Genomic DNA, 576,716 nt, shown 5'->3' with positions numbered 1-576,716 from the left:
TTCAGCACAAAACTTTTTTGTCTTAATACATTTTTTAGATGAACTACCGAACATTTTCAGTCCAATTACATAATATTTATACCAGTAAAGCTTTAAAATAAAACCGAAAAGGACTAAACCAAGGGGCCCCAAAAAAAAGCCCATATGCACAGCTTGTGAGGGAACAAACAGTTTGGTCACATTTTGGTTACACCTGTTATACGATGTTATTTGAATTTGGAAAGGCAAATTTGATATAATTAAGCAAATCTGCAACTGGAATTGAAACAATAAAGTGTTGTGGTTATTATAGCGTAACTATCTCCTATGAGTAGCTCTACCGAATTGGGCATGGTAGAACAAACAGATCATAACGGTATTTTCAAGCTATTAAACAATGGTTAATCCTAAATTACGTCTCGCAAGAATTAGATGCAACGACATATTCAACTACATTTCATTACAATAATGCTTTACAACGTAATTGCTCACGATCTGTGTTTTAGTTTTATATAAATTATAAAGTCGCCTGTTGTGATCTGATTTTGTTACGCTATTTTTGAATGAACCCTTCGTACAAATATTGTTTTTGATTGCTTCTTGCAATGCTTCAACATTGCTGTATATTAACTTACATAATTTACTATTATTTTATGCTTTTTCAATTCAATTCAAATCAAATTTGAATATAAGTCCCACTTTCCCCGGTAAACGGGGCAACCTTTCGCCATAACTTTGAAAATTCTCCTCCAGATTCATTTCATGTAAATTGATAGGCCTTTTTCGTAATGAATCCTTCGAAGTAATACCGCTGAAGAGTTTCTGTGCTGAAGAATTTTGAAATAATCATAGGTATAGAAAACACAGTGGAATAAACCCAAACTATGCATTTTTTAGGTCCCACTTGCCCCGGTGTACCTTACTGCAAATGTTGTTATTATGAATGGGTCGTATTTGGTACGAGAGCATATTCGTAGCACATTTCGCACTGGAACGTATTTGCCGCACGGTTATTGTCTGGCACCATTAACGTCGTTTTCCCTGAAGCCTCTTCCTACCATAGCTCCCGATTTTTTCTACCCCTACCCCTACCGATTTTTTCTACCGATTTTTTTTTATCAGCTTTTTATTCCGATTTTGTCAGCCTATAAATTTTGTTTAAGTTTTGTGCTTTTAAACATGATTTATAATACTTTTCAGCCTGCTTGAAACTACACTCAAGTCGCTTTTTACGCGAAGGATACGTCCCGCGTAAATCAAAACCGCGTAAATTCCGAAAACCGCGTAAATTCCAAAACCGCGTAAATTCCGAAAACCGCGTAAAAAAACAAAATTTCGCGTAAAAAAAACTTTGTGGATTTCAACACTACGCGAAAAAATAGACGTTTTGAGCACATCCGCGTAAATTCCGAATAACGCGTAAAAAAACCGCGTAAACTCCGAAAACCGCGTAAAAAAACCGCGTTAATTCCGAAAATCGCCTAAATTCCGAAAACCGCGTAAAAAAAACTACAAGGTATACAGCCCTAAGGGTTGTACGAATGGGTGACGTAGGACTATATCAGATCATTAGATCGAAGACTAATGTAAACTGCATTTCTGGCTTATGTATGTTTATAACAATCTGTGAGGGCCATTGTTTAAGCGAATGTTGAAAAAAGAAGAGCGAAATATTCAGATTCAATTTTTCATTAAATGCAATGGTGGCTTTGAAAATACGTGGACGCGGTTTCATAAGTACAACGCCTGCCACCTTTGAGACATAGAGATTTCTTTTAAAAATCACTTATGTGCATCATAAAGTTTGAAACGGTAATGAATGACCAGCCCACAGATTATTGTATTAAATATGATTACACGTTGCTTGACATGTTTCAATAATCTTACTTTTACTCGCTTGTGACCTTTAAAAGGGCCATTAGTTACAAATAACATTAAAGCCAAATCACGTTCATCGCAAATATGACGTGTCATTCGAATGTCCTTCTCTTTTGACATGACTGGCACGTCGACGTTAACGGCGTCGATTCACTGTCTTTTGCTCCGAGAAGGTTTTACTAGTTTACTTTCACAGCTTACTGCTTGTTACATAGTATAAAATATGGCACATACGCAAACTTTCTGTTTTATTTGTGTGAGAGTCCTTATCCTCCGACCATAAAATAAATTCATGCCTCCCTAAACCCCCACATGCCAAATTTGGTTCCATTTGCTTGACTAGTTCTAGAGTTATGAAGAACTTTGTATTTCGTTTGCATGGAAGCGCCCCCCCTCCCCCCCCCCTCTTAGAAGGGGAAGGGGTCTCAGCACATCGAAGAAAAAATTCTCACCTCGAAAAATCCCCACATGCCAAATTTGGCTCCTTTTGATTGATTAGTTCTCGAATTATGAGGAAATTTGTATATTATTTCTATGGGAGCCCCCCTTCTAAAGAGGGAAGGGGTCTCAATTCACCATAGAAACAAATCCTGACTCCAAAAACCACCCACACGCCAAATTTGGTTCCATTTGCTTGATTAGTTCTAGAGTTATGAAGAACTTTGTATTTCATTTGTATAGAAGCCCCCCCCCCCCTCTTAGAAGGTGAAGGGGTCTCAGTATACCATCGCAAAAAATCCTACCTTCTAAAACCCCCACATGATAAATTTTATTCCATTTGCTTGAATAGTTCTCGAGTTTTGAAGAAATTTGTGTTTCATTTGTATGGGAGCCCCCCTTATACGCCGTCCATAAAATTGCTCTCTCGCCCCTTCATAAAATTGCTGGACATTTTATCTTTCCAACGACATATAAATTGTTCAGTTTCGTTCAGTAGTTCAGTAGTCATTAGCATTTGAAATCTTTCATTCCAACGTTACACTTCTATTTTCGTTTTCACAAAGTGCTACCCAGTCCCAGATAGTTAACAAAGACGTAGTCCTACGTCAAAAAACCGCGTAAATTCCGAAAACCGCGTAAAAAAACCCGCGTAAATTCCGAAAATCGCGTAAATTCCGAAAACCGCGTAAAAAACCGCATAAAAAAACGCGTAAAAAGCGACTTCAATATATTCTGATTCTCTAGGGAGAGTTTTTGAATAAAATGATGCCTTCCTGCGAGTAATTCGGGGTCAAAACTAGGGTATTTTTATAGTAGCAGTTCTATAGTTCCTAAACAAGCTAAGATAGAGGTATACTATATTCAGCAATGTTGTGTATTTTTACTATTTGTACAACTTTGTTAAACAGTAAAAAGTCATACAACAACTACAAAAACAGCTAAAATAGAAAAACTGATTTTAACGACTTTTCATTTATGAGAAATAGGATTTTTCTATCTTTGCTGAAGAGATAGAAGGTAACTGTCTTCAGCGAAATTTCTTGTAATAATATGCTGTAAAGCTTTGCAGAACTCATCAATGTGGTATATTGAAACTGAAGGAAAATAAATTTTTTATTGCACTTTTAGGGGGATTGATCAAAATTTGAATTCCGTTGGACGATAGAACATTTAATTTTAAGAAACTCTTCCAAAGGTTCCATGAACCTAAAGCCAAGTTTTCCCGCTCAAAGCTGATACGCACCAAACAAGGCTCTGGACCAATGTGCTGTGCCCAGTTCATTGAGCTTTCGGTTGACCAATTGAGGGTTAAAATTTAATTTTTAGTAGAAGTCTTCAATATCGCAAAGTATTTAGTATTGAATTGTGAAAAAATTTTCGAAAAAAAAATTTCCCGATTTTGTTAGTTTCCCCATTTTGTCAGCCCAAAATTCAACATGGGGGATGGGGCTGACAAAATCGCAACATTATTGGTTTTCGAAGCTCTTATCTCGAGGCTTATTTCTGCTTATATTGGCATAAAAAGAACATTCATCGGAACGATATTTTTCAGGCGAAAATACAAAGACGAAGGAAAGTATTATTTGACCCTTTTTTTTATCCATGTTGGGTATTTTTATCACTGCGACCATTTGTTTGATCTATTGTGATATATTCCCCGTTTTATTATAGCTATGTTGTCAAGATGACGCACCACTAGCAGAAGTGATTGTCATTGTTTGACTAATAGCATTTGTCCAGCCCGGTGATGCACTTCGGATGAAGTGCACTACTGCGCTGGGAGTTGTTCTCCAAATATCAGAGGGTTCTAACAGCCCTCTTTCGAAGAACCTTAATCTTTTATTGAGAATTGCCGGACATCGGCATAACAGGTGTTCCGAGTCTTCTTTTTCTATGCCGCAGAAGCGACATATATCATCATGAAGTTTTCCCATTAGCTTCAGATGATAGCGGCTCGGACAATGTCCTGTTATAAGACCAGTATAAATGCTTAGACCTTTCTTCGAAAGCTCCAGTATTTTGCGAGTAATTGAAACGTTTGGAGAGATGAAACGTTTCGACTGCCTAGCATTGAAAGTGTTATTCCAATTTGATTCCACTTTCGTACATTCCCATGCTTTTAGCTCCATTTTTAAAGCAGAAGCAGATAAGCAACAGGGCTCAGGTCCTACAAATTGATGAGATGATCCGAGTCTTGCTAGCGCATCAGCGCTTTCATTTCCATCAATTCAACAGTGACCTGGGACCCAGTACAAGTTGACTTGGTTACGACGAGACAATTTTTGGAGTGATTGAATACATTCCCAGACAAGTTTTGATGTGCATGTCGCCGACTTTAGAGCGTTTAGAGCTGCTTGGCTGTCGGACATGATGCATATATTTGAATGTTTATAGTTCCTGCGCAAGCACACAGTCGTACATTCTAGAATTGCTTGTATTTCAGCTTGGAATACAGTTGGCCATCTGCCCATAGAAATTGACATATCTATTCCTGGGCCAGTGACTCCTGCTCCCACTTGATTGTCCATTTTTGAACCATCTGTATAGAAATCTGTCGAGCCTGGACGAATATCGGGACCACCATCTTCCCAGGAATCACGTCTAGGCTCAAATACACGAAATATTCGGTTGAAGTTGTATTTTTTCTCCATCCAATCTTCATTACTGGTTACAAGAGGATTTATACTAATAGTTTTTAGAATACTGAGATGACCTGTTAAGTCCCCTTCAAAAAGGTTCTTTGATCTTTTGATCCTCAGAGCACTTTTTTCAGCTTCTAATTGTATAAACTGATGCAATGGAAGTATATAGAGTAAAGCATCCAATGCCTTCGAAGGTGTACTTCTCATTGCACCTGTTATTGAGAGAGTGGCTAGCCTTTGAAGTTTTTCCAGCTTTGTTTGGGTAGCTTTCTCTTTCGTTTTTGGCCACCAGACCAACGAAGCATAGGTAATCCTGGGTCTGACAATGGCCGAATAGATCCAATGGATCATCTTCGGTTTCAGTCCCCATTGCTTACCAAACGTTCTTTTACATATCCATAGAGCATTTGTTGCTTTGCTTACTGCTTGCTCTAGATGTGTGTTCCAATTGAGTTTTCTGTCAAGAAATACTCCAAGATATTTAACAGTGTCTGAAAGTTTTAAAAGTGTTCCTTTCAATCTGATGTTATTTAATGTAAATTTTTTCCTTCTCGTAAATGGTATGATAGTAGTTTTATTGGCATTTATGCTGAGACCCTGCCTATCACACCATGATGAAATCAAATTTAAAGCCATTTGCATTCGGTCAGCGATAATAGAATCAAATTTTCCTCGAACAATTATGACTATATCATTTGCGAAGCCAATTATTTCAAAGCCTAGCGCCGTCAACTTTTGAAGAAGATCATCAACTATTAAAGACCACAGTAGAGGTGATATTACGCCTCCTTGTGGGCAACCTTTTACTGCTCTAATGCTTATAGATGAGCTTCCAAGGCTTGCTGATATCTCCCTTTTTGATAACATTTCGCTAATCCAGTCGATAATGGATATCTCGAAACCACGTTTCGTCATAGCCGTAATCATTGAATTATGAGATGAATTATCAAATGCGCCTTCTATGTCAAGGAAGGCACCTAGTGAAATTTCTTTCGCTTCAAAAGACTTTTCTAGTTTTTTTTACAACAGTTTGTACTGCTGTACAAACCCTTTGGTTTCTGACAACATTTCAAAAAAAGTCATAAGGTTAAGTACAATTTTGTGATTGACCAAACTCGTGATTTTAGTCATTACCTTGAATGGAGAATGGGAATGGAGGGGAAAGAGTGGAAAGGAAGGGGGGGGGGGGGGTAATAGGTAGCTACGCTTAACAAGTTGTCGTTGTGACTCCTATCTTTTGTCCAATGTATTGGACCTTCCTTCCAATACAGGAAAGAAGGAAAAATCCTTCTTCCTTACTTTCCCATACCGTCCCTCAATCAATTGTAGAATCATCGTTAAAAAAAATACAATTTTGTGGCCATTTTCATAGAAAAACTTTATTCGACGATGTTTAACTCCAAAACTATGAATTTTTAAAACAAACGATGTTAAAAAAATTGAAAAATAGCCTTCTGTTTTGTGGGAAAATAAAATATTGTTTTTGATCATAGACGCATAGTTCCATGCATGGATGCAATATTTGTCATTTAGACATTCATGACTCATTTGTATTCATTTTATGCAACTATCTGCTAGCAAAGTAAGTGTGTTGAACCAAATATAATCATTTGCCTTCAGTAAATTAGATTTATAATTAGTCCACAATCATGGGTCATTTGAACTTTAACTGCCGATTAATGCATGATTGTTATATTAATGGTAAAAATTGTTACTCACAAATAGCACTAATAATTTGATCAATTATTAGGTAATATTTAAACAGAAATTAGCAACTAAAGCTTAAATGACCCACAATTGTGTGTGTGACCCATGATTGTGGACTGACTGTATATTAAACTTAATTCGACTTCGATATTCAAGTTTGACTCACTGGCAGCATCAACTCATAGATGGTTCGCTAAATTACCCCATCAAAGTGTGCTCCAATGTGAGAAGGGTTTATTCATACACAATCATGCCTGTATTGGCTTTCCACACCAACGCAACACCACAGAAAGGTGAGCACACAAGAGAAATATCTGCTCCAACAAGACAGGACGTCATATGGTACAAAACCGTTTTCTTGATAGGAGAAGTGCTTTCTGGAATCAACTAACCAGCAAAGCAGCCAACAATAAAATCAAAACTAATATTTGAGAAGGCATACTTAGCGCATTTTAATTAGCATAATTTAGTTTTATTATTCATTGTTTGTTTTTCCATTTCATCTCTGATTATAAAAATTACAGCTTGCAAACTGCAATTCAGTTATTACCCGAACCCCCTCATCTAGGGAGGGTAGGGATCGAGAACATAAAAGACAATAGTCTTAAGTTTTTATGAGCGAGTAAACCAAACTAAACCAAACTGAACTAAAATAACTTGTCGTAGATAATGTCGTAGTTTGATGGGGTTTTCAGTGTCATAAGGTTAAATGTGGCTGTCGTTTGGAACTGATGGACAGTTTTCGTATTTTTTACTTGTGAATTGAAAGTTAAATGAAATCATACGTAGCAAAGGAAGAAAACAATCATCAGCGAATATTTGCTGAAGGATTCATCCTCGAGCTAGCAATCTAATTGGACCTGATTTCTAACTCGCTTAGACCAATCAGTATCATAATCAGCACTGAACAAAAAAAACCCTGCCTCCTCCCCCAACAAGCTGCCATCGATTCGGGCAATGAAATTCTCAAAAGCAACCACCCTACACCCCAATGTATGTGCCAATCGAATCGAACATTCCATGCTCATAAATCTCAACATTAGCCAACCTCCGTCAAAAAAATTGCATCGTCACGAACGTAACCCACATCTCCGAGTTCAGTTCAGCAAACGCTTCGCACAGAAGTCAACCGCAGACACACGTAGGACCTGCACCTGCACACAAACAGAAACACTCACAAAGAGGCACGGTACGGTACGGTAAAAGCACGTGACTATTTCGTGTTGACTTGGGGTTCTATACTTTTATACAGTCGTCGTCGGCCCGAGCGCCATCGCTCAAGATTGCAGCATAACTAGCCTAAGGTCAGCAGATTTGATTGCTGCTAATAAAATTTGCACTTCGCCATCTCGGACCCGGTCAGGAAAGGGGGTGGGGGTTTAGGTGGGCCGTGTGGGGGTCGGTGATATGCACGCTCGGCAAAAATGAATTCTGCTGCTTGTGACTGTGCTAGAGCTAGCTGCCAGAGCAGCAGCGACTGTACTGCCATGTCGATCTGTGTCGGTGGTAGCAAAAGGATCCTGGATGGGGGAGATTGTGGATGAAATCAAGATTCGGTTCCCTGCCGGCCAAAGCCCGAAATAGCGAAGTCGGTGCAATTTCAGTTTACCGATTGAAAAGTTATCGTTCGAAGCGCATCCACCTTATCGGTAAATCTGTTTCATTTATATACCATTACTTGGCCCCCGGTAGATTATATTAGTGTTAAATCAACTTTTCCATCTGTACGGTGGGTAACTGGATCAAAGAAGCATTTCCGGCGGATTTTATAACTTTGCTTGGTGAAGGGAGGGGATAAGATTGGCCAGAGTCGTTCGCTGTATGCAGCTTCGTTCAATAAACAATTCGGAACACGAAATTGGAAAAGTTTTTCACTTTTCACTGGCAAGGTTTCGATCTCCCGGGAGGACCCAAAGCTGATTCCGAAATAATCGGCAGGGTACGGCTAGGAAGGAGATTACCGGAGCTGACCTCTTGTGCAAAACGCTTCAGTTAGTTTACTCAAGTGCGAAGGAGATAGGAAATCCTGCCTTCTTAAAGAATTTCTTTGAATTGAATTAATAATGACACAAGATAACGTAATAGAAATTTTGGTAATAACTGTGTGCTGTAGATTTGCTTCGAAAATACGGCTGTTTCTGTTTCTCAAGAACAAACCTAGAAATAAGTTTACCGAAAACTCTTCGTTTCTACAGTTTTACTTCGGATTGGCTTAGTTAGTAACTTTTCCCTTTACCGCTTTTACGACCTCACTAATCATTTCACAGTCTCCCGTTCGGTTCCGTTCGGTGCCGGGCTGAAAACTCGAATGGAGTCCACGCCACGGGCCGACCGGCCGGCAGTATAGCCGTCAGCAGAAACTGCGTTTCTCCTCCATATTAAGCACTGGATTCGATTGATTGAGTTAGCAAAGAGCTTTCCAGAAACTGTGCCCACAACTTAACTTCTGAAAGAGCTGCACTTTCATCTGCAGCAAGCAGGCCAATTGCGCGCTGGTAAGTGCATGGAAGTGGAATAGGCGCTCTGCATTGCGGAGGCAGCAGTTGCACAACCGGTTTGCTAAAAGTTTAATTGAAAGTCATATTTTCCTAATGCATTTATTGGACTTACTCTTGCAACTTTCGGTTCCCCGAGGGGAAGGAAAACTTACCCGAACACGGAGATTCAGGGGTACACGGGAACATGTGGGTTTCTGTGCTAGATAGCGACCACCGCCAACGAAGCCGCTTGCTAGGTTGCTCCGGCGCCGAAGATGTGCTCTTTACTTTAGACCAGCAACTGCAGCAAGTTGCAGCTTGCCAACCAAATAAGTCAGCAAACACCCACACACTCGCTGACGGGTACATCGCTTATGCTTCCTCAAGGAATACTTGAAGTTGCAAACTGTTTTCCTAACCGTTGATGTGTAGTAGTTTTGTTACTAAAATTCTAGGGAATTCACTTCATGCAAGTTAGTAGTTTTTTGTTGTAGGAATTTTCGTCAAAAAACTGGGCAAACTTGCATGCTTTTAAATTTTGCGTTTGAACGTCCAAAACTTTGTCAAAATAAAAGTATGAGTCCGTAATTTTACACAAAATGGAAATTAAATTCATAAATAATGAAGATGAAAATTCAAAAGCACACATCACTAAGGCTGACATTCGAGACTTGAAATGCTTGTTTGAAAGTAGCGCAAAAATGGTTCAACATTGCAGCAGCTGCTGGCACAACCATAGGATGCGGGCTTACAGGCGAAGGTTATCTTTTTCATTTGGCATGATGCCGGCAAGGTTTTCCTTCTTTTAACATGAACAACCAGTCGTCGTCCGCTACAGCTGCAATCACAATCACAAATCACAAAACGAGCAAACCCATTTTGCGTCAAAGAAGAGCCATTTTTTCAAGGAAAAGATTTTAAGTTTAGGAAAAGCTAATTTTTATAACGAATGTATTATTATTTATTATTTTTATTTATTTATTTGCTTCATCCGACAAACTGTCTTAATGAAGATTTGATTTGGCTGGGAAAAGCCGCCCAGAGCAACATGTTACTCAAAGCGGCATAAAAACCCAGCATCTTTTAATTGAACAGAGGCAACACATAGAACATGGCATAACTACATACATTATTCAAATTACACACAACATTCACTAAAAAGAAAATTCATTTTCACGTCGATTATATTCCAGTGCCATCTGCCGAATAGGTTCATGAAGGCCATAGTTGGTCCGGTGCGGGTCAACACGTAGAAGCCGTTGGTTCCGTTGAGGCCGGAGAAAGCAGTATAGATGGAGCTGTGACAAAATAGCAGGGCAGTCCAGTGCGCCCGACAGAATTTTATAAGCAGTCTTGGCTACAATAACTTTTCGCCGCTGCTCAAGAGGTAATACGCCAACAAGCAGACAGAGTTCCTCGTATGGAGGCAGAGTATCAGGGTTTCTCCATGGCAGCATGCGACAAATTTTGCGGATAAAGCACTTCTGAATTCGCTCAAGACGAACAATCCAGTAATCGTAATGCGGATTACAGACAACGCAGCCTGTCTCCAGAATAGAGCGAACCAAGGAGCAGTAAAGGGTACGTAAAGTACCAGGATCACTAAATTCTCCGCCGATTCGGAAAATGGTTCCCAGCTGACGATACACCTTGTTAATAATAAAATCATAATGCTGCCTGAATGACATTTGGCTATCCAATAGTCGAGTGACATCATTAACGAACAGTGAAAATAATAGTGGTCCTAAAATGCTACCCTGAGGTACTCCTGATCCATTCTGAAACCACCTCGAATGAGAAGGGCCTAGTTTAACGGCGATTTTGCGATTGCGTAAATAAGTGCTCAGCCAGGAAAGTAAACTAGATGAGACACCCAATTTGTCCAGCTTGGCTAGCAAAATATCATGGTTCACAATCGAATGCCGCTTTCAGATCAGTGTAAATGGCATCGACCTGATTACCCTTTTCCATAGTATGTAGACATAGCGAGGTGAACTCCAGTAAGTTTGTAGTAACTGATCGGCCCGGATGAAATCCGTGTTGCGATGTGGAAATATAACTTTTCACACGGAACAAGAGATGGTCATAGACAATTGCCTCAAAAATCTTAGAACAAGCGCATAGGGAGGTGATTCCACGGTAGTGCTTCACACTATGCTTGTTGCCTTTTTTAAATACAGGAAACATGAATGACGATCTCCAACTTTCGGGAAATTTTTGCGCTCGTAGAGAAAGGTTGAATAAAGTAGCGATTGGAGCTTTCAGGGTATCACAGCATTTTTTTAATAAGGCAGCAGGAATTCCGTCAGGTCCAGGGCAATACGATTGTTTCATTTTATGAACAGCATTAGCAACGTCTTCTGCAACAACAATAAAAGGTCCAACTGAAAATTCGGCGTCAGGAACGTAAAACAGGGCATCATCCAAGCTATCAGGCAAGACTGATTCCGTACAAAACACACTCTCGAAATATTTTGCAAATAAAGCACATTTACTACTAGTGGAGGATGCAACATCATTATCCAAGAAAATAGTAGATGGAAGGCCGTCCTCTTTCCGTTTACTATTGACAAATCGCCAAAACTGTTTAGGGTTACTTCGCAGTTTACGTTCGGTGTAGCGTACATAGTTGCGATAAAGACTTTTGTTCAGAGACTTGATTTTTGACTAGCCAATTTGAAATTTTGACGATTGCGTGCACTACTGGATGAGTGGTAAGCACGAAGGCAACGATTTTTCTGGCGTTTTAGACGGTTTAGTTCGCGGTTTCCCCATACTGGCTTACAGCGCGGTCGTACTCGGGGGACATGCTGCAATATAAGCTCATGAATTTTGACAATAAAGCTAGCAACTGCATCATCAACATCGGTATTGCTGGTTAAAAAGGACCAATCAGCATTGCTTAAAGCCACATTTATTACATCGAAATCACCTCGCCGAAAATCGTACGCATTAGAGTCAAATTCATCATAAAATAGCGAACTGATAGGCTTGTCATATCTAATCATAACGGGAGGATGATGAGGATCAATATTGCAAAGCTCATCAACTGCAGTGGTCACTGAGCAGGCTGGCAGAGCATGACTGTTAACAAAAATTAGAATGTATTGTAGTATTTCTAATAAAAAAAACTTCCTAGATGAGAAGGGTATGTTGCTATATCATCGTAATTGCCTATTCCCGTCCTATCCAACACAAATTATTAAAAATATCAGCATTTTTATGACACACAATGCAAAACTAGTTATTCCCTAATATTTTAGTTAGTTGTCTATCATACGCGATCAATCAAAGTGAGCTGAGATCTATTTAAATGCTTTTTATCATTAAAGAAGTCCTACCAGGCAAATTTCCTACGTTTTTTCGTGCGACGAAGAAGACAATGTCGACTAATCGTTTTAATTTCCGTCATTCATAAATGAAAATAACTCACGCAAGGCATTGTCGTTATTCTCAGTTGTGTAATTTCAATAAGGCCATTGCAAATCATTTTCAAAGTGTTTGTCACCCCCCCTTGGAAATTGGCTTGAAAAATCGGGGGGCAAAAAAATAATTTGTAGGATGTGAGTCAATTTTTTTTATAAAATCAATTGTCTGTGGGTTCTACAGCCTGAAAAACTCGAAAAATGAGTGCACGAGTTGAGTTAACGCTTCAAGCACGAAATAGAAATGGAAGTTCAAACAGTGGAATTTCCGAAACTCGGCCAAAAAAATTATCTTTCGTTTTTGTTTTTTTGTTGGTAGATTTTTGCATGAAAAATAACAACGTATTTATTAAAAGCAAGAATAGATTTGGTTTTCAAAAAAATCTAAAAAAAATCTAAGTCTAAAATCCATTTTTTTTTAAATTAAAAAATCGATTAAAAAATTCTCTTCGTTTTTTTTCGCCCCCCCCCCCCCTTTCATTGGCCCCAAAACCGGAGGGACAAAAACTTTTTAAAATATTTGTAGTGGCCTAATATCAATATGCTTTAATAATCGCTTTTCAGTGATTTGAAAGTTCACGGATCGGAAGGTAAGTGTGTTTTACCCGAGCAGGAGCGAAGAGCAAAATAATATAAAAACAATATCAAACTGTGTTATAATGGTATATTTTGTTATCGAATAGATATAGAGATACATTGATAACACATTTTGTTATTGAGTAGAAATTTAAAACAGTGGTTGTAAGATGAGTTTAATAACTAATTTTGTTATCATATCTTATTTTGGCCTTAAAATGACATTTGATATATTTCACATTATTTTTTTTATTGATTAAAGAGATTTTAGATTATAAATATTTTATAAAACGATTTTTTAATATCTCATATACTACTGCGTTTACTATTCAATACCTTAATAATACTAAAATATGTTATTCTAAACGCTGAAAACGCTGAATACAGTCATGTTATTGCTTTGTTATTCAAATAGCATAAGTAGTTATTCTTTTGGCCTTAAAGTAGTAAAATTTTAATATTATTTTTTGTTATTTTACCAACTATGTCAGCCAAAACAAGACCAAATTTTGATATGAGTTATTCGATTTCCAATAACACATTTTGATATTATTTTGCTCTTCGCTCCTGCTCGAGTAGTCAAATCATCACAAGAACTTTTGGAGTATTCATTAAATCCATCCAACAAATGATGAAAATTAGAATGGCTTTACTTACAACGACGGGAATTAGGAATAAACCCCACCTACGTTCTTTAAGAATTGCAAGCAAACCGCATTCCAGCTGCACTCATTTATTCACGCATCCAAACAACGATAAACGAGGAAAAGTTTCCTTTTAATTCGACTACGTATGATCATTCAATCGAACAACATCATAAGAGTATCAATAAACGAAACAAACAATAGATAAAAGTAATGAACCTATAAAGTTTAATAGAGTTCCTAATGAAATACGGCCAACCGCACTGCTTGTGTTGCGGAATCATCATTATCGGTACGGTAAATTGGCAATGTTTATTCCTACCAATTACAGAACGTGGATTGTTAGCTGGACAATGCCTTATAATATTGTTCAATTGTTTTAAAAATAATAGTTTTATTTTTTATAGAAACCTACATACACGCTACTGCGTTGTGATAGAAGTTTTCCAATCAATAGATACAAATATCTTTGCGATTTATTGAGGATTTACTCGGTCAGCGTGTAAAACGTTACTACTTTGATACATATTGCCTACAAGGCAAATCAGCTATGCTCTTTCAATCAATCACGAATCAAGGATTCTAGTTCTTTGTTTTTATTTTTCAATAACGTGCACTTAAATGTAAACTTCCGATCGACTGCACAGTGTGGATTTTTACGGAAAAGAGTCCTTTATCTCAATAGGTACCATGCTGCATCAAAATCCGGACGGTACCAATGTCCGGACACCTTCACTAATTTATCCTTATTAAGTAATAATATATACAATTTATGAGGTGTAGTTATGTGGATTAATTTGCAAATTTATCTAAGAGCGTTTAAACATAATCGGTGGTTAAGTAGGCTGCGCGAAATAACTTAAATAAATCCAAACGTAACGTTGGTGTGTCGAACAGTGTCTTTTTTCTGCGAATTTTTCTCAGATTACTAAACAGTAGTGTTTTCGCGATTTAAGATCTTGGGAGCTTATTATTACAAAGGAACCAACTTTTTAGGCTTAGTATAAACAAAGAAGGTTAGTTTTAATTAATTGAGACGGTGTCATTCATTAATGTGTTGAAATAAAGTGTATTTTTATAAATAATTACCGGACAGCGGTCCGGATATAAAACCATGTTTTTAAATCCGGACATGTTTGACTATTGATGGTAACTAACTAACTTTTTCCTTAGAAAATGCGAAAGGACACGTTGAATCAGGCATAAGATGTTGTAAAAGAAGGAGTCTCGATCCATGGACCCGTCAAAATATTTGGATATCCAAAATACTTCCAGACATTTAATGTAGAAATACTTAATCACTTTCGTTCTCTGGTTAGGTAAGTGGGTCAGTGTAGCACTTGACTAAAATCGTACCGTTAATGACACCAAAGTGGCATTAAAATTAAAAAAATATATAGAGAGATGATTATTTAATACTACATTTTACAAGTGATAAGTAGATTGGTTATAGGCATACATTTCTTAGAAAAAACACGAGAAAGTTTTGCCTGTCCGGAAAACGATTCAAAAGTGTCCGGATATTGATTTACTGAGATGTAAGGTGTCCGAATTTATGAACAAGACAAGCCTGTTTATTTCTCTTATTTTAATGTGCTTTATTGAGTTTTCATTGTAAAATTGACGTGTTATTGCAAATTTAAGCTTTATATTTGATTATAGTACAAAGCAATTACTAGAATGTTGCGAAATTATTGTTTACGGAGCATATTAAACATATGACCTGCTTAAATGTCCGGATATTGATGCAGCATGGTATTAATAAAACAGTTTGCTTTGCTTTTCTCTGCTTTTCAGTAGGCTAGTCTGAGTAAAGCAAACTCCCAATGACGCAGAGGTACATTCAATTTGTTGCATCCAGAAGAAATATATTTTTATAGCTTTCAATCGTGTAATCCTTGCTTACGGCACAAGTCAGTTTCTAACAGATTTGGTCAAATGAAGGACTTTTCTCGGTGTACAGAGAAGTATTGGCCAATAAACCTGCAATATGCCGGGACAGAACCGTTCTTGTTTCGCCATAACAGAGCTATTTTCATGTAGATGTTATTTAACCCTAATTTTCTCATGTCATGAAGAGAAAATTGGGATAGCATGATCTTGATTTGTCTAAAACCACAAAAAGCAAACAGGTGCTGTTAACAAACACCAAACTAATACATAATGGAATGTATACAAAAATATCATTCTTTTGGTAATGTTCGGACTGTTTATGAACGGAGCGAAACCGTTTCTGAATCTGCTTTATGTACTAGCAGATCAAACTAAATTTTTATTTATAAAATAAATGGTATTAGATTAAGCATTTTTGTTACATATGTGGACTTACAATTTTAGGGTATGAAATGGGGAAGGCAAGCGAGAAAGCGACCAATACAGTTTTTGCCAGCCCAAGCTCCTACCTAGCGCCTCCACGCGGCCATACCCGGTAATACTCTATTGAGTAGCTAAGCTAGGGGGTGCGATGCTGCGTGGTTCCCAGGTGCCAGACCTCAAAACTAAGATTTTGCGCAGACGGCTGAGCCACTCGGCCTTGGTAGCATGTAAGTCTAATATGTTATTTTAATTATTTGTTTCGTTTTAGCTCATCAAGCACCTCCTACTGTACGATTAAAACTTTGACCGTAACAAGTTTAAATAATACACATGGCTATCATGGATATGGAAAAAATTAAAATAATTATTGGATATTAGATGCACTGATGGAAATTCAAATGACGCAATTGTATTTCACTCGACGGATTGCTGGTGAGATTGTTCTATTTTTTCAAAGATATACTCAATATATACTATATACAGTTTATTATTTAATAAATATTCCTCATGATCCTTATTGTTTGCCTTACCCTACTAACATGATATACTCTGTTTCCCTGTAACATCTATGAAGGTAGATGGGTTCCCTGCACTTTCAAAAGTAGATGCTACACTAACATTCCTACCCACTTCCCCTGCGGTTGTTCGGACGTAGTCAGGTGTATAATGCGATTAGATAGCCACCTACGATGTATGCAGCCACATATGCTAATGCCAATATGTGGACTTACAATTTTAGTTTCGTTATTCCCTCTTGCAGATAGAACCTCTTTTGCTGCTATTTTAGAGCGACAAATCGATTGATTTTAACGTGTTCTGTATTGTATCGTCACACCAGCTTTTAATTGTCGTACAAATTTTTAATCTTCCAGCTGTAAGTTTTAATTTCATTTTAGTTGTAAGTAGAATAATAATATTTCCTCTTCGTAACTCACTCACTAGAAAATATAGCCACACACGATAGGTAATTTTAAGTAAATTCACCGCTAACTAGGCACTATTTATCCTCTTCCTTTTTAACTAACTTTTTAGCGCTTTTAATCAAAAACATCCGCTTAATCTGCAACTTTTCTTTCTACTTATTTTCTTCGCATCACTTTTAGTTTTCCTTCTATTAATCTATGTTTTGCCTTTCTACTATATAAATTTATAGTATGTGTGTGTGTGTGAGTGAGTGTGTGTGTGTGTGTGTGTGTGTGTGTGTGTGTGTGTGTGTGTGTGTGTGTGTGTGTGAGTGTGTGTGTGTGTCTGTGTATGTGCGTATGTCACGCTTTTCAATCGCACTCCCTTTTCTCGGAGATGGCTGAACCGATTTTGATAATCTTAGTATCAATTGAAAGGTCTAGTTGCCTCATAGGTCGCTATTGAATTTCATATTGATCGGACTTTTAGTTCAAAAGTTATGTATGTATAAAAATACGAAAAATAAGAGACTTCATTTTCTTAGCGGTCTCTTAACCGATTTGAACAAATTTGATTGCAAATGAAAGGGGACCTTTTCAAAGCTATAACCTCCAATTGTCATGATGATTGGGCTAGTGATTTAAAAGTTACATAAAGAAATGTAAAAAAACCCGAATTAATCCACCTAGCGGAGTGACCTGGCATTTCTACTGCATTTAAAACATGTTTTTGTAGCATATTTACATTAATTAAATGGCCAACAACGTAGAATTAATAATCATTTAAAAATTACCGTTAACATCTTTTAAATGAAACCAAGTTTTTGAAAATCGAACGAGTCATTCAAAAGATATTCAAACTTAAACATTTAAGCACCGTATGTTAAACCACTCAAAATGCGTAAAACCAAAATATATCAATGAAGGGTCAATGGTATTCAACGTATGAGTGACGTATGTGCGTATGTATGAATGTATGCGTGTGTATGTGTCTATGTATGTGTGTACAATTTGCACAATTTTGCAATTTGCATTGAAATTAAGATAAGAAACATTTTATTTGTCATTTTTATCACTAGCTGTAATTCACGATCGAACTAGAAAAGCAGAAAAACGAAGAATAGCGGTTGATTTAGGTATATACATAGGTATAGTGGTGTATAGAACGGAAAATGCTAATAAATGGGTTTCCCATATAAATTTATACAAATTTCAAACAAATTTTGCGCGTATCGGATCGCTCGTGCCATCAAAACAGACTAGCGCGGGGAAAACCATTATGTTTGCCATTCTTAAGCATGTTTATGGCGCTACTTATTGTTGCAGCAGAAAGGCCAGGTCACACCGCTAGGTGGATTAATTCGGGTTTTTTTGTGTACATTGTATCGAGCATACCAATCTGTCAACGTCCGCCGGAAAACGCATCCCGCAATCTATCCTCTGTCAGTTGCGCTCAGTGCAGTGCTCCCTACATTTCCCTGGCCCGTAAACCTGGTCCGGAGGCCACTTGCGGTCTAGCTTTACCATCACCGTCTATCTCAACAACTGCTATCTGCGCAACAGCTCGCCGAAACAAGCCACTGCTCGTCCGGACTAACACGCCTGCCGCACACGACCATCGCTCGCCGGGATGACCTCTTCGATTCTTCCACGTACCCAGGATCTCCGCGTAGAACCCTCGACTACGTAGACCAAGTTGCCTTTTTCAGCATCGTCGATTCTCCGTGGCACTTGGTCCACTGGTTTAAGGAAGGGGCGTATTCCTTAATTCACCGGTCACACGCTTGTACGCATCCCGTAGAGTCTCTGCTGAATGCGGGGGAGGCGAGATCATATGCGCCTCGTTCGACGAAATCCCACGCAAGAAATGGTTCGGACTAAGTGCTTCTGCTTCTTCCATCTCCTGCGCTACGTAGACTAATGGTCTAGAATTTATCATATCTTCCGCACTAGTCACCGACGTAAGCAGAATCTCGTCTACCAGCCGCTTCCCGTCGTTAAGTGTGTTCAACGCCTCCTTACCCGATCTGACCAACCGCTCCCAAACTCCACCCATGTGAGCGGCAGCTGGTGGATTGAAAGTCCACTTCGTACGCGCATCGGTCAACTCATCCGCACAATCGCTGTTGATGTCATTGACACGTTTCGCGTCAGTTCCTAGCTTGCTCCTTTAAAATTGGTTCCATTGTCGGAGAAGAATTCTTGTGGCGGTCCTCGACGATGCACGAAACGATGGATAGCCATCAAACAAGACTGTGTAGTCAGATTGGCACTTATTGCCAGATTGATTGCGCGTATCACAAAGCAGGTGAATACAACTATTCAACGCTTTTCGCTATGCCGGGACACGGATACGTTAACCGGGCCCAAATAATCAGCGCCGAGGTAACTGAACGGTCGTTGATACGTCGTTGTAGTCGCTGCACAGGTAGATCCTCCATTCTCGAGACTCGTGGTCGTGAAGCGACACTCACGAAAACTACACTTAAGTCGATGTTCTTTTTTAAAAATAGAGCAAATGAGGTCATCCAACCACTCCTCTGACATTTATTCTTCCTCCCAGATCCTGACAATTATCCGGTGGATTGCTTTATACAGTCTGCGCTGCCCACTCCCCGCTTTTAGAAATTCAACCAGGATACCATGCTTCCCGGCAGCCTTAACGTTTTATTTTCTTAACCTCCTCCTGTGTTAATGGCTCCAATTCTGTTAGGTTTTAACATGCCTATAAATCGAAGTTGGCGCGAGTAACGAAAGGTTAACTTAACTTAGACTAAAATTGGACCCTAAAATAGACTTGAATTTAGGTTTAAATTGGACTTAACTTGGGCTTGAAAGCGGAGTTGAATTTGAATTGGACGTAAAGATAGTAGTAGGTAGATAGTAGGTAGTAGCACTTGCCAACTGACATGAAATTGTACTTGAAAGTGGACATGAAATCAAACTTTAAATACGACTAAAGTTGCATTTAATTTTGTACTTGAATTTAAGTTCATTCCAACTTAATGTTTGACTTAAATTTGAAGTGGAAATTGGACTTCAAACCGGATTCGGAATTGAACTTAAAACAAAACTTGAAATAAGTTTTGAAAAATTTCAAACCGGCGTTAAATTGGGCTGGATTGAAATTGGACAAGGAATCGGCCATCAAATAGCTCACGAAAGTTTACTTGAAATTATATATTGAATGGGACTTGAAACTGAACGTAGTTTACGCAATTGATTTACTTTTCGAACAAATATTTAAATAAATATCTACAGATTTATACTCTAGACTGTCGACTGATAGTTTCGTAATTTTTATTGTACCTTTTTGACCTTTTCAGTCTTTTACGGAATTTAAAACTGGCTTTTTCAATTCACTCCGACGTTTCGACTATTTATTTTAGTCTTTAGTCTACAGATTTAAATATCGCAAACTGCCGTGTCACACTTTAAGATTGTTTTGTATTGAAATCATTTTTTCAAAAAAGGTGGAACACATACCTAGTGTGCCTCAGCCTGAGCACGTTTTAGAATCATTATCGTCACATATTGGCAGTCTAATTGAGTCCGTTTATTTGCCCGAAGGGAACCAACGAGGTGAGCATGAACAACTACTGAGTAAACTTAACTCTCTAACAGGTAAGACTCTAATCTGTAGACCGTCTTCGCTTTTGGAACATCAGAGCCACATATGAAATTTGTGTGGTACAATATAAAAAATGTATTCAGAACATTTTTTTTGTTGACATTTTGGCGCAAGAGCTATCCATGGAGTTATGGAGCTATTCAGAGCTATTCAGGAGTTATGATCTTCCAAAAATAAGGCTTCATACAAATTGCGAAACAAATATTTTGCGGATTTTGGCTATTTCTTAACTGTCGCTCGTCCAAATAACTATTTTTGCATAAGCGTCTTTGAGTGTCATTTGAAAAAATAGTCACTAGCTTGATCGCATCGTTTTTCCGAAGTTTTCCCTTTATGTAAAAGTTCCCAGCTAGCATTTTCATACGTATAAAAAAAATAAAAATCAGCATTACGTACAGATATACATGCTAAAAAATCGTATTTCATGTGCAAAATTGGCATATCCGTACTATTTTGGAGGCGATATACGTGATTACGAATAATTTTGAGCGTTACGACTATATAAGTATTTATATACGATAATATCCGATTAAGCGCGAGTCGCTCCGTACATTTTGTGCTGAAAATCGTATGTATGTCAGTCATTATCATTATATACGATAGAAAATCAACTAGATCCCACTTTATCCAGCTTTAGTTACGATTTCGAGTTTGTTAGGAGATATTTACGATAGTTTTCGTACATTGATATACGAGTTGGTGCTAGCTGGGTTTATAGTAAAAGTCGCATACTTTTTTGAATTTACAAAATTTCTCTTTTTTTATTCTACAGGTCACTCAAAATCAAATCTATCTCAAAAATCAAAGCTAAAAAATGATCTCGAATTGCTGAAATCTTTTAACAATTATGAAAATTGATGATTTAGCCATTGATTACTGACCAAACCAATACTTAAGTGGTTATTAACTCATTTGCAGCATTTTGACAATACCCTTGTTGGTCTAGGTTTGTTTGATGAAAACGTCACACTGCAAGATAAAAAAAAGAGAATCAACACCCTAAATACCGTGAACGTACCATATTCTGCGCAGTTAAGACATTTTTATGATTCTTGTTTTAAATTAACAACGTGGATAGCAGAAACGTGTAGTGCTACGGTCTATAATATCTGGTAAAAAATATGGGAATTATAAATCGACCAACAATTGAGTATATTTTTCGTTTTGTGCGCACTTTCTTGCCCTTGTTCCTAATTCTGCGCATGTTTGCTCCTAATTCTGCACACCCAAAAATTGAAAATAAATGCTCCTGCCATGCTGTTTATGTCTTTATACGCTAAAAGCACACCAAAAAATGCGGCATTAGCCATCACCATAATTAAATTCATGATCCGGCCTCCTTGTGCTGCCCGAGTGACAAAGAAATATTGTTATCATGTTGATTGCCTCATTTTAATTATTTTATTCTCGATAACGTGAAGGCGAATTGATTCGGGTTTTCTGCATATTGAACATTACACTTTAGACTAATACTAAAAATAGTGTTTTCATATAGAAACCACTTCCCACTCTCTGACAGCCCCATGAGATTGGACATTAAAAAATAGAAGACATGGTTTCATGAATTGGCGATCGTAGGTTCGGACCCCGAGACACAGCACAGGATTCCAGTCAATGCAAGTTAAAGATTCTACTTGAATCTTCATGTCTCTATACCTCAGCCATTTGGGTGAGGTTGCGTATTATTTCGCGATTTCTTCGTAGCATACATTACTGCGCAGAATTTGGAACATGAATAAAAAATCTGTGCCCAAATCTGCGCATTATTGCATCGCATTTTTCTAAGGACAGCAATGCATGCAGTCACTCTTTTTGTCTAAAACATGACTAAAACTAATTATTCTTTCTAATTATGCTGGGTAATTTGACCATTGCAAAGAATTTCGATCATAAATTTGTTAATTTTCTAGAAGGACAATCTTAGCGTTGTTGCTAACGACGATGTTTTCTGCGATATAAAATACTTTCAGTTTCACGTTAAATTATTTCGCTCTCAAATATTACGGTCCGTTTGTGAATAATGGCGTAATATTCAACAGACATTTTTTAAAAATACTTATATAAAGAAAAATGCGCAAAATTAGGAGCTGCGCAGAATTAGGAGCAGTCACGGTACATCAGGTAGGTAATTCGATTCTTAATGCGTCGTTAACAACATCCTAACCTTTTTTTATATCCTATTTTTTACACAGACACACTACAAACCGAACAAAAAAGGTCGGTATAAATATAACGTGAATGACGATCTCTAACAAATATCTCGTTTCTGCACTCAAAATTATGGTTGACCGATCTTGACTACATCAGTGATCTGTAGTTTGTAATGATTTTCTAGTTTTACTCTATCCAAATAGGTTACAATATGGAATGGAGTTTTATCTATGGTTCTCTGTGTTAAATACCCTGCACTTAACCCATTTTCAATCATAATACCTTGATAATTACATCTTGTATAATACAAGGATCCCATCTAGGTCCACAACTGTTCATTTTGTCTGGAAATGTGTCATTATTATCATATTTCATATTTCTCATATTTCTATATATTTTAATAGTATACATGCAACTTTCCCCAGATGCATGCATAAAAATGAAAGCCATTTATGACCGCCATTTATGAAAGCCGTTATGATTAGTAATTTTTGCAATCGGTATACGAAAAATTTGACCGGGAATTAATGTAAAATGCAATTTCAGTGCATTCTCTAGAAAGCGCATTACAAGGCATATAAGGCACTAACTATAAACTAAGACCGGTTTAGCGAGTGCTATATTCGACCCTCAATTAACGTTTACTGGTCACTAAAACAAAACTATATATAATGCAAATCACATGCTTGGCCTAATCTATAGCTTTAGGTCGCCTTTTATTGATTCCTATTCAGCAAAAGTATTGTAAGTAGCGTATAAGGTAAGGTCTAAACCTTTAATAAGTAATATAGTATGGGCTCATCAAACAAGCCATTCCGAATCTGTTCAAGTGCAAATTTTTATCGTCTGCTTTACGAAGGCCGCGTTGGATGATTTTAGCATTCATTACTTTCGATAAAACTTGATTATTCGAGATGAGCTTAGCGTAAAAAGAGAGTTTGCATTGAAAGCATTTATAAGCTAGTTATGGTACGACACAGAAATACAGTAAAATCGAAATTTATATGACTGACCTTGTCCGCCACAAGAAAGAGTTTGATTTTACATAAATAATCAAAAGGCAAATAATGCTCAAAGTGTGCCTTTAAAAAGAATAATGTTTCGCTGAAATGTCTATTGTGAACATGTTTTTATGTCCATTAAAACTAATGGTTAACGTTTGATCGGCGACGACGACGGCTCAATCAATTGCCCCTCTGGTGACCAAGTCGCCGCATTAAAGGAAATCCTACTGACACAGAAACCGATTGAAATGCAGTTTCCGATAAATGCTTGGACTTCATCAAAAAACAACAAAAACCAAGCAAACCGCATTCCATTCTTGTGCAAAACAATAGAAACATTTTGAAAAGCGTTGTAAACCATAGAATTTAGGTACATCTGGTTGTCCTTTCGTTGCCAGAAACAATATTATTGATAGTCAAAAGTAACATTTGCAGCACAGCCGTAGTTCTTACTTGTGAGCTGTAAGTGATAATACTAATTTCTATCAAATGTACTCTAAAAAGAATATTTTTCACCTACCTTTTATTTTTCTCTTCTCTGGCTTGGCTGTATTCAGACTGTACTTTAATCCAATTCGGCTGCCCTCGTTGGGTGTAAGTAAACCGGGGTCAGGTTTTTTGCTTCCTTTTGCTAACGTTGCTTCTCCCGCAGTAGCTTTATACCGATTCCACTCGCTTTCTTTCTTCTTAGCGAACAAAAAACTTTTTTTTTCACTTTCCTGTTTTAGGTGGCGAACACAAATTTTCACTAGGTATTAACCTGGTCAAGCACTTGCCTTTTTTTCTTACTTTTTCCCTTTCTTAGCTCTTCAACAAGGTTACTGCAATGGTAGTCACACCGGTTAGGTACACTGCACTTTTATTTCTCTCGTTGTTGACAGAAATAATGCTTCTGTCAGACACCCCAGTTCGTTCGCTTAAGCTTCAAGGCGGATTTTCCGCTCTACTTTATTACTGCTTTAGTAAAACACAGCGTTGATGATCCATTTGTTTAATCCTCTTATTTGCATGCTATTTTACTATTTTTCCACACAGCGTACTTGAATTTGATTTGAATTTTCTCTTGCTGCTTCATGTATGATGTATATCGACTATTGAGAAATAGGCTATGTCAACTGACTTCTTCGATCCGACTCAGTGCAATCCGTTAGACACGAGAAACCAAATCTGTGGCCGCTTGCTACACTTCAATGGTTATTTCGTTACAGACGTACAACGGACGTTATAGAGCGTGACCAACACACGGACACCAATTGCAGCGCAAACGTTTCAATTACAATCTGTTGACACTTATATTCACAGAAACCAAACAAGCACAAAAGGCTCCGAGCAACACTGTAATCCACTTCAATCGATTTGTAAAAATCTGCTTTCTTCCGTTCTCCGCCGTTTAACACCAGACACTCAATCAGATGGAAAATTTCGAAATCAGAACACGATAAAACCGTTACAATACCCTCTTTTTCTGCTACTTTGCTCCGTCAAGGTGCGCACATGTAATTCACTCAAAATACATCATTGAATCCCACGAATATTGAATCAAGTTGGTTCATTCCACGAAACAACAGCCTTCACTTTTATCGAAAGTAGAACTCTCATAGATTCACGAACGTTAACTGAATCGCAATTGGTTTCTTCTTCCAGCACTCTTGTTGCAGTTTTCGAACTTTTATCGCGTCAATTGACACTGTACCAGTATTTCACCACTGAACTCCCGAACCAACCGTCTAGAGATTGTCGATTTGAAAATCAATGCTAATTGCAGCAAAACACGACAGCTAAAATCACCGAAACGCGACTAAACCTCGAACAGTTCCAGCAAAAGTCACACTCGAAAGCCAGACACTGACAAACTCACAAACACCGACGACGTTCGTCGCATTCATCAAAACCCGCAGGCGAAAAGAAATTTCCCAAAAAAAAAATAAAGTAAAAAGAAACGGGAACTTGAACCGCGATAGCGAGGAACCCGTTGTGTTGTTGAAAATACACTCGCGCGCGCGCGTCCGAGCTTGCTCACTATCTTTTTTCCTTCACACTCTGTCCCGGGAAATGTCCAGGTTGCGTACGCACTACAACTGCGGAAACTGCGGGACCGACGAACAACCACCGGGAACTGCAGCCAGCGAATCAAACGAAAGCCGTACTTACACGCACAAGATCTGACCGATGCGGCGGTCAACGGGTGAATGGAGCCTCTCTTCGCGAAGGCTTACCTTCCGCGAAGATCACGACGAACACCTTTTTTTCCCGGCCCGATCTGGATTTTGCCAACCGAGAGACCAAGAGAGCGCGAGATCGCTTCACTATACCAGTGAAGTGGAGCCCAAACCCAAACTATAATAAAACCTTCTCTCCCCTAGTCACGTACATTTACCGAAGTTTACTCTATGGGACATGCGGAGAGTTTCAAATTTTTCATTCGATGCGCTGTAGCTGCATGCAGCACGATCGCGATCGCGATCGCAGTCGAAGCAGTTCAGCCCAGCGCATGGGGGCGCACCGAAAGAAGAGCGCAATGCAAAGAAACACGTTTCCCTTGCGTCGGGAAACCATCGGCATCGGCAGCAGCTCCCGTTCCAGCTGGGAGAAAGTACTCGCTCTCGCTCGCTCGCTCGTGCGCTCGTACAGTAGACATAATCGACACTGAACAGCTTGCAGCTAGGGAAGGCGATGATCGTGCACGATCACGGGATCGTACGATAGTAACTAGGGTGGTTTCGGTTTCTATAATTAACATGGTGGCGCAGAAAAATTAATCAAATAAACAATTTACTACACGGAAAAGTGATGTGATTAATTCTCAAGTTAAAATCGTTTGTCTATTCAAGTAAAGTTTACTTAGTAAACTTTCGAAAAAAAGTTTATCATTCATTTTTTGATGATTAAGATAAAAATTAGAAGAAAATTGAACATTTTGACTGAAAAATGGTGTACGCAGAACAGGAACCATGCGCATAATTAGGTGCGCTTTCGGTAAATGCAGCACAAACAAAATATTTAATCAAAAAATGAATGATAAGGTTTTTTCGGAAGTTAACTAAGTAGTAGTTCGGAAGTAAACTTAACATGAATAATCAGACGATCTTAACACTTTATTTAAAACTCCGATCTTACTCGGGTCCCTTTGTCTCTCGTCATTTGCACATCTGTTATTGTAATGACAATTTTCATAATGCAAGAAACAAAACCCTTCTTCTTCATTTGAACGTGTCTACCCTTTGTCAACTTCCGCGTCCTGTTGTCCTCCAGCTACTCGTAAATCTGTCTTCTTTTAGGCAAATTTCTTTAAATGGACACAAAGCCTTTTTTATGTTTCTGAACCTTCCCCTTGTTAGTAGACACCCTATTACCCCTTTCAGAAATCCAGCCACTTGTCCAACTGCTATCGTTCAAAATATAAAAGAAACGTACCTCCTTTCCCAATTGAACCTTCCTCCTCCCTTGTCCGAAACCGCGCCCCCCTTTGACAACCTCCCTGTGCTGATTCTTATATATCAAATAACATCCCAGGTAGCCAGTAAGCATTTCCAATGCAATTTAAGTGCAAGCCAATAAGCTTTTAAGTTGCCTTAAATGCTACTTAAATGCTATTTTGGCAAAATATGCGGCTACTTTACTGCTAGCCTTCTTATAGTGCTGACAATGCTCTAAGAATTTAAATAGAATTGTGGATGCCAATTTACAACAGTTCTGCAGTCATAAGGTTGATAAACAGCAACCTGCAGTATAAAACGCCAGGGATGCTAATAAACGAATGATTTACTGCTTATACTAATGCTTATTAGTTACCTGGGATGTGTACCAAGTTTGATAAAGAACCGTCTAGGCGTTCGGAGTTATGGCGCAACATACATTCATACTCACGTTTCTCGTCCCCCTTCCCCTGTTAGGTCCAGCCTAGTCAGTGTAGGGTACGAGCCAAGCTATATGAATCAGCGAGAAAACAAATCTAATAAAACTAAGTCTTTTGCTTCAGTGCAGTAAAACCTCGTCTGAATTTGAGGAGAATATTCCAAAAAATGAGAAAGAGAGAGAAACCGAAAATCGTTCTATGCGAGACGCTCTGCAGACTGGGTTATGCAATAGCGTGTCCGAAACAAGAAAGTCAGTTTTTGCAACAAATTTATAGCGATCGGACGTGAGCTTGGAGTCTTAGATACGATAGTTAGGTCCCCCTTTTGTCACGTAGCCAATTATGCATCCAATTGCTCTCTGAAAGTCTCTATAACCTAAGGAGAACAAAGCATTCTTTCATATTCCTTCTTGAGAGCCCCTTTCACACAAAACCTCTACTCTCTACTTTCTACTCTACTCTCTACTCTATACTCTCTAATCTCCACTCTCTAATCTCCACTCTCCACTCTCCACTCTCCACTCTCCACTCTCCACTCTCCACTCTCCACTCTCCACTCTCCACTCTCCACTCTCCACTCTCCACTCCCTACTATACTATCTACTCTCTACTCTATATTCTCTAACCTCCACTCTCTACTATCCACTCTCTTCTCTTCTCTACTCTACTCTACTCTTCTCTACTCTACTCTACTCTACTCTACTCTACTCTACTCTACTCTACTCTACTCTACTCTACTCTACTCTACTCTACTCTACTCTACTCTACTCTACTCTACTCTACTCTACTCTACTCTACTCTACTCTACTCTACTCTACTCTACTCTACTCTACTCTACTCTACTCTACTCTACTCTACTCTACTCTACTCTACTCTACTCTACTCTACTCTACTCTACTCTACTCTACTCTACTCTACTCTACTCTACTCTACTCTACTCTACTCTACTCTACTCTACTCTACTCTACTCTACTCTACTCTACTCTACTCTACTCTACTCTACTCTACTCTACTCTACTCTACTCTACTCTACTCTACTCTACTCTACTCTACTCTACTCTACTCTACTCTACTCTACTCTACTCTACTCTACTCTACTCTACTCTACTCTACTCTACTCTACTCTACTCTACTCTACTCTACTCTACTCTACTCTACTCTACTCTACTCTACTCTACTCTACTCTACTCTACTCTACTCTACTCTACTCTACTCTACTCTACTCTACTCTACTCTACTCTACTCTACTCTACTCTACTCTACTCTACTCTACTCTACTCTACTCTACTCTACTCTACTCTACTCTACTCTACTCTACTCTACTCTACTCTACTCTACTCTACTCTACTCTACTCTACTCTACTCTACTCTACTCTACTCTACTCTACTCTACTCTACTCTACTCTACTCTACTCTACTCTACTCTACTCTACTCTACTCTACTCTACTCTACTCTACTCTACTCTACTCTACTCTACTCTACTCTACTCTACTCTACTCTACTCTACTCTACTCTACTCTACTCTACTCTACTCTACTCTACTCTACTCTACTCTACTCTACTCTACTCTACTCTACTCTACTCTACTCTACTCTACTCTACTCTACTCTACTCTACTCTACTCTACTCTACTCTACTCTACTCTACTCTACTCTACTCTACTCTACTCTACTCTACTCTACTCTACTCTACTCTACTCTACTCTACTCTACTCTACTCTACTCTACTCTACTCTACTCTACTCTACTCTACTCTACTCTACTCTACTCTACTCTACTCTACTCTACTCTACTCTACTCTACTCTAGAGTAGAGTTCTTCTTTCTTTGAAATAAAGTTCCGTTTTTCTTTGAAATAAAGTTCCGCTAATACAACGGTTTTCATAGTTAAAAATCGAGAATCCACCGGTTTTATATTTGTAGCTAGGGACCTTCTGTATCATGTCGAAAATTCAAAAATGTACAATTTGTAGTTTTTGAAATACAAATTTTAAAGAAACTAAGTGACGAAAATGCTATCAAACTCTATGGTGTTTTTTTGTTTTGTTTTATTGCCTGTAAGGAATTGATTATTGATCAGGTGTTATAAGATACACCAGGGCAAGTGGGACCTAAAAAATGCAAAGTTTGGGTTTATTCCACTGTGTTTTCTATACCTATGATTATTTCAAAATCCTTTCAGCACAGAAACTCTTCAGTGGATTAATTACGAAAAAGGCCTATCAATTTACATGAAATGAATCTGGAGGAAAATTTTCGAAATTATGGCGATAGGTCCCACTTGCCCCATTTACCGGGGCAAGTGGGACCTATAATAAAATTTGATTAAAAAGCATAAAATAATAGAAAATTGTGTTAATATACAGCAATGTTAAAGCACTGCAAGAAGCAATTAAAAACAATATTTGTACGAAGGGTTCATTCAAAAATAGCGTAACAAAATCAGATCACAACGGGCGACTTTATAATTTATATAAAACCCAGATCGTGAGCAATTACACTGTAAAGCATTATTGCAATGAAATGTAGTTGAATATGTCGTTGTATCCAATTCTTGCGAGACGTAATTTAGGATTAACTATTGTTTAATGGCTCGAAAATACGATTATGATTGTTCTGTTTGTTCTACCATATCCAATTCGGTAGAGCTTCATTGTTTCAATTCCAGTTGCAGATTTGCTTAATTATATCAAATTTACATTTCCAAATTCAATTAACATCGTTTAGGTGTAACCAAAATGTAACCAAACTGTTTGTTCCAAGCTGTGCATATGGGCTTCTTTTTTGGGGCCCCTTGGTTTAGTCCTTTTCGGTTTTATTTTAAAGCTTTACTGGTATAAATATTATGTAATTGAACTGAAAATGTTCGGTAGTTCATCTAAAAAATTTATTAAGACAGGAAGTTTGGTGCTGAAACACTTTATTTTTAATAGGTCTCACTTGCCCCGGGTGCTTTGAAGTGCCGACCTCATTTCGACCCATTTTTTTAATGCCGTTTGTCAAATTAAACAACTAGTTTTCAGGTGTAATTTATTGATACACTCATTATGTTTACTTAATGTCAGAAAAACATGTACTTTTACGTAAAGCCTGTGGATAAAATATCATTTATAGAATGGTGCGTCAAACTTACAACGCAAATTGCAAATAACGCTCAAATTGAAAGTCCAATTTTGATGTTTGGAATGCCTGTTATAAATAATCTATAATTATAATACAAGCGTTTGAGTTGTATCTTTCATTTCTAGAAAGGTTCGCTTGGAGAAAATGAGGTTGTAGAGAGTTATGAGCTCCGTTCCCACTTACCCCGTATTCCCACTTGCCCCTACCTTGCTGGTACCTTAATTTGATCATTTTTGCATATTTCATGCCTGTACTGTACAACAGTTGATACGTAAAATTACATCTTCTTGAATCAGTGAGTCTCTATGGAATGTAATGATACTTTGGTTAGGTCTTTCCTGGGTCTTTCGTCCAGTATACAAACTATAAGAGGTGTTATAGAGTAGCATGTGGTAGTGAGGTAATGAGGGGTCTGAGGATAGACTAGTTAAAGTCACTTGACATTAAGAAGCCTATATCCTCACTGACAGTGTTACCAGCTTTTCAGTTTTTTGTATGACTGGTAATGTGATTTATTGGAATATTATTTCAAAAGGGGTAAAATATTTGGACTAAATTTCTAACAATGGGGCAGCATCCTAGTTCCGCCAATAATTAGATTGTGTTATAAACCTTGTTTTTTGTAATAGCCTGTTAATTGATCTCAATAAATTAATGTCAAAAAATTCTTTTAAAATACAACACACATAACTTTCTAAATCAGATCCACCCCGGTTCACGGGTGATTCGTTTGCTCTCCACGAAGACCGTTGTAATGCATCACTACTCGTTCGCCTACGATAATGGAACATTAACCCATTCACCATTTTCGGCAAGCAGCTGCTGCGGTCACGATCACTCGGTAAATCCGAACAGCTAGTTGTTGTATGCTGCCGGAGAGACTTGAATGCAGCCGAGAGAGAAACCTGCGTCCCATCATGATAGATATCGGCACGAACTCGAGGGTTCCAGGGGACACTATACTTTCAATTCTCCGCGAACGATCTTTGGTGAGAGCGATGCCTTGGTCTTGCATACTCACAATGATCTGGCCAGGTCAGCGGAGAGCCGGCTTTGCTGCTATTTCAGAAAGCATAAAATATATATTACATACTGCCTGTGGAAGTTAATTTTTATGTTTTCGTTGCATATTTTTCGCCCGGTCCTAATAATGGATGGTTTTATGCACCAACACTGAGCAAATCTCGGGTACTTTTTCATTTCGACGTATCTGCAAATGAGAGACTCTCTTCGTGTCTCCTCTCTTTCGCCGTTTACGGCGATACTAATGCATTTTGACACATCAGCTTTGCATAAATCAGTTGCCGGAGTCACTACCTAGCCAAATGTTTTGAAAATTTTGTTTTCAATGCATTAGTATCGCCGTAAAAAGCGGAAGAGAGGAGACACGAAGAGAATCTCTCATTTGCAGATACGTCTAAATGAAAAAGTACCCGAGAAATGTGGATGTAGTGTTGTTTGTATATGTGCTTTCATGCGCTACATTTGCAAAACGCAGATGTTGTTGATCGTTGATGGAATGGCAAGCAAAACCATGAAATAAAATGCTGAGTATTTTATTTTAAAGTTCCACACTGGCCATATATTAAACGGCAAACGACTTGATGAACATGAGCCGATAAAAACGGTTGAGCTCAAATTGGCAAATTGTGCAACTAACAATCCTGGTTGCCGGCGACCATTGCATTGACCCATTGAGGCCAATTAATTAAACCACAATGCGAGAAAAACAACACATAACATTCTCTTACGGCCAATTTCCCCTTGCGAAACTTCATATCACGGCGAAGTGTCGTAACCCATTTTTCCAAGCATTTTTTTTGCTTCATTTTTCAGATCACCACAAACAGCAAAGTGTGGTTTTTTGTTGTGCTGTGCAAACAAACAAATATGACTAAAATATGCTCTCCTGTAGCATTGCTGCCAGCCGAGTGCGCGTTATGCTGCTCACACAAACGAAGTAAAAGCTCGCCCCGAAAGTATTTTCAACCAATTTTCAAACAAACAAAAAAAACGTGCAGAATGCTCCTCCTAACTACTGCACCACTGTGGAATAAACCCCACTGCAATGTGGGCAAAACCTTGTTAGTGATGTCTATTCTGAATGGTATAGAATTATGGGACGAAAAAAGAGATTTTGTTTCATGAAAAAATATAGTACTGAACAACAATGAAAATTTGCCCGAAAACTGCCCGCTGTGCAGAGGGTGGAAAACGATGGTTGTGAAGCAGCTGAACCGTGTAAATAAGTGAAATAAAATGTGCAATAAAGCCGGAAATCTATAAACAAAACTTTTTCACGAGCTTAACCCTTAACTATTGAGGTTGAAGTTTTTCAATCGTCCGATTGGATTTCCGATGCACTTGTGGCCCTTCAGCTGAGTGTGCTTTCAATTATGAACTAATATAATGTTGCAATGCAATTCAGTGGTCAGATGTTGGTTGTGGATTCGAGAGTAAAATAAAGTAAAGTTTGTTTTCGTAACAGGGATTTAGGTTAGTGAAACTTTCTGTCTGAACCGTAAGAACATAAAAATACAATGTGCATCGATTCATTTCTTTTTATTTAAGTCAATACCAGTCAAGGGTTTAAACATCAATACACTACCGAGGAATTTACGCGAGCAAGCACTGCTGCCAGCGGTTGTGTATATATTTTAAATATTTCAATTAAACTTGTTAAATGTTTACCGACATCAAAAGCGCCGGAAAAGAAAATTTTACCGGCAGCAAACATCACAGCAATACTGAGGTGGATTTCGGGGGTGTCGCTGCAAAAATTGTTGCTTGCAGTGAATTGCAGTTCGTTAAAAAAAACGCAAAACTGTTTGCAATACAATTAATTATTGGAGCTCGTTAAATTTCACCTCTGCCTGGTGGCTTAAGCCACCGTCCGATATTTGCTAGTTGTAGCTAGCTAAAACATTGAACCGAACGAAATTCGTACGTCAAACGGTGCAATGCTTTCCATTTTGAATTAAGCTTGCAAATGTACGAACTAGTACGGCTAGCAATTCGAACGTGGACGATACAACAACCTCCCAAATAAGACGATGGGTGGCACCATTCACTCATTGCGATTTCTCCGTTATCCTATCGTCAATTAAGCTAATTATTCGTATACGGAAATTTGTCCTTGGTAACCGTTAATTATTGATTTTACTATTTTTCCTAAAGTCTACAAGAAAGACAAAAACGGTATAATGAAGCAAATGAAGGTTTTTGAGCATAGCGTTGGAAATTTTTATGGTTATTTGAAGAGTTATTGTGAAGATATGTCGTTTACTCTGAGAAAATATTACAACAGCCTGTAGGTACCTATGAATAAAACAGTTTGCTTTGACTTTATATCTTATGGAAGAAGTACAGTAAACTTTTTTATTTGTACAGTCTAATGTTCCAAGACAGACAACAATCCCGAAGACAATTATCTAAGGTTCGGAGAATCAAAATCGGGCATTAATGGCATGTCATCTGTGAAAGTTGAATTCTCTGCCATAAAATCTTGATGATATTAGGTATCAGTAAGTTGTCAATTTTTATTCCGTATAGAATACATATGAGCAAAATTGAAATACACAAAGGTATCCATGTAGGTATGTATAAAAAAAAACAATGAACAACATATAATAATAAAAACTTTTCGTTACACATAAAAACAGCAAGCGATCAGCGAAACAGAAAGGAACAAATTGACCTTCACCATGCTCTGTAGGATCTGGCTGAAAAAAAATGTAAAGAAAGAGAGCCAGTAAACTTACGAGTTCTATAAAACTCATCACATCGGAATAATAACAGTAGCCCACAATGAGATTATAAAGCTGCCCAGAACAGAACATATCTCGATTCCTTCATTCAATTCCTGCTGTAAAATAATTGGAAGCGTAAAAATCAAAACACAAATTGTGAATGTGCATCGCACCATAAATATTATTATGTATGTAGGTACACTCTCCTGTTTGGCCTCGCTCTACGGCTCTGCGCTGCGCTACCGATGCAGCTCTGAGTCAGCCTGGCCTGGCATGCAGCCAGCAGCTTGGATGACGATGGTGACGACGGTGACGACGAAGTCACCGACGGACGGACGAGCGAACGGACAGAAAGCTGGTGGGGCGAAATATACATACACGTAACGTTCAGACTGGGGCTGCTGCTGCTGCTTTGTATCCGTGCAACACAGCGCAACTAAATCGCACCTTTTGTACGTGAGCGGGAAGTGAAGGAAAAAGGTCAAAAACATCAAACTTCAACGCCGTTTAGCTGCGATGAAATGGGCGCGTTTAGTTATGCAAAATAAATATAAATCAGTAATTGGGTTCATTTTACTTTGATTATAATCATTTCTACTTTAGTTTTATTTTTCTTTTATGTTCACATTCTTCAACATTTATTGTTTATTAGGATTCAATTTTTAATTGTTTGCTTTATATTTACTTTTATTACCTTATAATGATAATAATGCATATTGTTTACTTTCAATTTACATTCATTATTGTTTTACATCACTGTTGTTTTATTCTCTGTTTTAGATTCTTTTAATTTTCATTAACATTTCACAATCGTTTTATTCTTATTACAACATATTTTTTAATTCATTTGAGCTTTTTCAATTACATTTTCTTTTTATTATTGACTTCTTTTTTTTAATATTATTTAATTTAATTGAATCCTTTACATGACATTCCTATTTCTAATCATCAAAAGTAATTTTTAAGCATTCAGTAGAATGAGTAACAGGAATTCTACTGTTTCGTCTGTGATTACAAATGTATCTGGTGTTCCTCAAGGAAGCAATACGGGGCCCTTTGCTGTTCATATTATTCTTCAACGAAGAAGCCGGATGCGCACTTATCTATACTGACGACTTTAAATTTTTTTCTCAACGTGCGTTTCATCGACGATTGTTGTCGGCGTCCAGGGTTGTTCGATGCTTTTGTAAACCGGTGCAAGTTCAAGTACACTTGATAGCGAGCACCGCAAAATGTGAGGTAATTACATTTTATCGCACCGAGAACCCTATCCTCTACAACTACAACATAAACGAAAATACTATTCAGAGGGTAGAGCAAGTTAACGACCAACGATATCTTACTCGACTCTAAACTTATATTTAACGCTCACCATAATTGGAAAAGATAATTGCTATAATTGGAAAAGATTTCAGACACTCACTGCTTGAAATCTTTATATTGTGCATTAGTCCGTGCTTTGCTTCATAATGCGTGTGTGATTTGGCATCCTGTCACTACGCCAAAGGCTGGCAAACGGCTGAATAATGCGTACCGTCGGTGCCTTGTGCACGTGTAGGCATAAAATAGACCCTACAGTGGTTCATAACCTCTTAATCAGCAACTCCTATTCCTACCTCCTCGTGGTACCAGCCGAGATACGAGCAACTTTGGTGGAGATCGGGTAGCCAACCCCGGTGGAAGCCAAGGTCGTATGCTGACCGAAAAGAAGGGCTCTTTCGAGCTTCGTTGGCCCTCCTGCGAAACAGGGGGTTGCTGTAGCAGGCTTTGCAAGCCGTCACCACGAAAATACTAAAGCACGGAACGAAGAACAAATAAATTCTTACTGGAACAATCGGAATAGACCCACGCGACGAAAAAGGACTATGTATTGGAAACTCGAAACGTGGAACTGCCGATCTCTCAACTTCCAAGGGAGCACTCGAGTGCTCTCCGACGTATTGAAGAGCCGCAAGTTCGACGTCGTAGCGCTGCAGGAGGTGTGCTGGAAGAGCTCAACGGTACGTACGTTCAGAGATGGACATACCATCTACCAGAGCTGCGGCAACACACACGAGCTGGGTACAGCTTTCATAGTGATGGGCGAGATGTGGAAACGGGTGATTGGGTGGGGGCCAATCAATCCTCGAATGTGTAGGTTGAGAATCAAGGGCCGATTCTTCAACATAAGCATTATCAACGTGCACAGCCCTCACCTCAGAAGTACCGTTGACAACAAGGATAAATTCTTCGCGCAGTTGGAGAGTGAATACGACCGCTGCCCCAAATATGATATCAAAATCGTCATCGGGGATTTCAATGCTCAGGTCGGCCAGGAGGAGGAATACAAACCGGTGATTGGAAGGTTCAGTGCACACCAGCGGACCAATAAAATGGGCCTAAGACTTATCGACTTTGCCGCCTCCAAGAAGATGGCCGTACGTAGTACCTTTTTCGAGCACAGAATCCATCACAAGTACACCTGGAGGTCACCAAATCAGACAGAATTACAGATCGACCACGTTTTGATCGACAGTCGGCACTTCTCAGACAACGTTGACTCGGACCACTACCTAGTGATGGATAAGGTGCGCCCAAGACTCTCCGTTGTGAACAACATTCGGCACCGACGCCAGCCTCGATAAGATCTTGCGTGGCTGAAGCAGCCAGACGTCGCCGCAAACTACGCGCATTCACTCGAAGCTGCGCGGCCGGAAGAGGACGAGCTGACCGAAGTCCCTCTCGAGAACTGTTGGAACACTATCAAAACAGCCATCAGCAGTGTAGCGGAGAGCTCCATCGGGCTTGTGGCCCGGAATCAGCGGAACGATTGGTTTGACGATGAATGTAGGAGGGTGATGGATGAGGAGAACGCTGCGCGGGCGGCCAAGATGCGCAGTGCCACACGTCAGAACGTGCTACCAGAAAGAGCAGGAATATGCAGAGTTGTAGTGGCTGCATCGTTCTCAGGAAATGCGAAAGTTCTACCAGAAACTGAACGGATCCCGCAAAGGCTTTGTGCCACGAGCCGAAATGTATCGGGATAAGACTGGCAGTATTCTGACGGACGATCGTGAGGTGACCGATAGGTGGAAGCAGCACTTCGACGAACACCTGAATGGCGCCCAGGCGGAGAACCATGGCGGCGGGGAAAGCGATTTCGACGCTGCAAACACAAACGGGGAAGAGGTGCCAGCCCCAACGATAGGCGAAGTTAAGGAGGCCATCATGCAGCTAAAGAACAACAAGTCAGCTGGAAAAGATGGCATCGGAGCAGAGCTTATTAAAATGGGACCAGAAAAGCTGGCCGTTTGTCTACACCGACCAATTGTTAGAATTTGGGATACGGAACAGCTACCGGAGGAGTGGAAAGATGGGGTTATCTGCCCGATCTACAAAAAGGGCGACAAGTTAGACTGTGAGAACAATCGAGCGATCGCCGTTCTCAATGCCGCCTATAAAGTGCTGTCCCAAATCATTTTCCGCCGTCTATCACCAATTGCGAATAGATTTGTGGGATCTTATCAAGCCGGCTTCGTCGAAGGTCGGTCTACAACGAATCAAATATTTATACTGCGGCAAATCCTCCAAAAGGACCGTGAATACAGAGTTCCCACGCATCATTTGATCGTTGACTTCAAAGCTGCATATGATACCATCGACCGGAAAGAGCTATGGAAAATCATGGACGAGAACAGCTTCGTCAGAAAGCTCATCAAACTGATTAAATCTACGATGGATGGTACACACTGCTGTGTTCGGTTTTCGGGTGGATTGTCAAGTTCATTCGAATCACACAGAGGGCTTCGTCAAGGTGATGGTCTTTCATGCCTGCTGTTCAACATAGCGCTACAAGGTGATATGAACCGAGCGGATATCAACACGCGGGGCACGATATTCAACAAATCTAGTCAATTCGTCTGCTTTGCCGATGACATGGATATTATCGGCAGAACATCTGTGGCGGTGGCTGAACAGTACACCAGACTAAAGCGCGAAGCAGAAAAGATTGGGTTAAAGGTAAGTACGTCTAAAACAAAGTACATACATACATACATACATACATACATACAAGGCGTCCGCAATATGTAACCTATATACAACGGATAGAGACAGTCCAAAAAAAGTTTGTTCGTTTTGCGTTGCGGAACTTGAGGTGCAATGGAGATGAACTACCGCCGTATCACGACCTATGCTCTCTAGTCAACATTGACACAATCCACTGCAGACATAAGATTGCCGATATAGTGTTCTTCACAAACATCCTATCTGGACGAGCCGACAGTCAAATGCTTGCTTCAAGGTTGCACTTGAATCACAGCCAAGTTGCACTTCGGAATACCCGGGTGTTTAATCCACCTCATCGAAACAGGAATTACTCCCAACATGAGCCAACTTGCCGTTTCATGAAAGCTTTCAACGATCTACAGCATATAGTGAATGTTACCATGGCACCAGCGAATATTAAAAATAGGCTTACAAGGAAACATCACTTTCGGTCACAGGCGTAGAGCTTAACCAAATACACCATGGTGTAGTCCTGTCGATCCAGAACATCACTGCACTGGTCGTATAGGTGTAGCCTATGGAACTTTTTTGAGAAAACTTAACTTGAAATTTGTATGGTAATTTTGCTTGATGGAGGCGCATGGTACATTGTGAATATTCAGAACATTAGTGTAACAAAACAAAAGAAACGTTATTATATGAAAAAGAATGATTTGATTACGCAACAACTATTTCTAAAATATCTTCTTAATCCATCTGGAAGTATTATTAAGCTTTTCTTCTCGTTATTTGCGATACACATGTTTGATGTACTGAATTGAAAATAAAAAAAATTTATGCTAAACAGGGGGAAACCAATTGATTTAATAATTATTTTATGCAATACGGTACCCTTTTCGTGTTATTTTATTAACCTTAATTATCTCTGTCTTAAAGCATTTGTAACTTTGTAATATTTGTAATAATTCGGAGTTTATGTTATACTGCTGTCACCGCAATTTACAATAGGAAACTCACATCCCGATGTTTGAGCGCATCAATGAAGGAGTAGTGTAACTCACAATGAGAACATCTTAAAAGGCAAAATTTGTACAAGTTTTTTTTCGCATGTTGCGTATCCTAGGAAGCCAAGAAAAAATTGCGCTGGTGTTTCGAATTCACGTGGATGCTCATCGATGAAACCGGCTCGGTACCATGAATACTTCAAAAAACTGTCAAACCTTGAAGCATTATATTGGTACCAAAGCATGTCCAGAATTGCCAAGATGTTTTCCCGCTTTCCCAAGATAAAATCATTGTGCTGCCATCGAATTTTATTGCATACTTTTCGAATGAGTACTTAAATGGCCGATTAAAAAATGTTTATTTTAATAAACCGGTTGCAAAACCGAGGTTGAACTAGGCGGTAGTAGAATAATTTTCAATTTTTTCTGAGCGATTTGCGGCAACTCCATCATTTGTTTATAACCGGACCACAAGTCAATTATTAAAACGCTGTCGTCTTCAACTATGTCCAAAAATACCTCCTTAATCCATTGCTTGGCAATTTCGCTACTCATCAAACCTGATTTGCTGGAGTATATTTGCAAATTTGGATAGATTTCAATCGACTCTCTGGCTCTTTTCGGCAAACCTGCTGGCTCATATAAAACGACATGTAGTTTGGCAGCTAATTTACCAGATGCATTTAATTGAATATGAACGGGGTAGTAGCATTTATACGCTGAACTTTTCTGACAATTTTTTTTGTACCACGAATGGTCAATATGCGACCTAGTGGTATTTCTAACTGCAATCCCATTTGATCTGCGTTCCAGACCTGACGGAATGTAAAATTTATTGGGTAGTTCTGAAAACATAAATTGCAATTGTTTGTACTGTAATATCTGTTTCAGTTCGTAAGCTGTTATCAACAGTAACGCATCTGCTTTGAATTTTGCGATCAAATTTCTCAATTTTAATTTATCTTCGTATGGTGTGGATACGGAAACTTTATCAACATGACGATCAACAATGTTGTGCTTTTTCTTAAAATAATAGATCCAACCTGCACTCGCCTACGCATGTAAAACAAAGAATAGGTATATTTTGAAGACGTGAGATTAAACTTTATGCTCACACACCTTGAAGTTATATAATCCTCTATTCCTTACTTTAACCATTGCAGCTTGTTGAATATCATTATCGTGCAGGACAACCCCTTCCTTATCTAAAGAATACAGATTACTGATATTTAACTTATTCACAATTCTCCGTACGTGCGATTGATTTTTATTTGGAATTTTTTGCTTGTAGCGAAATCGTTTCGCGATGGCAACAAATCACCTATACAGTCGCACATCAGCAATCCTTATATCTTCACTCAAAAAAAATCGACACGTCGCACAGTGCGTTGAACGTATGGGACTGCGGAACAAAAATCAAAACTGCTAGTTTTAGACATTTTATCAAGCTAGTGTAATGAAAAAAGTAGTTTGTGATAATCGAAGCTTGTATTTGCTTAAAGGTTTCAAAATATTTGCATAATGGCAAAAATGTCACAAACGCCAAATTTTTTCGCAAGCATTGCAAAAGTTTTTCATCATTATATGGGTTGCCGTCAGCTATATAACTACCAAAGTTGTTTGTGAAAGCGACATTTGTACTAGAAATACTTTGGTAAATTCAGCAATGCCATCTAGTGTTAGATTAAGCAGCACTCGAAGATCAACCTTGGCTGCAATTCCGGTAATTGAAAAGTTGTTCTTTAGTGCATGAAAGCTTGGAAAGCTATGTTTATAAAAGACGTTTAGCATTTCTAAGCAAAATATACTTTCGCACTAACAAATCTATATCTGTGAACAGAGCTAGTGTTTAAGTACCTAATACTTAAGCCTTTTTTACCATTCTAAGCCGTAACGGAAAAGTAAAGAATAATTTTTCGTGGCATAATTTGAGACAAAAGCTGCAGCGACGTTCTGTTTTTGTTGGGCAATTTTTAAAACCTTTTAATTAGATCCACGAAACGAGTTTCCAACAGGAAAACCGTTATCATTGATTGTTCGTCATTATTATCAACCCGAGAAGTGGGAAAAAACGGCAGACGGTATTAAGTTTATTAATTTTTTTAAAGAAATATTTACTCGCTATAAAATCGCAGATTTTTTTTATTTATTAAAATCGCTTTGAGTTTAATTTTGAACAGCAATAGCACTAAGCTTCATAAACAGTGGTTTCTTTTAACAGGGATAACATAATATAGTAGAATCAACGGAAATCTGACGGTTTATCAGTGCTTGACGTTGATCTATAAATATTGAAATATCTTGCAGAGTTGCAGGTAGTTGCAGCTAAAACCTGTTCGATCTTGTAGAGGACACTTTGAGCAATTATTCTGTGTACATTTTAGCTTGGAAGTCGGTGGAACATTTTTTTAATCAGTAATCAAAGTTAGAGTTCTGTTTTTTTGAAGGACAACATCTATGTCGTTTCTATATGGCGATTTTTTAGGAGTGAGGTCAAAATGAATTCCTTCTATAACCAAAATTTATTCTACTAGCCTTGATTGTTTTTCTCCATTTTAAAGATTTTGATTACACAAACTATGAAACTTTTACGAGTGTGATGAATAACCTTCAAAAATGAAAGCAAAATTTGTAAGTAAAATCCACTCTCCAACTTGACAGTTTGAACGCTTGTAATAGTAGTTGTGGCGCTTTCCCAAGCAAACTAATACTTGTTTAAATAGTAGAAGGCATCTATAAACAATTCTAAATACTTAGTATACCCGATTTAAAAAAAGTGAAAAACGATTTTTGTCTATGGCTCAACGCACTGTGCGTCGCATCCACGTGAAAAATCATGTAAACTTCTGTACAGCAACTTACGTGAACTTCATGTACTAGTTAATGGGAAAATTGATAAAATTTACCGGGATCGCACGTAAACTGGTTAGTATGAGTGCGAGTTACCAACAATTCACGTGAATGTTACATGAAAAGTGTGATGGATGAGAATTACCTATGTTTTCACGTAAACTTGACGTGCTGATTTTTTTGAGTGAGTGATATATTGTATGGCTGCGTAACTAATAGTGTCCTGCGCACACAAAGTCTTTTGATGTATGGCCGCTTAAAGAGGGAACTTGGTATTTACGATATTATATGCGCAAGACCACACCTTTGATAAACTTTGAGTAGTTTATAATTGTATTGCATATTCCTTGTCCTGGGTAATAAAAATGATTAATACAACACAATAAACAAAGTTTAGCGCATAAAAATTATCATAAACTTTGTTTACTATTTTCTATACACACATAACAAAGAAAAGGTAAAAAAGAAAGCTTTATTTGGTTATCTATCAGTAAGAGTGTTGGGAATATTGCTGAAGGTATGCCCAATTATGCTACCGTATATAGTCAAATAGAGAGAAATTTCCGTCCTGTATCGGGAATGAATAACTTACATCGCAATTAACGAATCATAGGTAGGAGAAAAGTTTAATAACACTTTCAGGTGGATAAAGCACAGATTTAATAAATAATCAAATCAAATCATTCTTTTTCAAACAATATCGTTTTCTTTTTGTTTTGTTACTCTAAAGCTCTGACTATTCACAATGTACCATGCGCCTCCATTGAGCCAAATTGTCATACAAATTTCAAATTAAGTTTTCTCAAAAAAGTTCCATAGGCTACACCTATACGACCAGTGCAGTGATATTCTGGATCGACAGGACTACACCATGGTGTATTTGGTTAAGCTCTACGCCTGTGACCGATAGTGATGTTTCCTTGTTAGCTTGTATTTTAGGGGACAGTTGCATCCCATTTGAGTTTTCTTAATAGTTAATGTTCATAGTTATAAGTTTTTTTTATTGGCAAACGGGCTTGAAGCCTAAACCATTACTGAGCAAATAAAATAAAAAATAAAATAAAACAACATGCTGGCCAGCGGAACCGAGGCCGAACGACACCGCTTGGGCAGTAGTATATTGATCGACGGCGATGAGTTTGAGGTAGTCGATGAATTTGTCTACCTTGGCTCACTGGTAACGGCGGACAATGATACCAGCCGTGAGATTCGGAGGCGTATTATCAGCAGAAGTCGTGCTTACTATGGGCTCCACAAGCAATTGCGGTCGAGCAGACTAAGTCCCCGTACAAAGTGCACCCTGTACAAAACACTTATTAGACCGGTTGTTCTCTACGGGCAGGAAACATGGACAATGCTCGAGGAGGACCTGCGAGTGCTCGGAGTTTTCGAACGACGAGTGCTAAGAACGATCTTCGGCCGCGTACAGGAGAATGGAGTATGGAGGCGGAGGATGAACCATGAACTCGCACAGCTCTATGGCGAACCCAGTATCCAGAAGGTGGCTAAAGCTAGACGGATACGATGGGCAGGACATGTTGCAAGAATGCCGGACAACTACCCTGCAAAGATGGTGTTCGCCTCAAATCCGGTAGGAACAAGACGACCAGGAGCGCAGCGAGCAAGATGGTTAGACCAGGTGGAGCGAGATCTGGCGGAGAGTACTCGGTGTCCGAAGAATTGGAGAGCGGTAGCCCTCAACCGAGTTACATGGAGAAACTTTGTTCAACAGGCTTTCTCTTAGGACGTCAAGCCACCTAAGTAAGTAACCAGCTCACCTGGATTCTAGGAATTAAACGCATCCAATGATGATGATGATGATGATGATGATGATGATGATGATGATGATGATGATGATGATGATGATGATGATGATGATGATGATGATGATGATGATGATGATGATGATGATGATGATGATGATGATGATGATGATGATGATGATGATGATGATGATGATGATGATGATGATGATGATGATGATGATGATGATGATGATGATGATGATGATGATGATGATGATGATGATGATGATGATGATGATGATGATGGTGATGATGATGATGGTGATGATGATGATGATGATGATGATGATGATGATGATGATGATGATGATGATGATGATGATGATGATGATGATGATGATGATGATGATGATGATGATGATGATGATGATGATGATGATGATGATGATGATGATGATGATGATGATGATGATGATGATGATGATGATGATGATGATGATGATGATGATGATGATGATGATGATGATGATGGTGATGATGATGATGATGATGATGATGATGATGATGATGATGATGATGATGATGATGATGATGATGATGATGATGATGATGATGATGATGATGATGATGATGATGATGATGATGATGATGATGATGATGATGATGATGATGATGATGATGATGATGATGATGATGATGATGATGATGATGATGATGATGATGATGATGATGATGATGATGATGATGATGATGATAATGATGATGATGATGATGATGATGATGAAAAGGGAGTGTGGAAAGCCGTACGAATAATCTTCCCGATCCGAAGACGCGATTAGACGATGATGGGGCACCAACAACGAACGTCGTCTCATGTTGTTCTCAAGCGAGTGCACAGAAAAGGCGGCATAGGCTGTATCTTAGTTGGCCCTTTGCTCTGTCTACCAGCAACCGCAACCTCTCAAGCAGAGCAAGCGGTAATGATCGACGGAGACTATGTCACCAAATACCAGCGCAAAAGGTTAAAGTACTAAACGACCTAGAGTGTGTAAGATAAAAGTCCGTCATCGCCCAAACCTCAAATCTGATTACCCATCCACTATACTTACTGCGGATTAGCTTCCGGCTATTCGCAACGAAATCCTGAATGACATTGCGGAACAGGATTCTTTGGCCATACGGCCAAAGTACAAGAGCTGTCAGCTGAACAACGGTTACCTGTTTCTCGTGTGTGCCGACGTGAGATCACTAAGATGGCTAGAGACTACGGTACTAACACTCAACCCGTGGGATGAAGTGCTGCTACGAGGCTTCTTGCTTCTTGCTCATGGGGTATTTTTCGACCAGCGTGGATGCCTCGAGCGGGAGGATCCTCCGTCTGTTCCAAAATCAGAACGGCGGTTTCTCTACACAAACGTGGCGAATAGTTCGCCACAGTGTGACGGAGAACACCGTCAAACCAGCGTTGAAGAGAGATCCTCTGTTACTAACCTGATTGCCAATCAGGGCTTCATGCTGAACTATATGTTCGGTAAGGCTTCCAGGCGACAGGTTGGTCGAGGAGCGGACAACTGTCGACTAGGGGATTCCGCACCAGGAGCAGCGAAAGTACGTGTGGGGCAACCTCCCGAGGAAGTTTCGCTACCATCTGTTCCAGACACGTCGTTGGCACAGTTTCCCGCAAGGCGGATCTGTCAACAACCAACCACTTGCACAACTCAAAATCGACCGAAAAGCGCCGGTCGTGATTCGATCTCCAGTCAATTGCAGCCACCGAAGCCCTCTGTTGTAGAGATCCAGGCATATCAACAAGGCGTTCACACCACTGACAGCCGTCCGTCAGTTTCCGTGTCCAACGAATCTGCCAAGGTCAGCAAACCACAAACATAGCGGGCAGCCTTCGCTGCGTGCAAACGAACCTTCATCATGCCAAGGCCGCTTCCAGTGTCCTTGGTCGGAGGTTCGTAAAGCAGCAGCTAACAGCTGCCTTTATTTAAGAACCTTGGGTTCACGGCACGGGAATTCTCGGCCTAGGAAATTACGGTAGGTAATTCTACTGTAACACGCAGGTCAAACCGAAGACTGCAATTCTGTTAACGGAAGAAATACAATTCTTCCATTACAGAATTCGTTCAACGCGATGTCTTACTTACTTACTTAATCAGCTCCAGGCCGTGGTTTCCTCTGCTGTACGAAGAAGTCGTCTCCATTCCACTCGGTCCATGGCCGCAAATCGCCAGCCACGTAGTCTATGTAGGGTCCGCAGGTCGCCTTCCACTTGATTGATCCATCTTGCTCGCTGCGCGCCCCGCCGACTCGTTCCAGTCGGATCGTTATTGAGAACTTTTTTAACTGGGCAGTCGTCCGACATCCTCATGACATGCCCAGCCCATCGCAGGCGACCAATTTTCGCGGTGTGAGCGATGGGTGGTTCCCTAAGCAGCTGGGGCAATTCATGGTTCATTCGCCTCCGCCACGTTCCGTCTTCCATCTGCACTCCGCCGTAGATGGTGCGCAACACCTTCCGTTCGAAAACACTAAGGGCGCGTTGGTCCTCCTCGAGCATAGTCCATGTCTCATGGCCGTAAAGGACTACCGGTCTAATCAGCGTCTTGTAGATTGTTAACTTCGTGCGGTGGCGAATTTTGTTCGATCGCGGCGTCCTGTGGAGTCCAAAGTAGGCACGATTTCCTGCCATAATGCGTCTTTGTATTTCTCTGCTGGTGTCATTGTCTGCGGTAACCAGTGAGCTCAGATACACGAACTCTTCTACCACCTCGATTTCATCGCCGTCTAAATGAATCCGGGAAGGGAGGTCAGCATTTACTTCTCTAGAACCTCTTCCTTTCATGTATTTTGTTTTCGATACATTAATGACAAGTCCTATCCGTTTGGCTTCAGCTGTCAGTCCGATGTATGTTTCCACCATCCTCTCAAAGGTACGTGTAATGATGTCAACGTCGTCAGCGAAACCAAGAAGCTGGACGGACTTCGTGAATATCGTGCCACTCGTGTCTATCCCCGCTCTTCTTATCACACCCTCCAAAGCGACGTTGAACAGCAAACATGAAAGCCCATCACCTTACCGTAACCCTCTTCGAGATTCAAAGGGACTCGAGACTGCCCCTGATACTCGAACAACACACATTACTCGATCCATCGCCGCCTTGACCTATCGCGTTAGTTCATCCGGAAATCCGTAGTAGTGCATAATCTGCCATAGCTGATCTCGATCGATCGCGTCGTACGCCGATTTGAAGTCGATGAATAAATGATGCGTGGGCAAGTTGTATTCGCGACATTTCTGCAACACTTGCCGAAGCGCGAAAATCCGGTCCGTGGCACGGGCACCCATGAATCCCGCTTGATAATGCCCCACGAACTCCTTTGCAAATGGTGATAATCGACAACATTAAAGTTGGGAGAGTACCTTGTAGGCGACGTTCAACAGTGTGATTGCGCGGTAATTACAACAATCCAACTTATTGTAACTCCCTTTTTGTAGGTCGGATACACGATGCCTTCCGTCCACTCCTCTGGTAGTAGCTCCTCCTTCCAAATCTTGACAATGACCCAGTGCAGCGCTCTAGCCAGTGCGTTCCCACCGAATTTCAGCAGCTAACCGGGTAGCTGATCAGCCCCAGCCGCTTTATTGTTCTTCAGCCGACCGATCTCTTCTGCTACCTCCTGGAGGTAGGGGGCCGGTATTCTGTCGTCTTCTCCACGTGCTCCAAGATCTATTGCCATATCATCCTTCATGTTCAGCTACATCGCTGTTAAGGTGCTCGCCATAATACTGCTTCCACCTCTCGATCACCTGACGTTCGTTCGTGAGAAGATTACCGTGTGAGTCCCGACACATATCGGCCTGCGGCACATAGCCTTTGCGCGAACGGTTGAACTTCTCGTAGAACTTCCGTTTATCGTTAGCACGGTACAGTTCTTCCATCGCCTCGCGATCTCGATCTTCCTATTGGCGCTTTTTCCTCCGGAAGACCGAGTTTTGCCTGTTCCGTGCTTGTTTATATCGATCCACATTCGCCCTCGTACGGTGTTGCAGCATTCTCACACGTGCTGCATTCTTCTCCTGCACTAATTGCTCGCATTTGCCGTCGAACCAATCGTTTTTTCGGTTCGGATTCATTGTGCCTAGTGCCGCTAGAGCACTACTACAGATGGCGGTCTTAATGCCTTTCCAACCATCTTCAAGTGATGCTGTGCCAAGTTGCTCTTCCGTTGGTAGTGCTGCTTCCAGCTGCCGCGCGTATTCCTGAGCAACTCCGGTGTCTCGTAGCTGCTCGATGTTGGGTCGCGGCGTACAACTTCGACGCGTGTTATGCACCGTCGAGAGTTTTGAGAGCATGCAGACTGCAACTAGGAAATTATCCGAATCTATACACGCACTGCGGTAGGTGCGAACGTTTATAACATCAGCGAAGAATTTATCGTCTATTAGAATATGGTCAATTTGGTTTTCTATTCGTTGGTCTGGTGATCTCCAGGTGGCCTTTGCGGGGGACGAAGGTACTTCGGACTACCATACCGCGGGAAGCTGCAAAATTTACGCATCGTTGGCCGCTGTCGTTCGTTGCGACATGCAGGCTGTTTGGCCCGATAACCGGTCTATATATAGCTTCCCGTCCTACCTGCGCGTTCATGACATCGATGACGATTTTCACGTCCCGTCGCGGACAGCCATCATACACCTGCTCCAGCTGCGCGTAGAACGCCTCCTTCTCGTCATCGGGTCTCCCTTCGTGTGGGCAGTGCACATTGATGATACTGTAATTGAAGAAACGGCCCTTAATCCTCAACTTGCACATCCTTGCGTTGATCAATGCCAACCAATCACACACTGGCGCATCTTTCCTAGTACTATAAAGCCGCTTCCCAGCTAGTTGGTGGTGCCACAGCTCTGGTAGAAAGTAGCCGCTCGATGCCCGTTTTTCCATACCTTCTGTCCTGTCCAACAAAGTTCCTGCAGTGCTAAGACTTCAAAGTTTCGGGGATGTAGTTCATCATATATTATCCTATCGCAACCCGGGAAGCCGAGCGATTTGCAATTCCATGTCCCGAGTTTCCAATCGTAGTCCTTATTTCGTCGCGTAGGTCGACGCCGACTGTTCCTATCCCTATTTTCTTCTTCGTTGTTGGTAACTTTTTGTTTTCCAGGGCGGCTTGCTGGGCCTGCCCCTAACCCCCTGTCTCGCCGGGGGACCATCGTGCACAGCACTGTTTAGAGTCCCTGCTGGCACGAGGACGAGTATAATAATTAGCCGCCCCTAACATGGAGAACAGACGCTGTTTGAGCCGCACCTCCTTGGTGAACAGACGCTCGTGTTTGACGAAGCATTTCCTCTACCGCCATGCTATGGTTACCGCGCCAGTATTCGCGTCGCACCACCTCACTTCGCTATTGTCAGATTGACAACATTGCCCAGGCTACGCCGCATTTGATATCATATGACTCGTGGAGGCGTGAGGCGGGAGCTTGTAAGGACCAGAGCTGTGTTTGACGCTCCTTCCAGGTTGTTAACTCACCATTTGAAGCCCTAAAGATCTCTAAAAGAATCTCAGAAAAAAACAATTGAAAAATGCGTTATTTTTTGATAGAAATTTGTAAAGCTCGTTAAGCGAAAGAGATAGAGAGTTACAGTATTTAACAAAGTTGCTTATTTTAATGTGTTCTGCAACTTTGCTGAAGACATCATACCTTTTTGAACGCATTTAAATGAACCAAAATTTGTATCACAAATGAAACCACCAAAATCACAATAGTTCGCTATAACGTAAAAATTAGTTATTTTTGAGGCATAGTGTCTTTGGAGATGCTTAATAATAAAATATAGCGCATCTTTCTGTAATCTTAAGGTAACAGTGAATTCTCCTATCAGGGTGATACGAACTTTTGTTTTTTTAATTTCAAAAAAAAAATCTACGAGAAGTTGCAGAACCTACTAAAATAAGCAACTTTGCTGAATATAGTAACTATCTATCTCTAACCGGTTGCGAAATATAATGATGTGCTAAAAAGGAGCACTTAAAAATCAATTATGCTCAATAAATTTGCACACGACTTCTTTATTGCTTTAGAGTGTTCTACAAAGTTAGGCCATTACGAATATTTTATAAAGTTTTTGTCCTTCCGGTGTTGGGCCACTGAAGGGGGGGGGGCGAAAAAAAACAAAGATATTTTTTTAATCGAGCAAAAAAAATATTGATTTGAGGCATTTTTACTTAAAGCTTAAACCTGAAAACCAAATCTATTCTTGCTTTTAATATATACGTTATTATTTTCCATGCGAAAATCTACGAAAAAAGACAAAAACGAAAGAAAAATTTTTCGGCCGATTTTCGGAAATTCCGTTGTTCGAATTTTCATTTCTGTTTCGTGCTAGAGGCATTAACTCAACTCGTATACTCATTTTTCGAGTTTTTCAGGCTATAGAACCCACAGACAATTGATTTTATGAAAAAAAAAATTAACTCATATCCTACAAATTATATTTTTGCCCCTCGATTTTTCAAGCCAATTTCCAAGGGGGGCGTGACAAAAATTTTTGGAATTATTTGCAATGGCCTTATTCAGTATGCTAAAATACTTATTTTCTCTGAAGGCTGTTTTTCACTAAGATGCATATTTAATAAGTTATTAACTAAATTTAAAAGAAAAATTGCAATACTCAAAATTTTTCTTTTTAATTTCGGGCAACTTGGCGCAAACCAGCCAACCATTAGGTGAAAGTACTATATATTATTTATAAAATCAGAGGGGTTGTGTAGAAGACACGACCGCATAGGTGACGCAAGATTCGGGCTCAACTAGTTTATTATAAGGATATAAATATTACGCTGTTTGATTCCTGTTTTACTTTAATATTAAATAGTTTTAACAAATATATAAGTCTTAGCATACAGGTCAAATGTTTACATGAGAGGCATTGATACTTTTCCTGTCAAATTTTCTTTATTTCTTTATTTAATTTCCAGAACTTGAATAGAGTTAAGTATTTTTGCAAATCCAACATGATTACTAGGAATGCTTACCGTACCCACATTGCTGACCCGCAATTTGTCTAGTCGCTGCAGTAACAAGAAAAATTTTATTTGTTAAAATTTCAATTAATCTTTTTGGTCAATTTTTATACTGCCGCTCCTCACATAACAGCCCCGTTTGCTATGGAGCTTGCTATATAAATGGGACTGTTATGCGAGTAGCGGCAGTATAGCATTTGATCAAATGTTAATTCTTGGTTGGTACTCACAAATGCGCCTAGATGTAGTCGCCTGCAAACACTCTACTCGTCATTAGCTATAATCTACGTTTCATTTGTGAACAAAGGTATCGTGACCTGAAGAGTCCTCCAAATTATTACAAATAAAAACAGGAACCTGCTGCAAGTACAAAAAAGAAACATTTTACGATCGCCACGCCATTACCCTGATTTATATCGCTTACAATAGTGACCAAGAACTCCCACTCGCAAGTATTCGCCTGCTAGGAAAGAAAGCCAGCTCGAAGAATGCTTTTTTAAGCCAACTTTATAGCATCTCAAGGGAGAGTGCAACATTACGACGACCGAAAGCTTTTAAATCAAAAGCTTTTTCTTTCACACTCAGTCCCTATGGTGGCTAAGTCAGATTAGCATGAGTTAAAGCTTCTCTCGTTGCTCTCACTGCTCTCGCTGCTTGGCGGGCGGCAACAAGCGACTGCAGCTATTTTCCACGGTACACGCGATTAGCATAACATAGTGAGAAAGAATTTAACGATTCGTGAAATTCACGAAATTCTTTCCTCACACTTTTAGGACTGCTAACCTGTGGAAGTTGGGGCACTCTTTTGCAGTCTTAGTAGTTCCATTCCCCCGGAAGGGTTGCCAGTCTAAACCATAATTCAGCAACCGTTTCTCATGCTCCAGCTGAATAATATGACTAACGACTAAGGAGCAACTTTCACCGTCCGCGTGGCTGTTAGTGTCACCGTCTGCCAACACTCGCCAGCACCGGTCAACCAGCGCACCCTATCCAAGGGGAGAAAGTTTTTTTTCCTGGTGCTGGTTAGCAAAACGTCGCATGATGTATTGTTTGCTTCCGGAGCACGTGCTGAGCTATTTATTGTCGGAATGGAACTAGTAAAATGGGCAACGTAATGAAAAATTAAGGCACCTCAGGACACAAGCACAAGCGAGCCCGTACCCATGCCCTAGCCCAGCAATCTCGAACTCTGTGTTCCACCAGTCGTAAAGGTTGCAATTTGTGCTTACACAAATATAAATTGCCAGAATGTCTGGAGGAAATTAACATAACAACTTTAACGATTTCGTTCGCACCCAATATCCTTCTGAGATGATTATTTTTTATGTTTCGAATAAGTTATGAAAATGTGGTTATAATCTCGTCTTTGGACAAGATTTACGTTGTAATTGTGTTATCTTGAAAAATGTTTTTTGAGATACGGGAAAGATGTTACAATTTACAAACAAGCTTTACAATATTTTAAAAATACAAAAGCTCATCTTTGCACTTCATAAACCTCAATGAATGTAATCATCCGACAAATGATTTATTCAATTCTCTGTAATCGGTAGAATAATAACATAATGGCTCTTGTCTGTTCTCCAACCCAGTTACATGACAATTAGTAAATATTCGACCGCGTTGACGCCAATATCGATCCATCTTTCCTCTCGTGGCACAACGAAAAATCAGCTAGAAAATCACTCTTCCTATCGGCGGCGTGACAGCACCTGTGTCCTTCTAAGCTGTTGAATATAGCACAACATCGCTGGATTGTGTTTCAGTCGCTGCCGCTGCGCTGCTGTTGCTGCCGATGATCGCGATAATGATGGTAATGATGGATGGCGGTTTTGCGGATGAGTAAACAATAAATTAAGGCCAGTGTAGTAATTGATTTTTCCTGCGGTATGGTGACTGCTGGAGGCATCTGTCCTGCTGCCTGACAAACTACAATACACGCGAGCAAGGATTATTCCGCTGAGCTTGTTAGCGCATTGTCCACCTGCATTGTGGTGCACACGTGAAGCATGATGTTCCGGTTCGGTACTGCTTACCTACTAGTGGTACCCTGCGATAGCCTCGAGCCGAGAGCGTTGTTGGTAGGTTCCTATATTTACTGCGCACACAGAGGAAAACTAAGCAATCAGAGGCACTACTGACTGATGTGGTTTTTCACAGCACGCGAAGTGCGCTAGGAGGTGTGAAAGGGTTCTTGCCGCACACGATTTCATAATGCACGGGACCTTGTTTTGAACGTTTCAATTAGCTGTTTGATGTCACTTCACTATTTTGCACCTCAATAATGTATTTTCTAATGCCGTGAATATTTTATTTTAATTTCGTTATTTATTGCTGACATTATTGACATTATTATGAAAATTATGCAAACAACTTTGCCCAGAAAATATTACTATGCTATCAGTTGAAATACCTGCTTTCACCATTATCATTTAAACATGTCTATGAACTGAACCATATTGCGTACCGCATTTGAAAACCCCTCAACCGCGACCGGTTTCGGTGATGTATTGTATTTTAGGCACCGGGTTTTGACACTTCGGAAACACTCGGCATCGCGTACGCTAGTTTCATACAGGTATCTCGAAAAAAGGCGTGTCTTTTTTCTAGTGTCTAGTGTTAGTTTTTCGGATTCCTGTTTCTATTTCACGGCCAATTGAAATAAATATAAGATGCCTCCATGCGTGTTTTCGCAAACTTGAAAGTGACGAGCAACATTTCAATAGGGTCCAAGTCCATCTTGTAAGCAAACCGAAATATCCTATTAGTTGTACTATAATATTCTTGCCTTCTACAGCGTGTAGCATGTTTCTGCAAAAACTATTTTGCAATGTAACGCAGCGCAACATCCGTAATTACTACATGGACTATTTAGGCAGTTTTGTTAGAAAACCATGTTCAAGCATAATCCGGCACGGCTCATTTCGTTCAACGGAATCGTATGCCGCCTTGAAGTCTATAAGCATCATTGATCTATTGTGTTATCGCCCGCGTGTTTGCTGTGTAACATGCACTGCATTTTTGCAATAATCGCTATTGAATGAGCGTTATGCTTATTAAATTTTATGCGTGCTGGCGTGTAGTGGGGTTTACCCTTCCTTCAATGCTAAATCTACTGTACCCACCTTGCTCCTCAATGCCAGTACTGTCTACCTCCGACCTTTCAGTAAACAGGTTCCCCTTCTTGTCAGTGCACATAACAGGAGTTGGCACGTTCCGGTTCCTGATTCCGTTTATCGTTTTAAAGCAACTTCTTGTATCATACCTCTCGAAGCAATTCTCCGCATCCGCAAGAACGCAACTCTTTTCGGCAGCTCTGGCGTGTCGGTAACTCTCTGTGCTCTGGCGTGTCATAGTTGAAACCAACATGTGACGTCTGGCTCGATTCTTCTCGTCAGTCACCCGTTGAGACTCTGCGCCAAACCACTTACTGGAAGTGGCTTCAGCAGTAGTACCCAACACTTGCCGCGCTGTAGTACTGATCGCATCGTGGATGTGCTTCCACTGCTCGTTCAGGTTCCCTTCAACTTGTTCACCGATCCACTCAACAGTTTCCCGAGAGTACTATGCAACAACTGCTTCCGCTGATAACCGCCGAAAGTTCAGTCGTATCTTCCTCGTTGGTTTCGATTTAATACGTTGGACAACCGGGCGCGGATCTTGCTTGCTACGAGATAGTGGCCCGAGACGACGTTTGGTCTCCAGAAGGACCGCAAGTCTGCAACATCAGAAAAGTGCCGACAATCAACCAGAACGTGGTCAATCTGAAAGCGGGCTACTCCATTAGTGTGGTGCCAGGAGTGCTTCCGAATGTGCCCTCATGCAAAATTGGTACTACAGATAGCCAGAGGAATGGCTGCAGCGAAGTTGGTTAGCCTCAGACCATTGACGTTAGTGGTAGGATGGAAGCTTTCGCTACCAGTAAGAGGACAAAAGCAGCCTCCCAGTTGGCGTCGAGGTATATCGCTGGCCTAATAAGCCAGCTGACTGCGAAGTCTGTCGTAAAAAAAACAGAAAATCAAGTTTCGATAACGGAATGTAGCGCCTAATCTTTGCTTTGCTTTGCTAACCAGGACGAAAGAACTCTTCCCGACCGACCTGTGCATCTGTATCCCCGACATAAAGATAGTCATCTTTATGTCATGTCTTGGACACTCTCCATATATCCTTTCGAGAAGTTGATAGAGCTCCCCAAGCAACATACTTACGATACTTTTAGTTTTACCAACTTGTTAAGGACTCGAATTAGTCATACAACAGTCAGTTCAACTATTTTGTAACAAGTATGTTACTAGGGTCCTGTTTCCCGTGAGCGGGTTTCGCGTTCGTCGGTGCGTACATTTTTATCAAGATGTAGTTATAGAATTTACCCTTAATCCTCAACAACCATAGGCGGTCATTAATGGGGCTCCACCAAATGACTCGCTTCATTCGTTTTCCTTGTAATAAGAATTCGACTCCATTCTCTGTTCTATTGCTGCCATTATATTGGATGTGATACTTGAATGTCAGATTGATCAGCAATAGTTTTTTGGTATGCCACAAGGGCATTGGATTAATAAGCCGCTGTGACAGTCTTAATGATGGTTTGGGATAGGCTACGATTGCTCTATACAGTTTACGGATTGCTCATACCCATTGATGGAGTTGAGCTAGATACAGCAGTCCCCCGAATAACGCGGCGGGTGGTGGTGTACGCCCACGGCGTTTTCTTAGTTGTCCATAAATCAATAAAGGTGATTTTTGGTACATTGTTAGTATGTGGTATAATCTATTTAACTACCATAAATCAACTACATTGGTTATTGGACAGCTAAGATATCGCGATGGGCGTACAGCACCACCCATCGTCTTATTCGGGGGATTCCTGTAGTTGTAATCTTGCGCCCCAGTTCGGTACTTCATGGTTAATAAAATCAATTGCCTTTTGGGATTTGGGCTCTAGGAAGGAAACCGATGCCTAGATCAGCATCTCTGGCTCGAGCGGCACATTCCTCAGAAAGAGTTAATGGGAAATTAGCAGTCATTAACTTTTCGTCGGAAGGCTCAATTTCGGAAACAGTTTTTGGACTCAAAAGCCGGGTTCTGTTTATAAAAATGTATTCACTGCAGTCTTCTTGCCAATCTGAACACAGCGAATATATTTTCATGAACAGCATTTTTGTTTCAAACAAAAAAAACTGCTTTTGGAAACAACAGAATCGATGACGACTAATTTCACCTTAAGTTGAGTAGTTTTTTAATTACTGTAGAATTAGGGTAGATAAACTGTTAAACTGTTTCTACAATCCTGTATTTGATCCCAACGGGATGCTTTCTTAACAGCATGATCTAGACGGACAGCCCAGTTCAGTTTTTTATTCAGATAATTCTGAGGAGTTTGACTTCATTAATGAAGCTCAGCCTGACACCAATCAGTATAGGAGAAGTAATAGTATGGTTGCGTTACCTAGTGAATGATGACGACTGTTTTTCTGGGGTTTAAATTAAGCTCGCCTTGTAAGCATCACAGCATGGCGGTGTTTAGAACTTCTAACAAACAACTTGACAGTACTGCGTCAAATTTTCCTGTGACGATAAGTTCTACCAATGTCTAAAGCAAGAGGGAGAGAACACCTTGTGGAAATCCTTTGATCACCGAAATCGTGACCGATGAATCTCCCAATGATGCTGTGATTTCTCTGCTCCAGAGCATTGCTTGAATCTAGCTTATTGATAGTATGATCAATTCCGTATTAAAAGGGAACCGTAGTAATTAAAATAAAGGACGTGTAATCGAAAGCTCCCTCAATATCAAGAAAAGCGCAAAGTGCCGTATCCTGATATTTGAGCGATTTCTCAATTAACGTCACCACACAGTACAGTGTGATTTCCATAGATTTGTCGATGTATGTTGATTGCCATGCAAAAGAGAACTCTGTAAAAACTCGTTACGAAGCGCTGATGTCAGACCTATTGGTCTAAAAGCCTTATGCATGGAATTCTCATTTTTTATCCCCTTTAGCCTAAAGGTGCACTAAAGGATTTAGGTATGAACACCATCTCCACTAAATTCCCAAGCGAAATTGGTTCGAAAAAGGTTGATGAACTCGGACATTATAACATTGTCCATTTTATGTCAAATAATCGGTAGAATACCATTTGTACCTGGAGATTTTATTGGTTCAAAAGAGCTAAGTGCCCATTTGCTCGAAGCCACCGTAAACAATCGATGTGAATACTGAGCCGAAATGTCTGACACATTATGTAATGACCCATTCCAAAGCAGCTAGGCCTAATTTCGTCGGTTTTTTATCGCTTTCTCTGCATTATCAAAGAGAAAATGAAATAAAGGATATTATGAAAATATTTCTGAGCAACCAATTGTGTTGTATACAGTCACTAGAATTATCCACTAGAACTTTTTTTAACATTTTTGTCTAGCCAACACCAAACGCGAGGCTCTGTGCGACAGCACGGGTTTACCGGCCTAAACGCCGGCTCTGATAGGATCTACTGCTCGGAGCTCGCGTTCTTCCGTCTTCTCCAATCGCATTTTCTCAATGACTGCAGCCTCAACCTTTAACTTCTGCAGCTCTCATTCTGTGAATTTTTGCCGCCTTACTAGGGCTGCGATGTCTTGGGTATAGTTGATAAGATAAATATAAAGCGTTTCATAAATCCGCCGCCCGTTCTGAATCAATCACTGTTGCACGCCACCCCTAACCTGCGTTATTTGAAATTGGACTTGAGATTTTACTTGAAATTGGAATTGAATTAGCCGTTAAGTTGAAAATGAATATGAAACTGAATTTGAAAATATGCTCGAGATCGAACTAAAAAAACTTACTTAAAATCTGAGTAAAAATTGGACGTAAATTAGATTTAAATTGGAGTTTAGATAAGACTTGGAATTACATTCAAAATGGAAATAAAACTTAAACTTGACCTAAAATCGGACTCAAAATTGGACATTAAATTGAAATTGACATTGATTATTAAATTAGGCTTAAATTTGGACATGGGCAGGAAATTATAGTCACGAAGTTTTACTTGAAATTAGAACTGATACATTTCGTCTTACTCTCTCACACGATATACCTCTTTTGTGTTCTTGGTTTTGTCCTTTTCAGACCCATTTTTTCATTTTTTGCTCCGTTTTTTCTTCTTTTCTGTACCGTTTTCTTTATTTTGCTCTTACTTTTCTTTCTGTTTTTCCACTTTCTCTATCGTTTTAAGTTTTATCTGTGTCTTGGCATTCTATTTCATTGTTCAATTTTTTTCGTTTCTTGTTCCATCTTTCTAATTTTTTGTCCTGTTTTGCACTCAGTTTTTGTTATCTTCGTTCCCGTTTTCCATCTTTTCTCCTCCCTTTTTCCGTTTTCATTACCAGTTTTTGTCTTTTCCGACTCTCTTCGTCAGATCCATTAATCCTCTTTTAGACACCGTTTTTTATTCTTTACTGGCACGTATTCTGGTTTTGGCGCTCATTTTTCTCTCCAGTTTTATCTTTTTCTTCTATCCGTTTGTCGTGTTTTTTTTTCTTCTTTTTTTGTACCATTATCCCATCGCATTCCTATTTCCATGTTGCTCGAAATTTAACTTTTTTCTTACTCTGTGAAGCTCTTTTTAGCGTTTTCCACGTTTCCTCTGTCGGGTTTCTTTTTTCTCTCTCGCCATTGTTCTATTCTCTATTGGATTATTTTGTTTACAGTTCCGTTTTCTTTTTATTGTTTCGTTTCCACTCTTTTTCCGTCTCGTTTTCCCACCTTTTTTCACACGTTTTTTACGCGTCTACTCCGTTCTTGCTCTTATTATGTCTTGCTTTTTCTGCTTTTCAGGCTCGTTCTGTTACATCCCAATTGTCTTCCGTTTTCATTTTTATTCTCCATTTTCCTCCTTTTCGTTCTCATTTCTCAATTTTCCTGCTCCCGTATTTTCTTTTCCTCCTTTTGTATTCCGCTTGTTCTCTTTTGTTCCGTTTTGTCGCTTTTTCGGTTCAGTTTGTCCTATTTTTTCTCGCTTTCCTTGTTTTGTAACTTTAGGTGAAATTAGTCATCATCGATTCTGCAAATATCCAAAGAAATTTTGTTGTTTTCAACAAAAATTTTGTTCATGAAAATATATTCGCTGTGTTCAGATTGGCAAGAAGAATGCAGTGAAATTTTTTTTTTATAAACAGAACCCCGCTTTTAAGCCCAAAAACTGCTTTCGAAATTGGGCTCTCCGACGAAAAGTTAATGATTGGGATTACTAGTTTTCCGTTAAATAATAAAGAATGAATTAAAGAGTAAAAGGAACTCAAAGAATAAATTTCCATGAACATAATTTTCCGATTTTTTTTTTAGTTTTCCATCATCACTTATAACTTTAAATTAGACTTAAAATTCAAAATGAATATAAATTTGGAATTGAAATCGAATCTTACTTGAATTGTACTTGAAGTTGGGATTAAAATCAAAGTTGAAATAAGACTTAGATATGGATAAATTGAAATTCAACTAAACATGCTTACACACATGGTCCCAATGATAGTTTAAGTTCTTAAAACTAGTGATCAAGTGTATAAATAGTGAAAAAATAACATAAATAAAAATGGGTAAGGGTCATTCCATGCCAAGTGACCGAGAAAAGGTTCAAACGTGTAATCGACCTTCACGGATTTGAACCAAATTTTGCCAGGTTGTTCGTTTTCGGTCAGAAATTAAAAATCGAAAATTTGGTACGGATCGTACATTCCCTCGATTAATGAAAGCGCCTCCATTTTTAAGGAAAATGCCCGATTTTGTCAAAACCTCTTTTTTACTTTTGCTTATATCTCCGGAAATATTAAGTTTAGAAAGACACTGTTTTCACATTTTCAAAGGAAATCATCCAAGGAATTCGAAAAAGATATTATTTTTGAGCACCAGTGCTGCCAAACATTTTAAAACTCAATTTGAAAACTAAATTTACATTTTTCTCTCAATGAAGACAATTTTATCTCAAAAATATCAACTTCATCATGTTTCGCAGATTTTTTTACATAAGAATCACTCATCGCCCCGAGGTATTCTTTGCCAATCCCGAGATACAGCGTTTTAAAGCAAGCAATTCCCCATTTTTAATGTGAAACTACGAGCAACATAACTTTTTTTGAAGCAGTAATTCTCTACGCAATGTAAAATTAGTTTGGCATATCGGAAAAAGGATTCATACAGTATATAATAAGGTTTTTCTTAACAGTGTTGCCAAATTTTCAGTTTCCCGCATGATAAGTTACATTAATTAAGGGAATATTAGTCTGCTAGCAACAATAAACGCAATAAACTAGGAAGGTAAGAGCTCATGTCTATTAGCGAGATGAAAAACAGTTTACATGGCTATGATCAAACAACTAACGTATATTTTACGCTTTTTTGAAGTAACATTTCCTCATCTAGTGCTATAAATCAAAGGAAAAACTCAAAAGATGGCAACACTGTTAAGAAAAACTTTGCTATATATTGTGTAAATGCTTTCCCGATATGGCAAAGTAGATTTACATTGCGTAGAGAATCACAAAAAGTTATTTTGCTCTTAGTTTCACATTAAAAATGGGGAATTGCTTGCTTTAAAACGCTGTATCTTGGGATCGGCTAAGTATACCTCGGGGTGATGAGTGATTCTTGTGTAAAAAAGTCTACAAAACACGATGAAGTTGGAGTTTTCGAGATCAAATGGTCTTCATTGGGAGAAAAATGAAAATTTAGTTTTCAAATTGAGTTTAAAAATATTTGGCAGCACTGGTGCCTAATATTTTTTTCGAATTCCTTGGGTAATTTCCTTTAAAAATGTGAAAATAGAGTCTTTCTAAACCCAATACTTCTGGAGATATAAGGAAAAGAAAATTTTTTACAAAAAAGGGTATTTTTCTTAAAAATGGAGGTGGTCCCATTAATCGAGGGAATGTTCGATCGGCACCAAATTTTCGATTTTTGCTTTCTGACCGAAAACGAACAATCTGGCGAAATTTGGTTCAAATTCGTGAAGGTCGATTACACGGGGCTCGGACAATGCGCGTGGAATGAACCGTATGCCGCTCCTGAGCGCTCCATATTTGCTAAAATTCGTACATAATACGAAGCAAGCTAGGCTGCACATTAAGGTCGATTCGCTCAAGAATTTGAGGGCAGTTTATATTTCCTCGCAGAGTGTCGGCAACTTGCAGGGCTCTAGATCTCTCCGTGTGAAAAGAATGTACAAGTGGATCAGCCGATATCGGTTTTCGTAGCTCGGTAAGTGGTAAGGATTTCGCCAGGGCAACCGAAGTTGGCAGGATTAGATTCGTCAGAACTGTTGTGGTATTTCGGGCTCCAGAACTGCAGAACAATACTCCAGAGTCGCTCGGATCAGAGAGCAGAATAATGCTTTAAATCAGTAGACATTTTTGAAACTTTTGGCGATGCTAAAAATGAATCCCAGGGCCCTGGAGGATTAGTTGACGATATACGATATATGCTGTCCTGAATGTTAGCTTTGATATCGAAGATTGAACCTAGGTCTTTGACGTGATCGACCCGTTCGGTAGTGATCGATTGCAGCGTCAGTATCTTTTTTACGTGAGAACTTTGAAGAATTTACAAGCATTCTGTTTAAGGAACACCAATTAGCGTTGACATCCAGCTGGTGTTGGAGTGCGAGGCAGCCTTCAGTTGAGCGGATACGAGAGAATATTTTTAGAGAATCAATATTAGAAGATCGATCGTTGAAATACACTCAAGTACTTTTTTTACACGGTTTAGTTTTTTGAGTATTAAGAACGGGGTAACTTAGAGACCATTCATTTATTTCTCAATACATTTGGGAGTAGCTCGACATTCCTCATGTAGACTGGAAATAGTTCCTTAGCTGCACTGTTTTAGAGTAATCGAAAAAAACAAACCGTGTAAAAAAAGATTTGAGTGTAGAGCAGGAATATGAGCGGTCCGAGATGGCTGCCCTGCGGAATACCTGAGGTGGCACAGAATGTACTGGATCTACAATCATGGCAACCATCGATGGCAACCATCGATGGCAACCGACGGCAACCATCAGCTGACGATCAGTTAGCAAATTGGTAGTAGTAGATTGTCCAGGGAGGAATGCCTATTGATCCGGACTCAAATATTGACTGCAATGTGAGAAAAGCGGCTTAAAATAGGAATTGAACATAGATAGATATAAGGCAATTGAAATCTATTTTTAAAGTTTTAGTCCAATTTTTTTTCATAAGAAATGTAAATAGTAAAAGAAGAAATAGATCCTAGAAAAGAAGAAAAGAAGAATAGAAATAGTAAAAGAAGAAATGATATGATATGTACTGCAGAAATCACGACCGATATATCTTTGGCGTAACTTAGTTCTTTTGTTGCAAATCTCATCTATCGATAACGTGTACCTACGCGATAACGAAAGTCACGCGCTTTTAGTTTATCGCAGTAAATGAATATAATTGAGTAAAACCTAATAATATAATTTCAAACATAATTTCGTACAGTTCACAGAAATCATAGCGAAATCAATTCATAGCGACATGTAATTCAAATATAGGGAATGTAAAATTAGCTTATGTAAACAATGTTTACCGTGATAATTGTCATATTCAACAAATGGCGTTCTACAAAAAAACAACTCTTTTTTCCAAAATTAGCGTGTATCTCTTCGGTCAGTTTCGATCGAAAACAATTCTCCCGCTCTCGACGTCTGCCGCCGTTGGACCGTATCTCTGGGATTCCGAAATCAGCGCGTCACGAAAAAAAAACAGAACCTGGCCGCCACTACTACTGCTCTCTCCGCTCTAACCGCTGCGCCGCTGATAACAAGCTCGAAGAGGGGAGGGACCCGGCTATCAATGCAAATTTGTCGCCGCACGATCGTCGTTGAAGTCGTCGTCGTCCGCGTCGGCGCTTGTGTATCTCGCTTATTGGAAGATTGCCACTGCATGCATTCAGCGCGCTTAGAGTAAATAACGCAAACATGTGCGCAGCCAGCTCAAACGACACGGTCGTCTTATCAATGCTCAGTTCGGTTCTAACCGGCGCGGTGTGCAGTCGTTTGGCAATCACAGTGACATAACCTAGTGCTACATCCCAGTGAGTGTTGAGAAAAATATTCCATTTAGTGGTGCTTCTAAAGTGTGTGATTTGTGTTCTCAGCTGTGCTCAAAATAGGCCGTTCTTTTCTGACGCGTAGGTGGATTTACAGTCCTCCAAAGTGCAACCTCTATCTTGATTCGATTCTTAAAAAGTGAGTACAGTTATATAGTTTAAAACAAATGGCTTGGAAACTCGAAATTGAAAATTGAAATTTCTCCAACTAAATCGTTGCCTCGAATCTGCACGACAATTGCATTCGCATACTCTCAGCCTGGATTGAAGATTAATGCTCATCAGAGAAATCCATTAGTCGAGTCCAACCCCACCGGATCTGCACATTCGCACTTACGTGAATGGCACTTGTGCCGACCGACCGATTGGGCGTTTCCGGTAGGTGCGAAGGTGGAAAATTCAAGTGAAAGCGATTCATCGGAACACAGCGGAACGCAGAAATGCTGGAAAGCAAGCAAGCAAGCAAGGATTGATAAATTTTCCTGTCTTTCTTTGCCCCGGTGTGGAGAGGCCGCAAAGTGGGCCCACCACCGCCCCCAATCACGTTCGCGTTGATGCAGAGCCCTTGCGGTGGCAATGCGCCGAACTCAGGCACGCGGGTGGATGGAAAAGTTGGCGCACAAATCGAAAGCCACTCCAAGCGGGTTTTTTGTCCCTTGTCAGGGCGCCGCCGAATCGGCAGTGAATAATAGTGTGCCAACTGCAAATTGCGATCTAATGGTTGAATATTTAAAATTCCAATATGTTAAACTAAAAGGTGATGAAGAAAAACGATCCAACTTTCGGGCGAAATGCTGCTGGTTGGAACCCGATGAGTACGGTCTTCTTTTCGAAGAATAATTCAGTTTAACGTCGGCTAGGTTAGAATTGATGTGAAAATGTGGGCACATTTACATTTCAGCGCAGTCCAATTCGAACGGTCGATGACAGACAGACCCTAATGCTTTCCCACGCCACGCCGAGAAATGGGACACTTTCGGTTTGCATAGGAAGTAGCAGAAGAAAAAAATCGGAAAGCCTTCCAAAGATGAATGGATTTAGCCGGGCGAAGCAAATTTGTATTGATGAAACGATGTCGATTCGATTTTTTTTCCTTTTGAGCGTAAATACTGTCATTTGCAGGGGCGGGCCGGGCCGTCTCATGTTGAACGATTTTTAATGGCATTCTGAATGGAACGAGAAACGTGATTGCAACAGTTGAAGGTTGTTTTTTTTCTTTTTGCATGATGTATAACGAAAACTACGAGGTCCTTGGTTTTTAGGCCACTAAAGGTACTTTTTTTCGAGGCACGAGAAAAGGCGGAAAACCAAAGTGAGCCACACCATTCTATAACATTTATGTTACTACCGTCGATATGTTACCTTTGGTGTTTTAGTTGAAAGAAAAGAATTACGAAAAAACAGATGTACAGCATTTCTACAGATTACACTGACACAATGCGAATGGTTTTTCCACCTCTCAAGGGAAGCGTGAATGAGTAACTCACTGTCCTCTTCCCTGTTCATTTGCTGGGAAGTGAACAATCGTATGGTGCGAAGAATGATATTTGGAAAAATTGGAAAAATTCGATATATGGACCAAAAATATGTCGGGAGTGTAATGACAGGTGGGACACAATCTTTCGGTTAGTACCCGAAAGCTTTTTGCGTCACCCGTTATTTGGTAGTACAATATCCAACTTTGTTCCCCCAACCGAAAGTCTTCGGGTACCAACCGAAAAATTGTGGGTTAAAATCCTACCAGTCATTGCACTCCCGACATATTTTTGGTCCATACCTATAGCAAAATTTTCCAATTTATCATTCTTCGCACCATACGCTTCTTCAGTTCCCAACAAAAATTCTAAAAAAATGGTGTCTTCCCTGTTATTTGAAATCAAAAAATAAACTTTGAACGTTGAACGTTTCAAAGATGCTGATCCACTGTTAAATAATTGAACCTCAACTGCTACCTACTCGATTTTGTTTTCTTGGAAGATATCAGTTTAGACTGATAATGCTCTTTGTTTAATATTGCGCTTGTTGCTTATCGCTCGTTATTTGATCGTTTTTGCAGAAACTATTTAAAACGTATTGTCATTTTAAGTGCCTGATTACATGGAAATAGTACTCGTTTGGTTAAAATCAATTCTAAAGTTGTACTTAACGATTCCGTTTGCTCCTTTAACATCGTAATTTGTCATTAATGCAGTTGTTATTATGGATATCTGTGAGCCGTAGAACTGTGGAAATGAAGGCAATTCGTGGCACGGATTTTGTCAAGTGCGGTGGCTATTGTGACAACATTCAACCACATTTCTGCAGCATAACTAATCCACTATATAAAGTGATTTCATTCAATATATAATGTCTATGTGATGAGTGTCGAGCCATACCGTCAAAAATCATCCTGTGACAATGCGTCTTTTCTGCAGTCTTTGAAACTAGAACAGGATGAGATGAGAAAGTGAATCACTAAGCTTGCTACTGTTATGGATGGAAGCATTGCTAGTATTAACGCAGATTTGAAAAATCTTGAGAACCACCAGCTGACTGAGCGTAGACCCACTTATGCTTCCAGCTTTGTCGATGAATCAGAGCTTTGCTCGCAAAATGACAATGAGAATTGATCATTCATAAGCCGTGTGAAGAACTCGTCCCTGTTTCGGAAAATAAATTCTGGATTCACCTATCCGTACCAGTTGAAAACCAGTTCATGGAATGGTAAAAAATGTCTGCAATATGAAGAGTCACCTGACATTGATCAAGAAAGATGTCGCACAGTGGGTCAGATTGACACGGTGGTAGGACGAAACCTCATAATTACTCAAGTGTAGTTTCTAGAGTCCTGCTGTCTTCAACAACATTGTTTGTTGTAGGGTATGTTGCTGCTGTAGGGTATGTTGCTGCTTCGTTGTAATTGCCTATTCCCGTCCAATCCAACACAAATTATTAAAAATATCAGCATTTTCATGACACACAATGCAAAACTAGTTATTCATTAATATTTTAGTTTGTTGTCTATCATACGGGATCAATCAAAGTGAGCTGAGATCTATTTAAATGCTTTTCAGCATTAAAGAAGTCCTACCAACCAAATTTCCTACGTTTTTTCGTGTGACGAAGAAGAAAATGTCGACTAATCGTTTTAATTTCCGTCATTCAGAAATGAAAATAACTCACGCAAGCATTGTCGTTATTCTACAGCCAGGAAAATTTGCCTGACCTGCAGAAATTTTGCAGAATAACATTTGTCATGCCGTCCTACACAAATACATGCACGTTAGCTTCGTAAACATTGTTGCGATTTTTAGTTCGGACGATGAAAAATTTTGATGGACGGATTTCAAAACGGTACGACGAAGTTAAGAAATAAAGTCAGCTGCGTAAATTCAATAATATGCTTTAATAATCGCTTCTCAGTGATTTCAAAGTTCACGGATCGGAAGGTAAGTATGTTTTAGTGAAATCAGCACAAGAACTTTTGGAGTATTCATTAAATCCATCCAACAAATGATGAAAATTAGAATGACTTTACTTACTACGACGGGAATTAGAAATAAACCCTACTATTTCGCTTTTTTGGGGTATTTTGTGTATTTTTATTTTCTTTTTATTGGTGCCTTTTCCTAATGTAAACTTTTGCACCTCCATTTCTTCAGAAAAGTGGTTTTCTTGTCTTGTTGCTAAAAGCACTGAAATTGCAGGACTTACGGTTAATAAGATATAAATGTTTAAATTATCCAGATACGTCTTTTTCATACAACCCGCATTGAAATACTGTCCCAGCACCACATTTAAGACAGTGTCTAACTATGGACACATTTTTCTTAATTATTGTACCGATCTGATCCCTCGCGTGTCTATCCGTAAACTGCCGATTCTCTGCTCGGCTGTCAAGCGCTCTTTCTCTCTCGATAACCATCACATAAGAGATACACCGCACCTAATCCAATGTATTGTATCTAACGGTGCAAGGTGTGTTATATCTCGCAGATGACTCCAGTACATCCCTCCCCAAATTAAGAACTGTACTCAGTCTTCGATAACATTCGATACTATATACTTGAAGAGTATTCTCCATAGTATTGTTATTGCACCAAGAAAGTAATTATTGATTCAGTTCGGAATCTTTATATTTTCCCGGAGCGCTCCGCTGTCTTCGGGGCGATTTACGTTTCCTGCAGAAACTCCTTGAACATGAGCGAACTCTGGCTCTAAATCTGTCCCCTTTCGATCCTCGGCCATGTCAGCGCTGGGGAGCCAGCTGTGATTCGCCAGTTGCTTTAAAGTCGAACATCTGTACCACGTAGCATGTTCGGAACAAACCTTTTGGCGTGCGTTCCATTCCATGCATACTCCCTCCTAGTTTCCATTGAGTTGGCAGCAATCTCACTCGCCTGCATACTGGCAACTTCCAACTCTTTCCCTCGAAAGTTTGGTTGTGTTGATCCCAGCTATAGGCTTCGCATTAATACCGTGTCGCTAACATAAAAGTTACCATCTTTTGCATATCTTGCATTTGCGTGTAGCTTTCTTCGCTCCTTGCCTAAGGAGTTACCTCTACAGCCCCTTCATGAAACATTCGGTGTACAGTACGGACAGTACGGTGCTGTCAGGTTAAAATGGATACTGTAGGAATCAGAACTTCCTGAGCTCCATGGTGTGGAAATGCCACCATTACCATTAAACATGTAGGATGTTTCATTGGTTTGAGCATGGTATATCGGGTTGCACAGTAAACCACAACTAACATCGAGTAGTCGATAGGTAAACCTTCAATAAAATACACTACCAAATCTTACCATGGCAGTGCTGATAATACTCGCGTCACAGGGTATGGTGGATCAGGTTTTGACATCAATTCCATATTCTTTACATTTTTAGGACCTTCTCGGTTGAGTCGTCAAACCAGAAAACCACAATCTCGATCTTTATGTGTCTCGTAACAGCCACCTCTTGGTGACAAATGTGCTATATGTGTGACTCTCAGTTGCGAAGCCGGACGACTCGATCGCCTCTTAGGATTATTTACCTGTATTGGGAAAGCCGCTCTTTAATCATCATCCTGTACTAAGCCGGAACATTAGTTCAATCACACGACGACACCGCCTCACGAATCGCCTTCAAATGAACAGTGTCGAAAACCAGTCCGCGTCTTCACGGTGTATAGCGTGTCTCAAAAAAACTCTTGAGATGCAGCATTCACCTTTGTAATCGACCGAAGTGCCCCGATCACACTCGCTCGAATAGGTAGACAAGAGATTTACAGTCTTTGATGGATGATTCGACAATTTCGACTTTCGACCATCTTTCTCGGTTTACGCACATTTCCCTCCTCGCTTTGTCTATAGACAAGAGTACCAGTTCATCATTCGCAGCTCTTACATAAACGCAAAAACCCGAGCCCTGAATCACCCCTTCGAACAGACACCAGTCGTGGACACCCAACCGGTCGCGTCCCTGACCATCTCTATGACCTTCCGAGTAAACCTCCTTTATATCTGCCATTCCACGTCTACGAGACGAAAAGATCAATATACAAAGCAAAGCAAAGCCTAGGTGCTACATTCCGTTATCGAAACTTGACCTTCTGTTTTTATACGACAGACTTCGAGCCAGCTGTTAGAGTGCAGGGCCAGTTACTGTGATCCTATTGACTCTATCTAATAGATCAATGTACATCCCTAGTTAAACTTCCGATTCCGTTGGAAATGGAGCAGACGTATCCGGTTCAGGACCCGAAATCGCCCTGATTCCACAATCAATCCCAAGGATACCAAGGGCGGATACAGTAGACCATGATTTGTCCGTCCGCCCGGCGACACGAGGACACAAGCGAAAACTCCGTGATCCCCTCCTGCTATTTGCATCTACTTCAAAAGCTCTGCTAAATAGAATAATGTCTGACGAGTCATCGCCCTGGGACCGTCCACCCCATTGAATAACCGCTCCTGGTGCCCGATCGTTGCAGCGCTCCCACTCAACTAGGTGGTCAATCAGAGAGCCTCCAAAATCACACCATGACACTGGATCACTCTCTCCGGCGCCCATACAACACAACCGCCTTCCGGATGTCAGGTTCGGCCCCTTCAGAGGTTCCTCAACGCTTGGACAACAAATCTTGAAACGATCCATCCTCTGCGAACCCACTAGGGTACAGTAGTATAGCACGTATGCAATACAGGCATTGTTTGTCATGGGATATGCAACCTATCCGAACGCATTTGAAACGTTCACTCGACTTCGTGACCGCTTGTACACGTCGCACGGAGTTTATTGTTATACATTTCGAACTCGTATAAACCCCACTCTGAACAAGTATATTATCTATTTCAAAGGTATTTTATTCAGCTTTTGTTTGGGGTGAACAACCTGCAACAACCCCAGCATCATTCTAGTCAACAAACTTGTTCTCGTAACCGGTTATCAAAATCGTCAAACAGTTCATTCTTGTCTGGTCCAATGCTGTTCAAGTGTCCTTCGCATGCCCGTTTTTGGGGCATAACAATTATTAACCTAAAATGTGATTAAAGCGTACTCGTCCACTCAGTGGCTCCCGCTTCCATCTTTACCCGACAACCTAGTAGTGAACCTACTTCTCATACTGGTCTTGCAAATCGATACGTCCTAGAACCAATCTCCACCATTCCGGGAGGATCTTCCACTATCCTCCTTTTCTGTTTTCCAGCTCAAACTCAAACAATATTCCTAAATGCGTCTCCACTTGATCCAACCATCGGGCGCCATGACCTGGTCCGAAAAGTCAAATACTGACGTTCCTACAACGTCGCAAAATGTTATAAATCTTTTTATTTCCCACATGTCGCTCTACAACCACACGGTAGTTTATCTGTATGTGCTTCTCACAAATGCAGTGCTACCCAAACATCAACCATCCTTCAATGTATTTCTACATTGACATGAAGCAACCCTACGGTGGCTTATCCGTATGTGCTACCCACACACATACATCGCTATGTGCTCCTCCAATGTCTACATTGACATGAACCCTATACGGTGGCTTATCCGTATGTGCTTCCCACAATGATCAGTCATGTGGTCCCCACATGCCTTACCCGTATGTGCTACCCACATACACCGGCCATGTGCTCCCCACATGCCTTATCTGTATGTGCTACCCACATACACCGGCCATGTGCTCCCCACATGCCTTATCTGTATGTGCTACCCACATACACCGGTCATGTGCTCCCCACATGCCTTACCTGTATGTGTTACCCACATACACCGGCCATGTGCTACCCACATGCTTTACATGTATGTGCTACTCACATACACCTCACATGTCTAAACGTACTACTCACATAAACTATTCCATTATCAGTTCTTGCACCATCTAATTTAGGTATCTGATGACTTGATATATGCTGCCCATATATCACACCACTCAAAAATTAGACACTACACAGGATTACATCATTTACATCCGGACAATCCCTACACCTCAACATCACACGGCAACAATCTAAACCGTTTTTATTTTTGGCAAGGTCCAACCTAGGTTCGCACTAGTTCCAATCAAGCGGCTGTCAAAACTTTCGTTTCTTTTTCCACTCCAGCTGAACTTAGTTGCGCTCTGGGATGCACTCGACGACGTTTGTTTACTCTTCCGAAAATGCCTGTTCATTCGGTGGTTGGACTGGCACCAACCCATCATGTCAAAAAAAAAACAAAAACACTACAAGTGCACTCCATCCCCAACAGGCAAGCAAGCCGCAGCCTGAACAATGGTTGTCGAAAGAACAAAAAAAAATATCAATATAAACTTCAACTGAAGCTGAAATCAAACACGAAGTGCGTCGCAGCAGACCACTTCGAACAGAAACCAAGCTTTCCTATACGAAAGCAAAAGCTCGCACTGATCCGTATCAGTAATTCACATTCCATGTTGAATTACTTGACCTGTTTTCACTGAACTTACCCATTTTTATTCTCGTCGCCATTTGTACCGATCTGATCCCTCGCGTGTCTATCCGTAAACTGCCGATTCTCTGCTCGGCTGTCAAGCGCTCTTTCTCTCTCGATAACCATCACATAAGAGATACACCGCACCTAATCCAATGTATTGTATCTAACGGTGCAAGGTGTGTTATATCTCGCAGATGACTCCAGTACAATTATCTATCGTGAAAATCCCTGATATTGAAATAATTTAAGTTTCTACATCTTATAAGTTATTCTTTTCTACAATTCTAGCTGACATGTGACATCTCGAGCATCCTCAAAACGAGCATAAATAAAACTAAAAATTATACCGATTTGTAGGTTATATATGTTGATAATTTTAAATAAGCTTAGGATATTCGATACTAACCATACTACACTAAAAATAGTGAAACAAATCAATAGTCAAGGAACTAGATTGGATGTGACGAAAAAAATATCGAATTCAAAAAAATCATTAGCCAAATCCAGCGATTTCGATTTAGTGTGTATTCGCCTAGTTTCAAATTTAGGAAAGAAAGAGATAACTATATTGATGATGTGTGATGTGTCAGAGTAAATCGAGGGAAATAGAGAATGGTTTCTTGTTCTCTAGAATTCTGAAAAATTTGGAGAAAGGCATTTGCAGAGCTTCGACTGAGATCAGATTTTAGACGGATAATAAGGGCGGTTGTAAAAAAAAATCGGTTGTGTAAAAGGAAGTGAAAACATCGGGAAATAAAAAAGGACAGGTATTTATTCTTGTCATCTGGAGCATACGATTTACGCGGTTCTTCCTTCTTCCTTAGGTGGCTTGCCGTCCTAAGACAAAGCCTGTTGAACAAAGTTTCTCCATGTAACTCGGTTGAGGGCTACTGCTCTCCAATTCATCGGACACCGAGTACTCTCCGCCAGATATCGCTGCACCATCTTGCTCGCTGCGCTCCTGGCCGTCCTTGTGGTTCCTACCGGATTTGAGGCGAACACCATCTTTACAGGGTAGTTGTCCGGCATTCTTGCAACATGCCCTGCCCATCGTATCCGTCCAGCTTTAGCCACCTTCTGAATACTGAGTTCGCCATAGAGCTGTGCGAGTTCATGGTTCATCCTCCGCCTCCAAACTCCGTTCTCCTGTACGCCGCCGAAGATCGTTCTTAGCACTCGTCGTTCGAACACTCCGAGCACCCGCAGGTTCTCCTCGAGCATTGTCCATGTTTCATGCCCGTAGAGAATAACCGGTCTAATAAGCGTCTTGTACAGGGTGCACTTTGTACGGGGACTTAGTCTGCTCGACCGCAATTACTTGTGGAGCACGACTTCCGCTGATAATCCTCCTCCGAATCTCACGGCTGGTATCATTGTCCGCCGTTACCAGTGAGCCAAGGTAGACAAATTTATCGACTACCTCAAACTCATCGCCGTCGATCAATATACTACTGCTCAAGCGGTGTCGTTCGGCCTCGGTTCCGCTGGCCAGCTTGTACTTTGTTTTAGTCGTATTTACCTTTAACCCAATCTTTTCTGCTTCGCGCTTTAGTCTGGTATACTGTTCAGCCACCGCCACAGATGTTCTGTGATTCGAATGAACTTGACAATCCACCCGAAATCCGAACACAGCACTGTGTACCATCCATCGTAGATTTAATCAGTTTGATGAGCTCCTGGGGAAGCTGTTCTCGTCCATGATTTTCCATAGCTCTTTCCGGTCGATGATATCATATGCAGCTTTGAAGTCAACGAATAAATGATGCGTGGGAACTCTGCATTCATGGCCCTTTTGGAGGATTTGCCGCAGTGTAAATATTTGATCCGTTGTAGACCGACCTTCGACGAAGCCGGTTTGACCGGAGCAATGCGTCGTACTCCATCGGAAGCATTAGATGCAATTCTCAATCTGCTTCCTTTGCATGAATTTGTGCAATTGGAAGCAGAGAGATGTGCTCTGAGGCTTAATAAATTTAAAAATGTTTCATCGAATCATTCTGGTCACATGAGCATTCTGAATTACTTTAAAATAGGGCCTGTGTTAAGTATGAATGGAGATTGGATGAAACCTGAACATAACTATGACACTCCCTACAAAGTGTGCAAAACATCGCACCACGATTGGGAGAGTGGAGTTCGTCAAGGCTCAACGATATTTTTCACTGATGGCTCAAAAATTGGTTCAAAAACTGGTGCTGGAATCTATGGCCCTGGAACAAAAATATCAGTGACAATGGGAATATGGCCAACTGTGTTTCAGGTGGAGATTTTTGCAATAATTGAATGTGTAAATGTTTGCTTGAGGAGGAAATATAAACATGCAAATATTTGCATCTTCTCTGATAGTCAAGCAGCACTGAAGGCACTAAGTGCTTGTAAATGTACTTCTAAAATAGTTTGGGATTGCATTCTTTCTTTGCGACGTCTATGTCAAATGAACTCAGTCAATCTGGATTCGGTTCCAGGACACTGCGGCATTGAAGGCAATGAAATAGCAGACGACTTTGCAAAGGAAGGCTCTAACTCACAATTTATTGGTCCGGAGCCTTTTTGCGGAATATCAAATTGCGCAATAAAAATGGAACTTAGACGCTGCGAAGAACAAAAAGTGACAGCCAATTGGATGGCAATCAGAGGATGTAACCAGTTCAAAAGATTTATAACTTCAAATGCAAAGTTCACCAAAAAGCTCATAGAGCTCAATAAGAGAGCTCTTTGTACATACACTGGCCTAGTAACTGGGCACTGTCCGAGTAGATGTCATTTTAAAAACATTGGTCGGGTCGGTAATGATATCTGACGCTTTTGCAATGCTGAAAGTGAAACTTCGGAACATCTGTCATGCAGTTGTGGTGCGTTATATACGAGCAGATTTAAATTTCTCGAGAAGGGTTGTTTATTTCCTGGTGAGCTTTGGTCTGCTAATCCCGGGAAGGTTATTGGTTTCATAAACCATATCATACCTGACTGGGAACGTGTAGCGGCAAATGGCCAATCACTTGTATAATGGTGTTTGGTTTGCCTGACACGTACACGCCGTACACGCAAATAAGGATATACTACAAGAGTTCAATTCAATGGACAACGTAGTCTAAGTCCCCCTTAACCCTAAAAAAAAGCCGGTTTGATAAGTTCCCACAAATCTATTCGCAATTGGCGATAGACGGCGGAAAATGATTGGGGACAGCACTTTATAGGCGGCATTGAGAACGGTGATCGCTCGATAGTTCTCACAGTCCAATTTGTCGCCCTTTTTATAGATCGGGCAGATAACCCCATCTTTCCACTCCTCCGGTAGATGTTCTGTTTCTCAAATTCTAACAATTAGTCGGTGTAAACAAACGGCCAGCTTTTCTAGTCCATTTTAATAATCTCCGCTCCGATGCCATCTTTTCCAGCTGACTTGTTGTTCTTTAGCTGCCTGATGGCCTCCTTAACTTCGCCTATCGTTGAGCCTGGCACCTCTTCCCCATTTGTTGCACCGTCGAAATCGCTTTCCCCGCCGCCATGGTTCTCCGCCTGGGTGCCATTCAGGTGTTCGTCGAAGTGCTGTTTCCACCTATCGGTCACCTCACGATCGTCCGTCAGAATACTGCCAGTCTTATCCCGACACATTCCGGCTTGCGGCACAAAGCCTTTGCGAGATCCGTTCAGTTTCTGGTAGAACTTTCGCGTTTCCTGAGAACGATGCAGCCGCTCCAACTCTGCATATTCCTGCTCTTCCAGGTAGCGCGTTTTTCTCCCGAAAGATTTGGTTTCGCTGCATCTTCTTCTGTTTGTGTCTTTCCACGTTCTGACGTATGGCACTGCGCATCTTGGCCGCCCGCCCAGCCAGAAAATTTCTGTAAAGCAGGGCTTGTCTACCTTGTTTAATAATAATTCCGGAGTTCCTCAAAGCAGTATCTTGGGACCCTGATTGTTTTTGCTGTTTATTAACAATGTCACTAAACTATTACCACCAGGCACACGACTATTATTTGCGGATAACACTAGGATCTATCAGCTTATTATTTCGTATGACGACTTTATACTTCAAACACTGATCGATTTTTTTTTCTAATTGGTGCTACCCACTTTAAGGATTCCGTAGTGTACAGTAATAAGCTTTTATCGTAAAATAGCCTTTAATGCCTAGAATCTAACTAAATTCTTTTAAAGTTATCCATCTATGAGTTGAGTTGATCAATGAGTTCTCTACACTGCTACCACTCGGATATCGTTTGTTTTTCTTCCACTACCAGCTAGATAGCGTAAATCTCCTCGACACAATAATAAAATTAGAACTTATAGATAATATAGGTATAGCTTCTAAAGATTTAAAGATTTAAATCTAAAGATTTAACACCCTCTTCCTACGCCATTAGCGAATCCTATCTACAATAGAACATCTGTCTCACATATTATTATAATTCAATTAGGTCTATCATAATCCAGTCAATTAAAGTCGAAGATAGATATTGTGACTGACAGCCTGTTCATCATTAAAAAAAAGTGTCAGTCCCTTTTTGGAAGGTCACGTGGAAGAGATAGATTCAACAAACGAACAAAATTTGCTTTAACCTGAAAAGAATAGCATGCCGTACGATTCGATTGCAATGTACTTCCACCCGACTTGCTTCGCTCCAGATTCAAACCATCATCTTATCCTACGCTGACGTAGCTCGTGATATCAGCAAACCTCGTGGATTGATGCTGATTATACGTCAACCGCGAACTCGCTCAAGATATTCATGTCAGCATCGATTCTGCACAAATCAGTAGATAACTATAAATTGACAAATGACGCCCGGTAATTTCGAGTAAACGCCTCAAATAACCGGACATCGAACGGAGTAAAATGGTGAACAAGTATTTTCTCGTCACGGACTAACTCAATTACTGGTTATATTTTTTGGTTACAATTCAAATTTACTTTGTGGAAGACACATTTCAATCCAGTCCTCCACCCAGTTGAAAATTACCTCTGTAACCCTACCCATAGCCTTGCAGCGCCAGCGGCGGCGGCAGAGACCGGTGGACCGCGTTCTCCGCGACAGCCGTCTAAAATTAGCACTCACTACTCCAACAAACGGGCGAAGCGTGAACAATGAACCGGCCCCGGTGCGGTGATAAGATAATTACGCGGTGGTCCTTCCCGGCCCCGTGCCAATCATTGTTGTGTTGTAAATTAATTAAATCCAGGTCGAAACGGCTAACCAAGCCGGCCGGCAGGTTGGCCGATAGTCGGCGCGGTCCTCTGCAGCTGAAAGAGTGCAACTGACAAGATAAAGGCCAATTTAAGCCTTAAAGCCTAAAGTTTAAAACCACCTACACCTTTGCAAGTTCTGTTTTTTTTAATGTCTTATTTGGCAAGAATTTAAAAATATTTTATTCCTTTGTCCGTTAAAGTGACTAAACTTCCATTGAAGGAGGTTAGTATGACACGTTTATTCTTCGGATTTCGGTTCGGCATCAGTCAGTCAGTCTGTTGTGGCGATAAACGATGCAATTGCCGATGCTGATTTGAGCTCATTATCCAGATGTGGAACTCGGTATATTCGCATCGCGCGGCCCGGGGTCTATATAATTGGACAATTTATTTCAATTGGTGGAATGCACATACAGTGGCTTACCAACACTATCGGAGAAGCGGTTTTATTGCTGTGAATAATCGGTAGATGTACAATTTTCATTGATCGTTGTGTTCTGCCACTTTCGCAGCACAACAACGATATGCTTATCATTCTTCGAAAGGAGTATTGTGCTATATTGCTTTGTCCGAGTATGTCCCACTGGTATTCCATTGTAGTTTGTTAAGCTGCCATAATAACTATAATGCCGTGAACGCAGGTAATTCCGATCTGCTGCTAATTTCGATCACTTAACTAAAGTAGTCGATTTTCAGCAGATTGAATTAAATACCATAGTTAATGAGAGTCCTCAAGATCATAATTTGCCCTTAAACTATGAATTTTAGTTCATTGTTTAAAAAATCGGCTGCTTTGGTTGAGTCATCGGAAACAGAAACTGTTCGGAATTACCTGCGTTCACGGTATATGTTGAACAAAAATTATCGCGTAGAACAACAATTAATTTTCGCTAGAAAATATCACAATTTCGTGACTAGAAACTCATAGATTGATCATTTCGAAAAATTTGACCTATTTCCTAAACGATTGTTTTGTATTGTTTTTTAGTTAAACTACATGCTAGTATGAATACCAGAAGAAATATTTTAAAAATGTCTGATTTACTACCCGATTACATGATTCTAACAAAAATGTTACAACAACTTGCAATACACAAGATCGGGCTACGAACCAAGGTGGAAACCAAGGTCGGAAACCGTCAAGAAAGGAGGCTCTCATCATGCAAACGGTAAGCGTAGCGAGGAATTGCCTTGTCAGCCATGAGCGGTCCGAAGCAGGTGGCTAAATTAATCACTAAAGCTAAGATGACAACCCTATCACGAGACTCGGTAGCGTGGCCCTAGTAAGACAGCCTATACCTAACCCAAACAACTATGAACATTCATGATGTTGATCAGCACGGATTTTTTCCGAAAATATCGGTAACCACAAATCTGATGCAATTTATTTCCCGGTGTTTGCAAAGCTTGGACTTGAAAGCTGCATTCGATCGAGTAGATCATAGAATACTGCTTAGTAAAATGGAGCGATTAGGTGTATCTGCTGACGCCGTATGCTGGTTTAAATCTTACTTGACTAACAGAAGCTTATGTGTCAAAACAGGATCAACTATCTCTAACCGCTTCTCCAACCAATCTGGAGTTCCGCAAGGCAGTAACCTCGGCCCGCTACTCTTCTCGCTTTTCATAAATGACGTCTCATGTTTACTCTCACATGATTGCCGACTATTTTATGCTGACGATACAAAAATGTTTAAAGTTGTTACGTGCCTGAACGATTGTATGGAACTGCAGGAGTACTTGAATACGTTTTTTTTTCTTTGGGGCTCTGTAGCCGCAAGGTTACCGAGTCTGCCTTGACAAGCGAGTGGTTGTGGGTTCGAATCTTAGTAGAATCAGGCCATTCGATGTTAAGTGACTTTAGCATGGGTTTATTCTCAGGCCCCTCCACATCCTTCCTGCTGCATTCTGCATTTACTAACAATGGAAGCCTCTTGCCAGGGCAAGTTATAAGAGTGGTACTTGCTTGAGGTGCGAATGAAGCCTCTTGTTCAAGGGCAAATTATAGCTTGTTCCGCTTCCTGGTTCTAGGAACGAGATTGGTAATGCATAAGTAGTAAGGAACACATACATACACATATACACACCCTCACTCTGTGCTGAACTCTGCTTTACCGACCATGAAGCCTTTAGCCGGGGCTGGTTATAAGAATGTGTTGCGGCAGAAAGCCGCATTGTAATCCATCGCAGTTAGCGTCTATTGTCCAGCCGAAGCTAGTCACAAAACGCTATTGTCCGTTCAACTGAACGTGATGCACAAAGGCTATTATTCTGACCATGTAATAAATCTACCGCAAGTGTATAAAAGGCGAATAATAAATAGCAATCAATACAGTGCACTAGCAACCACCGCTGTTGGCGGATGGTTGCCGTAAGATAAATCTAGCGTTTTATTTTAGTGTGAAGACATCCAATCCCGTTGGTAATCGGCCCCCCTAACGACGATCCGGAACATTGGTGCCGTGACCAGGATTTGCCCTGGCACAGACAACGTTTTACCAACGGGACTTCAGTTTTATCGTTCGTGCTATCGGTTCGCAGCAACACGTGATATTTTCGACGCTGAATTAGTGACTTCAGCAACATCATTCTACTCGCGGGACATCAAGTTCGTCGACCGTGTTGCTGGCTAGCTGCTAGAGGTGGAACATTTGGTATGCGGACAGTGGATAGTTCCTGTTCGACGTTAGTTGTGTTAGCCGTATTATTGCAGGTAGTGCGGTCTGCAATCGTTATCGGACATTTACGCTTCAGCTATGCCGGTGTGGGTGACTTCGCAGCCGCCTAGCAATCAATTCCCCCAGTGGAGCTATGCCGGTGTGGGCGAATCACAGCCGCTTAGCAAGATACATTCAGCTCCTGAGTCCCCGGTTCTTGGATTCAGTGTAGTAGTAGGAGGGCTGTACAGCACGGAAGCTTGCAGCATCCGAGAATGTATTAATTCCTGGCAGTGGTCAGTTTGCGGTTCGAGAAATTCGTCTGGGAATGCAGGCCTAGGACTACGCATAGTCAGGCTTGGATTGCGCCGCTGTGACCAGCGAGCAATTACCGTCCGCGTCGTTCGCCAGAAGCTGAATTCAACTAACCCACTGACATCATCGTTCATCCGTTCCGTCTAGATGTGATCATCTGTTCCTCCGCACGCCATAGTGAAAAACCGTTGGTTTTGGTGGTGGAGTATGTTGCGGCAGAAAGCCGCATTGTAATCCATCGCAGTTAGCGTCTATTGTCCAGCCGAAGCTAGTCACAAAACGCTATTGTCCGTTCAACTGAACGTGATGCACAAAGGCTATTATTCTGACCATGTAATAAATCTACCGCAAGTGTATAAAAGGCGAATAATAAATAGCAATCAATACAGTGCACTAGCAACCACCGCTGTTGGCGGATGGTTGCCGTAAGATAAATCTAGCGTTTTATTTTAGTGTGAAGACATCCAATCCCGTTGGTAATCGGCCCCCCTAACGACGATCCGGAACAGAATGATACTTGCTCGAGGCGCGAATGAAGCCTCTTGTCCAAGGACAAATTATAACTAATCTCCGCACTTCCTGACTCTAGAGCTAGATTGGTTGAAAAGTAGTAAAAAGCGTAGAGGGAAAACGGGGTGAAAATAGTGATGTCCGTTAATCGTTCGATTAATTCAACTAATCGAATAACTATAAAAATATTCGAATAATTTTTAATCGAATACTGACAGCACGAGTAGTTGAATTAATCAAATCGTTCGAAGGAAATAATATGAATGCGAATAATCCCCGAATAATGGCCGCTAATCGTTCATAATCGTTCGATTAATCGAATTAATGAAAAAAATATTCGAATATTTCTAATCGAATACCACTAGCACGAATAGTTGAATTAATCGATTACTGCAGACAACGCTCGCCGATTAATCGGTAATCGAATAATTCAATATTTCGGACATCACTAGGTGAAAACACACCGACACTTTAAGCACGGATAATAAGCAGTTCGCTCACTCTATAGCGATACTGCAATAACAACGAAGTGCGGAACAACACCCGGATAAGATCACAATAGATCAAAATGCTGGTCGTAGTGATAATATCCACACAAAAAAAAATCAATATTCTGTCCAAAATTTGGAACAAATCGTTGATTTAAAAAAAAGACTTGAATACATTTGTGAACTGGTGTGCTACTAACCGCTTAACACTGAGCATAGAGAAGTGTAACGTAATCTCTTTTCATAGAAAACGATCGCCCATTGAATACAACTATAACATTTCCAACCACTGTCTTGTCCGCGTACAGTGTATAAAGGATTTGGGAGTTCTGTTGGACAATGAACTTACATTCAAGAACCACTATGTCAACATTATCTCGAGGGCCAACCGACAGCTGGGGTTCATCTTCAAGATTGCAGACGAGTATCGTGACCAGCGTTGCCCATCTTCCATATTTGTCTGGATTTTCCAGACTTTTTGATGCCTAATCAGTCAAAAAAAGACGCTTTTCGAACATTGTCTTCCATTAGATCAAATGATAGCCAGATTTTTGACGTAGGACTACGTCTTTGTTTACAATACTGGGACTGGGTAGCACTTTGTGAAAACGAAAAAAGAAGTGTAACGTTTGAATGAAAGATTTCAAGACGTGATAACTACTAAACTACTGAACGAAACTGAACAATTTATATGTCGTTGGATAGATAAAATGACCAGCAATTTTATGGATGAGAAGTAAGAGAGTAATTTTAAGGAGGGTGTAAGAGGGGAGATTCCAATACAAATGAAACACAAATTTTCTCATAACTCTAGAACTATTCAAGCAAATGGAACCAAATTTGGCATGTGGGAGTTTCAGAAGGCAAGAATTTTTTTTTATGGTGAATTGAGACCCCTGCCCTCTTTAAGAGGGGGGGGGGCTCCCATTGAAATAAAATACAAATTTCCTGATAACTCAAGAACTAATCAAGCAAAAGGAATCAAATTTGGCATGTGGGGGTTTTTGGATGTAAGCATTCTTTCTATAGTGTATTGCGACCTCTTAAACTTCTAAGAGGGGGGCTCCCATACAAATGAAATACAAATTTCCTCATAACTCGAGAACTAATCAAGCAAAAAAGAACTATTCTCATGTGGGGGTTTTAGTGGGCAAGAATTTTTTCGATGGTGTATTGAGACCCATCCATCTTTTAACAGACCTATACAAATGAAACACAAATTTCCTCATAACTTGAAAACTAATTAAGCAAATGGAACCAAATTTGGCATGCGGAGGTTTTTGGAGGTTTCAAACCCCTCACTCCTGTGGTAGGAGAATTTGGACTCTCATACAAATAAAACAGAAATTTTTGCTTATGTGCCATATTTTCTGCTATGTAACAAGCGGTAAGCTGTGAAAGTAAACTAGTAAAATCTTCTCGGAGCAAGAGAATTGACGCCGCTGACTTAAGTGCCTGTTGCCATTCATGTCAAAAGAGAAGGACATTCGAATGGCACGTCAAGCTACGCATAATCTTATAATAAGCTGTGGGCTGGTCATTCATAACTATTTCAACCTTCAAGCGGAGTACGCTGCTGAAAAGAAAACAGCTCAAGAACAAATCTTGCTATTTACCGAAGAAATTTTGGCAACTTCAATACAAGCAACCACCTGTCATTTTTTCATGTAGTAATAATTGCGCCGGATATTACTCCGTTCGGAAAAGTGTCGTTTTAATTCACTTGCGTGTAAAACTGCGCATCTGGACGTGAAATAATATTTCCTATGAGGCGCGTACTGCTTAAGAAATCGTAAAAGAAATCGATTTCTTGAGCATTTCTTGTCCTATCTTTTTACCCATTACTTTTCAGCAGCGTACCCGCTTTATGATGCACACAAGTGATTTTTAAAAGAAATCTCTATATTTCAATTCAAAGCCACCATTGCATTCAATGAAGAATTGAATCTGAATATTTCGCTCTTCTCTTTCAAACATGCACTTAAACAATGGCACTCACTGATTTATATAAACATACATATACCAGAAATGCAATTTACATTAGTCTTTGATCTAATGATCTGATATAGTCCTACGTCACCTTTCCGTACAACCCTTAGGGCTGTATACCTTGTAGTTTTTCCAGACATTTTTATTCTCGTTTTCCAGATTTTCGAAAAAACGATTGGTAACGCTGATCGTGATCCACTCTGCTTGAAATCGCTGTACTGCTTGCTTGAACATTAAACCTAATGCAATTTGACATCCTGGATTTTGTAAAGTGTAAAACCACCACTTTTCTTCAACCGATTAGTGATGTCCGTTAATCGTTCGATTAATTCAACTAATCGAATAACTATAAAAATATTCGAATGATTTTTAATCGAATACTGCCAGCACGAGTAGTTGAATTAATCAAATAGTTCGAAGGAAATAATATGAATGCGAATAATCCCCGAATAATGGCCGCTAATCGTTCATAATCGTTCGATTAATCAAATTAATGAAAAAAATATTCGAATATTTCTAATCGAATACCACTAGCACGAATAGTTGAATTAATCGATTACTGCAGACAACGCTCGCCGATTAATCGGTAATCGAATAATTCAATATTTCGGACATGACTACAACCAATTATATTTTCAAACAATGAAACTAGTCCAATTTGATGTCCTGAAAGTGAAACGTCATAAAAAAGCGAGCGACCCTTTCCTTGTGCCAGATTGCACCCATATACTGGAAGAATTTGTTCGGACACGTTGTCTTGCACGAAAACAGGGCTGAAGCGATATTTCCCAAGAAACATTTACTTACTTATTTAGGTGGCTTGCCGTCCTAAGACAAAGCCTGTTGAACAAAATTTCTCCATGTAACTCGGTTGAGGGCTACCGCTCTCCAATTCCTCGGACACCGAGTACTCTCCGCCAGATCTCGCTCCACCTGGTCTAACCATCTTGCTCGCTGCGCTCCTGGTCGTCTTGTTCCTACCGGATTTGAGGCGAACACCATCTTTGCAGGGTAGTTGTCCGGCATTCTTGCAACATGCCCTGCCCATCGCATCCGTCCAGCTTTAGCCACCTTCTAGATACTGGGTTCGCCATAGAGCTGTGCGAGTTCATGGTTCATCCTCCGCCTCCATACTCCGTTCTCCTGTACGCCGCCGAAGATCGTTCTTAGCACTCGTCGTTCGAAAACTCCGAGCACTCGCAGGTCCTCCTCGAGCATTGTCCATGTTTCATGCCCGTAGAGAACAACCGGTCTAATAAGCGTCTTGTACAGGGTGCACTTTGTACGGGGACTTAGTCTGCTCGACCGCAATTGCTTGTGGAGCCCATAGTAAGCACGACTTCCGCTGATAATACGCCTCCGAATCTCACGGCTGGTATCATTGTCCGCCGTTACCAGTGAGCCAAGGTAGACAAATTCATCGACTACCTCAAACTCATCGCCGTCGATCAATATACTACTGCCCAAGCGGTGTCGTTCGGCCTCGGTTCCGCTGGCCAGCATGTACTTTGTTTTAGACGTATTTACCTTTAACCCAATCTTTTCTGCTTCGCGCTTTAGTCTGGTCTGCAGTCTGCATAAGAAACATTTATGCGCTGATTAAACACTTTAGCAACCATTATTATTCAGCCATAGCTGAATTTAGCTATTTAAGAACTGAAAAAAGGTTTTTATTCCTACGACTAAACCATAGTTCAGCCACAGGTTGAATGATTTCAGCTATAAAAGCGTTTGATTGGCCTGAATTTGTTACTTGAGTAGCTACTTTCAAATTAGCAATGGAGCTTAATAAAGGCTTTTGCGTGTTTTTAAATAACCAATTTGCGCAAAGCTGGAAACAAAGCGCCCAGATGTTATATAAAGGGCGATATAATTGCAATAACAAGTGTTTTTTCTGCCTCAAACGAATTAGGTTGTATAAGCTCTCCAATTTCGGCTGAATAAGTATTGTAGAATTGTTTACATAAATTTTATTCGATGCATACTCAGCTATGGCTGAATAATAATGGCTGCTAAAATGTTTAATCAGCGCATAAATGTTTCTTGGAAGGGTTTTTTTCTTCTTAAGATGACAAATCGTTCATTCAGCTAGTAAAGCACTGCTTGTGACACTATTATGTGAAGCAGCTGATTTACAGCGCATTTGTTGGTTACATAAACAGTTATAGAATAAAGAGGCCTTTGCTAAAATTTATTCAGTATCTACCACCCATATTCAGAGTTAAATCAGCTGTAACCAAATCAGTAGCATTTCAATTCAGCTTCAGTGTTTGTTGGGTTAGGCATGTGACGTGACGCAGCGATTCTCAAAGCGAGAAAAATCAACGTTTGTCTTAACCGTGAATAGCTTTAAGCGTTGCATTGGTCGCTTTGCGCCAGTTCCTATTGATTGCATTTACATAGTTCCTATTGATTTTCTGTCAAGTATACAAATAGCTGTAAAGTAGAGTGTCGAAATGAACTAGTAAGATATTTTAACTGGCTGTCCAGGTCCACATGTTAGTTGTAAAATAATTATACTTCAAATCAATCTATCACAACGAATGGTGCTATTAACAATTTCGTGGAAATTAACGAATGCTAATCGGTGTTCTAAATAATAACCTGGAAAAGCTATTTATTTTTTCGGTTAGATCGTAATTGTAAGCAAGCTCCTTATGTAAGCTAACTTCGTCAACTTCATACCAGTTTCAATCCAGCTACTTAAAGTTGACTAGTGTTACAAGTCATGCAAAAATTTTCCAAAATGCGAAATCATCGCCAGTCATTACAAGATGTGTAATTGTGGCTTGATCGTTTAACACTTAGTGGAACTACAAACTCCAAGAAACTGATAAAAATGATATACAGAGTACAGACATTTAGGCATTTACAAACAATTAAACCATTTTTAATTTGTAAGCCGGTTTCTGATAAGTGTTCAGATTGAAAACGATAGGTTTATAGGCTTGTAGGTTTGTAGAAATGAACAAAACACACTAAGCTAGGATTCGACATGAAATGGAGTCGATTTTCTACTAATATGATAATAGGAAATCCATTTGTATGTAGCTAGGAAAAGGACTCGCTCACCTTTTTTCTCATCAATCACATCTCTTTAGTGCATTTGTTTTGCATTGTGCATTGATTATTGCTTACCGATCAATTCTCATATAAACGACGATGATAACAATGAATTGAATATGAGAGAGTAAAATTTCACACGTTCATTTTTGCCTTTCTACTATATAAATATATAGTATAAAGGTATAGAAATCACTTGGAAAACCGGAAATGGAAAGAAGGTCCTGCGGGCCGAATGTCATATACCATTCGACTCAGTTTCGAAAACTGAGCATTTTCTGTGTGTGTGTATGTATGTGTGTGTGTGTGTGTGTGTGTATGTGTGTGTGTGTGTGTATGTGACGCTTTTAATCTCACTCACTTTTCTCGGAGATGGCAGGACCGATTTTAATGTTCTTAGTGTCAAATGAAAGGTCTAGGTGTCCCATTGGTCGCTATTGAATTTCATACTGATCGGACTTTTAGTTCAAAAGTTATGTATAAAAATATGAAAAATATGGGACTTCATTATCTCATAGGTCCCTTAACCGATTTGAACAAAATTGATTGCATATGAAAGAGGAGCCTTGCAAACCCTTAACTTCCAAATTTCATGACGATTGGGCTTGTAGTTTGAAAGTTACATAAAGAAATGTGAAAAAATAGTATTTAAAACATATTTATGTAACATATAAGCATTAATTCAATGAAAAACATCACACATTTTATTATTATTTGAAAATTACTACTGAGATCTATCAAACGAAACCGAGTTATTTAAAATCGGACAGTTCATTCAAAAGTTATTTAAACTTTAACACTTAAGCACCGTATATTAAACCGTTAAAACGTGTGAATTCAAAACAAATGTTGATTGTATTCAATGTGTGTGATGTATGTGTGTGTGTATGTATGTATGTATGTATGTATGTATGTATGTATGTATGTATGTATGTATGTATGTATGTATGTATGTATGTATGTATGTATATATGCATGTATGTATGTATGTATGTATGTATGTATGTATGTATGTATGTATGTATGTATGTATGTATGTATGTATGTATGTATGTGTGTATGTGATCCCAAGCAACAATGTGAGTTTGATTGTACTCTTCTGGTGGTTTTCATGACCAATTTTGGTCTTGAATGTCATCATAAGAGTGTAATAAAACTCAAATTGTTACTTGGGATGACAATTTGCAATTTTTAAATTTGCATTGAAATTCAAGAAAAGATGTTTCTCACTTTTCTGAATCAATTGTCTGAAATTTTTGAAGCCTCTTAGTGGAATACGAAATTTGAAATTAAAGAAAAGAAAAAACTTTTACCGACTAAATCCCACTATTTAATATTTATTCGCAACAGATACGTATACGCTTTGAAATAAGACGCTGTTGAAGCCTGCACGTCGTAGGCGAACTACGTATCTGTTGCAAATAAATATTAAATAATGGGATTCAATCGAAAAGCTTTTTCTTTTCTTTGATTTCAGATTTCAATTGTCATTTTGTTCACTTGCTGTTACTCACAATTGTACACGAAAAGCAAACAGCGAAGAAAAGCAGTTAATTTAAGCATGAAGGTGTAGTGGTGTATAGGATTAAAAATGAGTTGATTTTTCCAAATAAATTTATACAAATTTCAAACAAATTTTGCGCATCTATAGATGCTCTTTTCAATCAATAGATACTAGAGCTTAGAAATGTTATATGAAAAATAGGAAGTAAACGTTGCACGGTAGTAATTTTGTAAGATTTGTTTTCGTTAATGACATTTTAAAGGACAGATGTCTTATGTCATGTATCATGTTTCAACAAATAAATCAAAAATGACAAGCACTGAAAATCATATCGATCATATTTCCCATTCTCAAGCATGTTTAAGGCGCAGCTTTTGCAACCCTCTTGTTTTCCTAACCCTCCAACATTGTAAAAACGATGCGATCAAGCTAATGACTATCTTTTCATGAAAGTACATTCAAAAAAAGCATAAGTTTTGATTTTCATGCAAAAATAATTATCTGAAGGAGCGCCAGCTAAGAAAAAGTTCAATTTCTCTTTTTCATATCTAATGCTCTATTCAGTTATTTTTTCTAATTCAGATATACTGCAAAATTGAAGCCAAGCAAACTAATAGTAAAATTTTGAGATTAATCATTTTGTTGTTGATATTCTTTGTCTTCAAAGGCGAAGTATAATAATAATTTTTCTGAACTCTTGTTTTTCAAAGATGCTAACTTTTGAACACATGGTATTAATTAATTATCAAAAAATCAGTTCTGAACACATATTTCATATTGTCAATTCAAAACAAGTTTCCTATGTGGCTCTGAAGCCCGAAAGTTTAGGCCGACCGATTATTAAACTAAATAAGGTGTTACAAGTATTTACGCACACAAGGAAAGAAAATTTAATTACTCTACGCAATACGTTGTGAATTTTACTGGCAAATAAGGATTTTGAGGAATACGGAACGGATATTTAAAAATATAGTCAAGTTAATTATACATAGATGTTCCTGAGAAATTAAATGATGATTATTGTGACAGTAGAAAGGCTAGGTCACGCCGCTAGGTGGATTAATTCGGGTTTTTCTGTATAGACATTATCACTGCGGCCAACATTTTGATCCACTTCGATAGCATATTCATTTTATAAATCACCTCAAATAGCGAATATACAAAGTACATACAAGTCAATGGTGAAAATAGTGTGAACATTTTTTACAGATTCCAAAATAGCAAATAACTATAATGAATATAAAATGGGTTTAAATATTTGCAGTGAACTGCAAATAATATTTTATACCATAGGAGTTCAAGCTCATAACTGAAAATAATGACGTTTCAAGCTTTTCAACGTTTTAGAGCATTTACTCAAATGGTTCAAGTCTATGTATATTAGTAATTACCGACTGATAGAGAAGAAAAATTTGATTCTAAACCTAAGGTGGCACTTATGTCACTTCTCCGATCGTGACTAGTATCAGGGTCGAACGTACGGTTTCAAATCAATCCGTTATCTTCTCCGTTCGTTATCACCTTACGCTATTGTTATCAAAATCACACCAAATGCGAAACTTTGATTCTCAACTTGACGAACATTTTAGAAGTCACGTGTTTCCCTTGAGGAAAATATTTCGGTCACGCTGTCCCTCGGTTCCCCGCCAGCCCGTGGCAGTCAGCGAACTGAAGTACAACCTCCTACAATCGTTAGCAAGCTCATTCCACGAAAGAGCAGGATTTGCCACCTACGGCATCGGACATCGGCTCGCGCTTGGCTGGTGTGCAGCACCGACTACAACCGACGACGTCTGGGTGATAACAAATCAGCGCGGATGATAATTGAATTTAGCTGCTCAACAAGCCGCCAACTGAGGAGGTTCATGGCAGTGAGTGTCATCCGTAGTGTTGACAAGAGGAAATAGTGGGAGACCGTGTTTGCGAATTACCTACAACATACAACTCGGGGGACGAAAGATTGCTACTGAAAGCACTCGAACGTTCAGTTATTTCACAGTCAATAGTCGACTCTGTTTATTACCACAGATTGATAGATCCTCGGCTCGTACCGTTGAAGAGGACACTTTTCAATTACAATTAATATGAACAATAATAATTTGATTTGAATAATTTACATTCCTACTTTCAGAAGGATTGACTACAAAGCCGGAAGCTTAAACAATAAGAGAATGCTACATTACTATCATTCTTTGATGAATGATAGAATTCAGATAATCTGCATAGATATTCAATATTGCAGAAATGCTTCTGTTGAGATGCTGCAATTCCATTATGATTGATATTGATATTGAATATGAAAAGGTTTTAATCACAGACAGATTATTTGATCAACAGGAAGCAATGCCGAAAATTTTCAAAGCTAAATTCACTTCAATATCACAGGATTCAATCCAAACATTCAACAAAACATTCTATTTATTACCCTCTGCTGGATCCGTTTACACCACTTGCCACCACTTTCCACACACCCATCGTAGGTTTGTTAATTTTACAAATTGCTTTTTCTACTCCCATATTGGCCCCTCGAGGGCGGGGCATTATAACTCGAGAAATGGTACAATTACCAAGATACTCATTTGATGCTCGTCCCAGCAGCAACAACAACAACAACAACAGTTGCAATCGTTAGCAGCAAGCGTGAAATGTAAAGTTGCCTTTAGTCCTAGAGTTTGCAGTTGTGTTTTTGCTCCACAGTCGTTGGTCGTCGAAATCGTCGGGGCGGCCAACCTCTCGTCCTTAGAGAGGTCACCGTAATGTTGTAGCTTTATCGTATTCCGCTCCACTAAGTGGAAAGCTTGTAAATGAGCGCACACTATTTGTTTGCTCGTTGGCTTGGTTGCTGCTGACAACCAGTAGGAGCAGTAGCTAGAAGGAAAAACTAAACCGATTGTATACCGACTCGACTGTCCCAAGAGCGAAGAAACCCTTAATTGTTTTCTTCTTGTCCCCGCAAGGTCGCAAAACTTTAATCAAGAATTTGTGTTTTCCTGTTTTGCCGCAAAAGCTTCTACAATCAGCTAATGAAGGTATGCGATGGCGTCAGAAACACCTGCCCTGCTGTCCGCTCAGGAGCATCGGGCGACATTCAGTTCTGTTAGCCGTTGCGTTGAAGAAGTTGGAAGCATGTCAGCGACAAAGGTTCAGTCACCATAGTATGAAGTTTTCTCCTTTTTGTGGCCTGATTAGCACTCTCGTAGTGCGCACTACAGAAACTTGGAAATGATTTCCAAACATCCGTTAAGCAGCGACTCTCGAACAAACTATTCGCTCGAAGAAAGTGGAAACTTTTCCCACTTGCCAATGATGTTTTGGACACTTCGTTTGATTGCTTTTTCGGTTTCCATCGATGCAGCCAGACGAAACTTTTCGCCGAGCTCGATTGTGAGAGTGTAGCAAAAAGTTGCTTGATTCGGACATTTCTGGCGGGAGACGTAAAGTTTGATCGTGCTTTGTTTACGAACACGCTGGAAGATTGTTTTTTTACATAGTCGGGAAAGGATTTTGCGATAGTTTCTAATGGTATACGGTTATGGGAGTTTTTGGATTCATTGACACCTTTATTTCCTAAGTTGGTTAGCTAGGATTATATTACATTGAAATTGATTTAATTTATTCAGAGAAGCTGAATGATTAAATTAGTTTTCATTAGGTGCTTCTAAATTGGGCCCTTTTATTAAGGGATCAATTCTAAACCGGTTTACTATGTTTTGCGTTAGGTTTGAGAAACCTGTCTTCAAATGAGCTTTTTTTCAAAAACATTTTTACGTGTTACAATTTTATCGAAAAAAACCCGATTTAATCCACCTAGTGGTGAAAGGAACCTTTGTTATACGGTCTTACTTGCTATTTGAGATAGAAATCGACACGTCTTCGGAACATAATTCATCTATTGGTTATCGTTGCGTAGTGCGTTGGTTTACATAAAATTTTTGAAAATTGAAAAAGTTTACAAAATTTGAACAAAATAGGAACACTTTTAAATTTTGATAGATCCTTTTTTCATGAAATTGCTGAGTAAGGATAAGTAAGTTGTTATTAATCTGAGTAAGTGCAAATAAAAGTAAGTTGTAAGAGGAAATCTTATCCTTTAGCATATACATAGTCTAGTAAAGGTCTAGTTTATAGGTTTTTGAACTATGCATAGTTTTCTGTAATGCCATTCTATTTGAATCACATCAATAGAGTTTTCTTGAATAATCTTCATCAATTTTTATTAACTCACGCTGTTGTATTTTATACAACACGTGCAGGTTTTTTAACGCCATATTGTTATAAAGTTACAAATCGTTGTTTAACTAACGTATATTCTTCAACAAACTTATTGTGAGCAAAATATCATAATTATTCAATGCATTAATAATTTAAATTGTTGGGAAAATTTATGCAGAAAAACTATCAGCAAATGTAAAATGTTTAAAATGTATCCGTCTGCTGGTAGTCGAGTAATTAGAAGTCAAAATTAGGGTATTCTTTATAATCAAAGTTCTACAGTTCCTAAACAAGCAAACATACAGGTATATTATTTTCAGCAAAGTTGTGTATTTTTACTATTTGTATAATTTTGTAGTACATGAAAAAGTCATACAACAATTACAAAAAGAGCAAAAATAGAAAAACTGATTTTACAAATTCATAAATAATAAATAAGATATTTCTATCTTCGTTAAAGAGATAGAAGGTTACAGTCTTTAGCAAAATTTCTTGTAATAATATGCTCTATAACTTTGCAGAACACATCAATGTGTTATATTGACACTGAAGAAAAATATTTTTTTTTATTTTACTTTTAGGGGGATTAATAAAAATTTAAATTCCACCAGACGAAGGAGCTTTCAATTTCAAGAAACTCTTCCAAAGGTTCGATAAACCTAAAACCAAGTTTTCCCAGTCAAAACTCTAGTGCACACGTTTTCTTTGGTTTGGGGCTATTGTGCGCGCGAGTAACTGTGTTACAAAAGTTGGCGCGAGTGTTCGACGGTTAATATATTTTAACCGGTAAAACCAATTCTTATGAAATTTTGCATATATATTCGTAGTGTCAAAACCTCTCGTTTCATATTAAAATAATTGAAATTAGGTAAATTATCTTGGTTAAAATCATTATAAACTATTGTTAATTTTGGTGGGGTGTATACGGTTGCTCATAACTTTCAAATTAAACGTCCAATCAAAAAAACATTCAATAGTGATCTATTAGGATATATTATCTTTTGAATGAGACTAATAGCGCATAAATCGGTTTGGCCATCTCTAAGAAACAGGCGATAATTATTACCTTGTCAAAACAGGTTTTTTAAGGCTAACTTTTAAACTACTTGTTTGTTTTCAATTAAAAATTCCTGAACAATTTACGTTTAATAAGAGCTTTCATTTGATACTAAGATCGATGAAATCGGTCATGTAGTTTCGAAGAAACCCGTGTCACGTATTTTTCACATTTTTGCTTATAACTTTTAAACGAAACGTCGTATCACGAAGCAACTCAATAGTGATCTACTAGACAATAACACCTTTCAAACAAAAGTAATAGCGAACCATTCGGTTCAGCCATCTCTGAGAAATAGGCGATAGAAAAAATCATTACATACATACACACACACACACACACACACAGACATTGCTCAAATCGTCGAACCCTATCGATTGGTATATGTGACTTGGCCCTCCGGGCCTCGGATCAATTTCGTGTTTTCGACCAATTTTTAAACCTTTGTTATAGTATAACAAAGGTAAAAAGTAATTGATAGTATTTCTTGATTGTTTGAAGAAATCGGTAATACTTTCTATGGCCAAAAAAGAAAACACCGTATTGTATTAGCATCATAAAAAGTGGCTTTCGAGTGGACACTAATTACACTGACTTTAAAGCTGCGTTTGATTGCGTCGATCATCCTATATTAACAGCTGAAATTACACACGGTGCGGCAGAAAATCATGCGGTATTTCTTTCAAATGCCACTTTTAACTACATCAAGCAATAACATCAACATTTTTAAGCTCAGTTATCTTTACTAGATTTTTCAAAGAAATTTACTCGATGTGTCCTTCATTTTTATCAACGACATGCTCAAGACGACGTCGGAGACTAAAGCACACCTTTCGAACATAGTCCTGTGATATCGACTGCCATGTGCGTGTTATGATAGACTTCAGGGTCTTCACACTTCAGAGTGAGATGTTTTGCAGGCTTGTGCTTCAATATACGTCCAAATCGAGTAGTTCAACGGGTTAAGATCCGGACTACCACAAATCTGTCCGCCAAAAATTTCATGTTTTCCATGAGTTGGCCGTTGGGGTTTTCATGTTTTCCATTTTCATAGAAGTTGGCTTGGTCCTTCACAACATACACTTGCTATTGATTTTAACACCAACATCAATGAAAACAGGCGGCATTTTCAAACTGTTCGTCGCCACCAAGTCAAACATCATGACACCAGTACAGCAGCTGGATGTTTGGTTTGGCTGTTCGACACAGCATCGATGCTGAACAGGGTTTCGTCGGAGAACAGGATTTGTACAGTGGCGGATGTTTCCCTCTAGTTCTGGAAGATGTGTGAAGATTTTCTTTGCTGATTCTTCACATGGATTTTTCAAAATTTGGGCTTCCTTAGCAAGTTTGACGTACGTGCAAACCGCGGACTTCCACCTCCAGGTTTCCGCAGCTTGGGACCACCCTACAGAGACTTTTTAATGCAATAAACTGTGACCAAATGACATTATAGCACCTTAGCAACTTAAAGTGTAAACATTTCCACATTTTGTTCCTAAACCAACCTGATAGAGGAGTGTCGTCGTGGTTGGGCCACGTTTTGGAATTCGCCAATAACATTCGTTTCAAAAGGAATTTTGGAAATCTAAATACATCGTTGCAAAGGTCTAAGAATAAGGTATATTTCCGGAATGCTTTGTACTGATTGCTTGAAAAATAATGTCATAGGCATTCACGTAAAGACAAAAACTGTTGTCATAGTCGGGTCATGTTGTATAGGTTGGGCCAGCGCAGAAAACCTAAGACATACGTATTGAAATTCTATAAAATCTACGTTTTTATCGTATTAATTATGCTTTATTTCATCACATTTTACGTGACTGACATTCTCTAGCGATTATTGCGCTTCTGCGCTTAAAATTATGGTGGTCCAACCATGACTACTCAAGTGGCCCGACCTTTACAAATAGCGCTTTTCTAGTATTTCACCTTAGCCTTCCCAAACACCTTACTGGAGGAGATTTTGCTATAGTCTTCGTGTGCAGTACAACACACTTCATACATTTTCAAAATTTATCTCGACAATTGCATTTCATGAATCATTTCTTGAAGAAAAGTTCATTGCACCTGAAAAACTTTTTTTTTGTAAGATTTAGTCACTGAATTCAGTACGGGTGTTTTGAATACATGATTGAAACTCACAATATTGTGAAAAATTAGCTATCACGGTAAGAAGTTTTACAATGGTTGTATTATAGATAACATGAGTTACTAAAACTGTAAAATCGTGATGGTTCTGGTCTGGCCCGACGATAACGACAATACCCTACGCCTTGGAAATAAATTCATTTAGTTGAGGAGCTAAAATCTTACCTCGTCAACCCTTTACTTTGCATCTAATTAAAAAACAGTAGAAACAGTAAGTCATACAGCACCGTTCTCTTGTCTGGTGTTCCTTAGAGAAGCAACCTAGAATCGTTACTGTTTTTTCTCTTATTTTTTCACGACGTCATTTTCATTATCTCGCCGGGGTGTGCACAAGAAATGTGTTGTCTCGACACTAAAGCCATGATGACCACTCATCGCGAGACTCGGTAGCGTGGCCCTAGTGAGATCTATCTAGTAGATAACTAACCTTACAACGAACAATAAAGCAAATTCGACTCGGGACATTTGCCATTAAGTAAGGCGATGAAAAAGGGGCTCCGTAGCCGCAAGGCTGGAAGAGGCTGTTAGAGTCAATAGGATCGTAGCACTGACCCCGCACTGTCCTGTATTCTAGCAGCTGGTTGCGAAGTCTGTCGTATAAAAAACAGAAGGTCAAATTTCGACAACGGAATTAGCACCCAGGCTTTAGCCGCAAGGTTACCGAGTCTGCTTTGACAAACGAGTGGTCGTGGGTTCGAATCTTAGTAGAATCAAGCCATTTGATGTCAAGTGACTTTAGCATGGGTTTATTCTCAGGTCCCCCTCATTTACCCTTCCTTCATGTTGAATTCTAAATTTACCCACTGCAGACTCTTGAAAGTGCAAAAGTTCACTTTATAGTTAAGTGTACTGGTCAGAGGGACGAAGGAGTCCTCGCCAGGGACGACTATAATATGGGATAGTACTGGCAGTGAGGATTAAGTGAACAAAGTAGATCAAGCTTTGAAGGAAGGGTAAACCCAAATACACACAAGCACGCTTGAAATTTAATAAGCATATCGCGCATTCAATAGCGATGATAGCAAAAACAAATGCAGTACAGAACATGTAGCAAACACCCGGGCAACATTACAATAGATCAACTATACTGGTCGCATTGAGGAGTCCACACAGGAAAAAAGGCAATGCAATAAGGATATTGTGTGGATGCTTGGTACTTGGAATTGCAGATCGCTGAATAGTGAGGATGGCGACAGGATGCTGCTTGAACAGCTAGAACCCCAAAAGCTCGACCTCATGGCACTGCAGGAAATCTGTCGCCAAGGCGAGAAGGTGTAGACGTTCCTTCTTGGCGGCAAGGCCTAACCCAGATAACACAAGATCGTAATAGAAAGTTCACATTAAATCGTATGCATGTCAATTTTACATTGGAATTGCATAATGATTAGAGTATGTCAAAACAAAGTGAACAATAAATTGCTTTGTAGTCGTGCGTGTCCTCATATACAACTCATGACTGTAAATTATAAAGCAGTATAGATGATTGCAATATTAAATTATTTCTTAATCATATATTCAGGAGTATTAAGTTACGTGTTATAAAAGCCGCTGTATAAAATGCTAGATAGAATTAGAAATAATTGTCAAAATTTTCGCACGTATATTGCCTCCACTTTGGTACATATATGTTCTTATACGGAGTGAAATATAACTTTTTCGTCCAGATATGATTTCGTATATCCCAGTTGCAATCGAGATATACAAACCAAATGGCTTACTGGGAATTTTATAAAAGCGATGGAACGGGTTTTGTAGTGATGGGCAGGATGCAGGATCGCGTAATGGACTGGAAGGCGTATGTTTAACCATCATAAACTAGCACTGTCCACACGAAGGTAGACTCGACGCCGAGATATCAAGAAGTGCTGTAAAATCTGCAGTTTTACCATCTGCATTTTTATTCCGGACATAAGGGTTGTAATTTCGTTTCAAAATGGAAGAGAAGCAAAATTTAATCATATTTTAGTTTAAATAAAAGTTTACCGGCATTACTACATTTAAATATGGTTCACATGCTTCATTTGAAAGTTTTTTGAAGAAAATTACTATTTGTTCGAATCAATTCAAGCCAAGATACATTGTAGATTTATTATTCACTTAAATTATTCAAGGACGCTTATTCTCGACTTTCATTGTTGATCGTTCATCTTTGTTTTTCTGTCTTTCATTTTTTTTTTGTCGTTCAGTTTTTTCGTCTTTTGCCTCTAATTTCACGTCTTTTATCTTGTTATGTGTCTGTGTCACCTTTTGGTGTCTTCTTGTCGTCGTCGTTTTTTGTCTTTTTAACGTTCGTTAAACGTTTTTCGATTTTGTTAACATGTACCTCTCTGGCATCTTTACATCTCCGTCTTTTTGTATCTTTTCAGCTATTTGCTATTATTTTGCGTCGTCTTTTGTAGCGTTTTTGGTTGCTATTGATGACGTTTTTTTTGAATTTCTTGTTGCTGTTTTGTCGTCTTTTAATCGTCTCTTAATAATCCTTTTCGCTGCTCATTATAGACTTTTATTGTCTTTGTAGGCATTTTATTCTCTTCTTTGGCATTTTTTCGGTGCCTTTCCATTGAATTTCTGCTGACTTTTGGTATTTCGCTCAATTGTCTTCACATTTTGATCATCTTTACATCATCATTTAACAGTATTTTCGTCTCTCTTTTGTCGTATTTTCGTCATCTTATTGACGTCTTTGTCGACGCCATCTAGCTGACGCCTCGTTCTTTGTGCCATCTATTCACCGTGTTTTCAACCTTTTTTGACCTCTGTTTTGAACATGTTTCGTCACTTTTTTGTTGCTGTTTTGGCAGCTATTCGTTAACTTTTCTGCTATTAATCGTTCTTTTTGTTACCAGGACAACAAAAATATTGTCTTTATACTGCCTTTTCATTGTTGCTTCGTTGTCTGTCTGTCACTTATTGCTCATTCCAACGACTTTTTGCATATTTTGTCTTCTTTTTAAGATTTTTTTAACGTTTTTTGTCGTGTCGTGTCATGAAGGAAAACTTTTGTCACTGTTTCGGCGTTTTTCCGTTGTTTTTTTTCATCGCATTTTCTTGTTATTTCCATCATATTTTTGTTGTCCTTTTACCAAATTTACGTTGAATTTTCGCCATCTTTTCAACACTGTTTAGTTTTCGCGCGATGTCTTACTACAAAAACATTTACTTGATGGGTTGCAGAAATTGAAGAAATAATAAACGTAAGCACTTTCGCTGACTTTAGACAAATGATAAACTTGGTCAACGCAATGTGGAACGTAAAAGAATGCAAGTCAATGTATTCCGTGACTAAATTTCGGGGTTAGAATATGTTAATATGTGCGCTACATCTCCCCCCACCCTAGAGATCTTCAAAACATCTCAGAAGGAGATTGCGAGCAGCAGCTAGCGTAGAAAAATAGGGAACCACCGCGGCCATATCTGTTTTTTCACTGATAATATTTACATTGCTTAGAGCAGCGTACTTGTGATTTTTGTAACTGCAAGAAATTTTCAACCTTTTCCATAAAGTTTATGAAAATTACTAGTTACGATTACTTGATCCGTAGGGCCGTTTCCTAAATCCGTAAAACTACGGATAAATCCGTAGTTCCTCGCAAACATATCCACACAGCCACCTGAAGATCACCTGACCAATGAACATTGAACCAAATCTACCATATTATTATCGAAAGTTGTTTTTTCGCGAACATCACCAACATACGCTCCTCGGGTGCGGATATCATCGATTCGGATCATTTCCTAGTAGCAGTACACGTGCGCTCAAAACCTTGCAAAAAATCCACCCAACTCGGTTAAACATTTGGCAATTATACAACCCGCAAGTTACCGAGACCTTTGCACGTTTAGTAAATGAATCCCTACCCAAGTAACAATTTGGGATTTATTACACTCTTATGGTGGCATTTAAGACCAAAATTGGTCTTGAAGACCACCATAAGAGTACAATAAAACTCACATTGCTGCTTGGGTATCTTCCTCTGTGGAGTTAAGTGCTTCTGGTTTTTGAAACTAGAGGTACAAAATTAGATATGAGACTGATCTAATGACATATATATGAGATATGATCTAATATGAAGATGCACCGGTAGTTTAATTGCAAAAGCACTTGGGTACCAACCGAGAGAAGGTGGGTTGGAGTCCCACATGCTATTGAACGATCCAATATAATTTTGGGGTCATATCGAAATTTCCCAGTTTCATCCAGTTGATCATTTTTCGCACCAAAAACTCCTTCACTTTACAAAAAAGTTTACGTTGGACTGCGACAGAGTCAGAGACAAGTAAAACAAAAAAACAATATTTACTGAGATTGCCAACAAGCTTTAGAGACGAAAAGAGGCTAGAAAAAGGAACTAAGCATTGCCACGAGGGAGAATTTGGCCAAGCATCGACGAGCGTGAAATGAGTTAACCATGATCCTGAGAAGGAAAAAGCGCCAGTAGGAGGACAGAGACCGTTAAGGCCTAGAACAACTAATCCGGGCTAATAACACGCGCATGTTCTATGTAAAGTTGAATCAGTCTCATAAAGATATACACTGAAGCCTGTTATGTGTAGGGACGAGGAAGGAAACTTAATCAAAAACGAGAGCAAGGAGGCAAGCAAGCAATTGTTCGAAGGCAGCTCAATGACGATATAACAGAAGGGGACGGAAAGCAAAACTAGGCCTAGGAGTGCCTAGAAAAGATAACAGTGTCCCGGCTTACAAAGATATCCGGCAAAAAATCAGATAGTTGAAGACTAATAGAGCTACCCAAGCAGTACACGTATGACATTTCTAGTAGTAGCAACTTATTAATGACGGAAAATAGTCGTATATCGGTTGCCACAACTGGGTTGTAACAACTGTACTAGTAGGGTACCCGAAAGGACCGACTTTCAGTAGAATTCTACAAAAACGGTAAAGAACCATTAGCAACAGCACTTCATTGGGTAATTGGGATCTCAAACGATTGGGAGGAGAAGAAACTACTATACGTGTGGATGGAAGGTGTGGTTTGTCCCATCTACCAAAAAAATGATTTGCTCAATTATTGTTTGTAATTACTGCGGCATTACGCTGATCAACGCTGCCTACAGTGTGGTCTCCCAGATCTTCTTATGTCGTCTATTTGCAATAGCAAGAGATTTCATAGGGAAGTATCAAGCGAGCTTCATGTGAACCTGTACTACTACGAATCAAACTTGAACACTCGAACAATCCTCCAGAATTATTGGGACTACAACGTGCCCACATATTTTATTTTCGCGGATTTCAACGCAGCATAAAATACAATCGAGCGCGAACAACTATGGCAGATAATGCCCGAGTACGGTTTTCTGGACAAGCTGTGCTAGCCTTCGCAGACGACCTTGAAAACCCGAAACGTCTTCACCAGACTGTAAACGGAAGTTAGGAGAATTGGGTTATAAATCAATGCGTCAAAAACCAAATATATGATAAGAAGAAGCTCTAGAGGAAACAACGTTCACGTTCCACGGAAAGGGTCTATTGACCGTAATAAACTCGAAGTTCATTGATCAGTTTTGAGAAAAATTCTAAAAATGAAGAGTAGGGCACTTTATTTGCCGGTCGGTGTAGATATATTGAATGGGGCGTTCAAAATTCCAAAGCAGGGAAGTGCGGTACAAATCAACAAATCGATACAATGTAACAAATCGTCCGAAGACGTAGTCCTCGTTTTCAACTTTGCTGCTAACCTCCTCCAAACCGGTGTTAATGATCCGGTCCAATCCAGCTGAACAGTAAAAAATCCCGTGGCGGAGGTGTGTTGATCGCCATCTCTAACCAGTTGAGTTGCTTCGTCGACCCATCTTCGATTTATGAAACACTTGGGCAGCTATGAGTAAAAGTCGCCAGATCGTAATAAAAGCGTCGGTGTAATATATTTACCCCCACGTCTAAGAACGACGTTACAAGTATCAGTACATATATAGACTCAGCTGGAAATGTGCATTCTCATCTAGCATCGAGCGACTTAGGGCTGCTGTTACGAATACATCCAGTCCGAACTAACTTGGAATGCTCCTGTAAACTCCAGCATCGATTACCATCGCTCTCAAGCTTCCGCGGCTTGCACCGCGCTTATAGGTGATTTCTACTTCCACGGCTTGACACAGATTAGCCCTGTGTTAAATAGGAATAATCGCTTGCTAGTTCTGATATTTGTTAATGATTCGGCATACAACTTCACGCGATTACCGAGGCAACTGAACCTGTCTTCACGCTCAATGTCGATCACCCCGCTCTTGATGTTATGATTGTTTATTGAGCTCCGACATATAAAACTCGAACAGACATATTATATTCCGTTACATTCGAGTCTGATTGGACAAACAAGTAGTCCTAGATTCGAATCGTACTAGAAACTGGCCATTCGATATCGAGTGAGTTTTTTCTGGCCTTTGATTAGTCTTCTTTTAATGCTGATTTCTATGTTACCATATTGAAACCACTTGACAGTGCAAAAATTATTCTTTTAGTCAAGTGTACTGGTCAGAGGAATACAGTGAGTCATCACCAAGAATAGTTATAATTAAAGTCCTCTTTTCTTCGCGCTCAACTGTATTGTATGCTGCTTTGAAATCCACGAAAACATGATGCGAGAGCACGTTGTACTCTCGACCATTCTGAAGATTTTTTATTCGATCCATAAAAGACCGAGCCCTCATAAAGCTGGCTTGGTACTGGTTTGAACTATTCCACTTTTATTTATCTAGCCTTTTCTCTAAAAGTAAATTTAAAATTATATAAAATTCCTTCTGATTCCTCAATTATCAATTCTGTATATTTTTTTCGCATATATATAAAATGATTTCGAGTCCTTCGAGTCGAAATTTCATTCGCCAAGAAACTAACTTGTCAGTATACAAACGAGACAACCATGGCAGAAAGCTACAGATAATAGCAACCAATCTACCGCACTTGTCGTACGCTCATTTCAGAAAATGCAAAAGTACCGAGTTAGCCCGCATAAGGTGGATTCATATCACACTTAGTAACATCATCGCCACCATCATCGGCATCATCATCATCATCATCGTCGTCGCAAACGTCGTTCCAACTCGCGTTGTCTGATTAAATTAGCGACATGTCCCGGCACTCTTCTCGCTGCGCTACTGTATCGTCCGTCGAAGCTATCGTCTCCAGCGGGGTACCGGTTTCAACAAGTAAGTGTAAGTTGTTCCATCATAAAATGACCGTACCTCGGCCCGGCTCCGTGGAAGACCCCGTAGAACCGCTCTGGGCCCGTAATCAGTTACAATCTGTCCTCCGGGGATAAAACAACCCACTTTTCGCGCGGTGTACACAGTACTAAGTGGCACGTTCGGTGGTAGTTCAAAAAGTTTGCCAAGATTTTCCACTCAGTCACTGTTTCCATTCAACGACAACGGTAGCGGACAGCACACAGTGAGTAGTACCTACCATAAAATCATAAAATGGCCGTCATAAATTTTCTGTCACAAGTTCAGAGATTGTGTGATTTACTGGCTCTGTGTTGCCTTTCTGCACTATACAATTCGAGCAAACTGAAGAAAAAAGAAACACGTGAATGAAAACGATCATGAGAGTCCGTTGGCGGCTTATGTGACTATTTATTAGCTAATTGATGAGTAACTGCAAACTGAATCTAACCTGCTGCTGCTCAACCCCAAGCTGCAGGCAAACGGTGCGGAGGAGGCGCCTGGTTTGTTGTGCATTTCGGTGACTTTCAGACAGTCACGGTTCTTCGGTAATAAAGAACTTCCGTCACCGGCCGTCTACGCCGCCTCCGCTGCCGGGCCTAATGATGCAGGAAGGTTAATAAAGATCTTGTTCTCGAATGTTTTTGCGTTGCGTGAATGAACGAGTGAGTGACTAATGGAATTATTATTTGGAATTCTGAGTCGAACGATGCTGAATACTTCAAACAATGACATCATGATAATTACGATAATAATTGTAAGAAAATTAAACTCAAAAAAGTAGTTTAAACAAACAGCAAAAATAAATTCCTTTCTAGTAAGCCGCAGCGTAGGATCTAATACTTTGGCATAACCAACATTTTATTATCTTTATCAATGTTTGCTTAATCTTTTCACTGAAACGGTTAAAGCCGGTCGGTTCACAACTTTACAATATTTTTTTTTGTTTTGCTTCGCCCCCACTTGCACTTCCCTGCTGGATATTTGTTTTGCTGCTTTACGGCTACTGCAAATCTTCCGATAAACATTTGTTAAAAAACTTTTCCCGCGAGGGCGGCAGAGATTACTGGTATCAGCTAGTCTTTTTATTGAAAGCTAGCTAGCTATCGTGAGCGTTGAGTGCCCCGCTGCTGGTTTTAAGTTTTATTAGAACAAAGGCGAACGTGAGTGAAGTGTTCCCCATTCACTCATTTTAATGCGATTAGTTGAAAACTAAATAAAAGCTATTAAATTATAATATTTATATAATGGATTGTAATAAAATACTCCAATCTTATATCAGTATTTTGTGGGGAAGCTGCCTCTACAACTATTGAATTTAAATTTTGAATGAATGCAGTATTTGAAGATTAGTAAAGTAAGAATTAAACAAACTGTAAAACTGAACAATCAGTTGCAAAGCTATAAACATGCAGAGTTGGTTCACTTTTAGATTTTGACTTCACAGCCGAAATTTTCAGCGAACAAGCAACTTTAACTTTATTGAGGTTTGGTAATGTTCTACGAATGCTGGAAAACACAAGCACAAGCAGCTACCTTTCTAAAAAGTCATCATCACTACACTGCCCATGGTTTCATTAATCGAAAGAGGGCCGATGGGGTTTTGTGATTCATTTCTCGTTTTTTATATTCAAAAAATGATTCTGTTCTATTAACCAAATTTCTCGAATGCGAATACTAATGCTAATACTACTAATATTGGGCACGTAAATTACATAGTTAAGAATGCGTAGGACTGAAAAAGCATATTTTGATCATTTTGGCCTCCAGTTGACCTCGAGGTATGATGCTGGCCAGTCGTCGTAGGTTCGAATCTCGGCTGGGAGAGGCTGTTGGAATCAATAGGATCGTAGCAAGTGGCCCTGCAATTGTCCTGTATTCTAACAGCTGACTGCGAAGTCTGTCGTATAAAACTGTATTTTATTTCATAGTTTTAAAAATACGGACATTAATGTAGAGCCATGTGTAACATCAATGGATTTGTATCTCAATTAAAAAATAAAATGAAAGATTTTCAACACGTTTTATAGCTGCCGCCATATATGGTAAATTGCCAATTATTGCACACCACCCAATTATTACACACGTCATAGTGTTTGCACCTTTTCTCGATGGTTTATTATTAATATTTTCTATTATTTTTTTGAAACGATGGTTCTACAATTGATGAAGGGACGGTAAGGGAAAGTAATAAAAAAAATTTGGAATGGAGGGGAAAGAGCGGAAAGGTGGGGGGGGGGGTTATTGGTAGTCGTTGTGACTCCTATTTTTTGTCCAATGCTGAAAGATACCGAACTAAGCTATAATCTGAGATTATAACCGGATACGAACCCACAACACCCGCCAGAGCATGTTGCTCGCTGGTATACATTTACTTTTGAACCACAGAGGCGCTTACTATTAATTTGGCAACAATATAGGCTATACAATTTTCTTATCCAGGGAGCTACAATTTTTTCTGTAAATCAACATGATTTTTAGGTGCAATGATAAATATTCTTACATGTGTCCCAGTTTCGCCTTCATCATACGATTTTCTTTTAAAAATTATTAAGATAGTTTATTTACAAAATGAGCTTTCAATGGACGTTACATGCAAATAAACATGTTCTGTGGGTCACGTGGGTTTCGTAGTATTGATAGAAACTTACTTAATAATTGAATAAAATTGAGTCTTTATAACACGAATTGCCGATAAATTCGTCAGTTCATTGATTGGAATAACGTACAACACTGTTTTCAATTTTATTGCACACCTGTCTTTCTTGTCCTATCCCCTGCTTTTCTGCAACGCGCATTTGGCAGCTCACTTCTCTGCGGTACTGCTTTTTGTTTATTAACGTAAGCTATGAGAGCCGTAGTTTTCCGTATCGTGATTTTTCCCGTTTTCACGGATTACCTACGAATGGCCGAATCACAAATGGCCGAAATAACAAATGGCATAATATAACTAATGGCCGAATCACGAACGGCCGAATCACAAATGACCGAATCACGAATGGCCGAATCACAAAAGGCCGAAACACGTATCGCCGAACGTCATATTCGGCCGAAAATAGTCACGGCCTTCGGCCTGCACAAACAGGGTATACGCTGTTTAACTAAGGGATAATCCCTACGTGTCAGTAAACCTAGGAAAATGCATGCACCTAAATAGTAGTGGTTTCTGCGGGGGGGCTGCCCCCCCGTCGGGAAAAGTTCACTTTTACTTAACACTACTTTTATTTAACTATACTTTTGCACAATGTGGCACTTTCACTTAGTTCTAATCACTTGTTGTTACTATCACGGTGGTTAAATCGATGTTGTCTCTAAGACGGTTGAAATACTTCTATTTTGCATTCTGTAAAACGCCCGTATTTATACTACATGGCGCAACATTCTGGTCATTTTTTGTTGATTTAGGCATTCCGGGAAAATTCAACCTTTCGTGACTCGGTCATGCGTGATTCGGCCTTCTGTGACTGTTGTTGGAATTCGACCATTTGGATTTCGGCCATTCGTGATTCGGCCATTTGTGTTTCGGCCATTCGGTACCAGCCTGTTTTCACTGTTTATTGCGAGATTTCCAGGTCCATAATGCTAAAGGATTCCTAAATATCATAAAATCCTAAAGTATGTATCTGTAAGTGGCTTGGCAAAATAACTTTGCAGTAATGCCAATGCAATAAGGCCCTTACATTATTATATTATTTTTAAAGTTTTGGCCTTTCGATGCTAGACAACTCAAGGGGAGGAGGATTTTTTTAATCACGCAAAAAAAATTAAGATTTTTAGGAATCTGCATTTTGCTTGAAGTTTTAGCGTGAAACCCGAATTTATTCTTGCTTTTGATGTATACGTTGTTATTTTTCATGCAAAAACTTCCAAAATAGAGTCAACATTGAAAAAAAATGTTTTTGTCGGTTTTCGGAAGCTACATTATTTGTATTTCCATTTTTGTTTCGTGCTAGAAGCGTAAACACTCCGCACACTCTTTTTTCGAGTTTTCTAGGCTGTAAAACCCACAGTTAATTGATTTTATACAAAAAAAAATTTATTCAGGTTTAACAGATTTTTTTTTGGGCCCCGATTTTTAGAGCCAATTTTGAAGGGCGGGGGGACAAAAACTTCAAAAATAATTTGCAATGGCCTAATGAGGAAAAATTAAAACAAAAGCTGTGCATCAATTTGGCCTGAGAAGGTTATTTTGGTGTGCAATAATTGGGTGTAGAGTTGCTATGCAAAAAAGATATTTTACACAGTTTTTGTAAGGAATTTCACATAAACGGCTCAGTCTATCCGCATAGTAAGCGGCTTTGCCAAAAAAAATTTGGCAATTTAACCTAATTGTGTCTAAATTTCTTCTAGCAATACTTCGCTTGATAGATAAACCGTGAAAAAATCTTAAAAACAACTCTTTATTAATAACATACTAGTATAGTTTACCAGGTGCTGTCCCAAGTTCTCTTGTTACGTCGTCAATTCTTAATAGCAAAAAATTTCGCAGGGCAGTAACAGGCGTGCTTTATGGGGCTCAGTGCTACTACGGATTTAATTTTCACAACGCATTGTATTTTCATAGATTTCACGGCAGCATACGATACAGTCGAACACGAAAAGCTATGGTAGATAATGCACGGGCACGGGAAATTTAAATTTAGGTCTAGTTTCATGTCTGACCACCAGTCCAATTTCAACTCCAATTTGATTTATTGTTCCATTTTATGTCCAATTTCAGTTTCACCTTAAGACATACACATACGGTTCTTACTTCTTACTTCTTACTTCTTACTTCTTACTTCTTACTTCTTACTCTTATTTACAACTGACTGGAATAGCTTAAGAATTCAAGACGCCATTGTAATTCCGCGCTAATTACATTATGTCAGATTGTGATATCGCCCGGGTGTTTGCTGTATGACCTGCACTGCATTTCTTTTTGCCATAATCGCTATTGAATGAGCGATATGCTTATTAAATTTTATGCGTGCTTGTGTGTATTGGGGTTTACCCTTCCATCAAAGCTTGATCTACTTTACCCACTTATTCCTCGCTGCCAGTACTATCCCATATTATAGCCGTCCCTGGCGAGGACTCATTTGTACCTCTGACCAGTACACTTAACTATACGAGGAACATTTGCACTGTCATGAGGGTAAATATTAAATTCAGCATGTAAAAAGGGTAAATGGAGGGGCCGGAGAATAAACCCATGCTAAAGTCACTTGACATCGAAAAGCTTGATTCTACTAAGATTCGAACCCACGACTACTCGCTTGTCAAAGCAAACTCGATAACCTTGCGGCTACGGAGCCCCCCAGGTTGGATTAATCTCAGAAAAATAAGCCGGATCGAAGGTCGGTTTAATTTTGGCTTATTTTTCTGAGATTCTGGTCTTGGTAACACCACAAGTAAAAATTCTAAGTTTTATTACGTAATGGTTTTCAAGACCAAGTAGTAATTTCATGTGGCGCTGAAACTCTAGAAGCAAATCTTGAGACTTGAAATGACCTTATCCGTTAGAGCAGCGTTTTGCAAATGGGAGTTCGTGATTTGTCCCCAGTACAGTGGTTTGTCAAAAATTATCTCACAGCAAAATGGTGCACAGAATTCTGTTAGGGAGTTCACCATTGGCGTAGCTAGAGGGGGTGCCTAGGGTACCAGGCCCCCTCCAGAATTATGCAGGCCCCCTCCACAATTTTTCCCCATTGTAATTTAAAAACCGGGAAAAAATCAGTGTATATATTCCCACTGCGTTGATGTTTTCCTTTTCTACTAGGTATCGCAAACGCGTAGTTGTTGTCATCGTCAGTAGCCGTCAGTAGCCTAGTAGCCACCTCGGCTCATGCTATTACAAACAGTCGCCTCCATTCAACTCGATCTTGGGCCACTCGTCGCCGATTTCTCAGTCTCAGAAGCAGCGTTGCCAACCTTCCAGATTTGTCTGGATTTTCCAGACTTTTTGATGCCTAATCAGACAAAAAAAGACGCTTTTCAAACATTGTCTTCCATTAGGCCAAATGGAAGCCAGATTTTTGCCAGACCTTTTTATTCTCGTTTACCAGATTTTCGTAAAAACCGGTTGGCAACGCTGCTCAGAAGTCTCAAATCACTTTCGACTTGGTCGAGCTATCTTCGCACGTTAAGCCTCCCTGTTCTTGGTGCTGGTGTAGCTGTTGAAAAGAGTTATTTTCGTCGCACTGCCGTCCGGTATCTTTACAACATGCCCGGCCCACGGTAGCCTACTGACTTTCGCCAGATAACAATGGGAATCTCTCTAAATAGTTTCTGTAGCTCGTGATTCATTCGTCTTTGCCACCCTCCGCTTTCAGTTTGTACTCCGCCAAATATTATCCGCAGTGCCTTCCGCTTCCGGCAAGCGTCGCTGTGAACAGTTACCGTCCGTGTAAGGCACGTGTTTGATTTATTGAGCCTCTTTCTTTCATGTATTTGGGTTTCGAGGCACTTATGTTTAATCCAATCCTCCTAGACTTCGCTTTCGACGGACCACCCCCTCAAGAGCGATTTGAATAGTATGCAAGAAGGAAGGATTTGAAAGTGTCCCCGAGTTACACACGAAATACATCCCTCGATCCAATGTAGCTCTGATCATTTGCCCCAGTTTATCCGGAAAACCGTGTTGGTGCATTATCTGTCATAGCTAACCTCGATCGAGTGCATCGTATGCTGCTTTGAAATTAATAAAGATGTGGTGCATGGGCACGTTGTACTCCCGATATTTCTGCAAGATCTGTCGGATGGTAAACATCTGGTCCGTAATTGCGCGGGCTCTCATGAAGCCCGTTTGGTATTTCCCTACAAAACCCTGTGCTATCGGTGACAACCGGCGTAACTGGAACATAATGAAATTTTTTTTTGGAAGGCACCCCCTAGGCCCCCTCTAGGGAAATTACCTAGCTACGCCAATGGAGTTCACGAACCAGAAAAGGTTGAGAACCGCTGCGTTAGAGGGTTAATACAAAATTATCTCATTAAATCAATTTGAAATACGCCTTATCTCAAATCTCAACATTGTGTTGGGTTGTCCATAACTAGAATCGTATACCTTACATTTATGATTCTGCAAGGCAAAATATTACGAGAATGAAATATATTTGTTCTGCTCTACGGTATGAATATAAAGCACTAGGTAGTAAATATTTCACTACTTCACTTGAAATATTTTGTATTTCACTCCGATTTATGTGAAGTAGTGCAAAATATGTTATAATAACCTTGTATATGAAACATACATTTTAAACACTTTAAAGTTCTCATTTTAAAATTGCAAGATTATCAATAATTTGTTAAGCATTACCATTAACAGATTACCAAAGGCATCCTGTAGTACTCGTAAAAAAGCTTTACGTACAATATGAATGTTATAAAGAATATAGTTCCTAAAATCAAGACACGGGAAAGTAACCGCGCGGGGGTAATAGTATTCCTTCTGCAACGCATGATCACCGATCTCGCACGACAAGCCGTCAGCAATCTTTCCTCATCACTACTGCAATCATTTTATATCTGCAGCTTCAATCTTTCAATTCCAGCAACTAACGCTTTAATTTCAATTTTTCTTTCCCGTTTCAGCCGGGCAGTCGGGTCTTCCCAGTGAGTGAAACCACATAAAAACCCCGGTCATTCAGCACGGTGCCGTTTGCGAAGCAAGATCATCCCCGTGCGTTTGGGCCGCTGCCAGTCACAGAGCCAGTCGGCGCGAGAAGCTTGTTGAATAACCCTTCGCATGGTTTAGTGTTAGTGTGTGTGTGTGTGTTTCTGTATGTTAGTCAACAAAGCAGAATTCGTTTACTCCATCAGTTTAGTAAACGCAACAATGGTACCAGCAGTTCCATCCATCGGATAACCGCCAGTCGTGACCGTTGTGAATTGTCATTATCCCAGTGGATGCATCGGGGAGAGGCCAAAGTTCGGTCAGGCCTTGAGCTTCAACCTCAGATTAGAAAAGTTAGCCTCGTCCAGTGACTGTCTATTGTGTCGGTTGTGCAGCACTACTTTGGCTTGATGAATTCAAATTGAAAATTATTCTCATCATCCAATTGTTCCTTGTGCGGTGCAAAATCTCGAATGGAGTGACAGAAGAAGGAAAAGTGACACGAATTGCGCCAGAAGAGGCGGAAATACCTCCAGCGAGTGAGAAAGGGTGGTGAAGACGCACGCCCGCCAGCAGTGACCAACCTCGACTCGGGTGGGAAAAGTAATACGGAAACCACATTGCGGAAAGTGCTTCGTGATATTGTGCGACGAAGAAGGAAGTCTTGGCACACCAGAAGTGCTGACAATTGAGATTGTTTGCTTTTCAACAGTATTTTCTTTGTATTTTGCCAAGCCACCGTTAGAAATAACGTGAGAAGTTAGGGAGTGTGCCTTTCGTGTGAGAGCGAAGTTAATATCGTTGTCCGTCCAGCTCGAGTCTACATCCTTTCCTGCTGATAAGAAGAAAGATATTAATGTGGAGATAAAAGAGTGCGATAAGGCAAAAAGTGTGGTGACAAGTGTCAGTTTGGAGAAGGAAAAAAAAAGTGTATCAGTGTAAGAAAGGTTCCGCCTCAAGTGGGGAGCTCTTTACCGTAGTGCACAGCATTTCGACAGCGAATGTGAGAAAAATACACAACATATGTAGGAAGTATATTTGATAGCCACTCGTGTATGGATGAAAGGAGGCGAAAAGTTTGAGCAGTGAATTGTAGTGGAAAAATCTACCTTCTCTTGTCAGAAAGGATTATTTCCGTTCGTAATTCTGTCCAGCCCAGCCCCGGCACGGTAAACATCAAGGCACTAGCAGCTGTGTGAAAGGCATCATTCTACTTTTAGTTCAGCTGTTGATATAACGACGACGTTACGTTCTGGGACAGCAACGGCAGCTACGTCAAGGTGTGATTTCTTGGAATATCGCTCTTTATATTTGGGTGCAAAACCCACACGCTCGATTCAACAGGCTAGTACGACTGCTACTGTACTGCGGTACACAGGTCAATAAAAGGCGACCAACAGAAGTTCGCAGCGGAAAATTTCGCTTGTAACCGTAATCATTTTTGTGTGGGAGCTTTAGTGCTAGAAGGTGAGTGAAGGTGGTTTTAATATGATAAGAATCCACTTTTTAGAATGAGGGAACAACTTTTTTAGAAACTATCAACTACCTGCTACAACTAATTAATTTCAAGTGAATTTCAACGAATATTTTTTATTTGCCTTTGTAATATGTAACTAATATAACTAAATAACTAATCGATTTAGTTATATTGTACCCCAACTTTGTTAAAAATCCCTAGTTCAATTATTTTATATTATACTGTCAGCTGTTTTTGACCAGATTTTCTGCTTACACTTACAAGCTTTTTTAATCTGCTTCCAACTATACTTTTATTACCAAAATGGGTACTCTAACGCAACCCAGGCAACAATTTGGAGTTTTTTTGTACTTTTATGATGGTATTTGTGATTAATTTTAGTCATGGAAACCATCATAGGAATAGGAATAAAACCCTCATTGTTACCTGGGAATTATTACTAAACATAGATATTCCATCAGATATTTGCATAAGAATACGTCGCACGAATCGAGCTTTACACGGAAGTAAGAGTTGTACCCCTCTAACCTTAAGTTAAAGCTAAGCCAAAGTCACACAAACACATCAAGCGTGGAAAATACGTGATGATATTTAGGCAATAACATTGTCTCGTCTCATATCACCAAGATGAAACAAGTCAAATAATACTTATAGCTGGCTTTAAAGCCACAATAAAACTGTTAATGAAGCCAATTTATTGTGGTTGCTTGTCTTACCATCTTAAAATCATTTAGCTGCACAACATATCTTATAAACTTACTATAAGTGGGATATAGAAATAAAATATGGGGTACTAACACAAAATTGATCTTATTGCAGGTACTTGTCAAACCGCAAACTATCAGGTTTATAATGCTATTAATTTGGTAATACCCTGATCAAACAGGTTTGTTGCTGCTAATATGAAGGATATTAAAGTTTAACACCAAAAACTATTTTTTATGCAAGGCCATTTTGCCATATTTTAGTATTTTTAGCCCGCACATAAAAATTTCACAGAAAGCATCTAAAATGATTTCACTAGATATTGAGATTGACTAATTAGTTGACGCCAGTTGCAAAATTTCAGGGCGCGTTGACTTTATCATACCTGTCATACCACCCAGCTAGCATTTTCATATGTATAAAAAAGGTAAAAATCAGCATTACGTACAGATATACATGCTAAATAAATCGTGTTTCATGCGTAAAATTGGCATATCCGTACTATTTTGGGGGCGATATACGTGATTACGAATAATTTTGAGCGTTACGACTATATAAGTATTTATATACGATAATATCCGATTAAGCGCGAGTCGCTCCGTACTACTCTACGATTTTGTGCTAAAAATCGTATGTATGTCAGTTAGTATCATTATATACGACAAAAAATCAACTTGATCCCACTTTATCCAGCTTTAGTTACGATTTCGAGTTTGTTAGGAGATATTTACGATAGTTTTCGTACATTGATATAAGAGTTGGTGCTAGCTGGGCAATATGCACGGTAAAATTTAAAGCGCATATGCTGCACAACTACGGAAACTGCTGAAAATTTACCATTTATTTTAACGGATACTTTATTATGGTCGCTGTAAACCAAAACGATCAGGATGATTTGACCAATGCTGACTGACTGAGCTTTTACCAGAGCATTTCTGTTACATAATCCAGCTGTCAAACTATCGTTCGAATTGTAAACATCTTAAAAGGCGGCTAGTGAATTCGTAAGCCTCATAAATGCAAAATTAAAAGAATCACATCTGAAAAATGATGTTCGTATCAAAACAAAGGTAGAATTTGTATTCTCCAAGAGAAAAGTCCATGTTTTATATAAGTTTTATGCAATTTGGACCAAAAATAAAAGTGACTCATAATTGTGCCATGATTTTGATGAAGTTTTACACAATTATGGATCACTTTTTCTTCAGATTATTATTGCAATTGCAGCCGAAAATTTTAATTGTTCTGATGCGAGCTAATAGAAATGCTTTCTTAAAAAGCAATGAGTTCAACACGATTTAGTCCGTACTATTGAAGGATTACACAAAAACCGAGAAATATTGGATGCCATTTTCAACTCTTCTTTTCTCCAAATACAAAAAAAAAATACTGGTTCTAGCCCAAGTTTAACAGCAGGAGACGAATTTTTTGACGTAGGACTACGTCTTACGGCAAGTTTTGAGATAGGGTGTCATTCCAAAAAATCAAAAAATGCGAGCGTCACGAAAAATGAAAGGTTTTCAGCGCTAATAGCTCAGCGGTTTTCCGATCGATTTTCAAAATTCTTACACCAATCGATTGGAAAATCTTCTAAGAATTGACCCAAATAAAGAAAAGTGTGTATTCTTGATGTTGAACTATTGAAAAATCGAAAATAATGAACCTATGTTTTACCAGAATTCTCGCTTCGTGATTGGTTGGAAGATTCTTTACGATGATCTAAACCTATACCCATTTGATATCTGTGCTTGGGAAGTAAGCCAAAACAAGTGACAAAGCTTCCTCATTTCAACAAGATTTCTTAACATTGCGGTTCAACCTAGACCATTTTGATGTCCTTGCTTGGGAAGTACGCCAGAGAGAGTGACAAAGCCGCCTCGTGCCAACAGATTTCTTACGAACGCGATTAAACCTAGTCCAATTTGATGTCTGTGTTAGGGAAGTGTGCCAGAAAAATGACCCAAGTTCGTTGTCCCAACAGATCGCAAATTCTTTACTGCAAGACGATTAAACCTCGGCGAATTTGATATCTGTGTTGGAAAAATGTGCTACAGCTGTAGTGTTCGGTTATAATTCGACTCTGTATGAATACGCATGCTTGCCGTTTCATTAGAAGTGTAGTGAAAAGATGTGCTGTTGATAAAATAGGATTGAATTGGTAAAATCCTTTCAACGTGGGAAACCGTGGATAATAAAAACAGTATTTAGTTCAGTAAGGTAGCAGGAAAGCAATAGTTTGTGTTCTTGATTTTATTGAATTGTTTTCAAATGCACAATCTTTTGAGAATTGGACGTATGCAATGTTACTACTTTGATAAATGGTACATACAACGCATGTAGCATGTATATATGTTGCATATAGCATGTATATATGAATGATTACAAGCATGAATACATATTACTATCACTACAAAGAGACTTACGTAGTCCTGCGTCGCCTATATATGCGGTCGTGTCTTGTACACAACCCCTCTGATTTTTAAATTTACTTGCACGAGATTAGAAGATTTTTTTTTTTCGAATGGTAAAAAGACAACTGATTTCCTTTTGTTTTGTTCGGATTACAAGCTCTTCAACACTCTCGTAAGATGGTGATATTGACAAAAACAGGTCCATCGCTATTTTGACGTAGGACTACGTCTTACGGCAAGTTTTGAGATAGGGTGTCATTCCAAAAAATCGAAAAATGCGAGCGTCACGAAAAATGAAAGGTTTTGAGCGCTAATAGCTTAGCGGTTTTCCTATCGATTTTCAATATTCTTACACCAATCGATCGGAAAATCTTCTAAGAATTGACCCAAATGAAGAAAAGTAAGGATTCTTGATGTCGAACTATTTGAAAAATTGAAAATAATGAACCTGTGTTTTACCAGAATTATCGCTTCGTGATTGGTTGGAAGATTCTTTGCGATGATCTAAACCTATACCAATTTGATATCTGTGCTTGGGAAGTAAGCCAAAACAAGTGACCAAGTACCCTCATTTCAACAAGATTTCTTAACACCGCGGTTAAACCTAGACCATTTTGATGTCCTTGCTTGGGAAGTACGCCAGAAAGAGTGACAAAGCTTCCTCGTGCCAACAAATTTCTTACGAACACGATTAGACCTTGTCCAATTTGATGTCTGTGTTAGGGAAGTGTGCCAGAAAAAACGACACATGTTCGTTGCCCCAACAGATCGCAAATTCTTTACTGCGAGACGATTAAACCACGGCGAATTTGATATCTGTGTTGGAAAAATGTTCTACAGCTGTAGTGTTCGGTTATAATACGACTCTGTATGAAGGTGAAATTAGTCATCATCGATTCTGCCAATTTCAAAAGCAGTTTTTTTGTTTGAATTCGGTTTATGAAAATACATTCGCTGTGTTCAGATTGGCAAGAAGAATGCAGTATATACATTTTTATAAACACAATCTCGCTTTTGGGCCGAAAAACTTCTTCCGAAATTGGGCTTTCCGACGAAAAGTCAATGACTGCTAGTTTCCCGTGAATACGCATGCTTACTGTTTCATTAGAAGTGTATTGAAAAGATGTGCTGTTGATAAAATGGGATTGAATTGGTAAAATCCCTTCAACGTGGGGAACCATGGGTAAAACAATCTTTAATTTCAGTAAGGTAGCAGGACAGCAATAGTTTGTTCTTGATTTTGTTAAATTGTTTTCAAATACACAATCTTTTGAGAATTGAATGTATGCAATGTTACTAATTTGATAAATGTTACATACAACGCATGTAGCATGTATATATGTTGCATATAGCATGTATACATGAAGAATCGAATAATTACAAGCATGAATACATGCTACTATCACTACAAAGAGACTTACGTAGTCCTGCGTTACCTATATATGCGGTCGTGTCTTGTACACAACCAGTCTGATTTTTTTTAAAAGTAGTTTAGTCTAATGCAACAATTTTTTCATCCATGAGGTGAATTTAAAGTTTCAACAATAAAAAAAATAATGGCGTTCAGATAATAACTGAGGTTTTAAGCAAGCTAAATTTTGTACTAAAAGTTTCGAGCGAATCTAGACCATAATATTTTTTTCTCAATTTATGCATTTTAAAGATAATTAAATACTAGTTAAAACATGTTTGAAATAATAAATCAAATATATGATAATCATAATATATGATTGTCGTAGTAAACGGTTTGCTTTAAAATGGATAATAAAGCCATTGTAAATCATTTTAAAAGTTTTTGTCACCCCTCTCCCCCCCCCGCCCCTTGGAAATTGGCTTGAAAAATCGGGGGGCAAAAATAATTTGTAAGATTCGAGTTAAATTTTTGACGTAGGACTACGTCTTACGGCAAGTTTTGAGATAGGGTGTCATTCCAAAAAATCGAAAAATGCGAGCGTCACGAAAAACGAAAGGTTTTGAGCGCTAATAGCTCAGCGGTTTTACTATCGATTTTCAATATTCTTACACCAATCGCTCGGGAAATCTTCTAAGAATTGACCTAAATGAAGAAAAGTATGGATTCTTGATGTTGAACTATTGAAAAATTGAAAATAATGAACCTATGTTTTACCAGAATTCTCGCTTCGTGATTGGTTGGAAGATTCTTTGCGATGATCTAAACCTATACCAATTTGATATCTGTGCTTGGGAAGTAATCCAAAACAAGTGACAAAGCTTCCTCATTTCAACAAGATTTCTTAACACCGTGGACCGTGGTTAAACCTAGACCATTTTGATGTCCTTGCTTGGGAAGTACGCCAGAAAGAGTGACAAAGCCCCCTCGTGCCAACAGATTTCTTACGAACGCGATTAAACCTAGTCCAATTTGATGTCTGTGTTAGGGAAGTGTGCCAGAAAAAATGACACAAGTTCGTTGTCCCAACAGATCGCAAATTTTTTACTGCGAGACGATTAAACCTCCGCGAATTTGATATCTGTGTTGGAAAAATGTGCTACAGCTGTAGTGTTCGGTTATTATACGACTCTGTATGAAGGTGAAATTAGTCATCATCGATTCAGCCAATTTCAAAAGCAGTTTTTTTGTTTGAAACAAAAATTCGGTTTATGAAAATAAATTCGCTGTGTTCAGATTGGCAAGAAGAATGCAGTATATACATTTTTATAAACACAATCCCGCTTTCGGGCCGAAAAGCTGCTTTCGAAATTGGGCTTTCCGACGAAAAATCAATGACTGCTAGTTTCCCGTGAATACTCATGCTTACCGTTTCATTAGAAGTGTACATTAGAACAGCAATATTTCTGGAGGGCGCCACCGACAGATTTTACACACAAAAAATTGATTACTTCCTTCGAGCCTGTTAATCTGTTCTCTGTGCTTTAAAGACGATGTGTTTGCTCTGAATACTTTTACAGATTCAACCCCGCCATTAGCAATGCTTAACTACCTGAAAATCAATCTCTTGTGACTACTATAAATGATTACTTAAGATTATCATTGATTACTATACTGATTACAATTGATTACCTAATTAATTCGTAAATGATTACAAAAGTAACCTCTGAATACTACGCACTAATAGGCCTTACTGGAAACCCTTTGTTTTTTTCCAAGGTGCGTAGTAATTATAGCTTTTGGAAACCCCTTGTGTGTATATACCTTGGACAAAATTCAAGTTTTCTGGCATATTCGATACTGGCAACCAGGCCACGTTCAATTTTATTGTCCATTTTCATTTTGAATCAGAGAACGTTGCTCGTTGAAGATCGCACGTGCTTCCTGGAAAATGGTAAGTAATTAAAAAATTTAATAATTGATATATTACAGATATATTATTTATTATTTTACAGTTTTGCTCCCGTTGCGGATTATTTGCAAAGGTCCCTGTGTAGGCTAAAATAATGGTAAGTTCTATTTTAATAAATTATCTTGTTTTACAAATTTTTTTTTCAGTTTTGTCGCCGATGTGGCCTCAAGATGCCGGCATCCACGGCACCAGCAAAGCCGAAACCGTACCAGCAGGTGAAGCCGCCGGCACGAGTGAAGCCGCCTAAACAAGTGGATCCGCCTAAACGAGTGGATCCGCCGGCACGTGTGAATCCGCCGGCACGAGTGGATCCGCCGGCACGGGATCTTGTGGGCTCGGGAGCCGCAGCGGCCGGCACAGGAGGACCCGGAGGTCTTCATCCATGGCGGGCAACTCATTTACCCCGAGCTGCCACCGGCGTACCTGCCCAGCCATGGAGAAGAAGGCCAGCCAATGGCCTGGCGGTGGGCAACGGTAGCTTTGCCCGTCTACCCACTGGTGCGCCCGGTACGCTCGTCGGCTGGGCCACCAGTTTACAAACTTGCTACAAACTTCAAACGTTGGAAGATTCTTTGCTATGATCTAAACCTATACCAATTTGATATCTGTGCTTGGGAAGTACGCCAAAATAAGTGACAAAGCTTCCTCATTTCAACAAGATTTCTTAACACCGCGGTTAAACCTAGACCATTTTGATGTCCTTGCTTGGGAAGTACGCCAGAAAGAGTGACAAAGCCCCCTCGTGCCAACAGATTTCTTACGAACGCGAATAAACCTAGTCCAATTTGATGTCTGTGTTAGGGAAGTGTGCCAGAAAAAACGACAAGTTCGTCATCCCAACAGATCGCAAATTCTTTACTGCGAGACGAGTAAACCTCGGCGAATTTGATATCTGTGTTGGAAAAATGTGCTATAGCTGTAGTGATCGGTTTTAATACGACACTGTATGAATCCACATGCTTGCCGATGCCGTTTCATTAGAAGTGTAGTGAAAAGATGTGCTGTTGATAAAATAGGACTGAATTGGTAAAATCCCTTCAACGTGGGGAACCATGGGTAATAAAAACAATCTTTAATTTCAGTAAGGTAGCAGGAAAGCAATAGTTTGTGTTCTTGATTTTGTTAAATTGTTTTCAAATGCACAATCTTTTCAGAATTGAACGTATACAATGTTACTACTTTGATAAATGTTACACTAGCATACAACGCATGTAGCATGTATATATGTTGCATATAGCATGTGTACATGAAAAATCGAATGAATACAAACATGAATACATGCTGCTATCACTACAAAGAGACTTACGTAGTCCTGCGTCACCTATATATGCGGTCGTGTCTTGTACACAACCCCTCTGATTTTTTTTATAAAATCAATTGTCTGTGGGCTCTACAGCCTGAAAACCTTGAAAAATGAGTGTACGAGTTGAGTTAACGCTTCTAGCATGAAATAGAGATGGAAATTCAAATTTCCGAAAATCGGCCAAAAAAATTTTCTTTCGTTTTTGTCTTTTTTTCGTAGATTTTTGCATGGAAATTAACAACGTATATATTAAAAGCAAGAATAGATTTGGTTTTCACGTTAAAACTTAAAATAAAAATGCCCAAATTTCATATTTTTTTTGCTCGATTAAAAAATTCTCTTTGTTTTTTTTTCGCCCCCCCCCCTTCAGTGGCCCAACACCGGAGGGACAAAAATTTTTTAAATATTTGTAATGGCCTAATTTATTTTGTAGTGCCACGATTCGGTAAGTGACACATAAGTGTGGAACGACTGTATTTTAATGACATATTTATCTAATTCTTGTTACGCTTTTCCTTGTGTCGATTTCCGCGAAAGAATTATGTTTGTCACCTTATTTCATGAGAGCGTGCGGCATTTTTCGCTGCTGAAGCTGTCATAATTAGCACCGTAAATGCAAAAAATAAAGCGAAACGTAATTCTGCAATATTGTAGATAATGACTAGTTCTACAAATGTCTCATGAATAACTTTTTCAAATTTTGATTAACTGAGCCGGTACTGTAAAATGAAACGAAATTGAGTCAAATTGAAATTGAATTTCCGCAGCTTTCGACAAATAGAACCATCGAATCGCCATCGCAAAACTGGACAAACTCGGAATCGGAGGCTCGTTGCTACGATGGTTTAATTCATATCTCTCCGATCGCCACCTAGAAATTAGCATCGACGGTTTTACCTCCAGACCTTTCACTGCTAACTCTGGAGTTCCACAAGGTAGCCCTCTCGGACCTTTGGTCTTCCTCGTCTACTTCAACGATTTTTTTTTTGTGAAACGGTGGTTCAACAATGGATGAAGGGGAACGGTAGGGGAAAGTATTGAAAATTTTGGTAATGGAGGGAAAAGAGCGGAAAGGTGAGGGGGGGGGGATATTGGTAGCTACGCTTAACAAGTAGTCGTTTTGACTCCTACCTTTGGTCCAATGCTGGAAGGTGCATAGGTCGAACCAAGCTATAATCTGAGATTATAACCTGATTCGAACCCACAACACCCGCCGGGACTTGTGACTCGGTGGTACGTGGTCCCTACATACCATTGAACCGCAGAGGCGCTGGACAAAAGGAGACTGCAAAACTCCGCTATTGAGATAACGACGTATCTGGTTGGGTTATTTTTACACACAAATTGTGCCTCTTCCTCCGTCTACTGCAGAAACCATCGACTGAGAAGCTTTAATCTAACCTGTTTTTACTGTCAGGACGACGACACTATGCAAGCCCTTACAACTTGCAAGGTACTGTGCGTGACGCTGTTCGTCTGTCAGCGTGTTAGCCGCGATCCTCAGCGCGGGTTTTCGGAGATAGGCTCCGTTCCTATGAAATAGACCAAACTGATGTTTTTAGTCTTTGACTTTGAACTGCGGTCAGGCATATTAATATTAACGCCTGACCGCATTTCAAGGTCAAAGACTAAAAACACGAGTTTGGTCTATTTCATAGGAACGGAGCCTATCTCCGAAAACCCGCGCTGAGAATCGCGGCTAACACGCTGACAGACGAGCAGTGTCACGCGCAGTACCTTGCAAGTCGTAAGGGCCTGCGTAAGTGTCGTCGTCCTGACAGTAAAAATAAGTTAGATTAAAATTTCTCGGTCGGTAGTTTCCGACAAATGAGAAATAATTACATTCTCCAGGAAATTAAACCCTCTCGTCTTTGACTACATGCTATCAGAGGTGCCTTTACGCGTCGAAAACTGTGTCAAGGGCTTGGTAATACTGCTTGACTTCAAACAGCACATCGCATTTATTGTCGATAAGGCCTGCAGGAATCTGGGATTTATCATGCAAATCGCCAAGAACTTCAACGACATCTACTGTCTCAAAGCTCGCTACTGCGCTCTTGTTCGGTCCAATCTTTAGTACTGCGTCCCAGTGCAGTATGAAGTCCTTATTACTAAAATGGAGTTGACCGAATCGAGTCTGTGCAGCGCAGATTCATACGTTTCGCTCTTCGGAGATTGCCCTGGAACGACCCCTTTCAGCCGCTTTGCTATGAATAACACTGCATACTAATCGATCTCGACCTTTTGAACACTCGTCGCGATGTGATCAGAGCATTGGCTGTTGCCGATTTGCTGACCTCGAGAGTCGATTGCCCTTGTCTATTCGCAAACCTCAACATATACGCTCAAGGTCGCGTCTTACGTAATGGTCCATTTTTACGTGTACCGCATCGGCGAACCAACTACAGCACCTTCAGCACAATCACCGGTCTGCAACGCCATTTTAATCGCTTTATACCTACCTTCGACTTAAACGTTAGTGGCGAGGTACTGAAAACTCGATTCCTGGCACTAGCTCGTAGATTCTAGGTTAAGTGTATCAGTAGGGCCAAAAGGTCTGTTGATATTTTTAAGCAAATAAACATAAAACATAAAGTGATCGAACCATTTCTGCACTCGAATATTGCCATCAAGTTCAGAATCTTTGTTACCTAAACGAAGTTAGTAGCTTCGACGCTGTACAACGACCTCGTCTTGCTCTATGATGCTTTCCATAGAGAAAGTTCCAGTTTTCCACCACGATTGCGGTGCTATTTTTATGTCTGACGTCCGGACCAATATTGCTCGATCCTATATTCGGCTATTGGTACAATTAAGAACTAAGGTTCATGTGGGTATTTTTGGCCCATTAAGCGGTAGGCCCATTACGTTGAAACTATATTTACTCGAGACAAGATTTTCATACCAACTGGTTGGATAACATCCACTAAATATCTGAGTGCACTTTGGTCTTAATAAAACGCTATTAAATTTGAGTTCTAGTCGTTTCGCGAGAAAAGATAGGTTTGCCGCGACTATTTTTTATTATGGTGTCCGTCCGTTTAAATTTCCGACAGACTCAACGCACCTGTATAGTACAAACCGTAACAGTTATAACCCTTTAAGCACGATATTTTTGGTTTTTGGATCAATATAAATTTTTTTTATCGCTCGAGATACCAAAACCAGTGACCAGTGTATTCTACACATTGCAATAAATGTTTGCTAAATTTAGCAACCTACACAATTGTGTGGGTTCGGCCTTATCTTATACCATTGCACTATGGGCAAAAACGAGCCGAAAAAACGGATGCAATTAAGATATGGCCTGCAGGCTGATAAAATGTAGGTGATCTTATGTAAAATTTTCCGGAGAATTGCATGGTGCCCACCGCTTTCCTGTTTGTCATCGGGAAGTGCCCCATTTTGCTCATTTTCCCCTATTTTTAACATTTTTTACCCTTTTTGGACTATACCAAACCAGGTTTTGAAAAAACAAAACATGAAATACCTAATTATTTTGTGTAAAGAAGTCCACAGAATTGAATAGGGTTGACCCCGTTTAGTTTAGAGCGAGATCATCGCTTCGAGGCTCATAAACTTCAGCTTCTGAAGCAGCGGAACGGTCGCTACGTAGCTATGGAAATACGCGCAACTTTTTGCAAGTTAAGTTTTTACTAATCTTAATACAACAGATATACCGGAACGTCCAGATTGGCTTAAAACATTCAAATGTTGATCCAAGAATTTGTCTTAGAAAATACCGTAGTTGAATACATCATTTGCCACACTACTTTTTTATTTTACAATTTATAAATGACCAGTTTTAGGTTCTGGTAGTACTCTAAACGGAGGTTCCATAGTGTGGAGCATGAACGAATGCTCTACAGTATAATGTATTCATTCTTACTGACTCAAAATGAGATGGCAGCAGCAAATTTCGTTTTATTTCATCTATTACTGATGACGTGAAAAAATAATCCCACTGCGATCTGGAATATCTCTGGGAAAATGGATCCAAAATTTGCTAGTATATTTTTTTATTGAAGGCCAATCTAAGGTGGTTCTTTGAAGACAAGTTGTATAAAAATCGATCAAAAAATAGTAAAGATAGAGCCAAAAGTGTAACGGCAAGTACACTAATTTTTGAAGTCCCGGCGGGAACGTAAAGGTAAAAGTAGGTATACAATAAGGCCGAACCTACACAATTGTGTAGGTATGAAAAACAATGTGCATAAGTAAGTTGTAAAAGTTATTTCGCGTAAATTTTTAATTACATCAATTAGAAATACTTATTACCAATAATTTTTTATCTAAGCAATTTCGAAATACGGATCCAATAAGAAAATACGACAGATAAAACTTTTTGCTGTTTTCACAAGATTTTGAAGACTAGACAATAATTAATCCAAACTCAAAAGAAAACTTCTTTTCAGCTGTTTTCTATTTTTTTTACGTGTTACGATGTTTATACAAGAGAATGGCGCTATATATGTAAAAGTACGACGTTTAGAAAGGAAAGGAAAATTTTTTAAAAGTAGTCATATCTCACCTACACAATTGTGAGGAGTCGGGCTTAAAGGGATAAAGCAATCCCCCGAATAACTTAATGCGTGGTACTGCGCGTGCGCCCACCATAATTCCTTAGCAATTAACTATAAAGCATATTTTTGGCACATTGTTGGGGCCTATCAAAGGCTTATCGCCTACCAAAAACCACAGCTATATCTATTTGGAGGAGCCTGAGAAATTTGCGATGATCAAACAGCGCCACCCAAGAGCCCATTCGGTGGATTGCTGTACTTCAACTGCAGACCAAAAGGAAGTCAATGTTTTTCAAGCGTTGCCTACATACCGGCTCATTGAAGATAACTAGTTTTGCAGTGATGACAACAGCTTGCTTCTGACGCTAGTATACATTAAATCGCCCATATACACTTAGCGTCAAAAGAGTGGTTGTTACTCAAAAAGTAGCTTTTTCAACATGCTAGAAGCGTTCCAAGTGCATCTGCCTCACACATTTGTAGCAGTGTAAATGACGCAACTCTGTTGGCTTGGGCTGAAATTAACAATAAGTTGCTGCAAATTGCTGATGAATGAAAATTTTCATATCAGAGGGGAATTTTTGTGTTCCTTCCTGATAAAAAGTAGTAGAATTAGTAGTAGTAGTAGTAGTAGTTCTGTTATACTGTATTAATAGCTATTTAATTTCTAGAATAAGTAAACGTGAAAACGTGTGTTTTCCAAACCATCATCAAGAGCAAATACACGTAAGCGATTGCTTCTATTTTTTCGGCCTAGCTTACAAAATGGTGAGAAGTTAGCTGTTACAATAAGAAGTTTTACAATGCTTGTCCAATTGTCCATAGATAGCATGAATTACTGAAACTGTAAAATCGTGAAGGCCCGACCATAACAGTAGCCCGACGCTAAATGTCGTTAGACCGTACATTGAAGTCAAATGAAGGTAATGAGAATTAATTAAGTCTCATTTGCGAAAAATTCTTCGAATTGATTTAAAATTCAATTTAACACATTTTTTAAATAAAGCTCGATTTCATAGAAAAGAATTCAATCTTGTAATATTAGATCCACTGCGATCCTCTTACATATTGATTGACCGCTGTTTACTGTTATGCTAGCTCCTATTAACTGCGGTTAGTATCTGGTATAAGCTAGACAACTGCCTAAAATCTACGTTATTGTATAATGGGGAGCTGAAATATCGCCTTGTTCGGGGGATTCTCGTATAACTATTTCTGAACCACCAAAATCCGGATAAACCCGAGTTTTTATAATCTATACCTATAAAGAAGGATTTCTGTCTGTCTGTCTGTCTGTCTGTCTGTCTGTCTGTCTGTCTGTCTGTCTGTCTGTCTGTCTGTCTGTCTGTCCTGTGTTCCTTATAGAATCCAAAACTACTGAACCAATCGGCGTGAAAATTTGCATGTAGAGGTTTTTGGGGCCAGGAAAGGTTTTAGTGATGGTTAGAGACCCCTCCTCCCACTAAGAGGGGGGGCTCCCATACAAATGAAACACAAATTTCTGCATAACTCGAGAACTAATCAAGCAAATAGAACCAAATTTGGCATGTGGGTGTTTTCGGTGACAAGAATTTATTCTAGGGTAATTTGAGACCCCTCCCCTCTTTATAAGGGGAATTATAACTCCTCTCCCCTTTAAGAGGGGAGGTTTCCATACAAATTTCCTCATAACTCGAGAACTAATCAAGCAAATGAAACCAAATTTGGCATGTGAAGGTTTTCGAGGGCAAGAAAATTTTCTATGTTGAATTAGGACCCCTCCTCACTTTAAGAGGGGGGGCTCCTGTACAAATGAAATACCAATTTCCTCATAACTCGAGAACTAATCAAGCAAATGGAACCAAATTTGGCATGTGTGTGTTTTTGAAGACAAAATTTTTTTCTATGATGAATTGGGACCCCTCCCCACTTTAAGAGGGGGGGGGGGCTGCTATACAAACGAAATACAAATTTCCTTATAACTCGAGAGCTAATCCAGCAAATGGAACTAAATTTGGCATGTAGGTGTTTTTGGAGGCAAGAATGTTTTCTATGATGAATAAGAACCTCTCCCCACTTTAGGAGGGGGGGCTCCTATACAAATGAAATACAAATTTCCTCATAACTCGAGAACTAATCAAGCAAATAGAACCAAATTTGGCATGTGGGTGTTTTCGGTGACAAGAATTTATTCTATGGTAAATTGAGACCCCTCCCTCTTTATAAGGGGAATTGTAACTCCTCTCCCCTTTAAGAGGGGGGGCTTCCATACAAATTTCCTCATAACTCGAGAACTAATCAAGCAAATGGAACCAACTTTGGCATGTGAAGGTTTTCGAGGGCAAGAAAATTTTCTACGGTGAATTAGGACCCCTCCCCACTCTAAGAGGGGGGGCTCCTGTAGAAATGAAATACAAATTTCCTCCTAACTCGAGAACTAATCAAGCAAATAGAACAACATTTGGCATGTGGGTGTTTTTTTTTTGGTGACAAGAATTTATTCTATGGTGAATTGAGACCCCTCCCCTCTTTATAAGAGGAATTATAACTCCTCTCCCCTTTAAGAGGGGGGACTTCCATACAAATTTCCACATAACTCGAGAACTAATCAAACAAATGCAACCAAATTTGGCATGTGAAGGTTTTCGAGAGCAAGAAAATTTTCTATGGTGAATTAGGACCCCTCCCTACTTTAAGAGGAGGGGCTCCTGTACAAATGAAATACAAATTTCCTCATAACTCGAGAACTAATCAAGCGAATTGAACCAAATTTGGCATGTGTGTGTTTTTGGAGACAATTTTTTTTCAATGATGAATTGGGACCCCTCCCCACATTAGGAGGGGGGGCTCCAATACAAATGAAATACAAATTTCCCCATAACTCGAGAACTAATCAAGCAAATAGAACCAAATTCGGCATGTGGAGGTTTTTGGAGGCAAAAATATTTTCTACGGTGAATTAGGATCCTTCCACACTTCAAGAGGGGGGGCTTCTACACAAATGAAATACAAATTTCCTCATAATTCGAGAACTAATCAAGCAAATGGAACCATATTTGGCATGTGGGTGTTTTTGGAGGCAACCATTTTTCCCATGATGAATTAGGACTTCTTACCTTTTTAGGAGGGGGGGGGGCTCCCATTCAAACGAAATACAAATTTGCTCATAACTTTAGAACTAATCAAGCAAATGGAACCAAATTTGGCATGTGAGAGTTTTAGATGGCAGAATTTTTTTTCTGTGGTGTATTACGACCCCTTTACCTTTTAAGAGGGTGGGCTCCCATACAAATGAAATACAAATTTCCTTATAATTTGAGTACTAATCAAGCAAATGGAACCAAATTTAACATGTAGGAGATTTTTGAGTCTTGAATTTATTTTATGATAGTTAGAGACCTCTCACCCCTGTGGTAGGGGGATATGGACTCTCATACAAATAAAACAGAAATTTTTGCGAAACTCAAAAACTAATCCAACTCGAGAAATTCGAGACTCTTCCATAAAACATTAATCAATAACAAGACCACAAAAACTATCTATAGTAACACTAGATCATTCAGGACGAGCCGGTCGCGAGTGTTGCCGGTGACCCGCCGTCGGAAGCGCCGCCCACTGGGGGGCTTGCAAAACTCGAGATAGTGACAAAGATAATCCGAGATTCATGATTTATGTACAACACAGGTTAATTTGTGGCAATACGAAGTTTGTCGGGTCAGCTAGTTTAATATAATTTGATAATTATAAAAAACCACGCGTTTCCATCGTTTTGGACGCGGCATCGCCATCGAACTTCAATTTTTATTTTGCTCAGCTGCCACGGCTCACAATGTAAGCATTATATTCAGCTGCCTGGCTCATCTGCTAGCCTGAAACTACCCCAAGCTGGAAAAATTGTGTTCTCCTTCTTTCGCTTTTTTAATCCTCCAATTCAGCCCGAGTGGTCCAGGAAAAACATGCTCAGTTGGTACGATTCACTCCGGGGCATCATCAAAAACTTTATCCATTCAACACCCCCTTGGTAGCGATTCAGACGCGGTACGGTGTGCGGTGTGTGTGGCTTCCACCACTCCGAGAGTTCAAAAAATAGTAGGTACGGGGGCTGTCCGCAAAAAAAGCCATTCAAGGAAAACACTGCAATTATCATCTAAAACGTAAACAATTGCGAATAATTTCGTGTCTGGTACCAAGTTGACTACAGAAAGAACCGTTCATTCAATCCCCGGGGAGCCGAAGAAGAGGGCACTGCAAAATGGAATAAAGAAGAAAGAAAAACGGACTGCGTCTTTAGTGTGCTCCTGTTTTCCCCCGGTGCTGCAGCGAAGGCTCGGAAAAGTCACACCGCCGCACCGCTAAAGCTAACGAAGACTGACGGAAGCTGTACTAAGGCCAACCGAGTGCTCACTTGTTCCCGATGAATGGGAAGCTCGTTCGTAATAAGTGCTTGTTTTAACTTCTGTGTGTGGTGAATGGAGTTCAGATATTGTTCCTTTTGTGGCCAACGGTGGTGGTTGTTGCTGGGGTTTCTCTGCCCCCCGCGCCGATGGTCTGTCCGCACTTTGGCGGTGACTTTTTCACCTCAGGTTACAACGGTGTTTTATGAGCGTGTTCTAAATCAAAACAACGACGAACAGGAAAGAGGTGTTTCATGACAGCTATAATGGGACCCATTAGCGCTTACAATGATGGTGATGACCGATGAAACTAACCCCTTTTCAAAGATCTTTACCTAATCGATGGGTAGTGAAATACTGGAACTGTATAAGTGATACAACATTTGCAAAGTTTCTTAGTTTTCCCGCATTGAGAAAAACAATTCATTGTGTGAAAGAAAATTTTCAGCATTCTACTGGCTGCGTCTGTAAGCAGCTTACTCGAATTAATTCGATTTGAAAGCCTTCCAAATTTCTGCCTTGAGTCTGACGCTTGAGCAATCTTTCGATCCCCAACATGTTACAACAGAGCATGGTACATAAATCATCGAAGCGAACCAGGCCTGACATTTGTTCAGAATAAATAATCTCTCTATCATTTCGTTTCTGCTTGACAAACATGCCATGTTTGCCGGCTCATAATTGTCAACCCGGCAAATGAAACTGACACCCGCAAGTAAGTGACTCAGATGGATGGATGGATGTGGATATAGGTATGGCTGAGGCGGCCCCCACTGCCGGTGGCGGGACGACAGACTGGCTGGGCTAGAATTGAAGAGCTGTTCGACAAATCGACAAATAAATAGCTACACTCCGTACCGTACACTGGCTGTGTTTGCGAGTGTGCGTGTGTGTGACATGCCAGGATTAGACGTTACCGTTGGTGACTACACCGGCACCCTAAGGAAAGTACCTAATAGCGTGGGTTGAGAAAGAGCAGAAGCGTCGTGAAATGGCCTGGAAAGTTTCTATCATCAAATCGTTCGTCTATGGGTTTATCAGATTTATATACTTACTTTTACTGAGATTTACGAAACGTGTTCTGACTGTTTAGATCATAGACATAACCAGGCAGTCTATAGACGACGGAGTTGGTTTACTATATCATGCTTGGATTATTCTAATACCAGCTATTTTCAGCAATCTTATTCTATTCTACTTTGCAAGTTCAGTAGAGTGATAGTTAATAATTCTCTAGTAAAATCTTTTCGCTTGCCATCTTAAACGAATGCTGGCAGATTTTGCTGCAATTCTGTCATTTCTGCTTCAAAATATGTTACATGTCTATACATGATACATTTATTGAAAAAAACACTTACAAATTTACAGCAACCGTCATGGGAATTTGAGATAGGTCTCTTTTTTGAAAAATTTTCGACCGTGTAATATTTTAAAGAAGCTGAAACCACTCGGAATAAACAAAAGATTCATCTGTCGTACCAACAAGCGATACAAGGAACCCAGTTCTTGAAAAATACTCCCGTAACCTGACCGTAAACGTGCGTGCCGGACAATAACCGTGCATCAAATGCGTTCTGGTGCAAAATGTGCTACGAATGTGCTATCGTCCCGAATGCGAACCTTTCGTAATAACAACTTTTGCGGTAGACAATAAGGCTACGAATGTTTTCAAATGGTATGATTTTTTTTGTAACATCCCATCGATTCGCACCATCCTGCTCTTGTACTATTATTGCCTATTCGCAACAATACTGCCGCTGTAGACGCCGTTGGAGATGATAGGAGTAAATTGAATTACAGAAAAATTTAATTTGCTAATTCAACTAAATACTTAGCGCATATTGATCGGAGTGTCTTATTCGCTTACGATGATGTGAATGAAATCCATCCCACCGTGACGCACCTCTCGTCTACGGCAACTGAAGCGGGAACAGAAAAAGTGCTCAACATGCGCATCTTCATCGGAGAACGCCGTTAAGTCAATGCAGTTTCAAACATGCTAGTGATAAATATCGCCATATAAATGGTTCATTATTTAAACCGTATGTACTGCAAGTGGACACTGAACTTAAAAGGTAACTGAATTTTTTTTTTCGGAATTTTGTCAACTGTAAACGAAAATCGTCTTCGAATCCTTTGAACGTTTGCTACGATGGTGCCGAATCTAACTCAATTTCTGACTCTTGTGAGCTATTGCTATCTTTGCTGATGAATTTGCTTCTAACTGTGATGTTGAAATAGCCGCTGCGAATGTTCCGGCCAATTTGGCGGATCTGGGTCTGTTCAACTTAACTACCGATATCGTAATAATCGCCACTAAAAACTAAAGCGTTCGTTCTCTGTGGGACCTGATAGGATTCCAGCTGTAATTTTGAGCCGCTCGTTTATGTTTCCAGTATATAAACGCGGTGTAATACTGTCCCGTACTAAAAACGGTACAGCACGGTTTCACGTCTGGTAGATCTGTTTGCAACGATTTGTTGGAGTTTATATCAATGTGCATCTCGCATATGAAAGGCAAGCAGCTTTCGAAGGAATTGACCACGCAATACTATTACGGAAACTATCTGGACCTGATGCCTCCCAACAGATGGTTGAATAGCTGGACTCATACCTCAGTGGTAGGGTGCTTCGTGTGAAACTCGGAAGCAGTGTTTCATCGAAGTTTACCAATAAGTCTGGAGTTCCCCTAGGATGCAACATGGGCCCTCTGCTTTTCGTGCTACCACGATGTTGCGTTACTGCTGGGTGCTGACTGCAAGTTCGTGTACGCCGATGATTTGAAATTGTTTGCTTCGATAGAAAATACAGACGACTGACGCCGCTTGCAAGATTTGCTTTAGTTATTTACTAACTGGTGCAAACGGAACTGGCTCATTATGTAAGCATGTGAAGTTACGAGCTTTCACCGCATTAAAAATCCCGCGTCTCAAAAGGATTTGAGAATGCCTTTAGATGAGAACGAAACACACCACTCGATCCAATGAGCTTTGATCACATCACTTTATTCGGAAACCGTCATTGGCGTAGCTAGAAGGGGTGCCCGAGGGTCCAGACTTCCTCCAGAATTCTGCAGGCCTCCTTCAGAAATATTCACTATTGGAATTTGAAAACCGAAAAAAATTTAGTGTACTGGTATGTTCCCAAAAATACTTCCCTTCTTATTTTTCTTACGCAATAAACAAACGAATATCAACAGCTTTGTAGTTCCGATATTTTACACCGAAACCAAACATGTGTTATGCCGCGCGTAAGATCGCATCACTCGATCCAATGTAGCTCTGATCAGTCGCGGCAGTTTATCCAGAAAACCGTATTCGTGCATTATCTGCCATAGCTGGTTCCAATTGACCGTATTATTTGCTGCGTTGAAATCAATAAAGATGTTGTGCGTGGGTTGTACTCCCAACCTTTCTGCAAGATTTGTCGGATGGTAAATGTTTGATCCTCAGTTGCGCAAGCCCTCATGAAACCCGTCTGATGAATCGCTACGAAAGCTTGTGCTATCGGTGACAGCTGGCGTAACAAGATCTTGGAAAGGTACTCTAGGCGGCATTCGCTCTTTTTGTAGATGGGCCAAACCACTCCATTCCATTCATGCCTATGGTAGCTTCCCCTTCTCCTAAATTACTCAAATAACCCAGTAGAACCGTTGCTAGGGTTTCTCTGGCATAGTTATAAAGCTCTGTCGGTAGACGATCCTTACCAGCGGTTTTGTTGATCTTCAGCAACCTGATTTCTCGTTTGACTTCTTGGAGATCAGGTGCAGGGATAGTACTGCCGTCGGCACTCCTAGATTACGTTTTATTCCGCCTCTTGTTTGCAATTTCGCTATTGGGGTGTTCATCGATGAACTGCTACCATCTGTCGACCACCTCGCGATCGTTTACATATGATCAGATTCTCCCGCGTCCTGCCCATGTTCGGATTAATGGAAATCTTTCTGTAGCGATTTCGGTGAAATATGCTCATGCTTAAAGCTGTAATATTTAATAGAATGCTTGATCAATATATCAATAATATAAAATTTTAGGTTGGAATTCAATATGCTTACAATTTTAGTTTCCTCCTTCACTGACAGCCTAATCTAACAAAATCAACCCTCTTGGTTGCTGATGGCAAGCTCTCTAACTATAATCGAATTTGTATTTATGATAATATAATATAATGAATATAATAAATTTATCATGCCAATTCACTATATGCTAATTAAACGTGATAGAATAATTGTACCACTAAGACCGGATTTACTAATTGTAGTGAATCCAAGCTTGCCAACTGAACTGGTTGACACTACGATGACGTTAATGTTGGTAGCCAACTTGATATAATTTTTGCCGCCGTCCACCGAACAACTTATGTCAAGTTTCGGTGTGTAGTCATTACGAGATTAGTTAATCTTCTCGTAAAACTTAAGCGTGTAATTAGCTCCGAGCTGTTGTACAAATGCTCCATGCTCCACGATCTCTGTCCTCCTCTTGACGCTTTTTACTAGATGTTTTCTTTGTATGTCAAAAGGGCACTGCATTGCATTGCATTGAAGGGCATTGCAATGGGTTCAAAAATGTCACTGCGGCAGTCACTAAGATTATTACCGTCATCCGGGGATACTTGCAACACTTTTGAACTTAGACTTAGTATAACTTTCGAAGTATACCGTTTAGGTCCAAATGTAAGTAGCCAAAACTTGTATAGTGGTGAGTACTTTTGATTTATGATTATGAGAAAAAATATAAACTAAATGAATCTGTAGAATGATCCGAAAATAGGAGTGTTGCAAGTTACCCAGTAAACGGGGTTACTTGCAACACTTTTCTGATTTTGCGTTTCTTATGATTTTATATCTGATTTCAAACCGCGAATGACTGTTTTGAGATATTTTGAATGTATTTGTAGTAAAACAAGAGATACTGGAGGCGTTTTTTGTTTCCCAATTTCGTCTATCGCTTTTTTAAAGATATTCGGTGAAAATGCAGCAAGTCGGCGAACTCCAAATTGTCGTTTCAAGGCACGTGAAATTTTTCACAATTTTAATTTTTCTGGAGATGGTGGTAGACGAAATAACATCGTACAGATGCAAACTTACTTTGTATATACTGTCTATTACGATAGTTTTCATTTTTAGAAGTGCTGCTAGCCGCGCCATATTGGAAGTAACAACACGAATTCATCGTTTCTTCTCCAAGTTCAAAATATAAACAAAGCTCAAAGTTGCTATTTGTTAGCTAATATGATGCACTTATTGTGTACAGGAACCAAACAATAAAAAATAATTCCATGTCAATGAACTGACGCAACTTTGCACATCCATTTTTCCTACCCTGAAAGTGGTATTACTTTCCAATCGTATAGAAACAAGCAAAACAATGATGTAATGGATTAAACTTAACTAAACAATAGGTAAACGTCCCTTCTTTAAAATGGCATTGGGTACAAATGGTTATGTTAACAAACAAATGCGTTAGAGCTGTCAAAAGTGCGATGCGCCAAAGTGTTGCAAGTAACCCCCGTGTTGCAAGTATCCCCGGATGACGGTACTGAGTGTGTGGACAACTGGTTTCTTGCTCGTCAATATTTGGCTAAGCTCTCCCTAGTGGCAATACTCAGATAATTTTTCCAAGCAATTTTTTTTTCCTTTCCACCGCTTTTTGGCATTGATCATCAAAGTAATAATTTCGAATACTCCGGGGATCTTCACGTAGCGTAATCTACTCCAACCCTCTTCAAAGGTTGAAGCTCCTAACTCCTAGAAGATGGCAGTGCCTCATCCAGTATTCGTGCGTATTTTTAGACAGATTGCGCGTTATATACCTCGTAAAGCTGCGAAGTTTATACATCGTTGGCCGTTATCGTTCGTGTCGGTATGCAGGCCTTGAAGCACAGAACAGAAGTGGAAGTAGAAATCCAAACACGTACATGCTACTTTCTACAGATACTAGCGAACTTGGCGGTAGCGAGTCACTTTTTTCCACGAAAACACACGAACGCATACGAATGCACACGAAAGCATGTGAAAGCTGTTATGCGATTGGCAGTGAGCGTTCTGTTTATATTGCTGTTATTCGCTTCTATACGAAAACCTTCCCAAAGAAAAATAAAAACAAAAAAGACTCTGCCACCAGTTTTGATCGTCGAATCGTTCGGACTTCCACCCACCAACCTGGGCGTTAATATTCCCGATGACGATCTTAATGTGGAATAATGTCGTAAATTGCCTGCAGCCTCGCGTAGAATGTTTTCGAGTCTACTTTTGTGCGGGCAGTACACTTTAATGATGCTGTAATTGGAGAAATGGCCCTTTATCCTCAATAGACCAATTCCAATATATCGTGCGATCCTGCATTCTGTCCTATACAACAAGGCTCCTTTCCAGTTCATTGATAGTGCCACCGCTCTCGTAAAACTAGGCTTTTCCGCTGCGCTTCTTCTAAATCGTCTCACCTTTGTGACATATTTCCTACAGAGCTACGATACCGACTTTGCTGGGTTCTAGCTGTTCGAGTGGACCCGGCCGTCACTTACGAAAGCAGCAATCTGTAATTCCACGTACCGAGTTTCCATTCGTCTTTCTTGTTTCGTCACCTAGGTCGTTGCCGAATTTTTCGATCCATATTTGCTTGAATAGTCGTAGTAGTTTGGTTTAGGCAGATTGACTTATTAGGACCACACTACCGAGTTTCGTGCAGGGACTACCATCTTGGCTCTAGTGCCGAGCCAACACATTTCTTATTTGGCCACCAGCTCCGGAGGCAGACGCTGTCTTAAGCCGCTCCTAACCTGAATTACAACCGCTCATTTGGTTGAAGAATCGTTAAGTCATCAAGAGCCGCCCTTGATATGGTAACAGAGAGTCAAGTTTAACAAAACTATTCCTCATTATTACACTCAATGTTCTCAATGTTACACTGTCTGTTCATGACCTTAGTTTCCACCGGGGCTGGTTACCAGATCTCCGGTAAAGTTTACTCACATTCCAGCTTTTTTTACGAGTAGGAAAATCTGCTGAGCACCTGGGAAGGAACGGTGTTATCAGACACCTGGGAAGACAACTCAGGTGGTGTGGGGTTGGCTATCTTGAACCCCTTAATGTGGCGTGAGGATCCCGACCCACTAAAACTCTAGTCGAATCTCCACCCTCCATCCTCACTGAAACCACCTTATCGGTATTACTTCAGGGGCTATAGTGCTTAACGCATTGCAATAACTACTGGACAATGGTAGTTATGCTATTTACTTGCCGTTGATCCGCTCTCCAGCGGTTTTGTAGCTCAAGTACAATCTGGGTAGCAGTCCCGTTGACCGCTCTCCAGACGTCCGAGCTGGAACACATCCTATGGACTAAGTTATCCGGAGTAGTATCCTGTCCGCTCACTGCCATCACGTTGCTTCCCGCGCCCACGAGGGCATATGAAGAAAGCATGTTCTGCAGTTTCCTCTACATCCACGCATACCGGACACGCGGGGGACTCCGTATGCCCGAACTTGTGCAGATGCTGTTTAAAACCCTGACCCTGGACCTACAGACCCCTTAGAAGCAGAAGCAGCCAAAACGAAGCACCAAATAGGATGAATCTGTAAATCCGAGGACTAGGAAGCTGTACGACAACCTGCCGATCAAGAAATTCTAGTGTACTATCATGGATGACGATACATAAGATTCTACCATTACTCTAAGGATGCGCTAGAGTGGTATGAAAGCAACAATGTTACATGTGATGCCGAAAGATATAAATCCACCAAACCAGAGATTCAACCGTTTCAAACTTTTTTGAACTTTGAGGAAAACGAAGCTGAGGAAACACAAGAAACCAGTGAACTGTGATGAAAAATTCATAAAAGATTCGTCCAAAGTGGTAAAAATGGTCGGAAAAAGCACTGGATAGAAGATTATGAGCAGTGTTAAGAGAAAAGATAGAGAACTCGCCTATCCTACAAAATAAAATGCAACTTGAATTAAAAACTGAAAGAAAACACTATCATGAAGTATGATTGAGAATTACCCAAATAATTTTTTTTAAATCTATGGTTCATATAAAGAACATTTATTTATAGTTTTCCGAACGGTCAATGATGATAAGACACTATATCTGGCCAGAATTCAATAGTTTTTGTAAACCCTCTCGATGTTTTTCATTTTTTATCAAAGCTGTTCTAATGAACGGCTGCGAAATTTTATCGCAGCCACAAATAGCTACCCGTTCAGTAGGACCTAACAAAACTATAACAGATCATATTATTTGGTTATTTTTTGTTATTAACTTTTGTAACAGCGGTTGTTATTAATTAGATTAATTAGATTAGACAACCGTTGTAATAAATTAGCCTACATAAGTGGTTACAACAACAAAAATTAAATAACAATTTCTTTTAATTAATAAAATTGATTTTTAACAAACCTTGTAATGATTCTATCTAAATTGTAACACATTGTGTAAAAAGTTAATTGTTAACATTTCCAGATATTACAAAAATAACCTAGCAAATAAAGATATATCAGCAAGTATTAGTAGCTGTGAAGTGACGTATTTAATAAAGTTTTAAAATGCTGATGGTAATTATGCTAATTTTTTTTGCAATTAACATATTTTGTTATAAAACTGTATAAAGTGGTAAAGATTATAAAAGTAATATTTTTAGTGGTGGAATCTATATTGCTCATTTATAACTCAATGTGTTACTCCGATCTGAATCTGTTATAAACTTGATTTATTTGGTTTTTGCTTCCTAATTAGTTTATTTTCGATTTGTAACATAATGTGTTATGAATATCAGAATGTGTTATAAAACAGATATAATATTGTTATGGCCTCTTGACCAGACTACCAGACCCCCAGTAACCAGACTATAACCTTTTTACTCAATTTCAGACTGTTTCAGACTGGTCTAATAGTTACCATTCTCACACCGTATAATACAATTGCAGTGGCAAGGAGCAATAGAGGGATTTCATGCATGTTTCGTTCCCAAGTAGCACAGTTTTGATACTTTTGATTGCAGCAACTTATTTATAACTGGAATTAGTCGTACTCCGGTTGTTATAACTGTTTTGTGACAACTGTGCTAGTAGGATTGCTATGCACTGCAAATTCCCAGCAAGCATCGTAAGGTAATGTAGTATAATGTGTCCCCCTCATGGGCGTTGCGACGGAGGAGGGGGGTGTTTGGGGGTTTTCGAACCCCCCTCCCCCCCGCTGGAGAAAATTTATTATATACTTTCAAGCTTGACATTTCACAGCCAGCTGTTGTTTAGAGTACATGAAAATGTACGATTGTACGATCCCCGTCGACGTCAGAACTTAGAGCCAACTTAGAGCCGGAGTGATTCGTGCTGTTTTAAGCTCCATTCAATTCGATCTTGGATTACTCGTCGCCCGTTTCCCAGGCATCTCTGAAGTCGTAGTTTTTTACTTAAGAAAATAAGAAAAGTCGCTTTAGACCTGTCAAACCATCTCGCTCGTTGGATCGCTCTGTTCCGGTGGGTTGGTGTATAGAGCCTTTTTCCTTACGACTAGTCCGATTCACTGTAGTTTACCGACTTTCGCCAAATGTACGTTGGTGATCTTCCCAAGCAGAGTCTGTTGCCCTTGATTCATGCACCTCCGCTACTCTTCGCTTTCAGTTTGTACTCCCGTCAAATGTCGACTGCAAAGGCGCGTAAGTCCTCCGTGAGCATGGTCTATCGGTCTAATAGAGGGTTTGTACATTGTCAGGTTCGTAAGGTGGCTTAATAGCAGCGTTTGGCGTAGACCAAAGTAGGCCCGTTGTCCTGCTTGAATATGCCGCCGGATCTCTTTATTTGTATTGTTGTCAGCGGCTACCATCGATCCCACATACACGAGCTCATCTACCACTTCTAGTTCGTCGCTGTTAACGATTACCGTCCACGAAAAAGGCACGTTCGTCTTATTAAAAAAATTGATAATTTTTCAATTAACATGCAGTCGTCAGAATTAATAATTCAAAACTTTGAAAATTTCCAACAATGAGAGTCTTAAACGTCTACAATTTTACTTCTGTAAAATAATTTAATATTAAAGGCAAGAACATGGATAACAAAACGTCTGTTAAACCATTCCCACGGAATCAAAACCAATTGCCGACGGATATTTTCGTAATTACATGAGACTTAGACTTCCTACATAAATCTGCATCGTCGATTGTCCGCCCTGAATAAATTATGGTAAATGGCGTCACCAGTCCTCTTACACAGAAAGGCTTCGCTAGCTACTGTTCGGCCTAATGACTATAGGACAAGCAATTACAGCTCACCGTTAAATAATCCCGATAACGGAATTTACTACCCCCCGATTGTTGATCGTTTATCCTTCCCACACGTAGACTTTGGGAATGAAAACAGTTGGGCCACATAACCGCACTATCATAACCGGCCGGAGGAAATGGGCTCGTTTTCAATTATAAGCCTCATCCGATCACCAAAGTGCAGCTCCATTCAAACGTATGATGATAGTAACCAAACACCAAATGGACTCGACCTCGGTCGGTGATACGATCGGGCTTAACATCATCCCTACAGCATAGCGGCCAGTGTGTTACAACTAATGGGGAAATTTATAATTATAAACAATTTCACCCAATTTTCCGATTCCTTGTCCAGCTCAGATACAATCGAATTCACCCAGAACACAACTAAACCGCATAATGTAAAGTCCTGAGTCGAACCAATTACTCTTCATTTATGCACGGATAGTTCGCTGGAAATGAGCATTTACAAAACAGTGCAATCTAAGCCGATTTATACCTCATGCAAATAGAAACACGAACAAGCTAGCAAACAAACTGCTGGTGATTGTGCAAGGCGTTTACCGGTTCTATAATCGTGGGTGGTTTTAATTGCACAAAAGGGCACACTGCTTTCCCCCCGTCCGTCCCGAGATGCGAGTCATGTGCACGAGCTGATTGATTTGCATATTTTAGCGGGTATTTATGCGAGTGAATTTATTACCCTTGACTGAAGAGCGCGCACAAAAGAGAGATGAGCACATAGGTTACGCGAGGGGGGTTACGGATTTCCATACCATATGCCTACATATTCAATAGTGCTGACCGGCGTACTGCGGGTATTACGGTTGACTATCCACCAGCGGCAGCAATTGCAGCAGCAGTGATTTGTGCATTTGCTTCACGGTAGGTCGATTCATTACCGAAATGCAGTGCCGACTTGATGCGATTACAGAATTATGGGACACCAGCGATTGAAAATTTGCATACTGCCGCATTTATGTAGTGCAATTGATTACTGATAAACGTTGTGTTCATTTTTCTTCGACGAGCGTCTTATTTGCCTCTGTAAATTGAAAAAGTTGAAACATTTTCTTTTTATTATTCTATTCAATTCTTATTTATCTTAATATAGGGGACGGTAGGGGAAAGAAATGAAAATTTTTTGGTGAAGGAGGGGAAGAGCGGAAAGGAAAGGGGGGGAGGTATTGGTAGCTATGCTTGACAAGTAGTCATTTTGACTCCTTCATTGCGCCTCTATGGTTCAAAGGTACAAGTACCAGCGAACCACACGCCCTGGCGGGTGTTGTGGGTTCGAATCCGGTTATAATCTCAGATTACAGCTTGGTTCGACTCATGCACCTTCCAGCATTGGACAAAAGGTAAGAGTCAAAATGACTACTTGTCAAGCATAGCTACCAATACCCCCCCCCCCCCTTCCTTTCCGCTCTTCCCCTCCTTCACCAAAAAAATTTCATTTCTTTCCCCTACCGTCCCTTCATCAGTTGTAGAACCATCGTTTCAAAAAAATATTAATATATATGTATGACCGCATTTCAAGGTCAAGACTAAAAACTTGAGATTAGGCTTATTTATCTTTCTAAATTCTGCTCCGTCTTGCTCTATATTTTTATTCCTCGTTTTTTATTCTTCGTTCTTCGTTCTTCTTCTACTTTCACATTTTAAACATTTTAAATTCAAAACCAAAAATAATTTTTCGCTATCATACCAACCATACAAAATCGATTATAAATAATAATAAACAACGATATCCTCCAGGGGCTGCAAAATCGAACGAAACATTCGATAACCATCAATGAACAATTACCTGTACGAAACTTTTCCGAACTATCGCTTGCAGATGACCCATAAAATAATCAAACTGGTGAAAGCGACAACCAATGCGCGAAAATTCGTTCCCTGTGTATCGCAATTCGAACAATTCGAACAGACACACGAAACCAATCGCTAAATTGACCACCGAAGCGTAACAGGCCCACTACTGGCTGCCATTCTGGCGATAAAATCCAATCGAGAATCCAACAATTCAAATAATTGTTTCACCGAACACCGGAATAACGAGCGCCTTATCGCGTGGAAGTGGCAGTTCGGAACCATCCCTTCCCTTCCGCTCGCTGGATGCCATCTACACTGAAACAAATACACACCCACATTTGATTGTTTAATCTTCCTATTCCCACCATTGACCCGTACCGAGATGTGTTGGTTGCTGATTCTCTTTCGGTTATACCTACTCCTTGCAGGGCGTTCCATCCACCTTAGCCTATCGTCCCACAGTCCAAGCTCCCAGCGAACAAACGGAAAATTGTCGTGACTTCTTCACCTCTCGCTTACAGTTGTATTACGAGCTCGCCCGGTACGGATGTGTTTCGACCAGCGCTATACGAGTCGAAAGCAAGGCATCCGTCGTCGCTTTCCAGTCGATGCATTTAATTGAAGTTTAATTAAATGAAATGCAGTCTCTCAGGCAATGTGGCTTTTCGTATGCAAACCCGTTCCGAAATGAAGCAAAAGGGACTGAACATTTTTGAAGTGGAATCAATTGGGTGGATTTTGCTGAGTTTGGGTTTAGGATTAGGTACCTGATTTCGCTGACCGTGTGCTAAAACGGAGGCCACTTCATCCTTCATACACCAAAAACCTCAACCTGCACCTAAAACACGCGGGTGCAAATTTGGTACTTAATACCAAATGCATTTTTTTCTACGTGCCACCACAGCACCCACGTGTGGTTGCTCAAAAACTGGAATTGAAGTGCTAAACGAGTGAACTCTACGGACACAGAAAAACGAAGACGGGAAAGCCTTGCCTAATGCGTTTAAAACTTTACTAGGAGCTATTCGCTTGCCAACCGCGGTAAACCGCACCTTGATTGCCGCTTCAATTTGCTTGACTAACACTTTACACCGAGTTAAGCTTTCAAACCTTGGCGAATGAAAGCGCCATCAGTAACTTTGCAATGTAATTCACCATGCTTTGGGCTGTGATAAAAATGTCACTGGCAAACCCTCACACAGTTTCATGCTTCGGAGCTGAAAGTAATTAGGATTAAGAGTTTTAACCCGGTGGGTACCTAATTCGGTCCTTCGTAATTTTCGAAAAGTCCAACTTCAAAAATACAAACCTGTTCTTTAAGAATATCTTTTGAAAATCAGTGAAGTTTAGAATAATACACTACTTTGTTAACAAAAGTAGAGCCGAAGCTCTTAAATTACCAACATTCTGACGAAGATGTATTTTTTAAGTTATTGAACTAAACAGCCAGCCGTCAGAAATCGTTTCTAAATTATTCAATGTCTCTAAAAACTTAAAAAATAATATAGTTTTAAGGTGAAATTAGTGATCATTAAGATATCATCATTTTATATTTGTATTGTTTTGCGAATAGAATAGAAACTGTAAGCGACAAATAACCAAACGCATTGTGTGTGTACATGCAGTTTGACGAGAAATGTTATTAAAAAACGGGAGTATTGTATAACATATGATGAACATTTCAGCTAAAGTCACGCGAGAGCTTAACACAAAATTCGCCTGTATTCTTTACCCAACGTAATGTTGCCATATCTTCCGTTAGATTTCTTTACTACATGTCGAAAAAGCCACAATCTTAGTATTTTGTATGGCACCACTGTGTTACTACGAGCAAGAGACAAAAGAAAGAATACAAGAATCCCCCTGCCGCATGAAATAGATGCACGCTGAAAAATCGATACGCTCATTTACCGGAATGATTTTGGAATCATCTGGTTTGCAGTCGGCATGCATTTCGTCTTATGTTTAAGAATAAAGTAAATAAAACCTGCCAGATTTTTATATGGAATGGCTTATATGAGTAAAAGTCGTTAAAATGCAAATTTTTGGTGAAAAGTTCGGTGGATGAAAACTGCGCAAGTTTTTACGCCAGTTGTACATACATATTTTTCATAGTGCATGCAGAGTGTCTTTTGCATGCGCAAATGTAGATTAGCTGCTCGTGTGCTTTTATATTTTGTAAATTTTTGCCAGCTGCGGAGATATATTGACAGAAAGTGAGCCAGATATTGATGTGCTACAATTAAATGTTTCCAACTACTGCTTTTCAAGTGAAGTGAAGGGCCGGTTTTGTTTAAAATATGCAAGGAAAATGCGATACGCGATGAGGCTAGTGTTGTGTGTGTGTTTTATGCTTTATGTTTTATGCTGAGATGATGTTGAAGGGCATGTGCTCATAAGCAGTTTTTTCATCAGAAAAGCATTTTTGTCGATGGAACTGAGTTGCATATTAAAGATTATCGATAATGTGAGACAAATAAACATTTATCCTAGCGAATCTACTGTACTACATTTAAAAAATTGCAACTAAAGAGCCATTAAGACCTATTTACCAACACACTCAAAGCAATCAGGGTAGTCATGAATACATGATGAGGGCTAATTTCTCGTTAAACGTACTCAGTGTTTGATCACCGAAGGGGGGGGAGGAGGGACACGCACGTTTGATTCCAGTTAACCCTTCTACCAATCGTCCCGCATGCGCTTCGCTGTGTTTGAACTTATTGTTTATTTCATTTTCCAATCAACCTGCGCGTGCAAGTACCTACATCATTATAAACATTTATTTACAAACAATGTTCAACTATGACATGATCACGTTTATACACGTTTTATTCGACGGATGCATAGTGTGTATGTGACTAAGAAAACGATTGCGGAATTTTATTCTCTTGCTAGACACGTACTTAATGCAAAAAACGCTTAACCCTTTATAAGGCCGTGGCAGTTATTTTGCCACCAACGAAAAATATTTGTTTTGCGTCTATAATGACATCAATATAATTATAGAAGCAAAATAAAAAATTTTTGTTGGTGGCAATATAGTTGCCACTGGCTTATAAAGGGTTATGAACACCTCACTTAATCAAAAGAAAAACTTCCTGCATAATTTGTTGCAGTTGGTTAACCCAATAAAACATCAGCGTCGAATGAAGAAAATGGCAGAATATGACACATCCGTAAAAAAAGTAAATAAATTAACAGAAAAGCGAATTCATTCCAGTACTTCAACTAATAGCGGTAATTCGTAGATTAACCAATCCATTTCATTTTAACTTATCGTTTCGATGATTGAAGTTTAAAGCAGTGCACAGTTGGGCGACTCCATACAAAAGCTGGCCAAGCGAAAAAATCTCTTCAAATCAAGGGTAATATACGGTTCTTAAGTAATTTTGGGGTGCTGAGGCCGAATTCCAGGTTATTTTTGCATTAGAATGTATATAATGTATAGTGTTGTCTCGACACTGAAAGATGGCAACCCCATCCCGAGACTCGGTAGCGTAAGCCCTAGTACGGCTACCTATCTAAACCCAAACAACTAACAACAAAAGTCAAGAAATATCTCCTCGGAATATTCGGCATGGACCATTTCGACGAAATAAGGACTTGGAACGGAGATTTGGTACCTGGATCTGCAGATCGCCAAATTTTGTTAGAGGCGACAGGGTGCTACTCGATCAGCTAGAACCCCGAAAGTTTGGCATCGTGGCACTGCAGGAGAACTGCGGCATAGGCGAGAAGGTGTGAAGGATCCGTGGTAGCAAAGCCCAATTTTTCCAGAATGGTGGAGCGACCAACGAGCTGGGAACGGGCTTCGTAGTATTGGGCAAAATGCAGGATCGCGTAATGGACTGGAAAGCGATCAACGAGAGTATGTGCGTGTTGCGAATAAAAGGCCGCTTCTTCAACTATACCATCATAAACGTGCATTGTCCACACGAAGGAAGGCCCGACGACAAGAAGGAAGCGTTCTATGCGCAGCTGGAGGCAACGTACGACAGCTGTTCACGACGGGACATCAAGATCGTCATCGGGGATATGAACGTCCAGGTTGGCAGGGCAGCAATGTATAGACCGCTGATCGGGCCCCATAACCTGCACACCGACACGAACGATAACGGGCAGCGATGCATCAACTTTGCGGCTTACCGAGGCTTGGTGATCAAAAGCACTTTCTTTTACCACAAAGATATCCACAAGGCCACCTGGAGATCACCTGACCAACGAACCTCGAACCAAATCGACCATATTCTCATCGAAGGCCGGTTTTTCTTGAACATCACCAACGTACGCTCCCTACGGAGTGCGGATGTTGACTCGGACCACTACCTAGTAGCAGTACATGTGCACTCAAAACTATCGACGGTTTATACATTCGACAAGTAGACAACCCGCGAGCTGCCGAAAACTACGTGCGCGTACTTGATGAAGCTCTGTCTTTCTCTGTGGAGCTAGATGCTTCGAACCTCGAAAACAGATGGAGTAGGATACGCTCGGCCGTCAACGAGGCCGCAACCGTGGTGCTAGGTGTGAAAACCTCGAGTGCACCAAACGATTGGTTTGACGGGGAATGCCAAGAAGCGATAGAGAGGAAAAAAGAGCTTGGGAAAACTATCTGACCATATCCACGAGAGAGAATTTAGCCAAGTATCGACGAGCGAGGAATGAGTTGACCACAATCCTGAGGAGAAAAAAGCGCCAGAAGGAGGAAAGAGATCGTGAGGAGCTAGAACAACTATTCCAGGCTAATGACACCCGCAAGTTGTACGAGAAGGTGAGCCAAACTCGCAAGGCCCACACACCAAAGCCTGACATGTGTAGAGACGAGGGAGGGGATCTAATCACACACGAGCGCGAGGTGGTCGACAGGTGGAAACAGTTCTTCGATGAGCATCTCAACGGCGATATAATAGCAGGAGACGCAATGGAAGTTAACCTCGGAGTACCTATAAACGACAACAGCGTACCGGCTCCCGATCTTGAAGTGATCCGGCGAGAAATTGGTCTGCTGAAGAATAATAGAGCCGCCGGAAAGGACCGACTCCCAGCAGAGCTCTACAAAAATGGCCAAGAACCGCTAGTAACGGCACTTAATTGGCTAATTTCTAGAATTTAGGATGAGAAGAAACTACCGAAGGAGCGGATGGAAGGTGTAGTCTGTCCCATCTACAAAAAGGGCAATTGACTAGATTGCTGTAATTACCGCGGCATCACGTTAGTCAACGCTGTCTACAAGATGCCCTCCCAGATTTTGTTGCGTCGTCTATCCCCAATAGCAAGAGAATTCGTAGGGCAGTATCAGGCGGGCTTTATAAGGGCCCATGCTACTACGGATCAAATTTTTACTCTTCGACAAATCCCCCAGAAATGTCGAGAGCACAACGTGACCACGCATCATATTTTCGTGGATTTCAAGGAAGCATACGATACCGTTGAACGAGAACAGATATGGCAGATAATACACGAGTACGGTATTCCGGACAAACTGACGCGGCTGATCAAAGCTACTCTGGAGCGAGTGATGTGCGCGTTTCAAGGACACTCGCGTCCTTTCGAGTCGCGCAAAGGGTTGCGGCAAGGCGATGAACTGTCCTGTAATTATTCAATATCACTATTGAAAGCGTGATCCGGCGAGCGGGAATCGAAACGAGAGGAACGATCTTCAGCAATAGTAGCCAACTCCTAGCCTTCGCAGACGACCTCAACATCATTACTAAAAACGTTGGGACGGCCTGGATTGCCTCCAGACTAAAAACGGAGGCTGGGCGGATAGGGTTACAAATTAATGCATCGAAAACCAAATATATGGTAGGAAAAGGCTCCCGAGAAAGTAACGTTTGCCTCCCACGGACAGTGACTATTGACGGCGATGAACTGGAAGTGGTTGATGAATTCGTATATTTGGGATCTCTGGTCACCGCCGACAATAATACGAGTAAGGAGATCCAACGACGCATTCAAGCTGGAAATCGGGCCTACTTTTCCCTCTGCAAGACGTTTCGATCAAGGAGCATACGCCGCCGCACAAAGCTGACGATATACAAAACGCTAATCAGATCGGTAGTCCTCTACCCGCATGAGAAAGTAACTTTGCTTACGGAAGACATACGTGCATTAGCCGTAATTGAACGAAAGGTGTTGCAGACTACTTTTAGCGCAGTACAAACGGAAAGCGGAGAGTGGCGGAGGCGTATCAATCACGAGCTACAGGCACTGCTTGAAGAGATTGCTATCGTGCACCTGGCGAAAGTTGGGAGGTTACGGTCGCAAGGATGCCGGACGACTGTGCAGTGAAATCCGTTCTTTTCAAGAACCCCGCCGGCACCAGGAGTAGAGGGGCCTAACGTGCTAGATGGCTCGACCAGGTTGAAACTGACTAGCGTGTGTTGAGACACGACCGAGTACATTGGAGAGAAATTCTTGACACGGCAAGAGCCATCCCGGCTCTCGGCTGCTAAAAACCAAAACCAGATGTGTTCACTATTCCACAAGCTTTGAAAATTGGTATACCATACCTTCTCTCGGTTGTTTTTCAATAGTTAAATAGTGCATTTTGATGAACAATTGCAATTTTTTGAAAGTTGGAACTGTTTTTTTTTTGTTCTTGTTTTTTTTTATTTTCAAATATTTGTTGGTCTTTCTCGAAGTAGCATGCAAAATTTGGAAACGGAGAAATGAAAACTCTGGAAGTTATAAGTTTTTATATCTTGGCGCGTGTATGTGAAGCTTTTCACTTTGTGCTATTGTTATGTCTTACATTCATTTATTTATTATTTTTCTAACGCCGTATAGCAGTCGGCTTACTTTTTTTGTTTGGCAAGAATAAATGCTTGATGCGAAAAATATAGATTCAGGCAAACTGAAAAGTTCTTGATATTAGACCAAAAATATAGACTTAGTGAAGGTGAGAGTCGAACTCACAACTCTCAACCTCTAGTCGTGTGTGTTGTTTAACCAATTATACCACTTAGCTGTAGAGGTCCCAAACGAGAGCCTCGAGGGATCCCGGAAGTGACTTGAATTGGATTCGAGTTCTACCCGTTAAATTTAATTATTTGTTGACGATTAGATAAATAATATTCCAGCCCTTTTCAGGAACCCTTGTTCAATTCCAATTTTTTGCAATTTGAAAAGCAGCATTGGTTTGTCGATGTGATCAAATGCCTTGCTAAAGTCCGTATAAGGTGCTTCAACATGGTTTCCTTTATCCATCGCATTCAATGAATAGTCTATGAATTCCGGTAAATTTGTCGTTGTCGAACGTCCTCTGAAGAAACCGTGTTGCATTTCTGTAAATCTATTTTTAATTTGAAGGAATAATTTACCAATTGCTTCGAAAAGTTTTGGAATGCAAGAGATAATGGCAATACCACGATAGTTACGTACGTCAAATTTCCGGCCCGATTTAAGGATAGGTACTAGAAATGAGCTATTCCAAATTTTTGGAAAGATTCCGGATTCCGGTCATAAGTTAAAAAGCCAAAACAATGGAGCTGTAAACTTCATTGCAAAATTTTTTATGAAAACTGGAGGGATTCCGTCCAGGTCCAGGGCCTTTTGAGGCATCTAAATTTTTTAAAGCCTGCAAAATGTCCTGGGCATGAAGTTGGTTGACGCCTATATCCATTGACCGCCAACTCAACCAGAGGTTGACATGACTCTCTCAGAACTTAATGAAACTGTGTGTAAAGAGATCGTAGCAACTGGCCCTGCAATTGTCCTACACTCTAACAGCTGGCTGCGAAGTCTGTCGTATAAAAACAGGTCAAGTTTCGATAACGGAATGTAGCACCGTCTTTGCTTCGCTTTGTGTAAAGAGTTCATGTAAATAAACAACTTTGCATACTTAACTTTTCCCAAATTGATCTAAACAAACTTTTGGAAAGGGCCTAATTTTTGACGTAAGACTACGTCTTACGGCAAGGTTTGGGATAGGGTGTCATTCCAAAAAATCGAAAAATGCGAGTGTCACGAAAAAATGAAAGATTTTGAGTGCTATTAGCTTAGCGGTTTCCAGGCCGATTTTAAATATTTTTACGCCAATCGATCGAAAAATCTTCTATGGATCCACACCCATAATAAAACCTATTTATTTCAAAGTATGTACTATAAAAAAAATTGAAAATAATAAAGCTTTGTCCAACTGGAAATCCTCGCTTCGTGACTAGTTGGAAGATTCTTCACGATGATCTAAACCTATAAAAGCAAAGCCTAGGTGCTACATTCCGTTATCGAAACTTGACCTTCTGTTTTTATACGACAGATTTCAAAGTCAGCTGTTACAGTACAGGAGAGGATAATTGCAGGGCCAGTTGCTGCGATCCTATTGACTCTAACAGCCTCTCCCAAACGAGATTTGAACATACGACGACTGGCTTTATTAGGCCAGTGGCATACCTGGAAACCAACTGGGAGGCCCTATACCAATTAAATATCTGTGCTTGGGAAGTGAGCCAAAACAAGTGACAAAGTTTCCGCGTCTCAACAAGATTTCTTAACACCGCGATTAAACCTAGACTATTTTGATGTTCTTGCTTGGGAAGCATACTAGAAAGAGTGAAAAAGCCCCCTCGTACCAACAAATTTCTTACAAACGCGATTAAACCTAGTCAAATTTGATGTCTGTGTTAGGGAAGTGAGCTAGAAATAATGACTAAAGCCCATTGCCCCAACAAACTGCAAATTTTTTACTGCGAGACGATTAAATCTAGGTGAATTTGATATCTGTGTTGGAAAAGTGCGCTACGACTGTAGTGTTCGGTTAATATGATTCTGTATCGATACGCATGTTTGCCGTTTCATTGGGAGTGTAGTGAAATCTTATGAATTTTCATAAAAAAATACTGAAAAAAATAAAAATGAATTGCTACACTCAGAAAAAAACATTTTAAAAACTAAAAGTCAAAAAAGGCCATCTCAGAAATTGATGATATTTTTTGAAGATAGATAATTATATGGCCTGTAATTCTTCCATACATCGCAAAATGGGCATATCTAAGTTTTTCTAACAAAAATTTTTTCCGAAAAAAAGATATTTCAGTATTTTCGAAAATTTTGCACATACAAAAAAGTGATCCATGAATGACTTTTAGAAAAATTTCTGCATTTTCTTTAAAAAATACTGAAAAATAAAAATCATTTCTACACTAAAAAAATAGCATTTTAAAAACTAAAATTCGGTTTTCCCAAGAAGCCTATCTCGGAAATTTATGAATTTTTTTTGAAGGTAGATAATTATATGGCCTGCAAGTCTCTCATATATTGCAAAATGGGCATATTTAAAGAAAAAAAAGTTTTTCTAACTCAGTTTTTCTTTACAAAATTAATATCATACAAACTTTAATTGCAACATAAATTCCAGTGAACAATGATAGTAAAAATGGAACTACATTTTGCTTAGCTAGCCATTAATGGAGCTTTTACCCTAATTCATTCACCTTGGGTCGATATTACTATCTTTTTCCTTGACTATGGCCTTGAGCCGGTCAAAATACAAATCGCCTATTGCCCGAACGTGACTTGCCGGTATTTTGGCCCAAAAAATTGTTTGCAAGCCAAAATCGTAAATTTGCCAACATGCTTAGTCGCAAACAGACGTTGCGACTTATTTCCTAATTACATCGTAAACAGCTCTGGATGTGTATTTTTGCTACTAGCTCAGAACAGTCTACCCACGTAGTCTCTGCACAGATGCATTAACCGATTCAAAATGTCACTGGTAAACATAGAAATCAAACGATATATCTAAAAATAGTGACGATACACTTGAAACATGGATGTATATTAATAAGCTGCTTAGTTAGCCTTGAGGTACTGGTCGGGAGTAGACCAGGTTGCTTTAAATCAGGTTGCTTTCGATCAGAAGTACGGGGTGTTGGGAGGTGGAGGAAGCATTTATACATGTTTTGAAGGCAGGTGAAATCAAATCAGAAATAAGCAAAGTTCGCATCAATGTGACATTTCATTTTTGAACACAGTTTTTAATCTATTTGAGTCAGTTAAAAACTGAGAAAACCAACGAGAAACTTAGTGTCTAATTTTATCTCGCATCAACTTCAACGTTAATAACGTTAATAATCCAGTCGTTACAGCTCTGAACTCTTACATCCCTAAGACAACGGTGTAAACCGAACGTCTGCCTGTTTGCAACATCCCTGCAGAACGGTTCGACTTCATCAAGCAATTTGCAAACAACCACCGGAGCGAGCCCATTCACGACCAATGGATTCCAATTATTGCCAATCATGCGTTTCCTCAGGAGACGGGCCATATCTCCGGAACCCATTTCAGCCAAATGGGCAACTAATTAAAGTGTGGCAGATTTACTTTACCTTCGTTTTCCCCGGAGACACCACGTCAGCCAGCCGGAATGCCACCGTAGAGAGTAGATTGAAATCGGTTTAACTACACATTTTTCCTCGATAAACTTTTCCCAGCAGCACGTGACCTCCGAGCCGAGCCGAGCGGCGAACAAACGGTAGGCAGCGATAAAAGTTGTTTAACCTTAAGTGTACAATCATCCAGGGCAGAATCATTCTTCGGTTGGCCTGTACAATCAGCGCTCCCCGATTGTAATAAATCTTCGATACAAGTGGTTCGTCTGGACAACGGCCACCGGTCGGTCGTCGGTCGGGAGGGCAGCCGGGAAAATGTTCTGTGTTTCCTGCTACCTACTATCGTTACGAATGCAGGAAAAGTTGAAACAACAATGTTTTGGACTGTCTCCTAGATTACCGGATAAAATGGCGTGAAAGGTGGAAATCCTTGCGCTGAACGGCACTGTCTTGGGTCCTGCGAGATTCACCGAAACGGACAGACAGCACTGCGATAGGAGCGCTGGAACCAATAAATCTGTTTCGGATTTCGGATCGATTTCCTCACCGAGCAGACAGTCAATGTTTCGGAACAAAAACGAAATGGCTGGTAAATCGAAAGAAATGTAATTGATTTATTTGTATTTTGTTGCGCCCGAGGAATTTCTTTCCTTTAGGTACCGACCTCCGGGGTTGCGAAGCCTTTTGCCGGAAATGTCATCATCGAACGGAATGGAAGGTTCGAGCCCGGCCGGGCCGGGAGGAGTCGACGTTTAGTTTACGATAAAGTTAATTCGAAAACACTAGACGTGACCAAACTCGGAAGCAAGTGTTGCACTACAATCTTTCCGTGTCGTTCCGCGGGTTTGGTTGGGTTGGGAAACGCTTTTGTCAGTATTTTTTATATCTCTTATCAAAGGAGTGCTGATTTTCTCTGCAGTGGGTTTTCCTCTGACAAACTGACAAGCCCAGGGCTGGCACTTTGGAAAATCAGGCACGTTTTACGAGTTCGTGTTGAGGATGACTGAATCGGATCGAATGGGTAAGATGTCTTCAAAGATGGAAAATTGTAAGTCGCTACCCCGGCTCGGTTGTTAGTGGATAATGATAAAAGTAAACTAAGTTGTTGCGAGCGGCCTGGGGGTGTGGTACGGAAGAAGGCAACTTTCGTGTGTATACGCAAACACGCTACAATATCAACTTGTGCGGAGTACGACTGTGGTACCTAGTTTACGGATAAAGAGGGGTTCTACTTCCACTCTGGCAAGACAAGGGCGTATGTGTTAATTTATTTGAACATTAAATTATTAATGATACAGCAAGTGTACGGGTAAATATTGGATAAGAGCTGGGATTACGCGCTCATAGGCTGAGTTTGCCGTGCATCACTGTTGAACTTTTTGTTGCTACCAACCCGTAACGGACTAGAACTGCGGTCCCCGGTGTTCATTAATGTTGAGAATTTATCAAGCGAACCGAGTTCGGGCTGGTTGGACACGTGCTGAGGAAGTGGGAGATTAATTAGGCTTAATTAGAGCTTCTGAGCTTGACAGAGAAGGAGCGAATTTGAGTGCCTATCTTTAACACCTTGTTAAAATGGCAACCGTACCTGGCGGTTGGTGCTTTTATGACGCCAATTTTTACCCTCGGAGAAATTAACTTTTTACTGCACTTTCTTCTTGATACAAGCTGTTGTTTGATTTCAGGCTTTGAAAATTTGATGTTTTAAAAATACCATTCCCATTCAAAGTAAATACTAACTGGCCAAAGGTGCACAAACCAGTGAAAAGAGAAGGTGTCATTTGTCCCTTCTTCTTAGAAAGCTAATTAGGCAAACCAAAGCTAATCTCCGTGTGAAACATTGATTCCGGCGGATCAAATCTCCGACGGTTCAAACCGTCCGCAACTGACCTCGCTTAATTGAACAAAACACGACACTCTCTGGCCGATGTCTATTAAACCGACAAACACATGATAGACTCGTTTCTGACCTACATTTGCTCCGGCTAACTTAATCAGTCTCAGCCAGTAATTCCCATGAACATGCCGACTGACAAGGGAGAGGTCGGTTCTGTTGACTCACGATCATCAACCAACCCGTCGTTGGTGACAGCTAGCAGCACAGCTGACCGGCTGACCGATTGAGTCAGAATGTAGTATCAACAGCATTGCATTGCTTTCGCATTTCTCCTCACGTCTGCGGCCACGTCGCCCCATGCTGTCTGTTCTATGACAAGCTCCACCCGCAACGTCACTCGAGCAGGTTGATGGGCATTTTGCGTCTGAACCGGCTTCGTGTACACTTTGTTATGGTTGCAAGTTTGTTACGTAACGGGTGAATGACTAACGGAAACAAATTGTCGCTCAATCGTTCTGCATTCGAAAGGTCTGGCAGCGAGCCTGTTTAACAAAGTTGTCGGGTACAGGATAATTCGCAATTATTTTCTATTATTTGCATTTTTCGGACAAGACTCATTTTTAAACAGGCGTATTATTTCAAGGAAATCAACTCAAAACACAATACCTTCGATTTTTTAATTTATTTTTAGAAAAATATAGAAGCGATTTACAGTCTGAGGAGGAGCAATGCTTACTAACGAATTTCGTAATTATTTCATGAGTTTTTCCAAACTAAGAATTTTTACGTTACATATGGGTCATTCCACGTCAAGTGACCGAGAAAAAGTACAAACTTGTAATCGACCTTCTCGGATTTTCACCAAACTCGGCCAGATTGTTCGTTTTAGGTCAAGAAGCAAAAATGCCAAGTTTGGTGCCGATTGGACTTTCCCTCGATTTTTGGGAACCCCCCCTTTAAGTAGAAAAAACCTGATTTAAACCACCTAGTGGTGAAAGGAACCTTTGTTATACGGTCTTACTTGCTATATGAGATAGAAACCGACATGTCTTCGGAACATAATTCATCTATTAGTTAACGTTGCATTGTGCGTTGGTTTACATAAAAATTTTGGAAATTGAAAAGCTTACAAAATTTGAACAAAATAGAAGCACTTACAAATTTTGATAGTTCTTTTTCTCATGAAATTGCTGAGTAAGTTGTTACTAATGTGGGTAAGTGCAAGTAAAAGTAAGTTGTAAGTAGAAATGTTATTCTTTAACATATACATTGCGTAGTAAAGGTCTAGTTTATAGCTTTTGAACTATGCATAATTTCCTGTAATGCCATTCTATTCGATTCACATCAATAAAGTTTTCTTGAAAAAATTTCATCAATTTTTATTAACCTTTGGTTACTCACGCTGTTGTATTCTGAACAACATGTGTAGGTTTTTGAATGCCATATTTACCAATCGTTGTTTAACTAACGTATATTCTTCAATAAACTTGTTATGAGCAAAATGTCTGAATTATTCAAAGTAATAATACTTTAAATTTGTTAGGAAAATAGATCAGCATAAACCGACAGCACAGAAACGAAGCAAGCAGCATGTGAAGTGTATCGCTATTGGCCCCAACTGGAATTTTTTCACGTTACTTCATATGGCAAAATGTCGTCTGTATGTAGCAAAACTATCAGCAAATGTAAAATGTTTAAAATGTATCCGTCAGTTAATAGTCGAGTAATTCGGGGTTAAAATCAGGGTATTTTTATAATCAAAGTTCTACAGTTCCTAAACAAGCAAACATAGAAGTATACTATTTTCAGCAAAGTTATGTATTTTTACTATTTGTATAACTTTGTAATACATGAAAAAGTCATACAACAATTACAAAAAGAGCTAAACTAGAAAAACTGATTTTACAAATTCAGAAACAATAAATAAGATTTCTCTGTCTTTGCTGATAGAAGGTTACAGTCTTCAGCAAAATTTCTTGTAATAATATGCTCTAAAACTTTGCAGAACACATCAGTGTGTTATATTGAAACTGAAGAAAAATATTTTTTTTATTTCACTTTTAGGGGGATTAATCAAAATTTAAATTCTACCAAATGACAGAGCATTCAATTTCAAGAAACTCTTTTAAAGGTTCGATAAACTTAAAACCAAGTTTTCCTAGTCAAAACTCTAGTGCGCACGTTGTCTTTGGTTTTGGCTATTGCGCGCGAGTAACTGTATTACAAAAGTTGGCGCGAGCGTTCGAGGATTAATATCTTTTTACCGGTAAAACCAATTGTTATGAAATTTTGCATATATATTCGTAGTGTCAAAATCTCTCGTTTGATATTAAAATAATTGAAATCAGGTAAATTATCTTGGTTAAAATCATTATAAATTATTGTTAATTTTGGTGTGGTGTATACGATTGCTCATAACTTTCAAATTAAACGACCAATCAAAAAACCATTCAATAGTGATCTATCCGGCTATATTACCTGCCAAATAAAACTAATAGCGCATAAATCGGTTTGGCCATCTCTGAGAAACAGGCGATCATTTGCACCTTATTAAAAGTGGTTTTTTAAGGCTAACTTTTAAACTGCTTGTCCGTTTCCAATAAAATTTGGTAAAAAGTTTAGTAATAGCAAGAGCTTTCGTTTGGTAGTAAGATCGTTAAAATTGGTTGCGTAGTTCCGGAGAAACGCGTGTCACGTAGTTTTCACATTATTACTTATAACTTTTAAACGAAACGTCGGACCGCAAAGCAATTCAATAGTGACATACTAGGCAATAATACCTTTCAAACAAAAGTAACAGCGGTCACATCGGTTCAGCCACCTTCGAGAAACAGGCGATAGAAAATGAGCTGCACACACACACATACACACATACACACATACACACATACACACATACACACACACACACACAGACATTGCTCAGTTCGTCGAGCTCTATCGATTGGTATATGTGATTCGGCCCTCCGGGCCTCGGATCAATTTCGTGTTTTTCGACCAATTTCTAAACCTTTGTTATATAGTATAACAAAGGTAAAACATCATTTTCGTCAAATTCGCTTATTTTCTTTTGCTTATATCTTCGTAAATATTCAATTTAGAAAAAAACTCTTTTCTACATTTTCATGGGAAATCGTCGGAAGAATCCGAAATTTTTTTATTTTTTTGCGGCAGTGCTGCCAAATACTTTTATTTTCGATCTGAAAACTGAATTTGTATTTTTCTCTCAATGAGTACAATTTGATCTCAAAAATTTCAACACCATCGTGTTCCTCAGACTTTTTTACATAAGAATCACTCAAAACCACGAGGTGTTCCGTCCCGTTCTCGAGATATAGCGTTTTGAAACAAACAATTCCCAATTTTTCAAGTAAAATCATAAACAAAATAAAATTTCCCAGCAATAAGCAAATAATAAAACAAAGCCAAATCATTCTGGTTTAATCTAAAGCAACATTGCGCTGTTGTGTTAGTACATAAACAGTATATAATACAACTAAAGTTTGTTTTTGAGCGTCTTAGCAGAATACGAAAATTGAGTAAACGAAAAGTCAAACCTATTTTCACAATAAAATTCCACTATTAGTTTTAATTCAACAGATACGCTTTTCACCTTCTACTTGAAGGCTTCATTAATGTCTGGTTTCGAACTGTTTTGTAGTTTCGATTTTTCTTTCATTCAAGAAACAGTGATGCCTCGAGAAGTAATCAAGTAACTGAAACCAAATTTGGCATGAGGGGGGTTTTAGAGCAGAAATTGTTTCTATGGTGAATTATGACCCTTCACCCCCTTTAAATGGGGCGGCTCCCATTTAAATGAAATACAAATTTCCTCATATCTCAAGATACGAGAAAAGAAAGAAAAGTTTGCCATGTCAGCTAGTTTACAACTAAAATGAATCTAAATACTGCCATTTTAGAAAAAAATTGAATATAGAAGCATTTTTTTTTTGTTTTAAAGGCACCCTTTTTATATGTTATTCGTGTTGTTTTTTTCACAATCTTGAATTTTGCAAGTTTCTGAGGAGTTCATCCTTAAATGGTTCATTTTGGAAGTTACGTAATTATGAAACCATGGATAGTTTAATATACAAGTTTGCAATTTTTCCTCGCAGTAAAGTAGAAAACAACCCCCCACATTGCTTAGCCAGATAAAATAAAGCGGGTAGCATTTAAATATTCGCCGTGATTGTATAGCATTTCGCCGAATAACAAATTCTGTTTTATTTGTATGAGAGTCCTTATCCCTCTGCCACAGAAGTGAGGGGGCTGGTACCGAATGGCCGAAACACAAATGACCGAATCACGAATGGCCGAAATCCAAATAGCCGAATTTCAATAACAGTCACAGAAGACCGAATCACGAAAGGCCGAATCACGATTGGCTGAATCACGAAAGGCCGAATCACGAAAGGCCGAATCACGAATGGCCGAATCACGAAAGGCCGAAATTTTTCGGAATGCCTAAACAACTACTTAATAAAAAACCATGAATTGGCAAGTAGTTAACGAATAACTTTAATCAAACAAAAAACAAACTACTACTATTAAACAAACAAAACATGCTTTACGAACGCCTTTGTTTAGCGCTTAATAAAAGCGCAACTGTGTCAACAAAATTTTTGCTGCTCATTTTGTGAGCATTAACACATTTCGAGTAGATTTTTTCGTCTATTTCTTGGCGCGAATTCGGATCATCCCCCCGAAGAATTCTAAGGATGTTCCCCTCTATCGCCTTTTGCTCCACCCGCAGCTCTGTGATGATCCTGGTAATTGACAGGTGATGGGAACCAACAATGGTTGCCCATCGTTGGTGCCATGCTTTCAAGCTGTTTGTGGTCCGCGGTAGCTTGTCAATGACAGGCTTAAAATTTGACCACACGGTGGGGTGAAACAACGGCCTGTTGTTCCGGTTCCTCCCACTTATGTAAGTATTCCGAAAATATGTAAGGAAATTCTCCAATTCCTCAGTCATTGTTCCTTCCATCGCGTCGTACGCCTCCTGTATCCGATTTTGCGGCAGAAAAGACAAAGCCTAGAATTTTTATTACATTATAAAAACATCAAATAAAAGTACTTTATCAACAAACCTGCAGCCGTTTTACCGCCATGAATATGTCTGTGTTGGTCGAGTAATGTTGTTTTAGTCCGCGTATATTTAATTGTTTTATTATATTTTGTGTGAAATGAAAAAAGCAAGTATTCCGCTTCTGCTTGTTTTTATTGAATAGTAACCCCTCAATGGAAAGCATCGGTTTTCCTCTCTGCGACAACACAATTTTAACGACTAGTGCACTTTCTTCGTTGTTGAAACCAGCAACATCGGATGAATCGCCGGATGCACTCATTTTTTCTCAGGACAACTACCAACTGCCGTGCAGAAAGCAAACCGTGTTTAACAACAATGGACACGACTGTTGGCTTTGCTATGTGCGGTCAACAAAGATGGACACGGTGGGATATTGAATGAAATATTTCGGCCGCTTTAGTAATAGGGCAATAAACTTGTAGTTTAGTGCATTTACTTCTTTATGAAAATCCATGACAGCAAGAATAAGATCGCAATTATAATATGAGCATATATCTACGAAAGCTAATTTTTATACTTGTTTTTACCTCATATTTCTTGATTATAAATACATTTTCATTATAAGGTGCGAGTCGTATTTACCGTGTTAGTAGCAAATGTTTCCTAGATGATTAAGGGCGATACGGCCATAGGCCGCGAGTACGCGCCGATGACCCGCCTTCGGAAGCGCCGGCCACTGCGGGAGGGCAGCCCCCCCCCCCCGCAGAAACCACTACTAGTTAGGTGCATGCATTTCCCTAGGTTTACTGTCTATTAGGGATTATCCCTTAGTTAAGTCCGAACGAGCGGCAGCGAGTAAGGACAGCATGCACCCAACGTTTGCACAGGTTGAAGGCTATGAATATTTTCGGTCGAATATGACATTCGGCCATTTGTGATTTGGCCAGTCGTGATTTGGCCTTTTGTGATTCGGCCATTTGTGTTTCGGCCATTCGGTACCAGCCCGGTTCCAATTATATCAGCCCCCGATTAAATCTACACCCGATTATATCTACTCCCGATTATATCAGCTTTTTTCCGATTATGTCAGCCCCAAAAATAAATATTTTGGTTGTTGCTTTTAAGTTATTTAATGATTCCTTCGAGGTCATATGAACAACCAAATGAGTGTTTCAGGCGTTTAAATTCTTTTTGGACCAGGTTGCACAGTGCACAGTGGTTTGATTGCTCTGGAATCGTGAACTTTTTTAATAACTCTTTTCATAGTGTTTTTTTCAACATGGCGTCTTCGGAAGAATTTCTGTATATCAATAGACGCAACAACTGGTGGTTAGTATTAGTTCGGAACTCAAAGACAGGGGGGGTTTAACTTTCTAACTTGATGATATAGAGTTATAGTATGTTCTAGAAAGTTTTAGATATTTTTATTATGAAGTTTTTTGCTGAAAACATTATTCCTCTAAGCATCACAGTTTTTGAGATATTAAGCGTCTTTCATGACGGACCCCCACAAATCGGGGTTTTCACTGTAGCTTCAAAACTATGTGATTTAAAGAAAAATAGTGTTCTGCAATTATTTGCACCTATTAAAGTCACACACTTTTGCAGAAGGAAGTGTATCTTCTATACAGAGCGAGTTTCTGAACGATTTAGGTAAAAATTAGCCATATTTCGTACTGCTATACAATAAAAACTTTGGTTTGGTTATGTTGTCATTTACCTGAAATTAAAAATCCCTAACATTACGAGTTGAAGAAAAAGTTTTCCGTTTAATTCTGTTACATAGCAAAAATCTATTCCGTATTCGAGATACGCTCGACGCTAAGATACGCTAAGACGCTCAAAGTAATGACTTTTTATAACCTAACATTAGTTTGCTTTTCTTACTAGTCTCTTGCGTGCAAGTAGAGCAAAGCTTAGGGTATAACCGTCTTGAGGACATTACCCTTGTTTATCGGCAAGCTTCGCAGCCGGTTATTAGAGTACAGGACAATTAAGGGGCTAGTGTAAGGATCCTATTAAACTCTAGCAGTACCACACAGCCGAGATTAGTACATACGACGACTGGCTTGTTAGAATAGCATCGTACCTTGCTGTTAACAGGGAGATGGGATATAGTAAACATTATGATATATATGTCTCTAAGAGACTGAGTAACACTTTTTGGAAATGCAAATTAAATGATGAAGATACTTAAAGAGATAAATGACTTAGCATATTTTAAGATCAGTTTTGAATGTAGTTTCACTTTAATTATATCTCGGTCGCCAGTTTTTCCAAGTTTTTATTGTATAGCAGTACGAAATATGGCTAATTTTTACCTAAATCGTTCAGTAACTCGCTCTATATAGAAAATACGTGTTCACTTTCTTCTGCAAAAGTGTGTGATTTTAATAGATGCAAATGTTTGCAGAACACTATTTTTCCCTAAATCGCATAGTTTTGAAGCTACAGTGAAAACCCCGATTTGTGGGGGTCCGTCATGAAAGACGCTTAATATCTCGAAAACTGTGATGCTTGGAGGAATAATGTTTTCAGCAAAAAGCTTCATAATAAAAATATCTAAAACTTTCTAGAACATACTATAACTCTATATCATCAAATTAGAAAGTTAAATTTTGCAGCACCACCTGTGTTTGAGTTCCGAACTAATACTAACCACCAGTTGTTGCGTCTATTGATATACAGAAATTCTTCCGAAGACGCCATATTGAAAAAACACTATGAAAAGAATTATTAAAAAAGTTCACGAATCCGAGCAATCAAACCACTGTGCAGTGGTCCAAACAGCGAAATCGCGTGATATTACGCCGAACCGCGAGATTTTTCACATATGGTGCCTTTGTAAAAATTCTAGGTATAAAAGACCCTTCATTTGACAAGAACCATTATGTGATTAATCCCCTTAAAAGTGAAACACGAAATTTACTTTCTCACATATTCGAGATACAGGTTTGACGTGTTCGGCAAAGATGTAGTAAATGTCAATACAAACCACTTCGTCAAAGACATTATAGCTGTATCTGTTCATATAAATTAGCTATGAAGCATTATTTGTGGACAAACTCCTAAAAACAAATTTTTTTTTGTCCCTCACTTATTCTGGTCAATTTTTACGTGTTCATAGTGTTCAAGACAGTTATTTGTCTTACTAAAATCCACGTTTTAGTAGAACATTATTATACGTTATTTTATAAATTTTCTGAGATATTAAGCTTTTTCGGTGAAAAATGGTGAATTTCTTTGTGCTCTAATATTTCCCAAGGTGGTAATGGGTGGCAAATCAACAAACTCGCACTTAAAAGTACAACAAAAAACCTGTTGAAGCAAGTAACAGTTATCTGTATTTGATTGTACCCTGAAAAGTTACAGTTATATTTTAAAAAGTGCTTTTTAAGTGCTTTTTCCATACAAAGCATTATATTTCGACAACCATAAGAGATAGATAGTTACTATATTCGACAATGTTACTTATTTTAGTATGTTCTACAACTTTTGTAAAGGCATCGTATTTTTGGAACCAATGTTGCTATTCATCGATAAAAGTACTGATTCGGTTCGAAACACACTCAAAGGTGATTCCATAACGTCAAATTCTCTGGCAATGCTTTTCTGGCTGAGAATTATTTAATGAGAGTGAGAGAAAAGCGAATTACCACTCACTCTTTTTCATGCAATGATTTGATCGCTAGTGATGTTAATCCAAAACGAATACCTCGCATTTTACTCATCGCGATGAGTAGCTATGATTTATCAATTTTGGAAAACAGGCAAAAGCGCTATCGGATATTGAATTATACCGTCAAAAAAACTTGTACCTAACACTTATGTTGGTTTTTGGGTTTTTTAGTTCGACTATTAGCACCTGAGGTACTTGGAATATACATTTTTGCGACAGAATACATAAATGCGCTTCAAAACATTAACGTTCTTCTACACCCAGAAGACTTTTAATCTCATAAAATTATTTTAACATGTTATTCATAATTTTTCTACATTCACGTTTAGTGCAGCATAAATCTTTTTTTCGTGACAATGACAAGCACCAGCAACGTTTGCAAATGTTTACAATATACAAGCGATTTTTCAGACTTGTTGGCAGGATCAAATTTTGAACAGTGGCCGACGATATTTTTACTATCAACCTTCATCGTTAGTCACACAAGAAGATGTATTATTTTTCATAGCTTCGAACCTTCTAGCCACCAAATAATAATAATAATATTGCACCAGGTTTGCATTTTATTAAAACTAAATCTTGAAACCATTTTGTTTGTCCGTGTGCCGCTTGAAGTTACACATACTTGTGTATGGCGTCGCAAGTATATGTTGACGTTTGGCAAGTTACTAATTATTATATGTGGTACGAATATCGTTTTATTTTTGAACGAGCAATATTTTTTTTTTTGTAATTTGCCAAAAAATATGCTTGTTTACGTTTCATCGTAAAATACATTCTTGGTTGGATGACAGCAAGTAACGATGATTAGCGATGAGTGTGAGACAGAGATACCGAGCGAGTATTTGCGAGCGTAATCCATTCATATTTTGCTCATCAGTTTTTGCGTCGGCGATTCATCGCGAGCAATCAGGATACGATCGAGTTGCCAGTTGATAAAATTCAAATCGCTGACGAGCAGGTGATGAGCCTTCATCGTGATGAGAATTTGCAACATTGTTTGGAACGCATATGGTGGCTTTATAAAAGGCAAGAGGCTTTCATTATTAGTAAATGCAGAATGCAATAGGAAGGATGTGGGGTGGCCTGAGAATAAATCCATGCTAAAGTCACTTAACATCGAATGGCCTGATTCTACTAAAATTCGAGCCCACGACCACTCGCTTGTCAAGGCAGACTCGCTAACCTTGCGGCTACATGGCCCCACTCTGTAACCACATGAGTAAGCATGACTGAAATTTTGACTAAAAGTAGTTGAGAGTGTATTGCTTACATCGGCACAGTTTTATTAAAATCGATTAAAATACGATTGAAATCGGTTACAATGATGGGTTTGGAACAAGTAAAAGTGCACGAAATAATTTTGGACTTGCACAAAATCCTCTTGTTTCTTCTTGATGGATCCGTAAACAGCACAGAATCGCGCATTCAACCGCATCTCAAGTGTTCAAAACGTTTACGGAACCGTAAACTCGGGAACCGTAAGCGACTCGAGATGTGGCGAAATAGGAGAAAAATTGAATTTGGTTTGTGCAAAAAACAATGACACGTTGTGGACTACACATGTACAAACAAAGTTCGTAAGGCATCGAACCGGAGTGGCAAACAGAATAGGGTAAAGTGATAAACACATATTCTTGGTAAAATTTCATTACAAAACAGGTATTTTTGGTTATATTTAACGATTTTTAGCGAGCAAATTTTGACAACCAGGCTTTAAACGCAGCACGCAGAATTACATATACAGTCATTTCCCGAATAAAAGGCGATGGATCTAAAACGATATCTCAGTTGTTCATTAACCAATAAAACTGATTTTTGGTAGTTCACTAGGTTAGCAGATACTAAATATGTAGGTACCAAAAAAAAACTTTATTAGTTAATGGGTAACTAAGAAATCGCCGTGAGCGCACAGTACCACCCACCGCCTTATTCGGGGGACTGCTGTAATTTCATGTTGAAAGTATTCCCTCCCTCCGTCAGCCGAGAGCCGAGGTGGTTCTTGCCGTATCAAAAATTCCTCTCCATTGTACTCGGTCCTGGGCTACTCGTCACCAATTCGTTGCGCGTTTCGACACACGCAAGTCGACTTCAACCTGGTCGAGCCATCTAGCACCTTGGGACCCTCTATTCCTGGTGGATTTGTTAAAAAGAACGAGTGAAAGTATGCAACTCGCTTCATATAAACTCTTAAAACTAGGCAATCTAGCAAACATGGCGTTGAATCTAATAGAGAGTTGGCAAAGAGGAACGTTAGATAATAAGTCTAAAAAGAACTGTTATATTATAGAAAACAGAGTAATAATGTGCAAATACAATATCAAACCGAATAGAATAAACGATATTTTCCTTACCAATAGCTCAATTCCAATAGTTTCATTTATTAGTTATTGTACCATCATCAAACAACACGCATCGCTAGCTATAATTGGAAAACATATCCCCCTCAACACCGTTCTATACAGATTGATACAATACGATGCGATGCTCTAGGTACACGTGATGGATTAACGGGCGGCCAGCCCGCTGCTGCTGGAATGCTGTTCATTTGCAGTATAGCGCTAGCGTAGATTGGTGAGACGCTATGCTACATGTATATGCTGCCACTGGGCGAACCGAACGAATTCGGTGATCAATTCTGCAATCTTCCAAACATGCATCACATATCCAGATGTCAGTGTCACACACAGAAAGACACACATGCCACCAAGGCAAACAAATCTATCTGGACAGCATTATTATGTTATGGTGGGGCGGGGTCGGAGGCTATCATTTCATGTTAGCACGACAATCAACTCGGGAACTGTTGTGTGCTATAAATCGGATCTAAATTGCAGTTGTTCCTGTTGATTGTGCCACCGTTGATGATGATCTATTGTGGTCAGGAAACTGTGAGGGGGTGCCTGCCGGATAAATATGAACGTGTCAGCAGCTGGAGTGTGTGTGTGGTGGCGGGCGGCAAGGACTTTGCTTTGAAGTGCTGTCAAACCATTATTTAGTGACATGATATGGGATTAGAGTGAGCACTAGTTATTGGCAGATCGGAAATGGAGAAATTGCATGCAAACGTTGCACCTGGCCGTTTGTTGTACGAACAGGAGCACGACCAACAACTGTCGATTTTGTTGATAGGGGATCGATGTACTTTTCACGCTCTGGTTAGATTGAGGAGAGCTCTGCACCAGTGCCAGTGGGCGGTGTGGATGCGGGCTGAACTCTTCTAATTATTTTATTCGAATTTAGAGCTTTGCATAGAGGTACTTCCGCTTCCGATTTCGCATAGCCTGTGATTATTATTAAATGACAATTGCTGTGCCAATGACAGGAAAAACTTTTTCGGTTTCGGAGCCAATTGGACGAACGAACACAATTTTCGGAACGATGCACTCACTGATTTGGAAATTGTCAACTCAAACAAATAATTAAATTTGTTAGAGAGTTATCAACGATTTATTTGTTGAAGTTGACAATTTTCAAATAGGTGCTTTGTTTTGAAAATTGTGCATGTTTGTCCAATTAACTGACAGCCGGAAAAGTTTGTCCCGACCGCTTTATTGTTTGGTGGTCGAAACTGATTGAATTAAATGATAGAGGTTTGGTAACATTTGTACCAAAGCTACGAGTAGATGAATCCATAAAACGCATTGTGCGGACAGCTGAACGAACGAATTCGTACGCAGATTATAGAAACACGTCTTTCGCAGGCAGCATCCGCGTAATTTTCACCGCAATTATTACACCGTGCGTTACTACAACAGTAGGTAGCCCTATAGTCGACCTGCGCGCAACTATGTTTAGCAACTATGTTCATAGCCCGTAGCACAAAAAGGTGTAAAGGAAGATGAAGCTTTCTAACACACACGTAGGGGAATTGTGTATAACGTGCCCCCCCTTCGTTTTTCGCTAAACAAGCGAAATCAAAATGCAAAACCACCAAGAAACCATAGTATTTGATGGAACTAGCCTACTATGCAAGTATGACAGTTGTCACATGCTGTAAAAACAAAACAAAAATAAATTTGTTTTAGAGCAGCTTCCGATGTAACTTTTGGCGTCATTTCCATAAGCTATTTTCTTGTCAAAATCTGTAAATAACCGGTTGTTGCGATTCGATTGCGTAAAGTGAACTTCAAAAAGACATCACTGTCAAAAATAATGGTATGAAACGCTTGATTTGCTTTAGCATTTAATATTTTTTCAAATAAGTTAAGGCAGGCCAATATGCCCCACTTGCGGTGGTGCAATTTGCCCCCCTTGCAAATGTGGCTATAAACATAGGTAAACAGATCTAAGTTGAAGACAATTGCCGTTATTTAATTCAATTAGTATTGTAGAGCAACCGTGGTGGGAATAATTTATTACCAACGTCCAAATTCTAGGTAATTCAACTACCGGGTACAAAACGCCACAGCTGAAGTATAATGTGCCCCATGCAGAAAAGAAAAAGTGCACCAGAAGGCCGAAACTAGGTTTATTTTACATAAAATAACGATATTTTGCAAAACAATGGAAATAGTTTTACTTTCTGCAAAATAGAGTTGGTCTGTCACTGGTAGAAATACTAAAATTACCGCATTGGGCATATTATACCGCAGGTGGGGCATTTTACCCCGCGCAGACGAGAAACACAACATTTAGGTGCTTTTATTAAATAATTCCTAGCATGTTTATTCCACAATACTAAATGAAATAAACAATTGCAATTGGTTGTCAACTTAAATACCAACATATACACGTAGTTGTAACGTTAATTTGGGGAAGTATAGCGGAGATATATCCATTTATTCTTAGGGGGGGCACATTATACACATTTCCCCTATTCTAGAAAGCAGATCCGACGTAAGTGACCCGTAACGAGTCTAACAGTGTATACGCTTTGGTACCCATGTCAATCAATTCTTTATGCAGTTGTTTGCAGTTCGGTGTCTCTACCAGCTGGACATTGGAATCCTTGAATTTGTCAAATTCCAATGTCTAGAAGGTTCTTGCTGGTCAGGCTAGGATCGCTGACTATACTGTTAATTTTCACTAAGTAGGCAGCAATGTACACGTATACATTAAAAGCTCTCATGCAGGAATTTCGCTTCCTTGGACTAAAACACTACCTACGGCTCAGATGATTCTTCAGCGTAGAGCTAGACTCTAGTGTGGTCGTCTTCTGGTCCTGTTCGAAAAAATCTAGAAAATTCAAATTTTGAAATTAAAATATAACTGGTAACAACAAAATCGTCAACCCATGTACAGTTGTGTCGTCTGTGCTCGAGAAGATGGGAAATCGTTAATAAGATGATTTTAATTTACAAAAGCGAGAAAAAGCAAAGCGTCCCGGTTAGAAAACCAAATGCGTTGCACGCTTTTTCCAGTCCTCTATGGTTTTAGGGTTAAAAAATGGTGAATCATGGGGGCCGAGGAGAAAAGTTTGTTTCAAATGCAGTTATAATTGGCTCTTGTTTTAATCTGGTTCAACTCGCGCATCTCCTACTTTGATAAAAAGTAATGAACCGCTCTGCGAACGTAGTGTTGCTTCACTGAGCACCCGGAAAAAATAACCATAACATGAAGATAAAAGTTATTGTAACAGTAAGGTACAAAATACAGTAGGAACATTAAAATTTATCGCCAGGAATGATAATAAATCCATCAAACATATTGTAATCCACCATAACTTTCATGATTTTGAGAGATTCCCATTCCCATTGCGATTGCTTCCCACGTAAATAAAGCATTGCACGCAGACGTCAGTGCGTTCTTTCCGTCCCAGGTTTGTCAATGTTGTGTGATTTGTTTTGATCGCTTATTCGTAAAAACTAGAAGCAAAAATGACAAAAATATATGTTGTGAAAAACTGGAAACATTTTTCTGTTTCGGAAAAGTCGGGCATTTCCGGTTTCCGCAAACAAGTTATACTAATTACTAGTAATAAGTCCACTAGCAAAAAATTTAGGTTGCAAAGGAAATCAAAACAAACCACACAAAAACTTCTAACCAGAGTTGAGGTTAGGTGCCGTGCAAAGGTCTATGGGGAAGCAGTCAGTCGTGAGATGACGAATCACAAGATATCACATTGGCGACTGAACCTTCGGAGTGAATTTAAAGGTAAAATATGAGGTAAGAAAAATAGAATATATTTTCTAGCGCAATATACTGGGCATTCGGGTGGAAGTGTGGATTTGATTTGGCTGGCATTTATTTTTCAGAGCTGTTCGCAAAGGGCTTGTTCAAACAACTGATGGTAGCATTATTTCTGGGCGCAATAGTGTTGTATTCTTCAAGCCTCGAACGTTTTGCATGAAAAGGGGAAAATAATTTTATTTGCAGCAAAAAACGAAAAATGACCGGATTTCATTTAGGATTAAAGTTATACGTGGTAGTGAAAATTAACGTTAGCTAAATTTAAACGTATATTAAGATCAATATTGCGAAGCCAACACTCGCACACGCATACTCGCTCTAATGCCCACGCCGGCATAAACGTCTCTTTCTGACTCTCGGTCTTATTACTTCATGCACTGAGACGACGGGTTTTTACGAGTGTGTATTTAGCTAACAACCACGGTTGTCGCTCTCGATCGTCATTGCAGCCCGAGCAGCTGATACCGATCGCTTGCAAAGGCTTGTACTCTCACCCGCATGTAGAATCGAGTCCGTAAGATGGAGAAGAAAAGAAAAAGTAATGCAAAATCTTTATCCCCAGTGTGCCGCTAGCCCTCACTCAGGCAGCTGGTTGCTCACGAGTTGTTTACCCCCTGAATGGGCAATGCGGGCAATGAAGACGGTACGAAGCTGAGCGTTCGCGAGTGTGTAGGTAGCAGAATATCTGCACACAGCACCGCCGTTTGTTTATCGTTTATGCTTGCGTCAGTGGAGTAAGCGTTGGATGCTATGCTTCTCATACTCGCTCGTACGCATTGTTTGCTTCTCGCTCGATTTGTAACATCAACTAAGGTTACCCGAGCTGGAGCGAAGAGCAAAATAAGGCCATTACAAATATTTTATAAAGTTTATGTCCTTCCGGTGTTGGGTGGGGGGCGAAAAAAACAAAGAGATTTTTTTATTCGAGCAAAAAAAATAAGGATTTTAGGCATTTTTATTTAAAGTTTAAACGTGAAAACCAAATCTATTCTTGCTTTTAAAATATACGTTATTATTTTTCATGCAAAAATCTACGAAAAAAGACAAAAACGAAAGAAAAATTTTTCGGCGATTTTCGGAAATTTCGTTGTTCGAATTTCCATTTTTGTTTCGTGCTAGAAGCATGAACTCAACTCGTACACTCATTTTTTGAGTTTTCAGGCTGTAGAACCCACAGACAATTGATTTTATGAAGACAAATTAACTCGTACCCTACAAATTATTTTTTTGCCACCCGATTTTTCAAGCCATTTTCCAAGGGGAGCGGGGTGACAAAAACTTTTGAAATTATTTGCTATGACCTAATATAAAAACAATTTCAAACTGTGTTATAATGCTATATTTTGTTATTGAAAAGATATGGAGATACATTGATAACACATTTTGTTATTGAGGAGATATTTTAAACAGTGGTTCTAAGATGAGTTTAATAACTGATTTTGTTATCATATCTTATTATGACCTTAAAATGACATTCGATATATTTCATAAATTTTTTTTTATTGATTAAAGAGATTTTAGATTATAAATATTTTATAAAATGATTTTTTAATATTTTATATGCTATACTGCATTTGTTATTCAATACCTCAATAATACAAAAATATGTTATTCCAAACTCTGAATATAATCATGTGATTGCTTTGTTATTCAAATAACACAAGTAGTTATTCTTTTGGCCGAAATTGTGATATTATTTTTTGTTATTTTACCAACTATGTCAGCCAAAACCAGACCAAATTTTGATATGTGTTATTCAATTTTCATAACACATTTTGATATTATTTTGCTCTTCACTCCTGCTCGGGTAAGCCGGGAAAAACCCATGGCCAAATCGTATTAAATTTGATCCGGATGAAGGCCTTGGCCAACTCGATAAAATATTTACATTTCATTTTGTAGTAAAAACCCTCTACAATAGTTTTTACGGCGGACATTATGATTTATGGTAAAATTATTGCAAAAGAGTCATAAATTCATAGTTTTATTTCTTGTTTTATGGAATCGAATTGACCAATTCCATCACAATTTTACTGCATTTCTAATTATATTTTGCATTTTCGTTTAAAAAAATTATAACAGGACCATAGCATTTACTGTAAATGATCATTTTTGTTCGCGAAAAAATAGTGCAATATCCATGAAGAGATACGGTAGTTATTGTGACTATTATGCGTATCCTACAAAGATTTTAGAATCTGTAGTAATTTCGATGTGAATATTCACATATTCACACACACCCATGCACCTTCCAGCATTGGACAAAAGGTAGAAGTCACAACGACTACTTGTTAAGCGTAGCTACCAAACCCCCCCTCTCATCTTTCCGCTCATTCCCTCCATTCCAAAAAAATTTCAATACTTTTCCCTACCGTCCCTTCATCAATTGTAGAACCACCATTTCAAAAAATATCAAGGCAGGATATTGCAGAACGATTTTCTCTGCATGGCATGTAGGGTACGGGTGGGTATTTCCAGCCCATTAAGCGGAAGCCTGAACAATATTCAGGAACTACGTTGAAAATATATTTATTCGAGACAATAATTTTATACCAGTAGATAGAATAATATTTATTGAATATCGGTGTGTATTTTGGTCTTAACAAAACGCTACTGAATTCAAGTTATAGTCGCGAGAAATGATGAAGTCGCTGCGGCTAAATTGAGCCCATTTTCTATAGTGGTGTCTGTATTTTTTAAATCTGACAGGCCGAAATAGCTAGCACAGCGATTAAATGCTTTTCAAAAACAGATCAAAATAGACAAGAAAAGAGAGACCGATGGATAACCTCTCGCTATTGCCTACATTCCGGGCTCATTGAAGATAATTAGTTTTGCAGTGACAACAGCATGCTGCTGGCGCTCGTGTATCAATGAATCGTTCATATACACTAGCGCCAGTTGTCACTCAAATACCAGATATGTCAGCACATATATTCGTAGTAGTGTAAATAACGCACCATATGCCGGAATTAAAAACAAAATACTGCTAATGGCTAGTGAATGAAAATTGATTTATATTTTCATACCAGAGGGGAAATTTTGTGTTCTTCCGTGATAAAAATAAGTAGAATTGTTCTGTGATAGCATATTCACAGCTATTTAGTTTCTAGAATAAGTAAACATGATCATAATTGAGTGTTTTCCAAACCATCATCAAGAGCGGATACGCGGATGCGATTGCTGCTAGTTTTTTCAGCCTGGCTACGTGCTAGTGGAAAAACAGTGGTTTTGATGTTTATTGAATAAAATTAAGCAAACTACTTACATTTTTATGAAAATAGTTATAACACATTAAAGCCTATGAGTGCTACATTCGTTTCAGTATTGTTATATAGCGGCAAAGTTTTTATTCGGGTAAGTGTAGCCAAAAAAGGTAATGTATGCCGAAATTAGTAGCGTGATGGGAATACCCTCCCGTACCCTATAAGCGTTAACGAATTTCAATATACAAGCAAAAATAATGTAACCAGTAATGTAAAGTATCTATAATTCACGTATGATAATATATATTGAATTGTTTATTTCACGCATGGGGAGGATGTGGCATCCTGGTATTTTTACCATATTAGGGGTTTTACCTATAATGTGTAATGTGTGTTGTCTACATTTTTTTGGATATTTGCCGGTAACGTGTAACACGCACAGACCACAAAGATAAAGTGTCGGAGCAAGTTGACAGCTTCGTGCGTAAATGGAGAACAATTCAGTCGTAAGATGGCGAACCACTCGATATCACACCAGCTATATTCTTTTTTAACATAACAAGCTTTAAGTTTTATAGTTTCGAAGAACAAAGTTAAATGCTTCATCAAATTATTACGGTTACCGTCTAGCAGCGAAAAACATAATGGGTTTTATTGCCGCTTTCAGCAGAGCGTAATAAGACTACTTGAGCTTTTAACCTTACTTATAAAGAGGTTATAAGAGATTGTAAGATATTGTGGGGATCTCTAAGTTTTACTAACAGTTTTATAAACTTGGTGTTGAAAGTCATTCAAAGAGTGTAATAACCGTTTGATATTCTTAACTGAATATTTTTACTCACAAAATAATTACTCATTCTTTTTTACTACTCTTTCCTTTCCATCATCAGAAACTCGAGTTCAAAGAATGCCCAGCCAGCATGCCGCAGACAAACACAGTAGTACATTTGCCACACTTTCGGCCATCGTTGCCATCAGCATCATCGCATCAGTCATCCGGGTCCCGGTGGCTTTGGCGCTCCCAACCAACTCGGAACCGGCCAAGGAAGGAATAGTGTACCGTATGAAGTTTTAATTCCCGATGTTCTCTTGCTCACTCCCCCCTGTTTTGAGTCGTGTGGGTGTGACATAAATACGCAGGTTTTCATTTTTCTCTGTTTCTTTGTTTTCCTTTATGCTGCTGGTGCTGTTGCTACTGCGTTTTTCTTCCGCTGGGTGGCTTTCAACAGAGAAATGCACCGGACCTGGCGAGCCCGGACCTTGCCAGGGCTTTGGCTATCGGTACCGCTTTGAGCAGACAACGAACAATTGTACGCAGTTTATCTGGGGTGGCTGCGGAGGCAATCTGCAGAATAATTTCGAATCCTATGAACAATGCATGCAGCAATGCGCTAACGAAACACGTAAGTACACGGTACTCGCAACTGAAAATCAACCCCATTTTCCTAGCCATCTGTTGACAAATTAGCTTCTTGCCTGTTTGGAATAGTTTAGAATGTTTTATTAAATACCAGTTTCTGAACTATTCTACCCTGAACTTGTACATAATCAATATGCAATTGTGGATGTGGACAGAATGATGCATTCACATCATAAGTTGTCCTTCTGGCGTTGATAGTAACAGCATAGCTTTCCATACTTCTGGTGCAGAAACGCAGCCACCGGTGCAACCGTTGACGACGACCAGCAGCAGCTCGACGACGTCGGTCCGTACGCAAACACAGGAAACCGCCCTGCAGCAGTACTCCTCCAGCAGCACGGTGGCACCGGTCCCGGACGAGCTGCGAGGCTCGGAACTAACCTTCAAGGAAACCGGCTACGAGAAAACGTTCATGTTTGCCAAGAATAACACGTTCATCCAGATGGATGGGGAAACAATACAAACATTTCAATTAAGGTAAATATTGTAATGGCCAGCGTTTGAGTGCGCTCGAGTCAGTTGATGTTTTAGTAGAGTAGCCAAAGGTTAATGGAATCGTGAGCTTTAACATCGGTTCATTATTCTGAATGGGAAATACCCTCGTGCAAGACAATGGATTTTATCATATTAAATTTAATCCGGAAGGCCAAAATATTTTTACTGCTGATTGAAATATATGTAATGAGAGCTCAATTATCCGTTAATACTTATTCTCGTGAAAATTATCTGTAAATAATCTGGAAACAACACAGGTGTTAAATTACAATGCATTTTCCTCACACGACCATAGACTTCTCGCATGAATAATAAACCGAACAGTAAACACCGACTCCCACTCGAAACCATGCACAATAATGGCTTTTATATCGATAATAAACAATACCCGGAGCCTGCTTCAAACAGAATCCTTCAAAAAGGCGAACCTTTTACATCATGACAAACTATCAGTCATTCGCCGCCATTCAGCAAACCCTTTGTCCAGTTTTATCCGGGGCTGAAGCCCACCGGCTCCAGACAGGAACATCGAGGTGAACCTCATAAATTTTGTTTAATTAAATTTCCAGATTATGCCGTGAAATATCATTCCAATTTCGCACCCGTCTACCGCACGGTCTGCTGGTGTATCACAACGTCAAAACCCCAGCCGGCGTGAAGCTCGACCCGTACGCTCTGTACGTCATCGTGGAGAAGGGCCAGCTCAAAGTGGTGCACGTGTTTGGCAACCACTCGACCAGCGTGACCGTCGGTGAGGGCCTCAACCGGGACGAGTGGCACAGTGTGATGGTGAGTACGCTTGACCAGCCGGACCGTGGCCCGTTGTTGGTACGACAGAAGGAGTACTGGTTCATACAAATATTTAGCCCTTACCAACCGGTCGGTCGGTGGTCTTACAACAATATAGCCCATAAACGCACGTTGCTTTGTCAAGTTCAACCATATATTCTTTATGCATACCGTACCGTACGAAAAATCCTTTCTGGTATTTCTACGGCTTTACTGATTTTACCGGAAGGCTTTACCAACAAAAAAGGGGTTCCAATATACAATATAAGTAAGCAATAAACCAGGCGTCTCCATCAAATAAGCCAATCATCAAATTGTCACCAACTGAAATCACTTTAAAATGTGCTAAAATTACCTCACTGATATACGAAAATTCCCAGCTTCATTCCATTTCATATTTTCAACCCCAACCCGCTCATATCGTGTCAATCTTCGTGAAGGGCAACCTCAAAACCATCCTTTCGCTATAACGCAAAATAATTTTTGCCCTTCCGGACAGGTTCGAATCGACGTTCACGGCGCTCGGCTGATAGCTCGTGTCGATAACCACAAGGAGGAAGTCTACCTAAAGGGATTAAATCATGAAACCAACTACGGAGTCTCCATAAACCTGATGTCGGTCGTGCTAGTCGGAGGTAAGTTAAGCGCGCTCATGCAGGATGAGCCAAGTGGGTCTGATGTTTACAGTATATTGGTACCTACTGCCACGGTTACGATCAACATTGTAATAACCCGTCACACTCGGTGCCCGGTAAAATGAAGGGAGTCCAGTGGTGCATCAGACCATCAGTACTGCACTCGAGCACTCTTTTCAGTCTTTCAGCTTGAAAGCTACCGAGACCGTGCCAGTAACTACTCGTTTGTTATCATGATGGTTTATTCCGGGAAAAGTATGTTTGGACTTTTCTGTAATGAGGTAGATGAGATTAGATTCGCTAGAATTTGATTTTAATAATAATTTGGTTTCTCAATTGCGTGAAAAATATAAGGCAGTTGTTTGAATTACTTTGATCTTGGCTATGATTGCTTTTAAAAGCGGACTTTTAATTTTATTCCCTGAATATAATTATTTTTAAGGATTTTTTGGCTCTTATCTATCACATATATATAATAACTAAAGACAATAACTGCACTTCGTAGCTGTTAACAATATAACAATATGCTATAAATAAGCTGTTTAATATAAATAATAATTCTTTATGTGATTTACAACAAAAATGGTCATAATAATGATTTTTCTAAATGCAGTCGTTTTCGAGATATTTGAGGAAAAAGTTAGATTTCTTGTCCTTAAAATTGCTAATAACTGCATTGACTTTCTCACAAGCGATCTGAATATATCTTATTGATTCAACCTTTCACTTTTGAATTGCGGGTACTTTAAAGACTGTACATATTCGGAAAAAATGGACACACGCATTTGTTTGTAACATTTTACCGCGTGAGTAAAAATAATTTAAATTTGACTGAATTCGATTCGGGATGTGCCAAATAAGGCGAAACATTCGATTTATTTTGTGCAAAAAAATAATACGTTCTGGATCTTACGTGTATAAAGTTTGGAAGGCATCGAATTGGAGTGGCAAACAGATCGCGGCAACCAAAACTCGCGCAAAGTTGCTGTACAGGAAGTGGCTCAAAAAACTGCATTCTGCATCGTGATGAACAATGCAATCTACGTCCAGTCCGATACCAGACAAATGCCGGGAAATAGCAGGGTAGCAGAGCACGTATCGACCTAATCAGTTTTGTTAAAAAACCATATTCGGGAATAATCTGCCACAGCTCATTTCGTTTAACTGTATCGTACGCCGCCTTGAAGTCGGGCGATCGACAACGGGCTAATTGTTTGTGTTGTAGCAGATCCTCCAGAAACTTCGCGAATACCAAGTCCCTCTGAACCACATATACCGTTCTGATTCTAACTTAGAACAGTCTCAAACTTCGAACACTTCAGAATAAAATGCTCGTTTCTATCGCTAATATGATAAAATATTATGCTTATTGTACATTACCGTGTTCGTTAGATTGCCCTCTATCCGGTGAGGTATGACATTGAACTGTAGGACTTCTTGTAAGAAATCAGCAGGCGCTGGAAAAAAGTGAGAACTCAGATTTTTAACTTCGTTCGCATACTCTTAGCGTTTCGTGCAAAAGTAGCTGTTTTTTCGTTTGCATTATTTTATCAATTTTAGAACATTTACCTCCCCACTTCGCGATTATTAGGTAAGTGCAAGATGTATGTACTAAAGCATAGTTCAAATACAATATTTCATGCATTATTTAAAAGATATTAGATAAATAAAAAGTGTTCGAAGTTTGAATTACGTTTTGAGGTGTGATTCAAACTTCGAACACCCACGAATAATATCCGGTTTTTCCGGATTTTCCTTCGGGAAAATGAATTATCTGCATTGTAAAGCTGTACAAAGTTAACTTGCTTTAGATGTGGTACGTATAGTTAGAAAATATTAGCAATTGACTTCAGAAGTACAGATTTAAACTTATTATTGTGTGAAAATTTTAAAGCATACTGTTAGGTGGATTTAAAAAGACAGTGTTTTCTAAATGAATGAAATTTCACTTATTTAAGTTGAATGACACTAAAAACATTAATACTGTCCAATGTCCATGTCTGAGACTGAAATATTCGAGCTTTGAATGTCGACCATGAAAGTGTTCAAAGTTTGAATCAAAACCGAACAGCAGTGTTTTAGTGTTTTTCAATATGCTATATTGAAATATTTATCCTCATTGTTAAAATTTTAACACGACTATAATTAAATTGTCAAGCTATCAAATCATTTATGGGAGTAGAATAAAGATGTTTTCGAACATTTTTCTTTGAAGAAAGTTTCAGCATAGCTTAAGTGTTCGAAGTTTGAATCAGAACGAGAAACATAGACTTCAAGGCCGCCTATGATACTATCGACCGTGCAGAGCTATGGGAAATGATGAACGAAAACGGCTTCACCGAGAAGCTAACAAGATTGATTAAGGCCACGATGGACGGTGTACAGTATTGTGAGAGGATACCGTGGGCGTTATCGAGCCCGTTTGAAACACGCAGGTGGCTTCAACAAGGCTAGAAGGTGAGGGTTAGCAAAATTCAATTATTTTCCAAATTGGTTAGACGCAACAGACTACAAAATTACATAAATTTTGCAGCTAGATGTACCATTCCACCAAAAAGGGAATATCTTGAAAATCTCTTCAAAATTCAAAAAAAAAAGTCTCACCTGCAGCGCTTCCCTGAGAGTTTCAACATTCAACTGGCATGTAAAAAAATTCATCGATGTGGGTCACTTGGTTATTCGGGACAAGTCATGCAAATCTGGGACTGTCCCGCCAAATCCGAGACATCTGTTCAACCTAGTTATGCTTGAATTAGTCCTTTAAAAAACAAGAAATTGAACCTCAATTGAACTTAAGAACGGTTGTGGAACTTGGATAAAATTCGAAATGGAACATTATATTCGACACGAAATTTAACTTGACATTGGGATTGAGATCGGAGTTGAAATGTGAAATAAATTAGATTTCACATCTAACATTTAATTGGACTTCAAATGGGGCACTAATTAGGACTTAAAATAGGACTAAAATTTGACTTGAAATTGGGCTTGAAATTTGACATAAAATTTGGCTTGGAATTTAACATGGAATTGCTTGCAAATGGATTTAAAATTGGACTCGATACCATGAAATTCGGCTTATAATCTTAATAGACCAATCCCAATTAATAATTCTCAAGCCAGTTGGTTTTACTTGAATTTTATAAAGGTTTTATTGCAGTATTAATCATTACCGTCTGTTTGATTATGGTACTAGCTGATTGCCCGATCGTACTCGGGCCCCTTTGTCTCTCAACCACTTGTAATTATGTCTTCTTTTTGGCAATGAAGCGAGACAAAGCCTTTTTTACGTTTTTGAACCTTTCCCTTGTCAATGACCACCCTATTCTCTCCTTTCAAAAATCCCTTCTTGTCGTCCAGCCACCTGCACAACTGCTATCGATCCAGAGTGCAAGTGCAAGTGCAAAATGCATCCCTTTACCCATTTGAACCTTCCTTCCCATTTGTGAGAGACTGCCTCTCCCTTTTGTCAACCTCCGTACACTGATTCTTTCGTCTCAAAAAACATGTTATTCTCGTTTTTATTGGCTTTTATTGACAACTGCCAATAATTAAAATTGCCACAAATTAAACTGTGTTGTACATAAATCGGGAATCTCAGATGACCTTTCTCACAATCTTGAGTTTTGCAAGTTTCTGGGGAGTTCATGGGTGTTTTAATATACAAATTTTCCTCGCAGTAAAGTTGAAAACAATTCCCCCCATTGCTTAACCTGATCAAATAAAGCGGATAGCATTTAAATATTCGCCAGCATTACAAACCATTTCGCCGAATACCATTTTGCGGAACACCAATTCTCGGTTGACCATAACGCAGAATATAGAATTTCGCAGAATACTATTTCGCGAAAAACTTTACGCGGGATATACCATTTCACGAAAAATCTTTTCGTAGAAAGTACCATTTCGCAGGGGTGACCCAACTGAGGGAAAGTAATAGAAGTCAGTAGATCTAGGAAAATAAATAAACCTAGATAGAGGTGATCTCTACGGGGGGCTGTCTCCCCGCAGTGGCCGGCGAATCTGACGGCAGGTCGCCGGCAACACTCGCGATCTATGGCCATCTCGCCCTGAATCATCTAATGTTATTAATGATAGTTTTTGGTGATCTTGTTATTGACTAATGTTTTATGAAAGAGTCTAAAATTTCTCGAGTTAGATTAGTTTTTGAGTTACGCAAAAATTTCTGTTTTATTTGTATGAGAGTCCTTATCCCCCTATCACAGGGGTGAGGGGTCTCAAACCATCATAAAACATTTCCTGCCTCCAAAACCCCCCACATGCCAAATTTGGTTCCATTTGCTTGATTAGTTCTAAAGTTATGAGAAAATTTGTATGGGAGCCCCCCTCCTATAAAGGTAAGGGGTCCTAATTCATTATAGAAAAAAATCTTGCCTCCAAAAACACCCACATGTCAAATTTGGTTCCGTTTGCTTTATTAGTTCTCGAGTTATAAGGAAATTTGTATTTCATTTGTATGGAAGTCCCACTCTCCCCTCTTAAAGGGGAGAGAGGTCATAATTTCCCTTCTAAATAGGGGAGGGGTCTCAATTCACCGTAGAAAAAATTCTTGTCTCCAAAACCATCCACATGCCAAATTTTATTCCATTTCCTTGATTAGTTCTCGAGTTATGCAGAAATTTGTGTTTCATTTGTATGGGAGCCCCTCCTCTTAGTGGAGGGAGGGGTCACTAATCATCATAAGAACCTGCTCTGGCCCCAAAAACCCCTACATGCAAATTTTTACGCCGATCGGTTCAGTAGTTTTCGATTCTATAAGAAACATACCGACAGACAGACAGAAATCCATTTAGGGGAACTTTATTTTAACTAGCTGACCCGACAAACTTCGTATTGCCACAAATTAACCTGTGTTGTACATAAATCATGAATCTCGAATGATCTTTGTCACAATCTCGAGTTTTGCAAGTTTCTGAGGAGTTCAACCTAAGATGATTCATTTTGGCAGTTACGTAACTATGAAAGCATCCCAGGTAACCAATAAGCATCACCAATGCTTTTTAAATGTAGGCCAATAAGCATTTAAGTCGCCTTAAATGCTGCGTAAATGCTATTTTGGCAAAATATAAAGCTACTTTACTGATAACCTTCTTATAGTGCTGACAATGCTAATTTACAGCTAATTACCGACACGAAGAATTTGAATACAATTTTGGATTCCAATTTACAACACCTATGCAGTCAAAAAGCTAATATACAACAACGTGCAATATAAAATGCCAGATATGCTGATTTGCTGCTTATGTTAATGCTTATTAGTTGGCAGGAATGGGTAGTTAAATATACAAATTTGCAATTTTTCCTCACAGTAAAGTAGAAAACAACTCCCTGTCCCCTCATTGCATAGCCAGAAAGCGGAAAGTAATATTCGCCATGATTGGACAACATTTCGCCGAATATCATTTTGCGAAAAACCTTAAGTGGAATGCACCATTTCACGGAAATTTTTTTTGTGGAAAGTAGCATTTCGCGATCCTCTCCTTACTCGCTTTCGCTCGTTCCAGGAAACCCAGGTAGACCTAGGAAAACAAATAAATCTAGACAGTAGTGATTTCTGCGGGGAGTTGCCTCCCCCCATTAGGCGGCGCTTCCGACGGCGGGTCGCCGGCAACACTCGCGGCCATCTCGTCCTGAATGATCTAGCGTTACTATAGCTAGTCATAGTAGACAGGGGTAAGAGGTCGCTAACTATCATAAAATAAATTCAAGACTCCAAAATCTCCCACTTGCCAAATTTGGTTCCATTTGCTTGGTTAGTTCTCAAGTTATAAGGAAATTTGAATTTCATTTGTATGGGAGCCCCCCTCCTAAACAAGGGAGGGGTCTTAATTCACCATAGAAAAAAATTCTACCTCCTAAAAGCTCCACATGCCAAATTTTGTTCCATTTGCTTGATTAGTTCTCGAGTTATGAAGAAATTTGTATTTAATTTGTATAGGAGCCCCCCCCCCCCCCTCCTAAAGTGGGGAGGGGCCCTAATTCATCATAGAAAAAATTCTTGCCTCCAAAAACACCTACATGCCAAATTTTGTTCCATTTGCTTGATTAGTTCTCGAGTTATGAGGAAATTTGTTTTTCATTTGTATAGGAGCCCCCCCTCTTAAAGTGAGGAGGGGTCCTAATTCGCCATAGAAAATATTCGTGCCCTCGAAAACCTTCACATGCCAAATTTGGTTCCATTTGCTTGATTAGTTCTCGAGTTATGAGGAAATTTGTGTTTCATTTGTACAGGAGCCCCCCCTCTTAAAGTGGAGAGGGGTCCTAATTCACCATAGAAAATATTCTTGCCCTCAAAAACCTTCACATGCCAAATTTGGTTCCATTTACTTGATTAGTTCTTGAGTTATGAGGCAATTTATATTTCATTCGTCCCCCCCCCCTTCTTAAAGGGGAGAGGAGTCATAATTCACCTTCTAACGAGGGGAGGGGTTTCAATTTACCATAGGATAAATTTTTGTCACCAACAACACCCACATCCCAATTTTTGTTCTATTTGCTTGATTAGTTCTCGAGTTATGCAGAAATTTATTTCATTTGTATGGGAGCCCCCCTCTTAGTGAGGGGAGGGGTCTCTAACCATCACTAAAACCTTTCCTGGCCCCAAAAACCCCTACATGCAAATTTTCACACCGTTTCACCGGTTCTGTAGTTTTCGATTCTATTAAGAACATACCGACAGACAGACAGAAATCCATTTTTATATATGAGATGAATAATATCAATATTTGGATATACTGTAAAATAAATATTCTATTGGACCATTGTCCACGGTCTCTGCAACACTAAATCTATCGTCGAAACTGATCGGAGACCCGCTCTCCATAGCAGACTCTAACAGAAAGTGGCGTTCACTTCGGAGGATTCAGCGTCAATATCTAGAGGTACGTCACCAAATAGCTTTGAGTTTTGTATCATTTTAAACTCCATCATCATGATGTGCAAAATTTTATCCAGACGTTTCATGTTTCTTTAACGGATTATACCAGGCATTCCCACCAAAATGTAGACCAAATAGAGTTATTCAGTTTGTCCTAATTTAGGACCAATGAACTCTAACTTATTTTTTTTCCAGAAGCCTACAAAAGCCTCATTTGTTAACCCTCTAACGGATAACATCGTATATATAATGCGATCAAGCTACTGACTATTTCTGGCCTGATTTTTGAATAGGTCATAACTGCAAATGAGCGATTCTCTTCGCGTCTCCTCTCTTAAGACGTCTATCACAACGTTGCAACCCAAGTAACAATTTGGGTTTTATTACACTCTTATGATGGCATTTAAGACCAAAATTTGTCTTGAAGACCACCATAAGAGTAGAATAAAACTCACATTGTTGCTTGGGAAATACACCAGACGGCATCTTTTTCGCACGATATGATTGTTTGCGTCATATGCTAGCTAACCGTTAAGAACAATTGCGTTGATATGCTTTCATGCAGCCGTAATTGACGTAAGAGAGGAGACATAAACAGAATCTCTCATTTTCAGTTAGGACCTAATCAAAAATAATCAAAAATTCAAAAATTCCGAAAGTACACTCTAGAGATGTTCATGTTTTGATTTTCATGCAAAAATAATTATCTGGAGCAACGTTTATGTCGAACGCTCTGTCCAGATATCTTTTTAATTCAAATAAGGCATGGATCATGGCACTGTAGGATATTGTGTTATCTGTTACACAATTTAAACGATGAGAAGTTTTGTGTCCACGGGAGAAGATATGATAGCTCCAGCGGGCTTTTCCTACACCGCGAATAAAAATAAATGTATGTAAATTAATCACAGAATAATTTGGAGGTCGATCATTTTGGTCTAGGTGTTCGTTTTCAAATTCAAGATTTACACCATAATAATTTTTGCAATTTTCCTGGATTCTTGGTTTTGAAAAAAAAGCAAAAATGTTGCGATGTTGATACCAAAATGTCAAAAATTTGTTCTGAACACAATTTTCATATTGTCCACCCTCTAGAGGCAGGGCCGGCGCTTCCCTTAAGGTGAAATTAGTCGTCATCGATTCTGCCAATTTCAAAAGCAGTTTTTTTGTTTGAAACAAAAATTCTGTTTATGAAAATATATTCGCTGTGTTCAGATTGGCAAGAAGAATGCAGTATTTACATTTTTATAAACAGGATCCCGCTTTTGTGCCGAAAAACTGCTTCCGAAATTGGGCTTTCCGACGAAAAGTTAATGACTGCTAGTTTCCCGTTAAGCAAAACAAGCAGCTACTGGAGCGCTGCCTGTTCGTTGAGCATCTGTTGAGTCGAGCCATCTAGTAGGTTGGGTCTCTCTATTCCTAAAGGACCTCAAATTCGTACGAAAATGTTGGTGAATTCATGTTCGGTCAACACTCTCGCCTGTGTATGAGCGCCATGAACCAAGCTAGCAAAATAAGATGGTGTGCTTGTCGTTCGACCTGAATGACCCGCCATTTTATTCGTTTCCAACTGAACATATTCGTACGTGTATGGGGCCCTTAAGGCCGATGGAGGTTTAGAAGAGAACAGATTCTCTGCACGGTCATCCGGTATTCTTGCGACGTGACCGACCCATCGTACTCTCCCAACTTTCGACAAGTGTACTTTGAAAATCATTCCAAGTAGTGCTTGCAGTGCATGGTTCATACGCCTACGCCATTCTTCGCTTTCTGTTTGCGCTCCACCTCCTCCTGATGAAAATCTATTCGCAACAAAACACTCCGATAAACGTAGTGGGAAAGTGGCATTGATGATATTAAATTATTTAGAAATTTTTCGGGAGAAATTTTCGAATCGCTTCAGAATCCGCAATCAGAAGATTAGCAAAGTATGTAGCAACAAGAGTAGCAAGATTTGAGGACGAAGTTTCTGAAGTAACTGGTAATATGAACCGAACTTTTTCGTTATTGAAGTTTTATCATTCTAGAATGGGGTTCAAGAAACCGACAATTATTCAAAAGAAATTGCGATTGACTGTGACCAGTGTTGCGAAGCCTGCACTTATGTGGAGTAATTTTCTCACACACACATACTCGTTCTAATAAACACGCCGGCATAAGCAGTCCTTTCGGACTCACGCTCTTGTTTATTCTAGCACTGCAACAACTTTTGAGAGTGTGCATTTAGCTAACAGCTACGGTCATCGCTCTAGCACGTCATTGCAGCCTGAGCAACTGATACCGATCACTCGCGAGGACTCACACTCCCACCCGCTTGTAGAATGGATGGCGTAACATGAAGAAGAAAACAAAAAGTAATGCAAAAATCTGTATCCCAGCGTGCCGCTAGCCCGCACGGGTAGCTGGCTGCTCACGAGTTGTTTGTCTCGTGAGCGCTTATGCAGAAAGACGCTGCGACACTGTGCGTTTGCGAGTGTGTAGGTAGTAAAATGTCTGCACACAGTAACGCCGGCTGTTCTGGGGGCGCAATTTATAGAATTTACGTGGAGCGACAAATTGATTAGCACCGGCTCTGGCTAGAGGTTTAAATACAATGGGATGCTCACATAGATTGCCGGGAGGTCCAATCGGTACCAAAACTAAGATATTTACTTTTTAACCATAACAATTTATTCAATTTTGGTTTAAATCCGAGAAGGTAGATTACACGTTTGAACTTTTCACGGTCAGTTCGGCTTAATGTGTATTAGATTAAATAACGCTTGGCTAATTGATTCAAAGTTAGAATAAGTAATAAATACGGCAATCAATTATCAATTAGTTTCAATTGTTCAATTTTTGCTTTACCAGAATCACCGCATTTTCTCGCTCTGCTGACTTGTCTTATTTCTACTGTGACCCGTCAACTGGAAAGCTTATTTGCGCGGTCTATGAAGATAGGCGTCTATCATCAAATGGTCGCTGGTTCATTAGTGTCTATTTCGAATATTCAAATCATATCCAAAAGAATAATAAAAAAATTATAATTCAATTAAAAAGTAACATCCTACATGTGTTTTATGTGTAGTTATTAAATGAACGTTCTTTCTTTTATCCAAAATATTATTCATTGTCAGTAGCATATGGATAGCTATAAAAGATAGCAAATCTCAACCCCTTCTTTATCTGCAATTAAAGTGCCACCAGTTTGTAGGCCTATTACCTCCGCATGAAATTCTCCACTCTTGCTCATGAACCGTCCATCAGGTAAGCAAATCCTACGCCAAGTAAATGTTCACTGCTGCCTTCAATTATGAACGGTCCTCCTGGTATCCGCATGGTACCGTTCATGATGGCATGCCATCGAGAAATTGACTGCTCCAGCAGCTGTCGAAATAAGTCATAAAGTTTACCGATGGGCAACAGCAGCATAAACACCGATCGATGACGGCGACGGCGGCAAGAGTGACGGCAAAGTAACGACGACAACGACGACGCCAGACCGAAACGGAACGGGTTGTAAAGTTGCATCCGTCCCGTACTCTACGGCCGGCCCACTCAGATTCAGCCGGAGAAGATGCATCCAGTAGGGTCAGACACCGCACCGGAAGGTTTACGATATTGATGGAAATTCATAATGCTATGCTCAGCTTTTGCTCTGCTCCACCACACACCGATATATGTCTATATGTAGGTACCTACTGTATCGAAGCAGATGGTTTGAACCGAAGTATTTCCGGTGACACTTTGTCAATGACAAACGGAGTGGAGGAGCGAGCGGTACGGTAAAGCGATGGAAACCGATTAAAGTGACAAACTATGTCGTGGTAGGAAATCTGCATTGATAATGTTGTCCGTAAATACTGTTTCAATTGGCTCGGTCTAGATATGAGTTATCTTGAAGGATGCTGCAGACTTGTGAAGATGAAGTATGGAATGTAGCTTATCTATCTTAATTACTAGTTGCATTATCATAGATAAATGAAGTGAAAAACTTTCTTTTAATTTGTACATTTCTAATTCTATGAATTTACCAAAGACTGCAATCGTCCTTCTGGTTGGAGGTTCATATTTTACTGACAAATTATATAGTACTGAGAGGTACTACATAACCATTACCAGCATCTGTGTCTAGTGGAAACGCAGTAGGAGACAGGTGCTTTGTTTAAAGTTTTAGCTCATTATTGCAATCCTGTTAAACAAGTGTCCTTCTGTTTGCACTGGCATCATAGTCATAAAACACAGATGCTATTTCACTGCATTAATTTTATTCAAATCCAAACATCTTGAAGTGGTGCTTTTACCTGTAAATGAAGAAGTAGTAAATTATCTTCTTCTGCTTCCGGATTTTATTTCAAAACTTTAATCCTGTATGTAGTACCTATCGTAGATGTCAAATCAATCTCAACCGTAGTATATTTAGTACTTAAATCTTACATCCTCATTAAATAGGAATGACTTTATCTAATCATGTTCAGTTTATCATTAGGACGGCACCGGTGTCGGTGTTCTACTAGTGCAGCAATTGCCCAAAGGCAGTATAAATGTTGTCATGTTCAAAACTTACACAGCTGAGTTGGACTCGAAACAAATAAGCTCTTAATTAAAAGAGCAGCTGCTAAGCAACTAGCTCAGAAGGATAAACTGATTACATTGTGACATACATCCGCTTAAAAAGTAGGTACTACCAGGGCCTGCTTGCTGAAGCCTTTTCAGTGTTCTTCCGCTCCCCGGCCCGAACAGTAGGACGCTCCGATGCGATGTCTTTCCAGCAGTGCTCATCTCCTGTGGGCCGGGGATGTAATGATAAGTATGTACGTGATAAAATCCGGCCACTTTCTCAAGTGGTCTTAGGTGGGATAACATTCTCTAGCAGCCGGAACGAAGTCTAACGACGTAATTATATAGGAAGGTTCGTTCGAATATGTTCCACTCTAAAGTGATGGAACGGTCTCATTAATTTGGATAACTGGCTTCCTGTTTGCTGGTGTTATTTTTCGTCCATTAGACGATGAGAGCAAACGCTCCATCCTGGCATGGGCCATGATTTGAATTTAAATCGATGTACATTTTTATTATATACTTGGGATGGAGTAGAAAGATAATCACAATTAATAAAGTAATACATCGTCATGATAACAACGAGATTGTAATCATAATCTCCACTGCTAGTCCTATCTCCCAGTTTCAATTTAGCAAGCTCAACATTCTATTTTTTTCTCTCTCCTCTTAAAATTTCCGCACCAAAACACGAAACAAACGACCCGCCAAAAAACAGGATTAAGCTCGGAGGAAAAACTGCACGGCGTCAAGTACATAATCGAGTCATTTGTCGGCTGCATCCGCAACGTGGTCCTGAGCTCCGGGAAGGCCGCCTCTGACCTGCTGCCCATCACGCCGCTGATAGCGACCAAACACGAAAACGTAAAGGAAGGCTGCCGCAACAAATGTCACTCCCGGCAGAACCTGTGCTTCACCGGATCCCGCTGCATTAATCACTACTATGACATCTCGTGCGACTGCTTTGGCACCAAATACGAAGGCGAACATTGTGATATCTATAGTGAGTGTGTAGAACTATCGATAGACCTCGGGGCTGCAATGTACCGCCAATTTGTTCTACATCCGGACGATGCTAGGGTGACCGCTAACTTAAATCGCTGGTTCGATTAAATCACACCCAGCTACCAGTTAGCGAGTCACCCTAATTGCAGATAACCGAACCCCACACACACACATGTATAAGTATGAAAATTAATCGCTCTTCTGTGATGCATCCCTTCTTCTTCTTTCTTCCTTGCAGCCGCAACAGTATTAACGTTACGAGGCTCCAGCTACGTATCGTACCGGATCTACGACTGGAAGGACCGGGTGCACGCGCCCGTCACCCGGATCAGCATGATGTTCAAAACGAACTACGATGATTCGGCGCTATTCTACGCCAGCGGAGAATCACTCAAACCGCAATATATTGCCGTTTCGGTGAAAAACCACTCGGCCTACATCGAGATGGACTTTGGCGATGGCGTTATGACGGCCGTGCTCGGGCAGGACCTCACCAAACACTACTGGCACAATCTAACTATTTTTCACGATCACAACCAGGTCAGGGCCGTGCTGGATGACCACATGAAGATTATAGAGATTCCGGGGGAAATTCACAATCTGCTGTTTGATCCGGAAATCTACTTCGGCGGTGGCCCGAATCTTTCCAAGCGAAAGGGACTGGCGTCGAACAACAACTTTGTCGGCTCTTTGAAGTACGTGTTCTACAATGACGTGTCCGTTCTGTTCGAGCTGAAGAAGGGTAATCCCAAGGTGCACTACATCGGCGTCCTGCAGGAGGAATTCCACGAAACGGAAGTGGATGTTATTCCAATCACATTCTCGTACGCCAAATCCCACATCTGGTGGCCGATGAGCAACGAGGATGTTCTTAATTTGAAATTTGATTTCAAGAGCAGCAAGGCAACGGCCGTGCTGGCCTACAGCGAAGTGCGGACCAGTGAAGGTCACGGCTTTTGGGAGGTAAGTGGCAAACAATGTTGCTGGAGCGGGTGCGCTTATTCCCCCAGTAATCTTTTATCAAAGAAAATGCTGCGGTGGTTGGTTGGTGCGGTTGGATTGTTTCCTGGTAATAATTCTTGGAAAATGATAAATAATAACTCAGGGAAAACGGAACCCGTTTGAATATTCAGAAGCTGATTTATGGTAGCAGAGGCGCTGGCGCTTTGTTTGAATTTAAATACACAAACAAATTGCAGCCAAAATGTGAATTTACCAGTGATTGGTTGTTTCAAATAGCAATTCAATTAATTAACTGTCTCCTAAACGAATGTGAGAGGGAGGAAAATGGGTACTCAACTTATCTGTTATTATCATTTTTAATTAAATATGTCTAATTATGCTTGGTGCGATATAAACTACCAAATTTTTGAAAACATCGCTAGTATTTATTACAAATTTTGATTATTTAGACTTTTACGTTTATTTTGATACCAATTTTGTAATGATCCGAACGCGAGAAATGATGAAAAATGATCATACACATATCTTTATCTTTATCTTTATCTTTATCTTTATCTTTATCTTTATCTTTATCTTTATCTTTATCTTTATCTTTATCTTTATCTTTATCTTTATCTTTATCTTTATCTTTATCTTTATCTTTATCTTTATCTTTATCTTTATCTTTATCTTTATCTTTATCTTTATCTTTATCTTTATCTTTATCTTTATCTTTATCTTTATCTTTATCTTTATCTTTATCTTTATCTTTATCTTTATCTTTATCTTTATCTTTATCTTTATCTTTATCTTTATCTTTATCTTTATCTTTATCTTTATCTTTATCTTTATCTTTATCTTTATCTTTATCTTTATCTTTATCTTTATCTTTATCTTTATCTTTATCTTTATCTTTATCTTTATCTTTATCTTTATCTTTATCTTTATCTTTATCTTTATCTTTATCTTTATCTTTATCTTTATCTTTATCTTTATCTTTATCTTTATCTTTATCTTTATCTTTATCTTTATCTTTATCTTTATCTTTATCTTTATCTTTATCTTTATCTTTATCTTTATCTTTATCTTTATCTTTATCTTTATCTTTATCTTTATCTTTATCTTTATCTTTATCTTTATCTTTATCTTTATCTTTATCTTTATCTTTATCTTTATCTTTATCTTTATCTTTATCTTTATCTTTATCTTTATCTTTATCTTTATCTTTATCTTTATCTTTATCTTTATCTTTATCTTTATCTTTATCTTTATCTTTATCTTTATCTTTATCTTTATCTTTATCTTTATCTTTATCTTTATCTTTATCTTTATCTTTATCTTTATCTTTATCTTTATCTTTATCTTTATCTTTATCTTTATCTTTATCTTTATCTTTATCTTTATCTTTATCTTTATCTTTATCTTTATCTTTATCTTTATCTTTATCTTTATCTTTATCTTTATCTTTATCTTTATCTTTATCTTTATCTTTATCTTTATCTTTATCTTTATCTTTATCTTTATCTTTATCTTTATCTTTATCTTTATCTTTATCTTTATCTTTATCTTTATCTTTATCTTTATCTTTATCTTTATCTTTATCTTTATCTTTATCTTTATCTTTATCTTTATCTTTATCTTTATCTTTATCTTTATCTTTATCTTTATCTTTATCTTTATCTTTATCTTTATCTTTATCTTTATCTTTATCTTTATCTTTATCTTTATCTTTATCTTTATCTTTATCTTTATCTTTATCTTTATCTTTATCTTTATCTTTATCTTTATCTTTATCTTTATCTTTATCTTTATCTTTATCTTTATCTTTATCTTTATCTCTGTCTCTTTATCTCTGTCTCTTTATCTCTGTCTCTTTATCTCTGTCTCTTTATCTCTGTCTCTTTATCTCTGTCTCTTTATCTCTGTCTCTTTATCTCTGTCTCTTTATCTCTGTCTCTTTATCTCTGTCTCTTTATCTCTGTCTCTTTATCTCTGTCTCTTTATCTCTGTCTCTTTATCTCTGTCTCTTTATCTCTGTCTCTTTATCTCTGTCTCTTTATCTCTGTCTCTTTATCTCTGTCTCTTTATCTCTGTCTCTTTATCTCTGTCTCTTTATTTCTGTCTCTTTATCTCTGTCTCTTTATCTCTGTCTCTTTATCTCTGTCTCTTTATCTCTGTCTCTTTATCTCTGTCTCTTTATCTCTGTCTCTTTATCTCTGTCTCTTTATCTCTGTCTCTTTATCTCTGTCTCTTTATCTCTGTCTCTTTATCTCTGTCTCTTTATCTCTGTCTCTTTATCTCTGTCTCTTTATCTCTGTCTCTTTATCTCTGTCTCTTTATCTCTGTCTCTTTATCTCTGTCTCTTTATCTCTGTCTCTTTATCTCTGTCTCTTTATCTCTGTCTCTTTATCTCTGTCTCTTTATCTCTGTCTCTTTATCTCTGTCCCTTTATCTCTGTCTCTTTATCTTTCTTGCTCTCTTGATTTGCCTAGATCTCGTTACCTCTCTTAGAGAAGCTCAGTAACTCACTGTCATGATTGTACCAAATGTGCTCCTCGACGATTAATGTACGTGACGTTAATAATGTTGGTAATTTTTTCGAGTCAACATTTGGGCGATTTAGTGAACTGCATGCTACAAATATGATTTCGTGATGATACAGGTATACCTCAATAGTACGTACAACTTTGCTTCGTTTAGCGTACGTATTATCGAAATGTACGTGCAATCAAATCAGAATTTTGGGTTTTGAAGCATTGTTGTATTATGCTCAATATTGCATGAAATTTGCAAATAAGCAAGTTAGGTATCCCAACTCCCCTAATGGGGCGTGAGGATCCAGACCCACTAAAACCCAACACTTTTGTGGAGCTTCGAATGGAACTAGTAAAGTATTGCTGGAAAATGTACGTACTATCGAGGCAAAATGTACGTATTATCGAGGATACGTACTAGCGAGGTATACCTGTACGATGAAAATTGTTGATTTTTCTTTCGCCGTTTTGTCATTAATACCCGGAAAGATTCCAACCGATTCAGAAGCTTTTGAGTTTCTAGATCATTCATTTATTTAGCGTCTTTACTCTCTCTCTCACATCACACACACATACACACACATACATACATACACATACACACACACACACACACACACACACACACACACACACACACACACACACACACACACACACACACACACACACACACACATACTCACACACACACACACTCACACACACACACACTCACACACACACACACACTCACACACACACACACTCACACACACACTCACACACTCACACACACACACACTCACACACACACACACTCACACACACACACAATCGCTCTCACTCTCCTTCACCTCACGCGCTCTCTATGTCGCTTTCTCGCGCTTTGTCTCGTTCTGGATGAATCGATTTTAAGTCGGGTGTGCTAGTCCATTATACATAGATCAATAGTCTTGACTAGAGATTGAAAGTTGAGGGTTCGAGTCCGACCTACAATTTTCCTATATTTTTAGCCTAATATCAAACAAATTTGACGATTATTCAATAAGAAAATGAAAGCTGATTTTAACCTCACAAAATTAGGAAATGATTTATTTGAAATTAAATTTAAATTGAGAGAAACTAAAATCGATGCAAAATGTAAATCCAATACACTTAGAAAAAATAAAAAAAAAACAGAAATAACATTGAGAAAAAACTACAAGGTATACAGCCCTAAGGGTTGTACGAAAGGGTGACATAGGACTATATCAGATCATTAGATCAAAGACTAATGTAAACTGCATTTTTGGCATATGTATGTTTATAAGAATCTGTGAGTGCCATTAAGAGAAAAAGTAAAATATTCAGATTCAATTCTTCATTGAATGCAATAGTGGCTTTGAAAATACGTGGACGGGGGTTCATGAGTACAACGCCTGCAACCATTGAGATATAGAGATTTCTTTTAAAAATCACTTGTGTGCATCATAAAAGTTGAAATAGTAATGTATGACCAGCCCACAGATTATTGTATTAAATATGATTATGCGTAGCTTGACATGTTTCACTAATCTTACTTCAACTCCCTTGTGGCCTTTAAAAGGGCCATTGGTTACAAAAAACATTAAAACCACAGCACTTTCATCGCAAATATGACGTACCATTCGAATGTCCTCTTTTGACATGAATGGCAACAGGCACGTAAGTTAGCGGCGTTGATTCACTGTATTTTTCTCCGAGAAGTTTTTACTAGTTTATTTTCACACCTTACCGCTTCTTACATAGCAGAAAATATGGCACATACCCAATTTCTGTTTTATTTGTATGCGAGTCCCTATCCTCCTACCACAGGGGTGAGGGGTGTCAAACCATCATAAAATAAATTCATGCCTCCAAACATCCCCACATGCCAAATTTGGTTCCATTTACTTGATTAGTTCTCGAGTTATGAGGAAATTTGTATTTCATTTGTATGGGAGCCCCCCCATCCTAAAAAGAGGAAGGATCTTAATTCACTATAGAAAAAATTCTTGCCTTCTGAAACCTCCACTTGCTAAATTTGGTTCCATTTGTTTGATTAGTTCTAGAGTTATGGGGAAATTTGTATATTATTTGTATGGGAGCCCCCCCCCCTTCTATAGAAGGGAGAGGTCATAATCCACCATAGAAAAAATTCTTGCCTTCTGAAACCTCCACATGCCAAATTTGGTTTCATTTGCTTGATTAGTTCTCGAGTTTTGAGGACATTTGTGTTTCATTTGTATAGGAGCCCCCCCCCCCCTCTTACGCCCTCCTTAAAATTGTCCTCTAACCCACCCATAAAATTACTGGTCATTTTATCTATCCAACGACACATACATTGTTCAGTTTCATTCAGTAGTTCAGTAGTTATTGGCATTTGAACTTCGATTTTCGTTTTCACAAAGTGCTACCCAGTCCCAGTATAGTAAACAAAGACGTAGTCCACGTCAAAATAAAACAAGACTAGTATAAAGCATAGTCAAATCATTAATTGATATAAGTTAGCAAAACAAAAATTTCTGATCGATTTTATATTAGTTTTTAGTTATAGATGTGGTACTGGCTTTTGGTCACGAGAATTCTTCAATCTGTGTTCGATGTGCCCGGGTAAAATCTGTTGTAGAGAAACCGATAACTTCATATACACAAATGACACAAATTACTTGACAAAGAAAATATTTGCATACGTTCTGTCCTGAGGATGAAGGGATACCCTTCGAATCGTCGACAATAAACGAAATATAATATTTTCGCACGAAACCCGTGACCAAAAGCCAGTACCACATCTATAACAAAACCAACGGTCGTTTTTATTATCATTAGTTTTTAGTTGTATCTCATTTTGTCTTGCTGTTTTGAATTTCTGGATTTTGGTTTCGTTTTAACTTCAGTTTTGTCCTAAATTTTCTTGATATTGTTCAATTGTGGTTTTGATTATATCTCAATTTCGGTTCGATATTTGTTTCTGTAATGTTTTAGTTTTATCTCAAAAACTTGTGAATGTTGATCAAATACAATCCGGTTGAATAGTTAGTTCAGCAAACAACTTTACTCGATTATTAAACTCAATGTATTGCCGATTTTCGGCTTCTCAGTCAGTTTTATATTGAAAACGGTTTTTTATACTGCCTAACGTTTCGGCCTTCGGTTTTGGCCTTTTTCAAAGGTAATATGGTTACGTTTTCTTGTCTAATCGTTGATTGCCAACGGAAGGATGTTTATATTTTAACAGCTCCAAATTCATTGGTTGTGACAAAATGTTTTGTCTAAACCTTTTGACCATAGTGCACAGTTGTTCACGATTAGACAAGAAAACGTAACAATATTACGATTGAAAAAGGCCAAAACCGAAAGCCGAAACGTCAGGCAGTATAAAAAGTCGTTTTCAATATAAAACTGACTGAAAAACCGAAAACCCGCAATACAATATATGTACCTCAGTCGATCTTGACAGCATTAAACTCAATACTGAGCACATTGGCCTCCTAGTTGGCCTCGAGGTACGATACTTGTCTAGTAAGCCAATCTTCGTACCTACTCAAATCTTGGGCGGTAGAGGCTGTTAGAGTCAATAGGCTCATTGCACTGGCTCCGCAATCATTCTGTACTCTAAGAGCTGGCTGGAAAGTCAAGTTTCGATAACGGAATGTAGCACCAGGCTTTGCTTTGCTTTTATTGAGCACATTCCTTTAGTTATTACTAATTACTTTAGTTATTAGATGTGTTTAGACTTTCGCAAAACCAATTTCGAAGCTCTGAGCAACGCTATCTCTCAAACCGACTGGCGATTTTTAGAATCTAATCCTCTTGACGGTGCTATTGCCTACTTCAACGATATTGTTAACGATACACTCACTCATTGCACTCCTCCCCGTCGACAGTCATGTAAACCACCATGGTCGAATTCTCGTTTACGACAACTTAAGCGACAACGGTCCCTGGCACTTCGCAAATACTGCAGACTACGTAATACTTTAATGAAGCAGAAATTCAATGATGCGTGTAATTTATCGGAAATATAATCGTTATTTATATAAGCGATATACCAATCGAATGCAGCACAATATGAGATTAAATCCGAGGATATTCTGGTCATTCGTCAACAGTAAAAGGAAGGAGGAAGGATTGCCTAAGGATATGTTTTTGGGCGATAGACGTGGCAGCATAATGACAGAAAAATGTACCCTGTTTGCCCAACACTTTCAACATAATTTCCATGACTCTGCTGCTACAACTGCCCAAATTAATGCGGCATTATCTAACACTCCTAGAGACGTCTTGGACTTCAATATGCCAGCAATCACCGAAAGTCACGTCGAAGCTGCCATTAACAAACTGAAATGTTCATTTACCGCTGGTCCTGATGGAATCCCAGCATGCGTTTTGAAAAAATGTGTCGATAGTTTTAAACGCCCGTTGTGCCTGCTATTTAACTTGTCGCTTCAACAATGTCTGTTCCCTAATTTTAAAACTTTCAGTAATCTTCCCTGTGCATAAAAAGGGTGACAAAAGAGATGTAAAAAATTATAGAGGTATAACATCTCTTTGCGCATGTTCTAAAGTGTTTGAAATAACCATACACGATGCCCTATTTACAAGCTATAAACACTACGTCTCACTAGGCCAACATGGATTCTATCCCAAACGCTCGACTACTACAAATCTTATACAATTTACTGCAACATGCTTACAAACCATGAGCCTAGGTGCCCAGATTAATGCGGTTTATACGGATTTGAAAGCTGCTTTCGATCGGGTTGACCATAACATATTACTGGCCAAATTGGAGAAACTTGGCGTTAATTCTGTGCTTGTGCGATGGTTTCGATCCTACCTGTTAAATCGAATGCTATGTATGAGGATTGGTAATCAACAATCTGAATGTTTTACGAATCTTTCCGGTATTCCGCAGGGCAGCAATCTAGGACCGCTGCTCTTCATGCTGTTTATTAACGATATATCGGCCTTGCTTCCAGACGATTACCACTTGCTATTTGCAGATGATATCAAACTGTTTAGGATCGTCGGGAGAACCGCAGACTGTCTAGAACTCCAGAGTTTAGTAGACATTTTCATGCAGTAGTGTTCCAGAAATCTACTTACTGTTAGTATCGAGAAGTGCTGTGTTATTTTATTTCACCGAAAATCCAGCCCAGTGATATTTAATTACACAATGTTTGGTCAGGCAGTTGCTAGAGTAAACCTGGTTCGTGATTTGGGTGTAACCTTGGATATCCCGCTTACATTTGGCCCACACTACAATGAAATAATCGCTAAGGCGAATCGGCAACTTGGATTTATGTTTAAGATAGCTGAGGAATTTCGCGATCCTGTGTGCCTTCGATCGCTTTATTGTTGCTTTGTGCGATCTCTTCTTGAGACCAACTCGGTCGTTTGGTGTCCTTTCAATGCTAATTGGATTTCGAGAATAGAAGCCGTGCAGCGGAAATTTGTGTGATATGCTCTACGTTTCCTCCCATGGCGTAATCGATTCCAGCCACCAGCATACACCGAGCGCTGTCAGCTTCTTGGAATACAGACTCTGGAACGTAGACGATTCGAAGCGCAAGCTGCGTTTGTGGCAAAAGTTCTGTCCGGCGAAATTGATGCTCCGAGTATTCTGCAGCAGCTAAACTTGTACGCAACGGAAAGACCGTTGAGGCCCAGGAATCTTTTGTTTTTACCCCATCGAAGTGCATCGTATGGACAACATGATCCTATCCGATATATCGGCAAGTTTCAACGCAGTGGCTGACTTATTTGATTTCAACACTAGCACTTCAGCGTTTAAGTCACGGCTTCGTAGATAGCTGTGCTCTTTGTGTTTGTGTATTGTTCGTTTTTATCATTAAGACAACCACTTTGTTAGATGATATTTTTTTCAAACAAATAAACAAATAAACAAATTTTAAAACGGTTTGTTATTGGACTCTTCTTAACCTACATTTGAAAGTAAATTGGTATGTTACAAAAGTTTTCAAAAATTAAATTAGGCCAGTTGTCGCGATATTAGAATTTGAATCTGGACTGTGTGATGAGCTCAATTCAAAAATAATATTATTTAACTTCCTTAACTGGAATGGCTCAGAATTTCTATGTTTAGCCATCTGTTACAAACTTCGATTAAAAAATTCTCGTTTCATACTAGGCGTCAAAAGGTCGTATTTTAAACACCAAATTTATGAAACGGGTTTTCAAAACTGGAAACAGCTTTCGACGAATTATGAGATGAAAGTTTAACCAATTCAGCAGCCTTGAAATTTAAAAAAAATCTTTGCGATTATTGAATAATTACAGCAGATCGTAATTACTGATGCAGGCTGATTGATTGTTTCTTAACATTATTATCATTTTTCAAATGTTTAATGTAATAAATATAATTCCAAAAATAACACAGAAAAGAAACAAACTTTTAAAAATAATTCACATTTAATCGATGATTGTTGAATAAACCGTGCCCACCACCATTTGAATAGCTAAATTTCGCAAAACCAATATCATATGTACTACAAGCAAAGCGTACACACATCCTAATATCCACTCAAGCGCAAACGTCTAATCTCTTTCGATCAACCCTCCCACCATCCCGCTTTATAACAACACGCAGATAAGGCTCGCCACCGACCGGCTGAGCTTCGACCTGTGTCCGGACGTGACCAGCAACATCACCCACACCACCTACATCCGGATCGACAATCCGACCTCCTGGCACGCGATCCATCTGACGTACGAGCGGAACGAGATTAAATTTGTGGTCGACTTTCGGCACGCCGTCACGCAGATGTACGGCCTCTCGTTCAACGTCGGCGATAAGCTCATCATCGGAAGCAGTCTGAAAGCGGCCGCATCCGGTTTGGTCGGCTGCCTGCGGGATCTGAAGATAAATGGGGTGGAAATCGAGCCGAGGTTTCTGGTCAAGAGCGAACGGGTGGTCGGTGATGTCTCACTCGATAACTGCAAATACGTCGACCCGTGCAAGAAACCGAATACCTGCGAGCACGGTGGAAAGTGTTCGGTCAAAGACGATGGCATTATTTGTGACTGCAAGGATACCGGTTATATTGGGAAAAATTGCCACTTCACCAATTTCCGCAAGACGTGTGAGGAGCTTGCGCTGCTCGGGTATTCCAAATCGGACGTTTACTCCATCGACATCGACGGGAACGGTGTGTTCCCGCCGGCTCGGGTCAAGTGCGACTTTCAGAGTTTAGCGAATGCCACCAAGACGATTGTTGAGCACAATTTACCGTCGCAGGTGGATGTGCGGTCGTACGATGATGAGGATTTTAGCTTCAATATCCAGTATAGAGAGTTTAGTGCTGAAATGTTGCAGGAATTGATCTCCCACTCGTTGTACTGCACTCAGTACATCAAGTACGACTGCATCAAAGCCCCACTGGAACTGCACTCGGCAACGTGGTTTAAATCCTCGAACAACAATAATACGGTCGATTCGCTTGGAGAGGTTAAAAGGTTTAAATTTATGAGGGAAACCGATTGTGGCTGTGATTCAATGCTTTTCGTTTACTTTTAGAGGAACCTGTCCGTGTGCGCTGAATCGGAACTGTGAAGATCCCAACAGTAGCTGTAATTGTGATGCTAGCTTGAATCGATGGCTGTCGGATGAAGGGTACTTCAAGGAGCCACCAAATTTGGGCATCACTCAGATGTATTTTCTACAGCAGAAAGAACTGCTGGACGATGAGTCGCAAGGCAGAATTACGCTCGGACCGCTGGAGTGTGTGGAAACAAGTAAGTGTGGTTAATTTGGCTGTACGACATTCCCGTACCACCAGTACGAAATATGTTTAGTTTTATTATATTTTATTCTAAATTGTTTTATTTTATTTTATTAGAGCAACCATGCAATGGAGACGCATGGCGTTTTATCTTAATTACAAGAAAACTGATATTTACGGCAAGATACCAGATGGATATTTTTATTTTTCTGTGCCAGAAATATTCGAAAAAATGATGTTACTATGACATTATTTCTGATACAATTTTTAATAAGCGACATTAATTTGATAAGTAAAGCATCTTGTTCCATTTTTCAGACACTCAAAAGTACGTGGTCACATTTACCACGTCGCAGTCGTATATCGAAGTACCGGGCTGGCGCAAGGGAGACATTGCATTCTCCTTCCGGACTACGGGCGAGAAAGCGATCCTGCTGTTCCAGCCTCCGATTCGGTCCAACTATCCATCGTTTATGGTGGCCCTGACCGGCGACTACCAGCTGACGTTCAATTTTACCCTCAACACTGGGACGCCCAAAACACTGGTCATCAACACCAACCGGAAGCTGAACGGAGGCGAGTGGCACAAGATTTGGATCGATTACAACGAGCATCACGTGCGATTTATGATTAACACCGACACCCGGATGGTTGACCTACAGCCAGAGGAAGAGTTCGGACCGTTCGAAGGTAGTATGTTCATTGGCGGGGCTCCCACGTAAGTTTATCGGATAATTTTATTTGTATTGTATATAATTAAAGTTGCATTGTTTTTTAGAGAAATCTCCAAAAAGTATACCGTCAAACAGGGTCTAATCGGATGTTTCCGTGGACTCGTAGTAAATGGTGAAATTCTGGATATTTATAGCTTTATGTCGGTGCATTTATCGGAAATCATAAAAGACTGCAAGCCTTCGTGTGTTCCGAATCCTTGCAAAAGTGGAGCCTACTGTCGAGAGCTGTGGAGTACCTTTGAGTGCGTTTGCAAAAACCGTTGGGCTCATTTGGGTCAGCACTGCGAAACAAGTACGTATCATGTTTGCATTTGCTTTCGATAGTAACCCTATCCAGCCAACCGGAAGACAAAGTAGTAACTCAGTTTACACTTTTTCAATAATTACGCTCTGATTGAAATCAAACAGAACATTTTCCTCGTCATTCAGTTTGCACTAGCAATGAGCAAGGGTCCCTCCTCTGGCACTGACTGGATAGAAGCTGCTCGCATAATGATTTCGATTAATCTTCTCTTGCCTTTCTCTGTCTGTCTCTCTAAATAACGCTATCAATCGTCGATGCTAACAACTTGCGATGGCACTGCACTGCACCGACGACGATTGCCATTTTCCGTGCAGATATCAACGAGGATGCACTGACATTTATCAGCCGCGAGTCGTACCTGAAACGAAACTACATTAGCGATGCCGAGGAGCAGCGAGAAGAACGCGAGAAACTTCGCAGCATATTAAATTCCTCGCTGCTAATAAATCTCCGCACCTACGACAAGCATTCGTTCGTCCTGTACGCCAACGATCACAACAACAATTTCATCCATCTGTACCTGACGGACAACGGCCAGGTGGTGTATTTGTACAATTACGGCAACGATATCGTCAATCTGACGCTGGAACACGCATCGCTAAACAACGGCAAAAGCATTCAGGTGGCGGTGATTCGCACCGAAACCAACACCACCCTGTTTGTGAACGAGAAAAACATCACCGTCGAGCGGGGACATTCGCTGCTGGAGGAGTACTCGAACAAACCGTGGACCAATCCGGAAATGGGTAAGCACCGGCCACTGAACACTGGGGATCGGGTTGTTAACATCAAGATAACTACCGGTCATTATGCGCTTGAATGGATGGTAGGGATGCGTGACAATCAAACCGTGACTAATTAACAACCGACGGGAAAAAGATTCGCGGAAAATCGTTTATTTTGCTGGGAAATTGGTTTTAATTGTTCTTCATTTGATCCATAAATTTTTCGGGAGCGGTTGTTCATGATAAAGAAAAATAACAATTTAATCACCAAGCCATGAATTGTGATTTATTTTCTCGCGTATAATATGGAATTCTAGAAGATTCCTAGTCATATAAAACACCAAAATATTCAAATTATGTAGAACTGCTAAAACTTTGATGAACTACGATGCTTTGCTCTGTCTGCATTTTAATAGAAGATTTTGCGTTTACTTTTGACGTAGAACTTACGGCAATGTGGCTTGTATAGGGGGTTATTCCAAAAAATCAAAAACTGCAAGCGTCACGAAAAAATGATTGGTTTTGAGCACTAGTAGCATAGCGGTTTTCCGATTAATTTTCAATATTTTTGCATCAATCGGTTGGAAAATCATCTGCGTATCGACTCCAACGGATAAAACTACTGATGCTAAAGTGCGCACTATTGTAAAATTGAAAATAATGAAGCACTGTCCAACTGGACCCGCCCAGTTGGCTTCGAGGTACGATGTTTGCCTAACAAACCAGTCGTCGTATGTTCGAATCTCGGCTGCGCGGGGCTGCTATAGAGTCAGTAGGATCGTTGCTCTAGCCCCGTAATGGTCCTGTACTCTAATAACTGGCTGCGTAGTCTGTCGATAAAGAAGGGTGAAGTTCTTTTGGACTTTTATACCCACGACTTGGCTTGGCTTTGCTTTGTCCAACTGTAAATCCTCGCTTCGGGATGGGTTGAAAAAGACGTCATCAAAGTTTTAACGTGTTTTTTAAAAAAAAGGTGACCGTATTTCCTCGTCACAAAACGTCAAAGATACTCTACGACGATTGAACCTAAGCCAATTTGACGTCTCTGCTTGGGAAGTACGCCAGAGAAATTAACAAAAACCCCTCGTCCCAACAAGTCAAAGATTTTTGACGTAGGCCTACGTCTTTGCAATTTTACAGAGGGCGTTGTGCCATATTTTCTGCTACGTAACAAGCGGTAAACTGTGAAAGTAAACTAGTAAAACTTTCTCGGAGCAAAAGACAGTGAAACGACGCCGCTAACTTACGTGTCTGTTGCCATTCATGTCAAAAGGGAAGCACATTCGAATAGCACGTCATATTTACGATGAACGTGCTTTGGCTTTAATGTTATTTATAACCAATGGTCCTTTTAAAGGCCGCAAACGAGTTAATACCTTAGATAACTACTGAACTATGGTAGTTAGACTGTTTATTCGCCTTTGATCGGCTCTCTAGCGGTTTCGTAGCTCAAGTACGATCTGGGTAGCAGCCGCATTGACCGCTCCCCAGACGTCCGAGCTAGAACACATCCTTTGGACTAAGTCTCGCGCCCGCGAAACGAGGGCATATGAAGAAAGCATGTTCTGCAGTTTCTTCAACGTCCACGCATTCGGGACACGCGGGGGACTCCGCATGCCCAAACTTGTGCAGATACTGTCTAAAACAACCATACCCTGACAGAATTTGTGTCAGGTGGAAGTTGACTTCGCCGTGGCGCCTGTTGACCCACCCGGATAGTTCCGGGATAAGTCGATGTGTCCACCGGCCTTTTGTAGAATTAGACAAGGCCCGCCGCCATGTGGTCATCGAGCCGATCTTGTGGTACTCCGTATGCCTCTAGTTCCACGTTGGTTGAAGCATTCTACGTCCTCGCTAATGATGATACCAATAGGCCCATCATACCCGCTAAGACGCAGATTACGTCATGTGAAACTGTGCGATACGCACTCGCCACTCTTAAGCACATGATACGATAGGTGCTTTTCAGCTTGGCTAGATAGCTTTTGGTACCTAACGCCGATGACCACACTGGCCCGCCATACCTGAGTGTGGACTGGACCACGTTGGCTAATAGCCTTCGCTTGCTGCCATATACCGCAGAGCTATTAGACATCATACGAGACAATGCCGAAATTGCTGTAGAAGCCTTCTTGCAGGCATAGTCGATATGGCTCCCAAGCTTGAGCTTGTCGTCTACCATGACCCCCGGGAGTTTTAAGGACCGCGTTGACGAAATAGTGCAGTCTCCGACGCTTGTATTTGCTTGCTGCACCGACTTGCGATTGTTCACCACGATAACCTCCGTTTTATGATGCGCTAGGTCCAGTTTCCTGGATCGCATCCAATCTTCAACAATGCTTATAGAGTGGGTAGCCGTCAACTCGACCTCTCTGATAGATTCACCGTAGACTTCCAAGGTGATGTCATCCGCAAAGCCGACAATCACCACCCTTACCTAGAACTTTAGCTGCAACACCTCGTCATACATGACGTTCCACAACACCGGGCCCAGTATGGAACCTTGCGGAACCCCTGCGGTGATTTGAACGCACGTCTGACCCTCCTCCGTGTTGTAGCATAGCACACGATTCTGAAAATAATTTTCCAGGTTCCTGTACAGCGACACCGGCACTTGCCTTTGGAGTCCCAGCTAGCGCTATTAAACGCATTTCTCACGTCGACCGTGACAACTGCGCAGTAGCGAATACCTGTCCTCTTGCGCTGGATCGCCACCTCGGCTGTCTTAGTGACAGACAAGATGGCATCCACCGTAGATTTGCCTTTTCAGAAGCCGGGAAGTGGCCAGCTTCCAAGCATCTACCCCGAATTATTCGGAAGCCTCCAGAATAGCCGCAATAATGGCCATATTCGGGATTCCGTCTGGCCCCGGTGCCTTGCTCACCTTTATGGATTTAGCGATCTCAATGAGTTCCTCGTTCGTAACCGTTACTTCCTCCCCGACCTCTAAACCGCCGTCGCCCACGTCACTTTGGATGTTCGGCACGGAGGCCGACCATCCTACGCTATGGTCTGAGATACTGGAACGTCGGCCGTGGAACGACTCAGCGGCCTGAGGCCAGGGCCTTGGCTCGTGGCGCAGAAAGAGGCCCTCGATGATCCGCTCCAGCATCTCTGGCGATCGCTTTGCGGGCGCCATCACGCCTATGGTCTTTGCCATTACGACCCTGTAGGCATCACCCCACGGGTTCGCATTAGCACTGGCACATAACCTTTCAAATCAGGCTCGCTTGCTAGCTATTATCCCACTCTTAAGCGCTGCGCGTGCAGCAACTAGTGCTACTCGACATTCTGCTCTGACCTCGTTCGAACGAGCTCTTTGCATAATTCTCCTTGCACGAAAGCAGGCTCCGCGGAGTTCCGCAATTTCTTCTGTCCACCAGTAAACCGGTGACCTACCATACCAAGGTCGGCTTTTCCTAGGCATGGTGGCGTCACACGCTCGTGACAGTACCTCAATCAAATGATCAGCGTTTGGTTCGGGCATAACGCGATCACCGCACTCTCTTCGGATCGCTTCCACAAATACTTCGGGATCAAAGTATGATGTCTTCCATCCACGGGTGATTGGAGTGTTGGCTCTAGCCGCCGCCTGCCGCCTCGTTATCTGACCTACACCATAGCGAACCGCCTGAGTAGCCACTGTCTACCCTCAAGCCTCCTATCAGACCAGGACTGCCGAATGGCACGTCGATGATATCCAAATTCCTCATCCACCCCTTCCTATTCCTCCTGTTTTCCTTCCCGTCCTCATCAGGTAAATGATGACACGGGCAAGATGGGCAAGGCACAAATCTTCCACATGATTGTGAGGAACGTGCTGCTCGAGCCAAAGATGCTGATACCTGATACCTGATACCACTCAATCGCCTAAGCGTTAAAGTCGCCCGCCACAACCACCGGCCTTAGACCAGTCAGCACAACTGATACTCGGTCTAGAGTTTTACCTTAACTGCTAGGAATTGCATTATATTGAAATTACATTCTCACATTCATAACATTCGTCAATTCTTGCAATCTTCCATTCTAGGAATCTTCCATTCTTACAATATTCCATTTTTTCAATCATCAATTCTTTCAGTATTTCATTCTCTCGATCTTCCATTCCTTCAAACTTTTATTCTTTCAATATTCCAATTTCTTCTTTTTTCATTCTTTCCATTCTTTCAATCTATTCTATCAATTTTCTCTTTTTCCAACCGTCCATTATATAAATCTTCCATTATATTAATCTTACATTCTTTCAATCCTTCGTTGTATGAATCTTTCATTCTTCCAATCTTCCATTTTCTCCATCTTTCATTCTTTCAACCCTCAATTATTCAAAACATCCATTCTTTCCATCTTCCCTTCTTTCAATCTTACATCCTTTCAATCTTTCATTCAATTAATTTTCCATTCTTTCAATCTTCCACTCTCTCAATCTTCCATTCTTGCAATGTTCTATGCTTCCATCCTTTAATATGTCATTCTTTCATATATCTTTCAATCACCTATCCTTTCAATGTTCTATTCTTCCGTATCCCATACTTTCAATCTTTCATTTCTTCAATACTTTATTCTTCAAATCTCTTTTAATCGTCCATCTTTTCGATTCTCCGTCCTTCCACTCTTTCATTCTTGCAATATTCCGTTCATTTGATCTTCCATTCTTTGAATCTTCCACTTGCGCAATCTTCCATTCTTTTAAGCTGCCATTCTTTCAATCTTGCATTCTTCAATCTTCCGTTCTCTCGATATCCCATTTTTTCAATCTTCCAATTGTTTAATACTCCGTTCTTCCAATCTTCCATTCTTTCAATCCTTCGTCCCTTCATTCTTCTATTCCTTCAATTTTTTGTCTGTAAAGTGAAGGAGTTTTTTGGTGCGAAGAATGATAAACTGGGTGAAACTGGAAAACCGTGATGGTAAAAACTCACGCGTGAGTTTTCTGTTTTCATAGCAAGAAGCACTAACCTCACACATATTTATTCCCGCTTGATCACATTCTGCTTTGCTTCAACTGCTACCCGGAGCTGTGAGTGAGCGTGAGAGAATGAATCTCTAAATAAATCGCCAAGTTAAACTAAAACACACATTTAAATTACATGTTTATCTAATTCTTACTAGGTTTTACCTTTGTTATACTATAACAAAGGTTTAAAAATTGGTCGAAAAACACGAAATTGATCTGAGGCCCGGAGGGCCAAGTCACATATACCAATCGATAGGGTTGGACGATTTGAGCAATGTCTGTGTGTGTGTGTGTGTGTGTGTGTGTATGTATGTAATGATTTTTTCTATCGCCTGTTTCTCAGAGATGGCCGAACCGAAACGTTCGCTATTACTTTTGTTTGAAAGGAACTATTGTCTAGTAGTAGTCACTATTGGGTTGTTTCGGGATACGACATTGCGTTTAAAAGTTATAAGCAAAAATGTGAAAAATACGTGACACGGGTTTCTCCGGAACTACCTGACCGATTTCAACGACCTTAATATCAAATGAAAGCCCTTATTAATACTAGATTGTTCAGGCATTTTTAATTGAAAACAAACAAGTAGTTTAAAAGTTATGCTTAAAAAACCTGTTTTGACAAGGTAATAATTATCGCCTGTTTCTTAGAGATGGCCAAACCGATTTATGCGCTATTAGTCTCATTTGAAAGATAATATATCCTAATAGATCACTATTGAATGATTTTTTGATTGGACGTTTAATTTGAAAGTTATGAGTAACCGCATACACCACACCAAAATTAACAATAATTTAAAATGATTTTAACCGAGATAATTTACCTAATTTCAATTATTTTAATATCAAACGAGAGGTTTTAACACTACGAATATATATGCAAAATTTCATAAGAATTGGTTTTACCATTCAAAAGATATTAACCCTTGAACACTCGCACCAACTTTTGTAACGCAGTTACTCGCGCGCACAATAGCCCCAAACCAAAGAAAACGTGTGCACTAGAGTTTTGACTGAGAAGACTTGGTTTTAGGTTTATCGAACCTTTGGAAGAGTTTTTTGAAATTGATAGCTCTATCGTATGGTGGAATTTAAATTTTGATTAATCCCCCTAAAAGTGAAATAAATAAAATATTTTTCTTCAGTGTCAATATAACACATTGATGTGTTCTGCAAAGTTGTAGAGCATATTATTACAAAATATTTTGCTAAAGACAGTAACCTTCCATCTCTGCAGCTGAGATAGAAAAATCTTATTTATTGTATATGAATTTGTAAAATCAATTTTTCTATTTTTGCTCTTTTTGTAATTGTTGTATGACTTTTTCATGTACTACAAAATTGTACAAATAGTAAAAATACACAACTTTGCTGAAAATAGTATACCTGTATGTTTGGTTGTTTAGGAACTGTAGAACTTTGATTATAAAGAATACCCTAATTTTTACTCCAAATTACTCGACTACCAGCAGACGGATACATTTTAAACATTTTACATTTGCTGCTAGTTTTGCTGCATACATTTTCCCAACAATTGAAGTTATTAATGCATTGAATAATTATGACATTTTGCGCACAATAAGTTTGTTGAAGAATATACGTTAGTTAAACAACGTTTTGCAACTTTATAACAATATGGCGTTAAAAAACCTACACGTGTTGTACAAAGTGCAACAGCGTGAGTAACCGAAGGTTAATAAAAATTGATGAAAATTATTCAAGGAAATGTGATTCAATTAGAATGGCATTACAGGAAACTATGCATAGCTCAAAAACCTATAAACTAGACCTTTACTAGACAATGTATATGTTAAAGAATAAGATTTCCTCTTACAACTTACTTTTATTAGCACTTACTCAGGTTAATAACAACTTACTTATCCATACTCAGCAATTTCATGAAAAAAGGATCTATCAAAATTTAAAAGTGTTCCTATTTTGTTCAAATTTCGTAAAAATTTTATGTAAACCAACGCACTACACAACGATAACCAATAGATGAATTATGTTCCGAAGACGATTTCGATTTCTATCTCAAATAGCAAATAAGATGAAGTATAACAAAGGTTCCTTTCACCACTAGGTGGATTAAATCGGGTTTTCTATTTTCTAGTTAAGAAAATGTCGACTCCAGCGAAGGAAAAATGTAAATTCCGCTAATATATTTGCCATCTTAATTCATGAATGTGTGCGGCAGTTGATTGTCTTTCGCTCTTTGCTTCGCTGCTGATGTTTTCTTTGACAGTTGATTCTCTTTCGCTCTTAGCTTCGTTGTATGAAATACCAGCTGTGGAAGAATTAAGCAAAATGCTCACAGCTGAATTTTGTTCACATCGCATAGCAACAGAGACATCGCGTATAATAGCGATAGAAATTTATATGTGAGTTTGGCGCTTGTGATCAAGGTTGAAATTCCATATTCTTCAAATCTCATTGAGTTTTTTGCTGCAGCAACACTGCTGAGAAATTCGATATACGTTCAGTGTATAACACACCGGGTGTGTTTTTTCAATTTTACATGTCTTTGACTCCGTCGCGGTCCAACACGTAAACTTTTATTGTAATATAAAAGAGTTTTTTTGTACGGTGGTAGTTTTATTTAAAAAATACTTGGGTGCCAACCAAGAGAGTGTGGATTGGATTCCCACCTGCCATTGTACGGCCCAATATATTTTTGACCTCAAATCGGAAGTTCCCAATTTTATCCAGTTTATCATTCTTTGCACCAAAAAACTCCTCCACTTTACAAAAAAAGTTTATGTGTTGAACCGCGACAGAACGAGGGACAAGTAAAAGAGAAAAAAAGGAAAAAAATCTTTCAATCCTTAGTTCCTGCAACGTTCCATTCTTTCAATCCTTGGTTCCTTCAATGTTATGTTATCTAAACTTTACATTCTCTAAATCTCCCAGTCTTTCAGTCTTCCATTCTATCAATCTTCCACCTCCTTAGAGTTATGCCACATATTCTGTTAAAAGCACAAAATAGCCACTCCTTTTGTGTGCTTCCAGAACCTGTCCTACGGCCGTAGGGTGGACGTTATCACTCCAATGAATAAATTTATGGTCTAATATTATGCTCATAAAATTCAGATAGTTCTGATATGGGCAATCGTTCCTCTTAACTACCGGAATCTATTCTCAAAAGTTGCCTTCTGCTATTCTTGCTAACTATTTTTTTTTTATTTCTACAACTTTGATGCGCATTTTTTGGTAATAGATTGTTTAGACTTAATGGTGTTTAATTTTTTTTTTTTCATGATCTCATTACTCTTTTGTAATCTTAGTTTCGGATTTTATTTATTTGTGGAAAATCTTTGGACTAAATAAGAGTCAAGTGTAAATTGTCGCTAATAAATAATAACAACAACAACAATTGGACTCTTAGTGGTCTTCATGATATAAAATGAAATACAATACACATACGACAGAAAATGCATACAAAGAACAATTACAAATGTATTTTTGGAGTCTTGGAGCTAAAATGAAAAATGTTCTGAATACGTTTTTCTTACTGTTCAATTAAAATAAACTTAATACATGGACGTGGACTAAATAGGAAAGCCGTTCATACGCGCAAATAAAATGTGAAACTCAAGCGCCTTTAATCCTAATTAATAATGAAAACTACAGCGCTACCCAACACAAACTGGACTGTTCGATGTTGCGAAACTTTGACATCCCACCTTCTGTAGAATTCTGACCATGCCAGACTTAATAACCGTTTTGAGTATTGCAAATTAACGACACATTTCTGCGTTACGGAACGTAATGCTGGAATGTGTCTAATAAAGATTGTTTATGATAACTTGACATTATATGAAATTAACCAAATCAAACATCGAAGGGATTCTAATAACTACTCGGAATATAGTCTGATTATTATAAAATCACGTTCATTACCTGATTTGGTTCGAATTAACTTCTCAAACAGCAGTAGAGAGGCCATTTTCTCATAGGCATATTTATTTATTGGTCTTAGATTTGTATGATAATTTTAATGACGCATTCGATTTATAAAAAAACAACATCTATTTTTTCTGAATTACTTTAGTATGACGTTTACAATCAGATTTCGACCGCTTTAACACTCGTTTATTTAAAATAAGCCATTTCTCAACCAACAGCAACATTCCCTACTTGCATATTCCAGTCCACATATACCCACAATCCACCATGCGCATCCATCAAACTGCTGCAATAATAACAAAGAACAGTTGCTAGAAGATGCTCCAAATTCATTCAACCATTCGCATCACCTCGTAGGTATAAATCAAGTGGCAAAGTGATAATGAAATTTTCCTTCCCCTTTTCACAACCCGTATCGACTCGACGATGACGACGACGACGACGACGGCTGACACCGGTTCACTTCCCGCCAGAGGTTCTCTCACCACACCGGCCACCGGCTCCACCCACCGAATACTTCCAGTTCAACATCGGTGGCTTTGATCCGGCTAACCTGCTCAAGCCAAACCCGGACACGACGGAAGAACTGCAAGGCTACATCGGCTGTATCCGGGGACTGAAAATTGGCGATAATTTGATTTCACTGAAAGAGATGGCACTGCAGAATAATGCACACGGTAAGTCTCCAATACACAGCGACCGTTGTATCCTTTCACGCTCAAACGGTTCGGTGACATGCAATGAGACCCACTCGGTGTCTGACTTCCGGTGGGACCGTCAATTAATTATGTTTTCGATGGCACGCTGAGAATTTTGCGGCATTTCCGTTGCTATAGCGTCCCAGAACTAACATTGTGTTTCGTTGTTCTCTTTCCACATCCCCCGCACAGTCACCGAGGGCGTACTGAACGATTGCCAGATGAAGTGCGATGCCGAACCGTGCAAAAACGGTGGCATCTGTACGGAGAACTTTGTCAAGCAGGAAAGCACTTGCAATTGCGAGCATACCAGCTTCCTGGGCGAGTTCTGCTCGGACGAAAAAGGAGCAAGTTTTAGCGGAGAAGCGACTCTTCAGCGAAAGTTTGTTCTGGCGGAAAAAGTTGAACAAGTTCGGCTGCAGCTGGCATTCTCCAGCAACGACATGCGACGGGCCAACCGGGTGATGCTGCTGCTGCAGTCCAAAAACGACCGTAGTTACTATCTGATGGTGGCCATCACCCCGGACAATCATCTTCATATCGAGGAGGACCGGGAGGTCGGCACGTACGAGGCCCGTATCGAAGGAAACTTCATGGACGACGCGCGTCATTCAATATTCTACAGCAGAAACGGTGACCGAGCCGCACTGCTGGTGGACCGGCTGGAAATTCCTATCAAACAAGTTCAAAGCAAACCGCTGGTGAAAGTGCAGGATCCGGGTGCAAATCACGTCCAAGTGGGAGGTGTCAATACCACAGATCCCCGCTTTGCAGTGTACAAAAGCTACGATGGATGTTTGTCGAGTAAGTTAAGCCTAATTTAGTATGACGGAGAATAAACTTAATAATGTCACAAATTTATGCTGAAACTATATTTTTCGATTTTGGAAATTTAATTACTGCTAGTAATAGCGCTGGATAAACTTTGGAAATTTTCCCATACCATACACTTTCGAAGAATGATAACAAAAGTATAATCAAATTTTCTTCTTACTCTCCCGCTGCAACGCCATTGTTGGGTAGATATTTTCATCCAGGTCAACAACGATACAATGAAACCGCTGGAGGAGTATATGCTGTTTACCAAGAGTGAAGCGGAAATGATCCACGTCATCAATTCCCAGGGTGTCCGGTCGGCACAGTGCAAACAGTTCGACGTGATCCCAAAGCTGACACCGTTCAACGAGCCGATGCTCAACATGACCTCGGTAAGGCCCGGTGAAGTGGACTACTGGACCGGCAGTCCATTAGTTACAGTTAATCTTGTTTGCCTGCCGCTGCTGCTCTCCGGAACCGGCGGGCTCATTTAATTCCATTTATTTATCCAAAATACACACACGTTACAGAGCATCGACAAAAACTGGGTGGTGGACGCTCCGGCCCGCGTCCCGTACGTGGCTCCCAGCGTGGGCCCATCGAAGGAAGAGGATAAAACGCAGGTCATATTCATTACACTGACCGCCGTATTCGTGGTCATTGTCGTGTGCTGTCTGATCGAAGTGTACCGGTCGGATCGGGAGTACAAAAAACGACTGGAGCGGGAAACGGACGAGGGCATTATCCTATCGAAAGAACAGGCAGCGAAAATGCAGCTCGAATCGGCCAGCGCCACCAATGCGAAAGGCTTCAATTATAAGGCGGTGAGTATGGGTTTAATACTGTTTCGCTGTAATTTTGAAATGGTTACAGCAAGGGGCGGGAGATTGTTGCAATTATTCAGAAATTTACCAGATAGATAGAACTATGAATACTAAAGTATTTCACATATTTCCATAAACGGGTTTATGGAATTGACAGCTTCCTCACATAATCCAGTGAAAAGTTGTGAGTAGAATAACTTTGCATGCTTTATTTCTCTTGAACTTAGAGTTTACTTTCCAGTAGTAAAGCCTTCAAGTGCTCAAAATGCTTTTTATTGTTTATAAAATTTGTGATGTATGATTTGAAGCAGATAAAATCAAACGTTTTAATTTATCATAGTATGAAGAAATGATTATTTTCATGAAGTACAAACATTTTATGAACTATAAAATATGATACAGACTGTGAGCAAAATGGTGTCTGGATATGTTGACTTCAACCCATAGCTCTCAATTGCCAGTCGAGTGCAATTACACCATCGCGCAGCTCGTTTATAACTAACTAGCTGACCCGACAAACTTCGTATTGCCACAAATTAACCTGTGTTGTACATAAATCATGAATCTCGGATGATCTTTGTCACTATCTCGAGTTTTGCAAGCCCCCCAGTGGGTGGCGCTTCCGACGGCGGGTCCCGGCAACACTCGCGACCGTCTCGTCCTGAATGATCTAGTGTTACTATAGATAGTTTTTGTGGTCTTGTTATTGATTAATGTTTTATGGAAGAGTCTCGAATTTCTCGAGTTGGATTAGTTTTTGAGTTTCGCAAAAAATTCTGTTTTATTTGTATGAGAGTCCATATCCCCCTACCACAGGGGTGAGAGGTCTCTAACTATCATAAAATAAATTCAAGACTCAAAAATCTCCTACATGCTAAATTTGGTTCCATTTGCTTGATTAGTACTCAAATTATAAGGAAATTTGTATTTCATTTGTATGAGAGCCCACCCTCTTAAAAGGGAAAGGGGTCGTAATACACCACAGAAAAAAAATTCTGCCATCTAAAACTCTCACATGCCAAATTTGGTTCCATTTGCTTGATTAGTTCTAAAGTTATGAGCAAATTTGTATTTCGTTTGAATGGGAGCCCCCCACTCCTAAAAAGGTAAGAAGTCCTAATTCATAATGGGAAAAATGGTTGCCTCCAAAAACACCCACATGCCAAATATGGTTCCATTTGCTTGATTAGTTCTCGAATTATGAGGAAATTTGTATTTCATTTATGTAGAAGCCCCCCCTCTTGAAGTGTGGAAGGATCCTAATTCACCGTAGAAAATATTTTTGCTTCCAAAAACCTCCACATGCCGAATTTGGTTCTATTTGCTTGATTAGTTCTCGAGTTATGGGGAAATTTGTATTTCATTTGTATTGGAGCCCCCCCTCCTAATGTGGGAAGAGGTCCTAATTCATCACAGAAAAAATTCTTGCCTCCAAAAACACCTACACGCCAAATTTGGTTCCATTTGCTGGATTAGTTTTCGAGTTATGAGGAAATTTGTATTTCGTTTGTATAGGACCCCCCCCCTCCTAAAGTGGGGAGGGGTCCCAATTCATCATTGAAAAAAAAATTGTCTCCAAAAACACACATATGCCAAATTTGGTTCAATTCGCTTGATTAGTTCTCGAGTTATGAGGAAATTTGTATTTCATTTGTACAGGAGCCCCTCCTCTTAAAGTGGGGAGGGATCCTAATTCACCATAGAAAATTTTTTTGCTCTCGAAAACCTTCACATGCCAAATTTGGTTCCATTTGCTGGATTAGCTCTCGAGTTATAAGGAAATTTGTATTTCGTTTGTATAGGAGCCCCCCCCCCCCACTTAAAGTGGGGAGGGGTCCCAATTCATCATAGAAAAAAATTTTGTCTCCAAAAACACACACATGCCAAATTTGGTTCCATTTGCTTGATTAGTTCTCGAGTTATGAGGAAATTGGTATTTCATTTGTACAGGAGCCCCCCCTCTTAAAGTGGGGAGGGGTCCTAATTCAACATAGAAAATTTTCTTGCCCTCGAAAACTTTCACATGCCAAATTTGGTTCCATTTGCTTGATTAGTTCTCGAGTTATGAGGAAATTTGTATGGAAACCCCCCCTCTTAAAGGGGAGAGGAGTTATAATTCCCCTTATAAAGAGGGGAGGGGTCTCAAATTACCCTAGAATAAATTCTTGTCACCGAAAACACCCACATGCCAAATTTGGTTCTATTTGCTTGATTAGTTCTCGAGTTATGCAGAAATTTGTGTTTCATTTGTATGGGAGCCCCCCCTCTTAGTGGGGGGAGGGGTCTCTAACCATCACTAAAACCTTTCCTGGCCCCAAAAACCTCTACATGCAAATTTTCACGCCGATTGGTTCAGTAGTTTTTGATTCTATAAGGAACACAGGACAGACAGACAGACAGACAGACAGAAATCCTTCTTTATAGGTATAGATTGAAAATAACTTGACTAACAATGTTAACAAAAAGAAAGAAGAAAAGATAACAGAAAGAGAAAAAATAGCTTGACAGATCTAAATGTAAATATATTACCGTTGGCGAAGACTAAGATTTCCCAGCACAATGCGTGTGGTTATATGTTTACCCGCAAGAAAAATATAATTGGTCACTCAAACAATACTCGGCTGCGTAAATGTGTGAAGAACAAATGGAAAGAGCGAAACAAAACTTGATGTTAGACTGCCAAATAAATAAACTGCGCGGTGGTATAATTGGGAATGCACTCTACCGGCCATCGAGTAAATGCAAATTTTCGTACTTAACGAAAACATCTACTTCACTCTGATATATGTATATAAAATATCTTGACTGACAAAATCTATCTGTAACACGTAATTCTATGCGATATATGTCACCAGCAGTGAACTCTCTAAATGCGTAAACTGAAATTTCGTCAAAAGAACTAAATTTGACATATCTTGTCAAAAAGTTAACCGAAATAATCGTTGAACACAGAATTGTTCTATCCAGCTACTCGAAATTCAGGTAATTTATGATACGTGGCACCAAACAGCAAACAAACCGATGATTTCTTGTGGTGTTGACGTGACTAGACACAGCCGAAATGACTAGAACGTCAGCAGAAATGTAAACTTGTGTGGATTTCATTAACAAGGAAATATCACTATCGGTCACAGGCTTAGAGCTTAACCACCATACACCATAGTGTAGTCCTGTCGATCCAGAACTTCACTGCACTGCTCGTATAGGTGTAACCTATGGAACTTTTTTGAGAAAACTTCACTTGAAATTTGTATTGGCATTTGACTTAATGGAGGCGCATGGTACATTGTGAATATCCTAAACGTTTAAGTAACAGATCAAAAAGAAAATGATATTGTTTGAAAAGGATAATTAGATTATGCAACAAGCTTTTCTAAAATCCCTTTTTCGTTCACCTGAAAGTGTTATTAAACTTTTCTCCTCGTTAATTCCGGTATGCATGTTTGGTGTTCTGAATTGAAACTACAAATGTAATTGAAAAAGCAAAAATTCGTGCAAGATTGTTTTTTGCATGTTGCGTGTCTTGAAAAATCAAGACAAAATTGCGCTGGTGTATTAAAAACATATTGATGTTCATCAATGAAGACGTTCCGATACCATGAATACCATGATACCATAAAAACTTTCAAGCCTTGGTACCAAAGCATGTCTAGAATAGCCAATACATTGTTCCACTTTGTCAAGATTGTGATGCCATTGAATTTTATTACATACGTTTTGAATGAGATCCTTAAATGGCCGATAAATATATATATCTGCCGTTTACAGAACCGAGGTTGAGTCAGGCGGAAGTAAAATGATTTTCAATTTTTTCTGAGCGATTTGCGGCTACTCCATCATTTGCTTATAACCGGACCACGAATTAATTTTTAAACCTCTGTCATCTTCAACTATGCCCAATAACACCTCCTTCATCCTTTATTTATTTGACTTTTTTGGCGACAATCCACTTATCGAATCCATGTCTCCACATTTCTCGGTCTTGGGCTGCCGTTCCCAGTAACCCCTAACACCTGCTGCTCTAGCAGCTACGTCAACAGCGCTCATCCAACGGGTACGCAGTCTGTTTTCGCTGGTCTCTCATCCAACATCCAGACCAGACAGACCAGCCTATTTTGGCCTGCCGTGGTTTAGTCGCTTCACAATATCCGCATCTTGATTTACTTGGTAGATTTCATGATTCGTGCGATTCATTATGTAAGCCGCGTGTTCGCTGTTTCCACAGTTCTACGGTTAACACCGATGATACCGATGTCGCCCGCAAACGCTAGGAGCATATGAGATTTCGTGAAGATGGTACCGACTCTCTACACGCCTTCCCTTCGAATAGCACCTTCCAATACAATGTTGGAAAGCAAATTCGACAGCCCGTCATCTTACTTCAAACCACAAACGCGTCCGATGTTTCACCAGTTATCCTAATGCTTGATTTGAACCATTAACAATAGAACGTTTCAGCCATATCAGTTTTGTTGGAAAACCATGTTCGAGCATAATTTGCCACAGCTCATTGCGTTTAACTGAACCGTACGCCGCCTTAAAGTCTATAAACAAATGGTGAGTCTGCAAGTTGAATTTCCGGAATTTATCGAGGATTGATCGCAAAGGTTTCCTGCAACGGCATCAGTCTGTTCTGAGAAACAGGATACGGGAGAGCATGTTGTATGCATAATTGAGGAAAGTAATGCCTCGGTGATTGCGGCATTCGAGTCAAAGGCCTTTTTTGTAAATAGGGAACATGTGACCTTCTAACCAGTCCGTAGGAATTTCCTTCTCAGTCTATACCTTTTAGTATAACCTGAGGGATTGCACCTGTTCTTTCAAAAGTTCGCTCCCGACTTTCAAAAGTTCAGCAGAAATGTCATCCTTTCCAACTGCTTTGCCGTTTTTCAGCTATCTAGCTGCTTTTATAACCTCGTCCAAAGTTAGTAGACTCATAGCTTGTCCATCATCTTCAGCCGTTCTCCTATTTCTGTTGAGCGCTCCATCTTGTTGACCATTCAACAATTTATCGGAATGTTGATCCCAACGCCTAACCACCTCCTTCATCCATTGCTTGGCAATTTCACTGCCCATCAAACCAGATTTGCTGGAGTATATTTGCAAATTTTCAATTGCTGCTTTATTCAACATGATACGTAACAAAGAAAAGATAAAAATGCTTTTTTCGGTTATCCAGCAGCAAAACTATTGTAAACATATCTGAACGTTTGTCTCAATTATGCCACCGTATTTAGTTAAATAGAGAGAAAATACCGTTCTGTATCGTAAACGTATAACTTGAAGCGCAATTAACGTATTATCAGTATGAGAAAAGTTTAATAACACTTCCAGGTGAACAAAAAAAGGATTTTAGAAATGCTTGTTGCGTAATCAAATCATCCTTTTCCAAACCATATCATTTTCTTTTTGAACTGTTACTTAAACGTTCCTGATATTCACAATGTACCATGCGCCTCCATTAAGGGGAAACCGAAAGTGGCTCAAAGATGGCTGGATAAATGGCTACCATTCGAAGCATGTATTGTTTTGCGCCTTAAAAATGCAGCTGTATTGGCAGAGCACGCTTTCCCCACGTAGTCAGTGCTTCCAGCGCTGTTATAATTTCCTAAAACTTGTAATTCGATTTATCGATCTGCTATGTATCAATAAACGCTCAGCAAAACATAATTGCTACTGGAAAATAAATTTAACTGAACATATCGATCATTACGTGTTCATAAAAGCGACCAATGTATAATTTGGAATTGGTTAATAGATATTTGGTTACGCACATATTTCGTTGAACTAGCGATTTCCGAAAAAGCAGCAACACAGTATCAAACTTTCGTCACATCAATGAGCTTTTAAAGAGCTTTCAACTTTCGCCGCATCGATGAGCTTAGAGTTGTTGCTCCAACAGCGCTAGTCTCACTTTTAATAGCTCCAAGAGTCAATCCAACGGCTCTAATTTTTTCATAAAAACTATTGCTTGTACTGGTAATTTTGCTCCAAAAGGACATCTTCCTTCGATTGCCTTAAGGAATTTTCATTTGCCGATAAGCTTCCGGTTCTCAAAAAAAATTTCTGCATCGTTGATTGAAGGCACTCACGGAGTATAATCCCACTTCTGATAATTGTAGCTAATTAATTAAAACGATGTTTATTCGTGAGCTACTCGAATGCTAATAATATATTTTACAATGATTGTCATCCTTATATAAACTTCTACTCTAAGCTATGCCTACTATATCTCCTACAGAGTGAAGTAAACAAACAAAACGCAAACGCAGGAATCAAAAACGAAATCCGATGCAAGCGGATTAATTAAATATCCTAGTGATCCTACGCATTATTCAGTTGCTGCTGTTAATTTTGATTGAATCGGAATGCCTTGATAAAGAAAACAAACCCTTTTTCGGGACGTTTGTAGTCAGTGCGGTTGGCTGCGGATCAGCTGTTTATGTTTACAAGCTCCGCTATTTGACTTATATTACCAATACTAATGCAATATTCGAATAAACGTTTAGGTTTTAACGAACACATGAGATGTACAGTACAGTGTTTGTCGCACTAACACAATAACGTTAGCCACTTTCGGTTCCGCCTTAAGTCAAATGACCATACAAATTTCAAGTTAAGTTTTCTCAACAAAGTTCCATAGGCTACACCTATACGAGCAGTGCAGTGAAGTTCTGGATCGACAGGACTACACTATGGTGTATATGGTTAAGCTCTAAGCCTGTGACCGATAGTGCTGTTTCCTTGTAAGCTATATTTACGATCCTGAATTTATTATAAGTCAACAACGATAATTTTCGTACATTGATATACGAGTTGGTGTTTGCTGGGCTGGGATCAGTGCTCGAAAAAATTGACAGCCCTGCATGAAGGCGAATATAAAACGCATTCAGCGCATGCAGTTTCACCACTGGTAGTATTCTTTTATCTGTCAGCCCATGAACATGACCACTGAACTGCTGACAGTGTCTGTCTTTCTCAGTTTTCTACCCTTCAAAATAATTCATGATTTGCAGTACTGAATGATTGCTCGACTAATCTGCCAGTCATTTTTTTCGCTCTTCAATGATATTTCTGATCTCGAAGTTTAGTTTTTTAAACTGCCTGCTTTTTAAAATCAATCAAAACCTGTCTGAAAAAAATTAATTGAAACTTCGGAGCAATGTTTACGTTTATTGTAATTTCGTTTTCCGTTGTCGGCAGTTCAAATTGAATGAATCATTCACATTTGATTTCATTCACTATTGTCGCGCAAAAATGAATGTAGAGAACAATACGAATAAGAATGCAAGTGATTTGCTCGAATCGTTGGTTTCAGGTTGGCAATGCTGAGTTCATTGCATCTGTACAAACAGCAAAGAATGACCAGTATGTTGCATCAATTCAGGCTTGTTGCATAAATTGAATATTAGATTTCTTTTTTACGTCAGGATTTTCCAGCAAACAGACGCACTGACAGTGGGACCATTCGACAAAAAGACGGTTGTTCCGTCAGCAACGTCACAATCCAGCCCACCTGCCACCCGGAAAGCTGATTTATACATGCAGTTATACCTAAACAAACTTTACATAAATACATATTAAAATTGTAATATTAGTTATAATTATAAACATTCACATTTACACTAAATAACCAGCAACACTTATATACACAACATAATTCGACAACTGACAGCACACTTTATATGTAACACGCAACACGTAACATATTGTAACGCAACGAAAAGATGCAGGTTTTTTCACTGGCTCTCGGCTGGTTTTTCCTGCCACAAAAATTCATTATATTTCGACTATCAAAGCATTCGGTTGTGTTTTCGATTTCGTGAAGACATCCTCCCATGCTACGACGCACCGCATCTTCAGTCCGCTGATTTCATCACTGCTGAATCGCTGCAGTAATCATTCTTCATTTCGGCCGTTTGGGACCCTGCACGGGACACGGACAACGCATTACTCCGCGCGTACAACGGTTAAAACCTTTTTTCCGCGTTTCTCGACATTTCTGAGCTTATGTGTCATCAGATTAAGTTTCTTGAAATACTATTTTGCATCTTTTGACATATCCATACAATTAGATATTAAGGACACATGAAAACATAACTTTTTGTAGGAACTAGATAGCAAGTTCGTGTCTTCGACAAAGTTGTAAAGCTATAAAGTTCACTAAATTTTACTGAAGACACCAAGTATCTTCATCTTGTGGGTACAGCATTTATTGCGTATTTGATTCTTCTATCACAGAAGTGACCTTATATCCTGGTCGATGTGGATCTACTACCTACTACCATATTGTTAATGATCCAAAACTCGGCAAGCAGTTGTTCATTCTCGTCTATTTCTTTTAGACCACGGCGACCGATAACATATTCAAGATTCGCCTTCTCCGGGTCAATCTTGGGACATTCTCAACCACACTGTACCACTGGCTGTAGAAACTCTCTTTCCTCTGCAAATCTATCATTTATCGATTCCCAACTTAACAAGGCCGAAGAAGTCTACACCAGAGGCATCTGGCTCAATCGTCGTTCTTGAGTCGTATTATCACCTCATCTACCAGAATGCTAGACTTATTTACTTACTCAGTTGGCTTGCCGAGATGCACAAAGCTGACCCATCTTTGTCAGCTCAGATGATGCATAAGCTTTTCAGCAATATATGGAAAACCGCAACTTTTCCGCTGGACTAGATGCAGGGCATATTGGTCAAAGTCGCATCACGTTGCTCTGTATTACTCTCAAAGTACTCTGTAAGGAAATCCTCAACCGGGGTTAGCAACCCAGTAAACCATTTGGTTTGTATATCTCGATTGCAACTGAGATATACGAAATCATATCTGAACGAAAAAGTTATATTTTACGCCTTATAAGAACATATATGTACCAAAGTGGAGGCGATATACGTGCGAAAATTATGACAATTATTCATAATTCTATCTTGCATTTTATACAGCGGTTTTTATAACACACGACTTAATACTCCTGGATATATGATTAAGATATAACTCAATATTGCCATCGTCTATACTGCTTTATAATTCACTGTCATGAATTGTATATGAAGACACGTACGACTGCAAAACAACTTATTGTTCACTTCGGGTTGACATACTCTAATCATTATACAATTCCAATGTGAAATTGACATGAAAACGATTTAATATGAACTTTCTATTACGATTTTGTGATATCTGGGAAGCTGGCCGTACCGTACTGGCCGATCATGTATAGATCATATCTCAACGCTCCGCATTATAGTGGCATTATATTGGAGCAGATCAACGAATTCCAGGACTCTCTTCTGCTGGTGTTCGTTGACTTCAAAAAGGCGTTCGACCGTCTTAATCACGAAAACATCTAGAGCGCACTTAGGCATAAAGGAGTTCCAGATAAGCTAGTCCATCTCATCGAGGCTCAGTACGAGGCGCTCTCATGCAAGGTTTTGCAGAACGGTGTGTTGTCCGACCCTAGACAACTCCCAGTCAGCAGGTCTCACAATCAATGTACCAAAAACTAAGTCTATGGTAGTGAACACTGACAATCCCACCAATTTCACAGTAACGGGACAACAAGTTGATCAGGTAGACGCCTTTCAATATCTTGGTAGCCAGACAACGCCCGATGGTGGTATCAAGACTGATATAGCCACACGGATCAGGAACGCCACGGGTGTCTTTGCAGGTCTGCGAAACCAAACCAAACCAAATCATTCTACATACGAAAACCCGAATTTTCAATTCAAACGTTAAATCCGTGCTGCTGTATGCCTGCGAAACGTGCTGCATCTCAGCGGAGACAACGCAAAAACTGCGTGCCCAGCCCATCGTATCCGCCCAGCTTTAGCCACCTTTTGAATATCGGGTTCGGCATAGAGCTGTACGAGGTCATGGTCCTTCGCCTCCATAGTCCGTTCTCGTCATACGCCGTCGAAGATCTCGTCTTTCGATGAGCTTCCTGGGGATGCTGTTCTCGTCCATGATTTTCCAAAGCTCTTTTCGGTCGATGGTATCACATGCGGCTTTGAAGTCAACGAACAAATAGTGCGTGGGAACTCTGTATTCACGACCCTTTTGGACGATTTGCTTCATTGTTGACCATCCTTCAATGAGGCCGACTTGATAAATTCCCACAAAACTGTTCGCCATTGGTGATAGCTCCGATGCCATCTTTCCCAGCCGAATTATTGTTCTTTAGCTACACAATGGCCTCCGTAACTTCGCCTATCGTTGGGGCAGGCACTTCTTCTCCGTTTGTAGCACCGTCGAAATTGGTTTCGCAACCGCCATGGTTCATCGCCTGGGTGCCATTCAGGTGTTCATCGAATTGCTGCTTTCACCTATTGGTCACCTCACGATCATCCGTTAAAATACTGCCATACTTATCCCAACACATTTCGGCCCGTGGCATAAAGGCTTTGCGGGATCCGCTCAGTTTCTGGTTTAACTGTCGCATTTTCGAGAACGATGCAACAGCTTGAACTCCGCATACTCCTGCTCTTCCAGGTGGCGCTTTTTCTCCTGAAAGATTTGGTTTCGCTGCATCTTCTTCTGTTTGTGTTCTTCCATGTTCTGACGTGTGGCACTGCGTGTCTTGATCGCCCGCGAAGCATTCTGTTGATTCCGTGCCTCATACCCGATGGAGCTCTCCGCTACACTGCTATTGACTATTTTAAAGGTGTTCCTTAAGGTGCATCTTAACCATCACTAGGTAGTGGTCCGAGTAAACTTTAGTGCTTCGATAGGATCTGACGACAATGTTGTCTGAGAAGTACCGTCAGTCGATCAAAATGTGGTCAATATGTGATTCTGTCTGATTTGGTGACCTCCAGGTGTACTTGTGTAGGCGTCCATGCTCATGCTGGAAGTAAGTACTTTGTACGGCCATGTTCTTGAAAGCGGCAAAGTTGATAAGTCTCAGGCCCATTTCGTTAGTCAGCGGGTGTGCACTGGACCCTCCAATCACCACAAACCGCTCTTCCTCCTTGCCGACCTGAGTATTGAAGACTTGCCCACATAATGTTTTGTCTTCACCAGTGTTCGAACCTCGCTCGGTCTTAGTATCTCGGGCTTCAGGCGGTTAGTTTCTTTGGTCAATAGATTCAGCTTACCATGCGGTCCAAGTGTCAAGACGTTCCATGTTCCGATAAGGGTCAGTGTTTTCATAATAAAGGTTGTTGCCGCAAAATCCAGATCGTTTTGTTTGTTTCTTTTCTGCAACAGTAAGATTGTCAAGTGCAGTAGGGTGTTGGCCCTAAAGCTTTATCTCGTGGGTGACGATACTGCTTTAGATGTAGTGGGCGGGGTGGAAACCGCTTTTCACATTTAGGTGGTTACTCTGGTCACAGACGCTATTTGAGCCGCCCCTAATTTGGGAAACATGGGCTTCATTTGAACCCTTTTTCATTGTATGCGAACGGCAACCTGAACTGCATACTTTAGCCAGTTCCACATGAAGACAAGGATAGGAGTTAATTAACAGAGGTAATAGACAGAATCGGTCGTCAAACCGCAATTTATCCTGGCGTCCCGTCAACATCTGATAAACAATTCTTACTGGTTTGTCAGCGCAACTTAAATCCACCGATTTAAGTTTTACACTATTTTTTATTCACCAAATTTGAATTCCAAAATCCAGCAGATCCTTGTCGATCAGACTCGGTTCGATAACTTCACCGTCTCGTAATGTAAAACAGTGTCATTCAGATTGTTGAAAGTTAGCAAACTTCCAAAAACAGAGTTTTCTTTCATTTCTTTTATTTCATTGCAATTGGTTCATTGCGGCCAAATTCAGTGCTGTGAAAGTATTTGGTTAGCAATGAGGATGACCGCAAGACAATTTACACTGCGCGAAGATTCGCTAACAAAACTAACCTTGTTGTATTTTGCGTCGACGTATAATGTATCTGGACAAAGCACGCGATGCTTAGATTTTCCGGGTCGCGCCAAGTCAAACTACGCAGGGCCAATCGTATAAACCTCCTCTGCACTCGTTCAATGCGGAGGTTCAAATAGAGGTGATGCGGATTCCAAATTAGGCACGTGTTTTCTAAAAGGGGACAAACTAAGGCGCAATACAGTATTTAAAACGGTCAGTAAAAACCAGTCCGCAGCCTCTTTCAAGGGAAGAGCTAGCGTCGTTAAAAAATAAAATGAACAAAAGTGGTCTTAAGTTACTGCCTTGCGGCATAAATTGAAATTGCAGAAAAAACGTTTCGATAACACTTTATATTAAGATTAAATTTCAAATAATGCGATATTTTTCATGTTTGCAGATTCCAGTCGACGATAAAAAAGAAAACGGAATGGCAAAACCACTAATAGGAATTTTGAAGAACGGCAGTGTTACACCGCCAGTTAATGCTACAGCAAAGGATCCCGATTTGACTCCCAGCGATAAGGACATCCAACTGTTGAGCGGAATTAGAGGTAAAAACTTGAAACTGAGTGTTCCTTTTACTGCCTATTAAAATCCTGAAAACGCAAACAGATAGTCAATTAATGGACCACGAACCGCAATGGGAATCGCTGGTCGCCGAAGAATCGGAAGCGCTCGTTAAATGTCGAGGCGAATCCGGTGACAACGACGAGGACGACGACGACGATAGTGATGATGATCAAAATTCACAAACCGGCCGAGCCGGGGCGACGCCGCTTGCCAATGGTAACGGAATGACACCGCACTCGGATCAGGACGATACGGACACCGACACCGAGCTGCTCGATCCACCGGTAAGCATGACACTGAGAAGCCTTGCACCGTTTAGCTCGATCAGTGAAGTAACCTTGAACAAGCTGGATCTTGGCGACTTGCAACTAAAAACCGATAAGCTAGATGTATAGCTAGTATACCATTCCTATCACATTTGTTTTCTTTTATTCTATCTATCTGTTCCTAATTTTCTTTTATCACTGACTTGTACGCAACTTAACACAATCAAATCACCATAATTGTATAACATCATGAGGCTCAATGATTTAGAATTAGAAATAATCAAGCGTTGTGCTGCCAAATGCTAAACTAGTTAACATTAAAACCACCATCAGCGAGAAGAAAACGCATGCATATCATAAGACATAGCGTAGATATTTAAAATGATCTGAAATCAATCACATCATTTAAAGAGATTGCCAATCCCACAGGCATTGGTATGCAACCAAAAGTAAAGTACTTAATCTTTACACTGCACGGATTGTTGCACGGCACCTACAAACAGTTATTCGCTATTTATTTGTAAATAAGCAGTATTTGTCTTGTCTAGTCTAGTCTAGTCTAGTCTCCATAGAGAGTACGTGAAATAAACGCACCAAATAAAAACCTGACGATTCCATCATTCCTCCGCAAGTGCATTCCAAGCATGGATAAGTTTCTCCGACCTCCGGTTTGGGTCCATCAAATGTGATCATCCATCGTTATTCCATTCCATAGGTGAAGGAACATGCAAAACTGCACTTCCGCAATAAGCCACCGAAACTGGTTGTGTTCGTTGATCCACCCTCGTCGTCATCTCCGTCATCATCACCGGTTCCGTCCACGCCTTTGCCGTTGGCCACCTCAACTCCGCATCTGACTAACGGACTCCGACCGCGAGGTCCCCGGCAGGTGTCCTGGGGACCTCCACCGGCGGCGCTGGCTAGCGTTAACCAGCTGCCATACAAAATCGACGAAACACCGGAGTCGCCGGCGTAGGATACGTATAGATGGCAGAAGCGGAGGGAGAGTTGTGGCTAACCGTGTTTGTTTGTATGTCGTGCACTGTACATGAGGGTTTACGCGTGTTTGTTTGAACTTTGGGGTTTTATGTTGTATGATCTCTTTTTGAAGTGTGTCGAGTGAGCGCAATAAAACGGGGATTTCGTGGCCACGAGATTTTTCATTTGTGTTTGTGCTTTAACTTCTCTAGAATATAGTACGCCGTTTTTTAAGGAAACGTAATAAAGAGGATTGATAAACAATAGTCATCGCTGTGTGTTTCATTTTTTGCGCGTGAACTGTGACTAACAATTTTGCTGACACCACACAAGCTGCTGCGTAAGTGCCAAGCTTCCATGCCGGATTGAAGGGAATAAACGAGGAAAGTCTAACATACGTCTAATTGACTGTATTCGCACAATCACATTTAGGATGCAATAGATAGTGAATTTGCTGCCATAGATGTTGAAGAGTCTCTGTCATCGCCACAGCCACCGCTATCAATGTATCCGATCGATTCGGATGAAACCGCGTACTATAGATATCAGCCTAACATTGCAGATCAAGCAATCCCAGAAGTAGATGAGCCACAATCAACCAGTGATAGTTCAACACCAGTAGACGATACCGGGGATGTAGTGGATAGCATAATCTCAGCGACGACATCCAACGATGATAGCTCAAGGGAACCAAAGGTCCCGGAAACTCTAGTTATGCGAACAAAGTACAGACATCTGCCGCCGGTTTATCTGGATGCCGATAAGCGCCAGTTTGCCAACCCGATCAGCTACCTTGGCGGACCAAGGTTAGATAATCGGAATTCTTTAGCTTCACGATCGAGTCGAGGTGGCAGCTTGATCAGTTTAGATTCATTACTATCGATAGATTAGTCGATAATACGATTAGTAAATTATTTTCAACTGTTGGGTGAGCCTTTTGGTTTTTCAAACAATATCACAGCATTTCACAAAGTAACGTTTATCTAAACCTGCCAACATAGAGGAATAACTTTTGTGCAATTGATAATCTCTCAAGCATTCGGAAATTTTCGATGTATTGAACATCCCAAGTTTTATTGCGGTTTTAATAATCAGTTTTGGTAATCAAAGCCATCATAAATGTGTAATAAAACTCTAATTGTTATATGGAATGTTGGCATTAGCGAAGTCAATTCGCCCAACTCAATCGTACGTCGTTTTGAAAGCCGCAAACAAATCTCGAGTTGGCAGACTGCACTCTCGGAACTACCTAAGATCCATCGTTAAGTGAGCATTACTCATGTAACATTCCAAGGGTATCAAAGTAACAATGAGAGACTTTCTTCGTTTCTCTACTCGTTAACTTATCACGGCGAGGTAAATGCACTTGAATGCATCTGCTTTGCATGAATTCGTTGCTGGCGTCATTGGCCTGCTAATTGTTAGGCAAACTTGCTTTAAAATGTATTTATGTCGACATGGTGATCTGAATAGAGGGACGCCGAAGAGAGCTTCTCAATATTCCTTAGATCCTTTTGAAAAGTTACGTGAAATTTATTGCGTCCTAGAGCGACTCTGTCTAAAATTAGTTTTATATTGCCCAACAGAGTTAAGGCCCAGACAACATGCTTACGGATTTTAATATGTTGTGAAAATTTGACAGAAAACCCATGGAAAAACTGTCAAATCGCCGCAACAACGTAGGAAACGTAGGAAAAGTTGGGCCCTTACTGACTCGGTCGATCTGGGTTCGCCGACATAACCGGTCTACCGTAGTCTATTGATTTTCGTCAGATGCATGATATGCAAGCAATGCGTAGGACGCGATTCATACCCTCCGACACTCTCAGTTTGCAGTTTAGCAAAAATCGTCCGCTGCCACTTCGATTCGAACCTAGACTTACAGCCTCAAGTCTCTGGCGGACTCGGCTGTTTTTTCACTAGTACTTCAACGACGACACACTCTTCCTGCTTTTCTTGCAGCATAGAGCGGAGTAGCTCGTGCTGTATCAAGAACTTGTCTCCACTATACTTGCTTCAGGGTAGCTTTGATCAGCCGTGTCCGTCCCGGAAAACATTCTCATGCATTTCTGCCATGGCTGTTCGCGCTCGATAGTATTGAATGTTGCCCTGAAATTCACGAATATAGAATTCAGTTAGTCAATAAACTTATTATTGTTTGGTTTAGAAATTGCTATCGGAAATTGCTATAGAGAGAACTCTATTCTGGGCAATCAGAAGATCCCATAGTAATGATGTAACTTACTTACTTATGTGTCCATGTCCTCCAGTCCGACTGAACAAAGGGATGAAATCAGAAATCTCCACTGCTGACGGTTTCCCGCCATGGCTTATACCTGTCGCCAGGACAGGTTCTCGCCACGACGTTTCGACGTTGTGCGAGTAAGACAAAGTCGTCGGCTAGGTCGAGGTCATTTAGCAGCTCCATCGTTTGAGGATTCCAAGGCAATCCTCGATTTGGTCGACCGTCAATTGCTCTAACTATTTAACTAAATTGCAGCCCTGTCTCACGTCAGCAGTAACCCTTATGGGGTCGGACAAGACACCGTCGTGCAAAACCTTGCACGAGAACGCCTCGTACTGAGCCTAGATGAGATAGACTAGCTTATCTGGAACTCCTCTACGCCTAAGTGCGCCCCAGATGTTTTCGTGGTTGAGTCGGTCGAACGCCTTTTCGAAGTCAACGAACACCAGCAGAAAAGAGTCGTGGAATTCATTGATCGCCTCCAATATAATGCGGAGCGTTGTGATATGGTCTACACATGATCGACCAGCACGGAATCCAGCTTGCTGCCGCCGGAGAGTAGCGTCGATCTTCTCCTGGATCCGGTTGAGGATTACCTTAAAAACAAACTTTGAGAGTAATACAGAGCAACGTGATGCCACGCCAGTTACTGCATTCAGTTAGGTCTCCTTTCTTAGGGACTTTGACCAATATGCCCTGCATCCAGTCCACCGGAAAAGTTGCGGTTTCCCATATATAGCTGAAAAGCTGATGCATCATCTGGGCTGACAAAGATGGGTCAGTTTTGAGCATTTCGGCTGAAATACAGTCTATCCCTGGTGCTCTGTTGGATTTCATACTCTTGATGGCTGCTACAATTTCATCCAGCGATGGCGCCTCCGAGTTGACACGGTTAATTCGACGAACTGTAGGCGTCATACGCTGCTGGTTTTGTTGGTCTCTGGCATTTGAATCTCGGAAGAGTTGTTCAAAATGTTCAGTCCATCGCGTAAGCTGTTCTGTACGGTCAGTCAATAGCTGACCAGCTCTGTCCTTTAGCGGCATCTTTGTATTCATCCTGGCACCACTAAGGCGGCGAGAAATATCGTACAACAAACGGAAATCACCATTGGCGGCGGCGGTTTCTCCTTGTTCGGCTAGGGAGTTAGTCCAGGCTCTCTTGTCCCGCCTACAAGCACGTTTAACAGCCCTTTCCAGTTCGGCGTATCGTTGGCGGCCAGCCGATCTGGTCCGCGCTCGCTCAATGCCGGCTTTCGCCTCTCTCCGCTCGTCGATCTTCCTCCAAGTTTCATCCGAAATCCACTCCCTCCGCCTGCTTCGCGCTTTGCCGAGGGTTTCATCACTGGTCGTGATGAAGGCGTTCTTGATGCCGGTCCATTGCTCTTCGACGGTTCCACCAGGTGGCAACTCCGAGGTTCGAGATTCAAATTGTTCGACAAAGGCCATTTTTACCTAAGGATCCACCAATCGACGGACGTCGTAGCGGCACCCAACTATCTCCTCCCGTCTTTGGACACGTGCGACGAGCAGACGTATCTCAGCGATAACAAGATGATGGTCGGATGCAATATCAGCGCTGCGTTTGTTGCGAAGAGCGATCCACCAATGACCATGTTGTTATTACCACAGAACTCTGTAAACAGCTCTCTTATTTTGCTCATCTTTCCTAGGCCATGGCGTCCCATGACGCGTTCCAGGTCCGCGTTATTTGAGCCAATCTTCGCGTTGAAGTCGCCCATGTAGATTTGGATGTCCCCCTTCGAGATTTTCTCAACCACGCCGTTCAGCTGGCTGTAAAAACTCTCTTTCTCGTGCAGGTCGGCAGCATCTGTTGGCGCATAGCACTGGATTGCCGTAAGGTTCCTAACCCGTGTTCTAAATCTGGCAACGATTATTCGCTCATTTATTGGTTCCCACTTCATCAGGGTCGCATGTGCCTCTGGGCTCAGTAGGAATCCAACTCCTCTTTCTCGAGTAGCATTTTCACCTCGTATGCCAGAGTAGAGCAAGACTTACCCGGATGATGTCCTGTGTTCGCCAGTACCCGGCCAGCGGACCTCGCTCAGCCCCAGGATTTCAAGCTTCAGGCGGCTAGCTTCCCTTGCAAGTTGAGCCAGCTTGCCCTGCTGGGCAAGGGTCAGTATATTCCATGTTCCGATTCGTGTCCGTGTTTTCATGCTAAAGGTCGTTGCCAATAATCCAGAGAGATTTCTTTTTTCATTTTCGGTAACTTTTTTGTGTTCCGGTACAGTAGGCTGTTAACCTAAGGTCCTTATCCCGCTGATGGGGCTGCCAACCTAATGTGGGCGGGAGCCACTGTGCCCCATTTCGTGTTAGCATACGACAACCGAAGTTGCGTACCCCAGCCGGCACCTCGTGGAGGTAGGAATAGGAGTTAATGAACAGAGGTTATGGAATGCACATGTGCACCCTTTGCCTGCCTATTGGTTGAAGCTCGAAGCTTGATCTCGAGAACTAATAAATCAAATGGAACCAAATTTAGCATGTGGAGGTTTTAGGAGGCAGAAATTTTTTGTATGGTGAATTATGACTCCTCCCCCTTTTAAGAGGGGGGCTCCAATACAAATAAAACACAAATTTCCTCATAACTCGAGAACTAATCATGCAAATGGAACCAAATTTAGCATGTGGGGGTTTCAGGAGACAGGAATTTTTTCTATGGTGAATTGAGAACCCTCCCCTCTTTATAAGGGAAACTTTTCGGAAGCTACATATGCAGGCAAGAGCAGCAGATCGGTGAGAAAAAAAGTAGCAAGAGCGGCATTGAAAATTATGGTCACCTGCCTGCCGCTTCACATGTGAGTTTCACAATTCCTTACCGATAGATCCCCCCTGGTTAGAGCAAAATCTCCGATAAGATTTACACGGGAAAAGCAAAGCAAATTGTTTTATTCATACGGCCTAATAAGACCTTGTATTCAGAGATGGCATAAACCGCAGCGCAGACCAAAAGACACACATTCTTAACCCTCTAACGGGCAACACCGTAAAAACGATGCGATCAAGCTAATGACTATTTTATCATGAAAGTACACACAAAAAAACCTTACGTTCTGATTTTCATGCAAAAATAATTATCTGGAGGAGCGCTAGGTAAAAAAAGTCCAATTTATCTTTTTCTTTTTTCATGTCTAACGCTCTGCCCAGATATTTTTTCAATTCAGATATATTACAAAATTAAAATAATGCATGAAATTTAATCATAGAAAAATGTTTTAGGTCAATCATTTTGTTCTAGATGTCCTTTTCCTTCAAAAGAAAAAAAGAGAATATTCGCGCATTAATTATTCTCGGAATTATTCGGAATTTTTGTTTTTGAAAGATGATAACTTTTGAATGCATGTTCAGAATGTTACGATATTAGTATCAAAATGTCAAGAAATCTGTTCTGAACACATTTCGCGTAATGCCAATTAAAAACCAATTTTATATGCTGCTCTGGAGCTCCAAAAGCGAAGGCCGTCTACAGACGGTCTTACTCGTTAGAGGATTAAACTAGAGTGACTATATACAGAGTGGCGACAATGTCAAAATTGGAATGATAATTATCTGTCAGTGTCATTCCAATCGAGCAGACGACCTATCCAACGCGTATGCAGGAAAGAGAAAGAAAAACCTTGGAAAAACTGCATTGCATACATTTGGGATGACTTGTCGCCACTCTGTATATAGTCACTCTAGATTAAACAACACAACACTCGCCATGCGGTGTGTGTTCGCCCACAAATTCCCTTCAGTGTCTCTTTTGCTAAACACGCTCTTTCGTGTTTTATGCGCACCAAGAAAAGGCAGTCGCAAACGCAGTGTGATAAATTTGCTGCGTGCTTTACCACACCAAGAGCCGCACTCTGCGCGGCTGGATTGTACACCCTGCGCTGGGTCAGTTGAAGTGGTGTGATTGAAAAAAACATTTTTACTGTTGCGTCGCCTGATCCGTACTAACTTAACATAGACCATATTAGTTGTTCAGTGCAGCGTAGTGATCGACATCGGACCGGGTAAAGTCCGGAAAGTCCGGTCCGATGTCCGGTCCGAAGTCCGATCGGAACGAAATTTTAGAGTCCGATTTTTTATCGGACCGGAACCGGAACGAAGCGTTCCGAAACCGGACCGGACCAGGTCTTCCGTTGAAAGTCCGGAAAAGTCCGGAGCACTTTTGATCGTAAAACTGACCGCAGTGGAAACGATGACTAGGACTTACTTTATATGTTTAAAACTAATTTCCTTTAACTTCCTCAGTATTGAGAAAAGACGCTAGCAATAATACACTTTCTGTTTAAGGCTCCAAAACAAGTCCAACTAATCGATTTATTTTTTAAAAATTAGCAAATATCTGTGGGTCTTAAAACCGAACGTTTCGCAGCATCGGCTCGTGCGCTCGTGCCTTATGATGCCTCAAAATTTAATTTCAAAGAACTAATTTTAAAAGTTATGTAATTATGGCACTTCATCTTCTCGGTAATGCCATAGGTAACCGATATTCACGCTTATGGTCCAATATGAAAGATAACTCAAAAGTTTCATCGGATTTTTCAAAATTATCGTATAGGTTTGGGCCGAAGAGTCTCAGATTTTCATGAAATTTTGCTTACGAGTATAGGATGTTAACTTTTTAATGAAAACAATAAGTTATCCTATTTTCCCAGAAAACTCCACTAGAAATTTTTCGATTTTTTCGAACATCGCTTATTTCGAAAGTTTATAGTTTTAAAATCAAGCATTGCAGAACAATTTTTTTATGAAAATGTAATAAAATTTTCTCAGCAATCCAGGAAAAATATTAGTTGGAACAAGTTTTCCACATGATTTTCTATGACGGTGCAAAATTTTAAGGAATGTTGGAAAGCCCATGATCTAAGTCTTAAGAAATTTTGAAATACAGTGGACTTTCGGAAAAATTAATGAATGGGTCGGCTAGCTTTTTCGAAATATTACCTTTTCTGAGAAGTCCTAAGAGTCATTGAAAATGATAAACACAAAATCGAAAAATATATTCTCGGATGCAGGATACTTATTTTTAGGTATCTGGAAGTTGTAACGCAAAGAAATATGTAGCAAGATCTTTATGAAATAATGCTTCCCCACGATAAAACTGAACCTTGTCGTGGTGTAGGGCTTTTTAACTAATCAGTAAATGAGCAGCGGTCACGTTTACTTCTGAATGTGGGTATATGTCAAAATACTTTTGTGATTTCAAAAAGTAAAAATTTACCAAATGTGTCCAGTATGGGAATCTCTGATAATAAATAGATGAATGTTTCTGGGATTCATCTCTATTTATCACAGCTGTCACAAATATCTTCGCAAAATGTTGGATTGATTGATTTTGTCGATCGGGGACTTAGGGTTAGTAAGGGGATGTAAGCGGGTTACCAGATCCGGTTGAATGCCGAAGGACAACTCTACAATGATTACTGGTATAATAATAGAAGTACTTAGGTAGCAGATGGGAAAATTAGGTCAATTCGTGTCGTGTGTTCGAGTCTCGGCTGGGCGATGCTGCTGGATTTTCGCACTGGCCTCGTGGCTGTCCTGTGCTCTGTGGCCGGCCGCGGGGTCTGTCGATGGGGAGGGGTTGAGTCTTAGAGAGACGTTGAAGCCCACAGCTTTACTGCATTAGCTCTTTGTTCTCGAGGGTTGGAAGACGAGTGCGTCTCTATAAAGCTTTATAAGCTCCAACTCCTCTCGACTACCGCGAACGTCCGGGTTGTGCTGCGCTCAATTTACTTTGTATCTTGGGACAGTGCATAAATGCTGGGGGAATGAAAGATTCAATTTGCCCTGATAAGTTGATAACCGCTAATGCTCCGAAATTTGTCTTTCCTATTAGATCATTTGTGGTTGTTTGAGTTAGAAAATTGAAAGCGGGCGCGCGGTTGAGAATCGGTGTCAGATGGGGCTGACGAATCCTCCACTTCTTCACTATACTACATTTTACAACTCAAGTATGACCGCATTTCAAGGTCAAGACTAAAAACATGAGATTAGTCTAACTCAAGTAGTACAAAAAGTCCAAAGCACATTAACAAATTCGATATATCATTTTTCTTCTCATCATCATCATCATCATTATATTTAAAGTATGGCATTCCGGCCTTTGGCAGAGAGATCTTAGAGTCAGTTCGTGGAGTCCGCGCAGGGCCGGAACGCCTCCGCCTGCGGGCATAGGCGTGACGACTATGCTTGGGGTTCTACCTGTGTTTTAGTGGGCGACATTGCCTGTCTCGTCAGGTAGAACTGATGTTTGAGGTCTCCCTGACACTTCGTTAACATTCCAAATGGACCCAGCGCAGAGTTTTAAACGCTACTAGCTGACCCGGCAAACTTCGTATTGCCACAAATTAAAATGTGTTGTACATAAATCGTGAATCTGTCACAATCTCGAGTTTAGCAAGTTTCTCAGGAGCTCAACCTAAGATAACTCATTTTGGCAGTAACGTCACTATTTACATTTAATTTACAAATTTTCAATTTTTCCTCACAATAAAGTAGAAAACAATCCCCCTGTTACTTAGCCAGATAAAATAAAGCGGATAGCACTTAAATATTCGCCGTGATTGTATAACATTTTGCCAAATACCATTTCGTGAAAAACCTTACGCGGAATGTACCATTTCTCGGGAAACCTTTTCATGAAAAGTACCATTTCGATCCTCGGGGTGATCCTCTCCTTACTCGTTGTCGCTCGTCCGGACCCAACTGAAGGAAAGTAATAGAGGTCAGTAGACCTAGAAAAACAAATAAACCTGGGCATAGCTGATTAGGCGGGCGGCTGCAGAAAGTTTTTGGTGGTCTTGTTATTGTCTGTTATGTTTTAAGGAAGAGTCTAAAATTTCTCGAGTTCGATTAGCTGAGTTTGTATGAGAGTTCTTATTCCCCTACCACAGAGGTGAGGGGTCTCAAACCATCATAAAAAATCCTGCCTGCAAAATCCCCCACATGCCAAATTTGGTTCCATTTGCTTGATTAGTTCTTGAGTTATAAGGAAATTTGTATTTCCTTTGTATGGGTGCCCCCCCTCCTAAAGGGGGGAGGGGTCATAATTCCCCTCCTAAACAAAGGAAGGGTTTCAATGCACCATAAAAAAAACTCTTATCTCCAAAAATACCCATATGCCAAAGTTTGTTTCATTTCCCTGATCAGTTCTCGAGTTATGAGGAAATATGTATTACATTTGTATAGGAGCCTCCTCCTAAAGTGGGAAGGGGTCCTAATTCATCATATAAAAAAATTTTTGCCTCCGAAAACCTTCACATGCCAACTTTGGTTCCATTTGCTTAATTAGTTCTCGAGTTAAAAGGAAATTTGTATTTCATTTGTGTAGGAGAAGTGGGGAGGAGCCCTAATTCCCCTCCTAAAGTGGGGAGGAGTCCTAATTCACCATAGAAAAAAAATCTTGCCTCCCAAAACCTTCACATGCCGTTACGCGGATTATTTTACCAGTGGCCGGAAGCCATGGGTTTCGTTTCTATTTGCTGTTTGAAGTACTTTTAATAAATCGCCTGATCGCATCACTTACCACAGTGAATCCAGATCTGATCATACTCATACTAACACAATCCTTCTTCCCGTGACATTCGTGGAGATGCAGAGGTAAACTCGGACTCATAACAGCGAATGTTGAACTAACAATCCTTTCCTTTCCTAACGATCACAAGGACGTGGCCGGCGTCGTTATTGATCTATATAAAGTTATAGCTATTGAATTGTTACATATTGACGATAGTCAACTTTCCCGAAATGCTATCTGTGTGGTTCCCTGTGCAACTTCATTAGCTCAGATCAATCACGGAGGTGCAACTACGATGTGTGTGGTCGTTCATGCTCATGCTCATGCTCCCAAAACCTTCACATGCCGAATTTGGTTCCGTTCGCTTGATTAGTTCTCGAGTTATGCAGAAATTTGTGTTTCATTTGTATGGGAGCCCTCCCTCTTAGTGAGGGGAGGGGTCTCTAACCATCATAAGAACCTTCATCGGCCTCAAAAACCCCTACATGTAAATTTTCAAACCGAACGGTTCAGTAGTTTTCGATTCTGTAAGGACCATACCGACAGACAGACAAAAATCCATTTTTATAGGTATAGAGATTAAGCGACCAGTTGGATAACCCGAAAAAAAGAAAACAAAACGAAAAAAACATCTTTATAAAATAATACTTAGTTCCTTTCAGTAAATTTAAAATAGTCGGTTTCGTCCCTGCTATTGCTTCTTTTGCATTTAAAATTCAATTTAAGTTTGCGCTTTTCCAAAAATCCTAAGATAAGTATGTGCCCGTATTGAACTGTTGCTATAACTGTCCGCTACAAGAGTTTAATTTAATCCCAGTTATGATGAGACTCTGTATTAAACTGTGAAAATGCGTTAGGAATCCAAAAATGAGAAATAAAGATTGAAGGAAAACACAGGTGTGTGAATGAACGCTTTGGATAACCAAAAAATTTAAACTCTCAGAAAAGTTAAGGCAAACATTAACTTTTTAGAGTGTTGCATGGGAGCTAATATTCGCTTAACTTTTCTGAACAATTAACTTTTCAGAGAGTTAACTTTTTCAAGAGTCCACTGTATTTTTGTCTTAGTGTTAGTGTCAACAATTTCACTGCAGTGATTTTATTTTTCTACAAGAGTTTTCCACCACCGTGGAAAATTTTGAGAAATATTTTTTCCAAATACTATTTTTGCTAAATGGCTGAGATTTTGTTCGCCGCTTCATAAAACAAATTGTTCAAGAGCTATAAACTTTTGAAGCAAGTGATGTCCAGAAAACTGGAAAATTAGAGGTGTGCGCCGGTCAGATTATCGGCGGCGGCGGCGCAGGAATAATTTTTATTCGGCGGCGGCGGCGTCGCCGGCGTGACGCCGTTCGTTACTATCGGCGGCGGCGGCGGCGGCGTGCATCGGCGTGCGAGTATTTCACACCGTTAAAATACCGCATTTCGTATTAGTTTAAACAAAATCTTTTTAAAAACCGAACTAAAGTTTCTGTTCTGTTTCTGTTTGCAGCACGAGGTGGGGCAGTTAGAGCCAAGTCTGTCCAGGGCTGAGATAAGGTGGTTGTGATAATGATAAAAGATTCCGTGCGGACACTAGCGCCATAATGCGTTGGTGATTATGGATTAATGAGGAGGAAGAAGAGTGACAGAACTTGGCTCGGTATCATTGTGTACTTGTACTTATCTTGTTTTCTCCTTCCTTTGTTCGTTTGCTCGTCTTGTTCGTACGTCTCTTATCTTAGTTTGCTCTTATTCACGGCTCCATGCCGTCCTCTCCATCGTTGTCACCAGTGTAGTCGTCTGTGGCTGATCTCTTGCCGCCCCTCACGACATCATTATTGTTACCGTGAGAAGAAGCGATAGAGATAAGGCAGAGAAAAAAAAAGAAAAGAAAAGAAAAGAGGAAGTTTTTAGTCAACATGTTGATTGCAATTTTCGGGTTAGTAATAACACGAGAATTCTATGTCTGTCCATCACCTATGCTACTACCAACTAACTACTCACTAGGATGGACGCTACTCATCTCTCCAACTACTCATGTCATCACGGTTGACCCAGCGCTGTTCAACCACCTATGCTCATTAAAAGCCACAGCCGCTTCTTTATTTACCATCTTTGCAGTATTGTAGCTGTTGGCGTAAATTTTCAAATATTTTGTGCGGAATATTATTCAAGAGCAATATTATCGCTCAGAACTATCGAAAAGCCACTTGAACTTCCGAAAAATAGAGCAGATGCGATATAATGGGGACTGGTACTCGCTCGTATTATTCCCGGTGGCAATAATTGCGTATTTGTAGCGGTAGTCAACCGATTTGTCGGTATGCTCTTCAGACCGTGGTCAAATTGAAGCAATTCTGTAACTAAGAAAGGATGAGGTGGATCATGTAGAACTTCACTTGGAGATATGTATATATGCCGTGTTAAGTTTTAAGTGCAAGCTGTCGCTAAAGCAAGACTTAATAAGATGTTAACGAAGTTGATAATTCTGTGAGGATGGTATTGAATCGAAAAAATCCTCATACCATGGCCATATATTATGTACTACGACCATATTTTAGGAAGTGGGAATGATAGTATATTGAGGACAGCCCTTCACTATCGCTTGAATCAGCCAGAGAATCGAATACCTGTTTTTACTTGAAGAGCTATACTCTAAAAAGATTTAGTTAGAAATGGAATTCCAGTTGAAGTCTGCCAGGATTGGGCAATGGACAGAACAAAATATATATCGAGGCTATAAAGCTTTTCGAGAGATCCACTAAGTCCGACCGCGACGACAGCAGCAAGAATGGAGAGGAGCAGACCGCCGGTGAGATGCCACCGTCCGACTTGATGCACTCTCCGACAGAGGCTCATCAGCATTAGGAGGGCCCTTGGGAGACAAACAGCGTCATTCATGATCATTTTATGTTGTTAGTTGAATACCGTTAAAGCGGTTAGTCACAAGACATGCAAATCATTCTAATAAAGGAGGGAAATAAGAAAATAATAATTATAATTAATTACATCAAAAACAATACAATAGAGGTGACAGTAACAGCAACGATAGCAATATTAATAATAATAGTAATAACATAGGAAACTGACACAGGAAATACAGCTACTGACTATAACTTCCTGCCCATTAATAATTGTAGTTTGGCAGCATAGGTATAAGAAGAATTTCCGACTCATCATAGAACACTCAAACATATATTCATTCGTACTTATACACCCATGCACACTCATACATGCATACACAAGTATACATGTACGTGTGTGTGTGTATTTTTCAGTGCTGTGCTGTCCATAATCGCATAACAGCCACAAATTCTATGGCAATCTCATAGAAAATGTCTCGATTACGCAAATAAAGACATCACATCATTTTTGAACACCCGTTCGTTCTAACTAGCGATAATTTTTAATTTTCATGAGTAAGTCAAAATCTCATGAATGGTGGGTAGGATTTGGTTTCAGTTTTCTAGAGAAATTTCTGTGCATACCAGCAACTCATCTAGGGAACTGAGTAAGCCCTCCCGGTGCTTACGGATTTAAAATCAAATCCGTTCGATTTCGCTCCATTCCGCTTTACGAGCCACATGCTACACATAAAGCTAAATTATGCAATACTATACTACATACCACACATATATCTAACTAAAACTGTATTACATTCTACATGCGGAATTAAGTTTAGGAGTCTGCCGAAGTGCGCGACAAACCACCTACCCATGGGAGGGCTTTTTAAAAACCGAACTAAAGTTGACAAGTAAAACAAATCTTAATAATGCTTATTTTGTGAATGATTTTTAATGACACTTTAATCTATGATTTATTTTTTATTTGTATGTTTGTGAAAACGCAATATGGTAGGTACGGGTACGTAAAGGGCTGGAAAGGTTTGGATACGCACCCCATCTTTCGATTTTATGCCATACATATTAACGTCCGATTGCTATAGATCGAATTTAAATTTCTGCTTTCTGCCTATGTGTTTTTTTAATTAAGGGATATTACATGCATTGCGTATAATAGACGACACCTAAAACTTTGCGGGTGAAATCGGCAATGCTGCAAGTCGAGCGAGAATTAAAGTATGCGTAGTCTCATGCGAACGAGTATAAGTAGCATCCAACGTTTACGCAACAACGCAAGCGCACGATACACAACCGTCGATGCTGCGTACATGGATCCTACTACCTACTTACTAGCGAGCGCATAGTTCAAAGTGTCTTCCTGCACAGCCCACTCACAAAGCCAACAGCTCGTGAGAAGCCAGCAACCTGCGCGGGCAGGCGGCATACTAGGATATATGGATACATATTTTGCGTTTTTTTCCTTTTTGTTCACCTTGCGCCCTCACTTACACACGCGGATAAGACTGCGAGCCCTCGCGAGTGATCGGTGTCAGCTGCTCGGATTGCAATTACGAGCGAAGGCGGCAACCGTGGCCGATAGTTGAATACACACTCGCAAAAACTTGTCGCAGGGCATGAAAAAATAAGAGTGAGAATCCCAAGGAGATGCTCATGTCGGCGTGTTCGTTAGAACAAAAACGCGCGTGTAAGAAAATTAGACCCCATGAGTGCGGGCTTGCAACACTGGAAATCAGTATCAGAGTAAGACCGGCACCTAAGTTTGTCAGCCAGCTTACAGGCACGACAAAAGTCAAATCATGTGCTTGAGTTTCAATGACCGAGTAAGTTCCGTATCCACCGAGAAAGTGACCAGTCCTTTGACTTCAAAACGCATGGTGGGTTATGCGACCTCAAGTCACACCAAGATGCAACAATTGGTTCAATAGAAGTTTATCTAGAATAAAGCTGAGATAACATTGGCTAGATCTAAACATGTCCCGGATACTTTTGAAGAAATGGCTTGGTAACCGGACAACCTGTACCTATAAAAATGGATTTCTGTCCGTCTGTCAGTATGTTCCTTATAGAATCGAAAACTACTCAACTGATCGGCATGAAAATTTGCATGTAGGAATTTTTGGGGTCGGGGAAAGTTCTTATGATGGTAAGAGACCCCTCCCCCACTAAGAAGGGGGGCTCCCATACAAATGAAACACAAAATTCTGCTTAACTGAAGAGCTAATCGAGCAAATGTAACTCCTCCCCTTTCTAGGAGGGGAATTATGATCTCTCCCACCTATAAGAGAAGGGCTCCCATACACATGAAATACAAATTTCCTCATAATTCGAGAACTAATCAAGCAAATGAAACCAAATTTGGCATGTGGGTGTTTTTGTAGGCAATTTTTTTTTCTATGGTGAATTGAGACCCCTTCCCTCTTTAGGAGGGGAATAATGACCCCTCTCCCTTTTAAGAGAGGGGACTTCCTGACAAATGAAATACAAATTTCCTCCAAATTTCCTGGGGAATTTTAGAGGCATGAATTTATTTTATGAAGTTTTGAGACCCCTCACCCCTGTGGTAGTGGGGGCGGACTCTCATACAAATGAAACAGACATTTTTGCGTAACTTAAAAACTAATCGAATTCGAGAAATTTTAGGCTCTTCCTTAAAACCACAGTCAAACAGACATAACACTCGTTTTCCATTCTTCGTACCGATTAAACCGTTATTTCAAAATTGGGCTTAGTTGGGAATGTCTCCGTTTTGGTCAAAGTGGCGCTTTTTGACAACAGAAGGGGAATTCCCCATAAAAAATACTTGCTACTTCGAGGGATATCCATGCTGTTGCTGTTTGGTATTTGGGAATGTCGATCATAGATGGTGCTGGTGTTCAGGCTAAATGTGAGGTACGATAATTTTTGTTGATTTTTCTTCCAAGAGTTATATCTGTTTGTCTGTGATAAAACATTAGTCAATAACAAGACCACCAGAAACTACCTATAGTAACACTAGATGATTCAGGGCGAGAGAGACGGCCGCGAGTGTTGTCAGCGACCTGCCGTCGGAAGTGCCGTCCACTGCGGAGGGTAGCCCCCAGGATTTATGTACAGCACAGTTTAATTTTTGGCAATAAGAAGTTTGTCGGGTCAGCTAGTAGTTGTATATACGGTGTATAAGTGGTAGCCATAACAGCCGTAACATTGAATAACATCTGTTTTCTCTGCAAAAAGACTGTAAACGAGTTGCAGATCATCCAAGAATTAGAGGTTGAAACGTACTCGCGAGTCCATTCAGTCGGGTCCATTTCGCGTACATCAAGTCGGCGGCACTCGCATTATTTTGGTTTATATTTCGATATTTGACGATTCATATCGGTCATGACGTCTTAAAATATCTAAAGTAATGAATACTAACAAGTTCAGTGTATAAAAACACAATTGATACTATTCTAGTAAAAGTAAGAGTTGCCGTTCTTACCCTCACTGCCAAGGAAAGTAATCATACCTCCCAAACGAAAAGCAATTTTTAAAAAGAAATTAACACCGGGAAGCAAGACAGAAGTTTATCGGAAAACGTCATACTGAAGTTTATTTAAGTTAGGTATTTTTGCTCTCAGTTGGATGCACGGCAATACTCAGGGTACATCTACGCGGCAGTTAAATTGAATCTAAATTAAAGGTACAATATAAGAATGAATTCACAAAACGGGTTCACTATGTGCTGTCAACATTTTGACACGCTTCTTTGTCAATGTTGGGCTATTTCGTCGGCGTGGGAAAATGGCCTCGGCGGCGTGGGAAAAAGGACCTAGGCGGCGCGCCGGTTCTAAATCATCGGCGGCGGCGGCGCATGCAAAAGTGTCGGCGGCGGCGGCGTGGCGCGGCGGCGCACATGTCTATGGAAAATTTGATTTAAAGTTTCCGGGGAAAATAAAAAATCGCGAATTTAAATTAATTTTCATTAAAAAGAGCATAAACTGACGGTTGAAAGACAATTTTTTAATTAAAATCTGACTTTTATGTCTGAAAGTGCACCATTCCATGATGGGTAAGCTACCAAGCACCAGTTAATGGTGCCGCATTTTTCAATTTTTTTAAATGATCCATTTCAGGCCGGTTAGCGTTTAGAAGTTACAGAAGGTTCTACACATTCAAAGCTTTACCTTTGACATTTACTTATTTTTTAAAAATTGGTAAATTTTGCATCCGGACAATTTCGGACTTCCGGACCGGAATCGGACCGGAACCGGAACAGAGCTAAATCGGACCGGAACGAAATCGGACCTAAAAATTTCGTTCCGATTTTTTACCGGACCGGACCGGACCGGAACCCGGACTTCAATTTTCGTTCCGATGTCGAACACTAGTGCAGCGTGTATTTTCACTTTTAAAAGGGCAGAAAAGTTGTAAATACAAAACCATTTTTTTGCGTTAATTCCGCACGGAGTGTGGCAAAGGGCAGCACCAAGTGCTGTTTGGATGATCACTCACTGGGCGATTTTCACCGAGTGCTGTCGTTCGCTCCCACTCCGCTTTCGCTCGTACGCTGTGTGCATATTAGCGGTAGAGGTGTGTTGCCGAATCGCTCTGTGCGACAAGGCATAATATTGGAACATTGGGCGCATAGTGTGAGCGAATGACAGCCGTGCTTGTATTACAATAATATTTTATAGTGTTTTTATCCTCCCAGTGTTGGGCAACTGATGGGAAAGAGAATTTTTTAATCGAGCAAAAATAATGCATTTTTAGCTAAAGTTTAAACGCGAAAACCAAATGTATACTTGCTTTTCATATATATGTTATTGTTTTTCATGCAAAAACCTACGAAAAGAACGAAAAAATGGCGATTTTTGTAAATGCTTTTGTTTGAATTTCCATTTCTATTTAGTGTTAGAGGCGTTAAGACTCCTTAAACTCATTTTTCGAGTTCTTTAGGCTGTAGGGTCCACAGACAATTGATTTTATTTAAAAAAATCGACTTGCATCTCACGAATAATTTTTTGCTTTTCGATTTTTCAAGCCACCGAAAACTATCTATAATAACACTAGATGATTCAGCGCGATTGTTGCCGGCAACCCGTCGTCGAAAGTACCGCCCACTGCGGGAGGACCCCTGCGAAATGGTACTTCCCACGAAAAAGTTTTCCGTGAAATGGTACATTCCGCTCCAAGTTTTTCGCGAAATGGTATTCGGCGAAATGTTGTACAATCGCCGTGATTATTTCTATCCGCTTTCTGGCTAAGCAATGAGGGGAGTTGGTTTCTACTTTACTGTGAGGAAAAATTGCAAATTTGTATATTAAACTACCCATGCTTTCCTAGTTACGTAACTACCAAATCATCTAAAGTTGAACTCCTCAGAATCTTGCAAAACTCGAAATTGTGACAAAGATCATACGAGATTCATAAAAGTGCAAAGGAAGAAATGGGATTCCAGGTCCGAGACTGGAGTATGCATGGGAGACCAAGAGATGCAGTGTCTACAACGCACAAACGAAGAAAGTTTTCGTAAGCCGAGACATTCACGTTGTGTTGCTGAGTGCTGAGTGAGCAGCAAAACAGACAGGAGAGTCTAGAATCAATTGAGTAAGAAGTAATAGAGTTTGCAGAAGCAGAATATGATGTCACTGACAGGAACCTCTGGATGACAACTTATGCGAACCAGAAGCAGGAGAATCGGTTAGGCGCAGTGGACGGAAGCGCCGGACTCCAGGCAAGTATCTTGATTTTGGAGCAAGTCATCAAAGTTGCGGTTTATATCAATGATCTTCTGATATTTTGAACGAATTTATGGTGAAAATTCTCGGCATTATTGCAAAGCAAATATTCGGCATCCTTGTGCTGCGCATCACGTGGATGAATTCCTGCGGCAGTTCGGTATGACCAACTGTAACACCATTCGACCTGAATCAGCGATTGACCAAAGAGAAATGGACGTACAGAGTAACCCCACAAACTATACAGACACCACGCGTGGAACAAAATGCTAAAAATCTTTGGTACCAGTTTCATTTGCAGTGAGTGAATTTCGTGCCTTGCATATCTCACGAATTCATGTGGATCTCATCAAAATACTCGCGTGTTAATCTTAGTAACCCAATAACCTATCTAAATTTTTCTGACAGTTCTCTAGTGCAAGACTCAGACAGCTCTGTATGGAATGACCTAGTAAGTAAATAATATATAATTAGCTATTTTTATCATACGGGTTGCTTTAGGTTGTTTTCCAAATGCCTTGGTTCGGGATTGGATCGGGATACCAGCAGCAGCAGAAGCAGCTAATAATCCGTTCACAGCCGAATATAAACAGTGCAGGTGAAGGTTTTTTAAACGACACCGTCAACAACAATTACGGCTTTCATTCGCTAGGATTACCAAATCATACCCTTAATGGGAACAATACCGTTGGGGTGTCGAAAAATGACCATCGTCGACGTTCACCAAACAGTAGCTTCGGAAGCGGCGTAACGGATGTCAGGAGCGGTTGACAATTGGCTCAACATCAGGTCTACGTGTCGTTGGTTAAAAACTGACCGAAAATATTCACCGTGCCACTACAAGCAGCAGAAAAATCATTTAAACGAGATTATGGATTTATTATTTGTGGGATAGAATAAGATCAAACTCACACCGGCTTTGTTGGAATAACCGTCGCAGGCCATCGAGTACTGTTTGGATGGTTTTCAAGTATGTTATAAAATTGTAATCGTATGTTTGCATAATCTTCATGTTATTTCCATTGTAGAAACTAAGCGATGATGAAATCTCTTCGCTCAGTTGGAAATGTTAACAGAAAAGGAATACTGCCATTTAATTTTAAACTTGCTTTCACCATTTAATTTAAATTGTTTGTTTCAGACATTGTGAATGAAGTTTAAGTTGTTAACTGATATTTTGAACGAATTCATGGTAAAAACTCCCGGCATTATTGCAAATCAAATATTTGGCATCCGTGTGCAGCGCATTACGTGGGTGAATTGCTGCGGCAGTTCGGTATGACCAACTGTAACACCATGTCAACACCATTCGACCTGAATCAGAGATTGACCAAAGAGAAATGGACGTACAGAGTCAGTACAGAGTAACCCTCCGCAAGAACGAAGCACATGAGAGATCCTAGTAATCCATGAATTCAATAATAAACAAGAATAAACATAATATCATTTGTTCTACCGCTGCTGCTATCGGACGTCTTTCTATTAGTAAATAATATCAATCAAAGCTGGCTTGCTACTTCCATTGCTTTGAATTCTACACATGGTTCCGTATCGGCATACGATACGCGTTTCGACCGGGGTCAGTTACCAGATTACCACTAAAATTGCTCATATCCCGGCTGGTACAACAAAAAGGTAAGAATAGGAGTTGTTGGACAAGAGGCTGTGGACCACTTTGAGCTCTATTTTGTTCCTACAGGTGTGCGAGACACAGATCACGTGAAAGTTTTGCTCTGCCAGCGCGGCACAGTGTAATAAACCCTCACTCGGTTTATTTAAGCTTGGAGATAAGACCTGTTTAATAATCAGACAGCAATTAATCAACGGCTGCATCAGGTAATGTTCTCTCTTCTGTTAGTCACTGCAAAGGGTGGCTAACTGAATTCTTATTCTTTCTGTTAACATCTCAGGCGAAATAATCTTAAAAAACTGGACAGAAGAAAAGAAAGACAAACCCCCATTTTGAAGAGATGAATTATTCAATTTTATTCGATTAGCTAGAGTTCTGAATCTGTTACGGTTTACTACCACTATTTACTTCCGATTTCACGGTGTTCATTTTTTAAATCTATTATTATATTTATGTACTTGATACTTTGATCTTTAATAGTTTTTTTTGTTTAAATTTGTTTGCTATATGAAAATCTACAACCTATGTTGTTTGCAGATAGGATAATTTCAAACTTACTTAATTTTTCAATTTATTTCCTTTCCAAAATACTATCAATCTCCAACTATCTTTAGCTGTTTATCGTTTAGTAACACTTGATTCTACCATTTACAACAGTACATCAAGGTATTTTTCTGCTTTTGAAAACAGAACATGTCCTTCCGTCGTGTCGTGGTTATTTCGCGATAAATAAATAAATAGATGAGTTTCTTCTATGGGGGTGATATTCAATTTGAGTGTGCAATTCGCTAGTTACAAATTCAAAAACCGGAAGAAAACATGAATTGATACAAAAGTTTTGGGTTACATTCCTGAGATCATACTTTATTTTGCAGCTGCTTGGTTGCGTTCGCAAATTGTTTGTAGTTTATTGTGTTATATACTTGTATAAAATTATTTAGTCCATGGAAAACAATGTTCGATAGCCTGTTTCGGTGACAAATCAATTCTCTGCTTTATTTTATGCTTGCCTGTGCTGCATAATGTAATTTTAAATCGCAACTATTTTGGCAGTTGTTTGTTGTCAGTTAAAAAAATACGATCTTGTTGACATGCTATCGTGTAGCTGCAACAAAACCTTGGTTTTATATTTAAAACATTATGAAACCAAGCTGGGAAATAGTTAGTGAGTAACAGCGTTATTCTCTTATCCCTGCTCTAAAACAAGATATTAATCCTATCATATAAAAATATTACAGTTTTTCTTGTACCACACAAACAAACACACACGCACCTTAATCTGAACCTCCTCATTCATTCACTCATGCTTTAGTCCGACCACATGCGGGTGTGTGTTTGTTTACACGCGCAAATTATGCCGCACCATCGGGTTATTTCCGGTACGCGGCCAACACTGATCATGCAACAGTGGCGGTGGTCTCTTTTTTCGGTTCCTCTCCCGCTTTTGCTTCCTCTTTATCACCCGTCGTTTCAGCTGCAAGTGATCCACAAAAGAAAGAAAACAGAGCGAAAAACATTGAGCATTCTACGTTTATTGGTTCTAAAAATCAACAACTACGAAATAGCTACTAAATGCTAACCTTTTACTTCCATCTCGTCCTTCACATCTTCGGTCGCAGTTTTAGAGTCCTTGTCCAAACGAGGACGCTTACGTGCCGTTCCCTTATAGGACCGACTGTCCCGACGACCTCCTTCGCCTTCATCTTCGGAATCGGAGAACTCGTTATCTGGCACTATCCGTTTGTCCTTGTCACTTTGAGGTAATCGTTCGTCTTTGTCTATCTTGTCCTCGTCTTCGCTTTCGTCGTTAATGGCGTCCTCCGGAATGGCCTGCATCTGGACGCCAGGTGCATGGGGCAGCATACGTAGATTTTCGAACAGCCTGTTCTTGATCTTTTCCAAATACTCTGTCGTGTTCTGATTGCTCATGTTGCTGGGCGAAATGTGCAGCTTGAAATCCGGACCGAAGTACTCGAAGTAATCGTTATATGGCAGTTCATTGGCAATCTCCGATCCAAGTGCCACCGACGTTTCATACGTCCAGCAACGGGAAACGTTTCGAATGGTGTAACCACCGCCGCCCACCATCAAGAAGGGCAGATTATACTTCTTAACGAATTCCACACACTTGCCGTGACCCTTGACGGTAAGATTAAAGCAGCCCAACCGGTCACCGGTTAGAGAATCGGCACCGCACTGCAGTACTACAGCCGACGGTTGGAAAGTTTCCATTACCTAAGACGTTAAAGACGTAATGATTAGATCGGTTAAACCGCTGCTCAATCCGCTAAGCGTTAGTTTTTAGTTAATCGGATTGTTTAAATGCTTAAGGTACCGAAATGACCAAAAGAATTATGAAATTGACAACTGAACGATGCACATACCTTGGAGATAATCGGAACAAAGATCGATTCATACGATTCATCGTCCATTCCATCGCGGAGCGGAATGTTCACCGCGTAGTACTTTCCCCGCCCAGCACCGATGTCCCGTAAATCTCCCGTTCCCGGGAAGTACTCTCCGTACTTGTGGAAGCTAACCGTCATTACCCGATCGGTGGTGTAGAATGCCTCCTCCACACCGTCCCCGTGGTGTACATCAATGTCAATGTATAGCACCCGCTGGTGGTACTTGAGCAGCTCCAAAATACCGAGCACGATATCGTTCACGTAGCAGAAACCGGAAGCTTCCGATTTTTTGGCATGATGCAGACCACCACCCCAGTTGATGCAGATTTCCGATGCCTGTTTGTTCAGTTTTACAGCAGCGGCTACCGAACCCCCTGCCGAAAGTTGACAGAATTCGTACAGACCATCGAACACCGGACAATCCTCGCCGACATTAACTATAATTCAAGAAAGACATCAATTATGATATGTTTTACATAAGTAGGACATATTTACGTACATCTCTGCATCTGTTTGTTATATTCAGACATGTTATCCGGACGAATCGATCGCAAAAAACGGATATAGTCGTCCGAGTGAAATTTTGTCATTTCATCTGCCGTCGCTTTGTGAGGTCTCTGAAAAACAATTTTGCCGTTAAAAAGATATCTCTGCCCGATTGATAAAACTTTAAAAACTTACATAGATTTCCATCTTACGGTAAAGCCCATAATTTAGCAGAAGATTGTGTGTCATGCGAATCCGATGAGGCTTCATCGGATGCCCTTGGCCATAGTAATAGTTACCGATATCACCTGTGGAATAAATTTTTCTCAGAATTAATTTTACACACCTTCAGGCTTATTGAGAAAACGGTGCGACGCTCAATTTGACAAATTAAGTTCACTGTCTCCTAGCGTTTACTTGCTAGTTGCACCCGTACACGCATGCATGATTCGTTCATATGACCCGCAGTGCAACCAGGAAAATGTTTTGTACCTGAATTCTTAAACGTAATTTTAACAAAATGAGGTTCACAACTTATACTTAATTTATACCAAAAATACAATATTTTCAATACTTGATTACTTAATCATATAACACTGATAATACTGTCTGCATCACTTCTTGCTTGTAGCTACATGCAACCGTACTTCTTCGGACTTCACATATCACATCCGCTCCAACACCCCATGGAAGCAACACTTTGTTCGGATTGTACGGTCGCCATCTTAAAAGTGAACGCTAGAGACACTGCCCATAAAATTTCAAAACTATTTCAAGCTAGTAGAATTAATATTTTATGTTAAAATATTGATAAAAACTACTGCTAGACTACAATGAAAAGCGTAATAGTGAACATTATTCTTAAATTTGAACAAATCAAGCAAATTTTCCCAAAAGAAAAATCCGCACTTTGCAAACCTTTTGGAATACTCACTGTCATAGTAGTAACAGACGCGCTTTTTGCTGTGCGATTGCATTGTTACTGTTTTCAACGGCTTGCAAATTCCACTAGTTAGTATGCACTTGATTGTTTACTACTGCTGCTAAGGTAGATGCACTATGCGTCGACCGACACGGTGAGTAAATTGGACTCCACTCAAGACTAAAACCAACGGAGCACACTTTCGCCGAGCCAGACTCACCGACGGTTTGGGCTGTTTTGGTTTAAGTTATGCTACTACCTGCGTTGCTGTCGTTGTCGTCGTCGTGTTCGTTGAGTGAACGAGAAGACAGCATAGCCTGAATGTGTGTGCGTGAAAGAAAACAGCTACGCCGCGCGAATATGTTGAGCAGGGTTGCCAGGTACTTTTTGGAAATAATATCATCATTAGATTTTAAGGTGTAACTACTTCATCGATTCTGCAAATTTCAAAAACAGTTTTTTGTTTGTAACAAAAATTCTGTTCATGAAAATATATTCACTGTGTTTAGATGGGCAAGACGAATACAATCAATACATTTCTGTAAATAAAACTCCGCTTTTGAGCCCAAAAACTGCTTCCGAATTTGGGCTCTCCGACGAAAAGTTAATGACTGCTAGTTTCCCGTTAAAGCAGCACGAAAAATTCGTTTAATATAATCGTTTAATTAATAGGTTGGTCGACATATTTTAAATTCATTACGAATTGTTAAAATATAGGTATAAGGGTTGCTAGTGTGTGACTGCATTGGTGGTTTCCGTGCATCGGGAAATGATTTCGCTCTGGAAAAAAACTTCCCGATGAATACAAATCGCGTATACGTATACGCGGCGAAGTGTGTGTAAGATAAATGCCAGCAATCTCTATAAACTACATCGACTAGGGTAACCAACCTATTTTGGACCCCTTAAGCAGCTGTACATAATTTGGACACTTGCATTTGATTTTGCTGTAAGTGTCCAAATTATGTACAGCTGCTGAGGGGGTCCAAAATACGTTGGTTACCCTACATCTTGAATGCTCTTTTATGTGATAACAAACTTTGATGTTTTACAGAGCAGCATTGAACATTCTTTTTCGACTGGCTCCACTGTGTAGCATGATGCTTGCATACAAGTTTTTGTCCTTTTTGTTCAACGTATATTGACAGCTACTACCAGGCAATGTGGTCAGGGATGCCACATATAATTCTGTGTTTTTTGTTGGAAAAATCTGACAATCTGTATGGCGAGAAAAAATATCTGTGCAAAAATCTGTCCAATGCAAAACAATGAGAGTGAAACAGATAGAGAGTCATTTTCCTGACTATTTCCGTCTCTTTCACTCTCATGTAAAAGCTCAAAAATCTGTTTAATCTGTGTAATTTGGCGAAAATCTGTATTCTATGCATACAGATTCTGTACAGGCGATTTCTTTCAAATATCTGTTAAACACAGAATAATCTGTGTATGTGGCAACCCTGAATGTGGTTTATCCAGCTTTTTACGCGCTATCCAGCTTCACGGAGCGAAAAAGCTCCAGTTTGTTTCAAACAAAATGATTGTTGTTTTAAGCCTCAATAAAATATTTTTATAACAACCTGAAAATATTGTTGTTTCCAAACGAGATTCTGTTTGAATCAAGTAAATAACAGTTTTGAATTAAAAGTAAAGTATTTTCAAATTTGAAGTTGACATTGATGTAACAATAAATATTTTCATTTCAATCATACATTTCAGTTTGAAACAAAACGAAATTTTTGTTTGTGCGTAAAACAACCATAAATATGGTTGAAACTACATTTTTATTCTCCGTGTTTTTACGCGCTATAATGGTGGCCGCTATAAATTGCGTTCGTAATATGCGAACAATCTTTTTGACAACTCTGCATACATCAAATCTGGCACTCTTCTCTTGCAACACTACCGTGCTCTTTCTTTCGTTTACGCCAAAGAAGGAGAGCAAAAATATGCGAAATGTAAACAAAACTATTGCTCTCCTTCTTTTACGTAAACGAAAGAAAGAGCAACACTGCCTTACAGGAGAAGAGTGCCCAGTTTTGATGGATGCAGAGTTGTCAAAAAGATTGTTCGCATATTACGAACACAATTTATAGCGTCCGCCATTATAGCGCGTAAAAAGCTGGATAATGGCGGACGCTATAAATTGTGTTCGTAATATGCGAACAATCTTATTGACAACTCTGCATCCATCAAAACTGGGCACTCTTCTCCTGTACGGCAGTGTTGCTCTTTCTTTCGTTTACGCAAAAGAAGGGGAGCAATAGTTTTGTTTACATTTCGCACATTTTTGCTTTCCTTCTTTGGCGTAAACGAAAGAAAGAGCACGGTAGTGTTGCAAGAGAAGAGTGTCAGATTTGATGTATGCAGAGTTGTCAAAAAGATTGTTCGCATATTACGAACACAATTTATAGCGGCCACCATTATACCGTGGACCCCCGTTCGTTTGACCGTTTTTAATCTGAACACTTTTTAATTTGAACCCCGTTGGTTTGCACGACGTGCAAATTAAAAATGGTTCAAACGTCATACTCAATATGACATCATTTGCTTATACAGACAATGCACATAAACACGATTTATTTGTGCTGATCTAGCGTGTTTAATCTGTTTCACATTGCGTTTTCCCAACGATTATGGTAGAAATCTGATCGGAGAATGAATATTCGCTGCTTGCAACTGCCAACTGAATCAAACCACCAAAACAATAACAAAGAGCAGGGCAGCCAGTTCACACAAGTTCCAGCATATTTAGGGTTACCAGTTGTTCAAATTAAAAACTAACCCCGTTAGTTTGCATGAGGAATCGTTCAAACGAACGGGGGTCCACTGTAGCGCGTAAAAAGCTGGAAATAGTATCTACTCTTGATTTAGATGAGATCCGCCTTCAATAGGTGAACATTAATGAATGGTGAACAAAAATTTAATGTTCGCAATATTTAAATAAATTTAAATAAAAAATCAGAGAGGTTGTGTACAAGACACGACGGCATATATAGGTGACGCAGGACTACGTAAGTCTCTTTGTAGTGATAGTAGCATGTATTCATGCTTGTAATCATTCGATTCTTCATATATACGTGCTATATGCAACATATATACGTGCTATATGCAACATATATACATGCTACATGCGTTGTATGTAACATTTATCAAAGTAGTAACATTGCACACGTTCAATTCTCAAAAGATTGTGCATTTGAAAACAATTTAACAAAATCAAGAACACAAACTATTGCTTTCCTGCTACCTTACTGAAATTAAAGATTGTTTTTATTACCCATGGTTCCCCACGTTGAAGGGATTTAACCAATTCAATTCTATTTTATCAACAGCATATATTTTAATTCACTTCTAATGAAAGCGGGATTGTGTTTATAAAAATGTATATACTGCATTCTTCTTGCCAATCTGAGCACAGCGAATAATTTTCATAAGCCGAATTTTTGTTTCAAACAAAAAAACTGCTTTTGAAATTGGCAGAATCGATGATGACTAATTTCACCTTCAGTCGTATTATAACCGAACATTACAGCTGTAGCACATTTTTCCAACACAGATATCAAATTCGCCGAGGTTTAATCGTCTCGCAGTAAAGAATTTGCGATCTGTTGGGACAATGATCGTGTTTACTTCTCTATTCAACAGCGCACGCTATGTCTGAAGGGTGCGATTATGCAACTTTGATGTACATAAAATTTTCTTTCACAACGTGTTAGTATAGGTCTTCACGATTCATAATATGCCAATTTTAAAAAAATCCATCGGGAAGAAATTGAAAAAAGTCAATTTGAATATTTTAGCTATAATCTACCGGGTACAGATGTACGCTAGAGTGTCCCAAAATAGCACTATATCAGAAAAGCCCGGGGCTCACCCCTCAAATGATAGCTTAGGGTGTCACAACAAAACTTTTATATGACGTCAACATTGGTTGCCGCGATTTAGGGGTCGCACATTTGAGTTTTATGAAAAAATGGCATTTTTCAGGAGTAAATTCAAAAATCAGAGGGGTTGCGTACAAGACACGACCGCATATATAGGTGACGCAGGACTACGTAAGTCTCTTTGTAGTGATAGTGGCATGTATTCATGCTTGTATGTAATCATTCGAGTCTTCATGTATACATGCTATATGCAACATATAACATGCTACATGCGTTGTATGTAACATTTATCAAAGTACTAACATTGCATACGTTCAATTCTCAAAAGATTGTGCATTTGAAAACAATTTAACAAAATCAAGAACACAAACTATTGCTTTCCTGCTACCTTACTGAAATTAAAGATTGTTTTTATTATCCATGGCTTCCCACGTTGAAGGGATTTTACCAATTCAATCCTATTTTATCAACAGCACATCTTTCCACTACACTTCTAATGAAACGGCAAGCATGCGTATTCATACAGAGTCGTATTATAACCGAACACTACAGCTGTAGCACATTTTTCCAACACAGATATCAAGTTCGCCGAGGTTTAATCGTCTCGCAGTAAAAAATTTGCGATCTGTTGGGACAACGAACTTGTGTCATTTTTTCTGGCACACTTCCCTAACACAGAAATCAAATTGGACTAGGTTTAATCGCGTTCGTAAGAAATCTGTTGGCACGAGGGGGCTTTGTTACTCTCTGGCGTACTTCCCAAGCAAGGACATCAAAATGGTCTAGGTTGAACCGTGGTGTTAAGAAATCTTGTTGGAATGAGGAAACTGTCACTTGTTTTGGCTTACTTCCCAAGCACAGATATCAAATTGGTATAGGTTTAGATCATCGTAAAGAATCTTCCAACCAATCACGAAGCGAGAATTCTGGTAAAACATAGGTTCATTATTTTCAATTTTTCAATAGTTCAACATCAAGAATCCATACTTTTCTTCATTTGGGTCAATTCTTAGAAGATTTTCCGATCGATTGGTGTAAGAATATTAAAAATCGATCGGAAAACCGCTGAGCTATTAGCGCTCAAAACCTTTCATTTTTCGTGACGCTCGCATTTTTCGATTTTTTAAAATGACACCCTATCTCAAAACTTGCCGTAAGACGTAGTCCTACGTCAAAAAATATTTTTAGAAATGTTATAATAGATGAAACAAGGTACCTAACTATTTTTTTCACAATCATTGGGACCTAATACATTCATAAAAAAGTTATGGTGGCATGTCTGGAGTCATATTTGGTTACAAAAATTTATTGAATTTGGCAAAAATTTAAAATTTTCGAAATTTCATTTAATTAAACGTCAAAACAGGGTATCAAGCAGTGTCTTAGAGCAACGTAGCTATACTGTATAGATGGGAAATTTTATGACGAACAACTTTGCTGAAGAAAGTAAGGATGTATCTTTAAATCTCTCTGAGATATTCACCGTTTTCTGAAGGCGGAACAAATCACATTTATGTAATTTTCAAATTTTAGCAGTTTCAGGTGCAAGAGGTAAATGAAAAAACTTGAACTGTTTACTCTAAACGTCACTTACGTTTTTGATAAGAGGAAACATGCACCTTCCAAAAAATTTGGCACCATTTAGGCTCAAGTATCACTTCTAAAAAGGGCATATTTATTTTAATAGGTGCTATGTTTGAGAAATTGTATCTCCTGAAACTAGGTTTGCTCCATAATGAAGCCTAAGCGTGAGTTTTTGAAAAATGAATTTTAAACATGGAAAAATAAAGACTGAAAAAAAATTCAGTATGCTCCAAAGTCAGGAAAAAATGTAAAATTAAAATATTCAGGAAATGGTAACCTCGATTTATTTTTGGAAAAATAGTGGTGATTTGATACATTTTGAGACTTTTTCTGAAATGGAGCAAAATTTATCAAAGGATTTTGTAGAACAACTACTTTTATGAATATTTTGTAACCTAAGATTTTTATTATATTTCTTATTACTATTCTTATATTTCTCGTTATACATATATGTAATTTGAATTTTAGAACAACTTCATATGTGCTTGACAACACGTGTTGTCGTAATTAGCTTCTAAACGTTCATGTTCACTTGTGTTGTAATTAGCTTCTAAATGCAGCCGTATTTAGGATATTAAAAAAAGTTTAAAATATTTTATATTTTTATTATAAACGTGCCGTTTTCATACGTTATCCGCGTTATATTACCATGTTAGCAACTAGAATTAATATTTGCCTGAATACACCTTGCTGATTCTACCATCTACTGATAGTACAAAAAGGGTCAAAAAAAATTTCAGTGTTTATTTTTTCAGTTTGAAAAATCAATTTTCTACAACTCACGCTTAGGCATCATTTTGCAGCAACCCTAGTTTCGAGAGATACAATTTTTCAAACATAGTACCTATTAAAATAAATACGCCCTTTTTTAAAGTGATTCTTGAGCCTAAATGGTGCCAAATTCTGTGGAAGGTGCATATTTTTTCCTATCCAACACGTAGGTAACGTTTGAAAGATATACTTCAAGTTTTATCATTTACCTTTTTGACGTGGAACTACTAAAATTTGAAAATTACGAAAATATGTTTGGTCCCGCCTTCAGAAAAACGTGAATACCTCAGCGAGATTTGAAGATACGTCCATACTTTCTTCGGCAAAGTTGTTCGTCATAAAATTTCCCATCTATACAGTATAGGTACGTTACTCTGAGATAGTGTTCGATACCCTGTTTTGACGTTTATTTAAATGAAATTTCGAAAATTTTAAATTTTTGCAACCAAATATGACTCCAGACATGCCACCATAACTTTTTTATGAATGTATGAGATCCCAATGATTGTGAAAAAAATAGTTAGGTACCTTATTTCATCTATTATAACATTTCTAAAAATATTATTTTGAATTTACTCCTGAAAAATGCCATTTTTTCATAAAACTCAAATGTGCGACCCCTAAATCGCGGCAACCAATGTTGACGTCATATAAAAGTTTTATTGTGACACCCTAAGCTATCATTTGAGGGGTGAGACCCCGGATTTTCTGACATAGTGCTATTTTGGGACACTCTAGTATACATGCTATATGCAACATATATACATGCTACATGCGTTGTATGTAACGTTTATCAAAGTAGTAACATTGCATACGCTCAATTCTCAAAAGATTGTGAATTTGAAAACAATTTAACAAAATCAAGAACACAAACTATTGCTTTCCTGCTACCTTACTGAAATTAAAGATTGTTTTTATTATCCATGGTTTCCCACGTTGAAGGGATTTTACCAATTCAATCCTATTTTATCAACAGCACATCTTTTCACTACACTTCTAATGAAACGGCAAGCATGCGTATTCATACAGAGTCGTATTATAACCGTATACTACAGCTGTAGCACATTTTTCCAACACAGATATCAAATTGGCCGAGGTTTAATCGTCTCGCAGTAAAGAATTTGCAGTCTGTTGGGACAACGAACTTGTGTCATTTTTTCTGGCACACTTCTCTAACACAGACATCAGATTGGACTAGGTTTAATCGCGTTCGTAATAAATCTGTTGGCTCGAGGGGGCTTTGTCACTCTCTCTGGCGTACTTCCCAAGCAAGGACATCAAAATGGTCTAGGTTTAACCTCAGTGGTAAGAAATCTGGTTGAAATGAGGAAACTTGGTCACTTGTTTTGGCTTACTTCCCAAGCACAGATTTCAAATTGGTATAGGTTTAGATCATCGTAAAGAATCTTCCAACCAATCACGAAGCGAGAATTCTGGTAAAACATAGATTTATTATTTTCAATTTTTCAATAGTTCAACATCAAGAATCCATACTTTTCTTCATTTGGGTCAATTCTTAGAAGATTTTCCGATCGATTGGTGTAAGAATATTGAAAATCGATCGGAAAACCGCTGAGCTATTAGCGCTCAAAACCTTTCATTTTTCGTGACGCTCGCATTTTTCGATTTTTTGGAATGACACCCTATCTCAAAACTTGCCGTAAGACGTAGCCCTACGTCAAAATGTTTTGATTTGTATATCCGTCCTGCGAAAAATTGTAACTGATCATCAATTTCCTAGTTCAGGCAACCAAATGTAGGAGTCGCATGGGCTTAATTAGTTTTGCGTTTATTCGCCTATATTTTGTTCAGTTATTATGAGCAGCAAGTGAAATAATCGATTGAATTGCGGCAGTTATCTGTCTTTGGCATGCAATTTCCAGGCACCGAATAATTTTTCAAATGTGTTTCTTATTGTCACTCGTCATGTTTATTAAAAATATTCAACAAACACCACGCCGTTGCTAAGTAGCTGATTCACGTTGACGGCATTAAACGATCTCTTGCACTCTCATAAAAATGCCCGTATGTACGTGTGGGTGAAAATCTGCCAAAATGTTTCGATCTCTTGCGCTCTTTAAGAAATTCCTACAGTACCGCCCCGCTAATCCGACAAATTTATAGCCGGATTAGCGAATTTTGACTCGATAATCCGACAGTCAAACTGACGTCAGTGTGAGTTTGAAATGTGGTTTTGTTTACATCCATACGTAAACAACTCCGGAAGTTTTCGAAAATATTTATCGCAAGTACGCAATAACTATATTTTATACGCGGTAATACTCAATTTCGTCAACAAAATACTTTGAAATTCTTAGTAAGTGTCGAAATAAGCGCAAGCATATCAGTCTATTGAGAATAGCAATGAAAATATTATAGCCATGGCAAAAGTGAACATAGTTAGAAGCAGCACCGTGTACCATTTCCATTTAGTTAGAAAGAGTGCCATTCTGACTTTAACGGAGAAGCCAAACGAAGGTAGTGTTCGATTGAAAGAAGTCAAGTACAATACGTTTTAATTCGGAATTTTCCGGATTAGCGAGATCCGGACTATTGAGTCGTCGGATTATTGGGTGTCGGATTAGCGGGGGGATACTGTATTTCGCTTCACCCCTACAGTAAACTTTTGGAGGTGGCAGCAGCTTACGTTCGTCAACGCGAATATTAGAGTTGCCAGTAATCCGAAAGTGTAGAGCGTAGTAAGAATATAAATTGAATTTGGCAACATGGACGTAGCACAACTGGTGCACCCTGAGAGAGATGTCGCTAGTGTTTTGTTCAAAAGCTTACACATCATTTGAAAGATATTTCATATGGACATAAATGTCTGTTCTCTGTACGCATACTAATGCGTTAACGTGAAACTCAGGTAAATGTTATTATTTTTTCCAATAACAATCAGTTGAAAATCATGTAAGTCCTTGTAGAGAAATTTACGTGATTTTTCACATGGAAAGGACGTGTGGATTATTTTCAGTGTACTTTATCTGACGCGAAGCGTTGATATTGGCTTATCGACCAAAATTTTATGCTTTCAAGTTATCCTAAAGCCCTAAAGCTCTAACTTGCAAAGTATGGCAAATTAAAATTTCGTAAAAATGTGTAAGGATTGCTAAGCTAGACAGAAACAAAAATACGTAAATATATGCAATAAAATTGTGAATTCTTTCAGCAATCCCCGTTAGTGTTCGACATCGGAACAAAAATTGAAGTTCGAAAGTTGGTACGAACTTTGTTATTCCGACTATAAAGACTAATAATCCGGTCTGATTTGGCTCTGTTCCGGTTCCGGAACCGGAACAGAGCCAAATCGGACCGGAATAAAGTCGGAATAACAAAGTTCGTGCCGATTTTTAACCGGACCGGCGGACCGGAACCCGGACTTCAATTTTCGTTCCGATATCGAACACTAATCCCCCTCCATAAGGTGTTGGGTGGTACTGTGGTGTAGCGATGGCACACTCACTTTGACTCAATTCACATTCATTTGACAGTACCGTCTCAGCCAACCAAAATTTGACACAGCTGACAGATGCCAACATGAGTTCAGGGATACCAGATTTGCAGATTTGTCTGCAAATTGCAGATTTTTGGAACGGTCTTGCAGATCATTATAAATTTGCAGATATTTGCAGTTTTTATGACTTTTATTGTTTTGTTGCAGATTTTTGTTCGAAGCTCTTTAAACTTTCACAGACTTCCTAAAAAAGTGTGCAGATTTTCGCAGATTATTTTCAAACCAGAAAATTCGAGTAGCCAGAAAACTGCTCGATTTTTCCGGTTTTCGAGCAGTTGCAGACATTTTTTTACAAAATATGGCATCTCTGCATGAGTTGGAAAGAGACAGGGCTTGAAAAGGTTTTATTATATTTTATCAAAGTGTAGTTACATCAAATTCGAAACGTAGTGGACGAAAAAATTTGTAGTTAATAAGTAATTCACGAAGGAAAAATATCCTCACTACTTCTAAGTTAAAATCTCCATGAAACAATGTTGAGCTGCAATTGTTTAGAACAGTAGTTATTATGCTGTGAAAACAACAATTCTGACGACCATATGGTAATAAGCAATTTTGGCCGATTAGGCTATTCAGAATCAAACATAAACATAGTGATTGAATGTGTGCGTTAAAACAAGAGGTCAAAACAAATGGAATAAGGAGCTGGCCATTATCATTGACGCTTAATATGTTCCCATACATATATGCATGATCAAGTTACGACGATCATACAAAGTCAAAGTTTATGCTTCTCAGTTAGAAATTATAGAAAACACAGAGTAAAAATAACATCTGGAGCACTGGCCAACAGACTATCAATTTCTAAATACTAATTTCAGAGACCAAAACACATACTATTGCATTTATGCTCCTGTTCAGCTTCAGAGTCATCTTTTGAGAGACTTTTAACGCAATACAATAACGATGGAAGACAGTCGCTCGCGCGATGGCCAGAGCATAACCGATGAGAACGAACGAACGAACGAACGACTGAACGAGGTGCGTTGAGCTATGCTGGCTTTGTCGGCGGCATGCCTCTGTCAGTCGAGAGAAGAGTGTGGTCCCGTTAGCATCGTAGTGTGTTTCGGTTGAATGCGCGTTTTTAGTTCCCTGTTTTGGGGCTCTATAGACTCTAGTAGCGAAGACAGTCAGTCAGTCAGTGAGTGCGAGAGAGGGAGGCTGCGTGTAGGTGGTGCAAAACTGGATATACATTTTTTTAGTGTGAACATTTTCCACTAGACTGAGCCGGGAACCGTTTTACCGGAATAAGCCAAAAAAGGTGCGTGTGCAGTGGCCATAGTTGAGCGAAATAGGATAGGTACCTATACATTTATCGGTCGGAACGTTCTTCTTTTTCACTGGTGGGGTGAAAACGAGCCTTTCCGTTCGGTTCGGATCTGTCACAATAGAAGTTGCAATTCAGATCGGGACGAAAGACGCAAATAGATTTTTTTACTACTTATTTGTTCACGAGCATGTAACAAAACAAAACATACTTTTAAAAGGTGTTATTCAGTGCATTGAGCAGATTTTTTTTGTTACTAAAAAGGACATCATTTTCCGTTTCGACGTATGAGTTCAGTGTTCCCGTGTGTGCGTGGCGGTTTTGTGTACATGCAGTAAAATATATTTTTGGGGGAGGGAAGGAGTTTCGATTTTCCTGGCCCCTTTTTCCTATCGAATAGCTAAGGAGGAGGTGAGCGAAAATGATGGCCGATTGCTACAAGTCCGGAAAGTGTCTCTAATGTTGGCAGGGTAGGCAACGACAGGACGGGCGGCTGTGTGGTTGAAACTAAAATTAAATACAGTAAGAAGTCGCGTTTTAAAAAGGGGGTGCTTTCCTTTCCAACATCGGAGTATTCTTTGTTTTCGTTGATAGCACATTTTTGTCGATATAGTTTGGCTTGTTTCAATAGTGCACAATTTATTTCAGGATTTATTTCTGCAAAATAAACGTACAGTTTATAAAATGTCAACGAATTAAGAAAAAAAGAGGTGAACGTCACGTGTTACTTTCCGGAAGAAGAATGAATTAATAAGGAGTTTCAGAAAAGTGTAAGAAGAGGCAAATTGTGTGTGAAATTTTTTTACGATAGCGAAGATATCGGAAGCTGAGATCAATTAAGATTGTTCGCCGACTTTTTGCTGGTCCAGTGTATGCTTGTGTGTTTGTAGCAGTGTACTGTGGTGTTGTTTATGCGCTGTGACAGGATACAATCATAGCAAGTAGTCGTGCCGAAGCAGAAAAGGACTCGTGGAAACACACAAACACCAATAAACAGCCAGCATAAAAGTTTTCATGACGAGGCAGCAGCAAGCAGGAAGGAAAAGCTGACTTGGATTATGTCTACAACATTGCGCCACTGGCATCAACAATAGCAGCAGAAGCAGCACCAAATAGTACCTAGTACCTTTCGCAAAATTGGAACCGACAGGAACCGAATAACCAAGGTGTGTTGAACTCGTGCATGATTTATGACTTCACTGGGTTTTTGACGATTGAAAATTTAAACGAAACCCCCCCAAACGCCCCATTTCCGGTTTTCTGTTTTTATTTCTACAGTGGCCCGTTTTGCTTTCCAAAGTGCATGCTGAAAAGTGGCTATTTCATGAGAATGTTGATATAATTTACGAATATTTTTTTCAAAATTACTTTTTGTCATTGTAATATCAAATTTTAGACGAAAAAGTTTGCACAGATTTTAATAAAATTTAGCTCGAAACCAAAGCAAAAATTACTTTTAAACCTGCACATTGGTTTCAGGTATTCCGTGGCAATAGATTTTTTTGATTTTCAACATCAGCCCAGGCACCAATGCTTTTGAACTTGTTTATTTCAATTTACAGACATCTAAAATAGTTCACGTTGAGATTGTTTCTTTTTCTTCGTCCGTGGTATTTAGTTCATCATTCCGTTTCGTTTTCTTGGTATAGGTCGAATTCGATAATCCGGAGACTCGATCGATTATCCGCGGTTCGATTACATTTAATTTTAGACTTGATTATTTGGAATAAAATTGTCTTTTTCCGAATAGTAAAATGGAAAAACACTTCACAATTTGTGCTCTGATATTCTAGTAATTTAAAACAGTGTGTATACGATAAATAATTATAATTGAATAATGATTCTTCAAGATTCAACTACATTTCTTCTTACGTTTTTGGCGTATAAACTAACTTGACACAGGCACAAACATAAAAACATAAAAAAAATTATTCAATTCAGCCAATTCGTTCTTTAGTCAAATGATGACATATAAATACCAATTCATGTTTTTTATATAAATTGAAATTTCCAGTGTCTTAACTCTAATAGCGAACGTCGTCGCTTCTTACTGCTCGTCAAAATCAGACAGCTTCAGTAGAAATTAGCTTCCAAATTTTCAATAATGAAAATTGATAACAATGTCAATCCAAATAGACCGCATGCGGCTGTATGTAAAGACAAACAAGGCGAAAAGGTTCACACCAGCAGCAGCGCTCGAAGAAACACGCGGTTCAAGGGGCAACTATCACCGCGCTAGCTCGGGAGGAGTACCGCGACCCGCGACAGCCGGTTCCAGAAGCCCATTTGCTAGGCCTTTGCATCCGAGCGAAAGCACCGACAGGGACAACAGAGCGGGCAAGAAAGAAAAACATTCATCCTACACATCCAACCAAACCATGGTCAACCGCTGCTGGCTGGTGAGCGTTCGGTTTTGCTTATAGGGCACCGGACCGTTCGCTGCCGTCATCGTCCAATGCATCGCTGCTGCTGCACGAACCGGTATGTTTGGAAATCGCGGGCCGTTCGATGCCAACAACAAAAGTCCACATGGTAAAGCGCAAGCCACACTCTGAAACGGCGCGGCAGTCCCCGTGTTGGACGTCAGAAGAATAGGGCGAGGAAAGCACACGGTGAAGTTGTAAGATTAGATTTACACGCTACAGACAGTGTGGTCTAAAATTTTGAAATCCCGTTTCGTTGTTCAGTTCCATGTCTGGATTAGAATGTTCTGTGGAATCAAACGACTAGTTCACAAGCAGTAGAATCTTCTTCGACGGTTCAGGAGATTCCCCTAAAAAAACATAGTTTTCAATACTTTCCGATTACTTTACCCCGAACGTGTACAGTGACAGAAACATAAATACTACTCGAGGGCAAATAAAAACGGGAAAGAAAACGGGAATCCACTGCACGCATGTCCCTTTCCCTTGCTCTGGTCACCCGCGCACTCTCAGACGCGTGGAAGGCCCACATACGAGAGGACTCACGCGTGGAAACTATGATGGTTCTTTATAATGCGGAGTGTATTTCCTACCACGAAACAGCTCTAAATATACGCATAACATAAGCACCAACGAAGCAAGAAGGAGGTCGCCTCGGCGCGCTAATGCCGCGGTAGGTGAACCGAGAGGGAGAGAGAGTGAGTGGAAGAAAGGCGAAAGAAAAAAACCTAAACATTATCTGTGGAAGAAATATAGTGCAGCTGGTTGCATCTTGAAAGGAAGCATCGCCATCCATCGGGACAAAAGCCGGTTGAACACATGTTTGACTCCTTGCTGCTGCAGGGGTCGTTGCTTTCCAAATAGAGCTGTTTGCTGAATTAATATTTGGTTAATGAAATAGTTTGTTTAGATGAACCGTCTGGTGACATTAGCGTGGCAGACAAGTCTAGAACTTAATGTTTTCTTTAGTGAAACAGAGAGTAGCGACATAATGGACCAGTTTCTTTTATATTGATTCGATTAAATTATTCATAATTATAGTAGTTAAGCAGCACATCCACTCAAATACTTATTTAGATTAATAATAGAGCAATAGATGGATTTCGGCTAACTCTACCAGTGGTACCTCTCAGCATCAAAAGAAACTTCAATTTGCGTATTGTGATTGCTACAAAGTAATGTCCTGTTCTGTTTTTTGTATCTAAACGTTTGTTAAAATTACACAAAATTCTATTCGCACCTGCCAAAGTTTTGCAGAGATTTAGATAGGCGACTGCTTGGCAGCCGATTCGGTAGAGCTGATCTGTGCTGTGCAACATTTTATTAAAAAGGCGAATATTTTACGTTCAAGGCAATGAATGTGAATAAAAAGCTTAAGCCCCACCGAAATCACGATGTCTTTCTGAACAACCGAACAATCGATGTCATGGTTCAAGAACGATTTATTTGTAGAATTGTTACGTAGCAATCAAACTATCCTGATAGAAAAAGTGCAGCAAAAATTCTGTTGAGTTTTGGTTAGCAACAATCATAGAAAACCTCTCAAAGCCTGGCCTCGAAATACGACACTTGTTCTAATAAGCCAGTTGTCGTTGGTTTCGACTCGAATCTCGACTTGGAGAGACTGTTAGAATCAAAAGCATCGCGGGCACTGGTTTCGCAATCGCCCTGTATACAGTTGGCTGTGAAGGTCAAGTACCGAAAGTGGTAGGTAGCACCGAGACTTTGCTTTTTTATCATGAAAATCCACTACAATCCCTGGCGTTGCATTAGAACAGGGTACATGGGTCGGAATGATTTGGATCGGGCGACTCAAACTTCTATTGATCGAACAGCAGTTTTCTGTACCTAAGCATGTTTCGTTGTTCTGAACTGAGGGAATGATGTGAATGTCCGATAACCTATTTTCATTCAATGTCTGTGCAACTGACATGGTTCGATCATTTTGACTCAATTTTGATTCATTTGACTAGTTATTATCTACAATTTTGCTGTGTCTTTTGTCTTTACGGTGCTACAATGCTGGTACTCCATTAACAGCTCATTGAACGTTCACTAAGCTACTAATGAGGCAGATTCTGCATTCAGAACATTGCATTGGCAATGGCACGGTTTGATTCATTTTCATCATATTGTCGATTATGAGGTACGAAGTGTATAAAGTTGACGTTGACGCATAAGTAGAACTGTCGAAGTCGGTTATGTGAACCGATTTCCGAAGTAATAATCTTAACATCAAAGAGACCTTCTGCAATAAATCCTTTTTATAAGGTATCAATTCCAACTAGCCGGCAGCGATTCGCGTAGCATAGCAAGGCAGGTTGGTAGCATCATTCCATGACAGCCGACGAAGTGCGTAGGGAACAAACTTTTTTGTATCCTCTCGCGTCTAGCAATTCAGCATGGTTGCTGCGGACACTATACCACACTACTAAACACAACAACTGGGCAGATTAACGAGTATTTTGTGCCTGCAGGCATAGACGGTCGTGAAAGTCGTGAAAGAGATTTTAAATATAAAGTCGAGTTGTCAGTTAACTTTCGTCAGAATGTCCTTGAAAGTCCGGTTTGAAGTTCAAGGGTAACTCCCAGATCTCTTATCTGGTTGACCCGCTTAAGCATGTGCCCAGAAATTGAATAAGCACAGGTTATCACGCTGCATTCGCCACTGAGTGACCTTTGTTTCTTTCAAACCTTAACTGGAGCTCAATACTCGACGGCTGTGATGCTGAGTCAGCAGCTCTAAATGTATCCAACATTCTGTTGTACGCTATCGATCAATTTACTCCAAAGAAAATCAAACGACAGTCCACTTTTCCTCCTTGGTCAAATCACACTCTTGAAACTTTAAAAACTGCCAAGAGGTCAGCGCTCAAAAACTTGTTTAATTCATATCAAACCCAAATTCAACTGAACCTTCGTAATAATCCAAAAAAATTCTGGCACTACACTAACCAGCAGCGAAATGAAAACGGCTTACCCACTACGATGAATCTTGGAAGTGTTGAAGCAACAACTACTCACGACATATGTGAGCTTTTCCGCAAACAGTTTAGTGCTGTTTTCGCTAGTAAAACCCTCGACGACCAACAAGTCGGGAATGCTGCGCGCAACGTTCCGTGTATGGCAACTGTTGGATCACTTCCAACTTTAACAACTCAAGATGTACTCAATGCGTGCTTGAAACTGAAAAGCTCAACAAATACTGGTCCAGAGGGGATTTCTTCAATCATACTGAAGAATTGTGGTTTGGCTCTTTGTACTCCACTGGTCCGCATTTTCAACATATCTCTGCCTTCGGGTAGTTTCCCTACCGCATGGAAAACTTCATATTTCTTTCCAGTCTATAAAAAAGGTCCAAAACAAATCGTTTCAAACTATCGTGGAATAGCATCACTCTGTGCCATTGCAAAGCTTTTCGAGCTGGTTGTTCTGGAAATTCCTTACTTACAATTTCTCTAGCTACATTGATAAAAGTCAGCACGGTTTCGTATTCAAACGGCCAACCTGTACTAACCTGATTTCCTACACATCCTTCATTGCTCGTTCAATGCAAAACCATTTTCAGGTCGACGCAATCTATACGGATTTATCAGCAGGCTTCGACAAAATAAATCATCAGATCGCCGTCTCGAAACTTCAGAGGCTTGGATTAAGTGGCAATATCCTTAACTGGTTTGAATCATATCTTACCGGTAGGACTATGTCCGTTAAAATTGGAAATACTATTTCTCTACCTTTTTCTGTCACATCTGGTGTACTACAAGGAAGTCATCTAGGTCCTTACATTTTTTCTACTGTACCTTAATGACATTCATCTTACCCTTAAATGCACGAAATTATCGTATGCCGATGATTTCAAACTCTTCTCCATAATTAAGAATATCTCGGACACCCAATTTTTACAAACGCAGTTGGAGATCTTTGCTGATTGGTGCAATATCAACAGAATGGTGTAAAATGCTTCAAAGTGCTCTTGTATCTCCTTTACACGCAAACGATCAGTCGTATCATTTGATTATAAAATCTCGGACATTGTTCTTACGCGGGAAAACGTTGTAAAAGGCTTAGGAGTTTTATTAGATTCAAAATTGACAAGGAGCTTCAAAATTGACGTTTAGGGATCACATAGCTTTTATCTGTTCTAAAGCTTCTAAAAATTTTGGTTTCTTATTCAGAGTCACTAAACAGTTTACGAGCATGCCATGTTTAAAAATTTTGTACTGTTCTTTAGTACGATCTGTACTAGAATATGCTTCAAATGTAAGGGCACAATACTATCAAAATAGCATTCAACGGATTGAGGCTATTCAACGTAAATTTGTGCGTTTCGTCCTACGACTTCTACCTTGGAATGATCCTCTAAATCTTCCAAGTTATGAAGACCGGTGTAACCTTATTAGTCTTGATACTTTGGTACTACGGCGTGAGGTTGCCAAGGCTACCTTTATCTCCGATATCCTAACATCATATATCGACTGCCCCGACATTCTACAACTGCTGAATATTAACATCCGCCGTAGAACTCTTCGATCCCATGCTTTTCTATATCTGCTTGTCTCACGTACCAACTACGGCAGAAACGAGCCTCTTAGTAGCATGTGTCGTGTTTTTAATCAATGTTACAATGTGTTCGATTTTAATTTATCACGTACCGTTTTAAAAGAAAAAAATCATCGTGCCTTGAAATAAATGTAACTATTGTTAATCATGTTATTAGTAAATTATTAGTCCTAAGCTCAAACTTTTGTACAATTAGTATTTAATGCAATGTATTCCTAGTTTCAAGTATTAAAAAAAGCTATGTATCATTTGGTGTAAACTGTTGGTTGTAAAGGTTTTGTGCCTACTGGAGAAGGAATGTCAAAGCTGTTCCACTCCAGCGGGGTTTTCCCTTCTCAAATAAACAAATAATAAACAAAAAACACACACTTAAAAATAAGCAGCGAATTCGACAAATTTTTGCCGACATCTCAACAGCCGATTCGGTACTTCTTTTTAAGTGTGCAGGCGGCAACGAAGTGGCAATACACTCTCCGTTACATGTAAATCAACATGCAAACCACCACAGTAAATCTACGGAAACCGCACTGCACTGCTTAGTGACGTTAATTGGGAAATCGCTCAAATATCAAGAGACAGCACTTTGTGCTTTTCTTGATATTGAAGGCGCTTTCGATAACACGTCCTTCGCGTCAATTAATACGGGTCTCTGTCAAAAGAGAATCGACCACACTACAATGAGCCTTCAAGCAATGCTCTCGAGCAGAGAAATTACAGTATCATTGGGAGATACGTCGGTCACGATTTCGGTGATCAAAGGATGTCCACAGGGAGGAGTTCTCTCCCCCCTGCTCTGGTCACTGGTGGCCGACGCACTCCTTCACAAGCTATCACAGCTTGGTTATGAGACAATTGCTTACGCTGACGACGTACTTATCGTCAGAGGAAAGTTTGACGCAGTATTATCAAGTCGCTTGCAAGGAGCTCTAAAAACCACCATGTTATGGTGCTCACTAGAGGGACTTAATGGTAACCCCACCAAAACAGTCGTTATACCATTCACTAAGCGAAGGAAACATACCATTACTCCCCCTATACTGAATGGTGTCAGGCTGGGCTTCAGTAATGAAGTCAAAAACCTCGGAATAATTCTCGATAAAAAACTGAACTGGGCTGCCCATCTAGATTATGCTTTTAAGAAAGCAACTTCGGCTATCTGGGCATGCAGCTCACTGTTTGGCAAAACCTGGGGATTGAAACCTCAACTAGTATTTTGGTCATATACTACTACTTTGGTCATATACGGCCTAGGATAACCTATGCTGCAGTCTTATGCCAAAGGTGAATGAGGCCCAATCCAAACTAAACAAAGTTCACCGCCTGGCCTGTCTTACAGTTACCAGTGCCATGCATACAACGATTGCAAAAGAGTAAAACTATACTCGAAGGTGACAAAATCGGTCATCTTCGCATACTTCGGGAGTTCAATCTGACACCCTTAGTAAGGGGCCGTGCAATAATTACGTAAGGGCTTTTTCTTCATTTTTGAACCCCCCTCCCCCCTATATAAGATTTTGTAAGATTCTGCCAATCCCCCCTCCCCCCCGTAAAACATCTTAGCAAGATTTTTTGAAACATCAAAATGCAAGTTTTATTTAAAATGTTAGACATTGAAAGAATATTGAAACAGTCAACAAAGTTCAAACAAGTTCATAAAAACCAAGTTTCAAACAAATTCATAAAAAAACAAGCAAAATCAAATCTGTTGTAAATCCCTTCATAGCCCACTCACGAACCGAACGTATTTCAGCATTGAGGTTGTCTAGCGCACACATAATTCTGGCTTTAGTTTTCAAAAGGTCGCATAATCAACCCTTTTGCATGCATTATACGACCTTCTGAAAACTGAAGCCAGAATTTGCATTGATCCACTCTACATCTTCTGAACACGTGTCCTCGTGCAGTAGCATACAAAGAACTTCTTTGCCTCTTCTAGATGACACGCGACATGGTCTTACATCCCAAGAAACATTTTTGTTGTACAATAGCTTATCAAGCGCTTGTTCCCTTGATACAGCTATACATTAGCTGTAATGTTTGTAGTGATATCACAAGGGATTTTGCGGCTGCCTTGCGGGATTGGGATAGGCAATTGCTACCGAATATGTTGGAATAATAGCATAAACCGATAACATCAGATGGGTCTGGAACAAGTAGGTCGCCTGATGTTTCCCTGAGTGGGCAAGGGTAAAATACTCAGCAAGTTGCTACGCATTGCCTTGTAGCATGAAGGATTTTGACACTTCACAACTTAACTCATCAATTAAAAAAATTTGTAACAAGTAGCATGAGTTGTTATTAAAAAATTTGAATTTATCATAATTTTTTCGTGTACGAAAATCTTACGTAAGAAATGATTAAGCCCCCCACTCCCTCAAATAAGATTTTGTAAGATTTTGCGGAACCCCCCTCCCCCCATTATGCCTTACGTAATTAGTGCACGGCTCCTAACTTCAGTCTCTGACTGCATGGAAGCCAGGCCCAATATGAACGTTCCATATGAGGTGTTTGAAACAGATCGCTCAATGTGGAATAATTAAGGGCTCAATCTTTCATCTGGAACTATCAGTTTTTTAACAAATGGTTCAAAAAATGGGGGCCTGTACAGGCTCCGGAGTCTACGGACCCGTATCAGGGAAACTATCTCATTAGGAAAGTGGCCCACCGTTTTTCATGCAGAAGTATATGCAATATACACCTGTGCAACAATATGCTTGAAACGAAAGTACAGGCATGCGAAAATCGGTATCTTCACGGATAACCAAGCAGCACTACTGGCACTCAAGTCCGCCAAATGCGTGTCCAAATTAGTTTGGAAGTGCAGCACAGCATTGAGGGAGCTCTCCTGCCAAAACAAGGTTTTATTACTTTGGGTGCCCGGTCACTGCGGAATCGAGGGCAATGAATTTGCTGACAACCTGGCAAGACAAAGATCAGCTCAGCAATTTATTGGCCCTGAACCGTTTCTGGGCAGCTCCACATCCGCCGTGAAAGGCGAGCTGATGATATGGGAAAAGCTAGAAATAGTATCCCGTTGGAATCAAACACAGGGCTGTAGACAAGCTTAACAGTTTATCTACCCAAACCCTGCAGTAGCTAAAAAAATACTCCATTTAATTCGTAGTGAACTACGCACAATCACGGGACTCCTTACAGGACACAGCCGCGCTCCTTATCATTTAAAGAATATCGGCAAGGGATCATCCGACACCTGCAGCTTTTGTAACTCTGAACCTGGAAGTTCAGCGCATCTGCTCTACAATTGCGGAGCTCTTGCATTATCAAGGCACAACTTCTTCGGAAATTTTCCTCTTACTTAATATCAGGTATGGAATCTAAATCCCAAAACTGTCATTAGCTTTATAAACCATGTAGTACCGATTACAACTATCCCGCTCAACTCCATCAATGGGTATGAGCGGTCCGTAAACTGTGTATAGCAATCGGGGCCTGCCACAAACGACGATCATTAGGACTGTCGCAGTGGCCTGGGGGTGGGGTGTTAAGTACAAAAACTAAGTTTTGGAGGGTAGCCTCGATGATGCGCTCACCAATGTAAAGTTGGCTTACGGTAAAACAGAGCTTTCCTAGAGTGATTTCAGAAAGTGTAGGGCAAACAGATCGCACATGCACGTGCACTTTAGCAGTGGGTGGGTGAGCGTTACGCACTAATTCAGTCTTGCATTCAAAATTGCTAGATTTTCGACGACATTGTCAACACAATTAACGTCTTAATTAGCGTCACAATCATGTCTGTGAGTCAACGCGAAAGATAGCGGAACCTACAATTTCTTTGTTAACAGAATAACATTGTAGTCGCACTTAGTTGGAGCCAGTAAGAATTGACCCTTGTCCCTAGTCCTAGTGTCCTGGCACGTTTTGGTAGTAAACACGCATGGGGTGATTGTTTTCTACGTTGCTCGAAGAAACAGCTCCATAATTCAACACTGAAGCTGAGCTACACAGTGAATGGTAACTTGAGAGAGCGCCACGAACGGAGGCTCAACTACGAGGGATGTCACTAAAGCAGCCATCGCTGCGGAAAGAAAAAAAAATCAGGAAACAAAAATAAGCTCAGCTTGGTACTTTAAATCAGTTTGGTACTTATCTGAGAAAGCAACTTGGAACTTCCAACTTGTAAGCCGCATCACCATCGAGTACAGGAACGGATTGAAAGTAAAATTTACGGGAGAGCGGAGCTCGATTGTGGTGGGTTAAGGTTAAGGTTAAGGTTAAGGTTTACCATCATACTTTTTCATGTGCGTATTGTCAATGGAACAATAGAAGCAGGAGGCAAATTACCGTCGAATGGTGTGAGGATTATCGTTACTCTGAATGAGCGGACGGTTCAACAGAGCATAAGTAAGGGCTTACCATGATACTTAAAAATTTATTCTTACCATGAATTGGGTTCCGGAAGCCTTTGTTTTATATGGTATTTACGACCAAGTCAAACAACGACCTCTAACTTTGTCTTTATCATATAAAGGTTGTATACATTTAATTAAAAATGTTTGAATATGCACTACTCGTAGTTTCTCTCATCTCTCCTATTGAGGAACAGTGAGACAAAACAACACACATTAAATTTTATAATTGTAACTAATTTAAATTATAATCAAAACGAATAGAAGGATAAATCTTTCAAATGGATTAATATGCTCGTTGGTGGTTGTATTTTTTTGGAAAATACTGTCTCAGTAGGGGCTTTCTCCTACTTTAAAATTTCTTTCAGTTTTCGTTAAATCAAGGTTGTTTTGAATGGGAAATCAACATCTCAAGTTAGACGTTATTAGAGCACCAATTAAAAAAATACAAGATCTAAATAATTCATAATGTATTAACAAAGACCAAAAAAGTTGCTGTCACCTGCAGAAAGGGTTTCCTTTCATTCAGGGTGCACAATCGTTTGACAGTAGATTGTACCCGTTGTCCGAAGCAAAAGCTAAAAAGCAGTCTGGCATTCACTCTTCTGTGGCCTCATTCATTGGTGGCTGTGTGGTACCATTCGAAATTGTATATTCAGCGCATCAGCAAACGCAATTTCGCTGATAAGATAGAGATCAAATAACCATAAACCAGCATGGAAACATGTTTCTCCTCGACGTTTTCCCAAAAGATTACAACAGTTTCATTTTACAACCCAACAGTAGCAGCTGCAGCATCACCATACAGCGGAACAATTCCCATATAATTTCGCTATTAACTATTTAATGGAAAAAATGGGAAAGACTTTCAAGTCGTAAATTATGGCCGTGCGATACCAACAACGATTGGAATGCTTTTAGTTGCGTCAAATTTCAAGAATACAGAACAGAAAGAATATTCAAACAAGAGTACCTCCGTTGTTTACAAGGTGATAATGATCCATCATTCTTAATTTGTAATTTTTTTAATTGACTTAGTTTAAATAAAAGTAAAGCAAAATTATGATCGTATAAAAATTATCATCGTAAGCATACACCAATGATTCGTATTTTTTTCGGAAAGCAACTTTAACTATGGTTCAAAATTCCTTTCGAGGAAGACCAAACTTCAAACGAAATACATGTGCTTGATGGTGTTTACATCTTCCGGGCAGCAGATCCTAATGGCTGTGTCCATTGCAAAATTCCTAAAAAGTACTTCTGTCTTGAAGCCTCCTAGGTTTCAAGAAGTTCACACAACGGAAAGACAAGTGGGCTCACTTGACACAATGCACTTTTCTCGATTGTCCTCAGTTCCGTTCGGTTCGTTTCGTTTCGTTTCGTTTCGTTTGCGGGCGATGACGCGAGATAGAAGACCATGGTGGAACAGATATTACTTGTTGGATTGGGAATTCGCTTTGTTCGTCACCAACCGGCGCGCACCCGGCCCCCAGGGGGAGGATGACACTCGCTTATCTCCGAACATCAACCGTGTCAGCTAGACCGCGACCGCGACGCTAAACCGGAGTCAACAGCAGAGGTTTTCTGCTGTACTTTCGTTCACAGAACTTTTCTCTACTGCAGGCGAAGAACAATTCATTCAATTAGGGTCGTCATTTGTTTCCTGCACCTTCACGACTACACAAACACATCCGAAAATAAAAGCTTTTCGCAATGACAAAGCGTAGCTTTCGCCTCTCACCTCCTGCTAGTAGCATTTTAAGGAAGACATCTCGTGGATGGTGTTTTGATTCCGACAAGAATCGCAATTGGGACGCTAAAGTGTTGTGAACTAACTGCGGTTTGGTGTTATTAATTGGAGTACTTGTCTTTTTCGAGTCCACTCTTCTGATGCTGCCTTTTGGAAGCTTTGAAATATTCAGTTGAGAAGAATGTTCAGCATTCTATAATTAATTTTTGGTCTAGATCTGTAATTTGGCATTATATCATGTTTAAATTGCAGTTGTCAATTCTAGTCTTCAAACTGAATTCTAGTCAAGCTAATTCTAGTCTTCAAGCTGTATCTTGCTTGGCATCCAGTGCCATCAATACATTTTTGCAGTATTAGCACTTACGTGATCAATCTAATGATTTCGTTTAAGTAGAACATAAATGGAAAAGGGCGTAAACTAAATCCTTGGGGAACTTGTCATGTGGAGAATCTTTTTTAATATATTATAATTGTCTGTTATAATGTCATTATAAAATGACGTTTCAATGAATACGTGGTAACGTTATAAAGAGAAATAATAAGTCTACTCATATCATCTCTGTAAAGAAACCTCAAATAATCCAAATTTTAAATTATGAAGACTTTCTTGGATTTTTTGTTCACCTGGTGATGATCTAGTCGTACAACTATCGATTTTCCTCCCAGTGTGCGTAAGTGATAATCGAAAATCCCACTTCAGGCAACCAACCATGAAGGCCGTTCCGTACAACTAGAACCCGGAACAAAGTCTAACTTTCCCTTGTGGTTCCACTTGAATGAACGCAAAGGGCACGTGACCCCTTTTTCGATCTCACCAATAACGCCATCCCCCCACCCCCCTGACCGTCCATTTCCCCGACCATCCAGATCCCCACCCGCTGACGCATCTCGTAACGAAGAATCAAATTTGCTGACTTTCAAAGTGAACGAAACGGGTCTGTGCGAGATTCTGGATGTGCTTGGCTTGATGCTGGAGTAGGATAAAAAAAAGTATCCGTTGTAATTTAAACAGCTCCGCTTTTCTACCGTAGGCTACACATCCAACCGTTCGGTTCGGTTCGCGTGGTGCCGCATCGACCCTTGCCAGATCGTAGAGACAATATTATACCGAGTGCACTTTAGATAAGGCTCCATTACCTGGTTTTGGTTCAGAGAAGCAGAGAAGCAGCTTGTATCGCACAAGGGGAGAAATTTGTGGAGTGCTCTTGATTAGTTCATTCCACTTCATCTATTTTTGTTTATCATATGAAAGGAAAGAATATTGGATTTTAAAGAAAGTTGTTACTAAATTCCCAAGCTAAACTATCAAATTTTTGAATACAAATGCCGCTTGTAGCAATAAAATATAACTGTTTCCCATTCGAAAAACTCTAAAACAGCGGTAGATGACAGCAAAAACCGGCAAGTTCTTTCGCTTTCATGTTGCAGGAAAGCCAACAACGTAAACTGAAAGTTGTTGAAAGCCGTTCGGGATTTTTTTTGTCCACTCCCACGGCGGCAACATGTATAATTTTTTGTCGAATCAATCTTCTAAAGAGAATAGCGGTCTTTCCCCTGACAAATGCTTACCGCGAACAAGACGGAGATACAAATAGCGGCGCGAGATAGAGAGCGAAAATGTGCCTTTTGTTTTTGCTTTGATACTAGGTAGGTATAACCGGCTGCGTCGTTCGGTCTGCCGAAAAATTATCATACCGATGATGATTCACTTATGATAATGACGACGAAAATCCATTCACTGTTAACTTTTTACCGTCAGCAAAAGCCGTCCAATGTGTGTTCCAACAACTTTTTCGGCAGGCTTGTGTTTATGTATATGTGCGTGTTTGTTGGAGCATATTCATCGTTCGACTATGTTTTGGCTGTGACTCAAGCTTTCATAAACGGATAGCCGTGTTTACTTTCGTTTTAAAGCCTTAAAATTTTCTGGTAGCTTTCCAACTAGATTAACATGACTCTAAATTTAACGTAGTGATTGTTTATTTTACGCGATATCATCCTCTTGTGAAATAATTCATCACATAAGATTTATCTGTCTCAATGAACGATTTTTATGTCGACAGTGTGGTTTTATTATAATGAATTTTTGGCAGACAGTAAATGACGACTACTGGTCTCACTTTATTTAAGTTTGAAATATCCTTTGCTCGAAGGTTTCAAATCATAGTTAACATTTGTTCTACTTTTTGTCCTGTTGATGCAGGGATACTCCTTCAAAACATTGCATAGTTGAGTCAATTCTCAAAAACACGATCAATTACTATTGCATAGCATCTACAATCACTCGATCACTTTGACTCAATTTTGATTCATTTGACAGCACCGTCTCAGCCGAGCCAAATATGACAATGTTATGTATGGGACATTTGTAGAACTAATTCTAATCTACAATTTTTCTGAACAAAATTTTGCTGTATCTTTTGTAGTTACGGTGCTACAACGCGAGTAACTCATCAGTGACTAAATGAACGTTCATTTAGTCACTAATAAGATACTAGCATTGTAGCGCCGTAACTACAAAGATACATCAAAATTTTTTTCAGCAAAATTATAGATAATAACCTGTTCTACGAATGTCTCCTGCATAACTTTGTCATATTTGGCCCCGTTAAGACGGTACTGTCAAATGAACCAAAATTGAGTCAAAGTGATCGAACCATCCCTGATTTAAGGGAAAAAAGTTTTTCTAACAAAAACTGGGGGTGGGGGGGAGGCAGTGATGGATCGTGCTGTTTCAAGCACTCGTCTCCATTCAACTCGGTCTTGGGCCACTCGTCGACAATTTCCTAGTCGTCTCAGAAGTCGCAAATCGCTTTCGACTTGGTCGAGCCATCGTGCACGTTGGGCCCCCCTGTTCCCGGTGCCGGTGGGGTTGTTGAAGAGGACTATTTTCGTCGCACTGTCGTCCGGCATCCTTACGACGTGTCCGGCCCACCATAGAATGCTAACTTTCGCTAGATATACGATGGGAGTCTCCCTAAGCAGTGCCTGTAGCTCGTGATTCATACGCTTCCGCCACTCTCCGCTTTCAGTTTGTACTCCGCCAAATATCGTCCGCAGCACTTTCCGCTCGAACACGGCTTAGGCGCGTATGTCGTCCGTGAACAGCGTCACGGCTTCAGGTCCATAAAGAACTACCGATCTAATAAGAGTTTTGTACATTGTTTGCTTCGTGCGGCGGGGTACGCTTCCTAATCGTAGCGTTTTACGAAGAGCAAAGTAGGCCCGATTTCCCGCTTGGATGCACCGCAGGATCTCCGTACTAGTGTTGTTATCCGCGGTCACCACCGATCCCAAATACACGAACTCCTTTACCACTTCTAGTTCGTCGCCGTCAACGGTTACCGTCCGTGGGAGGCGCGCGCTTGTTTCCTTTGAGCCTCTTCCTTTCATATATTTGGTCTTCGACGCATTTATTTTTAGCCCAATTCTCCTATCGAAGTCATCTGCAAAGCCTAGAAGTTGGCTACCCTTTGTAAAAATCCAGCCTCTCGTTTCGATGCCCGCTCGTCGAATCACCCCCTCAAGAGCGATGTGAAACAGCATGCAGGATAAACCGTCACATTGTCTCAACCCTCGCCGCGTCTCGAAGGGACTCGAGAGTGTCCCAGAGATGCGTACGAAACACATCACTCGATCCAATGTAGCTCTGACCAGTCGCGTCAGTTTGTCAGACAAGCTTGTTGGCTTGTCTCGATCGACTGTATCGTATGCTGCTTTGAAATCAATAAAGATGTGATGTGTGGGCACGTTGTACTCCCGATATTTAGGATAGTCGGATAGTAAAAATGGTCCGTAGTTGCGCGAGCCCCCATGAAACCAGCCTGATAATTCCCTACGAAACCTTGTGCTATTGGTGACAACCCGCGTAACAGGATCTGGGAGAGTACCTTGTAGGCGGCGTTTACCAGCATAATACCACGATAGTTGCAGCAGTCTAGCCGATCACCCTTTTTGTAGATGGGACAAACTACTCCTTCCATCCATTCCTCCGGTAGCTTTTCCTCCTCCCAAATCCTCGAAATAACCCAGTGTAGAGCCTTTGCTAGCGTTTCTCCGCCATGTTTATAAAGCTCTGCAGGTAGGCGGTCCTTCCCAGCGGTTTTATTGGTCTTCAGCAGCCCGATTTCTCGTTTGACTTCTTGGAGATCAGGTGCTAGGACATTACTATCTCCAATGGGCGCTCCTAGGTTAATTCCCGTTCTGCCTCCTTCTGCGACTTCGCCATTGAGGTGTTCATCGAAGAACTTCTTCCATCTGTCGACCACCTCGCGCTCGTTTGTAATTAGATTCCCTCCCTCGTCCCTACACATGTCAGGTTTCGGTGTGTAGCCCTTCCGCGTTTGGTTCACCTTCTCATAAAACTTGCGCGTGTCATTAGCTCGGAATAGTTGCTCTAATTCTTCACGATCTCTGTCCTTTGTCCTTTTTCCTCCTCAGGATCGTGGTCAACTGGTTCCTAGCTCGTCGGTATTTTGCCAGGTTCTCTCTAGTGGCAATACTTATTTAATAATTTTTCCAAGCAGTTTTTTCCCCTCCACCGCTTGTTGGCATTCTCTATCAAACCAATCATTTTGTGTACTCCGAGGCTCAATACCTAGTGCCGTGGTAGCGGCCTCTCCGATGGCCGAGCGTATTCTGCCCCAACCGTCTTCGAGGTTTGAAGCACCTAACTCCTCGGAAGAAGGAGGTGCCTCATTCAGTACTCACGCGTAGTTCTCGGCAGCTTGTGGGTTATCTAACTGCCTGATGTTCAGCCAAGGAGAGCGGCTTTGACGTGTCCGGTATACGGTGGACAGCTTTGAGCGCACATGTACTGCTACTAGGTAATGGTCAGAATCAATATCCGCACCCCGTCGGGAGCATACGTTCGTGATGTTAGAGAAAAACCGGCCCTCTATGAGAACGTGTTCAGTTTGGTTCATTGTACGTTGATCAGGTGATCTCCAGGTGGCTTTGTGGATATCCTTGCGCGAAAAAAAGGATCACCAGGCCTAGGGAAGCTGCGAAGTTTATACATCGTTGGCCGTTATCGTTCGTGTCGGTGTGCAGGCTATGGGGCCCTACCACCGGTCTATACATGTCTTCCCTACCAACCTGGGCGTTCATATCCCCGATGACGATCTTGATGTCCCGTGACGAGCAGCTGTCGTACGTTGCCTCTAGCCTCGCGCAGAACGCTTCTTTCTCATCGTTGGGTTTTCCTTCGTGCGAGCAGTGCACGTTAATCCCAAGTAGCACTTGTAACTAATCATAAAAATAAAAAAATACAAAAAGGTTGCACAGCAGTTACATTTAGGATACTTGTAACGAGTTAGGTTACATAAAATTAAAAATAGTTACTTTTTAGTTTTCTAGTGACAAAAATCTCAAAAAGTTACCAGGTAGTTACCAAATGACCAAATTGAAACCTTTTTTTCGAACTGTCAACAACTTGGTCGTCGCAAAACAGTTAATTTTCCGTTACGAGTAGTTACGAAGTCAAAAAAAGTCGGCTAGTAACATTTTCGCAACAATTTGTTCACTGTTCCTTGTAAACACAACGGATTAAGGAAAAACTAGACCTGAAGAATATTGCTAATGGTAAAGATAAACAATTGGTACACGGGTTGTGAAATGCTCTTGTAAATGCGTTTATTTACTTAATTGATGGTACTTGGAATCTTCTCCGCCCAGACATTGGTATTAAATAAACAAATGATGATTATTCTCAAACGTCAAAACGATCAAGTTACATCGAAACGAAACCGGCAATGAAAATAGGTTACAGTGTAACTTAGAAATGACGACATAAGAAATAAGTGACTACAACAGATTTAATATTGGTTACCGTATAACCGATACCGTAACCAGGTCGAAGGCTAAGGTTACGTACAACTAGAATGTAACTGAAATGTAACCTTCTATGATTAACACTGGTGGTAACTGTTTTATTCAAACTGAAACTATTCTTTGATATTAAATTAACACTTTCTTTTCACAACAATCACTAAAAATACCTTTTCCCGATATCAACAATGTGAACAATGAACAATGGCTGCTTAAAATCATTTCATGCAATATGCCGAAAACGATACAAAACTTCAAGGACGATGGTGTAGTAGTTAGAACCAAAGGCAAAATGGCTATGAATTTTACTGTGATAGAAGTGATAGCGGAAACAACTTGATTTTTAATGGTTTCTAGGTGAATGCTCCACTAATTCATTATTGCTAAGAATAAATTTAAAAAATCAAAAAATTAAAATTAAAATTTTTATATTTGATTTACAAAACATCAATTTTTCAAAGAAGTAAGTAACGAAAAGCTATATTAAATAAGAGCGCGTGAATTTTTCAAAGCTAGAATCATGCATTTCACCATAAATTTGAAACTGCATTAAAATTTGTGTTGAAATAATAATTTATACACTCTTCTATATTCAACAGTTAAATTTACTGCTTGACGTTGACAGCCATAGATTGAAATAATAAACCTGCTACATTTTCGCTATGCAATAAAAGTTACAAGATAACTAATTTGCCACCAATTGAAAGTCAATTTACAGTTTATGTGTAACTTCAATAGTAACCATTTTGTAACTATACATGTTACATATTGGTTATTGAGTAACTGTTAATGCAACCAGATTTAGTTACATAAGTTGCGCTATTTCGGTTACACAACTGTTATATTTTAGGTTACTGTAACCGAAGTTTTACATTTAAATTTGTTGCATATCAGCCGCTGCGACTCAATTGTGACAACGTGTGCTACTTGGGATGATGCTATAATTGAAGAAACGGCCCTTTATCCTCAATACACACATTCTCTCGTTGATCGCCTTCCAATCTATCATGCGATCCTGCATTCCGCCCAACACTACAAAGCCCGTTCCCAGTTCATTGGTAGTACCACCGTTCTGGTAAAGTTGGGCCTTTCCGCCACGGATCTTCCATACCTTCTCTCCTTTGCGACGGATTTCCTTCAGAGCCATGATGCCGAGTTTGCGGGGTTCAAGCTGTTCAATCAGCACCCGCTCGCGACCTGCGAAATTTAGCGATCTGCAGTTCCAAGTACCGCGTCTCCATTCGTCGTCCTTGTTTCGTCGCCTAGGCCGATGCCGAATATTCCGCTCCGAATTTGCGTGAATTTTGTTAGTTAATTAATCTAGGTGTGTAGTCGTACTGGGGCAACACTACCGAGTCTCGCGATGGGGCTGCCATCTTATAGTGCCGAGACTCATTATACCTCCTTCCCGGTTAGTATACGACCTTAGTTTCCACCGGGGTTGGCTACCCGATCTCCGCTAAGGTTGCTCGTATTCCGCCTGGTACCATGAGGAGGTCGGGATCGGAGTTCTGGATAAGAGGCTAACGACCACTATGGGGTCTGTATTCCGCATTATCCAGCCATTTATCAGATTGGTTATAATCGTTAAATAATAGGTAATATGAATGAATTCGCCTAGTAGTTTTTGACCTACGTTTTAGTGTGAACAATGATGTTAAAGCTTAATCCCACCACAGCACTGAAAAAGCCATCGTTTTTGGTGCGAAATCCACGCACATTTTGTTAATAAACCGATGGTTAAAAGACAAGGTTTCTAGAAATTGGAGACACTTCAGACAGTAGGGCAAAACTATGATGCTGCAGCATAGATTAGTGCGAAACGCAATCTTTAAAAGCAAAAAGTACATTAATCATCTCATCTTTCAAGATGATGATTTTGACTGGCTTTCTCGCACACTCGAGTTGGCAATTTGGATTTTTTGTAGGGCTATTTGAAGAGTAAGTTTTATTTCGATCAGCCACAGACTTTAGCTCAGCTCAAAAGCAACTTTTATGTTCCTAATAATCTTTTTATGATTATCATTAAACTTATTTATGAAAGATTGATTTATGAAAGATTGATTGTTGACCAAATCGAATCAATTTTGGTTTAACGTTATATCCCTTTGCATCACATTCCATTTTCAGTCATTTCACAGAAAATTAAAACCATTTTTCCTTTAGACATGGAATTAACGGAAAGAACCGCTGTGTTCTATGCAAACTTCCTGTTGTTTCAAGAAACCGAATAAATCGAGCCATTTCAGCCAGCTAGCTTCTACTATAGCGTAGCGTCAGAACATGGTGGGCGATTTTTTCGTCATCATCGTTCCTTTCTGCAAAACCATTTTTCCGCACACACTGCTTGGCTGGTTGTTTTGCAAACTGGATCCGCAAGGAGAAAGCGAAAGTTATGTGGCGCAGCATCCATGTCAGAAGCCAACCATATACACACAACACACCACGAACAGAATCCGGTTTTGTCGTCACGGCTCATTAAAGCTTCTTTCCATAGAAGGAGAACGACCCACATTGTTTGGCTTGGCTTTTCAGATAATCGATCTTGACATAATGTGTAACACTAGTCGTTGTAAGTCGCGGCATTAGGGTCGGGATGTGTGTAACGCATATCCGCTTAGCGTTTCTTGGCGTTCCGGGCTTTTCCGGAGCAGCGCGTGCGGCGGCATCGAGTGTTATTGAAGCCACACATGAATATTTGCTCCCTTCGGGCTCCGAATGCCGCAAAAATTCATTGTGTACAACGCAATTTTTTCTCTTCTTCCGATTCGGAAGGAAAGATAGCGAAACGGAACGTGCTGTTCCGACGTGATTGGATTAGTGCCGTGAGCGAAATTGCGATGTCGTTTCAGTAAGCAAGAAATAACTTTCAAATTAGAAGATTAACGTTAACGTTATAATATGACACCATCCGACTGCGACAGGCAAACACTTAGCTGGTACAAAAAATTGAATTAATATAAACCAAATCAAACTGCACGCTCTCGACACAGAGGCCACATCGATCGTGACCCTGGAGGCTCGGTCGGCGATTCTCATAATCGCGTAAGACATTCATCACGCATTTGGCATCGAGGGGAAAGTAGATTTTGCCTGCTTCTTATTATGGCCGCGCATACCTCGTCGTCGAAAATGTACTTCTACGAATAATTCGAAGGGTTCTTCCACGAGGGTTAATTAGTTTTTTTTTCTACCGAAACGCCTCTCATCCATCCGTTTCGGTGTGTGTACCTTTCCTACGAGCGTGCGCTGCATTTGCTAATGGATTTTTTTTGCACGGAAAGCAAGCAAGCAAAATAAAAATCCCGGCTTCAACTTCGTCTCTGGCAAAACACGGCCCTCCGTACACAGTGTCTCGGTTCGAGAGTGCTGCGAAAGGGAAGAGAAGGTGATGAATGCTAATTTGGCTGATGATATGTGCGTATGAACTATGTTTATCGCGGTTTGCTTCCGATGATGATGATGAGACTTCTGTAAGAAGCTTTTATGGAAATTATTCAAAGTAAACGGCGCGGTTGTGTTCATATGATTTGTGTGCTTACTTTGCCACTCTTTGCCCCAGTGTTGGACCCATGGACCCTGCTGTTTCGAGGTTTCCACGGTTGGGAGAAATTAAAATCATGTCGATTAGTTTAATCGAAATTTAAAAACATATTCTGAACGGCAAATAATGGACAGATATCTCCATTCTCCATTGGGCTGTCTTGCCTTACTTGCCCCGGTAATTCGGTAATTCGGAGGAGACAAAGAGTCAACATCTAACGGTATATGAATCAACGGACTATCCTTTCTTCACTTCAGGCAGCATAGTTCGCAGCAGTTTATCTGTCGGAAGTCACTTTGGCCACTTGGTTCAGGACTTTTTTAAAAGATTGGATTAGTCGTTCCCAGATTCCCCCAAATTGCGAAGCCCCTAACGGGTTACATGTCCATTTAGTATTTGGCTCTACAAAGTATTCCATTATCTTGTCCTAGTCTACTTTATCTGGTTCCTTCTGAAATATTCGGTTGGCACCAATCAAATTAGTGCATTGATCGCTGGTTAACAGCTGTATAATGCATACCGACGCGTCGATAAAATAGAGCCTACAGTTGTTCATGGCATCTTATTCAGCAACTCCTATCCCTACCTCCTCGTGGTACCAATCGGGGCACGAGTAACCTTCGTGGAGATTGAGTAACCAACCCCGGGGGATGCCACCGGGCGGATGCGGTCGTATGCAGACAGGGAAGGAGGGTTCTTTCGAGCTTCGTCAGTCCTCCGACGAAACAAGGGGTTAATGTCGCAGGCCTTGCAAGCCGTCATGATGGAAAACCATTAAGCAATGAACGACGAACAAATAAATTTGGACTGAAACAATCGGAATAGACCCATGCGACGAAAAAGGTTTAACGATTGGAAACTTGAGACGTGGAATTGCCGATCTCTCAACTTCAAAGGGAGCACTCTAGTGCTTTCCGACGTATTGAAGAGCCGCGAGTTCAACATCGTAGTGCTGCAGGAAGTATACTGGAAGAGCCCAACGGTATGTACGTTCAGAGATGGACATCCCATCCACTAGAGCTGCGGCAAAACACACGAGCTGGGTATAACATTCATAATGATGGGCGAGATGCAAAAACGGGTAATTGTGTTGGTGGCCAATCAATTCTCGAATGTGCAGGTTAACAATCAAGGGCCGATTGTTCAACATAAGCATCATCAACGTGCACAGCCTTCACCTCAGAAGTACCGTTGACAACAAGGATGAATTCTACGCGCAGTTGGAGAGTAAATACGACCGTTGCCCAAAACATAATATCAAGATCTTACTTACTTACTTATGTGTTCATGTCCGCTGGTCAAAGGGATGAAATCAGAGATCTCCACTGCTGACGGTTATCTGCCATGGCTTTTACCTGTCGCCAGGACAGGTTCCCGTCTACAGTCCGGATGTCGTTGGCTAGGCTGCGTCGCCATGAGCCTCTGGGTCTGCCTCTTCTACGCTGTCCTTGTGGATTCCAGTCGAGTGCTTCTCTGCAAACCTCGTTCGCTCCTTTCCTCAAGGTGTGTCCGATCCACTTTCACCTAGGCTAACGAATTTCTGTGGCTATCTGCCGTTGATGACACCGACGATGGAGTTCCTCAATGGATATCCAGTTATCAGGCCACCAGGCACGAATGATGTATCGCAGGCACCGGTTAGTGAATACCTGCAGTTTTTGCGTTGTCTCCGCTGAGACGCACCACGTTTCGCAGGCATACAGCAGTACGGATATCAAGATCGTCCTCGGGGTTTTCAATCCTCAGGACGGCCAGTAGGAGGAACACAAACTGGTGATTGGAGGGTTCGATTTTGACGCCTCCAAGAACACCTGTACGTCACCAAGTCAGACAAAATCACAGATCGACCACGTTTTGATCGGCTGCCGGCACTTCTCGGACATTATCGACATCAGATCGTATCGAAGCACTAACGGACCACAACCTAGTAATGGTTAAGATGCTCCCAAAACTCCGTTGTGAATAATATATAGTACCGACGCCCGTCGCGGTTAAATCTCGCGTTGTTGAAGTAGCCAAACTACGCGTACTCACTCGAAACTGCGCTGCTGGAAGAGGACAAGCTGGACGAAGCCCCCTCGAGGACTTTTGGAACTCCAGCAAAACAGTTATTAGCAGTGTAGCGGATTGCTCCATCGGACATGTGTATGTGTATGTGAGTATGCGGAGTTAGAGCGGCTACAACGTTTTCAGGAAACGCAAAAGTTTCACCAGAAACTGAATAGATCCCGAAAACGATTCGTCAAAATGTAAGAATGGCAGTATTTTGACCGACGATTGTGAAAATCATGGACGAGAGCAGCTTCCCCAGGAAGCTCATCAAACTGATTCAATCTACGACGGATGATACTTAGTGCTGTGCTCGAATTTCGGGTGGAAGTTCATTCGAATCACACAGAGAGCTTCGTCAAGGTGATGGTCTCTCATGCCTGCTATTTAACAAAGCGCTACAAGGTGTAATGAGCCGAGCCGGATATCATCACGCGGGCTCGTGCACAAATCAACAAATCTAAAGCTTGCTTCAGATAGTTTTGGAACAAAAACAATTGCTTGTATTTCAGTTATTTATTATTAACTTCAAGTTCTTTTCTTACACAAATCTAGCATTTTCTTTAAACTTTACAGAAAAAAAATACGGATAAAATTATTCGTCACGGTTTCGAAGGACTCTCGAACTTTTCCTGTAATATGGCTCATTAGCCGGCGTACACTTTCTTCGTCCATCATCTTATTCCACCAGATCTTCATATTAGCTTGCCAAATCTGACCAAAACGTCACGGGATGGTGGTAGGATCGAATGAACGGCAAACTTCGTTTTTGGAGACACTCCTTCTGGTACAGTTCCGACGTCTTTGTCTTATTTGAAACTTTGTAACTTTCGTTTTTCTGCCACAGCTGCAAATACCCTGCCAAAACATAAATTTTCATACAAATTTGTCGGCAAGACAAGGGGTCGGATACTCAGCACATTGTGCCGCGGCACTCCAGAGATATCAAGCGGCACACTTGAGACGTGGAATTGCCGATCTCGCAACTTCCAAGGGAGCACTCTTGTGCTCTCCGACGTATTGAAGAGCCGCGAGTTCACGAAGAGCCACGAGCTGGGTATAGCATTCATAATGATGGGCGAGATGCAAAATGCCCCATATATAATATTTTTGAATTCTGCTTGGCTGAGGTGTTACAGTTAAAAAAGCAAAATAAGTTCACTGAGTGCAGGACAAGCCTGTTGGTGGCCAATCAATTCTCGAATGTGCAGGTTGAGAATCAAGGGCCGATTCTTCAACATAAGCATCATCAACGTCTATAGCTTTCACCTCAGAAATACCGATGACGACAAGGATGAATTCTACGCGCAGTTGTAGCGTAAATACGGCCGCTGCCCAAAACATGATATCAAGATCGTCATCGGGGATTTCAATGCTCAGGTCGGCCAGTAGGAGGAACACAAACTGGTGATTGAAGGGTTCGATTTTGCCGCCTCCAAGAACACCTGGACGTCACCAAATCAGACAAAATCACAGATCGACCATGTTTTGATCGACTGTCGGCACTTCTTGGACATTATCGACGTCAGATCCTATCGAAACACTAACGGACCACTACCTAGTAATGGTTAGGATGCACCCAAAACTCCGTTGTGAATAATATTCAGTACCGACGCCAGTCGCGGTTAAATCTCGCGCGGTTGAAGCAGCCAAACTACGCACACTCACCCGAAACTGCGCTGCCAGAAGAGGACAAGCTGGACGAAGCCCCTCTCGAAGACTTTTGGAACTCCAGCAAAACAGTCATTAGCAGTGTAGCGGAGAGCTCCATCGGACAAGTGTATGTGTATGTGAGCATGCGGAGTTAGAGCGGCTGCAACATTTTCAGAAACTGAATGGATCCCGAAAACGCTTGTGCCCCGAGTCGAAATGTATCGAGGCAAGAATGGCAATATTTTGACAGACAATCATGAAGTAACCAAAAGGTGGAAGCAGCACTTCGATGAACAGTTGAATGGCGTCCATGCGGAGAACGATGCCACCAGGGAAAGCAATTTAGACGGTTCGACAAACGGAGAAGAAGTACTGTCTCAAATCATTTTCCGCCGTCTATCACTAATCGCGAATAGATTTGTGAGGATTTATCAAGGCATATCCTCCGAAAGAAAGGCACGTGAATACAGAGTTCCCACGCACCATTTGTTCGTTGACTTTAATATGCTTTAGCTGATTATGATTATGATTAGCTGACTTTAGCTATGAAAAATCATGGACGAGAGCAGCTCGTCCCAGGAAGCTCACCAAACTGATTCAATCTACGACGTATATTTAGTGCTGTGTTTAGATTGCGGGTGGATTGTCAAGTTCATCCGAATCACACAGAGGGCTTCGTCAAGGTGATGGTCTCTCATGCCTGCTGTTCAACATAGCACTACAAGGGGTAATGAGTCGAGCGGATATCAATACGCGTGCACGATCTTCAACAAATTTAATGCTTGCTTCAGATTTGGAACAAAAACAATTTCATGTATTTCAGTTTTTTATTATTAACTTCAAGATCTTTTGTTACACAAATGTAGCATTTTCTTTATACTTTTAAGAAAAAATACGGATAAAATTATTCGTCACGGTTTCGAAGGAATTCTCGAACTTTTCCTGTAATATGGCTCATTAGACGGTGCACTCTTTCTTCGTCCATCGTTTTGGCTTATCTTAGTCCACCAGGTCTTTATCTGATTGATGTAATTGACAACTTTTCCCTTTGCCTTGAGTCCCCTCTCCATGATTGCCCAGTATTGGATGGTTAAGATCTTTCGTAACAAACTGGACCCCTTTCTCTGCATACCATTCTTGAACGACTTTACTGTAATGAAAGCTTGCCAAATCTGACCAAAACATCACGGGATGGTGGTGGGATCGAATGAACGGCACAATTCGTTTTTGGAGACACTCCTTCTGGTACAGTTCCCTTTGTCTTATTTGTAACTTTGTAACTTTCGTTTTTCTGCCACAGCTGCAAATGCCCTGCCAAAACATAAATTTTCATACAAATTTATCGGCAAGACAAGGGGTCGGACACTCGGCACACTGTGCTGCGGCACTCCAGAGCTATCAAGCGGCACACCTCCGGTTCAATTTTGCATACGAAATGGGAGCACTGCCAGTTGTCAAAATTATCTCGCACGGTTGCCAGATCTATCAGATTATAACGAATTTAACGAATCTCGCAGTTCGGCACTTTCGATACAGCATCGGCACAGTTCGGCTCGTTTCAAGTCACCTAACATAAAAACGGTTGTTCCGAGTGACCGACCCCTTGCCGCAAGAACAAATTTCAATTTGCTTGGAACATCCCCCCGAGCCGTTGCCAAGTAAAATTTTTGACCTGGCATTTGCCCGAAGTCAGTCTTGACATAGGTTTCATCGTTCATCAGAAGACACCCGTCGAACTTGGTTAGCACCCGGTCGTATAGCTTTCGAGCACGGATTTTGGCCACACTATTCTGTTTTATGGTTCGGTTTGGCTGTTTGCTAGCTTGATACGACTTGATTCCTTACCGGAGTCAAATTCTCCTCACGGTACTATGAGCACCACCGAATTTTCAAGCCGAAATCACATCCGACAGATTTAGATTCCTCTTGATGGTCTTCAAAATCTTACCACGCAGTTTCCGGTCGACAGTTCCACTCCGATGATTAGCTTAAGGCTTCCGAATCGTCGGTAATGTTTCCTTACACCGTTTGATAACGCGCCATACGGTATTTCTGGGCAATTACACCTGTTTAGCTTGCCTAGATGTAGACCACAATGGATTTTCAAATAACTGTGCACAATTTTTTCCCTTCTTTCGGCTTCCATGTTGTTTGTTTGCAAAATACAGTCGTTTTGCGGAATGTCAAAAACACATAGGTGAAGCTAACAAAATTTCCGACACGTGGGCGCCAAGAACTTCCAAATCCGTCCACCAAGATGACAAGGCGCCACAATATGTGCAAAAGTTTGTTCCAATTCTAAATGAAGCAAGTTTTAGTCAATTCATCTGCTTTGCCGATGACTTGGAGATTATCCGCAGAACATCTGTGGCGGTGCGGTGGCTAAACATCACACCAGACGAAGCAGAAAAGATTGGGTTACAGGTAAATACGTCTAAAATAAAGTACATGCTGACCAGCGGAACTGAGGCCGACTGACGCCGCTTGGACAGTAGTATTTTGATCTATAGCGATGAGTTTGAGGTAGTTGACGGATTTATCTACCTTGGCCTACCGGTAACGGAAGACAATGACATCAGCTGTGAGATTTGGAGGCGTATTATCAGGCGTATATTCGAGCAGCCTAAGCCCAACCTTACAAAGTATACCCTGTACAAGTCGTTCATTAGACCGGTTGTTCTCTATGGGCATGAAACATGGACAATGCTCGCGGAGGGCTTGCGAGTACTCGGAGTTTTCGAAAGACGAGTGCTAAGAAAGATCTTGGGCGGCATACAGGAGAACGAAGTATGGAGGCGAAGGATGAACCATGAACTCGTACAGCTCTATGGGGAGCCCAGTATCCAAAAGGTGACTGGACGGATACGATGGACAGGGCGTGTTGCAAGAATGCCGGACAACTACCCCGCAAAGATGATGTTTGCCTCAAATCCGGTAGGAATAAGACGACCAGGAGCCCAGCGAGCAAGATAGTTAGACCAGGTGGTGCGCGATCTAGCAGACACCAGTACTCGGTGTCCGAAATGTTAGAGGAGAGTGGTAGCCCACAAGCGAGTAAATTGAAGAAGCCTTGATCAACAGGCTTTGGCTTAGGATGGCAAACCACCTAAGTAAGTAGGTTTGAATCATCCGATCGGGAGAAAGATCTTAGGGGTATGAGATTCGGTGTTAGAGGAGACAAAGAGTCACCATCTAACGGTGTATGGGTCAACGATCTCGAGTTGACTATCAATTCGACTTCAGACAGCATAATCCACATCAGCTCATCTGTTGACAGTCGCTTCGGCTTCACTTGGTTCAGGACCTTTTCAATGGACTGGATTAGTCGCTCCCAGTTTTCTCCAAAGTGCGGAGCTCCTGACGAGTTATAAATCAACTTAGTATTCGGATCTACAAAATATTCCAATATCTTATACAGCTCTACTTTATCAGAAACTAGATAGTAGTACCGCGATCACTGAAGATTTCAGCGATAACTTCTTTTCTGGCTGCAAATGTACTTAGGCGTAAGATACAGAAATCAATGGTAAGAGAATACGCGATCTCAATATGAATAGACCTGACTGTTGAACAAGTCCTTCTTCCATCTATCACTGACATTGGACCAAAGTAGTCTACGCCAGTATAAGAAATTGTTTCCTTGAGCAGAATTTTGCTTCCAAAGAGTTTAAGAAATCAGCTAATGCAGTGTTGCTCCAGTACCAAGAATCAGGCAATGATCGACGATTCAGCGCAAGATGTCGAAGACATGAGACGATAAAAAGACTTCTGGATGGTAGCTGCAAAAGGTTTCCCTTAGTAAAGGGAACCCACGATTAAATTAAAATTTTCGCTGTACGTTTTCTAGTCTAGCGGCCCAGATAGACTAGTACGGATTCCAAACGATATTCGTAGACTCCAGCGTAGACCGTACAATAGAACAATAGAGAGCTTTGGGGCAAAGTAGGCCATTGAATTCACCAGCGATCTTAAATCTGAACACAAAACTACGATTGGGTCTGTCAATGATTCTTTACACATCTTCACACACCAGAAGCTCCTGTAAAATTTTGCAATTCTCGATTCATCTGACAACAAGATAAATTTTCAAGTCATCAACGAAGAAAAGCCTTTTCTATTTTACTTGTCGACACTGTCACGGTCCAACGTAAATAATTTTTTTTAATAAAGGTGGAGGAGCGTTTGGTGAGGAAGAATGGTAGACTGGATGCTATTGCGAAACTTCGATGTGGGACCAAAAATATATTGCGTAGATCAATTACTGAGTGGGACTCTAACCCACACTCTCTCGGCTTGCGCCCAAGTGTTTTGACAATTAAACTATCAGTGATGATCGAAACTAGATGTGAGATTATCTAATATAGGGTGCCGTGTACTGACCAAGTTTCTCCAGCTTGCTTAAAAGAATAGTGTGATTAACAGTATCAAAAGTGGTAATCAGTATAAACTGCACAAACTTGTGCTTTGGGACTCATATCATTTACGCAGAACGATGGAAAGTTCACCGAATTTATTTTTACAGATCGCTTCAGGACGTTCCAGAAGATTCTGCTTCATAATAGCCTTGTACTTCTCGGTTGATTGTAACTCGCCATCTTCTGTTTTCAGAGGTTCTCTGGATCATCAAACTTATCCTTGACAGAGAAATACTGGTTCCCCGGAATCTGGTTGAAGTCCGCTTTCCCGTGGGTCCCGTTGTACATCACGCAGCAGGGTGGATTCGTCAACTGCTGATCGCTTAGCTTCCGGGCACGGCTTTTCGCCATGATATTCTATTTTTTGCCACGGTTCAAAGCCTTCAGAACCTTTAACGTACGTAATTCCGTTCGAGTTTTGGCCTTCTGATATGAAACTTTTGCGCAGATTCTTTTTTATTGCCACATTTCAAGCGGAGGAGTTTGGTTTCCGGTCGAAGGCCCCAATTAAGCGGTTGTGATCCTTAACACTATTCGGGTGAGTTTTTTCTCTGTATCTTGGCTTACGATTGACAGTCAGACGTTCTTTAAACCATTTTATCGTGACTCCCAAATTTTTACCGATGGCACGGCGTGATAGATTCTTATTTTCGATGTACTCGTGCCGAATTGTTTCGCGAAAGAGTTGTTTTTCTGATTATTGCGCACCTGATGAAAAACTCACACAGTGTAAACAATGCATGTTGAACTTTTTCCACTCAAATTTTTAAATAATCCTACTCATCGGTTCAAAAGTTAGAGCAATTGGAGTATGTTGGAATTTTATCAGGGAAACTCTGTACGACTCTGCCGTAGTCCAACTGCAACTACAGTAGAACCAAATCATCGATTCCGGTTCGCAGTCCACGAACGTTCTGACGGTGTACAACCACGATTTGAACAGAGCTGAAAACGTGATACGCACCAACGTGAGAATTTGGATAAGGAATACAATGAAGGAACAGAAAAAAATTAAACCTTTTTCAGTCAACTTTATAGGATACAAAGACTACTACCGCCTAGGGAAACACTACTGCGATAACATAATAATGACATTGTGTTCATCCTGCAGGCAAATCTTTCTCTCCAGCTACAAAAAAAAAAGCATCCGTAAAATTAGGGCCACTTCTTTGATCCAGGTAGTTATGATTTTAATGGCTGAAAATTGCCATAAAAACGTAAACGTAAACATAAAAAAATTGCCATTAAACCATATAAAATCGGTAATGAGAACGCACTACAGTAACTGATCGTTGCAAATATGGCCCTAATTAGAGCACTATCAAGGCTTCATTTATTTTATGGCAATTGTGAGCCTTCCCTACCACTACTGCTGCAGTCGCAAGAATCTACTGTTAAGCAACCGGTTGATGAAAAGAAAACGGTGCAGCAACTGCAATCTACACATCGGAATTATGAGGACAATAGTGTTTCATTGGCACCAATTGTAACCAATTTTATTAGGGAGTCTCACACTATACGTACTTTGTGCCTTTTTTATGTCTGCCTTCTGATCCATTTGTTATGTATTCAATAGCAATCAGTGGTTAATCATTAGGTAGGTATAGCAAAGTTACAACAGTGGTTCATATGGACAGTGAAAACTAATTTAATTTTTTTTTTAAAACCAAAAATTTAAAATTGATTGGATTCAAACAAATTTTAGAACTATTTTTGAGCTTAAGTTCACTATAAAGTTGATGCTACAAAGTGGTCTGTTTCCTGATAAGAACCAGCTGGGAAAATTTGCGAACTAAGGACCAACTAATCAGCAAACTTTATTGACGAATTTTTCTCACTGCATCCAAACGTAATCAACAAAGTGATAAAATCTCTGCGAATAAAAACTTTCGGAAATCCCTCGGGGAATGGTGGCCATAAAAAAAACTTCATCAATACACTTCTTGATACATTATTTCGTAATTTTCCGCTGCGCCGGCATGGTTCGGCCCAAGCCAGGCTGCCAAGCCAAACCTTCCCGATCCAATCACCCTATTCGTTCCAATTTTATGTGTTCCGTTTTTTGCTCTCTCTCATATCCAGAGAGCTCACTGGTTTATTACTATTATTTCTGATCCCCCACGGTGGTGGCAGGGAGAAAAAAGTATACACTTAAGTTGCCACGTTCATTCTTCCATCGTGCCCGGGAATCAAGCCAGCCACAGCAAGAGGCAGTTGCCATTTGAACTTTCGGTTATCCTTCAGACATGTCATGTTATGCGAGCTGGAAGAAAGTTCGGGCCTCTGTTGTGCCATGTTCCGTGCGAAAGCTAGAGCGGGCTTTTCTTTACTTCCAAAACATCTGTCCGCAGCGACACACCACTGTACCACTGTCGGACACCTTCAGGTCTTCAGTGGAACAGAGACGGCAGCTGAAATACGGGTCAACCAGATGTCGATGTAGGGCCCGATTGCGATGGGTGGCACCGCGACGAGTGAGAAGTGCGGACCAAATTACATGACGGGTTCTCGAGCCGGATGCGTGTCGTGCTACGCCTCTGGCTGGGCGAACTTCCGGTCAGTGGGTGAATTTGATTTTCCCGGCGTCGTTTAAGTGTTTTCGCTTCGTTTAAGACACTGGCGTTTGAGCGGAAAATTACTTCCGGAATATGTACTGATAAGTATAATGATTCATATTTTTTCGAACTCGAAAAGGAAAATTGTCATCAAGTAATTAATCATTGCTCTGGGGAGAATTTGAAACGACGTTTGTATTCGTTGTAGAAACTTACCAAAAACCCCAAAATAACATTATAATTGGTCTACCAATTGCTAAAAGTCATATTAGATCTGATAAGATCTATCAATATGGAAGTTTTTGTCATTAATCCCACATCAAGTACTGTAAATATTAGTATTAATTTGGTCCTCCGCAGCAAATTTTATTCAAACAATGAAATAAACCAAATAACATTTTTTTTCTTCTTCTTTTCTTTTCAGGTAAGCTACCGTTATCAACCGTGCAAAAAAGCCCTTGACAATCCGGCTGAAAACGTTCGGACGTTCGGCCAAATTCATTGTTCGACATGACCTGTCGGATTAAAATGGATCTCGTGTATGGTCAGCAAGCTGAATCGAGTGTAGCCGTAGCGGTTTTGTTGGGCTACCCCGCAACACCGAACTGAACAATCAAGTGATTACGAAACACGTGCCGTTCCGATGACCACGACGCCTATTCGACCGGTGTCAGGAGGGGTAGACAACCCGGCTAATTGTTCATGTCTGTGTACGTTGTCTCTCTTTCTGGTGAATGCGTACGTCAGGTTACAGCTAATCCTTTGCTAATTCCTTCATTACTGGCATGCGTTTGCGACTGGATTGGGAGCGGCTTGGCTCCCAACAACTAAGTTTCCCAGCGTGGAAAGAATAAAAGGAATGAAAGCTGTAAATTGGATCGTCATTAGAATGGCGTAAAAGTCTGTTTCGCGATACAGTAATGACCCCGATGGGAAATGGATGAGACTAATTTAGGGAATATCTAGATAATTTATGAATAGCAGCGAAAAAGGCATGCATCGTTGTTTTGATGACTCCGACAATGTGAGGACGCGTTGCGTGTTATCTTATCAATGAAAGTTATTCAGCGATGTATTGCAGAGGAAATGATGGTTTTGCCTTTCTACTATATAAATATATAGTATAAAGGTATAGAAATCACTTGGAAAACCGGAAATGGAAAGAAGGTCCTGCGGGCCGAATGTTATATACCATTCGACTCAGTTTCGAAAACTGAGCATTTTCTGTGTGTGTGTATGTATGTGTGTGTGTGTGTGTGTGTGTATGTGTGTGTGTGTGTGTATGTGACGCTTTTAATCTCACTCACTTTTCTCGGAGATGGCTGGACCGATTTTAATGTTCTTAGTGTCAAATGAAAGGTCTAGGTGTCCCATTGGTCGCTATTGAATTTCATACTGATCGGACTTTTAGTTCAAAAGTTATGTATAAAAATACGAAAAATATGGGACTTCATTATCTCATTGGTCTCTTAACCGATTTGAACAAAATTGATTGCATATGAAAGAGGAGCCTTGCAAACCCTTAACTTCCAAATTTCATGACGATTGGACTTGTAGTTTGAAAGTTACATAAAGAAATGTGAAAAAATAGTATTTAAAACATATTTATGTAACATATAAGCATTAATTTAATGAAAAACATCACACATTTTATGATTATTTGAAAATTACTGCTGAGATCTATTAAACGAAACCAAGTTATTTAAAATCGGACGGTTCATTCAAAAGTTATTCAAACTTTAACACTTAAGCACCGTATATTAAACCGTTAAAACGTGTGAAATCAAAACATATCAATCAAATGTTGATTGTATTCAATGTATGAGATGTGTGTGATGTATGTATGTATATATGTATGTATGTATGTATGTATGTATGTATGTATGTATGTATGTATGTATGTATGTATGTATGTGTGTATGTATGTATGTATGTATGTGATGACAATTTGCAATTTTAAAATTTGCAATGAAATTCAAGAAAAGTGAGAAACATGTCAATTGTCTGAAGTTTTTGAAGCCTCTTAGTGGAATACGAACTCTGAAATTAAAGAAAAGAAAAAACTTTTACCGACTAAATTCCACTATTTAATATTTATTCGCGACAGATACGTATACGCTTTGAAATAAGACACTGATGAAGCCTGCACGTCGTAGGTGAACTACGTATCTGTTGCAAATAAATATTAAATAGTGGGATTCAATCGAAAAGTTTTTTCTTTTCTTTGATTTCAGATTTCAATTGTCATTTTCTTCACTTGCTGTTACTCACAATTGTACAAGAAAAGCAAAAAGCGAAGAAAAGCAGTTTATTTAAGCATGTAGGTATAGGGGTGTATAGAATCAAAAATACTAGTGAGTTGATTTTTCCAAATAAATTTGTACAAATTTCAAACAAATTCTGCGCATCAATAGATGCTCTTTTCAATCAATAGATACTAGAGCTTAGAAATGTTATATGAAAAATAGGAAGTAAACGTTGCACGGTAGACATTTTGTAAGATTTGTTTTCGTTAGTGATATTTTAAAAGACAGATGTCATGTTTTAATAAATAAATCAAAAAAAGACAAGCACTGGGAATCATATCGATCGTATTTCCCATTCTCAAGCATGTTTATGGCGCAGCTTTGGCACTATTTTTCGACCTCATCTTGTTTTCCTAACCCTCTAACATTGTAAAAACGATGCGATCAAGCTAATGACTATCTTTTCATGAAAGTACATTCAAAAGAAGCTTAAGTTTTGATTTTCATGCAAAAATAATTATCTGAAGGAGCGCTAGCTAAGAAATAGTTCCATTTCTCGTTTTCATATCTAATGCTCTATTCAGTAATTTTTTTTAAATTCAGATATATTGCAAAATTGAAGCCAAGCAAACCAATAGTAAAATTTTGAGATCAATCATTTTGTTGTAGATATCCTTTTTCTTCAAAAGCGAAATATAATAATAATTTTTCTGAACTCTTGTTTTTCAAAGATGCTAACTTTTGAATGCATGGTATCAATATCAAAATATCAAAAAATCTGCTATGAACAAATACTTCATATTGTCAATTCAAAACAAGTTTCGTATGTGGCTCTGAAGCCCGATAGTTAAGGCCGTCTGTAGACCCGTTAGAGGGTTAATTTCTAATTTTCTATACATATTCATTCAAGTCTGTAAAAATTATCTTTTGTGTTTACATTATTTTTCTATAAATATTATAAAACTAAATAAGGTGTTCATCAAGTAACATAAATGACGCTTACATGTATTTACGCACCCAAGGAAAGAAAATATAATTCTACACAATACGTTGTGAATTTTACTGGCAAATAAGGATTTTGAGGAATACGGAACGGATATTTAAAAATATACCCAGCTAGCATTTTCATATGTATAAAAAAGGTAAAAATCAGCATTACGTACAGATATACATGCTAAAAAAATCGTATTTCATGCGCAAAATTGGCATATCCGTACTATTTTGGAGGCGATATACGTGATTACGAATTTTTTGAGCGTTACGACTATATAAGTATTTATATACGATAATATCCGACTAAGCGCGAGTCGCTCCGTACTACTCTACGATTTTGTGCTGAAAATCGTATGTATGTCAGTCATTATCATTATATACGACAGAAAATCAACTTGATCCCACTTTATCCAGCTTTAGTTACGATTTCCAGTTTGTTAGGAGATATTTACGATAGTTTTCGTACATTGATATACGAGTTGGTGCTAGCTGGGTAGTCTAATATAACATCTATACATCTACAATTAAGTTCCTGAGAAATTAAATAATGATTATTGTGGCAGTAGAAAGGCTAGGTCACGCCGCTAGGTGGATTAATTCGGGTTTTTTTTCATACAACGATCATTGTGTACCGAGTGTCAAAATATGGTAACAGCTGCCCGTGCCTAAGGTGTCTACAGACATCGCCATCGTGTGTGGTCGTGATACGATGGACTTTATTTACCATTTCATACGAGGATGACACTAACAGAAGGTAAACTTTAAGTGCGTTTAATTACAAGGTGTCCCAGGGAAAAGCAACATTCAGGTTAACATGGATCGGAAATCAGCGTTTATTAAACGTGTTTCGCCCGCTTGTTAATGCAAAATTAATATGATAATTAGTGCACTTGTGAAAGACAACCGTTGTAGTGAGAAAAAACACCGTACTAAAAAGTTATCTTCTGCTGATAAGGTACTGAAGTGTTTTTACCTTCATAACCTGTTCCGCCGCTACTGCGAAGCTGAAAAGATTGTTGGTAATTGTGCGGTTAAACCTATGACTAGTGTCTACAAAAATTAATTTTAGACAAGACAATACATTTTGTTAAACACATCGTTTATTCAGGAATTTCATGTGAATTTGCGTGGGGCTTTTGAATGTTTTTCAAATTACAAATTTAGGTTTTGTTCTCAAATCTCAAATCTGAAGGATGGCGAACGTAATTATTTCAGTTTTTTCGAAGGCCATTTTCAGCAAAAATACACGGTTGAAAATTGAACACTAACAGTGACTTTCATTCCAATTTACATAAGTCTATCCAAAACCAAACTAAAACGTAGAGAAAGCAATAGTTTTATGATCGTCATTAGATACCGCTGTTTAGCGACGAGATTGATCATTCCAGCCCATTAACCTATTATGTCCTAACGTAAGAAATTTAATACGTGATTTCAATGTGCACCGGTTCATAACGGGTTAAGGTGAAGTACGGCTACCGTTTCATCTCACAGGACGAGCACGATAATTTGCATCATATTAAAAATAAATTAAAATTGTTGAAAGATTAATAGTTCATTAAAATTTATCTCCATGAACAGATGTGTACGTACATGGAATTTAAGCTCAATGAATAATAGCGTTTCTGGTGGTTTTTAACTCACATACCGAACACATAATTAATGAGAATGTGGCTCTCATTATTGTGAAAATCACTTTAATGTGCTTCCTAGAGTGGTTCAACACCGAAAGGAACGAGATTGAAGCAAATCGTTTAGTCATTTTTAACTCATGTTGCTTGAAAAGATCACAAATTCCGAATTCTCGGTGGTAATTTAAGGTAATATCGTTTACAAACGCGACCCATAGCCATCTCTTTCCCTTTTTTAGAGTGTTTCGATGTTTATAAGCATACAACAAAATTTATCCGGTAGATTGAAGAAAATGAATTCCTCCAATCTAACTTTCTGAGTGCATTCAATTGAAATTGTTTTTATACAGATCAGTTCAATACGACTGGAACGCGTTAGGAATTCGTAAGGCGCCCAAACAACACTACAGTGTTGTAAAATGGGTCTTACATATGCAACAGAGAGCGTTTTTTAATGTTAGGGTCCCTGAAGTGGAGCTTAATCTTTTCATAAAACTACGCATGTTCCTGATTTTGTTAACGATCGCGTTAACGAGTCTACGAGTGTTAGTTTTGAATCGAGCAATACTCCTTAATCTCTTATTTTACTCCCAACCACCTTTCAGCAGATTATTCACCTAGAAAGCAGTTGAAGTTTTTGAGCGTGTGTTTTAGGTCGAGAAGACCAGTTGAAAATTCGTCCCTGCACCGGTTATAGAAAACGTCGATCTCTTGCTGTAATACACTAAAGTCGCTTTTTACGCGACAATTTTTACGCGGTTTTCGGAATTTACGCGGATGTGCTCAAAACGTCTATTTTTCCGCGTAGTGTTGAAATCCACAAAATTTTTTTTACGCGAAACTGTTTTTTTTACGCGGTTTTCGGAATTTACGTCGTTTTTTTACGCGGTTTTCGGAATTTACGCGGTTTTGATTTACGCGGGACGTATCCTGCGCGTAAAAAGCGACTTGAGTGTTTGAAGGTTTAATTGAGTTGTAATTTACATGTAATGTTTCATGTTCGCCACAAATCAATACTTCAATCCAAGTGTAACATCATTAACAAACGAAATAAAAAGTAAAGGTCCTAATTGAGAGCTTTGTGGAATCGTGGAAGTTACCTTTACTGGGTCCATTGAATCGAACAATCAGCCTGTCAAGTAAGATTTAATACATTTTACATGTTTTGTCTCAAAAGTCTTAATAAAATAATTAACATCTCCATAAAATTCAAGGGTATGTTAGACCATCGCAATCCAATGGTACCGTGGACGCAGGTAATTCCGATCAGTTCCTAATTGCGATCACTCAACTAAAGTAACCGATTTTTAAAAGATTGAATTAAAATTTATAGCTCATTGGCAAGGTTTGATCATGAGGACTCCCATAAACTATGGTTTTTGATTCCATCTTCTAAAAATCGACTACTTTAGTTGAGTGATAGGAATTAGGAGCTGATCAGAATTACCCGCGTTCACGGTATATCTTAATTTCTTATCGTTTCCCAGATTTAAATCTCGGAATGAGGAATATTTTTATCCCACGCCGACCAGAACCGTCCCGATTAAAGAGATAAATAAAATACCATTGTCACAACGAATAAAATGCCTTGGGCTTAAACGGCTTTCTAAGACTTGACGCTTCTTTGTCGACAGACTTCGCGGCTGGCCGTTAGAGTGCAGGACAGTTACGGGACTAGTGCAAAAATCCTACTGGCTCTATCTAGCAGCACCACCCAGCCGAGATTCGAACATACGACGACTACTGGCTTGTCAAGCCAGCATCGTATCTCGAAGCTAACTGGGCGTGTCTCTACGAATGCAGTTGTTAAATTTTTAATCATTGAAGGTAGAATTCCCTGTGGTCCTTGTTGTTTGAGATGCTTTTAGTTCTTAGAGTGAGTGTTGAGTGAAATATTTTTCACCCAGGTGTTGTTTATTGGTTTAGGTAATATGAAAAATAGTCAAAATCTCGATTTACATCACTAGTCTTATATAAGGTTTGAAAAAAGTCAGCGAACTGATTGTAAATTTGCTTTTTTTTCCTGTATGGACTCATCACTGCGACCATTATGGTTAGATCTATTGTGATATCGCCCGGGTGTTTGTTGTATAACCCGCACTGCATTTATTTTGGCTATAGTCGCTATTGAGTGAGCGATATGCTTATTGAATTTTATGCGTGCTTGTGTGTAATTGGGTACCCTTCTTTCAATACTTTACTCTACTTTACCCACCTCGTTCCACATGACAGCGCACAGTCCCCAATTATAGTCATCCCTGGCGTAGCAAACCAGTGCATTTTTACTATAAGGGTCTCATTTTTGCACTGTCAATAGGCCATATCGGGATAATATAGAACTCAGCATGAAGGAAGGGCGATGAGGGGCCTGAGAATAAACCCATGCTAAAGTCACTTTGACATCGAATGGCCTGATTCTACTAAGATTCGAACCCATGACCATTCGCTTGTCAAAGCAGACTCGGTAACCTTGCGGCTACAGAGCCCCTCTCTGTAAATTGCTTGGAATCAATACCCAATTTTATAAAACTATACCATTTTTATAAAACTGTTAATAAAGTTTAGAGATCTCCATAACCTTCTGACAGTAGGACAGTAGGTCATAAGCTCAAGTAGTTTTATTGCACTCTACTAAAAGCAGCAATATAACCGATTATGTTTTTCGCTGCTTAACAACAACGCCAAATGTCAAATCGCCAAATCCAAATGTCGAAAAGTGGAACTTTTTTTCCAACGTCCCAACTTCTAGCTGTTTCCAACATTTATGTAGTCTGATTAGAGTAAAATGTTGCTTAAAAAATTCTTGATCGTTTGCGATCATTAACTCATTTTTTAAAATTTTGCGACTTGGTCCGGTCTGATTTAACACCGACCATATGATATCGCGACAAGCAATCGAGTTGAGCAGGCGAGTCGAGCAGTCGAATGAAGCAATCGAGTCAAGCAGTTGGGTCGAGCAGTCGAGTCGAACAGTCAAGTCGAGCAGTCTAGTCGAGCAGTCTTGTCAAACTGTTCAGTCAAGCAGTCCGGCAGTTGAGTCGAGCAGTTGAATCGAGTGATCGAGTCGAGCAGTCAAGTCGAGCAGTTAAATCGAGCAGTTTAATCGATCAGTTAAGTCGAGCAGTCGAATCGAATGGTTTAGTCAAGCAGTCGGGTCAAGCGGTTAAATCGAACAGTTGAGTTCATTCGTGCAGTCGAGTCGAGCAGTTCATTTGAGCAGTCGAGTCGAACAGTTGGGTCGAGTAGTCCAGTCGAACGGTTTATTCGAGCAGTTGAGTCGAGTAGTCCAGTTGAGCAGCTGAGTCGAGCAGTCGAGTCGAGTAGTCCAGTCGAGCAGTTGAGTCGAGCAGTCAAATAGAGCAGTCAAATCAAGCTGTTCAGTCAAACAGTTCAGCCGATTAGTTGAGTCGAGCAGTCGAGTTGGGCAGTTGAACCGAGCGGTTGAGTCGAGCAGTCTAATCGACCAGTCCAGTCGAGCAGTCTAGCCAACCAGTTGAGCATTCGAGCAGTCCAGCAGTCGACCACCCAAGTAACAATTCCAAGTTTTATTACGTTCGTATAGCGGTTTTCATGACCAATTTCATAAAACCGCTAATAAAACTATGAGCTCCACCAGAACTTTCTGATGACCGCTATAAAACTGCTTTCTGACCAAGTGGCCCACGCCTCAGAATGTTTTCATAACCGCTATAAGAATCAGGCTATAAACTCAAGTAGTCGTGTCACGCTCTGCTAAAAGCAGCAATAAAACCGATTAAGCTTTCGCTACTTGACAGCCATCGCCCTAATTTAAAAAAGCTTTTCGCTTTATGCTTTTCGCTTTTTGCTTTTCGCTTTACTTGCAAACGCCAGATAAGTTCGGTAGCTTTGTCAACTTGAAAATATATCCGTGAGCAGAAAAGTTTTAGTTTTACTGACAGATCATTCTGAACGATTTGGTTTATAGCTACCAGAATAAAATATCCCATAGAATATTTTTTAATTTTAAGCAATTTCGTTGGTTTGCACTATGTGCGCATTTAATTTCATCGTGCATTTTGGTATGATAGGTCGATAAAATCAGCGCGCCACTGAAATTTTGCAATTTTCGAAAACTGGTTATTTTAACAAATTGAAAATATTCAGTTAGTCAATCTCAATTTCTAGCAAAATCATTTTAGTTGCTTCCTCTGACAGGAAAACCGATTGATAATGACCTTCTTTCTGCAAAATACTTTGCTTTGATGAATTGTTGTTTGCGAGCTAAAACAAAATACTAGAATATGGCAAAATGGCTTCGAATAAAAAAATGATTTTGGTGTTGAACTTTGGTATTCTTCATAATAGCAGCAAAAAAACTGTTTGGTTAGGGTGGTACCATTTTAATAGCTCTATAAAACTAACAGATTTATTGCGGTTTGACAAGTAACCGTGATAAGATCAATTTCGATTGGTGCGCCATTTTGTGTTGCTACGCCACACTTATGGTAAGTTTATAGCAGACGTGGTGCAGCCAACAAGTTTTAACGTGGTAACATAAGCAACCACAATAAATTCGCTTTATTAACAGTTTTATTATGGTTTTCTAGCTAGCTATAAGTGTGTTTGGACTCGTATCCTCTTGGTATTGCGCAATACCACCATAAATCCAGTGGTAATGATTCATACCGCAATAAAACCTTTATAAAATTCAAGTAAAACCAAGTAGCTTTGAATTGTTACTTGGGCAGTGAGGTGACTGAGAATACAACCTATTGCTACGAAAGCATGACGTCTTGTCAGGAACCTGTTTTTAGTTACCGATAAGCCTCTTATGACGTCCGGTCAGAGGCCTGGTTTTCGGTACAGACATAAGCCTCTTATATAAATAGATATCTCTGCAGAGTGCAAACTATAAAGCATTTTTTTTTAAAGTTCTTTAAAAATTAGTTTTTCATACTTAGGTTTTATAAGATGCATTTTACAAGAATATATTGTTCTAAGCAATTATCGAAATACTCAAAACACACGTTTTCGCAGACGACTGCAAATCTCTTGGAACTTTACTCGCATAGTTCACGCATATTCAAGCTTTACTTTTCCATATCTTCACATGCCTGTGGGGTAAAATGTGATAAGGGGATTTATGAATTTAGTGCTGTTCAGTGCAGTGCTGACCCGCCCAATTAGCTCCGGAGTACGATGCTGCCTCAACAAGCCAGTCGTCGTATGTTAGAATCCCGACTGGGCGGTGCCGCTACAGAGTTAATAGAGTTTTCCTGTACTCTAATAACCGGCTGCGAAGTCTGTCGATGAAGAAGGGTCAAGTTCTGACGGACGTTTCTACCCATGATTTTGCTTTGCTTTTACGATGGGATTTCCTCCAAGCAGTGCCTTTAGCTTGTGATTCATATCTCTCCGCCACTCTCCGTTTACAGTTTGCACTCTGCCAAATATCATCTACAGTACCATCTGCTCGAGCACGGCAAGGGCGCGTATGTCCGCCGTGAGCATCATCACGACTTCATGTCCATAAAGAACTACCGGTTTAATAAGGGTTTTGTTCATCGTCAGCTTCGTACCTTGGCGTACGCGTCTTAATCGTAACGTTTTGCGAAAGGCAAATTAGGCCCGAAGTTCCGCTTGAATGCGCCGCTGGATCTCCTTACTAGTATTGTTATCCGCGGTCACCAAGGATCCCAAATACACGAACTCATCTTTCAATTCTAGTTTATCGACATCAACAGTTACAGTTCGTAGGAGACATATGTTCGTTTCCTTGGAGTGTCTTCCTTTCGTATATGTCGTCTTCGACGCATTTATTTTTAGTCCAATCCCCTTAAACTCCGTTTTTAGTCTGGCGTAGATCGCCTCCGCTGTCGCCAAGTTCCTGGCTATGATATCAAAGTAATCTGTAACACCTAGAACTTGGCTACCGTTGCTGACAATCGTGCCTCTTGTTTCGATGTCCGCTCATCAGATCACCCCCTCAAGAGCATAGGGGGTCATACGGGTCATCTTGTCTCAGTCCCTGCTGCGTCTCGAGGGGACTCGAGAGTGTTCCCGAGATGCGCACGAAACACATCACTCGATCTAATGTAGCGCTTATCACATGCATCAATTTATCCGGAAAGCCGTGTTCGTGCATTATCCACCATAGATGGTTCCGATCGACTTTATCGTTTGCAGCTTTGAAATCAATCAAAACGTGATGCGAGGATATGTTGGACTCCCGACATTCCTGTATCCCATGTAGTGTAATAAACAGTCTCAGTTTTTCTGATCAGGGTGCACTAGAAGCTATGAAAAAGTTGAAACCCTCCACAACAATTGGTCCAGATGGTATTCTTGCTATTGTATTAAAAGGTGTGCGATTGCGCTGTGTGTAACATTACGAATGATATTCAACCAATCATTGTCATCATACATACATCATTTATACAGTCATACATCTTCATGGATCAGCATGGATTCTACCCTGGTAGATTTACAACCACAAACTTCTTCTCCTCTGTGCGTCCATTATTTTGAACTATTGTGGTATGCCCCATTTTATTATTTTACTATACGCTTCAAGCTTACCTATCACTTATTGAGGAAGTGACAGGCTGGCAGCTGGGGCAAGACATGTGCCTATCAGGGATGACTAGGTTTATGAACGTAGTACCCTGATCTGCGTCGCCAACCAGATCTCTCCTTTTTGAGACACTGCAGTCTGCGTACTATTTGTGCTCCACGATTGCAGAGCAAGTGTTCCGAGGTTAAATATCATCATGTACGAAACTGAGATTCCGAAGATGATATTTATTCGGACAGTGTCCTGTCGCAAGACCGGTAAGCTTACTGAGATCTCTCTTATTGAGACTCAGCAACTTTTGAGTAACACAGGGGTGGACACACGACGTTATATATTTATAGATTGTTTAAGCGAGTGTACAGCCATCCTACTGGCCATAACTGTTCGGCTCTCCTTTTGTTTCAGCCCATCCTCCAGCACACAGTCAGAGATCAAGCAGAGTGAATCTCGACCCGTGAGTAGAGAGTTGGAGCCACATCTTCGTTTGTCGACTCACAACGAGTCGGCGTGTTGAGGATAGACGACGATCAGGACTGAACCTCAGCTAGCGCATCGTTCAAGTCTTGTTCCTTCCCTACTCTCCTCTCCACCTCATTCGTTTCTTTGGTTTTCGGCAGAGAGAGCTTACACGGTAAGAAATCGTCCACTGCATCAGTGACCGGCTTGATGCAGCAAGGGCAAATTGCTGTGGAGGGCGCCCTGGTACTCCACAGGCACCGTTGCGACGAGAGAATTTATAGAACCCCCTCCACCATTCATCCCTCGGCACGGGTCGCGTCACATCTTGGATTAGGGGTTTATCCATTCAAGTTTTTACATAATAGCCATGGATAACAGCTATTACAACTATTTCCTTTAGGAGCTTTGGACCCTCTGCTTTGGTTCTTGGGAGTTAAGAAGAACCGTCCTGCAGGCGGAGAGTTTACACTTCAGCCTTCGCATGAGTGCCCCCTTCTCTGTCCGCATACGACCCTAGTTTCCACCGGTTGTCCGATTTCCACTAAGGAACGTATCCCGGATGGTACCACGAGGAGGTCGAGATAGGAGTTGCTGAATAAGAGGCTGTGGAACCTCATGGTGGTTCTGGAGCGCATTATTCAACCATTTACCATCCAACCACAAACTTACTTCAGTTTACATCTCATTGCACTCAAAATATAGAAAAAGGCATGCAAACTGTCACTATTTATAATGACTTGAAAGCTGTGTTTGACCGTGCCGATTACTCCCTCCTTTTGGTTAAAATTTAACGTCTTGGTGCTTCAACGCATTTTACTGTGTGGCTGAAATGTCCTATTGAACGCTCGCTTTGTGTCAAATTGAATTGCAACATTGAATCAAACAGCTTTAACAGTTAACTTGTCTGGTGTTTCTCACGGCAGTAACATAGGACCGCTGATGTTCTCACTGTTTTTTAATACCGTCTTCTTCATTATCCCGTCTGGCTTTAGGCTGATTTATGCTAATGATTTGAAACTATTTCTTGCTGTACAAACTATGACGAACTGCATTGAGCTGCAACGGTTGCTGGGCTCTTCTTCTAACTGGTGCTTGCACAATTTACTTACTATTAGTGTATCGAAATTTTTTGTGATTTCTTTCACACGTAAGAGAAATCCAGTACTATGCGACTACACCATATTTGGAGGTACGCTTGAAAGAGTTTCAGCAATCGAAGACTTAGAAGTAATATTAGACTCAGAGCTGTCATTTATTGCCATTATCCGCATATCATAGCACACGCTAATAAAAATCTCGGCTTCATCTTTATAATTTTTATAGAATTCACTTATCCGTTTTGCGTTCGCTATACGTTTCACTTGTCCGCTCCATTTTGGAAACCGCAAGTTTGTTCTAGCCACAGGTATATATAGCCTACCAAACCACAGATATTTCTGAGCATTTCTGCTACTTTTCCCATTATAAAGCTCTTGAAATCTGCTTTGGCGTAGGTCGTCTATCATCGCGCAATCGACATGATCGTGTACAGGTCCCGACATCGTGTTCTGGCCATCTTGTTTTGTTTATCGTTGCGATTTGGAGTCACAAGCTTCCATATAAATCGACAGTTTTTTTTCTCGCTTCACGATTGTAGTTGGGAGAGGATCAGGTTTGAAAACACTGGCTCCGGCTCGTTCCGGCTCTCAGTTTCTTCCGGACCCAGGCTTCGTGAGAACGTTTCTCGAATATTTTTATTACGTTGGTAACAGTTGATTTGGTCACTTTTAACGACTTCACTAACTCGGCGTGTGAGTAGTTCGGATTTTTGCGATGCGAAAGCAAAGTTTTGATGCGTTGCTCTTTTTGCTTGGTAACTGAATGCACGATAAAAACTGTTTACCGCACTTTTTTCTTCGGAGAAGTTTACTACTCAAACATTTTGGAACCCAAATTACTCACTTCATACATTACAGATATACCTATTCTGATTGTTACTTGTAGACTACAGGTTGTAGTATAATCTTCTTCAGTGCTTTAATGAAAATTACTGAAAATTCGTCGTCTGTTTTATTTCCCGTTATTCTTAACCCATTAACAGGTGCACAGCTTAATCGTTCCAGAATAGTTATAACATGAGATTTGGGTCCAGGATTACTGTGATTGATGTTCTCGGCTTCGCTCAATTCTTCCACGGGCAAAGTCACTAGTAGCAAGACCTACCATGTTTTAACGATTTCCTGGGAGAAAATGGTTTAATAAAAGCGAATGTTTCATAAATAAGGTTAGAGAAAAAAGAGATTACCAATTCTCGCTCCACTAGGTGACAGTACCTAACCTGCGTTCGGTCAGACAAATCTTGTGTAAATCAACGAACCCAGTCTAACTTAGATGAAAACATGACGTCCGGAGAAAGATGATGATGGTGAGAAGAATTCAAATGGCTCTAACGGACTCGTAAAACTAGAAAGCTCATATCTCACGTCCCACTGAGGTGTTCGAACCCAGCAAGAGGGCTAATCGAAGTAATTAACTTTTCCGGTTGCTGTTGCGGAAGCAGATATGATGACACGCTTATTCAACGAATCCCTTCATTTGAGAGAGCATTGTAAAATTGTGAATCAGAGTGTATTGAAAAAGTTCCGAAAGAGAACTTCGACCACTCAAAGAGTTTCTTTAGTGATGCCCAGGTACATAAAAAACGGATTTGAAAAATGAATCACAAGCTCACTCATTATGCCAGAGAGTGATCAAAGTTGAGCACGTTGGGTAGAATACATTTATAGTATATCGGAACTCTATCTGAAGAATTTTACGATTGAAATCCAAATAAAGTCTCGGTCTGTCCTTGAAGCAAGATGCTGGTTTGACATAGAGGTGCTCTTGTGTTGAACTTTCCGTTAGGAAGGAATCTTTGCGATAACATAATAGTAACGTTGAGATCGTAAACCTAACCTTACGAGAGTCTTGTATACACTATCGATTTGCCATAAAGTTTGGATGCTCAATTTGTGAAAGCAGAAACTGATGCCAAAGTTTCACTTTATCTGCCATTATTGTCGAAACTAGTATAGGAAAATCATTTTAAATTTAACAATATACGATTTCCTTGTTTGGTTGTTTCAAACCCATCTACAAATCTACTAACTTAAACCATTCATCTTGCCTTTCCATTTGGAACCTAATTGCAATAATTTTTTTAATGTTAGGGTTTACTTCCTAGTGCCAGTTGTACGTTCATCATCAGCACCATCTCCGTCTTCGTCGCTATCGTTGCTACCCATCGTCCTGGTGAATCCCCGATGAGAAGCACTTAGTTCTTACCACCCATGGCATCGGCCGGTAACGTGGCTCAATTAACCATTCGCTTTGGCTCATAAACATGGATGCTCTAATTATGCACGATGCTACACTCGCTTTAACGGTGCTGTTTGCTGCCGGGGACAGCTTTATTATTCAACTTGAATCGGCTAGCTGGTGAATAGATTAAAACCCGATTACGAAGAATGCAACTTCTGGTTGACAACACGGCAGCATGCAGCAGTTAAACAGTGTCGTTGTTACGTCATTTTGTTTTCTTTGGCGTTGCATCACAAGGCGATCCCCTAAAAAGGGGCGCAAAATTCCACCAGCAATAAATCGACGCTGATTGTAATTCACTTTCGTTGGAAAAATGTCAGTGTGCTCATATTTACCCATCATCACCATCGGCGGTTGAGCCGGACTGGACTGGACCGGGTTTTTTTCGAAGGTAGGCTGCTTACGGCGGTTGATAGTGCTCAGCAGCCGTGACGGTCAAACGCAGAAAAAGTAATGTATCGGAAGGTTACCAAACAGCACCATAAACGGTGCTACTTGCGCTGGTGGGCGGATATAAACCCGCATAGGAGGGGCCTTCAACATAACTAACTTTCAGCGATTTCTTTTTTTCCACGTTTACTCGGTGCGACTTGCGTGCGGATATTGTGTTCCACTGCAGGCTGACAGGCTAACATTTGTATTCAAATAAACATTTTCAAAGCGTCGTTAAAGTAACAACTGTGTCCAACAGCAGCTGGAAGGCACATAAAAGTTGCACTCTATCGTTAATTTTGATTTGGCTGCAACATTTCCCGACAAAGGATTTCCAATGTCGAAGCTTCTACCGGTCGCAAAGCTAGCTGATTCTCGAGGAAACCATTTGTGGATAGCGAAAATCCTAGCAAAGCGCATTCATCACCGCAGAGACAATAGCAAAAGTAGAACAAAAAGGATTGCAACACATTTCACTTACCTACTGCTACATAAAGTCATGCCGTTGCCGTTTGCGCGAATAGTTGATACCGTTGTTGAGTGTTTCTTCCGTGTGTGGTGTCGTCCTTAGTGTGGATGTAAATTTCCGTAAGTGCAAATGTAGCTCTTTTTTTCGTTGCATCGTGATCAGCGGTTTTTTAATTTCTTCCCCTTTGGGAGAACGGAAAGAGCCTTGACCTGTGACACTTTCGGTTGGCTATAAATGGAACTTTGTTCATTTGGCAGGAAAATGTGTCGTGTCGGTACGTATCATTGAAAAATTGGATGCACTTTTGTAGCGCCCCGCATGGTTTTGGTGTGACTCTTGCTGATGATGATGATGGTGGCCGCAATCCGCTATAATCAATCAAAATTATCCAACCGACAGCGTCGTGACTGAATTTATGATGTCGAGTTCGATGTGCGACACTTCGACGACGATGACGAATGCCGCAGCGTGTGGTGACGGCGGTAGTTGCAATAGATGCGACAAATTCCGATGAAGCGTTCCGGTTTTAATTAACGAGGTCTGCCGAGGACTCGCTCTGCTGCAGATTAGGGTGTCCCGCTTTTTGTCATCTTAACGCTTGAAATGAATGGCTTCTTTCTGTCTTACCGAATCGGACACACGCCTCTGTAGAGACAAGAAAAATATTTTGTTTTATATTCATGAATACATCACGCGACCTGCCGCTGCTGTCGGCTTTCTAACACTCTTAATTGTCGAGGGGTATTGCGTGCGCATGAGAGTGTCTTAAACGAAAACTTATCACACACACCCATCAAATGCATCGCATTGCCGGATAGCTCAATTCAAACGATGATACGACGCGGATGAGGAAAGGTGTCACCCAGGGAAGTTTTTAATTTCATTTACAAATCGATTAATCAAGCCGACAATGACAACATAGAAACGATGGAAGCGTGGGATGGCAAATCTAACCGGCGGCGCGCACATCGTTCGCAGCACTGCACTGTCGGCAGGCCCCTTGCTCGTGATGGAAGTGCAGTGAGAGTGAAATATATACACACAATCACACGGAAAGTGCCACTCAATCAATTTTATACCTTTATGCCTCGGACAAACTAACGGTTCGACTGTCCGCACGCTAGAGATCATCATCACGCCGGAGACGGAGAAGTGGTCACGGGAATCGGGTGGACAGCATCGGCCGAGGCCAGACAGTGCGATTTGATGCACCACCGGAATCCATGGCACGAGAGAGTTGTAATTAAATTGATTCGATTGACGTTTTCGATACCGATCCCTGCGACTCCGGTTGGTTGGCTCACCTTCACCAATTAGGATGGACAACCTGTCAACTTTATGTTGTTGATGATTTTAACAGTGGGAAGTCGATAAAATACCATGCCTCGTTGGCGTAGGATTATGCTCGAAGAGAAGTTTGTCTATAAATGTTAATACAATTAACCTTTAGCATCTGAAATAACGAGAGTGTTGGGCCGGCTGGTGAAAATGCCTAGGTGAAAATGCCTAGGAGGTACAGACGTTTATTTGTATAATCAATTTATCTTATACTGCAATTATTCTGAATACAGTGGTTGCATACCGTCTTCGAAAAGCTTTCCAATACGCTGCTGGGAGCATTAGATCAAAATTGCAATTGATTTATACAGTTATTAGGGTTGGTTTACAGTAAAATAAACTGTTATCAAAACAAGAGTTTCAAAGTCAACACACCTTTACTGTTTCGCAAAGGTTTTATCCTAATCCTTAAAATATTACAAAATTACAAATATACCTAGTTCGAATCTCTCTCCGTTTTATTTAATCACAATTCGAAGGCGAAGGCTTTCCCTCAATATCCCAAATAGCTACCAAAAGTAGTTTGAATGATTCTAAAGTGATGATTGATTGAATGGTTGCATAGTAATCCAAAAGATTGAAATCCGCTGATGAAAGTGGCCATTTTTGTGATCATATGAGATGAAGTAAATTCTGACGACACCACTCTTGTGGTTACCAGATTTTTATCAGACCTTTTTGATTCCGTTTGCCAGATTTTCGAATAAACACATTTAGCAACTCTGGTTGTGACTAGCAATGGGATTTGTCGATGAGAATTTGATTTTTGGAAATGGGACTGCCACAGACTAATAGACGTAACACTGAATTTATAGCATTGCTAAATTTATAGCGAGCTGCTCTAGGGGATGCTAGTGTTTATTCCAAGTTTTAGGGGTGTCATTAAAACGATGCTCTTTCAAGCTTGAAATTTCACAGCCAGCTGTTGTTAAACACAGGAAAATGTACGGGGCTGATTGTACGATCCCCGTCCGCGTCGTGAACTTAGAGGCAGGGTCAGTCCCGGCGTAGTGGTTAGCATTCACGCCTCGCACGCCGAGGACCCGGGTTCAAATCCCACCCCGCAGAAGTCACGAATGATATAAGCTGTTAAAGTGACTACAATCCAACAAAAAAAACTTAGAGCTGGGGTGGTTCGTGCTGTTTTAAACTCCATTTAATTCGATCTTGGATTACTCGTCGCCCATTTCCCAGGCATCTCTGAAGTCGCAGTTCTTTACTTAAAAAATAAAAAATGTCGCTTTAGACCTGGACGAGCCATCTCGCACGTTGAGTCGCTCTGTGCCGGTGTCGGTGGGGTTGTTGTATAGAACCGTTTTCCTTACGACGTGACTGGTTCACTACAGTTTACCGAATTTCGCCCAATGTACGTTGGTAATCTTCCCAAGCAAGCTCATTTGGTCGGTATTAAATCAGACCAGACCAAATCGCAAAGTTTAAAAGAACGAGTTAATGACAGCAAACGATCAAGAATTTTCTAAGCTACATTTTACTCTAATAAGACTACATAAATGTTGCAAACAGCCAGTGTTGTGAACTGATAGCTACAAACCATACAGAGCAGCAAACTTTGAACGAATCCACCTGGAAAAGTCATCTGCTTAGCCAAGAAGTTTGCTACATTTCTTGAGAATCAAACCTCTCTTTTCGAAATCTGATCGTCGGATCACCTAAGAGCGATGTTGAGAAACATACAGGATAAGTTGTTCTTCAGCACCCTCGCTGCGTCTCGAAGAGATTCAGTTCTATGGACTTTAACAGTCTCTCCCAGCCGAGATTCGAATATACAACGTCCCTCAATGCCGGCTGGGAGGCCATAACTTTAACTCTATTATTTCAATTTGATTTTTTGTCTGATGAGCAAAGCAAATCCGTTGGATTGAACGTCTTTTCTAAGACTTGACCCTTCTTTATCGACGGACTCCGCAGCCGGCTATTAGAGTACATGACAGTTACGGGGCTAGTGCAAGAATCCTACTGACTCTATCTACCAGTACCGCCTAGCCGAGATTCCAACATACGACGACTGGCTTGTTAGACCAGCATCGTACCTCGAAACCAATTCAATTTCAACCAAAATAGTTTTTATTAACTGAAAATCATTCTTCATTTCCTGAATAAGCTGCTTATACGGTTATTCTATGTCAGATTTGTTCTCGTTAACGCACACCCCCCCCCCCCCCCCCCCCACCCCAAGGAACTTTTCTGGCTACGCACATGTGCTACGGAAATGGACAACCTTAAAATAACGAGCATTGTTGTTGCTGTTTATCATAAACTAATGTAAAAGAAATATTTGAGTATTTGAGTTGCTATCGAAATATTTATTTGACACGGTGGCACAAATGAACGCACAATATAAGAAGAAACTTCATTGTTTTAAAAATGTACCCTAAAATTTTTATATATGTCATGTTAAGAATCTGGCGTGTGATCCGGCGATCGGGCATCGAAACGAGGGAAACGATCTTCAGTAAGAGTAGCCAACTCCTAGCCTTTGCAGACGACCTTGACATCACTACTAGAAACCGTGGGACGGCGGATGTAATCTACGCCAAACTAAAAACGGAGGCTGGTACAATAGGATTACAAATTAATGCGTTGAAAACCAAATATATGGTAGGAAGAGGCTCCCGAGAAAGTAACGTTTGCCTCCCGCGGACAGTGACTATTGACGGCGATGAACTGGAAGTAGTTGATGAGTTCGTATATTTGGGATCTCTGGTCACCGCCGACAATAATACGAGTAAAGAGATCCAACAACGCATTCAAGCTGGAAATCGAGCCTACTTTTCCCTTCGCAATACGTTTCGATCAAGGAACATACGCCGCCGCATAAAGCTGACGATGTACAAAACGCTAATCAGACCGATAGTCCTCTAAGGACTTGAAACAGTAACTTTACTTACGGCTTTCCTTCACTAGCGAAAATAAAATTAAATAAAAGACATACGTGCACTTGCCGTTTTTGGACGAAAGGTGTTGCGGAGTATTTTTGGCGGAGTACAGACGGAAAGCGGAGAGTGGCAGAGACGTATGAATCACGAGCTACAGGCACTGCTTGGAGATATTCCCATCGTACACCTGGCGAAAGTTGGGAAACTACGGTGGGCCGGCCACGTCGTAAGGATGGCGGACGACTGTGTAGTGAAATCCGTTATCTTCAAGAACCCCACCGGCACCAGGAATAGAGGGGCTCAACGTGCTAGATGGCTCGACCAGGTTGAAGCCGACTTGCGTGTGTCGAGACGCGCAACGAATTGGTGACGAGTAACCCAGGACCGAGTACAATGGAGAGGAATTCTTGATACGGCAAGAGCCATCCCGGCTCTCGGCTGAATAAGTCAAGTCAAGTTAAGAATGACATTTGAACCATTTTTAATTTGCACGTCGTGCAAACCAGCGGGGTTCAAATTAAAAAGTGTTCAGATTAAATACGGTCAAACGAACGGTGGTCCACGGTACTGCGTAAATCAAGTTAAAACAAAATTTAGCACCATGCGTTTCTGTTAAATTTTACATAACAAAAAAATGTCCACGTGGATAAACAGGGCAGAGGGGTAGAGGTTGAGTCAATGTTTACGCTTATCCATGGAGGGGGACGGGGAGAAGGGCTGAAAATTAGTATTTTTCTGTCCGCGTGGTTTCTACACAGATGACCCCTTTGTACTACGCCAAAAATAGTCCGCAATACTTTTCATTCAAATACGGCAAGTGCACGTATGTCTTCCATAAGCAAAGTTACAGTCTCAAGTCCGTAGAGGACAGCGTATTACGGAGGAAAAAATAGATTCGATTTCCAGCTTGAATACGTCATTGAACTCATCAACCACTCCTAGTTCATGAGTCACTGTCCTTGGGAGGCATACATTGCTTTCTCTTCCTATCATATATTTGGTTTTCGACGTATTGATTTGTAACCCAATCCTTCTTGCCTTCGTTGTTTGCCTCCACCGTTTCAAGGTGGCTCGCTTGGCTCGCTTGGCTCACATTCAATAGCTATGCTAAATAACATACTGGACAGTCGATCTCCTTGCCGCAACCCTCGCACGTTGCCCATTACACGTTCCAAGGTAGTTTTAATCAGCCGCGTCAGTTTATCCGGAAAACCGTTCTCGTGCATTATCTGCCTTAGCTGTTTGCACTCGACTGTATCATTTGCTGCTCTGAAATCCAAAAAAATATTATGCGTGAGCACTCAATACTGCTGACATTTCGACAGGATTTGCCGGAAAGTGAAATTTTGATCCGTAGTAGCCCGCCTGATACTGTACTACGAATTCTATTGCTATTGTGGATAGACAACGTAACAAAATCCGAGAAAGCACCTTGCAAGCGCCGTTGGTCAGCGTAACCGCAATCTAGCCGATCACCTTTTTTGTAGATGGGACAAACAATACCTTCCTCTTACGATAGTTTCTCCTGCGGTTCCAAATTTTCCAGTGAAGTACCATCGCTAGTGGTTCTTTGGGATTTTCGAAGAGTTCTACCGGGAATGGGTCCTTTTTTGGAAGCTCTATTATTCTTCAACTGACTGATACATATCAGGCTTTAGTGTGTAACTGTTATGAGATTGGTTCATTTTCTCATAGAACTTACGCGTCTCATTCGCCCGGAATATTTGTTCTAACTCTTTACTGTCTCTGTCCTGCTTTTGACGCGTTTTTCTCCTCAGAATCGTGGTCAACTCATTCCGCGTTCGTTGATACTTGGCCAAATTCTCCACGTAGCAATGCTTAGATAATTTCTCTTAAGCTCTTCTTCTTCGCTGTTGGGATATTCCCCGTCAAATCAGTCATTTTGTGCACTCGAGGTTCCTTCACCCAGCACTGCGGTTGCGGCCTCATTGACGACCGAGCGTGTCCTGATCCATCCGTCTTCGAGGGTTGAAGCACCTAGCTCTATAAAGGAAGGGTAAGCTTCATCCAGTAGACACACGTGGTCGTCGGTAAGTCACGGGTTGTCTAATTGTCGAAAGCATCCAGCATCCATGTCCTTATTTCGTCGCTTTTGTCCATGCGAAGTGTTCCGAATCGAATTTCCTTGATTGTTCATAGCAAAGTCGGATTTAGGTAGGTTGCCTTACTAGGGCCACATAACCAAGTCTCGTGATGGGGCTGCATCTTAGTTGTAGTGCCGAGACAACACGTTTCTTTATTCAGTCTCCCACTCCCGATTAGACGCTGTTGTGAGTTGCTCCTAACTAGGTTGTAAAAACTCTCTTAGATCTACAAAAACACGTTCATTTGCTATTGCGTAAAAAAAATCGATATTTTTCAACGATGGTGTCTTTGGAGAAGTTTATCAATAAAATACAGCGCACCTTTTTAAACTATTAAGGTGATCTTATATTCATCTATCAGGGTGATACAAACTTTTGTTTTTTTGAATACATCCAAAAAAAATTTTTTCTTCAGAAAAATTATAAAACACACTAAAATGTGCAACTTTGATGAATATAATAACTATCTATCTTTTGCTAGTTGCGAGATATAATGATTTATTCAAAAAGTGCACTTAAAAATCAATTCTGCACAATAACTCCGCATCAAATTAATTTATTGCTTCCAACTGTTCTCCAAAGTTATTCAGTATGGTAAAATACACATTTTTTTGAAGGCCGTTTTTACCTTTGGGTTAGTTTTAATCCCTTTATTTAGATTTTAAATGTATAAGGGGATGAATTGGGCAAAATGGACTATTCTTGCATTTCGCACAGTATGGAATGGACGGAATTTTATACTTCTGATATTTTGACAAAATTTGGAAGCTATTTGAGTTTGCTTCACGGACGGCAAATAAGTTTTTATACTGTTTAATTAGCTTTTATCATGATTTTTGGGGAAGATAGGGCAAAATGGACCACTTCCCGAAGTCTGCGCAGGATGAAATCACCACCAATCGATTTTCTGCCTTTTTTACATAGAAATAGATATCTTGTTAGATTCCAAAACCAGTGGCTTCTAATTCTTGGGATTACGAGCTCGTTTTTGCCCATTGTGCATCGTTGTGTACCGATGCAAAAGAATACTTTTTATCGCTCGTAAACAGCTTCAAACAGCACTCGGAAATCGATTCAGAGCTTGCTTTACTACGTTTGAACCTACTTTTCATGGACACGACTTGAACATGAAATCCTTTTATCTTCTTAAAGTAAGAACTAATTTCTTGGAACTTTACTACGCGATTACACATAGCCATTTTCAGAACGTTTGGGATATATTCGCGTATTGGTTGTAAAATCGCATTAAAATTCCATCAAATATTTGTTTTTGATAAGTTCTTCTTTCGGTAATACTTTTGAAATCATATTTGAATGGTACTATTTACCGTAAAGAAACAGCAAACAAATGGACAATCATTTTAGAAGGTGATTTTTACAAACAATGCAACGCTTACTCATAAATTTGTTAGTAGATACTCTGCTTAACCTACGGTTTTAGAAAGTTTGTTAGTAAGCAAAGCTCTGACTTTCTATGGCATGGTGGCTGGTCGCCCAATGATGTTTGCAATTACGGGTACAAGTCAGGCTATTCACCTGAGGTGTAATACTTATTATATTAATTTAAAAACAACACACTTCACATCTCGAACAAAGACTAAAATAGCGTCGGCTCCGAATCAAAGCACACTTTATCGCACACACAACGTGGAGCTTTCTCTCTGCTTGCTGAAATTTATTATCCAACCAACACATGCTCTAAGTGTCTATTTTAAGTCGAGACAGGAGAACATAAATCTTTCAACTACAACTTTACTTTACCCCAAATTTGCCCCACTAAAACTCGGTATCCTTCGCAGGAAGTTCCACCACACGCAAACACCATCATCGTCAGTGCACTACAATTTATCATACATATATTTATATTCATCACTATTTAGGGACCGCTTGACTCGTGTTTTTTAAAGCACCACTAGACATACACGACCTCCAGCATGCTGCTAGAATCCTCGCACATACGATGATAGGCAGTGAAGCAAACCATGTGGAGTACGTAATTTTCTGCATCCCGACAGGACCCATCCACAGCAGAGCGGCCTGGTGTGCGCTGTTATCCTCGCCGTAATATCGTCACGTGAGCCCCATATTTTACACTACACGGTGAGCGCAGCCTAGCAATTCTTAAGAATTATTTATTGCTGAGCCAAAGCTGTGTGGAATTTTTGGTTAACAGTTTTTTCCCTACACTACATATCACTATAAATTTTCTGGCGCGAATATCTAGCAAACAAAGTTCCCACTTCGTCCTGCTAGGCGTGTAAAATAAATCCATCATATTTAGCACATGCATGCAGCATAGTTGCTCAACTTACACACATTTCGTAATATGCGGTTTGCACCCTGGATTCACTTTACTTGTGTACGTTGCAATGTAAACTCCCTTGGTACAGCAAACGCCGGGGCGAATGCATGCAAAAGTCTAATAAGGACCTGCTTCGCGCTCTCTCCCGTTTTGCCGGTCGGTTGGCGCGGAAGGCGCTATGGAGAATTGCAGCCATATCACCGTTGTTGCTGTTGTTGCTGGTAGCGACGCCGGTCGTCGCCGACGACGGACGCCGGCGGGACTGTTTATTATTGCCATTATGATGAAGGCAGCGGATCCCACGGGCTGGTGCACAATAGGGCACACACAAACAGCGCAATCCCTGCATTTCCTGGATGAATTATGGTGGTGATGGTGGTGGGTGGTGGCGGAAGCTGGCAGTACGACGGACGCGGTGGCATGTATTTAGCACATGTACCTCCTATCCTATGCTGACGACTGCTCTGCTCTGCTCTGGTGCCATTTAGCAGCTGCCAGAATGACAGGGATTGTTTGCGGTTTGTGCAATCGAGAAGGGCTTAGCGGTAGATTCGATCTTTTCGCGATTGTTCTGACGAACATACGATGTCAGTGATTTTTCTCGCCGAAATTATGCTGCCATTGTAAACTACTTTTGCACTGCTAATAACCGACAGAGTAGATGAGGTTTTTTATTTCTCTTTGAGTGACTTTTATGAACCCAGCTGTGCCAAAAAAAAGCTATGATGACAATTTTTATGGATTTCCACGAACTATCCAAACCATGTTACATCGATGGCATTTTAACGCTTGACTGAACAAGCAGATGTTGCGGAGGTTGGCTTAGATATATTGGTGAAACAGAAACGATCAATTGTGCAACATTGTTAATTTTGATGCAATGCACTAGCTACATATAATAAATCGATTTTGTTGTTAGTTTGTAACTTAGGTGTCATAAAATTATCAACTTATTTTCAGTTGTCAAAATTTTAGACTTTGGCATCACATATTAACTGACAATGTCAAGTTTCCATTAGCCTTTCACCGACTTTCAGTGCTGTGTTGTGTAAAATTAAGTTTCGCGAAGCACACAAAAAGTGCGGTGAGTATTATGGATCGTTCGCTTGAAAAGCTAAATATTTTGCGTGCTTCCAGAAGGGACTGAAATTGTGACACAGCGACACCATGAAATGCTTCAAATTGCAGCAAAACTCAATTATTGAATTTACTATCAGCGAATCAGTGAGTCAATTTATGCTCCAGCGTAGTTCGAACATACGATGCGGTTTGGGCATTGAGGTTTGGTTTTGTACTGATTGAATATTGATGCAAGCTGACTAGCAACCGCATATGATAGTGGAGTATTTCAGCTTCTCGTATATCTATGGTAGATATATATTGACTTTATGTTTCATACTAATGTCTAATCTGGTTTTAATTTTGATGAAAATTGTATGCTTACTAGTTCCTTTTGGAGAGCTAAACGACGGATTATCTTAACAACTCTCTGAATTATTTTTTTATTTTGATTTGCGTCTTAAATGCAATGTCCCATAACGTATACTATCCGAATCCGTTAACATACCCGCCCTACTAGCACGGTTGTTACAAAGTAGTTGTGGTAACCGAATTATGACTAATTTCAGTCGTAATCCGGTTGCTTCAACTAAATGGACCTACAGTGTGCTACTTGGGCGTTAACCCGTTAACATACCCGTGAATCCCTCTATACCCCGTTGATATACCCTTTTTGCCGGTCATCGAGCATTGTCAGTCTTTCTGTCGATGTTCGATTTAACAGAAACAATTAAATTAATAGAATCATATGTAAAGTCACCTCTCGACATCTCCTGGCGCGGGTTCGTATGACACCAGATTTACTGGTTTCAGCTGAATTTCAAAACTTGAAAATGGTTATTTGTATTCGGAGAGTTCATTTTGCATAAGGTATGACTTTTCCCTGCGAAGATTCATCAATTTTATGTCATCATTTTTCGGCATCAACCGTAAATGAGACGGAAATTACAACATTTCATGAGCGAAAACGCAAAACGAATGGGTCACTGACAATTATCTTTCTTGATACTAAAGTAGTTGTTGAATCTTACAAGAATATCTAGGGTAGATACTCCAGTAGTTGTGATAGTACCTGTAGTGGTCGAAATTCGAAATATTCCATTATTTTTGCAGATTTTGGTACAAGAGCATCTTTCTAAGATATTCAAAACTGATCCGATTAGTGAGTAATTTATAAACTTGGTATAGACATTAAAGCGTTCGGCACTCTTGACTTAAAAATCATCTGCTTAATTGTAAAAGATGTTCTGCCTGCCTTTCAAAACTTGGAATCTTCCGTAGTGGTTGGACTAACGGTTGGTTGCAATGCGTCACCATCGTAGACAAATTTCCTGAGAAGCGACAAGAATCCACAATGTTTTCCATACATGAAAAGGAGAGACGGCATGACATTACTAACTACCGTGGGACCACCTCATTGTGTGTTGGATTTTAACAACTGTAAAATCATTCATCATCTTCATCTTTGTCATCGTCAAATCAGTATTGACAGCAGCGGCCAGTGAAGCACTGTTTGAGTACTAACTGGTGTTGCTGAAATCGGTTGATAAGTAGTTTAGAGAAATTTTGTATCATTTCCTTCGCGCAGAATAAATCGGCCATCGACCGGGTTTACGAAGTCCACGTATGCCCACTCGGAAGAATAAAAGTGGCCAAAGATCTTGTTAGTTTTTGCTAGATTCGTAACTTTCGTTCAGAGATCATTACGCGAACTACCGAAAGAATGGATGGGTCCCATCTACAAAAAGGGCGATCGACTAAATTGCTGTGATTACTGCGGCATTACGCTGATTAACATCGTCTACAAAGTGCCGTACTCTCCCAGATTTCGTACGGCAGATTTCATCGAATCTTCCAGAAATATCGAGAGTACAACGTAACCACGCATCATACCTTCATGGATTTCAGGGCAGCATACGATACAGTCGAACGCAAACAGCGATAACAGATAATGCACGAGAACGATTTTCCGGAAAATTGACGCGGTTGATGGGTCAAAGCTACCCTGGATCGAGTGATGTATTACCTGTGTGTTTCAGGGCCACTCTTGGGTCCCATCGAATCTCGTAGAGAGTTGAGGTAAAGGGATGGACTGTACTGTATGTTATTGAACATCGTTATTGAAGATGTGATCCGGTGGCGGCGAGGACATCAAAACGAGAGGAACGACCTTCTGCAATAGTATCCAACTGCTAGCCTTCGCAGACGACTTTGACATAATTACTAGAAATCTGGTGACGGCACAGACAATCTACGGCAGACTAAGAACGGGTACTGGGAGAATCGGGTTACAAATCAATGCGTCAAAAACCAAATATATGGTAGGAGAAAATAACGTTTGCCTCTCATGAACATGGTTTTGGTTGATCGTATATTTGGGAATTTGGGATATCTGGTCACCATCGAAAACAATACGAGTAAGGAGTTTCAACGCTACTTTTACTTCCGCAAGGTTCAGGAGCATATGCCACCACTTGCTTTATTTGAACTAGGGTTGGGAGTACCGACAGCATTTTTTGAGAACCGGTATTTCCGTACTGGAAGCATCAATACCGGTAATTCCGACTCCACAACCAATTTCCCAAATTCAAATTCATACTCTGTAGCCCACACTGGTATATATCTACTTAGCAGACTTATGTACACCTCACTATTTATTTCCTCTCCTTCTGGAAAAACACCGAGTAATTTTTATCAGTAAACTAGCTGACCCGACAAACTTCGTATTGCCACAAATTAACCTGTGTTGTACATAAATCGGGAATCTCGGTTGATCTTCGTCACAATCTCGAGTTTTGCAAGTTTCTGAGGAGTTCAACCTTAGATGATTCATTTTGGCAGTTACGTAACTATGAAAGCATCCCAGGTAACCAATGCATCACCAAATGCTGTTCAAATGTAGGCCAATAAGCATTTACGTCGCCTTAAATGCTACTTAAATGCTATTTTTGGCAAAATATACAGCTACTTTACTGATAACCTTCTTATAGGTTAGGCTGACAATGCTTATTTACAACTAATTACCGACACGAATTTACAACACCTATGCAGTCAAAAAGCTAATATACAACAACGTGCAGTATAAAATGCCAGATATGCTGATTTGCTGCTTATGTTAATGCTTATTAGTTACCAGGAATGGGTAGTTTAATATACAAATTTGCAATTTTTCCTCACAGTAAAATAGAAAACAACTCCCCTGTCCCCTCATTGCATAGCCAGAAAGCGGATAGTAATATTCGCCATTATTGTACAACATTTCGCCGAATATCATTTTGCGAAAAACCTTAAGCGGAATGTACCATTTCACGGAAAACTTTTTTGTGGAAAGTACCATTTCGCGATCCTCTCCTTACTCGCTGTCGCTCGTTCCAGGAAACCCATGTAGACACAGGAAAACAAATAAACCTAGACAGTAGTGATTTCTGCGGGGAGTTGCCTTCCCCCAGTGGACGGCGCTTCCGACGGCGGGTCACCGGCAATACTCGCGGCCGTCTCGTCCTGAATGATCTAGTGTTACTATAAATAGTTTTTGTGGTCTTGTTATTGACTAATGTTTTATGGAAGAGGCTCGAATTTCTCGAGTTCGATTAGTTTTTGAGTTTCGCAAGAATTTCTGTTTTATTTGTATGAGAGTCCATATCCCCCTACCACAGGGGTGAGAGGTCTCTAACTATCATAAAATAAATTCAAGACTCCAAAATCTCCCACATGCTAAATTTGGTTCCATTTGCTTGATTAGTTCTCAAGTTATAAGGAAATTTGAATTTCATTTGTATGGGAGCCCCCCTCCTAAACAGAGGAGGGGTCTTAATTTACCATAGAAAAAATTTCTGCCCCCTAAAAGCTCCACATGCCAAATTTGGTTCCATTTGCTTGATTAGTTCCCGAGATAAGAGGAATTTTGCGTTTCATTTGTATGGAAGCACACCCTCTTAAAGGGGAGATGGGTCATAACTCGCTTTCTAAAGAGGAGAGCGGTCTCAATTCACCATAGAAAAAAATCTTGCCTCCAAAACCACTTACATATCAAATTTGGTTCCATTTGCTTGATTAGTTTTCGAGTTATGAGGAAATTTGTATTTCATTTGTAAAGGAGCCCCCCCCCCCCTCCTAAAGTGGAGAGGGGTCCTAATTCATCATAGAAAAAATTCTTGCCTCCAAAAACACCTACATGCCAAATTTGGTTCCATTTGCTTGATTAGTTCTCGAGTTATGAGGAAATTTGTATTTCGTTTGTATAGGAGCCCCTCCTCTTAAAGTGGGGAGGGGTTCTAATTCACCATAGAAAATATTCTTGCCCTCGAAAACCTTCACATGCCAAATTTGGTTCCATTTGCTTGATTAGTCCTTGAGTTATGAGGAAATTTGTATTTCATTTGTATGGAAGCCCCCCCCCTCTTGAAGGGGAGAGGAGTGATAATTCCCCCTTTAAAGAGGGAAGGGGTCCCAATTTACCATAGAATAAATTCTTGTGGCCCCCCTCTTAGTGGTGAGAGGGGTCTCTAACCATCACTAAAACCTTTCCTGGCCCCAGAAACCTCTACATGCAAATTTTCACGCCGATTGGTTCAGTAGTTTTTGATTCTATAAGGAACATCCCGACAGGCAGAAAGCCATTTTTATATATAAGATCATATGAAGCTACTGATCTAAACTCCGTTATACTAACAGGAATTTTTGTTAAGCACACATATTTTAGACTGCAGCCATTGCAGGAAACCTTCGTTGGCGAATGCCAGCTTCGCTTGCGACGAATTTTCGATAAATTCACCATTTGATTATAGACTTCAAGGTGGCGTGCGATTCAATTAAACGAAATGAGTTGTGACTAAATTATGCTTGAACATGATTTTACAACGTAAATAATTAGGTTGATACGTGCTACGCTTGATGTAAAGAGGGTATATTAAAAGACCACGTAATTCATTAACTCAGGAGTACCAACATCATTAGATAAACTCCGTGTTTTGATGATGGAAATTCTAGTAAAACAATAATCAAAGAGAGAATCTGGTATAATAATATGACAGATAAACGGCAGAGAGTGAGACTCCATGGCCATTCGTTTAATATAGCTTCTTTACCTTATTGGCTCAAAATCAAGCGTTAGAATGGCGCGTGAATCGGTATGAAGCACGGTGACGGGCTATCGAATTTGTTGGTTAATATTGCAATGGAATATTGCTATTCGAAAGGTAGGCCTGCAGAGATGCGGTACCATCATCACGACATCTCGCATGTTCCTAGGGTTCGCAGACAATCGATATCATCGGTATTAACCGCAAAGCTGTGGAAGAGGCACACCACCAAAATTCTACCAAAATAACGTATATGATGGCTAGTAGAGGGCGGGGGAGCCCGAGATTTGGGAACTGCGGTGGTTTATGGACGCCTACCCGTCCTCGGACGACCCATGGACATATCGCAAATGGCTATCACTCATTTTCTCACTCTAAAACGCTTCTTACGGTCGACCGAGGCACCCGGCGAGGACTGAATTCATTTCACTCGAAAAAATATTTTGAGACAATATTGCCAATAAGATAGCAGGAAAGCTTGCATTGCTCATAGTCAAATATGCCAAAAATAGGATGTAAAGATAATTTTAAGGTAAAATTAGTCGTCATCGATCCAGCAAAATTCAAAACCAGTTTTTTTGTTTGAAACAAAAAATTTGTTCATGAAAATATATTCGCTGTGGATGAAAAAGAGGAATGCAGTGAATACATTTCCACAAACAAAACCCCGCTTTTGGGCCCAAAAACTGCTTCCGAAATTGGGCTCTCCGACGAAAATGACTGCTAATTTCCCGTTAATCTAAAAAATATTTGATGTAGGTACTTTCAGGATAGAGTTGGAAAACGTTAGTAGCTACCACAAATTTTGTACTTCCAATGTTCGTTCATACGGGTATGTGGTATCGTTTACATCTGTGTCTCGTTTATCGTAAAAAATTGAGTTAAAATCTACCCTCCTTTTATCACATTATTTGAGCTTTCCAATAACTATCTGAATGTGCTTATCATTGAAAATCTATACAAAATTAAGCTGTCATTGACATTTCATTGATCTCTCGGATTAGATGCTATATAATGACAGGCTATGTTTAATTGAAATTGATGCCACAGACATTCTGTCTATAGTATCCTTGAATGCAAAGCTAGATTTGTTACCTAACATCAACTGTTCTTCATTAGCATAGAACTGTATCAAAAGTCCGAGGTGTATCCTTTGTAAGATTAATTTCTGTAAACAACATCACTAGCAAAAAGTCCATGAATTAAGAAGCTCCAGGACAAACCAAAACATCATTCGTTCGTATAATAGTCACCCCTTTCAGCTCTGGCCACAATCCAAGCCCTCTGTAATCCAGCCACATAATTTCCGACAATTCTACTTAATCCGACGGCCCATAATTTCCATACCATTCTGCTTGAAGTGAGCACTAGCAACACAACCGTCCCCCTGTTAGTACCGGTACCGATCACAGGCTTTCTTGTCAACCGTTATAGTACGGTTTCGATTTTGAGGACCTGCAGCCGGAAAACTTTATCCGCCGTCGTCAATTTCGTAGTGAAAATTGCAGTTTAGAGGCAGTGGAGGAATCGGCATTCAATGCAACCGATGCCAACGGTTTTCAGCCGACTGAAGAAGGGTTTCGAATTCGGTGATAAATATTGATTCACTTTTAAAGTACTAGACCGTCGTCGTTTCCCTTTCGATGAGAGCTGTTGTTATTGTCGCCGTGGCCGCTGCCGCCGTCGTCCTCACTGGGGGCTGGCTAGTAGGCAGGCTGCCAGCTGCAAAACAATTACCCCCGAATCCTGTGAAATAGAGGATGTTGATGATGATGATGGTGAAGGTTTCGATGTGCGTTGGAGCGAGCGTAAGGAGCGAGGCTAGCGCGAACGGGGGAATGGGTGAATAATGGAAAGCGCATGCGTCCATTTCCGGCACATTTGGAATGTTTTTGTTCGCATCTCGAATGCAAAGGACGATTGGTGTGTCCGTTGGAAAGGTGTTTTTTTTTGGGTGAATTGAATAACGACCGAACGGTAGGCATGCACGTTGGCCTGCAGTGTGCCACGCACACCTTGGTATGCTGTACATATTGTGTGTGCGTGTGCGTGTGCATGCTGTTGGGTTTTAACAACCAGCGATTGAATTGAACGGGAAGGGGGAGGTTCGGAATTAAGTGTCGTGCAGTTTTGTGCTGAATAATTCATGAAATATGCAATCGAATGTGCGAATTCTACTCTGCTATGGAACTTGCCGTGGAAAGCATTTATGTTTATGGTAATTAGCGATAAAAGCTTTTAAATCAGAAGAAATTCAACATTTTTAACGACCATACGATGCAACGATTTGAATCATAATGATAACTTTATTTATTAAAAAAATGTATGATATAACTAAGCATTCTTTTGTTTTGTTTTTTTTTGCAGGTAAATATTCGAGTGAATCCACGGAAATCATGGATGTACTATAAAACTTCATTTGTTGTAAACTGCGCTGGGAACCTGAACATTATTTCTTAGATTGAAAAACTGCTTTGGTAAGATAAGTTTTCTATTATTATAGATTAGTGCCAGGTACACAAAAATACTGTTTTTTACCCATTTTAGACAATAATATTTTAGCGAAACTATTTTAAACTAACTGACGAAGTATTCTAAATATCCATAAGGTAAATCCGTGTTGACGGTCCGTTATCCAACCTGCGTCGAACGAATTATGGGTCCCCAGTATTGTTGGTCCTGGGCTACCGTTCTTAAATCCCTTCGAACACCAGCTGGACGAACATCGTCCTTCACAGCGCACACCCATCAAATGCGGTGTCTGCCCTAAAGTCCACGGCCTCTTCCTGGTTCTCTGCGGAAAATAGTTCCATTGCTCTTCGGTTTATTCCGATGATATCGACGTCATCCGCAAAACTAAGAAGCATGTATGGTTGCATGATGATATTCCCTTTTTTTTCCACGTTTGCTCTTCGCATTGCACCTTCCAAGACAATGTTGAATAGCAGGTTAGAGAGTGGATCCCCTTGTTTCAGTCCATCGAACGTCACGAAAGCAGTTGTGGTCTACCCCGCTATTCTGACGCGTGATTTTGACGCATCCAGTGTCGCGCGAATCAACTTAACTAGTTTTGTCGGAAAACCATGTTCTAGCATTATTCGCCAGTGCTCATTTCGTTTGACTGAATCGTACCGCGTCTTAAAGTACACAAACAGATTATGTATCTGCAAGTTGTACTCCTGGAACTTGTCTAGTAACTGACGTAGGGTGAATATCTGATCCGTCGCGGAGTGACCTTCACGAAAACCAGCTTGGTACTCACAGACGAAGGACTCCGCTAACGGTCTCAGTCTTCAGAACAGGAGAAGGGAGAGTAAAATTGAGCAATATTTTGCACTCGAGTTGATGACCTTTTTTAAAAATAAGGCAAATGAGGCCATCCAACCACTCTTCCGGCATTTGTTCTTCTTCCCAGATCCTGACAATGATCCGGTGGATTGTTTCGTATAGCCGTTCGCTCCCCGTTGTTAGAAGTTCAGCCGAGATACCGTCCTTCCCAGCAGCCTTACCGCTTTTCAACTCCCTGAGTACCTCCTTACCCTCCTCTTGTGTTGGTGGCTTCACAACTTGGTCACATATCACATGGTAGTCCAGGTGTTTCAGTGGGCCAATGGAGGTTCCTCCATAACCCACTTGTATCCTCTTTTTTTTCTTCAAGCTCTCTGAAGTATTTCGTTGCCACGTCATCTGCTGTCAACCGTTGGATGTTGAAACGAAGCACAATGCGAGCCTTCGCCGCTTTCGACAACCTAGTGCGAACCTTACACACGACGAGAGTCCATATTTGGCCTCTCGACTGTAGAAAAGTACTAGAAGGTCCAGATCCAGGTCCAAAATATGATAAAAAATGTGGCCCAAAATCTGGTTTATTTGGGCCAGTTTGAGAATCTGGTCCAAAATTTGATCCATAATCTGATAAAAAAATGCTCAGGTCCAGGCTCAAGATCTGGTCTGGATCCAATGTGCAGTATGTGGTTTAAAATTTAGTCTCACATCTGATCCAAAATCTGATAAAAAATGTTGTCCAAAATATTATCCAAAACCAGGTTCAAATTTGATAATAAAAAATGTGGTCCAAAATCTGACTCCGAATCTGATGGTGGTCCAACATTTGATTCTGGTCCAGAATTGGGTCCAAAATATGGCCAAAATTTGATCAAAAATGTATTCCAAAATCTGGTACAGAATCTAGTTCAAATCTGTTCCAAAATTGGATCCAATTCTAGTCCAGGTTCATGATCTGGTACAAAATTTGGTCACAAATGTGGTCCAAAATCTGGTTTATATTCTGGTCCGGTTACAAATTCCGGACCCAAATTTGATGCAAAATTTGGTCCAAAATCTGATTAAAACATGAGGTTCAGGCTCGGGGCAAGATCAACAACCTGGTCCAGGTCTAGAATCTGGTCTAAACGTTGATCAAAAATGTGGTCCAAAATATTATCCAAAATCTGGTCCAAATCAGATAAAAACGTGATCTAAAATTTACTCCAGAATCTAATGCAGATCTAGAATGTCCAGACCAATCTAGAATCTGGGTCCAAAATGTAATCCAAAACCTGATTCAAATCTTGGTCAAAAACCTGATCAAAAATGTGCTGCACAATTTGGTCCACAAACTAGTCCTAATCTATTCCAAAATCTGAAATAAATGTTGATAACAAAAATTGCGGTTTCCAATCTAGTTTAGGTCCAAAATATGTTCCAGGTCCGGAATCTGGTCCAAAATCTGGTTGGGGATCTAAAAATTGGTCAGAAAACTGTGACCCAAAATGTTCCAGGTCCAAAATGTGGCTCAAAATCTGATGTAGTTTAAAATCGGGTCCAGAATTTAGTTCAAGTCTGATGCAAAATTTGTTACCAAATTTGGAACAAAATATGATCTAGAATTTATCGCAGGTTTAGAATCTGGTTCGTGGTCTAAAATTTTATCAAAAATAATAAACTTGGACGGAACATGGATTTCGCCATGGGCGCCACAATGTCACTCTACGGCTCTGCTCTCAATAGGCGTTCTTGAGTCTATCGTAGAACTCGTCCTTACCATCATCGGATATATCACTTGTCGATGCGTGTACGTGGATAAGGCTGCAGTTGAAAAATTTACTCCTAATTCTTAACACACATATACGGTCATCTACGGGCACCCACCGGATTACTTGTAGCTTTTGTTTGTTTTCCCAGCACTACCGCCACTGTAAGGGATGTGCTACTTTAAAGAAGTACCTGCTATAGAGTTTACTGCACGAAACTTCTTCTTCTTCTTCTTCTTCTCCTTCTTCTTCTTCTTCTTCTTCTTCTTCAGCATAGAGCCGGGGTGGTTCGTGCTGTTTCAAGTACTCGTCTCCATTCAACTCGGTCTTGGGCCACTCGTCGACAATTTCCTAGTCGTCTCAGAAGACGCGAATCGCTTTCGACCTGGTCGAGTCATCGTGCACGTTTGACCCCCCTCTTCCTGGTGCCGGTGGGGTTGTTGAAGAGGACTATTTTCGTCGCGCTGCCGTCCGGCATCCTTACGACGTGTGCGGCCCACCGTAGCCTGCTAACTTTCGCTAGATGTACGATGAGAGTCTCCCCAAGCAGTGCCTGTAGCTCGTGATTCATACGCCTCCGCCACTCTCCGCTTTCAGTTTGTACTCCGCCAAATATCGTCCGCAGCACTTTCCGCTCGAACACGGCAAGGGAGCGTATGTCCTCCGTGAGCAGCGTCACGGTTTCAAGTCCATAAAGAACCACCGGTCTAATAAGGGTTTTGTACATTGTTAGCTTTGAGCGGCGGCGTATGCTTCCTGATCGTAGCGTTTTACGGAGGGCAAAGTACACACTTAAATAAAAGCACCGAGCTCGGCAAAATTTTGCCGAAATCTCAACAGCCGACCGTTCGGTAAAATTTTTTATGTTCCCAAACGTTGCTAAAGATCCGTAAACGTCGATATGCCCCATCGACATTTTTACCGAACGTTCGGCTGTTGAGATTTCGGCAAAATTTTGCTGAACTTGGTGCTATGTTTTAAGTGTGTAGGCCCGATTTTCCGCTTGGATGCGCCGCTGGATCTGCTTACTAGTGTTGTCCGCGGTCACCAGCGATCCCAAATACAAGAATTCCTGTACCACTTCTAGTTCGTCGCCGTCAACGGTTACCGTCCGTGCGAGACGCGCGTTTGTTTCCTTTGAGCCTCTTCCTTGTATGTATTTGGTCTTCGACGCATTTATGTTTAGCCCAATTCTCCTAGACTCCGCTTTCAGTCTGGCGTAGATTGCCTCCGAGGTCGTGAAGTTCGTGGTAATGGTATCGAAGTCATCTGCAAACCCTAGAAGTTGGCTACCCTTGGTAAAAATCGTGCCTCTCGTTTCGATGCCCGCTCGTCGAATCACCCCCTCAAGAGCGATGTTGAACAGCATGCAGGATAAACCGTCACCTTGTCTCAACCCTTGCCGCGTCTCGAAGGGAGTGTGCCAGAGATGCGTACGAAATACATTACTCGATCCAGTGTAGATCAGTCGCGTCAGTTTGTCTGGAAAACCGTGTTCGTGCATTATCTGCCATAGCTTGTCTGGATCGACTGTATCGTATGCTGCTTTGAAATCAATAAAGATGTGATGCGTGGGCACGTTGTACTCCCGACATTTCTGCAAGATCTGTCGGATTGTAAAACTTTGGTCCGTTTTTGCGCGAGCCCCCATGAAACCCGCATGATAATTCCTTACGAAACCTTTTCCTATCGGTGACAACCGGCGTAACAGGATCTGGGAGAGTACCTTGTAGGCGGCGTTTACCAGCGTAATCCCGCGATAGTTGCAGCAGACTAGCCGATCACCCTTTTTGTAGATGGGACAAACCACTCCTTCCATCCATTCCTCCGGTAGCTTTTCCTCCTCCCAAATCCTCGAAATAACCCAGTGTACAGCCTTTGCTAGCGTTTCACCACCATGTTTATAAAGCTCCGCCGGTAGGCGGTCCTTCCCAGCAGCTTTATTGGTCTTCAGCCGTCCGATTTCTCGTTTGACTTCTTGGAGATCCGGTGATAGGACATCACAATCTTCCATGGGCACGAAACTCCTGTTCTCCATAATTTGGCCGCCAAACTTCCTGAATAACAGCGATCTCCACGTCGAGTCGAAGTAGATTCCGAGCAAGCAAGCCAACTCGAGCCAGTTCATGGAGAGTTTAGACATTCCTGATACCAATTTTTCAATCGTACTAATCGTTTCATTGTTCTTTGCCGTATCCAATTCCGATCGATCCCCTACTAGCACAGTTGTGGTAACCGATTAATGACTGATTTCAGTCAAAGTGACAAAAGGGTGCTACTGGGGTCCGTACCGTATTTCTGATACTGATACTGATACGTATTTTTGATTCTGATACTGATACGTACTGATGGATTCTGCCATCTTAGTTATAGCTCGCCGGATACAGTGCTTCAGATTCAGCCGCTCGCTCCGAGCCAGACGCACTTTGAGCCGCCCTTCGTCTGAAGAACAGACGCACAACTTCGCACCTTAGCTTAGCTGCTCCAGTATTTCAATTGTATTTCTGTCAAGTATGCAAATAACTTTATTGTAGAGTGTCGAAGGGAACTAGTAAGATGCAGAGAACGTTAGCTAATTGATATTTTAATTGGCTATCCACACGTTAGTTGCAAGACAATTATACTTCAAATCAATCTATCACGATGAATGGTGCTATCAATAATTTTGTGGAAATTGACGAATGCGAATCAGTATTGTAAATGATAATCCAATACAAACTCTAAGAAACTGATAAAAATGACATACACAGTACAGACATTTAGGGTATTTAAACTTAACTTCCTTTAACAAATGTAGGGCATTTAGTACAATACAGTAAATTATAAATTTGCGTAACAAACTGCTGAACATTTTCAAATTGTCAATTGTACCCGAATTCGCAGCCCTACGTGAACCTCTCATTCATTCCCCTAGACACAGACCTCCATATTTTGACGTAGGACTACGTCTTTTTTTACTATACTGGGACAGGTTAGCACTTTGTGAAAACGAAAATAGAAGTGTAGCGTTTGAATGAAAGATTTCAAATGCTAATAACTAGTAAAGTACTGAACAAAACTGAACAATTTTTATGTCGTTGGATAGATAAAATGATCAGCAATTTTATGGAGGGGGTAAGAGAGCAATCTACGCAGGGCGTAAGATGGGGTACTCCAATACAAATGAAATTTCCTGAAAACTCGAGAACTAATCAGGCAAATGGAACCAACTTTAGTATGTGGGGGTTTTAGATGGCAGGATTTTTTTCTATGGTGTACGGAGACCCATCCGTCTCTTAACAAGGGGGGCTCCTATACAAATGAAATACAAATTAGCTCATAACTCGAGAAGTTATTGAGAAAATGAAACCAAATCTGGCATGTAGAGGTTTTTGGAGGCAAGAATTTTTTCTATAGTGAATTAGGACCTTTGCCAACTTTAAGAAGGGGGGATGCCATACAAATGAAATACAAATTCCTCAGAATTCGAGAACTAATCAAGCAAATGGAACAAAATTTGGCATGTGGGTGTGTTTCAAGGCATGAATTTATTTTATGATGATTTGAGACCCCTCACCCATGTGGTAGGAAGATAAGGACTCTCATACAAATAAAACAGAAATTTTTGCGTATGTGTTTAGTATTTACTTATTACCCAGTAGCGTAAAGGTAAACCTTTTTCAAATTTGCTACCTGTGGATGCCTTAGTATTGTACATCATAAAACATAACTTTAACAAAATACTTACCTGCTAACATTAATTGCGATTCCAATATTCGAGGCAGCCTCTCTTAAAAACTGTTTCAGAAGTTGAGCGTTTAACAACGTTTAACATAGTTTATTACACGTCTAACGAACAGTGAACTTGAATAGCTAGTCGAGTTGTTGGGAAGAACTTTCAGGTTCTGTAGCCGCCGCCCTTGGGATGGCTTCTTTATCAAAGGGTACTGGCGGAGTTTGCGTTCTGATCATCTTGCGTAGGAACACACATGAGCGGTACGCGTAGAAATTCTCCAGTGGGCATCCGATCAGGTTTTCCCGCAGTTGAGTTACATGCGCGTAGCGGTTCAACCCGTAAACAAAATGTACACATGAATTCAGCGCGACTGTTAGCCTGTCCATGGAGCCCGCACTTGGTTTAACGTGAAATAGTTCGCCAAATGTGAAGTAGGGTAAAATCAACTCTTTGAACAATTTCAGGCGAGTGCTGGTTGGAGCAGCAGAAGCAGAACCGTAGAGCGATCGAAGGCTTACGTAGATTTTCCCGCATTGCTGATTTACTATAGTAAAGCCTATAGGCTGTCTCATTACGGATCCGCCTGGAAAATCAATCCAAGATTCTTCGCACTCTCTGTCCACTCAATAGTTTGTCCGTCCATAGTGACAGAAGGTAAAAAGTTGGTCTGATCTGTGTTTCTACAACGACTCTTCAAAAATATTGCTGTACTCTTCGATTGGTTGACGAACAACTGGTTACGTTGAGACCATTGCATTATTCTTGGGGACCGTGCAATAATTACGTAAGGCCTTTTTCCTCATTTTTGAACCCCCCCTCCCCCCTATATAAGATTTTGTAAGATTTTGGCCAATCCCCCCTCCCCCCCGTACAAATTCTTAGTAAGATTTTTTGAAACATCAAAATTCAAGTTTTATTTAAAAAGATAGACATTGAAAGAATATTGAAACAGTCAACAAAGTTCAAACAAGTTCATAAAAACCAAAGTTCAAAACAATTCATAAAAAACAAATAATATCAATTATCTATTGTAAATCCCTTAATCCCCTCACGAACAGAACGTATTTCAGCATTGAGGTTGTCAATAAATGTTGGTGTATGCTCAGAAACTCACTAGCGTTCACTTAATTCGCATTGATCCAATCTAAATCGTCTGAAAACGTGTCTTCGTCAAGTAGTATACAAAGAACTCCTTTGCCTCTTCTAGATGACACGCGACATGGTCTTATGTTGGAATTGGCACTGCGTTGCGTCTAATCTACAGATCTGTAATGACCGCGGTTTCCTTTGAAGCAAAATACTGACCCCCCTCTGGCCACATACGGCAGGCAAGATATTTGGGAACAGAAGAACAATATATCCCAAGAAACACTTTTGTTGTATAGTAGCTTATCAAGCACTTGTTCCATTGGTACAGCTATACATTAATTGTGTAAGCTACTTTTAAACAAAAATATTTCTCGTGATATAAGGGATTGCGGCTGCCTTGCGTGATATCATAAGGGATTGCGGTTGCCTTTATACTGATTTGAAGGCCGCTTTTGATACCGTTAATCATAGCAAGTTGGAGAAACTTGGGTGTACCACAAGATTGTGCAGATGGTTGGAAACTTATCTTATGGATAGGCAACTCTTCGTACAACTTGGCAACTGCCGGCCTGCCGCGTTTACAAATGCTTCTGGTGTGCCACAGGGTAGCAATTTGGGACCATTGCTATTCTGTATCTACATAAATGATGCAGCGTTACTACTCAATGAAGATGGAAGGCTTTTCTTCGCTGATGATCTGAAAATCTATCTTGAAGTCAGAAGAATCGAGGACTGCAGAATGTTGCAGAAGCTTCTGGACTTGTTAAGTGACTGGTGCGTAAGGAATCAATTGTTACTGAGTGTGGAGAAATGTTGCGTCATCAGTTTCCATCGCATTAGAAGCGCAATAGAGTTCGATTACGAAATTTCCGGATCAAAATTGAATAGGGTAGAACAGGTGAAGGACCTTGGAGTATTACTTGACGAGAAACTCACCATGAAGTCCCACATTTCTGCCATCGTTGACAAGTCCAATCGTAGTCTTGGGTTCATATTTAAGATTGCTGGTGAATTCAATGACCCGATCTGCTTCAAAGCTCTCTATTGCTCTATTGTACGGTCAACGCTGGAATTTGCGAGCATCGTTTGGAACCCGCACGAGTTTATCTGGTCCGCCAGACTGGAAAATGTACAGCGAAAATTTGTTCGACATGCACTTCGTCACCTTCCGTGGAGGGATCAGCAAAACTTAACACCGTACGAAGGCCGCTGTCGTCTGTTGGGTTTAAGCACGCTAAGTCGACGTAGAGAGGTTTCGCAATCGTTGTTTGGCTGCAAGCTTTTAACTGGCGAATATGATGCACCGGACATCCTATCGCAAATCGGACTCTACGCACCTTCAAGAGTCTTACGACCCAGAATGATTCTACAGGAAGACTCCTATTCAACGCAATATGCTGCCAACTCTCCCATCGCTTCCATGATCAGACAATTCAACGAACCATCACGAACCATCACGCATTTACCGCTAACGAATTCGTGCACTTGACAATGTAAATACTAACAATTAAGTAACTTTTAAGTATTCATTTAGACCCAAATTGTCCTATGAATTATACGAATAAGTTATCAATTGTGAATAATAGCATAAACCAATGACATCAGAGACTCTGGAACAAGTAGGCCAACTGCTGTTTCCTTGAGTGGACAAGGCTAAAATACTCAGCAGGTTGCTATGCATTTCCTTGCAGCATGAAAGATTTCGACACTTCACAACTTACCTCATCAATTTAAAAATTTTTGTAACAAATAACATAAGTTGCTATTAAAAATGTGACTTTTTCATAATTTTTTCGTATGTGAAAATCTTACGTAAGAAATGATTAAGCCCCCCTCCCCCCCAAATAAGATTTTGTAAGATTTCGCGGAACCCCCCCTCCCCCCATAAAGCCTTACGTAATTAGTGCACGGCCCCTTGCCAGATTTTCGTTCATCATCCTAATCAATTCATGAGAGCAGGGACCAAGGCGGCGAATATACAGCGTTATCAACGTCATCCGCATACATGTATATTGAGCAACATCTTAGTACGCAGGGTAAATCGTTGACATAACAACGAAAAAGCAGAAGTCCGAGCACTGAGCCTTGGGGAACTCCAGATGTTGAAAACCCCACTTCGGACTACTGATCTCCACAGAACACGGTTTGAGCTCGTTCCTTCAGATACCACTCTACCAGGTTAACAGCAGAAACGGCAAAGTTAAACTGAGTTTCCAGCTTCGAACAAAGTTTACGACGATGGATGGTGTCGAAAGCTTTAGAAAAATCCAGTAGTTGCAATATGGCCGAGCCCTTCCTGTCGATCGTTTTTGCTAGATCATCGAAAACGCGAACCGCTGCTGTTTGAATGCTTTGCCCTTTACGAAAACCAGCCTGATACTCAGATGGCAAGTGGTTCTCCCTGATAAACGTAGACATTTGTTGCTCCAGAAGTTTTTCCAGCACCTTTGACAGGGCGCATAGAATACTAATAGGTCTAAGGTTAGACAGAGCATTTAAATGCGGTTTTTTCGTAGTGGCAATATCTTGGCGTGTTTCCAGCATATGGGAAAGGAGGATGTTTCGATGATGCGGTTGGACATGTACGTAATATGCTGGACTACCAACGGCAGAATTATTTTTACGGATTTCATTGGCAAACCATTCAGACCGGTTGCATTCGATGTGATATTGCATATTGCGTTCACCACTTCCCAGGACTGCACTGGACAGAAGGAAAAGCTGTATGGTATCGCTCTTCTTCATTCCCTGTTTTCATCGTTTTGAATGTAGCTCGACAAGAACGAACGATTCACTTCGTCGGGATGGTACTCGCACACAGCTGACGATTTATTTTTACCCACTCCAACACTTTTAAGCCGTTTCCAGAGAACATCAGACGGGATACGGTCGTCTAACAGTTGGTTTGAATGGCGCGTTTTGGCCATCGCTACCATCGTATTTGCTCGGTTTCTCAGAAGAGTATACCGTCGACGCGCTTCATCCTTGGTTATTCTCGGTGCCCTGATCTAGTCTGCGTACGCGCAATCACGTTCTAACATGGCCTTCCGAATGTCACTGTTGTACCACAAATTGGATGATTTGTGGGTATTGCACATGCGAAGCGAGATACAATCATCATGAATCTCCTTTACATGAGAGTTGAAGAAACTAACCAGCTCGTTTGTATCGTGGATCGCATAGAAAACATTCCAAGGGACGGAAAGAATAGTGTTTTGCAGTATTTGTGCGTTGAAATTGACGTAGTCACGATACGTGTCGATCCTTCGAACAGGTCTTGCGTCAAAATCCAGAGAACCAAAGATGAGGTCATGCTGCCCAGGGAAACCCAGCTAGCACCAACTCGTATATCAATGTACGAAAACTATCGTAAATATCTCCTAACAAACTCGAAATCGTAACTAAAGCTGGAAAAAGTGGGATCAAGTTGATTTTTTGTCGTATATAATGATAATGACTGACATACATACGATTTTCAGCACAAAATCGTAGATTAGTACGGAGCGACTCGCGCTTAATCGGATATTATCGTATATAAATACTTATATAGTCGTAACGCTCAAAATTACTCGTAATCACGTATATCGCCTCCAAAATAGCACGGATATGCCAATTTTGCGCATGAAATACGATTTATTTAGCATGTATATCTGTACGTAGTGCTGATTTTTACCTTTTTTATACATATGAAAATGCTAGCTGGGAACCTACTTGGTTGAAAGTTTCAACTTGAAACGCAAAACAACTTGTAACACAGAAATCCAGCTGCGAGCAACCATCTCTATGAAAAAACGTTGGCTCTTCACCGATAGAGGACATGGCAAAGCTCCCTAGCATTGATTGGAATTGCGCCTGTCTCCGACTTCGCTGGACAAATCGATGTTAAAGTCCCCAATAAGCAAAATATTTTCGTAACGCGCAGCAAAATCGGCCAATTTTTCGCCAAGGAGACTAGAACAATCGTTCTCCGGGGGATTATACACGACAACGACGAGGATCTTTTCGTTACCTAGTTGAAATTCTACCACCAGGCACTCAGTTTTGTCTTCTGACGCGACCGACAAATGGGTGTTGGAAACCGTGGTGCAAGGTAGGTGTTGCTTGTAATAAATTACAATCCCACCACCTACCGCGACGATAAACACGGTCGTTTCGAACAACGTTAAATCCAGGGATGGCGATGCTACGATCACTATTTCTCGCCGAAAGCCAGGATTCAGAAAAGCAGGCAACCGAGACCTTAGTAGGAGATCCTTCACTTCGTCCAACTTTGCACACTTTCTGGGACATAAACTCTTGGCGTTCCCATGACATACGTTCAACTTGCCAAGAAGGAGCGCGGCGTTCAATACCACACCGGGAATGTCCGTAGAAATCTCTGTGTCTCAGCGGCTGCAGGCGTTGTACATATGAATCCCCGTCCACATATTTTCAAAGCCACCATTGCATTCAATGAAGAATTGAAACTGAACATTTCGCTTTTCTCTTTTAAACATTCACTTAAACAATGGCACTCACAGATACTTATAAACTTACATATGCCAGAAATGCAGTTTACATTAGTTTTTGATCTAATGATCTGATATAGTCCTACGTCATCTTTTTGTACAACCCTTAGGATTGTATACCTTGTGGTTTTTTCTTTAAGCTCAACTGCTATTACACACTTAAACTTTTGGATTCCCAACATACCTACTTACATCATAGATGCCAGAATCACAGATTTTTTCACACGCATAAATTTGGAATACACCAATTATGTCAGTTCCTGTGAGTTATGGCTCTACCTATGTGTTTGAAGTCTGATAATTAAAGTACATGAACTATGTATATTACAGAAAAAAATACACTAGAAAAATTAAATATTGCGGAGGAAATGATAGGGTCCCAAATTTATGCGTGTGAAAAAATCTGTGAAAATGGCATCTATGCTTACATCCTAAACACATAGTTAAAATTGTGATAGTTCATTCTTTGAATAATCCATCGATAGAAAGAAGCACAAAACACTCGCTTCGTTTATCAACAAAGCGGCTGCGGGTAAACACAGCTGTCTCTACCAGCAGCAGTGGCGATCTTCCGCAAATAGGTCATTTACCGAGACCGACGACACGACGACCGGCAGCAGTAGTCCTACTTGCCCCATTAGAGTTGTTAGCCTTGATATCGAACCGGTTTCGATGCTAACAGCGTCGCATCAACTGTCGCCATTTAAAAGCCGTCGGATGAGTAGATACGTTTCGCGACGAGCACACAACCTGCACATACCGTCGTCATTATCCTAACTAACTATGATGCAGGGCCGTGGGGTTTGTCGCACAGCGCAGCGAATTTATCGGTATTGCGGATATATGACAAGTTGACAGCAAAATAGCAAGTTTGTTTAAGATTTGTTGTTTTTTTATGCCGTTATGGCTCGATTAATCAAATGGATTAAATAATTAAAAACACAATTTCATTAATGCGCTTAACTTGTGCTCAATGTGGTTAACATCCCCAGGCACTGCCTTTAAAAAAACGGCCGCCCTAACATCAAATATTCATGGCGTAACGTGTCTGTGTCGAGACATTGAAAGCTTTTTCGCATCGTGCATCGTGCCAGAATAATCTGGCTGAAATACGCCCATCACGGGCCAATCATCGTACTCGCTCGCTACGGTCAGGGCAGATAGGGTGGACGACCGGACAGACTGGAGACCGTGAAATTACGCCCGATAACAGCCACCGACCGTCTAGCACTTCCATAAAAAGATGAACTTTCCTTGGACCCGCGCGCCGCCCGGTTGTTGATGCTGACCCAAAGAAGTAGGTACCCGTCATTACTGTTGTTGGTGTTGCTTGCTTCGAAGCCAGCTGCTGTGCTGGCCCTGCGCGGTCGACGATCGACCGCAATCTGTCGTCATTTTGTGGCCCGGTTTGGCCCTGGTCCAAAATACCTCGCCGATAGACGGGACGGCAGAGAAAGCATCTGTGGTCAGCCGTATAATTTGTCGTCGTCTTCGATGCTGCAAACTGACTGTATACAAATTGGGAAAATTACGATGGTGCACTCCCGTAAGCAGTTGTTGCTGCGGTTGTCTGTCGGTACTGACGATGATTATGATGATGATGATGATGATGATGATTATAATGATCATAGTACACATGCAGTTACTTTACTTTGTGTTATGCCTGGCTAGACTACCTGTTTATATTGAAAGATTATCCGTAGTAAAGAACCTTTCGTATTAATATAAAAAGACTATGAATACACTGCAACCCTTCTTATGATTTACTCGGTAACATTATTTATTATTTATTAATCTTTCTTATTACAAAGATTGACTAAATACGCGATATATTCCTACTCCTGTCAAAACAATAATACCGTAGGTGACGCACTTGAACAATTTGGACCAACCGCTCCCGTGCCTGGCGGCGATTCGGCGGCTCTGCTTGGTGATTGGTCGTCGGCAGAGTGGACATCTGGCTTCCGTCGAGTAGTGGTTTAGCTTGATCATTGTCGCAATGCACTCTTCGCAAAATCGATGCCCGCAGGCGAGTTCGAGCAGTGGACGGCCTTCCAGCAGCTCCATGCAAATGACACACCATTGGTGGTCCGCTTGCGATTCATATCCGGAGTGTTTCTTACCCTCAGCAGGTCGCTTTCGAAAAACCATTAGGTACCCGATTGTGGGACGTTATTAGAAATTATATCAAAATATAACTGCAAAACGGCGAAGTTAACATCAAATTCTTTTTATTAGACTCTGCAAGTGTCTACTATGTTTGATTGTAGAAATGCACGTCATCTAAAACATATTCAGTGTTCATTTAATAATGAACATGACTTGTAATTTAAATAATTCTAACGATTTTATATTCGACAGGAAAGCTAGACGAGAAGATAAAATTATGGCTTTCGGCCCACTGACTTAATAACAGGAAATATTTCAATTTATCCCGGCAAACGTGTGCACATCGCTACTGATGGTTGCGTGGGTAGCATCAGAAGGGATTTAAAGTTACACTTATGTAATAGTAAGAATACTTACTAGTAGAAAAGTAGGTACAACTGAACTGAATGCTGCTGGTGTGTAACAGAAAAGAGACAAACTGCGGCTAACTAGGCAATGATAAGTCTTCCATTAAGTGAAATATGTTTACAGACGAATGTCGAACAGAATGAATACGAATGAATGAGCAGCAAAATAAGTATAGTAATCAATATTTTACGAAAGCTATTAAAAAGAAGTCTTTTGAAGGTAAACTTCAAACATAAAAAATAAACTAAATTAATCATAGCATACTACAGGAAAATATAGACAAAAAGGATCGTTAAAAAAGAAAAATATCAAATATATGGGATGTATACACGTATAAAAGATTTATAAATAACATAAAATAAACCAACACCCAATTTCAATAATCCCATTGCCGAAAAGGAACGAACTTTCACTAGCTACTGCGGCCAGCAGCCTCTTGAAACAAATGCATATTGACATAGTTTAGCCAGCTGCGTGTGTTTTGCTGCGGGTTGTGTTTTCGCTATACACACGTACGTAGGTATATTAATCTACTTCCATTTAAACGCTTCGTTCGTTCGTCCGTCCGTTCGTTCATTTTCAACTGGTACAACAATCTGAGCCATAAAGCAAAAAAAAAAGCGATACGCCTTCAGGAGCAGACGTACCGGCACCTGGAGGCAGGCTGTGCTTGGCTGGTTGAGTGGCGGATTTTTCTTCTTCTTTATGCTCCTCCACGTACTTACTATCTCACCTCCCAAAACGAACGAACGAACCAGATTGTCTCCACTCCTGTGCCCTCGCTCGGTCTCAATTCCGACTAACTGGATTATTGACATCTCTATATCCGTTTGTGCTTAAATTGCAGTCGGAGTAGTTCCTTCGTTTCTTCTTTTTCTTTCTCTTATTTTTCTTCGAGTTGGTAGTGATAAGCACACAACACAAACCCGTGTCTCACATGAAAAGGTGTTCACGCCTGCCTGGCTGAACCGGAAGACCGTCAGCGTTTGAACCGGTTTCGTTTTACACTGCGCCACATTTACACCGCACCACGAACGAACGAGCATGCAACATCTTTTGTCGATCAAAGACCGGCCAGAGATATCTCGGAAAATGTAAACCACTTTTACATTTGTATGAACGTATGTAAATAGATACATCTAGCCGTCCGCACACACGTTATACGATACAAACGGTAAATGGAGACTAAATTATTTAATAGACTGGTTTCGTAAAACCACAATGACGGTAGCAGTAGCAGTACCCAGGGTTGCCACATGCACAAATTATTCTGTGTTTAACGGATATTTGAAAGAAATCGCCTGTACAGAATCTGTATGCATAGAATACAGATTTTCGCCAAATTACACAGATTAAACAGATTTTTGAGCTTTTACATGAAAGTGAAAGAGACGGAAATAGTCAGCAAAATGACTCTCTATCTCTTTCACTCTCATTGTTTTGCATTGGACAGATTTTTGCACAGATATTTTTCCTCGTCGTACAGATTGTCAGATTTTTCCAACAAAAAACACAGAATTATATGTGGCATCCCTGGCAGTAGCTGGCCTTTCACAGTTCCACAGAGATTTGTTCTGTCGCGAACTTCGTTCGGTCGGTTCTGTCAGGGAGCACATCTTTAACCCGAAAGTTAAACCGTTTTATGCAGCCGGACTGATTTAGCGAGCATTAATTAGAACCGGATTTTATTACGCTCGGTTAGTGAATCTGCCTTTGGCCCGCTTTTGAGAAAAGGTTCAAAATGAAACTTAATAACATGATAATTAGCGGATTTATTTCGGTGTAGTGGGACAGGGATTGTAACGATTCATAAAGGATTTCAGCATTTGCTTCGCTGCAAAGATTTACAGAAGCTGCCTGTCACCAAATTTCTTCCATCATCGTTAACAAGAAGAATTATTGTCAACGAAGATCAAAGTTAGTCCAATTTAGATGACGGTTTATCATTGATTCTATTACAAATTTAAGTAAACATTGCAGTCTATGTCACTAAAGGTTTTCACAAACGGTCCATTTCTGATTACGTACCAAGAAGTGAGAAATTCGCTTAAAAATTAGTTACAAAAATATATTTATACACAATGTGTATATGAAGTAGTTTGAAACTATAAATTTAGAAAATATACGTTGACAATTGAATGCTTGCCCTGCGTTACATCATTCAATAAAAGGGGGATGATGTACTCTAACAGATTTTTCCAAAGATTGTGAACTACTAGTTGACTAAAACCCGACTTGATCACAGCATCATGACAGTAGACCTCGTGCTGGATGATGTCCATAGGCGCTACGTCTACTGTTGTGCATACTTATCACATGACAAACTGTCTCCCAGCGACGATTTCAGAAATGAGCTGCCAATCTAATGGACCTCCGCTCATTGTAAGCAGTGATGCCAATGCCATCATCGGATATCGGCCATCAATCTGAGAGGCTCTGAATTGATGAAATATTAGCAACCTTGAAATACCCAACATTGGCAATTGTCCCATTTTCATACGAGCTGGTAGAGAAGAAGTACTAAATAACTCTCTGCTCTAACAGGATCAGTCATCAGTTGGCACAATGGCATGTTTCCAAAGGGATACCATTATCATCCGATCATTGCTTTATACATTTTGACCATTTGAGTGTCTTTTTGAACGCTGCAACATTTCGCAATCCGAGATTTTCCGACTGGGAACTCTTTGAGGAGGAACTCGCGACGAAATCTCAAGGATTGGAACCGACGATTGAGTCATCGATCGATTTGTATGTGACTGTAGGTGTCGCAACATCTTTAATTGCGGAAGCTTTTGAGGAAGCCTTTCAAGCAGCCCCGAAAAGCCTACCCGACCAAAGTTTTAAAGCAAATTGAAAACAAAATTTGATACTTTGATGTAACGGATTTTGAATACTCGGTGTGATTTCATTTTGGTCGACTTAGTGATTAAAATATCAAAATTGATTGCAAAAATTCCAAGCCGTGGAATTAAATTGACTACTACTTTTGCTATCAAAAATACAAACGAAATACTAATCTTGCTGTTACACAATATTATTGGGAAAGCTGAATTAGTTGTCATTTCGCTTTCGTATCGACAACATATTGCAAGCATCATATAATTTGAACTGACCGTTTCACTAGAAAAAATTATGTGAAAATAGATTAAATTAAATATTGTGGGTTTATTTACATCATAAATGGAATAGGTCAACACGTTTTCTTTCAATAAAAATGGAAGCAAACTCTTATACATTATAAGTGTCATTTGGACTTGGTAACAAAACATAATTCCCAGGTGATATCAACAGCAGCATATGTAATAATTTTGATATACTTTTGTTTTTAAATCTTGCTCGGGTATGCAAAAGGCTCTACGATCTTCTGCACGCACGACCTGGCCCAGTTCCAGTTTTGGCAAGGCAAACCGGTTTAATATCTATTGAGATATCGGTAACGGTCTTCAGGTAGACGCCATCCATACAGACCTAAAAGCTGCTTTTAATCGCATTGATCATGACATTGTCATTAAAAAGCTTAGACATTTAGATTTCTCCTGGCAGCTTAGTGCATGGCTGGAATCCTGTCTTAAAAATAGAACCCTACAAGTCAAAGTTGGTACTGCCTTGTTGCATGAATTTTCTAACAGCTCCGGAGTTCCACAAGGCAGCAACCTTGGACCTATCTTGTTTACTTTGTTTTTCAACGATGCAGCGAGCTTATATAACGGTAAATGTAAACTAACTAATGTAATCGTCAGCGTAAATTAGCGCTGACGATTTCAAAATTTACAACACCATCGAAAATCTTGCTGACTGCCACGTTCTTCAAGCCCGTCTGCATCGTTTTGCTGACTGGTGTAAAGTAAACAGGATGAGCGTAGCGTAGAGAAGTGCGTCGTTATATCTTTTCATCGTAAAAGAAGCCGGGAAATATACAGCTTTGACTATTCAATTGGAAATCATACCTTGGAGCGCACAGAACTACTAAAAGATTTAGGAGTGAACCTAGACTCGAAGCTTACGTTCAGACAGCAACAAGCATCAGTGGTTGACAAAGCTTGTCGGTAACTTGGGTTTATGTTTAAGATAGCTCGGGAGTTCGATGACCCTCTCTGCCTCCGGTCGCTGTACTATGCGTTAGTTAGGTCCCATCTTGAATCTTCCGCTATTATTTGGTCCCCGTATCATATGAATTGGATCCGTCGCATCGTAAATATTCAGCGGAAGTTTGAATGATACGCCCTCAGAAACCTAAGTTGGATCAACCGTGCCACTTGCCGCCGTATGAATCCCGCTGTCGATTGCTTGGTATTACTTCACTCGAGAATAGGATGAAAATCGCTAAAGCTGTTTTTGCTGCTAAAATTATTTCGTCCGAAATTGATTGTCTTAATCTTTTGGAACTACTTAGTGCTGAGGTCCAACCTAGATATTTAAGAGCTCGTGATGGCTTCTTCAGGCTTCCTTTCGCTAGATCCGAGTTTTTACGCAACCCTCCGAGCTAGTAAAGCTAGTTTTCATTGCAGCCTATTAGATGTATTGTCCTAACTATCGCATATTTGTTATTTTAACTTGTACACTTTAAGCTTGATTGTTATTTCTTAAGTTTGTTCTGTTAAGTTTAATGTAACCAAAAAGAAGGGTTTTATGCCTTCCCGGCTATTTCCCCAAATTCATTAAGTCACAAGTTAGACGAATAAAATCAATAAATAAATAAAATAAAATATACTGTCAAAATCAATCAAAATGTCAAAGATTATCATTCGAAATTCGAACGGCGAATACTGTTCGAGCGACAATGAAATCCTGGAAAATCTCTCTTATAGTAACGTTCCAGGTTGTGTGAAACCTGAAGTTAGAAACGACCCAGAAATCGTTCAGGGTGACTGACTCATGGGATGTCGCTCGGAGACTTGTCACAAGTGAAGCGATTGAGTGGGCCGTAAACAGCTTCTCTCCATACAAATCTGCTGCAACAGATGCAATATACCCTATTCTACTGCAGAAAGGATTCAAATACTTCAAACACAGTCTGAAAAGGATGTTTGTGCATAGTATCGCTATTGGCTACATCCCAACTCAATGGCATGAAATAACCATTTAGTGTATTCCTAAAGGTGGACGTGCCATATACGAGCAAGCAAAAAGTTTTAGACCAATCAGTCTAACGACTATTCTTGCTTAAATCACTTGAGCGGATTGTTGATCACCACATCCGCGAAACAAGCTTAGTAGTAGTTCCTCTTGCTTAACATGCTTATCAAAGTGGTAAGTTTGCATCCACTTAATTACCTGATGTGATGAACATAATTGAGGTTGCTTTTTCGCGAAAGGAATCATGTTTAGGAGCTTTTTTGGATATTGGAAGCGCGTTTGATATCTTTCGCTTTCATTTTGGAGGCTGCTCATCATCATAATGTGCCTTTAATAATCATAAAGTGGATAGAACAAATGATTAGCAACCGTTTGCTTTTTTCGTCATTACGGCAAGCAAGCATTTGGAAGCAAAGTGTCCACAAGGTGGCGTTCTCTCTGGCATTCTTCACCAATGGAGCTCGTGCTCTACGCTTTTATGATTCCGATGTAGATGTTGTCGACAAAGTGAAGTACGTAGGGTTGATTTCCAACTCCAAGCTTGACTGGTCCACAAATATTGATTTCCGAATTGAGAAAGCGTGGATGGCCTGCGGGCAATACAGACGAGCAAAACGGCAAATCTTGCGGGCTTAAACCTAAATACATTTACTGGTTGTACACGGTCATTGTCAGACCAATACTGGCGTATGGTTGTGTTGTATGGTGGAAGAGGAGGGAAATGGTCTGGATCAATTTCCTTCCTCCGCCCTAGAAGCTATTTACAATATTAAACCTTAAAACCACTCAAAAAAAAAAAAAAATATTAAACCTCTGCTCTTCCACCTGAAGTAAGAGGCACTGATATATGGTTATTGACTACATGAGATTGACCTTTGCCAGTCTGTGGACAGTTCCACTGGTCATACTCAATTGTGGTCTCAAATTGTTGCTGAGGAAAAGTCTGCTCTTGCTCCTAGCGATCTAACGGTCATTTTCCGTGCAGAACTTTCTCAAGTAACTTGCCTCCTAGAGACGAGTGATTGTGATTGTCAGACTACAAACATGGAAAGGAAAATTTCCGACTATATGGTCTGTTATACCGACGGTTCCGGTGTACGAAGGTCGCGCGGGTGCTGGTGTTTACTGTCGTGAGCTGGAATTGGAGGAATCCTATTCGTTGGGTAGTTACTGCACTAAGTTTTTCTAACAAAAACATTTTCTGGAAAAAAGGTATTTAAGTATTTTCGAAAATTATAGCACCTGCAAAAAAATGATCAATGAATGACTTTTACAAAATTTTCATTAAAAAATACTAAAAAAAAAAATAAAAATCATTTATACACTAAAAAAATAGCATTTTAAAACCAAAAATTCAATTTTCTCAAAAAGCGCATCTCGGAAATTGCTGAAATTTTTTTTAACGTAGATATATACATGTCGTACAAGTCTCTAATATATTGCAAAATGGGCATATTTAAGGGATAAAAATTTTCTTAACGAAAACTTTTTCAAGTCCTTCCCGAAAAAAATGGTATAGATAGGTATAAGTTTTTGTTAGAAAAACTTTTTTCTGTTAAATATGCCCATTTTGCAATATATGAGAGACTTGTAGGCCATGTATATATCTACCTTCAAAAAAGAATCAGCAACTTCCGAGATACGCTTTTTGGGAAAATCGAATTTTAGTTTTTAAAATGCTATTTTTTCAGTGTAGAAATAATGATTTTTATTTTTTTCAGTATTTTTTAATGAAAATTCAGAAAATTTTGTAAAAGTCATTCATAGATCATCTTTTGTAGTTGCTATAATTTTCGAAAATGCTTAAATACCTTTTTTCCGGAAAAAGTTTTTGTTAGAAAAACGTTTTCCCCTTAAATATGACCATTTTGCGATGTATGGAAGAATTGTAGGCCATAAAATTATCTACCTTCAAAAAACATTTATCAATTTCTAAGATGGCTTTTTTGGAAAAACTATTTCTAGTTTTTAAAATGCCTTTTTTTCAGTGTAGAAATCAATTTTTATTTTTTTCAGTATTTTTCTATGAAAATTCAGAAGATTTTCTAAAAGTCACCCATAGATCATTTTTTGTAGGTCCTATAATTTTCGAATTATATAATCTCGAGTTTTATGATAAAAAAGAGAAAAAAATGTTTACATGAACTCTTTACACACAAAAAGTTTCATTGAATTCTGAGAGGGTCATGCCAGCCTCTGGTCGAGTTGGCGTGAAATCCCTCTATATTGATATATGTACTATAAAAATATAGTCTAAACTGAAATCTTGTATAAAAACGTGGTAGATGGAATATTCTAGCATGTGACATGAGGCACAAATTTTCTGTGTATTTAAAGACTAGCCATGAAATCTTTTACAAGCGTTTGATTTAATTGCTGTAAAGTATAAAAATGCCTGAAAAGCAGAATGCCAAGAAAACTGCCACCTGTACTTAAAATGATAATATCAATTGAAAATGTTTCAACCTCCGCAATTTTAATTAGAATTTTACATGTTAATTGAAAGACAAGCATACATCAAAGCGGTATGTCATAATAAATGACGTTTTTAACTATTTTCGAATAAATTGATAACAGTGAATTAGTGAATTGTGAATGATAACCCAGATCAATTGATCATTATTTACTGTTTAGCCAAAAGTTTTGCGTTTAATAACAAATATTTTACGTTTTGAACAAGTTCAAAACTATCTAAAGTTCAGCTATCTAAAGTTACCTAGTACTACAAGTCGCTCAAAAATCTACAAAATGTGGTATCACCGCCAATCATTAAAGGGTATGTGATTGTGACTTGGTTGTTTAATTTTTTATAGAATTAAAAATTAGAAAAAACTAACACACAAGATGCAGGCTTTTGGAAAGTATAGATGAGGTCGAGTCATCTAACAAAGTTGTAAATTTGCGTAACAAACTGTGGAACATTTAAAAAAATCTCCTGCTTTATCAAATTGAATCTAAACTCGTATTCCTACGTTAGCGCAGCGTTTGTACCCTTAGGCACAGACCTTCATATTTCATACTTATAATGACATTTTCTTGAAAATAAAATACCAATTAGGTTCATAGTTCGTTGTATAAGTGCTGCTTCTATCTCAAAATAATTCAATCTTGAATTTCCAAACTCGAAACTCTGTTATTTGTTTGGAGACCATCATATTACGTTAGACTCAAAACTGCTCGAATGCCAAACAAAGCCCTGGTGGCTGTCGAAATAATCTGATGCTGATCTTGTACATCATATCAGCTCACATTCGGCTCTACCCCCATGCTTTGTTAAAAATGTAGCAGAGTATGAGGTCATGTAAAATATCTCCCTCGTGGGAGATCAAACTCACTCGGAAAACTATAAACAACCGACAACCGAAATGCAAACGCTGCCGCCACATTTACGCCCATCACCCCAAACCCTGTCGGCCGTAGGTAGTGACGCGGCAGTGCATTTCAATCGGTTCCCTGGACTAAATGGAAAAGTTGAAAACAAAAGGGTAAAGTGTGCTAATTGAAAGCATAACACCTTCCTGCTCCCTCCCAGGTTTCAACTTCTGATACGATACTGGTTTTACCGCAACTACCGCGCTCCACACACACACACCGTGGTTCATTTGAATGTGGTCAAACAGCAGTGTACGGATGATACATATGCGCATACGCCCAGTAGTGGGAAGAAACGAGGTGTCGGAAAAGCGCCCGCAGTCGCCGGTGTATCCTGTTTGCGCTATTCTCGTATTCGACATTCGTTGCGCCACTTTATGTTTAGGTTTCTGCCGGCTGTTGCAGTTAATGTGTTGAAAAATGGGATTGCTCAGTACTCTGATTCGAATTCTATTGTAATCTCAATTTAGTGGAAGGTGCGATTAGCATGCATTATTAAACTGAATCGTATATTATCTTAGAATGTTTCGTTCAATTAGTTTCGAACAAAAGCAGTCTGGTTTCCTGTTGAAAAATTAGTTGGTGGAATTTTGAACATTTAAACTATAAAAATAGTCATTCGTCTCCCTTTGTTCGAGCACAATGGAGGCGCTCTGTACATTTATTAGTTCATTTAAAATCCACTCGCTTTGCTAACTTAATTAATCAATAGTTGTTTGACCTCTTGCAGCTGTTGTTGTTGTTCAATTCACCAATGCATAAAATTTCACATCTGACTGACCAACCGTCTCGGTTAGTGCTTAATTTAGCTACTAACTGCTATATATACCTCATTTTTTGATTATCCTCCAGAGCTTTCAGACGAGCAGTTCATTCACAGCATTATGCTCCGCTGCTACCGTGCACAGTGTTGCCGCAGGGAAAAACAATGAAATATTACAAATGACAGCAAAAACTCGTTGTTGCGCCGTTATCATGCCCCTCAAGGGATGAAGATTCCAAGGAATACCATACGCCTTTAGTCTAGGTACTATAAAGTAATGGCGCCGACTTGTCGGTCCCTGACGGCAACCGGCAGCGCGAGCTACTGTTGCTCCCTTTGTGTTGGACGAATTATCTGGTGGCACTGCAAGCGTGCAGTGTAGTGTGACAAGGTTGAAGCATAGATACTGTGTAGGGTCTGTTCGGACAATAACTTTATCGTTGCATACGTGTAACAATGATTCGCACCTTGAAACATTTGCTACGCCATTTAACATGTCGCTGATCATGGATAGAGCATCCACGTGTCATAAAATGGCTACATCTCAGGCTTAGTTGAAATTTAATGTTTGTTGTTTCAAAGGCTTCATTCGGAAATAATTGGCTTTAGTGGACGATTGTGGGTCACTAAACCGTTTTGAACTTGTTATTTGTATGCGCCGTAGAACATAAACTTTATTATTCGTCGAACCTTGTGCACTATTCACATTCCATAGAAAAGTGGAAGCACTTTGCATTACAGTTCAAAACTTCAAATATTTGCTCCGAGTGATGAACAGATGTTCTTCGTCATATTTAAAATAGGCAGAAAACAAACGAACTTTTATTTATTGTAAAAATAAAAAAAATACATTATCCGTTGTTCATGACGCAGAGTCCAGTCATAAATATTGATGCTTAGTAATAGTTTGAATGCAATTCGCGTCAAAAATAGTTTCTGTTACTGTTTTCTAGACTCTGTGACGGGAGCGTAAAGGAAGACACGCCGTATTCGAAGTCATTCAGCCTCAGGTACCTTGAGCCTGAAGTGAAGTTATTGATTTGAGTTTGACCGTCGGGGACCTGCTAGATTTTGGAGTTTTTCTTGAATACCATGTTCGGCCAGATTCTCTTAGTTTAGTTTAGTTCTTGTTGAAAATCAAATTAAATGAATGAATTGAGTCTATGTTACTATCGGGAAAGTTAACTATGCCACGGAGACCGCATTTTTGCTCTAAATGCAAGCATAGAATCTGGCGGATAGTGTGGTTTCAACAAGATGGCGCTACTTACCACAAAATAATGTAACGAAACAAAGAACTAGAGAAAGATGAGTTTGGCAATCAATTAATCTCTCGACTTGGACCTGTAAATTGGCCGTTCAGATTGTGTGATCTAACAGCTCTAGACTACTTTTTGTGAGATTACCCTGTACTGACTGAGGGCTTTGAAGACAATATTTAGAACACCTTTTAGAACAATTTTAATGCATCCTAAAATAAAGTGTCTTCACAAAAGCAGATCTCTTTATTATAATAAACAACTTTGTTAAAAGTAGTAACTTCCTATATACTGCCGGCGAAATATAATGATTTGTTTGAAAAAAGCACTTAATAATGACTTGTACATCGCCAATCGTAGCAACCCTGTTGTGTGTAGCAAAAATTGACAGCGATTTATTTGCAGCATCGATTGCGAAAACAGTCAAGCAACTACGTTCGATGCTTTGCTCGTACTGGCAGCTTCTCCTTGCAGCAGAAGACGTTGGACGTGAGGCACTTCGTATCAGCCGGATATTCCTAATTTACGATATCCGCACCCTTCTGGAAAAAGGCGACAACGCCGAATGGAAGCCTGGTTCCGACCACTCGACGGTTCTGCGCGACCGTACAGTATAGCAGAAACTGAAGAGGAGGACCGAGAACAACTGGTCAAACGGTGAAAAAGTACCTGGTCAAAATGGACCATTTTATGTTGGATCGTAAGTCGAGTCATCATCTAGTCAAAGCGCGACGTGCGTCGTGGTCGTAATGAATGACGAGACCTTCTTGACGCTGGGCGGCCACGATCTGTAGAGGACGGGTCTCTTTAAATCCCCCACTAAGGAGGTAAGCGATGACGTCAAACATATCTTGCACATCCAGTTCCTCCTATGACTGACGATCAGCGAGAGGGGAATGTCCAAGCCTCTGTTGCTTCTTTCGGCCCTGCTGTAAACGGGGAGATGTACAATAAGAAGTTCTTGCCGAAAGCTGCCGCCTTCTACGAGAACAAGAAGTCTACCGCGAAGGGAGATGTGATTTTTTGATCGGACCTGGCCTCGGTTCATTATACCAAGAGATCACTGGAGAAGATGGACCGGCTGGAGATAAACGTTGAGCCAAGGATCGCCAACCCGCCCAACTCCCTAAGCTGCGGCCAGTAGTAAATTTTTGGTAGAATATCAAATGGAGGATCTGCTTCAATATTTTCGTGCTAAAACGTAGATACATGAAATGATTCGGTACAACAATTAGTAAATAAAATGGTTCTGTATTTGAATGATCCGGTTCGACTATAGATAATTGAAATGTTTCGGTACGTTTATCGTTGAATAAAGTATATGGTTCGGTACGACCATTGATAAGTAAAATGATTCGGTACGATCATTGCTCGATGAAGTATATGGTTCGGTACGACCATAGATATAGGAAACTGTTCGGTACGACCATTGGTGAATAAAATGATCAGCTGTTGTGTTGTGAATCCATTTCTAATCCGCTTCTCCAGCTGATTGATAATGCTTTGGTGGCCAGAAAGTCTTGTTTTGAGATGGTTGGTAGTCATCTCAGACCGACAATCTCTATATTTGTTACTGTAAATGACGTTGTGTTGCATGAGTGTTGGTAGAGTGTCTTTAATTGGTGGGAAGAGAGCACTTAGATTATTGGTACAGTGGGATTTCGAATTTGGCATGGTTCGACTTTGGCATGGTTAGATTTTGGCAACAAAAGTATTCGTTTTTGGCAACACAAGATATTTCCCTTCCAAAAATGTGCTTAAATATCAAACACTTTCCGCATACATGCTTCAAATGACGAAAAAATGATCTCCTCAGTATGTTCATGAAAAAAAGTTATGTGGTTTTGTGCAATTTTTTTTTATTGCCGTAGGACTACGTCTTACCGCAGGGTGTCAATAACTTATTTGCACCGGAAAGATAGCTCTTGGCGGACTTTTTAAATATAAAATGGTTGCAATCGTTGATTAATGACATTTAGTCTATTTCTAAAGCATTTACATTCAATTTTTCACATCGAAAAAGGGTCTTGATTTTGGTACGGTTTCGATTTTGGCAACATAGGCGACTCGCATTTGTTGCCAAATTCGAAATCCTACTATATTTGAGTATGCAATTTTAACGTTGTCAAGTTTTCTTCTGAGAATTGTAGCAATTTGAGTCTATGTGTGCAATTGATTTGTACAGTTGTGTGGGTGGCGTTGCTGAGGATGGCTGTTGGTTGGAAGGTAGTTGGTTTTCGTGGTATTCTGGCGATGATGTTGTCTGGGTAGACGATGGTCTACGCATGACCCAGCTAGCACCAACTCATATATCAATGTACGAAAACTATCGTAAATATCTCCTAACAAACTCGAAATCGTGACTAAAGCTGGATAAAGTGGGATCAAGTTGTTTTTTTGTCGTATATAATGATAATGACTGACATACATACGATTTTCAGCACAAAATCGTAGAGTAGTACGGAGCGACTCGCGCTTAATCGGATATTATCGTATATAAATACTTATATAGTCGTAACGCTCAAAATTATTCGTAATCACGTATATCGCCTCCAAAATAGTACGGATATGCCAATTTTGCGCATGAAATACGATTTATTTAGCATGTATATCTGTACGTAATGCTGATTTTTACCTTTTTTATACATATGAAAATGCTAGCTGGGGACTGGCCGTTGGTTGGATGTCGTTGAATTGTTGGGTTCAGATGGTGTATTCAGTAGTGGTAGTGGTGGTGGGCTGTTTCTAGGATGTCGGGTTGTTTTGGTTGACGTAGCGGTTTCCATATCGGTTGAACATTAAAAGTGGAGGAGCGTTTGGTGAGGAAAAATGGTAGACTGGAAGACACTGCGAAACTTCGATGTGGGACCAAAAATATATTGCGTAGTTCAATTGCTGAGTGAAACTCTAACCCACACTCTTTCGGTTTGGGCCCAAGTGTTTTGACAATTGAACTATCATCACACAACACCTTATATTAGATAATCTCACATCTAGTTTCGATCATTCCAGTCTAACCATTCGTATGCACACACTCACGCTCCACTCGCTGACGATAATTGTTTTTATATGATTGCTCTTTCTGCTTCTACCACTGAGAAGATAGACTATTATCGACTGCATTATGGTAAGAGCTTGGCAGCCTGGTGCCGACCGTCGATCAGCATGCTGGTGTCTTTTACCACATCAGGTGGTTTTTTCGGTCTTACTTGTCTTTGACCAGTGGCGACTCGTTGGGGTTTAGCTTACCTGTTCAACCAGCGAAAAATACAAATCAATACTATATTTTAAGCATCAAACAAATATTATAAATAACAACGGAATATGACGGTTTACTTTACCATGTAACCTCGTCTCTGAATTTTAACTACGAACCGAAAACTTTTCGTTCAATTTACCTATTGAACCAAATTCAAGAATAACCACCTTACTGCGATGCACGCATACGTTGGCAAATAAGTTTACAACTTTGCAGAACACCACAAGCAATATGCGTAAGTTGTTCAATGCTAAAGATGAACGAGTTAATGAGACAATTATGCTTTCGCGCTATCGAATATAGGAGCTGTTTGACATTCTCTTTTTATCTCCTTCGTATCAGCACATTGTTGCTAGTGCTAATTCAGTATCAAGAATCAACACCAAGAATAATGTGTGGGTATGCTTGTTCATTATGATATCTAAAGCAACGTTCAAGCGTTGTGTTGAACGTTTTGCTCTTCAGCTTAGTAACTAAACTAAATTCGTATTGTATATGCGTCGGTGTAAACGAAATCATGAACGAGTGGCGCAAATAATTTTGTCGGGCTGAATTTTGTTGCCTGTCCTATGAACAGATTGAACATGCGGACGAGTCGCCACTGTCTTTGACTCTGTCGTGGTCCGACGTAACGGTGTATGCATACGAAAGGTTAGAGAGAAATGATTGAAACTAGATTTGAGATTAGATAGGGTGTCGTGTGGTGATAGTTTAGTTGTCAAAACACTTGGGCGCAAACCGAGGGAGTGAGACTTAGAGTTCCACGCAGCAATTGAACTACGCAATATATTTTTAGCCCCACATCGAAGTTTCGCAGTATTATCCAGTCTGCCATTCTTCTTTGCCAAACGCTTCTCCACCTTAAAAAAATGCTTTACGTTGGACCGCAACAGAGTCACAGACAAGTAAAACAGAAAAAAAATCGGTTGATCAGCTTTGTTGGGTACCCATTGCGTTTTATGTGTCATCGTATGATGGAGTAGTTTTGACCGGTGGTATAGTTTGTAGAATTTGTCGACACGATCTGACTGACTGGGTGGAACGACTGATAGTTGATCAGTCTTCCGGAGGATACACTTTTTGTGTACCATTGGGTCTGGATAGAAAGGAATTGAAAAAGCCAGTTCTAATTTCCGCAACAGACCAAAAAAACCATAAAAAGCATAGTAAACAATACGAAACTGACAGTTGACAGGGTAAAAAATAATCAACAATGTTTATTATTTCACCGGTCGAAATCAATTTGAACACCTGCACATAAAAACGCGGTGTTTAAAACCAAATCATTGTTGAATAAAGTGTATGGTTCGGTACGACCATAGATAGATGAAATTATTAGGTACGACCATTGATAAGTAAAATGATTCGATACGATCATTGTTGAATGAAGTATATGGTTCGGTACGACCATAGTTAGAGGAAAAATATGGACCGGTAAGATCATAGTTGAATGAAATGGCTTGATACGCCAGTGGCTTTGTACGATCATGGTCGAAAAAATGGCTTTATTCAGTATGATGGTTCTTGATTATGAAGTGGTTTTACTGGTTATTAATTTATTTGGGTTTTTGGTAGATGAAATGGGTAGTCTATTTTAAACAGATTAGTAAAAGCTGCATGGGAATAGAATGGAATTATTTTTTCCTTTTCACCGCATTTAGTATATCAGGATGCAAATATGTACGGGTCATCACAGATTGTCAACGGAGACTGTGATATTGAATATGTAATACGTTAAGTGGAAATGAACAAGAATTAAACGACCTCGGAAAAATCCCCAGGCAGAGAATCCTGCGGGTCCAGAAAGACACAATAAAGCGTGTGAAGAAATATTTACTTGACTAACTAGAAGGAAGGGTAGAGCTCTGCAGTACTGGCAAGACAAAAACAGCAGTTACGTAAAATCAATATCAAAGCAATGCCATAAATTTCCTTGGAGTTGGAATTCGTCCTTCATGTTTCCTATTTCCCAGAAAGGTGACAAGCGAAAATTCGAGTATTACCGAAAACCTTATTGCGCTTCCTTGGAAATCTTAGGGGTAATTGTTTACTTCCATCTCTAGTTACACGTTAAGAATTACATTTCTACCTCACAGCATCGATTTATCTCCTCGAAGATTTGTTTAGACTAATTTGCTGGAGTCTACTTCTCTATGCTTACGTGCAATTTAGCAGCCAGCTTTATCATCTGCTATTCTGCTTTTAACAATCTTTAACTTTCGCTATCTAAATATAATTTTATCGTCATTTCAAGTCATGGCAACAATAACGACTAGCCGGTTACTGAATTTCACCGCAGTTGCAGAGCTCCATTCAACTTTTTCCTTGAAACATTTATTTTCGACAACAATTTGATTAATTGAAGATGACTTGATTCGCTTGCTTGATGGCTACAAAATACATTCCTCTCAAAACCAACACTTTTGCTTTTTGCCGCCCGTCCTAAATCTACAGACCCAGCCGAATATATTGTACGAAAACCAACATGCCCATAGTTATAGCGGCCAAAAAGTTCCACCATCACGTGGCTGATTAATAGCACCGTAAGAGCAGACAAACGAACGGGCCGAACATTTGAAGAACTTATGAAAGACGAAAAGTCTTTCGTCCGCTCCGAACCACAAACTGATTGTGCACACTTGAACCAACAGCATAATTGCTCCATCCATCGGAGTGGATCGAACGTAAGCCCCCCGTAACGTTCAACAACGAGGCACCGACCGATGAATAATGACTCATATCTTACTCAGCGCGTATAATCGACTTTTCCCGGGAGTGCACTGTAGCATTTTCGTCTCGTCACAGCCTCGAGCATTTTGCCAAGATGAAGCCGCTTTTCCCGAAAGTGTCAAACCTACTCGGAAGCGGTGAACCGCACACAAAAAAGTAAAAAAAAGCAAAACTCAATCAGAGGAAAAAAGGTTCGTCCACTGTTCGATCGAACGGCTGGAATCGATTCGATTCGAACGTGAAATTAAAACTGGACCGTTGATCCGACTGACTGCCAGCCAAAGTATCTAGGTACGTGTGCTGTGCTGCAGCCCTGCCTCGGACGAGTGTACTAATTTGATCGGCCGTAGTTAACATAATGCAATGCGCTCTAAAGTGCCGGGGGGATATGCCTATCGAGTACTCTAGCGATTTATGGTTTAATCCGTAAGCTGGACTATTTCGAACCACTTTGAAGTTTTTGTTGCCGTTTGCAGGTTTAATTAATAGAGCGGATGCGTTGGAAAAACGAAAGGAGAAAAAGCAATAATGTCTGTTTGATTGATCTAATATGAATGCGTTGTGAACAACTCCGGCAGAGGCGAACAGTCAAATGAGTTGCAACTTTGGTTGATAACAAAAGCAAAACATGAAGGAAAATATTTCGAAATGAGGCAGAATTTAGCTATATTTGTGCTGGAGTGTTGGTGCAACACTGGAAAAATTTGAATAAAAAATATAGGAATAGCCCCTCGTCATCCATCATAGCCAACGTTGTTCATCGGATCAGTCGTTATCCGCCCGGCAAGGCGAGCGTGCCAAGGAAGCATTAAATTATAATTGCTCATCGTTATGCAGCTGCGCTGACTCTGTCGGTCATTCTTTTATGATCCGGGCGGGAAGTCTTGCTTTAAAGTGAGCGTTAAAGTTAAATGGAGAAGCCTCGATTGGAGAAACTCATCTCATTTTCAAAGTGGTCATAATTTGTTTAGTCTTCACGATTGCACAAAAACTCGGCACGAAGAGTTGCGTGTAGTATTTACAATTGCTTTTAGCTTTGATGTGGTGCAGATTGAGAAATTATTTCTTAAATTTTTATTTCAAATGAACAATAGAAAGTGCAGATCGCACTAATAAAAGAACAATAAAGCTTTATTTCTTGGACAGCCGAAGCAGCAGTTGCACAGTTCTCATGCAGTTCCCTTCTCTTTCTGAATCATTCATGTTTTATTATTACGAATATTTTTCAACTAGCACTGGTTGTCTGTACAGTATTCCGTTGCAGTTATTTCAATTATTCACAGAAATCGCATAAAGGGGATGACCTCATATTTAGATAACAAACATTTCAATGCCACAGAAGATAGAACCACTCATAGTAGATCAGTTTAACCTTCAAGGATGTAAAATATTGCCAGTCGGGTCGTCCTACTTCCCGATCGAAGCATTCGCGTTCATCCCCGGAGAGTAGACGATAGAATGAGGTGACCTACTTGGACGACCCTCGCAGGAGTCGCTCTGTTGACCGACGACGGGTTTCGAGTCTCTTTATGCAACAAGTGTGTCATTACCTGCTGCTTGGGCTCCGGGACTCCAAAGCCCACCCGATCCGACACCCACTTTGCTCATTTCTGGACCGACCCCTGGCCTGAGTCGTCCGTTTCAAAGGAAAAGCGAAAATTAGAACACCAGTCGCACGCGTTCACCGTTCCTTTGGTTTCTTTTCATCCGAGTAATTAGTGGTACATAGTTTGCATTTGTAAAAAAAAATAAAACTAAACGCCGAGAGATAAAAGCCCACTTATTTCCTATAATAGGTAAAGTGTATTGCTGAAAGAGCTAAAAAACGATTCAGTCTAACAGTACTTGGCTACATGGCAGCACCGACAGCAGCGGCAACATCGTCATCGTCATCATCATGAAAGTCGTATGTTGCTGCCAGTAAAAGATAGTGAAAATGAATAGCCAGGCAAAATGTACACACTAGCCATACCATGTCATAGTGTGGTAGCTTGCATCTGCAATGGCGTAAAAGCCTTTCAGCATCGAAATTCCATTCTCGCAGGTTTAGGAACGAATCACCCGTGATTTGTATTGGTTACCAGGCTTATGCTAATCGTGTATAGCGGTTGGTCAGATTCAAAGGTACAGATTTGCCCCTGTACCGCGTAGACGTACAAATCCGAGAATTGAGTTGAGATTATGTATCCACTAAAAATGTTTTTCATACGCGTGTGGTTTTAGAGGATGTGGATAAACCGAATTGAAATTCCAGATTTCAGATTCCGGCATTGTGCTAAAGGAAGGCAGGAAATTATGCCTAAATCCCAGATTTATTGGTTAAAGTTTTGATTCCATGCTTTCCCTAGTGTTCCCCATGGAGGTTCTCTAGGTTTGTAGCTGTTTTTGCACTATCCTAATATCCTAATATCGTGATTTGTTTCATGTGTAAGAACCTGCTTTTATGTTTCATCATAAGACACGTTATAGCAATACCAATTGTTTTAAACACATTTGTAGTGTACAAAAACTATAGCAAAGCCCTCTACAGTCAGTGTACAGAGATCAGCTGACCAACGAACTTCGAACCAAATCGACCATATTCTCATCGGGGGTCGGTTTTTCTCGAAGATCAACGTACGCTCCCTACGAGGTCCGGATATCGACTCGAACCATTGTCTAGTACCAGTACAGGTGCGCTCAAAACTATCGACGGTTTATACCTCACGACAAAGCCGCCCTCCTCGGTTAAACATTCGGCAGTTAAACCACTCGCCAGTTGCCGAAAACTACGCACGCGTACTGGATGAAGCACTACACTCTGTGGAGCTAGATGCTTCAACCCTCGAAAACGTATAGAGTACTATACGGAACGGAGAGATCTCGAAGAGATCCGCCGAGAAATTCGCCAGCTAAAGAATAATAGAACTGCCGGAAAGGATCGACTCCCGGCAGAGCTCTACAAAACTGACCAAGAACCGTTTGCAACGGCACTTCATTAGATAACTTCTAGGATTTGGGAGGAGGAGAAACTACCAGAGGAGTGGATGGAAGGTGTACTCTGTCCCATCTACAAAAAGGGCGACCGGCTGGATTGCTGTAATTACCGCGGCATCACGTTGGTCAATGCCGCCTACAAGGTGTTCTCCCAGATTTTGTTGCGTCGTCTATTCCCAATAGCAAGAGAATTCGTAGGGCAGTATTAGCTGGGCTTTATGAAGGCCCGTGCTACTACGGATCAAATTTTTACTCTCCGACAAATCCTCTAGAAATGTCGAGAGTACAACGTGCCCATGCATCATATTTTCGTGAATTTCAGGGCACAGTTACTGTTGAACGCACACAGCTATGGCAGATAATGCACGATTACAGTTTTTCAGACAAACTGACGGGGATGATTCGCTACTCTGCAGCGAACACGTGCGTGTTTCGGCAGCACACTCGATTTCTTTCGAATCGCGCAGACGATGGACTGTCCTATAGGTCATTCAACATCGCTATTGAAGGTTTGATCCCGTGAGCGAGCATCGAAACGAGAGGAACGATCCTCAGCAAGAGTAACCAACTCCTAGCCTTTCCAGAGGACCTCGATATCATCATTACTAGAAACTGTGGGATGGCGGAGACAATCTATGCCAGACTAAAAACGAAGGTTAGGAGGATTGGGTTACAAATCAATGTGTCTAAAACCAAATATATGGTAAGAAGAGGCTCCCGAGAAAACCACATTTTCCTCCCACGGACAGTTACTATGAGCGATGAACTGGAAGTGATTGATGAGTTCGTATATTTGGGAACTCTGGTCACCGCCGGTAATACGCATTCAAGCTGAAAGGCGACCTTACTTTTTCCTCCGCAAGATGCAAGGAGCACGAGCCGCCGCACAAATTGACGTGGTACAAAACGCTAACCAGACCGATAGTCCTCTACGGGCTTGAAACAATAACTTTTCTTACGGAAGACATTTGGGTACTAGCCGTATCTGAACGAAAGATGTTGCGGACTATTTTTGGCGGAGTACAAATGGATAGCGGATAGTGGCGTAGGCGTTAGAATCACGAGTTGCTGGCACTACTTGGAGAGATTATCATCGTACGACTGTGCAGGGAAATCCGTTCTCTTGAACCCTCTTGACCTCACCGACACCAGGAATAGAGGGGCCCAACGTGGTAGGTAGCTCGACCAGGCTAAAGCCGACTTGCGTGTATCGAGACGCTCAACGAATTGGCGAAATTGGTCCAGGACCGAGTACAGTGGAAAGGAACTCTTGCTACCGGCTCTCGGCTGGTAGAAGAAGAAGGCATAAACAACTTAGTCATAATGGACGTTAGGCATAATGGACCATAGACGTAGGGCATGGTAGGCATAACGGCATAACATGAGGCAATCTGCTATTAGCTTGCAAGCGGTCTAATCGGCCTAATTAAAAATGCATTGCATATAGGGTAAGTCGGATTACCTACGAATGGCCGAAGCCCAAATGCTCTAAATACAAATAGCCGAATCACGAATGGTCGAAACGCAAATGGACGAAATAACAAATGGCACAGTAGATCTAATGGCCGAAACACGCCGAATGTCATAAAAAATATTTGCGGTCTTCGGCCTGCTCAAATGTTGGGTATATACTGTCCTTACTCGCTACCGCTCATTCGGACTAAATCAAAGGATAAATCCTACTAGTGAGTAAACCTAAGAAAATGCCTATACGGTAAATAGGTCTTGCACCTTATAATGAGCATAACTCATTTGCGCTTAGGAGAAAGAAAGAAGTATCAATCAACTATACTCTACTGCTTGTACTACAAATAAGGTGCAGAGTGTGTTTGTCTTGTTATTCTGAGTCTAAGGTGCCAGTTTTGCGAAATGCTTTTTTTCCTTTGTTGTTTGATATTTTTCTAAAATGTATGAAAATATCGTTTAATTATTTTGATGATAGTTAACCAGCTTAACATTGACCTTAAAACATTATTTTCATCAACAGTCGAGAAAATAGTTCTCGGCGAGACTCAGTCAAATGGGGGTTCGGCCTTTTGTGACACTTGTTGAAATTTCGGCCAGTTGGATTTTCGCTATTCGTTATTCGGCCATTGGGCATTAACCCGGCACGTTACGTCCGAAGGCACTTATTATTTAACTTTCATGCACCTCAGATTTTTCTTCACAGGATGTTAGTATTGGTCAAAACGATTAATTTAAAAATGGTTTTAAAATATTCTACCTTGGGTTTTTAGAAAAACTCAATTTTTAAGTTTATATAGGTGTCATTTCCTTTCAAGTGATCTTACCCGATGTAATCGACCACCTCCGATTTCAACCAAATTTGGTATAATCATTCATTCCGACCACATATTCAATTTCTCAAAGTTTTGTACGGATTGATCAATCTCCCTTGCAGTGCCGCTTCTCTATTTTTCTCAGATTTTCGAAAAAACTCATTTTTTACTGCATGTCACCATTCGGCATCAAGCCGGTCAATATGAGGGCTAGGGAAACATGAGCCGATAGACCTAAGATAACGAGTGAACCTAGATAGATGTGAATTCTGTGGAGGTCACCCCCCCCCCCCTCCCTCGCCCGCTGTGGCCTCTCTCGCAACACTCGCGGCCTGCTTCCGTCTCGGCCTGAATCATTAATGAAAAGTCATAAAATATTTCTTACCGAAATATACCAAAAGATTTTTCAAGCTGCATTTTGCTAAATAAACTTATGATTCGACAATTTTTAATTCCGTTTTATGAAATAAAAACACTATGTTTTTTGACGTAGGACTACGTCTTTGTTTACTATACTGGGACTGGGTAGCACTTTGTGAAAACGAAAATAGAAGTGTAACGTTTGAATGAAAGATTTCAAATGCTGATAACTACTAAACTACTGAACGAAAATGAACAATTTATATGTCGTTGGATAGATAAAAGGACCAGCAATTTTATAGGGGAGTGAGAGGGTAAATTTCCTCAAAACTCGAGAACTAATCAAGCAAATGGGACCAAATTTGGCATGTGGAGGCTTCAGAAGGCAAGAATTTTTTTCTATGGTAAATTGAGACTCCTCCCCTCTTTAGGAGGAGGGGGGGCTCCCATACAAATAATATAAAAATTTCCTCATAACTCGAGAACTAATCAAGCAAAAGGAACTAAAATTGACAAGTGAGGGTTATAGAAGGCAGGAATTTTTTCTATGGTATAATGAGACCCATCCGTCTTTTAACAGGGGGGATTTTTCTATGGTGGATTACAACTTTTGCTTTCTTTAAGAAAGGGAGATCTCATACAAATGAAACACAAATTTCTTCATAACTCGAGAACTAATCATGCAAATGGCACCAAATTTGGCATGTGGGGGTTTTTGGAGGCATGAATTTATTTATTTTATGATGGTTTGAGACCCCTCAAAGGAGGATAAGGACTCTCATACAAATAAAACAGAAATTGGTCATTCATTACCATTTCAACCTTTATGATGCACACAAGTGATTTTTAAAGGAAATTTCTATGTCTCAAAGGTTGCAGGCGTTGTACTTATGAACCCCCGTCCACGTATTTTCAAAACCACCAGTGCATTAAATGAAGAATTGAATCTGAATATTTCGCTCCTTTCCTTTAAACATTCACTTAAACAATGGCACTCACAGATTCCTATAAACATACATATGCCAAAAATGCAGTTTACATTAGTCTTTGATCTGATGATCTGATATAGTCCAACGTCACCCTTTCGTACAACCCTTAGGGCTGTATACCTTGTAGTTTTTCTACATGACGCCTTTGAGCCTACTGAATTCTTTTGGCCAGTTTCAGACGCAAAAACAGGCCCGTCTATTCCTTCCAACGTTTATTGTCTGTTCCCAATAGAAGAATCAAAAAATCTCAAATCATAATATTGCATTGATTTAACATTCAAACCAAATGTGAAATGGGCGGCTCTGGTCATTGTATTGTAACACAATACACAACAATGATTGACTCAAGTGTGTATTCATAGGAAAGTGAAGCTTTTTAAATTATGCCTAACGCCCATCATATCTATCATCAATTATGCCAAACATCTATTAAGCCTATTGTCCATTGTACCTAATGTTCGTATGCCTATCATCCGTATGCCCAACGTTGCGCACCCATGCATTTCTGCTGTTCTACTCCGTGCACTCATAGTTCCGATTCATAGGAAAGTATTTGGGTTAAAAAGTTGACCAAAGTGTTTTGAACGTATTTTCAAGCTCAAATCTGTGTACATGGTTATAAAAATATAAAAATCTATTTATATAATCTATTTATATAAGAGGCTTATGTCTGTACCGAAAACCAGGTCTCTGACAGGATGTCATAAGAGGCTTATCGGTAACTAAACACAGGTCCCTGACAGGACGTCATTCTTTCTTAGCAATGGGTTCTCAGTCACCTCACGCGTCGACTGCTGGACTGCTCGATTTGATAACTCGATTGGACTGCTAAACTGAACTGCTCGACTGAATTGTTCGATTCAACTGCTCGACTCAACTGCTTGATTGGACAGATCGATTGGACTGCTCAATTTAATTGCGCGAATGGACTACTCGACTTAACTACTCGATTCGACTGCTTGACACATTTGCTTGACGTACTACCCGACCCGATTGCTCGACTTAACTGCACGATTGAACTGCTCGACTGCACTGTTCGATTCGACTGCTCGATTGGACAGCATGGTTCATCTGCTCGACTAGACTGCTCGACTCAACTGTTCAATTCGACGCTCGACTCAACTGCTCGATTCAACTGCTTGACTCCACTGCTCGACTGGACGACTCGACTCTACTGCTCGACTCGACTGCTCGAATGAACTGCTTGACCAACTACTCGATTGGACTATTTGAATCGGCTGCTCGATTCAACTGCTCGACTAGACTATTCGATTTGATTGCTCGGCTCAACTGACAGCTTGATTCAACAGCTCGACTGGACCTTGACTGAACTGCTCGATTCAACTGTTCGACTTAACTGCTCGATTGAATCGCTTGACCCGACTGCTCGATTAAACTGCTTGACTGAACTGTTCGATTCGAGTGCTCGACTCAACTGCTCGACTGAACTACTCGACTTAACTGCTCGATTAAACTGCTCGACTCGACTGCTCGGCTCAACTGCCCAACTCGACTGCTCGGCTGGACAGCTTAACTGAACAGCTTAATTTAACTGCTCGATTTGACTGCTCGACTCAACTACTTGATTTCTGTTTGATTCGACAGCTCGACTTAACTGCTCGATTGGACTACTCGACTTAACTGCTTGACTGAACAACTTGATTTGACTGCTCGATTTGACTCTGCTCAGCTCGATTGCTTGTCACGATCGGTATTAAACCAGACCGGACCAAGTCGCAAAATTTTAAGAAATGAGTTAATGATAGAAAACAATCAAGAATTTTCTAAGCAACATTTTGCTCTGATCATACTTCATAAATGTTGCAAACAGCCAGAGTTAGAAGATGATTTCGAATGCAGCAAACTTTGAATGGGTTTTTCTTGAAGTCAGAATTTTGCCACTCGGTTCTGTCTGACTGAACACCGATCATATGAATCGGTTTGTGGCAGACAATAGACGGTTCAGAGCCACTCACATAAAAGAGCCATATTGCCCGGTTATACACAGTGTAGATGTTTTTATTCAGTTAAATAAAATCCAATACGACCATAAAAACTATTTGTTTTAGTTTCCGGCTATGACTCTTTTATGTACAACATCTTAGAGCTATATTATGCAATACACTCAACCCCCGCTAATATGAAAAACAGCTCGTTCAGATTGGGCGAGTTCATTTTTAATCTGAATATTTGGTAACTCTATTCATTTTCACATACGCGCAAGACGCGCACCCTATGAACTTGTTGTTTTGATTTGACGAAAACAAACGTTTTGAAAACATTTCAAACATGCGCGAATTCTAGAGGTTTGATTTGTAGAAGATGAAATTGGCTCGGCAGTTTTAACTCAAATGGTCTATTTTGAGTGCTGGAGAGAGGTAAGTTGCATATGAGCTATATTGCCAAAGCTCCGAAGCAAGAGGAAACGCATTAAGATTTTTTGCTTTTTTTTAATTTACCGGTTAACTTTAACGTCAATTGTGTGTGACGCTTGACCGGTTTTTAATGTGAACGCATTCATACCACCGGGGTACAGATTACAAATGTTCAGATTAAAGAAGGTCATACCAACGGGGGTACACGGTATAAGAACTCAAAGGACTAATACAAAGATTAAACATCTTCGCAAACACTGGCCAATGGAATGTATCCGCAGTTTTCTGAATTCTGAACAGACATTTATATTTTCCGGATCGAAAGATTCGGGCTCAACTAGTCTATATATATAAGAGCCTTGTCTGTAACCAAAACCAGGCCCCTGATAGGGCGCCATATTTTCATGGTAAGAATCGCCAACATTAAGCAAAGACTCAAACCAATTATACCAGATTGCATCCAAGACAGCTCTCATGTAACTCTCATTGAGTTACATAGCGTTAGCTTTACATAGTGTACTTCCGATTCGCTCTCAATTAGACGCAAGGCGACGCACGCGCGTTACAGCTAGTTAGATTATATCCACCTAAAAGTGATATTTTTGACGGAGGGGACGGTGGAAGAAAATAATGAAACAGAGATGTTGATAGTGTCTCCAGAACTAAACTCCAGATCCGCAGCGTTACAAACCAAACTCGAATGCAAGATCTTCGGCCAGTATTTTTGCTTGCAAATTTTTGAGAACAAAAACACTCAAACTTGGGTTTAATAAGCAGTTTACTCAACCATACTGCAATACTGCAAATGGGTGAGAATCGGGCTGATCGATTATAAGCAGCTGTGATGTCGTCCTGAAGGAGGGGAGAGTTGTACCGACTACAACCGTTTCGCTTCAATTGTTAAATTATTTTAACTTATCAGTCATATTCATCAGACTTGGCAACTTTTGAGTTAGTTAACAAAACGATAAACTGTGCCCCAGTATTTGGCGAGGAAAATTGGAACTCGAAAAATTCGTCGACCTGCTGGGATATCGAACCTGATGTCAGTACCATGAGGGACAACCGACCGACAGATGGAACCACATCCTGTGAATACAGTGTGCATGAAAGCAATTAATTCGAAGAAATATCGTTCAATTTGCCGCTGTTGTTAAACAACCGCTATTGACAAAGTTAATAAGTAAAATTTCATGCGCGACCGAAAGTATAGAGGCCATGACCCTGCACTTTAGCCGTCTTTTCCTTACCAGTCATGTGATACTCCTTTCGTCTCCAGCGTATACTCATGAATGCATTATTAGCATCGAAGTAAAACAACATCATTTGTATTAAGTGTAGATAGTTTTAAACAACGCTCCATATCATTCTGTTGTTATTTTTGCAGCACTGTGAGCAAATGCGACACTCACTTGGAACTTTTTGCTGCCCAATTTGTCATTTTCGAGTTTCTAATAAGCCGCATAATACAAATTTGTACCATTTTTGTGATTCGTTTAACTTATCTCGCAAAAAAAGTCAGGGTAGTATAGATTCTTACCTACTTGATGATGAAATTTCCATGAATTATAGTGGCATTTCCCTATACCATTATTGATTTGGTACAGTAAAAGGAATTTGCATGCATACAAAATATATCACCCCTCCATACGAAGATTCTTTCATCATTGCGAATTCCATGTGTATCAGAAAACGAGATATGTAAAGAATACCCCCCGACTGTTCCAATTTATGGATGATCCACTGAGCAGTAGCAGTCAGGGTAGGTGCCCTGGGACAAGCGAAATATACCGTGGCATATTCTTCTCGTCATCTCGGATGGCGCTGTTGCTATGACAGTCCAACCTCTTCCAGTATCCCTGTCACTCCAACCGGCAGGCAAGATAGTTGAATTCGTGTAAAAGCTGAAGAAACATAAACGAGAGCATCTTTGCCGGCAAACTATGACGCAAAAGTACGGAATATCTTACATATTCCGAATGCACGGCTGCTGCTGCTGTGAGGTAGAAAGCATATTAAAAATAAGCATAACAAGGCGAACATGAATCCAAGAGAAAATTGTCGGAAAGAATGTTGGCAACACCTTCTCGTACCTCTGCCACTCTGCAGCAAGCAGGTAGGTAGCGAAAGAAATTCAAAATGCAACAGCCCCAATGTCCTGGATTAAGGTTACCAGGAAGAATTCGTGCCATATCCAAGAACGCGGGGGACCGTCGTCGTCGTTCCGCTACCGACCGTCGGTCGTCGTGACCATCTCGTCGCGTCATACTTTCTTTGAATAAAAAGGAGAGCATTCGAGAAACGCTCTTACCTTGCTTGCTGCTTGTTTTGTCGGCTGTGGTTTAGTTGGTCCGTGAACATTCGATTGCCATGTGCTGCCAGCTATTTGATCAGTGCCGGAAAATTGCACATCCCCTTGTAGTTGTCCTCCCGTCGTCGATTGACATCGTTTTCACGGTTCAGCAGAGATAACGTCGGATCAGGAGTGGGTTTGCTCGGTGTACCTCTACTCGGGATGGGTGTTAGATAATATTGTCCAGATGCTAGTCTGCTTCTGTGGAAGGAAAATGGCTTGCGTTGATTTAATTTCTACAATTTATACAAGTACGGAAATATTTTAGTGAAAAATAAGTTTTTTTGATAGTTCCAGCTTTTACAATGAAATTTGACACAATGAAAAGTTAGCATTTCGCTTCTCGAGGTTAAGTTTCTATAACTGACAAATTTTCTGTGTGATTTTTGTCTTTGTTTAACTTTTGTTCAATTTTTCCACAAGGCTGTCGCGCGATAATCAGCTTTGTGCGTTATTGCGAAATTAAATTTGCTCTCACTTTGTTCCAACCTTCCTCTGATACATTTAACTTTTGAGCTGCAACGTCCCAACATTTTCGGGTCGGGTTGGGTCGAATTTCGGTTATCACCTACAATCCGAGGACATACACTGAGGTATGAAAAAACGAATTGCAAACAAAGATTTACCTTAATTCAAGTATTAAACACACAAACACTGAACTCCCCAAAGAGATCGGCTGTTGCTTTATCCTTCCATTTCCTTCCTGTACGCGTGTTAAAGCACTTTTACAAACAGCGCTGGCTGTCCTGGTTGGCACCGTTGTTGTTGTGTACATGTGCTCAGGCAGAAGGATTAACAGACAGGTGAGCTTCAACGGACCAGCCAACCATGCACGGTGTCCTTATTGTTCGCTTGCCGTGCAGAACCTCAGCTGTTCTGCTGCTGCGGTGGGTGGGGCCGGGCATACAGCGGCCATTATACAATGCAGCACACAAGACACACAGTTTTGAATAGACTGAATAAACAAAGCAAGTGTGACTCCCACTAGACCCTGAGTAAACGGAACAGTGGGCCCGCGTCGTCCGCATGTAAAAACAATCAGCATTCTTCATGCAGGCGACCGGTTATCGCCGGCATCCGTTGGTCGCCTTCCGTTGCATTTCCATGTAACACAACTGAGCGTCGGATGTCGGATGCTAGGCTGGAAATTCGCTAAAATTAGCGCCTTTCAGCTGTCCGTCCAACTGACTGCGATGACATTGATTCAAATGAGGAATTCCACGTTGGTTGCGGTTCCACCGGTAGCGCAATAACCACAGCAAAATGCTATTTGAGTCCGCACATTCGATCGTTGATTTAGAATTCTCTAGTTTTTCACGTTTCTATACTATAACCAATTTTATCTGATAGTAATAGAGGGTTACCAATATAATGATGGTATTGAACGTGCGTGCCCAAATCGGACTTCTATTCCACTACTACTCTGCCAAGGGAATGGATTGGGAACCGAAGCGTGCAGTTTTTCAAACCGAAACAGGCCCTCCAACTGCGACATGACTAGCGTCGATTCGCTTTTGTCTGCAGTTCGGAGCTGGAATCGATTTCCCGGAATCGATGCTCGAATCGCCGATGTCCGCCCCGCATACTAATCAGCCGGCTGAAGCTGGTCGCTGTGCCGCGTCGTGCCGTGCCGGCCGTGCTGAACGTTATTGGAAGACTTGCACTTTCTTTGCCGGCCCGTTTAGCTGAACGCGGTTCGTAATTTGTACGCTCCATCAAGGCGGGTTGGTTCGTATTCGTGGCACGCCTGTCGTCTGTCTAAACCAGTAAGGATGTGCCGGATCACTGCCTGTCTTCGGGGTAGTAATTTTTTCGTACAAAATAGAAACGCGCATACAAGTTGGCTTTATTTCCCCAGCAAAGGGTTCTTCTGCTGATTCCAATGGAAATGGTTATTTCGCCGTTGGCATTGAAGGAAATGAAGTCAGCAAAATAATCGATTGTTACTTCCAGCTAACCCGGCCACAACTGCTACGCATCTATTGAAAATTCTACACGTACTGTCAACGATTGCAGTGTCAATCAAGTCTTATTGGATTCAGAAGGCTTTGCTACTTGAGAATTTATTTTAAGTCGCTAAATTGAAAGAGATAACCATGCTTTATCGATTTGATTATTTCCACTGAAAAACGAACTCTTTCTGCGCGCTTGATGCTCAGGTTAAATGCTGCGGTGAAGCACGTGTCAACAAAACTTCCTGTGAAAATGATAAACGACTTTGTCACGTTCATAAAGATTCGCAATATACGAGCAGTACGACAACAATGTTGTACGTCAACCGGCTAAAAGCAATGTCCGGTCGAGGTCGATAAGCATCACAAAGCGCGCGATGCGCTTTGTAGGTGTTTACTGAATGTCGTAGCTTTTGTTGTTGTTGATACAGCATATGTATGTTGTATTCATTTATGTGTCCATCGATATTCGCGATCAGGCTGGTCTTGTGAGTTTTTGTGGGCTCGGTTTACCATGTGCTAGATTATTATCGTGCGAAGAGCAGAGTCAAAGTGTTTTTAATTGTTCAGTGGAAATCGTAAATTTTGAACGTCTAATCTAAAACTAATTATTTCAACTTATATTCCACACGTACTTTAGGTTAAGTGAAATACGAAATTTATTCCTAAAACCGTTACGTAAATGCTACAGAATAGTAATTGGTGTTCTTTTCTCTCTTTTCTTTACAGGTAAGCATGACAACCGGATATCACGCTTCCCACTTTTTTCATGTTGCGCTCTGCTGAATACATTCAGAAGTTGGTTTGGATTATTTATTCACGGTGTAAAATGCTCTCAAAAATCTACATTCTATTCAGTTAAACAGCGCGACGTGTCGCTTCATTGATTGCTTCACCCTGCGGTTTGGACACCCAAGAAGGTTACTTTAATTTATCTTTTATGTATCTTGGACATAGTTGTTGTTTAGTATTTTAGAATTCGTTATGAAAGGTGAAAGATTTTATTTGCTTTGTAGTAATTGTAATAATAATGTAATTGTAATGTATTTGTCAGGCGAGAAATGGATTGTACAAATTTGATCATGAGTATCCAGAGGTCTGAAAACTCGCAAATGAATATATACGCCTAGCATCGGCAAACGGTTTTATCATGAGAAAACAGCGACGCGAGTGGTTCAATTCGCCTAAAACAATGAGTCATATACATTCACGCTTCATAGCATCGCTGAATATACGAATATCGTGTGCAACGCAAAAGTGCGAAATAAGACCTTCTGCTGCTTGTAAAACCACTAACACTACTTTAAACTATTCCCTTTTCGTTGTAATATTATTTTAAATACTTTCCGGCGTCCCCGGGTATCCTATATCCGCTAAATCGAACACACTCAATGTTCAATATTGAATTTTTGAACGAATTCTGATGTTCACAATGAGGTTCTGTTCGAGATAAAATTCAAAACTGATGCGTGCATTGTCGGCAAGACAGGCGAATAGAGTATGTTCATGAGGAATGTTTATCGATTCAAATAATCACTTTTTCGTGAATTCTTCAACCGCTGTGAGTATCCGATTAGTAGCCCATTTTGGTTTTTAGGATCCAGGTTTCATGAAAAATTCAAAATAATCAATCATTCCAAAAAAATTCAATAGAAATTTTCCGATTTCCTCATTTTTTATTCAAAAAATTTACAGTTCATTTTTTGAGCCAGCGAACCATTATGGAACAAATAAATGCAAGAAAGATTTCTGGGTGATCCAGAAATAGATTTGGATTATAAAAGGTTTTTTTTCTCTAAATTACTGAGAAAAGCTTCTTGCTTTTTTATGAAAGCTAGGGTTTGGTTGGAACTGAATGAAGCACGACGGAGACGACATACGTTTCTGTCAAAATTGTGAATAAATAGAGAATTTAAAAACAAAAAATTCATCTTGATCAATCTACGGATTCGATTAAGACACTCATGGAAAGAACATAAAAATAGGGTACTGTCGTTATCGTCGGGCCACTGTTATGGTCGGGCCATCACGATTTTACAGTTTTAGTAACTCATGATATCTATAATACAACCATTGTAAAGCTTCTTACTGTGATAGCTAACTTTTCACAATATTGTGAGTTTCAATCGTGTATTCAAAACACCCGTACTGAATTCAGTGACTAATACCCCTATTCTGTATTTCGAACGAATCTTTATTTCGTTCGACTTGTTTCGAACGAGATGTTTGGCCATTTGATTTTGCTAGCGGAAATTTCGTTCGAAATACCAATTCGTTTGAAATATAGAATAGCGGTATAAATCTTATAAGAAAAGTTTTCCAGGCGCAATGAACTTTTCTTCAAGAATTGATTCATGAAATACAATTATCGAGATAAATTTTGAATGATGCGTGTTGTGCTGCACACGAAGACTATAGAAAAATCCCCTTCAGTAAGGTGTTTGGGAAGGCTAAGGTGAAATACTAGAAAAGCGCTATTTGTAAAGGTCCGGCCAATTGAGTAGTCATGGTTGGGCCACCATAATTTTAAGCGTAGAAGCGCAATAATCGCTAGAGAATGTCAGTCACGTAAACTGTGATGAAATAAAGCAAAATTAATACGATGAAAACCTAGATTTTTGTTGTTTTTTTTTTTTTTTCATTGTAGTTGTACACTTCGGAAAAGGCGTTTGTAGCAATATTGATTTTACAAGATCGCCAAAATTTCGCAAAAATGCAATTAAAAATAGGGTATTTTTACCTATATGAGCCATTGTTCACGGAATTTCAATACGTATGTCTTAGATTTTCTGCGGTTGCCCAACCTGCACAGCATGGCCCGACTATGACAACATTTTTTGTCTTCACGTAAATGCCTATAACTTTTTTATTTTTCAAGCAATCAGTTCAAAACTTTCCGGAAATATACCTTATTCTTAGACCTTTGCAACGATGTATTTAGATTTCCTAATTTGAAACATCCTTTTGAAACGAAAGTTATGGGCGAACCCCAAAACGTGGTCCAACCACGACGAAGCTCCCCTACTATAAAAAAAATACAAAACTGGCATAAAAATTCTATATAAAATGATATACAGCTGACACAAACCTGTCTCAATACTGAAATAAAAATTAAATCAAAATGGTACAGAACTCGTACAAAAATGACACACAAAACTACCAAAAGTGATAGAAAAATAATTCAAAAATGATACGAAAATGATGCAAAAATTACACAAAATGATACAAAATATAACACAAAAATAGTAGCAGGTACAAACTATATAAATAATTAAAAAGTTACAATGAATGGCACGAAAATAGTATGAAAAATGAAAACTAATTGTTTCAAATATAAATGTACCATATGAAATTACACACATCACACAATAGGAGAAAAATGACCAAAAAATGATTAATAAAATTACACTCAAGTCTTTTTTTACACGGGGGATACGTGCCGTGTAAAATAAAACCGTTTGAGGAAAACCTCGTTAGTTCCAAAAATTTTGTAAAAAAACCGCGTTAATTCAAAAATTGTCATAAAATAAACCGTGTTAATTCAAAAATCGACGTAAAAAACCGCGTTAATTTAAACCCACCAAAACCGCTCGAATTTAAAAATCGCTGAAAATTCGAAAAATAGTGTAAGAAAACCGCGTTAATTCAAAAATCGTCATAAAAACCTCGTTAATTCAAAAATCGTAAAAATAAACCGTGTAATAAAAGACTTGAGTGTATACGAAAAATACAAATACTAATACTAAAATGACATAAAACTAGCCCATAACAGCGAAAATAATACAAATAATTCAATAATACAAAAATGACAAAGCAAACTCCATAAAAAATACATGATTCTCAAAAATGATACGGTCCCGGTGGAGTGGTTAGCATTCGCGCCTCTCGTGCCGAGGACCCGGGTTCAAATCCCAACCCCGCAGAAGTCACGAATGACCCAAGTTGTTAAAGTGACTAAAATCTAACAAAAAATGATACAAAAATAGTAAGAAATGACATCACTATGGCTAAAAATTGGCGCAAAATTTGTACAAGAATGATACAATAACGATACTAAAATGATACAGACGACAAACAGATATGACATACCAAAATTCAAAACCAACACTGTAGGCTAAAAGAATTTAGACAAAGACGATCAACACTTTGTAAGTAACAAACAAATTATAACTCAGACAACAACAGCTAATAAAAATACACATTATAGAAGCCCTGATGAAGATCCAAATCCGCGATCGAAACGTTGGCGTGAAAAGTAAAATCTAGCGTCTACTATAATTTAATGGCTGAACGGCCAAAACCACAATCACTAGATACATAAAAATTACTGCGAAATGGCACAAAAATTATGCAAACACTGATATGCAAATAACTCGAAAATCACAACAATGCCTACTTTGTTGGCGACGGTCCGTTATCAATCCTGCGCCGAATGCAATATGGTCCTACAATACTGTCGGTTCTGGGTTGTCGTTCTTCAATCCCTTCGAACAACCTGAACGTGCATCGTCTTCGACAGTGTACATCCATCGGGTGAGGGGCTCCTTCGGAGTCTACGGCCTCTTCCTGGTTCTTTGCTGAAAATGGTTTGAGCCGCTCTTTCATCGGGCATTCCTGCCACGTGTCCAGCCCACCGAAGCCTCTCACATTGTACTACTTTCACTATATCGGCATATATGAACAGTTGATACAGCTGTTCATGCATCTGCGCTACTTTCCATTTTCCATTTTGTCACTAAGTATTGAATGCAGAATTTTACGCTCAAATACAACAAGCATTTGGCGATCAGCTTATCCTTTAGTGTCCATGATGCATGTTCGTAAAAGGTCACTGAGAGAAATAGTGTTGTGTAGAGTGCCAATTTTGTGCGAATTTGCCAACTACGTCAACTGCCAACCCTACTACTTCATATCGTACCTGCCGCGGCACCAAAATCATTTGGACTATCACGTTCCCTGACAACAGCCACGCATATCGCTTTGGCGGTGTTAATAGTAAGCCATGATCTATTTTGGAGAGGAAGGAACAGTCCGATGCGTAGAATGATTAATTTGATGAACTGGAAAATTTCGGTATACTCCAAAAATATATCGGAGTGTGCGAACTCACACTCTTTCGGTTGGTACCCGAATAATACCTAATTTTGTCATTTTATCATTTCCCGTAATCTCACTGCTTTCAATTTAGATTACTTTAGATAACACTGCTTTACGATTGATACCTATGATAATGATGTCATCCACAAAACCAACAAACATGCAAGATTTCTTGATGATCATCCCGTTCGCTTCCACGTTTGCTTTTCGCACTGCACCTTCAGTGGCAATGGTGAATAGCGGGTTAGAAAGTGCATCTCCTTATTTCACGAAAGCGACTGAGGTCGCTAGTCAAAACTAGTTTTGATAGAAAACTATATTCTAGTATCATTTTCCACAGCTCATTTCGTTTGACAGAAACGTACGCCGTCTTAAAGTTTACAAACAAATGATAATTCTGCAAGTCTGTCTAGTAACTAACGCAGGGATAAGATCGTAGTGGAGCAATCCTTACGAAAACCAGCTTGGTACTCACCGAGGTGGACAAAGGACTCCGCTAACGGTCTCAATCTACGAGAGGATACGATACGAGAGACCATTTTATACGCAGAATTGGGCAATGTTATGCCTCGAATACTTGAGACACGATGTTCTTTTTTAAAAATAGGGCAAATGACGACAACTAGCCATTTGTTCTTTCGTCTAGATCCTGAAAATGATCCGATGGATTGCTAAACGCTCACTCCCCGCTTTTAGAAGTTCGTTTGCAGAAGTTGACGTTTTTTCGGCTCACTAATTGATTCTTAAGCCTCCTATTGTGTTGCTGACCCGACAGCTTGACTATCGCACACAAATCTTATCCTGTTGCTGCTAGTCTCCGTATTCCCTTTTTTGTTCAACAACATCTGGAAGGTTTGTCGTTTTGTCAGCAGCCAGATTGCCAGCACAATGATTGCACGTCACACAAACCAATGTACACTGTAAATTCAACACGTCATTCGGAACCAACTCAATTCGCTACAAAGTGTCATAGGCCCGGAGGTGTTCTGTAGCCACAAAGTTATCGAGTCTGCCTTGACAATTGAGTGGTAGTGGATTCGAATCTTAGTAGAATCAAACCGTTCGATGTTGAGTGACCTTAGCACGTTGTCATGTCCTGTACAATTTCATCCGTTTCGTATTTCCATCATCGTTGTTTGCACATTACCGGGGTTGGGATACCTACATCCCGTTGATGGAGTTATCATCTTAGGTGTAGCTTGCATTTTGTATTCTGCAGGTCGCTTCGAGACAGACGCTGTTTTACCCGTCCCTTACCTGGAGAACAAACGCTCAAGTTCGCACCCTCTAACTTAGCTATCCAGTATTGAGTATGTACTTGAAACATTTCAAGGTATGGCCATCGATCGTCATCTTTTGGCTTAGACTTGCAAGAAGGCTATCCTAGGCCTAGAACTATATTTGGCGCTCCATGCACGTAACCCCCTCCATCTCATGCCCTATAAAAGTACCACAGATGGCAAAAAGATACAAAAATAATACCGAAAAGAAGTAATTATTATAACGATAGCATTTCCGATAGACGAAGGGAATTGTCAAAGAAAGCAATGAAATAAAGGTGTTTTATGGTATCCATAAGGTGGGATAAGACAGGATGGGAAAATAGTGGAAAATTATATGAAGTAAGGCCCATTTAAGCAGCCCTTACTAGATTGGTAGTTAGTTATTTTTTACCAAGCTAGAAGATTTCCACAAAATCAATTGGCTGAAGTTTTTAGAGCATTACTAAGGTAGAATACGAAACCTGAAATTAAATAAAAAAGAAAACTTTTCCCCTTCACCGTTCTTCTACCGTTCCCTCCGTAAATTGTAAAATTTGCCGTTATAGAAGCCTCCCAGTTGGCTTCGAGGTATGACGCTGGCCTAATAAGCCCGTCGTCGTATGTTCGAATCTCGACTGAGAGAGGCTGTTAGAGTCAATAGGATCGTAGCAACTGGCCCTGCAAGTCTCGGAATGTAACACCTAGGCTTTGCTTTGCTTTGCTTATTGAGTAAAACTTAAGCCAAATTGAATGAAAAAATATAATTTAGATGACATGGCGATAAAAGCCACTGAAATTTGAAAATAAAGTTTAAAGTGAATTTACGTTAAATTCTGACTTAGAGATCATATAAAATTAAGATAAGTTTTAGATAATATTAAACTCAGTAGAAGTAACTCACTCACACTCGAGAAAATATCGGTTCGAGAATAAAAATTTAAGGTGAATGGTTGCATTGTTGCCGTGGATAAGTTTTTCCTGAAAACCATAAAAAAGAAAACTTTGTTCACGACTTTGACCCAGGAAGAGCCAATATAGCGTAAAAAAATCGGAGCAATTTAAAAAAAATTTCCATGGAACTGCTATCCAATAAACCTAGAACGGATGGGTTAACATATTGTAGGCTATCGAAGTTCGACATGTGTCCCTGGTTGGCGAAAAACTTGCTATGCCTCATTGCCAGACTTTACTTTCATTGATGATAAAAAGTATAGTTGGGTTATGATTAAGTCGGAAAAAACTAGTATGATTTGAGTATTATATTTAAAACTGTGCAGTGCACGAGGTGTTATGGACGAGAAGTTAAAGGCAATAATCCACGAATAACTTTTTTGATTGCTTAAAGATTTGATATGGTAATACCATATACCAAGCCAAGCGAAGCCAAGGGTACCAAGCGAAAGAGTGTGGGTGCGAGCCCCATCTGCCATAATACATTTTTGGTCTATAGCTTCCTCCCTTTCCAAAATAACTATCAATTTGAAGTTGATCATTAATTTTCGTGAGATGTAAAGAAGGACAACAACAGAATATATTTTAAGTGATGCAGTAACTCGTTAAGACATTCTGTAAATCATCTGGAATAATAGTCTTCATTCTTCTGATCAAGTGCCGATTCGCACTTTTACCCCACTAGCGGGACAAAAGTGCGACGCTCGAACCCATGAAATTAGCACAGCAGTTGCTAACAAAACCATATTATCTTCAATCTGCGGTATGTTTCGGTAAGGAATATTCTCAATTTGCACCTTTCCTATTGTCCGTTGGTGTATTGCGGCCTCCGTTAGATCGAAACTTTTCCAAACGTTTGTTTTTTTGTTTCATTAGCGGAAAAACATTATTTTCCTTTGGCCAACATCTGTACAGCACACAGTTTTCTGCAGATCTTCCACTTCTAGAATCTGTAATATAGTGCTTAAAGCTGTATATAATTAGTTATACATTTTTGCCTCCTCCATGAATCGCACTTTTGCCCCGTCCATAAATCGCACTTTTACCCCACTAGACGCTTGACGGGGTTTGATTAAATTATGGAAAACCGAAATATATTTTGTAAATTCTTTTCACCGTCTTTTTAAAACAGATATATGAGTAACGTAAAACGCTACTACAAATTTTCAACAAGTAATATCCTCCTGTTGATATCGCATTTATCATTTGTACGAAAAATTACATCAAAACCACCCTAAAATAACATTTGCACATAACTCAGCAACTATGCTTCGTAAGCAACCAAAGCTTACGTTAGATTCAAGCTGTCAAAGTAGTCACCCATCCATGCCAATGTAGTCAATTAACTCGGAATCTGCACCGATAAATCATTGAATCGCACTTTAAGGAGGGTTTACTCTATATCAACAACAAAACATCTTGTTGACATCTATGCCAAAGATCACAAGCAGACGCGAATATTCCAGTTTCTTTTTTTTTTTTTTTTTTTTTTTCAATGAATAGATTGTTAATTTTGGATACGTTCCCACAAAAAAATAATATTTGAAAAACGATCATATGAAATTTTAAAATGTACGTTTGTTTAGCAGTCAGTATATTTAGAAAGTTCCGTTGAAATTGGCCAGAGTCAATATAGAATAGATTAACCTTTTGCTACTCCGAAGAATAGTAGAATTATTCTACTCACAATATACATTAGCACCACTGATGCAACTGAATTGGCCATTTACCAACTTACTTACTTTACTTTTTTGGCGACAATCCGCTTATCGAATCTGGGCCAAATTTAGGCGTCCTCTTCACGCTTCTCGGTCTTGGGTTGCCACTCTCCAATCGCCCCAAACGCCCGCAGTTCTCGTTAGCATTCCCGTCAACAACCATTCACAAACTACATTGCAATATTGAATTCCAAAATTGTTTTAAGAAAAAGAAACAGGAAAGTTATCTTTTGAATAAAATCCAATTGAATTAAAACCTCAGAGCCGTAAACCTACTCATCCACACTACCACGTGTTAATTACACACAACACGTTTTTTCAACCAGGCGGGCGGCGCCGATTACGTATGATGAAGTTGGTGTAGCTTTCATTTAGACCACCCACGGACGCACCTTATTGTCGGTATTCTGGTCTCTTTTGACTCGGATGAATAGCAATAACACAAAAAAACACCATTGTTTTGCCGTCTGGGGGTCTGCTTCCAAATATCCCGCAGAACCCCATCCAACAATTTTTGGATATTTTTGTTAGCATTGTCAACACTACTCCCTAGAGGAACAGAGAATGGGTTCACGTATTGTCGTTTTTGAAATGAAATCATTTGATGAAAAAATCATTTCATGAAATCAGTTTTTTTATTCATCGAAAACATACATAGATCAGTGAAAAGTTCCTTGCTTTATTGATTATGGCACAAAATACATTTTGAACTTTGTTTGATAAAACAAAATAATGTTTTTGTGAGAACGGTTTTCCGTGTGGGTTTTTTTTATCTCAGTTAGAGTCAAATTTACCATGCTGGCTTAATAAACTGGGCGAGAGTGCTAGAGTCAATAGGATCGTAGCATTACCCCGTAATTGTCCTATACTCTAACAGCTGGCTACGAATAAAAATAAAAGGTCAAGTTGCGAGCGCGGATTGTAGCACTTGGGCTTTGATTTTTCTTTTTTTAACTCATATTCTTATCACTACTGGAACTGGTAGAATACAATTCTTTGTTTATTCTATCGAACTGGTAAAAAAAACGGGTGCCAATTTATCAATCTCTTATACTCTGTCACAAATTCTATAAGCTGCTGAAACTTGAAAAGTATTTATTTAGTTCAACCACAACTATTCAATCGCTTGGTAATTTGCCAAACCATTTTCTAACTCTCTTATTGCCTACCGTTTTGTTTACTTTAAAGTTTCAAAGGATTTTTGTATAAATTTAGTCATTCGAAACTAGGTCCTAGCAAGCATCTGCGCAAAAAAATCTAACAGACATGTCATTGTTGCAAAAGTTTTCCTGTCAGCATTCCAAACCTCCCCCAGATCCGCACCGCACAATCAAAACGAATATAAGAAATAAGCAACCATCCAAAGTATAAGTAGAAGCAAATATTTGCGTACGTCCTTCGGCTTTCTTCCTTGCCAACAGCGAACCGAATCCTGCGAGCCTGCCTGCTTGCCTGCAGGGTGACCGAAATATTAATCTTACACTTATAAAAAGATCTTCCGCCTTCGTTCACCAAGAAGCTCCGGAGCCGTTTTACTTTAGTTTAGTTATTCGACCGTCAAACAAGTTCTCGTTCTCCTTAGGTCACCCTATTCACCACAAGTCGTTATGTCAGGACACGGTACTTACCACACCCGACCCGGACCAAATTTGTTTGCTTGCCTCCATTTCATGGCTGGTGATAACTGGGTTCTGTTGGAAAATCGCAATTCTTTTTCATCGCACCGAGACTTACATTAATTGGAATCGAAATTAAATCCTAACCAAATTAAACTATCGCAGAGCTGCAACAGGTAGCCGCCCTTGATGCCCTGGCTGACCTTGGCTGGCAGAAATTTCAATTTCCCCCGACGGAAGCGTTAGATTGGATTTAATAACTTTGTTATCGGTGATATATTTTAGTCATTTCCTGTTTCTGTTTCTTTTTTTTTGTAACTTCAGGCTGCTAACTTTTAATGAAGGTCAGTCTGCTTCGTTGTTTCGTGTCCCGTAGTTAAAACGAAAGGAAGTGTATGGTCCCTTTGTGCCTACCAAGACACACAATCAGGTCATTAGGATTTCGGTTTGATTGTCACTGTGCAATTATCGACAGACCGGCAGCAGAACATATCCCCGGACAAAAATGAGTCCGTATCTATTTGGGTGTATCTATATTGAATAAAGGCACCAGCAGGTGGTTGGCATTTGCCTAATGACAATGTCCTCTTCGATGACTTTGGGTCTTTCGTCTCTGTTTTCACCATTTCCTGTTTCATTGCAACCAACCATGAAGTGATATAACTGCTCTAGTTTATATGAAAGACTTTGAAAGACAAATAAGGTAACAGACAGACATATATAGACCGACAATAATAGAATCTGCAAATTTGAATAAAGGTTGTAAAAAATTATCTTAGCTGAAACCCAGCAGAGATGCAAATTAAAAATAAACCTTCATAATCGTATGGGCACAAAGAGACTTTTACAGAGGCTACTCGGAAACGAATGAGTGGAATTGAAAATTGGCTCCCGTGTTACCTGTACCTGTTGATGGAAGTGTTCATAATGTGTCGTATTATGATTGTTGATAATACAAATTAAATTCTGTGCCTAATTATGCTCATTTGAATGTGTTTCCTCGTAAAAACTTTAAAGTGAGGCACACAAAGATGGTCGCCAAAACATCATTTTAGATCGGATTTTCTACAAACTTTCACGGAATCCAACTGCAACATTATAAGTAGTTAAATCTTGCCCTTGACGCCACTCATACTCAAATTTTGGGTAATACTTTTACTCACCGTTTCTTTCAAGTCAGCTTTTTCTCCAATATCTTAACTGTTTTACAAAATCTGGCCTTCATGATGGCCCAAAACTTGTCAATCGCAAAGCAAAGTTTTGGTCAATTCGGTGAGATGACGACTTTTGGTACAAAAACAACATTATTAGCTTTGTACCAGTCTAAATCTGGCCGCGTAGCGATTCCAAACAGCGTCCTGCCTCTATTTCGTCAGCCTATCTCTCAGTACAGCTCCCTGGCGTGGGTTTTGGCCACCGTGTTTTGTATATCGTTCCAGTTCAGTGACTGGCACGTTTCATCGTTTTTTCCGTCAAACCATCTGGCTGCTTCGCCGCATCTCGAATCGAAAGTTTTGTCCGGCGTTTGGATAGGTTTAACACCTTGCTAACCTTCATTAGGTCAGGTACCTTCAGTTTTTGGTCGCTGCCAGACCGCCGCTTGGTCCCTTCGATTGACGATTCCAGATGCTTGGAAGAAGTTCCTCTTATTTCCGATACTCATAAAGGAAGATCTTGGTGACGTGGCCGTGGAATTACCTCCTTGAGCAGTGGATCTAAACTGCTTGAAATTTTTATTAGCAAGCAACTGATGTACGAAGCTAAGCGACACATTTCCTGTGATTACCACGAATCGAGATCACCCTGGGTTCCCCTAGGTAGCAACCACGGACCACTATTATTTTCCTTATTTTTAACGAAGTTTGTGCTGTACTGCTGCGAGGATCCAGACTGCCGAATGCTAGTGATCTGAAAATGTTTGTACGGATCAAATCTTTTAAAGATTGCAGTGAAGTGCAAAATTTAATCGACATTTTTCCGGAGTGGTGTCGAAACAATGAGCTTTTCATTAGCGTGCGCAAGTGTTCGGTCATCTGTTTTAGTCGCCAGAAAGAACCTATTATATGGAACTACCGTATTAGTAACGAAGTACTGAAAGGAGGCCTCCCAGTTGGCCTCGAGGTATGATGCTGGCCTAATAAGCTAGTTGTCGCATGTTCGAATCCCGACTGGGCGAGGCTGTTAGAGTCAATAGGATCGTAGCAGCTGGCCCCGCAATTGTCCTGCACTCTAACACCTGGCTGCGAAGTCTGTCGCATAAAACCAGAAGGTCAAGTTACGATAACGAAATGTAGCACCTAGGCTTCTACTGAAAGAAGTATAGGGTATGTTGCTGCTTCGTCGTAATTGTCTATTCCCGTTCTATCCAACACAAATTAATAAAAATATCAACATTTTTTATCACACAATGCAAAACTAGTTATTCCCTGATATTTTAGTTTGTTGTCTATCATACGTGATCAATCAAAGTGAGCAGAGATCTATTTAAATGCTTTTTATCATTAAACAAGTCCTACCAGCCAAATTTTCTACGTTTTTTCATGCGACGAAGGAGAAAATGTCGACTAATCGTTTTAATTTCCGTCATTCATAAATGAAAATAACTCACGCAAGGGATTGTCGTTATTCTACAGCCAGGAAAACTTGCCTGACCTGCAGAAATTTTGCAGAATAACATTTGTCATGCCTTCCTACACAAATATATGCGCGTTAGCTTCGTAAACATTGTTATCATTTTTAGTTCGGACGATGAAAAATTTTGATGGACGGATTTTAAAACGGTACGACGAATTTAAGAAATAAAGTAAGTTGCGTAATTTCAATAATATGCTATAATAATCGCTTTTCAGTGATTTCAAAGTGCACGGATCGGAAGGTCAGTGTGGTTTAGTCAAATCAGCATAAGAACTTTTGGAATATTAATTAAATCCATCCAACAAATGATGAAAATTAGAATAGCTTTACTTACTACGACGGGAAATAGAAATAAACCCTACGTAATAAAAGACTTGGGAGTGCTTTTTGATATGCGCCCCTGTTTTCGGGAAGTCTATTCATATTTTATATCAAAAACCAATCAAAACTTTGAATTCATATTTGGGGACTTCAAAGAATTTGCAGATCCGTATTGCTTAGGTGCTCTGTACTTCTCTATTGCACGTTCTGTCCTAGAGCATGGTGCTGTAGTAAGGGTTACATTACACTGAATTCGGTCCTCCAGATTAGCAGCTGTTCAAGTCAAGTTCTTAAGGTTTGTTTTGAGATTCCTACCGTGGCAAAATCTTTTACGTTATGGTCAGATGAATTGATGTAAATAAATTAAAAATTCCTCGTATGAGTTGACCTCCCAGGACGCCGTCGAATGATGCATCCCTAGGTGCTCGATCCATCTGTGAGACGCAGTCTCGCAGTCAGACGCAGAGTTTTCCACGAATTTCCTTCTCTATAACCTTCTCGATAACCACTAAACAGATTATAATGAAATTCTGCCAACGTAAACATTACCCCCCTACCTAGTCTCAGTCAAAATTTTATCAGTTATTACCCACACGCTCTAAAGTTACAAATTGATTAATGTCTCACTTTTTTCCGAGTACAGTTTTTTTTGAAGAAAAATCTGTGGAAGTCATGCACCTATAAAATATTTGTAGACCTAAATGTGATTGGCAATCGCTCTGAATTGAGTACTACCTTATTTTTTCTATTTACGCTACTGAAGATCTGTAAAGTTTGTTTTATTAGTGAGAACTTGAAGCCCTTGTGTCAGTAGTGGCCCCGTTTCAGCGAGAATTACTCAGTACTAGACTTGGAATTGGTCTTGAAATAGGATTTTGTTGTTAAGGGGTACTTAGACTACTTTGTCCATTGAATTGAACTTTTGTACTATTGAAATAGGTTATGATGGACATTAAAACTAGACTCAAATTTGAACACAAGTAGGATATAAATTGAAATGAAATTGGATTTGAAATTATGCATGAAATTGAACGAAAACTTGGAACTGTAAATTTAAATTAGACTAAAAATTTTACTTGGGATTGATAAATAGCGGAAATTAGATTTGATGTAGATTTGGATATAAAATTATCTTGAAATTGGACATGAAATTAGATTCGAAATTGGATTTAAATTTGAATTAGCACTAATCTGGATTTAAAGCATATCTTGAAATTGAACTGAAAATTGGACTTAATATTGCAACTGACGTGAAACTAAATTTGTATTTGGATTAATTTGAACTGGATGTTTTACTTCAAATTACTCCTTGAAATTGGATATGAATTTCTTTTTAAAGTTGGACTTAATACGTCAAATATGTTGGACTTCAAATTAGAATTGAAATTGGGTATTTGTTTGTTTACTGATTTTCTCGAAATATTTTCAACGCCAACTAAAAGGGGTCTGTGGAACCAACTTTTTTCCAGAATTTGAGAGAAGATGTAGCAATCCTCGAGGATTGAAAACTATCCAAAACTAATGAAAATTGACTGTAACAAACGAATCAAATATCCTGCCATCGGATTCCTCATGAAATTAGCTTACTTGTGGCGGAAAAAGATCAATTTTATCCCAGCTGTGGAACCCAGAGTTATGGACATCTATTCATTTCGAGGTAAAATACCGCTCTTGGCAAAAACTGCCAAAAATAACGGGTGACAACTAAAATTTTGGAATTTTTTTCTTCAGCTGTCAAAAAAGACAAAGATACATGAACAAGATCTGATTTACCGAAATTAAAGAAACATTATCCATTGTTGAAGAACAATTAGGCCATTACAAACATTTTATAAAGTTTTTGTCCTTCCGGTGTTCGGTCACTAAAGGGGGGGGGGCGAAAAAAAAACAAAGTGAATTTTTTAATCGAGCAAAAAAAAAACTTGGGTTTAAGCATTTTTATTTAAAGTTTAAACGTAAAAACCGAATCTGTTCTTACTTATAATATATACGTTATTATTTTCTATGCAAAAATCTACGAAAAAAGACAAAAACGAAGGAAGACTTTTTTGGACGATTTTCGGAAATTCCATTGTTCGAATTTCCATTATTGTTTCGTGCTAGAAACGTTAACTTGTACACTCATTTTTCGAGTTTTTCAGACTGTAGAGCCCACAGACACAGATTGATTTTATAAAACAAATTTTGACTCATATCCTACAAATTATTTTTCTGCCCCCGATTTTTCAAGCCAATTTCCAAGGGGGGGGGGGGGTGACAAAAACTTTGAAAATGATTTGCAATGGCCTTAGTGTACATTTGAAAACGACCCGTAATCGGCTGTTCTGCGAAGCTTTCGTTTGACGTCGAAACAGGAGCGTTGTACGGCCGGCATGTCAACTTTGCGAATGCATCTCTTGATTCTACCAATCAACTGTTTGCAATTCGTGGTTCTCTAGTTATTTTTGTACACCAAGGAACTCAAAGTCCCGAAGAAATCTTCGACTGGGCGCACTGAGATAGATCTTTCGGGTGGTTACGGGTGGGCGTGGTTTTTGGGTAAAAAAGGGAACGAATTATTTCAGGAACGATTGTGTTTTTTTGACGTGATGCGATGATGCTCTATCCGGCCAAAACACGTATTGTCCATCTGCATGATGTTTTTGTAGAAACGGGATCAAAATTTTCTTCAAACATTCGTCTGGTGCATCTAAATTGATAGCCAAACCAGAGAGCTTGTTGTTGAAGAAACGAGAAAGAGAACGATGACCTTCTACGTCCATAATTTTGGCTGGTCTTCCACTAGCTTGCTTGCGAATAGTTGTTGGGCATCTTAGGATATGGTAAACTGTCGAGGCCGCAACATATTTGCTTTTTAAATGTTGTACCGTATACTTTTTGCCGAGATTTCTGTGGCAGTTCGTAGAAGTGTACAATGCGCTCCCGAAATGCTTGTTGTTTCGACGCAATTTTTTGCAAAACTGGGCAGGCATAAACAAAATAAAAAATATTAACAAAAAGAGAAGAAAGAGAGCTAACACATACATACTCTCATTTCTCTCTGAGCTCGTTTGTTGTTGAGCATAAGGGCCGCGAAAAAATTTTAGTTGTCACCCGTTAGATGCGTGCCGTAATCAAGCATCATATCATTGGAATTCTCATAAAAATATCATTTATTTGATATCATGACTAGTGGCGACCGTGGGTGTTCTTGTTCTTGTTCAACTAGTGAACAATACAAATTAATATGCAGCTTTTATGATCGTCACATTTCTATACAAACATATTTAAATCATTTTTTTAAATAACAACCAAATTTTAACTATGAACTGAAAGCTTTTTATTCCAGTTTATTTCAATTGAACCAAATAACAACCTTACTGCGATGCACACACGATGGTAAATAGGCTTATTGCTTTGCAGATGCAGATAGTAAGTTGTTCAATAGTATTGCTGAATCTGAATGAGAAAATTTTGTGAATAATGATGCAGATATGGCAATCGCACTGTATTTTCATATGGAGTAAAGCTTATTTCACAGTCTTTTGTACCTCCTACGTTGACACTGAATTAACACCAGGTACAAAAAGTTGGTATGCTTGTTCAATGAGATCGCTGAACCAACGCTCTCGTCGTGTTGGACGTTTTACTCATCAGCTTCGTAAATGATTGACATAGTCTAATCTAATCTAATCTCACACTAACGCAGCCAATTCTTGAAAGCATCTTGGAAAATAACCAGATTACTGGAATTAATCATTTTTCTTGTTAACGGCCAGGACAACTGCGCAGCATGTACCGCAGAGAGAATTCCAAAGAATCAAGTGGAACTAGAAATAATACCTAATTCCATTAAACTTCTTGAAATCAAGAGAAAGGAAGAAAGCATACCAAACGCTTCCAAACGCTAGATAATGATTCATGTACCGTCGTTGCGAGTAACTTTGCTAATAAAGGTGACTAATAAAGTGACTGAAGACCCTTGGGGATAAACTTATGGCATTTAGGCCAGAAGCCAGAATTGGTCAAGGATATAGCACCTTATTTCGCTCTCTGAAAATTGATTAATCCACTAAAAATATTAGTTTAAATAATATAACACTTGAAAATAAAGTCGTGTGGTTCAATGGTTGTCTAAAGCTACAGTTGTAAGGTTAGGAACTGAAATCCACACGACCCGCACCTCCTAGCTTGGCTACTTAATTGGAGTATTTTCAGATAAGACCACGTGGAGGCGACAGGTAGGAGCTTGGGATGGATAGAGATATGTTGGGTGCTTTTTTCTAGTGTCCTTCCCCATCTCATACCCTTGGGTTTGAAATGACGCTTGACATAGAGCTAAAAATTAGAATTGAAATTAATTAAGTTGCATTTAAATTGAATTTGAACTTAAAACTGGATTTGAATTTCGAGTAATTTTAACTGAATTAGAAACTGAAACTATTTTTATGCAATTTATCTTATAATTTATCGCAAAAATAACGGACGATTACTTTAATAATTGTGGGTTTCCGAGTTGTAGGAATAATTTGGTTTTACATCAAATTTTACAGAGAAGGCTGAGCACTTGCCCCAGCGTGCCTCAGTCTGGGTTTGTGGGTTTGGGACAAATTTTACTTTCAATCATTTCATAACAGTCGTCTTCTTTTCTTTCTGGACATAAGATGACATTCTATTTTTGTCATTTTCGCCGTACCTCTCGATGACAACTTTGAGTTCTGTTTGAACCACCGCGTTCGGATAAGTAAGTTTTAAAATCAGCTGTCATTTAAAATGCAATGTTTCTTGACTATGAATTTTGTAAACGTCGCATTTAGAAATAAGCCACGATTTAGGAAAAGATCACTTCGAATCGATTCTCGAAACTTATTAGGTTTCACTACAATACTGCTTCTTTGTACGTGACAGAAACACAAAACTCCCAATAAACATACCATTACACTATCTAAATTATCGATCGCAACGCCTTCAAATCCATCACAGCCTGAGTGCTTCAATTATTCAAGCTGGAAGTTGAACTGATTTTCATGATAGCAGCAGAATCGAAACAACACACTCTAACGCATGGGAAGTAAAGTTGGGTGGAAAACCGAATCGGAAATATTGATAAAGTCTCACAGCAATTGAACGTCGACGGACGGACGGACGAACGGACGGACGGACGGATGGACGGATGGTCTGAAGCAGTATGTCTTTCTTCTTCCCCGGGTACGTCTGCCCATCATCACCCACCACTTGTACTTACATGTTTCTTGTTGCTAAAGTTTACGTACATATACCGCCGGATAAATGCACACATCGGCCCATATGGAAGGCCAACCGGGTGGCGACGACGTCGGTCGGTCGGTCCCTTTGGCCATATGTTAAACTAACTAAAAAGCGAAGCTTTATTTGATTGAAGCATGTGATGATTACGATGACGATGATGACACACTCTCGGCATGGGCAATAACAAATCAACCCCAGATGGTGTACGAGTGGAGTACCTACCGAACGGCGATGGGATTTCCGTGAGAAAAACTAATCAACGACAGACAGTGTGTTGGTTGCGTATTCGAAATCAGTTGGGTTTGGGTTGGAAACCTTTTTTTTTTGGGGTTGAACTCTTTAAAAAACGTGATTGAGGATGACAGCGCAAATTTATACATTTGCGAAGGAGGTTCTTTTCAGTTTCTAAAATCTACATGGTTTATTCAACGAAAAGTGAGTTTGTTTAGCATAAGCAATCCAATTTAGACCGCAGCAGATTGTGGAATCGCTTGCAATGTTCGAACGAAACTGGGTTGTTATCAACGCCTACGCAAACGTTACCGGAATGCGTGGGTGCGATCCAAAATAGGGCTAATTGCGTGCATGTGAAACAACACTCTTCGATTATGATGGACAGCCAGCTAGCTATTGGTGCCCGGTAAAATCCCTATCTCATAAAGAGATGTTCGTCATATCAGGCGAAAATATTGGCAACTCCAGGCGTTATTACTGCCACGTGCATGTGAGTGTGTATGTTTGTGTGTCAATAACATCAGCTCCGGTCTGGAACAATTTCCCTCTGTATGTGACGGCTCCTTGTTTCTGGAATTATTCATTAATCACGTTGCAGTATGGCAACTGGGGAAATAAGGCAAGGTGGCGAGAAAAACGATGAAATCTCCGTAGGAATATTTTATTGATCGTGTAAAATTTTACGGTAGACTTGCAACGTTTGACATGTAAATTGGTTGTGGTAATTAAACCGTGGGATAGTACACTTTAAGGACAAATAACAACAACCCCAGTTCGTAAAATAAAATTTGGGAAAAATAGCAAAAAATGCTATGAATTTTCAGAGCATACACGATAGTAGCTTATTCAACCGCTACACAGTTAATTTTCAGGAAAGAAGCATTCAAGGTGAAACGGTACTGAATCCAAACATGGCCGGAAAAATGGCGCCCATGTGAGGTCATATCCTCACATGGGCACCATCTTTCCGGCCATGTTTGGATTCAGTACCGTTTCACCTTAATAAGGTATTAAATAACAAAAATGTTTGTCGGGTGTACAAAATAATTGAGCTGAGAGAAATTTGTAGCCCAGGCCTAAAATAGAAGACGGCCGAATGTCCTGTACTCTGTTGTTAATTATGTACTTGGTTTGCTCAATAGTATCGTAAAACGTTGCAGATATGCGCACAGAGTTATATAACATACCGCTGATTTCACATCCATAAGAGGATATAAATGATGATGAACGTCAATGTCTTCATTATCATATACCTACTACAGCCATTTGAAACAATACAATGCAAGACAATATTTATTCACATATTTTCCTGATACCAATGATCGTCTTCAGCTAACTAGCAATTATAGAGGGTAAAAAAATAATATGAACATTTTAATGGCTAGATCATTAATGCACTGCTAATTCTGCACCCAAAACTTCTGTCAGTATATCTTTTACTCCACGGTAAATGTCATTTTCCACTAAAATCATATTTCCAACAAACTGCATGCGTTCCGAACCAACACAGGCTACATCCCTATTGTGGCTTAGAATCTCATCGGTTCAAGACAAAAATGTGCATCCCATGAAAGATTAGAGTGAACAAAAAAACGATGGCAAGTTTTGGGTGCCATTCAGTGAATTTCATTTTAAAACCACATACTGTGAAATGCCATCAGGGAGACCAACGTAGCTTACATTAATTATTAACTCAATACCTTGCCGACACACATAGGTACCTACGGTGGTAATGCACCGTACTCTTTTCAATATGTCTGAGTCTGCTGCTTGAATTTTTACGACACACATGCGTAAACCCACAGGCTGTTACCAGACTGACTTCCCTGTCGTCCTGTACCTAGCAGTCGGGCATTGCATAACGCACGAAATTCGCCTGTATCCAACATTGATGGCTGTGCGACATCCACATGCCTTTATCCTGGGGTTTTAAAATCGTCATTAGGCGTAGGTATGTATGTTCGTCAATGTGGCCCTGTCGATGCAAATGAGAAGCGACAATAATAAAAATACAGCAAATGACAGCGGCAGTACTTTATACGTGTGGGGATGGAGACGAATAACATAAGTTAATGGGAAATAAATGTCACAATTGAAGTGCTGGCATATGGTCTGATGACACCTCGGTACGGTTGACATAAGTGATGGCTATATATTGCCTTTTGCAGCTCGGAAAGGATCGAAAGTTCATTTATTGTACGGAAAATGTAACCTTGATGATCACTTATGGGCAATTATGGGTTACGCGTTAGGCTGGAATTGACATTGATCAATTCGGCTATTAATTTCCCAAATTTTTCATCTTAGGTACTTATCTATCTTATGGAAATTTATATTGCTATGGACTCGATTATCCGGGTGAATTTTTTTAAGTTGATTCTACTTTGACAACTGTTGACTTTCCGCCCTGAAATTATAAAATTCTTTTTTTTATTTAAAAATTGTTGCATGTCATAACTCACGATTCATCATCATCATCATAATCATCATCATTGTCAAAATCAACATTATCATTATCAGTGAGAAATCGTAAGAAAGGAATTTTCTGGCTTTAGGAAGGTGAATAATAAACATGCATGAAAGTTCATAAACATAACATGCAAAAAACATTAATATTTTGTTACGGTAGTTTGTACAATCAACGGAGGAGACGATAGAAAAAAAATAATGAAACAAAGGTGTTCATAGTATTCAAAAAGAGTTGGACAAGACGTGAAGGCGAAAGAGCGGAAAATTAGAAGAGGGAGAATCATTGAAGCAATGATTATAATGTATATGTATCGTTCATCTTTACTCTACTATCTATAATGAAATATAATCGTCTTAATATTAATTTTAATAGTGCATTTTTGCAACAAAATAATTGCTTGCTTACTTAGTTGGCCTAACGTCTTATGACTCTGGTCTGAGTAACGTAATTCCTTCATATAATTCGGTCAATGGCAGCTGGTCTCAAGTTCCGCGGGCACTTAGGGCTCGCCAGATCTCGTTCTACCTGGTCTTGCCATCTCGGTCGCTGTGCCCCTCTTCGTCTTGTTCCTACCGGATTCGATGCGAAACCCATTTTTGCAGGATAGTTGTCCGGCATTCTGGCAACTTGTCCTGCCCAACGTATCCGTAACGTAGCTTTAACCACGTTCTGAATACCGAGTTCGTCGTAGAGACGCGCGAGCTCGTGGTTCATACTTCACACCGTTCTCTTGCATGCCGCCAAAAATGGTTCCTAACACCCGCCATTCTAAAACTCCGAGTACTCATAGGTCCTCTTCTAGCTGTGTTTACGTTTCGTGCCCGTAGAGCACAACCGGTCTAATTAGCGTTTTGTACAGTGTGCAGTTTATACGGAAACTCAGATTGTTCGACCGCAAGTATTTGTGGAGTACGTAGTAGGCCCGACTACTTCTGATAATATGCCTTTTAACTTCACTGCTGGTATACGAACTCGTCGTCTGCGTCAAGCTCATTCCCGTCGATTACCATGGTACTGCCCAAGCGGAACCTGTCGCACTTGGTCCTGCCCGCCAGCATTTACTTCGTTTTAGATGCATTTATCTTCAATCCAATCTTCTCCGCTTCGTTTTTCAGTCTGGTGTACTGATCTTCCTCAAATGTTCTGCTGACAGCATCTACGTCGTTGGCAGAGCAGTTAAATTAACTGGATTAATTGAAAATTGTACCCTGCATTTCGATCACCGCTCGTCTAATAACACCTTCATGTTGCGATGTTGAATAGCAGGCAGGAAAGACCATCTCCGTTTCGAAGTCTTCTGCGAGATTCGAATGGGTCCGACAATCCACCCGAGATTTTCAAACAGCATTGGATCCCATCCATCGTAACCATGATAAGTCTAGTAAGTTTACCCGGAAAGCCGTTTTCGCACAAAATTTTCCATAACTCTTGTCGGTTTACACTATCATATGCGGCTTTGAAACCAATGAACAGGTGATGCGTGGGGACTCGGAATTCGCGGCACTTCTGGAGGATCTGCCGCAGAGTGAAGATTTGTTCCGTTGTAGACCGACCTTCCATGAAGCCAGGCTGATAACTTCCCACAAATCTATTGGCTATTGGAGATAATCGATGGAAGATGACTTGGGACAGCACTTTGTGGGCGCCATTCAGGATAATGATCGCTCGGTAGTTCTCACAATCCAGCTTATCGTCTTTCTTGTAGATAGGACAAATAACCTAATCTTTCCACTACTCCGGTAGTCGTACCGTGTCCCAAATCTTGACAGTCAGTTGATGCAGACAGCCGACCAACTTGTTCGGGCCCATATTAATAAGTTTTGCTCCAATGCCATCCTTTCCCGCTGCTCTGTTGTTCTTCAGCCGCTGGATGGCTTCTTTAACTTCCCTTATCGATGCGGGTGGCACAATCTTTGTTGCCCGCTACACCAATATGGTCACTTTCTTCGCTATCATGGTCTTCCGCATGCACGTCATTCAGATATTCTATGCTATTTCCACCATTCGTTCACCGCACGGTCGTCAGTCAAAACACCTCCATCTTTATTTCTGCACATTTCGGCCCACGTCACAAAGCCTTTGCAAGATTCGTTGAGTCTCTGATAGAAGTTCCGTGTGTCGTGAAAGCGGTACAGCTGCACGATTTCTTCGCACTCCTTCTCCTCCTGGTGACGCTTCTTCTCCTGAAAGAGTCGGACTTGCTGTCTCCGCTTCTGTTTGCATCCACAGTCTCCACATTCTGACGGGTGGCTCTATGCTACAATTGTACCTGCGCTGCATTCTTCTCATCCAATATCTGCTAGCACTCTTCGTCAAACTATGCATTTTAGGGGTCAGTTCCGGTGTAGTGGTTAGCATGCACGCCTCTCGCTGCGAGGACCCGGGTTCAAATCCCAACCCCGCAGAAGTCACGAATGACCTAAGCTGTTCAAGTGACTATAATCTAACAAAAAAAACTATGCATTTTATCGATTTGGTACCACACGGCTTAAGATGTTCTCTGCTACGCTGTTAATGGCTGTTTTCACGGCACTTCAACAGTCTCAAAACCATCATAACTATCTATCAGAAAATGGTCGATTTGTGATTCCATCTGGTTGAATTATCTACAGGTGTATCGATGCTAGAGGTTATGCCGGAATAAGATACTACCTATGGTCATGTTCTTGGAGATGGCGAAATCGACAAGTTTTAGACCATTTTCGTTCGTTTACGGGTGTGCGCTGAACCGTCCGATCAACGATTTAAATTCGTCCTTCTGACTAACCTTAGTATTATAGTCCCCGATGATGATTTTAACAGTATATCTTGGACAGTGGTCGTATTCGCGCTCGAACTGTGCGTAAAATTCGTCTCTGTCATCATCGGTGCTTCCGAGGTGAGGGCTGTGCACGTTAATTCTGCTAATATTAAAGAATCGGTCTCTAACTGTCAATCTAGATCAATCTAATAGATGATGTGACCAACCCTATACGTACGTACCGTCGGTCCTTTCCAGCATACCTCCTGCAACGCTACAATGTCGAAATTGCGGTCCTTCACTTCTTCAGCAAGCACCAGGGTGCTTCCACAGTACCTTGTTCTAAATTTCCAATCGTTACCCCGTTTCCGTCGCCTGGGTCTTTACCGGTTTTTCCGACCCGAATTACTACTTATGTCTTTCGTTGCTTGCAAGGTCTGCGATCAACCCCACTGTATCACCACTAACGTAGCTCGGATGAGCTCTCCTACCCTGTCAGCCTATGACCTTAGTTTCCACCGGGGTTGGTTATCCGACCTCCACCGAGATTGCTCGTATTCCGGCTGGAACCACGAGGAGGCAGGGATAGGCGTCGCTGGATAAGAGGTTATGGATCACTCTAGACTAGAGTCTATTTTATACCTAGTAAGCAAGGCACCTATGGTACGCATTATCAAGCCGTTTACCAACCAAAATGAGTTTATGTGGAGGAGCGTTTGGGAAGAAGAATGGTAGACTGGATGAAACTGGGAAAATTTCGATATGAGGCCAAAAATATCTTGGGTAGTTTAATGGTAAGTGGGACTCCAACCCACAATTTCTAGGTTGGTACCCAAGTGCTTCAGACAATTAAACTCTTAGTTAGTCTCAAATCTAATTTCCATATACCATTACCACCGAGAAGACAGACGATTATCGACTAAATTGTGGTAGGAACTAGCAGTCTGGTGCTCACCGTCATTCTATAGCACACCGGGTGTGCTTTCCGTTTTACTTGTCTCTGACCTTTTCGCGGTCCAACGTAAACTCTATGTTTATTTAAGTGGAAGAGCGTTTGGTGAGAAGAATGGTAGACTGAATGAAACTGGGAAAATTTCGATGTGAGTTCAACGTGAGTTCAACATGGTTGTGGTAATCGTTTAATTGCCTAAAGCAGCAATATATTTTTTGCCTAATATCGAAATTCTCCCAGTTCCGTCCAGCTTACGATTCTTCTCATCAAACGCTCCTACACTTAAATAAAAATAGAGTTTACGTTGAACCGCGAAAAAGTCAGAGACAAGAAAAACAGAAAAACCAAAATGTGTGCTTTTATGGGTGTGTACGTACAGCATAATATTTCTATTTTAATTTTGAAATTTGCTCTTCCCTTATACGACGGGTGCCCAAGCAAAATCAAATCAGAATTATTCCAACGTCAGGTTTGCGATGTTGTGGCTTGAAGTACCCAGCTAAACTGCCACTAACGTGATAAAAGTGTTCGGGAAAGTTAATTAACAGGCAGAAAACCTGGAACTGGGAGACAGCGAAAGCCGAAAGTCGCAGTGATGACAGAAAGAGTGCGGAAACCAACCCCTCCGCTCGAGATCTAGAAGATCATAAACAACTTAAGTAAACAAAATAAGACGGCCAAAGTACCATTCCGGAAGCTTTTGCACGATATTACTGGTGAAGTTCGATTGATTGGTGATGACCGGCGAAAAATACGTCAAGTCAGGCTTCATACAGCTTCCTAGTTGGTGGCAGACATTTTCAAGCATATGAAACTGTCAAATTCACAAACATCTATTCCTGTGACTTAAAATGCAAAATTTACATTGCAATCGAAACCGTCTGGCAGGAAATTTACATGAATCGGTATCTGTATACAGGTTTATTACCTGTTCTGTAGCAACACGATTGTTCTGTGCTGCTTTGACCGGATTTTGCATCCATTACTGAACAAAAATCACGGAATGAATAAAAACCTTTTCATCCAATACGCCATCGTTTCGCCCAATCGTGAAATATTGGGCTATCTGTTGAGCGGAACCTGTAGAAAACCCAAAAAAAAACTGTTGGAAGCGAGAACTGTTGAAAATTTAAGGCCAACTGGCATTCTGCAACGAACAAAGCGGACGAGGTAGCTGCACAGAACCTGATGGCAGCAGATAAGCCTGCACAGTCTGCTTGACGAGCGAGTGCCCGTGTCATGAGGTAGAATATTCGACGCCGTGTATGTTGATTTTGCTAAAGCCTTCGATAGGGTACCACACAATTTGATGATAGCGAAGCTTGATAAAATCGGTTTTCCTGAATGGCTGACACGATGGATACTATCATACCTTACCGGTCGTAATGCAATTGTTCGCGTAAATGGAACTAGCTCTATTCCATTTGAAATACTCTCTGGACTACCCCAAGGAAGCCACCTGGGGCCGCTATTATTTGTTCTTGTTGTAAATGATTTACGCTCAACTATAAGGTCTCCTAAGTATATGTTTGCCGACGACCTGATGTTTTTTCGAGTAGTTACATCACCGATTGACTGCAGTACCATACAATCCGACATCGACTTGCTGTTAAATTGGTGCTCACTGAACGGGGTGGACATGAATGTTCAAAAATGCAACGTCATCTCATTTTGCAGAAATAGACGCATAATCTTGTTTGATTATAAAATGGAAACTGTCAGTATTACCCGAGTCAATTCTGTTAAAATTTTGGGCATTCTCTTGGACAGCAAATTATGTTTTGCTCAGCATGTTGCAGTTACTACCGCTAAGGCTTACGCTATGCTGGGCTTCATTAAAAGGAATACGCAGCAGTTCGACGATATCTATTGCCTGAAGTCGCTCTACTGTGCGATCGTACGCAGTATTCTGGAATATGTTGTGCTTGTATGGGCACCCTACCATGCTGCTGTCCATATCAACCAGATTGAACGAATCCAGCGTCACTTCATTCGATATGCTCTGCGAATGCTACCCTGGAATGATCCAATTCGTCTGCCTCCGTATGAACACCGATGTGCTCTTATACGCCTACCTACTTTGACCAACAGGAGAACTATGTTGCAAAGCTTGTTTATATACGATCTTCTGGAAAGTAATATTGATAGCCCGGAGCTGCTAGGCCAAGTTCGGTTCAACGTACCACCTAGGCATATCCGACGAGCGGATTTCTTTAGACTGCCGTTACATCGTACTCTCTTCGCCCGAAGTAATCCAATTGACGTGTGTTCTCGTGAATTTAATATTGTGTCTGACTGTTACGATTTAAATGTAACCAGAAATACCTTTAAACTTAGAATAAGTCTATATTAAGAACTGCCTGTGCGACATAGTCGAAGACCAGTAAATAAATAAATAAAATATTCATAGAATCAGATCATTCAGATGATTATTTTCACAGATACGTATTATGCATCCGCAAGCTTCTGAGTAACAGTAAATCTGGTAGCCCCTCGTGCGTTTGACTTGACTTTGTTTACATGTTTGGGAAGAACAAATGGAGCAAGTTTCGTCAAAATATTCCACTACGTTGCGGAGCGGTACAAATTGGAACTCCAACGACGCGTCGCGACGTAACAAAATCATATACATACAAACACCTGAAAAATCCTGATCCATAGTTTGGATCAAAGTTGACTAAAGTGCTAAACATGTCAAAATTAACAGTATGCGATGTTCTGAAAGTTTATAAGGAGAACGTAGGTGTGGAAAGGCGACAAAGATCTTTTAAAGAAACCGAAACTAGGGACTGAGAGCTCAAGAGAAGTTATTAAAGTGCGTCAAGTCCAATCCGGAAAGTGGCTAGAAGGTTTGATACCAACTATCAAACCACGCGGAATATTCTCGCTCGAGAAGGTTATAGGTCTAACCGTGCCAGTAAACATCCGAGTCCGCACTTGAAGCAGAATTTGGTAGCCAGGAAGCATGCTAGGCGCTTGTACGAGCAAGTTTCGACAAAATTCAACGGATATATTTTGATGGACGATGAAACCTACGTGAAAAAGGATTTCGAGCAGTTTCCCGATCAAAAATTTTACTTTGAACCTGGGCGTGGCGATGTGCCATGCAGGTATAAGTTCGTATTTGCTGATAAATTCGCAAAAAAGGCATTGATCTGGCAGGGAGTATGTAGCTGTGGACTGAAGATTTATTTAGCTAACTGTCACTACTTTAAAGTGGTGCTAGAATGTTATGCAGCAAATAATGTTGATTTCTTGTCCGGAATTTTGGGCAATGGTCGAACAACGAATTCGGCGAAGAGGGGGACAGCTAATAGTGCTAAGAAATGCGTATTTTCAGCTGTGCATGGTATAATGAGGTCTATTAAGAAAAAAATTTGAGATTATATCAGAACCAGAGCACGCCAGAACCAGAATCGGAGTACACATCTACTGTGAAACTTAAATCTGAATAAAAATACAGCAATCCAGTCATTCATGGAGTTTTTTGCAATACTGTAGTTCCGAACTATAGGTTGTTCTATGCGTCCGCATTTACTTTCAGCTAGGCTTTAAATGAAAGTATTTTCATAAATAACGACGTTCCTAGGTCAATAACAACCTCGGCTTTGTTTTGTTTTGCTTTTTACGTCAATAACGGGGCAGTGTCTCAGGATCAGCCTTTCGCTTTTTGTGCGAAATTCTGTCAACGATATTTGCTTATATTTGGACTGGAGGATACAATTGCTGATTAACCATTGAAGTTGAAGTTGAAACTTAGTTTCACACCATTTGAAAGCATGACATATTACCTAATACAATTTATATTATTTATTCACACTTTCTATCATTAGTACTGATTGATGTTTGCCTGGCAAATCGTGCTATCGTGTTGTTTATTGGTAAAACCATACGAGACAAGAAATTAAACGAAAGAAAAAAAAAAATCACACCACACAAATGGCGCACAATAAAGTTGCCGCTTTATTTCTTCATTTACCAGTTGTGATTACAAGCTAATGAGAACCTAGTAAACTGCTGCAACGGGTTTTTAATAGGTAACTTCCAACTATTCGATTGGTTCGATTGCACATCAAAGGTAAATAAAGCGAGAAACGTTAAGCTATTCAAACGGGCACATAATAAACGTTCAACAATTGCTCTTTTCGTTTGACATTTTCATTTAAAATTTGCTGTAATAAAACTGAAATAAGCAACAGCAGGGGAGCGATTCGTTTAAACGATAACTTTAGCCATTTATTAACACCACAAGTTAATAAAACGAAGCAAATTGTACTGTTTGAAAGTTAGGTACCGACATATAAACGTTCGACATTTCTTAGTTTCGTATTAAATTAACTACTAAATAAGAGGTCTGCCAGTTAAGAAACAAACCATGAAATCATGGTTCGTTCAACTTGGTTCTGGATTATACTTATTTCTTCAAAAAAACGGAAAGAAAACTAGAAGTCCCTTATCGTTCTTTCATTCACGTATCTCGATTGCTGCTAGTGATTTTCTTTGTAAACTAGAGGAAGGTTGGCTATCTAAATGAAAGGATAGTAATGTTTGTTAAAATAGAATCAAACGGAACATTAACAATTCAAGAATTAATGTAAAACATTCGAAGTAATTGAAGTTGGATATTACCTCTCGGTAAGAGTATTCTTTTCATTATCTTCTTCTGACTCAACCGACATCTTAATATATGCAGTACGAAGAACCATCTGCTTAAGACGCTGGGAAGGAGATTACACTAATGGATGCGCATTTTGATCTTTACAAATATCTTGTGCAATGAGCCAGAGCCAGCCACATCCAACGGTCATCACCAGAGAGCAGGTTTTTTTTCCTCCACAATTAAGGTGTGAGAGAAAATATTTACATTGTTGCATCCTCTAATTTGTTTGTAGATTATGCTATTTATTACGCTCCATTACAGGACGTCGCGCTAATGAGAACTAATAACCTTGTACCGAAGCAGGTGTGCAAACTGACCTTCCGCCGAAGTGGAATAGCGAGGCGGAAAATAACTTCACATTTAATGGACATTAAACATACATAGATTATGAAAATTGATTGAAATTTTATTTATTTTACTTGAAACCGCTTTGAGCGTAGTAGGTAATTCATATTCACTGCGGCACGCAGGCAATCATCAAACAATTATGGGTTATCAAAATTGACCGACCACCCAATGCCCTGCAATCGGTAAAATTTCAATAACAAATCGAAATGAAATCAAACGTACTTTGCATACTGATAAGTTATAGTGCAAACATAAACCGGTCAGCCAGCCTGCCATATAGAATTAATATTTCAGTATTGAATCCAGCAGCAGCGAAGAGAATTTTGCCCTTCCCATCCAGCCTGGGTCAGACTGGCGGCAGGACAATAAAATCGAGACACGTGACACCGTCCCTTCAGTTTTCGCCGGTGTCGTTCTACCTGTCTGTGGCTTATTAGATAGCTGGCCTAGCCGTTATTGACTTTTTCAACTGCGGTACAGATAACACGGCATTGTGTTCATCGATTAGGTTTGTTTCGTTGGCTGTGCTGTGGCAATCATAGGAAGAAAGGAAAAATCCCCTTGCTAACTAATACAGATCGCAGGTACAGGTAATTGCCGATGCGCTCTATTGGCTGTTGAAACGGGATTATACTTGCTACGGTTTAGCCAGTCGTGCCATAAAAGCGTCGACCGAAGCCTCGGTCTCGGTTGAACTAGTACCGTCCTAATGTATGCATCTTCATATCGTACAACGTGAATCAAGATGTGTAGATCTTCTCCGGGTAATCCTGTAACTAATGGTGCCACGGTACACGAAACCAGTATTTACTATCATAAGCAACATTCGTTTCAGCTCGAGTACCTAGAAGATTGTTCTTCCTGCAGTATCGCAGCAACACCGCATTCCGGTCCGGTTTGCTCCAGCTGCCTCCCGTTTTTTCCGTGCCCCCTTGGCATGTTTTCATCGCCTCCGCCGCTAGTTCGCAATTTGGATCAGTTTATGCAGCAAAACATACTACAGTTAAATGATTCGTGCCGAGCTTGCTGCAAAGCTAGCCAGATTTGCTTTGTTTGCATCCGGCTCAGTTTATTAGCATAACTTTTCTCTGCAATATAAACATTTTTTTCCAAACCTCTCGCATCTCTCTTATTGTTATAAATATTATGCTGAACCCTTGTTGGCCAACATTTTCAAACTCAATCTTGTTGAGACAGAAATAGTTTATCAAAAAAAACTCATTAGTTAAATTCATGTTAACAAATTTTCATACAAAAAGTAATAATTTCAAGATTTCCACACCTGACACAAACAGGATTTTCCGAATAGTCAACAAAATTTTCACCCAAGCATGGAGAGTCACAAGAAGCTCGAGGCTAGTCGTCGCCAATCTAGGTAATTGAAATGAAATATCGAGCGATGCTGCCTTACCCTGTTCCCCCTCTCTGGGGAGATCGTAAACATGTCCGTATTTTCCTGGCATCGGCACAAAAAGCGGAATCGGGCGACACTTAAAATTCATGGACTAACTTAATTACACTTTTGTGCGAGCTAGCTGTTCCTGTGCAGATTGGCCGCATGTACCTACCGCTGCCAGTAGTGGCACTTACATTAAATGTGTCTCCCGTTTTCTCAGTTTGGCTTACTTGGGGGCAACGACAATGCGACGGACGCGCCATTACTGTAAGAGTAAATTGAAACTTTACATTGTTTTTAGATGCTGTTTGAAGGAATCGTAATTCCACGGTTCTTCAACTTTTCAACTCTTCATTTGGATTTTAACATTGTGTTGATTTTCTTTGAGTTAACATTTCTAAAATGTTTAAAATGAGCACAACTTATTCAAATTAATTTCAGTGTAGTTAGCCATACTGTTTGGGAACTTCTACGTAAAATTACTAACACTTTCACTGGGAATTTGTTTACATGTTTGTCTTTATTATGATCTAAAGTTATTCAATATGCAATAAGCTATTATTATACAACCAGCAAAAAAGTACAACCGAAAACAATGGAACAGTTCAAGCTCCAGCCAGTGACAGCAGCTTCCAACCGGAAGAGCTCAAAACGAGCACCTACTCAACTATTTCAAGCCACAATTCCACGGTTGCAATTATCATTTTCGATGATGACCATCTAAAATGTAGCTTGTTAAAAGTTAGAGTACTGCCAAACCTAATTATTGATGATATTCGGTATAGCCTCAGACGACGGTGGCGAACCGTTAGTTATGATGAACGGTTACGAAGCTTGAAGCTTGATCACACCGATTACGTAAATTGTACGAACCAAAGCTAAACCCAAAATTTAAGAGGAATAACAATGTATCTGCGCAGATATTAGTCATGTAATCCAGCACTGTGCAATTCAGTCGAAATGCAATCCAATACTGTCACAACTATAAATTGAGTTTTATTTTTATACCTTTTACTATGCGTTCCTTCCTTGTCGCAGCTGCTGTAACACAGTCATAGGTTATGAACGAAAAAATTTGGATTGCTGGCGATTGATACCCACTATACCTACTATCTTTCTTTCTTGCGAGGCTGGCACTCCCGATTCGTCGGCTATAAATTAAGCCCCAACCATCATGGAACGTGCGTCTCGTGTTACTCAGCTCCTCTATCTAGTCTGTGTTGATGAAATGTTTACTAATGCTACACGGCACGGATATGCAATATGACGAAATCGAATTCCCCGGCTCAGTGTTCTCAGGGTGTTTTGTATTTGCTTTGTGATAATTAGTATTATGGTTTGTTTACACTTTTCAGCCAGTTGCAGCTCGCTGTGTCTGAACGGACTGTCTGGCATGCTCTTCCGGTGAGCAATTCCAAAAGGGTTTGTAGCAATCGCTGCAGACTGTGCGACGAAATTATGCCACAAATAGTTTGTGAACCAGATTTTAGTACTTCAGTAACGCAGTACCGTAGTGAATGTGATTAAATGATAGATGCCAGGATACCTAAGTTAAAATGTTTTAGTAGAAGTTTTATTTTACATATTACTATAATGCCCATTCCTGCAAAAATTAAAGAATAAACAATTTCTTTCAAGAAAAAATGGAAGAAATTCAAATTCATTTTACACAAAAAATTTTTACGTCTAAATAACTACTTTCTTGTTCGTGAAGTAAAATACAGGCGCTACATTTTGTTTCCGGCACTTGATCTTCGATTTTTATTTGATAGATTTCGGCAGTTGCTCTCAACAGCGTTTTACTATCTGTGTATTTATCACCGAAGAAAGGGTTGTAATTTGATTTCAAAAATTTAAAAAAAAACGAAATTCAATCCAGTTTTTAATTAAATGTCAGTTTAAATGAATGTTTAACTGTCATTTGTGCTTCATTTGACAGTTTGTTAGTATTAGGTGTTAGTTTTGCTGAAAAAGGTAAATTATTTTCGATGTTTACTGTTTTCTAATATACTACACTTTCTTTTTACATAGATTTGTCTTTTCGACGCCTTTTCGCCGTCTTTTGTCATCTCTTTAGTATCTTTATTTTGTATTCGTCGTCTTCTGTGTCTTAGCTGTTCGCCTTTGTTCTCTTGTTTGTCCTGTTTTCATCGTCCTGTATGTTGTTCTTTTACTGCCTTTTTTGCTTCTAGTCTTGTCGTCGTATATTTTTCAGCTTTTTGTGCTCTTTTTGCATGTTTTGTTGCATTACATGTTTTTGTTTGTTGTTACTTGTCTGTTTTACGTATTTTCCTATTATTTCTGTCGTATTTTTGTCTTCTTTCATCGTCTTTTCATTTACTTTTCATTGTATTTTCGCCATCTGTTCATCACTTTTCCATTATCTTTTCATCGCATTTTTGTTGTCTTTGCGCTGCTTTTCAACCGCAGTCACCTTGCACTCCTGCTGCGCGTGCATCTTCCTCGATTGCACATACCCAACGAGTGCGTGGTCTACCTCGAAGCCAACGACCTCGCCCAGGATCTCTGCTGAACACTATTTTCGTTGACCTTTTTTCTGGCATTCGGGCTACACGTCCAGCCCGCTGTAACGCCTGATTAGCTTCACAATTTCGTCATAATCATACACCTCGTACAACTTGTGGTTCATGCGTCTACGTCATTCACCATTTTCTATCTTGCCGCCAAGTATTGACCACAAAAAATTTCGTTCAAATACACCCAGTATACGCCGATCTGCTTCTCTTAACGTCCATGACTCATGACCGTAGAGGGCCACCGGCAATATTGATGTTTTGTATATAGCTAATTTTGCACGCGTCCGCAAACTTCGTCCCTTTAGCTGTCTATGGAATGCGTAGAAAGTCCTATTTGCAGCAAGCAGGCTTGCCATTTCCTCGCTCATTGTGCAAAAAGTGCAACTTTTTTCATTCAACACAATGAGCAGAACTGCTGCCACAAATGAGAAATACATCCACGCAATGAGAAACAGACCACAAATAAAGAGAAATATAAACAAACTTTAGATTCCGATTGTGCGAAAAATGAGAAACTTTCGAAATCGCTTGTACTGCAGCAGGCAACGGCACGGGAATTACATTGTTGCCATATTTTATTGTGCCATATCATGAGCAGCCAAAAAGTGTATTAACACTTTGTTGCTCAGTTTATTCCTCAATGAGAAGAACAATGAGCAATCGCGATCAGCAAAAAAGAGAAAAGTTTAAACAAAACGGAGCAACATAAATCGCGACTGAGTAAAGTGTGAATTTTTCTCTTCTCTTTTTTTATTCTGAGGAGGAATCATCGCTGGCAGCAAGAATACGTCTCTTCACATCTCGAGTGACGTAATTGTCGCATGTTACCAGAGTTCCCAGATATCTGAACTCGTTGACAACTTCATACCGTTCCCTATCTATTTCCACCTCAGATCCAACATCAATTAGACTTTCACGACCTCTGCTAACAACCGTGTACTTAGTTTTGGTAGTGTTTATGATCAGTCCGATTCTCGCAGATTCTCTTTTGAAAGGCACAAATGCCTCTACAATAGCTGTACGATCAACACCAACAATGTCGATGTCATCCGCAAAGCCTAGGAGCATGTGCGATTGAGTGACGATGGTTCCATTCTTTTGCACGCCTGCTCTTCGTACCGCCCCCTTCAAGTGACATATTAAACAGTAGTAGTTTAGAGAGTGCATCACCTTGTTTCAATCCGTCTAACGTCACAAATGCATCTGATATTTCACCAGCTATTCTGACGCTTGATTTTGATTTGTCTAGCGTTGTACGAGCCAGTTTTATTAGCTTGGTCGAAAAGTCGTGTTCCAGCATTATCTGCCATAATGGATTTCTTTTCATTGAATCGTACGCTGCCTTAAAATCCACAAACAAATGGTGAGTCCGCAAGTTGCATTCCCGAAATACTTCAAGGATTTGACGCACGGTGAACATTTGATCCGTAGTCGATCTTCCTTCTCGAAAACCACACTGCTAACCGCCGACAAAGGATTCTGATACATTATAGGCGGAATATAGAAGCATTATGCCCCGATAGTTACTGCAATCAAGTCGGTGTCCCTTCTTGTATATCGGGGAAATGAGAAGCGTCTAAAGGCATTTTTTCTTCCATCCAGATTTTTTCGATTGCTTGCTTTGTCCAGCTGCTCACTCCCCACTTTCAGAAGTTCGGCTGGAATTCCGTACTTCCCAGCAGCCTTTCCGTTTTTAAGGTCTTGTGTCACCTTTTTAACTTCAACTAGCGTGAGTACACAGAACAGAAGTGGAAGTCCGAACCATTCGGCGATCAAAACTGGTGATGGTGACAGAGTCTTTTTTGTTTTTCTTTTTCTTTGGGAAGGTTATAGAGGCTAGAGTGACTATATACAGAGTGGCGCCAAGTCATCCCAAATGTATGCAATGCGGTTTATCCTAGGTTTTTCTTTCTCTTTCCTGCATACGCGTTGGATAGGTTGTCTGCTCGATTGGAATGACACTGACAGATAATTATCATTCCAATTTTGACATTGTCGCCACTCTGTATATAGTCACTCTAATAGAGGCGAATAACAGCAATAGACCAAATCAAGGTGACGTCATCTGGCAGATACTAGCGCCCTTGTTTACAAACAGACCGTAGAATCCAAAAAAGTTTCAGCTGTTTAAACGGCAAGTTTGTTGTTTAAGTCGAGTTTAAACAGCATTGGGACTAAATTTAAAACCCATTATGCCTGTAAAATGTTAAAATACACGCTACATTCCCTATAAACGGAAAAGAAAGTTTTCCAAAATGTAAACAAGGGCGCCACTATCTGTCAGTTGACGGTATGATGATTTGGTCTATATAAGCAGAACGCTCACTGCCAATTGACCTGTTCGACAGAAACTTATGCGTTGACGGTGGTGGTCTTTGGAACTAGCCGAACGGTGAGAAAGTTGACAGTTTGCTTGAAGAATCGGAAAAAAGTTCCCTTTTTTAATTTTCTTAATGTAGTGAAACAATGTACAAGTAAAATTATTATTGCAAAATGTAAGAAAATTGAGTACTTTATTTTTGGTATATACTTTGTCAGTGGTTTGTTTACAGTATATACGAGAAAATAATGTTTTTGTATATTTATGCGACAGCAAACAGGTTACATATCACGCTAAATTATAAAAATCCACGTGCTTGAGTGGTAAAAACTTATTTTTTGTGGAATTAATATAAACCAGGTTATTGCAAGCAAGATACAGGATAACTAAAGAGAACATTCATATTTTCATGTAGTGCCGGAGCAACATGGTTCGATAAGACTGAAAGATATTAGAATCTCCAGAACTTTGACTTGAACCGATACAAAACAAGCATAAGGATCTTGTAAAGTAGAAAAACATTCCAATAATATGCAAAAACCGCTTTAGGATCACTGCTGGGTTCGATTAGTTAAGTCGCCTCACTAACTTTTACAGTATTCTTCAAATTTATGCTCTTTCAATTCACTATTTTAAAAGTGTTTTTAAAATAACTTGTAAAACAGCAAATTTCTTACAAAACCTGATAAAAAATTAGTAAAGTTTTCAATCGAAAACCAGTTAAAAATTAAATTTACTGAAAATTTTTTATGAAATGTACCGCATCTGACATTTGTTTTCGTTTTTCTCACTATCGCAGCAGGTAGCCGACACGCCGGCAGTTTTTACTCAAATTTGTCAATCACATAGCAGCTTTCACATGCTTTCGTGTGCATTCGTATGCGTTGGTGTGTTTTCGTGGAAAAAAGTGACTCGCTACCGCCAGGTTTGCTAGTATCTGTAAAAAGTAGCATGTACGTGGTTGGATTTCTACTTCCACTTCTGTTCTGTGGTGGGTGGCTCCACAGCTTGACCATGTATCTCAATTCCTACTCTGTGTCTGACGCTTTCTTCATTACCTGTACAATTTAGAAGCAGCACCTTCCAACCCGGATGTTGTTAGATAAGCTGCGCCGCCATGAGCCTCTGTGTATGCCTCTTCTACATTGTCCTTGCGGATTCTAGTCGAGTGCTTCTCTACAGATCTTGTTCACTCCGTTCCGCAAAATGTGTCCGATTCACTACCATCTACGTACTCGAATTTCTCTAACTATCGGCCGGTGACGATATCGACGATGAAATTCCTCGTTGGATATCCAGTTATCAGGCCACCTGGCACGAATGATATGTCACAGGCAGCGATTAACAAATACCTGCAGTATTTGCATTGTCTCCGCTCAGAAGACGTACAGCAATACGGATACAACGTTAGATAAAAATTCGGCTTTTCGTATGTAAAGTGATCTGGTTGGCGCCAAATGATTCGCAGACCGGCGAAGGCAACCCTGGTCTTCCTGATCCGCGTGGTTATATACAAAGATATTGAAAGTCATCCACTTGCTGAACTTGTTGTTCCGCTGATGTGAAGTTAGTGGGTTCACTACCATAGACTTAGTAATTGCTACATTGACTGTGAGACTTGCAGCTTGGGAGCTCTCGGAAAGGTCATCTAACTTGCTCTGCATATCGTTTCGGCGATGTGCGAGCAATACCGTCAATGTCGTCGTCTAGGTCGGGGACAATCAGTTGCTCCAACGTCAGAGGATTCCAAGGCAATCCTCGATTTTGTGTACTGTCAATCGCTCCAATTAATATCTCATTCATAAAGGTGCGTTTAAACTAGGCAATATTTTGGCAACATGTGGAAGACGACATGCTGCTCAATGTTGCTTCTGTAGCCTTCTGAACAGCTGTGAATTCGTTGTGAACAGTTCGTTCCAATTTGGTTTTGGTTTCATTGCATCTTCTTCTGTTTGTGTCTTTCCACGTTCTTGGCCGCCCTCGGTGCGTTCTCCTCATCCATCACCCTTCTACATTCATCGTCAAACCAATCGTTTCGCTGATTTCGGGCCACATGCCCGAGGAGGTCTCCGCTACACTGCTGATGGCTGTTTTGATAGTGTTCCAACAGCCCTCGAGAGGGGCTTCGTCCAGCTCGTCCTCTTCCGGCAGCACAACTTCGAGTGAATGCGCGTAGTTTGCGGCGACGTCTGGCTGCTTCGGTTGCGCGAGATCTAGCCGAGGCTGGCGTCAGTACCGAATGTTCACATCGGAAAGTCTTGGGTGCATCTTAACCATCGCTAGGTAGTGGTCCGAGTCAACGTTAGCGCTTCGATAGGATCTGCCGTCGATAATGTCTGAGAAGTGCCGACGTGGTCGATCTGTGATTCGGTCTGATTTGGCGACCTCCATGTGTACTTGTGATGGATTTTGTGCTGGAAAAAGGTACTACGTACGGTCATATTCTTGGAGGCGGCAAAGTCGATAAGTCTTAGGCCCATTTCATTGGTCCGCTGGTGTGCACTGAACCTTCCAATCACCGGTTTGTATTCCTCCTCCTGGCCGATCTGAGCATTGAAATCTCCGATGACGATCTTGATATCATGTTTTGGGCAGTGGTCGTATTCACTCTCCAACTGCGCGTAAAATTCATTCTTCTCGTCATCGGTACTAATGAGGTGAGGGCTGTGCACGTTGATGATGCTTATATTGAAGAATCGACACTTGATTCTCAACCTGCACATTCAAGGGTTGATTGGCCACCAGCCAATCACCCGTTTCCGCATCTCGCCCATCACTATGAAAGCTGTGCCCAGCTCGTGTGTGTTGCCGCGGTTCTGGTAGATGGTATGTTCATCTCTGAACGTACGTACCGTTGAGCTCTTCCAGCACACCTCCTGTAGCGCTACGACGTCGAACTTGTGGCTCTTCAATACGTCGGAGAGCACTCGAGTGCTCCCTTGGAAGTTGAGAAATCGGCAGTTCCACGTCCCGAGTTTCCAATCCATAGTCTTTTTTCGTCGCGTGGGTCTATTCCGATGATTCTGGTAAGAATTTCCTTGTTCTTCGTTCCGTGCTTTAGTATTTTTCGTGGTGACGGATAGGGATAGAAGTTGCTGAATAAGAGGCGTAGAAGGCAAAAAACATCGATTTTGGTTGCACGTCCACGCACGTTCTGATGATATTAAAAAATCAGCAACGGATTGTAAGAGTTCTGTTGTATATCAGACACTGATCACATAGCTGTAAATGAGGTGACACAGCATTCATCTGGGTTCTAATAGTAAGATTGTACTGTGCACTTGTACGTAGGTCCGGGGCGACTAAATCGCTGAGAGGGATGACTCGGATGTGACGGCTAATTCCTTGTGGTAGATGATGACCGAAATCATTGCATCTCGGTGTCACCTCAGATATTGATGAAGCTGTGAGGAGATGATTTGGTGACCGAAAATATAGAATGTGACACGCTGATACTTGCTTACGCTTAGGAAATGACTAATGTTGATTTGCAGGAAGGAAACCACCATAAAACCAAAAGCGTCCGGTTGGCTAATTAGCAGTGTAATTTGTATTTGAGACAACCACGTTCACGAAGATTCTACAGCTGCATTAGCAGTCAAGATCGTCGCAGGGGTTGGATGGTGCCCAATGGTTTTTTATCCGACACCGTCGAATTCTCAATCTAAAGAGAAAACTTGGTGGTCTGCTTCCGGTGTTCGAAGGAGAGTCACAAAATTCTGGTGAGCTTCGGTTGGAATGGAAAATCCCTAAAATTTATTAGGTTAAACTAGATTGATTGACGGGTTCCAGTAAATTTTACTAAATAAGTTTTTCTTTGGAAATATCAAATAAAACTTCATTCAACTGTGTTCATTGGGCAACCAAAATCGATAATGGAGTACCTTCTCTGTAGGTCTTTCAGCACCTTCGAGTAAATCTTATGCACACTTACAGTAATAACACAGAGTGGTTCTGTTGAAAACAGTTTTTGACTTCAGTTCTTCTATTTATATCCTAACAAGTCGGTATATTATGTGAATAAAACAGTTATTCCTATTTCTTGCAAATATAAAACTCGAGGAGAGATCGCGCGCTCTGATGGTCAATCAAGGCCATTGTATCACGTTGAATACCTACAATTCGGGAAGCGAAAACTTTATCGTTTTTACGACACGCTTGTTCAGCGAACCAGAACCAGAATGTTCGAAAGGCAGAAAGACAGCAACGGCAAGGCGGCGGGCGGCCAGCAGGCAAAATTTGCGCGATGGCTCGTTAAGAATCAACTAACAACTCACGCACCGTGGCCGGCCGGCAAAGTTGGACAATGAATCCGGTTTAGCCGGCCGTGCATGTAGTAGGTGCCTACCTACAATAGGACTGGTAAATAATTTTAACTCGAAAGTCGGACTTCCGAACGGATCCCATCACCCTTCGTCAGCCGCTCTACTCCGGCCCCGGTCCCCGGGAGTGGTTATTGTTCCGCTTCGGGATTTTCCTATGTTACTTCGAAAACCAGCACGTCTCGGTATCGTAATTTCCACTTTATTGTTTTATGAGTTATGCGCTCGGAGCTTATCATGTTCAAAACCTTGTTTTTGCCGCTGCTGTTCTTAAATAAAATAATTAAAATTTGTTCGACGGCATACGGAGAATCGCACGGCAAAAGGAAGGGAAAATTATTATCCATTCTTCAAAAGAGGCTATTTTGGAGAAAATTCCTCTCAGTGCCAGGCCAGCAGTTGATTGTGTTCGACTGGCTCTTTGCTTTTGTGGTTTATCCCTTTTTCTTCCAATAAAAGAAGGGGGCTTTATTCGGTTCTGCTCTACAGCAGTTGTATTGATATTATTATCAAACTCCAAGCGAAAAGCAACAGCAGCAGCACCAGCAGTCACACGAGCGGTCCTTTTATTTGGGCAGAACAATATGTACTTGAAATGTGTCGACCACATGTTTGACATTTCGGGTTATTAGGATTGATGGTCCCGGTCTGCTGTTCCCTTTTTTTATTTCGGGTTTATCCAGATTTTATCGTCGGGAATTCGTGTATGGTAATTATCCCTAACATTAATTTGAAGAGAGTTTTACTTACGCGACGCGACGGAAATGTGAAGCAATTTGTTTTACTCTACGGTTATTAATTTTACATACTTGGGCTAAAATAATTTTTGCGAGATTTCCTAATTTTTATATAGACACATTACAGCGTTATGGGACAACGTTAGTACTACTTGAATCAATTTCCGTTTTACAAAATTCCTGGCAAATAAGTGAAAAATTCAGTTACCTTTGGTCACTTACTTCTTAGGCTATTTGAAAAAAAAAATGGTTGTTTCATGACTCGATGGAAACTTGCTCATTTGTGAGCATTTTTTCACTATGAAATCACATCAAATTCTCGGCACTAAGAAAGCATTAAAGTAGTTCAGCTATAAAAGCAATATTTATTTTATTCCACAAAATATCGTGACCAATCGACCGAAAAGCCGTAACAAACGGTAGAAGTGGGTACTCAAGCAAAAAAATGATTGTTCAAAATAAGTTATTTCCAGCGAATTGTTCCTCAAGTCGCTCGCAGGCGGAAATAAAAAATAGTAGTAATAATAATATCGATGATGAATGAACAATTCCCCCTTCAACGCACCCATGAAGTAAAAAACTTTTCACTCAACTTTTTTTTGTTCTTTTCTTTTTTTTCAGATCGTAGCATCGGAGTCCCACCCACTAGGCAACCGCATAGTACCACGGAGAAACACGGCGATACTTAAAAATGGCAGTTAAAAACGACCTCTTGAGAATAGATTTGCTTTTTTGTCGCCCGCAGCCACAAGAACGGGTCTGCCAGTAAAACGCGCCCAGCGGTGACAACAGGAATTTGTTTCCGTGTCCGCCACCGAGCAGTTTCGTGAAACACGTAAAAAGCAAAGGAAAAAATAAGTAGAGAAAGCGTTAGCCCGAAACTTTTATCTTCTTCGTCGACACTGGGCTGCCGCCGTAGTTCTGACTTGTTTTCTCAAGAACCACTCACAGCAGCTGCGACTAATGAAAAAATCTGACTTTTCCCATCGTGAGGTTCTTGCATTCAAGTGCAGCGTTTTCTTGAAGCAAAAAATGCATCAAAAAGTGAAAAACAAAGACAAAAGTGGGAAATAATTAATTCCCAAGAAAAGTTGACCAGCGGCGGATGCCTTCCGCCGGGCGCCCAATATTCTCGAAAAAGGGTTTCCACTTCATTAGATGACTGTATTATTAACGTTGATCTCATATTCGCATCAGCGCATTCCTAGATGAACCCTTCATCGCCTTAACACGGCTATCGCAAACACTGTTAAGCATCAAGAAATCACCAATTCATTTCGAAACAAGCGCAACTGCAGCATTTAACTCGTGCCAAGATAGTCGAGAAATTAATTCTAAGCAAAACAAAGTCGTAATCGTAGTGGGTCTAATCCCGTCTGTGTAGGACAGTCAAACAACAAGGAACGGAACGCACATATCCGATCCCCCGAAAAGTAACAATAATTACAAGGAAAAGTTCACTGGTGCCTGGAGCCGGAAGCCAACAAACAATATCTTTGAAACCATTACCAAAGGCCACAGGCGTAAAAAAAACCGTACATTTTAGCGTGTTTACACAACAGCAGCAGCACAACCAACCACGCCCCCTTTTTAACGGCGCCGTAGCAGTGTCACAGCATAGCGATCAAAGAGTTTATCACCTTTCGAATCGAGTGTATCGAATATTTTGCTCCGATAGCTTTTCGACTCCACAGTAGCGGAATTTCACCCACAGCAGCTGTGTAAGATGGGCAATAAATGTTGCAGTAAACGTCAGGATCAGGAACTGGCCCTCAGCTATCCGGGCGGCTACAAGAAAGGCGAAAACTCGTTCACATCGAACCTGTCCGGACCAAAGCACAACAATGGCGGCGGTGGTTCGCTCGACTCCCGATACACCCCGGACCCGAACCGGGGACAGTTGATTAAGCATCCCAAAGGCGGCGTGGACATCATCCGACCGAGGACGACACAGCGTAAGTTTTCGTTCTTCCTTTTCTATTTTGTAAAATTGAGCATCTTGTGACTTCATAGTCTGCATGAATAATTAAACGAAAAATTGAAATGAACATTTTGAATTGCTAAATAGTGCGGAAAGGGCCACGTGCCAGGAAAATATGATTGATGGTTGGCTTCCTAAAGTCTAACAAAGTATCGGAACACACTACATTTCAAAATTAAAATTTCGTTAGCACTATGCTAATTTATACTATTTTTGACACCGGAGACAGGCTTGTATTAGCCCTTGTGTTGAGCAAAAAAATAAGACGACTATCTTCTCTTGTTTGTAGCTGATAGTAGTGATGTCCGAAATTTTCAATTATTCGATTACCGATTAATCGGCGAGCGTTGTCTGCACTAATCGATTAATTCAACTATTCGTACTAGTGGTATTCGATTAGAAATATTCGAATACTTTTTTCATTAATTCGATTAATCGAACGATTATGAACGATTAGCGGCCATTATTCGGGGAGTATTCGCATTCATATTATTTCCTTTGAACTATTCGATTAATTCAACTACTCGTGCTGGCAGTATTCGATTAAAAATTATTCGAATATTTTTAAAGTTATTCGATTAGTTGAATTAATCGAACGATTAACGGACATCACTAGCTGATAGCTGGCGGAGCTGAATCGCAACTTACAGCGAACGTTGGCTTTTACCCTTTGACACCAAACATTGTAGTATTTTGCCTGATAAAGTGTGTCGAACATGTCAATCACGCATCGGCATTATCACTACTTACAAGATGCGAACGATTCATAGTGAAGGCATTATTCCAGTGCAGGTTGCTGTTTTCAATTAATAAATATAACAGCTGCATGTAAAGACGAGGCACTAAATTAACGTAGAATGTCTATAAACTAAATGAGACAATAACTGAGAATATTATATTTCGATGCATTTATATTATTAAATACCTTCATGCTTAAAATAACTTAAATAAAAAAAATTAACAGTTGCACAAACAATAAACGTTTGAATCAGTCTCTAAATTTGGGCGACGAAAACAGAGTGTTCGAATAATTCACAACTCAAACACTTGTACATCGGTCCAACACGGCGAAGAAAACCTCCAGTTTGTTTCGACCAATAAGATTGTTGTTTTGAATCTAAATAAAATATTTTTAAAACAACTCGAAAATATTGCTTTAAAACAAAATTGTACTAAAGTTTAAACTAATTAAACTAAAATTAAACTAATTAAACTAAAGTTGTCAATGTAAATGTGGAAATCTCTAGATTTTACTCTGCAATATTTAATCTTTTCTCACAGCACCTGTTTGCTTATTGAAGATCATTTTATTTCATTTGTTCAATTTCATCGCAACGCTAACCGATAATATCAAATGTAAGATGTCTATTATTGCTGCAATCAAGCAAACTGCCATAGGACTTCACATGACTATTCTTCTTATGGCTTATGGCCGCTTTCTTATGACGAAGAAAGATCAATTTAATCCCCCCATATTCCAGAGATATTGACTTTATACCGAGTAAACTTAAAAGCCTCTGGTTTGGCCGCACATCCACGTAAATTTCCCGGTTAAGGGTCACAAGCACAGAGAATCTGTCAAACCAGATATTTCTTAGCGAATTTCGACCGTTTCATATGCTTGAAAATGTCTGCCATCTTTCCTCTTTCGGTTCTCCCCATGAAACTACTGCTCAGGAAACTGCTTGAAGACTGCCGTGACATAGATTTTATCATCCATCACAACGCTTTTCTAACTTTTTAAGCATCGGCCAGCCCTTTCGGAGCGGCTTTCGCTTGAAAGCGCTGGTCACTTTTTTATCGTTACTGTTGCTTCCGGTTTTCGATTGTCGTCATAACCAATAGTACTTACTTACTTAGGTGGCTTGCCGTCCTAAGACAAAGCCTGTTGAACAAAGTTTCTCCATGTAACTCGGTTGAGGGCTACCGCTCTCCAATTCCTCGGACACCGAGTACTCTCCGCAAGATCTTGCTCCACCTGGACTAACCATCTTGCTCGCTACGCTCCTGGTCGTCTTGTTCCTACCGGGTTTGAGGCGAACACCATCTTTGCAGGGTAGTTGTCCGGCATTCTTGCAACATGCCCTGCCCATCGTATCCGTCCAGTTTTGGCCACCTTCTGGATACTGGGTTCGCCATAGAGCTGTGCGAGTTCATGGTTCAACCTCCACCTCCATACTCCGTTTTCCTGTACGCCGCCGAAGATCGTTCTTAGCACTCGTCGTTCGAAAACTCCGAGCACTCGCAGGTCCTCCTCGAGCATTGTCCATGTTTCATGCCCGTAGAGAACAACCGGTCTAATAAGCGTCTTGTACAGGGCGCACTTTGTACGTGGACTTAATCTGCTCGTCCGCAATTGCTTGTGGAGCCCATAGTAAGCACGACTTCCGCTGATAATACGCCTCCGAATCTCACGGCTGGTATCATTGTCCGCCGTTACCAGTGAGCCAGTGTAGACAAATTCGTCGACTGCCTAAGCGGCGTCGGTCGGCTTCGGTTTCGCTGGCCAGCATGTACTTTGTTTTAAACGTATTTACCTTTAACCCAATATTTTCTGCTTCGCGCTTTAGTCTGGTGTACTGTTCAGCCACCGCCACAGATGTTCTGCCGAAAATATCCATGTCATCGGCAAAGCAGACGAATTGACTAGATTTGTTGAATATCGTGCCCCGCGTGTTGATATCCGCTCGGTTCATAACACCTTGTAGCGCTATGTTGAACAGCAGGCATGAAAGACCATCACCTTGACGAAGCCCTCTGTGTGATTCGAATGAACTTGACAATCCACCCGAAATCCGAACACAGCACTGTGTACCATCCATCGTAGATTTAATCAGTTTGATGAGCTTCCTGGGGAAACTGTTCTCGTCCATGATTTTCCATAGCTCTTTCCGGTCGATGGTATCATATGCGGCTTTGAAGACAACGAATAAATGATAACCAACAGTGCTGTTGATAATCATATTTGTATACCTATTTCGACATCGTCCGGAAAAAATTGCGGCATTCAGGTAATAATAGATAGCTTGTTGAGTTCTCTGGGGACGCCGAACACATTTAAAAAAAAATATAAACGAAAATTTTCAATCTTGAAGGCGATCGGGTATTTTTTAAACCAATCTTCTAACCGAGACACTTTCTAACATTTTCACTTCTTATTTCGAAGAAATTCAAATTCGACTTCCGCTTCGTTATCTATTGGACACAATTGGTGACAATTCGGTGGATTCAGCTATTTTCGGGATAAATTGGACTCAATTGTCATAGGACCGGGGTGGCTCGCGCTGTTTCAAGCAGTTGTCTCCGTCCAAACGATTTTGGATCACTCGTCGCCAATTTCCCAGGCGTCTCAGAAGTCGCAAATTGCGACCTGGTTGAGCCATATTGCACGTTGGGGTCCCCTGTTTCCGGTGCCGGTGAGGTTGTCTAAAAGGACCGTTTTCCGCACTGTTGTCTGGCAACCCTTATGATGTGTAGCCGTAGCCTACCAACCTTCGTCGGATGTTTGACGAGAATCTCTCCAAGCAGTGCATGTAGCTTGTAATACATACGCTACCTCTCTAACACGGCAAGGGCGCATATGTCCTCCGTCAGTACGTTTCACAGCTTCAAGCGCATAAAGAAGTACCGGTCTAGTAAGGGTTTTGTACATTATCAACTTCGTACGGCGGTGTACACTTCTTGATCGTAGCGTTTTGCGAATGGTAAAGTAGGCCCAATTTCCCGTTTGAATGCGTACGTTACTAGTGTTGTTGCTCGCGGTCATCAACGAACCCAAATACGCAAACTCAGCTACCACTTCTAGTTCGTCGCCGTCAATGGTTACCGTCCGTGAAAAACACGCGTTTGTTTCCGGTGAATCTCTTGCTTTCGTGTGTTTGGTCTTCGACGCATTTATTTTTAGCCCAATCCGCCTAAACTCCGTTTTCCCTCTAGCGTAGATTGCCTCCACCGTCGCAAACTTCCTGGCTATAATCTCAAAGTCATCTGCAAAGCCTAGGAGGTGGCTACCTCTGGCAAAACCGTGTCTCTCGTTTCGAAGCCCGCTCGTGGGTTTACTCGCTCAGGAATGATGATAAACAACATTGACAAGTATAAGCCGTCACCTTGTCTCAACCCTTGCTGAATTTTGAAGTGACTAGAGAGTGTGCCCAAGATGCGAACAAACGCATCACTCGATCCAACATAGTTCTAATCAGTCGCGTCAGTTTGTCCGGCAAACCATGCACCTGCCATAGCTGTTCTCGATCGACTGTATCGTATGCTGCCTTGAATTCAGTATAGATGTGAGGCGTGGGCACGTTGTACGCCGGACATTTTTGTTAGATCTGTCGGAGGGTTAAAATTTGGTCCATAGTTGCGCAGGCCTCCAAGAAGCCCACCTTTCCCTACCTAACCTTGTGCTCTTGGTGACAGCCCGCGTAACAGGAGCTGGGAAAGTGCCTTGTAGGCAGCGTTTACTAGGGTTATCCCGCGATAGTTGCAGCAGTTGAGCCGATTACCCTTTTTGTAGAAGAAACAAACCGCGCCTTCCAGCATTTTTTAACCATGTTTATAAAGATCTGCTGGAACGTGCTCCTTAACCGCGGCTTTGTTGGTCTTCGGCAACCCGATTTCTCGTTTGAGTTCATGGAGATCTAGAGCATTACTATTTTCCATGGGCACTCCTAGGTTAACTTTCGTTCCACCTCCTGAAACTTCGCCATTGAGGTGTTCATCGAAGAACTACTTCCACCTACCGACCACCTCGCGCTTATTTATGATTAGATTCTCTCCCTCGTCCCTACATGTCAAGTTTCGGTGTGCGGCCCTTACGAGTTTGGGTCATTTTCTCGTAAAACTTGGAATAGTCGATTTAATTTTTCACAATCTGCTCGAGACAGCGAAAAATACGCTGAAATCCCCCAACTGGATGAAACACGTGCTTTCGAAGATTCGAGAAGCATCTTTGGTACTCCAATTTACCGAACAGAGAATTACGTTAAGTGCGTTAGTGCAAGTTTATTGCAAGCTGGAGTTATTATAATCAAACAATCGGTCCTTTTAACGGCCACACAACGATTGAAGAGTTTATTATATTTTCTTGCCCAGTTAATACCATAATAACACAGGCAACGAGGGAAAAGTTGAATTGTTCGCCATTGCGGACGACCAACAAATAACGGAAATAAGTTTTCTGGTCACGGGCGACATTTTCTGCCACTTCCAAAACGTCTGCAGGTTGTAAATGCTTTATTATCAGTGTTCTTTTGTAAGCCGCAGAAAAGCTGCGCAAAATTTTCAACTTTTTGAAAACTCGCGCGTACCGTCTACCGATTACCAGAGAAAACGCACTATTCAACGTAGAAACAGATCATGAAAATTTATTTACTGTTTGGTTTAGTGTGACTTCGATTCGTTTTAATAAAATAGATTCAATCAATTCATGGATATAACTCCAAAATTGGTTGAGGATTGAATGTATACAATGTTACTACTTTGATAAACGTTACATATGTAGCTTGTATACATGAAGAATCGTATTATTACATACATGGATACATCCTACTATCGCTACAAAGAGACTTACGTAGTCCTACGTCACCTATGCGGTCGTGTTTTGTGCACAACCACTCTGATTTTTTTAACCTTTCAGTCTAATTATTGCCATTTTATTGAATATGTGATATTGTAGACCTCAATTCCGCAAGTTTTCCTGTTGTGCCGAGTCTTTTCAGACACACTGAAATGCAACACAAAATACTATCATTTTCGTGGCAAAAACAGTAATAGTTTCGCGGCTTGCTAGTAGTGTATTGAGTTTTGCACAGACGAACATAACCTCGCTTCTTTGACGTCTACCCGTAGTTTGTTTACATGGACTTAGTATGCAGGTTAAAATGATGGAAGTGAATATTGTTAAAGGAGTTTACGGCAGGTCAGAAAAGCACGAAAACTGCCATTCCAAGTAGTTTGGAGGGCGACACTGCTGGATAATACGCTTTTAAAACGTTTAACTTCAATTTATGCATATCGCGTTCACCTAGCAAATAGTAAACAAACCACGAGTGGATGTCAAATGGGTTAATTGCGTTCATTCCGGCTGAGCTCCCTCCTCGGATTCATTTAGACGGTGATGAAATCGAGGTGGTAGAAGAGTTCGTGTATCTGGGCTCCCTGGTTACCGCAGACAACGACACCAGCAGAGAAATACAAAGACGCATTATGGCAGGAAATCGTGCCTACTTTGGACTCCGCAGGACGCTGCGATCGAACAAAATTCGCCACCGCACGAAGTTTACAATCTACAAGACGCTGATTAGACCGGTAGTCCTATACGGTCATGAGACATGGACTATGCTCGTGGAGGACCAACGCGCCCTTAGTGTTTTCGAACGGAAGGTGTTGCGCACCATCTACGGCTGAGTGCAGATGGAAGACGGAACGTGGAGGAGGCGAATGAACCATGAATTGCATCAGCTGCTTAGGGAACCACCCATCGCTCACACCGCAAAAATCGGTCGCCTGCGATGGGCTGGGCATGTCGTGAGGATGTCGGACGACAGCCCGGTTAAAAAAGTTCTCAATAACGATCCGACTGGAACGAGACAGCGGGGCGCGCAGCAAGCAAGATGGATCGATCAAGTGGAAGGCGACCTGCGGACCCTACGTAGACTACGTGGCTGGCGAATTGCGGCCATGGACCGAGTGGAATGGAGACGATTTCTTCGTACAGCAGAGAAAACCACGGCCTGAAGCTGATTAACAACAACAACAACAACGTGCTAGATGGTTCGACCAGGTAAAAGCCGACTTGCGTGTGTTGAGACACGCAACGAATTGGAGACGTAGCTTAGGACCGAGTACAATGGAGAGCAACACCGATATTCTATATTTCGAGCGGATTGGTATTTCGAACGAAAGTTTTTTCGTACAAAATTTCCGCCAGCAAAATCAAATGGGCAAAACATCTTGTCCGAAACAAGTCGAACGAAATAAAGGTTCGTTCGAAATACAGAATAGGGGTGGAAGCTTTGATACGGCAAGAGCCTTTCCGGTTCTCGGTTAGTAAAACAAAGCATCAAACACTTTAGCATCAAAAATTAGATCCAAGAATGCGCTGGCGGTTTTTGGGCAGTCAATTTACACGTTTAGCTTGTTAGCTACAGAAATTGCTTGTGACATGTCTCCTAGTCTCCTTATATCGATCTTCATATAGAGGAAATGTCTGTGGGACGTCTGATGCAGAGCATACCGAACTAACATGCATTGTACGCTTTCTAGACAGTTAATCCGAAGGCTTTCTTTAACGCATCATGGGTGCTAATTCCGTTAGCGAAATTTGACCTTCTGTTTTTATACGTTAGACTTCGCAACCAGCTATTAGAATACAACTGGAAAATGCATGCCTGGTTTGGTCTCCTTGTCAACTCGCCTGGACCCTGAGAGTTGAACGAGTGCAGAAGAGATTCATTCGCTTAGCACTATATGTGATCTTCCTTGGCGCGATCCTGTGAACCTTCCGTCGTATTCTGATCGGTGTTGCCCCATCGATCTTGATACCTTAGAACGACGCAGGAAAGTCCAGCAGGCTGTATTTGTCGCTAAAGTGCTCAACAGAGAAATCGATTCTCCGAACATTCTTTCGATGCTTGGCTTTCGTGCTCCTCAACGTTCTCTCCGTTCCGCGGGATAACTGCAACCTCTGGCGCACCGTACTGTACTTGGATTCAACGAACCTATCGCTGCCTGTATCCGTGCGTTTTCCTTGGTGGAACACTTGTTTGAATTCTTTGAATCCTCAAAAACATTTTATAATAAGGTAGTTAATAGTAGAATTTTATAAATGACTGCAATTTGCTATGTCTAGTTAATATTCAATTATTATTATTATTTGACAATGAAAAAGTTTATTTGATATGTGAAATGTAATGTGTTATTTGTAGTTTGAATTTGTACATAGTTAGAAGATGACGGGGTTTTTATGCCTACAAGAGGCTTTTCCCCGTCCAAACCAATCTTCCATGGAGACCTAACAGGTCGGATGGATATGAGCCAATAAATAAATAAATAAATAAATAAATAAATAAGTACAGGACAGTGCGGGATCAGTGCTGCGATCCTATTCATTCTAACAGCCTCTTCCAGCTGAGATTCGAACATACGACGACTGGCTTATTAGACCAGCGTCTTACCTCGAGGCCAACTGGGAGGTTAGGCACCATACAATATTTGTGAATTCTACGGTAGACCGAACGATGGAACAGTTGCGATTTGCTTTCCCGATGATTGCAGAGATATGAGGCTTTAGAGTCAGCTTTTCGTCAAGAACGATATCAAGGTCTTTTACCTAATCAATTCTATCAAGTTCCTAGCACTTCATAGTCAAACAATATAGCATTTCTAGTGCGATGATAACAGATGCTTGAATGCTTCTGATTACCGGAAAGATTTTTAAATCGTTAGCAAAGAACAGTCTACCTCCACGACTTAAGAGCAGGGCTCCATTATTTATATATATATATATATATATATATATATATATATATATATATATATATATATATATATATATAAAGGGGCAAGTACCCCAGAGAACTGCCCTGTGGGAAACCTGACGTGTTTATAAAAACAATAATGGATTGATTATTACTAATTTGCACACATAGCTGTTTTTGTACGAGATAAGATTTCAGTCACTCGTAGAATCTCACAATCCCGCCGAGTTTGTCCAACTTGCATAACAGAACGGTGTGATTGACGAAATCGAAATCAGATTTTAGATCCATGTATGTTGCATCTATTTGTGCTTTGTTGCTCATGTTTCTTGCACGAAATGATATAAAATCTACCCGATTAGTTTACAGACACTGAACGCGCTGGATAGAAACCATGTGTTCTCTGATAATGGTTTCAAACAATTCAGATTCGGCACACAAAAACTTTGTACCTCAGTAGTTCCCCACGTTGCATTTATCCCCTTTTCTGAAAACAGAAACCATCCATGATTGCTTTTTTTTGAAAAGTGTTGTTGTCGAAGAGATAAATTGAATAACCGAGTCAATGGATCGACTAAATATATGGAACATTTGTTTAGTACAGTTGAAGGGCCAGGATCGGATGAAAGATATGGCTATATTTAAGCAATTGCCGTTTAAACTCACTGCTCGCAGATATCAAAAATGTCTACATTTGGAACAGCAGAGGGCACTTCACTCAGAGCTTGATCGCTTTGTGCATTAGTGAGAATGATTTTTAGTGACATACAAGACAGTTCATCGCTTGCCGCAGCCAGGTGCGCGATTTGAAGGGACTCGAGAGTGTACCCGAAACACGCACGTAGCACATTACTCGCTCCAGGATAGCTTTGATCAACAGCGTCACTGTTGGCGTGCATTATCTCCCATATCTCCTCGCGTTTGACTGTATCGTAAGCTGCCTTGAAATCCACTTCTGGACGCTTTGTCGTAGTTGGAACATTTAATCTGCATTCCACCTAGTATTGCCCTACGAAATCATTTGTTATTGGAGATAGATGACGTGACAAGATCCGGAGCGCAGATTTGCGTAACACCGCAGTAATTGCAGCATTCGAGTCGATCGTCCTTTTTGTAGATGGGTCAAACCACACTTTCCATCCACTTCTCCGGTATTTTTTACTCTTCCCAAATCCTTGATATTATTCATTGAAGTGCCGTTGCTAGTGGTTACCGTGTTTGCAGAGTTCGATTCTTTCCGTACGTCGAGATTAGGAGCCGGGACGCTATTATAAAATTTAATTCTTATAGACGAGATGAGATGAGCTCAAAATCTTAATGATCTCAATAACATTAAAACAGCACCACAATATAAACCTCTATAATTTTGAACGTTTCTCTTGCCCCGTTTCTTGTGAAACTCTCTCATACCCTGAGTATTTCTAGTTATTGAGAAAACAAATTGTAAATCCTCCAAATCGCCGATTCCAAGCATTGTAAGAAAATAAGACTAAGATTTATGGATGTCGCGAGATGAGTTCTGGAAGCTCTGTTCAGTGCACCAACACGCAGGATCTGTTGCGCGCTGACGACAACAGCTCGACAGCGAGTTTGCTCCGCAAGCGAATGGAATACATAACTGCATGATGTTTTCTTTTTTATGCACATCTCCTTATCGGATTGCTATAAAATTGGTATCAAAATAAGCGAAAAACTCCTTAGATTTCAAATATTGATTTTTTAGTCTTCTCGACGGCAGATTTCCCTTAAGAGAATAATAATATTGTTATATTTACCTTATGGCTCAGATGAATTTATAAATTCTCTAGAAAATATTGTTTAAAGCATCCGTTAACTTGTCAACTGAATTAAGATTTTTGTAAGGTCAACAGCTTATCGAATCTATGCCTAGCCAGGGAGGCTTTTAGATTCTATTGTTTTACCACAAATTAAACCAATTGTTTTACTATAAAACAAAATATATTAAGTGCAAAAAAATTAAAATTGGTTAAACTTTTACTGAATAACCGTTTTTCTCTGCTGGATTATTTAGGAATCACTTGCTGGATCTAATTCTGCGAAAGCCATTATGTTAGACCTTAACCCCGAGCCTGTGTAGTAACCATAACATAATGTAAATGTATCGATTTGTCTTCGTCTTCTTTTTTTCACAGTTCTACCCGGCCACAGCACCCGGCGGATAGTGGTGGCCTTGTACAACTACAATGCCCGCGAGGAAACGGACGTCAGCTTCGTCAAGGGCGACCGGATGGAGGTGCTGGACGACACCGAGTCCGACTGGTGGCGTGTGGTTCACCTCAAAACACGCCAGGAAGGTCTCATTCCGTGGAACTTTGTCGCCGAGGACCGGAGCGTCAATAGCGAGGAGTAAGTTGACGGTTGGGTGATGGTTGGGGTTGCTCTTAATTAATCGCTCTAATTGTTTCACGCTACTACCGTCCACAGTTGGTTTTTCGAGAATGTATCACGAAAGGAAGCGGACAAGTTGCTGCTGGCGGCGGAAAATCCACGAGGCACCTTCCTGGTGCGACCGTCCGAGCACAACCCGAACGGGTTTTCGCTGTCCGTTAAGGATTGGGAGGAAACCAGAGGCTACCACGTGAAGCATTACAAGATCAAACCGCTGGACAATGGAGGTTACTATATTGCAACGAATCAGACGTTCCCCTCGCTACCGGCGCTGGTGATGGCATATTCCAGTAAGTTGGTTGTTTCTATGGTATAGAGTGGAGTAATTAAAGGTTTTTTTATTCGTTTTTTGTAGAAAACGCACTCGGATTGTGCCATGTGTTATCGAGTCCATGTCCCAAACCACAACCACAGGTGTGGGATCTTGGTCCGGAGCTTCGAGACAAGTGGGAAATCAATCGGAACGAAATTCAACTGATTCGTAAGCTAGGTCACGGCAACTTTGGCGAGGTGTACTACGGCAAGTGGCGTAACAACATTGAGGTTGCTGTTAAAACTCTTCGCGAGGGTACCATGTCGACGCAGGCCTTCCTTCAGGAGGCGGCGATTATGAAAAAATTCCGTCACAGTAGACTAGTCGCGTTGTACGCGGTCTGTTCCAAAGAAGAGCCCATCTACATCGTCCAGGAGTACATGTCCAAGGGAAGTTTGCTGGACTACCTGCGAACGGGCGACGGTCAGTTTTTGCAGTTTGAGGATCTGATCTACATCGCGGCCCAGGTTGCGTCCGGCATGGAGTACTTAGAGCTCAAACAGTTGATACACAGGGATCTGGCCGCTCGCAACGTACTGATTGGGGAAAACAACGTAGCAAAGATCTGTGATTTCGGCCTGGCCCGAGTGATAGCGGACGACGAGTACTGTCCGAAGCAGGGCTCCCGGTTTCCGGTCAAATGGACCGCCCCGGAGGCAATCGTGTACGGCAAGTTCTCCATCAAGTCGGACGTCTGGTCGTACGGTATCCTGCTGATGGAACTGTTCACGTACGGCCAGGTACCCTATCCGGGAATGCACAGCCGCGAAGTGATTGAACAGATCGAACGGGGCTACCGAATGCCAAAGCCAACGAATCATCACCTGCCGGACGACATCTACAGTCTGATGCTCAAGTGCTGGGACGCGATACCGGAGAAGCGTCCGACGTTCGAGTTCTTGAATCACTATTTCCAGAACTTTACCGTCACCTCGGAGGTGCCCTATCGAGAGGTGCAAGACTAAGCGGGGGAGGGGGTGGAGCAGCAGCTAATAAAGTCTGAGACGGTTCATGGATCCCTGTTTTGCTCTTTCGTGGGCGGGAAAGTTTAAGGAAAAGGGCGAGCAAGGGAGATGTGCACAGGCGAGCGGGTGTCCTACTTCACTAGTGTAGTAAGCTTAACTACTGATTTACACTCACATACATACACACATACAGACAGACAGCCACGCGCAAAGAGAGAAGATGGGTGGACATCTCATGTAGATTAAAGTTTACACTTACATGCATCACACACACTCACACATCAACCATCGCTTTACGTTGCAACTTGTAACCGTATAAATTAGATCGACAAAGCTGTGTTTTAATCGGTAGGCTAGAGCTGAGTCAATGAATCGAGAGTTTCGGTTTTAGCGACGACGGTACAATTTCGTCAGTTTAATCGTGCATGCTAGATTAGCTGTGTATGGACGAGTCGCAAACTAGCGCGTTTTAGTAGAAAATCTACATCTAGGTATTAGCGGTAGCTTGCGTTTGAATTTAAATAAGAATACACACTTTCAGTAGGTGTTTGATTTTTTTTTGCCACGATTTCTTGATGTTACTTGAATAATGGTATGAAAAATGCCAAAGAACTAACCTGTATTTTTCTGTTGATCGAAATTAAATTTTAATGAAGTGTGTTTTTGATAGTAATTATGGAAATAGATGCTCTTGTTTACAGAAGGTAACACTTAAATTCCGCTTTGGATTATTTATTTAAATGGTTTTGAAAGTTTAGCACATGAACTCCAAAATTTCTAATCTCATGCATTGTTTTAACTGTCAGAATGGTGTTTTTTTTTCGAATTGCTCCATTGTTTGTTCGTTGGTTGAAGATTATTTATTCAGCAAGAGCGAATTTTAGACCTATTTGTCAAGGTCATTTGTTAAAAGACAAAAACATTTGCTTTCCACAAACAGTTTACCATAGTTTTCGCACTTAAAAAGCTAAACACGTATTCTCTCATCATTGATGCAGCATAAACTTCAACTACGTACGTGCGTGATGAATATAAGAAAAAGTGCGGCAGACTTTTAGATTTAGAGTAGCGTAGTTCGGTGGTAAAGCGAAAGCGGAATAAAAACTAAATGAAAAAAAAACAACCTGTAATACTAGTCGTCAACACACAGATTCATTCGTCAGCGCAGTGAAACCTTTTGTAATATAGTTTTCTTTTAGTAGTGAAAAAACAAACATCTATTTAGTCAAATTACCCCCTCTTCGGCAGACAGACGCAAAGTAAAACCAGTTATAAACTGTGTCTCAAACAGAAAAATCACGAACAAATACCACAAACTGCCATTTTTACATTGTTCATTTCTAATTTAGTCTAAATACCACGTTTTTTTTCATTTTACATATATTTTCTACTGTATCTTCAAACGTATTCAACAAAAATATGAAAAGTTATGCACTGAGGTGTCGTGATTATAGTTGAGATTTCTCTGCAAGAGAGGAGTATGTTTTCAATTTCCCATTTGTTCGAAACAAGACGAGTGACCAAATGGCGACCGTCCTGTTCAGCACAACAAACTAAACCTAATATACATTTCACGAACTGCATCTTGATTATTTTAAGAGAAAGAAAGGAAAGCTGCAAGAGAAAGGGTAATGTTGCATTGGAATAATAAATTAAATTATGCATATAAGTAACCGACGCAACTGAAGAATCACTTTTACGACTATTTATATTTATATAAATTAAGTTACTGAACATATAATTAGACATACCTACCAATTACCTTTATCGTTCGGTTTCGACTAAAAACCTAAAAAAAACGAAAGTGAAAAATGCATTCAAATTTTATCTGCGTACGAAACAAAAATTAATCATCAAACCGGAAGTCACAACTTTTACTCTCTATTCTATATCTCTGAACCTATCGAAATTTAGCAAAGTGTACACCAGAAAGAGGTATTCTCAAAGCGAGAGAAAAAAAAAACTACTAACAAGAAAACGCGTTTCTGTCCACTAATATAAAACAAAAAACCAACAAAATACGGGAGACAAAATTACATTTTTCAACAGATGCTGATCGCTCTCGCCAGCAGAGCGGAGCACCCATACAGAAACATGGAACTACCACTAGCTACAATATAGAAAACAATTTTAATACCTTTTCATTCCATAGATAACAACACCGCAACAATACATGAAATTAAAAACACAAAAAAACAAAAAATACAGAATCAATTTTTAACCAATATCCCTGCAAACGAAAGATGATGACGTTTACAATCGAATCAATTTTTACAAGCCGAAATGTGCTAAAAACAATTTTATACACTCTAGCAAAAGCTACCCAATCTCTAAAATACATATTAACAACCAATACCCACACACCCACTCTCCAGCCACTCAGCCAGGCAGGCAGGCCGGCAGGCAGCCCGCGTTGCTAATCATTCGAAGATGTTACTATATACCTATTATTTGTTTGTTTTTCGACTTATCGTTCGGGAAACGGAAAGCTTCGGCCATATACAATAGGGACACCGACCCGGACGAACGGAACGGATCAGAAGAGAGGAGATTGTTTCCGGCGAGAGCGTGGACATTTTCGAGTGTGCAACAAAATAAAACAAAAAAAAAACCAACAGACAAACAACCGCATTTTAGTGTTTTTAGATACCCCTAAACGCGATGCGAGTCGAAACCATGCTCGATGAGCAGGACCCGCTGCTGGGTTGGTTGAGCTAGTTTAGCAGTAGCCACCGCGCGGAACGTGTCCGAAAGGCAGTACTAACGAGAAACAACAGAACAAGAATATTATTCATAAGCTCTATTCGTATAAGGCAAAACACAGACACACACACAAAATGATACACACAAGCAAGTGGTAAAAACCAATTCTATGTTTAGTGGTTTGTTGTATGATAAACAAAAAATAATAAAAAAGAAAAACTTTGACAAAAAAAATCTGATCTGTCTTTAGGAATATGTGATCAAACTGGAAAACATCAGCCGAAATCCAATCCAATATGCTAGCTTTATTTATAAGTGGGCGGTCACAATGTGGTTAAGATATTAAGTTTTAACTTAACTTTCAATTAGTTCCTAAACTTCTAGTAGTAACTTTTTGGTACCGGATGCCGAGCTTCCCGCGTGGGGAACAATGCTGTAAAACAGCCGCATGCAGTTCCTGCTGATATCACCGAACGTCAGCTTGCTTCGCTTACTGTAGACATTAAGATAGATTCCTAGCACCACGATCAGTCCGGACCATAGGTAGCTAAAATTTGTCGAAAAATCATGCAATGAATTAACACAAAGAACACCAGTGACCAGCGTGAAATCGAACTTACTTAATCGTAAATGGTTTGCTGAAAAACACAAACGACAGCGCAATGGTGACGGCTTTCCGGGCCGTTGTCACCGTTGCCGCGAGAGGAGCACCACACGTTCGAACTAGCGTAAGAACGATCTGAATTCCGAGATAGCCGGAAAGACTGAATAGGAAAGCGTAACCGTACGTCTCTACCGGATGCTACAAAGAAAAAAAAAAGAGAAGGAAAGGGTTGTAGAAAAAAGATAGGATTACATATCTATCTATATAGAGTAAGGAGGGGTAAAAGTGCGATGCGGGTAAAAGTGCGATTCAATGATTTATCGGTGCAGATTCCGAGTAAATTTTCTACATTGGCATGGATGGGTGACTACTTTGACAGCTTGAATCTAACGTAAACTTTGGTTGCTTACGAAGTATAGTTGCTGAGTTATGTGCAAATGTTATTTTAGGGCGGTTTTGATGTAATTTTTCGTTATTCGGCAAATACGATATAAATAAGAGGATATTACTTGTTGAAAATATGCAGCAGTGTCTTACATCACTCACATATCTGTTTTGAAAATACGGTGAAAAGAATTTACAAAATACATTTCGCTTTTCCGTAATTTAATCTAGCCCCGTCAAGCGCCTAGCGGGGCAATGTGTTTCCGCTGATGAAACAAAAAACAAAGGTTTGGAAAAGTTTCTATCTAACGGAGGCTGCAATACACCAGCGCAAAATAGAAAAGGTGCAAATTGAGAATATTCCTTACCAAAACATAACGCAGATTGAAGATAATATGGTTTTGTTAGCTACTGCTGGGCTAATTTCATGGTTTCTAGCTTCGAACTTTTGCCCCGCGGTATTCGAACTTTTGCCCCGCTGATGGGGTAAAAGTACGAATCTGCACTTGATCAGAAGAAAGAAGAATTTATTTTGCAAAACACTATTACCGCAGATGATTTATAGTTGAATGTGAAGACATAGAGTTACTGCATCATTATAAAATATATTATGTTGTTGTCCTTCTTCATATCTTATGAAAATTGATGACAACTTCAAACATCGCAATTATGCCCCGCCCTACTCTATATAAAAATGAACTGCTGTTCGTGTGTCCGGTATAGACTCGCAAACCGCTCGACGGATTTTGATGAAACTTGGCATAGACATTGCGTTTGATGTGAGGAATGTTGTTAGCATGGTTTGAGACCCCTCCCCTCTAGAAGGGGGGACTCCCATACAAATGGAACACAAATTTCTTCATAACTCGGGAACAAATGAAGCAAATGGAACTAAATATTTGGCATGCGAAGGTTTTCGGAGGCAGATATTTTTTCTATGGTAAATTGAGACCTCTCCTTCCTTTAAGAGGGGGGACTTCCAAACAAATAAAACAAAAATTTCCTCATAACTTGACTATTGATCAAGCAAATGTAACCAAATTTGGCATGTGGGGGTTTCTAAAGACAGGATTTTTTCTATGGTTGTTGGAGACCCCGCCCCCTCTAGAAGGGGGAGCTCCCATACAAATGAAACACAAATTTCTTAATAACTCGGGAACTAATCAAGCAAATGGAACCAAATTTAGCATGTGAAGGTTTTTGGAGGTAGAATTTTTTTTCTATGGTAGATTGAGAAACCTCCTTCTTCTAAGAGGGGCGCTCCCATACATATAAAACACAAATTTCCCCATAACTCCCAATTTGGGGGTTACTGGAGGCAAAAATTTTTTCTATGGCGTATTGAGATTCCTCTCCCCTCTGGAAGGGGGAGGGCTCTCATACAAATAAAACAGAATTTTTTGCAATATTCAAAAAGTAACCGAACTCGCGAGTATTGCCGTTCATACTAAAATATAAGATAAATTTGGAACAAAATTGTTAAGACTAAATCGGTGAAGCCTAGATAATGGGTCAAATTAAATAAAAGTAAGATAATATAATACTTATTTTAAAAACAAAATTGAAGAGAAAATACATTGTTGAAATGAAAATATGCAGAAAATAATGTTGAGATTACACTAAGTTTATGGTTTCTGGCCAGTTTTCAACTGATTTCAATCGAACTGCACTGATATTTTATTACGATTTTGCCAACATTACCATTTTAAGGGTTGGTAATAAAACCCAAATCGTTACGTTGGACTTGCTGCTCGAGTCACAAATGCTGATGCGTTGGATTAGAAATTTGCGGCATGATTTAGGAATATCTTGGGTTGTCAAAAAGAAAGCTCTTGGTTGCAAGATTACAATTAGTCAAATCTTCAGGATTATGCATGTACACCCTTTTTAGAATGGCGTAGCAACGCGCGCCGGGTGCTCTAGTATACTTATAGTTATGTATGTAATCAAAAATGTTACACATTTTCAGTTATTTCAAAAAGCAGTTCTGGTTTCTATTGCTTCCTTCAAACAGTTGTTTATTGAAATGAAACGTGATTATGATATTTCGTTTTTAATGACTTACAAGTTAAATCAAGATTTTGTAGAAAATCTTTTCGCTACACTTCGATTAAATAGCGGCTCTCAAGACCATCCCTCACCTTTACAAGCACTTGATACTTGGAATAAATTTCCAAGTTTAATAATACTTGGAAAAAATTTCAGTCAGCAGCTAAGAGTTAACCAGAATACTAAAAATTTACTCATAGAAGAAAATTATATAATGACGACTCTTCAGGAGAAAATCAGATATCAAGAAAGCTCAATCAAACATTCCAGAGTGTGTTCAGAGTGAACTGAGCGATCAAGATGAGCTGTGGGAGTACAGACCAGAGAACCATTCACTGGAAGAAGAAGATGGGGTGGAATATGTTACTGGATATTTGGCACGACGGTTGAAGAAAAATCATCCTGAGCTTTGAAAATTCACTCATCAGCTGAATAAAAAAAACAAGCGGGAATTACACGGAAGAACTTTCGAGAGGTGGTTTGATTAAACCTTCGGAGGAATGGTTAGATATGACAAATAAAATGAACAGTTATTTCAACTGGATGCATAATGGTGGAAAAAATCGAGAGATACCTGAGTTTCGAAATTCCGAAAACGTTAAGCAAAAATCGATTTACAAATTCAGGAAGCAATTTCCAGACGTATCAGAGGAAGTTATTGACAAATATGTAACAACTCGTAAAAATATAAGATTGAAACACTTGAAAAAAAAATTAATGAAGAAAAGGTTGATAAATATAAAATAGCTAAATTAAAACAAAATATTAAAAAACGTTGCACGGTGACAGGAAAAAATAGTAAAAAGACTATACACTATGAGAGTGTTTTACATCTAAAAATTTAAGAATGGGTTTTCTAAATATATTCTCACTATCCACTTCCCTCAGCGCTTCCGTCCCTATTATTATGACCATTTTTTTCTCACCTTGTAATCAAATTTTTGTTGAAATTCTGTTCGTAATTAGCTTTTCTGAATATACTGCCAATAACTTGAATAATTCCATATTTACTAAAGATACAGATAGAAGCTTTCGACGCTGTGACGTGGTTGCTATTAACATCACGATTGTTTACTATGTTTTCGTTACCAACATATTCATACCCCCTTTTCCTCCTAACCTGTCTATTTATTATCTTTGGCTCCGTAGCACGTTCTGAGTGCGCTGAGTGTAGCAGTCAATCTTATGACTTAGACAGCGTGTTCGATGGGTCCGCTTAGCAGATTGTTGTTCTGCCCAAGCCGGAATAAACACTCCACGTTGAATGGGGAACCATGTTCAACGTGTACATTTGTTATGCGTTTGCCTAATTAAGTGATTGTAATCACCGTACCACGTGGCTTACCTGCTAGTTTTCAGTTAACGAACACGAGTCACTTATTTTGGTAACTCCTATCCTAGCAGTCGGTCTAAAATTTTGCAAGATTCTGATAAGACTTAATCGCGCTACTATAGCTTCTTCTCAGCTTGAGGACTGATGGAATTTACTTACAAAATCTTTGACTTTGTCAACCACCTTTAAAACTACTCTTAAAAATCGCGAACTTTTATACCGTATGAAAACGTTTAGTTTAAAGATCTCCACTCAATTCGCAATGGAGTGGGTCGGAACCTGTGTATTTGTATTTGTTCTATTATTAATTTTTAAGAGAGGTAAGGGAGGGTCATGGAAGCAACGCGTAAGAAGTTGTCTACCGTTTATATTTACCCAAACTGAAGGATCCGCGCATCGAAACAAGCTGTAATCGGAGCCAAATTTAACCGGATTGGAGCCGCTTCTCCCTGGCGCTGTATATCGCAGATATTGGTGAACCTATGAACAGCAGCGGGCAACAGGCGTATTGAGTTATCTTAAAACACATATTGTGCCTCTTTTTCCGTCTATTGTAGTCATACTACATATTAATGAGAAATTTAAATCTAATTCGTTTTACTCACGGGACGACGAAACTGTACAAATTCTTACACGGCACTGCCCGTGACGTTATTCTTAACCGAGGCGAATGACTACACCGGTTAAAGCCTCGTTAATACAAAAAATGTAAAATTGTAATGTGACGTTATTCGTCCGTCAGTGTGTTTTGTCTTGACCTTTAATAAGGTCAGGAATTTCAAATTACGTAGTCGTGCTAACGTAAGAACTAGAATGACTCTTAAATGTCTTTGGACACTACTTTTTTGTTCTTACAAAGTATAAAAATTACCTTTTTTGCCGACCGGTTTCGGGTAAGTAGTTACCCATCGACGGGGCCGAGTCCAACAGGTTGGACTCGGCCCCGTCGATGGGTAACTACTTACCCGAAACCGGTCGGCAAAAAAGGTAATTTTTATACTTTGTAAGAACAAAAAAGTAGTGTCCAAAGACATTTAAGAGTCAAGGTCAGGAATGTAAATATTTTTTTTAATGGTAGTTATATATAACTGACTGAGCGGACGGTAAAACAAAAATGTTGATACCATCTTTTACCATGAAGGTAAAAGAGAGAAACGGTACATAACTTCGGTTTGACTTTCTTCCAAGGCAACAATTGATTCGTTATCATTGCCTGCACTTATTGGGGGAAAATACAACAACCTACGGCTTTGGGATGCGATTTTCATTTACAGTTATTGTTTCGTCTGCGTCCCATGGCCGCAGGCTTTGAATTGTACTTTTCAGTCTGTCCTCTGTGTACTTATCCTGGCTGGAATGTATAAAACCGTTTCTTAAGAAACGGTTAGCAAATTTGAGCTTTATTAGTTCCCGTCTTTGCTCAGACGGTACTCATCATATATTTACCTGAGACCAACTAATGACTCTTCCACCATGTTCACAAACAGGTACTCAGCATTGATGGAAAATCCACGTTCCACATTTGCGTTACTAAGGGACTCCATCTGGATCACTGCGAAGAAATCTTTACTTTGGACGTCAATTATCAAGTTTCCCCAAAATACATCAAGGCGTTCTTGTTTTCTGTCAACTCTTCAAATCGATGATTATACATGTTAATCAATAATCGATATTGTCGGTTGATAACATCTGCCCTGGTACCTGGTTAGCTTTCCACTATCTACAAAAATACTCAAGAGTTTTTCCATTCGACGCTTGGATACATCTATGCTCGACACAGGTATGGAAGGATCCAAGGCAATGCACTCTCGTGAGAGGATACGTCAAGGGAGATCTCGTAAGGAGTTTGCATACCAATGTTGTCAAAAATTTTTTACAGTCTTATTTGAATATCAATAATTCTTTTTCCTTTACATTAGTTTTATTAGCTCCAGTAATTAATTCCTTATTTCTCATTTTTCATCCTCACCAGATTTATCCCGATTCGGGAAATCTAGTGTTGATGACGAATATGATGCCACACTATCAAGTGAACAACTTTGCAACTGCTCTTTTTCATCACCATTGATCGTAAAATCCACATTATTCCGGTTTTCCCATGTTTTTGGTAACGTGAGATTTGTTATCAACTAGAATTCATTCCGACGCAGGACTGTCCACTTATAAAAGAGGAAACGACAGTGACTCCTAACCACGACGATAAACAATTCCAGACGATCACGGAAGCTGTACGCGAAGATGCTGACGAAGTTCATGACCAAACCTCAAGTCAGACTTCAAAGAGCTGCTTGAATAGGAGTTTAATATGGCAATCGAAAGAGGATAGGTGGCTGACATTTTCAAACATATGAAACTGTCGAAGATATCCGTTGTTTGTGTGCTAGAAGATCATTAGGTTAAAAGGACACTGCGGTAGTCTTAATGAACGTCTTTTGTGGCAGGTCGCGATTACCGTGTCAAACCCTACGTTCGTTATCTGATTTTCGTGAACATGGAAAATGGTTTATCTTTGCCTTTCCTGAAGCAAAATGATTATTTTGTGCTGCTTTGACCGATTTATGCATACTGTCATTATGGAACAAAGGCCATGGAATGGTATGCCGCAAACAATGTGCAAGCGGTACTCAAAGACACGAGCCCTTCCATTACACCGAAAAATATTAAGCCATCGTTTCGATTTGGATTTATAGAAAATTTAATTAATTTGCCTGCAAATTACAAGATCAAACAATTTCAACCAAATGTTTATATAAAATGACGGTGTGTATAACAATTTTAATTAGAAATAAACAACAAGAAATTGGTACCTACTTCTAAACATAGTTTTGCTCCACTTACCTCCATACAGAAAGCAATTCCGGAAAACAAATTGCCGGTAACCAACATTATCACGCCCAGATAGACGAATCCGATTCCATACGAATAAATTACCACCTCGTTATTGGGCGCCTTGTGCTCTCGCATTGCCTTTTCCTGCACATTCCCAATAGCAGCATCGCACAGTAAAGCCAACGAAATCAGCAGCACACCGAAGGGGTTAAAATTTGGTGAAACCTGCGAATCGGCCAATGTAAACAGCGCCAGACCGACGCACATTGCGCCCGCTGCCAGGAAATCCAACGGTCCGTGTTTTTTGCCTTGGATCAGGATACTACCGATCAATACCGGTACTAGCTTACAGCACTTAAAGATCACCTGTGTCGGATAATTCAAGTATCCTAGACTGGAATTTGATAGGCCCATTGTGCCGAGCGTTAGAAAAGCCAGTAGAACGTAAGTTTTCATTGGAATGCAGCGAGGAGTTTTGATTCGTTCCATAAATCGTTCGATATAACCGAATATTGTGTAGTAAGCGAACTGAACCAGGGTCAGAAACCAGCCATACGGTTTGAACCCATCCAATGTAAAAATCAATTCCTGCATGTAACCATACAGCAGATAGAGCACGAAAACGCCCGCACAGCACAGCAGAAATTGCGTTGTCGTGTTGTAATATGTCAGGTCGAAAAATAGTATTTTCACCTCCTTCCTATTATCATCCGGACTGGGAGCATTTCGTTGGCGATTAGTGCTCTTATCACCGATATAAATCACCTCGCTGCCATTACGATTGACGCTGGACATCTTGGCGCTTTTCTTCCGGTAAACTTAATTACCGTGTGTCCCAATAAATAAACCAGCTCTGTTTGATCAAGTAGGCATGATTACGTTTTCGTCGTATGACGAATTATTATAAAACACTACTGAATTTTTTATAAAGTTCTGTAAACTTTGTGCACTTTATGATGATATTCCGACCGACAACCAAAACAACACTGTTTTCCGAATCGTGCGTGTGTGTGTGTACAAATGAAAAGTAAATGTCAAACAGGCGGGCAATCGTTCCTGCTTTCAATTAGGGGAAGGTTGGTAAAAACGGACACTGCGGAAAACACAAGCACCTCTCTGGCTTTATAGTTTTCAGAAGGTCGCATTCGAGATCGCATTGACGGCGCTAAAGCCCCAAACACAATGCATGCGGATTTTACTACGTTGCGGCAATTTGACAGTTTTTACCTGGGTTTTCTGTCAAATTTCCGCAACGTAGTAAAATCCGTATGCATTGTGTCCGGGGCTTAAGGGTTTTACGCAGGCGTATGCAACTGAAGGGTAGAGAAGCGGCTAACATCTTTTTACGTTTCCTACACGTCCGTTACAAAAAGAAAAAACTACAAGGTATACAGCCCTAAAGCGGGGTACGCTGCTGAAAAGTAATGGGTAAAAAGATAGGACAAGAAATGCTCAAGAAATCGATTTCGTTTACGATTTCTTAAGCAGTACGCACTTCATAAGAAATATTATTTCACGTTCAGATGGCGCAGTTTTACATGCAGGTGAATTAAAACGTCACTTTTCCGTACGGAATAATATCCGGCGCAATTATTACCACAAGAAAAAATGACAGGTGGTTGCTTGCATTGGAGTTGTCAAAATTTCTTCGGTAAATAGCAAGATTTTTTCTTGAACTGTTTTCTTTTCAGCAGCGTACCCCGCTTAAGGGTTGTACGAAAGGGGGACGTTAGGACGTTAGATCAAGGGCTAATGTAAACTGCATTTCTGGCATATTTATGTTTATAAGAATCAGTTAGTGCCATTGTTTAATTGAATTTTCAAAAGAGAGGAGCGATTCAACTCTTTATTGAATACAATGGTGGCTTTGAAAATACGTGGACGGGGGTTCATAAGTACAACGCCTGCAACCATTAAGGCTGTGAACCATTTCGCGAAATTTTTAACTTTTTGGTTAAAATTTGACAGTTCGATGGTTATTTCTCCTTGAGTGGTTAAAATCAGTTCAGAATGTGAACCATTTCATATTTGACGGATTGATAGTCTTTTTTTGCTCAATGAGAGCATATAAGGTGAGGATGAAAATATTGTTTTTTCTATCCGAGTTAAAATCGGAGGAATTTTTGATGTTCATTTGCTTTTTTTGATAGATAAAATTCATCTCATTTCAATCCGGGTTGTTTGAACAAATTTGTAATGCGATAAGCATCCATACCAATGTAAAACAAATCTATCGAAAAATCAGCGAAACTTGTCGAAGCTCTCTTCCTCACCTGTGCATATCTCATTGGCTCTCAGAACTTGGTTAAAACCGACCCCCCGGCTTGTCGCCATTTTTCTGTGACTGAATCTGAAACGTCAAAAATACTGGGCGGGAAATCACTCCATAGAAAATCAATGCGACGCCATTGTTGTTTGGGGTACAATACTGAGGGGTCCAACTTAATGGGGGTACTGTCAAACTCTGTAGACCAAGATAGCGATGTCGTGGAGGTGGTTAAAACTAACCATGCTCCCGAGCCAAAGTAAATTGATATATACCAGGTATATGACAATGCGAGCTGTCATATACACTTTGCACTAACACATCTACACTAGTTCTGAGATTTCGAGCATTTTGTATGGAAAATTAGTAAATTTTTTAAAAAAATCGTTGGATACGCAAGATTTGTCTATTTTTTTTCTCACAGTTTTTATGTTTATGCTTAGAACATTATTTCTAGTATGTATTTTCATGAATACAATGAAATTCAACATTCCAAATTGCAAGCGGAAATTTTTTCGTCAAAACGGTATCAAGATGTCTCAAAGAAATGTCGTTATATCGCTTTCCTACAAGTAGTAAAACAAAAAAGATTTTTTTTTAAACGCTCGGACATGATTGTTCAATAAGCAGCATGAGCAACATTGTTATCCGCCCGCGATATTTTTCGTCTGATTTCTGGTAAGCTTTTAAAGTTTTATCTTCTAAGACCGTTTTGTAGCAATCTAAGATTACTTTTTATGGTTTTCTACGTAGTGTTAAGACGGGTAAATTTATGATAAAAAGGTATCATCTTGGAACAGTGACTTCAACTTAAGCATTTTCAAGCAGTAGCACAAGCATCTATTCGAATAAAACTATTTTTTAAAAGAAGACATCAAAGGCAGATATTCAAGAGCATCATGCAAGCAAAATGTTGGATGGAACGTGTTTTAATTTAAGCAACCGTATACCGTATTGATCGTGAAGTATTAGAAACATTAATTCATTTTTCAATTGCACATCGAAATAGTTAGTCACCCATGTTCTCAAATTTTTTACGCATAATAAAGACGGCTACAAGTGCAAATGACTTTAAATATATTCCTTACGTTTCATTGTAAATGTTCAAATATTTCTCTGGAATAATATAGCTGCATTCATTAATTACAATTAATTTAGTGTTAATTTTCATGCAAGTTCCACCATATTTCAGAACTATTTCTTCTTCTTTCTACACACTCTAATGCAACCCTCGATGGTCACATACCTGGTATATATCAATTTACTTTGCTCCCGAGCAGGGTTATTTTCGGAAAACCATCGAACTGTCAAATTTTAACCAAAAAGTTAAAAATTTCGCGAAATGGTTCACAGCCTAAGACATAGAAGATTTCTTTTAAAAATCACTTGTGGACATCATAAAGGTTGAAATAGTAATGAATGACCAGCCCACAGATTATTGTATTAAATTTAGGGATGGGAACTATCATTAAAAATCGCTACTGATAACTATCAGTAATTTCAGTACGTTACTGATAACTATCAGTAAATATCAGTAATTTTACTCATCAGGCCATTGAAGTAAAAAATGGAAAATTGTAATATTATAACTGCGTTCTTCATTGTAAGTTTACTTTGTAATTTACCAAGCTGGTTTTATGGAGGCTCGCGCAACTACGAACCAGATTTTTACCATCCAGCAAATATGTTGGGAGCACATCATACCTACGCATGACATGAATCAGTCGATCAAGACCAGCAATTGCACTTACTGGATGAACACGGTTTCCCAGATAAACTGACGCTACTGATCAGAGCTATTGGATCGAGTGGTGTTTCGTGCACATCTCAGGGACACACCCGTCAAGACACGGCGAGGGTTGAGACAAGGTGACAAGATGACTGATTTCATAGCTAGGAACCTTGCGATGGTGGAGGCAAACCTACGCCAGGTTGAAAGCAGTAGTCTAGGAAGATCAGATTAATAATAAATACGTCAAAGATCACATACATGAAAGGAAGAGGCTCCAAGGAACCAAACGCATGCCTCTCACGGATAGTAACCCTCGACGGCGACGAACTAGAAGTGGTAGATGAACTCGTTTATTTTGGATTGCTGGTGACCGTGGACAACATTAGTAAGGCAATCCAGCGGCGCAGCCAAGCGGGAAATCGAGCCTTTGCTTTGCCCTTCGCTATACGCTACGATCAAGAAGCATATGCTACCGTACGAAGCCGATAATGCACAAATCTTTTATTAGGGCAGTAGCTCTTTATGCACTTGTAAGGTCGCTTACGGAGGATATACGCGCCCTTGCCGTGTCCAAACGAAAGGGTGCTGCGGATATTTGGCGGAGTACAAACTGAAAGCGAAGAGTGGTGGAGACGTATGAATCACGAGCTACAGGCATTGTTTGGAGAGAATCTCATCGTACATTTGGCGGAAGTCAGTAGGCTACGGTGGGCCAGATATGTCGACTTTTAAGACGACTGGAAAATTGGCGACGAGCGGCCAAAGTTCGGGTTAAATGGAAACGATTGCTTGAATCAGCACGAGCTACCCCGGCTTTAGGCTACTGACATTGACTACAAGATATTGTGTCATCCACGTCTATCGTACGCAACTACCGACCAATAAGTTTAATCTAACTAATTTTTCTAACGGGACAACGTAACTATATCAGTAAATATCAATAATAGCGAAACCTTACTGATACTTAGTGATATTATTCCTTACTGATAACTATCAGTAGTTAATGATAGTTTTCCCATCCCTATTCTGTACCTTTTTCACACGATCTTGAGCTGTCAAGTCCCATAACAGTATGTGGCAAGAGTTGTTCTGATGAGGTAATATATCCAGCTTTTTACGCGCTGTAATGATGGCCGCTATAAATTATGTTCGTAATATGCGTACAATCTTTTTGACAACTCTGCATACATCAAATCTGGCATTTTCCTCTTGCAACACTACCGTGCTCTTTCTTTCGTTTACGCCAAAGAAGGAGAGCAAAAATGAGCGAAATGTAACTGTGGTGAATAGTGAAGAATTGAATATAGTAGGCCTTGTATTGTGCAGCGGAAATAAAATCAATTTTATATAAGCAACGAATCAGTACAGTCGAATATTAAGTGTTCTCCTCCGAAGTAGAAAATCCTAGATTCCTTCAACTACCACATTGGCGACGAGTAGAACCCACAAGAAATCAGAAGACTTGGTTGGTAAGTGAAAATGAAAAACAAATGGGAATAATGAATTGTTCAAAGAACAATGTGTAGGCCTAAGCGATTGGAAAATTCCGATCGGGTCAGGCAATAGAGAAAGAACCTCGTTACGAACGAGAGAGTTTCCTAAGCAACAAATTGTTGGGTCAGGAAAGACAAAACATGCTTCAAATGAAGCGCCTAAGCGGCGGAAAATTCCGTTCGGGTCAGGCAATAGAAAAAGTACCTCGTTACGAACGAGAGGTTTTCCTAAGCAACGAACAGAGTTCTGTTGGGTCAGGAAAGACAAAACGAGCCTCAAATGAGGAGCCTAAGCGACGGAAAATTCCGTTCGGGTCAGGCAAACCGATGAAGTTATATCCGTTTCGAATCAGACGGTTCGGTAAAAAAAAATGTATTGCGTAACATATATGAAAACATGTTTGAATAAAGATTGCAGTAATGAAAACTATTGCTAGGCAACACAAAATAATACAAAAAATGTCTAAGCGGTAAAATAAGAAAAATCTAAGATTTATTTCAGGGCCAGGAATCGAAGTTGATCGCGAGATAGGCACTTCTGGTAGGACCACCGGTGTTGCCTGTTCCGGAAGTTTGTAATGGATCCGAAGACGGTGATTCGAATGATGACGACAATGCTGAGGAGTATGACGATTTGCTGTTGGAATCCTATATCAATATGGGGAAAGAATTGGAATACCAGACACACTGATGCTGTAGAGATTTTGCACCGAAGACACTCCAGTACGATTGTCCAAGGCTACAAGTAATTGTGAGAGCATGTGCAATTTATAATGGAAACAGTGCTGAAAATTAATCGAAGCCAATCAACGATGAAGAGGAATCCATTGAGTATGATGATAAATCTAGTTCATATGGGATCATCCTACGGGATTCTACGTGAACGATAGTCCATGTGCGCGGCAACAATGACTGCTTTATCTGACTTGCTGGTCGCTGCCAAAACCACTGGAGGAGCGCAAAGGTAACCCCGCCTCCGGTACCGTACGCCGAAGCTGCGCTTAATGCAAAGAAAAATAACCAACTGGTGATTGAGCTAACGCAGAGCCTGCCGCGAGTGGCCATTTCCGGCGCGGCGGCCACCAATCCTACGTATACACTATGCCTATGGACAGCAGCTTCTACATCAACAAATCAACGGATCATCCCGGACAGATATCGGCTGAGAACGTGACCGAAAGCACCCCTAGTAGCACTCCATTTATCAGTATACCCATAGCCACCATCATCACTATGTTCTGACATCTCGAAGAAATCTATACAACGCCATAGGGAGAAACCATGTACAGATACCTAATCCTATAACCGGCGATGTTCTACAAAAGGATTACAACCAAACTGGAAAACGTTGATAGTTCGGTAACAATGCTCATGGATTAATTTGCTCAAATTTCGGTGATAACGTTGTGCTAAGTAACTCAGGATCAGGTAAACAATCCGAACTGTTACCAGTCCGTCTATCTCATCTGGTACACAGACGTTTATGACAAGACTATGCTAACGACAAGATGTGATCTGTTAGAAAAAAGGAGATGTGGTGAATAGTGAAGAATTGAATATAGTAGGCCTTGTATTGTGCAGCGGAAATAAAATCAATTTTATATAAGCAACGAATCAGTACAGTCGAATATTAAGTATTCTCCTCCGAAGTAGAAAATCCTAGATTCCTTCAACTACCACAGTAACCAAAACTATTGCTCTGCTTCTTTTGCGTAAACGAAAGAAAGAGCAACACTGCCGTACATGAGAAGAGTGCCCAGTTTTGATGGATGCAGAGTTGTCAAAAAGATTGTTCGAATATTACGAACACAATTTATAGCATCCGCCATTGTAGCGCGTAAAAAGCTGGATATTTATCTTCATTTAAATATTGCGGCGCTTATAATAAATCCTCCTGCTGGGGCGGTAGTAACGCGCTCATCCGCGATACAACCGCAAAATTAAAATTTAGGTTTTCTGTTTTGTGGTTCGATAAAATATCAGTTTTGTAGCGTGTTTATGACGGAAAATAATTAATTTGATAAATTTTCATATACTAAATTACTATAATAAATCATGCGGTGATCTTTTGGTGGTTTAGTTCAGCTGTCAAGGTAATCGCAATGTGAGGATTTTTCTTGCAATCTGCAATAAATATATTTAAATCGTGACATCGAAACTTTCGGTTCCGAAAGCCGCACTGGCTTCAACACTGTGTGTGGGGTGGCGTCGCGTCAGTTTCTTTTGTGCATCAGGCGGGCTTCTGGATAACCGTCAGTTTTGACAGTTCGTCATGAAACTTTCTTCATCTGATTTTTGGTCTCTCGCGTTAGTGTTTCTTCGATCGTGGTTGCATACGAATGTGTGTTTTGTTTTATAGGTTCATTGGTGTCGCGTTTCGTGTGAGAAAAACGCTTCTTTCCTGAGGCAGAAAAGTCTTATTCTAGCGTTGAATATGCAAACGAAGTAGTTTGATATGCGATAAAGTATACAGAGTACAAGTTTCAAAAACCGAAATGGAAAATTTGGAATATTCCAGTAGGTCTGTCTAGCTTCTAAGTGGGCAAAAAGTTTCTCAACCCATTTTTTCGCTTGTGCGAAAACGTGAGACAATCTCGTGTGTGAGTCAGCAAAGAGCCAGCGAGTTCCGTGAAAAAATCAGCGAATTGAACGCTGCCACTAGAAAAGTGGAAAAAGAGTGGTGAAAGTGATTTTTGTTCGGAATTTGGGAGAAATTTTGGGTTTTGTGGCTTAGAAAAGATGGTTAACCAAGCAAACAACAGCGGCGGTAGTCATACTCCGGAACAAGCATATCCAGGGGTGCACTATTTGCACGAGCTTCCGCAGGCGGATGAGGAGCGGCTGGAGAAAATCTTCAACAAGCTCGATCGGGACGGGAATGGACGCATTGATATACACGATCTGTCGGCAGCGTTGAAGGAGTTTGGACTGTCTCATCAGTATGCGGAGGTAACGAACGTCTGCTGCTTGTCTGCGGACACAGCACATGCGGAGCGATAGAAAATGGATATCGTTTCGGGAGTTTTAAGAGTTTTGACTTTTGCTCTTTCTATGGTTTGCTATTTTCATGCTTTTTTCCATCGTGGCAAATATTGATCGTGAAACCGTTACGTTTCCAATAAAAGGTGAAATCTAGTCTGAACAGCTGCGGTTGAAATGATAAGTTGCCATCGAACACTAAGTGTTGTCTAATATCAATCGTACGGACTTTTTTATTTGGCTGAAACAGTTTTTGTTTACGGCGTAATGCCATGATATATTTAGCCCTCTCCTTGAAAACGATATATGTTTGTCCTTTTAGTCAGACGGATTCTATCAAATGCGGTCGGATTTCCGATGCAAAACATTTGGAAATAGCAGAGCTTTTGTTAATGACAAATTTGGAGACAAGCGTAAATCTGTAAAATTTTTGTTTAAGATGATTTTTGATATTTAAAACTTTTTAAAAAGTTACAATGGGACGAACCAGTCCTGATATAACAGTCTAAAAAATAAAGAAAATAGTTTGACAGTTGTAACTGCAAGTTACTGATATGCACTATTTCTTTTATAAAACTAGCGTACTACATTTCTTCATTAAAACATTCATTCATTAAATTTTAGCGTGTTGATCAGTTAAAAATCAATTCAGTAATTTGGGTCCAGTCTCTATGCCTGATGTGTCTCTGACTTTACTCAATAACGTCTACTGTGAGCACATGGTGAAACTAAATTTTAAGTTTTTTCAAGCCCCCTTTTGTTTCTTCTTTTTTCTCTCCAAAGTGCGCTGCTTAGTCCTTAAATTGCTTCTAGTAGAACGGCTGCAAATTATCTACTATTCCTACCTTGATTTACTCGAACATAGACTATCTCTTAACACTAGATATACCACACCAGTCATTTTGACTGGTCGTGCAATTTCAATTTGAAATTTCTACAACATACAACATTTGCTTTCAGAAACGATGTTATGACTTTTGTAGCTATAAGTAAAGAATACATTTTATGAACTTAATGTTACTTTATATATATTAGTAACAAATATAATTTTTGCTTTTGCCATTTATACCAGCACCAGTCAAAATGACTGGTGCAAGATTCTATAAAGAAATGTAGCATTTCGGGAGAACGGTGAGTCCGAAACATGAAATTATACAGTGAAGTGCTGTTCCTAATGGTTCTATGCCATTATTGTAGAGTTTTGTCAAGAGTCGGTCCTTTTCGGCGGTTCTATTCTTCAACTGACCGATTTCTCGCCAGATCTCTATGAGATCGGAAGTCGAAACGCCTATAGGCTCTCCTACGTTGACTTTTGCTCCATTTCGTTTTGCTATATCGCAATTGAGATCCCTATCAAAGAACTGCCTCCACCAGTTCCAGGTTCCAGGCCAGGTTTCCCTGTTCGTTCCTACACATATCAGGCCTCGGTGTGTATCCTTTACGAGATCGGTTTACCTTTCCATAGAACTTGTGCATCTCACTAGCCTGAAACAGTGGTGCTAGCTCTCCTTCTGGCGTTTTGCGGCCTCACTGATGGCCGAACGTATCCTGCTCCATTTTTTTTTCGAGGGTCGAAGCGCCTGGCCACAGAGGAAGGCGCGTAGTACGCGCGTAGTTCTCAGCACCTTGCGGATTGTCTAATTATCAAATGTTCAACCGAGGAGGGTGGCTTTGTCGCAAGATATATACCGTCGATAATTTTGAGCGCACGTGTACTGCTACTAGGTAATGATCTGAGTCGATATCCGTACCCCGTAGGGAGCGTACGTTGGTGATGTTCGAGAAAACCCGGCCTTCGATGAAAATATGGTCGATTAGGTTGAATGTTAGTTGGTCAGGTGATCTCCTGGTGATTTTGTAGATCTATGCGGGGAAAGAATGTGTTTCTGATCCCCAGGTCTCGGGAAGCTGCAAAGTTGATGGATCACTGGCCGTTATCACTATACATTGCTTCCCTGTTGATCTGAGCGTTCATGTCCCCAATGATGATCATATCCCGTGGCGAACAGCTATCGTATGTTACCTCCAGCTGGACTTCGAACGCTTTTTTCTCGTCGTTAGGTCTACCTTCGTGTGGCCAGTGCACGTTTATGATGGTGTATTTGAAGAAACGGCCTATTATCCTCAACACACACATCCTCTCGTGATCCTGCATTCTGCCCATTACTACGGAGCCCGTTTCCAGCTCGTTGGTTGCTCCACCGTTCTGGCAAAATTGGGCCTTGCCGCCACGGATCCCCCACACCTTCCCGCCTTTGCGACGTATCTCCTGTAGTGTCACAATGCCGAACTTTTGCGGTTCTAACAGAACGAGCAACATCCTGTCGCCATCCACGAAATTTAGTGATTTACAGTTCTAGGTAGGAAGCATCCATTCCAAATCCTTGTTTCATCGCCTTTGTCCATGCTAAATGTTCCGAGATGAATTTTCTTGATTTTTCGTAATATTTTAGATAAAAATAGCTTGCTTTACTAGGGTTATGCTACCGAGTCTCATAATGGGGCTGCCAACGTATAGTGCCGAGACAAGACAGTGCCTCCTTGCATGTCGGTATACGACCTTAGTTTCCACCAGGGTTGGTTATCACACCTCCGCTAAGGTTGCTCGTATTACGGCTGGTAGGGTAATCAACCTATTTTGGACCCCATCTGTAGCTGTACATAATTTGGACACTAACAGCAAAATCAAAGGGAAATATCCAAATTATGTACAACTGCAGATTGGGTCCAAAACAGGTTGGTTACCCTACCACGAGGAGGCAGAGATAGAAGTTGCTGGATAAGAGGCTAAGGACCACTATGGGGTCTGTGTTGCACATTATTCAGTCGTAACCAACCTTTTCTTATCCACCAGTCATTTTGACTGGTCTTGGTATAAATAGGTATATTTAAAATGCTGGTATATCTAGTGTTAATGAAAGTTAAAAAATTTGCGAAAAGTATTTCACTAAATGTGCTGAGAAATGATCGACTCATATATGTTTCTATAGCATTTTAGACGAACTTTTTTCTCCAATAAATTTTATTGACAAATTTTACGCAAGCCAATCAGAAAATCTTGGCAATCGGGCAAGAACCAGTAAAACGCCCAATTGGGTATTTTAGCGGTATATAAATTTTCACATAATATGGTAACATATGATGTCACTGTATCGTCACATGAAGACTTTTTCAAATTTGACGAGTAAAAGTAATAAAAATAGCATTTTTTCAATTTAAAAAAAAATTTTGGGATAAGACAATAGCTGAAAAGTAAACCAGTAAAAAGTTTTCTTTTCAGTTCACCTCAGACAACACAGTGAATAGATAAACTATGGTCATCGGACGATACAGGTTTCATATGGGAGCTGTCAAAAGCTCGGTCAAAATGAAGAGCTCTATCAGAAAGATAGAAGAGAGGGAGAGAATTTCTGACATCATTTCAAGCAATCAGTTTGGTTGATATCTGTCAAACAGCAAATCATTCTATTTTTGATTTTTATTAATTTTTTAACTATTGGATCACGAAGTGCATCTTTTAGACTAACGTTGGTCAACTTTCATACTTTGTAGGTTACGTGAACGATTCCGGATAGTCTTTGCCAAAAGCTTTCACCATTGTGTGGGCTGGTGCTTAAAGAGTTAGATTAGCTATTTTATTAGTATGACATTTTACATAGAATGTAAAGTTTAGATCATTGTGAAATGGGACACTTTCAAACGCGTGTATTTATAACCATTCTTTCAACTGAAACACTTCCTGAAGACGAAAGAAAGAACATGACCGAGCCGATTCCACCAATTCTTTTTATGACCAATGTTATTCATCTTCCAATGCTCCCTTCATCTTCAGCTTCAATTTAATCTCTGTTAGACGGAACTGGGCACTATTTGTTGGATTCAGCTCTTTTGTGACGAACTGGACTCCACTGTCGTTGAATCATTGTAGCACGTACTTGTTGTAATGACAGCGAGGTATGCAGATCTGGCCAAAACGTAACTGGACTATCATGGATCTTATTGAACGGTAAAATCTATATGTAGAGGCGCTGGTTTACTTCCGTATTCATGGTGTACGTCACAAAAAAGGCTAGTTTTCTTGCTATTGGAGCAGATCCCTTGCCAAATCATACATTTTTCGCGAAGTTATCCGCTCAAACAAACTTGAATCTGCTAGGAACCGTGACGCGAGCAGAAGTCTTGAAGAATTTGATCCTGGGATTTGATTGTAATCGACTTTCGCATAAGTTTCATTGTCAGCAAGACACATCCATCGCGTTTCATCAGCTGTTCACCTGTTCGTAGAAGTGACAAGCCCAGATTCCGGTCATTTGCTTGGTAACACCTGTAGCTTTCCGGATCCACCACACAGTACAGCAGTTAACATTTAGTTTTTTCGCCAAGCATAATCTGATATATTCGGATCAACCTCGACTTTCCGAATGACCTTTAACCGATCAAGAATTCCATATCGGCGCTTGGTTTGCACTTTGCGACTAGTCGTAAGAGTTTTCTAGTACTTTTTGATAACTCACGCCACAGCACCTTTGGGATAATCCAGCAGTTTCGCCTGCTCCCAATTTGAGGCTGTTGGGGTTTGGAGTGGAATGTGCATTGAAATGAATTGCTCCATTTCTAAACGATCTAAGTGTTTTTAAAATAGAGTAATTTTCTTTATCTAGATCTCAAAACGGCTCACATGACCAAATAATTTTAAAGTAATTCGATAAGTTGAAAAAAATGTTCGGTCGGGAAAATTATACATAAACCGGGAAAACAGGGAATTTGAAATTTGGTATTGGGTGGCCAAACTTATTTTCTTTTTTTTTGTTGACAAGTCGCTTATCGAATCTGGGTCGAATTTAGGAGATTCTCTACGCTTCTCGGTCTTGGGTTGCCACGGGTACGGTGTTTGCCTCGAAACCGGCGGTTTCTGTCGGGTTCTCTGCTGAATATTGTTTTCACTTATCTCTCATCAGACATCCTTGCTACGCGGCCAGCTCACTGTAGCCTGCCGTGTTTTATTCACTCCACAATATTCGTATCTTTGTATATTTGGTAAATTTCGGAGTATAGTTGGCAACATCGCCGCTAAAATTTGGTTTTTTATTTCCTGGGCAATTTCTTTTGAAAATGCGAAAATAAGGCAGTGGCAACTATATTGCCACCAACATAAATTTTTTATTTTGCTTCTATAATTATATTGATGTCGTTATAGACGCAAAACAAATATTTTTTTTTGGTGGCAATATATTTGCCACGGCCTTATAAAGGGTTAATCTTACATTTCCGGAGATATGAGTAAAAAAATATAAGCGGGTTTGACAAAAACGGATCTTTTCCTAAAAAGGAGGCGAAAATTGGGTCAAATCCGTACGAGCCGATTGCACGTTTGAACCATTTCTCCGTCACTTTGCGCGAAAAGAACCTTGAAGTTTACGGATTGAAATGATACTTCGTTGCTGTTGACCTACTTAAATTTTGGGTAAAAAAATTAAACATTCGTTTTTCAACCATTTACCTAACTAGAGACATTTGTTTGCATTTCCATCCTGCTCTTTTCTGGACTTTAATGATGGTAGTTTCAAAGATCTGTACTGCCAAACCAGTAGGTGGTGAGCATCATTCTTATACGGGATGTCTGGTGGAGAATTTAACGAACATACTAGTTAAGACGGACTGAAAGCGTGGTATAATGTAGAAAAAAGCTGTTGGCACTTTTACACTAATTAATTTTTATTTTCTTTGTCGCAACAAGAATCTGTGTCTGTGATGTGTTGCATTCAACAGAGTGAAATCCACATGTCCACCGATGACAAAAACGTGGAAAATTTTGAGAAATTTTCCACATTTTTTCATCGTTGAACGTGCGGAACATCCAAATGTTTCTTCTGTAGCTTTTTTTGGAATCGAAACCGAAGTTAGTGAAACTGAAATTTTAAATATCACAAATTTATACCTTGTAAATGTCAAGATCATCAAACCGCGCATCAGCTGTCACACGACACAAGCAAATGGAGTGGCACGCATCGCATTACCACAATCCGAATTGATCCGGATTGGCTCAATCATACTGCCCAACCCTGCGGACTTGACGTTTTCGCGACGATGACCCCACTAGGCGACAGTAAGCGTATTTTTGTGCGCTCTACGCCTTTCTCTTTCCACGTGAAAGACTGTCCCGAGGGCTCGTTATAAGTGTGTGTATAGGTAATTCGGCAGCAGATAACATTTACAACGTAGCGACGAAAGGAACAACATGACGTAAAGAGGCTATTGATAATTTTTATTTGACAGCCATTCGATTATTTGCAAACCAATCTATTGCCACTTGATGTATATGTACATTTCGGGTTAGATTTAATGGATACGTGCTGTTGTCTTTCCGTTTGTTCGTGGAGTAACCCGGCAGGGTACATTCTGTGCATTGTTCATTAACCACGTGAAACTGTTTATCCAACCGTCCTTGCCAGTATGTAATCCACACACAGTGAGACTTGCTCGAACAGAAACGATTTTATCGGAAACAGCTGTTTCGCTGGATTTGTAAGTGGGACGTTCGTTACGAGCTGATAATCTGCGATATGGTTGGATGACGTTCAATAAAAATCATATAATCTACCCAAATAATGATATCTTTAATAGATATTTTTTCAATCAATTCAGTCACGACCATCGAGCACAGAGATTCAACCGCAACTCAGTTCGAAATCGTATTCCAACAACACTTAGGCCAGAGCTGCCAGGTGCTACTTTGCCCTCAAGTTCACTCGTGCGGAACAGTGTAAACAACTCCGCTAACACGCTGATAACGTCTACTGTTCTGAATAAATAAAAAATAGACGCAGTTTATTATCATAGGTACTTACATTGAGACATCTCAACGAACGTTGACCGGCATTTGCGTAATCTGATTCGAAAGACCCCTTTCATCTGATCGGATTAATGCTCGCCTCATCAGGTGACGCGTTCCGATAAACGGGCTGGGCGGCAAAGAAATGCTCGCTCGATTGACTGCAGGCGGAAAATTAGGCTTGCGAAATCTAAGAAGCACTGTCGTCAAATAGCTGGTTAATTGCGCTCGGGTGTTGTTATTTGTAATTTATCGCAGAGCCGACCTTGGACCAGTGCCAAATAGCTTAGGACACCCGACAGTAGTCCAACCATAACTTACGAAATAATTTAAATTTTGTAATGTAGAAACAGACTGAATATCAGTGAATGTATTTCCTAGTACGGATTAAGATAAACTGTTTGAAAATTAGTATTGATTTTGTGAAGTTGTTTAATGCGATTACATTTAATCGCAGCGGCGTCTGGCTAGTGTAATCCAACCAGACGCGTCACGCGATGAGCTGCCAGCAGCTCGGTACGTGGCATTAGGAAAATGACAATTGCAGTAAAATCCGAGTATACGAGCAGCACAGCTGCTCTCTAATATGAAAGTCGTGAGCTGTTGGAAACTTGCATTGTTATTTTCCTACTGTGCATTCAGCGAAGGAAAGGTCTAACGTTCGCCAATTGAATTATCACACTTTCGCTGACAACCACTGCTTTCTGCAGCCATAGCTTTCAATATAGGACTTCGCATCGATTGTTATGCTGTTGATGTTAAATGACAACCATCGCCGTTCTCTAACAGCAAATGTTGAACGAACGAACGGAGCGCAGTGAAAGCAACAAACAATCCTTGAGGTAGATTTCACTCTACCCACCACAGTTTGTCGCTATACCTTTGAGACACGCAGTCAGCAAAAAATCGCAAGACTTAGGAGCTTGCCACATGTGTCTGCTCGGTATACTGGCTTGCTGTTAGGGTATTTATAGCCCGCTGGTAGTATTCGGTAGTTCCCGGTTCTGCGCCGTATCGTATAAATATTTGCTATAACTTGCTTGGAAACACGGGTTAGGTTTGCTGCGACTTCTCGGTGGCATTCATTTTTTTTCGCACATCGACATTTTTTCGATGGGCGTTCTTGCCTTTCCCAAGTGGAAAGGTTATCCGATCTCTGATAAAAGTAGCTATATTCGAATAAGCTTTTCACTACATTCCAATAAAACGAGATTAACTGGTTATTATAGAATAATGTTTTGCAAATGTTTTTTTTTATTTTGCAAACACCGGAAACATAGGTATGTTTATTTAGCCAACGTTATTTATATTTTGAAGAAGATTGTAAAACATTTGTGCTCTTGGCAATCTTTTTGTTGCATTTAACATAATTGCCAACCAATTCAAGTTGATTTATGAGAACGGGGTTTCTCTGGGACTTCTCTAGCTTAATCCTATAGAAATCGTAATTTTTTCTGCGATAAATTAATCGCACGTGATATGCTACATGCACAGTTTTGACATATTCGTATCATTTATCAAAGAAAAAAACAAATTACGGTTTGGTTGAAAAGTATTGAAAGCAAAAAAGAATGTGAATTTCTTATCTACTTTGTAAAAGCCTTGTCTGTAATCAAAACCAAGCCCCTGTCAAGACGCCTCATAGTTAATTACCATTAGAGGCATATTTAGGCGTCTTGGTCCCGGTTACTTCTATCATAGTGAACCTTTGTTATCATATCAAAAAAGGCGGCTTCTGCCGTAATTATAGAAAATTAAGTTGGGCATCTGTGATTCGCCTTTATTTAGATGCGAAGCGACGCATGCATTAATGTCACTAGAATCTCCCTTAACTTTAACCACTTCGTGTATTTGAGCTTAAGCGTTTGAGCGATTTCTCAATTAACGTCACTAAGCAGTGCAGTGCGGTGGTTCCGTAGATTTACCGTGTTGGTATGCAAGTTGATTTACATGTAACGGAGAGTTTTTTAAAAACTCATCGCGGATATAGCTATCCGTGATTTTCTCCATCAGCTGCAGAAGCGTTGAAGTCAGACTTATCGGTTTGAAAGTCTTAGGCATGGTTTTGTCTTTTGACGTAGGACTACGTCTTACGGCAAGTTTTGAGATAGGGTGTCATTCCAAAAAATCGAAAAAGGCGAGCGTCACGAAAAATGAAAGGTTTTGAGCGCTAATAGCTCAGTGGTTTTACTATTGATTTTCAATATTCTTACACCAATCGATTGGAAAATCTTCTAAGAATTCACCCAAATAAAGAAAAGTGTGGATTCTTGATGTTGAACTATTGAAAAATTGAAAATAATGAACCTATGTTTTACCAGAATTCTCGCTTCGTGATTGGTTGGAAGATTCTTTACGATGATCTAAACCTATACCAATTTGATATCTGTGCTTGGGAAGTAAGCCAAAACAAGTGACAGAGTTTCCTCATTTCAACAAGATTTCTTAACACCGCGGTTCAATCTAGACCATTTTGATGTCCTTGCTTGGGAAGTACGCCAGAGAGAGTGACAAAGCTCCCTTGTGCCAACAGATTTCTTACGAACGCGATTAAACCTAGTCCAATATGATGTCTGTGTTAGAGAAGTGTGCCAGAAAAAATGACACAAATTCGTCGTCCCAACAGATCGCAAATTCTTTACTGCGTGACGATTAAACCTCGGCGAATTTGATATCTGTGTTGGAAAAATATGCTACAGCTGTAGTGTTCGGTTATAATACGGCTCTGTATGAATACGCATGCTTGCCGTTTCATTAGAAGTGTAGTGAAAAGATGTGCTGTTGATAAAATAGGATTGATTTGGTAAAATCCTTTCAACGTGGGAAACCATGGATAATAAAAACAATCTTTAATTTCAGTAAGGTAGCTGGAAAGTAATAGTTTGTGTTTTTGATTTTGTTAAATTGTTTTCAAGTGCACAATCTTTTGAGAATTGAAGGTATGCAATGTTACTACTTTGATAAATGTTACATACAACGCATGTAGCATGTATATATGTTGCATATAGTATGTATACATGAAGAATCGAATGATTACAAGCATGAGTACATGCTACTATCACTACAAAGAGACTTACGTAGTCCTGCGTCACCTATATATGCGGTCGTGTCTTGTACACAACCCCTCTGATTTTTTGCCAGCCTTAGGTATGAACACCACCCTTACTTTCCGCCAATTCTCCGGGATATGCCCCAAAGTGAAGTAGGCTCGAAAGAGGTTGATGAGCTCGAACATTATAGCACCGTCCGGTTTTCGTAAGAAAATGGGTAGAATACCATCCGGACTTGGAGATTTCTTTGGTTCAAAAGAGCTGAGTACCCAATTGATCGAAGCCTCCATAAACAATCGGCGTGAAAGTAGAACCGAATCGTTTGGCACATTGTGTAATGATCCATTCCGCTCCTGCCCGCCTAAGTCTTGTCCAGTGGTCACTGTCGAACCAGGGAAGTGCGTGTTCATTTGTACTTCCAGAGTTTCCCTGGTAACAATGAGACTCCCATCCTCTTTTTTTAATTACCCTAGACTATTGCAGTGGTCCTTGGACATCGGTTTCTGCAGACGCGTAGCCTCTGGCAGAGTTTGTATGTTTTCGCAAAATTTAACTCGTGATTTCCTTTTGACATGCGTAGCTAAGCGTTGTATTTGGTATGGGAAGCTCTGTAGTCTTCCCAGTTAGACGTGATTTTGGCCCTGTTGAACAGACGCCTTGCCTTCCGATGGAGATTGCTGAGCGTCTCTTTCCACCAGGGCACATCCCGGCAAACTATTCGCATGTTTACGGGACAATTTGTGTTATACGCGTCTGTGATCCTACATCGCAGGTCACTAGCGGTAATATCCAGCTTAACTGGAGTTCGTATGTTATTGTGACAAGAATTACGTGAGGCAATCAGATGGTTCCTAAGGGAACTCCAACCCAGTAAACCATTTGGTTTGTATATCTCGATTGCAACTGAGATATACGAAATCATATCTGAACGAAAAAGTTATATTTCACGCCATATAAGAACATATATGTACCAAAGTGGAGGCGATATACGTGCGAAAGCTTTGTCAATTAGTTGTAATTCTATTTTGCGTAGTTTTTATAACACGCAACTAAATACTCCTGAATATATGATTAAGATATAATCAAATATTGCAATCGCCTATCCTGCTTTATAATTCACAGTCATGAATTGTATATGAAGGCACGCACGACTGCAAAACAACTTATTGTTCACTTAGATTTGACATACTCTAATCATTATACAATTCCAATGTGAAATTGACATGAAAACGATTTAATGTGAACTTTCTATTACGATTTTGTGTTATCTGGGAATTGGTTTTCCTCGGATTCCTGAATTGTTTATTTCTTTAGAGGATTGGCCTCGATGTCGAAAATGATATGTCTGTGGTCTGATAAACTTGGTTCATCAGAGACATGCCAATTTTTGACTTTCTCAGCTATACAAGCGCTACATAGAGTAAGGTCTAGGACCTCTTGTCTGATCGTGGATCGTGGTATCGTTAACCCATGGCTCCTGGATCAAAGCAGCACTCAGCTGCTCTTTGGTGAACCTCCGGCATTGGACGCTAAAAGCGCCCTTGGCATGGTGGAGGTACACGTGAATGCAGCGAAAGCTGCTCATTTTGTGGCAGGATTACTTAAAGAAACTGACTAAAGAAAAGACACTGGAGCTCAGTCACTCACGGCCTCCTGTCATCATTAAACCTGATTTGCTCAACGATGATTGTTGTGCGTGACTCTGTTCAAAGTTGCTAGGAAAAGTTTGAACAATATTTTTTCGAGTTCAACATTTAGGCGATTTTATGAACTGTACGATACAAGTTTGATTGCCTGGTGTTTTCGTTAGGCAGCACGGATCGATTTCGTGATGATACGATGATATTTGTTGCCGTTTGCTTACAGTCATTATTTTCAGTCGCGTTCATCGACTGATACTCCACAAGTTTTCGAGCAAAAGATTCAGAAGGTTTCATCAAGATTCATGCGCACTTGGTTTCGACGAATGGAATATGAGTTCCTATGTCAGTTCTTTAGTCAGTCTCTTTAGGATTACTATTTTCAGGCTGCAGGCAACAGGCCACAGATGTCTGACCCGCACTTAACGGCGGATTGAGGCTCTGAGGTTTGCTATCGACTGGTGGTTGCTGCGTACGCCTCTTGCGAGGTTTTCGCTGCGCTCGTCTAGTCTTCGCAGGAGTGCATTGTTTAGGTGGCGGTGGGGCACTTCCGGAGCGGGGCGCTCCCAGAAGGGAGTTCCGCTCGTATCGTCCTCGACTTTGTAGCAGAGACTGTTGCGCCTGTGTTGATCAGACCTCGGCCAACCTGTCACATGCGTGCTTTGCCAAACATATAGGGCCCTATTCTCACAGTCACCTCACCTAAATTTTTTGGGTGAGCTGACAATTTGCGATCCTCACAGTCACCTGGGTGACTGTACAAATCAAATGGGGCCTGTAAGGAGAGGTGACTTTAGGTGAGGTGACAGGAAAGTGAAATAAGTGAGGTGAGGTGAGGTGACTGTGAGAATAAGGCCCATAGTTTAGCATAAAGCGCATCTTGGCGATCTGACCGATATTTGGTCATCCTCCATCAACAGTTCGACGGTATTTCCAAACACATTGCGACGACGTATCTGCCACGCTTGTGCTGAAAAGCCGTCGTTATGATTCTGGAGGAATGAATCTCAATATCCTCGCGTCCGTGGTGCCGACACTGTCCTGGAAGTACCCCAAGGTATGTAATGTGCCTTCGGCAGGTCCTTCGTGTCGTAGGCTCGTAGTTGTGCCCCTTCCCACGGGACGAGAGTCGATGCCGTTTGCTCCAGCCATTCGACCGTGTTCTGGTCAGAGCAAGCCTGTGTCAAGTAGCCGTTCTAGAACTGGCAGCTTCTGAACTTTGGCCTAATGTCTGGAGTCTCCTGGTCAGCAATGTGATCCAGAAGAACGGCGCGGACAGTTTGGAGCTGATCCGTAGTTAGCAGGGAAACGGGATGATCAGCCGTAGTTATGGCTTCGCTAAAATCATCCACTATTTCTCTGTATGTGCACCCCGTGGGTGGTTTTGGTGCTAAAGGACCTGCGCAGGCTCGACTGCCTGGTCTGTTTTTAGTGGGACCTTTGTTGCTGATATTCGGGGACGCCGTATCAGCAGATCGTAGCCTTTTGGTAACGACCAGGTCCCGCTGGCCAAGCTGGCCGGCCGGTAGAAGGGTGAGTTCCTCCGCTTCCTCCTTTGAGTAGCCCTTGCTACGATATTACCTCTGCCGTCGCCGTTGCGCATTGGAGAGACGCTTGGTCACATCTCCGGAAGCCTCAGGTTGCCCTTTGACTTCAGGTAGGGTCGCTGGATCGGGAAGGTTGTCCGCGTCACTTTTCGCATTCGCTGTTGGTGACTTTAGGATCAGGGATGAAACCGAGAGTCCTCCTTCCAGCGATTTGCTGTCGAGGTTGAAGTCCTCTTCCATCACTGTGTCCATCACTTCACCAGTATCGACCGTGCGCAACCTCCACACCAACGACTTGTGGGTCGTTGGTTGCCCCATCAATTATTTTAGTAAGGTCGCGATGGTTGTACTCTGCTGGGAAGAAAATCAACTGTCCTTTACCAGCTTTACCAGCAGAGGGAGCAATTTACTGCACAGGGTGCTCTGGTACCATGCAGGCTCCATTCGACCTTGGGAAACTTTATTAGATCCCCTCCCCCCAAGCATTCATCCCTAGGCACGGGTTGCATTACACCGAGGATTGGGGTCCTCTTCCGCAGTTTGCTCAAAATGTAGCATGCTCCTGGACTACTTGCTGCATTGAGAGTAAAAGATTTTTCCAAGATTTGCCACGGAAGAGACTTGATGTGCGTTTCCGGATGGATACACCACAAATTTACCATGGTGAAGTCATCCGAAGCGGTACGCCGAGCGACAAATCTTAACACTCCTTCTTTATCCTGGCTTGTGACAGACAGCTCGGGTCAGATCCAATTTCCCCATCACTTGTTCACTCTTTTTTAGGGAGCCACACGTGGCGGTTTTTCAGCAAAGGTCCGTCACTGGCGGAGTTAAAGGCGGATCAGTATTATAATAGGACTATCCGATTCGCTATCATCTGAAGCTTATGGGAAAACTTCAAGATGATATATGTCACTTCTTTAGCATAGAAAAAGAAGACGCGGAACATCTGTTGTGCCGATGTTAAACAATTTTCAATAAAAGGTTAAGGTTCCTCGACGGAGAGCTATTAGAAACCTCTGATATTTGCAAAACAACTCCCAGCACAGTAGTGCACTTCATCCGCAGTGCGTCACCGGGCTGGACAAACGCTACTAGTCAAAGAATGACGATCGCTTCTGATAGTTGTGCGTCATCTTGACAACATAAACGGGGAACGCTGGCCAACGCTTGCAAGTCCCCGTTGAGCATTGTCTACGGGATTGAAGCCTATCAGATCTTATGGTCTCGTTTAGCCCGTAGTAACTACATAAACAGTTGTTATCCGACGTCACGAGCTAGACAAGTTCGTCTATCTTCTCGAACTCGTCCGCGTCGATTACTACACTATTACTAGTAAAGCGACTACTTGGAATGTCCGTCCGACAATGTCCACATCATCAGCGAAACGGGTAAATTGGCAAGATTTAACAAGATTGTGCCCAGCATGTTAAATTCTGTGCGTTTCATAACACCTACTAATGCTCGTCCTTCCCAGACTGTCCCAATACTGTTTTCGTCCATTATTTTCCATAACTCTTCATGTTCGCTAATATCATATGCGGCCTTGAAATCTATGAATAGGTGGCATAGGGACTTGGTAGAGATGGGTGAACGCTCACGATCCGTTCAAATGCACCGGTTCACAAGAAAGAACGTTCAAACGAACGGCTCTTGAAAACGAACCACGGTTCTTCGAACGCACTCGAAGGTGACACGAAGTTTGGTTCGTCGATCGTAATCTGATCTGATCCACTGATTTGAATCGGTTCGCAGCAGAAAATAAACGGTTCAGAACCGCTCACACGAAAGATTCCTTTAAGCGAACCCAATGCCACCTTCCGCTGCGCTGTTGATGGTTGCTCGAGGCATTGCGCGTTCTTAATAGCAACTTCAGGTAACATGAGTCGTTCCAGATTTTACCGTGACCGACGACGGTATCGAATGTTGGTAATAACGGAAAGTCTTTTGCGCATTTTAACCACCAAAAATCAGAATCAATGTCAATCAGGTCGATGAGTGGATGGCTGCCTTAGTTCGTAAGCGGGTGTGCGCTAAACTTTCCAATAATTAGTCTGAATGTCTCCTCCTGGACAATCTAAGTGTTGACGTTGGTGACGTTGACGATTTTTACGTCATGGGCGGTTGTAATATTCACGTTCAAGTCGCGCGTAAAAAGCTATGCACGTTGATAATGCTAATATTGAAGAAATTCCAATTCCAATTCTCAACTTGCACATACGGCTGTCGATTAGCAGGCAACCAATCACGTGCTTCAGCATGTTGGCCATCACGATAAAAGCTGTACCTAGCTTATGTGTGGTCGTAACCTTGTATCTTCATTTCTTTATGAATGTCAACTTGGGACCCCCAATAAGTCAGAAAGAATGCGGGTGGTACATCCCAGAAAATTGACAGACTTACAGTTCCATGTCCCAAGTGTTTCCAATCGTTAGTCCTTTTTCGTTATCTTGTTCTATGCTTCCTGTGCTAGAATTTTTACGGATAGCTTATAAGGTCAGCACCAACCCCATGTGTCGAAGAACCTTCGTGACAGTGCTGTTAGCATTCCGTACTGACACAAAGACGATGATTCACCCCTATCAGCGTACGACTTCACTTTCCAACGGGGTTGGTTACTCGACGTCCACTAAGGTTGTCCGCCATTGACCGTAATCGTACGGCGTTCCTAATTTTTGAAGAAGTACGGATTCTTTATGCAGCATTTTGCGTTCAATAATATTACGCTGACTAATAGACAAATTCAGCTTTAAGCGATGTTTTATTGGATGCACTAAGCATATTTTTTTTTGATAAATGATCACTCTGTCTCGTCCGCTATTAGAAGCGTCAAGTCGTCTATTTCATCTGGACCTGGTATAATTCCTATGGCTATTTTAAAACAATGCTCCGATTACCTGGTATCTCTGTAGAACTGCATCTTTAATTTATTAGCTGCAGCAGCAATACTTTCCGTCTTCTACTTGGAAAAAATCTTGCATGTCTCCAATCTATAACTCCCCTTTTATAGATATGCAATGCACTTTTGCACTTAAATGCAATGTTGTAAACTATAGAGCAATAACCTCTTTGTGTGCTGAATCCAAGGTGTTCCAGACCATCTTGACATCATAATATGTTATTTGCCGCTTGCCAGAATTATATGAGCACAATATAACAAAGATTCTTCCCCGCATGGTCCGTAGAAACAAATTTGGTATATTTTGTATCGTTCTGCGTAAAGAATACCAGTGCCAAAGCTCAAGTTAATAAAATTTATACTGACATGACAACCGCTTCTGATACAGATAATCATGCAATTCTTTTAAGCAACCTGTCCAAATTGGGGCGTACCACAAGATCTCAAGAAAACATATCTAAAGAATAAAATTTTTTACGTACAACTTGTTGTCGCGTTCATGAATAGTTCTGGTGTACCACAGGGTATTAATGTGGGGTTTTCTGGACTGAACAATTCTTAGATTTGATGCACACTAATCCAATAGTGACAATTCTTTTTAATTACCTACCCGTTCAATTAGAACGGCGCCATTTGAGAAGATGATTTTTCGATAAAAATTGCAGTCGGTTTTCAATTATTCATAGGCTCAACCCGTAAAAAGCAACGACGATCAGTATGATGCTGTAAATAGCATCATACTGCTTGTGCTTTTTGTGTCTTTGACTATTTTGTGTGGAATGTGGATGTAAATAAAAATCTTACTGCCAAACACGACAGATTGACATTGTGGAAAGTTTCAAACCTTCAAAATGGCGTGGAATGAAAACATTATAGTCGAAATAGCAGCCAAATTCTCTTTACTGCGGCCTGTACGTAATCTTAGAAGCGGCTTTATATCGTGTAAATAAAATTCAACTTATCAATTATTCAACGTTTAGCGAGGTGAGATGCTGCTCTACGACGTCCGCATTTTGCATGAAATGCTCTTTCAGTAGCGATAAAGCTTGTTGGATTTGAATTTCCAAACGCTCTGTGTTAACGTGACACTATTCATGATGCAATGACAAACTGAAGACAATTCCATTTCGATGTCAAAGATTTGCCAACGTGAGCTGCAAGCTATTTTGGAAAATACAGTTCTTTTCTGGCTCCCCAATCAACTAATATGGAAATTTCTTTCTTATCTTGGCAAGTATTCTACTCAGACTCTCGAATAATCAATGGTTAATTTAACTAATATCAAGCAATTGAGAGAGCTCAAAAAAGGCTTCTTCGTTTTACAAATCCCTATTGAATTCTATTTCCAGAGCAGTCTACAATTTCTGGTTTGATTCTACCTTTCATCAACTCTATCTTGTTTGAATTGATTTGATAAAGGATAACATTGCCGCGGCCACGAGATATGGACCCCCCACTGATAGCCGTTGAATAAACACATCTTGTGAGTGAAACGTGGCGATACTGTGCTATTATGTTATTAAATGAAAACCTTTGCTAAACCTATCAATTGATTGAAATGAAAGAAAAAATAGAAAATAATAATAATCACTAGTTATCTGTTTAAATAAAATAATTATTAATTGATTAGAGAACAAGGAAAAAGTGTTTTTGAACACAAAATAGTATATATCTACGATGCACAGGAAATCAGAAAGCTTCACACGCGACGTTAGCTAACTGGTTTTATTCGGATTCTCAAGTGAATATTGATTGTCATGACGTTTAGTATGCGTTATATTGAATATGTTATTCAAGTGAAAATTTGCATAACATGTATGTACCAAAAATACATTTGCACGTTTGACTGGATGCTATAAGACCTTCAGTTGACTTTATTATAAAGGTTATTGTACCTATATTATTATTTTTTGATCGAATCACACCAAAAAACTATCGCTACACCGCTTTTACTTCAACGCTTTTTTTGTTTTAACTTGTGCGGTAGTAAGAACCATTTATTTGAACAATGATACTTCTCTAATTAAAATAGTTAAAATAGTTTCATGAAATAATAAGATTTTACCAGTAGGAGAGTAATTCCACTAGATTTATAGTGCTTTGTTGCAGCTGAATCTGGATTAATCCAGCTTAGTGTCGCTAACACCAATGCATATGACGAAACAAAACAGCAACTTTGCTGTTGTCGCTCTTCTCTTTTTTACCATGGCGATTTCATTATGCACTTCTGTGCATAGGATCCAGTCTCCAGTAAGGAGTAAAATTTGGTATACTTTTAGGCATAACCCTCTGTTATCGATTTCATGTTGTTTATGTTGTGATGGCACGAATTATTATCCTAATCTTAGATTTATTCATTAGCTATCGCTCAGTTTGTTCAAAGGCATTCTTTTAAGACAAGTTGACTAACCAACTTCTGAAAACTTTTCATCTAGAATGCAAAATTCTTCTTCAGTTGTAAAAAACCATCGTACTGCCGGGTGGTTTGATGTGTTTTTTTTCATTGCAAATTGATGAATCAGGTTCGTCAACTTCACGCTTAACTGCTGTTAACCGGATAAATCCAGCTGTTGCGTATAACCTTCATGTTTGCGTCGAAATTTGCAAGTCCAGTCGTGATCAATTAACCTTGCAAGAGCGCAGTTGAAGGACAATTTCGTTAGAAATACCGTTTAACTCCAAAATAGACAGTTGCGTTATCCGTTATAGTTATCAAAATCACGTCATCATCAAAGAATCACGTTTTGAACATCTTAAAAAGTACCCTTCTTTTATGATTTTAACAGAATATTAAAGAATTAAAGAATATTGAAAATTGCGTCAATTTAGCAAATTTGCGTAAATATTTAATATTGAAAATCAGCATAAAAAAATAAAAATAAAATCCAAAAAAATCTGATATCCCGTGTAAAAACGTCTTAGCATATTAAATAAATTTATGTTAAACAAACGAAACCTTGTCTATTAAAAAAAATTGTGTCTGACGCAAACATAAAATTTGTTTTTTATTTAGTACTTACTTATTACGACTACCTATGCTCATTTTAGCTAAAACTGCTAAAACAAAATAGAGGCGTGCACTGTACGTTTGCACGCAATGTTGCATACAACTTCCATTATATTCTATTCATCTACCAATCCAGATGGCAGCTTATCATTGACTCGCAGGGATAGTTCAAGTAATGCGTTCAAAATTTGAAAAATCGAAAGAAATAATCAGGCAAAAATAGTTATCGCTTGTTGAATCTTTATTGTATCTTATTCTGTGTTGCTTTTGTAAAGTAAACCTTTATAATGCTAAATATGTTAACACATTTTTCTACATTTGTGCATTCATCGGTTTTAACTCATTTTTGTTTCTAATCATTCAATCAAATTGTCACTAACATCAATTTAATTTATGGTTTTATTATTTTCTTCTCTTTTTCGCATAATTTTGACTTTAATCATACAATCTGCACTCTATGCCATAATGTTACTGCTATGATGCGTCATTCAAACAAAAAAAATGCCGCTACAACTATTATATGTAATTCAAACACACACACACAAAATACATCGTCATTGCCATCACGACGGGATATCCACCTACCATCACCCACCGGCAGGAATACGGACATTCGTTATTTTTTCAGCGCTTCCTCAAGCAGTCGGACCAGACGCAAAGTGGCGATGTCGGCCTGGCCGAGTTTATTCACTATGTGCGAGAGCACGAAAAAAATCTACGCCTGCAGTTCACCCACCTGGACAAGAACCGGGACGGTAAGGTGGATCTGGAGGAGTTGCAAGATGCGTTCAAGGATTTGGGTATTGAAATGGACCGGCATGAAGCGGCTAAACTACTTAAGAGGTACGCAATGTTGCTAAATTTTGTGCTGATTGACTAAATTAATACGTTGTTTTGTATTTTAGAATGGACAAAGATGGTAGTCTTAACATAAGTTATGACGAATGGCGAGATTTTCTTCTCCTAGCACCATCGTCGGATATTCATGAACTTGTGAAGTATTGGAGGCATTCTACTGTAAGTATCTGCAAATTTTTCTCTTGTATAAAATTCCCAACCGTTTCAATTCCCGAAGATTTACGTCTGGAAATTTGTTTCGTTTTCTTGTTGCTTTTCAATGTTGCTTACACCATGGAAAATAAAAGAATTTAAGAAACAATCAAGCATACCTGGCGATGATAGGTCGACAAGTTTCCTGTAGCGAAATGTTTTCTCCCAAAATTCCGTCTTTCCTCAATATTTGGCCAATGTTTAGCTCCCAAACCGCAAATAACAGTAGTAATAACGATGTTGATACATCAGAAGCGAGCCCTCCGTTGACTACTAACAACAGCACCACTAGTGACATTCTAGTGGGGACTACACTTGACGAAGACCGCGAGCTTTCACTGTTCAGCTTAATCGATCTCGAGCAAGCAATTGAACATGTGACAGAGCTGATACTGAACCCGAGTCTTCTCAGTCGAAACTCTTCCCTTGCCGGTATGCGTAAGTGTAACAACACGCATCTCCTAGTCGACGGTAAGGTACGGTGAAAAATGTCTTTCATTTATTTTAAACACTCATCAATTTGCTTGCCAACAATGCTAGATTATTTACCTTATCTAATGTATAAATATCTGTTTCGGCAAGTGTCGTATCACTTGCCAAAGATTGTGCATTGATAAAAAAAAGAACGCTGCGATGCTTTTGTTGAATGATACCTATACAATTTCTTATGCAAGTTGCACTTTTTTCCGCTATTTCGAAACGATATTGTTTCGTATAGGTACCTCTCGCTGTGCCTATCATATCGTGACTATCAGCTATAATGTCATATGGTCTGATGAAACGAGTATTTCCCATCATGGTTTTATGTTTTCTACAACAATAATAAGTTACATATTATCCCATATCACAACTCTCTCATCTGCATTTAGCTGCACTTAGGTCTGTGGAGTAGGAGTTTAGTGGAATATGTCTTGATGTTGTGCCTGTTAGCTAGCTAGTTTTTGTTGAAATATAGGTAAGAAAATTAGTAAACAATATCGTTTAGATAACCTGCTAGATGTATAGATACAACGAATGTTTTCTGGAATAATGCAGGATAGTTTGCACTAGTATAGCTAGTTTGTCGTAGTATAAATAAACTTCATCCTCGCATATTAGGTTTTTGTAAGGTCCACAGTAGCTCATGGTTTGTTAATAAAATCGTACAAGCTCACAATCAGGAAACCGTTAATAAACATAGTCAATAAGCCGTATGAATAGAACAGTTTACTTTACTACTCCCTTAAGGTTTACATGGGTAAAGCAAAGCCAGCTGTTTTGTTAATACGGCCTAATATTTCGCCATCATCAGTCTACACGTTAGTAATATGTTAGATATTTAATAGGCAATGGCACTCAATGCTAGTAACCAAGTTATTTGCTGCTAGCCGTATTTAATTTTTATCTAATTTCTGTCTGTAATTAGTATGGGGCTCATGTTATTCAGAGGCTTGCGTTGTGTCGACGTACCGCTCTTCTATAAATTGGATAATTTTTTTACTGGTGCAAAATACCTTTCCTTGTCTAAAGAGTGAATTTCTGAGCCATTTTGTCTCAGTGACGGGAAGCGAGGTTTGACCAAAACCGCACGGAACAACATTGACAGCACCAGTTGCCACGAAAATTTCACTTTTTAGCCCGCAGGTGCAAATCGCGTACGAAAGTGTTTTTCGAAACCTTGACAATTTTTTCTGTTTAATTTTATATTGAACCTTTTCTGTACGTGGACGGTGCGGGTTAATTTTTTGCTCTTTGCATTGATTGTATGGGAACATTAACAATTCATCCGACATCTCTGATGGAAAAGTCAGGGTTAGGTTTGAAAATCCTGCCAGCATTGCTGCAGCATCCTAGTTTCGGTTTCTTTCTTATACTGAATTTCTAATAGTCAAACATTTTAATAATAATTTCGATTATGCGTGAGCAAAATATGCTTGATTTGATATGCTGTTCTTTGCTACGACGCCATTTTTGACAACTAAATCGTAAATACGTAAAATCGACGAATAAAAAAAATCTGCCAAATTTGATTCGCCAATTTTCGGTTGTTTTGGTTTCAGTTATTATTATATTATTTAATCCTTCTGACTGCTGTGTACATGAGTTAAGATGGGAAAAAGCCCAGTTGAACTGAAGTTTCCCTGGACGGACCAACCCCATTAACTTTTTAATGTATGTAAAATACAAACCATTCAGTAATACAGAAATCAAGCTTATTAACACAAATACAGTTAATAATTTGTTAAGCTTATAATCTATCCGTTTAAACTAAACTCTTGTAAGATTTAGTCTCATGCAGTCGAATTTATGAGCCATGCAAGGTAAAATTCGATACTAAAAATCGACTAAAGAGTGTAGAAAGAAATAAATAAAATCGGTTCAAATACTCATGTATAATCACACAGCTCATTAGAACACGTCAGGAATCGGGTCTCCGATGGGGGCTTGAACTATAACTATGTCAGGAATTAGCCGCTTCACCGCACTGGAGATATTGATTATGCACGACTATCCCAACTGCTTTGCTTGTTTGTTATTGGTTTAGCCAACCACTGTACTGCATTGGCATTGTTTATACATCCATGTTTACGTCTGTGGTGCTGAAAGTCGAATCGGTTTAGTAACGAATGAGTGAACTCGGTTTGTGATGGTAAGATTGATTTCACCTTTCGCTTAGAAACAAGATAGAAGATTTCAATGAGGTCGTCAACGTTATCGCTATTGTTTCAAAGGTTCATAAACTCTGAAATAATGGAATGCTTATGTTTTGATTCCTACCGCATTTTAAAATATCGGTCGGGATGCCATGTCAACAAATAACCAAAAATTTCCTATGTTTTATTTATTTCTTGTAATGGGTCGTACACTGCTATCTCATAAATTGGCTCTTAAATTCGAACGGAAAAGTTTCAATGTTTGAATATGCAGCTGATTATCGCAAATTCTTTTTTTGTTCAATCTAAAAAAATTTGCGTACGACAATTTCGCCTAGTAACCGTACACTCAGTGACTGACTGTGTGACCGTAGGTCACACGACAGTTTCTTCTTCGCAATCCCACTTTAACCCGGTGCCGACGCAGGGTGTTTGTATTCCGAAATAGATTTACAGAAATCATTTGAATGGAAAATATTCATTTTGCATTCATATTTTGCAGCTTCCGCGAAATCTCCGATGCGAATCTGGTCGGAGCTGGTTTAGCGAATAGCCGCTCGCTACGGATGGAAAGTTTCGTTTTCGGGTTGCGTTTTGTTGTTGACTTTTATGCCGTCGACCAACACAAGATTGCCGCTACCCGTCAATTGGTTTGGCACGTGGACGAAAAAGTAGAGTAATATTTTTGCGCCTTTGTATAAACACGAGCCATGTGACGCTGCGAGTGGCAATTTATTCTCGACCTATTTGACAGGAAAAACCGGTTGAATCCAGTTCACGATATATGGTTTGAGTTGAATGATAATGATGGTGAATGGACAATGATGCTTGGATGAACTGGCTCAATCTAGTTCTTTAAAAGCGGTTTGATTTGAACAATTGAACAATTGGTTTGTTGAGAAAAGTGCTTTATAAAATTCACACCAGATATTTCTGGCGGGGTTTTGTATCAGGAAAAAGAGCTCAATCGAACACTATTTAGCAAAGGATTTTAACAATTTAAAAACCTCAATTTGTTAATTTATTAATCCAGAAACACGCAGAATCTGCCATAGATCTGTCTTATATATATATATATCAAGCAACATTTTTCAAGATGAATAAGTAAAGGTTGTACCTCGATAATTACTGCAATCGAGTCGATGGTCCTTCTTGTAGAGCGGGCATATGATGCCTTCCAGCCGGCCTGCTATTAGCCTTTCTTTGACTTTACCCGATGGATTGTAGATAGCCATTCGATTCCAACATTCAAATGTTCCGCAACATTGGCGTCATCATCAGCTGCTTTTCCGTTAATAAGCTTCCTCGCTGCTTTCTTCACTTCATCTAAACTTGGCAGACACATAGCTTCTTCATCCATTCATTCGCAATCTATGCGGACTTCATCGTATCGACAACTTTGTGTTTTTCAACGTTCAACAGCACATTGAATGGTGTTTCCCACGGCTGACCATCTCCAAACTCTCGGTAGTCAGGTCCTCCGACGACGACGTGACGTTGCACATAACAGAAGTTACGGCAGCCTGGTTCCTGATTCCGTTAATTGTTTTATAGAAGCTTCTCTTATCATCTGGGCAGCAATTACCTCCGTTGATAATCGCTGTATGTTCAACTGCATCCTCCTCGTTAGTTTCGATTTAAACACGTTGGGCAGATAGTAATCCAAGTCAAGATCTGGTCCACGGAAGAACCAACCGTTTGTGGCAATTGAAAAATGCCGATCGTTAATCAGAACGTAGTCGATCGCAGAGCAGGCGTCCCCATTTGAGTACTTCAAGGTGTTGGTTTCGAATATTTTGGCCTGCAAAATTGGTACTTGAGATAGCCAATGCCTCAGCTACGCCAAATTTATTAAGTCCAGGTCATTATCGTTTGAGGTAAAGTGGCGCTTGTTTTTGAATCTGTCGCGGTCCAACGTAAATCATTTTTTATTAAAGGCGCTGGAGCATTTGGTGAGCAAGAATGGTAGACTGGATGATACTGCAAAACTTTGATGTGGGACCAAAAATATATTGCATACTTCAATTACTGAGTGGGACTCTAAACCACACTTGCGTCCCAGTGTTATGACAATTAAACTATCAGTAGACGATACGCTATATTAGATAATCTCACATTGTAGTTAATGACAGAAGCTTCCAAAACCGTTCGCTGAGTGCACTGTAGAGGGTACTTCTTCTTACTCGTAGCAGCATAGAGTTGGGGAGGCTCTTGCCATATCAAAAATTTCTCTCCCCTGTACTTGGTCCTGGACTACTCATCGTCAATTCGTTAAGCGTCTCGACACACGCAAGTCGGCTTCAAATGATCGAGCCATCTAGCGCGAGGGTCCCTCTATTTCTGGTGTCGGGGGGGAATCTCTGGGGATTGGACCTGCAATCTCCAATTGCAGGCCCAATTCTCTCCAATCTCTAGTACCTGCAACTGGTGTTTCATACGCCTACGCCACTTTCCGATATCCGTTTGTACTCCGGCAAAAATAGTCCGTAATACCTTTCATATAAATACGGTATGTCTTTCATAAGCAAAGTTACTGTCTCAAGTTACCGATCTGATTAGCGTTTTGAATATCGTCAGCTTTGTGCGCTCCTTGATCGAAGCGTCTTGCGGAGGGAAAAGTAGGTTCAACTTCCAGCTTGAATGCGTCGTTGAATCTCTTCACTCGTATTCTTGTCGGCGGTGATCAAAGATCCCAAATATACAAACTCATCAACCACTATCAGTTCATCGCCGTCAATAGTCACTGTCCGTGGGAGGCAAACGTTGTTTTCTCTGGAGATTCTTCATACCTGATACCTGATACCTGATGGTGTCAAGGTCCTCTGCGAAGGCTAGGAGTTGGTTACTCTTCCTAAACATCGTTCCTCTCGTTTCGATATCCGCACGTAACAAATCACACGCATCAGTTTGTCTGCAAAACCGTACTCGTGCATTATCTGCCATAGCTGTTCGCGCTCGACTGTATCGTATGCTGCCCTGAAATCCACGAAAATATGATGCATGGGCACGCCCTACTGGCGACATTTCTGGAGGATTTGTCGGAGCGTAAAAAATTTGATCCGTGGTAGCACGGGCCTTCATAAAGCCTATCTGGTACTGCCCTACGAATTCTCTTGCTATTGGGGATAGACGACGTAAAAAAATCTAGCAGGACACCTTGTAGGCGACTTTGACCAGCGTGATGCTGTGGTAATTACAACAACCTAGCCGATCACCCTTTTTTGTAGAAGATGGGACAAAGCACACCTTCCATACATTTCTCCGGTGATTTCTCCTTCTCCCAAATCCTTGAAATTATTCAGTGAAGTGCCGTTGTTGCCGTTATTTTTTTCTATTACTAATACGAAGGAAGTGCTTCTAAGGACAATAAGGTTTCATAATTGAAGCGACAGAAATGGATGCGACTGTCATGTGAATGTTTTGGGCATGGTACAAAGTAAGTGTGTTTTGCAGTGCTTAGAAATCTCATATTCAATTTATGCAATACGCCTGAATTGATGCAACATACTGCGAACTCAGTTGGCAAACTCAGTGTTGCCAACCTGAAAACAACGCTTCGAGCGAATCAGTTGCGTTCATGTTCGTGTTGTTTTCTACATTCATTCATTCTCGATAATAGGGAATGAAATCAATTGTGAATCACTCATTCATTTGGAACTCTGTGTGTGTGTGTGTGTGTGTGTGTGTGTGTGTGTGTGTGTGTGTGTGTGTGTGTGTGTGTGTGTGTGTGTGTGTGTGTGTGTGTGTGTGTGTGTGTGTGTGTGTGTGTGTGTGTGTGTGTGTGTGTGTGTGTGTGTGTGTGTGTGTGTGTGTGTGTGTGTGTGTGTGTGTGTGTGTGTGTGTGTGTGTGTGTGTGTGTGTGTGTGTGTGTGTGTGTGTGTGTGTGTGTGTGTGTGTGTGTGTGTGTGTGTGTGTGTGTGTGTGTGTGTGTGTGTGTGTGTGTGTGTGTGTGTGTGTGTGTGTGTGTGTGTGTGTGTGTGTGTGTGTGTGTGTGTGTGTGTGTGTGTGTGTGTGTGTGTGTGTGTGTGTGTGTGTGTGTGTGTGTGTGTGTGTGTGTGTGTGTGTGTGTTTGTGTGTGTGTTTGTGTGTGTGTGTGTGTGTGTGTGTGTGTGTGTGTGTGTGTGTGTGTGTGTGTGTGTGTGTGTGTGTGTGTGTGTGTGTGTGTGTGTGTGTGTGTGTGTGTGTGTGTGTGTGTGTGTGTGTGTGTGTGTGTGTGTGTGTGTGTGTGTGTGTGTGTGTGTGTGTGTGTGTGTGTGTGTGTGTGTGTGTGTGTGTGTGTGTGTGTGTGTGTGTGTGTGTGTGTGTGTGTGTGTGTGTGTGTGTGTGTGTGTGTGTGTGTGTGTGTGTGTGTGTGTGTGTGTGTGTGTGTGTGTGTGTGTGTGTGTGTGTGTGTGTGTAACCTATCTATCTCCCACTGTCCGGCAGTGATATTATGAAAAAAGCTAACTGCATGGTTAGTCTATGCAATTATCTTAGTTTCGGGTTATAGATGGTGTTAGCTCTACTGACTATCCAAAGACTAATGAAGAATGACTGAGTACTTGCAGCGCATTCCGGAATCATTTTCTAGTCAGCAAGCCCCGCCAGAAGGTAATACTAGAATCATATGGATTGTACTATTACATTCGGACTTTCAATTCGTTTGGTATGTTATTACCAAAAGAGTCGACCCGTATATAATGGCATGTAGAAAAATTCGACTTGAAACGATCTTACCAAATTGCTGATTGGGTCCATATTACATTTTCTTACTTATCACGTCATTTGAGTTTCCATCAGTGCGTCTAATTTCCAAAAATGAAATTAATTTTTCCATCTGATATCCATGTCCATTATTTAAACTTATTAAGGGCAAATTTCTACTGTATATGTGCTTGATGAGCTAAAACGAAACAAATAATAAAATTAACATATTAGGTTCACCCGATAACTAGGCTGTGCGGCTCAACCGTCTGCCCATAATCTCAGCTTTAAGATCAGGTATCCGGGAACCAAGCAGCATCGCACCTCCTAGCTTAGCTACTCAATAGAGTATTACCGGGTACGGTCGCGTGGAGGCGCTAGGGAGGAACTTGGGTTGGCGAAAGCTAAGTTGGACGCTTTCTCGTTTGCCTACCCCATTTCATACCCTGTATACAAAATTAGACTAATTGACGAAAAATCACCAAAATTCGACAAGGAACTGTTATGCGAAGAGGGGCAGATCAGATTCTGTACAGTCTGTTTGTCAATTTTGTTCACCGCAAAACGCCTGTTTGCCTTATGCTGCTTCTTGCTTTCAACAGTTTTTTTTAGTCTTTTTGAGGTTCCACCTAAGAATGAACCTATATTTCTCGACTGTATTGAGCTCTGACGTATTGGGAGGGTGTTACTCTTTGGACAACACATACACACATTGTTGGCGGCATACCACTACGTGACCTTTATTCCGTAATATCTGGATAGACCAAACCTCGTGATTTTAGTCATGACCTTGAAATGCGGGCAGGCATATATTAATATTTTTTTTAAACGATGATTCTACAATTGATTAAGGAACGGGGAGGGAAAGTATTGAATAAGGATTTTTTGGGAATGGTGGGGAAAGAGTGGAAAGGAAGGGGGGGGATAATAGGTAGCTACGCTTAACAAGTTGTTGTGACTCCTATATTTTGTCCAATGCTGGAAGGTGCATGGGCCGAACCAAGCTATAATCTGAGATTATAACCGGATTCGAACCCACAACACCCACCTGGGAATGTGGCTCGTTGGTACCCGTGTACCTATGAACCATAGAGGCGCTGGACAAAAGGAGACTGCACAACCCCCCTTATTAATGTAGCGACATGGGTTGGTCTATATATATGTATGCCTGACCGCTTTACAAGGTCATGACTAAAATCACAAGGTTTGGTCTATTTTCACAGGAACGGGACCTTCCCCCGAAACCCCGCGCTGAGAATCGCGGCTAACACGCTGACAGACGAACAGCGTTCACACGCAGTACCTTGTAAGTCGCAAGGGCCTGCATTGTGTCGTCGTCCCGCCAGTTAAGCCAGTTAGTTATGCCAACGTAAGAACCGATAACTCAATATTTAGTGGACGGGACATAACAGTAATAGTTTTTACAAACGGATAGTTTACCTTTTAAACCGATCGGTTTCGGGAGATATGTTTCCCATCAACGGGGTGATGTCCAACCCGTTTCTACAGTAGGTGGAGGAAGAGGCACAATTTGTGTCTAAAAAAATAGCCCAGCCCATATCACTACATTAATAAGGGGGGTTGTGCAGTCTCCTTTTGTTCAGCGCCTCTGTGGTTCATAGGTACACGGGTACCAACGAGCCACATTCCCAGGTGGGTGTTGTGGGTTCAAATCCGGTTATAATCTCTGATTAAAGCTTGGTTCGACCCATGCACCTTCCAGCATTGGACGAAAGGTAGGAGTCACAACGACAACTTGTTGAGCATAGCTCCCTATTACCCCCCCCCCCGCTCTTCCTTCCTTTCCACTCTTTCCCCTGCATTCCCAAAATATCCTTCTTCATTACTATCTCTTACTGTCCCTCCATCAATTGTAGAACCATTGTTTAAAAAAAATAAAAAATATTAATATCTAGAATATCTAGATGCCAAAACTGACCAAAACAGCACGGAACAATTGTGTTGCTTCAGGCAGGAATGGCAGTAGATACTCCCGGTTGCAATAAATATGTCGCATTTCAAGCTATTGGTACAGATAGCCTGCCATCCCAACTATTTCTTAACGAACTTTGACAGTTTCATATGTCTGAAAATGTCTGCCACCATTCCTCTTCCAGCTGCCGTATAAATGCGTAAAAATCGTACCATTTTGTTTGGTTACCGTCGCGATTTGAATGAGGATTATTCTTTGCTGTGCTACACGCTATGTCCGAAGGCAATTATTATTTAACTTCCATGCACCTTAGATTTTTCTTCACAGGATGTTAGCATTGGTCAAAACAATTAATTTAGAGAAGGTCTTAAAATATTCTATCTTCGGTTTTTTACAAAATTCAATTTTCAAGGTTATATATAGGAGTCATTTCCTCTCAAGTGATCATATCCGTAGTAATTGACCACCTCCAATTTCAATCAAATTTGGTATAATTACTCATTTCGACCCCACATTCAATTTCCCAAAGTTTTGTACAGATTGATCAATCCCGCTTGCAGTGACGCTTTTCCATTTTTCTTAGCTTTTCGAAAAAACTCATTTTTCATTGCATGTCACTGCAAGGGGGATTGATCAATCCGCACAAAACTTTGGGAAATTGAATGTGGGGTCGAAATGAGTAATTATACCAAATTTGGTAGAAATTGGAGGTGGTCGATTACAACGGATATGATCACTTGAGAGGAAATGACCCCTACATAACCTTGAAAATTGAATTTTGTAAAAAACCCAAGATAGAATATTTTAAGACCTTCTCTAAATTAATTGTTTCGACCAATACTAACATCCTGTGAAGAAAAATCTAAGGTGCATGAAAGTTAAATAATAATTTTCTTCGGACATAGCGTGTGCTATGCTTGCATAGAGAACAGAAATCTCATTCGGTTTGTTTACATTTTAGACCTAAGTCCTTCAAATGGTCCCCGAACTCGTTTATTTCGTTGGTGCCCACCCATAGTTTTTTGATCGTATCAAAATTTAGTCCGCTTATCGAGCAAATTTCCAACACTTGATTTATCATTTTTAATACCGTTTTTAACATCTCCACCTTCAGTAAAGCAAAGCCTAGGTGCTACCTTTTGTTTTTTATACGACAGACTTCGCAGCCAGCTGTTAGAGTGCAGGACAATTGCAGGGCCAGTTGCTACGATCCTATTGACTCTAACAGCCTCTCCCAGTCGAGATTCGAACATATGACGACTGGCTTATTAGGCCAGCATCATACCTCGAAACCAACTGGGAGGCTATCTCCACCTTTGCCTAAGACTTTTCTGAGAAACATTTTATCGATATTCGCTTAAAAGTAATCTGTATTTACATGCGAATTTGGTTTGATTTAGAATAGCGTGTGCTTTAACACCAACTACCTTCGGTGTCAATCGAAATTAATTATCTACATTGAGTCAAAGCGCTACGCTTGTGTAATAATTATGAGCATATTTGAAGCCAGTTACGATAGACTGCGCTAAAATGGTTTCTTGGCAAATAAATTATCTCATCAGAGTGCAAATACACCATTTAGCAAGTTTTTGATGATAAATTGGAATTTTCATTGAGGAATGCAGATTTATTGCGGTGATTGTGTCTTTTCGTCGAATAGATTAGTATTATCGCCTTAAAAGCTTCCGTTCGAAGTTTTCGATTACTGCTTTGTTTCTTTCACGTTGGATTTGGATGCAATTGATTTAGTGATTGTAGAAAAATATCATTCGGGAAAGTTCTGCAAGGTTTAAAAACAATACAGAATAATAACGGATTGACCTGGACACTACAAAAAGTGGGTTTACGGAATCGTGGCTAAATATTGACACATAAAATCCCACACTTCTTATCAATCTCAGTGCATGGTATCAGCCAGCCAGCCAACGCCAGTGAGTACGTCAGCAAGCTTGTGGTGCTGCTATGGGAAAGATAGACGAGATTGTATCATCAACAAATTTGATTGCCATTGGGGCACGTTTGGAACCTCGTGCAATTCATAACCTCTTGTGTGTATCCGGTTCGGAAAACATGTCGAGCTCCGAAATTTGAGTGACAGGTGGAAACAGAACCAATAGGCACATTGAACTGTTTTTAAATATATAGTGTTGAAAATGTTCAAAATATGTTTGCTGCCCGCCCACCACAAAATCTTAGTTGTTTTCTCTACATGAAGGTGCTGATTTTTTGTATTTGATTTGACCTACCATAACCTTGTCGCTTGCCGAAGTTCATATAAAATCATTGAAAGAAATTACGGTGGGAGCACATTACCCACTGCCTTATTCAGAGGGTATGTCAATTTTGCAGTTTCGCATTATTTTTCTAATACGGTCAAAATATGGTTCTGCATGTTATATCACCCGCAGAGTGTTTTCACCCACCAAAACGTGACTCATTTCCAATTCTACGCACGAATATTTCATTTTCATTCAGAAAACCAAAAACACACACCCCTCGCAGCCGGATCGGGATAAAAATAGCTTTAGTTAGTATCCGGTTTTCAAAATTTTTCCCTCACAAAAGAAAATCACATCAAGTGAAAGCACTTGCGTCAGTCACTCAGTTGTGTTGCTTCTTTTCGTGAGGTCAAGTAAAAATCGTTGGATCTTTGTTTTGCGACGTTAAATAGTAATTGCGTTTGTCCTTTGATAATATATCTTGTTATGACGTAGGAGGTCTGTCTTGCGTTCTTTGAAAACGATGCCGATAATGTCGATTGGTGTCTATTGTTCAATGTGACTAGCCATCAATCGTGCTGCAGTATTAATTGCATGTATGTAACCAGACACCCAAAATATCTGGTCGCTGCAGGTGGACAAGAAAGATACCACAGATTATTTTTGGATTGCTATACCGGCTCAAACCGGCTCTCTTGAGCTGGCTGAAATTCGAGTCGCAATTTGACTAAAATAAATCAAGCTAATTTGCAAATCCCTTTGAGTCCTTCTTTGCTGTATCGATAACGGCGACCGGCAATTATATCACATGTAACCCGTCGGCGATGGCATTGTTACTAAGCGACTTATGACCCAGATAAAAGCTATCATTTTTTCCGAGAATTTTTTTTTAATTGAAACCTTGAACCTCGTCGAAGTACAACTGAATGTCGCCGGCTCGCACAGTATCGTTAGCAACAATAAATATTCGTTCACACTCATAAACGGACAGGATAATTGGTTCATTCTCAACGTACAGTAGTCGTACACTAATCACCTCAATTGGCCTCGGACACATCAGAGGGGCACGGCTGGCAAACATACATGCAAGTTCTTTAAAGTGGACTAAAGTCCACACTTATTACTCTATCAGGTATTAGCGTTTATCAGTGTGTAAACAGCCTTTGGCACTATTGCTTGTCTGTTTATTTGAAAACCTATACCACGGAGGGCAGGGTACGTTGGTGTGCGCCATCGCAAACAGATTGATCTGACGCAGACCGGTTGACTCGTCGTCATTCTAGGAATTTGTGCGTCATCGAGTGTATATGGATTCGCACAACGTCGCTGCTATGTGTAGCGAAATGCGTACCGGTCGAGTTGTCAACAAGCTAGCAAATGAACTGTGCCGAAAACATGTTTTCAATCTGTCAGTTAGGTTTAAAATACGCATTTTTTATTTATGCACTATAATTTTTAGATTTTAGAATTTATGCAATTTAAATCCAATGATCAATAGTCCCATGAAGAACAAAATGTCTTTGTAATGAGTTCACTGGACTATTTTAACTTTTTTAAGACCATTTCATTGATACTGAATTGTTACAATAATTTCCCTATTATTTTAGAGCAAAACTACGCAAAATATTTTTATTGTTTGATTGTGGTTTGCAAATTGTACGAGTTTAGGTTTATATGAGAACATTTTATTGTTGGATCGAAAATTCTACTGCTTTTTTGTTATAGTACTAGCTGACCCGACAAAACTTCGTGTTGCCACAAATTAAAATGTGTTGTACATAAATCGTAAATCTGTCACAATCTCGAGTTTAGCAAGTTTCTGAGGAGCTCAACCTTAGATAACTCATTTTGGCAGTTACGTCACTATGAAAGCATGGTAGTTTAATTTACATATTTTCAATTTTTCCTCACAGTAAAGTAGAAAATAATCCCCCCGTTACTTAGCCAGATAAAATAAAGCGGATAGCACTTAAATATTCGCAGTGATTGTATAACATTTCGCCGAATACCATTTCGCGAAAAACCTTAGGTGAAATGTACTCTTTCACGGAAAACCTTTTCATGGAAAGTACCATTTCGATCCTCGGGGTGATCCTCTCCTTACTCGTCGCTCGTTCGGACTCAGCTTACGGAAAGTAATAGAGGTCAGTAGACCTAGGAAAATAAATAAATCTAGACAGAGGGGATTTCTGCGGGGGGCTGCAGATAGTTTTTTTAATACCCTCCTCTGACCCCCACACCAAAGAAGCTCATAATGAGAACCCCCTGGTGGTGGACACATACAAAAAAATAAAATATAAGAAAATAACAACGCGGAGTATTTAGCTAAACAAGAAACAAAGTGAGATCCCAATGGAACTTAGTTCCTTCGAAGGAATTCACGTAAAACAGTAAAACGAGAAAAAACATATAGCTTTATAGTGAAGTCGTTTGTGGCACAGATAAGTTACTTAAACTACTATATAATCGAGATGCAGGGAAAAAAACTAGCAGAAGCCAGAAAAAAACCTACTTGTATAAATGATTGATACGTTAAATAATATACTTATTTAGTTTCCTTATTATGTACTGTTTTAGCTTGCTTTTCACAAGGACACTATTTCTTATTGTTTTTATTGCATTTGGAAGAAAATTGTACTTTGATGGACCATAATTAGTAATACGTTGTAGACCCAAGTTGGTAGATGCTCTACTTCTTAATAACTCATTCGAATGTCTAGTATAGGGGTAGTTTCGCCTGGTTGTAAATATAATATTACTACGGAAATTTCGGTTATGTGAGGCATTATGTACAAACATGATAGTTTGAGAGTCGCGCAATCCTACGATAGGTATAATTTTATGATCTAAGCTTGTATAAAGAGAATACGTCGAGAATAAATGCGGTAAATTGAAGATTATTTTCATACATCTGTTTTGCAAGGTTTGAATCTTTTTAAGTTTTGATTTAGCAGCGTTACCCCGGACAATGACTAAATACTGAAATATCGAGGGGATACACGCATAATAAAATTTTAGTAATGATTTATGCGGCACGAAGCAGCGTACTCTTTTCATTAAGCCCACATAGCGACTAAACTTTGCTGGATACATGCTTAATATGTGTACCCCAGGAAAGACAAGAGTCTAAATGCAGTCCTAAATACTTAAAAGACTCAACTTTTTTAATATTCAATTCGCCGACGAGTGGATCAGGATGTTGACAGATTTTTTTTTTCGCGACGAGTAAAAAAGTATGTATTTTGTTTTCGATAGGTTCAACGAGAGTTGATTACCATTAAAAAATTCAATAAGAGTTGAAAAATCCGATTCTATGTTTTTTACTATGGACTGAACATTAGCGCGAGGGTAAAACAATGCCGTATCGTCCGCAAAGAGTTTAGATATGCCTTGAAGTTGCAAGTTTCCAATATCATTAATGAAGATCAAAAACAATAGAGGACCGACCTATGTTACTACCTTGCGGAACTCCAATGTCAATCGATCGTAAAGTACTATGAACACCGTTAATAGGAACAAATTGTTTCCGGTTCGTTAGATAGTTTTTTATCAAGTCATTAGCGACTCCTCTAACTCCCCTACTAGCACGGTTGTTACAAATTTGTTGTAACCGGAAAATGACAAATTTCAGTCATAATCAGATTGCTTCAACTAAATGGACCTAAAGTGTGCTATTTGGGTCCGTATCGCTCAAGTTTTTTTTATAGAATTTCATGATTTATGGTGTTAAATGCTTTTTTAAGATCGATAAATAAACCACCTACGATTTTTTTGTCGTTGATTTTTTCTATCAACTTATCAACAAGCTCTATAATGGCGGTTGGTTTTTGCACAGCCTTCCCGGAAACTATATTGAAACAGAAAAAGTTTACAAGCCGGTTTGTTAACAGTTTTTCTATGATTTTGTTCAAAACTGATCACTTTGAAATAGGGCGATAGTTAGAGGGATCAGAAGTATCATCAGATTTAAATACAGGCGAGACTTTTGCAATTTTAAAGACGTCAGGATAAGCCCCGGTTTTTATTATTCTGTTGAAGAGCTTCGCGATTATCATGCCCTCTACTTTTTTCAGATCAAGTTGATTTATCAGAATTGTGACTTCGATCACGCTAGCGGGTCTCAGAAAGATAGAGTTACTAACACACTTTAAAGGTTTCAAACAATCGAAACTAGACTTTGGGAGTTTACCGGCCAGGTTATTTCCAATAGTAGCAAAATAGTTATGGAACACTTCAGCAACATCGCGATCAGAGTCTAAGACTTTTCCGTCAATTCGCAATTTTATTTGGTCACTAGTTTTTGAACGTCCAAAAATTTCGTTCAACTTTTTCCAAACATTAGAATGATTAGAACTTTCAACTTTACTCTTTTACACCGTTTCTTAGCAGCTTTAAGCTTTTTCATAACATGACTAAGCATTCCCTTGCGGTGCGTGTCATTAGAATTACTTTTGGTTTTTTTCAAAAGTTTTTGGTGGTCTTGTTATTTTCTGTTATGTTTTATGGAAGAGTCTAAAATTTCTCGAGTTCGATTAGTTTTACGTTTTACGTTTAGTTTTAGAGTTTTAGTTTTGGAGTTATGGAAAAAATTCTGTTTTGTTTGTATGAGAGTCCTTATTCCCCTACCACAGGGGTGAGGGGTCTCAAACCATCATAACAAATAAGGCCTACTAAATCCCACACATGCCAAATTTGCTTCAATTTGCTTGATTAGTTCTCTAGTTATAAGGAAGTTTGTATTTCATTTGTATGAGAGCCCCCCTATTATAGGAGGGAGGGGTCATAATTCCCCTCCCAAAGAGGGGATGGATCTCAATTCGCCATAGAAAAAAAATTTGCCTCCAAAAACATCCACATGCTAAATTTGGTACCATTTGCTTGATTAGTTCTAGAGTTATGAAGAAATTTGTATTTCATTTGTATGGGAGCCCCCCCTCCTAAAATGGGGAGGGGTCCTTATTCATCATAGAAAAAATTCTTGCCTCCAAACTCTTTAAATGTCAAACTTGTTTCCATTTGATTGATTAGTTCTCGAGTTATGAGGAAATTTGTATTTCATTTGTATGGGAGCCCTTCCTCCCAAAATGGGGAGGGGTCCTAATTCATCATACAAAAAATTCTTGCCTCCAAATACCTTCACATGCCAAATTTGGTTCCATTTGATTGATTAGTTGTCAAGTTATGAAGAAATTTGTATTTCATTTGTATGGGAGCCTCCCCCCCCCCCCCCCTGAAGTGGAGAAGAGTCACAATTCACCATAGAAAAAAATCTTGCCTCCAAAAACCTTCACTTCCCGAATTTGGTTCCATTTGCTTGATTAGTTCTCGAGTTATGAGGAAATTAGTATTTCATTTGTATGGCAGTCCCCCTCCTAAAGGGGGGAGGGGTCGTAATTCCCCTCCTAAAGAGGAGAGGGGTTTTAATGTACCATAAAAAAATCTTATATCCAAATTTGTTCAATTTGCCTGATTAGTTCTGGAGTTATGTAGAAATTTATGTTTCATTTGTATGGGAGCCCCCCTCTTAGTGGGGGAGGGGTCTCAAACCATCATAAGAACCTTCCTCGACCCCAAAAACCTCTACATGCAAATTTTCACGCGGATCGGTTCAGGAGTTTTCGATTCTATAAGGAACATACCGGCAGACAGGCAGACAGAAATACATTTTTATAGGTATAGAAAATACAGGATCCTGTTCTGACTTTTCTCAAACTGACCAAACAGTGCTGTTTTTGTCGTTATGTCAGGGAGGGACTCAGAATCCGCAGGATAATAGCCTTCTTTCAATGACGTGGATTGTGTTGGATACCAGCCAGGTAATAACCTGTATTAAACATCAACATATTGTATTGTATCGAAAATGAACCTCCTGCAGAAATCGCTCCTGTTTGGGTTTCTTTCTTCTCGTTGGTTTACCTAACCATCGCGTAGAATTGCTACCTCTAGAAAACAATTTGAATGTTTTAACTGTGTTTTTATTTATGCTGATCATTTTATGGTAGATTTATCTGGAAAGGAAGAAACGGGAAAACCAGAACTGGAAAACTGTGGAATGGCCTGATAATAAACCTATGCCCATGAAGCAAAGGTATTAGCAAATGGTACCAATTCAACTAGAATCAGGCAACGAGTGTTTGAAATACGATCACTGAAATACACTCATTACATCGTGCTGGGAGCTGACAAAAATGAATGACAATTTTTGAGCATGCAATGGGAAAAGGTCCAAACTATCGAACAGAGGCAGACTTACACGTGTGTTCAATTACAACCATTAAGGCCATGTAGTATTTTTGGCGTACGCGAAATCCGCGCCACATGCCATATTATTAGTGTATATTTAGGACGGCGCTTACTTTAAAGGCTTCCCGGCTTTTGCAGCGTACCTACCAATGGAAAACAAATGATAAATCCGTCAGAAGACGGAACCGATGTCATTCCGAGTGGGTAAAGAAAAATTGAACAACCGGCCAATTCAATGCCAAATTGTGTCAACGAAGTCAAACCGAAAACTGAGAATTGATAAGACCGGCCACAACTTTATGACGCACGAGCTGATAAGATAACCAAAGGCGACAGGAATTTGCCCGTTTGTAAATATGGGGATTGTGTACTTTCTTTTAGCCTTTCCTTTCATTTTCTGCAGGTTTCGGAAATTTCCCATAGAGTGGAAAGTTCTGGAGTTTTCTTCAAACAAAAATTACGGTTATCAGTTGACACACACAAAACGAAAAAAACCAAAAAGTGTGAACTGCTCACGTGTACTCGCAGCCGACGAAACCGTCAGTACAACGACTCATTAGCAATTGGAGGGTTGCCAAAATTATTGGCTATGTGCCAAATGTTGCACAGTACTAACCATTCTGGCGACTGGGGTGTCGCGTCGACAGCGCTGCATTAAGCCTAACCTAGCCGGGGCTAGCGGGGAGCGGACACGCTTGCGCGCTCGTTCGATGATTATCCAAACACGAAGTGAAAATTAACAGCTGTGTGACGAGCAGCCATTAGCATAGTTCATGGTTGATATTTTACTATTAAAACGCAATTTTTTGGTCGGTTTGTGAGTAACGCTGATCGGGAGGCGGTTTCGTGCTTCGCGTGCAACAGGGAAGTTCGATATTCGATACGTTGTTCCGGTATTCAGAGTTTGAAGCTTTCGGACGTACCTCGATGCATAAACTTTCACCACTTTTTGTAATAACAATTAGCTTCACATCTAATTTGATTGAGAAGAAGTGTCGTTTCCCTAATTCTTATTTTAAGAAACAAACGGAAAAAATCTGACGGTAGATATAATCTGCATTAGGTAGATAAGACCTAAAACAAATTTTCAAATGAATTTTGAAAAAGTTAAGATTCAGTCTCCCAGTTGGCATCGATGTACGACACTGACCAACTACACCAACCTCGTGTCTCGTCTTGCCCTTTAATAAGATCAGGCATGTAATTAATTTTCTGTAACGGTAGTGTTTACAATTGACGGAGGGGATGGTAGGAAAAAGTCATGAAACAAAGGTGTTTATAGTACCTCTGGGGAAACAAAACGTGAAGGGGAAAGAGTGGAAAATGAACAATTTATTTATTTGGGTAATTGGTTGGCCGTCTGCCAACAAGGCCTGATGAACATGACTCCTCTAATCCACCCGGTTGCTAGCTGCCACTCGCCAATTCCTTGGACACTATGTACTCGCTTCACCTGGTCTAGCCATCTTGCTCGTTGTGCTCCTGGTCAACTTGCACCTACCGGATTTGAAGCAAACACCATTGTCGTAGTGTAATATTCCAGCATTCTTAGAATATGTCCTTCCCATCGTATTTGCCCAATATTTTTTTGAATGTTAGCAAACAAATCTAGTTACGGGAGTTATTTTATCCTCCGCTTTCATATTCCGTTCGCTGGTATGCTTCTAAAAATCGTTTGTAGTACTCGCCTCTCGGAAATCCCGAGCACTCTCTTACTCACACTAGACGGTGCGCGGGCGTCTGATTCACGACCTTTCTGGCGGATCTACTACAGCATAAAGATTTGCTCCATCGTTGACCGTTCTTCAACGAAACCGGCCTAAAAACTTCCACAAAATCTGTTCGTAGTTGGTGAAAATCCCCGGAAGATGATTTGGGAAATTACTTTGCAGCCGGCACTGAGAACGGTAATCGTACGATAGTTCATGACAATACTGCTCGTCACCTTTCTTGTGTTTCTTGTTTCTTGTCGGACAGATAACTCCAACGTTCCACTTCTCCTGTAAGTTTTTGGTAGAACTTTCGCATTGCCTGAGAACGATGCAGATGTTCCAATTCTATAAATCCCACTTTTCCAGATAGCGTTTTTTCTACCGGATGATTGGGGTTCGCTGTATCTTCTGTTTGTATCTTTCCACGTTTTAAAGAATGGTACAGCTGCCCACATTGCGTTCTGCTCGTCTTACATTTATCATCAGTTGCCGTTCTCCAATATTCTCGAAATCCGTGCCTCGAAGTATACGGCCTTTTGCTGGTTCTCTGCTGAAAGCAGTTTTGGCTACTCTTCCGTTGGGCATTCCGGCGACGTGCCCAGCCGACCGCAGCCTGCCACATTGTACTACTTCCAATATATCAGCATATGTGTAAACTTGAGACGGGTCGTAGTTCATGCGTCTGCGCTACACTTCGTTTTCCATTTTGCTACCAAGTATTGATGGCAGAATTTTACGCTCAAAAACCCCAAGCACTCGTCGCTCAGCTTCTTTCAGCGTTCATGATTCATGTCGGTACAGGGCCACCGGGAGGATTAGTGTTGTGTAGAGCACCATTTGTAAACTACGGCATCTCTGCTGGCTACGTAGTCCGTAGAAAGACCGATTCGCTGCTGCAATTCGTCGTTTCACTTCGTGGCCTATGTCGTTGTCACATGTTACGACCGCACCAAGATACATGAATTCCCCAATTACTTCATATCGTTCCTCATCCAGCTCCACCTCGGCACTAACACCGTTTGGACTTCCACGTTCGTTGGCAGCAACCATGTACTTCGCTTTGGCGGTGTTAATGGTAAGTCCCAGTCTCACTGTTTCCCGTTTAAAAGGCCTAAAAACTTGTTCCACTGTTCTACGGTTGATTCCGATTATATGGACGTCATCCGCAAAGCCAGAAAGCATGTGTGATGATGATGATAGTCCCGTTCCTTTTAACGTTTGATCTTCGTATTGTACCTTCTAAGGCAATGTTGAGTAGAAGATTAGAGATTGCATCCCCTTGCTTCAGTCCATCTAACGTCATGAAAGCGGCTGAGGTCCCGTTATTCTGACGCGTAATTTTGATCCATCCAGCGTCACAAGAATCAGCGTAATTAGTTTCGTCGGAAAACCATGTTCTAGCATTATCTGTCACAGCTCATTTCGTTTGACTGAATCGTCCACTGCCTTGAACACATTTCTTATTTATTTGTTTATTTGTACATCAACAGGCCTTGTGGCCCAAATGATAATTTAACCTAAAAACTACGCGCTATTGATAAAAAACGATTTTTCAGCACGTTACGGCTGACGTCAAATTCGAAGCTGGAATAAAAGCGGTTAAAGTGGCGTTGGAGACCGGTAATCTTGCTGAAGCTGCTGTAGTTAGTCCGTCGATTCGGCACGTGTAAAAAGTGGCTATTGCGCAATGTACGACTCCGGACGTGAATATCAAGGTTTTGCAATATATACGGGCAATCCACTCGTCAGGTCAATAAATCGGAGACAATTGTTGCTCTATTTACATCGCGACGAACATGAAGGGGGTCTAGGTCGATGAGCTTACAGCGTTGTTTGTAGCTTGGCAGCTGGAAAGGGTTATTCCACGGAAGTCTCCGAAGAGCAAAACGAATGAATTTCCCCTGCACTGACTCGATTCGGTTAACTCCATTTTGATAGTATGGACTCCAAACTGGAGCACAGTATTCAAGATTGTAGCGGACTAATGCACAATAAAGAGCTTTCAAGCAGTAAACATCGTTGAGGTTCTTGCCGATACGCATAATGAAGCCAAGGTTTCTGCAAGCTTTATCCACGATGAACGCGATGTGCTGTTTGAATGTAAGTTTAGAGTCGAGCAGTATCCCCAGATCCTTGACACAGTTTTCACGACGTAATGGCGTATTTGACAGCTTGTAGTCAAAAGCGAACGGGCTCAGCTTTCTGGAAAATGTGATGACTTCACACTTGTTGGGGTTAAGCAGCATGCGGTTGTCGACACACCATTTGTCAAAGGTCGATAGTTTCTCCTGAAGAACAACGGCGTCGGATAGATTTTCGACTTTTGAGTATAACTTGAGGTCATCAGCAAACAAGAGTCGCGGGCCTTTAAGCAGGTAGTTGACGTAATTGAAGTAGATAAGGAATATTAAAGGACCAAGATGGCTGCTTTGTGGTATTCCAGAATGAGCAGTGAACGATCCAGAGAGACTGCCCTCAATGTTCACCTTTAAGTGGCGATCGGATAAGTATGAACGGAACCAACGCAGCAACGGACCACATATGCCAAGCTTATCCAGTTTAGCAATAGCGATTTGGTGGTTCAATTGGTCGAAAGCTGCGAAAAGATCAGTGTAGATGACATCTGTTTGCGACCGAGCATCGAAACTATTTATCACGTAGGATGTGAGAGTCAAGAGATTGGTAGTCGTGGAGCGCTTGGGCATAAATCCTTGTTGGTTATCAGAGATGTACTGTTTGAAAAATGCAAATACTGGTTCAAACAGGGCGAGCTCAAACAGTTTCGAAATTGAGTTTAGAGCAGAGATTCCTCGATAGCTATCTACGTTTTTCCTATTTCCCTTTTTATGCACAGGGAACATGCAGGCCGATTTCCATGCTGAAAGAAAGACACCTAAGTTAACGGATAGGCTGAAAAGATGGCTCATTGGAGCAGCGATAGCGTGGATGCATTTTTTCAGGAACACGGGTGGTATACCGTCTGGTCCAACGGTTCGAGAAAGTTTCAACTTCGCGGCGGCCGATGTAACCATCACTTCGTCTATGGTGAGGTTGTTCAATCAATGACCCAGGAAAGGAACACACTCGGTCGCTGTGGATATCTCTGCAATCGTCAAACTTTCATCAGTAAATACACTGGAGAATTTCATCGAAAACAGTTCAGAAATTTGCTGAGAGTTGCTCGTTGTTTTATCACCCAGGAACATAACCGAGGGTAGAGCGTCATCTTTTCGTTGCTCGTTGACATATTTCCAAATAGATTTGGGGTTACACTTCAATCTTCGCTCGACATTTCTCAGTTAGCTTCGAAAGCAGGAACGACTCAGGCGTTTGTATCTTGTATCAATCGACAGGTAGTGGTTGCGGAGGGGTAAGGTCCTGTACCTCGAAAATTTCTTTAGAGCCGCTTTCCTTTCGGATTTGAAACGTAGCAACATGGTGTTTAGCGAGGGTATCTGATACTGAGCGGGAGCAGTTCTTTTGGGAACGTGACGATCGATAACGTAGTTCAAGATGTTGGAGAAGGTTGTGGCAGCAATGTTTATATCGTCATTATCTAAAACTGTGCTCCAGTTGATGCTGCTGACATTTAGAATATCCCTAAAATCAGCATGGGCGTAGTCGTAGAAGACGGCCGGAGACGCAATATTTAAGTCACGGAAAATTTGTTGACTGGTAATAATTAGCAGAGCTGGATGATGCAGAACATGCTTGATAAGCGGGGTAGGCGCCATCGTCACTTCCGGGGCCTGACTACGAACACTGGCAAAGCATAGACGGAGGAGGCGCCCATTTTCGTTGGGTATATCGTTTACTTGTTGAACGGTTGCAATACTACAGCAATCGAGCAATTCAATATTGATAGGCGATAGAGTTGACGAACCCATGTCAGCGTACAGGTACCCGTTGCCGCGTTCACGCCACTTAATTCTTGGTAGATTGAAATCGCCCAGAATAATAATGTCATCCGACGCAGATGCCATCGATGCTATTTGGTTAATTGAATTAATATGTGCATTCAGAATAACCGGGTCTCGGATGCGGCCAGGAGGTACGTAGATAGCACACAAGAATGGTCTACGGTCTGAAAGATTGATATTAACTGGCGGTGGACCGCAATCAAGACTCCGCCTCCCGTAGCTTTGCGGCTGTTGAGCACACTTCGATCACAGCGAAAGACTTCGTAGTTCGGTCCAAATATCTGCCGAGAGCACGTACGGTTGTCAAGCCAGGCTTCGGTCAGCACAATTATCTCGTTCGGGCTGTCGGCGCATGCTAGCAGGTAGTCAGGAACACTCGTGTTCATACCACCAACGTTCTGGTAATAGTCGTGAACGGGATGGAGTTTTAAGAGGCTCGATGGCGATGAACTAGAAGCGAAGAACGGATCAACAGTGGGGCTGGGATCAGCGATTTCAAACTTGCCTGGAAGGCGATTCTGGAAGCCCCGTTCCCTGCACCCGCCAGCAGGACCGGGACGGCTGCTGGTGGCTGGCTGAAAGGGCTCGACTGCGGCGGGGGGGTCGGGGGCGTCTATAATTCCATCTGCAGTGCGTCCCAGTATCACGTTGGGCGAGGAGACATGCGGATGTCTGAGGTCCCGGTCGTTCTGGTGGAATGTCACTTCAGCAGTTGGAGTGTCGTCATCAACGTGTCGTTCAGTAAGGACCGATGTCGGATCGTGCAAATGTGTAGTACTGGAAACACCGTACGAATCAGTCGCCGGATGTATATTAACAAATATGTACTTGCCGTGAAGGGAAGCCCCTTTCCCCGCACTCACGCGTAGGACCAGAACGACTGATGAACGCTGGCGGCAATAGCGCGACTACGGTGGGGGGCCGGGGGCATCCATAATACTAACAACAGTGCGTCCCAGTGTCATGTTTGGTGAAATAATCGGTCGTTTGGAGATGGCAGTAGCGTCGGGTTGACAGAAGTCGGCCAGTAGAAACTCGGTGCAGTCAAGTATCGTCGGTGTTACGGGAAGTATGGTCCCTCTACTGCAGGGGTCAACGATAGAGCTGCAGTCGAAGGGAGTTCTAAAGGGACTGGAGTTAGTACCATTGGAGTTATAGATGATGAGCCAGTACCGGAGTTATCATTGTGTCCAACTAAAGGAGTAGCGGGAGGGTCGGGAGCGGTGGGGGGTAGCCATACCGCTAAATTCGCTCGCGCATCGTCGAATTCCCTTAATACAATTCCCTGTGGCCAAGTATCTTGGTTCAAGGCCGCATTTTTGTACGCCAGGGAATGCCAACTTTGAAGGAAATGAAGTTGAGCGATTGAAGGTCGGCCCCCTTTTTCACCAGTGAAATTACACGAACGGGCTCCTGGTTTTGTAAACCATCTCGAACAAGCCGCTCGACAACCTCAGAGGTCTCGGTAGGGTGGAAATGCGAGAGGTACACCCAGAATAGCATGGGCGGGGTGCTGACCACAAGGTTTTCGGGGTTCTCGACGAGTCTGGTGCCAGTAGTCGGTTTATTCGGGGTTCCCGAATCACCGCGACGACGCCTTTTGAAGCCCACAAATAGATGATGAGTCTGCAAGTTGTACTCTCGGAACTTGTCTAGTAACTGACGCAGGGTGAACATCTGATCCGCCGTGGAGCGACCCTCACGAAAACCAGCTTGGTACTCGCCAACGAAGGACTCCGCTAACGGTCTCAGTCTGCAGGACAGGATACGGGAAAGCACCTTGTAGGCAGAATTGAGCAATGTAATTCCTCGATAGTTTTTACACTCCAGTCGATGTCCCTTCTTTTAAAATTAGGCAAATGCGGCCATCCAAGCACGCATCCGGCATTTGTTTTTCCTCCCAGATCCTGACAATGATCCGGTGGATTGCTTCGTATAGCCGCTCGCTCCCCGCTTTTAGAAGTTCAGCCGGGATACCGGCCTTCCCAGCAGCCTTACCATTTTCCCGGTGCCGGATGATACCTTGCCGGATATTCTTTAAATGACAGATTTAAAAGTTTGGGGCTTTGTTCTGTTAGAAATCTCGTGATTGTGCGTAGTTCACTACGAGTTAAATGGAGTTTAGCTTGTCTACAACCCTGTTTTTGATTCCAACGAGATACTATTTCTAGCTTTTCCTATGTCAGCAGTTCGCCTTTCACGGCGGATGTGGAGGTGCCCAGAAACGGTTCAGGACCAATAAATTGTTGAGCTGGTCCTTGTCTTGCCAGGTTGTCAGCAAATTCATTGCCCTCGATTCTGCAGTGACCGGACACCCAAAGTAATGAAAATTTGTTTTGATGGGAGAGCTCCCTCAATGCTGTGCTGCACTCCATAACTAATTTGGACACGCATTTGGCGGACTTGAGTGCCAGTAGTGCCGCTTGGCTGTCCGTAAAGATACCGATTTTCGCATGCCTGTACTATCGTTTCGAGCATATTGCTGCTCAGATGTATATTGCATATACTTCTGCTTGAAAAGCGGTGGGCCACTTTCCTAATGAGATAGTTTCCCTGATGCCGGGTCCGTAGACTCCGGAGCCTGTGCAGGCCCCCATTTTTGAAATGAACCATCTGTAAAAAAGCAGATAGTTCCAGATGGAAGATCGGACCCTCCATTATTCCACATTGAGCGATCTGTTTCAATCACCTCATATGGAACGTCCATATTGGGCCTGGCTTCCATGCAGTCAGAGACTGAAATTACTAAGGGTGTCAGATTGAACTCCCGAAGTATGCGAAGATGACCGATTTGGTCACCTTCGAGTATAGTTTTACTCCTTTCCAACCGTAGTGCGCTGAGCTCTGCTTTCTGGTTCACATGAACATGCAAAGGCAGTAAGCATAGCATTGCCTCCATGGCTGCAGTAGGTGTCGTATGCATGGCACTGGTAACTGTAAGACAGGCCAGGCGCTGAACTTTGTTTAGTTTGGCTTGGGCTGTCACTTCATTCACTTTTGGCCACCATACGACTGCAGCATAGGTTATCCTAGGCCGTACAATAGTAGTATATGACCAAAAGGCTAGTTAAGGTTTCAATCCCCACATTTTGCCAAACAGTGAGCTGCATGCCCAGATAGCCGAAGTTGCTTTCTTAACCCTCTAACGGGTAAGACCGTCTGTAGACGGCCTTCGCTTTTGGAGCTCCATAGCCGCATACGAAATTTGTTTTTAATTGGCGATATCGAAAATGTGTTCTAAACAGACTTCTTGACATTTTGATACTAATATCATAACATTTTGACCATGCATTCAAAAGTTATTATCTTTCAAAAACAAAAATTCCGAAAAATTCTGAAAATAATTAATGCGCGAATTTTTTCTTTTTTACTTTTGTAGAAAAAGGACATCTAGAACAAAATGATTGACCTAAAAAGTTTTCTATGAGTAAAGTTCATGCATTATTTTAATTTTGTAATATATCTGAATTGAAAAAATATCTGGGCAGAGCGTTAGACATGAAAAAGAAAAAAGAGAAATTGGACTTTTTCTTACCTGGCGCTCCTCCAGATAATTATTTTTGCATGAAAATCAGAACTTAAGGTTTTTTCGTGTGTACTTTCATGATAAAATAGTCATTAGCTTGATCGCATCGTTTTTACGATGTTGCCCGTTAGAGGGTTAACTGCATTATCTAGGTGGGCAGCTTAGTTCATTTTTTTATCGAGAATTAATCCGACGTGTTTGACTTCATTACTGAAGCTCAGTCTGACTTCATTCAGTATAGGGGGAGTAATGGTATGTTTCCTTCACCTAGTGAATGGTATAACCACGGACAAACAGACAAGACACTCGCGTTAATTCCCTCGTCCAATCAAAAGCCACTCATTTTTGAAAAAAAGCATGTTTCGTAACATGGCCACACCACGGCGCCCGACTGTTGCTTCGAGTTTTCAGTATAAAACCATACAAATGTAAAAACCCTGCAAATGCAAGCTACTCCGCAACATGCAATACTGCGTCAAACTTTCCTCTGACGATAAGTACAACGTCGTCGGCGTAAGCAATGGTCTCATGACCAAGCTGTGATAGCTTGTGAAGGAGTGCGTCGGCCACCAGTGACCAAAGCAGGGGGGGGGGAGACCTCCTCCCTGTGGACATCCTTTGATCACCGAAATCGTGACCAACGTATCTCCCAGTGATGCAGTAATTTCTCTGCTCGAGAGCATTGCTTGAATCCAGCTCATTGTAGTGTGGTCGATTTTCTTTCGACATAGAGCCGTATTAATTGATGCGAAGGACGTGTTATCGAAAGCACCTTCAATATCAAGAAAAGCACAAAGTGCTGTCTCTCGATATTGGAGCGATTTCTCAATTAACGTCACTAGGGAGTGCAGTGCGGTTTCCGTCGATTTACCGTGTTAGTATGCATGTTAATTTACATGTAACGGAGAGTTTTTAAAAACTCATTATGGATATAGTTATCCGTGATTTTTTCCATCAGGTTATAGTAAGAAGCATTGAAGTCAGACCACTAACTTTATGATTGCTGCTGTCGGGCGATAAGAATTAAGTTGAATTTTGAAATCTTGAGAGTGAAACCAGTTTTTTCCTATCGATTGTCGGGAGGTTTTGACTTTTGAGGGACCTTAAAGTTTTATCAGCATTTTTATTGACTTGGTCATGAAAACCGCTGCCCAATAGAGTGCGATGAGACGCTTATAGCTACTCGAGATTACCATCCTATATTCGTATCACACCGCCCCGTGTTGGCGTCAAGGCAGTAGAGTGCAATCGCTTCAATCGATCGTGATTGTCACTGGTCGGCAAAATCGGCGTTTTTGCTTTTAATTGAATCAACTCTTGACTAATTCTTCGAGCTGAATTTTTATAAACGTCCGGGAATTCTCAGTTGAATCGTCTGTAAATTGCGATTACAACCCTTCTTCTTTCTTAAATTCATGAAAATAACCAATGTTGATAAAATAATTGTTCGAATTGATCTCACATTCTCGAGTTATTTAAAGTTGAAGTTTTAATTTTGAAGTCTAATATAATTCGCTAATACATCACGCGGCTCCATTTGAAATCCAAAGGAGAGGAGTCGCATGGTTATTTTTAAACTCGTCTAAAAATTGTAAGAAAAAAACAAAGCCTTCAAATGTTTTGGTAGAAGTACCAATGTCATGAAATTTGATTACTTCAATTATTGCATAATCGTCAAAATTGCCTTCATGAATTAATTCATTCAGCTATTTGTGCTGGCAGTATTCGATTAAAAGCTATCCGAATCTTTCTTTTGCTGTTCGATTAGTTGAATTAATCGAACAGATTACCGAAAACCTCTAGGGGGGCGGACCGTTGCAGACCGGTGTTTTTGGTGTAACCGTCGCCGGTAAAATCCTGATCAACTCGTTCTTTTTTGGCGGCAGATAGATACACTGCAATAGAGTTAATTGAATTATACTACCAATGCACCACAGAAACGAGCACAAAATTAGCTCACGTGCTTGTACGTCACTCTATCTATCGGTTATAAAGCGCCCGTCTGTGTGTGATTTTCGGTTACTTTGTGTTACTTCTCTACACTAATAAATCCTGTTCTCTTTCCCTGTATGTGCGCGAATTATTCGCCTATCCGTATCCGATTTGTTTAAGAAGTATCCTTGTTGATAAAAATTACTTTGTAAAGTGAACTTTTATTGGGAGAATGGGTTAACCTGATTTTTCTCTACTTACTTTTGTTAGGTTCGATTAAACACAGAAATATGATAAAAATTCGATTCCTGATAGGCGCCAGCCAAAAAGCACACACATCAAACACAACTACCAACGTTCGGCTCCTGCCTTATTATAGACCCTCCGTACATCGGTAGTGGCATTCTATTCGAACGTTGGCTGCTAACGCAATAAGTTGAAGTGACTGCTCCGGCTAGTCAGTCTGAAATTTGCTGCCGATAAGACTGGTCGTGTTTTCTAGAAACACACATCCCAACGAACTACAGCCGTCTGAATACCTGAATAGTTATAAAAAAGTGTAGAAGATTTTTGTACCATCTTTGGAAATCTTTTATATTCAACCGAATAGTGCATAATGCTTCCCAGTTAGGGAATTTCGCATAGAAAAAAGCATCAGTTTGTGTTCGAGAAAAATCTGACTACCGCATTTCCCACCGTGTCGGCGCGTTATTCAGCGAAGAGAAGCGCGTGTTGGTTCGGTAGTTAAATATAAAGGTGAACATTTAAAAAGCACGCTGTTGCTAGGCGAGATATCGTTCCGTACCGTTCGGTTGCGGCCTGAACAGCTGGTGTTCGATGTGAGAGTGTGTTGAATAGAGAAGGCGCCTTTTAACGGAATCGAATAAAGGAGGTGTGTTCCAAGCAACCAACAAGTTTAACCAATACCTGGCCGCGTTGTTGGCGAAAGAGTAAATTAACTAGACTTCACGTGTGCGTTCGAGGGTCAGCGGGCAGGCAGACAGCTGATCCACAATCCGCTAACGAAAGTGCTTCCAAGGAAGTGCATTGTGATATTAGTGCATAGTTCAAACGGACAGACGACAAGGTCGTAGAGTGGCCCTCTAGAAGAGTGGGTGTTACCTGAGCGGTATTACGAGTTTGATATTAAAATTCGGAAGTTAACCGAAACCGAGCCCACGATGGCACTGGAGCAAGCCGCTGCCGTCCACGTCACTGGGGACGTCCTAGAGGACTTTGCGCTGATCTTCAAGGAGCTGCTTTCGAAGGTAATACAATCAAACGTGTTTGTCTAAGTGTGGGTTGGACGCCTCCGGCGTCACACGGCGTTACATTTTTGAGCATTTCCTTGTTCTTGAACTCTACCTCGAAAACGTTGATTGTTGTTGTCCTTGTCCAAACTGGTCGACTGGTTCGATGCGCGTAAATTTTTATTGAATTGAATTCCGGTTCGATCCAGTTCGAAGCGATTACTCACTCATTCGACGGATGGATCGTTCGGTGACTCGAATTGGATTTCTTAGGAAATTCCAAGTTCTTGAGCTTTTCACCCTTACCCGGGTGGGGATTTTTAACGGCTGGCTTTACAAAAATATTTGCTTCCCATCCAAGCGTAGGAAAGCGTCATGGCGGCACCTACGCCGAATTGTAATCTTTTGATAATTACAAACAAGACGCTTTGTATGTGTAAAGTATCAGAATGACGCGCGCTTTTATGCTAGGTAATTTTCTTATCACAAATCACACTTGTCATGTCGCCTTTACGACAATTCATGGCTGATCATCATTTACTCCGTCTACTTTTGATTGCACTTAAATTGTAAATTTCTGGTTAAGTACTTCAAAACCTTATCAGGCTAGTGGATTTTTGCTTCGTAAATGTCTGTCGAGCAATCTTTTGTACTAGAACTAATAGAAAGGTCATTGTTTTGAGATAAAACTTTTTTGAAATCAGAAGAAACAATGAGAATCTGCTGAAACAAATGTGACATAAAAACAAAATCAGTGGTAAAAGGTCAAAGAACGAAGTTCACAACTTCAATAAAATTAAGATTTTACCGGGTAAAAACAAAACGGAAAGGAAAACACCGCATTAAAATACAACCCTGAAACATTGCCGCATTTTTCTGTGGCTGCATTCAATCTGTTCCAAGGATGGACAGGACGGGATTTTCCATTCGTTTAATCCCTGTCAGGCTGCCGTTGTCAGTGTTACTACAATAATAGTGTATTTCAATTTTAATTTTCACTTTATGGGTTTCTGCTTTGGTTCTTGGTTGGATGTCCTGCCAGCAGGATTCACATCGAACCTTCACGATGCTGTATTATTATTTCCTATGGACAATTAGAGCTTCGATGTGCACTTGGTGCATCCTATCTCTGTTGTCGGTGCAATTGTACCACACCGTAAACCACCACATCCGGTATTATTGGATTGTCTGGTTGACAGCCCGGACAAAGATGGGATTGAACACAAGATAAGTTAGTTAAATCTCTTAAACCACCGGGAAAGGCACGTATCTCTAGAAGAATTAGCGAATTCATTTATCAGTAGAAGACTGAAAATCCGATAAACTAACCTCGAAACGCTTTATCGGAAGCGCCGCACAGTTTGTTTACTAACATCTTTATCATTCCACCAGTACGTACAGTGCCGCTTTAAGTATGACGCGGTGTTGGGATCTGCTGGTAGTTTGAGGAAGCCCTGCAGGCAGGATATGATATGGTATGTCTCTGTGCGAGCTCGCAAGTGTGGGGGCGCTCGGGTGGGTGCTCAAGGCCGCACGGAAGCACACCCCGTCCTGAATAATGGCGGACAGTTGGCGCACTTCCGATGTTTATACAAGCAGACACAATTATATTTCCGACGATTTAGTTGAATGGCAAGCATCACTTCCAACCGAGTTCACTTTAATGAGAAACTAAATTACCGTTGCGTGCTTATTCCAGGAAACATAATCGTTGTATAATGGCTTGTTAAGCGCTGAACAAACTAATTTTCAAATAAATTGTTTGTTGAGTTGTTTTTTTTTTGTTTTCACTTTGTATAATTGGCCTTAATTGGGGTCAACATGAAGTTTCTAAACTACGTTTCAATTGACAATTTAGTAAGACTACCCTAGTTCGATTTGGTAATCATTTTCTGTAGTTCTTACTATTTTTGTTCCCGCATTGTGTAGTAACTGCGACCACGACAAGAATTCAAATGTCAATCCTGTTGACTATTTTTAGAAACTTGAGCTCTTTAGTGTGTTTTAGTATACACTCAGAAAAGACTGGTCGTGTGTAAGTTAGAAAATTTACTCATATCTAGCCAAAGTTAGCTAAATAAGGCTAAACTGTGCTGCCTGCGTGTCGGTGGTTATGTTCCGAAGAGCAGGCAAACTGACCAGAAGTGAAAGGTTAATTCAGGCAATCCTGCACGGATACATACCATGGCAACGGCGACGAGTTCATTCAGAAAACGAAGCCGAAAAGGTCACTAGTCACTTCAGCTACCTGCCCCAGAGAACTAGAGAAGCATAAAACAACATATTTCTATGTTTCTAAGGTTTACCTCTGCTCAACACAAACAAGGATAAACGCTGTAGTGAAGCAGCAGACCGACCAGACCAGTCGTTGGTGGTGTCTCCGCATGCGATCCGGCGCATCGGTACAGTTGATTGGTGCGGCTGCATCGGAAAGGTTCACTTTTTTCAAAACGTTCCATCGACTGCCAACAACTGCAGGATAGTAGCATGTCGTGTTACCAGGTGCTGCAAGCTCTAGGTTTTGGCCCTGTGCCCAAAGTGGTGGCATAACAGTTTGCACTCGTAACCGTCGACGTTGGTGTTGGTTTGGTACAAGCCAAGTGATACAGAAACTTCGATTGTGTGTATATTTCGTTACCGGTTCGAAAACAAAATAGCAAAAAACTAAAGAGAGGTGGCAATTGCAGCGAGCGGGCGGACGGGCAAGTTGTATCGATTGCCGGAACTGAATAGTGCAGCGAAATTCCTGAACGGCATCAAAGGCATCAGCATGGATACTCTGGACAGCGATTTCTACGTAGAAGTCGTGCTCAAGGTTTGACAGTAGAATTTTGTTGTTTGATGGAATGCGCGTGTTTCGATGGGGGAAATTAGCATTTTCTGGCTGCACTCGCTGCTCGTTACATAACCTAGTTTTGGTGCTGTGATATGTAATTAAAGAGAATCGAAGGGTGTTGTTATAGAGATAATTAGCAGAGTGTGCCGATATTCTATTTACAGTGCGTGATTCATTTTACTAGATACTTTGGTTAATTAGAAATGACTGGTAGCGTTCCTTTTGCAATAGAGTTAGTGTCAAAAAGTTTCGCTCCTCCGAGCCTCCTAAAGAATGATTTGTTGATGATACGCTTTAGGTTGTTTAAATAGGAATTTTATATAACCGGCTAGCTTGCAGTCTATCTGAACTGCAGCTTGCAGAACTGTACACTGTAAACAGTGGTGTCGGTTTCTAAAGTTTAGATTTAACCCAGCGTCCCATGAAAATGTGAGATTTTCACCAATTCTAAACGATACGGTTTAGGTTGCATACCAACCGATTCATCAGAAATGTAACAACCGCGTGTTAGATTTCGAAAATTAATGAAAAAGTTCAAGGTCAAATTTTCCCATACGTGTTCTGTGTGATCGCTTTGCTCTTCAGGTACAGACATGGACAACGGTTAGACACAACTCCTGATTAAGTGTGTACCAGCATATTGGAAATTCCATTTGGGAAAAAAGTGACGGATTTTCCCCGTCCCAACAGGTCACAGATTATTGGTTTCTCCTGAACCTGGACCAATATGATGTCCTGCAAGTAAACCATACTGGGAAAACGCGTAACGATCAACTTACTTTGATCGGTTGTGTAGATATGCTGTTAGTATATATTCAAAAAACGAAGTTTTTTAAGGGAAAGGTCTGATAAACCAAAGACCGGTCTTGTCGTTAATCGTTAGTTGCAAACAAGAAAATAAAACACAGGTTTGGCGACTTTTCCTTGGAGTTTTGGTCAGCCGTGGAAAATTGAGTGAAGAACTTTTTACGGATAGCATTTATTTTTTGAATTGCTGAGAAAATTTACTAACATTTTCACACGGAAATTTCTGTTCTACCAGAAGTTCTACGTAAAACAGTATTATTTGAATTTAAAATTGCTGAGATTCGCAAATTTCCAACAACAGCAGAGTTGATGATGAGCCCCAATCTCGCAACTTCTCTCTTAAAAGGCTAAAACATCTTCCATCAAGCCCAACGGTTGATCTCGAAACGTTTTCTGGCAAAGCTAATTTTGTTTAACTTAATCATACGTCGCTTTAAAATCCTCAAATAATCTGAAAAGGGGCCTATTTTCTAATAATCAACATACTCTTATTAATTCAGTATTATTCTTATTAATTCAGTAAAATTAGTATTTTTTGAACAAGTTTAGACCTGTTTTGAGTCCTATTTGTGAAGCCTAGCCACAACAGGTATCTTATCATTCAGCATGTAATCGCAAACAAATCATTCTCAGACGCTCAAGTTGTCAATTCCAGTTTAATCGCATTCCTAAGTGTAGCATGTCGATATTGGCTTATACCATCGTTGTTTTTATTTGCAATTTGATCGATTCTGCTTGGAATTGTTGTCTCGCAAAACCGTTTCAGTTCCCGTATGGTTCGTTTTACATGAAGTTAAATGCAACAACACCTTTGTAGCACCATTATCATCTCCCTTAACTCCGAGGTCGGGACGTAGGTCACAACCCTCGTGTGGTGCTGGTGCTGATAGACGACACACCTTTCCAAATAAAATCCGACAGGAACTGTGCCACACACCCAGTAACACACTCACTCGATAACCGAGTGAACAGCAGCAACAAACAACACGCTAACAAAGAGGGGCGTAAACACAGCACGTGGGTCTTATCGCCCTGTGACTTGAGAACCGGACTTTCTTTGATAGGAAGCATGAAGCCACCGCCTGGCATGGTAACCGCCGCGGCTGCCAACCAAATTTCAGCCAGTCGGTTCTGATAAGAGTGTAAATTTGCTGGACATTGGTTTGGGTTGGTTTGGGGTCACAGTGAGGTCGGTTTTTATATAATATTTGTTCGGTTTAAACTGGATCCATTGCTGGGGAATAACAGCCGTGCAAACTATTCCATTCAGATATTGGCGACGCAGTTAGCTTAGAAGTCTTTTAGCACATTGACCAGGTCTGGGATGAAACCTTTCATGGGTAGAAGCCTAACAGCCTGGTGCTAACCAGAAAGGAATTATCATCAATTTTTTGGTTTTGCTTTTCATTAAACGAATCAACATCATGGCTTGAGCGTTTGATTAGTGTCTCATACGTTAAAATCAACCAACGATTGAAAACGTATTTCGGCTGGTTCGATTCAGTTTTCATTAAAACTGTGACTTCTGGAAATTTAACAACACGCAGATTAAGCATGCAGTCGGACAAACTACAACACGTCACTTTATGTTAATGGATGACGCACCCCAATGAGTGTCCTGTTTGTCTTTCTATAGGCGAGCGTCAAACTATCGGAAAGTAAATATTTACCTCTCTCGACAAACGGGAAACAACACAAAAGCACAGTAACTGTGTTCTGTTTGCAACCCTTTAATCATCGATAGCATGATGTTTATGTCTGATCGGTAGCTGACCGATCACTCCGAAATCTGCTAATTCACGCCAAAGTCTACTATCAGTTTAATTAGTCTTTGTTGTTGCTCTATAAACGTCAAATGTGCCGTATCACGTTGTACAACTACGTAGAGATTTCAATGTTTGATGTAGTGAAAGATCCTGCTACAGAATGAACGACCTTAGCCGCTAGCTTGTGGACGCTGTAGACTTCCGTCAGCTTTATGAAATTGAGAACTCATTAGCGGACGAAATTTAGTTCAAGGCGGTCATCAAAATGAAACCAAACCTCTTTCATGCGTAATCACTTAATACTTATCTCACTGTGTGTGTCCGCCTGCAATTGAAATGTACTCATATAAATCAAAGGCATGTATAAATTGAACTTTAACCACTGTTAAACCAGCCACGCGGACGAGGCATGTGATCCTCCACAACTCTCTCTCAAACGACGAACGGGTGGATCACGCTGCGTAAACGTCACTATGACGTTACACCCGTTAGACGCGTCCAATACTGACAGAATGATCGTTTGATGTTTACCGTTGTCATAAATAAACAAACACCGCACAAGCAAGACAGCGCGTGAACGCCTATCTGTGAGTAGAATGGTAATTTATTATCAACGCGCAAACTTTGAGCCGGTTCGAATTGGCTCAACTGCTGAGTTTTTGTATCAACAAGCTGTGGAAGTAGTGAAATTCGTAGTGCCTTTTACGTCATCCCATTCTCGTTCGGTCGTCGTCAAAAAAATTCCAAGCGTCATCCCTTGTCTAGGTCACCTTTCCGATTGATGCACCCTTCCATCAAAGTAGGCTCATGCTCATTCAGAAGCGCTGGAAAATGCTTCCTTCTTTCGTAGTTCAACGATCCATTGTTGTTTGTTTACATTTTCCCAATAACACCATCCCTCCATCGTCCTTGTTGTACTATAGCTAGCACAGACAGCAGTATTATGACTTGGGACGCCAAGCGTAGACACCCGCGTATCGTTAGCAGCCAAACTAACTGTGATTCGTTTCTTCGGTATTATCGCTACTTTCAGTATTTGGACATCGGCGAAGATCTGAACGTACCTGATGACTTCACACAGAACGAGATGCAAACGGGCATGTGGTGGCGACACTTGGCCGCCGGAGGAATCGCTGGAGCTGTGTCGCGCACATGCACTGCCCCGCTCGATCGGCTTAAAGTGTTCCTGCAGGTAACACAGTCACAGACTTGCCAAACACTCGAAAGAGGAATCTAACTAATTATTCTATTTTAGGTTCAATCCAGCAAGCAGCGAATCTCAGACTGTTTACAGTACATGCTGAAGGAAGGTGGCGTGCGGAGCCTCTGGCGAGGCAACTTCATTAATGTGCTTAAAATTGCCCCCGAGTCTGCGATCAAGTTTGCCGCCTACGAACAGGTGAAACGGTTCATCCGTGGCAACGACAAGCGCCAGATGACTATCTATGAGCGCTTTGTGGCGGGAGCCTGCGCCGGTGGCGTCTCCCAGACCGCAATCTATCCACTAGAAGTATTAAAAACCCGACTAGCGTTAAGAAAAACCGGACAATACAGTAGTATAATGGACGCAGCCAACAAAATCTACCGTCGCGAGGGTCTGCGCTCGTTCTACCGTGGCTACATTCCAAACATGCTCGGTATCATACCGTACGCCGGCATCGATCTGGCTGTGTACGAAACACTGAAGAAGAAGTATCTGAGTCACCACGAGACGGAACAGCCAAGCTTCTGGCTACTGCTGGCATGCGGTAGCGCATCCAGTACGCTTGGCCAGGTCTGCTCGTACCCGCTGGCGTTGGTGCGAACACGACTGCAAGCACAAGGTTGGTATCAACTCTTGCACAAAAAACTCAGTTCATCATGTAAACATTTCCTTTTTCCCTTTGTTCTTTCAGCGGTCACCATAGGTCCGCAGAACCCAGCGGATGGAATCACGGCTCAAATGCAGCCGAACATGACGAACGTGTTCAAGCGTATACTGCAAACCGAGGGTCCGCTCGGTCTGTATCGAGGCATCACGCCAAACTTCATCAAGGTGCTACCGGCCGTCTCCATTAGCTATGTCGTGTACGAGTACTCGAGCCGAGCGCTCGGCGTGAACATGACGTGATTTGGTGCGACCACGGATTCGTCATTCTCAGTTACTCGGCTAATCCTGTTGCTACTGCTGCTGCTGCTGTTACTAACGCTAGCGTCGCTTGGTTCGCTAGCTGCCGCCGCCGCAGTGGCTTTCCTAACACCAACAACAACCATCAATCATTTCCGTCGTTGTCATTCGCAGTCATCTTCTACGCGTCACTATTCTTACTGCTCCATCACGTCCCGGATGGCTCATCCGGCTATTTATTGATACTGAAATTGCTTCCCGAACTAACGCTTCTGCCCTCTTGCTGCTACCGAAGATAGTACTCAAGACATCAGAAAAGTAATATGAACAGAAAACTCAGCGAGCATTGCGAAACGAGTCCTCGCAGGGGGACGCAGATGGAACAGAATTCCGAGTCACACTGGCCTGTGCTTTTCCTGCGTTTTAAGGTGTACATACTGCAAGTTAATTTATTTTCCATACAAATATTAGTTTTTTTTATTTAATTTACTAGTATCAACCAATTGAACCCTCCTTTTTTAGTAGAAAACGGCATCATTTAGATTTTTTTATGTTTAGCGATAACTGTTCACCAATCACGAAACCTTCCAAAACAGAACCTATAAAGTAAAGTATATTTCAAGCCGAGCCGTTTAAAAGTCTCTCTAAAAACTGGTCACAAACCGAAACCGTAAAATAGACAGATCAAAGTACATATATTCAAAATCTTAAAGCGATAAAAAGGGAGTCATATGCCAAGCTTAATTTATATTATTTTATTATCCTTTATTAGTTGCGCCAAGCATAAGTAGATGTATTAGACAATTTTCCAATTAGCACATCTCTCAGACACCACATTATCGGGGTAGGAGGCAGACGCAAGAAATGCGTCCCACCGCCTTCTTCCCCCTAGATTGCATTTTTGTTGTCGTTGTTATCTTCAAAAATGCAGGAAGCATTATGATGGAAACATGGCTCCCCAGATCCGGCGCGGCAGGTTCCGCCAAGGCCTACGGAAGCTAACGGATGTGAAAGGGTGCGTTTGGTACGATTGTGCATAAATGCGTTCTAGATACATTATTATGTTGTAGGTGCGAGTGTGTGATTTCGGTTTAGCTAGGAGTTTTTTTTCGCTTCTAACAAATGTTACGGACCAGTAACCGTTTTCTGAGGTTTATTTAGTATAAAACACATACCCACAAGGCCAGAGTGATATCAAAGCAAAACAAGAAGAAGATTTTAAATTTTCCGCCACACTAGATAAATGACTCACAATATGACCCTGATACGAGCGTATTGTCATTAATCCCGGTTTAGGGTGTCGTAGAAATTGAAAATCTAAGAGGTGCTTACTAGTATGCCGTAAAAAAGGGTTTACCACGGTTGGGTTTCAACGAAGACATTGGTATGGCTCTGTGACGACACAGCAGTGAAAATATGAACTGTAAAAAAAAAATTAAAAGATCTGCCAACAAATGAGAAGAAAGTTTAAAAAAAAAAACGTTACATCGGCAAGTAAGAAAATAATGATGAATGGTGAAAAATTTTATTTTTGAAATATAAAAGAATTATTTGAAAGCAATTATGGTTTATTTTTCTAATTCCTTTTAAAAATGTCCTTGGTTTTTGTATAGGTTGTTTATATTGGACTGCTTTTGTTTTATTTTTTGCTGAAATACTTATGTTGGTCTATTGTTTGGTCTAGAAAACGATACGTTGCATGTTAAGTGGAAGTTCAAATACTACTGCAGAAGTGGTAGAGGGTATTCCTAAATTTCTCAAAAACCCAAAGTAAACTGTATTCATTTAGCGCACGACCTGTGCCCAGAGATATTGCTGATTTTACCCAAACTTTATTGATATTTGAAAATGTGTAATCGTTCACATTAACGTCTACTAACACCAATAAAATAGTTACGAAAAATGTGTTTATACGGAGTGCTACATCAATTTTAAACCTATTTGAAATTTTCAGCATAATAACTTTAAATTTGACCCACATTTTTGAAGTAATTGAAAGCGATCATTGTTCGGTTTATAAACGTATTTACAAATTTGGTTTGGTCGTCTTAGAAGTCGCAAATCGCTTTCGACCTGGTGAAGCCATCGTGCACGTTGGACCCCCTGTTCCTGGTGCCGGTGGGTTTGTTGAAGAGAACTATTTTCGTCGCACTGTCGTCCGGTATCCTTAGATGTATGATAGGAGTCTCCCCAAGTAGTGCCTGTAGCTCGTGATTCATACGCCTCCACCACTCTCCGCTTTCAGTTTGTACTCCGCCAAATATCGTCCGCAGCACTTTTCGCTCGAACACGGCAAGGGCGCGCATGTCCTCCGTGGGCAGCGTCCCGGCTTCAAGTCCATTAAGAACTACCGGTCTAATAAGGGTTTTGTAGATTGTTAGCTTCGTGCGGCGACGTATGCTTCCTGATCGTAGCATTTTACGAAGGGCAAAGTAGGCCCGATGTCCCGCTTGGATGCGCCGCTGGATCTCCTTACTAGTGTTGTTGTCCGCGGTCACCAGCGATCCCAAATACACGAACTCCTCTACCACTTCTAGTTCGTCGCCGTCAACGGTAACCGTCCGTGGAAGACGTGCATTTGTTTCCTTTGACCCTCTTCCTTATACATGAATTTGGTCTTCGGCGCATTTATTTTTATCCTAATTCTCTTAGACTCCGCTTTAAGTCTGGCGTAGATTGCCTCCGCCGTCGCAAAGTTGCTGGCTATGATACCGAAGTCATCTGCAAAGCCTAGAAGTTGGCTACCCTTGGTAAAAATTGTGCCTCTCCTTTCGAGGCCCCCTCGTCAGATCACCCCCTCGAGTGCGATGTTGAACAGCATGCAGGATAAACCGTCAGCTCGTCTCAACCCTCGCCGCGTCTCGAAGGGACTTGAGAGTGTCCCAGAGATGCGTACGATACACGTCACTCGATCCAATGTAGCTCTGATCAGTCACGTCAGTTTGTCCGGAAAACCATGTTCGTACATTATCTGCCGTAGCTTGTCTCGATCGACTGTATCGTATGCTGCTTTGAAATCAATAAAGATGTGATGCGTGGGCACATTGTACTTCCGACATTTCTGCAAGATCGGTCGGATAGTAAAAATTTGGTCCGCAGTTGCGCGAGCCCCCATGAAACCCGCCTGATAATTCCCTACGAAACCTTGTGCTATCGGAGACAACCGGCGAAACAGGATCTGGGAGAGTACCTTGTAGGTGACGTTTACCAGCGTAATACTGCGATAGTTGCAGCAGTCTAGCCGATTACCCTTTTTGTAGATGGGACAAACCACTCCTTCCATCCATTCCTCCGGTAGCTTTTCCTCCTCCCAAATCCTCGAAATAACCCAGTTTAGAGCCTTTGTTAGCGTTTCTCCGCCATGTTTATAAAGCTCTGCCGGTAGGCGGTCCTTGCCAGCGGCTGTATTGGTCTTCAGCAGCCCGATTTCTCGTTTGACTTCTTGGAGATCAGGTGCTAGGACATTACTATCTACCATGGGTGCTCCTAGGTTAATTTCCGTTCCGCCTCTTTCTGCGACTTCGTCATCCGTACAATACCGGGTGGCAATTAAAATTTTGGAATTTATTTCTCAAGCTGTTAAAAAAAGATACTTGAAGAATTAAAGATATGTTGTCCAAAAAATTTGTTAAAAAATTTTAATAAAAAATGTCCGTAAACGGCTATTCGGCGAAGCTTCGGTTTAAGTCGCAACAGGAGTGCTGTACGGCCGTCATGTCAACTTTGCGAATGCATCTCTTGATTCTACCAAGCAAAAGTTTGCAATTAATTTGTGGTTCTCCAGTTATTTTTGTACACTAAGAAGCTCAAAATTTGTCGTCTACAACAAATTATTTTCCGGAATGTTTGTTTTATCAACCAGCGGCATTGGGATTTCAGAGTCGATATCTGTCCCTCAGTGTATTCCGGGGCTCTTGTCTTCTTTCGGCACTTTATTCTAACTTTTATCAATGTTTTGCAGATGTACTGTTAGGAACAGTTGAACTTTTTTGCGGCATCCCGTTGGCTCACGGAATCCTTGTTGATGAAGGCACGAAAGAGAACGAAGTTCTTCTGCGTTCATAATTTTGGCTGGTCTTCCACTATACCTTGCTTGTGAGTAATTGTTGGGGATCTTGGGATATGGTAAATAGTCGAAGCTACAACATTTTTGCTTTTAAAATGCTGTACCGTACACTTTTTGCCGAGATCTTTGGGCAATTCGTAGAAGTGTACAACGCGGTCGCGCAATGCTTTTTGTTTTGGCGTCATTTGGAGCCAAACTTGGCAAGTATAAACAAAAGAAAAATACTGGCAAAAAGAGGAAAGAGAAGGTTAATACATACATACTCTGATTTTTCTCTGAGCTGGTTTGTTGTTGAGCATAGGGACCTCAAAAAACATGCAAAAGTTTAGTTGCCAGTTGCCACCCGTTAAAATGCTGTTAGAATTGTCGGTTATTGATGACATATTGGACTTATTACGTAAATCATGTCGAACAACTCGACTCGACTTAATCACTGTCGAGTGTCGAGTGCGAAAAGAACGATCAGTTCAGTTTTCGGTTTGCGGTTTCAAGCACATAACCACCTAAATTTTCAAGTACTTTAGCAGCTGTATCAAGAATTCCTCTCCACTCTACTCGGCCATGGACTACTCGTCGGCAATTGGCTGAGCGTCTCGACATATGCAAGTCGGCTTACACCTGCTCGAGCCATCTAGCACGTTGGACTCCTCTATGCTTAGAGCCGATGGGGCGCGAGAACGGATTTCATAACACAGTCGCAGGATATCCTTGCGAAGTGGCCGGACCACCGTAGTCTCCCAACCTTCGCCAGGTGTACGATGAGGACCTCTCCAAGTAGTGCCTGCAACTCGTGGTTCATACATCTATCCCTCTCACGGCTTGTATTCTGCCAAAAATGGTCCGCAACACCTTTCGTTCAAATACGGCAAGTGCACGTGTGTCCAAGTTACAATTTCAAGTCCATAGAGGACTTCCGGTTTAAAAAGCGTTTTGTACATCGTCAGTTTTGTGCGGTGGTGTATGCTCTTTGTCCGAAGCGTCTTGCGGAGGGAAAGCTAGGCTCAACTTCCAGCTTGAATACGTCGTGTAATTTCCCGACTCTTAATATTGTCGGCGGTGACCAGAGATCCCGAATATATGTACACATCTAAAGTCACTGCTTTCGATAAAGTGGGTTTCGAGGTTAAAAAAGAATCACTTTTCAGTCCACAGCTGTAGATTGCTCGCAAAATGGAGAACTTTTTCGTAAACTTCGGCGTTTATTTTGTAATATTCCAGGGCATGCTGTCGATCAAACGACTGTAATTCGCTTGCAAATTATCGAAGAGCTTCCTCTATTTTAGTTTGCTTCGCCTCAAGATATTGCTTCGCGGTAGACGGTCCGGTTGGACTTGTTCCTTGAAACTTCTCAAACCGGTCGTCTATGATCTCTGGCTGTAGAATACATATGATATAACTTCTATCATTTTCACCGCCGTGTTTAACGATGAAAATTTTGTGTTCCGTTTGAAAGCAGTCGCCACTAAGTTTTAGGATCTGTAGGGGGTTAGTGGGATCCTGTAGACGCAAGGTTACCGAGCCCACCTTGACAAGCGAGTGGTCGTGGGCTCAAATCTTAGTAGAATCAGGCCAAACAAAGTTAAGTGACTTTAGCATGGGTTTATTCTGAGGCCCCTTCACATCTTGCTAAATGCTAAATGCTAAATTCACATCTTGCACTCTTGCTAAATTCTGCATTTACTTACAATAAAGCCTCTTGTCAGGGCAAGTTATAAGAGTGGTACTTGCTTAAGGTGCGAATGAAGCCACTTGTACAAGGGCAAATTATCCTGACTCTAGAGAGCGAGCTTGAATGAAAAGTGGTAGAAAAGCACAAAAGGGGAAAAGGGGGTGGAATGTCGATACTGATGCACGAATAATAAAGCTGTTCGCTCACTCTATAGCAATACTCAACAGAACGAAGCGCGGAATACAACACCTGGACGGTGTTATAATAGATTGAAATATTGGTCGCAGTGAAAATGTCCATACAGAAAAAGACGTTTATAACCCAAGCATTTGCTTTTTTTAGCTTTTATGAAGGTTTCTCTTCGTGATAGCCCAAATCCAATTTAAGCATCAACTCAAATTTCATTTGTTTCGTGCAAAAAAATGGTAACACGTTCCCTGGGCTACACGTGTATAACGTTCGGAAGACACCGAACCGGAATGGCAAACAGTACAACGCGGCCTAAATTCGCGCAAGTAAGTTCTACCGGGTTGACTCACAAAACCATTCTGCATCGTGATGGAAGATAACATTTACGTCAAGGCCGACAGCATACTGATGCCAAGACACGAGTACTATGTTGCCACCTCCAAGTTTGCAGTTCCCGAGAGTGTACGGAAGAAGTAGTTGTCGAAATTCACCAACAAATTCCTTGTCTGATAAGCGATCTACCATTATTGTGACAAAATGAGTCAGAACATGAACTAATCTGACAACAAATCCTTATTGTGAAGCGTGGACCAGTGCAGTGTCTGCCGCAGAAATCAACCCTGTCTAGGCACTAGATTTAACGACTACGATTTAGGTTTCCCTAGTTCTTGCACGGGTTAGTCTAAATCGATAAAAGGTTTTACTGTGGCCAACACAAAATATGCAATACCTTGCAGATTCTCATTATTACGAAAATAGAAATTTGTACATCTTCAGCAAAATGCTGCATCTGCATCATGTTAACGCAGCCAGTTCTTGAAGGCATCCTCGAAAATGATGTTTTCATATCATTTTGCTGGTCAACGGCCAGGCATATTCCGCAGTATGTACCGAAGAGAGAATTCCAAGAAATCAGGTCGAACCAGAAATGATATCTAATTCCATTCAACTGCCTGAAATCAAAGGGAAGGAGAAAAGCGTGGACCTCCCGTAGCAAACACTTCCCATATAAATCCCATATAGATGATTTATTTTCAGTCATTGGGATTATCTTTACTAATTAAGGTTAAGTGATACTGCGGGCCACCGGATATGAATTAATGGCATTCAATTACGGTATTTCCGGTTATGGTTCTGTGGAGGCGCTAGGTAAAGGCTTGGAATGTCCAGAGCTATATTAGACGCTTCTTCCTAATTGCCTTCCTCATTTCATACCCGTCAATGGTAAAATGGAACAAAATTTCAGAAAGGTAGGAAATTGATAGACAAGAAATAGGAACAATAAAGGGCTCAGTAGAAGCCCTTGAGGGACTCTAGACTCTATTAGCAAGAAAGAAGACTGTTTGTGTTGGCAACGGTTGTCTTTCTAATAGACATAGGTAAGGGTAGAAGATAGATTTCATAATCAAAGATATTTTATAGTATAAGACGAGATAAGATGTGAAGGCAAAAGAATGACCAATTAGGTGAGGGACGGTAATCGAAACTTTGAAGCTAATTTTCTCCTTCATGTCTTCCCAACAAACGTTTTATTTGAACAGTAGATTATTCAACTGTTATATAGCCAATACCTAGGAATCAAGCGCTTAATAAACAATTGTACAGCAAAGATGTTTGTTGGGTTGTCTCACTCCAAGGGCACTATAAAACACCTTTTATTTCATTACTTTCTTCTACCATTTCCTCCATCTATTACTATTGGAAAGATTACATTTATAAGAAAAATAATTAATGCTTGACTTCATTATAAGCCAAGGCAAAAAATATAAGGTTGAGTCTAAACAAGCGAACGTTTTAACATAGAATAGAATCGAATTGGATTACTGCATGATTGGAAAATTGAACGAAATTCATCTGTTTTGAATGTGGATTTTAATATCTTTTTACAATTTAAGATGTGCGGACGTGGTAATAAAGGTTTTAATCATGTATTTCGTGCAATAGTCAAAAAGCAAGATTTTTACAAATCGAGTTAGAATATTATCCATCGCGTGTAAGCGCACCTGTATTAAAAATGCTAGAATGATGGCATGCGACTCCCATAGTTCAGAGGTTTGACAGGGCAGAAATGATTTGATTTCAAAACATTAACGATTAACCTTAGCTAATAAATCTGGAACGTTTCGTACAGTAAACAAGCAATGGATCAAAAACAACCGAAACGTCCATTTTCTAAATACTACAACATCTTCTTCAGTAGATTAACCTATTTCCTATTCCTACAAAATTCCTCTAAGGATTATTTCCGATGCCTACCTTTATTTTGAAAAAATTGCATTGAGTTTTCAATGGTTTGTTGTATTCATTGGCGGAACCATCATTTGTCTTTAGGGGGACTAAAGCACGAGCATTATTTTTCATCTATTATGTGTGACATTTTGTATGAAATATATCCATTTAAAACTACCAAAAACGTGTAATAAAAGTTCAATGCAATTCCAATGAACAAAATGCGACAAAAATTATCCAATAGCAGTAATTAATATTTACTTATTTTTTGTTATGTTAGTTAACCAATTTAGCTACTTTTGTGTTTCAGTGAAAGCGGCTTTAAATTTTTTTTCGTTCTATCATAATTTTGAACCTACGAATAGTGATACCAATAATCTATTTATGAACAAATGAAAAGTGGATTGGTTTTGATAATAATTATTTTTAATTGATAGTTCGTGTATTTATATTTGTACAGAACTGATTGTAAGAAGTGAAACAACTGAGATAACAATGCACAAAAACGAACCGTAGTCGTGTGCTTAAGCCTGGTAGCTAGAGATATAACTGTTTAAGAAGAGACTTACCAAGATTTTGAAAATGTCGAAGCCGAAGATTCTCTTGTTCTAGCAATACAATTACAAGTATTCCAATTTGATAGCTCTTGTAAACAGACAACTATATGAATTATGAAAAATAAATCTTAAATAAAATTACCTAGTGATATTTAAATGTATGTAACTAACAACACAATATAAACCCCAGCGTGTAATAAGGTTAATTTCTTTAATCTTTAATCTATTTTCATACGCCAGTTTTTCGAACGTAGTCACATTTGATACATTTCATAAAACCCTAGTTGTTGTTACAAAAAGTGATTACCTTAGAATACACAACAAATTTCTGAACACCCATAGAGCCAGCAAATTCCAACCGCTAACGTATTTATCATAATAAAGGTTAAGTATTCCAAAATTGACGCGGTCCGTCAAGCAGGATACTGTCAGCCCTACATATTTTAAAAAGGTGAACCTTAGCGTGAAGTTGTACAATCGTTTCTAACATTACCCAACAACTCTCTTTAACTTTCTTGTTACTAATTGAGGAACTTTACAATCATGCAAAACCCTCTGATTCAACGTTCGCATCCAGTTATTGAACAGACATAGGAGAAACGGAATATGTGAAACGTATTCCTAGCTAGTGAAACTAATAATAAAATGTAGACCACAAAGACTAATGATTACTCCTTTGAATATGGGATTGCAAAACCGTCTCTCTACTAAATAAAAACCAGAACAAAGGTGAAATTCACTAACCGACTTTATTTCGATAATATTACACACCCTCTTGTTCCTGCCTGATGGTTTACTGTCCAGCTCCAACGACTATATAAATTCAGGCGTATCTCTGGGGGGAAGCGTTAGTCATTTTTTAGTTGGGAAAAACGATCGATCCCGGCGTAGGAGCGTTTGTTGTCGTGGGTGCTACTATCGGTGGTGGATTGATGATCACCGGCACGATCAGTGGGGGTGGGCAATAGCTAATCGTCGGAGCTGAAGGGTTCGCGGTTATGATTGGTGGTTGAAACTGAATTGGTGGATAGGAGGACCAATTGACTATGCGTGATAGCAGAGTAGAGGAGCTTGATTGCGCTGAGGCACGCTGAGCTGTCGAAACGAGGCCGAACAAGAGCAACGGAAGCAGAAACTTCGATGCCATTGTTTGCCGACGGACGTGAGCGGGTGAACTGTCCTCGAATTGCTCCGCGTGGGTAACTATTAAATAGCATATTTCGAAATGAATTATACATGAAAAGTTTGCTAGCTCAGGTGTTACTGCGGGGATCTTAGTGTATGGCAACTGGCAAGGCAATACTTAATTCAAAGCTCATTTCGGTTAATTAAGACGAACGGTCTTTACTTGTTGAATAGCCTATTGACAATTTGTTTTCAACACTATATAATGGTGTTGATTAAAATATATATTAGTAGGCACATACCGATACGTGTTAAGTCACATAAAGAAGGCAAAAGAGATTCGAGTACCTGAGCTTAAAGTGAGCTGAAAAAATATTGTTCTAGTTAGCCTGAAACAAAAAGTATTATTCTTTTGGATTATCCTTTTACTTTGCATGATCTTCTGCTCAATAAAGGAATATTAACCCTTATTTATGGTTAGTGTTATTACCCCTTTCAGTTTTGTTCCTAATTTGAATAGGCGCTAATACTCTATGTAGCCTACCTACGGTTGAGGGAATTAGGTAGGTATATTTTGTCTATGTTTTGTTTAGACATTTTGAGCCACCAGGCAGCTCTGCTAGTGCATATTAGCTACCAATGTTTATGGCTTATCATTTCCTTTCGAATGCTTTATGTTTATTCGCAGAGCGTTCGTTAAAATAAACCCACATTCGGTTCAATTTATAGTAACGATATAGCGTTGTCATGATATAGATCATTTTTCACTTCAATCTTTAATGGAATTATTTATTATTGCTAAATTGCTAAATGCTAAATTAAAATAAATTTTTCAACTAGGAGCAAACACAGCAAATTTGGACGATATCAGAGCACTTTTACCGCTGCTCGTGTTCCTATCAATACTTTCTCAGATTTCAGTATAAGTTGCAGGGTAAAACAAGGCAAAACATTCCGTTACACGACATTTTAGTGAAAAACTTGATCGTCGTTCGATCTTCTGACTTGTTCAATTTGCCCAACAAGCACGACCTCTTGAAAATCTCTGGTAAAAGTATCGAATTGGCATTTGGCCTGTAGTACAAAAGCTTGAGTAAAATGGGGAAAAACAGACTTCTAGACTATGTTGTATTAAAAGAAAATTGTTCTTATACGCTGTTAAGATCGACTGAGGTACATATATTGTATTGCGGATTTTCGGCTTTCCAATCAGTTTTATATTGAAAACGGCTTTTTTATACTACCGGACGTTTCGGCCTTTGGTTTTGGCCTTTTTCAAAGGTAATATGGTTACGTTTTCTTGTCTAATCGTTGATTGCCAACGGAAGGAAGTTCAAATTTTAATAGCTCCATATGCATTGGTTTAGTGACAAAATAATGTACACACCTAAACCTTTTGATCATAGTTCACAATGGTCAAACTATGCATTATCCCTGGCTGTTTTCACGGCATTCCAACAGTCCTCAAGAGGGGCTTCATCAAGCTCACCCTCTTCCGGCAGTGCGGTTTTGTGAGATAACGCGTAGTTTTCGGCGACCTCCGGTTGCTTCAGTCGCGCCGTGGCGGGCGCCGTTAATTATGCCAATATTAAAGAATCGGCCCTTGATTCTTAACCTTTACGTCCCCGACATCAAAAATGAAGGTACTTTCAGTTACACTTTTGGCTCTATCTCCACTAATTTTCAATCGATTTTTATGAAACTAGTCTTAAAAGAACCACATTAGATTGGCCTTTAATGAAAATATATGCAGGTAAATTATGGTTCCATTTTTCCGGAGATATTCCAGATCGCGGTGGGATTTTTTTTGACGTCATAAGTAACAGATGAAATAAAATTAGAAATCTGTTTAATTGACATCGCAAAAGTTATCCATTTTATTTGTAGTCACTAATAATGACTTGTACACTATCCTGTAGAGGGCTGGCTTACGCCTCACTCTCCGGAACATCCGTTGTCGGTTCTATCGGAACTCAAAAGTGGTCATTCAGTATTCTCTTCGAAAGTATGGCAAATGGGGTATCAAATCACAGGATTTTTCAACACGAGCTCGTTAGTGGACATTTGGATGTATTTTGAGTCGATCTGGACATTTTGGAACATCCGGCATCGGTTCTACCGGACTTCAAAAGTGGCCATTTGGAATTCTCTTCAAAAACATGGCAAATGGGGTATCAAATCACAGAATTTTTCAACACGAACTCTTTAGTGCATATTTGAATATATTTTGAGTCGATCTGGGCTATCCGGAACATCCGGCATCGGTTCTACCGGGCCTCAAAAATGGCCATTTGTAATTCTCTTCGAAAACATGGCAAATGGGGTATCAAATGACAGGATTTTTCAACTCGAGCGCTTTAGTGGACATTTGGATGTATTTTGAGTCGATTTGGACATTCCGGAACATTCGGAATCGGTTCTACCGGAACTCAAAAGTGGTCATTTGAAATTCTTTTCGAAAATATGGCAAATGGGGTATCAAATCACGGGATTTTTCAACTCGACCACTTTAGTGGGCATTTGGATGTATTTTGAGCCGATTTGGACATTTTCACACCCCATTTGCCATATTTTCGACAAAAATTCCAATTGACCACTTTTGAGTTCCAGTAGAACCGATGCTGGATATTCCGGAATGTCCAGATCGACTCAAAATACATCAAAATTTGCAATAAAAAGCTCGTGTTGAAAAATCCTGTTATCTGATACCCCATTTGCCATATTTTCGAAGAGAATTCCAAATGGCCACTTTTGAGGTCCGGTAGAACCGATGCCGGATGTCCGAAATGTCCAGATCTACTCAAAAAACATCCAAATGTCCACTAAAGAGCTCGCGTTGAAAAATTCTCTGATTTGATACCCCATTTGCTATGTTTTCGAAGAGAATTCCAAATAGCCACTTTTGAGTTCCGGTAGAACCGATGCCGGATGTTCCGGAATGCCCAGATCGACTCAAAATACATCCAAATGTCCACTAACGAGCTCGTGTTGAAAAACCCTGTGATTTGATACCCCATTTGCCATATTTTCGAAGAGAATACTGAACGACCACTTTTGAGTTCCGGTAGAACCGACAACGGATGTTCCGGAGAGTGAGGCGTAAGCCAGCGCTCTACAGGATAGTGTACAAGTCATTATTAGTGACTACAAATAAAATGGATAACTTTTGCGCTGTCAATTAAACAGATTTCTAATTTTATTTCATCTGTTACTTATGACGTCAAAAAAAATCCCACCGCGATCTGGAATATCTCCGGGAAAATGGAACCATAATTTACTTGCATATTTTTTCATTAAAGGCCAATCTAATGTGGTTCTTTTAAGACTAGTTTCATAAAAATCGATTGAAAATTAGTGGAGATAGAGCCAAAAGTGTAACTGAAAGTACCTTCATTTTTGATGTCGGGGACGTAAAGGTTAATCTGTACATTCGGGGGTTGATCGACCACCACCCGATCGCTCGCTTCTCGCCCATCACTATAAAAACTGTGCTCAGCTCGTGTGTATTGCCGCAGCTCTGGTAGATAGTATGACCATCTCAATACGTACGTACCATCGTTCCTTTCCAGCATACCTCCTGCACTACGATGTCGAACTTACGGCTCTTCACTTCTTTAGAAAGCACGTAGGTACTTCCGAGGAAATTTAGAGACCGACAGTTCCATGTTTCAAATTTTCAATCGTTAGTCCGTTTTCGTCGCCTGGGTCTTTGCCGATTGTTCCGATTAGAGTTATTATTATTACTTACATCCAATCTATTGTCACGAAAGCGGGTGAGGTCTTACCCGCTATTCTGACGCATGATTTTCACCCATCTAACGTCGCATGAATCAGCATAACTAGTTTCGTCGGAAAACCATGTTCTAGCATTTTTTGCTACAGTTCATTTCGTTAGACTGAATCGTCCGTCGCCTTAAAATCCACAAACAGATGACGAGCCTGTAAGCTGTACTCACGGAACTTGTCTAGTAACTGACGCAGGATAAACATCTGATCCATCGTGTACCAGCTTGGTACTCATGGTACGATCTCAGTCTACAAAACAGGATACGGGAGAGCGCCATATAGGCAGAATTGATAGTTTTTACTCACGAGTCGATGTTCTTTATTATAAATAGGGCAAATGCGGTCAACCCGCATAGTCCTCCGGGTCGTCTGGATCTGGGAGGAATCCTGACAATGATCCGGTATCACTAAGTCACTATACACACGATGTGGAGAGTAGTAATCTTGAAAATGCCAGCTTGTGTCTTCCATGTTTATTTCTATACAGCTTTCGAGCAATATCCATTCAACAAGTTCACCCAAATCAAAGTTAATGTTTTGTTATTCACGATCGCAAATGTCGGAACAGTTCACTTATTTTGCTAGGTGGATATTTCGGAGCAAAAATTAGGACCATATGATTCATGCTTAACTTAAGTATAATTTAGCCAAAAGTTGTCATTGTATAAGAATTGAACCTTTTAACGGCTGCCTGCGTTGCTGCTGTCATCATTTGGGGCAGCTACTGCACCTGCGGCATCTGGGGCACCAGCGGCACTACCTGGGGCGCCTGCAGCATCTGGAGCACCTCCACTTGGAGCATCACTTGGAGCATCACCTGCGGCACTGCCTGGGGAACTTCCTGCTGAAGGATCACTGCCATTGTTTGGTGCTGGCCGATGGTGCGGATGGCGATGGTGTGGGTGATGGCGATGGTGGTGGTGGTGACGGGGATGGTGACGAGAGCGATGGGGAATGATCTCCGGCTTCTCGTTCTTATCGTCGTCGTCCAGCGATTCACCTACGACGGCCAGCAAGACCAATGCCGCCACTAGAGCAAAGAAAATTATTTTCATTCTGGGGTTGTCTGAAGGATGATTTCCAGTAAGTAATGATCGATGAGAAAAATGCCCGAATTTATAGTAGATTGCACGGCAACCGTTGTGCTCCGTTGCAGTTGAACTAACAACGTATCTAAATATCAAATATCGGTTTGTTTATTTACCGAAGAATAATGTGCATATTTTCCATATTTTTCCCCATATTAGGCATAATTTAATTGAAACATATGAAAAAAGAAAACCATTTGTACAAATTTGTTTTAGTTTATTTGTGGCAGGCAGGCTAATGGATAATCGATGGATGGATTATTGGATGGATTAATGGATTATTAGCGGGTTATTTCTTTCGAATTTCTAATAATTTAACAGTCAAATATTCAAATATTTTTTCAGCCGAATCTCAGAAATGGGTCTGGCGCTACTTCATCGTAATTGTCAATTTTCGTTCTATCCAATACAAATTATCACAAATATCCACGTTTTTTATGACACACAATGTAAAATTAGATATATCTCCTAATATTTTAGTAAGTTGGCTAAAAGGCGCGATCAATGCAAGTGAGCAGAGGCCTATTTAAATACTTTTTTTTTCGTTTAAGAATTCCTAGCCGCCAAATTTCCTACCTTTTTTCGTGCAACGAAGAAAAAATGTCGATTGTCCTTACAGCAGAGGCAAACTGATCTAATTAAACACGTGTTATTCCACAACCTCACGTTACTTTTGGGTCTTTAATTCCAATTGAATTAACAATTTTGAATGTTCTAATATCATGATTCTTTTCTGAATAATTTTTTCTTCGACCAAAACAATTTTGAGGCACCCTGGTTGCCAGTTTGGCAATTAGCCAGTTATGTGGCAATATCAGCAAATTATGCGAAATAAATACTCCAGACTCCACGTTGTTTAGAGAGCAATTATTAGCGATTTGAAAATCTAAAACAGAATTATTCCACTGTAGTTAGTTGATTTTATCACCAGCGCATGTTTATTAATAAAAATTAAAGATGATATTTAACTGTAGTATAGACCAAAAATATTTCAACGAAAAACTCGGAAACATTGAGGTTATCAATTTGGCATCACTTTCTGTGTATATACAGGAATCCCCCGAATAAGGCGATGGGTGGTGCTGTACGCTCACTGCGATATCTCAGCTGTCCATTAATCAATAAAGTTGATTTTTGGTAGTTGACTACCCAACAAACATTTTTGTTGAATAGTAGCTTATTTAACCATTGTGTAGCCAATTACCGGGTAACAAGTGCTTGATAAGCAGTTATTCAACAAAAATGTTTGTTGGGTAGGTTACACCAAATACTAACAAGGTGCTAAAAATCAACTTTATTGATTAATGGACAACTAAGAAATCGTCGTGGGCGTACACCACCGCCCACCGCGTTATTCGGGGGACATTCGCAATGTGCGTGACGTTCGATTACCCTAGTTTCGATCACCTCAATACTTCGATTCCTCGCGTAATATTTCACTGTAGTTCTTGAACATAGTATACAGTTCCAAGTGAAGTGAAGCAAGTGAAAAAGCGTATATTTTCGCTCTCGTGAAATAAAGATTGTAGTTCATCTTATAATTTAATCAATCTCAGTTTACAGTTCATGCGAAGTGAATTCACGGGCTTACAGTTCGAGCGAAGTGAAAATAAACTTAAAGCCAATGCGGTATTTACAAGTAGGGCAATGGTGCTACAGTAGTTGACTGTAGCGTAAAACATTATCAATACATTTTTGAACAGAAAAGCGATTAATAACGGTTAATCATAAGGTCCAATTATAAAAACAATCAGCATTGCTCGTTGTGGTATGTTTTTGGTGTTATCAAATTTTTGTTGATAAATATTCTTTTTCCACACCTTCATACACTCATTGGCTTGAAACGTCAACTTTTTCCTAACTGCAGCCTTTGTTCACGAGCGTATTCACGCGCGAAAGAAGAGTACCCAAGTGAAAAAGATGTTATCCACAATCTTTAATTTCGGTGAATCACATTTGTTTACAGTTCCGAGTGAAGTTAAATGTATCTCTCGCGCTGGTGAAAAAGTTGAACATATTGAGGACCATTAAATAATGACGTCCATTGCTTATGGTGGGGAGGGGGGTGTCAATTTTGTGACAGGTTGTGACAAAGGGGGAGAGGGGGTCTAGGCAAATGTGACATCCTACGAAGAAAATTTTATTTTTATCAATAGGCTGCAAAAATTAGCGATTTATTTCTATTTTCAAACTTATCTTACTTCAGAAGATCGCAGCAGGGCCCGACATTGTCGAAACACATAAATGAAACTGATCCTACCTTTGCTTCACTCAAGAAGCGACTTGTTTCATTTGTTGAACAGAATCTTTCAAGCAAGCTTCAATTGAAGCTGGTAATTGTTCCAGCAGACGGCGCTTGAAAGTCAGGAACAATTTATCAATGATCACGGATTACATTAAAGAATATAAGTTGCTCAATTTCAGTTCGTTTGCAATCAAAGTTTCTAGCCTTTTACTAAATATTTGAAAGAAAAGTACAATGAACTCTAAAAACTATTGTCACGATGTAATAAAACAGGCTTCGCCGACGCAAATTGAAGCTTGTTTTGAAGCAAAGCGGTGCTACTTTAATTGAAACCAAAGCTTCATTTTTTCACTGATTTGTGACGATTTGCAAGAGATGGTTGTGTTCTTGTTCGCAGTTCATAAATCGTTCTCATAAAAATATTTCAACTAAAAAAATTACATACAAGCAAGTCAGCAGTTCTATAAAAAATCTGTAAAAAAGCAGCATTTTCTATATTTTTTAATCATACTCTAACTCTTAAAAGGTTAAGCTATTTTTATAAACCACTTTTTGCTATCAAAACGTTTTTCATTTTAATTTTGAGTTTGTGTGACATCCAGAGGGGGGGGGGGGGGGCTGAGTTTTGTGACACAATCGAACAGAGGGGGAAGGGGGGTGGGGTGTCTAAAAAAGTAGAAATTTGGTGGACGTCATTATTGAATCGTCCCTTGTATGGGATTTGCACTGCACTGCATTTGGCTTTATTATCTAACCAAATCAGTTAAAAAAACAAAATCTGGATCCCAGTCCAAGTAAGAAATCTTGTTTTATGGCACTCTTATTGCGGTTAAAAAAAATAAAAGGGGTTGTGTACAAGACACGACCGCATATATAGGTGACGCAGGACTACGTAAGTCTCTTTGTAGTGATAGTAGCATGTATTCATGCTTGTAATCATTCGATTCTTCATGTATACATGCTATATGCAACATATAAACATGCTACATGCGTTGTATGTAACATTTATCAAAGTAGTAACATTGCATACGTTCAATTCTCAAAAGATTGTGCATTTGAAAACCACTTAACAAAATCAAGAACACAAACTATTGCTTTCCTGCTACCTTACTGAAATTAAAGATTGTTTTTATTACCCATGGTTCCCCACGTTGAAGGGATTTTACCAATTCAATCCTATTTTATCAACAGCACATCTTTTCACTACACTTCTAATGAAACGGCAAGCATGCGTATTCATACAGAGTCGTATTGTAACCGAACACTACAACTATAGCACATTTTTCCAACACAGATATCGAATTCGCCTAGGTTTAATCGTCTCGCAGTAAAGAATTTGCAATCTGTTGGGACAACGAACTAGTGTCATTTTTTCTGGCATACTTCCCTAACACAGACATCAAATTGGACTACTTGTATTGGATTGTACTTCCCAAGCAAGGACATCAAAATGGTCTAGGTTTAACCGCGGTGATAAGAAATCTTGTTGAAATGAGGAAACTTCGTCACTTGTTTTGGCTTACTTCCCAAGCACAGATATCAAATTGGTATAGGTTTAGATCATCGTAAAGTATCTTCCAACCAATCACGAAGCGAAAATTCTGGTAAAACAAAGGTTCATTATTTTCAATTTTTCAATAGTTCAACATCAAGAATCCATACTTTTCTTCATTTGGGTCAATTCTTAGAAGATTTTCCGATCGATTGGTGTAAGAATATTGAAAATCGTTCGGAAAACCGCTGAGCTATTAGCGCTCAAAACCTTTCATTTTTCGTGACGCTCGCATTTTTCGATTTTTTGGAATGACACCCTATCTCAAAACTTGCCGTAAGACGTAGTCCTACGTCAAAAACAAAATCTGGATCTCAGTCCAAGTAACATATCTTGTTTTATGATGATAATAAAAACGACCGTTGGTTTTGTTATAGATGTGGTACTGGCTTTTGGTCACGGGTTTCGTGCGAAAATATTTATATTTCGTTTATTGTCGACGTTTCGAAGTGTATCCCTTCATCCTCAGGACAGCTATTGATTTACAAATTTTTTTTTGTTTATTTTTTTTTTTAACATAGTTATACAAGTCTAACATTTAACATTTAACTACTCACAACGTATGCAAATATTTTCTTTGTCAAGTAATTTGTGTCATTTGTGTATATATAATATTGTCGGTTTCTCTACACTGAAAAAGCAGCACATTTATAGTGTGGGTTTTTTGCTAACTATTGACTTTAAAAAGAAGAACTTACACAGATTTTACCCGGGCACATCGAACACAGATTGAAGAATGAAACTTTTCAAATGGCTGTGTGAGATGGCGAAATTTCAAGAAAAGATTGCATGGAACGCTTGGAAACTAATAAGAACAGAGATGGCGTAGCTAAAGAGCAACGTCTTGGCTGAGAGTTACGATCAGAATTATTGAGCGAGAGAGTGTAAAATGCCAGCGTAGGTAGAATTCAAATTGTCGGTGTCGGTTCTAAAATTCACTGTAGAATTGTCAGAAAATATATGGCACATTTCCAAAATTTGTAGAGCTTGAATTCTACTGTCTTGGTCTATGATTTTGACTTTGGATAAATCAAAATTGTGATCATGTTCGATAATGTGAACCATGAGTGCAGTTTTCTTAAATTCATCTTTTTTGTTTTCATTTTGTCCAGAGTCTGACTGCTTGAAATCTTGATAACGCTTTATCAAAGATCGATGACCAGACAAACGTTGCTTTAGTTGTTGTGTCGTAAGTCCAATGTAACAACTTTCACAATCTGCACAGGCAATGCGATATATCACATTGCGTCTCAAAAGCATAGATGTCGGATCTTTAAGTTTTGAAAATAGCGCTGCGTTTGTTTTGGCACATTTGAAACTAAGGCAAACATTTTTCTGGTGTTTGTGAACGACCCTCGCAAGTGCGGGAGTGAGAACATCTACGTGGTGAAGCGATCGATATACTTTTTCCTCGCCTTCCGTTTCACCCTTTTGAACTGGTACGTGAATTTGTTGTGGCAAATTTGTTGATCAGACGATTTATCAATGAACTGGGATAGTTATTGTTTTTCAAAAATTCCCGTACCACGTTCTTTTTCTCATCAAAAGATTTACATGTCGATAGTTTAAATACTCTTCCTATAAAGCCGGTGACCGTGTTTAGCTTTTGGGTGAGAGGGTGAAACGAGAAGAAATTCAACATACGTCCGCTGGAGATTGGCTTGCGGTACCAGTCGGTGACGATTTGCTGCTCACCAGTTCTTATTAGAACCATGTCTAAGTACGGCAATCGGTTTTCGTTTTCAACCTCACACGTAAACTGTATGTGTGGGTCATACGTATTGAACGTGCGCTTCACGTATTCGATCTTGTCAGCCGGTAGAGCGGTGATCAATCGGTGATTGTTTTATGGCACTCTTATTGCGGTTTTTCTGACCATTTTTTGTCACCAGAACCGTCGTAAGTGTGCTATAAAAGCAGTATTGTGTATCAGGGTGGCTAAACGTGAAACCTATGGAGTTTAACACACAGAAGCTTTAGTATCGATACCTGACAGACGAGCTCCATTAACTTTGTTATCACCAGCCTGTGTCTACTGAGATTCGCAGTTGGCAGTGTATCGGCAACACACTACGAAAGAGCGGTGTTGAATTCTGTATGCAAAAGTGAGTAGTCCGTTCATGTTCGATTTATTGACAAGAAGAGCCATCTAAACAGATTCTAAAAAGCTGCTTAAATCGTTACTCTAGGCACCTTTCGATAACCAATCAACAAGTTCTAATTAATTCTAAAATTCTGTTGTTCGGGATCTCAAATGTCGGAACAGTTCTCTTGCCTGTGTTTCGCTATGTTAGTGGGTATTTCGGAGCAAAAATAAGGATCATATGATTCATGCCAAACTTAAATATAATTTAGCCAAAAATCGTCATTGAATAGAGAACCAAACCATTTAACGGCTGCCTGCAGCACCGCCTGGGGCTCCTGCACCTGGGGCACCACCTGCAGCACTACCTGAGGCACCAGCAGCACCTGGGGCTCCTGCTGCACCTGGTGCTCCTGATGCACCTGGGGCTCCTGCTGCATCCGGGGCTCCTGCTGCATCCGGGGCTTGTGGGGCACCTGGGGCACCACCTGCGGCGTTTCCTGAGGCACCTGGGGCTCCTGCTGCACCGGGGGCTCCTGAAGCACCTGGTGCTCCTGGGGCACCTGGGGAACCACCTGCGGCGTTACCTGAGGCGCCTGGCGATCCTGGGGCACCTGGTGCTCCTGGGGCACCTGGTGCTCCTGGGGCACCTGGGGCTCCCGGGGCACCGCCTGCACCTCCACCTGGGGCACCACCTTGAGCTCCACCCGAAGCACCGCCACTGGCTGGGTTAGAGCCACGATTAATATCGGCTCTTAGCACTTTCCAGATTTCTTCAATAATAGCGGTTATGTTAACCGGTGCTGCGGGTTGTCCTCTGCCGGAAGGATCGCTGGAACTGCCATTGTTTGGTGGTGGCGGATGATGCGGGTGGTGGGGATGATGCGGATGGTGTGGACGGTGTGGATGACGACGGCGCGGGTGATGGCGATGATGGGGACGGTAGCGATAACGATGGGGTATGACCTCCGGGTTTTCGTTCTTATCGTCGATATCCTGTGATTCGCCTACTACGGCCAGCACAACCAGTGCCGCCACTAGAGTAAAGAAAATTATTTTCATTCTGGTGTTGTCCGAAGGATGTTTTCCAGTAAGTAATGATCGATGGGTATAATACTCGAATTTATAGTAGATTGTACGGCAACCGTTGTGCTCCGTTGCAGTTGAACTAACATCGTATCTAAAGATCAAATATCGACTTGTTTATTTGCCCAAGAATGAATGTGCATATTTATCCTGATATTATAATTTGATGGAAATTTCCATATATACTGAAAACCAGTTGTACAAATTTGGTACTATTTGTTTAGGGTTGGTTAATTGGCTGCTCTATTGGACAAACAATTATTTTCATTACCAGTTTATTTTTTTCGAATTTTTAATAATTGAACAATTTGTTTAGCAGTCAAAGTTAAATATTCAAATATTCTTTCACCCGAAACTCAGTAATGATAAAAACTGTATCATGAAAGAGATTAGCAAATGACTAATTTCTCGGGTCAAAATTTTTGCTTCGCTAAATGTTCACGGCTCGCAGGTTGATGATTTGATATCTGCAAGCTGTGAAAAGTAAACTAGGATTTTCGCCGTTAGAAGGATTATTGAAGGACAGCTATACAAGAAAGATTGGCTGTAGAAAAGAACATTGTCATTCATTCAGTCATACGAAGCTCCCTTAAAGCTCTTGTCTGATTTAGTTAGCTGTCTTTACAGCCGCAATGTCACAGCTCAGTATTGTCAATTTTATTGAAAAACGAATAAATCCACAAAGTTACCTGAACTTGCGTTCCATCGAAAAACTTTATTAGCATTATTTAGCATGAAATGCAGAAATGTGGCTCCACATAGTATAAAACATTATCTGATTTCGAAAGTTGATGAGATAGATGACAAATTTGGTTGAAAGTACTACTATAGATATATGTGCATGACTTTTAGGCATTGACTAGCTGATTGCCCGATCTTATTCGGGGCCCCTTTGCCTCTCAGTAACTTGTACATCTGTTATTGTAACGAAAGTTCTCATAATGCAAGAAACATAACTCTTTTTTCATTAGAATGTGTCTACTCCCTTTGTCAGTTCCTCTCATGTTGTCCCCCAGCCACTTGTAAATCTGACTTCTTCCCAGTAATCCCTATAAATCGACAAAAAACCTTTTTCACGTTTTTGAATCTCGCCTTTGTTAATGGCCACCCTATTCCCCCTTTCAGAAATCCAGCAACTTGTACAACCGCTACCGTTCCAAATTGAAGAGTAACGCACCCTTTTACCCATTTGAACCTTTCTCTCCCCTTGTAAGAAACCATCTTTCTCTTTTGTCAACCCCAATGTGCTGATTCTTTTAAGTATGACACAATAAATGTGTTTCACAAACGATGTTTAATGAAGAACAGTCTAGAAGTTCCAGAACTATGGCGAAACATACATTCGTACTCACGTTCCTCGTCCCACAACTTGTCGGTTCTTTCCCAGTCAGCTCCCTCCTCTGTCACGTAGCTAATTACGCGTTGGTTTATTTTATCCCCATAATGGAAACTAAATAAAGGTGGGTATTAAAGGGGGAAGGCAATGAAGATGCGTCCAACATAGTTCTAGCCATCCCAAGTTCCTATCTAGCACCTCCACGTGGTCATACCCGGTAATGCTGTACATGTAGTGTACATGTTGTACATGTAGGACTGATGGAAACCCAAATGATGGCATCATTATGTTGCAACTATATCGTATGCAAAGGACTGCTGGTGAGCTCGTTCTATTTTTATCCATATTAATTTCATTTCATTATATATCGTTTGATTAATTCATTATGTGCATTATATGATAAATTATTGAATACAGAGGCATCATATGAGTGGAAGACTGGAGGATGGAGTGAGGAGTCAACCGGAATCACTAGGAGGAAACTCCTGAAGGTCTGAAACAATATTTATGTTGTACTCTTCGAATAAGCAAACCATCACGTGGGTTAAAGCTGGTGCAGCGAAATTGATTATTACATGGAAGGATCCTAATGCTGGAAGGAAATTCTTATAATCCCGGAATGCGCACAAGCGTCTCTGGCCTCCCTCCCTGTTAGTAACCCCCCTTCTTGTCAACCTCCCAGTGCTGATTATTTTATACCAAGGAACATGTGTGCCAAGTTTGATGGAGAACGGTCAAGGCGTTCTGGAGTTATGGTGGAACACACAAACATACTCACGCTTACGCTTTTACATATAAAGAAGAAGGCATACGGAGCTCTAACCAGATCAGGCAAAGCGAAGTAAAGCAAAACAAAGCCATGGGCATAAACGTCTTTCAGAACTTAACCCTTCTTTATTGACAGACTTCGCAGCCGGTTTTTAGAGTACAGGAACATTACTGGGCTAGTGCCTATTAACTCTGCAGTGGCACCGTCCAGTCGAGGTTCGAACATACGAAGGCGAGGGCGGGCGATCAGACACCAAACCAAAATTCGGATCTTAATTTGAACGCGAAATCTGTATAACTTTACGCAAGTGATGCATATGACGCGCGGACAGTGAATACGTAGAAGTTTCTGGTCTTTGTTAATCGACGCCTCAATAGTATGATTCGGGCCTTCTGGCTACACAACTCAAATATTTATACTGTGGCAGATCATCCGAAAGGGCCGTCAATACGGAGTTCCCACGCATCATTTGTCGTTGACTTCAAAGCCGCATATCGACCGGAAAGTACTATGGAAAATCATGGACGAAAACAGCTTCGCCATGAAGCTCATGAAACTGATTCAATCTACGATGATGGTGCACAGTGCTGTGTTCGGATCTCGGGTGAATTGTCAAGATCATTCGAATCGCACAGAGGGCTTCGTCAAGGAGATGGTCTCTCATACCTGCTGTTCAACACAAGGTGTTATGAAGCGAATGGATATCAACAAGCGGTGCACGATCTTCAACAAATCTAGTCAATTTGTCTGCTTTGCCGATGACATGGATATTATCGGCAGAACTAAAGCGCCTCTAGACTAAAGCGCAAAGCAGAAAAGATTGGTTTAAAGGTAAATAATAAGTTTAAAACAAAGTACATACTGGCTAGCGGAACCGTGACCGATCGACGTAGCTTGGGTGATAATGATCAACGGCGATGAGTTTGAGGTAGTCGACGAATTTGTTTAGCTTCCCAAGCAACATTGTGAGTTTTATTGTACTCTTATGGCGGTTTTCATGACAAATTTTGGTCTTAAATGCCATCATAAAAGTGTAATGAAACCCAAATTGTTACTTGTGTTGGATCACTGGTAACGGCAGACAATGATACCAGCCATGAAATTTGGAGGCGTATAATCAGCGGAAGTTGTGCTTACTATGGGCTCCACAAGCAATTGCGGGCGAGAAGACTAAGCCCCCGTACAAAGTGTAGACGCTTGTTAGACCGGTTGTTCTCCACGGGTATGAAACATGGACAATGCTCGAGAAGGACCTGCGAGTGCTTGAAGTTTTCGAAAGACGAGTGCTGAGAACGACCTTCGGTGGCGTACGGAAGAACGGAGTATGGAGGCGGAGGATGAACCATGAGCTCGCACAGCTCTATGGCGAACCCAGTATTCAAAAAAGGTGGCTAAAGCTAGATGGATATCATGGACAGGAAATGTTGCAAGAATGCGGAAGAACTACCCAGAAAAAATGGTGTTTGCCTCAAATCCAGTAGAAACTGGACGACCAAGAGCGCAACGAGCAAGATCCGGCGGAGAGTACTCGGTGTCCGAGGAATGGGAGAGAGTAACCCACAACCGAGTTAATTGGAGAAACCTTGTTCAACAGAACAGGCTTTGTCTTAGGACGGCAAACCGTTTAAGTATAATTACTTACTACTTACTTGGCTACACAACTGGATCTCGAAAGACGGAGTTCAACGACTCGACATTGCCATCAGAAGATTGCATTAAGCAACTGAGATTTAGGAACATAGGCGGTAGTGGGTCGACAGCATTATGCACTACGGAAATTCTGAAATAAAATCTGTATGCTTGCATTGAAATTGAAGCTGCAAGAACATCACAGCAGAGGCAGATTCCAGAGTTCGTTGCTCTGAAGTCTCTTGAGTACCCAGTTAGCTTCGAGATATGATGATTGTCTAACAAGCTAGTCGTCGTTTGTTCGAATCTCGTCTGGGCGGTGTTGCTGGAGTCAGAGTTGAATCGTTGCACTAGCCCCGGAACTATCCTGTACTATACGTGATATAATAACCAACTGCGAAGTTTGTCGATAAAGAAGGGTCAACTCCTAAAAGACGCCTGCACACAAGACTTTGCTCTAAATTCTCAACAACGGAATTAATCGACTCAAATTAGACTTGAACGTACGATACGCCAAGAGTTGTAAATTATTTGGGAGAGAAAATTGCGACGACATCATTGTGCACATAGCGTGGAGCGCAGCAAACTTAAACATGTCAGGAAATTCGCATGTGTCGTCTTTGCTTTTAGGCCAGGGATGTTACAACAAGATCCGTTCGATATGGTAGTTAGTGTTGATTTTCATGTTAGATTCATTGAAAAGATGAGGAAGCAAGCTGAACGGCTACTTAAACCATTACCGGCACCACCGGCATTACCTGGGGAACTTGGAGCACGTGCCTCCACTTGTGGCATCACCTGGAGAATCTGGATCACCACTTGCGTCACCGGAAGTACTAACTGCACCACTACTTGGATATTTCGGAGCAAAAGTAAGGGCTAGATGATTCATGCTAAACTTATGTATATTTGATCTAAACATCGATATTGAATAGAGCACTAAATCTTCTAACGGCTACCTGCCCTACCTGCATCACCTCCTGGAGCACTTGAGGCACCACCTGCGGCACCTGGGGCACTTCCTGAGCTGCCTGAGCCGCTTGGAGCACTACCTGAAGAACTTGAAGCACCACCTGCGCCACCTGCGGGACCTCCTGGGGCACCACCTGCGCCACCGGCACCACCTGAGGGACCTGGAGCACCACTTGCACCGCCTGCGGCACTTGGGGCACTACCTGAGCTGCCTGAGCCGCTTGGAGCACTACCTGAAGAACTACCTGAGGAACCTGGAGCACCACTTGCACCATCTGGCGCACTACCTGAGCTGGCTGAGCCGCTTGGGGCACCACTTGGAGAACCTGAAGCACCGCCTGCGCCACCTGCGGCACCAGCACCACTCACGCCACCAGCACTACCTGGAGCACCTCCTGCGGCACCTCCAGCTGAGTTAGAACCATGGTTGTTGATACCGGCAATGATTGATTTCCAGATTTCTTGCAAAATACCGCCTATGTCAAACGGTGTTGGGGGTTGCCATCTAAAAATGCCATTGAAAAATGGTGGCGAATTAATCGGAAAGAGGAAACGATGGGGGATGACCCGCGGGTTATCATTGTTGTATTCGGTATCCTGTGTTTCGTCTGCGACGGCCAGCGCGACTAGTGCTGCCACTAGTACAGAGAATATTATTTTCATCCTAGGTTTGTCCGAACGATGTTTTCCAATGAGTGATGATCGATAGGCAAAATTTGCAAATTTATAGCAGATTCCACGGTAATTGCTGCGCCATATTGCAATTGAACTAACAACGTCTATGAATATAAAATACCGACTTGTTTATTTGCTCAAGTTGGAATGCGAATTTTCCTTCTGGTATTATAATTCAATTGGAATGTATGAAGATACCATTTGTTCAAATTTGCTATTTTATGCAAGTAGAATATTCAAACAAGCATAATAGTTTTTCGTACTCTTATCTGTTTTGAATACATGTCGTTTACCAATTCTCTTTTCACCAAATTTATTGCATTTACATTCATTATTTTTCCTCTAGCTTGGCTGTATTTCATCAATTCAATGCTTTTTTAAGCTTGAAATATTACTGAAACCTGGATTCCACAGTCAATACTTTGGTGCTCCCTAGTTACCCGAGTTGCCATGTAACCCCATGCATAGAAATCGAGAGGAATCTAATTAGGCGAAGAGGCAGGCCACTCTTACGAAGAAATAAAATCCGGAAAATTGTCCTCCCATCAAGCCATTGTAGCTTTCGCGTGGTGAGACGGTGCAGAATCTTGTTGGAAGCAGAATGATGCATTCTTGACGATGGAAAGCAAACTACTCTTCGAAACATTATCGATGTAATATTTAGTTTTGATATTATTACCTGGTCCAATGAACAGCAATGGAATTTTCAAATTTTTGGAGAAACATCCCTATACCATCACCCTGAAAACATTCTGCAACCTTTGAACAACCAGTTTGCCCCGAGGAATGTCAGAAAGGTTGTGGTGCTTCTGTAGCAGGAACATTTTTTTATCCGAAAACAGAATTTTACAATCACCGAGCCGCTTGAGCAGCTGCCGATATCTTTCGACTCTTGCAACCTTCTGCTTTTCTGTCAAACTCAAAGCTCAATGTGCAATGTTTAAACTGCCTAAGTCTAAGTCGTTTCATCAAAAACTGAATCTGAGCAAAAACTTCGTCCAGAAGACCAACAATACGAACGTTAAAGATTCGAAAAACCCCAAAAGAATACCTGGAAGTTATACGTTGAAAAGTTGACATAACCATAATGCTGCGTTATAGACGATGGGACCCACGTGAAAGAGGACTTCAACCAGATTCCGGGGAACCAGTATTTCACTGCAAAAGATAAGGTTGATGTTCCAGGGAACCTCTAAAAACAGAAGATGCCGAAGTTTGTCAAGTAATTCTTGATTTGGCTAGCAATTTTTTTATGCGGAAAGCGGAGTACATCTTTGGTGACCACAGATGCCATGAATGGACAGGTGCATTTAAAAGAGTGTCTCCAAAAGTCACTTATTTCTCTTCTGAAGTCTCACAACTGTTCCATGATATTTTTGCCGTATTTTAGCTTCAAGTCATTACGCACAGGACGTGCTAGACTGATATAAGGCACATAATAAGACCTTAACCCCCCAAATACACCGGAGCGGCGGAAGAAAAGCAGACAGCATGGGTAAATAGGTAAAAACATGCCGATTTTGAGGTTGTGCATAATCTCATGGGATGGCTTAAGGGCATACGGATACCGAGGCGAAATTAATCCAAATAAAGATGCTAAAACTAAGTTTAATTGTTTCATTTGATACTCTCAAAATTTATGGCAATCGGATATAAACTCGAATTTCGCGAATTAATCTTGTGTGTTGCAATTTTAACGTGGACACCCTTTAATTTTATTTGTTGACATATATTCATTCAACCAGAACAATGATCTTCTTTACAGTTCAACATGGGAATTTGAACTTGCGACAATAATTATATGTAAAAATAGTTGCAGGTAACCAATTATCTTTCGCCTTAATTTTATGGAAAATATTTGCCTCATATACCTAGTTAAATAGGCGAAATTAAAATTCTCTGTACCTGTTGAACCAAGTGCAGTTAGAATAAACACAATTATCTCGAAACGACTATAACCATCCAGTATAAAAGAAGTGTTATTTTACGAAAATATATGCATAAAATTCAAGTAGTCAGCATGAAACAGTTAGCTTATTTACTTGTTTTGGTCGTTGCTATTATTTGCTTGGCTTCACAAAACGAAGCGAGGCGTATTCGGCCGCCGCGTTGGAATCCATGGCGTTTCCCGCCTAGATATTATAACGCGAATGATTCTGTTTCCAACGATATTTACAATGGTACGGATTCCGTTCCGATTAACATTCATCTCATTGCAGTCCAATTGATTGATCAGAAAAACCAAACGAAGAATGAAGTTTCCAATAGAACTGTCGATGGAGGAATTGAATAACAGTTGGCTTACGACGTAAACAGTAATGAATTATTGTTGAAAATTAAAACTTAATAATATCACAGCAAATATAACTCTTGTGTGTCAATTGATTAGAAAAGAAATATTACCCTTTTTCCATGCCATGGTCAATTGTCTGTAGGCTCTACAGCCAAAAGAACTTGTGAAATAGATGTATGGAATATTAACACTGTAATGAACAGTAATGGAAATTCAAACAATGGAATATACGAAAATCGGCAAAAAATTGAATTTTGTGTTTTTTTAGTCGGTTTTTGTTTGGAAAATAAAAAGCAAGAACAGATTTGGTTGTTAAACGTGACAAAGTGACAAAGTCTAAGTAAAAAATCCTAAAATTCATTTTTTTCATCGATTAAAAAAGTCTCCTTGTTCTTTTTTCACCCCCAATCCTCTAGATTCTTAAAACTTCATGAAAATTCAGCTTTCTCGTATAGCAGTATATTTTTTATGTCTTGCAAATTTAATGCGAGGAGTAAAAAAATTCTAAAGCGCATATACAGCCAGCATGCAAAAAACTAGATTCGCCTTTCACGTTATTGAGAAAAAATCAAATAAGACCAAAAATATGGTGTAAAAGGTACCAGACCCCCTTAAGTTAAACTCTAATGCTCTGGGTTCTCCGCTGAAAATAATTTTGGTTACTCTTTCGTCGAGAATTCTGGCCACGTACTAACGCCATTGTACTAACTTCATTATATATAAGCATATTTGTAGACTAGATACAACTCGTCGTTCATGCGTCAGCGCCACACTCGAAACGAGAGGAACTATCTTCAGCAAGAGAAGTCAACTCCTAGCCTTCGTAGACGACCTCGACATTATTACTAGAAACCTTGGGAAGGCGGAGGCAATCTACGCCAGACTAAAAACGGTGGCTAGGAGGATAGGGTTACAAATCATTGCGACGAAACACAAATATATGATAGGAAGAAGCTCCAGATATCACCCGCTATTCTTATTCATGATTTTAAGTCATCTAGCGTCATACGAATTAGCGCAGCTAGTTTTGTCAAAAAACTATTTATAAGCATTATCTACCACAGCTTATTTCGTGTGACTGAATCGTACGCAGCCTTAAAGTTCGCAAACAAGTTGTACTCCCGGAATTTGTCTAGTAACTGATGCAGGGTGAACATCTGCTCCGTCGTGGAGCGAACCTCACATAGAGCAGCTTAGGAGTCGCCGACGAAGGACTCCGCTAACAGTTTTAGTCTACAGAACTGGATACGGGAGAGCACTTTATAGGCAGAAATGAGAAATATAATCGATAGTTTTTACAGTATAATCAATATATATATAGAATGCCAGTGTCGCTGCAGTGCGCGTGGTAAACATCACACATGCTCAGATAATGTATATACATTATATATGCATGTGTGTGTGTGCTTGAGATTCATCAAAAGGGGAATCTCATTGTCAAACTTTGACAACCAGTTTAAAACTTCAATAATGGGTGCCAAGTAATGTGATTGGAAACTTTGCTTGCTTCAAATTTCCGAAAAAATCGGTGCAAACGGGCGCAGTTGTGGGATTCAATTCATCCGGACGAAAGAAAAAGAACGTTTAAAAATATTTCGCTGACATGAAAACCCAGCAGCGATGAGCACACTGATGACAGCACCAACCAGCGCACAGATAAAGAACAGATAAATAACAATAAGCAACTTTGACAATGAAGCTCCCGATTCACAGACTTGATGCAGATTGTTAGCATCATGTTTACCACCATGAGTCCTGTAGAAAAACAGCGACACTGGCATTCTATATGTATTGATTCTACTGTTTTTACACTCACACTTTACTTTACTTTTTACACTATGTTTCTAATCTAAAACACTATTGACGGATTTCACGCCAACTCGACCAAAGGTTTGCCCGATCCTCTCAGAATTCAATGAAACTTTGTGTGTATATAGAGTTCATGTAAATAAGCAACTTTGCATACTTTGGTGTTCCAAAATTTGTCTAGACTAACTTTCGGAAAGGGCCTAATTTTTTTCTCTCTTTTTTACTAAAAAAATTAACTCGAAAAATATAGCACCTACAAAAAATGGTCTAAGAATGAAATTTAGAAAATTTTCTGAATTTTCATTAAAAAATACTGAAGAAAATAAAACTGAATTTAGCATTTTAAAAATTAAAATTCGATTTCCCAAAAAAATGCCATCTCAGAAATTGATGAAATTTTTTTTGAGGATAGATAATTATATGGCCTATAAATCTTTCAATAGTTATGGTTATGGATAACTCTTTCATACATGGGATGGTTAGAGATCCCTCCCCCTACTAAGAGGGGGGGCTCCCATACAAATCTATACCTATAAAAATGGATTTCTGTCTGTCTGCCCGAATGTTCCTTATAGAATCGAAAACTACTGAACCGATCGGAGTGAAAATTTGCATATAGAGGTTTTCGGGGCCAGGGAAGGTTCTTATGATGGTTAGAGACCCCTCCCACCACTAACAGGCGGGGCTCCCAAACAAATGAAACACAAATTTCTGCATAACTCGAGAACTAATCAAGCAAATGGAACAAAATTTTACATGTGGGTGTTTTTGGAGACAAGAATTTTTTCTATGGTGAATTGAGACCCCTCCCCACTTTAGGAGGGGGGGGGGGCTCCTATACAAATGAAATACAAATTTCCTCATAACTCGAAACTAATTAACCAAATGGAACCATAGTTGGCATGTGGGTGTTTTTGGAGGCAAGAAATTTTTCTATGATGAATTGGGACCCCTTACCTTTTAAGGAGGGGGGGTACCATACAAATGAAATACAAATTTCATCATAACTCGAAGTAATCAACCAAATGGAACCAAATTTAGCATATGGGTGTTTTTGTAGGCAACTTTTTTTTCTATGGTGAATTGGAACCCCTCCCCTCTTTAGGAGGGGAATAATGACTCCTCTCCCTTTTAAGAGGGGGGGGGGGGGCTTCCATACAAATGGAATTCAAATCTCCTCATAACTCGAAAACTAATCAAGCAAATGGAACAAAATATGACATGTGGGTGTTTTTGGAGACAAGGATGTTTTCTATGGTGAATTGAAACCTCTCCCTACTTTAGGAGGGGAGGGGGGCTCCTATACATATTAAATACAAATTTCCTCATAACTCGAGAATTAATTAATCAAATGGAACCATATTTGGCATGTGAATGCTTTGTGGGAATTTTTTCTATGATGAATTAGGACCCCTCTTCCTTTTTCGGAGGGGGGGCACCCATACAAATGAAATATAAATTTCCTCATAACTCGAGAACTAATCAAGCAAATGGAACCAAATTTGGCATGTGAGGGGTTTTGGAGACAGGATTTTTTGAAGTAGGGCTAGTTCTTTGATTTCTATATTGGGGTGCACTTTAGAAAAACGAAAAGGGAACATGTAACGAAAAGTGGTTATGGTTTGCACGCTTATAACTCAGTCATCCGCCAACAGATTGTAATGATATTGGTATCAATCGATTGGAAATTTTTCAAAAAATCCATTACAACACAGTAGATTACATGTTTCCCTAACAGACGTTTAATAATTGAGAAAATATGAGTCGAATATTTAAAATTTCATTATTTGCATTTTTTGCCTTCCCACGTCAGTGCTTCCCTAGCACGGATGATAGAAATATATACGAGATGAGCTATGGGTTAAACTTCTTTTCCTTACCTTCTTCGGTCACCGGCTTTCGTTGGAGACACATCGGCAAGCAGCTAGCTTGCGACTCATAACATCATAAACATAAAAGTCTATCTTGATTACAGATTTTACCAGTAGCGTTTGTCCCATAAACAGTATTCCCACAATTAATCCACACACCAATAACCTATCTGATGGACGAAAGTAGACAATGGACACCACGAGTCAGAAATTTGAGAATTCGAGATTAAAAAACGGACCTTTTCAGGTCCACTATTTAAATTAGTTGAAGAGTTGAAATTATGAATTTTTCACATGTAAGAACACAATCCTTTACCTTTCGTTACTCGCGTCAACTCCGATTTATAGGCATGCTAAAACGTAACAGAATTCTCTCGAATACTAATGCCACTTGGTGAAAAACTTATGGAACTTTTTCCACCATTTGAAAGATCTTTGTCTGCGGATCAACCTTACTGAAAACAGTAATTTTATTTATTGCTAGATTCCCAAGATATACCGAGATAAAGTCAACGGTTCACAGGTGTTGTACAAAATACAACAGCGCAAATAAACCTTCCGTTACTGCGCAACAGGGGAATCTATAATATGAAATTCGTACAAAAATCACCGGCTTTGGCATTGGGTCACCCCTGTGGTAGGGGGATAAGGACTCTCATACAAATAAAATAGAAATTTTTGCGTAACTCAAAAACTAATCGAACTCGAGAAATTTTAGACTCTTTCATAAAACATTAATCAATAACAAGACCACCAAAAACTATCGAAAGTAACATTAGATAATTCAGCGCGAGACGGCCACAGGCCGCGAGTGTTGCCGGCGACCTGCCGTCGGAAGCGCCGGCCACTTCGGGGGGCAGCCCCCCGTAGAGGTCACCTCTATCTAGGTTTATTTATTTTCCTAGATCTACTGACCTCTATTACTTTCCCTCAGTTGGGTCACCCCTGCGAAATGGTACTTTCTACGAAAAGATTTTCCGTGAAATGGCCCATCCCGCATAAGGTTTTTCGCGAAATGGTATTTTGCGAAACCCTATATTCCGCGTTATGGTCAGTCGCGAATTGGTGTTCCGCAAAATGGTATTCGGCGAAATGGTTTCTAATGATGGCGAATATTTAAATGCTATCCGCTTTATTTTATCAGGCAAAAAAACACCCACATGTAAAATTTTGTTCTATTTTCTTGATTAGTTCTCGAGTTATGCAGAAATTTGTGTTTCATTTGTATAGGAGCCCCCCGCATCTTGGTGGGAGGAGGGGTCTCTAACTATCATAAGAACCTTCCCTGGCCCCAAAAACCTCTACATGCAAATTTTCACTTCAATCCGTTCAGTAGTTTTCGATTCTATAAGGAACATAGGGCAGACAGAAATCCATTTTTATAGGCATAGATTTGTATGGGAGCCCCCCGCCCCTCTTAGTAGTGGGAGGGATCTTTTACCATCATAAGAACCTTACCTGGCCCCAAAAATATAGATAGATTGATATAGATAGATAGATAGATAGTATAGATAATTTTAATATCGCCGACTTTTTAATCACTGCAAAATTTTAGTACGCCAAATTATTTTTTAAATATGCGTTTTATCAAAGTAAAGTCCATCTATGTTCACATTTTTATAACGGCAGGTTTTTTAAACAATCGACGGAGTTATGAAACAAAGGTGTTGATAGGTTAATAGTATCTCAAGAGAGACAAGGCGTGAACGGGAAAGACCGTCCAGGAACCCAATTACCCAGTTCAGCAAATCGTAAACTCTCAAAATGATAAGCTTTACTTGGCCGAACGTTCATATGAGAATTTGAGCCATCCAAGCATTGCGTAATTTTTTTTATTTAAACCGATAAATTGGTATGGGTATGTTGCTACATCGTCGTAATTGCCTATTCCCGTCCTATCCAACACAAATTATTAAAAATTTCAGCATTTTTATGTCACACAATGCAAAACTAGTTATTCCCTAATATTGTTGTCTATCGTACGCGATCAATCAAAGTGAGCTGAGATCTATTTAAATGCTTTTTATCATTAAAGAAGTCCTACCAGCCAAATTTCCTACGTTTTTTCGTGCGACGAAGAAGACAATGTCGACTAATCGACTTACGCAAGGCATTGTCGTTATTCTACAGCCAAGAAAACTTGCCTGACCTGCAGAAATTTTGTAGAATAACATTTGTCATGGCGTCCTATACAAATACATGCGCGTTAGCATCGTAAACAATGTTGTGATTTTTAGTTCGGACGATGAAAAATTTTGATGGACGGATTTTAAAACGGTACGACGAATTTTAGAAATAAAGTCAGTTGCGTAATTTCAATAATATGGTTTAAAAGTCGCTTTTCAGTGATTTCAAAGTTCGCGGATAGGAAGGTAAGTGTGTTTTAGTCAAATCAGCACAAGAACTTTTGGAGTATTCATTAAATCCATCCAAAAAATGATGAAAATTAGAATGGCTTTACTTATTACGACGGGAATTAGAAAAAAACCCTATATTATTTACTTTTTCAATTTCATATTTCAAGTGCTCCGTAGAAAAGTCTATTTTAGGAATCTTTTGAGAGCAGTTCTGCAGGTATTTCACCATTGGTACCAAATAACCAAATAATAATAACGGATGTATCATGCATGTGTTGCCGGTGGCTACTCGTTATACTAAATGTGATCATTTTATTTGTTGACATACATTGATATATCCAGAACAATGATGTTCGTTACAGTTAAACATGAGAATTTTAACTTGTGGCAATGATCATATGTAAAAATAGTTAAAGGGAACCAATTATCTTTTGCCTTAAGTTGATGGAAAATATTTGCCTCATATACCTACTTAAATAGGCAAAATTGAAATTCTCTGTACCTGTTGAACCAAGTGCAGTCAGAATAAACACAATTATCTCGAAACGACTGTAACCATGCAGTATAAAAGGAATGTTATTTTTCAAAAATGTATGAAAAAATTCAAGTGCAGTCAGCATGAAACAGTTAGCTTATTTGCTTGGCTTGGTCGTTGCTATTGTTTGCTTGGCTTCACAAATCGAAGCGAGGCGTATTCGGCGTCCGCCGATTAGGCCGATCTTGCGTCCGATAGTGCGTCCGCCGACCAGGCATTCATGGCCGTGGCCGGGACGAGTCCCGATATATTATAGTGCGAATGATACTGTTTCCAATGATGTTTATAATGGTACGGATTCCGTTCCGATTAACATTCATTTCATTGCAATCCAATTGATTGACCACAACAACCAAACGAAGAACGAAGTTTCCAATAGAACTGTCGATGGAGGAATTGAGTAACAGCTGACATACGATGTAATCAGTAATGAATTATTGTTGAAAATTAAAACTTAATAGTATCACAGCAAATGTAACTCTTGTGTGTCAATAAATTAGTAAAGAAATACTATCCTTTTTTCATGCCATGCCAAAAGATGACGTTTGGATCGATAATAATCCCCACATTTCTGAAGAATTGGTCAACAATATGATCCGCAGTAACGCTGGTCCCCATGAATCCCTCCTGGTACTGTCGGTATGACGTAACAAGATCTGGAAGACAGCTTGGATTTAGGCGGAGTTAACCAGCATAATGCAGCGGCATATTAACAGCAATCAAGCCGATTGCCTTTTTGTGGATGAAATGAAGCACTCCTTTCGTCCATTTTCAGTAGTTTTCACTCCACAAGAATTCTGGAAATTATCCAAGATATTCCATTACTAGTGGTTGTTTACAATATTTATAAAGTTCTGTCAAGAGTCTGTAGTTTCCGTCGGCTGTATTAGTCTTCAGATGTCCGATTTCTCACCGGATCCCCTCGAGGTCGGGAGCCTGGACGCTACCTCCATCCGTCGTCCGTTGTATCGTAGTTGATACACCACACTATTGCTCACACTCATCAACCACCTCGCCTTGCACTCGTGTGTGATCAGATTTCCCTCCTCGTCTCTACATGTAGTACCATGATTCGATGTGTATCCTTTACAAGATCGATTCACCTTCTTATTGAACTTGCACGTGTTATTAGCCTAGATAAGGAGTTCTAGCCCTACATGATATCTATCCTCCTTCTGGCGCTTTTTCATCTTCAGAATCGTGGTCTGACTCAACTTACACAGGAAGCTAGCCGCCTTAAGCTTTACATCCTGAGGCTGAGCGAGGTGTATAGGCCGCATGCTGGTGATTACAAAACATTGTCTGGGCAAGTCTTGCTTTAGTCTGGCATACGAGGTGAAAAGGCTACTCAAGAGAGCTGGGCTCCCATTGAGCCCAGGAGCAGATGTGATCCTGATGAACGAAAGAATAGTTGTTGCCAGATTTAGAACACGGTTTAGCAACCTCACTGCAATCCAGAGCTATTTTTTGTATGCCAGAAGGGCATTGGGTTCCAAAATGCCACTGCGACAGTCACGAAGATTGTCTTTTGTAGCTGGCCTCGATTGCAGTACACAGTTTACGCTATTACAGATACTGCCGATCTGCAAGATAAAGAGAGTTTCTACAGCCAGCTGAACAGTGTGTTTGAGAAAATCCTGAAAGAGGACTGTTGCGGCATGACCGCGTTGACCTTCACATCTAGCAGAACAACAATCAGTGTACTCGGTCGAATATGAGACAAAGCGCTATTGTTGTTCTGGCTAGATGTAGGAACAATAAGCTATTATCAAACGATGTAGGGTATGTTGCTACATCGTCGTAATTGCCTATTCCCGTCCTATCCAACACAAATTATTAAAAATATCCGCATTTTTATGACACACAATGCAAAACTAGGTATTTCCTAATATTTTAGTTAGTTGTCTATCATACGCAATCAATCAAAGTGAGCTGTGATCTATTTAAATGCTTTTTATCATTAAAGAAGTCCTACCAGCCAAATTTCCTACGTTTTTTCGTGCGACGAAGAAGACAATGTCGACTAATCGTGCTAATTTCCGTCATTCATAAATGAAAATAACTCACGCAAGGCATTGTCGTTATTCTACAGCCAGAAAAACTTGCCTGACCTGCAGAAATTTTGTAGAATAACATTTGTCATGCCGTCCTACACAAATACATGCGCGTTAGCTTCGTAAACATTGTTGTGATTTTTAGTTCGGACGATGAAAAATTTTGTTGGACGGATTTTAAAACGGTACGACGAATTTTAGCAATAAAGTCAGTTGCGTAATTTCAATAATATGCTTTAAAAGTCGCTTTTCAGTGATTTCAAAGTTCGCGGATAGGAAGGTAAGTGTGTTTTAGTCAAATCAGTACAAGAACTTTTGGAGTATTCCCTAAATCCATTCAGCAAATGATGAAAATTAGAATGGCTTTCCTTATTACGACGAGAATTAGAAAAAGACCCTACCTATAAATAGGGTAATAAACGTGAGTCTTGTAGTTCAGTCCGTTCGCAGCCACCGCCGCTGGCGATGGTGTGCAAAGCCCAACACTTTCGTCACATATTGCATAATAATATCACAGTCCCGTTGGTAACCGGCCCCCCTTACGACGATCACGGAACATTTAAATCCACTTGTGCGACTTTAACGCGAAAATTGGTTCAAACGCCATGGTCTAGATGAAATTAGCGAAAACGGAAAGCTGTTTACAGAGTTTTGTGATAGTAACTACATGGTCATTAGTGGATCGCTCTTTCCCCATAAACCAGCACAAGAGGTCACCTGGGTTTCCAACCCAAACTTATTACATCTGCATTAGTCTAAAGTGGAGAAGAAGTCTTTTTGATGTACGCAACAAGCGCATCCGACCATCACGTTGTTATCGCAGAGATACGCTTGCATATCGCTTGGGTCCAACGACGGGATGAGAAAGTTGGGTGTCGTTACGACGTCTGATGATTGGAGAATCCTGAGATGAAATAGGCCTTTGTCAAACAACTTGAATTCCGAGCCTCGAATTTGCCACCTAGTGGAACCGTCGAAAGAAAACGGACCGGCAAAAATTTTGTTTAGGAATAGCTTATTCCACTATTGTACAGCTTATACCCGTGGAACAAGTGCTTGATAAGCTATTATACAACAAAAATGTTCCTTGGGACAGACGCCGCCAATGGTGATAACCGTTTGTTGTACATCGATTGGTGTCTGTCGTTTACTTTTTCAATTTGACACTTCGAAACGTTCATTTTCGACAACTTTATGGAGCATTTCCACAGGGGTGGTATTTTAATTTCAAATATAGCTGTTCATCATATTAAACGTGGCAATTTTATTTGTTGACTTAATTATACAACCAGCAATGAGCTTCGTCGCACTTACACATGAACGTTTTAATAATTATAGATACGTATCACGACGTATCACGACGACACGACGTATCATCTCTGACGACCTAACTTCCTGCAAAATATTTGTCTTATAGACTTGAATAAACTAAATTTAAATTTTCTTTACTTGTTGAACCAAGTGTAGCTAGAATAAACACAATTTTCTCGAAGCGACCATATCCGTGCAATATAAAAGACTTATTATTTTACAGAAATGCCTACAAAAGATTCAAGTCGTCAGCATGAAACAGTTAGCCTATTTGCTTGTCTTTGTCGTTGCTGTTGTTAGCTTGGCGTCACAAATCGAAGCAAGGCTCATTTGGCGTCTGCCGCGGGGCTGGCACCATTGGAATCCGTCATGGCGTCGCGCGATTTTTAGCGCGAATGATTCTGTTTCCAACGATATTTACAATGGTACGGATTCGGTCCCGATTAACATCCATATCATTGCCATTCAATGGACTGATCAGAACAACCAAACGAAGAACGAAGTTTCCAATAGAACTGTGGTTGATGGAGCTGAATAATGGAATAATTGTTATTGAAAATTGATACTTAATAATATCACAGCAAATGTAACTCTTGTTTGTCAATTAATTAGAAAAGAAATACTATCCTTTTTCCATCTCAAATGGTTTTCATGTTTTAAAATGGTAATTATATCAAAAAAATAATTTTTGACTAATAAAATTTTCACTTTTTTGGAGAATTTGTCGGAGCGTAAAAATATGATCCGCTGGTCCGTATGAATCGCGCTTGCTTCAACTTGAGAATATTCTTGCGATTGGGAATAGGCGACCAAACAACCATTGGGGAGCATCTTGTAGATGGCATAAACCAGCGAAATGCCGCAGTAATTACCGGAATAAAATTGATCGTCCTTTTTGTAGATGAGACAGTTCACCCCTTTTATTCATTCCCCCGTTAGTGTCATCCCCTTCCAAATCCTTTAAATTACCTAGTGGAGTGCCGTTGCTAGTGGTTCTTTACCATTTTTGAAGAGTTCTGTCGGGAGTCGATCTGTTCCGGCCGAGGGGATGCGCTGTGCTATCCCTCGCTATGTATTTGACAGAGGATAACATCGCGCTTCCAAAACTGTCAACGCTTCAAAAAGTGTCAAATTTCAATGGCAGTAACATAGCGAGAAAAAAAAGAAAAAAGCAAAACATCGAGTTTCATTGTTCAATGTTGTACTCGCTGCTCTCGTTAATGGAGCATTCCCTTGGTTCCGGCTGACGTTGTTATCATTTGTAGGAACCCCTAGGTTAATTTCGCTTCCCCCTCCTTCTGTTATATCACTATTGAAATGCTCTTCGAAGTACTGCTTTCATTTGTTTGTGATAAGATAGCTCTCCTCGTCCCTCACATATCAGACTTCGGTGTGTATCCTTTACGAGATTGATTCACTTCTTTTCAAAAATACAATGAAAAACGACAAAATTACGACGGAAATGGGAAAATGTGGTGTAAAAACACCAAAACAGCGACAAATAGAACAAAAACATGGCAAAAAGAGGTTCAAAATGACAACAAAACATACTTAAAATAGCAATGAAAGAACGATGAAAAGATAGTAAAAAGTTAAGAATTTTATTGATTGTATGTATTGTATGTATTGATTGTTATCAATGTATTGATAACTAACCGAATAACGAAAAATTGATAAAAAAGTGATGAAATGACAACAACAAAATTATGAAACGACACCAAAGGCGATGGAAAGATGACAAAAATGAAAAAAAGATAACTAAAAGACGACGAAAAGAAGCCAAAATATGACTCAATACGATAAGGCAAACAAAAAAAAAACACGTCAAAAAGACGTTTAAAAGTAATAAAATATAAAATGCAATAAAAACGGAAAAATCCGATGAAAAAGCGACAAAAATGCTAAAAGCAGACTACAAAAAACGACGAAAAAACGTTGAAATGGTGGTAAAGAGACTATGATAAAATGATAGAAATATGTCAGAGAGAGGGCAAAATGACGACGCTTACGAATAGAAGAAAATAAAGAGATGACAAAAAGAAGGCGAAAAGGTATAGACTACAATAAGATGACGAAACAACTATAAATAGATGCAAAAAAGTCGATGAAGAGACGATAAAAAGACGGTAAGAAGACGGGACAAAGCGCGCGAAAAAGATGACGAAAAGATGGCAAATATACGACAGCAAGTCGACGAAAAAGCGACGAAACGACAGTAAAAAGACAGCATTTGGTTGTCTTGACAGCAAACAGAATGACGATAAAATTGAAAAAATAGACGAAAAGACAAAAAAAGAACGGTGAAACGATTACAAAAGGCAACAAAAAGATGACAATAAAAAACGAAGAAAAGACAACGAAAAGATGCTAAAACAGTAACAAAAATACCGATAAAACAACTTAAAAGCCACCGAAAAAATCAACGAAAGCTAGAAAAAACGACGGATGAACTACGGAAATAACATGCAAATATGATGAAGATCACGAAAACACGCATAAACGGCAACAAAAAAAAAACAAAAAAAAAGTGATCAAAAGACATAAAGAGCGCCAAAAACACGAAAAAACATAAAAAAAAACGATAAAAAATGACGAATATACGGCAGAAAGCCGATAGCATAATGACGAAAAGAAGCCAAAACAGGGACAAAAAATGGCAAAGAAACGACAAAAAAAAATAGTAAACACCAAAAAAAATTTTAGCATGGTAAAAAAGACGACAGAAAACCACGAAACGACAGTAAAGAAAACTATGTTTTCGTTACTTTTTTATATGCCAGAAGGGCATTGCGACAGTCCTAAAGATAGTCATTTGTGGCAGCTTTGGTTGCCATCAAAACAAACAGGACAGCTAGAAAAGGTGACAAAAAAGACAACATAAAACGATGGAAAGATAACAAAGATCGACAAAATGAGGATGCCAAAACAGCAACTAAAAAGACGACAACAACGGCAAAAAGCCGTTGAAAAAAGTGACGAAAAATGCTAAAATGGAGTCACAAAATGATGAACAGAAAGAGATGTGACGTAAAAAGGTGGCTAAAAGACCATGAAAAGGCGACAAAAAAGGACGCCGAAACACGTCGAAAAACAACAACAAGCAACGAAAAGACAACATAAGAACGATAAAATGACAGTGAATAGACGCCAAAATATGATGACGAAGAAACGGCAAAGGAAAAGATGACAGGTAGGCGAAAAGCTGATGCAAATAAAACACGAAAGACGACAAAAATACGATGAAAGGATACCGAAACGCAGGCGAAATCACAAAAAAAATCTCAAAAACGACGGGAATACTAAAAATAGATGCAGAAAAGGCGATGAAGGGACAATTAAACGACAGCCAAATAGCGACAAAAAACGCAATAACCGATTTCATTAAGGACAAAAAGAAACATTTAAGAGCAAACAAGAAAGCATTAATCTATACCTATAAAAAAGGATTTCTGTCTGTCTGTCTGCCCGTATGTTCCTTATAGAATCGAAAATTACTGAACCAATCGGCGTGAAAATTTGCATGTAGAGGTTTTTGGAGCCAGGAAATGTTTTAGTGATGGTTAGAGACCCCTCCCTCCACTAAGAGGGGGGCTCCTATACAAATGAAACACAAATTTCTGCATAACTCGGGAACTAATCAAGCAAATAGAACAAAATTTGGCAAGTGGGTGTTTTCGGTGACAAGAATTTATTCTATGGTAAATTAAGACCCCTCCACTCTTTATAAGGGGAATTATAACTCCTCTCCCCTTTAAGAGGGGGGCTTCCATACAAGTTTCCTCCTAACTCGAGAACTAATCAAGCAAATGGAACAAAATTTGGCATGTGAAAGCTTTCGAGGGCAAGAATATTTTCTATGGTGAATTAGGACCCCTCCCCACTTTAAGAGGGGGGGCTCCCATACAAACGAAATACAAATTTACTCATAACTCGAGAACTAATCAAGCAAATGGAACAAAATTTGTCACGTGGGTGTTTTTGGAGACAAACCTTTAATATCTCGAAATAGTAGAGCCCTCGTTCGCCAAGGGGCCTAACAGTTTCAAAAGAAGTTAAATTTTGAGCAAACCTTGGGATCTATATCATGTGATATTTCATAATTTTGCCATGAAACAACTAACAAATGGCCCGGTTCTGTAAAGAAGAAGAACAGGGTTTTCAAATGGAGTAAAAAATTTTTGGCGCCCATCTTGGATTTGGTCGCCACTCGCCATATTGGATTTTATCAAAAAATGGCCGTTTTCATCATGGGGGGGGCTCATCGATTTTCATTTAAAAAAAATACTATAAGAAACATTCATAAAATTAGGTGTGCAATGACATTAACTGAATAAAACAATCAGTTATTTGTAGCAAGGTTCACAATTTTCATATAATTATTGTGATATTTCCAAAATTTGCTATGGAAGAAACTACAAACAACACGGTTTTGTAAAGAGGAGAGATAGGGCTTATAAACGAAGTGGAAAACAATTGGCGGCCATCTTGGATTTGGCCGGCTTATTGGATTTTATCAAAAAGCCGCCGTTTTCGCCTTGATTCGCCCAACCAATTTTAATTTTAAGATCACCATCGGAAAGCTGAGAAAAAATGCTATAAAATACATTCATCCGGTTAGGTGTGCAATGGCATTAACTAAATAAAGCAATTAATTTTCTTTAGCAAGATATTTCATTATACATATGAGCGTTGTAAACCTTGATACAGATAATTAATTCTTTCGTTTATTTAATGCCACTACACATGTAATTTGATGAATGTTCCTTATATAATTTTTTCTCAGCTTTCCATTGGTTGTTTTAAAATTAAAATCAATTGGGGGGATCATGACGAAAACGGATTTTTTTTTATAAAATCCAATATGGCGATCAAATCCAAGATGGCCGCCAAAAATTTTTTTACTCCATTTGAAAGCCGTGTTCTTCTTTTTTACAGAACCGGGCCATTTGTTAGTTGTTTCATGTTTCAATTTATCAAATATCACAAGATATAGATTTCAACACACTTAAAAAACACAGCAAAATTTGCCGAGATTTGGACAGCAGAGCGTTCGGTAAAAATTTCAGTTTTGCAAATCGACGTTTACGGATCTTTACTAACGTTTGGCATCATAAGAATTACTCAAATGTAGATGAATTGGTTTAATTCAAAAAAAGAACTATGTTTCTCCAAATACAATCAGGGTAATACCTGTAAAACAAATGTGATGAAGAGTTATCAACCATTTGGGCGGATATCGCTTCTCTATTGATTTTGAAGCGAAAGTATTACCCTTTCTTTGGTGATAAAACTCGGTCTGTCACGCTCACGCACCATTTTCATATTTAAACTTTTCGGTAGCGCCGCAACAGGTTTAGATATTTTAACCTGAAAAAGCCCACACTTTACTGTTGACTGTTGAAGGTCCATTTGCAATAGCACAACCCTACAAATATTTGTAATCTGCATATTGAACATTTTCCAATTCATCCAATTAATCATTCTTCGCAACAGACACTTCCTCCCTTTCCAGAAAAGGGGTTTACGTCATGATGGCGTATGGAGTAAAAAAGAATAGAAAGAATAACAATGTGAAACTATATTATCCATTGAAATAGTCACCAATAAAGTGTCGAAACGTAGAGAAAACATCATATCTTTGTCTTGACAATTCTCCTTGAAGACTGCTATGTTGTATTATAGCAATATTAATGATTAAATTACGTTTAAAAGCTGTAAATCCTTAAACATTTCAAGTTCTTTATCTGAGAACGTCAGAATCATACAAAAGATGTATTATTGCATCACATGTTAGTATTAATAAACTATGATGAATCTGAGTATTTAGCTAGCTAGAATTGTTCAGATTGATGTTTTATGAAACTAATGTTTAAAAACCACACGATATGAACATGCATTACGAATCTTTTGGTATTTGAACCATCAAAATCTGTTCAGACGTGGTATAATTCTCAACGAATGGCTGGATAATCGTATCATTTTAAACATTCACGTTTAACAATCAGATAATTTTTTGGTTGCCATCAATGCAGCCGATTTCGAATATTTCCATGAATTGAAAACACATGCTTGTTTGGCAGACTGTTTTAATTTTAAAGAGCGGTTGAATTTTACTTTCAAATTATCATCCAAAGTAGAGTTAAATTTCAAACAAGAGCTTACTATCACTATCTATCGGTAATCATCTAGCTTTCAACCATTTCACATGCAATAAATTACACTGATTGGTTCATTATTTCTCTACCCCACATACTTATCTTGCGCAATTAATAAAAAATCAGATTTCCCATTAACCAAGCGAGTAATAGATAAATAAAATCAATTTTTAATTTAAATTGCAGCTGCAATCGGCATCATATCGAAACCAGCGGGGGAGTAAAATTAGTCAAAGTTAGTGATGCCAAATCAATGCGAAACCAACGATCCATGATTCGAGAGCGCTAGCTCGAATCGAAACGAAACCAAAATAAAAGCCACGCAAAAAACCAGAATGGCATGTTTTCGGCAATATCTCTTTCCTCCCAAATTTATCAATCGTTCCAGATCGACCACGGGGCGCTCCGGATCGTCAGCGAAGGCCGGTTCCGGAGGAGCAGAAGAGACGCCAGCTTTGACTTCACCACCATAGAGTGAGCATGACGTAGGAAAAGATGTGCAGAGACCTTAGTCTTGTCCGAATGACCCACTCTTGCGAAAGGAGGCAGTCAGCAGTCGCCGGTTCCTTGCAATTTGGACAAGACAAATTTTGATTTCTTTGTTTTCCCCGATCTCGGCGGGTGATCATCATGCCGGCAACTGCGTTCGGGCACAACCAGAAATTATTGAATCACTTATTTGGAGAACCGTTTGGGTTGCTATTATTTGTCATCAATCTGAACGATTTGGAAAGGGTGGGTTTTCAATTTCAATTCTATTAATGACTTTCCGGAGAAAGTGGGAAGGCTGCAAAAATAGTTTCTTAAATGATTTTTTTTGATTCTACATTCACAAACGCAAATAAATAATTCGTTTACTTTCTCGAACTGAAAGTGATAAACCAGAGATTAGCATGGAAATGATTATTTTCTTCTGTTAAGTAAATTAAAACACTTCTCACACGACCAGAACCAACGTCAGCACATGTCACTTAAAAAAATGCCACATATCAAGGACGATAGAGTTATACAACTCACTATGTATAAAATCACCAAAAAACATTATCCCCAGCCGCATTTGTTTCCAGTAGAAGGTTGAGCATAAGCATAACAATGCAGAAAATGTATGCAAGCCGGCCTGCAAAAACGGTGATAATAATGTACGCCGTGTTATCATTTCGACTCCAAATGTCTCAACAGTTTCGCACCACTTATTTCAGGCCGGGGTGAGAAAGCCATCAATCAATTTGAGGCCTCTATTTTCAGCTATGCAAGCGCGCTTCCACGCGAGCAATGTAAAATTCATATTATAAGTCAATCAAGTCCAAACGGCTTTTTGCGTTCAAGCTTGTTTCATTTTCGTTGAATTTCGGTATACCCGCCCTCTCCTTTTATAAAAAAAAAACAAAATAATGCTAGCACATGTTACCCGCTTTTCGGATTAGTTGTGATAGTGTAATATCGTTGGCTCAGTTTCGACCGATCAACCGACAATTGAATCGAAAATCGAAAGCAATAAAATTATGTACGGGACGTCACGAGTTTGGTCATTCCGAATCCGATGCACTGCGGTTGCTCCGCAGGCACATACCTACATACGTTCGCACATATTAAAATTGCAAACGCATTTGGACCTTTATCCCCTTCTTGATTGGGTCACACCCTTCGCCGTGGGTGCAACCATCTGCTTGCCGCTTGCCGCACGAAACATAAAAGTTAATCGGTTTGTTATTGTTGCGATTGTCGAAAAATCAGGGCTTCGAACATTAAGTGGAACACATTTATAACAACTGTGACTCAACATCATCGTTTACTGTCGTTTATCATTATGTAAATTGTAAATTAACCATTGTATGGGAAACGTAATTCAGTTGATAGTATCAGGACCAAATTGGATCTTTAATCCCTACAGAGCGATTAGTTCTGATCCGTCCGATTAGCAACAATATCCGTACCGTTTAATCCTTTAAACCATGCTGATGGAACTGGCGGCCAATTTTCGCCGAATTGTTGAGAACTTGTAGCGTTGTAGGTATTGTTGACGACACTTTCGAACATGTCGAACGGAATACGGAACGAAAACGGGGGAATCGGGATATGTTGCCACCAATGATGATGATGATGGTGATGATGTTTGCCCTCCACCTGAGAAACAGATAAAACTACCGCCAAAGCAACCAAACAAATAGCTGATAGAACAAACTTCATGATGATTTTTTTTTATAAAACGTATTGACTTGTTTGAAGAGAATTTCTTTTTATATTCGGTTTTCAAAGCACATTTCACCACAAACATTTTGAAAAATATTTGTGCAGTTGTGTCAACAGTAGTTGACTTTAATGTATAAATTTAAATTTTAACTTTGTTTGTGTCAATGTTCATTCTAAGTAAGAATGACATTATCATACATCTTGTAATTGGCTATTGATATTAGCTGAGAAATTCTCATGCAATATGCAATACGACATGATCTGTCATCAGCGATACTTCCCAATCACCTTTTGACAAAATTCGCAAAACGCTGAAGAGCCGAAAGAATACGAGACAAGCGAGCCCGATAATAGGATTCAGCCAGTGGCTGATGGAGGAATATCTTCCAGTATTTTCTGGCACAGCAGCTTCAAACGGTCAACAACAAAATATGGGTTGCCGTATCAAGAATTGCTCTCCACTGATACGAGGTCCTGGGCTACTCGTCGCCAATTCGTTGAGTTTCTTAACACACGCAAGTCGGTTTCAATTCGGTCAAGTTATCTAGCACAGTGGGCTCTTCTATTCCTGGTTACGGTAGGGTTCTTCCAAAGAACGGATTTCACTGCACAGTCGTCCGACATCCTTGGGACGTGGGTGGCCCACCATAGTCTCCCAACTTTCGCCAAATGTACGACGGGAAGCTCTCCGAGGTTTATACGCCAACGCCACTCTCCGCTATCCGTTTGAACTCCGCCAAATATAGTCCACAACACCGTTCGTTCAAATACGGCAAGTGGACATATGTCTTTCGTAGGCAAACTTACTGTCTAACATACACGGCAGTCCATCCCCTTGCCGTAGCCTTTTGCGCAATTCGAATAGACTCGAGAATGTTCCCGAAACACGCACGTAGTACATCACTTGCTCTAAGGTAACTTTGATCAGCAGCGTCAGTTTGCCGGGAACACCGTTCTCGTGTATTATCTGCCATCTGCTCAACTGTATCGCATACATACTGCCCTTTTTTACGAGTAGGGAAATCTGCTGAGCACCTGAGAAGATACGGTGCTATCAGACACCTGGGAAGACAACTCAGGTAGTGTGAGGTTGGCAACATCGACTCCCCCCCTAATGGATCGTGAGGATCCCAACCCACTAAAACCCTTTTCGAGTCTCTAGCCTCAATCCTTCCTGGCACCATCTTATCGGTATTACTTCAAGGAGGGACTATTGTGCTTAACGCATTCTCTTAGATAACTACGGTAACTACGGGACTATGGTAAATATTTATTCACCGTTGATCGGTTCTCCAGCGGTTTTGTAGCTCAAGTACAATCTGGGTAGCAGCCGCATTGACCGCTTCCCAGACGTCCGAGCTAGAACACATTATTTGGGCTAAGTAGTGTTCTGTCCGCTCACTCCGCATACCGCATCATGTTGCTTCTTGCACCCACGAAAGTATATGAAGAAAGCATGTTCTGCAGTTTCCACTACATCCATGCATTCGGGACACGTGGGGGACTCCCGAATTTGTGCAGATACTGTCTAAAACCATGCCCTGACAGGTGAAAGTGTCAGGTGGAAGTCGACTTCGCCGTGGCACATGTCGATCCACTCAGATGCTTCCGGGATAAGTCGATGTGATCACCGGCCTTTTGTGGAATCATACCATGCCCGCTGCCATGTGGTCATTGTATGCCTCCGTATGCCTCTAGTTCCACGTTGGTTTGAGCACTCTACGTCCTCGCTGATGATGATGATGATGCCAATAGGCATCATTCCCGCTATTGCGTCACGTCGGCAGATTGCGTCATGTGAAACTGTGCGGTACGCACCCCACACTCTCAAGCACATCCCAAGCAGAAATGTGAGTTTTATTGTATTCTTATGGTGGTTTTCATAGCCAATTTTGGTCTTAAATGCCATCATAAGAGTGTAATAAAATCCAAATTGTTACTTGGGATGAGACGATAGATACTTTAAAGCTTACCTAGATAGCTTTTGGTTCCCAACGTCGATGACCACAGCGACCCTCCATACCTAAGTATGGACTGGACCACGTTGGCTAATAGCCTGCCATATACCGCAGTGCGATTAGACATCATACGAGACAATGCCGAAATAGCTGTGGAAGCCTTCTTGCAGGCATAGCCGACGTGGCTCCCGAACTTGAGCTAGCCATCGACCATGACTCCCAGGAGTTTTAAGGGAGTTGACGAAATAGTGCAGTCCCCGATTGCTGCACCGACATGCGGTTATTCACCATGATAACCTCCGTTTTATGATGCGTTAGCTCCAGTTTCTTGGAGCGCATCCAATCTTCAACAATGCTTAAAGAGTGGGCGGCCGTCATCTCAACCTCTCTTGTAGATTCACCATAGACTTCCAAGGTGATGTTGTCCGCAAAGCCGATAATCACAACCCCTACCGGGTACTTTAGCTTCAAGCCTTCAACACCCCGTCATACATGACGTTCCACAACACTGGGCCCAGTATGGAACTTTGCGGAACCCCTGCGGTGATTGGAACGCACTTCTAACCCTCTTTCGTGTTGTAGAATAGCACACGATGCTAGAAATAATTTTCTTCTTCACTTGGACGTTCCGAAGCGAGTTTGCTATGGAGTCCAAACTAGCGCTATTAAACGCATTTCTCACGTCGAGCGTGACAATTGCGCAATAGCGGATACCCGTCCTCTTGCGCTGGATTGCCCTTTCAGCTGACTTAGTGACAGACAAGATGGCATCCACCGTAGATTTGCCTTTTCGGAAGCCGAATTGGTTCCTTGACAGACCGTTTCTACCCTCAGTGCACTGTACGAGTCTGTTAAGGATAATTCTCTCCAGCACCTTGCCAGCAGTATCGAGCAGACAGATCGGCCTATATGATTAGGGGACACCCGGAGGTTTTCCCGGTCTTGGCAATAGAACCAGGTTCTGTCGCTGCCATCTGTCCGGGAAGTGGCCATCTTCCAGGCATTTACTCATTACTGCCCCGAATAATTCGGGAGCCTCTAAAATAGCTGCTTTAATGGCCAAATTCGGAATTCCATCTGGTCCCGGTGTCTTGCTCACCTTTAGGGATTTTGCGATCCCAATGAGCTCCTCGTTCATAACTGTTGCTTCCTTCCCGACCTCTAAACCGGGGTCGTCCACGTTACTTTGGATGTTCGGCAGGGAGGCCGATCATCTTACGCTACGGTCTGAGATACTGAAACGTCGGCCGTGGAACGACTCAGCGGCCTGAAGCGCTCATGGCGCGGAAAGAAGCTCTCGATGATCCGCTCCAGCATCCCTGGCGTTCGCTCTGCGGGCGCCATCACGCCCTTGGTCTTTGCCATTACGACCCTGTAGACATCACCCCACGGGTTCGCATTGGCACTAGCACATCACCTTTCAAAGCAGGCTCGCTTGCTAGCTTTTATCCCACTTTTAAGCAGTGCTACTCGACATTCTGCCCTGCCTTCGTCCGAACCAGCTCTTTGCATAATTCACCTTGCACGAAAACACGCTCCGCGGAGTTCCGCAATTTCTTCTGTCCACCAGTAAGCTGGTGACCTTCCATACCTAGGTCGGCCTTTCCTAGGTATGGTGCTGACGATCGCGATAGTACCTCAACCAAATGATCAGCGTTCGGATCGGGCATACCGCGATCACCCCACTCTTTTCGGATCACTTCCACAAATACTTCGGAATCGAAGTATAATGTCTTCCATCCACGGGTGGTTGGATTGTCGGCTCTACCAGCCGCCTCTAACCGACACCATAGCTGGTCGCTTGATGGTCATTGTGAGTGTAGCCATTATCTACCCTAAAGTCTCCTATCAGACCAGGACTGCCGAAGGTCACGTCGATAATAGATTCTGCACCATTCCTACTATAGGGACTTATGGTGCCGACGTTGGCTAGATCTACGTTGAGCTTTGCCAGAGCCTCAAGCACAACCCGACCACTGTGGATCGTGCGACGACTTCCCCACTCTACCGCCCAAGCGTTAAAGTCGCCCGCCACAGCCACCGGCCTTAGACAAGTCAGCACAACTGATACTCGGTCTACTGTCCGCGTCAACTGTTCGATAGACCAACTCAGCGAAGCATGACAGCTGCAGTAGAACACTCCACCCACTTTGGCAACTGCAAATCTTGACAGCCGCCGCCCCGGACCTATCCGAGACCCAGTTGCCGTTTCCGGCAGGGATGCGACATGGATTCGAGATGATGGCAATGTCCGTTGCCGGCTCTGAAACTGCTTGGTATAACAGCTGCTGAGCCGTGCTGTAGTGGTTCAGGTTGAGTTGTGTCACTTGCACTGTGACCGTGGTTTGGTCGCCGGCACGCCGGCCGGGCACCTTGGACCTCCCGTTACGTGCTTTGAGTCCCGTTTACGGGTACAGATCAACTACTTGGGGGGCTCCGCGCAATTTCTTGCTTTTGCTTTATGGTCAGCATAGACACATCTCCTGTTAATTGGATCCTATCTGTCCCCTTGCAGTTTCAGGCCTAATGCCCGTGCTCGAAGCACCGGAAGCAAGCCTCCGACGGTATACCGACCACCACACTTTTAGCCTAGCAGCTTCCAGGGCCTCGTTGCCGTCCGCCAGCGGAAGTCGTATGGTGGCTACCTGGGTCCCGGCCGAACCCTTGCGCAGGCGAACCGCCTCGGTTGCCACCAGCACTCCACTTTGCTCTTTGAGAGTCTGTACGACCTCGCACACTTCGATGACTTCATCCATCCAGGTTCTAACGCTGGAGAATCACTTCTGGTGTGAGAGCACGTACCTGAACTCCCTCCCCGAGTACTTCTTCCACTAACAACTTGTATAAATCTTCTTGGTGGCGTCCTTCTCTAACTCAAGGATAATATCGCCCGTGCGTGAGCGGCAGATGCTCCACACGTCCGCGCCCAGTTCGCTGAGTATGACATCTCCTCTCATGGCCTTCAGAACCTCCGATTATTTCGTCCCGTTGGTTTTCAGGATAAGAGCGTAGCCCTTCTTCGCTCGATTCCCTGTTGGTTTAAGTGGAGCTTTCTTTTTGGTGGAGCTTTTTCCTTTTGTATTCTTCTTGACCTTGACGTCAATCCACGGGACATTTCAGCGCCTTCACAATCCTCTTCTTCACCTCTCCTGCACGCGCCACGAGGTCGTTGTACGTTTTGGTCGCTGGACACAAGGTACTCCGAAGCATGAGCAAGCTCTGCTTCAGGTCCTTCGAGAAATTGCCGCAACCTGACGTAAACTCAATGATTATATCAAGCTGCTGTGACGTTGCTACCACTTGAGGTAGTGGGTCCCTACTCTTTTCCATCGCCCTGATTAGCGCTGGACCGTTCATTGCCACCTATGCTAGCGCATCTAGTTGCATGCTCTCATTTTGATTCTGTCCAAACCCATTTGTAGTAGTCGCCTTAATGATCCCAAGTCGGTCTATGAAACTCAGACACCTGGAAGGTCTAGGTGTCCCTCTCTCCCTGTTTGTTTACGACCACGGGTCCAACCAGAGGAGAGTTTCTGGTTTTTCCCGGGACTCGGTTGCACCACGAGAAGGTAGGGTTAAGAGTTGCTATAACTGAAAGTGGTTAGCTTGCACTGTTATACCCATTTTCCAGCCATCGCATGCTGCCCTGAAATCCACGAAAGAATGATTCGTGGGCACGTTGTACTCCAGACTACGATGTAACAAAATCTGGGAGAGCACCTTGGAGGCGGCGTTGATCAGCGTAATACCGCGATAATTACTGCAATCTAGCCGATCGCCCTTTATGTAGCTGGGACAAATCACACCTTTCTTCCTCTGTTCCGGTAGTTTCTCCTCCTTAAAGGTTGCATCATTCCCTTCTTGGTGAATGAAGCTAACGTTTAAGATTATCTAAAGCATCTGAAGGAATTAGGCAGAAGCATAAAGACCGAAGGCACAAACTTATCCAGAGTATCCTTTCACAACCTAAAAAAATCCGAATTTTTTGCAAAAACGTTGCGTCCCACCATTAATAGTAGATGCTTTACCTTTCAAGCACTGAACACGTATTTCCTCTTCGTCGTAGTACCAGGCGGGATGCGAGCAATCTTAATGCAGATCAGGTAACCAAACCCAAACTAAGTGGAAACTAAGGTCATATTCTGATAGGGAAGGCACTCATGAGAATTCTGAGTGCTCCTGAGAGGAATGGCGAATAGCCTTGTCAGCCCTAAGCGTCTGGTTGCATGTAATGGGGCGGCTCTAGACGGGTTGCCATCTCCTCTAGCTCTAGCTTAGGAGCGGCTCACGACAGTTTCTGATCCGGAGCACACAACAAAATTAAAAACCGTGTGGCCGGTGCTTCCGACGGCGGGTCACCGACGAACACTCGTCGGTGCCAGCGGCCGGCTCGCCCGGAATCATCTAGGAAACGTGGAATATATGGATTATGGCAAACGTACATTATGGCTCTCGTCAATTATGGCAAACATACATTATGGCATTCGTCTTCATGGCATTCGTACGTATGGCAATCGTCCGTATGGCTGCCGTATTTATTGCTCTCGTCTAGTCACTACGTAAAAGTAAACCGTTTAAAAAAACCGTGTAAAAAGAGACTTGAGTGAACCTAAATAATGATTTGTTCTGCAGGCTGGATTGGATTTAGGATTTGAATTTTAGGACACAAGTTTACTGAGGATAATGTATGGGATGTTATGTCAGTTCGTTGGTGGTTCTAGTGTAGGTACTACATAACACTTTGCAAAAACTGTGGTTAAGTCTGCCAAAAATGCTTGAAGTTAAACTCATTTTACGGACTAACATGTCGAAAGTTACACCAAGTTTATATATGCGAGACGTGCTTTATATCTGGTACAATACTACACTATTCAGGATCGCTAAGCATTTCAACTTAGTTTAAATATATAGACCAATTAAAGTCATATAATTTCATATTCCCTGCTTAATTTTATTCACTAATTTGGACCCCACAGAAAAGCCCTCGTAAAATTCATCTTAACTAGACACACAACGTAGTATTTATTCCAAACCATATTCCTGCAGTAATTTTTAATTGTAACCATCAATCACCGAATTAGTAACTTCCTGGGAAGCAAAAAGAAATAAAATTATCGGTTCACCGATTCATTTTTACCTTTGATGCAAGACGAAACCGTACCGATTCTCAATTAAAATTTACGACTTTATGCACCAGAACCGGAATCCGTGTCAATAGGCGATTTGTCTCACCGACAATTTCCTGCACCGCCGCCGATAAGGAATGGAACGGGCAAACAAACCACTCACGTATGTTCCACTTTGGGTTCCCATAGGTGAAAAGGTGCGCTCCCGGTGCGATACGCCGGCCGATAGAATCATTCGAAAAGCTCGCTAACCCAATTTTCGAGAACGTTAGCTAAAGATATTCATTATCTTGAGATATTTTTCCGTTTCCTCAAAAATTATCTATTTGCTATCGGATCGTAGCTCATAACTATTCATCCGCGCCCCGAAGCGGACCGATAGCCGGACGAACTAATTAGTCTTTTATGGCGGCAAGCGCACTTGCTTTTTCTAGCTTTCTAGTTTTTATGTTACGGCTTTTGGTTCTGAGCGCCAGATACTTCTAGAAGCAGTTTATAATGAACTAATTAAGTAATAAATAAAATATTTTTACTGCCTAGGTTCTAATTACGGGCGACAGCTCGCTTAGAATTTGTTAGCATAACTTCAGCTAGGCCTAAAGTCCTTTAGGTTCGAATCCAAATTAATCGGCTCGAGTAATAAGCTAGATTTATCCCGGAAATCTCCTTGCTTGGTAAAATGCAACGAACTAGGAACTTATTAAGTGTGCTTCAATTGGCCCAAGGCTTGTCTTACCCTAAGGATACTTTTCAAACCTCTAATTTGATTACTTTCTTCTACCAACGGTATAGATAACAGTGACATTAAAAAATCTACCTTTTATCTGACTAATATATTAATTGGCTCGCTGATATTTATTACAGTATAAGTAATAAAATATGGAGCGATAGACACTCGCAAACAACGGACAGGTCCGATGAATCTTCAAGAACCTCAGAATCTAAGTTTTCTTCATTCGTCATTCAATTATTTTATTAATTAATTTAATTCCAATACTAACTGATTTACAACCTTATTATTTTTTCAGACTAAACTGCATTTTTGTAGCTTTTGTGTCGTATTCATATTTTATTTTGCTTAATCAAGAAATCAATAGCTGACAGCAAAATGCATTCCCAGCATCTTAATTGCGAACGGGAAACCTTGTCCGATTGTGTCGATTGATCCACGGATGATGACCACCGGTGAAATTGTATGCTGGTCCGGTTCGGTTCCAACGCTGACCCGGTGACCACGACGATGCCGGGATGACCGACGCCCCACGAGCAGGCCACTGACTATCATTTTCATGATGGTCAGGATGGTGATGGGAAGCTGTAAAAGCTACAGCAAAAGCAATCAGAACTAGCACTGATAAGACAAGCGTCTTCATATTGAGACTGTTACTGGATAATATGACGTTTTAGCGAGATAATTCACATTTTATAGCTGTGGACTGTTTGCGATAGTTCAATAGTAATTGTATTTACCCATCTGATTCAATAGTGGCTGTTAAAAACGAAGTGGCAAGCAAACATTAGTGTGTTTAGACTGTAACGGAAGTAAGTTGCTTTTGAAGGATGTTTATCTAATGATGTAAAGGGGATTTAATCTATATCCACTGACCTGCCCAGACAAAAACAGAAAGACAGTTTAGTGGTGTAATTGGTTAAAGAACACACTCGACTAGAGATTGAGACCTGTAAGACTCTCACCTTCGCTAAGTCTATATTTTTGGCCTAATAGCAAGAATTTTTCAGTTTGCCTGAATCTATAAAAATAGTGTGATAATGTCTTATGGCATTTAAATTTCGATTTCGAAGTTGCCGAGTAGGTGTATAAAACTTCAGTTCTGATAAAAGTGTTGCTTTGACAATACGGAGGGAAACACTATCGTTTCCAAATAAAACCATTGCATATTTTCGACGGTCTTTTAATGATTGTCTGTTTAATACCAAGCAGCGTGCTTTGTATGTTGGAAGAGAAAATGATGTCCTACCTAATTTACGAAGAGCATATGAGAGAAATTATTGTTGTACGTGATTGCGTAATGCGTGATTAAAAAAGGTGACTATACAGTGCTGCAGTATACCAGATAATCAGGATTTGAACTTACACTCAATTTAAGTTTTTTTATGTTCCTCTGCTGGTTTTCTTGATCAATTTCGTAAATCCGCTGATAAAACTATAAGCTCCACTAGAACCTTCTGATGACCGCTATAAAACTTCCTTTCGACCAAGACCAAGAGGCCCACTCTTCAGTAGGTATTTAAAAGCTTTCGAAGGAGGTGTATTAGGCTCTGAACGCAGCAATAAAACCGATCATGCTTTTCTTCGCTTGACGGTAACTGCCATAATCTAATGAAGCTTTTCGTTTTGTTTGACAAAGCTATAAATCATAAAGTTTGCTGTGTGAAAAGGTCTCATAGACAGCTGTATTAACTTGAAAATATATAGCCGTGAGCAGAAAAGGTGAAGTTTTGCTGTCAGATCGTCCTGATCGATTTGATTCACAGCGACCATAATAAAATATCCGATAGAATCTTATATATAAAAATGGATTTCTGTCTGTCTGTCTGCCGGGGTGTTCCTTATAGAATCGAAAACTACTGAAACAATCGGCGTGAAAATTTGCGTGTAGAGGTTTTTAGGGCCAAGAAAGGTTCTTATGATGGTTAGAGACCCCTCCCCCCACTAAGAGGGGGGGGCTCCCATACAAATGAAACACAAATTTCTGCGTAACTCGAGAATTAATCAAGCAAATGGAACATAATTTGGCATGTGGGTGTTTTTGGAGGCAAGAATTTTTTCTATGATGAATTGGGACTCCTTACATTTTTAGGAGGGGGGCTCCCATACAAATGAAATACAAATTTCCTCATAACTCCAGAAATAATCAAGCAAATGGAGCCAAATTTGGCATGTCGGGGTTTTAGAAGGCAGAAATTTTTTGTATGGTGGATTATGACCCCTCCCCCTTTTAAGAGGGGGGGGGGGATTCCATATAAATAAACTACATATTTCCTCTTATCTCGAAAACTAATCAAGCAAATGGAAACAAATTTGGTATGTGGGTGTTTTTATAGGTAAATTTTTTTCTATGGTGCATTGAGACCCCTCCCTTCTTTAGGAGGAGAATTATGACCCCTATCCCCTTTAAGAGGGGGGGGGGTGGACTATCACACAAATGAAATACAAATTTCTTTTTAACTCAAGCACTAATCAAACAGATGGAACCAAATTTGGCATGTGAAGGTTTTTGGAGGCAAGAATTTTTTCTATGATGAATTAGGACCCCTTTCCACTCTAGGAGGGGGGGGCTCCTACACACATGAAAAACAAACTTCCTCATAACTCGAGAACTAATCAATCAAATGGAACTATATTTGGCATGTGGGTGTTTTCGGAGACAAGAATTTTTTCTATGATGAATTAGGACCCCTTCCCACTTTAGGAAGGAGGGGGGGTCCTATACAAATGAAAAACAAATTTTTTCATAACTCGAGAACAAATCAATTAAATGGAAACAAATTTGGCATGTGAAGGTTTTAAGAGACAAGAATTTTTTCTATGGTGAATTAGGACCCCTTTCCACTCTAGGAGGGGGGGGGCTCCTACACACATGAAAAACAAACTTCCTCATAACTCGAGAACTAATCAATCAAATGGAACTATATTTGGCATGTGGGTGTTTTCGGAGACAAGAATTTTTTCTATGATGAATTAGCACGCCTTACCTTTTTAGGAGAGGGGGCTCCCACACAAATGAACTACAAATTTCCTCATAACTGCAGAACTAATCAAGCAAATAGAACCAAATTTAGCATGTGGGTGTTTTTGCAGGCAAGAACTTTTCTATGATGAATTAGGACCCCTCCCCTTTTTAGGAGGGGGCTCCCATACAAATGAAATACAAATTTCCTCATAACTTTAGAATTAATCAAGCAAATGGAACTAAACTTGGCATGCGGGTGTTTTGGGAGGCAAATTCTTTTTTTTTGGTGCATTGAGACCTCTCCCCTCTTCAGGAGGTAAATTATGGCCCCTCCCGCTATAAAAGGGCACGCTCCCGTACAAATGAAATATGTACATTTGCGTTTGCTATTTTTGATATATGATTTTGCTATTTTGCTATTTTTGATATATGATTAGTCAATCTTAGCTTCTTGCAAAATCATTCTATTTCCATTCTGATATGAAAACCAATTAACAACCACAATAAAAAGTCGGCGTTGATTATAATATTCCTCATAAAAACAGCAGAATAATTCTCGCTGAAACGGGGCCACTACTGACACGAGGTCTTCAAATATTGGAACTTTTGCGCTTAATTGGTTGAAAATGGTTAAAAAATAAGAATTACACTTTTGATACCTCTAAATAGTGGACCCCTCGTGCACCAGGGGGTCTAACAGGTTCATGAAAAGTAGAATTTTCAGCAAACTTTGAGATCTATATTATGTGATATTTCATAAATTTGCCATGAAACAACTAACAAATGGCCCGGTTTTGTAAAGAAGAAGAACGGGGCTTTCAAATGGAATAAATTTTTTGGCGGCCATCTTGGATTGGGTCGCCATATTGGATTTTATCAAAAAATCGCTGTTTTCACCATGAGCCCCCCAACCGATCATTTCATTTCATTTGAAGAACACCATTAGAAAGCTGAGAAAAAATGCTACAAGAAACATTCATAAAATTAGGTGTGTAATGGCATTAACTGAATAAAACAACCAGTTATTTGTAGCAAGGTTCGCAATTTTCATGTAATTCTTGGAATATTTCCAAAATTTACTATGAAACAAACTACAAACAACACGGTTATGTAAAGAGGAAAGATAGGGCTTATAAACAAAGTGAAAAAAAATTAGCGACCATCTTGGATTTGGCCGCCATGTTGGATTTTATAAAAAAATCGTCGTTTTCGCAATGATCCCACAACCGATTTTAATTTCAAGACCACCATCGGAAAGCTGAAAAAATGCTATAAAATGCTAATGTCCAACAGTCTGTTTATACGCATAAACTGGCGTATGCATTTTTTGAATACAACAACCGAGAAATAAATCGCGAAACCCCTTCGGCCCTGTTTTGACTCATAATCTCTACTAAATTGACAAATTTTTTGATTGAAAAAGTATACAGTTAAGATTATATGGTTTTAAACATTTTTCCCGATAAAAATGCGTTTTCGCAACAATTATGGTGCTGGTTGTTACGTCAACTATGCATCCATGGGCAGTGTAGTGATATATTAATAATGCTAACTATTGAAATTCAGCAGTAAACTGGTTTTGAAAACGGGGTATGATGTATCATACTCTAGGACATAATGGGTTAACAAAATATTAGCATCAAGACGTTTTGACAAAAAAAACTCTTATACCTATTAGGTAAATAATTAAATTAAAGTAGACGACATGGTGACGATTTGTTCTAAGTTCTTTGTGTAAAGCAAAACCCATTACTAGCAATGTTTTATTCATAACACATTACTAGCGTGATAAGTGTTATGAGTAGAACACAACTTTTGCGGGCGCTTCACTCATTAATTAGATAAAATGTTAGAAAACATCTTGATACGGCCAACCGGTTCTTTTGCGTGCATTTGTACTATGCAGTATGCACATGCAGATGCAATTAACGGCTATGTATATTTCAGCTCTATGCCCCAAAGGGTTGGGCGACTAGAAATTAAAACTGTTTATCATATTGGAAAGAAATTCAGAACAACGGCTAGCAGTTCTAATTCTTGCTGCTGCCCTGCGAAACTGTTTTTAATGCAGAACATTGTGATTAATGTGAAACTGCTACATGATAGCAAAAAGAAAAACAATGTGAATGAATCTGACAATTATGCTCTGCAGCAAATCAAGATAAGAACGATACAGATATGTAAATCTACGTTAATTTTGCTACATTTCAACTAGTGTATCAACGGTTTCACTGAAAACCGTTAGGTACTGCAAATTATGACAGTGTACAATTGCTTTTGTCTATCAACAGTTTTTCAAAATGTTAGATCATATCGCGTACTGCAGCAGGTGGTTAATTTCCCATTCAAATCATGTGACCAAACAAAGCTCTCGAAAACCGAATCGAAAAAGCTAACCTTGATCTTTTACAATTATTGTTTCTGGTAGCCTATTTGGAAAGTTACGTCAACAGTGCGGTGTACGGTACAAAAAAATGTGCAAAATTAACCATGTACACAATACCAATAGAGCCAAGCAGCAATAAAAAGCCAAAACGCGCCATGCAAGATAATGCCTTCTGCACCGGGTCATCATTATTCGTCTAGCTGAACATTAATCAGAAACAGAAAAAAGTGCGGCATATTACACATTTCAATTACCAGTTCCTGAAGCTGACGCTCTGCTATGCGCTCCACACTACTGCTCTGCCCTATAGTGTTATCAGTCTGTCCCACTACACCTACAACACAGCAATGGGTTGGTGGGCCAGTCAGCCAGCCAGCCACAATTTGGCCGCCTTTTGGTAATAACGCACTTTTTTACATAACTGTTGGAACTGCGGCTTCGACTGTAGGAACGGATACAAAAACTATCGCCTTCGGCTGCCATTACGGCCGAAAGCGGGAACTGAAAGGAGACCAACATATTTGGACCACAGGTTAACGAATATAGACACAGGTTTACAATTCGACTTTTACCGTTGATCGAACCGTTTCATTATTTGCTGCAAAATTCCAAATTGGAAACGAAGGGATGAATAAACCGATGCACTTGTCATAAACATCATAACATGCAAAATAAACTGCCTTTAAAGAAAACAGCTTGATTGTATACACCTACGTAACGACTAAGCTAAAAATTAATTATGTTTAAGTATATTTGTAGACAAACTATAACAACTGTATAAATTTACATCTTAATAACGAAACAAATGCGACAATATTAAATTAACAAATATCTCTCGAAAAAGCAAACTTTTCCAAGAAAAGTTTCAGAATGAAAATCATCGTTGAAGTAGGACTGACCTTTCTAGTCATAGTGGCGGCTTCTCCGACATCGCATTATTGACCTGATCATACGGTTTTTACAACGTCCCATTTAAGGCGGGATAAGACCGGAAATACTACTAGCTGCCCTGGAGCAGGACCCGATATTCATTGACCAAGGCTAAACAGAACCGATTTGAAAGGACGCCATCAAAAACGATACCGATATTACAGTATAGTTATAGTGAACCTAAATTGAAACTCAATTTGCATTAACATTTTCATTTTTAAATTATGAAAACGGATATCTCGAAACAAATATCTCCAAAACGGTCGCAGTAGCCATTTAAACCAATGCTTTCTGGTGATGGGTCTTCTTTATGCATACCAATGAGTTTGACTAACAAGTGGGGTATGTTGCTGCTTTGTCGTAATTGCCTATTCCCGTCCTATCCAACACAAATTATCAAAAATATCAGCGATTTTTATGACACACAATGCAAAATCAGTTATTCCCTAATATTTTAGTTCGTTGACTATCATACGCGATCAATCAAAGTGAGCTGAGATCTAATTAAATGCTTTTGACGTAGGACTACGTCTTACGGCAAGTTTTGAGATAGGGTGTCATTCCAAAAAATCGAAAAATGCGAGCGTCACGAAAAATGAAAGGTTTTGAGCGCTAATAGCTCAGCGGTTTTCCGATCGATTTTCAATATTCTTACACCAATCGATCGGAAAATCTTCTAAGAATCGACCCAAATGAAGAAAAGTATGGATTCTTGATGTTGAACTATTGAAAAATTTGAAATAATGAACCTATGTTTTACCAGAATTCTCGCTTTGTGATTGGTCGGAAGATTCTTTACGATGATCTAAACCTATACCAATTTGATATCTGTGCTTGGGAAGTAACCCAAAACAAGTGACAAAGTTTCCTCATTTCAACAAGATTTCTTCACACCGCGGTTAAACCTAGACCATTTTGATGTCCTTGTTTGGGAAGTATGCCAGAAAGAGTGACAAAGCACCCTCGTACCAACAAATTTCTTACGAACGCGATTAAACCTAGTCCAATTTGATGTCTGTGTTAGGGAAGTGTGCCAGAAAAAATGACACAAGTTCATTGTCGCAAGAGATCGCAAATTCTTTACTGCGAGACGATTAAACCTCGGCGAATTTGATATCTGTGTTGGAAAAATGTACTACAGCTGTAGTGTTCGGTTATAATACGACTCTGTATGAATGCGCATGCTTGCCGTTCCATTAGAAGTGTAGTGAAAAGATGTGCTGTTGATAAAATAGGATTGAATTGGTAAAATCCCTTCAACGTGGGGAACCATGGGTAATAAAAACAATCTTTAATTTCAGTAAGGTAGCAGGAAAGCAATAGTTTGTGTTCTTGATTTTGTTAAATTGTTTTCAAATGCACAATCTTTTGAGAATTGAACGTATGCAATGTTACTACTTTGATAAATGTTACATACAACGCATATAGCATGTATACCTGAGGAATCGAATGAACAAGCATGAATACATGCCACTATCACTACAAAGAGACTTACGTAGTCCTGCGTCACCTATATATGCGGTCGTGTCTTGTACACAACCCCTCTGATTTTTTTCATTAAAGAATTCCTAGCAGCCAAATTTACTACATTTTTTCGTGTGACGAGGAAGAAAACGTTTCAATTTCCGTCATTCATAAAATGAAAATAACTCACGCAACGCATTGTCGTTATTCTGCAGCCGGGAAAAGTTGCTTGACCTGCAGAAATTTTGCAGAATAACATTTGTCATGCCGTCCTATACAAATACATGCGCGCTAGCTTCGTAAACATTACTGTTTTTCTTAGTTCGGACGATGAAAAATTTTGATGGACGGATTTTAAAACGGTACGACGAATTTAAGATATAAAGTCAGTTGCGTAATTTCAATAAAATGTTTCAATAATCGCTTTATAATGAATACAAGGGGCACGGATCGGAAGATAAGGGTATTTGAGTCAAATCAGTAGCAGAACTTTTAGAGTATTCATTAAATCCACCTAAGAAATGATGAAAATTAGAGTGGCTTTCCTTACTACGACGGGAATTAGATATAAACCCTGGTTCTAGTATTGAAAATATGCAGCTATAGTCGTAAACAGCGACAGCAACACTGAAAATGTTCAATAAAGCGAAGCGATAAAACCATGGATACACATCTACTAGCAGTCATTCCAAGTAACAATTCCAAAGTTTATTACCTTCCTCTAGTGGTTTTCATGACCAATTTCATAAAACCGCTAATAAAACTATAAGCTTCACTAGAACTTTCTGAGAACCGCTATAAAACTATAAACAAGAAAAAGAAGAAAAAAATATGACTGAAAACATAAAAAATTGTCTTCTTTTTCAGTTTTCTCTGGCTGTGTTTCGTTTACAAAGCTCAAAAGTTATAAAAGTCTTTGTCAAGCTTCTACCAACGAAACAAAAAAAGTTTATTCCGATACGTTGTGTAGTTTCCGAAAAAAAGGTAGATAAAGTTTGAAAGTCGTGGTTTTACAGGAGCAGTGTTCCGGCGAAGTTGTTCTACACCGCACTGGAATGCTTATGTGTTCGATCGTTTTTCGCCCACTTCCCATGGTTGGATCATTACAAAACTGGTATCAAAATAAGCGGAAAAGACTACAGAATCAAAATCTGAAATAAAAAAATTGTGAATATTTTGAAAATTTTAGACGTTTATGTCCCCTTAATAGATATTTGGTTGCGCACATATTACGCACGTTTCGTTGCACTAGCGATTTCCGAAAAAACAGCACCACGGTCTTAAAGTTTCGCCACATCAATGAGTTTCTAAAGAGCTTTCAGGTTTCGCCGCATCGATAAGCTTAGAGTGAAGTAAACAAAGGAAAAGCTGACTAGGAATCAAAAACTGGCCATCAATGCTAACGGATTAATTAACCATCCCATTGATCCTAACGGGTGGCAACTAAAATTTTGGATTTTTTTTCTCAAGCTGTCAAAAAAAGAATAAGATACATGAAGAAGATCTGATTTACCGAAATTAAAGATACATTATCCATAGTTGTACAAAAATGAGTGTACATTTGAAAACGGTCCGTAATCGGCTGTTCGGCGAGCTTTCGTTTGACGTCGAAACAGGAGCGTTGTACGGCCGTCATGTCAACTTTGCGAATGCATCTCTTGATTCTACCAATCAACTGTTTGCAATTCGTGGCTCTCCAGTTATTTTTGTACACCAAGGAACTCAAAAAGTCAAAATCACGAAGAAACCTTCGATTGGGCGCACTGAGACAGATTTTTCGGGTCGTGGTTTTTGGGTAAAAATGGGGTCGAATGGGTTTTCAGGATCGATTGTGTTTTTTTGGCGTAAAGCGATGATGCTCCGGCCAAAACACGTATTGTTCAACTGCATGATGTTTTTGTAGAAACGGGATCAAAATTTTCTTGAAACATTCGTCTGGTTTGTTTCAAGATTGCTTGATAGCCAAACCAGAGGGCTTGTTTTTGAAGTCACGAGAAAAAGAACGATGCCCTTCTGCGTCTGAACGAAACAACAGCGGCTTGAATATTCTCTTCTCGCTGATCGTCAGCCACAGCAGAATCTTCTTCGGGAACTTGGCGCGGAAGATATATTCTGCCAGTCGTTGACGTCCAGCGTCCAGTAGTTTTCGTCGCCCATTATGATCACGGCATAATGCTTTGCCGAAAAGATGTTTTTCACCAGGACCTTCAGCCGTTCTCTACGCGATTGTCTGCTACTCAGACCCAGTTAGCACAGATGCTTCGGCATAAAAATGATCATTTTGGCCAAGTACTTCTTCACCATTTATAGCTGGTTGTTCCGACCTCCAGGCCCAGGGCGCGGAACGAGACCATCTTTCTCTCGGCCTTCACCTTCAGCTTCTGCTGCATGTTAGAGTCGCGCAGGACTGTCGGGCGGTCGGAGCCAGGCTTCCATTCAACGTTTCCGCCTTTCCCGCGGGATTCAACTTCCTGGCTACGCGGTGCAGCTGGCAGTATGAACAAAGCATCGAGCGTAGTTGTTTGACTGTTTTCGCTATTGCTGCAAATCAACTGATAACGGGTGGCATATGTTATTGCTAATGCTTTACTGAAATCAGGCTCTTTTTGGCGCCCCCAAAGGTAAGCGCCACTGGCGGGGGCCAGTGTGGCCAACCGTACGCTACGGCGCTGACTTAAGCTTATGACCTGATGCTTCAAGAGGTTATAAAAACCTTTTGGTTTCTTGGTCGGAAGAAACTTTTATAACGGTCATCAGAAGGTTCTAGTGGAGCTCATAGATTTATTAGTGGTTCCATGAACTTGGTCATTAGCTTGGGATGTACTGCTACTTGGTAATGATCCGAGTCGATATTCGCGTTACGTAGAGACCGTATGTTAGTGATGTTCGAATCCGACTATCAATGAGAATATGGTCGATTTGGTTCAATGTCAGGTTGGTTGTTCAGGTGATCTCCTGATGACCTTGTGGATATCTTGGTAAGGAAAGAAAGTGCGTCTGATTACCAGGCCTCAGGCAGTTGCAAAGTTCGTGTCGGTATGCAGGCTTCCCTGTCAAACTAGGCGTTCATACTTCCGATGTCGAAATTAATGTCCCGTGCTGAACAGCTATCGTACGCTACCTCAGGCTGCGCATAAAATGCTTCCTTTTCGTCGTCGGTTCTACTTTCGTGTGGACAATGCACGTTTATGATGGCATAGTTGAAGCCATATCGACCTCAATATACACATCTTCTTGTTGATCGCCTTTCAGTCCATCACGCGATCCAGCATTCTGCCTGCATAACTCAAGGCTACAAGTGATGAAACAAGTAGTCTAATTCTTCTTTACGTCCTAAACATCGAGTTTTCAGGTACATTTAAGACATTTTTTACACGGAAGATACGTGGCGTGTCAATAAAAACCGTTTAAAAAAATCCGCGTTAATTCAGAAATCGTCATGAATAGACGTTAATTCAGATACGGTCACAAAACAAACGTGTTAATTTAAAAAAAAACGTCGTAAAAATATCACGTTATTTAAAAAATCGGCGAAAAAATTTAGCCAAATATTTTATAAAGTTTTTGTCCTTCCGGTGTTGCGCAACTGAAGGGGGCGGGAGGTCGAAAAAAAGATTTTTTTAATCGACCAAAAAAAATATGCGTTTTAGGTATTTTTACTTAAAGCTTAAACATGAAATCCAAATTTATTCTTGCTTTTTATATGTACGTTATTATTTTTCTTGCAAAAATGTACGAAAAGAGACACAAAATTGAAAGAATTTTTTTATAACGATTATTTTTTTGACCCCCCCACCTTACCCCGATTTTTCAAGCCATTTTTAAAGGGAGGGGTGACGAAAACTTTAAAAATAATTTACTATGGCCTTATTTAAAATTTAAAAATCATTGAAAAAACCACTCGAATTCAAAATGGCTGTAAAACTGATTTTGAAAGAACCAACTTTAATGGCAATTATAAGCTTTTACTTTACTTTTTTGCGCTAACGTAAGAACTGACGGCACTATTAACACGGGGCACAACACATATCGTTCTAACAAACATAAAAATATATTAAAATATATTTACCTTTTACCGACCGGTTTCGCGGTTATATTTTTTGCCTCCCGGTAAGAATTATCGGACGGACGTCGTCCGACACAAGCGTAAATCTTGCTTGCGCCTGTCCGACGTCGCATGACAAATTCTTACTGGGCTGTTAATTTGAAGAGAGGAGATATGATGGGAGCCTCATCTTCATTCATCCATTGATCAGCTGTTGTGATGAACATTGACTTCCATGCATTTAGTTGGAAAACCTTCCTGATTCCCTTAACCCTTTAAGCCCGAGCCCACACAATTGTGTAGGTGAGATATGACTACTTTTAAAAAATTTTCCTTTCCTTTCTATACGTCGTACTTTTACATATATGGCTCCAATTTCTTGTGTAAACATCGTAACTCGTAGAAAAAATAGAAAATAGCTGAAAAGAAGTTTTCTTTTGTACTTGGATGAATTATTTTCTAGTCTTCAAAATCTTGTGAAAACAGCAAAAAGTTTTATCTGTCGTATTTTCTTATTGGATCCGTATTTCGAAATTGCTTGGATAAAAAATTATTTGTAATAAGTATTTCTAATTGATGTAATTAAAAATTTAAAGGGAAATATCTTTTATAACTTACTTACGCATATTATTTTTCATACCTACACAATTGTGTAGGTTCGGCTTTATTGTATACCTACTTCAACATTTACGTTCCCACCGGGACTTCAAAAATTAGTGTACTTGCCGTTACACTTTTGGCTCTATCTTTACTATTTTTTGGTCGATTTTTATACAACTTGACTTCAAAGAACCACCTTAGATTGACCTTCAATGAAAAAATATATTATCAAATTTTGGATACATTTTCTCGGAGATATTTCAGATCGCAGTGGGAATTTTTTTTCACGTCATAATTAACAGATGAAATAAGACGAAATCTGCTGCTGCCATCTCATTTTGGGCCAGTAAGAATGAATACATTATACTGTAGAACACTCGTTCATGCTCCACACTACGGAACTTCCGTTTAGAGTACTACCGGAACCTAAAACTGCTCTTTTATAAATTGTAAAATAATAAAGAAGTGTGGCAAATGATGTATTCAACTGCGGGCATTTCTAAGACAAATTCTTGGATCAACATTTGAAAGTTTTTAAGCCAATCTGGACATTCCGGTATATCTGTTGTATTAAGGTTAGTAAAAACTTAACTTACGTAAAGGTGCGTGTATTTCCATAACGACCGTTCTGCTGCTTCAGAAGCTGAAGTCTATGCGCCACGAAGCGATGACCCCGCTCTGAACTAAACGGGGTCAACCCTATTCAATTCTGTGGACTTCTTTACACAAAATAATTAGGTTTTCATGTTTTGTTTTTTCAAAGCTTGGTTTGGTATAGTCCAAAAAGGGTAAAAAATGCTAAAAATAGGGGAAAATGAGCAAAATGGGGTACTTCCCGATGACAAACGGGAAAGCGGAGGGCACCATGCGATTCTCCGAAAAATTTTACATAAGATTACCTACATTTTATCAGCCTACAGGCCATATCTTAATTGCGTCCGTTTTGTCGGCTCGTTTTTGCCCATAGTGCAATGGTATAAGATAAGGCCGAACCCACGCAATTGTGTAGGTTGCTAAATTTAGCAAACATTTATTGCAATGTGTAGAATACACTGGTTTTGGTATCTCGAGAGATAAAAAAAATTATATTGATCCAAAAACCAAAAATATCGTAGCTAAAACCCTCCGTGCTTAAAGGGTTAATCATTTTTGCGTTATCCCAGTCGATTCGGCAATTCAATGAAAAACAAATTGGTAATATTTGGTTCTATTTTCTTGTGATTTACTGCGATCTACGCCATAGTTGTGGCAGAGCAAATAGTTGCTTAACTGCAACCGTGCAAATATTATCACTAAATATCTGCACCATTGGTTTACTCGCCAAAACGGTTGATGCGATAAACCTCTTACATATTGATAACATACAATGAAAGGCTCCCCCGACCAACTGCTGCTATATTCCGCTTCCAACGGTTTTTGGCGCGTCAGTTTCTAGTGCTCACTCGTAGTTTTGCTCACTGTTAACAATTGTTCAGTTGGTTTTGATTGCAGTCTCAGTTTACTAATAGCTTCGTACAGACTGGATGATTTTGGAACCTAACCTTCTGTTTGCATTCGATGGACAGACTTATAAGACAATTGCGGAGTGCTAAGATCTAATTGACTGTAAAACCAACTCTTCGTTTAGTTCGATCATGCAATAGCTTTATAATACCATTTAAATAACTTAACACGCTGCAATAATCACAATAAAGAGCAAAAAAATATACATCAAACTCATTTTGAAATAATTTCAATGTTCATAACTTTATTCTTTCAATGCTTCAGTACATCTTGATTCCTTTATTTGAACTATCCTTAAGTGAACCTCCTCTAAGTTGCCGCCCTTGTTGGATGCAGGTGTTTCATTCACGAATCATTAAAATCGGATGATAAATCGCAGGGCTTGCGAGGCCAGGCAGCCGAAGTTCAATGCGCACCCAAACAAGCGCTTAGAGAGTTGTTCGACAGTTACAACAGCAGACTCTGCATTCCCGTTTAATTTCCTCTGCACTCTCGCTGAACAGATTTTTATGCGTTTGTTCCAAGCCGTACAGGTATACTTTCCTCCGAGAAGCAAGCGCTACCATAGCATTGGCTTAAACATAAATTAATAACCACGGAAGCTATTTTTTGCAAGAATTTCTTGAAACACCTTGCTTCTATTATTGCCGCCACTGCACGCTGGCCTCTCGCTCTGGAAGGGGCTTCGAGAGGTATTTTATCTAAGCAGTTGGAATGAAATAAAAAGTGTAGATAGAAATACAAGCTTTATTGTCGGTGTTCAGTTTAATGAGTTGTTCTTGTTCATTTGATTAGTATTTGTGCAGTGTTGTCAGATATGATAATTTTAGCATGCATTAATGTATTCAGTCGAATAATTTAACAAAAAATTTTAATTTTGGAACGTATAGTTGATTTGACAAGTTGACATTTGTTTCTCGCCAATGGGAATATTATGCAAATGAATGAATAGATAGAATCAAACTGCCAACGTCTTCGCTGACTGACCTGGAAATATAAGCGGAAACGGGTTATCATGCTTTGCTGCGTATTCTAATCAACGGATTCCGCATCCCTTTGGAAATCGGTACACATCTAAGTATACGCACTATAAATGGTTCAATAAAAGTGGCTATCTTCGACGATTCTAGCCCGGTGATGCAGCTTGGAGCAGTAAGCCGGTGGAGGCAGCACTGTAAGCCTGGAGTGTAAGTGCAGGCACAACCAGATGCGCTGTTCTGCGTGGCTCTATCTGTTGATAGCATGGTGTTAACATGTTCTGACTTGAAATTATTCCCCCATCGATGTTCGCCGACAACCAGATTTGCGGCGCATGAAATTAATATGTTAAATATCAATTTAATTTTTATTTCACAACTTAAATTGATACGTTTTTGCGCTTTCATCACAAGGCTTGATGCAACTTTATTAAAGACAGTATGAAGGAAGTTTTTATTTTAAATATGGTTTGTGATTGATCGCAACCTTCCACGAGGTGATCGGCCTCATCCTACTAGATGATTATGAGGTATCATTTTGATTATGTCTTCGAATCTAGAATGGGAGTTGGCTGTTAGAATCCGATTTATTTAATTGCGTCAATCCGTCACCGAAAGAGGTTTGAATTGTCTCTCTTCCTATTTTCACTTAACTGTAAATTTTGATTGACAGTTGCCGAAACGTTTCCAATAAACAACCGCTGACCCTATTCGTCCCAACAAAATTTGCACCTCGGGCGCGCGTATCACGCCCACCAGCACGTGAAAGTTCATCGGTTCAATCAACTTTTTGCTTTTATTTTTAGCCCGTATCGAATATCGCCCGAAAGGCACTTAACTGGCCGAGTTTCCGGCGTGGCTCGGAGCAGCAGGCTTTGTCTGATCTAAAATTAAAGCATACACAAGCCAGGCAGGCTGAGGCACGAAACTTCTGCACATCATCTGCCAAGACTGATGGCACACGATTCTCACGCGTTGGTCACACCCTCGCGATTCCGCGATTCGAACTCAAAGAGGGCAATCATCGACCACTGACGGCGCTGACAATGCAATGGCAATACTTGCAGAAATTAGGAACAAATCAGTCCGATCTTCTAACGCTCGCTCGGTAGGCAATTAACCCACTGACGATCGATTTTTTTTTTCTGTTCAGCTCACCCGCTTCGGTTTATTAAGTTGTTGTACGATTAGAACGTGTTGCCTTTGTGAAATCAATTAAGCTATCTGTTCTGGAAATAAACTAAGCATGATAGAAACATCAATATCCCTAAAAGGAAAAAGCAAAAACAGTTAGTCAGCAAAATGTCAACGATTTTAAGTGGTTTTAAGTGTTGGGGGAGTGACAAGAGAGTGCGGTTGATAGTCGCAAGTAACATAAATCGCATTTTGTTTGTAAAATTCAGTACAGTGCTGTGTAAATACAAATGTAGAAGACACCATTGTTATCTATTAATAATCAAATATCGTAATTTTGGACGCAAATTGTGATAAATTCTAATGTTTAACTCCTACCCCTACTTCCACGTGGTACCAGCCGGAATACGAGCAACCTTAGCGGAGATTGGGTAACCAACCCCGGTGGAAACTAAGGTCGTATACCAACAGGGGAGGAGGCACAGTGTTGTCTCGACACTGAAAGATGGCAGCCCCATCCCGAGACTCGATAGCGTAAGCCCTAGTACGGCTACCTATCTAAACCCTAAAAAACTAACAAGAATCAAGCAATATCTTCTCGGAATATTCGGCATGGACCAAGGCGACGAAATAAGGACATGGAATGGAGACTTGGTACCTGGAACTGCAGATCGCTAAACCTCGTTGGTGGCGACAGGGTGCTGCTCGATCAGCTAGAACCCCGAAAGTTTGGCATCGTGGCACTGCAGGAGATCTGTCGCAAAGGCGAGAAGGTGTGGAGGATCCGTGGCGGCAAAGCCCAATTTTTCTAAAGCGGTGGAGCGACCAACGAGCTGGGAACGGGCTTCGTAGTGTTGGGCAAGATGCAGGATCGCGTAATGGACTGGAAAGCGAGAGGATGTGCGTGTTGAGGATAAAAGGCCGTTTCTTCAACTACACCATCATAAACGTGCATTGCCCACACGACGGTAGACCCGACGACGAGAAGGAAGGGTTCTATGCGCAGCTGTAGGCAACGTACGACAGCTGTTCACCACGGGACATCAAGATCGTCATCGGGGATATTAACGCCCAGGTCGGCCGGGAAGCAATGTATAGACCCGGTGATCGGGCCCCATAGCCTGCACACCGACACGAACGATAACGGCCAGCGATGCATCAACTTTGCGGCTTCCCGAGGCTTGGTGAACAAAAGCACCTTCTTTCCCCACAAAGATATCCACAAGGCCACCTGGAGATCACCTGACCAACGAACCTCGAACCAAATCGACCATATTCTCATCGAGGGCCGGTTTTTCTCGAACATCAACAACGTACGCTCCCTACGGAGTGCGGATATTGACTTGGACCACTACCTAGTAGCAGTACATGTGCGCTCAAAACTATCGACGGTTTATACTTAGCAACAAAGTCGTCCTCCTCGGCTAAACATTCGGCAACTGGACAACCCGCGAACTGCTGAAAACTACGCGCACGTACTGGATGAAGCACTGGATAGAGTAGGATACGCTCGGTCGTCAACGAGGCCGCAACCGCGATGCTAGGAAACCTCGAGTGCACGAAACGATTGGTTTGACAGGGAATGCCAAGAAGCAATAGAGAGGAAAATAGGAGCTTGGGAAAACTATCTGAGCATATCCACGAGAGAGAATTTGGCCAAGTATCGACGAGCGAGGAATGAGTTGACCATGATACTTCGATGAGCACCTCAACGGCAGCAGGAGACGCAATGGAAGTTAACCTCGGAGTACCTACAAACGACAACAGCGTACCGGTTCCCGATCTCGAAGAGATCCGACGAGAAATCGGTCTACTGAAGAATAATAGAGCCGCCGGAAAGAACCGACTCCCGGCAGAACTCTACAAAAATGGCCAAGAACCGCTAGCAACAGCACTTCACTGGCTGATTTCGAGGATTTGGGAAGAAGAGAAACTACCGGATGGAAGGCGTAGTTTGTCCCATCTACAAAAAGGGCGACCGGCTAGACTGCTGTAACTACCGCGGCATTATGCTGGTCAACGCCGCCTACAAGGTGCTCTCACAGATTTTGTTGCGTCGTCAATTCCCAATAGCAAGAGAATTCGTATGGCAGTATCAGGCGGGCTTTATGGGGGCCCGTGCTACTGCGGATCAAATTTTTACTCTCCGACAAATCCTCCAGAAATGTCGAGAGTACAACGTGCCCACGCATCATATTTTCGTGGATATCAGAGCAGCATACGATACCGTTGAACGCGAACAGCTATGGCAGATAATGCATGACTACGGTTTTCCGGACAAACTGACGCGGCTGATCAAAGCTACTCTGGAACGAATGATGCGCTACGTGCGCGTTTCGGGGACACTCTCAAGTCCTTTCGAATCGCGCAGAGGGTTACGGCAAGGAGATGGACTGTCTTGTATGTTATTCAATATCGCTATTGAAGGTGTGATCCGGCGAGCGGGCATCGAAACGAGAGGAACAATCTTCAGCAAGAGTAGCCAACTCCTAGCCTTTGCAGACGACCTCGACATCATTACCAGAAACCGTGGGACGGCGGAGGCAATTTACGCCAGACTTAAAACGGAGGCTAGGAGGATAGGGTTACAAATTAATGGATCGAAAACCAAATATAGGAAGAGGCTCCCGAGAAAGTAACGTTAGCCTCCCACGGACAGTGACTATTGCCGGCGATGAACTTGAAGTGGTTGATGAGTTCATATATTTGGGATCTCTAGTCACCGCTGACAATAATACGAGTAAGGAGATCCAACGACGCATTCAAGCTGGAAATCGAGCCTACTTTTCTTTCCGCAAGACGCTTCGATCAATACGCCGCCGCACAAAGCTGACGATGTACAAAACGCTAATAAGACCGGTAGTCCTCTACGGACTTGAGACAGTAACTTTGCTTACAGAAGACATACGTGCACTTGCCGTCTTTGAACGAAAGGTGTTGCGGACTATGTTTGGCGGAGTACAAACGGAAAGCGGAGAGTTGCGGAGGCGTATGAATCACGAGCTACAGGCGCTGCTTGGAGAGATTCCCATCGTACACCTGGTGAAAGTTGGGAGACTACGGTGGGCCGGCCACGTCACAAGGATGCCGGACGACTGTGTAGTGAAATCCGTTCTCTTCAAGAACCCCACCGGCACCAGGAATAGAGGGGCTCAACGTGCTAGATGGCTCGACCAGGTTGAAGCTGACTTGCATGTGTCGAAACGCGCAGCGAATTGGCGACGAGTGGCCCAGGACCGAGTTCAATGGAGAGGAATTCTTGATACGGCAAGAGCCACCCCCGCTCTCGGCTGAATAAGTAAGTACTCTAGTGTTTAAGGTTGAACAATACAATACAGCTTACCAAGAAAAATGTGTTTGTTTGTGTATGTGTGAGCGCAGTCGCTTGAAGCCCTGTTTCATTATCGTTCATATTGGAACGAAGAGGAATTGAAAAGCAATTTCGCGGAATACTTACTGACCGGACACCAGTGTTTAAATCTTTTAGGAATCTAAGATAAGTACCATTTTGATTCAAACAGATTCAAATCTCGAACACTTCGCATGAAAATGCTCGTAATATTGTTAATAGATCGAAATCTTACACTTATTATACACCGGCGTATTAGCTGAAATGTTCTTTAAGATTTTATCCTATTGGAAAGATTAACAAACATTTTATTCAGAAATGTTCGAAGTCTGAAACTTTTCGAAGTTTGAATCAAAACGGTATTTGATTTTTCATTTGTGTATTATATCATGCTGTATTAGAGTATATTGATATGTCGTGTTGTTTCGAGCGGGCGGCCTCGGATAGTTCTCGTTGTCGATACATGAAACTCATGTTGATATCGCAGTCTCACGCGCGTAATTTAATGATGCTTGTTATACTGTTCTTTATAATGATGGATATACAATGCTTGGCAAACTTTCGCTGCCAATATACTGGGTAGTCAGGTATTCCAACATTTCTCGATGACATTTTAAGACAACACGTCGTGTGTCGACATAAATAAGTAACTCATTTACCAGGATAGACGAAGCAATTTACGATATCTGAAGTATGTACTCGATAGAAATAATTAAATATTCGAGCTAGTCGGTACTAACAGACTTCGCGGGCGTTTTAATGCAATCACACCGAAACCGCGCGTAACTTTCGACAGATTTCACTTATCTAGATCCCCCTTCTGTTAACAACAATCCCTTCTCCGAAATGTTTGTGAAGATGCAGAGGATTCCCTGGGTCTTTAGTAGCAACAAGTATTGAACTAATATTTCTTTTATTCCACTAGGACCCGCATTCGGACGTAGCTGGCGTCGGTATTGCTCAGCATGCAAAGCCCTGATAAGGTTGCACAATGAGGAATAGTGTGCTGTCCCAATCCCAAGTATGCTTTTTCCAACCATTATTTTGCAACTTTCATCAGTCTTGGTTAATAACGGAGTAGCACCACATGGGCGTTATCCTATGATTAGGCTTATGCTAAATTTCAAGTCTAAATTCAACTTTGATTTAAGTCGAACTTTAAATATAATTTTAGGTGCGATTTTAAATCCAATTAGCTCCTATATATGCGGTCGAATACTACGTAAAAAAGCAAAGCAAAGCCTAGGTGCTACATTCCGTCATCGAAACTTGACCTTCTGTTTTTATACGACAAACTTCGCAGCCAGCTGTTAGAGTGTAGAACAATTGCAGGGCCAGTTGCTATGATCCTATTGACTCCAACAGCCTCTCCCAGTCGAGATTCGAATATACGACGACTGGCTTGTTAGGCCAGCGTCATACCTCGAAGCCAACTGGGAGGCACTACGTATACAGCTCAATTCTTGTTTATTCACCTCATTCTCAAATAAATTGGGCCCCTGCTTTTCTTGCTGTACTTCAATGACATAGCTTTGCTTCTGGGTGACGGTTGTAAGTTTGTGTACGCGGAGGATTTGAAATTGTATCTAGTTGTACGGTTAATTAAGGATTGTCGCAACTTGCAAAAGCTGCTGGATATTTTCGTCAATTGGTGCCTCAAGAACTGGCTGATCGTTAGTATTTCAAAGGGGCAAGTAATGACGGTTGACCAAGTTAAAGATCTTGGCATTATTCTCGATGCTAAGCTTAATTTC

At 40.3% G+C, this 576,716-nt stretch overlaps 8 protein-coding genes and 2 long non-coding RNA genes across 17 annotated transcripts; 3 read left to right on the top strand and 7 right to left on the bottom strand.

The window, feature by feature from the left end:
- Window positions 1-44,207: 44,207 nt before the first annotated feature.
- On the bottom strand, window positions 44,208-45,264 carry LOC128736401 (uncharacterized protein DDB_G0271670-like; the record flags this gene model as incomplete). Its single annotated transcript, XM_053830883.1, has 2 exons — window positions 45,244-45,264; window positions 44,208-44,900 (listed from the first exon to the last, which is right to left on the bottom strand). Coding segments are annotated over exons 1-2 (714 nt in total), but the record flags the coding sequence as incomplete, so codon positions are not given.
- A 17,967-nt stretch (window positions 45,265-63,231) lies between these two features.
- On the top strand, window positions 63,232-223,734 carry LOC128734114 (axotactin). 3 transcript variants are annotated; one of them, XM_053828134.1, is made up of 21 exons: window positions 63,232-63,346; window positions 109,010-110,498; window positions 170,329-170,499; window positions 170,668-170,841; window positions 171,089-171,335; window positions 171,923-172,142; window positions 172,642-172,777; window positions 184,933-185,217; window positions 185,458-186,182; window positions 195,288-196,153; window positions 196,215-196,432; window positions 196,738-197,137; window positions 197,198-197,445; window positions 197,772-198,203; window positions 207,513-207,716; window positions 207,930-208,541; window positions 208,761-208,945; window positions 209,084-209,377; window positions 221,645-221,798; window positions 221,860-222,101; window positions 223,624-223,734. In XM_053828134.1, the coding sequence occupies exons 3-21, from the start codon at window positions 170,346-170,348 to the stop codon at window positions 223,642-223,644; spliced, it is 5,817 nt and encodes a 1,938-aa protein (XP_053684109.1). In that variant the 5' UTR covers window positions 63,232-63,346; window positions 109,010-110,498; window positions 170,329-170,345; the 3' UTR covers window positions 223,645-223,734. The 3 variants fall into 3 exon arrangements, with proteins under 3 accessions (XP_053684109.1, XP_053684108.1, XP_053684111.1); XM_053828133.1 differs by lacking the exon at window positions 223,624-223,734 and having other exon boundaries at window positions 221,860-222,582; XM_053828136.1 differs by lacking the exons at window positions 207,513-207,716; window positions 207,930-208,541; window positions 223,624-223,734 and having other exon boundaries at window positions 221,860-222,582.
- A 19,657-nt stretch (window positions 223,735-243,391) lies between these two features.
- On the bottom strand, window positions 243,392-247,043 carry LOC128738649 (histone deacetylase HDAC1). Its single transcript, XM_053833953.1, has 6 exons — window positions 246,841-247,043; window positions 246,102-246,214; window positions 245,920-246,037; window positions 245,397-245,857; window positions 244,593-245,247; window positions 243,392-244,486 (listed from the first exon to the last, which is right to left on the bottom strand). Exons 1-6 carry the CDS (start codon window positions 246,881-246,883, stop codon window positions 244,410-244,412), a joined length of 1,467 nt encoding a protein of 488 aa, XP_053689928.1. The 5' UTR covers window positions 246,884-247,043; the 3' UTR covers window positions 243,392-244,409.
- Window positions 247,044-257,625: 10,582 nt separating this feature from the next.
- On the top strand, window positions 257,626-427,121 carry LOC128738940 (tyrosine-protein kinase Src64B). Of its 5 annotated transcripts, none has more exons than XM_053834439.1 (6): window positions 257,626-257,751; window positions 258,500-259,017; window positions 410,677-412,010; window positions 422,667-422,880; window positions 422,959-423,212; window positions 423,278-427,121. In XM_053834439.1, the coding sequence occupies exons 3-6, from the start codon at window positions 411,782-411,784 to the stop codon at window positions 424,198-424,200; spliced, it is 1,620 nt and encodes a 539-aa protein (XP_053690414.1). In that variant the 5' UTR covers window positions 257,626-257,751; window positions 258,500-259,017; window positions 410,677-411,781; the 3' UTR covers window positions 424,201-427,121. The 5 variants fall into 5 exon arrangements, with proteins under 5 accessions (XP_053690414.1, XP_053690412.1, XP_053690411.1 ...); XM_053834437.1 differs by having other exon boundaries at window positions 257,626-257,755; XM_053834436.1 differs by having other exon boundaries at window positions 257,626-257,845.
- On the bottom strand, window positions 400,476-401,347 carry LOC128738941 (uncharacterized). Its single transcript, XR_008412133.1, has 3 exons — window positions 401,241-401,347; window positions 401,148-401,177; window positions 400,476-401,017 (listed from the first exon to the last, which is right to left on the bottom strand). It is a non-coding gene; the product is annotated as an uncharacterized LOC128738941 (long non-coding RNA).
- A 75-nt stretch (window positions 427,122-427,196) lies between the features above and the next one.
- On the bottom strand, window positions 427,197-435,068 carry LOC128737058 (adenosine 3'-phospho 5'-phosphosulfate transporter 2). The gene is made up of 3 exons (XM_053831607.1): window positions 434,112-435,068; window positions 427,524-427,705; window positions 427,197-427,450 (listed from the first exon to the last, which is right to left on the bottom strand). Exons 1-3 carry the CDS (start codon window positions 434,895-434,897, stop codon window positions 427,276-427,278), a joined length of 1,143 nt encoding a protein of 380 aa, XP_053687582.1. The 5' UTR covers window positions 434,898-435,068; the 3' UTR covers window positions 427,197-427,275.
- A 6,867-nt stretch (window positions 435,069-441,935) lies between these two features.
- Window positions 441,936-501,719, top strand: LOC128734720 (calcium-binding mitochondrial carrier protein SCaMC-2). Of its 2 annotated transcripts, none has more exons than XM_053829043.1 (6): window positions 441,936-442,542; window positions 462,176-462,390; window positions 462,453-462,564; window positions 499,091-499,249; window positions 499,313-499,880; window positions 499,953-501,719. In XM_053829043.1, the coding sequence occupies exons 1-6, from the start codon at window positions 442,333-442,335 to the stop codon at window positions 500,165-500,167; spliced, it is 1,479 nt and encodes a 492-aa protein (XP_053685018.1). In that variant the 5' UTR covers window positions 441,936-442,332; the 3' UTR covers window positions 500,168-501,719. The 2 variants fall into 2 exon arrangements, with proteins under 2 accessions (XP_053685018.1, XP_053685017.1); XM_053829042.1 differs by having other exon boundaries at window positions 462,149-462,390.
- A 19,279-nt stretch (window positions 501,720-520,998) lies between these two features.
- Window positions 520,999-521,865, bottom strand: LOC128735069 (cuticle collagen 13-like). The gene is made up of 2 exons (XM_053829546.1): window positions 521,386-521,865; window positions 520,999-521,349 (listed from the first exon to the last, which is right to left on the bottom strand). Exons 1-2 carry the CDS (start codon window positions 521,813-521,815, stop codon window positions 521,060-521,062), a joined length of 720 nt encoding a protein of 239 aa, XP_053685521.1. The 5' UTR covers window positions 521,816-521,865; the 3' UTR covers window positions 520,999-521,059.
- Window positions 521,866-526,460: 4,595 nt separating this feature from the next.
- Window positions 526,461-527,257, bottom strand: LOC128735070 (uncharacterized). Its single transcript, XM_053829547.1, has one exon. The coding sequence runs from the start codon at window positions 527,206-527,208 to the stop codon at window positions 526,522-526,524; it is 687 nt and encodes a 228-aa protein (XP_053685522.1). The 5' UTR covers window positions 527,209-527,257; the 3' UTR covers window positions 526,461-526,521.
- Window positions 527,258-555,693: 28,436 nt separating this feature from the next.
- Window positions 555,694-561,601, bottom strand: LOC128737792 (uncharacterized). The gene is made up of 2 exons (XR_008412050.1): window positions 561,533-561,601; window positions 555,694-561,461 (listed from the first exon to the last, which is right to left on the bottom strand). It is a non-coding gene; the product is annotated as an uncharacterized LOC128737792 (long non-coding RNA).
- Window positions 561,602-576,716: the final 15,115 nt, after the last annotated feature.

This window comes from Sabethes cyaneus, chromosome 2 (assembly GCF_943734655.1).
Source record: "Sabethes cyaneus chromosome 2, idSabCyanKW18_F2, whole genome shotgun sequence".
Lineage (NCBI taxonomy): Eukaryota > Metazoa > Arthropoda > Insecta > Diptera > Culicidae > Sabethes > Sabethes cyaneus.
This window is presented reverse-complemented; position numbering and strand designations above follow the sequence as displayed.

Bases quoted from the DNA above. Each gene is read 5' to 3' on its own strand.
- LOC128734114 (XM_053828133.1), top strand. From the start codon at position 170,346: ATGCCCAGCCAGCATGCCGCAGACAAACACAGTAGTACATTTGCCACA. The intron at 170,500-170,667 runs GTATGAAGTTTT...GGCTTTCAACAG, and splicing joins CAAGGAAGGAATAGTGTACC to AGAAATGCACCGGACCTGGC. The intron at 171,336-171,922 runs GTAAATATTGTA...TTAAATTTCCAG, and splicing joins ATACAAACATTTCAATTAAG to ATTATGCCGTGAAATATCAT.
- LOC128738649 (XM_053833953.1), bottom strand. From the start codon at position 246,883: ATGCAATCGCACAGCAAAAAGCGCGTCTGTTACTACTATGACA. The intron at 246,038-246,101 runs GTAAGTTTTTAA...ATTGTTTTTCAG, and splicing joins ACCGTAAGATGGAAATCTAT to AGACCTCACAAAGCGACGGC. The intron at 245,858-245,919 runs GTACGTAAATAT...CTTGAATTATAG, and splicing joins TAACAAACAGATGCAGAGAT to TTAATGTCGGCGAGGATTGT.
- LOC128738940 (XM_053834439.1), top strand. From the start codon at position 411,782: ATGGGCAATAAATGTTGCAGTAAACGTCAGGATCAGGAACTGGCCCTC. The intron at 422,881-422,958 runs GTAAGTTGACGG...TACCGTCCACAG, and splicing joins CGGAGCGTCAATAGCGAGGA to TTGGTTTTTCGAGAATGTAT. The intron at 423,213-423,277 runs GTAAGTTGGTTG...CGTTTTTTGTAG, and splicing joins GCTGGTGATGGCATATTCCA to AAAACGCACTCGGATTGTGC.
- LOC128737058 (XM_053831607.1), bottom strand. From the start codon at position 434,897: ATGTCCAGCGTCAATCGTAATGGCAGCGAGGTGATTTATATCGGTGAT. The intron at 427,706-434,111 runs GTAAGTGGAGCA...TTTTCTTTGTAG, and splicing joins GAATTGCTTTCTGTATGGAG to CATCCGGTAGAGACGTACGG. The intron at 427,451-427,523 runs GTAAGTTCGATT...GACAAATTTTAG, and splicing joins AGCAAACCATTTACGATTAA to CTACCTATGGTCCGGACTGA.
- LOC128734720 (XM_053829042.1), top strand. From the start codon at position 442,333: ATGGTTAACCAAGCAAACAACAGCGGCGGTAGTCATACTCCGGAACAA. The intron at 442,543-462,148 runs GTAACGAACGTC...ACCCACCGGCAG, and splicing joins TGTCTCATCAGTATGCGGAG to GAATACGGACATTCGTTATT. The intron at 462,565-499,090 runs GTAAGTATCTGC...CGCTACTTTCAG, and splicing joins AGTATTGGAGGCATTCTACT to TATTTGGACATCGGCGAAGA.
- LOC128735069 (XM_053829546.1), bottom strand. From the start codon at position 521,815: ATGAAAATAATTTTCTTTACTCTAGTGGCGGCACTGGTTGTGCTGGCC. The intron at 521,350-521,385 runs GTGCCCCAGGAG...CAGGATCGCCAG, and splicing joins AGGTGCCCCAGGAGCACCAG to GCGCCTCAGGTAACGCCGCA.
- LOC128735070 (XM_053829547.1), bottom strand. From the start codon at position 527,208: ATGAAAATAATATTCTCTGTACTAGTGGCAGCACTAGTCGCGCTGGCC.